Source organism: Balaenoptera acutorostrata, chromosome 18, assembly GCF_949987535.1.
Source record: "Balaenoptera acutorostrata chromosome 18, mBalAcu1.1, whole genome shotgun sequence".
Taxonomy (NCBI): domain Eukaryota; kingdom Metazoa; phylum Chordata; class Mammalia; order Artiodactyla; family Balaenopteridae; genus Balaenoptera; species Balaenoptera acutorostrata.
Window position 1 is genome coordinate 34,430,710 of NC_080081.1, and position 576,716 is coordinate 35,007,425.

Here is a 576,716-nt window from a genome sequence, read left to right on the forward strand (position 1 = left end):
GCATCTGCTTTATAACAAAGTGAATCAGTTATACATATACAATATGTTCCCATTTCTCTTCCCTCTTGCATCTCCCTCCCTCCCACCCTCCCCATCCCACCCCTCTAGGTGGTCACAAAGCACCGAGCTGATCTCCCTGTGCTGTGCGGCTGCTTCCCACTAGTTATCTATTTTACATTTGGTAGTGTATATATGTCCATGACACTCTCTTACCCTGTCACATCTCACCCCACCCCCTCCCCATATCCTCAAGTCCATTCTCTAGTAGGTCTGTGTCTTTATTCCCGTCTTGCCGCTAGGTTCTTCATGGCCTTTTTTTTTTTTTTTCCCTTAGATTCCATATATATGTGTTAGCATACTGTATTTGTTTTTCTCTTTCTGACTCACTTCACTCTGTATGACAGACTCTAACTCCATCCACCTCATTACAAATACCTCCATTTCATTTCTTTTTATGGCTGAGTAATATTCCATTGTACATATGTGCCACATCTTCTTCATCCATTCATCTGTCGACGGACATTTAGGTTGCTTCCATGTCCTGGCTATTGTAAATAGAGCTGCAATGAACATTTTGGTACATGACTCTTTTTGACCTATGGTTTTCTCAGGGTATATGCCCAGTAGTGGGATTGCTGGGTCGTATGGTAGTTCTATTTGTAGTTTTTTAAGGAACCTCCATACTGTTCTCCATAGTGGCTGTATCAATTTACATTCCCACCAACAGTGCAAGAGTGTTCCCTTTCCTCCACACCCTCTCCAGCATTTATTGTTTCTAGATTTTTTGATGATGGCCATTCTGACCGGTGTGAGATGATATCTCATTGTAGTTTTTTTTTTTTTTTTTTTTTTTTAATTTTTTTTTTTTTTATTTTTATTTATTTATTTTTGGCTGTGCTGGGTCTTTGGTTCGTGCGAGGGCTTTCTCCAGTTGCGGCAAGTGGGGGCCACTCTTCATCGCGGTGCGGGGACCGCTCTTCATCGCGGTGCGCGGGCCTTTCACTATCGCGGCCCCTCCCGTCGCGGGGCACAGGCTCCAGAAGCGCAGGCTCAGCAGCCGTGGCTCACGGGCCCAGCCACTCCGCGGCATGTGGGATCCTCCCAGACCAGGGCTCGAACCCATGTCTCCTGCATTAGCAGGCAGACTCTCAACCACTGCGCCACCAGGGAAGCCCTCTCATTGTAGTTTTGATTTGCATTTCTCTAATGATTAATGATGTTGAGCATTCTTTCATGTGTCTGTAGGCCATCTGTATATCTTCTTTGGAGAAATGTCTATTTAGATCTTCTGCCCATTTTTGGATTGGGTTGTTCGTTTTTTTGTTATTGAGCTGCATGGGCTGCTTGTAAATCTTGGAGATTAATCCTTTGTCAGTTGCTTCATTTGCAAATATTTTCTCCCATTCTGAGGGTTGTCTTTTGGTCTTGTTTATGGTTTCCTTTGCTGTGCATAAGCTTTTAAGTTTCATTAGGTCCCATTTGTTTATTTGTGTTCTTATTTCCATTTCTCTGGGAGCTGGGTCAAAAAGAATCTTGCTGTGATGTATGTCATAGAGTGTTCTGCCTATGTTTTCCTCTAAGAGTTTGATAGTGTCTGCCCTTACACTTAGGTCTTTAATCCATTTTGAGTTTATTTTTGTGCATGGTGTCAGGGAGTGTTCTAATTTCATACTTTTACATGTTCCTGTCCAATTTTCCCAGCACCACTTATTGAAGAGGCTGTCTTTTCTCCACTGTATATGCTTGCCTCCTTTATCAAAGATAAGGTGACCATATGTGTGTGGGTTTATCTCTGGGCTTTCTATCCTGTTCTATTGATCTATATTTCTGTTTTTGTGCCAATACCAAACTGTCTTTATTACTGAAGCTTTGTAATATAGTCTGAAGTCAGGGAGCCTGATTCCCCCAGCTCCATTTTTCGTTCTCAAGATGGCTTTGGCTATTCGGGGTCTTTTGTGTTTCCATACAAATTGTGAAATTTTTTGTTCTAGTTCTGTGAAAAATGCCAGTGGTAGTTTGATAGGGATTGCATTGAATCTGTAGATTGCTTTGGGTAGTAGAGACATTTTCACAATGTTGATTCTTCCAATCCAGGAACATGGTATATCTCTCCATCTATTTGTATCATCTTTAATTTCTTTCATCAGTGTCTTATAATTTTCTGCATACAGGTCTTTTGTCTCCTTAGGTAGGTTTATTCCTAGATATTTTATTCTTTTTGTTGCAATGGTAAATGGGAGTGTTTTCTTAATTTCACTTTCAGATTTTTCGTCATTAGTGTATAGAAATGCAAGAGATTTCTGTGCATTTATTTTGTATCCTGCTACTTTACCAAATTCATTGATTAGCTCTAGGAGTTTTCTGGTAGCATCTTTAGGATTCTCTATGTATAGTATCATGTCATCTGCAAATAGTGACAGCTTTACTTCTTCTTTTCCGATTTGGATTCCTTTTATTTCTTTGTCTTCTCTGATTGCTGTGGCTAGGACTTCCAGAACTATGTTGAATAATAGTGGTGAGAGTGGGCAACCTTGTCTTGTTCCTGATCTTAGTGGAAATGGTTTCAGTTTTTCACCATTGAGGACAATGTTGGCTGTGGGTTTGTCATATATGGCCTTTATTATGTTGAGGAAAGTTCCCTCTATGCCTACTTTCTGCAGGGCTTTTATCATAAATGGGTGTTGAATTTTGTCAAAAGCTTTCTCTGCATCTATTGAGATGATCATATGGTTTTTCTCCTTCAATTTGTTAATATGGTGTATCACATTGATTGATTTGCGTATATTGAAGAATCCTTGCATTCCTGGGATAAACCCCACTTGATCATGGTGTATGATCCTTTTAATGTGCTGTTGGATTCTGTTTGCTAGTATTTTGTTGAGGATTTTTGCATCTATGTTCATCAGTGATATTGGCCTGTAGTTTTCTTTCTTTGTGACATCTTTGTCTGGTTTTGGTATCAGGGTGATGGTGGCCTCGTAGAATGAGTTGGGGAGTGTTCCTCCCTCTGCACTATTTTGGAAGAGTTTGAGAAGGATAGGTCTTAGCTCTTCTCTAAATGTTTGATAGAATTCGCCTGTGAAGCCATCTGGTCCTGGGCTTTTGTTTGTTGGAAGATTTTTAATCACAGTTTCAATTTCAGTGCTTGTGATTGGTCTGTTCATATTTTCTATTTCTTCCTGGTTCAGTCTCGGCAGTTTGTGCATTTCTAAGAATCTGTCCATTTCTTCCAGGTTGTCCATTTTATTGGCATATAGTTGCTTGTAGTAATCTCTCATGATCTTTTGTATTTCTGCAGTGTCAGTGGTTACTTCTCCTTTTTCATTTCTAATTCTATTGATCTGAGTCTTCTCCCTTTTTCTCTTGATGAGTCTGGCTAATGGTTTATCAATTTTGTTTATCTTCTCAAAGAACCAGCTTTTAGTTTCATTGATTTTTGCTATTGTTTCCTTCATTTCTTTTTCATTTATTTCTGACCTGATCTTTATAATTTCTTTCCTTCTGCTGGCTTTGGGGTTTTTTTGTTCTTCTTTCTCTAATTGCTTTAGGTGCAAGGTTAGGTTGTTTATTCGAGATGTTTCCTGTTTCTTGAGGTAGGCTTGTATTGCTATAAACTTCCCTCTTAGCACTGCTTTTGCTGTGTCCCATAGGTTTTGGGTCGTCGTGTCTCCATTGTCATTTGTTTCTAGGTATTTTTTGATTTCCCCTTTGATTTCTTCAGTAATCACTTCGTTATTAAGTAATGTATTGTGTAGCCTCCATGTGTTTGTACTTTTTACAGATCTTTTCCTGTAATTGATATCTAGTCTCATAGCGTTGTGGTTGGAAAAGATACTTGATACGATTTCAATTTTCTTAAATTTACCAAGGCTTGATTTGTGACCCAAGATATGATCTATCCTGGAGAATGTTCCATGAGCACTTGAGAAAAATGTGTATTCTGTTGTTTTGGGGTGGAATGTCCTATAAATATCAATTAAGTCCATATTGTTTAATGTATCATTTAAAGCTTGTGTTTCCTTATTTATTTTCATTTTGGATGATCTGTCCATTGGTGAAAGTGGGGTGTTAAAGTCCCCTACTATGATTGTGTTGCTGTCAATTTCCCCTTTTATGGCTGTTAGTATTTGCCTTATGTATTGAGGTGCTTCTTGCTCCTCTTAACCTGCAACAACTTAATCCTTGCCCTGAGTGATTACTCAATAATTATTTTGTGGGAGGCTGAAAAGATTGCCTGAGGCCCTTCCGCCTGCAAGTCTGGCCCTGATGCTAAACTGGGGTGTGGAGTAAGGGAGGGGTGAACTGAATCTGTTCTTGGTGATTCAGGTTTTTAGTTAGCTGGAAGTGTCAGATGTGTGAAACTATCTACAGGCAAGTATCGAAAAGAAACATTTCTGAATCAATTAGAGGCATGTGAAGCGTACACCATCCTTTTCAGCCAATCACAGAAGATGAAAGGTACCCCAGCAGTATTGAAGAATGATTAGTTTTAGAAGGATGGTTCTCAGACAAACATGTATCCAAGCATACACTTTGTGCCTTGAATGAGCCAGAATTATTGTAATCGTTACCAGCTCTCTTCTTTTTTTCCAACATGTTCACATATCAGAAAGTTGAGTTATGTAGTTTTTGATTTCTATGTCATGCAAAATGAGATGCATATTTAATGACACGAGAAATTATGCAGTGTTCAAAAATAGGAAATCCAGAAAATGAAGGCATAAAGGTAAAAAAAAAAATCACAGCTAAGTATACGTAAATTGAAAGAATGCTCAATTAGAACAAAATGCCAATTCTGGCTTCTAAAACTAGGTTACTTCTTAAATACAAGAGCTATGTTAAAGATTATGACAAGCAATCTAATTAGATAACATCACTGGAGTTTAGAAAAACCAACATAAATCTCATTACAAAGGGATAAAAATATTTTGGATCCATACTACTTGGTGAGGATATTCTCAAGCAACTGTTTGGTGGTAAACTTTTAGGAAATAGAATAGCAAGAGAAGGGGTAGAAGATAAACAAGAAAAGTAAGGAGACTACAGAAAAAGTGGATAAAAAATGAGACATGTTTCAATAGGGCCAAAATATTAAGTTGGTGAATAATGTGATAAAATTTTATAACGCAGGTTCACATGCTTAAAATAAAAGTAAATTTACTTGAATAGCTTTAGGAGATCAGTAAATGATTAAAAGAACAACAAATATAAGTCACTTTTTCCCTCCAACTCTGCTAAATTTCTAGACTTGAATAAGTAAATGCTCTGGACCCAAACTTAATATTACCTGTTTAAAAGACTCTAACTTAACATTAGGAGATCCCAGACTCTACAATTAACATCCATAAACCATTAGCATAAACTAGTTCTGAATTGGTTTATAGGATTTGAATATCTATGACACTGTTTATATCCTTCTTGTCCTATACATTTTTGTCTGGGACATAATTGCCTGACTCCCCAAAATTCTATCTCATACTTAATTACATGTATGTGTAAATTTCTGTGCTGTGTAATTGAATATAGCAAGTGCTGGACATTTATTCATTACATTATCTACAAATAAAGTGAAAAATTACTTAGCTCCAGAAAACTGAAGAATAGAAAAAAAATCATTTAGACAAGGCATAAAATTAAGTGGTAACTAGAATGTCAAGACAGAAAGAATATAGCAAAATCTTCATCTTAAAAGCCCAAGCCTTTTTTTCCCCACGTACATTTGTTTGTGTTAAAGTTTTTAGCATCATAGTATGAAAGGAATGAATGCAGATATTTTCAATTTTTTGTCTACAATATCCTTTTTAAAAGAAATTGAATCAGCTAGAGCGTTAAATTTTCTATGTGAAATACCACAAAGAAACTGAATAAGTATAGAAAGTGAAAACAGTAATGTGGCATAATTATGAAAACTTCGAGAAGAGTCATGGCAAGTACAAATTGATTATAGAATTTAGTCTCATTTGTTGTGACATTTGGGGAACAAAGATTTAGAAATGCACGTCAGGGAAATGTTCACACACTACCCTATTCCTGTGGTCCTAGTTTCATTGGGGATTTGCGTATATTCTTAAAATTATTTTACAGCTCTTTGACAATTTTCAAACAACTCTGGAACCTCAGCCTGCTTAGAATGAATGTAAAATAATGAAAGAGGAATGCACAGAATGGGAACGGCTTTTCCCAAGATCTCACCCTCAGAACTGCCACAGCCTACGGAATAGCCTGGGGCTAGTCACAGCCTCAGCTTGTCAGTTTCCTCACCAGGGAAATGGGACAACAACATTTCTCTATCTGGTAGAAGTGTTAGGAGAACTAATTAATGTTTAGAAAGGGCTTTGAAATTCTTGGATGAAAGGTACTCAGTAAGTGCAAAGTGTTATTATGATTATTTTAATAGTTATGATTACCGAGTTGTTAAATGTGCACTGGTCTACTGCCCTGAAAATTCTAGTCTGAGTGGGCACTGTGGATAACAGAAAATGGATTAAAATACATAACTTTAATGACTTTTAATTCGGTTTACAGTATGACATGGGTGGGCAGGACAGGTATCTTTTTATGTATTTCTATTCCTCCATATTTAAAATTAGCTTTTGTTTTTAAATTCTAATGGTGAAGTCCTATTTAATAGGTGAAAGGTACTAAATAGTGGCTTTTATCCCAAAGAGTCATGAAGTCATTCGGTGCTGAGTTCCACAAACTACTAGAACAGTACAAGTGTAATCTGCACCAGCTACTCCTGGAAGAGGCAAACCCTGTTGCCTGGGGGACAAGAAAGAGGTTTGAAGGGTTTAGTGACCTGTATTCTCAGTAAGCCTTCCCTGCTTTATACAGCTTTTAACCAAGACTCTGCTTGACATGATGGGGAGAAAGTCAGGCAGATTTAACAAAGCAGCATGGGGACTTCCCTGGTGGTGCAATGGTTAAGAATCCGCCTGCCAATGCAGGGTACACGGGTTCGATCCCTGGTTCGGGAAGATCCCACATGCCGCGGAGCAACGAAGCCTGTGCGCCACAACTACTTGAGCCTGCGCTCTAGAGCCCATGAGCCACAACCACAAATCCTAAAGCCCGCACGCCTAGAGCCCGTGCTCCACAACAAGAGAAGCCACCGCAATGAGAAGCTCGCGCACAGCAACAGAGTAGCCCCTGATCACCGCAACTAGAGAAAGCCCACATGGAGCAACGAAGACCCAACACAGCCAAAAATAAATAAATAAATGTATATTTTTTAAAATGGAATATATTTTTAAAAAAACAAAAAACCAAGCAGCATGTTGTGGGGTTGCAGGTAATGGCGTGGAGCCGAAAGTAAGAATTTCAAAGGAAGATTTTTAACTATAGTAGAGAAAATCGGTACGGAGTAATCAAAATGAGTCAAAAACTCACCTGTATGTTCATTTAGATTTTTTAAAATCCAGTGGTGAGGAATGGGGGAACATAAAGAAATACAAGGAAACTGGTGTCAACATAAAATATTAATATTTTAAATCAAGAGAACTCTCAGTGGTTATACCCCAATTTAAAAAAAAAAAAAAAAAAAAAGAGAACTCTCAGTGGTGGAACAAAGTATTTCAAGTTTTAATCATTTGGGTTTCTTGAACCTTCCATTTATCATAAGTGTTCCTCTCTCATGAATCCACATTACGTAATAATATACAGAGGGATAAGGAATAAGTATATGCATGAAAAATATTTATAAATCAGAATCTGATTTTATCTTTGTGTTTTGTGTATCTGAGTCTGATGGAAAATAGAAAACTGTTTCCTCTAATCTAATTGTGTCTCATCTGTGTGCCACAAAACAAATGTAAAATCCAGGAATTTTTAGAAATCACAAGACTTATAATATTGAGTCCCAATTAACTAACATATTGAACTAGTGGGAAATAAGCATTACTGCAAGAAAGTTAAGAACTTTAGTCTAAATGTGGAAAACTGAGATCATTTGTCACAGATAAGGTGCCTATAATAAAAGAAATACTCGGAGATCTCAATAGTTAATTTAAATCCAAAAGAGAACGTGAGCTCAATTTCCATGCATCTGGAGAGTCTATGCTGTGAAACTCTTCAAGTGAGGTTCATTACATTATGTTAGGGGAGAGTGATCAAGGTTATGAATTTTCTTCACTCTTGTGCCCTTCAAAGTCACCAGTTTACAGGATATTTGGAAGACGTTGAAGCAGAAAATGGAGATCTAGTTTGCTTTGATGCAAGCAGATGGCCAGGTCATGGAAACTCTTTGAGAAGATATCCTCCGCTGCCTTTTTTTTTTTTTTTTTTTTTTTTTTTTTACATAAAAGCTAACAAGTTTCTCAGGAAAATGGAAACATTTAGGACTAAAAACACAATTACTTCCTACAGTTGTTATGAGGACAGGACAAGATGGTACACTTAAAGCATTTAGCATGGTGCCTGCATGTGGTAAGAAATCAATAAATGTAAAGTATTATTATCATATGAAAATTGAATTTAATGTATGGGAGGGATAAGGACTGTGGGCTTCTGTTCAGTTTAAGGGGCACATTCCAGTGGTCCCAGTTGTGTGAAGGTAGAATATGCTGCCTCAAGAAGCAATAAAATCTCCATCTCAGGAGAATTCCCACAGTAGGCTGGAATTTTACCTGGCAGTGCTTTAACCTAGAATTCACTTTAAATGGGTAAATAGATGATTGTCTCCAGGTTGAAGGTAATATTTTCCTCCATCTGGAGATTCATTGATGCCAAGTTCTCCATTATATTTTAAAATCTAGACATTGATGTCTAACATTTTTTTAAATTGAAGTATAGTTGATTTACAATGTTGTGTTAGTTTTTAGGTGTACAAAAAAGTGAATATATATATATTATTTTTCAGATTATTTTCCATTATAAGTTATTACAAGATATTGAATATAGTTCCCTGTGCTATACAGTAGGTCCTTGTTTATCTATTTTATATACAGTACTGTGTATCCGTTAATCCCAAACTCCTAATTTATCCCTCTCTCCCCCCTTTCCCCTTTGGTTACCATATGGTTGTTTTCTATGTCTGTGAGTCTATTTCTGTTTTGTAAATAAGTTCATTTGTATCATTTTTTTAGACTTTTTTAGACAAGTCATATCAAAAAATGTCTAGCATTTTTTTTAAACTAAGTTGCTTTGAAGTCATATCAGTTAGTGACAATTTCTGCACAATATATAAAACAGTAAAACCTTTTTAAAAGAGAAAGAGAGGGAATTCTCTGGTGGCGCAGTGGTTAAGAATCGCCTGCCAATGTAGGGGACACAGGTTCAAGCCCTGGTCTGGGAAGATCCCACATGCCACGGAGCAACGAAGCCCGTGTGCCACAACTACTGAAGCCCGCGCGCTTAGGGCCCGTGCTTTGCAACAAGAGAAGCCACCACAATGAGAAGCCCGTGCACCACAACGAAGAGTAGCCCCCCACTCACCACAACGAGAGAAAGCCCGCACGCAGCAACAAAGACCCAATGCAGCCAAAAATAAATAAATTAAATAAATTAAAAAAAAAAAAAAAGAGAAAGAGAGAGAGAATCTATCCTGACCCAGGCGCATGTTGCTTCTCCTGGCCCCTCCTGAACACGCACCCGGCTTCTGTTCATCCAGCCGGCCATCCCACGTAGACTCTCATTGTTGGGGAAAAAAAAATGGAAGCATTTATAATTGAATTTATGTGTCATATTTTGTGCTATCAATGGTTATTGTGGTAAAATATATATACCATAAAATTTACCATCTAACCATTGTTCAGTGGCATTCAGTACATTCACAATATTGTGCAACAATTCATCCATCTCCAGAACTTTTTCATCTTCCTAAACAGAGATGCCTTCCCCATTAAACAGTAACTCCCCAGTCTCCATTCCCCCCAGACCCTGGTAATCTCTACTCTACTTTATGTCTCTATGAATTTGCCTATTCTAGGTAACTCATATAAATGGGATGATACAATATTTGTCTTTTCTGCTGCTATTTTCATGTCAAGATTTTTTGTTAATAAAAAGACTGCCTTAATATCTCTGGCTATGTGGATAAAGTCTGGGCCCAGCTTAGATTCACCTTGTCTCTTAAAGTTCCTTGTCGTCCACAAAATTGCTTACAGGCACCTTCAGTATGGACTCAAAAAAGAATTGTGCCCTAACTGGATAGACCTTAAAACAAACAAGAAAATCTTAGACTTCTAAATGCAGTATTAGTGATGTGACCAGAGTATGTTAATGGCTGATACTAGGCTTTTAATTGTGCACTCCTGCAAGGGTAAATTTGCCTAAACCACTTTGGATCTGCCATTGTGTTGCTCTTTTAATGCATCTTTTTAAAAAGTTAATAAGCTATTGTTATTCATTATTCATTTTTGACCAAAAAAATCGTAAAGCCTATTTACAAAAAGATTTCTTATCATTTGACCAACTTTGGCAAAGCATGGATACTCTTGTCCTAATTCTTATCTTTAGTCAGAGTCAAATTTTTCTCATGATTTATACCCTTTGTTGGTTTGGTTTCATTCCATTGTGCTTTTTCTTTAATGTTGCTGTGATTTGGGACTTATTTATGTTGTGAGGACCAAGAAAGCCCATACAACAAAGGGTTTATTAGCCCCAGTAGGTGGAAGTCCAGAGGTAAGTAGGCTCCACTGTTGGTGGATTTAGTGGTGACTCCTTTTTCTTTCTGCTCTGCTCTCTGGGATGTCTGCTTCAACTCAAGTCTCCTTTCCAACAGTACTGCTGAATGTCTGCCAGAAGCAGTCAGGACCACATTCCCCCATTGCCACCTGTAGAGACAGTGAGAATACGTACTTCTGTCTAAGCATCCCAAATGGGAACGCCAAGATTCTTTGTACCCCTAAAACCATGCCCACCACCCCTGGACGTATGACAGTGATCCGGAGACTAAAAGAATGTGCCTACTGGCTTAAGGCAACTGAGGACTATTGCTGGGGAGCAGTCAGCATTTTCCAAGGTACCTGGGCTACCCTACTGAGTTAATTCTTGGAGGGGGAAAGAGGAACAGGAAGGAATGGGTGCAGATCCATCGCAGTATGACTTATTCTCACATCCCATGAATAAAATGCAGAAATATTTTTTAACTTATTTAAAATTACATTGGGAAGTATGAGACAATTATGGTCTCAGGTGGAATATTCCAACTAGATAGCTCTTTACTACTTACAAAGCTTGGCCATACAACCTTTTAATTGCCTAATACATAAATCTGGGAAAATAGTGATAATATTTGGATAAAGGATGGCACACAGAACACAAAAAATGACTCTCATGTATTTTCTCGTTGTCATAGGATAAGAAAATAAGATGCCTGAAAAGGCAGAGTTTGTCTCTACAAAGAAAGATCTCATCTATTCAATTAGTGATTTCAATCTTTATTTCTAGCATAGGAACACTTTCTCCTAATAAAGTGGAATAAAGAAAAATAAAATGCAAATCCAAGAAAGTTACTCTGGTTCATTTGAGGTAGAAAATCCTGAATACCTTCCTACACTTATTCTCCTCCTTCTAGCAATTATATTGTTCTCTGCTTATTTTTGCAATTAAGATAGGAAGAGCACTAGTGGAAAGTCAGGATACATACAAAAATCTGGACTCTCCTTTCAAATTTTTTAGTATATGCTTTTGGAAAAGTCACTTAGGATAGGATTTCCTTTCCCAATTTCAAGGAACCAGGCCCTCATACCGATTTCAAAATTCATTCATTTGGTTAAAATGTTAAAACCTCAGATATTACAGTTAAATATATACCTCCAGCTCTGTCTCTGGCATTACAGAGAACCAAGTACCCAGGCCAACCTTTAAAAACAACTAAAAATTTTGATGAAGTAATTTTTAAAAATCTTCTTAAACACATCCATTAGTTGGTGAGAAAGTAAGATATTCTGAGACCAAGAAGTAAATGAAAAGGGGAAATTCAAGGCAGAAGCAGAACAGTAAAACCTGGTTTAGCCTGTGGGCAGTAAATACATAGATAAATTCTAGCTTTCAGTGTCCGGACCAAGCTGTCTCCTCCCTCTTTGCCTTTCCTTTGCTGCTTGTGGAACATGGCCAAGGCTGAAGAAAGTGGGGGAGTCAAGGAAGTGGGGGTATGTTGGGGGTTCAAAGACATATCAGAAACTGGTGGGGTTGAGGTTGCAGTTTGGCTCAGGAGGTGAAGTGGGGCTGGGGTCGGCTGAGTAGTCAGCAGAGGAGGAGGTGGCAAGACCATAGTCTGATAACACAGCAGAAAGCCAAGGCCAAGGAGGTAGCTAGCATGTTGCGGATATTGATCACATACAAGAAGACTGGACAAGTAAGTAAATACATTGAGCGTAATGGAAGTCAGATTTTTCATTATCAGAACACAGACTGTGGGGAAACTAAGCTAGAATGAACACAATGGTATTACTGGATTGGGAATGGAAATATATACACTCACAGGATAGACAGATGCTAGCTAGCTAGCTACTTTGCTACCTAGCTAGCTAGGTAGATGTTAGAAATAGATGGAAATAGATATAGGAACATAAATCTGTGTGTGACAAATGTTTTTTCTGATTATTTGTTTATAAATATGTATTACACCCATACATTCCCTACCTTGTTTACTGAGATAGCCTAGAAACAACGAGACATACATAACAATGAGCACATTGAACATCCAGATCTCGGTTTCCTATATACGATCATCCACAAAGAAATGGGATTCCTGGTAGAACTGGTAGAAATAGCTAATTCCAGGACTGGGGCGTGAAAAGCACAGAATGGACCTGGATCTTGTGCCAAAAATAAAGGAACCTCCAAAGAATGATAGCGGCATGTCAATATGACAGCAGCCAGCTGGAATAGGCTCTAACTGCCAAATCTGGGCCAATTTTAACGTGAAAATAAAAATAATAAATGGATTACAATGATTTATATAAAGTAATAAATAATTTGGGAAGAAGAAAAAGCCCCTTTTTACAATGGAGTGACAACTTGTAAATATAGAAAGAATAATGGAAGTAGATGAGCATTATTTGGCAACCACCACAGTGCTGGTTGATTCAGGTAAGTCATAAATAGATATTAAAAGATATCAAGGGAAGAAAGTACAAAATTTAAAAGGTAGTACAAATAAAACCACAAAATACGATGATAGATATAAAACAAAAATATTAGTGATTGCAGTACGTGTAATTGGACTAAATGACTCATTTAAAAGACAAAGAGTATCCAACTGGATTTAAAATAAAAGCAACTCCTCAAAAGGGATTAAAGACTTTAATGTGAGACCCAAAACTATAAAATTATAAAAGAAGAAAACATAGGGCAAAAGTTTCAGAACTCAGGATTTGGCAATGATTTCTTAGATATGACACCAAACGCACAACAGTAAGAACAACAAAAATAGATAAATTGGACTACATCAAACTTAAAAACTTCTGTGCAGCAAAGGAAACAATAGAGTGAAAGCAATCTCCAAAATGGGAGAAAATATTCGCAAACCATATATGTTAATATCCAGAACGTACAAAGAACCCATACAACTTAACAAGAAAGATATACTCCAGAGAAGATATACAAATGGCCAACCAGCATATGAAAAGATGCTCAACATCACTAATTATCAGGAAAATGTCAATCAAACCCCCAATGAGATATCACCTCACACCCTATTTTTAAAAAGGGGGAAATAAGTGCTGGTAGAAATTAGAAAATCAGAACTCTTGTGCACTACTGGTGGGAATGTAAAATGATACAGCCACTATGGCAAACAGTGTGAAGATTCCTCAAAAAATTAAAAAAAGATATACCATGTAATCTAGGAACCTCAGTCGTTGACATATATCCAAAAAGATTGAAAACAGGATCTCAAAGAGATAGTTGCACATCCATGTTCACTGCAGCATTGTTAACTATAACTTGTAGATGGAAGCAACACAAATGTCCATTCAATGGATAAATGGATGAAGAAAATGTGGTAAAAAAAAAAAACTCATGGGCTTACCCGGTGGCACAGTGGTTGAGAATCTGCCTGCCAATGCAGGAGACATGGGTTCGAGCCCTGGTCTGGGAAGATCCCACATGCCGCAGAGCAGCTGGGCCTGTGAGCCACAACTGCTGAGCCTGCGCGTCTGGAGCCTGTGCTCCGCAACAAGAGAGGCCGCGATAGTGAGAGGCCCGCACACCGCGATGGAGAGTGGCGCCCGCTCGCCGCAACTAGAGAAAAACCTTGCACACACACACAAAAAAACGAAGACCCAACACAGACATACATACATACATACATAAATAAATAAATAAATAAATAAATAAATAAATTTATTTAAAAAACCCAAAAAACAAAAAACTCAGGCACAGTCCAATTCTGACTGTTCATAACACCACGTGACACAGGACTCAACAGGAACAGAAGCTGAACTGCTCTGAAGATGAGATGAGAGTCTGGAGATGGGAATTGAGCAACTCTTTCAATTCTATCATGTTGAGTATGATTCTCTCTAATGGGAGAAATCTGTTCCCAGTGGAGACCTCAAGTAAAGAGTTTTACAGCATTCTCAAGTAAAAACAAAACAAGCACCCAGAGAAGCCATACTAAGTTTATAGGTAAAGTAGGCAACATTACCTACCACGCACTGGAGTGAAAGCAACATTTTGTTTCCCTAGTTGATAAAATTGCAGAGAGGGACTTCCCTGGTGGCTCAGTGGTTAAGAATCCTCCTGCCAATGCAGGGGACACGGGTTCAATCCCTGGTCTGGGAAGATCCCACATGCCGCGGAGCAACTAAGCCCGTACGCCGCGACTACTAAGCCTGCGCTCTAGAGCCCGCGAGCCACAACTACTGAGCCCACATGCCACAACTACTGAAGCCCGGGCGCCTGAAGCCTGCGTACCTAGAGCCCTTGATCTGCAACAAGAGAAGCCACCGCAATGAGAAGGCTGCGCACCACAGCGAAGAGTAGCCCCCACTCGCCGCAACTAGAGAAAGCCCACGTGCAGCAACGAAGACCCAACATAGCCAAAAATAAATAAATAAAATAAATAAAATTTTAAAAAAAAATTGCAGAGAAAGTAATCTTCAAACAAGAAAGTAATCGAACTGGTTTTTGGGGACTAAATATAAGGAGGAGCCAACTGCTCAGCCCAGCCTAGCAGGGGACCAGGAGAAAGTGATCCACAGGCCTAGGGCTATGCAAAGCAGAAATCAATCACTCAGGCACTCAAAAGTACTGCTGACCTCCCCCTACCTGGAGGAAGATTTCCAATAGTTTTCCTTTAAAAGGGAAAGAACAAATATTTGCATTAGAATCTCGTATATGGTGTTTCTGGTTTGCTGTGTTAATATTTTTTTGCCTAAGTCTAGTACAATTGTAGGTAATTCTCATTTCTTAAGAGGAACTTGATTATTCTTAAAGAAACTTTTATTTTTTGTTTTGTAAAGTATTAGAAAAATTCACTGGTCAAGACAAGTGAATATTATTAAGCATGACTTGGCTATCACATATAGGGAGTGGTGTTTCTTTATTTATTACAGAACCTGAATTTATGTTTTCCAAGTACTTTTCATTTCCATCTGTTTGAAACTATTTAACATCTCCCTCCATATGTAAGAGCTATTTGTATCAAAGTGCATACCAAAGACTTTGGGGAAAAAAAAATTTATTTAAAATAATAAATATGTTCTCTCAGAAAAAAGAAAATGTAGAATATACATACAACGGAATATTATTCAGCCTTAAAAAAGAAATAAATCCTGTCATATGCTACAACATGGATAAATCTTGAGGGCATTATGCTAAGTGGAATAAGCCAGTCGCAAAAATACAAACACCAAATGCTTCCACTCAGGTGAGGTATCTAAAGCAGTCAAACTCATAGAAAGAGAAAGTACAATGTGGTTACCAGATGCTGGCGGGGAGGGGGAAATGGGGGTTGTTGTTTATGGGCACAGAGTTTCAGTTTTGCAAGATGAAAAGGTTCTAGAGATCTAGTACATAACAATGTACATATAGTTAACATGACTGTACTGGGCACTTAAAAATGGTACAAATGCTAAATTTTATGGTATATGTATTTTATCACAATTTAAAAAACATATCAATTGGTAACAGAAAGAAAGAGAGAGTGAGGGGGAGAGAAAGGAAGGAAGGAAAGAAGAAAGGAAGGAAGGAAGAGAGGGAGGAAGGGAGCTCCAGAGTGTTTACAGAGACACCCTAAAATATAACACTGAAAAGATAAAATAAATGGATTGTAAGGATTATAACTGATGAATGCTAAGCAAATTTTAAAAGCCAGATGTGTTTATAAAAATATATTAGACAAAATAGACTTAAGGAAATATGTATTAGCAGAGAAAATGATAGTCACTTAAAAATAACATTTCAAATCATCAGAAAGACAGACGAGTTCTAATCTTGTTTCACCTAACAACAGACCTCAAATTATTTAAAGCAAGACATCACAGACCTATAAGAACTAGACTAATTTACATAGTGAGAGATTGTAGTACAATTTTCTTAATAATGATAAATCATATAGTCAAAAAATCAGTAAAATTATGAAAGCTTGAACCACAAAATTAACAAGGTTAACTTAAAGAAGCGCATAGAACACAGAACCCAATTACACCCACAATTATATACTTTCTTTTAAAGCACACATAAAGTATTTAAGAATACTGGTTAAAGTTGTATTATATAAACCACTACTCTAAGAATTCCTCAATCTTGGCTTTTATGACATTTTTGTCTGGATAATTCCTTGTTGTGCATTGTAGGATATTTATCAGCATTCCTGACCTCTACCCCACTAGATGCCAGTAGCACTCCCTTTGCCCACCTCTCCCCACCCACCTATCTCTGCTGTGAAAACCATCAGTTTCTACTATATTAAAGACTTAAATGTATAAAGGAAAAATCAAAATTTTTTTAAAAACTAAAGAATAATTTTGTGCTCTTAGGGTAGGGAAAATTTCTTATGCAAGACACAAAAAGAGAATTCTATAAAGAAAAGAATACATACGTTCAAGAATGTATTCAAGAATACTACATTCAAATTAAGAATGTCTGTTCATCAAAAACTATCCCAAAGAAAATACAAGCCACAGAGTGGGGGAAATAAATTTTCAACAAATATAACTGCCAAAGAATTAGTATTCAGAATACAAAAATAAATTCTATGCATCAAAAAGAAAAACATAAATGGTACAATTCTTAATGGGCAAAAGTGTAGACATTTGACAGAAAGAAATCCAAAAGGCCAAAAGCATATGAGAAAATTCTCAAACTTTGTAATAAGGAAATGTAAATTAAAACTGCAGTTGGTTTCCATTTCATACCCACCTGGATGCCAAATTTCAAAAGTTTCAGATTATCAGGTATTATGACAGATGTAGAACAACTTTTGAAATGTAAATTGATATAATAATTTGGAAAACAATTGACCTTATCTAATCAGTTTGAAGATGTGTACACCCTACAATTATGCAAGTCTGCTCCTAGGTATATACCCTAGTGTCTAAGTCTGCTCAGGCTGCCATAAAAAATATCATAGACTGGGTGGCTTAAACAACAGAAAATTTGTTTCTCACAGTTCTGAAGGCTGGGAAGTCCAAGATCAAGATGTCGGCTGATTGGTCTCTAGGGAGAGCACCCTTCCTAGTTTGCAGACAGCTGCCTCCTTGTTGTGTTCTTACATGGCCTTCCTTTCTCTTCCTCTTCTTATAAATTGACCAATCCTATCAGATTAAGACCACACCTTAATGACTTCATTTAATCTTAATTACCCACTAAATGCTCTATCTCCAAATATTGTCACATTGGGTGTTTAGACTTTAACATGTGAATTTGAATTTGGGGGACACAATTCAGTCCATAATACCTAGAGAATATTTTGCATATGTCCACCAGTTAACATGTACAAGAATATTCACAGCTAACACAACTGCCTGGTGAAACCCCAGCTGAACTAATCTGCTAATCATCAGACACATAAAGAAGCCACTGTAAACCATACAACTCAGCTGAGCGGACCCAGACTGGAAGTACCATCCCAGCCTTCCCATAAAAGTGCAAAATAAATGAACTAGTGAGTTTTTTTTTTTTTTTTTTAAACCACAAAGTTCTGGGTTGTATTGTTATGCAGAAAAAGTTAACTATAATAGTAGACAAGATATTCTAAATGTCTCTGAATTTACACATACTTCAAATCTATCCTAACTGAATCTAATGAACCTATGCTTGTTACATGCATGTGTGCCATTTTCTGGGATGATATAGGACAACCCCCATTCTCTAGCTGATGAGATGAAAAAATGAGATAAAACCCATTCAAAATTTAAACTTCCCAAGGTAAAAATAGTAGTTCAAGGCAATAATTTTAATAGATTTCACAAGACATTGAATTAGTAGCTAAATAGTATATAAAATAAATGATAAGAAAAGCATTTAGGCTCAAATTATTAGGAAATTATTAAAGAAAAGGTATAATGCAATATTTAATTCATTTATTCCTTAATATTTCATTCATTCAAAATTTGTTTTGTCATTCAGGTGGAGATTAATCTGTACCTTGAACAAAGCAAAATTCAATTTGAGGATTGCTTTATGTTAAGCATCATGTTAAGAGATGATTAAGAAATGATTGAGACCCATTCCCTGTCATTAATGAAGACAGACAGATAAAGCATAATAAATAATAAAATAGATATACACAGGATAATGTGATAGCATAGACATGAGATAGTTTTCTCTTTTGTAGGTTTGGAGAATCTTTCCTGGAGAGTTATCCTGAAAGGGGAGAAAGAGTTAGCTAAGCAAATAAATTCTGGAAGAGGTACTCATAAGCAAAAAGCCAGATATGTGATATAACATGGTATATACATATTACTTGTAGTAGGCCATTTATCATTCAATGAATACTGTATACCTTCTATATGTAATTACTATACTGTACAGAGAATACAATAAGGAATAAATAGAAATGTGCTAAAAGAACTTATTACCAGTAGATACAGTCACACAAGAAAAAAGTTAACAATCCAATGGAAAATTAAAAGTTATGAAAAACACTATCAAGAAAGAGAACAGAGTGCTGTTCAAAGTCTAATAAGAAGCAGTAGAAGTATTTTTACCAAAGGAATAGCATGATTTAATTTACAAATTCAGCACTTTAGACTTTCTAAAATAAAAATCACACATGAGAGTATTCAAATACAAAACAGAAAAGGAAAAGAAGGTTTTTAGGTCAGGCTCAGTACTACCTTGGACTTCATTCTGTCGGTTCTGAATGGTCAGTCTCACTGTAATCCTCAGACCCTTCCCATCACCAGATGCCTTGGTGATGTCATCACCAACTATTTTTGGAGACAGACCCAGAGGGCCGATCTTGGGGGCCAGGGCAGACATGACTCCAATGAAGAGTTTGAAGTATATGGACTGCATGGCCAGATTTACATGGAAGATGTATTCAAGTTCCAGTGTGGATCCAAAAATAGTGTAGATGGATGAAGGGCAAGATTGGGAAAGGGAGTCAGCTAGGGGGCTCTAGCAACATCCAAGCAAGAAAAGGTGAAGACTTGACAATCATAAATTTCCTGTTGCACCAAAAGGAGTGTCATTAGAGAATACAGATCGAGTACATGAGGAGTGGGGTCTAGCATTAGAGGAAGATTTAGAATTATCACTGAAGGGAAGGCAAGATGGAGCTGATCAAGGGCACATCAAAGGATTGTTGAATGGTCCTCTATTGGTACAGGAGATGATACATTTTCAGAGTTGTATAGCAGGCCTCTGATGATTTGTCTGTCTAGCACTTCTCAACCTTTCTTCTGGAAAAGTGTCCCCCTTCTAGAAAACTCCCCAGCCTCCACGTTCAGCATATCCCTCAAGGGTGAGCTTCAGTGCTCTTAAATTACTCTGTCTCTTTGGCTACAGTGAGTGAACTGTGAGTGAATATTTGTCTCAATCCCAAGACCTGTACAATCAGTGATAACTAACGTATCCAGAACCAGGCACAAGTCAAAGTTTTTTATATTAACTTATTTAATCATCATAAAAATGCAATGAAGTAGGTACAATTATTATCTCCTTTTTTCAGCCAAGGAAATGGAGGCACAAGATGGAAACTTGTCCTAGGTCACACACAGACCAGGTTTTGAATTCTAGGTGTGTTACTTCACATCCCATACATTCTTAACCAGTATCTAAAACTGCCCTTGACAAGTTTCTTCACCCAGAAATACATATCTGCCCCAAGGTGACTCAATCAAAGCCCTGTCTTGGATTTCTGAACTTAGGGATCAGGAAAGCTAAACTCAATCCATCTCTGGTGGTAGAGTTAGAAGCACCGGGCATGGTGGTCGCTAGGTACCATGAATGCAGCTGTGTGGGAAGAAGCCAGACTGAGAAACTGAGGAAGGCATCTAGAAAAATGTGTCTTTAGGAATCAGAAATGATATGAGGTAAGGTTTGAATCTCTGGCTGTAGTCATCTCTGAGACCAACTGGAGACCTGACCAACCTATTAACATGATGACATGAGCTCCTTCAGCACCCTTTCTGGATAAAGTAGCTTAAATTTAAAGCTGGCAACTAAGAGTCATGAGTAATTAAGAATACTAATCTGCATAGCTGTGGAAGCATCTTTAGCAATGCTCAGCCATCCAGAGGGACAGCAGACTGCTGTGTGAGTCGTGGCTGGGGATTCACCAGGCAGTTGTGTTAGGAAGCCAGAGATGCAAATAAGTTGAGCGTGTGAAAGATAGTCAGGTGGGAAAATAAGAGATTCAGAAGGGAGTATATCATAGTGGGAAAGAAAGCAGGCCCTGGGGTAGACTGGGCAAGTAATTTAACCTCTCAAGCCTCAGTTTCCTCATATTTGTTTTGGGATAATAGTAATTGCCTACCTTTCTCATGTACTGTGAGGATTAAATGAGATAATTTATATAAAATATTTAACACAGTGCCAGGCTATAGTAATCTCTCCATAATTGTTATTGTTTTGGTTGAGGTATGTACCCAGTGCTATGGGAGCATAGATCCTCGGAGGAGGGGATGCTTGAGCTGATATTGAAGGACAAATGAGGTCGGGTAGGTAAAAGGAGGCAGATATTCCCTACTTTTATTCTCCATGCCCATCTGTTCATCCCCTAATTTACAATACAGGTGATACTAGCCTCTCCTATACACATTCCATAGGGGCTAAAGTCATAGCCCAGAAAATGTAAATAGATGGCTTCAGTGATAAACTCTAAGTAATACGCAAAGTCAATAAAGACCAAAAATTAAATCCAAATTGCTGCTCTGAATTTAAATTTTCGGTCTTTTTCATTGCAATGAAAATGCATAATTCTTAAAGCATTAGTATACATGTAATTGCTTCATCGCTGATGTAATCTCTCCTACCTGTACCAAAAGTGATTTCAGCTTGTACTTTTGCAATGAGTGATGAAGAAACTTCCAGATGGAGAGGTTTAATTTGTGAGATTTTCCCTAGTCTATTCACATTGGCTTTAACTTCCATTTTAAATTACAGAGAGAATTCCCAAAATTTCAAAGAGCCCCAAGAGATCCAGAGAAACAGCTAATCTCTTTCTAGGAGCATGTTAACAAAAGCAATTTCTTACTGAGCTATATGCTACCCAGTGGGACTGATAATGAATCTGCATTATGGTAACCTTTATAAGAAGATATAAGAAGACCTTTTGGGGAGGTGTATTTATTCGGTGGGGAATGTGTCTTTCCGCATGTGGATTCTTCTGTTTAGATTCACTATTCACTCAACTATGCCAAGAAAGACCTTCTGTCTTTCTGTTTCAGCAACTCCTCTGAATGTATAGTACCCATCCTATTACATACCACGATGTCAGTAAATATCAAACACCAATGTGCTGTACAGCTTTCTTAGTGTTCAATTTCTCTCATTTAGAAAATGCACTAGATTTGCATAGCTGATTGCAGGCTTTATACTAATTTCCTTCTAAGATTTATAGAGTTCAAACTTGTTAACACAGAATACTGTGTTTGTTTGTTTGTTTATAAATTGGAGAAGAGGGAAAAAAACAAATTGTATGTCGTCACCCAAGTATAGAGAAGCGGCATTTACTGGGAGTCTCCTACAGAGGGCGCCTTCACCTTATTGGAAACCCAACTGCAAGAGAAACTCAATGGTTACCAGAGAAATAACGAAATCTTAAAGTCAGAAGCCCTCCCTTGTTTGTGCTAACCAGTTTTCTTCTCTATAGTATCTTTGCTACTTTATCTTTAATGGAAAAGAACTGGCACCTTGTATAATCATTCATAGATATAGGCCTGTAACACTACCTTATTATTATGTTCAGCTTGCCTGTGGGAGAGCTGGAGATAGCTGTTCATATTACCTCAGAGGCAACAGATCAATGAAAGGAAGGGAAGGACAAGTTTTGAGCTGCCTTTTTGCAAAAATGTCCTGTATACAGCAGAAGATATTTTTAAAGCATTATATTAGAAAACAAAGGCTGATAATGAAGTGTTTACAAAACAAACTTTTGCCATGTTATTATGATTGTTAAGTGCTTTTAGACTGAAATTACTTAAATGGAAACAAAAAGTAAATAACTTTTGGATACCAAAAGTACTATGAGTTATAGGCTATAAATCTAAAGAAGTAATTGCTATTTTGAAAATTCTGAAAATAGGCATGTGGGAGTACGTGTGGGTGCTGTAAAGAAATTCCTTGAAACTGTTTCTGTGCATCTAAACAACTGTGAAAAGATATTTTATTGATCATGTTATAATAAGAGATTATCAAACTATAAAAATATAAGTACATTTTTAGAGAAAATATGATTTTTAAAAATGATCACAGTAAGTGCCTTTCACATCTAGAGGACTTCAAATACAGCATTACTTTGTTGTTGATTTTGAATATCTTATGTCTCATGATGGCTAACCGTATTAACATACATAAATCCAGTACGTATAAACATCACTTTGTATATTTACCTTTGACAGTTCCTGATTGGGAGGCTTCTCTTGGATATTCAATAAGTGGTAGTCAGATTTATGAGGACATTTGGCTAAGAAAACTTATCAAGAAACTGATGATGATTATTCCTAAATATTAAGATTAAAAGCAACATTGAAGACATGAGTTTATTTCTTTACATTTGCATATAAAATGCTGTTTGTTTAGTTACTGAATGCACCACCTGATACCTATTATATTTAAAATGAAGCTTATCAATTACAATTATTAATTCCGTGTTTTCGTATTCTGTGCTTAGAAGTAATTAAACTTCCAAATGCTACTCTTTGCATATAGTATTTAGGAACATTTTAGTTTTCCTTTAACTTAAGCTTGAAATAGATTACAAATAAGTGTAAATGAGTTTTAGCTATTAAAATTAATTTGATCTTATGTCTTTTTTAATGCTTTATCTGGTCAAGATCCAAAGCTTTCTGTTAGGATCAAAATTCAGACTATTGGAAATTTTAATTCTTCTTTAGTAATAATTATCATTAATTTGTCAATCAAGTCACTTACATAAAAGTATAACAAAGAATAGCCTGGAAAGTATGTACTTAAATTTATGCACACACTGTTATCAATGTGTTTCAAAAATCAGTTAAATTAGTTTCTGTGGGAAAAAGACCCATCTTCTTGTTCAGCTGAGTTGGTGGCCTTGTTCTAGAAAATACCTAAAGTAAGGCCCTAATCACCTGCCCAGGCGTTCCTGCCACGTTGTTGACACTTCCTGTTGTTCAGTGGTTTCTCCCATTCTGTTGCATTCCAGAGCTCAAGGCGCTTCTTTGAAGACACAAGGCCATTCAAGTTTTCTTGACTTTGCAGCTTCACTCTAAAGGGAGAGTAAATGAAAAAGCCACGCAGTTCAGGCAATTTAAATGGGGCAGCCGGAGGGCATGGTATTGCTCTGCTGGGAATTGCTTGTGAGTGATCCCTGAATCATCTCTCGAAGAAGAAGTAGAGAGTGAACTTTCTGAAACCAGGTTAAAAAAAGGATAGGAGAAAGAGGCTGTCTAGTCCTCTGTGGAAAAGCAAACCAAGGCTAGTAAGGCACTACAGATAAGTAATGTGTTTACACGATTGACTGCAGGTTTGATGCCTGATTTTGCAAAGCACTTCAACAGGTGACTTTTACTGGTGGATACTGCCATGTTCTAACCTAAGGAAACCAGGGGTAGTCACAAAAGTCAAGGAACCCCAGGGGTTTTTACAGTTTGACTAACTTTCTAACGTCACAAACTGATTAAGTATTTCTCAAGATCTCAAAATCTTGTTCCTGAAATAACAGTATTTCCCCAATTCTTTTTTAGAATTCTCCCTTCTAATCATGATGCATTGTAGTACATAAGCACATACATCTAAGCAGTCACTGAGAACACATCTAGTGGCTCTATTAGACCTTATAGAAATGCATTATACAGGGGTAGAAACAGGCAGAGAAGCATGAGTCTAGATCCAAATGTGTCAGTCTACTATTTTCTCAGTTCCCTTACATATGAAATGAAAAAAATATTTTCCTTTCCTTATGTCAAAATAGTCTCCTTCAAGGATAGCTAGGGGGAAGAAAATCAATGAGGACTTGAATCTAATACCTGTCTTAGGCCTCAACTCCTGTGAGTATAAAGGGAAGTTCTCATATTTTGCTAATTGTTAATTTCCTCTTTTGCAAGATCAGAGATGAGTGCAACGGACTGGGAATGTTCTGAGCTTGCCTCTGAGCTCTGAGAGGAAGAGCAGAGAACCATTTGTGATTTCAAGCATGGTCACCGGAAGGGGAAATGGCAAATGAAATCTGCAATCCAAGGATCAGATGATCTTCGGACTCCCCTAATGGGAAATTTCAATGATGTTATGGTCAAAAGACTCAACTGAGATAATGTATATGAAATTCTGATCAGGATGAATACCTTTTTCTTCTTTACATCCTCAGCAACCAGTATACAATCAGTACACAAATAAATGAGCTTTGTTATGAATATTGAAGTGATGGCAGTGTTAAAACAAAACCATACAAATTCTTGCATACCCCCTCTGCTTACTCACATTTGGGAAGTAGAGTTTCTTTCACACACAAACTTAAATACTTTTCCTCATCATCTGTAGCAGCACTTCAGAGTATACTTTCACTTATATTTTCAGTCTTGATGAAGACTCCTCAATGGCTCCTTGAATGACTAACAAGATTCTTTCTTTATGGGTCCCAGATACGAGCCTTTGTCATAGGACTAAAATTCTCTTTTCCAGCTCTTTGAAACCCAATTTATTCGCATCTCGAGATTTTTGCCTTGAGAATTTTCCTAAATTAGCTATATATTAGAACAAAAATGAGCATAACTAAAATTTTGTTGGTCTTCAATATCCTGGTCTGAATCAAATGATATATTATTTGGGGAATGAGCAGTTTATACAATTTGGGGACAAAGGAAATGGGTGGAATAATGTAGAAGTAGTTTTAATTATCCAGCTAACTTTTACTGAGCACCCAGCAAGTGCTAAGCATTATATTCTCTATCTGAAAGGAATGGAAATGACTTGAGACCACCTGAAGAGAAACATATCAACAAGTGTAAAAGCCTAAGATAATTGCCTTACCCATCGGAATGTATGGTGACAGTTATTATCTGCAAAGATTCCTGGATGTGCTGAATCTTGAACCAATCAATAAATTATAAAATCTGACTTATACAGGAAATAGTTGTTTTCTTTAGTTCTTTCTTTAAATACACAAGTGGGGCTATGCTGGACATGTGAATGAACTGAACTCTGGTTCAAAAACTAAAATGACTTTGCAACATATGGGGAAAGCATGAGGCTGAGGATGGCAGTAGTGCAACCCCTTCCCTGAGTACGCTCAGAGTCTGCACTTTGATTATGTTAAACAAGAATAAAGAGGCCTGTGAAGAATTCTCAGAAAGTAGTTTCTTATATAACACCCTGCTAGTATCCCACAGTCCTCTCCTGAAAACTGGTGGAGTGAGGGGTTGATCTGGGATAATCTACCCAAGTAAAAAATTAATAACAACAACTTCGAACTTGGTGAAGACATTATCAGTAGAGTGTTGTATTACTCTCTGTACTGGTAATTTTTTAAACGGTTAATTTCTGTCTTATTTTTACTAGTTGAAGTATAGATAATTTACAGTGTGTGATAGTTTCAAGTGTACAGCAAAGTGATTCAGTTATACATACATACATATATATATATATGTGTGTGTTCTTTTTCAGATTATTTTCCATTATAGGTTATTACAAGATATTGAGTGTACTTCTCAGTGCTATACAGTAAGTCTTTGTTGGTTACCTATTTTATATATAGTAGTGTGTGTATGTTAATCCCAAACTCCTCATTTATCTCTCCCCCCCTCACCCCACCTCACATCCCCTTTGGTAACCATAAGTTTGTTTTCTATGTCTGTAAGTCTGTTTCTGTTTTGTAAATAAGTTCATTTGTGCTATTTTTTTAGATGGCCAGGTACATTCTCAGAGCAGTTGTGTCCATCATTTTCCATTCTGTTGTTCAAAAATGCGTCTCCGTCTCAGGATTTAACCTTTGCTAAAGCATAGGTCTGAGACAATCACAACAAAATACCTTCCCCTTAAAAACTAGGACTTCAGAGCCCCGTTAAATCAAAAGAAAAATTCTTTCTCTCCTCCCCAGTCTCACAGCCCTCAGGATTTTAAATGGTAATGACCAGTTCATTTGAGAAAATGGCATTTTAGTGCTTCCCCTCACGAGCTCTTAAGGCATATAAGGTGTCTCTTTCCCAGGGATGTGCACCTCCTTTTGTTTTCTGGCATTACTGGAACCGACCTGGCATGGATCACTGCGTGAGCAGGCAATCTTAAACACTTCTCATATAAATTACTGGTTCCTTTCTAAGTGCAATTGCTCACAGGGTAATACACCATTTCACAACTCTGATAGCAAAGTCTCTTCATTCTACTGGGTTCCACACACCCCCAGGAAATGAACAGACAAAAAGACTGATGGCCGTGTGAACCTCAGAAATGTACAGTCTGGTTCAACCTCGAGTATGTACATCGTGAGCACTTTGGTATCTTTCAACTCTATTCCCTTCTTCGACTCCTTTCAAATCCTCTTTTCCTGCTTTAAAACCCATCAACAAAAACAAAAACATCAACATGACACACCTGTGTGAACACTATAAAAAGCAAAGCAGTAACGAATACTATTTTTCAAAGTAAATTCTATTTTTCAAATTTTCCAGAAAAGAAAATAATGCTCACATTTTATGCTCTACATTTATTAGGTAGAAATGACCCATCTAGCTCCCATGCAAAAGAGACTTACCATTAATTGAGCACTCCAAGATTCACTGGTTGCTCACCATGGCCACATTTTCCAAACCAATGTCTTTTTCCCATGAACTCTAATGACAAGGTGTGTTTTTACTGACAGTTGACTTGGATCAGAGCTTGCAGGATTGTATTTCAGGTTGTGACTCTGTAAAACCCTGTAACTTTCTTTGAAGTTAAACAGTGTCAATCTGTTTCCATGTCTGAATAACTCTTAGAAGAGCCTGCCTGACCCAAGTCAACTCACTGAAACACACTATTTCCCCATAATTGATGTTCCAAATGAATGTCCTTTCATAATAAAATGTGCTGGAAAACAAAACAGCTTTGCATCCGGCACAAGTTGCATCATAATTAAATTTTATTTTATCCCATCGAGGCATGCTAAATGTTGAGCAAAATATAATTTTAAGTAATTTGTTTGTATTCTTATCTGTAGGAGTTGGAAATTAACAGCATTGCTAGTTTGCGTTTACTGTTAAGCCTGGAGAGCGGAGAGATTGCTTTGCAAACATTACAGTTATTATGTCTGCAGTTGGTACTCTTTGTATAAATTATTGATCAGCCAGCTTATTTTTCTTTCTGCTTAATGGATATTATAGCATAGTTGTTTACAACGCTATAGTTAAGGTTGTGTCAGCACTTCCATTATAATAAACCCCCTCTGTTACAGGGGGTTTATAACTTGTTGTAAAAATTTGCTCTGGGCTGAAACTTGACATACAAGATCTCGAGCTGGAAGGTGGCAATTGTTATTCTTTCAACTTAAAAAAAAAAAAACTCTTTGTTCTGAAGGGCAATAAATAAATAAACAGTTTATTCTTTTTTAACTATCCTTGAAATTTCTGACTTCAAATAGAACAATTTTTATAGGCTATTTGTTGGACAATGACCTCTTCTTTTATTTAATAAAGCAAAGAGAAAGGAAAAAGACCAAGATAATAAGTTAAAACAAAAACAGAAAAGCAGACAGTGAATCAGTAGAAACTTTTATAATTAAGTTTAATACATTTCTCCTAACATTGCAAAATCACACCATAATTTATGTTTTAAATTAAACATGCATTTACACTACATAAGACTTCTTTCCACCCCCCACCCCCGTTCCCAACTATGTATCCCTTGAGCAATTCATACATCTTAATGCTGATATTCTTTAGAGAAAAATGAGCTTTTGGCTATTTAAAAAGAAGGGAGTATGACAATTAGAAAATGCCATACATGAAAAGGTGCAATTGAAGGTACAATAGTTTCTAGAAAACTAGGGATTTAAATATCTGCCTGACTTTTTGACCTTCAATCCAGTCTGCCATCCCTCTTACCATTTAAGAGATGAAGGGAATTAATCTCAATTTATATCATTATTTTTGCTGCTTCCTTTTATGATCCAACTCTAAAATGATCTCACTGTGGTTTTTTTTTTTTTTAATCAAGTATTTGCCTGTGCAACTCTTAATACCAACCCCCAGATGGAATTAGGATACTTAACACTGGAAGTAAGTAGTGATGGGAAAGTATAACCAAATTATCATGGAGAGTTGACTACTTGTTGTAGGAATGATGCAGTTTGGAGTAAGGAAAACCATTCCATGATGATTTTTTTCTTTGTAACTGTTCTCCTCTTTGCTCCTCTAACTATTCTCCTTTCTCTCCCCCGACATGGGTTTAGAGATTTCTTACAGTATGCTCCATAACCAGCAAAGTATTTTCGGCCAACATGTCACCTTCATTTTGAACCAGGAGAAAACTGGGTGAGGATAGAAGATTAGGGAGAGAGGAAAAGTACTGCCAAATTGTGCCATTTGGTTCTGACATCTATGTAAATGTGAACATGAATAGGTGATTACTACATGTGTTCAGTAAGCATACATATATGGTCCATGCATTTCCATGCTGGAAAACAAGTCAGAGTTACTTATGACCATTTTGACCACTCCTTTATTAAGAACGGCAATTTGTAATAAAAAGTTTGAGCGCTTCAAGTTATAATGTGTTCAGCTCCCCACCTTCTGTCCTTTGGGTAATTTATCACCAAGCTCTCTGCACCTGATTAGAGAATGTATCCTTGAGATAAAAGTCTTATTCCTTGTTTGAGGAGGGACAGGAGCTGGAAAAGAGGGAGACTGCAGAAATGAGACACTAAAAGTCAGAAGTTGGAACCCCAGGTGGGGAGAGCAGAGACAGAAAGTGTAAAAGTAGGGAAGTCTTTGCTTAAGGTAGTCAGGGTTTATCTGCTGAGCTGATTGGTGAGGCCGTGTGTCTGAGTTAAAAAGGCTTGAGAGAGTTACTTGGCATAATTTCTCCATCTTCAATGATTTACTACTGAAGTGCAAACATCAATTTTGGACTCTCTCCTGAGAAACGTTTAACAAAGTCAGTCAACTACTGGTACCCTGTTATCTTTCTAGATTTGCCAAACTTGGAGAGCTCCTTTATAAACCTCCGCCTGAAGTTTGTCTTTTTTTTTTTTTCTATTAAGGAAACAGGTCCATTAGTAAATACGCAGATGTAAAAATCACCTTCCTCTTTACTTCGCCGTTGTGATATATCTTAGAATTGTTCAGAAGTGCACCCTATTGTGAAAGCTATTTGTGCCGGGTGTGCTAATGCACTCTTTGATTGAGTGAATTAGCAGTCATAACAATCTGGCAGTCTGGCCATAGAAGTGTGCTCAAATTGATTTGTGTTATGGCTGGACTGGAAAATCTAGTGTTAGTTGTTTTTTGCCCTGGGGCATTGTTTGTACCAAACTCCACTTTTCATTTAATTTTCCAATACATTTTGAAAGATTGAAATGCTTGTGATCAACATTTGATCCACTTGCATTATTTAAAAAAGAATTCTGAAAGTAATTTCAGATTCCAAAAAACCTTGCTTTCAATTAGAGTAAACATAATTAGAGTGACGTCGTGCTCGGAATGGTAAGTCTCCCTTTGAATCTATTAAGCATGTTATCTCCTTGTCCTGTCACTGAAAGGAATTCAGTATATATCTGAGGTATACATCTGTATTTTTCTGTTCATACTTCTAATAGAACTTGGGGAAAAATTAAAAGAATAAAATTGCAAGGAACCTTTTCTTGTTGTCCTTTCTGCATATTCCCAAATTGTTTCTGCTTCATTTAGTGATGCTATAAAAAGAGGATACTCAAAGCTTTCAGGAAATTTTGAGATTTTTGAGAAACATTCAGATATGTATTGCCTTTAAGTTATTAGAACATTTTAGTTTTTTTTTAATATTCTATGAAATCCACATTTTCAATCTTAATTATATCAATTGCTATATTGAAACCCTAAAGATTTAAAGACATGACTTATCCTGGCTTTGTCAATATTTGTATCTTTCTTACAATCCTCTGCTTTGCAGTCATTTACCAGAATTATAATGCAGCATGAATATAACTTTAAAATGACTATTGATTACAGAGAAAGCTTTGTGAAATCATTTAGTCAGTTTCCCCACTTGAGAAATCAGTGAATAAAATAGGTCAATAGATAAGGATGGAATGGATGTAATACAGTGCTATGCCTCCCTGGGTTATAAAAAGGGTCAAAAATGAATCCCCATAGAATTCATGGTTTTATACTCATAAAATAAAATGATACTTACCAAATCCCAACTCTAAGTCCACCTTTCTACAGATTTATTCTTCGTTTTTAAAGCACAGGTTTTGAAAGTATATTTTTATGTTTCCCTGATTCAACAGAAGCATTTCCTTGTCACTGTCCCTTTTAACCAATTAGGATGCCCTCATCTTCAGGCTAAAGTGTCTGTTGTTATCCAGGTATTCACCGGGACTTTTGCTGCAACAGCTAGTCTGTATTTTCTCACTGTCTCCTGCGACCTTAACAGCTCTTCTCAAAACTGCATTTCCTACTGCACTGAACTCTGTCTCCTGTGCCGATTTTTGTTAAGTAATAGATGGTGAGCCCTGAGACCACTCTCTCTATTAGTTCCATTCACAGGGATGTCTTCGGGGGCACGGAAGGAGGGGGAAGGGGAAGGGAGGGGCCAGGAGGGGGCAGAGGGAGGGAAGAAAATACCTTCCCTGAACTGGTACAAGCTCAGCTTCAAACGATATCCTAGGAAAGAAATTAAAGACTTCTTAATTAGTGCAGCAATTAAGCTTTCTTGGTAGCATTTTAATCAGCATAGGCCCTATCAAAGGACAAACAGAACAATTTGCAGGTCTTTGAATTTTAAACAGTCTTATTGATTTTAGCACAATACGTCTTCACAACACACAGGGAGAATTTTCTAATATCAGTTACAGTACTTTGAGTTATGCTTATGCAAATTGAGTGCAGGTTGGAGAGGAGGAGATGGAAGGAGAGGACCTGAACCAAACAGAGATGTAAAACAATAAACAAACAAGACAAAAGCTTGGAAACCTAAAGATGTGATAGGAAGAGTGGGAATTTGAAATCTGTGCAGTTGATTTATCTGCTGTTATGAAATACCATTTGCCTTAATCACTGGTAATATTTCCCAAAAAATAAAAATAAAAATGAATGAAGAAATTTGAATTTTTCCACGCTTTTCTTTCCTACATATTTTAATTTGCATTATGTGCCTTTTCTAATCCTATTGTTTGATCACCGGGGTAAGTGGTAGTTCCTAAAAAACGGTTTAGAGACCTGATATGGGGGGTGAGGGGAAGGAAGCTCCCATTCAGTTAGGGGAAGGCACCCCAAGCCCTGCCTCTGAATGGAGCACGTGCTGGGAGATGCAGGGTTCCCTGCAGAAAATTTGGACTTTGCTTTGATGCTGGGTGGGATTATGGCTTGGTCAGCTATCATTACTTCCTGTCCGTGGCTTCGGAGTGTGGCAGGTATTAGGTGAGTGATAGTTTAAGGAAATATGAGAAACGAGAATGCTTAGAGCAGATCTGGGGCATTTAATTCTGATTTTTTCCATTTGTGGGTCTAGAATTTAAAACGAAGAAACTAGTTTAGCATTTTAAAAACTAGAGCAGAGTTTATTAAAGTCGTGCATGCAATTCCAAAATAAAATTAGTTTCTCAGGGCTTAATATCTTCTTCCTCACCTCTACTCATTAACATAGTTGTCTGGCATTTTTTTTTTTTAAAAGGTAATGTTGTCCAAAACAGGCATAAACACTTAAAGAGGTGTTCTGATGTATGTGATATATATCCAATCCCTATTTTTAACTGAAGTCAGATAAGAGGAGTGAAAATTAATATAAATTATTTCTGGTTATATCAAACTACATTGGCTAACTAGGCAAAACAACTGTATACACTTTAGCTATCTCATAGAAGTTAATCTACTTTTTGGCAACAATCAATTTTCTGAATTCTTATGACCCAGGAAAGCCTCCTGATATAACTGCTATGCCCCAAAAAGTTTAGTATAAACTTAGACTAATTAGTCAATAGTGCCATATTTCTCTATAAATATTTCCTGCACCTTTTGACACTAAACTTCAAAAAAGGTTAAAGAATTAAAATGATAAAAAGAAATGTGATAATAATTTCAACACTACACTGTGAACCTGATGCTAATAGTTTATTTTTAAAATCTGTCAAATGCTAAAGCACTGTTTCTATCTTGTAAAGTTAATGAACATGTGCAGACAGGTTTAAAGCCTAATTATTTAAGATTCCTAGAGATATAAACAGAGAACAGACTTGACCTATGCTCAAATCACAGGTTGGTCAAAAATCCTTGAATAAATAGTACTTTCATGCAACAAGTTAGAAAAGGGAAGAAAAGCAGAGAGGAAGGCAAAGAGGAAGAGAGTCTAAACTCAGCCTAATGTTTTTAAGCATAGCTACCCTTTCTGCCTTTACAAGTCAACTAGCGAGCTTTGTTTTTGTTCTTTTCATTATTTACAAAACATATTTCTACAAACTGAGAAGGACTTTCCCAAAATACAGTGATACTTTTCAAATACAATATATGTGGGTGTAGATGTGTGTATACACACACACACACACACATATAGTTACCTAACACATTAGCAACTAGCCTTGGGTTTTAAACGATATGAGGATGGTTGGCGTCTGTGCAAGACAGGTGAATTAATTACAGAGTTTTAGGTAAGAAAAATTAGTGTGCTGTTTTCCCCCCACTTTCTAAATCTTCAAGGGTGCCTTATCTCTTCGAATTCTCTCGGTATGATTGGCATTTCTGACCTGCCTTTGGGGCGAAAGTGAAGTTATTCTCAACCATCCACATCATGGCAAGCATTTCTTTCTTTCCACAATCTATTAGGAAATGAGGGATTGAATGCAGAGCATTCCATGATTCTTAAGCGATTTCAGACTGACTTTTCCCCCACAACTTGAAAACTCTCCTGGAATTTGTCACTATCTTTAAACAAATAAATAATCGAACCGACAGATAAAATAATCAGATGCAGAAAACATGCGCTTTGCTTCCACATGGATTTTCCTCAGAATAATTTCTTAATTATCATGAAGGGAGAGGATGTGTTTTCATTTATATCTCATTGCAAAAAACGAGCGGAGATACATCCTAAATCCTCGAAGGAGAGCTCGGAGCGCTCTGGCTCCTCTTTAAGTTGGCAGACGATTGCTCAGAAGGTTTTGGAAAAAATTACAAGTCTTCGCGGACGAAATGGAATATTAAGACATGCAGTCTAACGGTAGTAGAAAAGAAAGAAGTCGATGATCCCTGTTTCCGATCGCCACTTCTATGTCCCGGCTTTTCCTCTCTGTCCCTCCCATAGTTTCTTACTTATCCTCCCCCTCCCCTCCTCCTTTCCTCGCTCCCTCGCTTTCCCTGGGTCTCGCGCTCTCGGAGTCCCTGCTCCGAGTTCCTGGTTGGATAATTTGGGTTAATACTAGTGAGTGAGGGTTTTGCGGCTTCAAAGGGTATTTCAAGTTTCCGGAGCTCCTCCCCTCTGCACCGTGTGACAACAACAACTCGTCCAGCCGGCAGCCTGCACTTTTCAGCTCATTTTCTCTCTGTCATTCCCCTCTCAATCTTTGATCAATGTACTTGCCAGGGAGAACCCAAGTCCTTCAAATCTCCTCCTTTTCACCTTCATCCTTAACTTTGTGCTAGAGCGGGACCCACACAACAACAGCCCACCCTCCCCGCCCCCCCTCTCCAAACCAGCCCCCGATCCCAGCCCCCGGAGAGGACTCGCATTTCGACTTGCGGGACACTTTTGTGCGTTTCTCTCTAGAGCGCCTCTCGCGCTCGCCCCTCCTGCGCTCGCTCTTTCTTATCCTCACCTCCTTTTTCCCCCCTTCTCTCCCTTTCTCCTTGTCGTTCTCTCTCAGAGTTGTTGTTGTGGCCCCCTAGCTCCTTCTCCCCCCCGCCCCCCTTTTCCCCCTTGCCCTCCCCGGGGCGTGTGGCAACTTTTCCCCTCGCTTCTCCTCCTTCTGTTTCCCCTTATATGTGACCATGGCAGTGCCGGCGGCTTTGATCCCTCCGACCCAGCTGGTCCCCACTCAACCCCCGATCTCCACGTCTGCTTCCTCCTCCGGCACCACCACCTCCACCTCCTCGGCGACCTCGTCTCCGGCTCCGTCCATCGGGCCCCCGGCGTCCTCAGGGCCAACTCTGTTCCGGCCGGAGCCCATCGCTTCGGCGGCGGCGGCGGCGGCGGCGGCCACAGTCACCTCCACCGGCGGCGGCAGCGGAGGCGGCGGCGGCAGCGCGGGCAACGGAGGCGGCGGCAGCAACTGCAACCCCAACCCCAGCCTGGCGACCGCCAGCGGCGGCGGTGGCGGCGGCGGCGGCGGCGGCGGCGGCATTAGCGCTGGCGGCGGCGGCGCCTCCAGCACCCCCATCAACGCGAGCGCGGGCAGCAGCGGCAGCAGCAGCAGTAGCAGCAGCAGCAGCAGTAGCAGCAGCAGCAGCAGCAGCAGTAGCAGCAGCTGCGGGCCCCTCCCCGGGAAACCCGTGTACTCGACCCCGTCCCCAGTGGAAAACACCCCCCAGAATAATGAGTGCAAAATGGTGGATCTGAGGGGGGCCAAAGTGGCTTCCTTCACGGTGGAGGGCTGCGAGCTGATCTGCCTGCCCCAGGCTTTCGACCTGTTCCTGAAGCACTTGGTGGGGGGCTTGCACACCGTCTACACCAAGCTGAAGCGGCTGGAGATCACGCCCGTGGTGTGCAATGTGGAACAGGTTCGCATCCTGAGGGGACTGGGCGCCATCCAGCCCGGAGTGAACCGCTGCAAACTCATCTCCAGGAAGGACTTCGAGACCCTCTACAATGACTGCACCAACGCAAGGTAAAGAACGGGGGGCCGCCTCCGCCGCCCGTGGTCCCTTCCCACCGGTCTCCTCGCCCTTCCCTCGCTCCCTTCAGGGCGCCGCTCGCTCCGCGCGCCCGCGAGCCGCGCGCTCCGGCGAGCGCGGCCCTCTCCTCTCTTTCCTCGGGGCTCGCCGGCCGCTCCCGACCCTCTGAGAAGTTGGCACCTCACCCTGCCCAGATCGCGCTCTTCCGGCCGGGTCCGCCCCTTGCTGGCCCGGGCGCGGGGGCGCAGCTGCTGTGGCACGCGAGAACCCCAAGCCTCCGGGCAGAGGGGCCGGGAAGGAGGAGGACGGTGCCTTTCCAGGGGCCACAGCGCCCTTCCTGGGCCGCGCCGGAGTCAGGGGACCCCTCTCAGCGCGGCCGCCCGTGTGCGCGCTCCCTCGGACCCGGGTTCCACCGCCAGGCGCGGGGCACTGGCCTGGCTGCTCGGAGGCGCCAGGCGGCATCCCGGGGGCGGAGGGAGGTCGTGACCCTGCTCGGCAGGGTTCGAGGAGCGGGAAGACGCGCTCCGGGTGAGGGCCCCTCGAGGTAGCCTTGAGAGTGGGTCACTTGGAGGTCGGGAGGGGGACGGCCCCAGAGGCCGAGAGGCCGGCGCAATCCCGGGGGACCCAAAGCGAGTTCAGCTCCGAAGCCCCGAGGGCAAGCCCGCGGAGGGGAGGGGGCTGTGTGTGCGCGCATCTGTGCGTGTGTCCGCGTGTGAGCGTGTGCGTGTGCAAAGAAGATAAAGGGGTACGTTTGCCCCGGGGCAGACGCGAGGGGACCGGCAGGGTTCCTTTCGTAGGGGGAGGTGACCGGGTGCCTGAGACTCTTGGAAGCTGAACCGGAGAGCTGGGGAAGGAAGACCACAGCTTGCTCTCTCTCCAAACTGTTCTTTTTTTCTTTTCCTTTTTTTCCCCTTTTCTTTTCTTTCTTTCTTTCTTTTTTTTTTTTTTTGTTTTTTGTTTTGTTTTTGTTTTTGTTAAGGGTTAGTAGCTCACGCAATGAGCAGGTGCAGGTTTTGCACTGGCATGCTCTGTGGACCTGAAGACCGGTGCCATGGCTTCCCCAGCCCGGCAAAGCGCGGGAACTCTATAGAGGCCACGGGACCCGGAGCCCGGCCCGACCAGTTTTATGCTAATGAACGCTCACTGGGGGAGGATCTACCGAGAGGGGGCGGGAGTAGGGTAACTTGTCAGTTTCGGGGTAGAAGTGATCATTCAACCCGCTCTCACGGTTCCGTCTTGTCCCCATCGTTGGCTGCAGAGGGGAAAGTTCAGAGATGCCGGGTGAAAGAGAGTAGGGAAAGTTGGAGTCTAGAAGTGAGCGCGTGGGAACTGCGCGCAAAATGTGTGCAGCGACTTCGGTACCCTCCAAATAAGTTTAAAGATCGGGAGAAGGAGCGGAGTTTTACTCCTTTGGGGTGTGTGCCCCTGGTAGAGCTAGGGAAACAGAGGCGGCAAGGAAAGAGGCGCAGGACTAGACCAGAAGGAAACCGGGGTAGAAAAGCCCCTAGCTATTTCTTCCTTGGGAGAAGACTTCTGGCTAGTGCCCCCGGAAGACTGGAAGAGGAAAAAGACTCGAACTCCAACCCAGTAAATGTCTTACCCTGATCTAGTCAGAAACTCTTTTCCGTGTTTATTTGCCATCTTTGCATCGGGCCATGGGTGTATATCTGGGTTTTGAACCTTCATTTCTACTATTTTTGGGTGAATGCTGAGCGCCCGCGTGTGTGTACGCGCACGCGTGCCCAAGAGTCTGGACAGGTGGCAGTAAAGATTGAGGGGGAATCTTGATCACTAAACGTCATTTACGGAGATAATTGGAGTCCTTGCGTGTACAGAAGATAACATATTTGCAAAAAATCTACTGTTAAAACAAGTAGAATCAGGGCAGAAAATTGTTGCGGAGTTGTTATAAAGAATGCTAGTCGAAATTTGAAGCCAGCTCAGATATGATTGTGGTAAAATTGCCTACCTATCCAGTAGATTGGTGAAGCGCTGTTTTTCTTAGTAACCAAACCACTCTTCTCTTGAATCTTCTTTGTGTGTTTCTTACAGCACACACTGTACTAGATAATTAATGGCCATTTCACATAACACGCAAAAAAATTGGTGGAGAAAACTCCCTTCAGAGACTGCAACGTTATAATCAATTTAAAGCAGGTAGTGTTACACCTCTTACAATTATTCTCTTGATGTTTTGTGGGTTTTTTTTTTTCCAGAAATTTCTGAAAATTTGGAATTTTCAGGTTTTGGAATTGAAGTCCTCACCGTAGGGTTGGAGAATATTCTTAAAGTTATTAGGAAAGAATTTTAAAATATTTTTTCCCTTTAACAAAGGCTCTGGAGTTAAAACTTTCAGAGCCAAGATAAGTTAAATCCAGTAAAACTGTTTATCCCTTCAAAAATATCTCATCAGTACTCTAATTATATTTCAATCACCTCGTTTTAATACTTTACAATTAAATGTGTTATTCCAAAACTCTATTTCAGGTTAAAGTTAAATGTGGTAAGTTTGTTGATTTACTATTGCATTTTGATCTTTTATCAACTACAAGACTTTCTCAAACCTAAACACATGCAAATACTGAAGAAGATGTGTAGTTGTAGATATCTGCCTAGGTTTCCCTAATTCTGCCACTGACTAAGAAAATAGAAAACTTATCATTGAACTCCCTCTCACTAAAATATACTGTTTGCATTGTGATGCATTATTTTTTAGTGATAATTACAAGTATTACTGTCTTATTTCTCAACGTTGGAAACAATACCTAAAATATTTTTATCTTGAATTTACAAAACAAAAATTACCCTTTTCATTCAAGTCCAGTTTATGCCCTTACTATTAAGATCCTTTTTCATTCATCTATATATATTGATTTCTTTCATTATGGTTTCTTTCTCCTCTGGCTACTTAAGAGACTATCTAAAGGAATAATTTACGCAAAAGATAAGAGGAACTGTGCAGAAAGGCAAACTATATAAAATAATATGTACATAGTGTGCAAGAAACATTAAATCTTAGCACTCTCAGCTTTTTACAGAACATGTATTTAATTATGTCTCTTAAGAGTATTTAGATACCAGAGAATCTGAGGAACCAAAATTTTTGATGTTAAGGAAAAGAAGCGTTCATAAACTTGCTCAAAGTGGCTCAGTAAGTTAGTAACAAACCTCGGAGTGGATTTAATTTGCTTGGGGCTCTTGCATCAGTGTGCTATCTATGAAAACTAGAATAAATGTTGAAGCCATCTGTCATTACCACAAGGAGATGAAACAGAGACTGTCACCTCCTTGATAGTAAAGCTAAATAAAATAGGGGTCTCAAAGCATGAAAGAAAATATAAGGAAATATATTTAAAAGTTGTCAGAGGACAAAGTCTGACCTTGATCAGTTTCCTCTAATTATTATTTTTAAACTAAACATTAGTTGCATGAACTTGGCTGTTGCAACAGAGGTCACTTAATTAACTGGTAACCATTAAACAACAACAAAAAAAGAAAAGTAATTATGTACATGGTCAAGTCTCTGAGTCAGTTGCTTGTTTGTAGATTTGGGTTAGCATTCAATTTTCTGTGAATTCAGGTAATAAAAAGTGACTCTGTTCTATTTTGTCATCTAAAATGATGATTTTTTTTTTTTTGAGCACTGCCAGAAGTTGATTTTGTCTCAGGATCCTCCAAACCAGCTTGTGATTTGGGTCCTACGTAGCCCTAGATTTATGGAGTTTTTAACTTGAAAAGATTCCAGTTAGTTTTATCAGACATTTTATATAAATATACATATATTCACAAACAGTATTCTTTTGTCTTAAAAGTCAGTACCATCTATTGACAGCAAATTGAGAGACTACATGTCTTTTTTTGTCCAGTGGTAATATATGAATGCAGTTTTAGTATAAGAAGTATAAAATATTTTCCAATTCTTGGCTCTTTTTTTGTCAGAAGTTTTTTTTAAATAAAAATGGCATATTTATTTAACATTTCCTCTGTTGCATGCTATTCAATGGCACGGACTTATGCATTTATGCCTCGATGTAGAAAGTTTCAACACAATACAGACTCCCTTCTCACAGATAATTATGATACTTGGCACAGAGAAATTCAAAACTTACTTCAAATGAAGAGAGACTATGCTTTTGAAGTTTTTGTATTACAGTCTATTAATGGCTCCTGTAAAGCCTGATGTCTTGTCGTATAACATTTCAAGAAGAATATGGCATAATTAGAAGAGTAGGGGCTAAAATGTGAAAGTTTTTTGGTTCCATCACTTATCTCTGCATACTTTTTAAATGTTAGTAAATTGCAGTTTAATAACTAATACGTAAATAAAATCTAAGAATATGCTGACCTTGGATTTACCTTGTTTAATCACATTATATTGCAAGATACAAATTCTCGAGTTATTTGGATAATATCTTTCAAACCTGTTTTTTTTTTTTCCCTTGGAGTTAGTCTCCAATGATATCATAATCATTATTGTTACAAAGTGCACATAGTTATGAGGATGAAGATGGTGTACTTTCTGAACTCCACGGTTAATGCCCTGAGACACTTAATTTGATTTGCACATATAATATTTTATTTTGTGATGCTTCAAATATTATGTAGAATAAACTACAAGGCAGGCTTATTTTTTTCTTGTCAGTTTTCTTGCATCAAATTTTTGTATTTGCATTTAAGGCAGACTTTTTAAACTTCATTTAGTCTAAATCTGCTGGGTTTTTTTTTTTGTTTAATCTACCACATTTCACGGAAGTTGCGTATAAATTATTGAGACCAATATTCGCCACTCTCTTTTTGCCTCACTACCTTCCCCAACCTTCTGAGATGTGACACCCAATATTGATTAAAGTCTTGGCTGGATTTGAGCATAAATCACCCTTCTCTTTGGTGATTTACCATGTGTGATTCACTAGCATACAAAAACATAATATGCTTTATTGTTTCTCATTTGCTGTTTTGTTTTTGGAATGTAAGTAGCATTTGTAGCTTAATGTGCAACCAAGTAGTTGTTATTTTAGGAACAATTTGTGCTTTGACTGTCAATTAGTATTATTTTATCTTTCCAAGTTATTTTACTAAATTGTTTCATACAGTTGCCTCTGTTAATCAAGTAAAATAATCATTTAAATTGCATTGTATTAGCAACATAGAACACATGTATTGCAAAATATAATAAGAAATGAAACTCTCACAGGTTGTAAGCTGTCTCCCTTTGAATCTTTGTCTGAAGAAATTAGTTTGAAATATGCCTTCTAAATAGGTACAGGTGAGTCTTCTAGATTTCACTAAACATTTTGGTTTTAAGGTTTTCATTACTTGATTCTTTAGAAAAGTTCAACTTTGCCTGAATTTAATCTTTCCAGGATTTCATTTTCAGATTGTTCACCAAGGGAAAAAAAAAAGAGATCACATCAATTTATATACCTTTAAAATGACCAAAAAATGTGAAAAAAAAATTGATATTAACAATTTGGATATTTTAACATGTATTTAAGATAAAGTTTTATCATTTTATGTTTGAATTGTTATGAGAATAGAATGACCTTAGCATGTGGCAGCATGTGCCATTCTCTTTACTGAGTTACTGCACTGTGATTGGTCAGTCGTGTGTGTGTGTGTGTGTGTGTGTGTGTGTGTGTGTGAATGCTGCAGCTAAAAATTCAGTTAAGAATACATTAAAAATACATTTATATTTATATTTTCAGACTTAGAGACTGCATTAAGGAGCCTCTTTTCCATTATATTTGTTATGCTCAATAATTTATTTTTTAATGAAGAAAACCTGACTTAAAAGCTTAGATGAGTGGACTATCAAAGGCTCTGATCTGCACAGATACATATATGTCAGGCATACCAGTGGCTCTGTGAGCCCACATTGTCCTCAAATTCCTTTACTTTCCTTCTCCTCAATTTGTCAGAAGTATTTCCAATCAAAAGTAATTTTTTTTTGCTACAGTAGCTGTCCTTTAAATAACTTTTAATTGCTGATATTTGCTTTTTAGAATATGTCACAGTATAGAAGTGACTCAATTAGAATAGTGAGGTTAGCTTATCAAATTATTTCTTTGGAAAGCAGGAACACCAAGGATAGTATATTTATATTTGATCTAGTAGTTAGTTATTATATTCAGTCTAGTAATTAGTTATTATTAGATTAGGTGGTGGATCATTTTATATTGATGCACCTATTTACTTTGGGAAGGTTTTTGAGAATCTTTTAAGAGTGTGTCTATTACAGATACCTGTCCAATTTAAATGTACATGTTTATTTTATAAGTATTATGTCCATATAATCATATATAGAGAATGATGCAAATCACTACATGATCCAAAATCAGAGACCTTGAGCCAGGTGCATTTTAAGTTTCTTGTGTGTTCTGATTTGGATTTATTTTATAAGATAAGAGGATTCTAATTCACTCATTTAAGAAAAATTTGCATGTGGGTTTTTCTAAATTGGATGTAGAAATGTCCAATGACTGAACTTTGTTAAAGGTGTGGCCCTGTTTCTTTCTGATTCATATTAGCTTGGAGTTGATCCAGGATATCAAGCTGGGATTCTTTTGCACGTTTAAATGTACGTGACTTGAGTGAAAGCTGTCAAAGACAACTTACTAAACTGGAAAACTCACTGTGTATTTAATTTGTCTTATATTTTTGTGCTTATAAACATATTGAAGTGTCTAAAAGTCTGCAGCATGGCAACAGACTGAATAGCCAGCTGTTTTAAAAAAAGTTTTAGAGAGTAATGTTTAAAAAAAAAAAACAGTTTAACTGAAGCATCTAAAACACGTTATTATCTGAGATGAATACACTACCTAGAATATAGTGCATGTTTCTTGCAGGAAATAGGAATTGTTTACTATGATCTGAAGACTAAAAGAAATTTAACTATAGGTAGATTAGTAATAATCCTGCAGTGGATTTTGAAGGTAGTATATATGTTTGACAAAAAATTGGATATGCTTTTCAAGCATGATTTTCTCAAAGCAAATATTGAAATGGGCAACAAAGTAGACTGGTTACTTTTGGTTAGTAACATTGAAAAATTGAGGAATGTTTTCCTTTCCTTAGAATAAATGAACAGAGGGATAAACGAAGTATTAAAAAGTCACAATGTAACTTATCTTTGAATTTATATATGGTATCAAATGGTTCTAAATAATTAGATTACTCCTGTAGTCACAACAGGAAAAAACAATGCTTTTCTTCAAGGACAAGGAAAATATATCAGGAAAGAAAGAGTACTAGTCAAAAGGGAATTATTTTATAGAAGCACATACAATCATTTGCAGTAAATACTTGCTAGTTCAGTTTAAGGGATATGGTCATTTCTTAAGTAAAGGTAATGAAAATAAATCTCTAGAGTATATTAATCAAGAAATATTTCATTACATTCACATATCAAGCAGATGAAGTGTTTTGTTAAAATCTTAAACTGATTGTATCCAGAAATTGTATTAATAGCAGCAGTAGGTCAGCTGTTTTTTTCATAGCCTTATATTTTAAAAACATTTTGTTTATGTATGAACAAATCACTGAAGTTGTAACTAATCTTTGAATCCATCACAGCTCTGCTAAAATAGACTGATATATTCAACTGTATTAATTCTTATTTTATATTTAAAATATCTGTTTTTTTAGCTTAATTTTTGGAAATGATATTTATGTCTTAAGTTAGGCAGTTTGTAGTTTAATAGTGCCTCTGGATTTTAAATGAATAACTTGGAACACTTTTCTTTGTAATATCACCGTTCACACGTTTTATACTAGGATGGATGTTCTTGTGTATGCAACAAGTGTAAAATTTCTATCAGTATTTAAGAGATCTTCGTCGTGTATATTTTTGTTTATGTTAAGCTTAGCCCATTTGTGGTCTGTGTATTTATGCTTAAGTAATTATAATCCCTTTGTTAGAAAAGCTTTTACGTATATGTATTTGTGTTTGTACACACACACACACACACACGAGAGGCATGTAGAACATAGGGCCAGAGGACCAACAACTTACTTATAAAAATAACTTAATTTTGCTTTCTGTAATTCATTTAATATAAAATAACACATGAAAAACCAATTCTACTTTAGTGAACGACCATAGAAAACTATATTTAAAATTACTTTTAGGGTGAAAGATGTAGTTTATATTTAAATGTTTTAAAATATAATTATAAATACAACATTATATGGTTATTAAGACAGTGATTAAACACTTATCTTGATTTTCCTAGACCTTTATTGTTATGATAACTAAGATATACTTTTAATTCTTTATGAAAAATATTTATAACTGATAAGTATTTTATTGTATGAAATCGACATTAAACTATTAGGTACTAGAATCTGTACACTACTGAAGAACATTTAAAGTGCTTGATGTCATTGCACCATTTCTTTTATTGGTTTATTTCATTGCTGCTTGCACTTTAGAGCAAGCATATCCTTTAAAATCAGTGGATAAATGATAAGAAAACAATATCATAATCTAAGAAAAAAAGATTGCTCTTCTAAAAGCTTTACCATCAATGAGATGAGTTAGGAATGAGGTCAATGGGTTAATCTGCAGGTCTACATAAGGAGATGTGTATTACCACTTCTTGCAGTGGACTGTAATTGTCTTTGAAAACACCTGGTAGAGGTCCAGTTAAATTGAAATCAATTACTTTCTCAATCATTCCATGGCATATGTCAAGTCATTACGTCATTGGTAAAAGTGCAAGCATGCGTGCATTTTTTTGCAAAGTAGGAAGAAGCTTATAAAACAGTGATTGCTTAAAAGACTCTGCTTCATCTAAAGCTTGAGGAATTTAAAAAAAAACACTTGGGCATAGTAACTTAAAATGACATTTGGTAAGAAGTTCATCTTTGCATTTAGTTATCTAAGTAAAAACAATATTTCACATTCCTTTCTGCATCATCTGCTATGTATATATACTTAAAAGTTAGTGAGAATGGTTTCAAAATATTTTATGACATGTGACCTCTGACACCTTTACTCTTATCTTCTAAGAACCCTCTGACAAGTATGTATTATAATCAAAGATGAATATATGTCTGCTCTTCACTGATTTTTTTTTTCTTCACACCATTGACAGTACATGCAGATTTGAACTTGTAGCCAGGAACAGTGCTTCCATGCTTCAAATTGCCAAAGGACCCCCAGGGATGGAAACTTGACCTGCTTTTATGAAACCATAGAATTACATTTATACAAGTTACCCCATGGGAAAGGAATGAACTGATCCCAATTCAAACCTTAATATTGGAGCCTTCTGGGTCAAATTTGATTTTTCTTTCTGTTAACACCTGTTTAGCTCCCAAATTTACTAACTATATATTCTTAGGAAATTTACAAAATACTATTCATGAGTGGCATTTCACAGTTAAGCCCAAAGTGCCATCAAAATTTGGCAGCTATTCAAGTTTTCACATGTGACTAAGATGCTACTTTTTAAAACAAAATATCTGCCTTTCAAATATATATCCTAGATGTTAAAAGGTTAAACATAAACTTGTTTAATTGGACATGGGAACATTTATTTTGTACTTTTTTTATTAATTTCTCTCCACAGAAGAGTCAGCCCAAGTAGGGGAAGAAACTTTTTTTCAAGGAGTTTTTCCCTGTGATAACATTTCAGAATACAGATTTTTATATGAGTATATTTAATTTTTCTTAGATTCACATTTTGAGAGGTTAAAGTTCTTATTGTATTTTTAGTTGGATCACTTGAAAGTGTTTCCAGAAGGCTCCTTTTGCCACTAGCAGTAACAAATGAAGATCACTGACAAATTTTATACGTAAAAGCCATTTTTATTTTAGTTATTTGGACTGGGGCTAAGTTGGAAAACTGAAATTAATCATAGGTACAAAATAAAGAGGTATTTAGGTATGTATAGTTTGCTTAATTTCTGGAATACCAAAATGCTATATCATATATATATAAATTGATAACTGATATAAAATGGTAGGGTTATAATACCTCTGCTTATAACGGGTGATATTAAATGACTACCATTAGATTTAGAACCTACTTCTTCATATAGAACGACTTGCTCTTGATCTTATATACACAGAAACATTTTATAAAAGGTAAAGCAACACATATACATATATATCCCCCACTCAAATATATGCAATGACAAAATATAATTCCATGATTGGATTTTGGAATTAAAGTTAGCAAGTTCCTTTTCCAATAAAAATTAGAAAGAATTTCACAGATCTTTCACTTCCTTTTTCACTTAACATAGGTAAAATCATTTGGATAATTGGCTATTTCCTTACAAGAACCAAACATAAAAATTCCTAATAAGAATGGTTATAACAAATCAATTCTTGGCGTGTGGAAGAAAAATATTGAGATTTCCAATGGAAGGTATACCACTTTTCTTACTATCATAAGTCATGATTATCAAGGAGAAAATATTTAGGGTTTTAAACATGTGTTGCTTATTTTTTATTGGCTGTTCTGTGGCAAAAAAAGAAACCCTTAACTTTCACTGTAAGCTAACAGTTTTCTGCCTTGCCTCAACACATCATTTGAATGAAGAAAATTAAGTCAATCATTTGGATGTTTCCTAAGATCACTCTGTTGCCATATTTATAAAATAGCAACAGTGATTAAATACTTCATTTAACTTAAAAGTTTGACCCAACTAGTTTCATGGTGATTTGACATGGCTATTGGTCGGCATATTCTCTGACTGTGAAGGAAGGAAGGGAGGGAGGCAGATCACGTGACTCCACAACTTCATGCTGTTCTTAAAAGGAATCTAGTTAGGAAAGGCAGCTTATTCTGACTTTTGTAATGGCGATAATATGAAGTTTCTATGACCTTCTTTGTCTTCCAGTGGCACTTTGCAGCTCTATTTCTAATAATGATTGATAGTATACCAAGTGAACTGCAAAACAAAAAACAAAAAACCCAAAACACCTTAAAAAAATCTTGCTATGAAGTGTGTGAAAGGAGAGGTGGAGCTTTTATATTTTAGGTAATTCTCTGTAAGTAGAGTGATCCTTAATTTGGCACAGAATTCTACATCATACCTCATATAGGAAGCCTTTAGACGCCAAACTAAATTTCATCCTCTTAAATATCTTTATCATCTGAATTGTCCTCATAATAAATCCTCTTTATTTTTGGTAGACACTCTAGTGAAATTTTGCATGAAATATAAATCCATATTTACCCATAACTATCTATTCAAAAACAGAACAAGCTGGGTTTTTGAGCTGTTGATATTTAGATTGGATTCCTCTAATTCAACAGAGTGAAAATATAGTTTATTTTTATTTATTTTCTTCTAATTTAGGAAATGACATTAAAATGGTATATATTTGATCTGAAGTAAACTTTTTTGCTCTTGCTTTTGGGGAGTGGGTTAAATAAGGGCCCATGACAGGAATGCTGTTTGTTTTTCACAAAAGTTGTTTGTGATTTCAGGTACTCTTGGGAAATCTCTTGATCAGATTCACATCTGTTCCTGTCAAAGTGGGTGCTAAGATACCGGTCACCCAGCAACCATGTCCAAGAGGGAATTGGGCCGATAATAACTTCAAAAAGGAATGACAGATGCTAGATTAGGATGAAAGACAAAACGCATGAAAAATGAGCTTGTTAGAATCAAAAATTTGTTCAAGCACCTTTATGCAAATTAAATGAATATTGAATATTTGCATGCATTTCTACTTTTTCATTTGATTGAAAAGAAAAGAATAGCACATTTAAACTCACAAATGTGACTTTTTCTTTTGTACTAATCAGCATACAAAGCTGAATCTCTTTTTTTAAAAAAATTAGATTAGCCACCTGGCTTCTTATATCTCTACTAAGTATATTGCAATGTTTTTCATATAACAATGGTACTCTTTGGGACAACTTGGTTTATCTAATTTTTTTCATAATAAGCAATCTCGTGTGAAGGCTATTTTAGATAAATATAAATCTGTTTCTTGAGAAAGCATTTCAAAAGTAACCTTATCCTATTGTCCTTGAAATTGGTTAATGTACATTAATAAAAGATCACTCAAGATGAGTTCACACCAAAAGCACAGGCTTCTCATTGACAGGTTAAATAACAATGCATTAAAGTAAAGCAAGGTAGTATTCCTGAAATGAAAAGTAGACAGAAAGATCGCTTCAAAATTTAAGATGCTTTTTGATATATTACTAGTTTTTCTATTGAATTGTTTACATACTAATCAGAATTTAGAAGAGCCTGATAAAATGTAGTGATTGAGAGAGGTTTCTGAGTCTTGGTTTAGCGATGTCTAATGTGGTCACGTAGAGAAATTGATTTTCTTCAGAAATTAATTAATTTTTCATATCGCCCTAAGCTGCAGTTAAAAAGAGTGCATACTTGTCTGTTTTTTCCAGAAATATTGCCTAATCATATTAATACCATTGCCCCAAGGATGAAAAGATAATTGTACAAATGCATTTGGAAATATGTATCACTGAGTATTTATGATTAAATTATGCAAATGACCTAGCTCTCATCCTTTCCAGACCCAGATTGTCTAATTAGGATTGATATGCTGAATAGATGTTCCAGAATTTGAATACAAGCATGTCCAAGGAGCAGAAAATTGGAAATGACAAGGCTGAAATCCAAAGAAAAGTGTCTTTCGTTTCTATACTTTGTTAATGTGCTGTTAGCAGTTGAGGGTTTTTTCCCTCCCTTTGGCTATTTTGTGACTCATATGTCCGTATTAGAAGCAAGTATGCAAAATGAATTGAACTTTAGCAAAAAGCATTTCATTTCTATTTGGTGCTTATATAAAGATAATAATTCCCCTGTCATTCAAAAAGAACATCACTATTAAGTTGCTTCAAACAATGTAAACTTAACCTTAACTGAGTGAAGTTTTTAAAAAACTTCCTTTGTATTGGTATCAAACCTTTATTTCAAAGCTAGCTATCCAAACTTCATGGCATACCGATGCAGTATTTTCTAAGGATGTGCTTTCTTGAATCTACAGTTTCTTCATTTACTTAAATATCTATCTCCTTATATTTGGAGAAAACTGATCCAGTAACAGTTCCGATTAGGGGGAAAAAAGCAGCACTTTAAATGTAACAATGTTTGAATTTGAGGTCCTCAGCAGGCTTTCTCCCTCATTGATTACACTCATTCATCTTAGATGGAGGGGTGGTAGTGAGGGGGTAGGAAGGGACCGAACTGTCAGGCCTCCAGCCTTTGTTAAGCAGCGGGTAGTCACTGCCTCTGAACTCGCCTGGCTCCTGCTTTCCATCTGCAGGATGATGGATTGCTATGTTTAATACATTTCAGCTTTTGTCTGTCATAGTGTGGACAGACAGTACTATCAGTGATTTCAACAGTGATTAGGGAACAGTTTCAAATCCCTCCTATTGGCCAGACAGCTTCCAGGAACATCTGATGAAACATACTCATTGGCATTCTCACCATGTAAGTGTGTAGTTCAACTAGGCAGAGATTGTACATGCACTGTTTAAGCCAATGCTGAAGCCCACTGAGAATTTTACTGGACCATATATGCACTTTAGGACAAAGTTACACGTGACAATATTGTAACCACATTGGGGTCTCAAACTAAAATATTTATCTCAAGTAGTCCCAAGGTAAGGTAAATTTGTCTTCTTTAAATAGTAACAGCATATGTATAACGGCAGAACTGTATTCTATGATGTCAGTTGTTGCTACCCATCAATATTGAGCTGTTTAGCTATACTGGGAGGGTAGAATGTGAGGACTATGGTAAAACAATAAGACATGACATGGCATGTGCTATTCTGGGATCAGCTGATCTGTGGGTGCTTTGTGGTTCACAAGTCCAAAGAGTAAATGATTTCAACAGCCAGAACACCACTATGTACAGCTCAATATTTTCCCTGGAGTGTCTTATTCTATTTATAAAACTGGTGCTAAGAAAATACAATTAACTGAAGGAAATGAAAATATTCTTTTAAACCATTGGTAACTTAGGCAAAGTTTTATTTGGAAAATCGGACCTATCTAAATCAATGGAATTTTACTAATACTATTACAATGGACCAAATGTAATGTAAATTACAAAGTAAATTGAAAAGTGTATTATGAGCATGGAGTTGCAACTCTCTGAATAAACAGGTAATTACCAAAATACTTAATTCAGCCAAAGTTTTGCAACAAAAATCTAAATCAGGAAGAGACACGTGTTTTCAACTAATCTCTACTAATAGGGAAGATTAAAGAAAAAGTTTAGATAAGTTAGCCCCAAATATTCAATGAGAATAAGAACTCCAGGTCCCCAATTATATTTTCTCTTACTGATATGGTTCTTACATTGCAAAATTTTCATCTGAGATCCTTTCAGTAAAGTTTTCTCATTTTGAGTATGGTTACAAATACACAAACGCACAAATTCACGCATACGCGGCATACCATGTTTCTTTTTAACCAGTTCAATAGCTAAACTTATTGGCATTTGGACATTGCTGATTTAGTAGTAAGGATAGATGGGGCTGTACCTCCTGTGAGAGTTATACAAACATTCATATATTTTGCAGCTTACCTTGTTCTTTGCTTTATTTTAAGGCTTGTCTTATTGAAACAGTGTTCAGCATAAAAATTGTGCCTTCATTCAGCCTATTCTAAAGGAGTCATTCGTCCTAGAAAATCGAAGGTATAGCTCATAGTAGACTTCTGTACAGAAATTGCATAACTGGGTTTAAGTAAATCTAGATTTTTAATCAAAGCTGTTCACAGTTTATATAGCACATAGTAAAATAATGTACCACCCCTCAACAACTGCCTAATCATTCTAATGTGTGGTTGTCAAATCTTTAGTCGTAGAGTATTGCATATTCATTTATTGCCTTCATAGTGTGGGTGGGGACAGGCGGGGAAGTGGCAAAGCGTTTATGCTTTTAGAGAAAGATAAGGTATGAGGGGACAGCTATTAGCAGGTCACACCCCCTGAAATCACTGTGATGTGCGGAATTTCTACCAAGTCAAATGGAAATGCACGGATGAGACAACTGGAGTTAAGATTCTGAGCTTTGAGCTCTCAGCAGCAGATTGAATGGAAGAAGAGGCAATGTTGAGTCAATACTCTGTTCTAAAGCAGAACCATCTCATGGGATGGCTGTCCTTACCCTGCTATGTTCCTTCCCTTAACTATTTGTTAATAATTTTTAAGGAGGTAATCAATAATCAGTAGAAATTTAGGATTAAGGATCTGGCTGGGGGATAAACCTTTAAGAGAGGAAAGGAGCTCTTATACCATATAAAATCTACAGACACTTTCCCTCCAAATGTTATAGAAAATGTGTTTGGCAAATGCAAATGTGTATTTTGCCCATAGGTGAACTATTCAGAATCGTATCTCCTGTAACATTGGGAGTGTGTGTGTGTGTGTGTGTGTGTGTGTGTGTGCGCGTGCACATGCATGCGTCCACATGTATACTGTAGGTTGTCAACCCCTGGTATACACATTGTTAGTCCTATGTTTAGTTAAACACCATAATTATCAAGTAATACAAGTCATTTGTCTTACTGTGGTTAAACAAAGAAAAAAATGTGTGCTAGAAACTAAATGAATGAGTTTCTCAGGAAGCTAAACGAACAAGTTTGTTGTCTGAAATGTTTCAGAGTGGAGGAAGCTTAGAACCCCCTTTAATCTATTCCATCCATCTCTGGCCACAGTGAGAGTGCACTGGCTTCTGTGTGTGTGCACAGCAGCTCTGGGCTTAGCGTCCAGCTATTACTGTTTGGTAGATACACAGTTTGGGGGGAAATAACGAGTCAGGCCGGCAGGTTCAACTTCTTATTTCTCAGGAGCTTCCTATAATGATTCCACCTCTAATGAGGTGAATTACTACTGCATGAAAAAGGAGAAAAAAGGGTTTTGGCCATCTTAGCTAATAAATCACATTGACTGCATGGCTGATCAGATCAATTGTGCATAAATCAGCGCCTTAAAGAGTCTTAAACTAAGATTCTACCAAAGACCAATTGATCCACCGGCTTGTGTAAAGGCATGGTCTCTTGCCCATAGCAAACTGAACAGGAGTCCACAATATTGAAACAGTCAATATGCTGTCAAATGTTGAAATGAATGTTTTCAGATCTCAAGGGCACGACTGTGATAAGTAAAGCAGTTGTGACTGGGTCGCGTCAACTAATATGTTTTTGTCTTTTCTAGTTCACTTTTATTTGTTAGCAAGAAAATGTAATTCTCAATACATATACGAAAACTAAGTTTTGAAAACTTTATCAACAAGTGTAAGTTTGGGGAATTGTTTCCCACAGAAATATTATTATGTTATTTCAAAAAGAAATTATTATGGCTATCCAAGAGAAGTATTTCATTACGATAATAGCTGTAGATTTGAGATTTACTAATCTATAGACAACTTGGGGTCATGAGAACAATCTGGAAACTTGATTTCAAGTTCTGATTCTATCAGTTACTAACTGGGAGATGTTGGATTAGTCAGCTGGAACTTTCATACTGTCAAATGTAAAATAGGGATAGTAAAGATAACTTTTCTATTTATTTTAAAAGAAGGTGGTGAGGATAAGAATGTGACAATAATTATTTGAAAGCACTTCAGAAATAGTAAGGTGCTTTTCAAGAGTTGTTATCTGTTTAGAATTCCCATTACTTTTTAAAAAATTGAGACATCATCTACATATTGTGTAAAGTTTAAGGTGTACAATTATATACTTCAAAGTTGCTAAGAGACTAGATCTTAAATGTTCTCACCCAGCTTTGTTCTTTTACCAGAAGCGTGCACAAAAGCATAAAGAAAAATCTATTCTGGTTTTTGCTGTCACACTCTTCTCCTCTTTCTAAGGAAGTAACAGTGAAATCACAACAATTAAAAGGAACTTGTGAATTCTGAAAAATTACAGTCTTTTTATAAATATAATGTTTATTAAAGTTTTTTGGCATTAACTTTCAGACATTTTAAATAACAATTTAACATGACAAAATCTTTGAAAAGCAAGAAAAGATGAAATATAGCCATAGCATCTGCAAAGGAAATAACTTATTTTATTTCGGGGAGTATGCCATCCAATAGCTACAGTAACCACTATGCAATTCACTATAAAAGCAGGAGATTCTAATAAGTTTACATCAGGTTTTTCTTCCTTTTCTTTTTGCTAAATCAGGTATTATTGAATCTTTGATTTCTTTTTAAGTTGCCTAGAGCATTCTATTATAGTTAAGTCTGTAGGATTTTTTTAAACCAAATACATAATTTATAATTATTCTCTACCAAGCATCTCAAAATCCTCCCAAATGATTATTTTCTGGAGTTTCCTGTTTTGAAAATAAATTTGGGATAGGCATTCAAGCATCTTAACATGAAATTTGGTGCCTGCCAAATATTTTGTGAACTCATCAATATAATATAATGTTCTCTATCTCAGAATACTACTTGTTCTGCCTTTGTCTGTAGATTTATGTCAATGTCTTGACATTTTTGTAAATTATGTAACACACATAGTTTCTCCCTTGTTATATTGTGAAATTTAGTAGGTTGTTGAAATTGGATCTGATTGATTTTCTCCTTGGCATTTGTCTACAAAAGCATCTCATGTCTGAAATTCTCCAGAGGAGGGGAAATCCAGGTGGATTTCTTTTGCTGCATTCTTCCTTTATGTATCTAAAGTTTTGAAATATTTGTGATCTGCTGTTAACAGTTTTAAATGTAGTTATGGAGATGCTTGCTGATAGAAGATGGTCTGGTTATTTCTTGAACTCATCAATTAATTTTAAAACTTGAAGAAATTTAATTTCTGGTGACTAATAATTACCTCCCTGTGATTTTTCTAGACTATTATCTTGCATCTATCTTGTTAAAATTCTCAGGTACTTTCTGGCACATAGTATGCACTCATTACAAGTATAATTGACTTTCTTATAGAATTTTTGTCTGCATATTATTGAATTATATTAAAATACTTTTATGAGATTCTTAGTTTTAGGGAATTTTGGTTATAACCAAGAAATTAAAGCACGAATAGAAATATATATGTTTTAGATTTTTATGTAGAAATAAAAACTAAAATGAAAGTATATTTAACATTAGTTCTTAAGTATAATATAAGGTGTCAAATTCTGGAATGTATCCCATGTCCTTGTAGTAGTTTAAGCACAAATATTTAAACTTTGTGTATCTTCATATATGTATAATTTAATAAGATTGAGATTTTACCTTTATCTCTATTATTATTAAGGTTTATCAGATTAATTTTGAAAGGTCACAAAACTTATAATTTTTGAAGTGTGTACAAATTTGAATTGAGTATATTCATATGCAGTTTAAAACATTACTTTTTTTTTAATATATATATTTTTAAATTTATTTATTTATTTTTGGCTGTGTTGGGTCTTCGTTTCTGTGCGAGGGCTTTCTCTAGCTGCGGCAAGCGGGGACCACTCTTCATCGCGGTGCGCGGGCCTCTCACCATCGCGGCCTCTCCCGCTGCGGAGCACAGGCTCCAGACGCGCAGGCCCAGCAGCCGTGGCTCACGGGCCCAGTCGCTCCGCGACATGTGGGATCCTCCCAGACCAGGGCTCGAACCCGTGTCCCCTGCATTAGCAGGCAGACTCTCAACCACTGCGCCACCAGGGAAGCCCCAAACATTACTATTGATAATAAAAATTACAGCTACGATCATTAGTGATTACTGTTTGCTAGATGTTATCTCTTTCATTCCCCATAGTAACTCTAAGAGGTAGGTTCTACCTGCTTTTAAAGAAAGATAAAGGTACTAAGGCTCAGAGCAGTTAATTAATTTACCAAGGGCACACAGCTAGTACATGGCAAGTAGAGGAAACAGAATCCAAGAAATTTCATTCTAGAACTTTTATTTTCTATTTTCCTATTCAAATAATACTTAATCAATGACTCTAATCTAGATTGAAGTTTGAAGATTATAAATTATTTGGAAATAATAGTAATAATATAATTTTCTTAAAAATATTTAAGATATATGTGTGTATTCTGTGTGTCTGCAGCAATTTAGCAGTTTTATTGGAAAACTTTAATATTGTTTACAGTTCTAAGATTTTTGGAAACACTTTTTTACATTAAAAATGTAGAGTGAGCCAGGTGTAATTTCTTTCTTTATGAGAAATACACAAGTGACATTAAATTTTATATCCATTAGCATTGTAGATTAATTTTCATTGTTTCTTTTACTAAGTGACAGAAACGTATGGTATGTTCTTCCAAGTACAAAAGTATATTTTCTTACTCCCTTTTTATTCCTTAAATCTTGTTACCGTGTATTTTAGAAATTCTTCTGTTCATTATCATCAACGGGACACTTACAACACAACAAACCATGTAGATAAGGTCAAATTTTGCTAAGATAAAATTTGAAATAATTGCAATGTTAATTTATTAAATTAATTCATGGCTTTGGATCAGTGGTTATCTGTGGGGAGAAAATATATGAGTAACTGGGTGATGATCAGTTATTAATTCCAGTCCTTTTTTGACAGATTCAGATTCACCTTTTGTGCCTGTTTTGTAGTTCCATTTGAATACTACTGTCAGAGTAAGCCACTCCTATTACTGAGAGGTTATCATTCCCAACAGATATAAATAGGCTATTCTTGAAAGCTTGAAAACCACTCATCTGGGCATGTAATTGGGACTTACACATCATTTGTATAGTAGATAAAGCCTACTATAGGCAGAGTTTGTGACAACACTTCCCAGTTTTAAACTGGGAAGTAGCCATGGACAATTTGGGGTGGTGCCTGTTTTCCTTCGCATGTTGTTCTTTAGAATAAGCTTCCTCATCCCATCTTTTTTTTTTTTTTTTAAATTAATTTATTTATTTTGGGCTGTGTTGGGTCTTCGTTTCTGTGCGAGGGCTTTCTCTAGTTGCGGCGAGCGGGGGCCACTCTTCACCGCGGTGCGCGGGCCTCTCACTATCGCGGCCTCTCTTGTTGCAGAGCACAGGCTCCAGACGCGCAGGCTCAGCAATTGTGGCTCACGGGCCCAGCTGCCCCGCGGCATGTGGGATCTTCCCAGACCAGGGCTCGAACCCGTGTCCCCTGCATTGGCAGGCAGAGTCTCAACCACTGCGCCACCAGGGAAGCCCCCCTCATCCCATCTTAATCATCCACCTGGATGCAGTCTTCCATCCAAGTAGCTTGCCATTCTTTTCGGTGTCTTTAGATCTTTTTTTTTTTTTTAATTTCTTTTTCACAGCAGAAAAAAAGTACCTTGCTAGTTTGTATCCTCATACTCCATATGAAGAACTTGTTTATCAGATTGGCACGTTGCTGAGATTTGCAAGTTCCCTGGTGGGGTAGGTGCCTCATTTTGTTCATTTACATTTATTCACTTTAATCAAGTGTGGGAAATAATGTTTTTTCACCAGGTAAATATCATGTGGGAAAAGTGATGGAACTCTTGTTCCAGGATATCTACAGTTAAGATAAGGAGTTCATTTTGGTAAGAGCTAAATATTTTGAGTATTTCTGTTAATGTTTAGTGTCTCATCAAAGTCTTGCGTATGTGATATATGGCACAAATCAGGAACAAAAGGGTGTCATTTCTTACATATTCAAGAGAGAAGGTACAGAGTTTATAAATAGTATTTAGCAATGACCGCTGTAATTTTGATGGTGGTTTGCTAAATTACATCAACTGTGTGTTGAAAAAGTGGCACGTGCCTTGATGTTTCTATAGTTTTCTGCCCATTCCTCATTGACCTTACTGGCGGACTCGTTACAGTGCTTTTCCACTCCCACCCTTCTACTATTGCCCTGGTTGCCTGTCCAGGATGATTTGAACTATTTCCTCACAACCTTGTTATTTCAAACTAACAATATTATGTGAAATAAAGTAAATTCATGGAAGTAAATTCATTCACTAGTTCTGCTATAAATTTTAAGTATATTGTTCAGTTTTAAATTCCATTAGTTCATGCTCTTCGGATTCTCAAACCTTTACCTCGCCCTTTGTAACTTTCAGTGCTAAGATTCAGGGGAGAGCCTCTTCTATGGAAAGCCAAGAATGGGCTTAAGGAAGCAGCGCCATTTTCACTTCTGCTAGAGACCTCTGTCTTAAAGATCTGACTTTGCGCTTTTCTCCAACAATCCAATCGAAATTTGATTCTTTACATTTATGACTTCCCTAAGGAGACAGTCACACTGTTTCACAAACAATGTGCTCATTTAAATGCTTGTTAGAAGTACACATATCAGGTTTAAGCATTAGGCAAAGCTTCCTGTAACCTTAACCATAAATGCCTTTCTAAATGATCCTAATGTGCATGTCCATGTGCTTTTTCCTTGGTTCAACATACTGTTGCATCAAAGAGCACTTCAATTGGGTCTTGATATATAGAATATTTGAACTGAACTTTTTCTTCAGTTGTATGTGTCTAGTAAACAAGAAAAGCTTCTTGGGGAAATTTAAATTTTATTATAGTGTAGCAAATTTGGAATTTAGAGTACTGTTGTTTCCAAAATTGAATAGAGTCCTAGAAGCATCAAGACTGTATTTTAAATCACTTTCAGGTAATATAGGAGAGTAAAAAAGAAGCCATATACACTTTTCATAAAGTGGTGGTTTCAATAGTGGAATGTTAGAAGCACTTCTGGTCCACTGTGAAATGTGATTGAAAATTAAGATTCTTTTTAAACGAGCTATGTCTCACCTGAGCTCACTTTGTTTGCCAGTGTTCTAACAAGGCATCCGGAAGACTTTGACAAGTCAGAAAAATAGATAGATATCTTTTGACTGGAAAATCATTTTTCAGTGTATTATCAAGCTTGCTGTGTAAATTGTCAGAGAAATATTTTAAGATTTAGCTTTGAATAATAGGTGAGTATATAAGTGTCTCTTTTTTTTTTTTTTTTCTTATCTCCACTAACAATTCCCTATAATCCTTTGATTCTTTGCCGTCTTATTTCCCAGTCTCTTTTGGGATTCATTCTCTTCCTGAACTCTTCACTTTACTCAGCTCTCAGTGTCCTTTACAAAGTTTGCACTATGGAATTATTTTTCCTATTCCGTTATCAGCACAGTTTTTTGGGCACTTACGGTATGCCAGGCACAACCTAGGTATCTCACTTAATTCTCACAACAGTCCTAATTTCATTTTATAGAGGAGGGTATTGAGTTAGTTACAGAGAAGTTAAATAACTCACCCAAGGCAACAAGTGTTAAATGAGAAGGTGACCTCAGGGCTTCTAATTCCAGATCCTACACTCTTAACTACTAAACGACCCCTATCCTAAGGAAAGTTGCATACACCCATTTTGAGTTTTAGCTTTCTCACTTGCCAGTCAGGGAGCATAAAACCTAACCAACAAGATGAGGGTTTACGGAAAGGAGGTCAAAAGTTAAATGCCATAGAAAACTACATAGAGGTTAGTTAGGAATACACAGAGGTTAGTAGGCATACATAGAGGTTACTGGGAATAAATAGAGGTTAGTAGGAATTCAATAAATACCCTTTGCCAGGTGCTATTTGGGAAAGAGAATTCAAGAATTAGCACTTACAGTCTGGCAGTGGAAAAGCCATGGTGTTCGACTTCCTGTTGGCAGTTCTTCAGTGACCTTAGAAAGCCGTAGACTGGTTTTTCCCATTCCTAGACAGTCAGTCCTTATCAGTAAGCAATGCTTGTTTGTCTCCAGTGTCACAAACAGATATGTTTGTTTAGTGAGACAACCATCATCCAGAGCAGACTCAAGGCCGGCAGTTGTAACTAAATATAATTTTCACCTACATTTCACAGTTTATTCATGGTGAGAAGTGCTTCTATTCAAGCATCCTTCCAATGGACTAAGAAAAATGGGCATATCCTGTCACTGACCAAGAGTTTCAACTTTGAGGTTTTAGGAAAGATGAAATTGAATAGAGAATTGCTTTCTCATTAGAAAATAGGTAGAGTTATTTTTAAAGTTCTATTTTGAGTTGCTGTACCATACACACACACACACACACATATATATATATATATATATATATATATATATATATATATATATATAATTATTATATTAATGCTGTCAGAAATCCTGGGAGGACAATAAATATTGCAGTACATAGAACAGAATTTAGAAGACAATAAATAATAAATAAGTAAATAAACAAACAAGTAAATAAAATGGTTCAATATCTACAAAGTTTTTCTAGTTAAAATCTTGTGATTTCATGATGCCACATATTTTGTGCTCCAGAAAATATTATGGCTATCAGGAAAATGAAAGTCCTCTTTATAAAAATTACCCTTGGAGCGTCCTAAAACATACTATAAAATACTCCCTTGAGCATGTAGAACAACGGTGTCACCATAATGTAGATACAGGCTAGGAATTTTTTGGTGTTCTTCCTTAATTTTACGCATGCTCTTTATCATTTTTTAAGACAGAAAGAAAAGTGATAGAGTGTTCGTCCAAGTTCATAAGTCATATCTCTCTTGAAATCCAAGCTTAAAGACATGAATATGAAGAAAATTAAAATCAAATATATCCGCTCCGATACTTGTGTGGCCTTTAGGACTTGACTGCGCTCTTTTTACATATTTTATTGCCTTGCTCTATTTTCCTTTTATCACTCTCTTCTCCTTTTATTAATTTTGCATTTTTCATTGTTCTTTATCCTAATTTTGTAGTATTAGCAAAGGATATATCTACATTAAAGAATTTAGGTATTCTGAAATTAAAGCAAAATAAGCAGACATAAATGTACAAATGCCTAGAATGATAACTTTAAAAAATGGCCCCTGTTATTTTCCAGGGATTGGTCGTTGGCCTGGCTGGAGATTGGAGATCGGGATATATCTGTTAATCAGAAGTTGGAGATTAGGTTGCAAATAGAGATATTGGCAAGCTCAGGAAGGGCCCTATGTTCTAAGATTAAGGAATTTGAACACTATATGGTAGATTATGAAAAATCATTGGTAGATTTTTTTCCTTTTGGGAGATTTTTAATTGGAGGAATGATATGACTGGATTTGTGTTTTGGACAGATAACTGTGACCCTAGGAAGCGTGAATTAGTAGCATTTTAAACTAGAGACTATAACAATAATCCAGTTGGAAATAGCTAAGGCAGCAGTAGTGGGGATTGAGGGAGGAAAAAAGAAGAGAAATTAAATTAAAATGGATTTAGTAAGATGTTTGGGGAAGGAAGAATGAGTTGGGATTAACTTTTTAGTGTTTGATGAACAAGGCTGTAAGTCGTAAGACCATGAAGAGAAGAAAGTTTTGGTGAATGTAAGTAATTCCATTCCAAAGGCTTTAAGTTCGAGATGCTTGTAAATTATCCAGGTGATGTCAGAAACACATATCGGGGATTCATGGGAAAAATCAGGAGTGAAGCCATCGATTTTGTTGTGACCTTTTGAAGAAATATTGAGGTAGAAGTTAGGAGCTGTGGGTTGTGGCTGTCAAATAATGAATCAGATTTTCCGAAGGATTTGATAATTACTCTATGAATTGACAAAATTTTAATAATCTCTCTGATATTAAAAAAACACTGCTGGTTGTCTCTTCTGGTTTAAATAACTTTTTGAAACCACATACATGAATTTTTACATTAAAAATTATTCGTTATTCCCAGAGGTCAGATATTATTTTTCCATTATAAATTATTCAGAGTTAAATGGCAGTCAGAGGTAGAGACTTAGCAAGAGCAGGTCCTTCTATGCTGCTGAGTCATGATTGTGACTCTAAGAAATAGCTTCATTGTGTCTGATTCTAAGCTTGTAATAATAATGAGTGTCAAAAGATGAGAACATTCTGTACCGGAATTTGAAAAATACCACTGATTAAAAATGAAAGCTCTGTTAACCTAGCTCACCTGAAACTCTCAGCTGGCCTTTTGGTAAGACAGCCGCTGCAAACCACAGAGTTTGGCTCCATGGAAGGCAGCAGCAGATCCAACGTGCAGAGTGAGTTTATGGGCTGACGCTGGGTGATTTAATCCAACGCTAGAAGGCAGGACCAGTGTTAAGGATTGCGTTTTTTTTTTTTTTTTTTATAGAAACCATTTTTTTTTTTTTTTTTTAAGGATTTTCTTATTTATTTATTTATTTTATTTATTTATTTTTGGCTGTGTTGGGTCTTCGGTTCGTGCGAGGGCTTTCTCCAGTTGCGGCAAGCGGGGGCCACTCTTCATCGCGGTGCGGGGACCGCTCTTCATCGCGGTGCGCGGGCCTTTCTCTATCGCGGCCCCTCCCGTCGCGGGGCACAGGCTCCAGACGCGCAGGCTCAGCAATTGTGGCTCACGGGCCCAGCTGCTCCGTGGCATGTGGGATCTTCCCAGACCAGGGCTCGAACCCGTGTCCCCTGCATTAGCAGGCAGATTCTCAACCACTGCGCCACCAGGGAAGCCCAAGGATTGCGTTTTAAAAACAACATCAACAATTATGAACAGCAAAAGAATATCATGATACCATTTAAAAAGCAAGAGGGTATGATCTACTGTAAATCAATCTCAACATTGATAAAATAAGATTGCTTCAGAATTACTTTTAAACTCAATATTCTCATACCAGATGCCTTATAAACATCAATGCACTTTGTTTTTGGTGACATGTTTCTTTCAAGGAATTGATACCAGAATTTTATTTCCCTATATCCTCATTTTATTAATAATACTATTTATCTAATCATAGCTAGCCAATCTAATTCTTGAGTCTGTATAAGAGAAAGTCTTCTGCACTAAATTATTGAGTTTTTTGTATGCACAAAGTGTCTTTTTTAAATAGGAGAATATAATTATAATCAAAAATAATTTAGAGAGCTATTACAGTCATATTTATTGGGGAATAATGCATTGAGCTTACTGAACTCCTTTTTGCTAAGATTCCTCTATTAATGTGACTGTCTAGTGCAGCACAAAAATTATATATTCAGCCACAAAGTTTTACCTGCAAACTTCAAAATATCTATCAGCTTTTTATTAACAAAAATTATCCCACTCAGCATGAGTCTACCAGTTTGCATTTAGTTTTGAGTTTACATATATATATATATATATATATATATAAAATTATTTTTTTAAAGTCTTTATTGAATTTGTTACAATATTGTTTCTGTTTTATGTTTTGGTTTTTTTGGCCATGAGGCATGTGGGATCTTAGCTCCCTGACCAGGGATCGAACCTGCACCCCCTGCATTGGAAGGCAAGGTCATAACCACTGGACCGCCAGGGGAATCCCTGAGTTTATATTTTTATTGTATCGGTTTAGTAATAATTAAATGCAGTATCATCATGATTTTGAAGTTTAAGCTTTTCTAGCCTTTTTTAAGTAGGCACTGCTTAGAGTTTTCATACTGACAGGTCTGCTTGCCAGCCTTTATTCTTTTCCTCTAAAAAGGTCACTGTTGATTTGATTGGTGAGGGAATATAAGTGGTGTTAACTTTTTCTGTTTGTTTGTGTGTTTAGTTCATTTTAGGGTTTACCAATGTTGACCATCTATACTTTATACCTACCTGGGAGAGAGCAGTGATAACTGGGAACCGTAATTACCCAAATTTCTAGCTCAGATGTTGTTATATTCTCACCACTTAACTTCAGCAGAATGTTAAAAAGCATATTTTAGAAACACTACTTTCCAACTGAATAAATAATACCTTCCCTGAATGTGTATAAATATAGGATATCTTTACCACTGAAGTTGGTGAGTTACAGTAAGGTACAGTGAGGTACAGTAAGTCTACCCAAAAGTGTTCAAGGAAAAAAGGTTCTATATATTATCATACGTGTAAGGTTACTCAATGCATAGAGATTTAATTTAAAATAAATTCCTAATGAGGGAGTATATTTAGTAAATATTCCCTTACATTTGCTACTAGAGAATGCTGCATATGCATTTTGTCCTTAATCTTTCTTATTTCACATTGTTATTACTCTCCCTTTACTGCTCAACAGAACTAAAAAAAAGTATGTGTGTATGTATGTGTGTGCGTGCATGAAGTGATGGTAGTTTTCCATCTGTTTTATGCATCTATTCAATGCATATTTGTTACACACTAAATAGGTGGCAGGCATTCTTCTAGGTACTTTGAATACACCAGTGAGTATAACAGACAAAAACTCTGCCTTCATGGGGCTTATATTCTAGCGGCCAGGGTTGGGGTGGACAGACAGATGATAAACAATAAGCATATTACTAAGCAAATCACATATGGTGATAAATACGATAAAAACAGATTGGATGAGGGAAGTTTGAAGTGTGTGTGCAATGGGATGGTTGAAATTTTAAATAAAGTGGTCAGAGTAGGCCTCATTGAGAAAATGATATTTGAGTCAATATTTAAAGGAGATGTGAAGAGCCCAAAGGCATTTTAACAAAGCATATTTCTCTTGGCATTTTCTCTGGCTTTGATTTCCAGCTTAGGGAAGGAGGAAAGTGTGGGTCAGGTTACTGCAATGAGGCTTTTCCTTATATATAAGTAGGGAAAGGTTAAAAATTTATCGCAATTCTAAGGTACAAGAACATAAAATAAAATACAGCTAAAACTTAGGTTTTTAAAATGTGTCTCTTGCTGGCTCTGCGATCTTAGGCAGTTTTTTAAAGACTATAAGATTCAGCTTACTCATCTCTAAAAGTCAGATAATAATACTTATATTAAATAAAACCATTCCTATTAAGCACTTAGTACAGTGACTGACATATTAACTACTCAATAAACATTAAGTATTAATTTTTTAATTTAATATTTTAACCTTAGTTTTTGAAAATGCAGAATTTTTCAAAGTCTACCAAGTGCAGCTTTCTTTCTAAAGAGAAATTTTTGAGAATTAAGAATTTTCGATTATGGTACATTGTTTTTCTTTATGGTCAAAGGAATAAAATGTGTGATTGGGAAGATTTGCATACATTATTATTAGGCAATATCTGATCAAAACAAGGTAAGACTGTTACCAATACCCCAAGCTGGGTACCCAGGATCAAGTCTGTATTTAAGGGTTCTGTCCTTATTTGGTGTTTAATAGAAATATTTTAATTTCTCAAGTTGGTAAATAGACTCAAGTGGTTGCTATTCATTTAGCTTGTGTTAAGAGATATTAAAAGTCCTAAACACAATAGAGGATTTCCAGGTCTCAGTAACTTTAAAAGGCACTAGAACATTTCTAGTAGAATATTAGAAAGCTAGTCTATTATGCTTTAATGTAAACTTTCTTATTGTGATATTTCCTTTGCCATTGACTTTCATCACGCCCAGGATGGCATAGGTAGGGCAACCATAACATTTACTGGCAAAACTGGAACACTCTTAGAATAAACACAGGCAGTATTGACAATTATGTTAGGACAACAGGTAAAATCTAGGACCATCCCGGGCAAATAGGTTGTAGGGTCATGGAGCTACAGAGCAGCTTTTTCACCAACACGTAGAAGTTCTAGCCAGTAGTTTAGAGATGAGCAGTCTTAAAAAAGTATGAGATAATTGTTACCTCAGGGATAATTTGAGTAGACAAAACAAAATTACCTTCCTTGGAGGCAGGCCAGGAGAGCAGAATTCTTACCCTTGTTTTTTATTTTCATTTTAATAAGGGTTATAGAGTTTCTCATGAATGCCAGTGGTTACAAAATTGATGAAATGCTCATTTTAATTTATACTTCTTAAGACATCTTTTTTTAGTTGACTTCTTCAAGTCTTTTTGCTCCATTTCTTGTATTTCTACACATCTCAATAAACAAGGCCTGCATCTGCCTTGGCAAGCTCTAGGTATCTCATTTACCAAGAGTACAGGCTGGTTTGTTTTTGAATAGACTGGTAGTTACTGTTTTCAAATAGCTGCCTTTCGTCTGTTTTGGTCTTCTGTGACCACATGGGCCAACAGTCCCAATGTTTTAGCCACAGTCTTCACCAGCAAATATGTTAGAAGACTAATGACTTGGGTAAGGAGTTGGGGAGAAACAGGAAAATTTTGTCAGGCTTGCTTTTTCTGTCTCCTTGTGCTCTGTCTGACCAGCAAATTTCTGGACCAAGCCTCAACATTAAATTCCTCCACTGTGTGTGGACAACCACTGAGAGAAAGAAGAGGTGGGAGAAGGAAGGAGTCAAAAAAGTAGAGGTAAAAACACAATGGAGGGGCTTCCCTGGTGGCGCAGTGGTTGAGAATCTGCCTGCCAATGCAGGGGACACGGGTTCGAGCCCTGGTCTGGGAAGATCCCACATGCCGCGGAGCAACTGGGCCCGTGAGCCACAACTACTGAGCCTGCGTGTCTGGAGCCTGTGCTTCGCGACAAGAGAGGCCGCGATAGTGAGAGCCCCGCGCACCATGATGAAGAGTGGCCCCCGCTTGCCACAACTAGAGAAAGCCCTCGCACAGAAATGAAGACCCAACACAACCATAAAAAATAAATAAATAAAATAAAATAAAATAAAAAATTTAAAAAAAAACCACAATGGAGCATTTTCAGAATGCTAATACATCAGTAACTATTTAGCTTCCAAAAGTTATGCAAGCTTCTCTGATTCTCAAATCAAGAATATATGCATTATTTCTATGATCTCAAATGAGTATTATTGCCAATATCATATTAGAGTCCCAGGTTTTCTTACAATGTCATGTTAGTTTCAGGTGTACAGCACAATGATTCAGTTTATATATGTATATATTCTTTTTTAGATTCTCTTTCATTATAAGTTATTATAAAATATTGAGTATAGTTCCCTGTGCTATACAGTAGGACCTTGCTGTTTATCTATTTTATATATAGTAGTGTGTATATGTTAATCCCAACCTCCTAATTTATCCCTCCTCCCCCTTCCCCCCTGGTAACCACAAGATTGTTTTCTATGTCTGTGAGTCTCTTTCTGTTTTGTAAATAAGTTCATTTGCATCTTTTTTTTTTTTTAAGGATTCCACATATAAGTGATATAATTTGATGTTTGTCTTTCTCTGTCTGGCTTACTTCACTTAGTATGATAATCCCTAGCTCCATCCATCTTGCTGCAAATGGAGAGTCACAATTTTTTTTTTTTTTAAAGGTTTCTCTTTTACATTTATTTATTTATTTATTTATTTATTTATTTATTTATTTATTTTTGGCTGTGTTGGGTCTTCGTTTCTGTGCGAGGGCTTTCTCTAGCTGTGGCAGGCGGGGGCCACTCTTCATCGCGGTGCGCGGGCCTCTCACCATCACGGCCTCTCTTGTTGCGGAGCACAGGCTCCAGACGCGCAGGCTCAGCGATTGTGGCTCACGGGCCCAGTTTGCTCTGCGGCATGTGGGATCTTCCCAGACCAGGGCTCGAACCCGTGTCCCCTGCATTGGCAGGCAGGTTCTCAACCGCTGCGCCACCAGGGAAGCCCCGAGAGTCACAATTTTTTAAAATTATTTTTATTAATATTAGTATAGTATTTTTTAATAAATTTATTTATTTATTATTTTTGGCTGCTTTGGGTCTTCATTGCTACCTGCAGGCTTTCTCTAGTTGCTGTGAGCAGGGGCTACTCTTTGTTGTGGTGCGTGGGCTTCTCTTGTTGAGGAGCACAGGCTCTAGAGCGTGGGCTTCAGTAGATGTGGCGCGTGGGCTCAGTAGTTGTGGCTTGTGGGCTCTAGAGCACAGGCTCAGTAGTTGTGGCACACGGGCTCAGTAGTTGTGGTGCGTGGGCTTAGTTGCTCCGCGGCATGTGGGATCTTCCCGGAGCAGGGCTTGAACCTGTGTCCCCTGCATTGGCAGAAGGATTCTTAACCACTGTGCCACCAGGGAAGCCCAAGAGTCACAAGTTTTGAGATGGGAAAAACTAAACCAATTTTAATAGTGCATCAAAAAATACTATGTGATTGAAATGCTAAGATAGCTACACCTTTTAAAAAGAGGGAGTGGGTCAAACGCAGGCTAGAGAGAGATGTTGTGAGGAAACAGAGGCATAAAAAAGTGTGTGGAATTATTTGCTGAATTCTTCAGGTTCTGACTTCATTCTTGGGGCTACTTTCTATTATATAGGTAGTGATTCCAGCAATGATGTCCCATTGTAGTATTTTTAGAGGTGCTCTTGGGCACCATAGCTCTAGATAGTAGAGATATTCAGGGTCTTTGAGGCTGGTTTACTTCACTGACTTGTTATATGAGAACCTTGCATCATCCATTTTGCCTCTAATCACGTTTTCCATTTCTGGTGTGTACTTCGCTCATAACCCCAGTTTTATATCATAACACTTGCTGTATCAGCACCCATTCTCTTTCCAGTGCTCAGTTTTAAACAGCCTCATTATGAAAAATATAGTACTTAAAAACGCGGCACAAATGTGGATTACTTCAGCACAAGATAAAGAGATTATTGAGAAATTCAGTGGCTGCTGAACTAACTTTATCCTAAAGGGTATTTCACTATTTTAATTGATTTTTTTTTTCTGTCTATTTTATTAAAAGGGTCCTTGGAGAAGGTAAATGGTAGATTACTTCCGGAAACAAAGGAACACTTAACTTATCTGTTATGACTACCAATGTGTCCGTACTTTCATAAAGTTAAACATTTTCTCATCATTTCAGAATAGCTTATAATGATGAATAAAATGATGTGGACCAGTTAGTTCTAACTCTAGCTAGCGCCTACTTGATTTCTAAATATCATGTGCAATTTGGGAAAATTCACATAAGTTTTACTTATCTGTGGCAGCTTTTTGACAAGAATAGGGCTCACAATTTATTGCGTCAAATACAATCACTATTAAAATATTTTCTTATTTTAACTTCCGAAAGCCATACCTCGCCAAAATTGCATGACACTTTCAGAGGTCTTTACAATATCTCTAAGTTACAAAAGTTTAGATGACTAAATAGTCTTATAAATCTCAACCACTCAAAAGCTTATAAAGCCCTCAAGCTCTCTTGCCAAACCCCAAAGCTGGTGTGGACTCTGGATTGCGACGTTCATACAAGTTCAGATATAGTTGAGTTTAAAGTTCAAATATCATTACCCCCTCCCTAAATTGGCTGATGTAAAAAGAAAACAAAACATGATGTTACATGATATGTTTGTAAATCATAGTTTTAGTCTAGCCACACCTCTGTTTTCTACTAGCCCACTTATACTTCAAGTGATGGTATGTGCAGATTAGGTTTATGACACTTTCAAATAAAATTCAGTTTACATATATTTTCCTCTCATACGTAGAAGGAAAACCTTGGGTCTTTGTCATTTAGACACAGGGAGACAAAGTAAAATGTGTGGAAGTGAGGGGTCTTCATGACCTCTCCAAATACCACAGCTCTGTGTTTGAGTGGGTGGGATCCACATCCAGGAGACCACAGAACCCATAACTGAGTGAATTCCTGCTGCAGGCACCCCTCAGCTGATCTTCCCCAATCTTCCTGACCCATCCCTACACATGGATCCAGTGCTCTGGGATTCTTTTACATCAGTGTTGCCTCTTCCCTACAAAATATTTTCTTTCCTTGTGGTCTTCAAAAGTTTTTTCTCAAATAGATCTAAGGAGGGAACATTTTGAAGGAGTGACAACTTCTCTGCTAATATCTTTCTGAAGCCATATGGGCTTCATTTTGTCAAAAAAAAAAAAAAAGGAATTCAGTTCGCTTTTCTTAATTGCCTTCTCTCAAAAAAAAAGACAAAGAAGAAATGCAGAAACATTTATTTCTTTCCTTTTTAGAATCAGTAGGAGATATTTAAGTATAAAAACAAAGTAATTCAGTGTTAGCTTTCCTGTTTAACTTAACCAAATACATTAAAATGAGAATAAACAAAATGAGAGAAGAAGTGGATTCAATTGAACCTAACAGGCTGGATACCACACCTTCTCTAACATTTTAATATTTCAGTTAGTGGAAAGTGTCACTTTGAGAAGCTAAATTGATCCAGATCTATCATTTGAAAAAGTTCCTCTTCTATCATAACAAAAAAAATTTAGCTCGTTCTAAATCTAACTAGCATTTACTTGATTTTTAAATATCATTTGCTATTTGGCAAAAATGAATATAAGTTTTACTTATCTATAGCAGCTTTTTGGTAAGAGTGGAGATTGCAACTTATTTTATCAGAACTTAGTATTAAAACATTTTCTTAGCTTAACTTTTCCTCCTACTTCCCACATTAAAGAAAAATAGCAAAGCGCACTTCTTTTTTATGTTTATGTAAACCCCAGGCATTTCAACTAATGCTTACTTTTGACAATATCTAACATGTTGGAGTCAAATTATTTTACTATTGGGGAGAACAATATGCCCATTTTAAAAATGAATTGTTGCCTTGTTGTTTGTATTCAAGAGCGATGGTATACATTTAGAAGAAATAAATATTCTCTCCTTTTGTCAATAAGAGATCCACTTCATTTATTCCTATTTAGTTGTCTTCTTTTTGTTGGGATTTAGACTAATGAGAAAATCTCCGAAAGATTCTTGACTGTCTAAACACCAAGCACGCAAATGCTTCTCAATAGAAATAACACAAGAAATGCGTTCAAAGACAATACGTCGCCTGAGAAATTCTTGTGTGCTGACAGCTCTCCAACAGTGTTGTCACAGCAGGAAGACATCAGTTGAAGAAACAGATAGTGACCTCAAAAAAAGTCTGGTCAGCAGTGTGGACAGGGTTTCACAAGATTATAAATCACCCCAGGGTCACTCTGTTCCCACCATAAAGAAAGCATGGTCGTTTTATCGTAATCTAATAAGAGATGGGAGCAAAGGACAGCTCCAGTGTGTGTTTGCAAAAAAAAAAAAAATTCTTGATTACAGTTTCAAAACTATACAGTTTCCCTGCTATTGAAGTGCAGATTATAGGGGTTAAGGCCATGTTAGTATTGGATTACCTTTTATAGCTGTATGTTATCCTCTGCTTCATGAATCAGAAAGTACTTAAATTAAAGTGAACATTTGGGAGTAATCCCAGTATGGAGCATGGTGATAGAAAATTAATCATGATTTGGTGATAGATTATTAAGCCTTTCATTGGAAGGGGGGTCTTTCGCAGAATTAGAGAAGTAACTCTCGAGTGGGTATCTATATTAATATGGAAAAGTACCCATGTATACAACAAGTTACGTTAGGATTGGTTTCATGCGGAAATGATTTAATAGAAGAAAACATGCTTTTATATAAAACTGTGTAAAAGAGATACAAACATTAAGTCTGGAATGAATTACTAGCAGATTTGACTGTTTCTTGTATTCTTAATCTTTTTTATAATACTAACTTGTATTTGTTAGTTTACATATTTATTTTTATATGCTGTTTAACTAAGTGGGTACTAAATATTTTAAATAACCTATTCTGACACGAGTGAAGCTAACAGTTTCATCTTTAAAATATTTAGGAATCAGAAAATCACTCTAATTAGTTTAAGGGTTACTGAGGAAATGGTAGCCAAAAATTTGAAGTAAAACTCTAGCTTTGGTGACATTTAAAAATGAAACATGCCTCTTTATTTGCCCTAGCAATACTTCATGTGGTGGTGAAAAGAAGGCTTTAACTTTATTCAGTCATTTTATCATTGTACTTAAGCTTCGTCTTCAGCACTATTTGATCTATATACATTTCTGGGACCATAATCAGACGTCCTACCAGTTAAATGGATTTTATTCCCTAACTTATCGCCTTCGCTTTGTCAGTTTTTTCCTCTGGAACCATGCTGACATCTAGAGATAAGTCCTATCAGTCTTAGGCTATTGACTGAATTTTGATTGTGAAGAAGCCATCACTTAGAGAAAAACAGAGTGAGGTGTTATTGCCGAGGATATATTTTATGTTACGGGTCTAAAACACAAAGGTAAATAAGATGGAGTCTGTAGCTCTTCATTTTTTATTAGGCATGAGATGGACTTTGCAGGCTATGTTCATTGTCTGTTTTCCTTTTCCCTGTAGAAGTCACAGACCCCGTGGTTTTCCTGTCATTTACTTTCTTGAGCAGAGATGAATGTGAAAGGGAATACAGACTCTCGAAGGATATTAGACTGGTCGGTTAAACATAGTGGGTCTTTAATTCATCTCAGTTTATTTTCTAGTTGTCAATTTCTCTTTTTTTCTTCCTCATTTATATATGCTTAAGTAGGTGAGGGGGCAGATTTCAACCGTGTCTCTTTGTCTAATAATGTCTCCAGTGCTGCTGAAAAGTGCTCTTCCATGAACTGGAAACTGGAAATGATCAATATCTAGACAGGTTTCTTTCCTTTTCAAATATAGAAAACACTACTTTTGTGACTTTCACAGGCTCCTTTGGCCCAAAGAACAAAAGCTCTGAATGTCATTGCAAATTCAAGCCAAACATCACCAGGACAATGGTAACCAAATCCTTATTCTAACTTATTCTGACTTTTACTCTGTCTCCCAATGACTGCAATAAGAATTTTGCGTATAGAAATAAGATATATTTGATCTCAATATCTCAGACCTCTTCTGAATCTGTAATGTTGCAGAGTTTCTTACTCTTATTTTCTTTTCAGTATTTATTATAGTAACAATGTAAATGAATATATCCACTTAAAATATATGGTGATTTTAGGAGAGTAAGCTATTTGATTTCCTATTTTAGAAGACATATCATCGATCATTCATAGCAGAAATACTTCTCTATTTCTACACTCTCCCTAGCTAAAGCTTATAAATTAATTCACAGCAACCCCCACTGAACACTGAAATTTCTCATATAACTAAGACTTGCACATAGTCATCTCTTTTACATATGTATTTTTTCTTGGTAATCTTTATTGCTAGACGGTCTCAAATAGAATGTAAGTGCAAATGCCAACATGTATTTTTGTTAGTGGCACTGAATAGACTGGTTAAGGTTGAAAAACAAATGTACTTACTTTGATTTATCACTTGTGACATTAGCATGTACCATACTGCTCTCTGGGAAACAAAATGGTTGCACCTGAGGACAGTGATATAAACACTACTTTGATTATTTGAAACAAACCATTAGGCTTTGATGAAAGAACTATTACCATGGTGGATCCTGTACAGGGAGAGAGTGCTTGCATATAATGGATGAGCAGTCTGCAATTACTTGTTTAGAATTTAAAGAAGTCAGAGCTTAGTTTTTAGGAGGGAATAGACATATAAAGTGAATTGAGTTTTATATGAATTTATTTGGTAGAATTTTTACAGCTAGTACATCCTCAGTTGCAGTAACTTTATCTGTAAAATCAAATTCATTCAAATTAGATAAACTTATTCTGGTGCCAAATTAGTTGTGATTTTAAATGAAGTCTAAAATTATTCTATTACATCTTTCAAAAAGAATTTCCCACATGGAATTTTGTTAATTTCCATCTAGAGACCGAAAGATGTTTTCTTTTACTTACACTTTTAAATGAACGTACACACACATACACAAACATACACAAAATTAAACCTAGTTATGAATTGAATTTATCCTATATGATTTGTAGCGACTTTACATAATTAAAACATATAGATATATAGATAGATATAGATAGATATACACCCCCAACTACCTATCTACTAAAATTCCCCACTACATGGAAATTTTATTTCAAAGTCATAAGTTAAGCTAAAATATTTAAGTTCCTGAGAAGGGTAACTCTTCTAACTTTCTAACATTAGTACATTAGTGTGGATTAAATGTCAGATTAGACAATTTTATCTAATATTGAAAACAGAATTCAGGGAATAAGATTTAAGTAAGTTTATGTGGGAGGGGAGTATGGAAGATGAGAGGGCAGGAGGGGGCAAGTGGATACAAGAACATCAGCAACAGCTTTAATGAGTGGAGGGTTCGGGAACCCAGAGGCAAGCCGAAAGACTGCAGGTCTTAGACACTGGAGCGTGCAGGACAGAAGTGAGGGAGAATGGGCCATTCAAGGATGAGCCACCGCAAGCTAAGGACTGTCTGACTGAGAGGGCAGGACAGAACCACAGGAGGACCACACAATGAAGAATAACCCAGTCTTTTCCCCAATCTTGCATGAGCCTGCTCTAAAACCTCATAACCTACTTCTGTGAACCGTGATGAGTATTTCCCACCGTGTGTCTTATTTAAATAATTTGCTTTTGTAGATGCACATTAGGCTGATGCTGATGTTTTATGGTTGAATGTACGAATTGATGCTATACACCTTGGTTTGTAGTACAAAAAGTACAAAAGTTTAAAAAAGATGTTTTAACACATTATTTTGATTAATCTGCATTCCATTTGGAGATAGACGGCGCAGGTATGATTAGCTTCATATACCCAGGAGGAAATGTGGGTTTCACAGGGAGCGAAAGAACTTGCTTAAGGTCAAGGATAGTAAGCTGCAGAGAGAGAAGCAGAACCTGGATTTTATCTTTTGGTCTAGTGTGCCTTCTGTTAACTTGTGATGCAGCTTTCCACTTTTGAAAGATTGTGGTTTCCTGATTCAGAGGCTTTAAGTCTTCATCAGAAGAGTTTAACACAGAAAACAATGCCAGAAAAATTTTCCCTATGTGATTTTATTTGCAGTGTATTTCTGTCTTCTTTATGAGTAAATTTTGTTTGCAGAGGAGAGGAAGGATGGCTTCTGCTTTATGGCATTAAAGATAACCAACTTGTGTTGCAGTTATGGGCACAGCACCTGAATTTACATGCCTATATTGCAGAATTCGTTTTTTCTCAACTCAGTTAAACAAAAGCTATCAGAAGAATTATAAATTTACCAAATAAACTCAGGTGACTATTAAATGATTTTATGAGATTAATGGCACCGTTCTTTGTTGCTCTCCAGTCCACAGTGCAATCGCTGTAAAATTCAGTTGCTAATTTTCCAAAAAAAGAAGCAGAGACAATTGCCATGAAAAAGGATTTGCTATTTAATTGGTGCCTTAAAATCAGGGAAGTTGGAAACCTTAATCAGCTATATATTTATGACTTTTTTCTCTATTCTTTTCCGTCTACTTCAACTGGCATGCAAGTCTGAAGTTTTATATCAGTGACATAAATTAAATTGTAAATGTTAAAAGGGCACTGTCCCATTGAAGGTGAATCCAATGTTTTTATAAACTGAATAAGGAACGCTCTATCAATGACCTTATTCTTCTGAAGTACGTTGACAATCCTTTGATGTAGTCATCACTCCTTTGCTCTCAGCTTCATTCTTTGCGCCTGCTGGCGCTTCTGCTATTATGGAATCATTTCCTGGTTGAATGAATGTTTTCTCAAGTTTGGAACTTAGTACACAACCCAAGGATGCCTTACCAATTAAGCCGCACATTTATTTTGTTTTTAACTAGCCTGGCATTGAAGGCTGTATTCTCCAAATTAATGAAGCCCATGTTGTAATGATTCGTTTTAGGTTCCTGCAGCCAATGTGTTATAAGAGGAGGTGATCTAGTTTGTAAGGGCCCTGTAAGTCTATAGGCTCCAGATCCAGCCTTGCCTACATCCCTGAGACCGTGATTAGAACATAACCTCCATAGATACTGGTAAGTTGGAACTGTTCAAGCTGTTTAGAGGCATAAAAGTGGATTTGTGCTCTGGAGTTTGGAATCTAAGCCTGCACCAACTTTTTTCTCTTCTGCTCTATTTCTTTATTTTCAATCAAAAATCATTTCAAATTTAGATGATAAAAGTGGGCCTAGCATATTAGAACCCATTATCAAGATGATAATAATCCCATTCTCTTGGATGGTCTTAATCACTGTCCTAGTGGAATTTGAGTGTCCTATGGGAACTCTCTATGGATTTAATTAGAAAGCATTCGGAAGACTTAGGTTCAGGGTTTGTGATGCTTCCCTATTCCAACCTATGGTTAATGAGAATCCAAGCAATCAGCCCTAGCTGAGTAGTCAACAAACATTCTATGAGGGTCTTCTTGGTTAGGCACTCTTCTAGGTGCTGGAGATAAAATGGTAAATAAAGCACTAGTTTCTGTCCTCAAGGGTCTAGCACAGAATATAGTTATAGATGTATAAACATGTAGGTAAACTAGGCATAATTGTATATAGTAAACCATATTTTATTTTTGTTTTTAACAGCTTTATTGAGGTCAATTAATATAAAATCTACGCATATGTAATGCACACAATTTGTTGTAAAGTTTCAATTATGCAAGATGAATTTGTTCTACAGATATGCCCTACAGCATAGCTCCTATAGTTAATAATGTTCTATTGTGCTCTGCAAATTTGTTAAGAGAGTAGATCTCATGTTAAGTGTTCTAACCTTACTTTATTTTACTTGCACCTTCATGCACACACAATTACAGGTTGTTACGGTAGCAGAGGAAAGGTGCCCAGAGAAGTCTCTATGGGATGGCATGGACAAGTGTGGAAATGGGAAGGCAGGCAGGTTATATATGCTTCTGGCTGAGGTGATATCTCAACTGAGTTTCAGAGGAGGACTAAAGGGAGGGAAAGCATCTGGGCACATGAGATGGCATGAGCACAAGCTTGCAGATAAGAAACAGTTTGTATAGCTTACAAAACTGCAAACATTTTCAGGTAGAGGAGAAGGAGAAAATTCTTGAAAGATAGGAAAGGTCCAGATTAAAGGAAGTTTCTTTCATTTTTTTCCCTGGACTGATTTAATTTAGAATCATTTAAAAAAAAACAAAACCAAACCTAAAACTAGTGTTTATCTAGAAAAGCAGTATACCATACACAATCAAGGTCAGGAAAGGAAATAATCAAGTTGACAAATATGCTTTGTATTGATATGTATATACTACATGCAATATTATTTTGTTGCTATAAAAAAGTTTCTTTTCATATTAAGCAGTCAAATTGACATTTCAATACACGTTTTAGCTTCTAGTTTTTAAGATGCAGAATGTGGGATCTAGACGGATATGCCAAAGGCAGTGGACTCAGGGTGTTAATTCTTTCCATCGCTTTAGTTTTACATGTGCATGAATGCAGCTGTTTGTGCTGTTGCCAGATGTTAGACCAGGGGCTCCAAGAAGCTTTTCCATACATCAGTTGTTTCCCAGAGGTAAAGTATTATAACACATAACAACATTCTTGAAATATAAAGGCAAGTTGTCTTTATTTTTAGGTGTCAATCAGAAATATATTGAATAAATATGTGTCCACACAAAAACTTGTACACAAGTGTTCATAACAGTCCAAACAAAGAAACAACCCAAATGTCCATCAACTGATGAATAGCTAAATAAAATGTGGCATATCCATACAATGGAATATTATTCAGCATTAAAAGGAAATGAAGTGCAGATGCATGCTACAATATGGATAAACCTTGAAAACATTATGCTAAGTGAAAGAAGCCAGTCACAAAAGACCACATGCTATACGATTCCATTTGTAGAAATTGACTAGAATAGGCAAAATTACAGGGACTTAAAGTAGATTAGTGGTTGCCTAGGGCTACAGGGTAGAGTGGAGAGTGACTGCTAATGGGTATGGGATTTCTTTTAGGGGGATAAACATATTCTAAAATTAGATTGTGGTGAGGCTGCACATCTCTGTAAATACACTAAAATCATTGAATTGCGCACTTTGAATGGATGAATGTATAATATGTGAATTATTCCTCCATAAAGCTATGAAAAAAAGAGTGATATATTGAAAGCTTGGATAAGGAGGTGAGATAAATAATGCAAAAGTATCAACTATGCAAATGTTTCTTCTTTATAATGTTCTTAAATAAAATATAGAGACTAAATTAGTAAATAAAAGAACAAACTAAATGTGAAACACATAATTAGTAACACTATTAAGGGCATCTTTTTCATTGTTTCATTAAAATTTTTTTAACCTTTAATCCATCAATTTGGGTGAGATATGAAAATTAATAAATTAATAGCTCTCTTACCTCCCAAGCCAATCAGTGATGCATCTCCCATTTCTCCTCCTGTGAGAGTCTCCTTAATTTAAGGCTTGATTATTTGGAACATTCTTTGAATTTAATAGTATGTTTTCCTTCAATTATTAAAATAAATTTTAAGCAACAGTGTTAAAATTCCCATGTTTACAAATGTATAAAATAGTGATAACTTCAGCCCTATATTGGTGAAGGAAATGAATGTTTTTGGACAGAGCTTCTACTTTATTGACTTTATGATAGGCAAAACACATGCATTTTAGGGCAAATTCCCCCATTGTGTAAACTACTCCCTGGGAGTAGGTAAGAAATTATATTAACTCTTTTGATGAAGTAGTAATTGAAATAATACCCTAGTGACTTAGGGTCATCTTCTAAAGTTGCTAAAGAAACTAAATGGAGAATTGTAGTTCAGCTAAAAGCTGAACTCTAGTTGCAGACCTAGAAAATACTAAATAAAAATCAAGTTGGCCATGGCTTAGCTTGCCCCATTGGTTCTTTTCTTCCCTCTCTCTTTCTCTCCCCATCTCCCATGATCCCTCACCCTCTCACTCTCCCATTTATTTATTTCTTATTCCTTATGAACATATTCACTGAGCCCCTGCCACATGCTGGGCACACATTACTCTTACTACAGCAGGAGTTTCACTTCTCATTACTTAGCCTATTTTTTTTTTCCACTTCTCATTACTTAGCATATTTTTGTTGCTTTCCTGACATTCAGCTATCGATTGTTTGTTCAGAGTATTAGGAAAAGTTCCTCTTCTCTTTCCCAAATTGTAGTATGTCAACTTGTTATAGGAAATCGTTAGCATCATTTTACTCCTTCACTTTCTAAGTAATTGTTTGATCTTAGGTATACCTTTCTGAGTCCCAGCTGACTCATCTTAGTAATAATAGTAATAATAATAATAATATACAATGTTCATGGTTATTATGCAGATAAAGCTTAATGACCATGTGTCTTTATTTTTAAATCTTGGCTGATTGTAGACAGTAAATGACAACTCTTTATTGAAGACTCTATATACATAATACCACACTAGGTAATAACAGTTTCACAGAAGAAATGGATTACAGTCTCAGATCAATTTTTAGAAACTTACATTTCTTTTTCTTATTTAGAATAATATAATTTTATTACTTCTTTTATTACATGGCACGTGGCAACAGGTTGAAGGGATTTTGAGCTAACGGAAAAAAATTAGTGCTATTTCTCTTCGATATCCAATGAAAAATTGGAATTTACAAAGCAAATTTTGGCAAGTTTTGGTTATAATTCCTGGCAAATAATTATCCTTCTATTTTGAGTGGGGGAAATGTATTTCAATAATTGTACATAATATTTTTTTTTTGCAGAAAGCATCAGCCTTCAGATGAAAAACATTTTAAACTAGTATCATTTATCCTCCATTTGTTGATGAATTTGAAACAATTTCATATGATTTGCACAGTGATTATCCTATAACTATGTTGGCATAGCAAGCATTTTGGTTTTTTCAAGTTTATAATAACTTAGCTTGAATGCCTTTTTAAAAACAATCAAGATACAGATAAGTTTCATCTACAATCGCTTTCTTATAGCTCTAAGTTTAATGCTACCTTTGGCTATTTGTGATATAATACGTTAAATGACTTTCTCAGCTGTTCCATATTTTAGATACAAATTTAACATTCAGGAGTATTTCATTATATGACGGTTTTGATTCTAATACCAAAATAAAAGAAAATGCATTTCTCAGCATATCAGTGAAAAAGTTTAAATAAGTTAATCACATGTCTTTATGAGGCCTTATTTCATAGCTTGATAGCTTTCTAAAGTTCCATTGTCACTTTTTAGTATCATTATGTGCATGCATCTAGAAACGGGAGGTTTAGCTAAGAGATGAGGCCCTTTTAATTTCTGATTTGAACACATTGACCCTTTCCTTTGTCTTAATAAGTAGAATAACTCTGATTGCTGGATTTTTTTAAATGGAAACATGGGATTGAATAATTTTGCTGTCTTATCTTTATAACCTGAAAAAAAGGGCATTTTGAGGCAAGTGATGCTTTTGTCTACTATGTTTGTGTACAGAATAGGGAAAAAAATCCATTTCTTGAATATTTTGTTTTTCTTATTTATAAAGTTAATGATACTCTGCAGAAAATTACGAGTCAAAACATGCCACCGCCTTTGTGGAGGTAACTGTGTTATTATCTATGATATAGTCCCACAAAGGTATATTTCTATGTAGATTGTTTTGTAACTATAAAACTATAGGTTCAAATATGTAAAAATGTATTTATTCTTTATGCATAATATATTATTTTCAAATTATGATTTGGCTTCTTTTCTCTTTTATAGAACTATCAAATTATTAACAGTGAAAATAAGTTTTTGTTTTGTTTAATTAATTAATTAATTAATTTTTCATTTAATTCTTTCCCTCTTTCCTTTGAAATCACAAAAGTGGACTGTTAGCCACTTATTCCATCATGGAGACTTTGAAAAAATAGCACATCCTAACCTTCCTCTTAAATTGTGGTTCTGAAGTGACAGGTTAATTTCGAATTCAGTTTTGATTGAGCATATGCCACTTTTTACATGCTTTACATAACTAAAATAGAGCTGTCTTTAGAAATCCTTGTATTAGGGAAATGAACTCTAACCAAGGCAGATTTTCTTCAATAAATGCCTTTTCAGATTCATTGCAACTTTTTGGAAACATGCAGTGTATTAGACATACTAAAGAGACACAAGGGGTATGAGAGAATGAGTACCAAGTGCAAATAAGAGCACTTTTTCTTAATTTAAGCTTTCCATTAGAAGGGCTTTGAAGAAAATAAAGGAATTCTTAGTTTTACTTTCCCTGTTTCAAAGCTAGTTGTAGCAATATTAATCCATGTAACATTCTGCAAGATGCAATTTTGATCTTTTGTGGATAGGACTGTTCACTACAAATAGAGTGACATTCCCATTTCTTTTCCACGTATAGTTATCATTTAATTTAACATAGGCTATTTTCATAAATGATACTAAAAGAATCCTAAGCACATTTAAGATTGGATATCATTGAAATATGTATGTGTGCGACTATGTGTGTGTCTGGGTGCATATGTGTGAGTGTGAGTGTATAATTGTACTGGTTTATATTTTAAGAGAGAGGAAAGGAAGTGGATGATATTCCACGTGTTTAACAGTTACCAAAAGGGATTTACTAAACAATATCGTGGTAAGGATACTGTGAATATCTTACATGCTTTAAACCACAGGGTGATGCTTGGATAGAAGAACAAAAATAAAAATGATGTCTTACTGTGACTTAAAACAATAGTGATACTCATTATTCAAGTGCATAGGTCTAAAAAAAGAAGAGGTTTTCCTAAGCATTTCCATCTTATAGGAACATTTCAAGTATAAATTAAAGACTGAACGTTGTGTGGAAAGAGAATGCAGATGATTTAGAAAATCATATTTTAATGAACAAGCTACTTGCTATTTAGAATCTTAGAATAACCAGATGGAGAAGGGACCTCAGAATCATCTACTTAACTTCCTCAGTTTACAGATGAGGGACTGAGTCTCACAGACAGGCTTTATGACCCAAAAGGAGAGGAAAACTCTATAATATTGGAGTAATGATGGAAGCAGAGGACAGCCATAGAGGAAGGATCTATTGTAATAAATAGACAAGTTCATAATCATTGTGATGCACTCTTCTTTATTATAAGAATTCCATCAGAATAGGGACTGGAAACTAATGATATGATTCATTTCACAATATATTGTGAGACTTTAAAAATGGATAGCAATTAAAAACTGCCAAATGTCCAGTGGGGGAAAAAAAGGCACAATTGTAGATGAAGTGTAACTTGCTATGGAAGATTTGAGAGCTGAAAGACTGACTAGGTACTCCACCTTCAAAGACAGTTTTGCAAACAATGGTACCCACTTGTGGAGCTGGATAAAAGGTTGATGGAAAATCACTATTTAATCTTACATATGGTTTTCTGGTCATCCCTGACCATCTCTTTTGTTTCCTGTCTCACAGAGAAGTTTTGAGGCTGTGCATAGGGAGTTTATTCAACTTTTAGAGCAAAGAAAATTAGGTGAGTTCCAGGTGTAATGGTTATCGTATCTTGTGAATTACATCATATCTCAACTTCTCTACTCCTTTGGAGGCTTCAAATGTAATCTTATTTCAGTTTCAGTATTGAAAAAAAAAATCTTTTCTCTAAGGTATTCTTCTTTTTCTTTCTTTTGTCTCACATTTTTGTTGTTGTTTGTTTGTTTTGTTTTTGGCTTGTTGGGCTGTTGTTAAGGGGAGTGAAACCCTTTTTATTTCATCATTTAGCATAAAAATTTAAAAAGTAGAATTTAAGTCTTAATATTAAGATAGGATTTTGATGGCAAAGTAGTGGACACTTTACTGAATTGAATTCTTAAAATTTCAAAATATGCCAATAACCTCATAGAAACTTACACATTATATATGATATATGTACCTACCTATGTGGGAAAAAGCTGTTTGTTACTAGATAGGCACTGTTACATCTATAGTATATGGATAGAATAAGTTATTTTCCAATTCTAGTAAAATAGAAAAAAAAAAGACTAAATCAGTTAAAAGGAACTAAACTGCATAAAAAGGATTAATCTACCAAAGTCTATGTTCACAAATTGGAGAAGCGGATGAACTCTCTTGAATGGGGCCATCACTTCAGGCAGTTTGATTAGTAGTCTGTAAAGATACATCTTCTACTGTGTCCACTTATGAACTTTTCCACAGTGGATCCTGGCTTTCTCAGGCTGTGTCTTCATGAGCAGACAGATTTGGCCACTTTGAAGTACAGCTATCAGCTCTAAGGATCTTATGGGCCTGTGTTCTGGTCTAGAACTCAGGTATTAGATTGTCAAGGTTCGTACTTTGGATCTCTTTCATTTGAGACATGATTGATGGTGTGTTGAGATCATCAGAAGAGAAGACTGAAACACCTTTTTCCTTCCCATGTTTGTTTTCTCTTTTACTTGTTCTATTTGAATATAATTGCCCTGCTACCACTGTCAAACAGTTTTTAGAGGACAATTGATAATTCTATCTTTTCTTCATAGAAATCATACGAGGAAAATGATCGATTAGAAAAGAACACTTCTAATGCTCTTTATACATTCGAGTATGGATTTATAACTGTATGTTACTCTACTTGTGATTTTAATTGATTTGCATTTCCAAAAAGGTATATTAATATTTTAATTTGACATATACTGAGTTCTTTTTTTTATCCCAGGTTTAATGCCTTTGTCCAAAGTGAAGTCATCAAGAGAGTATTATATGAAACCTAAAAATTGAAACTTCAAAAATTCTAATGTATTCCTTAGCACTAGGAATAGAATCCAAGCATCCTACCACGACCTAGAAGCCCTACGCAAGGCTTCAGCTAGATTCTGTCGCATCCTTGGGAATTAAAAAAAGTCGTGTCATAAGCAACCAAATCCACTCAGTAGCAGGAGGGTATTGCCACTGACTGTGCCGAAGCAAAGCTTGCCTCTTCTTGGCTGGATGTTAGGGTAAGGGCGTGGTGACAGGCACTGGGGCTTCCTTGAGACACCTTAGCAGGCCCACATACTTCTCTGACAAGGTTGTAGATCCAGTTTCCTTCCACAGACAGTCTGCCCCCTAATACCTTCCTGTGAGTAATTTCAGTCTTACCCATTGGGTGTCAGTTCAATGAAACTGATCCATTTCTGGTTCATCCTAACATTGCCCACATCTTTTCACCCTAGACACCTTTTGTCATGCTATGTTATTGTTGTTTCAGACCTTATCAATATCTAAAAGTATCTTATTTGTTTTCTTAGTTTTGTTTTCTCCTCATTAGTATGTAAACTCTTCTTTGTTTTTTCACTGTTGGATTCTTAGTGCTGAGAATAGCACCTGGTACTTCGTAAAGAATCAATTAATGTTTGTTAAATGAATAATGAAACAGAACCTTTACACTCTCTAATTTGCTCTTATTCTCTCAGTAATAGAGAATGGAGTTTGTACGTGCTTATTATTTTTGCTGGAGGATGGAAAGAAGGTTATAAAGAAAGGATCAGTTCTTTTTTTTTTTAATAGCTACTTTATTTATTTATTTATTTATTTTTGGCTGTGTTGGGTCTTCGGTTCCTGCGAGGGCTTTCCCTAGTTGCGGCAAGCGGGGGCCACTCTTCATCGCGGTGCGCGGGCCTCTCACTATCGCGGCCCCTCCCGTTGCGGGGCACAGGCTCCAGACGCGCAGGCTCAGTAGTTGTGGCTCACGGGCCCAGTTGCTCCGCGGCATGTGGGATCCTCCCAGACCAGGGCTTGAACCCGTGTCCCCTGCATTGGCAGGCAGATTCTCAACCACTGCGCCACCAGGGAAGCCCAAGGATCAGTTCTTAATGTATTTTTGCATCCGCTAGAGAAGTACCAAGTGATACCTATGACCCCGAAAAAGGCTTTTAGCTAGAGGGTGCCAATCTCAGTCCAGGACCACATAAAATAGAAAGACAGAGGGTGCCATGACACCCTGTCAGGTCCTGTGCTGGATATTTTCCATGTGCCCCTCCAGATCCTTTGCCACTTGGCCCTGTGCTCCAGGAGCCAGATTTTTATGGACTGTCTTATTGGTCTCTCTTGCCCTCTGGCTCCTGGATGTGTTCAGCCAATGGAAAGTGCCAGCCGAGATCAGGAGGAGAGAATGGGGTCAGGACATTTATTTCCCTTTCTCCCTTCCCGCTGCCTTAATGAAGGATGGCTTCACCCCTCCTCCAATATCCACAGTTCTTGCAGGGCAGCCCTTTCTGGTTGCAGTAACCATTCCACCTCCTTGCCCTTTTAGGTTTCTCACACCTGGCAGCCCCAGGGTACCACACTCTCCCTTATTGGTTTACTTCATCTCTGTTGATGCTTTCGAAAATACTCTCTAGGCCATGTAACTCTTCTCTGTTACAACATTTGAATGGACCATACCTGTGCTGAGACCCTGATAGATACACGTCCCTTCCAAGTGTTGTACTGGAAACATCACTCTTAGACAAATTATAATCCTGGGGTGTAGTGTAGAGTCTGTGCATACCTCCATGACTTGGACCATTCCACTTGTCTGGGTCATGGTTTGTCCTATCAACAGAGTAGAAAGGTTGGATTAGATGACCCTCAATGTTCTTTCCAGTTTTAGTATTATATATTTCCCTCTCCTCATCTTTATTTTTCTTCACATACACAAACTTGCCTTTTCCCAAGAAGTACAATCCAGGCAAAAGTGGGACATGCCACTGAATTTTATGACAGTATTGCTTAACTACGTCTATCATTTATACAAAGATAATGTCTTTTCCAAAGGAGTAGTATTCGTATTGTTATTACATTATTAACTTACTAATATAGATATGTAGATATTTTTATTCACATATTTTCCTCCTTGATTTATCAGCTATTTTCTAAATTTTGTTAGTTTTAAGACAACCTTTTCTTTCTTTCTTTCTTTCTTTTGGTTAATCTGAACTTACTTTAAAACCTGGTAGAAATGTTAACTTTTTCTTATGTTGACAAAGCCTAAAATTCATGGTTATGCATGTTTAATATTCAGTATTATACCTTTAATGTGAAATTTTGCTTATATCATTTATTAAGTTTTATTCACTTGGGGAAATGTCAGACCATTTCCCTAAAAACCACTTGAAACATCGCTCAAATCAATGTTCCCAAAGGTAGTTAGTGTTTGTTTGTTTGTTTTTTAATTGTTTTATCACTCTACCCTTTAATACCTTTTCCAGTTATTTTAAATTCTGATATGCCTAGTTGCCTTTCCTTTTATAAATGGCTATGAATGCTATTACCACCTTGTTTAAAAATGTGTTATTTCACAGACTGAGTCTGTATGTGAGAAAAAGTGGTTCACCAAGTTAAGGAACAGTGTTATTTTAAGCAACAGTAATACTGAATAACACTGTGCATCCAAGCCTGGCTCTCTCTCCGCTTTCTCTCTCTCTCTCTCTCTCCATTTTTTTAGAGGCACATGAATACTTTCAAACCCACACCTAGAAAACAGTCTGTGGTCGTTTTTACTTGGACAGTCTTGCTCCAAGGAATATTTGGACATTAGCATAAAGGTTGCACGTGTTATACAAAGTGTAATTAAAGAAGCTTTGATCCCCAAATGTCAACTAGCTTGCTAAGTGTCATAACAAAGTGTCAAGCATCTGGTATACAGTTAATTTGTAGTCATTATCTCCATATTGTTGATGTGACAGTTTGTTAGCAAAGCAAGCTTGACAGTTGCATTTTGTTCTTGATTGACACCTACAGACCTCCACACCCGTTTAGTTTACATTCCTGTTGAGGTTTCCTCAGGTTGCATTTTTACTGCTTAATTTCCCCCAACTTATTAGTTGAAATGCTGGTAAACTTTTAAAAACATATGCTATGTTAGCACAGAACTTCACATTTCTCCTCTAAAATGTTCTAAATTTATAATAATGCTGGAAATAAAGAAATGCTTGATGATTTTTATTTGGAACCTAAAGATTTGTTCAAGTAATATGACAACCCGTGCATTATTCTGATGCATAATTGTCACAAATAACATATTTATAATATGACAATTGCTATGGCAATTAATCTAGTCAGCACTAATTTCTTGTACAGTTCCATTAATATTTCCACTTTTCAAAGGCTCAGAAAACAGATAACTGGATACTTCATCATATTCTTAATTGCATTGATTTAATCCAAAGAGTCCATTACAATCTAATTTCAGTCCTTTAATATTTTAAAATTTTACTTGTATTGAATTATATGCAACTTGTTTGATGCCAGGTTTTTACCACTGTTATTAATAGAATCCCATTTTAAAATGTTTTATAAGATACTTCATTCCTGGGCTTCCCTGGTGGCGCAGTGGTTGAGAATCTGCCTGCTAATGCAGGAGACACGGGTTCGAGCCCTGGTCTGGGAAGATCCCACATGCCACGGAGCAGCTGGGCCCGTGAGCCACAGCTGCTGAGCCTGCGCGTCTGGAGCCTGTGCCCCGCAACGGGAGGGGCCGCGATAGTGAAAGGCCCGCGCACCGCGATGAAGAGCGGTCCCCGCACCGCGATGAAGAGTGGCCCCCACTTGCCGCAACTAGAGAAAGCCCTCGCACGAACCGAAGACCCAGCACAGCCAAAAATAAATAAATAAATAAATAAAAATAAAAATTAAAAAAAAAAAAAAAAAAAAAGATACTTCATTCCTTACTTTCATATATTGTCTTATTATATCAGTCCTGCATTCATATATGTAGGGCATTATGTTAGTGAATTACGTGAAGTAAGAATCAAATATATTTTTATAATATACTAGAATATATAATTAATACAATCATAGTATGTGAAATGATGGAAATAACTTACACTTATTTAATTCCTGCAGTTTGGGTTGGTTGTGTAGCTAAGCTAAGCAAAATGTGTAATTCATAAACCCACAAAGTTGTGGCAACAATCAGAAAGTTTCGTTCACCAAAGATCTTTTTTTTTTTTTACTGCCTTTTTTGGAGAACTTTGACTTTATGGACAAACACAACAAAATTGACAGATGAAAGTTTTTAAATTTATATCCACTTCATCTAGTTTATTTTCCCCTAGCAGATAAAGCCATAGTTAATTCATTTGTTGACAAGATCATAATCCACTTATTTTACCACTTGCATTAATTCTATCCTTTGCCCTCAAATAATACAAGAATACAACATCACAGTACAGAGAGTCCCTGGCCTGGGGCCTGAAGTCTGAATTCAATCCTTCATTTTGTCCCCACTTTGCCATATCACCTTGGATAGATAGTTTTATTTATTTAGACTTCATGTTTCTTGATCGGGAAAATGAAATCACTGGGCTAGATCATCTCATATGTTTCTTCTAACTCTAAAAATTATAAGTTCACATGTTACATTATGATTAGGAAAGGGCTATCCATTTAAATATTGATATGATGTGCCTCTAGAACGTGTGCTTTTGAGTATTGCATGTTTTAGCCTACCTGACTTTTCCAGCACATCACTACTCTGTTAGATGACTTGCATGAGAACTAGTCCAATGAAATTATGTTGCAAGTTTGCTCTTTAACTTGTTCCATGGTATTGTTGCTTCCCTTTCCCAGTTGTACTGTCTTTGAGTTGGTGGAGGAGTGAATTCTCCTTTAGAATGAAGACAAGGAACCTCATTTATGGCCAAATGAGAAGATATCTGTGGGTGGAGATGAGAACAAGGGTCTGGAGGATTATGGGACTGCAGCTTGAGTGTGAGCTCTCGGCTCTGATACACTTGGGTTGATTGCTAGCTTGATCGCATGGTAAGACCTTAGGCAAGTAACTCAACTCATAGGATCCTTGTTTCTTTATCCTAAGTGTAGACTGATATCTGCCTTGCAGAATTTTGTGATATTAAATGGCATTGATTGTGGGTAAAACATCTGATCCTTGGTAGGTGCTCTATAAATGGTAGTCACGTTTAATAACTTAGTAAACTTAGACTACTTTCAAGTTCAGTTCAGTCGCTATTTCTCTCTGTGAAAGAGAAAAGGTAAAACCCATTTCGTAGGACTGGCGTTCATGTGAGGACTGAGTGCTGTGCCTAGAACATAGTAGGTACTTAATAAATATTTTAATGTATAAAGTCCATTATCTTTGTTTGAAATTCTAACTATGTTTAAGGAACTAGGCATATCAGACAACGTTTTAGTAGAAGCCAAGTGTAAAACCTATAGAGAGAAGTTTGACTTGGCAGTAATTGTATGGAAGAATAGCTATGAGTTTTCACATCTAACAGAAGTGGGCATAGGACAGATCAAGAAATTTGAGGCTGTTGGACTGTGGTGTTATTTAGCAGTTATGTGGAATCGTGATTGGATCACCAAAGTGTGATTTCATTGGGTAATAACTCAGTGACAGTTTAGGTGATGTATATAACTGAGTTATAAATTCAGTCATGATAGAGGGAATAAGCATTTTCCAGATATCTTTGTGTGTGTGCGTGTTGCCCATGGCTTTAGCCTCTTCTTATTAAGAGAAATCCCAAATTACATGGTAGCACATATTTGATTGGTTACTATATAATAATATATAAAATACACATTGATAGGGCATATATATTAAATGCCTGAGTCAATTGGAAATAGACTTCAGGGAACTGTTACCCAATTTATTTTAATTTATGTACATGATTACACCATTCTGATGCCCCCTAACCATCACTGACTTGTCTTCTAATACTGATCAGAGTACGTAAGTTTGGAATAAAGATAGTGTTTTTAATCTAAACTCATCAAGATAAGAATACACTTTTAAGAGTGGAAGTTGATTAAATACTATGAAGACCGCCATAAGTGTGCAAAATTATTCTATAGCTCTAGGCTTTTTAAGAAAGACAACAAAACAGACATGAAAATGTAACATCAGAATGTACTATGCTGATATATTCTGTGAGAGAGGCAAGTAGAAATCAAGGATCATGAATAGGTCAATTTATATCCTTAAGAGTGGAAACTCATTTTTTTAAATTACAGTGCGTATAAAATTAGAGCTCTATGCCTAATATTTAAATATATATTCCTTGAGTTTAACCCATTGTGAAATATATCAATAAATCATAAATCCAGAGTAAAAATAAAATACGTGGAAGGCCACTATGATCCTTGCAATTAGTACTGGGAGCACAATTTTAAACAGTTGTAGGACAACTTAATTTGTGAGTCGATTTCTAAAGATTTTAACTACGTGGAAAGGGAGAAGAATGTGTAAACTTGTAGACAATGAGGAGAAATAAAGGAAAATGCTGTTCAGTTCATTCTGCTTTAACTTATAAACACTTAATATCAACTTGTAATGAAAGAATCAGTTTTAAAATACCTTTTAACAGCTTATATAGACTTTCAGTTTCCAAAATTTTTTTTTTTTAATTAATTTTATTTTTGGCTGTGTTGGGTCTTCGTTTCTGTGCAAGGGCTTTCTCCAGTTGTGGCAAGTGGGGGCCACTCTTCATCGCGGTGCACGGGCCTCTAACTATCACGGCCTCTCTTGCCGTGGAGCACAGGCTCCAGACATGCAGGCTCAGTAATTGTGCCTCACGGGCCCAGCTGCTCCGCGGCATGTGGGATCTTCCCAGACCAGGGCTCGAACCCGTGTCCCCCGCATTGGCAGGCAGATTCTCAACCACTGCGCCACCAGGGAAGCCCTACACTCATGATTTTTCCAAGACTTTTCTCTGTGATTTCTTGGTGTTAAGTTAGATACTCTCAAAGATGTCAGAGGTTGAATAATTAAATGGTAAACTAGTGGTCTGTGGAGGTAATGCAGCTCTCTGAGAGAGCTTTATTTCTGTTAGTCTATAGTTGTGATGAAAAAATCAGATGGTCCATATCCAGGACTTGGAAACTGCTTTAATTTCAAGAAACATTTTATTTCATAGGGATTTGTGTTTTATATTCAATCGTAGTGTGGTATATATTAGACCTATGAAACATTTCTATTACAGGCTTCTTTGGTACAGTATCAATTATGCATTTTATAATTTCAAATTAATATTTTAAAAAATTATTTTAATACTTTACCCTCTGATAATTCTACCTAGGTCTTGTTGGAGAACTCTAGGACCAGTCTTGAAGAAAACCTTTTATGTGTATATATGTAATACAATATCAAAGAAAGTCATAATCCAAATTTTGATATATTTAGTCAAAGTTTATAAATTAATAATAAACTTCTTTGCTTGGCAAATATAATCAGATAGCTCAGATTAGGTTAGATGTTGATGTAGCTGTAGCTATATAACTATAGCTATGGATACATATATATATATGCATACATATACGTGAGTTAGTATAGAAGGGAGGTGAACTAGTTCTCTTATTTCCTTCAAACCAATATTATAAAATATTCACAAGATGCTATTGAAAAAACATTCTGATTCATTAGAATGCTTCTCCATACTGATTTTCTTGTTGAGCTGGGACATTGGTAATCTATACTAATGAGTAGAAGAGCCATTGCAGATTATAGCATTTTGGGAATTAGCAACTAAGCAAAACACACAAATTAAAGAATCAAGGGCATCATAAAATGTACTGCATCATAAAACCTACTTGTTCATTTATTTTGACAAGTGTAGTTTAATTTAAATTATTTATGGTGCTTTGTACTCCACAAGTAACTGTAACGTAGTTAATTTTGTTAAAAATAATGAAGTTGAAGCTGTATGAGCTTTTAGTTATGATTGTGCTAAAAGATTAGGGTGGTCAATTTATCTTTTCTCTGCCATTTCTAAAGGCAAATTCATAGTATTCTTTCTTCCTATTCAAAATTTAAAAAGTCACCTGAGTCTATATCTTGTCAATGCTTTTATAACTTATGCCTTAATTAATGAATTCTTTGAGAATGAGGCTCTTTTATATACAACTCATGCTAAACAAAATTCCCCGCAAATCCAGTGATTTGTTGTAGGTATTCACTAGTCTACTAAATCGCATTATCCCTGTTAAAGTTCACACATTGGTGGTTACATATGATAAAAATATTTGCTTGACTGGACTTCTATTGTGAAGAATAGTATGATAGAAAAGGACACTGATTTGGGCATTAGATAAACCTGAGTTCAAATCTTAATCTCTTCCACGTTCTCTAATTCTTCTCATATCTGTAGGTAGATTAATTCTTTGTAAATGATAAGATCCTGTGGGTGTTCAATAACATAACCAAAGTATTTAGTACAGTCCCTGGTATTTAATAGGCTCTCGGTATGTTGTTGTTATGTTAAATATTGTTAACCTCTGCAAAATTGTGGAATTAGCAAAGTTGGTCTTCAAATCAGCTTACCCTTTTAACACTTTTGTGTGTTATTTTTCTTTCAGTGATGGTGACTTTGTTCTCTCTATACCTCCACCCCAACAAACACACACACACAGAGTATTCTCTACCATGGTGTTCTTGAACACTAGAAAACTACCTGATCTTTACTACTCCCTCCTCAGCCTGTTTCTCTGAGGATTCTGAACACAAGGGATTGAGCATTCAAGAAGTAGGCGAATAAATCTGTGTCTTCTCTCTTTAGCTTCTTTTAACATTAGGATCTGCATATTAGTTCATATTTAATTATAATATCACCATATACTTGCTCTCCTTCCTGCTATATCTCGATACTTATATGTCCCATTAGTTTGTGTATTGAAGACATTTGAGGACATATATTTTGTTATAAAGTTGTTATTATATAAGACTGTGTCCCATGTAGAAGGCAGGACATCTTTGTTTGGAAAGAAGAAAAAACTGATATTACTGTATGTTTAGAAATAATAACATTTATTTTTTTCCTTCTTATAATATTTTCCTTATATATTGAGTACACTGTCTTCTTGAGTTTTATTTATTAATTAGTGGCACCATTTTCAATGTAATCTTGAGTGCTCATATTAATATTAAGATTTCTAAGTACATTTTTCAAGATAAAGGATTTACTTTTTCCTTTTCACCTGTTTGTTTTCTGTTTGAGGTATATTATGAATATCTCATCAGATTAAAGATTTTGATAGTCATGAAGTTATTACTAAGAACATAAATGACAAAACTTTACAAAAATATAACAATCAATCATCCATTTTATTTCTCCCTTATGAAAACATTTAAAGCATATAAATGGTCTATGCTTTACAGTATCCTTCAGAATTACAACTATGTTAAGAAATCTAATTTGTATGCATCAGTGTTCATTCTCGTGTTTGTGCTGGCTTTAAGTAGCAGCACTGCTTTTAATTGTGAGGTTTTAAGTTCTGCAATTAAGATTTACCCTTTTTACTAAGAGGGTTGAGTGATAGTTTTTGATTTACTTTAGACAGTTTAGACAAATTATATTTAAAAGAGCATAAAGATGCACAGAGCATTTCCTGATTCAGAGAAGGTCAAAGTGTCTTAGTCGCATTTTTGAAAGTTTTACCATGAATAACTAATGATACTTTCTATTATATTGACTCAGCCTTGCTTAAGACATACAAGCAGGATGTCAAACTGCTCCAAAACATCGACTCCTTTGAAATCAGTGACCAAATGACCTTGACAGAATAGGGAACATGATATTTAATATCTTATGATATTATATTAAAATTACCAGAAAGAGATTACATTAGTGCCTCCAAAGATGATTCTGTTTCTCTTTTGATTACTTTTGTGTTTATGAAAATAATGAAAGTTCTTCGCAAACTACTAGAAAATTTGTTTAGAGCTTTGACCATAGCAAAAGTATCGTAGAAATTTTGCAAACAGATGTTTAATTTAATCACGGGAGACCATAACATGGATAATTGTGGTCAATAATGAAAGTTGAGGTCACAGAAACAGGTTTGTGGAACAATAACAACAACAAAAAATCTCTTGGAGACTTTCTAGAAGCAGCACATTAATGAGGGACTACAAATATGAAACAGAATTTAAATTAATTCCTGAAAAATCTGAAGATACTGTGTAAAGCAGTGAGAAAAGCATTTCAAAAGTGTAGAAATATGAGCAAAAACAGTTTGAGCTCTGCTTGTCATGGGTTGGTGTGGTGGGCCGATTGGTCCAAGGTTGGAGGATATCAGAGGTAAGGTAATGGTCAGATATGGACGATCTACGTGTCAGGATCTAAGCAGCTGAGATATATGATTCGGGTTGTGTTTTTAGACTAAATAAATTACTCTGGGAACATCATTTGATGGGGGAGGTGTTACCACTAAGAAGAGCATTCAGGAGACAATGGTGATCTTCAAGGTTTGAAATTATGAGGACATTTTAGGCTTAATTTACCCAGGCAGTGTCAGTTGAGACATAGACAATATGATAGATCTAAGAAATATTTGAGATTTGGACTGGGAGGCATTGCCAACTTGTTTGCACAGGAGTAAAAATTGGGATGTGGATTATTTTCTTAGAAACATTTTTTTACTCTATATTTTATCTGTTGATTTGTGGAAAATTAATCACCAAATGTTGATATTAGCATCCATGTGATGTAGTGACTAAAGAGAAACTATTAGATTCTTATTTTCAGAAATATTTATAAACAAAAGGAGTAATAGCTTAAAATAAAAACGTAAGTTATTTTTTGGCTTTAAGACTGATCAAATTTTACTTTGATCAGTCTTAAAGCCACATGCTTCTGTTTTCTCCGTGAGTTTGTTAATGGCAAATAACAGCTGCTATTTTTACATATTCAGGGATTTTTTTTTTTCTGTTTTGCAATCTGTGATAAATACTGGCAGAGCATTATAAAATGACAGGGGTGCTGAAAGTGCGAATGAACTGGCAAACATGAGGTTCCACTATTTATTTTAATCTCACTGAAGCTACAGTTCTGAGCTATAAATATATTAGCAAATAATTTTATTGGCATGTTTTTGTGGGTTTTTTGGATATAAACCTATTATTTTAATAGCCAGTTGTTAATTTAACATACATATGAAAAGTGCTGATATAAGGATACTGACTTAACTTGTTCATTCTGTTCTGCAAAAGCAGAGACCGCCTTCGGCAAAACTGCAAAATGCCATAAGTACCTCTTTTGTGACTTCCTGCAGTTCCTTCCTGGAAAGTAACTCTGCCCTGGAGTTGTCATATTGGCACCGTCTACTTCCCTTGTGTCCTGGGCTCCCATGATGAGTTTCTCTCCTTATTTCTTATACTACAACATAAACTCCTGTCTACTTTATCATGTTTAGATTCATAATCAACTGATGAAATAAATTAACTAGTTGTGGGGTGTTCATGAAAAGGGCATGACATTTTGGAAGGACTCTATCTTTTTGTATTTAATTCCCATAAACCACTCTCTCCATGGAGCTTTTAGACTCAGTAGAGGAGGGTGATGATATCATCATAGGTTAATAAAGGAAATATCTGGAGGCAAGTAGACCAAGAGTTGTTAATAATATTGTGAGATAATAGTGAGCTTTGAGAAATCTGATCAGGAAATTCTTCATAACATGTAATACTGCTTAGACTTAAATTTTATTTTGATTAGAATGACATTAACAAGTGCTGATATGTAATAGGTAATGCTTAAGTTTTTGTGCTTAAGTCTTTATACTTAGGGTAATTACCAATGGCTGACTGCTTATAAGGCAAAAACATTTAACAAATAGACCAAAATTTTTCCTAGTTAAAAATAATGGAAAAAATTAAATTGTCAGACTATATTATCATACATTCTAGGTGAATTCTGTGACAAGTAAGGTCTATTATTCCAGTGTGTAACATCAATGCCATAGAGCAAAAGGAAACTTTATAATTCAGTGCTGTGATTCTAGAATGTCTCATGAAAACTATGAAGTCTCAGCAAAACACTCTTGACCTTTATGGCTAGACACCTGGTCAATTTTAAATAATCTAGGATGGCATTTCTTGGAATACCCTCAAAATTCCAATAAACTAAAGAATTGAAAAACATATCTCTTTTAAAAATTGTCCTCTATCATCATTGGATGAAAAGTCTCACAAAGAAAAGAATAGAAAAATAACGAAGTATTCAAATGCATTTTATTATCACATTTCCTGAGCAAATATGAGAACTGTGTGCTTTATGTCACTATAAAAAGAAACAAAAATACCCCAAGAAAAATTACTAAAACGTCCATCTAATTAAAAAAAAAGAAACAAGCATTTTCAGAAGACTCTAATGGTAAACCAGGGTATTCGTTACATTTCAATTCTGTATTTCTGACATTTACAAGGACGACAGACAAAGCAGAAATAAAATGTTATGTGTTTTCCTCAAAAAACAAACCACAGCTGGTGGGTTTAATTTTATTCCTACCAGCCGTGACAGCAGCCTTTTAAAATATTGAAAGTGTGAATTAAATCTTCTGCAAAACAGTTGCCATATAAATTTCCTTAACCACTATTAATTATATATGAAGTATCAGAAAATTGTCCTGGCCTCGTTGGGGTGGTTTTTAATATGCTGAAGATGGCAAATGTTGGATGCTTTGAGCTTACCAAAACCTCCCTGAGAAGACAGTTGAGTGTATACATCAGCCTGTCCTACAAACCATCAAAAAATTCACCTTCAGGGTTCTCTCCTTGATTCCTATTCTCATGGCACTTTGATGGTAATTAAATATAAATTCGAATTGAACTTTTATTGAGTCTCTACAATGGTGCTGTCTGATAGAACTTTCTCTAATGATGAAAATAGTCTATGCCTGCAGTGTTGAGTTCAGTAGTCACTGGCTGTATGTGGTTGCTGAGTGCTTGGTATGTGGCAAAAGCATAATTGCGGATCTGAATTTTACATTTTATTTAGTTTTAATTAATTTTGATTTAGATAGACACCTAGCTAGTGGCACCTATATTGAGCAGTGAAGCTCCATAACATGGAAAGTACTGTGTTCCAGAGAAGATAAAACCAACCAACAAACAAAAAAGGCTTCCCATGTCGTAGGGAAAACAAGATAAATATGTACGTAAATGATTGGAGATAACGCAAGTCAGAATGCTGTAACTAGATATACCAGAAAAGCCAAAACAAGCAAAAAGTGGGGAGACACCAGTTCTAGTTTGTGATGGAAGAGAAGGGTTTATGAAATTAGTAAAAATTTAGACATGCTTTGGGTAGTACCTTGACAGTTGGACCTAATTTGCAATGACATTCCAAGATGGAGGGAACTCTGTGAGTAAAGTCGGGGCATTGGAGAGTACAGGGCATATCATGTATGTGATATCATGCTAGTGAGTGATAAGATTTAGCTGGAGGGTCAAAAAAGAGGAGCTTTGAATATTGGCTAGGGCCATCACATCAAGAACCTAAACAGGATCGGCAAAGATGCTGTTGACAGAAGGGAATCTCTAAAGAGGTAGGGAGGCCAAATAGGAGGTGATGAAATAGCCCAGGAAAGAGTCAAGTCCAGAATTCGAGTGGTGACAGTGATAAAAGAATGAAGGTGAAGGGCATGGATTTCTTGGGTGCCTTCTCCTACACCTGCTCATGGTAGCATATTAAACAAAAATGGGGGTATAACTCTCTCTCTTCCTCCTGCACATGCTGTAGTCTTCTCAGCTTAGTACCTAATTATGTTTTATAGAAATGTATTATCAATTACCCAGCCCTAGGCACAAACAGGTGAAGTTACAAAATGTCTAAGAATCTAGCAGGATCTAATGCTTTAAGGCTTGTTTTAAAGAAAGGGTGTTGTTGAGATGTGAGGAAAGCTTTTCACTATTAAATTACACTATTAGATAGTGAATGGATGGGAGGAATAAAAAGGAAATACAGACTTTCTCTTGAGAAAGCTGATCTGAGCCTTATTTCATCTTTACAAGTGGTGGAAAAACTTTAAAGCCCTCTCCATGAAATGAATGTCTAGTGGGTTTGATGGTCTTTCGTTTATGATTTTTTAAATTTTTTTTTTTAATTGAAGTTGTGTTAGTTTCAGGTATACAGCAAAGTGATTCAGATATACATATATTATATATATATGTACTTTTTCAGATTCTTTTCCCTTATAAGTTATTACAAGATACTGAGTATAGTTCCCTGTGCTATACAATAGGCTATCTATTTTATATATAGTAGTATGTATATGTTAATCCCAAACTTCTAATTTATCCCATAATTTATGACTTATTTTTGAATAAGAATTTTAAGAGTACTTTAAGTAGAAACTTCAAAATATAAGGGTAAGTGGTACATATAAGGAACCCTTAATCCTTACATATGGTAGTTACAGTTTTTAAACTTGGGTAATTTGCCTATTTATACTCATGGGCAAATGCATGAACTTGGTTCCATGTAAAGATTTGCCATATAGGATGTCTTTCAGTTTAGAATCTATAAATATGAATATAAAATGTTCAAATAAAGAAATGAGAACCCCAAATCTTTAGTAATTATCCAGTTAAAAAAACACCTAAAAAATATACATGAACACTTGTAAAATTTTGCCAAACTGTTAGATAGGGTGTTTGTTAAGAATCAGGTTGTGTAAGGACATTGCTAAACAGGATGTGAAAGCACCACCAGGCATCTTACAAATACTCAGCATATCAGAAATCAGACAAATGTTCAACGCAAAGTTTCAGCTTGTTCAAAAATACTTTCTGATGTTGAACTGGTGTTTTTTTCCCCATAAATACCTCTCATTGGTATGCCTAAGTTTAAGAGAGGTTTCAAAATCGTACGTGAGAACTTACCCTGAAATGTGCTCATACACTTTGAACTTCTACTCTCAAGTTATTATCACAAACATTTTTCATATAATTAGGAAAGTTTATTTTTCATATACCCCGGGTAGATTTTGGAGGCAGAAGGATTTTGTTTTTTGCCAGCTGTTTGTTTAAACACGTAATTAAATCTCAATTAATACTGCTTCTCTGCATATTTTTAAAATTTTTGCTTCATGCATCCCTTGGCTTGTAAATGTGTGTGTGAGTTTTTAATAAACCAAGTTCTTAGCAAACTTAAAATGATGGTAGCAGTTTTACATTTTGAGTGTGTGTGTGTCTCATTCTCTGAACACAGTTATATAGTCTTCATTCCTAATTAATTTTTGTTTTCATTATTCGCAAAAGACTTCAGCTCTTTAGTTATTAGATCTTCCTGGTTTTGATTTAAATATATCACCTCGCTAAAATTTTATATATTCACTAGTTTGTGTTAATGTAAAAAATAAAATATTTTTTTTTCTCTTGTCTGGATGAGAGAGTTACAACGTGTTACATTTTCTGGTTGTCCTCTGTTTTTGCTAGCTTTAATCTTAAAGCTGAAAAAATGTCCAACTCTTTGTGTTTCAGTAATTTAATTCCACCAGGACAGGTGAAATATGTCTTATTTATATTTGCATATAAATGAATAATGATTCAAACAATTATTTAACATAAAATAGAAAAAAGGCATTCAATGAATTCACAAATCCAGTTGGCCACTGCTTGTAACTCAGAGCCTGAGAGCTATATTTCTAAAGTTGTTTTTCCTCCCCTGTGCATAGGCTAAATTTAAATCTATTCTGGAATATAAGAAAAATAAAGGATGGTGAATATTTGTTAAAAAAGCAGACAATCTGAAAGGATTAAAATGCTTTAATCAGACAGAAAAAAAAGGCTTTGGCCACTTGATTAGGGCTGATTTCCACCATCTGCTTATACTTACTGAGGATCTAGCCCTGACTGAACACTAATTTGTGCACTTCCTAGAAATTGAAATCTCTCAGCAAGCAAATTAACAAGAGCAGGGATTCAGCAATAATGGAGCTCCTCGGCTTTTGTTTCCATCTGACAGATGGACAGTGTGTGCTCAAATTGAATTCAGCTTTAATTGCATTGTGCCATTTAAAATTTTATCTGCTCCACAGATTTTGTTTACAGGTTTCAGGATTCCAAACCTTTGGAAGTTTTTGTCTTTTTTTTTTTTTTTTTTTTTCAGTACTGGGCGAGATAAAGAACATTGTAATTCTGTGGGAGTGGGAGGTGTTCATTACAACTCCTTGCCCTGAAGGGTGGCACATTAAGAAAAGGAATTATGTTTTTTAAAGTCTGGGGCAAATGGGAAACAATTCAAAGTTTGCATATGTTCAAATATTGGCAGCTCATAAATAAAAGTAATCAGAAAGGCTCCGTTTCGTATCTAAATAAGAAGGTAATTTGCCTTGTTTCAATTAAAGCGTTTCAAACTTTGCCTGTTATCAGTCCATCACTTGGAACCTTGCACTCCTGAATTCTAGAGATAAACTTTTTTGTAAATGAATCATGATATTTTAAAATTACTTTTAGTTTCTGCTTGATTGACAGTCTTCAGATAGAAGTAACTTATATGAACTGTTCTTTTGAGCAGAGGTATAAAATACTAAATCATTTAGGCATGTCCTAAACATTCCTGTGAATCTAACGCTGAAGATGCATTTGTTACAAAATTGCTTGTCAATCTACAAGCATTTCCTCATAAATCTATGGCTTAGTAGGTACTAAACTCTGACATTTCTGGTGGCAAACAGAGATCCTGAAAGCTTGAATATACCATCATAAGATTTGATTTGCACCCTATTTATGGGAAGATTGAAGACTTTCAGCTCTTGAGCACCTTGCCAGGAATGACTGAATTTGCTTTACATAAAGCAGATAGTTCAGACTGAGGAAGCGGGGGAGGGTGGGCTGCCTGGGAGAGAAGGGTGGGCTTCTCCAACGTCTAGAAGATGCTGTCCTGTGTTTATCCGTTAAGTTATATGTGTATAATGTGCACTGAAAAGCGTCTTAAAATATTTTATCTACTTTAAAATACATAGTTTCTACGTGTTATATTTAGCTTTATCCCATCATTTCCTTCCACTTAAGACTAATTTGTAAATGGCATATTAGCCATGTGCAATGTCTCCTTGGAAATGGCATGGTATACATTTGTTTATTATTGCAGAGGTCTCCTCTAGGGGACTTCTTAAATTATTAATAATAATTAAAATGATCAAAGAGCAGTGTCTGAAGGACTTCACAGTAGCCACTAAACTGTAGTTTGTGGATCAAGCAATTCCATAGGAAACTGGCTTACGTTTTATCGGAATGGATTGTTTTAATATTTTTCCGAGGTCTCAGTTCAATGAGGATTTTGAATCCTGGTTAAGAAATCAAGTGTAGGCGTTTCAGAGAACATCTTAGTTTTATAAAGTTTAGAAAAATCTCTTCTGATAATTCTTCACTTGCTGTGCCTACTTTCTTCATAGACAGTTGGGAGGAAAGGTGTCTATTATGAAAGAGCAAATGTTATCATTGCTAAGCAGAGAGCTTAACAATCCAGAAGGGACTCCATTCTAAAATTTTTAGCTTTTAATGTCTTTTAAACAGGGCGTCACTGAAACCGATAGAGAAAGCTGATCTATAAAATACGCTTGCTGCTTCTTATGTTTTCCCCTTGGGCTTTTCAAATTGTGTTTATTTATTTTACTCTTTTTAGCATTCTGGGTATGTCAAATTAGATCTTTCACCTTTTTATTCCCCTTTGCTTCCTTGCCGCCATTGGAAGCATCTGTGCTTTATTTTAGTTTCTTTCTTGGATATAATTCATAAAAAAAGGATTGACTTTGTATATAATCATAGCAAGTGAGAGCAGAATGGAACCCTAGATATTATCTAGTCTAACTTACTCGTTTTAGCGATGAGAAAACTGAGACCCAAGACAGTTAAAATGAACTCACTTAAAGGCAACCCTGTGAGTTCTTGGAAAGGCCAGAATGAAGACCCAGGTCTCATGAATCCCTTATTAGTGAGATTTCTGGAAACACTGAAGACTTTATGACTCTGAACCCCCCCAGCCTCAATAACTTTTAGTGCAGTCTTCACTGTAAATATAAATAGAAAAACATCCATAAGCTGAACATTTAATAAGGAAAATTAGAATATACAGACATATAAAACATATGTACAAGTGAGACTTTTTTCCATCAGAAAAGGCAGAAATCATTATTTCTCATTGCCAGTAATGCCTGCTGCATTTATAACTCATAGCCATATTTTTCTTTTTGGCCCTTTGACATATTTTCCATACCTAGAGTATAAGCATGTATGTGCAGATTCATATGCTTCGATTTTTGGCAGTTTTCAGCACCACATGGCCAGAGTTGCACCACGTTTACTTAATTGGGAATTCCATCAGGGAGGTGTCAGGGTGCTGCATGCACCTCGTGTTCTGTTCTTGCCAACACGGTGGTTGAAAGCTGGTATGTGATATCTGTCTCGAGTTTATAGTCTGGTACAATAATGTCATTGCCCCATGTGGCAAATGGTGTAAGCTATTGTAAAACTGTTTGTCTATGTGATTAAGACATTGCTGCAGTGTGCAGCACCAGCCAATTACTTTTTTAATTTAATTATAACAGAAAAAAGAGAATCGCAAAATAGAAATTCTTGTCGTAGGGAATATGTAAAATATAAATTGAAGAGCCATGGAAATTTCATGCATTGGCAGCCCGATTTGTTTTTATTTTCAACGTGTTTTAAAGACCGTGTTTCTTCGATGCCCTAAAATAAGACATAGCAGCATTTAGTAATTACTTAGTTCTACATCAAAATAATTATATATAGTATGCACTTGTGATCCCCTCTGCTATATATGAATGTAAAAATAAACACTTCAGGGCCTGTATCAGTTTTTACTTTTAGACAGTGTAAATAAAGCTGAATCTTCAACTTTCAAATTAAAACTGATAACCTAGGGCATTCAAGGCTTTTCTAAAGGAAGGGGGGAAACTTTAGCTTGCCTCAAAACAGGTTGTGTCTCTGGAATGCTTCTGGGACTAAAGAGATCAATTAAGTTTGTATAAACAAACAGTTGGAAAAAAGCTACTAAAACAACAGAGGAGAGAGCTCTCTATTGGGCTCCAGGGGCCTGGGGGAGCGAAGTTTCATTAACTGGATCTGAAGTCCTATGGCCTTCTATAAACAGGCATTAATTAAAGAATGTAAAAAATAAAGTTTCAGACCTTGCAATATGTTAATGATCATATGATTCAGGGCCCGGGAAGGGGAAAAGCAGCAGAGGTCATAAAATAAGCATGAAGCATTTAATATGAGTGCTTGGCAGGGATTTCTGCAAATTAGTTGGTTATTTGCTGGTCCAAAGCAAATTAAGGTGATTTTGCTTCACTTGCTAATTTTTTATGTGCATGCTTGGCAAAATGTTTTTCACAAATGGATGAAGGTTATTGTTAATGGCATAATGAGAAATATTAACATATTTAAATAAACCCGAAAACTCTGACACACAACACAAGCATGCAGTTTTTATTTAACACAGACATTGAAATTCTATCAGGGACTGAAGATGATTTTCGATGAAATTATGGAACATGCCCAAGTCATAATGTTTAGCATTATGAATGCACCTTAAGAACTTATTTTCATAAGTTTGCACCAGTGTTTTTGAATAAAAGTTACAGGCGATCGTTGTGTATATATAGCAACTTCCTTTTAAAAATCAACTTTTGCAGTCGTTCGCTTGATAATGGAGAGGGGAAAAATAAAACAGGTAAAAGTTTACCCCCAGTGGAAGATACTACATTTCGGGATGGTTTTTCTGAGAGGTGACATTTTTGAAATTTTGGGTTTGGTGACACGCAGCCTGCTGTCTTGACTGACTGACTTCTCTCCGCCTAGTGTTATTTTAATTTTGACGGGGATAAATGATTCTGTGCTTAGGGATTCCTATTTGGTTCCCCTTAATGGTTTTACTTTATCTGAGTACTCCAAGTGGCGTTAAAAAATTGGAGCCACTTCTCTAGAAGACTCTTTTGAAATGAGAGTGAAGCTGTTCTGTTACTTTAATTACCACGAAGTTGCACAGACATAGCGAATTTGGCAACAGAGTCTTAGATAGAAGGTGGGGTTGGAGTAGGATGCTACTATTGACATTGTTCTGTTACAGCAATTTTAGATGGACAAATTGCAGTTGAGAAAATTTCATGACTCGGTAAAATGAGCAATGATGACATCTGTGGATGCGGGTCTGTTCATATCTTTGCAGAGCCTTTAGGGAAATAAATATCTTGGAACATTCGGTGAAGTGAAGCTCACTCAATAAATCAACCTGACACAATAACACTTCTGGCACATGAGCCCTACTTCTCCCCAGCAACACCTACCCCTCTGTGTTCCTGTGCTACCAAATGGTGTCTCCCCACAGGCCTCTAAATCAAATCAGAGCACACAAATACAGTGAGAATTTATTGGGAATTGGTTTTGCTCGGCAAAAACATTACTTATTAGATGAACTGAAATGATAATAAATTTTGACCCTTTAAGGACTGAGGCAGTTCAGGTGATGTGCTGGTTGGTGGAAGGTGTCCAGAATGATCTTAAGAGGAACATCTTACCACGAGGTGTCCTAAGTTTTATGAGGATTAAATTTCTAATTTTCAGCTGGATATTTTCTCTTCACATGACATGTATCATTTCAGAACACCACATTTTCTTTTTTAAATGCTTCAGGGTGAAATTAGGCTATTTGTGTTAGTAATCCTTAAAGTAAAATAAAACACAAAAGCTAAAGGGTTCTTAGGTGCCTGCATGCCTCTGTCTGCTTATGTATTAAAGCAGTTTTGAGTGACAAAAGTATAGAGTAGCCCAATAATGACAATATGCAACTAAATATTTCTACCATAATTAGTAGAATGATTATATATCAGGTAAGAAAGTGAGAAAGGAGATCAACATGAATCATATTAGAACTATTAATACATGTGAGAGGATTATGTTAGTTTAGATTTATCTGAGCTTTCTATGTTTGAAATAAGAAGAGAATGTTCATTTTTCTTTCTAAGGGAAAAAGAATAACTGGTTTCTGTTTTCATTATAAATTTATTTTAATAGAGGTAATGGTTGAAGAGGATCAATAGGAGAAACCAACTTCCTATTTGTAAATAACCTTAGCTCTCCTTGGGAAAAAAATATTCTACAAGGCAAAGTTTAATGGTAAATTTTCTAATTGAATATGTTTACACGAACTGTTCAGCATACAATATAGTCCTCTATACAAATGGTGTGATGTGTCTCTATGTGATTTTCTTTTTTTAGGTGATTTCCTAATTAATTGTAGCCTTTATAATTAGCTTGAAATATAATATTTCTAGTGTGTTTACCTGCTAAGTCACTTTTTCCAATAAATATGCCTTGGGAGATGTTGGAAATATTTCTGGAAGGAATGTCTGTAACCTTAAATCATTAAACTGAAACGTGTCATGGTCTTTCCAGTGGGAATTACTGATACTAAAAATTTGGTGGTAGGTCAAAACTTTGTCATCAGTCAGATTTGTAGAAGTGATTGTATAATATACTATGTGTTATTGAAAAGGAAAATAAATAAATGAGACTTTTATAATAGCCATAGATAGTTTTATCTGCTTATAGTTTTGATCTGTAAGGAATGATTCTACTCTCCGTTTTTATTCAACTGAAAGAAAGCTTTTGTAGCATTATTTAATTTTTTACTCTATTCTGGTACAAAAAGACAAGTAATGTTATTCTAACCCCTTTTGCATGAAGAAAGTGACAATACCCAAAGAATTGAAGCCATTTTTAAACTTACAGCATTAGGAAGGTTAATGGTTATAAAATATGAAAAGCTAAAAGGGATTTCCTGAAATTGTCTTGTCCAATAATATAAGGCATTCCAGAAAAAGGGTTGCTTACTCCTGTATTAAAACTCCTGGGAAAACAAGTCTACAACCTTGCTTGGATGTTCACGTCTCATAATACCTTTCTTAAGAAATAGTTTTTTAACATTTAGCCTAATTTCTTCTTGCAATAAATTAGTCATTCTAATAATTGTCCATCACATAAGCACCCATTTACATGCTAGTTACCATGCAAAGCTGTGTACATGAGCTCTTTGATTTGATCCTTCTAACAGTCTTACAGGACAGATGTTATAGTCCTGATGTTAGAGCTGCAAAACTGATGTCTGAAGAGGTTAAATATCTTGATCAAGTTTATATAAGTAATAGGAGGCTTGGGATGGATATTTGGTTGATTTCAAAATCTGATTTGTTTTGGTTTTTGATTTTTGTCAGTAACACAAATGCCTAGGACCATTTATTGCCCTATGTCAGGCAGAATGCTAGGTGCACATAGAGCAGAATCATATGGCTTCTTTACTACACATTTTGGAGGAATTCTGAATAAACGACTTCAGTGTAAAATGAGCATGCTGTGAGATTATGGACAGAGAGTTACTAGTTCTGCCTTGGAGAGAAAGAAGGCCTTGGAGAAGAGCTGGGAGTTGAACTGAGTCATGATGTATATATAAGTAAAAGGCAAAAAAGGGCAATGAGTCAAGAAAATAAACAAGGTACGATGTGGGAATACAGGAAGTTCTGTCGGTGAATTGTACACGATTTGGGAGAACCATTAAGAAATGAGGTCGTTAAGCTAGAAATGTGAACTCACTCCTGTCTTTACAGCATTCTTTAAGTACTTGAGTCCCATTAGTGTCATGTCTTTAGCTTAAAAGACCTCATTCCTTTATGTTCTGATCATTTTTCTTTGTAAGTGGAGAAGCCAATCCGGACATGTGCTTCTAAGGAAGAAATAGACTTCACTGGGAACAGTGATATCTCATTTCATACTCATATTTATATTATTCAGTGAAATAAAAAATTAGTATTAATTACCTGGGAATTCAAAGAATGTTTTGTTTGATTCAGTGAAATTTTCTTTTAACCGTTTATGGCTCCGGTTTAAAAACACTATATTCTAGATACGTTATTTGCTAGCCAGGTTTGAAATATGGTTAGGATTACCTGGAAGAAAAAGAAGACCTTGAATCCTACAAAATGAGGTTCCTCATTAAAGGGCGTAAAGTTTTTTGTTTTCTGTTTTTATTTTTTTACTTAAAATGATGGAAAACTTAAGACATTTGTACTCGAATGTCAATTCAAAATTTCAAAAATTAATATAAGGAATTCTCTGTATATTCACCTTTTAAAAGTGGCTTTCATTTGTTCTAAAGGAGATTAGTAAGTAAACTTATGTGACGATGACAGAACATCTTGAAATAGGGATACCATGTCAATGTGCTGTTGTTGGTCAGCCCTGGCCCTTGCAAGACCCCTTTTTATGGAATAATGCATAGCTATGCACTCGAGAAAGTGGTAAAGGAACCATGAGTTTGAAGTTACAGAGGAATCGGGGTCATTGAACATCTGGTCATCTTATTGAATCTCAGGTTTCTAACCTCTTAAGTGAGTTGATGGAGAGCATGGGCTTGGATTGGCTGGGCTAATATACTGCCTTTGCCACTGATTAGCTCTGGGACTTCAAGAAAGTTACTTAACTTCTCTAACCCTTTCTTTATCTTTAGGATAATAATTTGACCTAATCTCACAGATTATGGCAAACACATTATGGTATGTAAAGTTCTTAGCAAAATGCTTGCCTCATAATTAGATCTCAAAAATATTTTTTTAAAAATTATCATTACTGGAAATGAAAAGGTTTTAGGACCAGAAGAATGATGTGGGTTTCAGCTCCACCTCTCCTCCTCATTAGCTGTATGTATTTGGTGTGACCTTGTCAAGTTACTTAAACTTTCTGAGTCTCAATGTTTTCACTTAAAAAGAGGTCTCATGCATTGAGAAGTAAACTAAATAAAATAGATGCCCAGAAGGCTAATTCAGATGATTTCCCTTTTACCTTAATAGTCAAGAGCAAGGGATCAGAAAGCTTGGATGGAGGGAGGCTGAGATGGGAAATCTCTCATCCCAGATGTGGGATGCAAGTTTAATTCAGATCCTTTCTCCACTTTGAAAAGCTTTGAAGAGTCTATCACTTTTTTCTTGACTCCTAAAGATTTAGTTAGCCAGCTTTGGAATGAAAGTAATGGAAGTTCAGTTCTTCAATAAATAGGTGTTCTAATGTTATCCTTCCTAAAAAAGTCAACCTGAAGATAGTTGAGAATTTCAGACATTTAAGTAAAACTGTTAACTAGTTTTACTCTTTATTCTATTTTCTGCTTACCCATAACACTACTCTTGGAACAAGTTTATGGATGTTTTCCTGTGACCCTCACCATTTCAATTGAAGGTTAAAAAATGTATTTTTCTCAATTCATTTGGTATTTCTTCCATTGAAGGTAGCTACCACAATGGCTAAAAAGATGTTCCAAGAGAGACGCCTTTCGTATTTTGTAGCTTTCAGATTATTCCATTTTGTTCTGCTTACCTTTCCCTGTCATTCCGTTGCCTCCATTTTCATGAAGAGTCAGGAAAAATTAATGCAAGTTCTCCCAGTTACCTGATATTAATATTTCTTCCCAATAGAATGTGGCCTATCAGAACTAAGACCTAAGAACTTAATGTCTCAAAAATAGTATGAAGTCTAGGTAAAGCAGAATGATGGCCAGCCACCACTAAGAGTAGATGGCTCTTTGTAATGATATGCTCATGTATTATATTTCCATTTAAAAGAGGGTAATATTGGGCATAAGATGATTGTGGGTTGAAATATGTTAACATTTTATTAGGCTGAATTCTCATTCTAACATCTTAAAATTTTCATAAAGTGAGTTCTATAATGTTCTTCGTTTAACATGTATTGCATATAAAATATTTTCAGGATTTATTCTCTAATATCAAAACTAAAAATATCCTTCATCTTTACGGAAATAGAAGAGAATTAGTCACTATCTTCAGAATTAAGTAAAAGTTGATTGATAATCATCCCTGTTGGGTTTTTTTTCCCCTATTGCCTGGATTCCAGGTATGTGTGTTTCTGTTTGTGTATGTGTCTTGTGTGTGTGTGTCTTTACCAAACACATATTTTAGAAGCTATGTCTCTTTTAAATCAACAACATTGTTCTGCTTTGTATTTAATTAGTCTATCTACATCAAGTTTTGGAAACCAGAACGGAACATAATATGTCCCTTATTCAGAGAAGTTTACTGGACGTAGAAGTTATAGTAAATTGCATTGTTCTGGGTTTTATCTGAAATGTGAAGAAATATTAAGGTGGTTCCATTTGTATAATCTAGTAAGGAAGCAAGATCTATAGGATAAGAAACTAAGAAGAAAAATAATTGAAAAACAAAGGATGAGTTACAAAGACAGACACAGTCACAGGTGCCAAGTGAGTGATATAATCGAAGATTATTACTGGATGGAGGAGAAGGTGACCTTTCCATGAGCTGAGGTGGTTTTGGAAGAAGGGGGTTCTAGCTGGTGCTAGACTTTACAATCCTGACCCAAACTTGGTAGTTGGATATATGAAATGAGCAAACTGTATCGGAGCTATCTGCTTTTCTAACATACTTGCTAGTTTTGATGAAACTTTATGGCTCATCAAAATATTTATAAACCCATTTAAATTTGTATTTAATTAGTTTTTTACTTAAAATGATGGGAAACTAAGAATTCACTTGGAAGGTTATTACTTCAAGAATAGTTCTACACTGTTATTGTATAATAAATTATCAAGAAAATAGAGGTTCAGCATTAACATAGGGAGATAACATGGATTCATCTAATGTAAACCTTGGTTAGGTATCCAAAGACAGCTGCTTGCACATGGCATGCTTTTATCTATAAGCATTGAAAGTTAGCCCTGAAGAATAATCTAGATCAGACTAAAGGATGATCACTATAATATGCTCGAGCTAATTTTGGCCCATTAGATATCAACACACGCTCTATACGCTATGTTGGGAAGATCTGGAACTCATTGTCATGTCAGAGTTTCAGACAGCTATTTGGTTTGGGGTTATTTTTAGGCAACATAATGGGTCATTTGAAGACCTAATAATATGAGTTTTGTTTGGCAGATTCTATGTTCATATGTTGTTGATATGGATCATTTAGCCTATTCTTCAATTACTAGGAGTTCTCTGAACTGTTTTGTAAATTTAGAGATAGTTGCTTTGATCCGGCCATAGAATAAAACAAGAACACCTAACTAAATAGCGACTAAATAGCCTTTCATCTTCTCTTCAAAGCAAGAAAAAAAAAAAAACATTGCAAAGTAATGCTCTTCTTGTTTCTTAGATTTTTGACTTCCCTGATCACCTGAAAGTTACTAACATTAGTTTGACTTGCAAAGCCAATACTTGTAGAAATTCTTCCACGTAAGAAGACTGAATTGAATGAAATACTATTTTTCCATTATGCTTTTGGGTAGTTTTTATTGTAATCCTTCCATTCTCACAGTATTTAACTCAGAGTTTCTGCTTTTCGCTTTACAAATGATGTAAAAGAAAAAAGATCTTCCTTTAATACAGCATTCCTAACCACCAAATATTTATTAAGTCTCTCCATCCATGCATTATGCCAAGTGTCAAAGAGTAAAACGGTAAATCAAGTCAGCAAAAGAGTTATATGGACTCTTTTTTCTTCATGCTTCAAAATCGTAATTTGTGATCCAAAGGAGGCATTTTAGAATTGGTCTCATTGGGTATAGTGGAACATTTAGAGAAGTTTCAGTTCAAAACTTTGATGCATTAAGAAAATCTATGCAGTAAAATCACTGAAAGGTATATAGATTTGACTAGAGCATTCATTTGTTTTTCTTTTGCACTGTTAGAAAAAAAAAAGTCTGTTTCAAATCCTATTTGTCCCTTATCTCTGTTTGTTCAGTTGTTTTTAATATCACATACTGAAAGAATTTCAATAGCAGTTTCACCATGAAGTCATTTGTTATCCTTCAGCAGGCTTTTGCCTACTGAATTGTAAAGCAGTTCTGACTATTTGCATCCTCCAGATGGAGCGGCATATAAACACTCCCAGATATTTCTGGTAAGTATGAAAAAAATATCTTATTTGTCCTTTCTGTGAATAAATAAGAGAATGTCAAATTTTATAGACTAATAAATTTGTATGCCGGCAGTGACATTGAATCCCTCATGGCCTGCAATGTCACAGACCCTGAGAAACACCATTTTTGTTTGTTTGTTTGTTTCAAATGAATACTAAATAGGAGCTCAATAAAAAGCCAGAATTTAATTGCATTGTTTATGTTTGCCCAATACTCTAATTCAGTTGCAATTTGCCATGCAAATTGTAGATTTGCAGTTGCAAATCTGCAGTTGCAAATTTGCAGTTGTAGATTTGCAGTTGCAATTTACATGCTTCCCAGGCTTATTGCACAGCAGTCACTCACATGTACATGCTAGTGTATGTCAGAGAGAACGCCACGAATGGGTTAAGATGCCCTTTAGCATGAGTCTGCAACAACTGCCCTCACCCCCGCCCCATTTTAAGATTAATTTTTATGATATACTCAGAGTTGTGGAAACATGGGCTAGGAAAATGGGCAACCTAAATATCTAAACTTTTACACAGAAAAACTTTTGATATGTGTATATATGTTGACTTACTCCCACACATGTGATTGCTTCAGAAATGGTACTCTGCAAGGGATAATTCGGGCTGCATCAGTTTAAGCAAATCTTTATGCACTTTTCCAACTTAGGGGTAAATTTGTTTCTTATATTTAAATCAATATGCATAATGTAGGGTGTCTAATCTTCATATTCAGTTAAATAACTAACCTCCGCGGCATCAGCAGTGATTGACAGTTTAATACTACTTTTGCACTTGGCCAGTTTTTGTATTACACCTTCTGATTTCTTCCTAAATTAAATGCATTGTGCTCAAAACAGAATAGTCATATATTTCACAAAGTAAACAAGATTAAATAATTTCACAGATAAATATGTATATGAAGCACTGAGAATTTAACTTTGCTTACTTTATCCATGTGCAAAAAAAGGAGTCTTATGAACTGAATACAGCCTGATTGTTTTCCACTCTGATTTTTCTGAAGAAAGAATTTTAATAAGAAATACATAATATTTCTTTTCTTTCATTGGGGCAATTAAAACAGAACTTAGTATCATATTTGTCAGTATTGATTTGATTTCTGGGGAATAAATTTCTCTAAGTGAGTTTTAGTTGAATGAAAGTACATCTGAGATATAAATATTTAAAACCAATTTTAACAATACTTAAGAATGGATGTTTGTAAGGGTTTGAAAACACAGACTATTTAAGTTATTACAAAAGCATGTCTTTATGCATTTTCTCATATTGTGATGTAAAAAAAGATGGGGTTCAACTTAGGTTTATTATTCCTATTATGATGTATTAGCCAAACATGTCTAACTGTCCTTGATTTCTTCAAAAGTAGCCTTTCTAAAATTAAAAGTACAGTGTACCTTACCTTCTATGAGCAGATATAGAGGTAGATGAGGACATGTTTGTGTGTGTAGTAGAGGATACTATGGCAGCAAGTACAAAGATATTTCTTTACACATTTGATTTTTTTATTTGGAAGTTATCACTTTGATACTAAATCCTTTGATTCAAGTTATATGTCTGTGAATGAATGTATCTGTCTGTGTGTATATATATAAACACACACACATACCCACACATGATGCCACAGGTGGGGCACAGCAGCTATATGGCTATAGGATTCAGGTAGACTCACAGTCCGTGCAGACCCACAGAAAGTATGAATTGGAAAGAATTTTAGAGCAACTCTAATCCAATCTCCTTGTTTTATAGATTGACTATCAAATTGATTCCCAGAAAAGTTAAAATGGTAAAGACTGGATCAGATCTCACATCTATGGATTCTAAGTCCTGGCATCTTTCTTCCTCACTGCCTCTTTGATTCTGGCATTATTATATCAGTGAACTGCTTTGAAAAGCTTTAGTGGACTAACATTCAACCTGCTGCCCAACTACAACCTCAGTTACTATAAATACTATGAATACTATATATATATGTATATATATATATACACACAAACATATAATACATTTATATACATCTATTATATATGTGTATAGTATAATATACTCTATTATATATGTGTGTATGTGTACCATATACTAAATATATACACTATGCAAACTATATAAATACTGGTTTAAGTATTGCTAAATTCTAGACACCACTGTCTCACTTTTATTTCAAACAAATAGTTCAAAAAAAGTCCTATTTGAAGGTCCTTTAAGTTATTAAGCCTCCCAAACATCTATCTTTTGTTTATTGACACGGGCCTCCCAGATTTCCGTTCTTTTTGTTCAACTGTAGTAAATTTGGCATTAAAGGATGATATTCGATCCTTGCTTCCTTTATAGAGTTGCACCAAAGTCAATGAGAATTTTACACGAAAATAAAGGATAAACTATGGCCCTGGAGTAGTCATTTAAGACTGCAGAACAGACCCACAAGACTAAGTTCAGTGCCTGGTAAAGGGTTTGTGCTAAATTTAACATTGCAGAAGAGTTTCCAGCTGTTGCCTTGCTCTGAAGGAGGAGAGCTGCTTTCATGACTGATTACTGTCCTCAGGAGAAAGAGGGAAGTGGAGCGGTGCCGCATCTCCAACCCGTAGAGTGCGCTGCATATTCTGTGGCCCTGATTTGAGAAGGCTCATAACTTTAATGGCTCCGTTTATCAGTTGTCCTGACTCTCAGCTGAAAATCCTAAGACCTGGGAAGGGAAGAACAGGAATGGGTATAACTTTAGATGTCGAAAATGCTATATTAAAATAAAATTACCTTTTCACAAATTTCACACTGATGATAAGTCCCTTGTGGTTTGTCACTCTCGCTGAAGTAACACAACTAGACTTTATTTGCCAGCTGTACTTAAAGATCTGGGTTTTATGTTTTTAAAAATGTCATCTATTCCTTCAATCACTTGTAAGTCCCCTGTAATCTCTTTTTAATGTAAGCACACTGGAGTTTTCCCTTTTGTTTGCTGCCCTTGCATTATTTACTTTGATCTGCTGTGAGAAAATCTGAAAGTGTGTTGTCCTAAATGCTAGCATCTCACCAACAAGATTTGAGGCCTTGTAGTTCGCATGGAAGAAAAGGCTCTTGTGTGAAGACGCAGGTTTTGTTTAGTTCTCTCTCCCTGGTGGGAGCCTTAATTGCATTTTCTCTCTCTCACAGTGGCTGGCTAAGGAGTGCCTGCCTTCCCTGCTGATGCTGAAGTTTTCAAGCTCTATTACTCTATGACGGCGAAAATTCCTTGGTCCGGGAAGAAAAGGGTCAGATTAAAAAAAAAAAAAAGTGTTTAAATAAGTATTGTCAATTTACCATGCACAATAAACAGAAAGGAAGAAACAAGAGAAAGGCTTAATGTTTTTCCACCTGAAATTCTTGTGGAAGTTTTATGTAACCCAGTTTATAAAATATCAGATTCTAAATATCATGAAGAGCTTCAGTCCTCAGAGCAAAGGGGTTATACTTAGTATAACCAGTAAACAAAAAAATATTAATTTGTGCCCTTTCTTAGACATTCTAGGTGTCTTTCTAAGTCTATCTATCTATCTATCTATGATTAAAATATATATTCTGAAGGATATTTCTGGAGTTAATGTTAATTATTGACATATATGCCATTTTCAGCTAAATTATAAACATCTAGTTTCATTAACCTTTCACTTTCTATTTTGACTTTCTGAGCATACAAGTGATGTGCTTGAATTCGTACATCTGAAATGAATATTTTAATTTTCTTCCCATCTGACAAAGTATACTTTGCCTTCACTGGCTTTGAAGCTATAGTTGCCATGTCTGCTTCCACTTTCTGTATTTTTCATCCTGATAGGATGCAAGGCAATAATAGAATCTACTTAACATTTTCAATTTCAGTGTATCTTAAATATGGAAGCTCTATTGATCTTCATTCACAACAATGCTTGTTTATTGTTTGAGGCTTAAATGTCTTTATGTATATATACATAAACGAATTGTGTTTTTTAAAGCCTATGTCTTGTTATTCTGACTGAAATGGATTACTCAAGCATATATTTTATTTTGCAAGGCTTTATTTTATTCCTATTGTTTACTCTTAAGTCTTGGTATCTTAAGCTCTCTGCTGCCTTCTTAACTTTTCCATTCATAAGCTATGTTCCTTTTCTTCTTGTTTTTTCTTCTCTTGTAGCCTCCTTATACTCATACTTGCTCTGTTCCAAGCTTTTATTCACCAGTGCCTGCACCTCATGGTACTTCCTGAATTGTCTGATCTCTGTTACTTGTCTGCAAGTGAGTTGAGAGAGGGACCATTTTAATCCAGAGATAGCAGTGGCATTTCTGATGGATAGGTGAGTAGACACCATGGAAAAATTCATGGTAGGAAATAGTATAGGATTTTTTGGTTGATTAGAGAGGAAAAGAGAAAAGAGATGTTAGGAGTTTGAGTATTTGAAGAGAAGGAAGATGCTGAATGGAAAATGTGAAGATACCTTTCTAGAGGTTGGGATTATGGATTTTAACTCTGACCATTCTCTCATTAGTAATCACTGGGCCTTTCACGCTTTGTGCAATGAGCTGAACCCAGTCAACAGAGTCTTTTCAGCTATATTGAAAAGCAGTGATCCAACACATGAAGTGAAAACATCTCCTTGATACAAGAGTACACATGGCTTTAAGAACACATTAACATTATAAGGCAGATATGATTGTCATTAAAAACAGCATCAGGAAGCCTATTCTTGCTTTATTATCTTTAAACTGGTTAGTAATGTAAAGGGAACCTTCTAAAAACTATTTAAAATGCATAATATGTATCTGAACACTGGGTACTTTTTTGGGTTGGCTTTAGGATGGTGATTTTTAAATGTTTACAGCAATCACATTTGGGTCCCAACAGGGTTTTTTTTTTTTTTTTTTCCATTGAATTATTAGCTAGCAGATAACATAGAGAGGCATACTTCCCTAATTTTGTTCTTCCTAATTAGTGAAAAATAAAATACAATTGAGGCAAATAAAGATATAACAGGATTTCTTAATTTTGAGGAGTATATATGTTTAAGTTTGAGAATTCAAGAGCTAATTGGACCCTTATTAATTTTGTGTTTCAAAACACTCATATTTTAGACTGTCAAAATTGAAAATAAGGAATGAATTGTATTTTAGGGAGTTCAAAGGACTCTATTAGCATATTTTATTTCCCTTGAATCCCATTATATGTTTTAGTAAATACTTCTTAAAGTTCCTCCTTTTTCTATTTACCATCACTCTACTTATTTATTTCAGAAGGAAGAAAGTTGTCAATTAGGATCCATATATTGCTGAAGTCTTAGAACAGATCTAGATAATTCAGCAAATGGCTATTCTGTTTATCAGCCCCTTTTATTATGATAGAAATTCTTTATGATGAAGGCTAGGGAACCTGATTATTTTTTAAAGTAGGTCAAGAAATGGATCAGAAAATCTTCAGGGGATTTATCTCTGTTTCTAGTACTTCATAATGACAAAACTTTCTTTGGCTAATGAGCATGTCTAGATGAATTCAAATATGTAGAGAAAGGGTAGGAGAGGGCAGTGGATGTCTAAGAGAATTGGTATAATTACAGTGATTGAATTCAAAAGATTGGAAGATTGGAGATAGTTTGAGAGAAGTAGAAAGTGACAGAGCCCAGTATGTTAACCCAAATATACTCTGTTTTCTTAGAGTGAGTGTAAATCTCATAAACATAAGGGAAAATAGACCATTTTGTGTACCAATTTAGAACTAAAATAAATTCCCGACAACTCTCTGGCCTTAAAATTTCCTATTTTCTCTTTCTTACATGAGCACCATATTTGTTCCATTTTTATTTTAGTACTACATTTACCCATTTACCCATTTTCTAGGCATTGACTGATTGAAACAGTTTCTTGAGCATATATATGGAACAGGCACTGTTTTGCCTACAAATTGAAGTTCTAGTAGTTAAAAAACATCTTAAACATAAGAGATTGGAAATCAGTGAAAATATACTTTTTGCATATATTATTTATTTATTTATTCATATACTTGATATCACCATTACAAATCCAAATATTATGCTCAGGTATATGTCACCTTCAAAAAAAATTAAATTTACTCTTTTGTTGTCCTTACGTTCTTACTTTTGTGCTAATACTTATTTTAACTTTGGGTTCTGTTACTTTACCTTGGGGAATCTCTCCTCCATCTTCCAGGGTAAGAGCCAACCTTATGTTAGTCAGTAAAGACAGTAGGGTTAATATTATCTTGTTTCCATTGTTATGCCTCTCAAAAGGAAAACAAATCATCCTTAAATATAACCTAAATTACATTTGGTGTCTTTCCTTGATATTTTCTGCCATTCACTGTTCAAATGCCAGCTCCAGTGACACTTTCTCTGTGAAACTTTTCCTGTCCAGTTACTCTGAGCAGGAATTAAGTATAGCATAGAAAGGTATTTAAATTTCATTTGCTCCTCTTATAATCTGTCCTAACCATTTATTCTCCTGTGCCCTTTCTATTAAATGTTGTGCACCAGAAGGCAGGTACTGTCTGTTGTCACGTCTGTATTCTGGTTACCTGGAACAATATCTGAGCCAGAACAGCTCCAGTAGATATTAAATTAATTCAATCCTTCTATAATGATTGTTTAAATTCTTTTATCTTGCATTTGGGGATCTCTGTCTATCCTCTGATAGGAAAATACAAGTAGAGTTCTTGATCTTGTTTTTATATAATACCAACTAAGTTTCAACTGTTTCTTGTCTGTAGGAAAATTTAAAATCCCATTTCTAAAACTTAATTTGAAACTTTAGGCTGAGAATGAGAATGCAAATTGATAGTGATTAGCTAGTTTGCATTAGTTTTTTTGGTGTTGTTGCCTTTTATTTTTTCATGAAGGCATCACGAAGGATCGAATTTAAACATCTTTACCTTTGAGTGTTAGATCCAAGAATCTCTTACATGTTCTAATCTTTCTGGTGATAATATCCTACCTCCTTTCTGTGTGCAAGTGCATGTGTGCGTGTTTGTATGTATAGCCACTGACTGACCAGATATGAAGCAACACCTTTATTATCTTTGATCCTGTCCTTTACTTGTCAACCAGTCTCTTGTTATTGATTCGTCTTGTAATAGGCTTGGGGGATTTTGAAGAAGTTGTGTTTTGTTCTTTTAAATGTTGGTAAAAGTAGTCCTCTTACTTGGAAGGAATTAGATAAAATAATTTTGATTTTGGTTAACAAATTCATCCCCGCCCCCTACAATAGCACAGCCTGATAATACATATTTTTTACACTATCTAAATTTCAAACATGCACTAATAACTATCATAAATAAATATATCACTCTTCCTAAGATTGTTAGATATGAGAGGGAAACTGAGAAAGTCAGTTCAATGAACACACATGGGTTTAGTGCCTATCATGTTGTGAACTATGGGGGAAAAGCGATGTACATAGATGTCTAAGACAGTTCTTGACTCAGCGATTCTTATGGAAGATTCATAAGTATACTAATAACTTTAATACAAGGCAGTATTTGATATAAATTTTACCAATGATATAAGATTTGCCTAACAGGAAACACAAAAATGGGTGGTTGCAGTTGAGAAGAGGTGGCCAGAGATGGGAAGGAGGGAGACAGGGAGAAAATTTTGCTGCGTTTTGAAGACTTCAGTAGAGTTATCTGGGAGTAGAGGGGAAAGGAGGAAAAGTAGAGGGAAAACAAGTAACTCTATGGCTCCGTGAAATAGAACTGGTTTTGTCTTGTTTTGTTATTTTCATCAATTGAGCTTCTAATATGGTCTGAGTTGTATGCACAGCACTCTGCAAGGATTAATTCATTACAGACAAAGAGGCCCAAAGAAGTGCCTTAACCAAAGTACGCCTTACCATTTTCTGCATCCTATTGTCTAAATTATGCTATTAAAATATGAGTTGTTAAAATATAATTATGACGTTAAAATGTTAGTTGTTGACATATAGCTGTTCTTTTTCAAATATCTATGAGTGGGTGAAGTCAAGTTTTCTTATAAAATTCAAAATCTAATTCTCTAAACTTTTATTCTTGCTTGTTTTATATATTTAAGTATTTAGCTCATTGTTTATATGTTAAAGACTTGTATTTTCAGTGCACCTGTAGTTTAAGAAAGTTTGTTAGATGTGACAAAAGAAAAGGCATCAAAGCGAAAATTTTGTAAAATGGCATCAAAATTTTGCTGAAAGATAGGAACAACTTCCTTTTCCAAATCTGTTCATTTGAAGTGCTAAAATTAAATACAACACAAAACTCCAACTTTCACCTATCCATCTTCCTTTAGTAATCATATGATAAATGAATGGCATGTTAGACCAGTGTTCCTCCTAGGATAACAAGCTCATGGAGAATAACGGGGGAAATTTATTCCAAGTTATGTTTTTTGGAAACATTCTTTAAGTGGACTTGATAAATACATGCAGTTCTGGGAGGTTCTTTGTATCTTAAGAGAGATGATATCTATATAAATCAGTAGAGGAGAAGTTGTAGTTTACATTAATTTATTATAAAAAGAAATTTTTGTCAGATACAAATAGACTTTATTATAAAGAAAACAAATTATGTCTTTTGAAAGCTAGGGCTTTAATAAATTTCTAAACTTAAAATTTTCTTAAAATTGGAGACATTTGGTCAACATTATAGAGCTATAATCCACAGAATATTAATTAAAGAACTACTGAGTGTTCCCATTGATCACTGAGGGGAAATTTGAAAACGTAAATCACTCAGTTCATTCTTTTAACATTTGCTCTGTGGTCGAAGGTGAAGATGAGTAAAGTATATATCTTTAAAATATAATTTCATTTGAGTTGTATAAAAATCAAAGTATCAAAAATTAGAAAAAAGTGGATTAATTGTCAAAAATCTGGCTTCCAGTGCTATTAAGGTGGCACAGTGTATTGGGATGAAGCGTCCTCAGTTGGAAACTAAGAGGATTACCTAGTTGATTTATAAGGTCCAGTTCAATTATAAATGTTTTATTTTATAACTCACTAATAATTTGCATATACACTAAACCAATGTTGAGAATAATGGGAATATTATACACAAACATTTAAAATTTTAAATGACTGGCAGAGGTCAGCGAGCCTTTTATAGTTTGTCTAGTAAAATAAAAAGAACTTAGGGAAAAATATAGCCCCAATCTGCAAGTTTGGATTAATTTTTATTTTTTAAATAGTGGACGGGTATAGATGTCATCATTCTGTTATATAATTACATATAGATTCACGCAACTTGTTAAAAATCTAGAGTATTATAATTGAGCACAGTTTCTTCCTTATTCACACATGATTTTCCTAGAACAGGGGAAATGATACCAAGTTTGGTCAATACCTACAACGCACCATGAAAAATTTGAAAATTTTGTCCATTTAATCTTCCTAATAACGCTATGATGTATTATAGGTAACGTTAGTCCCATTTCACTAATGAGGAGACTGAGACTCATTGTTCAAGTTACAGACCAGATTGGTGGAGACAAGCCTGCAAGCCCTGAATGTCACGATGCAGCTCTGTCTCCCAGAAGAAGGTGGAATGCTCTCTGAGCTCCCCTTTACTCCATTTGAAGAAATGCACCTGAAAATAACAAGGGGGTGATTGCTGTAAATCGCGGAAGCAGGACAGTGAAATGCATTTGCTAATAGGAATTATGGGATGCTGAGAGAATAAACAGTAAAATTTTAGTTGATCATTAAGAAAGAAAAAGACTGCGTAGGCCTGGAGAGCTTTGAGGATGCTTATCAGATGTTTGCATCCTAGGCAAAAAGGCTTCTGAGATTTCTCAGACAGGGTGGGAGTGGGGAATAAGGAAGGAAGAACAAGTTGTACACATCAAGTCAGATGAGAAGTCATTTAGTGGAGATGAACAATGAAGACTAAAAAAAAAAAAAAATTACCAGTGAGTTGCAAAGTAAAAGCGACAGCAGGGTTTATTTGCGGGGGGAGAAGAAATAGCAATTTCCAATGTGGGCAAGTAGGATTCAAACATACTTTTTATTTTTGTTCAGTAATGAAATGGAATGGTATGTAAGAAGGTGCTCCCCAAAAAGTTAGAAGGCAGCAGTAAAGACAGTTTCACATAATTTTATGAATGATACATTTTTACCAAAGGCAACTGATCCAGGACTTCAGGAAATCAAAGATTGAGAGTCCCCCTTTCTTTATCACTTTTAATAGCATCATCCAGACTAAAAACACTGGAATAACATTACACACTGGAATAGCATTACACAATCAAAATTTTATAAATCAATATGTTAACAAAATATTGCGTTAAAATAACATCTAAAGTTATAATACTGCATTATTTAATTTTTCTTAAGTGTTATAATTAAATAAATATGTAAACTTAATTCTATATTGGGCTATGTGAAAATTGGTCCTGTTGACTCTCACCCCTGTAATCTGACCATTCAAAAGCCTGAAAATCAAAGGTTTATCTGGAATACATCCTAAAAATAGCAGTAAAATGTGGTCTCACGATGGTGCTGCCAGCCCTGATTGTGAAACATTTTACTGTGGACTATTTCCCTTATAGATTGTGCCCATTAAAAATGTTCCTGCTAAAATTTGTAGTGTAATAGTGACTTTGAGAAATACACAGGAAGGAAGGAAACGTTTGATCAAATTACTGCTTAATTATTCCGAAGCTAGAGTGACTGGCTTTGTTTTGCCCTCCTTTACTGAATAACTTCTGATGCAATCAAACTGAAAAGTCAGGAAATTAACTTTTATGGAAATTGAGTCATGCATTAAATGCATTTCCAATTCTGATACTGTTTATTTAGTAACCAGTAAAACTGAACCGAGCTGTACTATGAGTTGAAGGGTCAGTACTTCAAATAAGCAATTCTGCTTCCTTCATTATCCTTACACTTGGCTGGCCAAAGAGTCTCTAGGAATTTTGTATTTTTATACTGTTATTTAAAAGAGAGAATACAATGTTTAAGCTATTATGGTTTAAGAGTTTTTAGTTATGTTTACCTGCAATGAAAAAAATTTAATGAAATTCTTTCTATATACTACCTATCGTTGCTTCATTTTTTTTTTTTCTTTCCATTTTATAGTGGCCTTCAGATAACCTTAACACCGCAAAGGGAAGTCTGCCACAACTATATTCACTTCAGACTTTACATTTTACAACTAAGACCATGTTGCATATAAATAGAAAACAACTTCCTATAGGATAGCTAATGTATGTATGTCTTTGTATGTGTGAGTGTATGTTCATATCTATCTATCCATATCTATCCATCCATCTAGCTAGCTAGCTACCTAGCTATACTTATAGAGAGAGAGACTCAAATAAATACAAAGATCTTAAAACTTCTCTTGATTATACTGAGACAGCAAACAGTGAAGTGGACATACCATTATCTTTTCAAAATTCATGTCACAAGCTTAATTACTTAGTTTGTCTGTATGGCCATAGTCCCATGATAATTATTGTTGTCTGTCCATTTTCTGACATTTGTCAGTTTGTTGTACCACATTTACACCATCTGTCAGCCACATCTTTTGGTGAGAGTAATGGTGCAGATTCCATACTGCTCTTGGTCCGGCAATGTATTTGTAGAGACCTAGACACAGTGGTCCTCCTAATTGTGGTCTGTGTTGATGAATCACCAGTTTAGTTTTGTAGAAAGTTATAGTGACCCATTTTGTCCCTGGCTGTGGAATCATGCCTTACAGTTTTCTGAAGAAAAGTTGGATTTGTTAGAGTATAGTGTCTTTCAAGAGTATTTGAGGACACATACCTGGAAAGTTTGTTCTAGAATGCACCTCATCAAGTCGAATGCAAGAGCACATTGACTTGGAGTTAGATTAACCCAGGAACAGGTCAAAAGTTATTCAGCTTTTTAGCTTAACTTTCTACATCTGTAAACTGTGGATAGTAATGACTTCCTCAGAGATATGGTGTCAGAACTAAATGAAATAATGTACAAGGTTTCTGTCATATAATATGCAGTCAAGACATGTTTGTTCCTTCCACTTCCCACATAAAAAAAAAAATTTTTTTTAATTGTAGGGGGAAAGAAGAACATCATTACTTCCACTCTGACACCTGCAGAGTGCCTTACAGCCTGCAGATAAAGGGAGTCATTTCCATCCAAAGAACACTTTATGTTATATTTTCAAGTCTATTTGCATATTGATGATAGAAAGCCTCCATTCTATGAAGTAGAGACAGGACCAGATTATTGTGTAATGTGCAAAATATGGAAATAATTTTTACCATCTTAAAAGGTAATTGCTTGATTTTCTGACTTTTTTCATAGTAGACTATACGTGGTACATTTACGGTGTAAATTCTAGTTATCAATACCAATTTGTAGTCAAACAGTACTGCAATTCTCACTGATTAGCACGAACATCTGAAAATATGATTTTACTTCAGGGTACTGTTAACCCAGAGAGTCACACCACCGAATATCATTTTGAAAATGTGTTTATTAAAAACATTTGTTTGACATTAGAGCAGCTTGCTTTGTTTTGTTTTTTAGAGTCATAAGATTTATTACTTACAAAAATAGATAACTAATGAGAACCTACTGTATAGCACAGGGAACTCTACTCAGTGCTCTGTGGTGACCTAAATGGGAAGGAAATCTAAAAAGGAGGGGATCTATGTGTACATATAACTGATTCACTTTGCTGTACAGCAGAAACTAACACAACATTGTAAAGCAGCTATACTCCAACAAAAATTAATTTAAAAAGATTTATTACTTACAGATTCCAGAAGCAAGGGGATACAGTGAGCCAGGGGAAGGGCAGCCCCCCCCCCCCCAAGTCACAAGCCAGAAGGAGATAGAGCAGGGTAGCAAGCACCTAGTACTTACAAGGTGATTGGGGTGAAGGCTACTAACTTTTCACAGGCTTAACTCTAAGTGGTTATTTTATTTTATTTTTTAAATTTTTTTTAAAAAAACCTCAACTCTACATTTTTTAATTTTTTAATTTTTTATTTTTTTATTGGGGTAGAGTTGTTTTACAGTGTCGTGTTAGTTTCTACTGTACAGGGAAGTGAAGTAGAGTTCCCTGTGCTATACAGCAGGTTCTTATTAGTTATCTATTTTATACACATTAGTGTACATATGTCAATCCCAATCTCCCAGTTCATCCCACCCCCACCGCCTCCCATCACTCTTTGTTGTTGTCATTGTTCTTTCGTGGTCTTTTTTTTTTTCTTTTTTTTGGACAGACAATAGAGTGACGGGACTGTGCCATTACTCTATTTATAGGAAGTAGAATTAAAGCCTTAAAGACAAATGTGCATAGTTTGTGAACAAATGCAAAACAACAACTTTAATGGAGATTATTTGTATGCCATTTCCATTGGTTTACTCCAAAGATATATCCTCAATGATAATAAAGTAATAAAAGATTGTTTTCACAGCTGTTTGTCTTTGATTACATATTTCTTTGAAGTACTGTAATAAGACAGACTTTGAACCTGGAAAGAGATCAAATAATGAATTGTTCTGCTTTGTGAAGCTTAAGAGGGGATTTTATTGTCGAAACATATAGTGCAACATATTTTTTCTTCTAACAGTTAAATAATGGTTGAAAGTACTATGAGATCATTACAGATGGACTAGATTAAAGGGCTTGGGGCCAAGTGTGAGTGATCGTTACCAAAAAATTGGTGCTTTGGTCTTAAAAGGTGGATTTTATAATTACCAAATCTTTCATTGGTTTACTTTTGAGTTAAAATAGGATGTTATATAGATGCTAGAATATATTCTCATATTTATAATATTTTTATCTACAGACAGTATAAAACTTAAAATTCCTGAATCCCAAGAGACTTGTTCCAAATTTCTTATCTACTTCAGGTTTAGGCAGATTAAATTATGTGATTCTGTAAATTAAACTAAATGTCCTTAGATAAAAGAACATTAACAAGCATCATGTGGTTTTTTCTTTTATCTAAAATAACAATTTAGGAAATGCAGCAAAAAGTTCAGTTGTAACACTTTAAATAGATTTTCAAATGTTGCATATTAATATAGTTATAATTATTGTTATTTCCACCTAAGTTTTCTCTTATGAATTGCTTACTATTTTGGGCTGAGCAGACATGTGGTGGGTATTACAAAATAGTAGAATTAGGCATAATCATTGTAGCATTTTGTTTTGGTTCAACCTAGGTTCTATGTATTACATAATGTGATTGTAAAGCAAATGGTAATAGAGTAGCCATTTCAATATTGTATATTATGTTGCTAAAGTTATATTGAAACAAAAGACTGTTTTTGTAAATACTTAAAATTTCCTGACTATTTTAGAGTGAAAGAATAACATTTATGTGACTATTTGGGGGATCTAATTGACTCAGTTTAATATTTTTTCCAAACTAGTTTTTGTTGTATTTAGAGGAAACTTTTTCCTTTGTTTAAGACATAAACCTTTCAAATGATAATTTTCCTGGAATGCTAGACAAAGGAATATTGTAACTTTAGAGATTTTTATGATGAAGGTGTGTTTAAGAGATGTCACTTTGATATTTTTACATTATGTCCTACATTTGTCAGCTAAAACCAGGATATTGCCTCAATGAGAAAAAGCATGTTCTGCACTTGTCAAAAGGCAGTAAGTAATGATTAAAATAGCAGTGTGAAACGCTAGGAGATTAAAGTGATGCTAATGATAAGTGAGAGAAGAAAAGGGCAAGCTATATTTTAATCCCTGGGAGAATGGTTAATGACTTCTATTGCCTGAGATTAAACTAAACCTGTCTCATCAGCTTTTTCTGCCTGGTGAAAAAAAGCTCTCTGCACTTTAATTTATTAAAGTCTTTTAAGGAAGCACATTGATCTACAGAGGTTAAACTTTTAAAAATTGTGCAAAATACACACAAATGCTTTAACAAAAGTGTGGTTTTGTTGCTTTTAGGCATGCTCACAGATTTATAAAGAATTCATTGTCTGTGCCTTAGTACGTTTAATTAAGGAATACTAATTACTTAAAGTAGAAAGTTTGTTCCTTTAAAAAACCAGAACATATTAATATTACTGTGTAGGCAAGGGGCAAGTACACTGTAGAGGATATCAGTCTATATGAAGAGATTAAATTACAGGAGTAATTATGTCATGGCTTGTTCGGGATAATACACGTACTGTTCAGAAAAATGAAATCCTTTTTTTAAAAACGCTTGAACACTCTAGTAAATTGTAATCTTTAAATGGACCAATTTTGTTAACTTTAGTCTATTTTTGCGAATTTCGACTTTTTTGATAATCTAATTGGTTGTCTAATTCTGGCATACACTTTTTTCATCCTTTACTCACCCTCAGCCATAATGTCCACCTTTATTCAACTAACATTTATCTTTATGCAACTAATATTAACCTTATCCTAGTGGGATAAAACATGTGTGTGTGAGTGTGTGTGTGTGTGTGTGTGCGAGTGTGTGTGTGTGTGTGCGTGTACTCTTGCATGTGTGCACTTAATGGTGTGGAGATAGGAAGATGAAAAATTACAAAAAATTCACCCAGATCCTTTCTATATGTTTGCAGGCTATATACTTAACATTTACCAACACTATATCCTAATTGTTTTAGGTTATCTATCATAAACATAATAATTTCCACCAGCTCAGGCAATAGTAGTTTACTGATTCATTGTTATAAGGGGAAAGGTTATTTTGACTTTTCTAGAATGGTACACTTCTACTTTCTAGAGTTCTGTAAGTACTATTGTGGGTCAAAAGTTACTGATTTATTGCAAAAGTGGATTCTTATTTGCACTTAAAAACTCAAAAGACCTTTTAATTCAACTATTTCATGGCAGGGTGTATCTCAACTTAGAAGAAATTTATCATTCGATCTTTCTGGAAATGTTTTTTGATTTTTTTTTTTTTGGTTTTGGTGATGATATTCTTTGTCATCTCATTATTAATACTCCTCAACCTTAAGAGTATATTTCTTTCAACTGACTAAACCAAGAACCACAAGTAAGATCTTTTCTAAAATTTCATTATCTAAAATATTTTTAAAACTTTATTTTGTATGTAACTTTTTAGGCTAGGGAGTTTAAATGCAATACATCCTTTGATGTTAATGAAACACCAATTTTTCTGAAGGCCATGTAGCCCTAATGAGCAGCTTCTTATAAAAGAACATTTAATCAAGGTTTATTTTTAACTTGTTTAAACAGATCTAATAGTTTGTGCTGATTTCATTTCAGTATAATAATTGCTAGCAATCCTATTAGTAAGTCCTGGTACAGGGAAGTTAACACAAATTCCAATCTAATGAGAGTAGTGTTACAGCAAAAACGTGTAGTCAAGGAAAGATCTGTATTATATTGGACAGAGGCACCTGGCTATTCTGCCCATAGTTTTATTTCCATAAAATTCTCAGTCCTGAATTGCTAATATTTACATGGATTTTATTAGCTTTATTTAACATAGATTCATATTGCCATTGCAAGGGGGGAACAGTTAATGAAAACAACACTTATTTTAGAGGGGCATTTTGAGAAAAGAAATTATATTTGCCAACCAAGCATATTTTGGTATAGCTCATTTTCTTATAATAAAGAGTATTATATAACTTAGTTATAATTTGTACCTAGAGCACATATAAAAATCAATCGTCTTTCCTTCTTGAGCTTCAGATTGGAGAAAATGAAATGTTACTGGATTATGGGACTTATAAATGTCATAATTGATGGAATTAAGGGACAATTTAGACTAGCAGAAAATAGTTTTTAAAATAAGTGACAAAAAAGTCTGGTTAAGAACCAAATGATTTAAATGCCATTGACTTGCTATTAGAATTGGCTTAAAACATTATGATACTCTAGGTTGTTCAATGAATGTGAAGATTTCATTACATTCAAGAATGAAACAACAAAAGCCAGAAGGAAGACTCTCTTTGACAGTGAAAATGGAAAAAGGAAAGGATTTCAGGCCTAGTAATGAAGTGAATATCTGCCAAGTTCAGGTTATAATCTTTTAAACTTTTTATTACTTAATATGACACAGTGACATTTAAAATATGGAGAAATTGAAGATAAATAATCTGGAGTGAATGGCAGAAATGATTTAAAATTTTAAAGCTGTACTAAAAGTATTCTAATGCACTGAAGGGCATTTGTAAGTTATACATTGTTTATAGGTTTCTGATTAGAATCCCAAAGCATAATGTATTATAGCTTGCCTTTTCCATGATGGAGAAAGAATATTGTCTGTAGAAAAGAGTGGATAGTAAAATTTAGCCTCTTTTTTCATGTAAATCATCTGCTTTTTGTGAAAGGGCTTTATGCATAGGATCATGTTGCATTTTATTAATTTCAATCAATAACTGATACATTTGGTCTTCCTGGAAGATTTCTTTCTGAAGATTATCATTTATTGCTCCAAAAAAGTTAAAATTAGAGTAGTACTGTGAGAAGTGTGAGTTTTATACCTTTGATATAAAGAATAATTTTTCACAAGAGTACTAAAATCAGGCTATTCTGATAACCTGATAATTTGTCTCATTTACTACATTTGGTAACAGAGCGTCCAGGTTACATTCTGTTTTTCAGAAAAATGACCCTAACAAAGTAAACATCACAATCAACAAGGGTGGTTGATGAGAGTGTAGATTCATTGGGCTCATCCTAGATACACTGAATTTCACACTCTGGAGGTGGAACTGAGAAATTCATATTTTTAAAGAAGTTCCACAGGTGTTTCTACTGCACACACAAGTTTGAGAATTACTATTTTAAAAAAAGTACCAACTATAGGCAAAATGGGAAGGGTCCATTTTTAGCACTTTGCACCTAAAATGAGCCTAGAAGATTAAGATATTCTGCGTGGAATGTTTGTATCAAATCTTAAAGCAGTTAGAAAAAATTTTAGAAAGACATGTGGCTTTAAATATGATGAGTATATATAGCACATAGATGTCAAATTTAGGACATCTTCCACTGACACTGTATACTCCAATGAATTATGTCATCTAGCTCAAGTCCCTATTCTATCTTAACTGCAAACAAATGCACACTATTTGTACTGAATGCTTATACATGTTGCATTCTGAATACTAAGTTGGAATGTATTTACAAATCTTAGAGAACAGTGATGTTTAATGCACAGGTCACCATAGAAACTAATTAACTTTTATTTCTATGTCAAGCTAAAGTAGTCTAATGCAAATGAAAATTGAGGCAAAGGAATCATAGTATAAAAACTCAGACAAAAAGCACCAACAGTCAGCAAGTGTGCAATTGAAATACGTGGTGACAAGTAACTCAGTGGTCGCTTGTTCTTAATTCCACTAATTATGATGTTAAAAAACTGTCCAGATAGAGTCCACATTTTCCTTGAGCTGTTTCAACAATTTAAATGGAATTTGGCAAACAATAGAAGTAGTATAACATCTATCAAACAATGCCAGGAAAGGTTTTCTGCTTAAAGATTATTCCATATTTTATTCCAGCTGCCTTATTTTGTTCTAAAATTACTTGTCTTTTTTGAATTAGGAAAGAAAAAAAAAAAAAAAACAAATGGCATCTGTATAGCTCACTCATTGTGCTCAGGATCATGGAACTGTTCTTTATAGGACTTTAAAAACTGTGTAAACTGTAAATATTTTACTTTCTTGAGGGCAAGTACTATACATTTTCTAATTTTTTCAATCGCATTTATTGAATGTGTTTTCACCTTAAGAAAAGCAATATTTAAGTATGAAGAGTGAATTTTCATTACATCTTGGCATATTCCACTCCTTCTTACCTGCATGGAGCTTCTCACTGGCCTGGTCATTAGAGAAATGACATCCCTTTTGGGGCCTTATACTCATTCCACAAAGAGAAGATGGACAATAGGTGATCTATAAGACATCTTTGTTTTGATTATGGCATGTTTTATTTCAAGGAGAGTGATGCTGTAAATATATCTAATGATTAAGAACATTGAAATAAAAGAAATATAGTATCATGATTGACCCATTAGCATCATTAGGAGGGAATGCTGAGGGTTACATTATTGAAATAATTTTAATGAAAATATACTTATTCTGAAATTCTAATTATATGATAGCCCATAATAACACCAATAGTAATGATAGGAATTTCAAGACTTAAACACATAGAAAACAAACTATCACTAAAAAGGCTAAATTTTGCTTAGGAGACTAAATTATATGTTCTTGGAGAATATTGCTTATTTGCTGCTTAAAATATCCTTAATTTTAAGAAATCACATTCTTCTCATCTCATTGAAACTTACACAGAAGAAAAAGTGTTAAAGGGCTAGGAAAATATTATTTCATCATTCCTGTTCCATTAGAATTCACTTGGGTGGCTGAGAAAATGGTTTATGGATTAGAGAGAGAAGAACAAGCTAAAACATTTCATACCTTCATCTCTGATAAATTCCCCAAACTCATTCTTTGCATCTGAGCCATAAATAACAACCATGCTTTTTGCTAAAAAGAGCTTTTTTCCTACACCAGGTCTTTTGTCTTGGAGATGAATGCTATAATAAATTTGAAGTCTTAGGGGGGCATTGTTTGAACTATAACATTATGGTTTACAACTGTTGCTTCTATTATGAGGAGGATAAAAAGCGACTGTGAAGCTTGATCTCTGTCATAGAAATGGATTAATATTTCAGTCTTCAGTGTGGGTCAAGTGTATGATTCTCCCCAAAGCAATTCACCATGATTAATTTTTATTATGTGGGCATTCAGATTCTCTTTATATTCTTTTGTATTTTATCCCCCCACGGAATCACTCCTTGAAATACTATAACTTAGATTTGTTTTTCACATAATAGCGGAGACACAGAATTTTTAGATTCTTACTAAAGTTTTAATAAAACCTTATGGAAAGCAGCGTCTAAAATTTCTTTTTTCTTAAAATTATATGAATAACTTAAACAGTAGTAGAAACTTAAATGATTGTATCAGTAACAATATTAAATTGGTTTACTGATAAACAGTTATAAGTAGTATGATATTGCCAAGTAGTATGATATTTTAATTTTGCAGTGATTAAATAACTAATCATTAGGAAAACATAGTGTCACTGGGGGAAAATAGTATAAAGGTGTGATATTTAAGGTCTGCTTTATCTGAAGGGAGGACCTTATCTAAAAAATAAGATCTCTCTGTCGACTTTTATTACCTTACTCGATCAATCTAGCCTATGCTAATCACTACAAAACTTTGAAAACCAACTTTTTGGCTTTTATATAAGTGAGAGCTTTCTTTCCCTTTCTTAGGAGGAAACAGACTTTTTATGCATAAATAATTTCATGTATTGAAATTGTTCGTTTCAGGACTTTTATTCTTTTCTAGGTTCTGAGAAATTTAAGGAACTTCAAAATATTACCTTTCAGTACTTTTATTAATAATTCCTACAAAGTGTTTGTAAGAGCAATTAACAAGTCTTATGTCTTTATGTTACAAGTTACTGTTGCGGGCCTACTGCCTGCCAGTCACATGTCAGTCATAAATTTAGGTGGTTCATGATTTCCACCTGCAGGGAGCTTGGCATCCAGTATAGGCAATTACATGGGGAGAAAAAATTACAGTCACTGCGATCAGAGATAATAGAGGTTACATGATGTTTGGCGCAACTATATACAATTTAGTTTTGATAGGCAGTAGGTCTCAAACCTGGCTGCACCTTAGAAAATCCTGGGCTGCACCTTAGAAAATCCTGGGCTGCTTTTAAAAATACTGAAGCCTAGACGCCACCCCACAACCAACTACATAGGAATCTCAAGGGGTGAGTGAAGCCAGGCCATTGGAGCTTTTAAAGCCTTCCAAGGTGATTATAGATCTTAATGTGCTTCCAGGTTTGAAAGTTGCTAGACTAGAGCTGAGAGCAGAAAGAGAAAGAGTAGAGAAGAGAGGGGATGGGGAGGGGTGAGAAGGGAATTTGGAGGAGAGAGTAGGATAGTGGTTATGAACAGGGACTTGAGAGTTAGTCGGAACCTGTTTTAGACCCTGACCCTGTCACTCTCTAATCCTGTGATTTTAGGTAAGTTAGTTATCCCTGGGAACATTACTTATAAAAGCAGGGGTCTTAAAACCCACTTCCTAGGGTTGATAGGAAGAGTAAATAAGATAGCATATGACAGCATTTCAACAGTGCCAGGCACGTACGATGACAAATATTATTATTACTGTTTAAAGATGGGCTGGAGTGATAGGGGAGAGATGATAGAGGCTCTCATTTACTGAGTTTGGATTATATCCTCAAAGTTTGAGGAAATATTACACATGAGGAAGATTTTTAAGACAGCGCTATTACACAGCCAAATTTGTGTGGTATAAGTAAAACCCTAGCAGCCAAGTAGGGAACAAATTGGAAAGTGTAGTACAAATGGAGGCAAGAAGGCTAGTTAGGAGACTTTTTTAAACAAACCATGTAGAAAATAAATACGGTCTTTAGTGAGGCAGTGACTACAGGAATGGAAATGGATGTGACAGTTCCTTAAGGGGTAGAAATAGTGGAATTCAGTCACAGATTAGATGCTTGTTGGTAGGACAGGATGGAAGGAACAGGTGAAGTCAAAAGTTAATGTCTTATAAATGCCTGGTTTGTAGGACTTGATGGATGGTGCAGCAGGAAGGGAATACAAAAGGAGGAACAGAATTGGGAAAAGACGACAAATTCATGGAGATGTTATATTTGTGACAACTATGGAATAGCCAAGGGGTGGTATCCAGAGTTAGTTGAATGTGTTGATATCAATGGGGGACCACTTATTACCTCACTTGAAATTTGGAATTTGGAATAAATGGAAACTCCTGGATATGATGTTTTAGAGAGAGAGGGAAGACCTAAGAATGAAACTCTGAGTAGTATTTACTTTTAAGGAAAAGCAGGAGAGGATTCAATGTAAAAAGGAGGCATGGTAAAAGATGTAGAAAGACAATCAATTACAGTGTTGTTGCAAAAATTAAAAAAGAAAAACCAATATATTTCATGATGTAAATGGTTGTCAAGATGCCTAAGAAATCAGTCTACTGAGAATTCTCCTAGTGGAGATGGAATAGTCAGATATTTACATCATTGGCATATCTTTAAACCCTAAAAAGAAGAGAGCTTTCATGTGTTAAGCATATATTTATTGAACACCTATTATATGCACAGCACTAGATCAGGCAATTATTAGATACCTGGAGAGAAACGGATCAAACTGATACCCTGGTGAACCACATCCCAAGGAAAACAACATTTTCAGACTTCATCACTGCCTTCACTCATATTTAGTTGAAACTTTTGGGGGCTTGTTAATATTTTCTTTTTTATGCTTCTATCGAACATTTTATTTAAGTTATGTTTACAGTTTTATACAATTAAGTGTATTGTAATTCTTTTGAGTAGGATGTGTGCATATGTGATAGTTTTTTGGTCTTTATAATTAATATAACATAATATAATAAAGGCATTGACTATTGTGGTGAGAGTAAAATTAGTTAAAAATTAAGTGCACACATAAAGGCAACTAAGTATTGATATTATTTATAGTGGTAATGATATTCTTACTTAAATCCTGCATTTTTTTAATGTCCTAAATGCTGGTACAGTCTGCCCTCCGCATCCAGATGCAGAACCCATGGACATGGAACCCGTGGTATAGGAGGACCAACTGTACTACTCCACTTTATGTAAGGGACTTGAGCATTTGCAGATTTTGGTATCTGCAGGGTCCTGGAACAAATCCCCAGTGGATACCAAAAGGCGACTGTATTTGCTCTACAGCCACTCATCTTTATATCCTGGTGCCTAAATGTTTGCTAAATGAATGGATGAGTGAATAAAAAATATTGTGATGAGGCAAGGAAGGGCATTTTTGCTCCTGAATGTTATGAAAAGGTTAATTTGTGTTTTAAATCCAACAATTGTATTCAATTCAAAAAACATGTAATTATTTTGACTAGTATTTTCTGTTGAGCATGAGCCTTTATAAATGATATTCCAGTCACTTTTATTTTGATGATCAGTTATAGGCTTTATTATTTCTAAATGTAATCTTCTGTGCAAAGACACATAGAGGATGGAATGTAGAATCTCCAATTAAGATTGGGATAACTTTGATTAGAGGTCAGCATAATATTAAGCACTTAAATATTCCAACCAAACAAACAAAAACAACCAAACAGGCTGAAACACAGCTTGACCACTCAGATTTTATATTTTAAAACAGTATCATAGGGTTTTAGCATTTATGAACAAAAAGAGGTTTTGGAAATAACTGTCATATTTTATAAACCAGAATGACAGGCTGCAGGGCCAGCTGTCGAGAGCACAGACTTTGGAACCCAGCTGCCTGGATTTCAAACTAGACTTTGACACTTACCAACCATATGAGTCTGGATTTATTAGCTAATTGTTCTGTGCCTCAGTTTTATAATCTGGAAAATGGGCACAATAACATTGTATTTAATAAAGCAGTCCTAATGATTAAATGAGTTAGTGTATGTATGATGTTTCAAACAAACTCAATTAAATAAGATTCTATATACGTGTTAATGTCTATGATGAAGATTTTGACACTGGGCTCAGAGACTGTGAAGTCAAAGCAACATATATGGGAGATGATCCCCAAAACAAGCAGTCTTTAAAGTTGTCTTTCCTTATCTGTGTTGTGAGCAGTTTTATATACCAGTGATAAGCCATTTGTGCTTGTTTGCAGTTTTATATGAACTGCAGTGATTAAGGAAAAATTATATTGTTAATGTGGTTCAATAAAGCCAAACTTAAAATTTTAATTTTGAAAATATACCTCTTCCTAAGGTGCACATTCCTAAATCATTTTCTATCACAACATTTTTTTAATTATGTAAGTTTCAAGTGTACAGCATAATAGTTAAAAACCATGTATACACTATGGAGTAATCACCACCGTAAGTCTAGTTACCATCCATCACCAGACAGCTGAACCCTTTACCCATTTCACTCCCCTCCACCCCCCTTCCCCTCTGGTAACCACTAATCTGTTCTCTGTATCTATGAGTTTATTTTTCTTAAATTTTGTTTTTGTTTGTTTTAGATTCAAAATACGAGTAAAATCATGTGGTATCTGTCTTTCTCTGTCTGACTTATCTTACACAGCATAATACCCTCAAGGTCCATCCATGTTGTTGTAAGTGGCAGGATTTCGTTCTTTTTTATGGCTGAGTAGTATTCCATTGTAAATATACACCACATCTGCTTTATTCATTCATCTGTTGATGGACATTTAGGTTGTTTCCATATCTTGGCTATTTTAAATAATGAGGTAATGAACATAGGGGGAATATATCTTTTCAAATTAGTGTTTTCATGTTTTTCAGATAAATACTCAGAAACAGAAGAGCTGGGTCATATGGTAGTTCTAGTCTTACTTTTTTGAGGAATCTCCATACTGTTTCCTATAGTGGCTGCACCAATTGACATTCCCACCAGCATATACGAGGGTTCTCTTTTCTCCATATCTTCTCCAGCATTTGTTATTTCTTGACTTTTTCGATAATAGCCATTTTGACAGGTGTTAGGTGGTATCTCATTGTGGTTTTGATTTGTATTTTCCTGATAATTGGTGAGGTTGAACATCTTTTTATGTGCCTGTTGGCCATGTGTATGTTTTCTTTGGAAAAATGTCTATTCAGATCTTCTGCCTATTTTTTAATTGGGTTGTTTGTTTTTTTGTTGTTGAGTTGTATGAATTCTTTTAGTATTTTGGATGTTAACCCCTTACCAGATATATGATTTACAAATATCTTCTCCCTTTCAGTAGGTTGCCTTTTTGTTTTGACAGTGGTTTCCTTCCTTGTGCAGAAGCTTTTTAGTTTGATGTAGTCCCATTTGTTTATTTTTGCTTTTGTTTCCCTTGCCTTCAGAGTCAAATTGACAAAAACATTGCTGAGACCAACGTCGTTAAGGTTTCGGCCTGTGTTTTCTTCTAGGAATTTTATGGTTTGAGGTCTTATGTTCAAGTCTTTAATACATTTTGAATTGATTTTTGTGTGGTGTGTGATGGTCACATCATTTCTGTCACTTCATTTCAATTGCTTCATAGCACTTACCCATATCTGATACTTTCTTGCTCACTAGTTTTTGTTCAGTTGTTCAGCTGTAGTGTAAATCCAGCATGGCAGGACCTTTACTTGTCTTTTCACACCTGAACACAGAGAGCTCAGAAAGGTGCCTAGGACACAGTAGGCCCTCAATAAAATGTGTTGGGTGAAATAAGGTGTTGCCATAACCTAATCCAATGACATGGGGGGAGTAAGTTTGATCTGAACTCTACTGAACTGATAGTGCATTTGTAGGCAATATTTGATTAAAGTACCAGCCCCCCCACCCCCTTGTACCAGTTGTTTTACCTCACTGAGTCTCATTTTTCTGGTCTGTATAATTAATATAGTTAATATAATAATAGAGGCCTTTAAGGTTGTAGTGAGGATAAAACAAGTTAATAATTAATGCACTTCACAGCCACTTAATTATCACCATTATTATCAATAGTAGTAGCAACATTCTTACTTAAAATCATATTTTAGATAATTTATTAATATACGCAATAGCTATTAAATCATCTATGCTTTAGATATTTTTATTAATGAAGTTAACCAAACAGTGTTGAAAATGTTACATATGGCTTGATTATTTTTCTTGATAATATTCTAATGATCCCCTACTCTTGATTTTATTATAAAAATTATAAATACCATACTGTAGTTTAGGTCCTGGCTTCTCAGTATATGGCTCTGGAACCCACGGCATCAGCATTACCTGTGACTTTATTAAGAATGAGGAATCCCAGATCCCACTTCCTATCTATTGAATCAGCATCTGCACTTTAGTAATCCCCCCCGTGTGGTTTGTATGCATATTAATGTTGGGGAGGCATTACTTTTAGGTGATATTTTTAAAGGAGGATAAGTATTTCAGAAATCAGAGGAAAGGAAAAAAGATCATGCAAATATTTCCCACTAAGCCAAGACAATTCATGTAACTTCCTGAGAAACAATGATCGTAGGGTAGTTCAACTTAGAGTTTTTCAACTGAGAGTAAAGAGGGGTTTGTAGACACCATCTGCTAGAGGAGATTTGAGCCTATTGCATAACATGGGGCCCCTTTGAGCAGGCTGTAACAAGTCCAGGCAAAATTGTCCTCTTATACAACTTGTACCTTCCTCTGTCCTGTACAGTGAATTATAAAGGTGTGAAAACATAATGAATATTATCAGAATATTTAATAAGAAGGATACAATAATAATTTAAGAAAAACAATTCCCCAAGGGACTAAAGATTAGGATTAAAATGAGAGTTAGTGTAGCATAGAGGTAATTCAACATTTGATTAAGGACTTAATCTACTTATCTTTATTCAATTCAAGTTTTTTTTTTCAAATTATTAAGATGTGGTGAAATGAGAGTTATTTTTAGATGTTCTTGCCCCAGAGTATAAGAATAGACGAAACAGGATAAAAGGACATACGATCTGAAGGATTTAAGGTAACACTGATGTAGAGACAAAGGATTACGAACATGATCACATATTCTGTAAGTTTCCTGAATTTGAAGTGCCATGTCAGGATTCTCTGATGTTTATGAAAGAAGTTATAGTTGAATGTGCCAAGTGCGTTGTGTATTGATGATTGGACTGTGTGATGAAGATGAAGAGATTGGGGTGAAAAGTGAGAGAAATAAAGAAAGAAAAACAGGTAGAATTCTGATAATTGAATTGTATTTGGAAAGCTAAATTGGTCAGCGGCACTAAGGGGGGAAAAAAAAACCTTCACAAAACTACATCACGTCTTTGAGTTCATAAATATGCCAGTATCCATTTTTTCATTATTAGTAGACAAGGCTATGTCCTTTCCTTTGATGACGGTAACGAGTTCTATGACATTGCCACTTTGAGTTCTTGCTTCATTAGATTGGGTGACTGTTTATTTGAAATTGTAATGAAATATTTACTTTATAGAGCTATAAGGATTAACTGTGATAATTGAGTGAGGCTGATCTGGAGCTTTCAGTGTAATCGGCCCCCCTTGTTTGAATACAGAGCGCAGTGAGAATGAAGGAGCAAGTGAGTGTGTTTCTGCCTGTCACTTTCTTTCTACATGTTGCTTTTTCTTCTGGAGATAAGTGGCCCTAATGCTGAACAAATACTGGAAATCAGAAGCCACTGAGAATCATTCGCCTCTCGCTTTCCCATGGCAGCATGATAGACGCTCAATCAAAGAACCCCCTCCTCTCCGTAAAGCAACAATTTTGTCACCACGAGCAAATCCAATTGAAAAGTCCCTTGGCCTGAGAGGAGAACTCCAGTTGTCAGAATCAGCAAACAGAATGAAAAGAACTAAGAGGAGTAAATTGGCACCTGGGGCCGCCGTGGTAGCCTGTGATAGGCTGTGGCATTGTGTTGGGTAGACATTCAGCCATTTTCAGATATAATGGGAGAAATTAATGCAAATGAGTCAATGGAATGAAATGCATTTTAATGCAGATTTGAGGGACTATCCCAAACTGCTTGATAACAAGTCTCTTTAAGAAAAGGCTTACATTGTGAGGACTCATTTTTTCCCCATTTCTTCTCACTAGTGCCTCATAAGGGCCCTTTGTTCTCTAAGTAAACTCTTTCTAAACTATTGACATTGCTCATTTATGTGAATTTCAGATTTTTTTTTTTTTTTTTCCTGACAAAGTAGCCTTGGGTGATCTGGGAAAACGTTAATTGCGAGAGGACAAGGAAACGGGCTGAAACAAGAAATGCAATCATTAAGTGTAATGTTGCAGTTGTCTATGCCTCATTATAACATGCATACAAGGCAATAAAATGCATGTTTCACAAACAAATCTTTTGACAACTATAGTTCAAGAGCTTCCAGCTGTCCTGCTTTTTTACATCTATTTCTCTTGGTTTAGTAATCATTATTGAAGCTTAACTTTGGATTCCCAGAATAGTCCTTCATATTATGCAAGAACTGGGGAGATTTTTAGAGAGTAAAAAGTTTGTTTTAAAAATTTAAAAATATTTGTTTCCCAGAGTTAACCAGAATTTCTCACTAATGTTTTGTTTTGAAAATGACACTTAATAGTGGCGGGAGGGTGGGAGGGATCAAGTCAATGCCAACAAACAAACAGACACTCCTTTCACAAACCAATATTTAAAATATTTAGCTCCTTTAGTCTTTCTTTCCACGAAGAAAAAGCACTTGTTGAAAAATAAGGCTTCATCTTCCACATTTAGGTTCGTTATGGTTTCTCTGGACTATAAATGCCATCTCGTAATTTTTTTAAGGGACAAAAATAGTTAATCAGATGAGAAGGTCATCAAGTGTAAGTACAGCTTGAAACTGGTGAACTGTCAGACTCACGAGTAAAGCAGCCAGAATGGGGGTTAAAAAAAAAAAAAAGGTAACAGATTCAGCATTGTCCAAAAGTTCCAGACCAGTGATTAATGTGTAAGATAATGGACTTGGGAAATGAGTAAACACTCCCCATGCTCCCTGCTTTGTGCTTGAACGACTTGATGACAAGGGCAGAGCAAGGTGAGAATTTAAACAGGACCACAGGAAAAAAAAAAAGACAAAGGCTAGCAACAACACACGCGAGGGAGGGGAGTTTGTTGGTTTGCAGTATGGAAGGTACATAATAACTTTCTTCAAAGCAGGCGTTAACTGTGTAATAATTTCAACTTCAACATGGGTACAGAATTACTTGTAGAAATGATATGCTACTCAGTCATTTTTTAATACAGCAGATATTTATACTTACCTGTTTTCATTTATTTGTTCCCTTCAACAGCCCCATTAAGAATTGAGTTACATATTCCATGCTCAGGAAGAGAGGATACTGCATTTTGGTTTTGTTTGTTTGTTTTTGTTTTTTTAATTTTATTGGAGTATAGTTGATTTACCGTGTTGTGTTAATTTCTGCTGTACAGCAAAGTGATTCAGTTATACATACGTATATTCTTTTCCATATTCTTTTCCATTATGGTTTACCACAGGATATTGAATATAGTTCCCTGTGCTATACAGTAGGACCTTGTTGTTTATCCATCCTATATGTAATAGTTTGCATCTGCTAATCCCAAACTCCTAATGAAGATACTGCATTTTCATTAAGTGGTGCATTCCAAAGTATTTCAGGCTATTACTTAAAGAATTGTCTAGACACATTTGGGGTTATTTTTCTACAGAAAGATTTCAGGACCTAAATGCACGTCTGTGTGGTGCACCGCATTTCTTAGAAGTCTATCACTGGAACTAGAAACATAGATTAGTTTATACTTGTGTTTCTATGTATTTTGTTCGTTAAATCCTTTATTCAGGATTTGAGATTGCATCTTCCTAAATCTGCTTTATTTATTAAACCTTGAAAAGCCTGATGATAAAGAAGTTCTGTTGTGATGATCGACAACCGACTTGCTGCTTTCAAAGCACTTTAAAAAAATCATTTTGGTTTCTCAACAGTAGACCTGTGAGACTGGTATTATTACACCCATTTCAGTGACTAGGAAAAAAATCAGAGAGTAAATGATTTGCTCAGGCTAGACAGCGAGGGCTCTACAGAGCCAGGACTTGGCCACCGATCCATGTTATTTTACGAAAGCCCCAAAGAAAATGCTTGTAAAAATCAAATAATATACTTTTATTGCTCCTGCTTTAGTGCTTTTGGCATTTGGGGCATTAAAATAGCTTTTCTTAATTTTGCTTTTGATCCTGAGACTTGAATTACTATGTATTGATTTAAGTGATATTTTAACATTTAATTGAATGCATGTTTATTATGAGTTACTGAGGCATAATATTAATTATTCAAGCTAAATAAACTATTTTTGCTTTATGTCAATAATGAGCCCTTTCAAAAATCTTCAAACGTGTGATACATTTTTACTGGAACTTTTAATACCTATTTCTCATGTTTTATGCATTGAATTTTATTAACAAGTAATCAGATAGTGGCAGTATATGAGTTTTTGGTTACACATATATTATGTGGGCCGTTTTTTCTCCTGATCCTTCAAATTCACTATTGTCATTCTCACAAGCAAAACGCAGCCATGCAAGCATGTCCCCAATTTGGCATTTCTATGATATTTCTATTTGGTCCTTCTTAGTTTAAAGCAAACTTTTTAAATGTGTTCTGAAAAGTTATGATTATTTCTTTTAGAAAATCAATCATGAATTTCAGATCTTTCTATTAAATATACTGTGCTTCTGAAGTTCTTTATTTATATTTTTACCCTAAAGCTTATTGCTTTGTATTATAGTTATCTCTTTTTATATCAGTCTTCCTTGTTAGACTGTGAGTTTATCCAGTTAGAAGGATCATTTTCTCTATCTTGATCTGTGTTTCTTTGATTCCTAATACAGTGTCTAGGACATACTTGGCATTCAACATAGTATTTTTTACTAAACTAAAATATTTTTTCTGTTTTGAAAACCAACCCTAAACTGTAATCTAAGTTCTTTCATTATTCTGAGAAAGTTCAAAGCTAAGTTTTAAAATTCTTACAAATGGTAAAGGTGGATGTTCAACTCTCTGAACCCTGAAAGAGATATAAATGGAATCCCAGTAAGTCGGATCCAAGTACACTGCTAAATATCTTGTTTAGGCACTTTAGGATTTTTGAATTGAAATAATGTAACATTTTTCTTTAACATTTCACACTTTGGTGTTTTTCGCCTTGTACTGACTTAACTAACAAATGACTGATCTGTAGTGAATAGTCATTCTGTTCTTTTGCCAGAGTATAATAATTTAAAAAGTAGGTATTTGCGTATATTTGTTTCTAATGCCATGGTTAAAATAAATACTTTTGAAATTTATGTGAAAGGAGGAGGGTAGCCAAGAGACAGACTCAACTGAATTTGAAGACTGAATATACAAGTTCATCTCTATTCTTAGACATTAATTTGTGGAATGTAACATCTCATATTTTTAAAGATCCATGTGTAGAAATGGATGGCTGCATTAGTTCCTCTTCATCTGCCTAATTGAAAGTTAGAATACATGCATTCTAGCCCAGGTTGTACTGCTTAGTAGCCTTGCGACATCTCTGAACCTCAGGTGCGCCATTTGTAAAAGGAGACAAACTGGATTTGACTTAGAGACCTTCCCAGATCTACCACTAACACTGAGACCTTGAGCAAGTGATTCACACTTCTGGGCCTCAGTTTTCCCCACTGCCAAAGGAGAAAGTTAAGATTAATTGCAAGCTTTGGTCAGAGTAATAAAATTAACACCCATTTGGTATTACACACTTGTAGCAATTTAAACTTGAGGAATACAGTTCCTGTGATAGCCATTTTGATACCTTTTCATTAGCGTTACTATTCTGATGAGGGTCCATGGTTAAGCATCTTAACTATATAACAGCTTTAGTGTTTGAAATATCTTTCTGTTTTCTCAGTTCATGTGGTATGTTAATAAATGCCCATAAAATAGACAGATCTTTCTTTTTATGCCATATTTGACTGACGTCTGCTTTAAAGAAATAAGCTGCATGAACTGGTGAGATATTCGCGGTTACGCTATTGAACAGGCTTATTCAATATTAGCCAAGTTGAGTGTTTCTAGGCAACATCTCAGTATGTATAATTACCCTGAAGATGATAAAACAAAACTCATAGGCAAAGTTAATCGTTTTTCTTGCTAATTTTCAAAGAGAACATTGAGGTACAGTATTTTATGATGATCATTTCCTTGTCTTTTTGTCCTTCTACTGGATACAAACAGAATTATATTAAATGTGATGTGAGCAAAGGACAAAATGACATTTAATGACTGGTAATACATTGGTCTTATCCTTCCACCTCTTTGTTTTTATCTTGTTCATCAGACTTGCCTGCGATGCAGTGGATTACCGGAGAGTGGAGTTTTCCACGTCTTGCCAAGTTGTGATGTACTCTATATTTGTGACAATTTTCCTGGCTTGTCTCAAAGATATAATTTGGCCTATATTTGTCTTTAATTGAATATTTTTTGAGAATTTCATGGAATACTTTAGGACATGTGAGACACCCTGGGGTATTACAAAATCTGGGCTGGAAAGCACTGGCCCAGAGAATGGTTACTAAATTCTGACAGCTGTTGGGTCAACGGGCTAAGCCATTTAACCTCCATAAAGCTCATTTTCCTTATCTGTAAAACAAAACTCTTAGTGCTGACCTACTTCATGGTTCAGGTTGGCAGCCCTAGAAAATATTGGGAGTAATCATCCCCTTGTGAAGTATTAACTCCTACGTGTCACAAAGACGCATCTAGCACAGTGCAAGATACTTCAGTGAGTGGCAGTGAAGGGGGCAAGTGGGAATAAACTATTACTTGTAGTCTGGCAGGAGCTGCGAAGACAGTCTCAGATTTTAAGAGGTATGAATTGAGGACCTTCATGTTAGGGTCGCTGGTGGTGCCAGAAGGGAAATGGGCATGATCAGAAAGGAAGCACTAATCAGGTGAGCTGGCTGTGATATTCCTTTATAAAGCATTAATAGAACAGTTTTGAACTTTGTTTTAGAAAGTAATTACTTATTTCGCTGAAACAGGATATATAAAAAAAAAAAAAGAGAAAATGAGGAAAAGAAAAGCATTCCAGTAGAAAATGAACAGTGTGATTAAAGAAGATGATAATCATGAGTCCAGTGATGGCAGAATTAGGTGGCTTTTGATTTAGTATATTACGTTATTCTGACTTCTTGTACCTGTGGCCTCAACAGATTAGAGTATTTTGAAGCAATGAAACATTTAGTCGTATTTTGACTATGACATTAGAGTTAATTGTATTACTTTTGTATGATTTGTACACATAGAAACCAGTATTTCTTGTGTAGTAGGTAAGAACTCTTGACAGCTTGCTATTCTATGGGTCTTGCTAAGTGTGGGTAGCTGATCACAGTGACTTTTATTTTAAAAAGGAAATATGGAATAATCCGAAAAAAATAAACCATCGCAGATAATTGAGAATTGATTATATTTCACACACTCCAAAGGTGGAAGGTTCTAAAGCTCTCTTCTTACTTGCAGAAGGAGTAAGGTAGCCTAGTAGTAAATATCGAGTACAATTTTCTCTATACTGATGCTAGAACAATGTCAGCAATCTATGAATGTTTGTGTTGTTTCAGATTTTGGATATATTTTGTTATTTCAGTATCTAGATAAAATGATAAAGAGAGATTTTAAAAACTTGCATACTTATTGCTTTAAGCTATTACATCTTCCAGCAGATATTGAAATAAAGATTAGCCTTTTTTTGCATGTGGTAGTGCACGAACCTTTTAAGGGACCTATGAATTATTGCTTTGGTTCAGCATGAGTGCAGCAAGAAGAAATGTACCTCATCTGTAATACACTGTGTAGACTAATATCAGCTCCTTTTTTCTTATATTGCAGCGAGATATTGATCTGGTAAAATGGTACCATATTGGAGCTGTCTGTTGTGGTATTCATCATGCTGTCACATCCCGAGTGCCTTGGAGTTATTGGAAAGTGGAATTGAGAGAGTTCTGTCATTTGGTGTGACAGTCCATTCACAGGACAGTCACTACGATATTTGCAGTGGTTTGCTTATTTTTCTAGCCGGGCTAGCTTTGGCCTTTGTAACAAGAAGGCTTTTCTGTTGTCCTATGCATAGTGATATTAATGGATCAGGTTTAACAGTTCTTTAGTTTGTCTTCCTAGTATAACATGACTCTTTTCTAGTCACTGCTCACACCTGCTGCCTATCCCTGTGCTGATGCATTGGGCTTTTTCCTTTGGGACTAGTATATCTGAGTGTGGCTTCAAGCCCCCTAGGCTTTTATCTGATGGTGGTGAGGAGGTAAAAGATGAACTTTTGTATGTAGAAAGCATTTCTTTCTTCCCACACTAAAATATCAGTTAATGTTAAAAGAGCTTTCAAAAATATAAAAGATACTGTCAATCTTCAGTGACTAGATGAGGCAGTTTGAATGAATTATTTTTGTTTTGGATTCTCGCTGGCAACCTGATGATTTTAATAGAATGTCATGTTTTCTAAAAAAGCAGGAATGAAAGATTTTGTTTGGGGAAATAATTATTATCTACTAAAGAGTGTTAATATAAAATATATAAAGTGTTGATCATCTTTAGAGAGATAAGTTCCTGAAATTCTCGGTAACTGAAATTTCAGCTGTAGCTAAGTAACTGAGCGAGAAAAGATAGAGACAGTTTCCTGGTTTGTAGGAGTTTAAATGTAATTTAAATAGTTGAATAATGTCAAAGGAGGTGACTATTTTGATAGACAGTAATGTAAAAATTATGGCTACTGGAAACCAAGACTATAGTGCTTTGGAAAAAGTATACTTTAAAATTGGCAGTTGAACAGAACTAAATATGCAAATATATTAAGTATTTAACATATGATTGTGCACTATTGTTAGTACACATTCACAGCAAGCACCATAATAGCTCAGAAGGAGCCTTTAGAGCATTTATTAGCTATGACATGAATTTATATTCAGAGTTATCCATATGTTTTCTATGCTATTCTTTAAAATGTCCACTCATTTGCTATTTTGCTTTAGGGAGATTAAAACCTCTGAGAAGATGGCATTTCAGTGACTTGTCTGTTCTTTCTCCACCCAGCATTTTAATTTATATCATATTTATTATAAAAGAAATGCTGAAGGAATCACAGAAACAAGAATGAGATTTTTGAAATCTCAATCAACAACAGAGTAAATTTGATGTTATGTAATTGTGGAATTCACTCCTAAAGGCTTTAAACATAAAGTAAGAAAATGGTGACAAATGTTTATCCACAGTGACTGTGTAAGTTTTGTGTAGAAATACTGATTTTTCATCTTAGTGACATATTTGGCTTTGTTTGCCTTATTGCTTGATAGGAGATGAAGTGTACTATTGTAACAGGTGAGAAACCATAAAATTTAATATTTTGTTGACCTGTAATCTGTTGTTGTAAGATATTCGTGTTTGCCTTCTCACTTTCACATGGTCTCTTTTGGTTGCTACATATTTTTGAAGACTTTTTTTTTTTTAGATAATTTACATACACTACACCTTGCATTAGGACAAGCTAGAGGTGAAAATTTATTTCAAGTGAATCAGCATGTTAGATACTTACCATTTGGTCAAGATTATAAGGCACAGTCATTAAATAATTTTTGTATCCTATGGAAGATTTAGGTCAACAAGCTCTTCCCTTATTGGAAAGGGCAGAATAGTAATGCTTTTGGCAAAGCCATTATTGTGCTATTGGTATTCACTAGAATGGACAGAAATAGAACATCACTGTCCTATGTAAACAGTTTCAATTTGATCTGTGTACATGATAAAAATCTTGGCTTCTCAATGCATTTAGGTGCTGTCATAGCTGTTGTTGCCAAATAAGAATGCGGTGTGATGTTATTATAGTAAACAGCACTTAAGCACAGCTGGCAGAATTGATCAGGGCCACATTAGAATGAACTTCAACAGACGACTGACGCAGCAGAAACAATAACTGAATATGCAAACAGTTCTTGCAGTGAATGCTCTTGGGATCAGGCACCATTATTTTTGACTTTGAACAGGGAAAAGGGGCAGATTTGTAACCTCCTTCCATACAGAAGGGTTCTGGGTATTATGTAAACATCTGACTGCCATTTATAATGGTGGTTAGTTACAATGCAAAACTGTAGCCTCCCCTGACTATTTACATTCCATTAATTATTAAAGGCGAAAAACATAAACATCAGATAACTTTGTTTAATGTTTCACATAGGTTTTTTTTTTTTTTGAGCCGTCTTTTTTCAGTTAATGTTAGTCATCAAGAATTTCTGATTTAACTTGGACAGCAATGTGTGTGTTTCATTGATGATTCCCACCCCTTCCGCTGATTATTACAAGAGCTAATTGTGTGAACTACATATTGCTGTTTTATTATTGTAATGATTGAATTCTTAAAAGCAAATAAGGTAGAAATATCAGACAACATTTATTCATGATACTTCTTTTATTCTTGGTTTTAAGGTCAATTTACATTTTGCTAATTACTAAAAATATGAAAAAACCATGCAAGTAATAGAGAGAACAATTAAACAGCACTTTTATTTCCCACTGTATCATTGAATTCTAAATAAACAATTTGCATTTTAAAGAAAATTAAACAATTATTTTTATAATACACTCCACTTAAGACACAGGCTAAATAAAATAGTACATTAACTTGCCATTAAGTGGTCCATTTCCTTGAAATACTAACTTTTCCCATATTTTTTGTTACATTATTAATTTCTCTCTCATTTATTCATCCATTCATATAAATGGATGCATTTATTAATTAAAAAAAAACAGGTGTGACATTGCAGCAATGTAAGGTACAGTTTCTCAGCCCAAGGATTAAGAAGACAATCAAAAATAAATAATTATTACATGGCAGGGTCAATGATTGCTATTGGAATGCAGAGATAGGGTAACTCAAGAAGCCCCAGTATATCAGGGAAAGCTTCCTGGAGGAGATGATGTTTGAATGTAGACTCTAAGAGTGAGTCAAAAGTGGGAAGGAGAGGAAGGAAAAGAGTGCTGCCGGCAAAGGAAGAGTGCAAAAGAAAGCAAGGATGAAAGGGAATAAGACATAATTCATGAATTCTATATGATATTCATGCCCAACAGAGAGCCTGACACATAGTTGTTTCCATAAATAGTTGTTTGAAAGCATAAATGGGTCTGAAGAATTCAGATTTAGAAAAATAACTTGGTATTGTGGAAAGATGGGACCGCCTATATAATATGCAGACCCCAGTGCAAAATGAAAATATGGGGCCCCGTGTTCAAGGATTATTAAGAATTTCAAGATGGCGGCAGAGAACATTAAGCCAAGCCCTGGGGCCTTCTGAATGCGGGTTCCTGTGGATAGCATACGGCTTGGAAAGCCATGCAGTCTCCGTATCCTCAGCTTCCCACTTGTTTGCCTTTTATTTCCCACCCTCACAGTGCTTATTTTTAAAATTGGACTATAATGACTGTGGTGTTGAGTTGTTGTGAGGCTTAGAGATAATGTTGATGAAACCTTTAGTCCCTAGTTGGTTTCAGAGAATGGTAAAAATGACTAACACTTTTCCATGTGTTGTTCCTTTCAACAATATTTATATTTTATCAGTGTGATAATGTTTTAAATCGAAGAATGATTTAATCGTGCATTTAAAAGACATTCTTGGACTGCTGTCATCTGAAAGGAGGACACAGGAAAATTTGTGAAAATATTAACAATAATAGTAGTAATAATAATAATTGTTTATATTTATTGAGAGCTTACTCTATGCTAAGTACTGTGCAAAGTGCTGGCATTTGCAGAATTTTCCATCATTCATTTGGTGTATTCACACAGCTCTTATCTGATGTGTTCAACTTTTCTTGACAGACTGAAATAAAATCTTAAAAAAGTGTTCTAACATTATACATAAATAGAAACTTGTCATTGTACATTTTTAGGCAAATTGAAATCTTGATATTTTACACATTATGTAGGTGTTTGGATTTTGGATTGGTGAACAGGAAAAAAAATAGAAAATATTTAAAGTACTTAGATATTCTAGTTGCTGTCATTTTCACATTTCTGGTAAAATAAAGAGGAATTAGTGAACTTAATGATGCTACAAAGAACTGCACATTAGTTAAGAACATGTATTGTGTAGGTTTGAAGTGTTTGCATTATTATCCGAGCTAATAAAAAGGCACTGGTCTTTGAAAATATGAGAAGCATATTTCTAATCAGTTTGCACACGGCAGAGACAAAGATCTGAGAGTGACGGATGCTGTGGCAGTAGATGGAAAGGAGCCCATTGATCTTTATCCATTGGTGCTCTCACATTGATCCCAATGGTACAGGGTGTTCTGGGGATGATACAGAAAGCAGCGCCGGGAACATCATCCTGATCGGGAAAGCAGTCTCTCCTCCTGGTTTCCCCTCAGTAGATTTCCCTGTTTAAAACTAAGAGGCTGAACTGTGCTTTCTTCATCTGTAAATGATCCTCAAGTGCCATTTTCTCTTGAAAATCTTTTAGCTGTTACTTACAGTGATCAGCTCTTGGGCTTTAGCATATGGTCTCAAGGTTGTCCTTCACGCTACTTTCTTTGTCTTAGGTAATGTCTCCCAACACCCTAGCTAAGCAATGACATTGCTACCCTGCTTCAGTGTGTACTTCGTTTTTCTACCTCAATATTGTTTTATGGCTTTTTTTTTTTTGAGGTTCCATCAACTGAATATGGTTCACTCATGTGTATCTGAACCAATGCATGTGTAAAACTGGTCAGTCAGTAATAAATTTGAAGTTTAATTTGGATGGCAAAGGTATCCTAAATTTACTTAATCTTTTTATAGTTAAGAGTCATCAGGCTGTCCCCAGAAGTTCTCCCAATTGCTTTTCGCTTCTCCCCAGAATAGCTGGTTTGTTTACGGGGCAGGATCATGCGTAGACTGGGTGAGCCTTTTCTAACACCTCAGGAATGTGAGAATTGGCCAGGGTGGTCTTGAAATTCTTACCTGAAATACTCACGGCTTCTTGGCTCTGAGAAAGTTGCTATAGTGCCATACAAGGGCCCATTAGAACATAGTTCAATTAGAATCCCGAGGGAAATGAGGCTTGGAAGGCAGAACTAAAATTTCCCTGCTTCCTCCCATGAACCCAGGAGAGACACTGTGAAGGTAAATATAGCTCCTGAATTTATCTAAACCAAATATGTACTGAGGAAAGTCCTAGAATCCCCTAGGGGATCCCTGTATGCAGGCCAGCTTGGGCATAAGCACTTTTTCAGCAGGGAAACTTGATTTTCATAGTTCTTATTTATTAATTCTACACAGTGTGCTGATTAAAATCACACAATTTAGTTTTAAACCTCATGGCTGTAAGTATGTTGAACTGTACGTAATGTTTTCCTATAAAAGCTAGTTACTGTATAAAACAGATATTATGTATCAAATAGCTATTCATACATACAAATATAATATAAAACAGATAAATGCAAAAATAGTGTTCACAGTTGCATATATAACTTCTCAATGCAGATCTGTTACTAGAGAAATGTGTGCTTCCAAAAGCTGAATCTTTTTGGGAGGAAATATTTGCTACCCTGTATTTACGGTATGTCTTAAAATATACTTAAATAAGTAAATTGACTATAAATGGACATAGCTTTAGTTTGTAGTTAGTGAGACCATTAGAGGAGTCTTACTGCTTTTTGTGAAGGAACCCAGAAACTTCTATAAAGTAAAATGGATGAAGGTTGGTACCAGCCACTCAAAGGCTTGATCAGATAACAAAGCTCATCTGCAGATACCGTGGGATTTCTTTTACCATTTCTTTTAACTGAGATGCTAAAGATGGGGACAGCAAGGAATGGATTGCTTGTTGCTACAGAGGCATAAGAGAGTTCCAAACAGGTCCTTAGTGGTAAGGTTGAACAGTGTCTTGGGAATTTTTGCAGTGGATTTCATCTTACTGAAATCATTATGCCTTTTTGGGGGGCTTAATTTAAAAATATATATATATATCACAGGTTAGTGACGTCACTCCATCGGTGACCAATCAAAATCCAAATGTAATTGATTTTCGTATTCTTCACCTCTAAGTTTCCACTTTCTCGTCCATAAAGGGAAGGACTTAATCTCTACATTCTTTTTTATCTCTATTTATGAGTTTCCTCTTCATTAACGTACATTTTGGAAGAATGTTCCTTGTCAATGATGTCACTTATGACATAATAATTACTTTTTAAGAGTATAAATAAAAGTTGTTAAGTTGTAAATATGAATGATGTTTTGGGATGTTTTGGGATGTGGTGGAGGAACATGGCAACTGCCTTATTTTTCCTGCAAGACACTAGAAAGCCCACCAGTTTTCTTGGGAGTGGGCACCCTGTTTTGTGTAGTTATGGTAGTTTTCACTGTTGCTGTGCCCAGGTTGGTGAATTTTAAAACCACTCCTTTTGTAACATTGTCTTTGGGGCACAGAGCTGCACAGCTATGCAAGGTCGTTATATGATCTTGGCACTTCTTGATGATTGGTTCTCCAGCAAGATTCACACTGAATTATTTCTTAATCTGGATGACACATTTGAATGACACAGATTTGTTGGTGGAAACCTGAAATCTATAGAGCTTTGTTTCATCCAGCTTTCTGTGCCATGCCATGGTGATTTAGATATCCATTAAGATTTATATATTATGACAGTATAATGCAATTTGTATATTAACCAAGTAGCAAGAAATTCTTGCTTTTCTTCTCTTTGATGCTGTGAGGTCAAATCTTCTGACGTGCATACTGAAGTCTGTATGATAATTATCTTTTGGAGAAGTCACTACTAAAGAACATTCATTTTTCATAAGCATTTATGTGGCTTTTACATATGTTCTCATGATAATCTCTAGAAGAACTTGAAGGAAAAAGAAGAGGTAAACTGAAGTGGGGACAGATGGATTCTTCAATAAATTATGGAAATAAAAAGTGGACAGAGACTTGTTTTGAAAAACTGTAAAGCTAATGAGAACAATCTTTCATAATATCAGTGCCATATAGTTCACAACCTAATTGGATAACAGGGATTTAATTTGACATTCACCTCAATCTGTAATGAAGATAGTATAACTACCACTTTATATATGTATATATGTATATACAGATTCAGAGATGTTGATTTGCCCAAAGCAAATGAAAAAGTAAAACAAAGCTTCTGATTCCAAGTCTAGTACCTGTTTTAACCAAACCTTGTTTGGTTGCTCATATAATTAATTCATGGTTTACTCCAAGACAAAACTGGTGGAACATAAAAGAAATATTCTGGAGTTTGCTTGGGCTTACTTACACTTTTAATTTATGCTGCTTCAATCATTTAAAACAGTCATAGAAGCCCCTTTCTTTTTTGTGTGGGTTCTCATAAAATTACATAAAAATTTTTAATAGTTTTTGTAGAAGTTATTTAAACCTCAACCCTAGTGGTCACCAATGTGCAATATTCTTCAAAGATAGTTGTTAAATCTGTGATTGAATATTCTTAGCAGCATATTCTTGTTGTTTGGCCATTTACTGTAAGTGTTCTTGCTTTCTTGAGGAAGGATCTATTTGTTCCTTCTTCCTATTTGGAAGGGCTACACCAATCTCTCATGAGCATGATGATCCTCTAGATATTTGAAGACTGACAAGTTGCTTCTTCTGATTCTCTTGCCCTCCAGGCATGAACTGTCCAATGCAGAGGATGGTGAGAGTTTTAGGTGCCTTGTTTCGGACACTGTACTTCATTCTCTTGTAAGTTTCTAAACGTCATTGCTAAATAAAATATATAAGGTGGTGGTCAGTTTATCCAAAGATTATCATTTCCAAATCATCAAAGTGTTCAACTTTTCAGTGTTGCTTTTTCTACCACTTAGGAGGGAATCTGTCAGCGCAACAAATAAATTTATTAATTGCAATACTTTTAGTAAAGTGAGATTTTCACCACATGTCAGGATAATAAAATTTCCTTATTCACACCTTATCCGTCCTCTGTGCTGTTGAGCTTCGGAAGTGAGAAAAAGGCAAAAAAGGCATGTGGCTCCTTTGTTGTATTTTCTCTTTCACTTTCCAAGTTTTGGGGCTTCTATCAGCCTGAAAAAATCTTTCCGTAACCCATTGACTCCTGATATAATTAAGGAGAAGCTGAGATCACAGGGAAAGAAATATAACTACACAAGGATTGAATCATTTTATTTTAAAGAGACTCAAAAAGTTCCTTTTAAATATATCTTTTATCTTGTGCTAACGTGAACATATTAGAAAACATTAAAAAAAAATTTTTTTTAAACATCTATATCAATCTTCCTCCAATGATTTTATAAAATCGTAAGAACTGTTGAAAGATATTTAGGAAATGCAAACTGCCTAAGGAATTAAGTCCCACCTCTCTTCCCTGGCATAGAGTATCTTCTAAATAAGTTTCATTCCTGAGCTTTGCCATTTACCAGCTCAGGAGACTTGGACAAGATACTTAAATTCTCTTCATATTCTTATCTGCAAGAAAGGGCATATCCACCTCATAGAGTTCTTGGAAGGATTGTACAAAAAAGTAAACAGCAAAGTCTCTGGCTCCTTGCCTTTAATAATCCGAACAGCAGCCCTTGACTTAAGACAGACCAGGCAGACTTGTCACTGTTTCTCAAATATACTGTCATGATTTCTGTCTCCATGTCTTAACTCTATTGGTGTCTCCTGCCTTGGCTTTTCTCTCCAATCTGTTCCACATATCTAGAGCTTGCTCTGTTTTGGGTTCCGTAAAGGCATTCCCTGATTATTCCTTCTTCTAGTGATCTGTCCTTCTTTTTCTACATTCACATGACACTAAGTTTGTCAATTATTTCAGAACTGAGTTAAGTGTATTGTATAGTCTTGTTTAACTTCTGTCTTAGGGACACGTATGTCTTGCTTTCCATGGGACTGGAAACTTACTCCTCTACTTTGTCAAGCATACCACTGTGCAAATACCAAGACCTCAATAATGGTTATTTAAAGAGCTGTCCAATCAAGAAGCCAGTATTTTGGCCCTTATAATACATTTGTTATGTGACCTTAGGGGAAGAAACTTTGCCATAAGCTCCATAAATATCTTTGGAGAAATGGCATATGGAGTAAAAATTATTAAAATACCTTTAGAGAGGAGATACTAAGTAAGAACAAGAGAAAAAGTGAAGGCAAATTCTACTTATTTGAGAATTTTATATACTGATCCCACTGCATACTGACCTTTGGAGAATCTTCTGGAATAAAGAAAAAGATTGAAATATTTCTAGCTTCTTAGGAAAAAAGTACAAGATGAAGAAGGTAATGATACTGAGATATTCAAACCAAGGTGACATTTGCAAGAGTCTGCAATTCTGGAAAGGGAGTAGAAACAAACACCTTTACTAATAGTAAAACAACTTTTTGATTTTCATTGTCAACTCTCTTTGGCTGAGAGAACCAAAAATAAAATATGTGTTTGTATTTTTCTTCTTTTTATTTTTTTCCAAGGGAGTAAATATTGTAGCTATAGAGTTTCAATTTTAAAATCATGAATAAATTTTAGGAATATCTCGTGTTAAATAAACTAATCAAGTTTGTGTTTGATGGTGATTAGAACATTTTGCATGTTACAGTTTCAACATTAGTTTGCTATTTGGAGAAATGAGAAGGAAGAATGAAAGGCTAGTAAAGACCATTGATACTTAGAAGCTTAACTGAGGAAAATACTAATTATTTTAGTAGTTGAATTTCCATAGATTATTAGTAAAAACTTGGTTTCCATGAGCTATATTATCATTTATTTTTTCCATTTTAAGTGATTATGTCTAGGTGTTGTTTCTATAAGATGAGATTATTTTCTGTATTATTCTTTGGCTAAGTGGCTTATTTTTTCCATACTTGCTATAATAGCCTAGAAAATAATGGAAGAAATGTTACTTGGCCAGAAAGATTTGGGAAGGGTAATTATTTGTTTTAATATCTTTACCCATTATGTCTGTTTAATAATTTTATTTTTTATAGATTTAAATGTAAATAGAATTAACTCACATTTAAAAATTAGCCAACAGAATAATTTCTGATATATTTTAGATGAATCATTAATTTCATCAAGCATTTTGAAGGAATATTGTGTTATTTTTTTATTCTTTTCAACAGAAAAATTAAAATAAAATATTAAATAAAATAAACAGGGAAATTGTGGGATTTTTCTCCTAAAAAAATGTCTCAATTTCTTTTCATTTAAAAACTTCCCCAATGGATTGGGAGTTTGCGATTAGCAGATGCAAACTATTATATATAGAATGGAAAAACAACAGGGTCCTATTGTATAGCACAGGGAATTATATTCAACATCCTGTGATAAACCATAATAGAAAAGAATATGAAAAAGAATGTGCATATATATATGTATGTAAAACTGAATCACTTTGCTGCATAGCAGAAATTATCACATTATAAATCAACTATACTTTAGTAAAATAAATTAAAAATATAAAAAAAAAAAAACTTCCCCCTAATGATGAGACAGAATTGAAGTTCTTTCCTAGAAAAACAATGAGATAAAGTTCTTGTTTGATCCGTTTTTTTAAATGCCAGTCTGTTGTTACTTAGCATCACCTGATAAGGCACTTACTTGTGGGCATTTTGCCTTTCTTTTCTCCTTCCAATAAGCAAAACAAGAATCAATTATTGAATGCCTTCCATGTGTTTGGTACTCTGTACAGTAGAAGGATGTGTCAAATATGCCATAGGCATTGTTTCAAGGAACTAGTTTGAACTTAGGTTGGAAGATAATATACATATAGCAAGTCAACTCTGCAAGAAAATAGAATAATAAAACCAGCATTTGCATTAAGAGAGGAATATATATTATAAATTCAAAAAAAGAAAAAAAGAAGGGGCAGATATATTCCATTTCTCCTCCGAGTTATAATAGTTAGTATTAGCTTTTTGTAAGAAAACTAATCCCCGCTAATGTTTTATTTTGAGAATGTGTTACCACCGTTCTACTATGGGCCATTTCATGTCATGTTTAGTCATATGAAATAAGAAGTAATAAGAAGTAATAAGAAGAAATAAGAAGAAATAAGAAGTAATACCTCACTTGTGTATAAAGGACAAATGGCAGGTAGCAATGACTTTTATTTTTAAATAATTTTGAAAATATTGAATAGAATATTTAAATCAATGTTTGAATTTACTTTTTTTCAATGTGAAAAAGGACCACACATTATACATTGTATTGTCATGTGACTATATGATCACTATAAGGAGATTCCAGTAATCTTTCCCTTTGAGATTATTATGTACTGAGAAGTGACTGCTGGGAGATATTAAATGTATACATGAGGCAGTAGTTATGTCTCATCCAGCTTCACTGTTGATGCTCTTACATATGTATCATTTAACTCTTTGAGAGTTGGTCCACCAATTTGCATTGTCTTAGCAGAAGCACAGCTTTTCTTTCAAGCACATTCATGTGACTTTAAATAAATCAGAATTCTACTGAGGGATTTTTTTTTTTTAAAGTAACCTGGAGTTTGCTTTCTCTGTATTTTTAAAATTTAAAACAATATCTCATTCTAAAGTGTTTAGTTTTTCATTCAGTATGCTGTATTATTGCTTAATTGTACATGTGAATAAAATGGTAGACGTACTTTGTAAAGAAAAATACTTGTTAAAGGTAAACACTCTTAAAATGATGTAGTTTTGTTTTACAGTAAATTTTTTCTTGATCGGTAAAGGAGTGCAGTATTTGCAATTCATCTTATTTGATGTAGTAGTAAAAAATGGCTTGAAGAAGATATGCCAGATGTGTGATTTGGCTGTCTTCATCAGTCCTGAGAAAATAGAGTGAGCAAAGGATAAATCCAATAGATGTTGAATTACTTTTGCGTGTGGGATTCCAGTTAATGAGACAATGTCTGGATGCAATTATTTGGAAAGTTCTTGACCTTTTATTTGTACAAGTTGATATAATTATCATTTCATGAGGAATGGTTTTGAAATTCTCAAACCAATTTTAGTCGTCTGTTTATAGTGTGTCTTTTACTTCAGGAATCCTAGAAGTGTTTCCTACTTTTAACTTTTACACTGTATCTTCAAAAGCTCATGTGATTAGCTTCAAAGTGTCTTAGTTTAAGTTCTCATCTCAAACAATTATTCTTGCTTAGTTCCAAAGAGAAGTTTGAACAGTATTCTGTGATCCCCAATTCAAACACCCTCTTGTTGTTTCTTTTTGTATTTAATGACAAAAAAGAAAAAAAAAAAAAAAACAAGAGAGGGAAAACAAATGCACTCATAATAGTTCTTATCAGCCAGCTAACCAAACTTAACAGTCAAGTGACAACTTCAAAAGCCATTCCTGGCTTGTAGCTCCCAATTTCTCGAGCTGTCCTTTTGAGCACAGTGGCCACTGTGGCTCTTGAGCTCTTGAAATGTTGACAGTCCAAATTGAGGTACGCTGTAACTGTATTGTGCAAACCACATTTAGAAAAGATGGTAGGAAAAAAGAATGTGAAATATCTCAATAATTTTCATATTAATTACATGTTGAAAGATAATGTCTTGGCTATCCTGAGTTAAATAAAATATGTTATTAATTTAATTTCAATTTTTAAAAGATCATTACTGAAAAATATAAAATATCCTATGAGGTTTGCATTATATTTTTATTGGACAATGTTGTTCTAGACACATGTTCATCCTCCTTAAACACTGTTCACTCCTCAAGCCATGATGATTTCATCTTTTCTTTTCATTGACCAATTTCTCGTCTTAGTCATTGATTCACCCTTCTCTTCCATCTTTACAACTTCTTGTATGTTGGCTTCCACAAAAACTCTACTGACATTTGTCAACTTCCTCTGAAAGTAACAAGCAACCTTCAAAGTTGCCAGTTTGTCTCAGTTTTTATCCTGTTAAACTTCCTGTTTTTATCTCCAGCATTTGGCAGTTTTCTTTTAAAATTTTCATTATACTGGTTTTCATCCTATCATTCTGATCCCCTCTTCCCTGAATTCTGTTCCTCAACTAATATTGTAAATGGGTTTTCTTTGTCTAAGGAACAGTTTATAGTCCTTTTTATCAGACTGCTAAAATTGGAAGTAGCGTGGGACAAAATCCCTTCTCACCTCACTTACCCTGCCTTAATACCCCATTTTACCTACATTTCACAAAGTTGAGGTTTACATCTCCCTGTTGGTGGAGAATCACTTCCATGGTGACTGACTTTACTGATAAATATATGTCAGACCCTTCAAGCACGTTGGGAAGATCAAGAACTATTCTTTCTTAAAATATCAAAAAAATCATGATTCGAATTATTATCTCTGGGCAGATGACTTCCAAATATATGTCCCTCTCTCTCCTGAGCACTAGTAGGACATGTCCAGTTACTTGATGAACGTCACACAAATTCCATGACCAAAATATATTCAAAATTGATCTTCACTTTCATCTTTATTCCTCCTTCTGTTTCCTAGGGGATCATTTTTATTTCAGCCAAGGCTCTAATATTTTCAGTTATTATTAATAGAGAGTTTTCTTTCACTTGAAGTCTGCATTTCATAAACGATTCTATCAAGAATTGTTCATTATAAGCTCTCTACCTTTATACCTCATATTCTCCCAACTTCACCATTCCTATTGTCTCTAGCCTATAATATTGCTGATACATTTGGGACATCTTAGATTTCAGGACAAATGATGCTTCTAACTGATCTCCTTGTTCACAGTCTCTCCATTTGTATTGAAAACAAACTAACAATGGCAAAATAAATGAACCAAAAAAAAAAAAACCCAAAAACCCTTCCATAGTTACTGATTGGTTATAAAAATAAAGATTATTCTTTTTTTAAAAAATATTAAGGCTTTTTGTGAATTGTTTCCAAGCTACTTCTAGATTTATCTCTTACTTCTCCAGTTTAAATGATGTCTTAGCTAACCTAAGCGACTTGTTGTTTATAAATATTCTGCATTGTGTGGTTTTTATGCCTTTGCTTTGTGTTCCTATGCCAGGAATGCACCTTCTCTGCCCAAGTCCTCCTTGCCAAGGTCTTCAATTCCAAGTCCTTCCTCTGTTCCAGAGCTCTCTCAAATGCCACCTCCTTCAAGCATACTTTGAAAGTTTCTCTTCTGAACTTAAACAACCCTTTCTCCCAACTTTTAAAAATGTCATTTATCACCGTGTTTATGGTGTTATAGTTATTCATAAACATGCTTTTTATTCCACTTACTCTCTTAAGAAAACAGGACCCATGTCTGACTCAACTTTGTACACTGCACAGTAGAGCACAGATGATGTAATACATCATGTACTATAAAAGTTAAGAAAATATTGACTAAATGAATGAATGTACTCACGTACATCAGAAAACTTACTGTCATTGATCTAATCTTATTGATGTTTCTCTAGTCTATGTATACTTGTAGGCTAACTGTCGAAGAAAAGAGCATGCATTAGTGTGGATTTGACTCCAACTTTCTCACAAAAAGTAACAATGCACTTTGAATGTGTTCGAATGCTCTTACGTCTTCCCTTCTGTCCTCTTACCCTCTCAAAAATACCAGACCGTACTCCACTTGTTTTTCTGCAGTCATGAATTTCTACGTTCATCTATTTTTTCAATTATGGTTTTTGGTCAAATGTGGGTTTTTTTTCCTTAAATTCTTATTAAGCTTTTCCATGTGTTTTTCTGGTTTCATCAGTTAAATTGCCCCTGTGTTCAAGGCGTTTGTCATTATAGTTCAGTGGGGGTCTACTGCCATATTCTGTATAAGTACCCAATGAAGTTTTGAATGAATTTTATGTGTAATTGGTCATAGTGATAATCTGTTCCTCTAAGGCAAGTCACAAAGAGCCTAGGCACTGTTTTTCCCTCTTCCTGTAAGCTTAATTTTCAATGATAATTATTATTTGGTCAGTGGAAACAGCCACAGTTCTTCTCTTAGACTCTGGTTCTTCAAAACTCTTTGCTGATACTTGAGGTAGTTGTCCAGAAAATACACGCATACTTCTAACACTCTGTTGACATTTACTTTACTCTGTTGATGCAGCTCAGTGCTTTCTGGTGGATAGGACCACGAATATAGAGTTTTAGAGCATTTTATATGACCTTTTAATAAAAAGTGAGATGTGCAATAACCAGCAATCATTCACAGCTGCCAAAAATGGCATGCAGGACGCCTTCACCTTCACTGACAGCCACAGTCAGTCTCAACTACTTGATATTAGCTAAAACAAATTTCTATTCTGTTGTGTTATTAGAAAAAAAGATGGGTTGTATTATGAAAATATAGGTAAAATTTTGAAATGGATTACTTCCTGGGAAGTAAAAATAGTTGGACTTTTTTCCCTCAGAGTCGAAACTACTTGTAGAATAAGGAAACTGTTGGGTGAAGAAAACTAGCCCTTTCAAGCCCCTGGGTCCCATCTGAGTAATGCCTTTAAACAGGTAAGAAGGGGTATATATTCAACAGTGTTTTCTTTTATTTTTTTAAATTGATGGGTGTACTTTAATTGACTTACATGAAAAAAAGGGTTTTATGGACTCAGGTTATATATAAAATATTCATTTTAAGAGAATAACATGAATTCTTTATGATGATAGATGAATAATTTTGAAAAATACTGTCATTAATAAAATGTGACCCTTTGATATAAAACTGTAAGGTGATCAGCTTACTTCTAGGAAGTAACCAACCCCTTGGAATACTCTGACTATTTGGTGATATTTATATATTTAAGGAGCTCTTGCTCTCTAGTGCTGTCCAATTACTTTCTGGTGAAAAAATAATTTCAATAACTCATAATATTCATAATATGTACTAGTCCAGTGTTAATGTTATCATTGCCGGTCCAAAGAATGAATACATCAAATAGCAGTAACAATCTAAAGTAAAATAAAACTTAGGCACATACGATATATTGTTTTCCCTTTATTATTTCTGAACATCATTTCTTTCTAAAGGACCTTGCTATATGTTTAGAATGTATTCTGGAAATGATATTGGGGAAGTAGTTCCAGTTAGAGAAAATGATATGAATAAATATAGAGAAGTGGGGAATATTAGTGGGAATAAAGAGAAGGAATTGGTGAAAGAAAATGCTAGATTAGGTGTTTAGGATCAGACCATAATGAGATTTCAGCATCGTGCTAAGGGGTTTGGAAATACCTTGTAGGGGAGTGGGTAAAGTGTTTCTGGAAGGGTCTAGATAGTAAATATTATAGGCTTTGCAAGCCATATGGTCTCTGTTGCAACTACTCAACTTTGCCACTGTAGTGCCAAAGCAACCATGGAAAATCCGTGAACAAATGAACGTGGCTGTGTTCCAATAAAACTGCATTTAGGAAAACAGGTAGGCAAGATTTGCCCTGCAGACTGTAATTTGCTGACCTCTGCTCTAAAGAATAGGGAGCCAACAGATGGCTTTTTAAGCAAAGAAGAGGGGTAATTAAACTAAAGGTTGAACTGGGGCAGGAGAAGAGAGAAGGAAGGGGAGGGATAGATTAGATAGAACCTTTGAAATAGAGCTGATACATTTCGTGAAAAATTCAAGGTAAATTCAAGAAGTGGGCTTTCCTATTCTTGAAAATGGATGAAACAGTAGATAATGATGGAATCAAGGTCACTAAAATCTTGGCAGGCTGGCATGGTAGATCACATATAGGTAATATAAATTTAATAGAGGTGAATGTAAGATCCTGTATGGGAAGAGTTTGAAATGGTTTATTTAACAATATTATGTGTGAAAATGATTTGGAGATTGTAGTTGACTGCAAGCTCAATTGTGAGTTGACAGTTTAAGGAGGCAACATGAAAAAGGAAAAGGGTTCTGAGATTACCTCAGAAGAATCCTTGGAATTACAAGAACTAAAAGCATTTATTCTATCTGATCTTCACGATAACTTCTGAACAATAAAGCCATGTATTTTTCTCTTTATAGAGAAGTGATTTTGAGGAATCCAGGGCTAAGTTTCTTACAAGAGGGCCTCCAGTTGAATTGAGCATATTTTCTCTTCATTTCCCAATATTTTACACCGAAGTGATTCTGACATAGAGTCTACTATTATTTGAGTGTTAATGCTAGAGCCATGAGAGTTAGCTAGGATGGCTAATAACATCTATAACAACCTTACATACATACATGTATGTATAATATATACACGCATAATATTTAAAGGAACAGATTTAGATTAGACAACATTGTACAAAAGAAGTACACATCTCGTTTGAATGGATTTTTTGACTTTGCATGCATGACCCCTATGCTTATTACAAATATATTCAGAATTAGGCAACTTGTCCTTTATGTGATTGAAAACATATGTTTTACACAATTTTTTATTGCTTCTATGTACTTAGCTTTTAACCTAGGAAAAAGAAATGTGTAAATAGTTTAAATGATTCCTCTTGGAGAACAGGTTTGTACAGAGTAGAGTAGACTGGTAGCCCCAGGTGATGACTCTTGCCCTTCCTTGGAACTTTTATACCTTTCGGTTGCTTTATTTTTCTTGTTATAAAATTAATAAGGCTGATCAATGCTCATCGTACCATAAGGGAATGCCTTTGATCTTACATATTCTTTTATAGAAGTAATACACATATCCAGAATAATTTGGTAAGACAGTTTTTGAGAAGACCAGTAATAAAATGTTTATTCCATATTATTAGATTTACAGTGCTAAATACACAGCATTTTTACATGAAGGTGGAATTAGTAGTGTATGTTTCTGCAACCCAGATACCCATCAGGCTTAATCTGCTTTAAAGCCTTGTTGTAAACAATTTTAGGAAGTACTGTAATTTTTGTTGTATGTTGAATATTACTAATTACCTAATGTTCTTCTTCTAGCGTGATTGAAAACTTCATCACCTTACCTATATACACTAACTTCATTACCTATAGACACTAACTATTGAATTTGCATGTGCCTATTTTATTGTTAACTGATGCTAAAGTTTCTGTCCCCAGGTCTCTCATTGTGCTTTGTTATCGTTTTGCATAGCTTCCATAAGCCCTGAGTAATATTTTAATAATATTAAGTGATGTAACATAAATAGCAGTGTGTTGGCATGGGAATAGTTTTTTGATATCTCCATTTGATGGATATCAATCCTGATTACTCCTGATGGACCATTATCACCTAAGATTCTTGTCAAGGTTATTGCCATATTGATGCTTTCCTTCCAGAAAATATATTTGATTTTTTCAGGAGCAGTGTCCTCTTATTTAATCATTACTGTGTGTGGCTTTTGAAATAATTATCTCTTAAAATTATATGCTTGAAATGAAATTTTACCCACCCTAGATTTTTTCTGTTCCTCTTGACATTCTAATCTATCAATATTTTCTGTCATGTGTGTGGCCGAGAATGTGGGGTTTGGTTCAGAAATGCCAGTTCAGACCTGATTATTAATCAAGACATGGGTATGAAAAATAAAAAGAAGCTCATTCATTTGGGGAATAATTAATTTTAACCAAGTTTGCACTCTGGGACTTGAAACAGTTTCACCTCATCTTTACAAATGTTTAATGCAAAATCTCCAATACAAGTGAAGTGCCCTAGGTGATCTGTTGAATTTTTCTCCCTTTTTTGTCCATCACTCCTAGATCTTTTGTGTTCTGTTGCTCAGAATTTCTCCATCAATCTGAGGTGAATTATTTTATAGCATAAAGTCAATAAAGAAAATAAAGCCTACCATATGATTTTCATTCACTTTCTATGGAATGGAGTAAGGTAGCTAATTATCATAATTAATTTACATAGTTAAAAAATCTCAGTAACAAAACAGAACCCGAACAGGTGGTTTGTATTGAAGAAATAAAATAAGCGTTATTATTTTAGCCTAGGACAATTCTTTTTCTATTACACATGACTTAGATAGAATGAAGTAGACAGCTCACGCTGAGAAAACTGAAATGTAGAGAATGCAAGGGTTAAAACGCAGACAATACACCCAGGAGTGTCACAGGCATGGATCTCTGAAAATTACGATGAACCATCCAACTTGAATGAATAAAAAGCATGAGCTGGTCTGTTGTTTGCTTTCAGTTTTGAAAGTCATTTTATAAGTTGAGCATGCTAATGATTTCATATCTCTGATCACATTTATAAAGGCATTCATTTCTCTTATGTTAAATGTATTTATAAGGGTTTAGTGACAATTACTTTTAAGTAAATTTTATTTACTTTCTAAGTTTAATTAATTAACAAGAATATATTTTTTTCTCTTTTGAAGCACAGTTTTTGTAAAGTGAAAATATTTATGATTATGCTGGTATAGTCCTTAAGGTCACCTACTCATTTCCTTAGAGTCCTTGCGAATGACATCCACCTAAAGGCATCTCTCCTCATAATTTGACACTTAACCTGACATCTTTAGGTTTGAATTTGGGGAATTCCAATTTTGGGTTCTAAATATGGAAACGTTTCCAAATAGATATGATCATAGTTTTGTCAAGTATAAAAAAGTAAAGTAAAATCCGTTGTATTACCAAATAAAATGTTCTGAATACTGAAATTAAATCAAATGCTTTCTTTTTGTACTGGAGTAGATGTACTCCATGGGAAATTAGTGCTTTATGAAAGGCACTTCTTCCTATTTTTTCATTTAATTGACATAAAAGAGACAGTATGTATTCAGAAGCAGTCATTTTTGAGAATGCTGATACATTCGTATATTTTAACTGTAGAAGCGCTGGACATGGGCAGTGTTTTGCGTTAAATTCCACACCTGATCGCATGACTGTTGGAAGATTTCCAGAGTATGCTCTGAAAGGGACTGTTGCTTCCAAGTTGTGCCACTGAAATTAAGATCTACTCCCCAGAGAAGACAAGTGAATTCACACAGTATGCTTTATGCCCAATGAAAACAAGCTGATCTGGGTTACTACTTTGCTTAGAACTGTGAAAAGTACAATAACATGTACTTACAGCTGATTGAGTGAATTCTATTTGTACCTTAAGCATAGAATCGATGATTTACTATGTGGCTTTGTTTTAGATTCTTCTGACATGTTAAGATTCTCTGAAAAGCTAGTTAGTTATACTAACTCTATTCCAGAGCAACATTCTCTGGCCATTCCATTTTCAACTTTTTATTACACATGAAATAGGCTAATCATTGATAGCAAGATATTAATGTTAAAAAATCAACAAAAGTGTGTAGCCTACCTCTTTGTATTTTGCTTGCATCCATCAAACACATTTTAATAAAAAGAAATCATCAATGCCATACCATTAGCAAACAAGTAATAATCATTCAGACATGAAGAAGTATTCAAAGACTGGAATATTTTGGCGGTGAAGACAGGAGAAATAATAGAAATATGCACCAGGGCTGTTGGAATATCTTATAGGGAATATCTAGAAAATTAGATTAATCAAGGAGCAGACATTTGGAAGAAAGTTTGTGTGAATGCCTGACAAGTCTTGCTCTTTCCCTCATTTCAGATGTTGGCAGGGTAGCAGGCAGCTCCAAGGGAAATGTGCTCCTTTCATACTTGAGTAATTGATGAATTGTATGCAATATGCAAATGAGAATCCATAAATCTTATGAATGACAGCTTAATTTATGTGAGCCTTAATGAATGCAGGATTAGATTTTAATTAAATATCCTCAAAGGCACCCTGAGTAGTAGATTTTTTAGGCCTTGTTTTTTGAAAACTTGTTTCTCAAGCAATACATTTTACAAAAGCAGAAAACGAGGCAAAGGACTTAACCTATATTTTAGTAATAAATATTGTTTCATTTTCACATAGGAAACAGCAAATTCAACTGATAGCTCCTTAATAAAATATGTACAGATCTCTTTATTTTGTACACATTTCACTAAATTTGATTACTTTTAATTACTGTTGGTCTCTGATATCGTATGCTATTTTTAATTATAAGAAAGTTATTAAAACTTTACCAAAAAATACACTAGAGCTGAAGAGTTGTTTAATAAAAGATTGTATTAGATAGATAAACATTCAAAGTATCAAATCTAATTTGACTAAAATAAAGTCTTCCTAACCATTTTTTCTTTTTCAAAATTGCCTCTCTAGACAATATCTAATGAGATAAGATGATAAATAAGACTATTTCATACATGATATTTAATAAGGAGAATTGCATACTAAAATTAGACTGAAATGATGTATACTCCTGTGGAATAGTTATTTCCTTAATTCACTTTAATACCTTGAACTTAAATATAGGTTTTCCGTTGAATGTATATAAGATGACAAATATCATTTTACTTTTCTGTTAGGCATCTACTTTTTGAATTAGAATTTTCCTAATTTAGTTAGGTTAAAATGCACATATGATTTGGTGTTTAGAAATCCTAAACATTTGTTTCTTTCACTTCAAGTATTTTCTTGTTAAATTACATTGGGCTTACTTTTTAGTCCGCATTAGTTGTCCCAGCTAAATCAGTTTTAATCGCTGATATAAAAGTATTACTTTGAGTTTTTTCTTGGTAATGCTACAAGTGCCTATGTGAATATAAGTAGAAAAAATTGCACATTTTTCTCTCTTAAGTGAAACAAACTTATATAACTTCAAAATGTAGTTTATTAAACTTCCAGTTACAGGATGAATAAATTCTGGGGATCTCACGGACATCATGTTGACTATAGTTAACAGTACTGTAGTGTATGCTTGAAAATTGCTGAGAGTAGGTCTTCAATGTTCTCACCAGACGCACACAAGATGTGAGGTGTTGGATGTGTTAACTAACCTTACTGTGTCAATCATTTCACAATATACACATATATCAAGCCATTAAGTTGTACACCTCAAACATATACAATGCTATACATCAATAAAGCTGGGGAAAAATGCAGTTTGTTCACCTAATGTCTGTGTAGGTGTGTAGGTGTGAATTTCATTGAGAAGAATAGACGTTTAAATATGGTAGTCAGTCAGAGGCTTTTACTAGAGCTGAGCGTCCGAGGTGGAGGTATCTGGAAATGCCTTGAAATAGCATGCACAAGTTTTGGTATATAACCATGTGTTCATTTTACTGACTTGATGAGTATATAACCTTCCACAGGTTTTCAAAGGGATTCATTGTCTAAAAAAATAAGCTACTATAATGAACAAAATAACAGCAAATACAGAACTTACTGAAGCAAAGTATATCTATGTAAAACCAGACAAAAACATGTAATCCATGCCTTATAAACCATATAACTTTCTAAAGGATCAATCGTGTGTAAACATGCTTTCCTCAAGTCTTTCATTAGTAATTTCTTTTTAAACACAGTATGATTTATTTTCAGAACAGTATTTAAGTAAAATATCCTGCATTTTTGTTTTATTTTCCATGATTATTGCCATCTTAAATATTGTGGTGAATTAAGGAGCCCATTTCTCTAATAATTATCATCAATTCTATCTAATCTATTTATGCAAAGAACATCTACTGACCAAAGTTAAATTTATATGTGCAAATAAGATGACAAAATAGTTCTAGAGAAAATATTTAAAAGTATTTTAGAAAACAACAAAATTTAACTGACTTTAAATTTGCTGTAAAGTTATATTTTACATATGTAATTTTTTTTTTATATAGTTTTTTTTTTTTTGGCTTTGGGTTTTTCTTTTTTTTTTAACCCCACATTTGTTTATTTATTTATTTTTTATTTTGGCTGTGTTGGGTCTTCGTTTCTGTGCGAGGGCTTTCTCTAGTTGCGGCGAGCGGGGGCCACTCTTCATCGCGGTGCGCGGGCCTCTCACTATCGCGGCCTCTCTTGTTGCAGAGCACAGGCTCCAGACGCGCAGGCTCAGTAGTTGTGGCTCACGGGCCTAGTTGCTCCGCGGCATGTGGGATCTTCCCAGACCAGGGCTCAAACCCGTGTCTCTTGCATTGACAGACAGACTCTCAACCACTGCGCCACCAGGGAAGCCCTACATATGTAATTTAATGTAAATGTAGAGTTGCAAATTGTTACATGTTACTAAATTTGGATGTTCAGTTTTCATTTCAGTCTGTCATTTTACATATATATTATATACATATTACATAGTTTATACAGTTTGGTCAGCTATATTGTGATTGTGCCACTCCCTTTCCTTAAAGTTAATAAGCAAAGGTAAGATAACACAGTGGACTAAAAGAAGGAACGAACTTACACTTGAATGAAATTAGGGTTTCTAAGATGAGTTTTAAAATTAGAATTTCATATTCAAGTCAGTTCACATTTATTTTCTCTCTCTCTTTCATTTTCTTTGTTGAAACTCAACTGAATCTGTGGCTTCATTTTCTTAAAGACTCCATTGCTCAAAACAGTTAAAGCTGTAGCAATAAAAATACATGTTTTTTGGAGATAACCCTCTTATTATGGTTTTGATGAGACTTGTTTTGCTGGAAATTTTTCAAAGCTTTTTTGCTATACTAATTTCATTTCCAAAGCAGTTATTTTCAAAATTTTGGTTTTTAAATACTTTTAACAGGTTTGGTTTGACTAAGAGATAAGTTATAACCCACACAGACTGCATATATTTTTGCCTGTCATGGCATTCTTTGCCAATTATAATATCCCTTGCTTAGAGATATTTGCATTTGCAGTTGGGATTGTTGGAGAAAATTGTTTTTTCGTAAATCCAGAAGTTATAGTTAGTTGTGATTGACCTTTATTATAACATTAAGATTCATTGATGAAGAAATATTTATAAGATGAGTAATTTAGACTGTCAATTTTTTGGAAACTTTTATTCCTCTAATGTGGTCTTTATTGGAGCTAATTGGAACTTTCTTTCAAAATCAAAATGGCCATAAATCATACAGAATTTTAGTTGCTAGTTCCTTTACTATTTTTTCTCTGTTTAAAACTCTAGGCATAATGTAGTTAGTTTCACTTATTATTAAAGCTAAGATAAATTTCCTATGTGTTGTTAGATATAAATAATTAATACTTGATTCAGCTGACTTTGAAATGATTCATCTACTTTGCAGTGTGTGAAAGTAGGAAAAATTTAGAAATGGAAGTATATAATGTCTATGCAGCATTTCAAGAGAGCCTCCAACTCATTTTGAACAACAGGTTACAGAGGAGGTCTCAGGTAAATTTTGATGATTTCAAGCTTTTGTGTTGGTCAGTTGGAGTAATTTAGTAATTTGAATTGGCACGCATCAAATATATTAATCACTGTAAATGCAATTATGTTGGTTTATACATAAAAAGATAATTTAGCAGAGATTATTTGCCTAGTTGAGGATCACCAGCTGGAGCTGTCCAAGTATAGAAAACTGTTTTCAATACATTTTTGGAGAAGGTTTTCAAATTACTTTTCACTTGAACTAAAGGGGATAAATACAGTCATAAACCCCTTAGAAGTTCTTATGATATACATCTTTTTATATTTGCCGCCCTTACTTTGAAAATTAAAATGTTTGAAATAGTTCCCATTAGATAGGAATTCATATTTCTGCTTTTCTTAGGTCCAAGTGAATGCCTGCAAATTGTTTTCAATACTGAAAAAACTATTCAGTCTATTTGAAGAATTTTTGCTCTACCCATCAAAATATTCTGAAAGGAAAGTGAAAACAAAAATGCAAAATAATAATCTGTCACTTAAATTGTTAATAGAAGAGGACTGATATGGGATTAGAAAATTAGTTTTAAACAAATACACCTTAGTAAATCAGAGTCTGTCAGCCATATTTTAAAAAGAGCAATCAATATTTGAATCTTCTGTTTGGTAATGATTACAACCAAATTTAGTTATTGTGTCAAATGCAAGTGAACATCAAAAGAACTCTGCAAAATTACTGCTCAGATACCTATTTATCTGTGCTGTCGGAACTTGTAAAATATCTTAAAACATGACAGCAAATATTTGGGGTACCAAGTTTACTAAGATACATCTTAGTAGCTTTCATTTTGTTTAAGATAGATAAATGTACAGCTATTCTCCAATTTTGACACCATAATCTATGGGAAAAGATTAAAACAAACCTGGAAACTCCTAGCACATTCTGCTCCTGCCATTTATAGAAGTATTCAGATGGTCCTGTGGCACTGCTTCACAAAATCTCCAAATAACCATTATTCCATCACCAACCCCAGATCCCAAGTATTGAGGGAGGGACGATCAGAGCTCTCCCACTTATCCTCTGCCCATACACCCACATTCAACCTACTTACCTGGAGAAAACCAAGAATAGTAGATTTAAACCCCATTGTTTGGATGCAGATACTGAGCCCAGAAACTTTTGGATCATACTAACAAGCAAAGGCAGAAACCTCTAACTCTTGACTCAAAATCCAAACCTCTTTCCTCATCTTGTGAAACTGACTGATGTATTATGACTGAGTTTTCAGTTCTTCATCAACATATTTAGAACTCTTATTACTAGGGAGGTGAAATAATAAATGAGAAAATGGTGTATATCTGCTTTGGAATCATTTTAAATGAATAAAAACTACATTGATATAAGCCACACTCACTACAATGATATTTGTCACATGTTATTATCTAGGCATACCCCTCTTTCAATTTTCAACCAAATTTCAACCCATTTCCTATCAAGAAAGCTATTAAATAATTGTTTTCATGTTCAGTATGATTTAGTCACAAGAGACTGCAATTAGAAATCCACTGGAATTTCACATGTAAGGGACCCCATCTCACAGTCATTGAAAGGAAATGCCATTTTATGAATTATTTTTTAAAATAAAGAAACAAGCAATCCTATGTTTCTATCCAAAGATATGAAATCTCATAGGAAATCTGCATTTGTTATCAGTCTCAGGAAGCTTCAAGGTGGGGGAATCTAGTGTTATGAGGAGAAAGCAAAAATATATGGAACTTAAAATCATCAAGAATGTCACTAAGAAAAGCAAAAGGAAGATGATTTCCTCATTTTATCCTGTGTTACTATACATAATATAGAAACTTGTTTATAGCAAATGGCATATGCTGGCTGCATACTGCTAAGGAATATTCCCTTCTAATAAAATATATAAATTACTCAGAATAATAACTTATATACTGGAATAAAGGTAACTTAAAGGTATAAACTTATAATTGCCTAAGAGCATAGTTTCTAATTTTATCCTTATAATAAATATCATTATAATAGATACACTATTCAAAGGAATTATTAAAGCATTCAGACATATACTCATAACTTTAAGTGTCTATATTAGACCCCTTAAGAAGTAAAATGCTTTAATACACTGTTAAGAATTTTCATCTAAAATCTTTTATATGGACATTATATATTTTTTCCAACAAAATTTTAGGGAACGAAAAATACTCATAGAATTTCTGAATTGTTTTATGATATTACAAAATAAATAACAAGATAAGTTAAAAAAAAAATCATTGGGACTTCCCTGGTGGTGCAGTGGTTAAGAATCCGCCTGCCAATGCAGGGGACACAGGTTCGATCCCTGGTCCAGGAGGATCCCACATGCCACGGAGCAACTAAGCCCGTGTGCCACAGCTACTGAGCCTGCACTCTAGAGCTCGCGTGCCACAACTTCTGAGCCCATGCACCACAACTACTGAAGCCCACGTGCTCTAGGGCCTGTGCTCTGCAACAAGAGAAGCCACCGCAATGAGAAGCCCGCACAATGCAATGAAGAGTAGCCCCTGCTTGCCGCAACTAGAGAAAGCCCATGTGCAGCTATGAAGACCCAACGCAGCCAAAAATATATATATATATAGATATATATAATAATTCATTGCACTGCAAATTTAGTGAAACAAAATTGGGAGAAAATAAGGACTAGTTTTTTTTTTAATCTTCAAAGGACTAGGTGATTATTTTTGTTCTCTTTGAGATAGTGGCTGAAAATGAAAAATTGAGATTGACCCTTAATTGTAACATTGCTATCAGAAGCCTCTAACATCAAGCTGATTTTAATGTATACAAAGTCATATAATTATAAAATTTGGAATACCCCTAGTTACCAAATGAATAAAAGTGGCATTTAAGTGTTTGGCCCTTTAATCCAGAGCCCTTAGTAGATGAAAATATGTTCATCTTTTACCTCCCCTAGTGATAATTATAATTGTATTGTTGGCTCACATTTCTTGACTCTTGTGTAATTTAGCTCTGTCAGCATTAATCTCTTGGCTGTTCACATCAGTGGAACTAAATGTCTGCTTAATATTATGTAGGTTAGATGGTTGTCATCCTAGTTGGGGAAAAGCAATGAAAGAATTTACCGTGGTATTAATCAAATGTATTATAAGGGCACCGGGCATAATATCTGAACATTTATACTACAGTGAAATCAGATTTTATCACTTGCGTGTTTGGAAATAGAATTTTACTTTCTTCATGTAGAGGATCAGTGATGGATTTGTTTCTTAAATATCCATAGGTTACTTTTCCTTATTTTTCCAACCAGTGTTATTATTGTTTACTGTACAGTATTTATAACAGGAAATAGCAGAGGATCATCAAGAGAGATGCTTTTTATAAAGCAGATTTACATTTTCCTTTCAGTATCTGATCACAGTTATATTTATCTGGGGGTAGGAACATTCTGACAGGTATGGGGGGGAACTGCTTTATATAAAGTCACTACTGCAGGAAAATGAACCTTTTGGTAAAGACATCTTAGTTTGAAATGATAAGTAAAGTACAGAGAACATAACTATGTGCTATTATGTTATCATTTTATTACCTTTATGTTGATCTTGATCTTTTATATGGATAGCAAAGCATTGGCAAAGGAAGACTAAATAGAGACATTTGTATAATACATCTTCGGCTGCAGTGTAATCCTTACATCGAGGACTAGTTAGCAAGCAAAGGATTCATATTTCATTAAAATACAAAGAGTATTCTTTATAGAATCTGAAAACTTAAACACTGTAGAGTGCTTTGGAATTTTAAATGAATGGTTTCCATTTATATTACATTTTAATTTACTTAGTCAAACACATTTGTTAAACATGATTATGAGCTGAGCCTTGAACCAGACATAATGGCTGAAAATAGGGCAGCAACGTGTGTCTTTTGCCTGAGAGACAGAAGAGATCATATTTGGAGAATGGAAAAGGATGCTGTTCAGAGGAAAAGATTTACGACTTAATAAGACAGCAGGCAAATAAATATTATTGATAGGTCGGTAGGAACCCAAACTTCTTATACTGCCAAGCTCTCAGAGTTCATCTCTTTCCTTTCTCTCCCTTACAAGCTGAAATCCAGCCATACTGACTTTCCTTTGTTTTCCTGATCAGAACAAAGTTGTTAGGTTCTTTGTACTGGCTATCCATTTGCCTGGAACTCTTCCCTCTTTTATTCCATAGCTGGTAGCTTCTTAATACTTAAGCCTCACCTTCTTAGAGAAGAAGTCTTCCTTGCCCTACTAATCTAAAGGCACCATTTTCATAGTCTATTCATCGATTTATTTTTGTCTTTCTCTGCCCAGAACTTTCCCTGGTAGGTACTGGGTTGACCAAGAAGTTCGTTCAGGTTTTTCCATAACATCTTATAGAAAAACCTGAATGAACTTTTTGGCCAGCCCATACACTTTCAATAAATGTTGAATGAATGACAAAACAGCAAAGATAAATACAGGAATAAAGGTGGAAACAGTCATTATAGTTCAGTGAGGCTTCAAGGGGCAGTTACTTTTTAAATCCAATTTTGATGGAAGAAGAGATGGTAACTCCTCTCTCACCCAACCGGAAAAATATTGATAATGACATAATACATACAAAGCATGGAGGCTGTGAGGACAGTGTAGACAATATCAGGCAGTCTTGACTTCTGGAAGAGAATCTATGCATTTAACTCCAGCACAACAAATAATTTTAATGTGTCTGTTACATATGCATGAAATTGTAACATGAATACAAATGTAATTAGTTGGTGAGAATTTGGGCTAAGAAGTTGGTCAAGGGGCCAAAAAGCCAAAAGAAGAGGCTTGGAGATGCTACGGTAAGATAAAGGAGCTGTGGTATTCCTTGAGCAACAAATCCTATGAAGAAATAAGCCATTCTCATATTAGGTCAAAGGCAGCCTTTCAAAGGTGGCCTGCAAAGGTTTCATTTATTTTTCTTCTTGAAAAGTAGCACCAGAGGTTGCATTTACACAGAAGAAGGAGCCTCTTTTAAATGCAAATAATCATAATTTAAGCTTTTAACCTTAATTATCAGTTAAATTCTCGCAGGGTTTAGTTGACTGTTGAAAGCAAGATACTAAAAACTGTGGATGACCGAGGTGATGGGTTTAAATATCAATGGGAGGAGTAAGAGCAGCTAAGAAAGAAAGGTCCACTGAAAGTGGAGACATAGGAGCTTCCCTGGTGGCGCAGTGGTTGAGAATCTGCCTGCCAATGCAGGGGACACGGGTTCAAGCCCTGGTCTGGGAAGATCCCACATGCCGCGGAGCAGCTCGGCCCCTGAGCCACAACTACTGAGCCTGCGCGTCTGGAGCCTGTGCTCCGCAGCGGGAGAGGCCGCGATAGTGAGAGGCCCGCGCACCGCGATGAAGAGTGGCCTCCGCTCTCCGCAACTGGAGAAAGCCCTCGCACAGAAACGAAGACCCAACACAGCCAAAAAAAAGTGGAGACGTGAGAACTGCCAAGTTATAATTTTCCGGAAGCTTGCTTTGCTATTACTCAAAATCATCTTGCCCGATGATCTTTATTTGAAAAGTAGTGGGTAAGATAGATAGTACTTGGGAGATGTTGACAGAGGAACCAGTTATTAGGAAATAAGCGTCTACTTAATGAAATAGCAAATGAAATGAAAAAGAAACGGTATCTTTGAATACATGACTAACTGGACTTGGGATGGAGAGTGTGTTACAGTCATGGGAATCATTGATTTTCAGATTAGAAAGAGGCCTCAGCAGTGAGTGAGCTAAAACCTGTACCAAATGCCAGTTGTCTGTTTTACAGTATCCCTGATAATTTGAATAAGTGGTCCAACTTCTGCTTGACGTCTGAAGGGACAAGGATCTCAGAAGAAGATAATTTTTGCCTCTATCTCTCTCTCAACAGGCCCTTCCTATGTTTGGCCGAAATACTCTTCCCCTTTATCTTTGAGCTCAGACATAAAAGGAATGAATTTAATCTGTCTTTTATTTGGTTACCTTATATTAAATGTTGTAAGGTTCCTATTATGTTCTAATCTCCTTTCAAAGCTTTTATTTTTCATGTGGACCATACCATCTCCTTTTTTAAAAATTTATTTATTTTTTATTTTTGGCTGCATCGGGTCTTCGTTGCTGTGCGCGGGCTTTCTCTAGTTGCAGCGAGCAGGGGCTACTCTTTGTTTCGGTGCGCAGGTTTCTCATTGTAGTGGCTTCTCTTGTTGCAGAGCATGGGCTCTAGGCGCGTGGACTTCAGTAGTTGTGGTGCGGGGGCTCAGTACTTGTGGCTCACGGGCTCTAGAGCTCAGGCTCAGTAGTTGTGGCACACGGGCTTAGTTGCTCTGTGGCACGTGGGATCTTCCTAGACCAGGGCTCGAACCGTCGTCCCCTGCATTGGCTGGCGGATTTTTAACCACTGCGCCACCAGGGAAGCCCCCATATCTTCTCTTTCCTCTTCTTTTGTTCTGAATTTTGAACCCTTCAAACCTGTATTTATTCTTTTCTGGTATATGCTAAGTGATCAATGATTTTTTTTCAAACATCAGGATTCAACAGCCCTGAATAGCAGCAGACAAGGTCAGAATGGCTTACCCTCTCTAGTTCTGGTTACTCTAATTAACACTCATTGTCACACTTGATTTCTGGGATTTTTTTTTTTTTATTTCTTTGAATTATTAATTCCTTATATTTTTAGCTGAAGAAAGGAAAGGGATGTTAGTCTCATCTAAACATCTGAGATTTGAGTGGAAATAATGAGCCTAATGATTCATATGGCAAGTGTCAAACGTAACTGTACATCCAATGGGATATAGCAAAGAATAGGCTATCATTGAATTCAGAAATGGTGGGAATCTGAAAGAAACTAGATTTTTTTTCCTTTGACTTTATATTTATCTTCCCCCAAAAGTTGTCATGAAATGCACAGTTTACATTATGAAAGAAAACTTAAATACTATTTAATGTAAAAACATTAAAAAGTATAAATGAGAAATAAATCTAAGAGATGGAGTTATACTTGAGCATGGACTAATAGAAATGAAATTTTATAATACTTGACCCTTTGTTTCTTACAAACTAAGTGCCAGAGATAGAAGCATGGAGTGTGTGTGTGTGTGTGCGTGTGTCGCGCGTGCACGCACGCACGTGCGCATGATTACATACTCAGGTCCTTGCAATATCTGAGAGACTGTATTTTCATTTCTGGTCATCACCTTAGCAAACTAATCAATGAGGCATGAACTGCTATCTGCAGTGAAAGAAATGAAAAATAAACCAGAGATAATCCCTCAGTTAAAAGGTTATTCTGTGTGATAAAAGCTATTTTGTTAATTTATTTACTTACTGGTACAGTGAGATAAAGTGAAAGTACAATTAGGGAATTCTCGTTGAAAGGATTTTAAAGGGCAATGATGACTTAATATTTTGTGTTATTTGATTGACACAAGAGTATTTTTAAACAAAAATTTTTTGTAGCACATAAAATTCTAAATTGTCTTGCTTTAGTTCATTGTGTATTTTAAATTTCATACATAATTACATAACATAATTGATTATTCAATAAAAATAATCCTTAGATGAATCCTAACATTTATTATATCTCTTAACTTAATGAAGGATGGTTATTTTTCAGAAAGGTGGTTCCTGTATTTTAATGTATCCTGGTAATTTAATATATAGTGTATAATTTTTTGAAATATTAATTTATTTCTTCTCCAGGTGATTTATCCTACAAATATAACTTTATTTTTCAGTTAGTTGCCAGACTGTGTTGAATTCTGGAGAAATATAAATAAGTAGAACATAGTTATTGCATTTAAAGGCTTCGTGTGCCTAGACAGAAATGATACATAAATTATTATACTGACTTGGTAAGTATTATGGATGTGGGTGGAAGCTGGTGAGCCACATGTACATGGGAGATTAGGGAAGGAATTGATGTAAACTGGCTCAGGGTTTCTCCCATGGACAATTGATGGAAAGGGCATTTTAGGCAGAAGGATTAGCATCTCCAAAGCAAGGATATATGAAAGTAATTAGGTACCAACTACAGACTGAGGGTGGGAAAGTTTTGAGAAATTATACTGGAAAGAAATTGAGATGTTAGATTTTAAAGTTAAAGGGTCTGGTATGCTATGATAAGAAATCTGGTGAGCTGTGGAAGATTTGCAGAATGCACTGAAGGTGCTGGAATGTTTTTTCTGTATAGATCACTTAGGTCAGTACACTACAGGGACACAAGGGAAAGGACTTGAGATAAGGCAGGAGCCATGTGAACGAAGAAAAGGGTGAATTAAGAAATATCATAGGTAGAATCAATAGAATCTGGTGACCATCGAATTGAGGAGTAGAAATTACACTAAAGGGGATAGAGGAATTGGGATCACCCCTGTATCTGGCTTTGGAAATTGGATACATTATGGTTTATTAACAGATATATGGAATACAATAGGTAATGTGATACAGGTTCAGGGTGAAAGATAAAAAGTTTACTTTTGACATACTGAATTTGAAGTGCTTGTGACATCTTCAGATGTCCAGTACACCAATGGAAAGACAGCTTTGGAACTCAAGAGAAAAGGGATTCCATATATATGTGTTAGCATACGGTATTTGTTTTTCTCTTTCTGACTTACTTCACTCTGTATGACAGACTCTAGGTCCATCCACCTCACTTAAAAGCTTTTGCACAGAAAAGGAAACCATAAACAAGACAAAAAGACAACCCTCAGAATGGGAGAAAATATTTGCAAATGAAGCAACTGACAAAGGATTAATCTCCAAAATTTACAAGCAGCTCATGCAGCTCAATATCAAAAAAACAAACAACCCAATCCAAAAATGGGTAGAAGACCTAAATAGACATTTCTCCAAAGAAGATATACAGATTGCCAACAAACACATGAAAGGATGCTCAACATCACTGATCATTAGAGAAATTCAGATCAAAACTACAATGAGGTATCACTTCACACCAGTCAGAATGGCCATCATCAAAAAATCTACAAACAATAAATGCTGGAGAGGGTGTGAAGAAAAGGGAACCCTCTTGCACTGTTGGTGGGAACGTAAATTGATACAGCTACTATGAAGAACAGTATGGAAGTTCCTTAAAAAACTAAAAATAGAACTACCATACGACCGAGCAATCCCAGTACTGGGCATATACCCTGAGAAAAACATAATTCAAAAAGACTCACATGCCACAATGTTCATTGCAGCTCTATTTACAATAGCTAGGACATGGAAGCAACCTAAGTGTCCATCGACAGATGAATGGATAAAGAAGATGTGGCACATATATATGGAATCTAAAAAAAAAAAAAATCGTTCTGAAGAAGCTAGGGGCAGGACAGGAATAAAGACGCAGACGTAGAGAATGGGCTTGAGTACCTGGGGAGGGGGAAGGGTAAGCTGGGACAAAGTGAGAGAGTGGCATGGACATACATACACTACCAAATGTAAAATAGATAGCTAGTGGGAAGCAGCCACATAGCATAGGGAGATCAGCTCCGTGCTTTGCGACCACCTAGAGGGGGCGGGATAGGGAGGGTGGGAGGGAGACGCAAGAGGGAGGGGATATGGGGATATATGTATACGTATAGCTGATTCACTTTGTTGTACAGCAGAAACGAACGCAACATTGTAAAGCAATTATACTCCAATAAAGATGTTAAAAAAAAAAGAAAACATTTCTAATTTTTTAGAAGTTTGTTTTAATCATTGATGAATTAGACATCAATTTCATTTTTAAGCTGATCTAGAAATTATTTTGGGGTATAAACTTTTCCATCTAAGAACTAGAATTTTGGTTACTTTTTCAGAAACAAGGGCCAAAGAAAGTTAATATTTAGAGCCCATTAATTCTCCTACTAAACTGAAAGTTACCTTTTTACTTGTCTAGTCTATTTGAGTTCCTTTTCTCACTGGAAAATACTCTTCATTTATATAATCCATATGCACTGATAGGTATTGACAGCTATTAAAATTCCTGTTTGATGTCTTTACTCAGTGAAATCAGGCAGGGAAGGAGGAAGAACAGTAGCATTAAAATAGAAATGGGATGAAGATAATGGCACAAATTGGGAAACTACATTTTTAGATTGGAAAAATGTACCCTTGGAAATCAGAGAATACACTGAGTTAGCTTTTCCTGTACTTTCACTGTTCACATTCTCCTTATTAGGCACCTTATGATATTATTACCTTCTTTGACTATTTTATTTCAGATTTTAAAATGTCATCTGCCACGGCATCGCTTGAACTTGTTAAGGAAGGGAAGATGTGGCTTCCAAAAGTTTAAGTGACTTGCCAAGGTCACACATCTAATAAGTGACAGCTTCCTTCTTCTGATTCATGGCCAAGTGACCTATTGTCACTATTATTCAGAGGCATCATGTTATGATGGGGTAAGCATAGGCTTTGAAATGAGAGATACATGGGTCTGACACAAAAATCTGAAATTCATGAGTCATGCTGTTGGACCAGTCAGCTCCAATTTCTTCATCTGAGAAGTAGAGATAATATCTGCCTTCTAGGACAGTTGGAATTTAAGTGAGATGAGATACCTTAGTCACCCCGGTACACAGTAGGTGTCCTGCCTATGTTAGCTTTCCTTCTTCATCAGTCAATTCAGTCTTAACTCCCTATGTTCTCAAACTGGGAGAAAGGAGGAGCAGTGAACCCACTATCAAGACCTTAAAAGTTAGGTCAGTTGTTAGGCCAGAAGTCCCCTTGCTTATTTCATTTTTTTGGCTCCATGGTCTTCTTTCCATCCTTTCTATTTTACAGGACACTTTTAAAATTTTAATCTCCCTTATTGGTGTCCTGTATATTTGTTACAAGTATTGATGACAGGCTTCTTAAAAACCAAGCTAGAATTAAACCTGATATTATTCGTATTACTATAAGGGGAGTTGGGTGAAAATATTAAACCTGTATTTTCATAAGGAATCTTATATATATTTAATAAATTGCAACACATATCTTATTGTCTGTATTTAGTCTGGCAGTCTCTACAATGTGTGTTACTATATGTAAACACATATACCTACACAACTGAATCTTGACTAATAATTGACTTACTTGAAGCAGTTAAAGTGTGAAAAAAATTGCTATTTTAAACATTGTTTTACTTTTCAAAATGCTATTATTCTGGGAAGTTGCATTTTAAGGACAGCTGTTTTTACAGTGCCTAATGCCCTGGATTTTCTGGAGTTGTCCCTATTTCTTCATTCAGTTAAAATTTTTTGAACTCCTCTTATATGTTGGGCACAATTCTGATTTCTTCTCATTGTTATGCTAAGACCTGTTGTTACTATAACCAAGATCTCATCCACATGATATACCACTACTATTGGACTCACTGAAACTGTTTCTATGAAAGTGTACAAAAAACCCATAGAGGATAATATTCAGGAGGAAATATATAACTGAGCATCTATTTAAGCAATGCAGTTAGAATTTGAAAGTAATTAATAATAGTTAATTTGTGGTATATATGCTATTTATTTTAAGCATCTATAAGACAATTTGAAAGGGTGTCAAGTAATGATGGAATAACATTATTATATCATCCTTACTATAATATTAGTTTTGTAATATTGTAGTTGAACATTAGGAGTTGAAAAAAGGCTGAACCTAAACTACTTCCATAATGCTTTTTTATGAATATTAGAAACTATATTTATCTCTTTATTTGTTCCTGGATATAGTCCCTTTTTAAAAAAACTTTGTTATGAAAGTGCAAATTTTTGAAAACTGGATTTAGAACAGAAATGCTAATACTCCTTTGACTAAAAGAGGTGAGAATGTTATTACTACCATTTAATTCATTATTTATCATGCTGCAGTTACAGAAATAACAAATACCTCAATTAGTAAATTTAAATAGCTTAATTGCCTATAGAAGAACATGAAAAAAATTTCTTAAGTGGCGTTACCTTTTAAAACAGGTTACTACAAGAATTTAGTAACATGAATTAAATGTAAGATCATCTAAATCTATGATCATTTAAATCATCAGCTCATGAATAATCGATCTAGGAGCTTTTATTTTTTGTGGCATTGGGCCTTATCTAGAAAAAAACTTTGGTATTGATATAATTATAAGACAACAATAATATATTTCTGTAGTTTACCATTTATTCCATGTTTTATGCACGTTCAGACTATTGAATTAATCTCCGAAACAATAAAAAGACATTCTTTACTAGAAATAGCCTGCTTTGCCTTGGCTTTGTGGCAAAATGACATTAGGGAACATACATGGTTGTTGAACCTGATTGCTTTAGCAGCCCTCGGGTTGATAGTATCAGGTTCCAGCTTGCCCTGCTGGGTCAACGTGGACCCAGGCCTTTAAAGAGAAAAGTTCAGGGAAAGTTCACTTCTATTGTTTTACCATGGTTACAAAACAGAGAGGGGGGAAAAAAAAAAGAAAAAGAAAAGAAGAAATCTTGGGTTTGTGACCTGTCGCTGCCATGAGTCCTTTTCTGTGTTCTTTGTGTTTTTGTCAATTAAATATTGCAACAGAGAAAATTAAAACTTAGAGGAATCTATAAAGAATACAAGCCAAAATATACTCTGTTATCACTCGTAGCTAACCCCCAGATATATTCCATGTCTGTTGGTGTCATTGCATCAAGTGTTTAGATTAGTTTAATTTCATTTAAAGCATTATTTCAATTTTTCCTCAGTAAGAAGTTTAAAATTTGTAAGGTTGTTATAGTAGGAAAGATTTGTTGATTTTAGAGGGCAGGGGGAATAACTTATTAAAAGTAATTTAACTTCGATTAAATTTGTTGAAATAAAGTGTTGTTTTAACTCGAAGAGGGGGATCATAATTTATTATTTTATTCTGGTTGTAAACTAAAGCAACATTTTCATTTAAAAGAATTTGTTTACCTTAAATGGTAAGGAGTTGTGATATGTAAGGGCCAGCATGACCTTGCTTGGAGCAAACTGAGTGTTTTTTGAATATAGGTAAAAATTCAAACAAATTCAAAATCCTAAGTTTAGGCTATATTTGCAAATTGTGGAAATTTTGTTCTAAAAATATTTACTAAAAGTGTTAGTTGTGAGGAAGGTCAATGCCATCTAGTTTACTACACATTTTGTTCTGTGAGCCTATAAAATATTATGATTAAAGCAATACAGTTGGAGCAGTTATTTTATTTAAAAAATGATATTTTTAATGATACCCATATTGTAGGATGTTATCTGTATAACCCAGACAGAATCACGGCTTGATGATATTTCAATCTAATTTTTGTCCACATTTTATTTTTTACTATGAATTTATGTTTTTTAAAAAGTTTTCAAATGGAAGTTCTAATGAAATGGCTTTTTTTCAGAAAGCATATGATTTATTTAAGAATACATTTTCAAATTATTAAATATATATACAGTTACATAGATATATTAGATATTTCTTTAAGTAACAATAGTATGAGTCACTTTAGAATTTTTATAGTCATACTTTAAAATACTGTTTTACTTTTTATTTGTTGTGCATGGTAATGCTTAGTTTCCAGAGGTGAGAATTCAGAGAGGGAGGTACATATTATAGAATCAAGATAACAGAGTAAGATGAATCTTTGTAACTTTTTAGCATGACACTATCTCTGTTATGTGCTCATTTGTTTATTGATCCTTTGCAGTTTTGATTAGCATAATTTATTTTCCTTGAAGTTATCTGTGCCAGACGTAGAACTGAGCTTTTTCATGATCTAGATGGATAGTAGTGAAGGAAAAGGGAGAGATTTAAGTATCTATTTAAATTAATCACAATGTAGAAAGCACCAAAAACATTTCTTCTATAAATTTTATCATATCATCTATATTATTCAAAAATAACATTTCTGCAACTCTTTGTATAAATGCCTGAACATATTTCCAGTAACACCCAGATATAACAAAATTTTAAATGGTCTCCATACTGCTTATTTTAGCATCTAAAAGATAGATTTTAAAAAACTAATTCTGACTGTATTTACAAATGATGATCTTAATCTGTGATCCACACATTTTCAATATGGTTTCTTCGTATGTTAAAATTGGAAAATATTTAATTTGTAGCATATAGCATGTTTAACATTGCTGATTATCACTTCAGAATTAAAAAGACTGCTTGAATAGCTACATCAGGCAGCTGGTTGCAAGTAACTTACGACTTTTGAATTCAGAGGTCACCTAGTCCTTCACCTACCGTCAGACAGGACGTACCTCAGCGAGTCAGGATAAACTGCTGCCTCTGAGATGTTAGAAACCATCAAGAAAAGAGTCTACAGAGACTTTACCTGATAACCTATTCTAATGTTTAACTGCTCTAATGAGAGGAGGAAGTATTTTTTTCATATCTCATCCACGTACGTCCCTCCTGTTGCAGTTTAAGGGTTGATACTTTTTTTTAATGTTATTTTCCTGCTCTTTATTACTGTGTGTTCTGAATTTATTATTGGACAGATTTTCCCAGTGCATGAACTGTTAGAAATAAATCTCATGCATTTTCAAGAATCCAGCCTAGTATATGACCTAAACATATAATGCTTAACTTCAGTGGCCTTGAAACCATGTTTTCTTGCTCTTCAGAACCATTTTCTTCATAAATAAAGAGATATAATTGTTTACTTTTATCTAGAATAACAGTTTAGGGGAATTGCTTGATCCATTCCTGCTCCAGTGCAATGAACAACTGTAATACCAATTGGTTAAAAAACGTTTAAGTTTTCTATAATTTATCCCAGAAGTCAACTTTAAAGTTTCTTTCAAAGAGAAATTCTCCAAAGACTCTCAAGACCCAGTGCAATTTTTAAGTAAATTGTATGCTTTGCAGATATTCCACTGGATTCATTTATTCTATTTTTTCACATAAGAATCTATATGAAGAGTCAGGAAAGGAAATGTTGGATGTTTTTAAAGTATTCTGTCATGTGTTTTACTACCTGACAACCTTAAATTGATATTTATTCAAAACCACTTTTTGTCTTTTTAAAAATTCTATGTCTTTCAAATATGTGCAGTTCAAAAATTTAAATCCCTTAGTGTGGCTTAAGAGATACTTTTTGATTAGCTCTTGTTTACTTTAATATCCTTTTTTCTCATAACACTCCCATCCCAGTCATCAGATACAGCTTCATTCTCGCAGTCCAGATACAGGGCCCACAGAAGTTCTAGCTCTCACTCGTCTCTGGGAATTTCTGTGCTACTCTTCCAATCCCTTCCAATATTTCAATTTCCATGGCACTTTGTCTTTGAAATTTGGCAAAAATGGGAGGTCCTTGAGATGGATTCCATAAAGCAAAATGCAAGTTTTTAAGAGAAAATCAATTAATTAATTTATCTACACAGAATTATTGCAAGTTCAAGGATTATAGTCTCGTTGAAGTCAAGGGTTGTTATTTTCATTCTTTTCTATCCGCCTTTAGACACATGCGGTCTTGGACTGTATTATATTATCACATTTAAATACTATGATCACATTTAAATGAAAGATTTTCATGCAATTAAAGTGTCTGTTCAAATCTTTTGCTCATTTTCTAAAATGGAATCTTTCTGTCTTATTATTGAGTTGCAAGAATTCTTTATATATCCTGAATCCAAGTTCTATATCAGATACGTATTTAGTAAATGCATCTTTATAAATGTATTTGTATTTGTAAACACATATAATTTTCTCCCTGCTAAAAAGAAATAGATAAAATGTTTTATTACTCAAGGGCAAACTTTATATATTTTGGTGATCAATCAATGTTAAAAAACAATATCCATATGAGTAAAGTTTGGCTACGAATAAGTTTTAATCATTTAAAAAATATTCAAGAACCGTTAGAAAAATGGTTGACAAGATAGCAATCGTAAGCAACATTTTAAGATTATGTAGAAAAGAAGTTGATTAAAAAAAAACAATACTTGAAAGACATTAATTAGCTTGCTGATTTGAAGGCTTGCATAAGCGTTTTAGTCCAAAGTAAAATATTTAGTGTCTCTCTCCAGATCTGTATTTGGAAAAAGAGATTATATAGACTAAAGGGTCATTTTCTTTTTTTTTAGCAAATGGAAACCTCATTATTTATTTATTATTTATGGCTGTGTTGGGTCTTCGTTTCTGTGTGAGGGCTTCCTCTAGTTGCGGCAAGCGGGGGCCACTCTTCATCGCGGTGCGCGGGCCTCTCACTATCGCGGCCTCTCTTGTTGCGGAGCACAGGCTCCAGACGCGCAGGCTCAGTAATTGTGGCTCATGGGCCTAGTTGCTCCGCGGCATGTGGGATTTTCCCAGACCAGGGCTCGAACCCGTGTCCCCTGCATTGGCAGGCAGATTCTCAACCACTGTGCCACCAGTGAAGCCCCCAAAAGGGTCATTTTCGTAATTAATATGATCATACTCCTGTTTCAAAGGAATACGTTGAGAAGTGAAAAACAAAAAATCAACTGTTTTGACTCCACTGCATCAAGCTCACTTTTTTTTTTAAACACAATGACAATACTTCAACTGATGCCATTTACATTTCTTTTTTTAAAAAATTAATTAATTTATTTATTTTTGGCTTTGTTGGGTATTCGTTGCTGCGCGCGGGCTTCTCATTGCGGTGGCCTCTCTTGTTGCAGAGCACTGGCTGTAGGCACACGGGCTTCAGTAGTTGTGGCTCGCGGGCTCCAGAGCGCAGGCTCAGTAGCTGTGGCGCACAGGCTTAGTTGCTCTGCCGCATATGGGATCTTCCTGGACCAGGGATCGAACCCACATCCCCTGCATTAGCAGGCGGATTCTTAACCATTGCGCCACCAGGGAAGCCCCGTCAAGCTCATTTTAATATTAGTTTTTAATTTGACTTTATGGCATATCAATTGATTGATTTGGTGTTATAGGTAGAGGTATAGGAATAAACCATGCAGAAGAGATAGTTTGTATTTTGTATGCTTAATGAATCCTTGATCAGGATTTTGTTTCTGATGCTTCTTCATTTTTGGTTTTAGTGAAAATTGCTAATCCCTTGCTATAAAGCTTTAGGGGCCTCATTTATAGGTGATTAGTAACTTCTGAAAAAAAGAACTTATATTACTCTCCAAGTATATTATCATTTTTTTCCATTTCAGTGAGACTGGTGAAATTCTCTTATGTGCTCTCTTTCAAGAGTAAAAGACAAATAGTGGGTTCTGTTTATAAAACACTATGTGCCCTTGAATATTTGTTTGCATACCCATCTCTTCATTGCCACTTTCGTTGCCCTCTATAGCCTGTCATCATAGTTTATTTAGATTTCTTCATTATCTTCTAGCAAAGGTTCCACTTTCTAGTCTTTCTCCACAACTTCACATTTAGCACCAACTTACATTTCATTTCATTTCTTTGCTTCAAGTTGTCATATTTTTATAAATAAAATCTAGCCTTCTAGCTAGGCCTTTAAGGCCCTTGGAAATCTGATTACAAATTATTCTTTTAACTTCATCTTGCTTAGATATAAGAGCCTCATTATTATTCCTAAGCAAATTTTATTTCCTGACTTCGTTCTACATCTTTTCTCTGGAATTATTTGCCTCTCCTCATGTCCTTTCCAGATTCCAGTCCTTCCAGTGAATTCACCAAATCAAATATCAACTATTTCAGGAACTTTACAGTTACTCTGTTTCCTCAGTGTTCAACATCTGCCCTTGGCTGCCATACATACAGGCTCATATTCAAGACTAGCCCAGTGCAAAATGGAAATGTGGGACCCCTTATGATAAGAATTCAAGATGGTGACAACAGAGCCTTAAATTCAGTGCGAGAATCTCTCTTAAGCACAGGCCCAGTTTCATGCTCTGTTGACGCTTTCTCAAGAAATGCTTCCATAGCGTACAGTTTCCACCCTTACTGCCTATCACTTACCACATAATATTTGTGGTGTGTATGTGTATGTGTCTGTCACCCCTAGAGCTTGTGATTTCCATGAAGAAACACACCATGTCTTAATCTTCTCTGAAGTTCTATAACCTTATAAATGTCCTCACAGGAAGAAGAGGCTCACTAAACTGTACTGAATTCAATGTGAAGAAAACTGTGAAGAGAAAAGCATCCAAAGGTGTATTTCTCCAAGACTTACATATTAAATAATTTTGGGAAATAATAATCTCCCAAATATTTTGCAGAAAATTAAAATGAAAATCATGGTTTATCAATAAGATCTTTAAAACAATTTCGATAATCAAAGCAAACCTTTAATACTGAAGCAGATTCATTGTAAATATGAGAACTCAGTTTGAAATAGAGTGCAAAGAATCATTTTAGAATATACAGTTTTAAGTTGATTCTAATATGAACATGGATGCATTTTAACATTATTCAACATTATGTAGTACTTCAAGTAAGAATGCACATTTTATTCAGAAAAATAGAATAAAATTGTGTAGTGGAAGAAAATTACCATAAGCAAATAAAATTATTCTGAAAAAATATCTTGGCCAGTGAAATCATAAGGAAAACATCATAGTTCATGTTTGTGAAGGAACTAATTTTATTTCTATATCAAACCAGCATGTTAAAAGCATGGAAGATGTCCAAGTAATCATATAACATGTTTTTTTGCTAAATTTCAGATACTAAAAAAAGAAATAGCAAGCAAATTGAGAAATTATGTCTGTTTTGATCATTTCAAATTTGAATATTTGCAAATATGCTATCTTGTTGGGATTTTAATTAAGGAGATGTTATTTTTAAAAATGCAGTTTTGTCATTTGTAATACAAATACAAAATGCAAATATTTTGTCCAATAGATTTCAATCAATATTAACTTCATAAATTTAAGCAGAATTAATAATACATGTACAGCTAGTTTTTTTCCCCTTTCTGTTTTCCTTATGCTTTATAAAATCTCAGTGAAGATATACATAATAAAATGCCATTTAAAAATTCTGAAACGGTATATGGTTCTGTTCTGAGAGCTCTAATATTTATATTAGAAGATACTGTGAATATTTATATGTGTTGAAGCCAGATGGTAAGGTGATATCACTAGGTGATACTTATGATGAGGTTATGGTCACTAAATTTTTAATTGATGAGGAAAAAATGGTTTGTTTCCAACAAGAAAAAATTTAAAAAATAAATAAAAGATATTGTATGAGGGTAAAACAATAAAGGCATAAATTCAAGATTAGTTGTTAAGGGGGGTGGGCTATGGAGGCAGAGAATGATGGAGATAATTGAAAAGCACACTTAGAAAATTCTTATGAACTATATATAATAATTACTTACTGTTATAATGGAGATTTCATGGCCTTCTGAAAAGAGATGAGACAATATACTTGATTCTAAAAAAGAGCCATTTGATCTATGGATGGAAATGGCAGGTCTGAAGGGGACTTAACAGGAGAAATAACTTTTTCTAAGTCCTAGCTAATGATGGGATTGGAGAAGTTTCTTTAGTAGTTAACAAATTACCCATCCACCTATGCATTCATTTATAGGCTTGGGTTGTGTGAATTTGGTGAAGAATTCAAATTCACAGAAACAGTTTTTGAATAAATTCACTTTTAATGATGTTTAATGATACTTTAATGGTGATTTTTTAAACGTTGTTTAAACAATTGTCTCCCATACACTTTAGCCGCCCCTATCTACTCACTATAGGCAAATACTCATTTGAAAATAAGATAATTTCTTTAAATGAACCCCAGTGTCCCCAGAATTGTAGCCAATAACATTCTGGTCACTAAATAGTGCTGTAGAACCAATCTTTTTTTTTTTTTTTTTATTTCTGGACATGGACTTTATTCTTATTTCCAATGAGGATTCTTTGGATAAATAAAGGTCAAATCTCAACGTAAAATACCATTACTAGAATAAAATCAAGTCCGGGACTTAGGCCAATTTACCTTGACAATAATAACTGGATACTTAGTAGCTATTTGATAATTTTCAGTCCTGTCCTAGACCTGTCTTAATCACCATTGCTATTTGATAATTTTCGGTCTTGTCCTAGACCTGTCTTAATCACCATTATCTGCAAACACAATTGATCATTCTTTACATATGTGCTAGTAAATACAGGTTAGAGCTTTTTACCATACCACTATCATAAAAATATAACTATAAAATAATATTTTAATCAAAATTTATCAGATAATTTACTACATTGGATTTTAGAAACAAGGAAGCATACTTGTAATAAATATATTTTAATTTTTATTAAAGCCTGTTTATTTCTACCCTTCCTTATTTGAAAAGTGATTAAATGCCACCATTAACTAGGTTAAAAGTGAGTTTTTATTACTTTGTTTTAAACTCAGTAAAACATTTTGTCCTGTAATAACTTCATTTTAAGTCTCTATCCACCTCTTTCTCCTCATACTTGGACAGATTATTTTGGACCATTTGTCAGTAATCAAGTTGCAATCTTTAGTCAGTCAAGGTTTATCAGTACATCCAAATCTTAACATGTAGGCTCCACATAATTGGTACCATCATTCAAAATGCAACTTTTTCTCTTCTTCTCCTCCCTTAAGAATGAACCAAGAATTAGCTGCGGGGAGCAGATTTGCTCTGACTAGAGCCTGCTCTTATTCTTATGAAGATTCCTGACTCTACCCACAGGAATCAAAGACTTCGGGTTTCAGTATGTTTACTTCTGATGCATTATATCAGCAGTTGAGCTGTGTCCTATATATGCTCTCAACATTTTAAGTAGTTATAACAAATAACTATCGTATTTATGATGCATCTTGCATAGTCAGTCTTAACTGCTGCAACAAGCAACACCAAAATCTCAGCTGCTTCTGACAACAAACATTTATTTCTAGTTCACGATGGCATATGTCACATCTGCTTACATTCCCATGGCCATAGTAAGTCCTAGAGCCAAGACCAAAGTAAAAGGAGAGGAAAACCTTCTACATTGAAGAAGTGTATTTTTCTCACACACTTTTCCTCAGGGAAGCATAGCAAGGACAACGAGGGGACAGCTAACCAATAATAGCATGTATTAGTCAATGTGAATTTATTAAATGCCTACTATCCTTTGACTCTGCTAATATCCAGATGCCATACAAGTAGGAAAATTACTTAGAGTTCTGCTTTAGAATTGAATTTTTGAAAAGAGAACATTTTTAAAAAGTGAGAAAAACCTAACCAATTACTATTTTTAAACCTAGATTGAGATGGCAATAAATATGTTAGAATATAGGTTGTCAAACAGATATTTGAAAATCCAGTCATATATATTCTAAATTAGTTCCTGAATAAGAGTGGCAAGGCTCTTTAAAATGATTCTCATATAACCTCTTGGAATGTTATAGTCTAATAATTTTTTCTCTTGTGCAAAATTCGTGTGAATTGATTAAGTTGACTTCAGAAGGGATCTATTCTTTTCTCACTAATTTTAAAGAAGTAATTTATGGTTTAGTCCTTAAAATTAACTCTCCATTTGGAAGCATCATTTATGCTGCTGTCAGCACCACCTTTTCCTAAGATAATTATTATCATGTGTTTCAGGAAAGATGTTAGGATGTATTTCAATGCTTTTATTTTTTTAATCAGCATTGTTCCTTGTCTCAATAAATCTCTGCTATTATACAAGTTCAATGCTAACTTTTGCGTGACAGTATTTTCTGCTTCAATGTGGAGGAAAAATAAATTTAGAGTAATTGCTTTCAGAGGTTTATTGTTTTATAGGACTGTTGTAAGAAAATAAGATGCAAAGCATTTGTTAATGTTTGCTTGCTAAGCTATTGAAGGTAGATGTTTATATAAGCCCAGAATTATTTTCTTTCTTCCCTGGTTCATAGTACTCTAAGCTAATCAAGAATATAATTCATTGGTGGCAAACTTTTGGAAATGATTTTGCAAGAAATGTAGGTTTAAATACACTATATAATTTTCACTTCAGTTTACTACCCTAAAGTTGAAATTTATATGAAAATGATGTGCAATTTAGAGCCCTTTTAAATTGAGAACTTATTTCATATTTTTGAAAGTACTTTAAGTGTGAATAATTTGAGTGTTGCAGATACATTCCTTGTACCTTGCTTGATTTTTAAAACAGAATGTTGTAGCATGGGGTAGAATGGGGTGAACATGGGTATTTGCATAGCTTCATTCGTTCATGTGTTAAAAATGGTCTTTTGGTAAGAAGGAAGAGGAGGAAAAGGTTAAGGCAGAAACTAAAGCTTGCCTACTGTGTGCACAGGTACATGCATGCACATGTGTGTGTGTGTATGTGTGTGTATAAACATATATACTTATGTAATATGGAGTTGGCTGTGTTGCCAATGGCAGCTCTGAAGCCGGAGGGGTTAGATTGTGGAGCGGTATCATGGCACTTGGTCATCACATAGAAGATTAAATATTTCTGCAATGCTGTGGAGAGCAGTAAACCAGGAATTTAGGCTTCCATTCTCAAAACAACTATAAATTCAAACACTATGAAACAGCATGAAATTGAACAAACATTCACACCTCATTACAAAATCCGAGTTTTTCCTTATACTTCCTTTCTTTGGATTAATACACCATTCTGTTTCCCTACCTACACTTTATCATCTCACATAGGATCCATTCTGATTTTTATTTTCATCTTTCTACCTCACTGAAACCTTATTTCTTTTTATTTCTATTTCATTTTTGTAGTATGTGTCTTAAATTTCTTCTCCAAACCCTAGTTACTTCCTTAATTACCTCATATCAATTTGCCTTTCATTCTATCACTATTTCTCATTTCCTTTTGTATTTGATCTTTCTGGATTCTGTGCTTTGATGTTTAAGTGATTTCACATATATCTAAACCAAGAGTCATCAAATAGAAAATCTTTTGTAATAGGATATGGAGTGATATGCATCATTATATCCTGGGAAGACTAAGTGGTGAATAAAGTGGGATCATTTTGGGAAAACAACTGTGTCTAAAATTACAAATGTAATAATCATCTACTATTATACTGAATTATTAAATCTCAGATTTAAATATATGCCTACCTAAGACAATATCTTGATCATGTAGTAATTTAAAAAGCATCATATTTATTGGTTTCATATACATTCCTATATATATATAACCATATGTGGAGAAAAAAAAAACTACTTAAATGAATCTGTGTTTCTGTGAAATAACACTGCTGTCTTGCATGCCAGTTAAGAGCTTTTTGTGTGCACCCCATTTCTGCATGTATACATGTATCAGTCCTTCTTCAAGTTATTAATATCTCCTATGTGCTTAAAGATCAAGGGGAGACCTGGTAAAGGCTTATTAGCAAGTTTGATTTTAGATTTTAGGTCAAGGGCTGGTATTGTATTTTTAATGTATAATTCAGGAAAAGTTACTAGAAAATAATTCACTCAGTGAAAGTTAAAATTTAGGAGCCTTTAAATTAACTCCACTTAATTTAAAATTAATGGATTTTGCTTTTAACTTACTAAAAGGTTAATTTACTTTGAACTTCTCTTAACCAATTAAAAGGTAAGGTGGGGTGAGAGATGTGAAAAGTTTGGAAACCCCAACTTGCCTTAATTGTCATTATCAAATATAAAGTTTGCATTATGTACTCTAGTTCCACAGAGGGGGAAAAAGGAAAGGAACTCTTCCTTTCCAAATATTAGGATATTAGCATATCCACGCATACAGGGCTACTCCCGCTAGTGCCAGGGATCTCACCTACTCTATGGTACTTCCTTAAATGTAACTGTGTACATGAAGGCTGTTCATTTCTCATTATATGTTCCTGAACTTCCTCTCCGAACAGCAGGAATGCCTCCTAGTTTGCTGAGATCAGTTTTTTTCCTTGTCTTTTCTGTTTCCCTTTTCTCGATCCATTTGCCGTCCCCATTGGCTTCAGCATGTGTAGAGAATGACCGCATGTGTCCAGGCTGTGTGTGTGTGCATGCACACATGCACATGTGTGCTTTTCACAGAATCTTGGAGTCCATTAGTCTAGAAGGGCAGGCAAACAGGGACTAGAAAACATAACAGAAAAGGTACAATTAAAACTAAGACCATGAAATCAACTGTTTTCAGCATTACAATTTCAAGAATATAGCAAAAAAAAGAGAAGCATTGCTTTTAAGTTTTTGATGCTAATCAATGAACATTTTTTTTTAATTTATTTATTTATTTATTTATTTTTGGCTGTGTTGGGTCTTCGTTTCTGTGCGAGGGCTTTCTCTAGTTGCAGCAAGCGGGGGCCACTCTTCATCGCGGTGCGCGGGCCTCTCACTATCGCGGCCTCTCTTGTTGCGGAGCACAGGCTCCAGATGCGCAGGCTCAGTAGTTGTGGCTCACGGGCCTAGTTGCTCTGCGGCATGTGGGATCCTCCCAGACCAGGGCTCGAACCCGTGTCCCCTGCATTGGCAAGCAGACTCTCAACCACTGCGCCACCAGGGAAGCCCGAACATTTTTTTTTTTAACACAATTTTTATTAATTAATTTATTTTTATTTTTGGCTGTGTTGGGTCTTCGTTTCTGTGTGAGGGCTTCCTCTAGTTGCGGCAAGCGGGGGCCACTCTTCATCGCGGTGCGCGGGCCTCTCACTGTCGCAGCCTCTCTTTTTGTGGAGCACAGGCTCCAGACGCGCAGGCTCAGTAGTTGTGGCTCACGGACCTAGTTGCTCCGCGGCATGTGGGATCTTCCCAGACCAGGGCTTGAACCCGTGTCCCCTGCATTAGCAGGCAGATTCTCAACCACTGCGCCACCAGGGAAGCCCCAATCATTGAACATTTTGACATAAAGTGAGACTATAGCAATTTTATATATTTGACTGTAAAATTTGGTTGGGAGAGCTGATACAACTTTTGGCATTCTCTTCAAATATTTCTTCAAACCTCATCAAGAGTTTTGTGTGAAGGTTGAAAACAAGATAAATTCCTTGGTTGATTCAAAACATCTTCTATAGCAAAATTCTACCATTGTCTTTTTTCATCTTGTTCAGATTGATGTCTTACATACTAAGAGGCTCTCTGCTCATACACTCACCAGACACCCCTCCATTCAGAAAGGGTAAATCCTGTCAATTAAGCCAACAAAAAAAGAGTGTGAGGCATCTATACCAAAGAGGCCATATCTTGTAGGAAGATGTATTACTCATTCTTACCCAAACAGGGAGGCCTTGAGATTTAATAAAATTTATTGTTGAGGTCTAGAAGTCCTGTGTTTCAAAAACTGAAAAGCTAGTTTTCAGAAAAGTCAGGCTAAATGTGAAAGAAAAATGAAATGCAATTCAAAAATTGACCACTTCAAGGTGTAATTAAAGGTGAGAGCTTTTTAGTAGTTAGTAATCCTCATATCTTCATTCATTTTTTCAAATTTATTTTTGGCTGCATTGGGTCTTCGTTGCTGCGTGTGGGCTTTCTCTAGTTGTGGTAAGCAGGGGCTACTCTTCTTTGTGGTGCACGGGCTTCTCATTGCGGTGACTTCTCTTTTTGTGGAGCACGGGCTCTAGGTGCGCAGGCTTCAGTAGTCGTGTCACGCGGGCTCAGTAGCTGTGGCTTGAGGGCTCTAGAACGCAGGCTCAGCAGTGTGGTGCACAGGCTTAGTTGCTCTGCGGCATGTGGGATCTTCCTGGACCAGGGATTGAACCCGTGTCCCCTGTAATGGCAGGCGGATTCTTAACCACTGCGCCACCAGGGAAGTCCCTCTTTATTCATTTTTTATCATGTTTTTTTCCTTTAAATATTTGATATAATATTTTGTGATAAAAATGTTTCTTTGTATTTGCAGCTCCCCTTAATATGTAAGAGTTTTAGAAGCTGAACTTGTCCTAAGCTTTTCAACTTGTGGAAAGGAAATAGCCAAGTTATAAGTTCTAGGCAATAAAGTCTAGATGTTATGCTCCTAATATACAAGCAGTTTAAGGACCTATTTTTAATTATTTATTTTTACTTCATACTAATGCTTCTAAAATAAAATACTCTTCTCTATATATATGCAATTTTCTACTAACATATTCAGAGCAGTACATGTTTGTTTCTCCTGGTTTTTGAAAAGTAATTTTTCTTTTAATACCACTGAAGCCGTCTCTGGATTCTCTATTTCAGTGTTTTTCTGATTTAAAAAAAATGTTCATTGCCAAATATTTAGAAAATTTCAAGAAACAAGTAAGAAAGCAAAGATACGATCACATATAAGAAGAAAACCACTGATAGCATGTATAAAATATGATCATACTGTAGTCTAATTTGTTATAAAACATAAAAATCTACCATGGACGTGTTTCTGTATCCTTTTATCTAGCTTTCTAATACATAATTTTAATGACCTATTGGAATTTCAGTCTAGGATACATTGTAATTTATTCTACTCAACACATTTGTATGAACATCTAAGGTTTTATTCTTTTTTTTTTTTTTTTTAAAGGATTTTCTTATTTATTTATTTATTTATTTATTTTTGGCTGTGTTGGGTCTTCGGTTCGTGAGAGGGCTTTCTCCAGTTGCGGCAAGCGGGGGCCACTCTTCATCGCGGTGCGGGGACCGCTCTTCATCGCGGTGCGCGGGCCTTTCTCTATCGCGGCCCCTCCCGTCGCGGGGCACAGGCTCCAGACGCGCAGGCTCAGCAATTGTGGCTCACGGGCCCAGCCGCTCCGCGGCATGTGGGATCTTCCCAGACCAGGGCTCGAACCCGTGTCCCCCGCACTAGCAGGCAGACTCTCAACCACTGCGCCACCAGGGAAGCCCTAAGGTTTTATTCTTACATAGCCTCTGTCTCACATTACCTCAGGATGAATTCTTAGATTTGTCAGTTTGAAAGTATTGGGCTAAAAGTATTCATATTTTAAATTTTGATACATTAGACAAAATGGGCCTTGAGAAATATTATGCAATATACATACTTCTACTAGTATAGTGTCAGTATTTTTTTAGCTTTGCCAATGTGATGGACATAATTGATATTTTATGTTTGATTTGATCTTTAATTCCTTATTTACTAGTGAGGTTGTATATTTTTGTAAGTTAATTAACTAATTATTAGTTTTAATTATTTTTTTCTGTTCATATTTTTTGCCATTTAATATTGGATTCTTCATTGTTTATAAATTAAGCTCAAGAATCCTTTGCTTTTGATTTATATATTTTCCTATCTTGTTACTTATCTTCCAACCTTAGCTTTCCTAAATATGTTTTTAATTTCTGCACAGATAATTCTATCACTCTTTTTTTTTAATAGTTTCTAGCACTAATGCCATGCTTATAAAGTTCTATCTTATCTCAAGGATAGTTTTTGTTTTTTGCTTTTTTGCAATTTTTTCTGCAGTTGTTAAGCATGTAATTACTTAATCTACTTCTTTAAATGCATAAAATGCAAGTCTATCTGAACTTTTCAAATAACTAGCAAATTGTTCTGACACCATACTTTATGTAATATAGACTTCTAGTGGATTGAAATGTAATAATTTAGGACTTTTGTATATAACCATGTGTATGTAAGGTGGAATCTGTGAGAATAAAGTTTAATCCAAAGATGGTTTATTTTTGATGATGTAGAAGCATAGATTAAACCAAATGATTAGAAATGTACACTTTATTATGGAAGTGTGAAATAAATTTTCAAGTACATGTGCTAGATTTTTTAAACTAAATTCAGAAATGTGCATATTTAGAAGTGGGATACCTTGGTTGATGATTTCAAGAGCCACAGATTGCCATCAACTTAAAAATTTATGGAGTATTCTCTTTCCAACCACATCATTTTGAAGAGCGAAGACAGATTCAGAGCATTCAGTTAGAGGTAGGATAATGCAAAAAGGGCAATAACTCAGCAGCCTTCCACTTTATCATCATTATCAAATTGACACCATACAAAACACTCTGACATGCCATAGCCCCAGCCTCTCAGGCACTTAAATAGCTACTAAGGCAGTGTAGACTTCAATGGCCATAGATCAGCAATGAGCATCTGTTTTTTCCTCCATGCGCTCATTCATTCATTTTTTTTCGTTTAATAGATATTTATTGAGTCCTTACTTTGTGCCAGACACTCTTCCTATATTCTGGGAATACAGTGGTGAACAAAACACATTCAAATATCCTTGCCCACATAGAGCCTATCTGAACAGATATTATTAATAAATAAATAAGTATGTAGTATTCCTAAACAACACTCAGGCTAAAAAGACGTCAGGGTGCGGGAGGTGAACTATTAACTGAACCCAGTGCTATGTTATATGGGGGCTGGGGAAGGTGAGGCATAAAGATGTATTGCTGAAGAGCATTCTAGAAAGTAGCAATAGCAAGTGCAAAGGTATGGAGGCAAGCTTTCAAAATAGAAAATACATTTCAAAATAATAAATATATTTAGAGTTGTAGATGAGAAATACAGCTTGAAAGTGAATTTCAAAAATCACGTACAAATGGATATTTACTTCTGATGTAGATTTCTTCAGGGTAGAAACATTTTTATGATTAACATGGTGATTCGGAGTGGGCTGTGGCTCAGTCAGATGTGGTTCTGTTCATCTCAGTCCATGACCTAGTCAAGTTACTTATTCTCCCTCCCATAATCATTCCATCCATCTGTAAAAGGGACATAATGACAATATTTATCTGATAGAGTTATTGTGACGATGAAATCATATAATGCATGTCAGAGTGTTTAGCATAATGACAATCACATAGTAAATTCAGCAATTATTAGAAATAAAAATTTGGGGCATCATCAGAAAATCTACAAACAACAAATACTGGAGAGGGTGTGGAGAAAAAGGAATCTTCTTGCACTGTTGGTGGGAATGTAAATTGATACAGCCACTATGGAGCACAGTATGGAGGTTCCTTAAAAAACTAGAAATAGAATTACCATGTGACCCAGCAATCCCACTACTAGGCATATACCCAGAGAAAACCATAATTCAAAAAGACACATGCACCCCAATGTTCATTGTAGCACTATTTACCATAGCCAGGTCATGGAAGCAACCTAAATGCCCATCGACAGACGAATGGATAAAGAAGATGTGGTACATATATACAATGGACTATTATGCAGCCATAAAAAGGAACGAAATTGGGTCATTTACAGAGACGTGGATAGATCTAGAGACTGTCATACAGAGTGAAGCAAGTCAGAAAGAGAAAAACAAGTATCATATATTAACACATATATGTGGAATCTAGAAAAATTGTACAGATTAACTGTTTTGCAAGGCAGAAATAGAGACACAGATGTAGAGAACAAACGTATGGACACCAAGGAGGGAAAGTGAGGGGGGGTGGTGGTGGGATGAATTGGGATACTGGGATTGACGTATATGCACTAATATGTATAAAATAGATAACTAATAAGAACCTGCTGTATAAAAAAATTTTTAATTTCTTTCTTGACAATAGCAGCAAACTTAATTTTCACTCTAATCTCATGAAAATCTGCAAAATTGTGAGCCATTATACTTTGTGAACTATCACAAGTATGAATGTTATAATTAGATCATACATTTCCTTTCTTGAATGTCCCGTTTAGACACTCAATACTTGCCTTGCCTCTTACAACATGATCTGCACTTACCAAGCTTACCCACTCCTTTCGGTTGAGTTAGTTATCACTATTGGACACACACTATTAGCTGCCCACTATATGGGAAATGGGGGGGGGGGACAGTGGTGCTCAAAGGCCTTACAATACACCTGGGACTGTAAAACATGTAAGAAACATAATAAATCCATCAAAATGGCCTAGAAATACTGTGCAGATGGAGCATTCATTGAGGCCTTAGCCCACCCACCATTCCCCATGCTCTATGTACTTTTTTGCCTTGGAACCCTTGACCTTGCCATTCGAAAACCTTCAACACCTTCTTCTCACCTTATCTCCCTCAGTCAAAATCACACTCCTGTTTCAAGACTTAGCACAAATGCCACTTCTTTCTTTATATTATCTGAAAATTTATCCTCTTTAAAAATAATCACTTGAGACTTCGTGTCATAAAATAACTGCATATTTTACAAACAAGAAGCTTCTTTTTGAGAAAGTGTTGCATTTTTGTGTCCTTCTCTCTGTCATGGCATATATGATGGATCTTAACCACCCAGTGGCTACCCAGCACATGTCTGTGGGCTCTAATAATGTGGGAAGGAACACAATGGGGTAAGTCATCAGATCTATAGTCATGGACTTTGAGAGACATTTTTCTGACCATAAAACTGAGGCAGAATTTTCAATATCAGAAAGTCTTCTAACAAAGAGAAAGATGAAGAAATTGACCAAAATAATGGAACTCTCTATGTTCTGTTTTAAAAAGTCGAAGTGTAATAGACTGCTCTATAATAAAATGTCTGGCACAAGACTTAATCAAGAAAGTTTTTCCATTTGAACTAATGAATAAGAAAATCTATACTTTTATTCATAGTAACACTATATTTCAACATGTCTTTGCCTCAGTTTCCATATTTATAAAACGAAAATAATAATGTCTCCATCTCACAAAATTAACCCTCAGAAGTGCTCAAAAGAATTCTTGTTGCACATAAATAGGCCAGCTTTAAATGTAAACTATTATTACTTAGTCAATTTAAACAACAATATTAAGGCAAAACTTTTTAGTATTTTAGATTATGATTTGGGAACGAATAAATAAATTAGAGAACATAGGAATTATTAGCATAATGATTGGGATTTTAAAAGCAGCCTCTGCACAGTATTGCAGGGAAAAGAATCCCATGATAAAACAATGTCTATTCAAGCTTGAAAGGACATTTGCCAACATCTTCTTCAACTCTGTGGTGCAAGCAGTTTACATCATAATTTTTTATAATATCAAACATTAGTATTAAAAGACCATTCATTAAAGAAAACACTTTCATAAAGTATTAAATAGAATTCAATTAATGTAAATAATACTAATAGCAATGTTTGGTGCTTATGTAACATCTATGCCAGGTAACGTTTTAAGCATGTTTTTGAATCTCTACAGGCTAGAAACAGCATAGCTTTGTCTGTCTTAATCTAATCCTTTCATTAGTTCATAGGCCCAGAATCCTCCTGGGAGTATCAGAAAGTTGTCAGGAGGTCTCTGAATTCTGGGGTGTATCTGAATCTCTGTGCTTCATGACTACATTTCTTGACAGCTCCCCATGCGTTACACAGTGGAGGAGAATGGAGGATATATATTTTTTTCTAACAGGTTTCTCAAATAAATTAGTTATGTACATTTTCTCCAGAAGTAACAAACAAATAACTTGTCAGTGAAGGGTGAAAACACACATTTTAGTTTGAGTCAGCCATCTTACCTCTGCATTCACAAGCAGGAAGACAAGATTTTCTGAGTTCTGGTTTAGTAGATTCTGCTTTTAACCCTCATTTGAAACTACATCTCAAAAGATCAAGAGTTTAAGATAAATATTGTTTCTACTCTGTGACTTATGTGTGAAAATGCTTATACCAAATTGTTGTGTGTGTGTGTGTAGATTTAGTTACTTTGCCAGAAATTTATGGTTGTGATTACTTTAGAACATAAAGACTGATGCACACTTACTATAGTTTTTTCATCCCTTATTGTTGGTTAGCTATCCTTTCTTTACCAAATATTATTTTCTCGTATATTCAAAACATATAGTAGCAACTTTGGTTAAGATTGAGATTGTAAATATTATAGAAAAATGAAATAAAACTCATTTGAGTCATTTATGAATTTCCTTTTATGGCTACACACCCCTGTTAAAGTAAACTTTTGAAAGGGGGATAGATCAGCTACTGGTTGGAGTCAGATTTTATCTACAGAGTTAATTACATAACACCAACTTGGGCTCCTTTTTAATTCCTCTAAAATGAAACATCACACAAAAGAGATACATTTAAAGTAATTAAATGAATCATAATGTCCTGAAGACATTTAACCAAAAATCAGAGACTATTACATGTCTTAACATTTTTCTCAAGGTCAGAAGAATGGAGACAGTATGAAGAGATGAGATAATGACCTATGAAACTATTTGAAAATGATCATGTGCTAGACTGTGTGATACCATTTTAAGGAAGGAAAACTGAGCATGGGTTTGAGTAGTTCAGCATGTCATTACAGAAGTGTGTGTGTGTGTGTGTGTGTGTGTGTGTGTGTGTGTGTGTGTAAGGCAGAGATGTGCCTCTGTGGTCTTTCCTTACTTAGCAACCCCTCCTCTTCTTCAGTTGACTAATTCCTGTTTGCTCACACCTCATCTTCCCTGAGGTATTTAACAAGATTTATTGTAACTCTTTATATATATATCTATCGGGCTGACCAAAAAGTTCGTTCAGGTTTTTACTACGATGTTATGGAAAAACCCGAACTTTTTGGCCAATCCAGTAATTCCCCCAAATCGATTGAAAGCTACTTAAAGTCAGGGGTAGTATCTTAGTATTTCCAGCTCAGATTGGAAGGTCAGGAACATTAACATTTGTTTGTTGACTAAATTAACCAACAAATACGGAACAAAGGCAGATTTCATGCTCAGGGCTTGGCTTCTAGACCAGATTGCCTTGGTTCACAAGTCTTACTTTTTTTTAAGACTTAATTGTTTTTAGATCAGTTTTAGGTTTACAGCAAAACAGCAAAAGATACCAAGAATTTCCATATAGCTCCTTCTCCTACACATGCGTAGCCTCCCACTTTATCAACATCCTCCACTAGAGAGGTACATTTCTTACGTTTGATGAACTTACATTGACACATCATAATCACTCTAAGTCCATCTTTTACAGTAGGGTTCATTCTTGGTGTTGTACACCCCATGGGTTTGGACAAATGTATACACCATTGTAGTATCAACACAGAGTATTTTTACTGTCATAAAAATCCTATGTGCTGTGCCTATTTATCCTTCCCCCTACCCAAATCCACTCTATTACTTTTTATGTGTGGCATATTGAGTAAGGCATTTTACTTTCTTGTATCTCAGTTTCCTCATCAGTTAAGTAAGGATAACAATAATACCTGTCTTAAAGGTGTGTTATGAATATTAAAAGGGTTAGATGACATAGTGAACTTAGCACAGGGCCTAGGGGTTACACAACATAATACAACTGTGACTATTTTATTATTTAATGTACTATTCCAAAATAAAATGAAAACATTTGGGAAAAGGGCATTCAGAGTGTTGGAAATGGCATCTCCTACAGAGAAGAATTGGATATTATTTTGAGATTAGAGCAATGAACATGTATTGGGGCCAAATTCAAGATGATCTGCAAAAACAGAGCCATTGCACATATATGAACAGGGTTATGGCATGTCCCAGTGAGATAAAAGACTAAATACGTTGCTTTTGGTTCAGACAAAATATAACCAACATTAATTGCAGAGAGGATGTAGTCATTTGAAATTCAAACGGAAAAATTACAAGAAATGAAACTTTTTTCTTTGTGACTAGGAGTCCAGAGGTTGAATAAAAGATTGGTTTAGATATTAAATGTCTTAGCTGGAATATTTTTTAATATTAAATTTAAATTTTATGGAATATGGTTTTGAAGTATGACAGAAACTGTGAGAAAGAGGCCAATAAAGTACTAACTCATCCCAAAACTTTAAGAAAGCCATTTACAATTGTTTCTCATTATTTTAGGATTTGCCCCTTAGGGGATTTCAGTTATTCTTTGCAGATAATTTTGAAACAGATGTGCTGTGGGTAGATTTATCTGTAGCTTGGAAGGCTTATGGGAAGTAGAGAAAATAATAAGGTGATTAAAAGGTTAAAAATATTTGGCTCTCTAGACAAACATGTCATTAAATACAATTTACAAACAGTATCCTCTTTGTAAGAAATATCACGTATGTTGATGTATAATGTATGCAATGGAAAGGTAAAAATAAATAGTATTAAAATTTTATATTCTTTAATTTAAACTTTAAATTACATTGTTACTCTTAATTCCACAAAATATTTAAAAAATATGAATATACTTTTGTGATAAATCACTAGATATACTTTATAAAGTGTCATTTACCATTGATGTGAATAAATAACTCAGATTGAGAGGAGAATATGAGATCTCTGATTTGATAAAAACTTAATATCAAAAAATATATTCATTAAGTTAAGAAATCCATGATTAATATATTAATTCTAAGATTAATATAACTAATCCATTTCATGGATTTTAAAGAATCTTCTTAATGTGGCTATCACATATAGATCCTATGAAAGGGGAGTGGGGACTTAAAAACTTTAGGGGCTAGGTAATCCTAAGTATGTAACCTATCAAACAGAGACTCTCTTAAGTATATTGGACTGCAATTAATTGTTAACACAATATACAAATGCTTAAGTATAGCTTAGTTACATTCCAGTATGTTTTAACTTTTATTTTGGGGTAATTCCTATTCAGTATTTAATAGCTCCAGCAGAGCTGGAGACCTCAGAAATTTTGTCAATGACCTTTGAAACAGGATTCATATAAAATAAATTCCTGTACTACTTGAGGTCTGGATAGTGTGAGTTTTGAAGTCAGAGTCAGCAATAGTTCCTCCTCACAAGAGTAGCTAATTTCAACTCCTATTTGTTTTCTGTTTGTAATGATTTCAGTTTACTCATGTTAACCTTGTGTTTTGAGTAATTATCAACTCATATCAACTCTATAGAATATGTGAATTGCTGCTTTCCTTGTCCCTGGAGAATACTTCTCATGTGACAATTGTCATATGACCTATGACACAGAGCATGGCTTCGTAATGTTGAGGGATGAGGAATTTTTATAATTTGAATATAATCATACTGTGAGCACAAGTCTCTAAACAGACTCCATGGAAATAACAGGTTTCATGGTAAACGAAGTTTAGTAAATGCCTATTTCACCACGTTCTTAGAGATTTATAGTACACTCTAGCATAGTGAAAGCTCTGAGAAATTGATCCACAAAACAAAAATATTAAAAGCTTTAGGAAGGGGACTTCCCTGGTGGTGCAGTGGTTAAGAATCTGCCTGCCAATGCAGGGGACACGGGTTGAGCCCCTGTCCGGGAAGATCCCATATGCCTCGGAGCAACTAAGCCCGTGTGCCACAACTACTGAGCCTGTGCTCTAGAGCCCACGAGCCACAACTACTGAGCCCGCGTGCCACAACTACTGAAGCACGCACACCTAGAGCCCATGCTGAGCAACAGGAGAAGCCACTGCAATGAGAAGCCCACGCACCTCAATGAAGAGTAGCCCCCGCTCACCGCAACTAGAGAAAGCCTGCGTGCAGCAACAAAGACCCAATGCTGCCAAAGATAAATAAACAAACAAATAAATAAACTTATTTTATAAAAAGGCTTTAGGAATTTGTGAAGTTTTTCCACAAAATATATGTATGATTAATAAGTTTAATGGGGCATTTGCCAAGTTTATTTGAGCCCAGAACCTTTTTAAAATTTATTTTTAGCTCTTTTTTACAGGAAATTTTATTTTGTGTATTTGTATATGTATTTGTTCAGTTAATGCATAGAATTGCCTACTGTCGTAGTCTTGCTCGGGTTGCCAAACAAAATAGCATAAACTGGGTTGCTTAAAGAACAGAAATTTATCTCCTCATAGTTGTGGAGGCTGACAGTCTGAGATCAGGGTGTCAGCATGGTCAGTTTTGCGGAGGGCTCTCTTCATGGGTTGTAGACAGCTGTCTTGTCACTGTGTCCCCACAGGGCTGAGAGAGAGCAAGCAAGCTCCCTGACATCTCTACTTAAAAGAACACTAATCCTTTCGTGGGGGTCTTACTGATAGGTCCTCATCTAAGCCTAATTACCTACCAAAGGCCCAATCTCCAAATACCATCACATTGGGGTTAGGTCTTCAACATAAGAATTTGGGGGGGAATATAATTCAGTCTATAACACCTGCCATGTAAAGAGTTGAGGGAATGTTGTGTGTTTCGTGCTCATGAGCCAGTAATCTGTGGGTGCTTTCCAAGTGGACAGCTGGCGATATTTCAAGTGCTTGCCCCATGGGACTCGGTATTTTGGTGATGGTGGAAAACGTCTCTTTTATGAGTTAGTTCATAACCCATTTGTCCTGAGAAGTACACATGTCTGGGACACACACCTACACAGAAAATACAAAAATGTGTCTAAACAAATGTGGGATATGAGATTGAGAAAGTGTTGACATTTGTCATCATTGCAAAAAGTAATGTATCTTTCAAAATGTTGCCAACTGTAGAGAAAAACTTCATGCAAAGGTAAAATAATGCTAACCATAAAAAAGGCTAATCAGCCTTTCAGAAAACTGAAAAAAGAAATTCAACTAGCAAGTTAACAAGATCCTTCTAAGGGAAAACTACCCATTTATAACCTGAGTATTATAAATCTGCTATGACTTTTGGTGAAATGTATACATACATTAATCTTGGGAAGTTCTTTGTGTTCTTTTATTTTGATGGATCTATTTCATGAGGTTGATTTGATCTGGAAGATATGAATGAGTATTTGTACTTTTCATATTTTAGATTAATTTTATAGTTCTCACAAGGGTAATATTTTTACATATAATCATCTGCTTTTTATTAAATATTTTAGAACTGATATGGAAAAAAAAGAAAGATAAAGAGGATCAATTATATCTGGTTTCTGCTATGGCTAGAGGTAATCCTCAGGCACTGATCAAGTTTAGCCAGAATCGTGATTTGTCCACAATGAATTGTTTGAAATATATGGCCAGAGTACTGAAGTGTTAAACAAATTAATTTTAAAAGTTGTCTTTATATGTTAAATGTAGTACATGCTTATGACAGAGAAACTGAAATCTTCAGATGTAGAAAAACTGTAATTCTGCATCCAGTGATAATCCCTCCTAATATTCTACTATGTTTCCTTCTAGTCTTTCTTTTTGTATATGCATATTTATTGCATTTTTTACTTAATTTCTCTCTCTTGTGCTCTGGTATGCCATATATGCAGGTTTGTATCTTGCTTTTTCACTTAGAACGTAAGCATTTTTTTCTGTTATCATAAATTACTCATAAACATCCCCACTTTTTCTGACTCCATAGTGTTCAAGTGGGTATATAAATCATTAAGCAAATTGTACTTTTTCTTTTTTTTTATTTTTTATTTTTATAAATTTATTTATTAATTAATTTATTTTTGGGTGTGTTGGGTCTTCGTTTCTGTGCGAGGGCTTTCTCTAGTTGCGGCGAGTGGGGGCCACTCTTCATCGCGGTACGCGGGCCTCTCACTGTCGCGGCCTCTCTTGTTGCGGAGCACAGGCTCCAGACGCGCAGGCTCAGTAGTTGTGGCTCACGGGCCTGGTTGCTCCGCGGCATGTGGGATCTTCCCAGACCAGGGCTCGAACCCGTGTCCCCTGCATTGGCAGGCAGATTCTCAACCACTGCGCCACCAGGGAAGCCCAAATTGTACTTTTTCAATCAGAAATAATAATATATATATGGCTTATATATGTGAATATATATATTTCTCATATTTCTTGGCTTGGTTTTGTAGAAGAAGTTTACTAGAAAAAATTATGCAGGAGATAAACACACAATTGGTGCTTTCCTGGGGTGAATAGATTGGAGAGGGCAAATGAACTCTTGTAGATTAATGGAACAAGACTCTTTCACCCCTAAATGCTTGTTGTGTCCCAAGACTAAAATCAGTGCTCACTTGCTGCCATGTATTTTTCTTCTTCATTGTTATCCCACAGGCTATTTAATTTTTTTTTTTTTTAGGCTATTTAATTTTGTCTTCCTCCTCAAAGAAAGGAGTGTCTCTATTTTACAACTTTAATGTCTAGCTCATTGCTTGTTGTACAGTAGCTCCTTTCTTTTAGACAGATGGTTGAAGGAATTGAATGATTGAATGGAACCCTTCTTTCGTTTCTCTAGACAGGTAGGACTTGGAACCCAAATTTCTGCTTAGCAGCTACTTTCTCATTTCCCAGTTTATAGCCATCACAATCTCTTTCTGGATTTCACGGGCCTCTCTGCTCCAAATCTCAGGAGGAGAATGGAACTTAATTTCTTAAAAAGTACTGAAGAGGTTCACAGAAGATGGTGTTCGTGGAGGTTAGGAGTTGAAAAAATTGTACTGTACCTTCCTGTAGTATTTCAAATGCCTCTCCCTCTTTTGATGCACTTAGCCTCTTTAAGTTAGATTTTGACTTCACTGTGAGTAAACACGCTAACTGGACTAGGAAGAGTTGGTAAACATCGTACAGTTGAGGGAGAGAGATGGAAATTAGCCTGAGACTGATTTAATGATGTAGAGTAAGGAGGGACGTCTACCCAGTGATCTATCTGAAAAAGAAATCTTTTAAAATCAGAACTGCAGGAAAGGATGTGCCAGAGTGGATTCCTACCAAGTGTGAGAATCCACTGTATCCACTGTGAGACGCCAAGTGTGGCCATCTCTAAGTGATTGCTCTGCTCTTTTAATGCAAATGGTTGAAAATACTAAAGGGTGCACTATGGCTCACGTGTGAAGCTTGCCACAAACAATTACCAAAGTCATAAATTTTGATTTCAGTCAAGCTATTAAGAGTAATAATTTATTTAAGTGAGGTCTTCTGCTTTGATTAGAACTAGGAGAGTTCGGCTGCTCTGATCCTCTGGGGGAAAAGCTGGGTTACTGGTGTAGTAAGGAGGCTTGAAGGTGTCTGCTGTTGAGGCAACTGATCATTCCCAAAAGAAGTGCTTTTGCTAATTCTTTCACGTCCTCTTTTCAGTTAAGTTATTCTTTTCCTTTCCAAGTACAACTTATTTCTAACAAAGCAAACAGGTCCACTTTTTTAAAAAAAAATCTTGATTTAATCAGATAGTCAGAGACATTCGGTGGCTTGATCAAGCCCACACCTTCTAGTAAAGAGGTGGAGCCAGTATTTAAAGCTAGACGTGTCAAGACAATACAACCCGTGCTTCTGACCACGGTACTTCACAGCTTCTCCTGGAAGTTCCCTAAAGCTCTACTGAAAGTAATTTAAATATTCAAGTATTTTACAATTAAGTTATCTTCCTAGATCTTCTGGAGTTAAATCCTCTAGCAGTTAGTGAGTGACCAAGACTGCAGTAAGGGTAAAACATCAAGGCTGTCAATAAGGAGACCTAACTTAGGTCGTGAAGGAATAGAGGAAAGTCTTGTTAATAAATAAACCGTCTAACTTCCTCTACACCAGGAAGTCTTGTATAACTCCAAGAAGAGCTTCCCTCTTGTTCTTAGGCAAAAGGATAAATGACTTGGCTTTTCTTCCAAATCTTTCTGTGGAGCGCCCCCCTGCCCCCATTCTCAATTCTTTGCATAGATATCTCAAGATTGTACTCTCCCCTAATAGTAAAGTAATCCCTAGTAGGGTGTGAGTAGATGGCTTTAGGGTGCTACCACCACCAAGGGTATTTGCATTTTAATGGAAGGCTTTAAAAGATCTTAAAGCTTCAAGACTAAAAGCAGTAAATCTCTATTAGTGGAATTGGAGGCAATGTGATAGATTTGGGCAGGAGCTATCTGGGGTAAAAAGAGCCCACTGGGTCTTTTCTAATCACAGTGTGAAATAAAGTGTTCTTACTTAGTAGCCTGAATTCTACTTCCAGTGTGAGGGCTGTGAGGACAGCGCCTGTGGCCTCAATAATAAAGTACTGCTAAACAGTTTCACCTTCTTTAAAAGCAAAACAAATTAAAGAACTAAAACTTTCAAATCTTAACTTCCTTTTCCTTTCCCACTTTCTCCACAACATCTTGCTTGCGATCTCTCAATACTTGTATTCTTTTTCTCTGAGCTTCAGATGTGTATTTAGCTTCTTTAGACTCAGAATCCCAAACTTCTTTTGCATCTCACTTTTCATTTCCTGGAAACATGGAGACTACTGGAACTGATGAGGAATTTGAAGAATTGGGCTTAATAAATTGGGTTAAAATGTATTTAAATACATACAGTGAGCCAGGCACTGAGCTGTTTTAAGCACAAAAGACATATTTTGTACACTTTCTGCCATACAGCCTTGGGAGTGAAACAAATAAGCAGATTAATATAGTCAGGGCAGAAAGGGCTATAATAGAGTTGCTCACCGTGAGCTGTCATAGTGCATAGAAGGAATACTCACTAGAAGTGGTTAGTTAGAAGGATGATGAAGGTTTAGTCAGGTAAAATGGGGATGAGGATGGGATGTAGTAAAAGGCTTTGGTGGCAAACGAGGCAGGTTGCAATAGCGGTAGTGTAATAGGAGTCCAAAAGGTGGCGTCATAGGAGACCAAAGCAACATGGGACATTGTTAATAAATTCATTAGGGCCAAATATAAGCCATGAATGTAGGAATAAAAAGAAGAGATTGGAAAAGTAGACAGGAGCCAAGTATTGGAAGGCCTTGGTACTGTGCTAAGGAGTGTCAATGCTCTAGGGAACTATTGATATCTTTACGCAGTTGGAAAACAGGATTAAATTTGCATTAAAAAAATCATTCCAAAATCAGTATGGAAAGTTATCTAGACTTCACTCTAGGCTCTAGAGTGGGACAAAGCTGGAGGTAGGTCTTGGAAGAGCTGTGATAGTAGATCAAATAAGAAAGGAGGGATTGATCTGGAATATAGGTGTGGGGATAGAAAGAATGAGTAGAGAGATATCTTCCATTGGGATGGTGTTTGAATGTACAAAGGAAGGGAAAGACAGCTGAGTGCTGGAATTTTGGCTTAGTCAATTATGTGACATTTTGCTGAACCAAGGAAAAATAGGTTTTAATGGAGAAGATGCTGAATTCAGATTTGGACAAGCTGAATCTTAGATTATTATAGAACATCCAAGCAGGGATTTTCAGTAGACAGGCATTAATCTGTCTGAATCCCAGGAGGAAGCTTTAGGCAGTAGATAATATATTTAGCTGTTATTTCTTAACATATCAGTAATGTTTATGAAAGAGATTACTCAGGGAGAATAGAGACTATCAGAGGGCTGTTGATGGTCTTATGGCAAATAACAGGAGTTAAGGAATCAGCTTAGAATGAAGAGTAATAATGAAGAATAAGAATAAGTAGCCAGAGAGATGCTTCAGAATACACAGGGCAGTGTCCTTATTGGTTAGCAAAACAAATGCACAATCTACTTGCTCTCGGTTCACAGTCCTCCAGGATCTGGTCCTAGGCAGTAAGTCTAACAGTATGGATTTCTGCCCCTCATTTTATTTGACCTGTTTCAACTCACTGGAAAAAATCTTGTACATTCATACATTTTCATGTTTCCCTTCCTTTCACACATTCTCACTGGAGTGTGCTTTCTTCCGTTCTTTTTCTCTCCATGTCCGACCCATCCTTCAGAATTTTCTTCTAACCTCCCAGGACCATGAAATCTTATCTCCAACAGGGAACATATCATCATCCACCCTAACTTCCCATTAGTGTTCAGATTGCAACTTGCTTAGGACACAGCATATTCTAGTTTGCACCCTAGTTCTTTCTGCACCGGATTTGTCCCTTTGGCAAGAGTGTAAGTTCCTGAAGACTAAGAACCCATTCTCCCAAATTAGCCTCCATGGTGCACTGCTTTGAAAACAGCAAGAGCTTACTAATATTTGTTAAATGACTACATATATTACTTACACTAAATAATAGAGGTAGGATCTTTGAATCTTCTGATGAGGCAAAGGATCTCAGCTGAAGCTGACACAGAGATGTTAACTTATGAAGGATGTATCTGGAGGTTTTAATATATCCTGGCACATATTGGCCAGAAAAATGATGGAAAAGCCTTTCATAAATGTATATTCATGATACAGAGGCAGACAGTGGAAACAATGCGAATTATCTTTGTTTCAAAAGTTGCTAATGCTGTATTCTTCATGTTTTCCTTACACAAGGATGCTGAATATTTGTATCCTTTTCACCTTCTGCTTTTATAATTTTAAAACTTATCATTGTACAATAGGCAAGCAAAGGAGAAGTACTGCTGAAACACAAAGTATTTCTATTTATCCTAAAGGCAGATATAAGATGCTACACTGGCAGTTTCTAAATGATGTTCTACAAATAATCCTAAGCCTTTCCAATGTATTTTAGCAGATTTAAAGTGAGGCAACCTAGTGGGGCTATTCATTTAAATAGAATAAGGGTTAAATGATAACTTGACTTATCTTTTAAATGACAAAAAATAAAGAAATTGCAAGACCTTTTCACACATTAGATATGTATTGTCATCTATCATCTAGATATCAGGCTAGCAGTGCGAAGTAATAAAACATATCATCGAAAAATGTGCTATAGGTCTGAATCACTCTTTCATTCCACCTCCCAGCTAACTGTAGTATTAAATCAAACAAGCAGAACATTTCCTTAGGCAGCCATTGCCTTTTAATTTCCTGAAGAACCTTAAAATATCATTCATTACAAGTACTACACATATTTGGTTTTTAAAATTCTCATAAATCAATAGCAGGCTGACTGTAATAATTATTACAAGTTAGTGCATAATTTTCGTGCTGAAGGCTGCATGCAGAACTTTAGCATATGCAAACGAGGCAATTCAAACTGTGTATAGATATTAATATGAAGAAGCAGGTAACGAGGTGCAGGCTATGAATTATGCATCAAGAGTGGCTGATCTTCAATGAGGAAAATGAATTCAGCATGTAATCTAATTAGTGATGGAAGTCTATTACATCTAACTGCAAAAGCAACTGTCCTTGAAACAAATTTATTTACAGTCCATGTTACCACTTGAAACAACTTTGAAATGATGTGTAAGACAACAGCTTAATTGTAAAAATTTTTTGTTTGTTTGTTTCAGTTCTAGACCTGGAAGGCCTCCTAAGAGGACTCAAAGTGTCACCTCCCCAGAGAACTCTCATATCATGCCACATTCTGTCCCAGGCCTTATGTCTCCTGGGATAATCCCACCAACAGGTAAGAGTGCTACCTATTGATGCCGAAAATATTCAAAATCAGCCAGTGCCATAGATATTCACACTCATCAGTTATATTTTGTTCACACTAAGATAATGTTACTGATGAGAATTTATTTCAAAACTGCATTATGATTATCATCATTTCTTTATTTGAAATAAAATTAAAGAAGTTTAACTGAACACAGTGCTAGGAGTTATTCTAATTAATCCTCTTGCTAATATCAAACGACAAATTATTATCCGTACTTTTCGGTTAAGGAATTGAAGCTCAGAGAGAATCAGTAATTTTCCCAAGGTCAATCAGCTGGTCACTGGCAGTGGTTATTCAAACCCAGGTTTCTGGATTCTAAGTTTATATTTCATTCCACAAAAACTCACAAAATAGATTAACATGCATCCAAACAAAAGACTGTAACCATGTCAAATAGAAATATCTCCTGTTTTTCCTAAACTATTTCTGTTAGAAGCATTTGAAGGATGTGTATCACCAGAATTTTGAAAATGTACAAGTAAAAGAATAGTCTTGACCACAAAAGCTCTGTACCATAAACAACTTTCATAATGTGCTGCATGGAAAAACAGCTCATTTGATTTTCACCACCTGGATGTGTTCATTAATTCTTTTATATACTTACACACGTCTGCCTACTTTCCATGTTTCATCCAGACTCAGAGTAAATTAAAATATGATAATAATGATATTATTATTATATAACATATAGTATTTATTAATCCTTGCCATCATGAAAGTTTATTGAGGAGATAGATGTATAAACAGGTAACTGTCATTTCACACGACTGAAACAGGAAAGATAATCTGGCAAGATAAGGAGAAAGTCTTAATTTTTTCTCTGAATTCCCATATAAATGTTTGCTTTTTCTTTTGTAACATTTGTCTTTCTCTAGGCTGTAATATAATCATGGGTATCTTATTTCACATTCCATACTTTGTTGAAAGCTCCTTGGAAGCAATGGCTCTTTCAACTCACCTTTATTTTTGTGGCAGCGTCTGAACAGTTGGTTCACTTTTGTGAACCTTTACCAAATATCCACTGAGTTGGATTTGAAGTTATTTGTTCATTTTATATATTTAACATTTTTTGTAAGGTACCAAAGGTTCTTAAAAGTAAATAATTCACATTCCAAAGAAGAGTTGTATCTTTATGCTAATGTTTGCAGATGAAAAATTGAGAAGCAGAAAAGTAAAATCAATAGCTGAAAACAACCCAATTACAGAGCAGGTATCATCATTTCTATTCATTTACTTTAGTCATGATTCACAAGTAACTGAATCCTACTGCCTGCAATTCTAATTCCAAATTTGATATTTCGAAAAGAAGTAGGTAGCGTTTTGTTAAGGCTTAACTGTTTTTAGTTAACTAGATAAAATTTCCTGATTTGCAGATTTGGCCAGGGTTGGGGGGGGGTTGGTACTACATAGTCAAGATGGAAAGAAGATCTTAACTTTTCATGTTTTATGACTGAAAGACTCAGGTGTGCTAGAAGAAAGACGGAAGAGTCTTTGACTTAACTTCTCAATGAATACGTTTTGGGGCTTTAAAAAAATAATCATTTTAACAATCATTATTTTATATTTGGTAAGTTTGTTGATTCTCACTAATCACAGTTATATTTTGGGTGAAAAGTATTCTAGATTGTTTTTGTATTAAAATAGAAAAGATCTGGTTCTAAATAGCCTGCCAGCATTTTATGGTGAAAACAATAAATACTTCACTACCTAAGCAATGGTGAGATAAGATGATGTCATCAGAATCTAAGAGTAGCAGCACCTCACATAATTAAGACCATAAAGTAACTTTGGGGTAAGTGAAGTTTCTAAACAACTGAAGATCATAAGCTGAAACTCAAAATCAAAATATTAAGTCACAATTTACAATAGCCAGGATGTGGAAGCAACCTAAGTGTCCATCTACAGATGAATGGATAAAGAAGATGTGGCACATATATACAATGGAATATTACTCAGCCATAAAAAGAAACAAAATTGAGCTATTTGTAGTGAGGTGGATGGACCTAGAGTCTGTCATGCAGAGTGAAGTAAGTCAGAAAAAGAAAAACAAATACTGTATGCTAATACATATATATGGACTCTAAAAAAAAAAAAAAAGGTTCTGATGACCCTAGTGGCAGGATAGGAATAAACATGCAGACGTAGAGAATGGACTTGAGGACATGGGGAAGGGTAAGGGTAAGCTGGGATGAAGTGAGAGAGTAGCATAGACATATATACACTACCAAATGTAAAATAGATAGCTAGTGGGAAGCAGCTGCATCGCACAGGGAGATCAGCTCGGTGCTTTGTGACCACCTAGAGGGGTGGGATAGGGAGGGTGGGAGGGAGACGCAAGAGGGAGGGGATATGGGGATATATGTATATGTATAGCTGATTCACTTTGTTATACAGCAGCAGCTAACACAACATTGTAAAGCAATTATACTCCAATAAAGATGTTAAAAAAATATTAAGTCATTTTTGAAAGATCCCTTTCTGAAATATCTTACACACTTCCCTAGCTTGGTGAACAGAGATACTGAAGATAGTTTAAACTTGACACATTATTATGGACATTCAGTTTTGAAGCAGGATCATTTCATGTATTTCAATTGCTGTGCTGTCTCCTCATACATGCTTTTTAAACTTTTGTTCTTCCTGATATGTTGTGAGCCCAGAAACCAGGGTTTCTCTCAAGCTTATTAAGCATTACGTTGAAACAGACCTTCAGCAGTCATGTTCCAGAGAAAGATGAGGAAATGGAGACTCAACAGGAGAGTATAGATTTGAAGAAGTGGCTTTTGGACAGTTTAATACTCTATAGAGCCCAGGGAATGGCTTTAAAGCAGGGTGTGTGAGCTCACTCTTGCCTATTTCACTTAATTCAATTTTTAGACATTTGTCCAAAGATTTGAAGCTGCCATATATTTGACTGTTGCACATGAATTGTTCTGTCTTACTATATTCAATATGATTGCTCTTTTCACACAAAATTTTTATAGATGGAGAAGTTTAGATTTTAGAGAATACAGAATAATATCTTCATCCCTTGGAGAATGTCATTCACGATCTTAAAACATTAACTGGAAATTTGATTATCTTAAAGAAATCTTATAGTTCTCAAGAGCGTGTAACACTTTCTCCCAAGGAGTACTTTTGCTCGGGGAATATAATTCAATATGGACATATGGACTTTTTTGTCCCAGGACTTTATTTATATTTGCTACTTTCTTTTTTTTTTTATTTGCTACTTTCTTTAAAAATAAAATGTTATTTTTTTTCCTCAAGATGGGAAAGATGAAATGTGCTATTTTTTTAAAACAATGAAAACCTTATATGTCAACATTTTTGACATTAAGCAAACTACTTTGAGGACATTTCTACTATATTTTTGACCTGTGAGTTTGAGTTTAAAATTTTTTTTCCAGGAGTCTATAGTTATATCAGTATCTTTTAAAGACTTGGAAATCATTTTTCTAAAACTAGCAAAACAAACAAACAAACATATAGATCTCAAAAAATAAAAAGGAAAACAAAGAAAGAAGAAAACAACCCACCCTCAAATCTCAAATCCTTTCTAAGATTTATATCATTGACTGCTATAAACATTGAACTGTGATTTTGTACTCCAAGTATTACCATTTGAAAAGCATAAAAGATGCAGATTTACCTTCAAGGTTGCAAAAATTGATCCTGTGAAAAAATTTATTTATTTTGACAATTTATAAAACTCTGTCAATTTGTTTCTAATCATTCCCTCACTTTTCTCTTCAACAATTGAACATTGGAGTTAAATAATAATCTTTCCTTGAGGAATCTGTTTTTCAGAAAAAATTCTGACCGTTTTTATATTTTTAAAAAGTGGCTTTCCAGACCTAAGATTATGTATTTTGGTATCTATAATATGAAAAGAAAAAAAGAAAAAACTTTGAGATTTCTTATGGAGTTTTTGTTTGCCACTTTGGTTGTTCAAGTGGGCTTGTGTGTAACCTTAGAAGGGGGCGTGGGCAGATGGTGATAATTTCCAAATTTATGGTTGTCACTGGATGCCATAGCAACCAGAAGTGGAAGTTAATGAAAGAAAGAAGGCTCTTTGTCGAGTCTCACAACACAACACCTCCTGTAGTGCTCCCTACATTTATTTGGACTGAGCACATGTCATAAATCATTTTTGAAAATAAATACCAGTTTGGAATAAATTCATCCTAGCAACAGAGTTCCAATAACATTCATACTTTTTATAGAATCATGTGTATTTTACAATTAAGGAAAGGGTTATTTAGGAATTCTAAATACTCCTGTCCTGTGCCAGGAGTGCAACTTGGATAGCATATTTGGCCAACTTCCTGATTTTATCTTTAGGGTAGAATGCAAACTAGTTTTGAAATACAATTTTCATGTAAGTATTAAGAAGTAACTCAGTGAGTCTCAAATATTTGCATTTAACATTAAAAAAGTTATCCATTACCTAATTTTTTCAAATATATTCAAATTAAATGAATGAATGATTCATAGTTTTGCTTCTTAGATACATCTTTTCTCTCACTGTGACCTCGTAGGCACATAATCAATATGCATTCAGGATAAAAAAAAAAGCAATTGTGAACACACATGCACTATGCTTAAAAGGTAAGAACTTATAAATGCAATTTTACCATTTTGAAAATAATACTAGACCAGGGCAATATTAACCAGAGTTCATCCCATTGAAACATTCTTTTCTTAAAAAAGAAAAAAAAAAAAAGATGATAGGAAAGTATTCTCATGTGGATTTATAATTCAAAGACATGTTTTCAAAGTTTATATTCTTTATTTTTCTTGCTAAATATTACCAACTAACCAACAACAACATCCAAACTACCTATTTTTGTAGTATCAGCATTTGTAATATTTTAAATTCATTACGCATTTCAACTTCTGAGGAAAAAATTAGTGTGCAAATATGTTTTGCATATTGAGAAGTTTATCATAACAAATGCATTGTATTCCCTTGGGAGACTTACAAGTAAGAATAACAGAAAAATGCACAAGTAAAACAGTCACAAATGGATTGATCTTCACTCACAAATTAAAACATAGCAATCTATTGAATGCCTCACTCAAAGAGTAAATATAATACAAACTACTTAAACCACTTAAGTTTATGTAGTATGTTTAAGTATGCATTTTCATAAATTTATATGCAGGGAATATTTGTGAAAGTTTAATCACTGGACATTTTGAGGGTAATGCATTTAGCTTATCAGTATTTCATGTGTGTTTCCCTTTAAATTTTTCTTGAAGAGAAAAATTAAGTAATATATCTTCTTTTTCCCATTTTGGAAGGCCAGCCTAATACCAAACTTCATCATGTAATGTATTTAGTCTTAAAACTTGTATTGAACACTCTATTAGTTTCCTGTGGCTGCCGTAACAAATTACCACATGCTTGGTGACTAAAGTAAATAAAAATTAATTCAGAATTCTGGAGAAGTTCAAAATCAACTATCACTGGGCCAAACCAAGCTATTGGTAGGGCCACACTCCCTCTGGAGGCTCTTTGGGAGCATCTGTTTCATTGCCTCTGAGTTTCTGGAGACTGCCAGCTTTCCTTGGTTTGTGGCTCTAATTTCTACCTTGTCCGGTGTGTGTGTGTGTGTATGTGTATGTGTGCGTCAATGTGTGTGTATAACTTCTTCCTCTGCCTCTCTTGAAAGGATACTTGTGATTGTATTTAGGGTCCATCAGATAATCCAGGATCATCTCCCCATCTCAAAATCGTCAACGTAATCACATCTGCAAAGACTCTTTTTCCATATAAAGTGGTATTCCCAGATTCCCAGATTTAGGATGTGGGCATAACTTCGTGGGTCATTATCAGCCTTGCACACCCAGAAGGTCCCTGGTTGAGAGATTATGAGGGGCCCAAGTGTGGTGTGGAAGACATGCATGCCAACAGATTTTGGTGATTTTTTGTTTACTATAGTATCCCATTATGTATAATACGGCTTGCCACAAAGCAGATATTCAAAATAAATATTTGTTCAATGAATATGGCTAATATATGTTTAGCAAAGGATTTCTGAGAGACATGATTATGCCTCAGAGTTACAAATTTAAACACTGGTGTTATAATGCAGCTTATAAAATCTTATTAAGTACAGTTAGGCTCCAGATTAAAGATGCTGAGTCTAGTGCCTAAAGGAGGTGACCTCGGGAAATGGAGGGCGTTATTTATTTGTTTGTTTGTGGGTTATGATGGCTACATTTAAGCACTGTCATCATCGATTGATGAAATTTATACTTCTAGATCGATGCTCTAAAGAAGCAATATTTTCAGGAATAAAATGGTAACATAGAACATACTAGCTTTTAAAATTCCTGCATATATGTACTTGTACCCACAGTATCTTGATATAGAACTAATTTAATCCATGCATGAATAAAATGTAGATCATAATATAACTAAATGTAAATATAGCTTTGGTATGAGGGATTAGATAATATGTTTATTAAATATACATTATTTATGTATATATTATATATACATTATAATCAAACATTTCAGTCAAATCATAATATGCCCTGCTTATTACTAGCATAGAAATTTATAAAAATCTTTATTTTCTAATCTCTTAGGGCAAAGATCTGTTATTTTAGATTTAATTACATAACCACATATTACTAGACTTCTGGATAGGCCTCTCATCTATTTAATTTAGAAGAAAATTACAGTCCTTTTTTCCCTAATTTGTTTCCCTCTTCCAAGTTTCTATTGAGTTCTGTAGTCTCTTATGCCTACACTGGGCTGGACTCAGAGTTATAATCTACTTAAACTTCTCTCTCAGTAGATTTGCAGTAACGAAGATGCTAATATACTTAATTGACTAATTGCAAGGTATTTGCTTCCTTTTTAGTAATATGATGCCTCCTTTGACAGAAGAGAAGTTTATTTACAGAAAAGCAAATCAGATTTTAAGAGTCAATTTTTGATTATGATGGTGAATGGTGTGTGGATTTAGCGGGAGCTTTGTGGATTATCCATTTATCTGTGGGATTCTCATATAGGGTTCTAGTCCCTTGGTTATACAAAATGTCACATGTTGTCTTTTATTGCTTGCTCTAATTTCTTGACCCGTAGGAGGTGCTATTACTATCTTATTTCCTTCCCTAACCAAAGGAAGTGAGAAATACATTAAATAATGTTCATTCAGGAAAAACAACCAACTCTGCTACAGATATATTTTGAGTATTCCTAAAGACGTTGTAGAACAAAAGTCATACAAGATACACAGAATTCTTTGTTTAGTCTCCTTCTCTGTCTTTGATAGGCTTTCCCCCCTTTGGCTAACTTCCAAGCTTCAATTTCTTCCCTTAATGAAGTGACCCAGCTTTGTTATTAAGGATTTAAAATTTCATGTTGAAATTTCTTTATATTTTCTCCATGCATATTGGAGATAAGTTTTACAACGTTTTGCTCTTCTTTGTAAAGAAGTAGAGTTGCTAATTGCAAGTGTTGACAGGACCAGACATTTCAAATAAACTTGGCAAATGTCAGAAAAATAGCAGTATTAGTAAAACCTGAATTCGATTTCCTAAAACATTCATTGCCCTAGTCATGAATGAACTTAAGACCTGACTTGAAAACATTCTACATAAAAAACACTGATTTTATTTGGTTATGCAGTCATATAAACCAATGTAGTACAGAGTGAAGTAAGTCAGAAAGAGAAAAACAAATACCGTATGCTAACACATATATATGGGAACCCAGGGGTAGGACAGGAATAAAGACGCAGACGTAGAGAATGGACTTGAGGACCTGGGAAGGGGGGAAGGGTAAGCTGGGACGAAGTGAGAGAGTGGCATGGACATATATACACTACCAAATGTAAAATAGCTAGCTAGTGGGAAGCAGCCGTATAGCACAGAGAGCTCAGCTCTGTGCTTTGTGACCACCTAGAGGGGTAGGATAGGGAGGGTGGGAGGGAGATATGGGGATATATGTATATGTATAGCTGATTCACTTTGTTATAAAGCAGAAACTAACACACCATTGTAAAGCAATTACACTCCAATAAAGATGTTAAAAAAAAAAAAAACACCAACATTGTGATAGAACTTCTGAAAGTGCTAATATACCTAAGCTTAATGGATAGGAATATAAAGTCCAGAGAAAGGAAGACAACAATACAATTTTACTCTGCACTTCAGATGATATCTGGAATATTATATTCAGTCACGGCATTGCAATTTTTAGTAGGACATTGACAGACTGTGAGCATTAAGAGAATAGCCCAGAAAATAGGGTTTTGGAAATGATGGTGATGTTTAGTTTTAAGAAGACTTATAGAGGGTCTGAAGGTGGATGCTAGAGTAGATTCTTACTGTGCTCTTCCAAGGACAGAAATTTACCTGATGAACAGTAATTACAGAGAGGTCTGCATTGGCTTCCATAAGAAAGAGCCTTGCTACAAGGAGAACTATCTAAAAGGGAAGTTTATTACTCATAAAACCTTAACTTTTCCTTCTAACGGAAGGGTTCAATAGGAAAGGGGGATAAAAAGTTGTTAGCCATAGTACTTATGTTTAATTACTTTTTATGGGCTATATTGTTCATGGTACAAAAGTGTCATAGTTAAAAAAAAAAAAAATCCTTCATTGCCGGACCATCAGCCAAATCTGAAGGTAATTTTGCATTGGAGGGAGGTAGACTGAATAAGGCAATCTTGTTCCCTTCTAGTTATAAAATTTGATGATTCTATTTTATTTCACTTTGACTTATTCTAAACTTGACATGGTGCCTTTCTGGTTAAAGGGCATCCATCCTTTCAGGGTTTTATACTCATATTCTTTCATAGTTTTTGAGTAATTTTTAAAAATTACTTTTGAGATGAATGCTTCATATTTACAAGCTATCATACTGTTTGTTACACTGGTTTTCATGGATGGAATATTAACTCATAGGCAAGACTGTGACTATGGTAGGCTCACAAATATTTTCTTTCCAATTAAAAGAAATTATAAAATGTTTTTTCCTCCTTTGTTATCTCGGACCTTCTTTTAAGAGTACTCCGTGAAGGGGTCCATAGCTGTAAGATTGATAGGAGAAAATGACAATCATTTAATATTATATAAGAGAATTTTTTTAGCTGTGGTAGGATTTGGAATGATGGGTGGAAAAAATAGTATTATTTTAACCGATAAAGATCATCAGAATTGACAGCAGAAAGACATGACTCAAAGGGATTTAAATGAAAGACCTTGAACTTTACTGTAAATATCTTTGATTTGACTTTCCACTTTAAAAAATAAAGTCTCCAAGGAGGAGTCATTTCTCTTTTTCTTATTGGAGTATAGTTGATTTACAATGTTGTGCTAATTTCTGTTACATAGCAAAGTGATTCAGTTATACATATGTATATATTCTTTGTTATATTCTTTTCCATTATGGTTTATCTCAGGATATTGAATATAGTTCCCTGTCAATTCTTGAAATTTATGGAAATCTTCCAAAGATACAACTTTTAAAAAGTGTAATAATTGAGCCAGTCGAATATTTTGATCCTCTATTTCCTTCATCTATAAAAAAAGAATCTTTTCATTATATCAAAATTATTTTTCTCATTAAATTTCCATGAATGTCAAATGACACAATTTATAACAGTATTCTGTAAATGATGAAGCTAGACAAAGATAAAGTGTTATTATCGTAATTAAACAGGCTGATCCAAGTGTCACTGATTATGATTGCTGACTCTCTATGCTCATTCCTTTGGATTTAAGAATAAAATTGATAACTTAAAAAAAGTATAACTTAGGTTTAAGAAGTCTTAGCTTGGCAAATTCAAATTCATATAAATGTGCTCTATAGATATTCCTAGTAGAGGTAGTTAACACTAAAATCTGGTTATTACATGTTTACTTTTCAGGGCTTAATGACAATAAATTCTTTTTGTAAATTTTTATTTGTGGCAGAATAAGACTTATGGATATGAAATATCATTGCTACTGTTATGTGTTCAAACTGTCATAGTCATATATTGCTTTTAGAAATATGCACACTACAAATGCTAGTGGACCTTAAAAATGAAGATTGCTTTCAATTGATTACAGCTGTATGCTGTGCTATTAATTATTGGAAATGAATTGACATATACTGTAAACAATAAGCCAGCTTTCAAAATGATAAAACTGTAACCTAATTCAATAAATTGAATCAGATTATGCAAACACTTTTGCACTTCATTAAGGAAGTAGTCAGTATAATTAATTTGAGAGCATTTTATCATGTTCACTTGTTGATATGTGGCTAAGGATATATATACAGTAGTTTAAACTATTTCCAGATGTACTTTTGTGCCATTTCACATTTTAACTAAAGTGACTGTAAGCTGAATTCCTAGAGAAGGCCAAAATGGATTTGATTCTTTTATCTTTGCTGCTTTTAGAATACAATGAGTAGGTTATGATTTTCTTTAAAGACATGTATGTTTTTTAAACAACATGACGTGGTGATATGGCTCCTAACTTGGAACTGAAAAGTCTGGCTTTCATTCTCTTCTTCATCACTTCTAGCAATGTGACTGTGGCTAACACTTTCTGGCCTCAGTCATAGCAAGGTAGATACTAGTACCTAAAATATCATTTTAGAGAGGAGGAAAAAATGCTAGGAGACTTGTCCAAAATTTCACTATTATGTGCTACAGACAGTTTTCAATTCAAATTTTCTGATTCCAATTTATTGGTTATTTTCCTACATCAAGCTGCCTTCTGAAATACTTAACTTTATCATGTATAAACCAAACATCATAAGGTCGGCCTTATCTCCTACTTGATATGACTTTGTGAAGAACAAATGAGCTAATGTATCACAAAACGCTTTGCAAAGTCTTATATATAGCAAGATGTCATCTGCTATTTAGTTTTATTACAATGATTCTCGAAACAGGACTTTTGCCTTGTTCCAAATAGAATACCAGTTATTTATCTCTCAGTTTGAACACATCAATTCTGGGAATGATGAGTCCTTCCCTATATTTATGGAATTGGATTGTAATCATTTTCTCAGCTTTTAAAAAATTGCTTTTGTATCTTCCAATTAGCTCAAATAAAATATTTTTGACTGATACAATCTTCTCATGTCAATGGTTACTTTTTGATCTTCATGGTATGTGGAATTTTATGATTCATATTTAATTCGCTGAAATGCCTCCTAATGTCAAATCCTTTGATGGAATATCATTACATCAAACATATTCCCATTAGTTTTCATTTAAGAAATGCAAATATATGTGGAGAAACTATTTTTCTAAATACATATTTTCTGATGATTTGAGTTTGCCTCCTGAGATGTAAGGATATGACTTAAAGGAACAGTGTGGAGTTTTTAAGCATTAAAGGTGATGTAGGACTCTTTGTCTCTTCCAAAGGGCTATGAGATTATAAGTTGCTATTTTGGGTTAGACTTAAAAATACGATGCTATATCATCAAGATTCTCTTTAAACATGTATAGTATTTAATATTAAAGTCAATAAAATGTTTAATCCCTCTGATAACACGTTATTCCCCAGAAGTCAATTTTTGAGCGGTTCTTTTCCCTGTTAAAACATGTAGTTGAAAACTATTTTTTAAATGTGAAGATGTAGCATTGTGAAGGTTTTCAAAGTCTGTTCTTCTGTTTGGATACCTTCACTCACATGTTAAAGCAGTAAATGCCTTTTGTATTATTTATTATCTTGTATTGCTTAATGAAATCCTTCTAGGGGATTATTATATTAGGGTAAAAACATTTCAGAAGAGTTATACAGAACTATGTTAATTCAAAGGAATATAAATGCAAGTATCTCTAAATTCCAAGAAAATTAATCTCTTACTATTAGAATATAACAATATTTTGAAGTTATTTGAGCAAGAGATCCATCTCATCATATGTAACCTTTAAGTTACTTATTGAATAAATTACATTTAAGGATACCATTCCAAGGAGAACCCGTTACCATATGACCTGTCCATATGAGTTGTCTTTTTGATTTATAACGGCAATTGCTTTCTCGGCATGGATTTCATGACATAATAATATTCTATGAATTTTTGAAATTACAGCGAGCTTCACATCAATCATCTCTAATAAAATGCTATATGTATCAATGAGAGAGGACTACTGGAAGGTAGACATTTTAGAAATATGCACTTCTCCCGAATACCAATATGATTATTTTAATGAAATGGGCAGATTGCTTTTTTGGATATTCTTTAAATTGATCGTAAAAATGGTCAGCGTCATCACTCCCATCAGCTCGCTATTCTATATTCTTAACAGTAATCTTTATTTTCCTTGAAAGTGTTAGCTGTCCATTCAGTTAATTTTGCCTAGACCACTGTTGTTCTTGGCCTGAATTCAAGGAAATATATTGCTTCTGGGGTTCCTAGGCATTAATGTCTTAAATTTCAGGATTCTAGTTAAACACATGTGACATGGGCTACCATTATTTGTCCATGTTTCTTTTATCTGTAAGAATCAGAGAGATTTAAAGTGAGATCTTAGCTATGTAAAGAACTGAGTGTGCGGCTGTTTTTTTCTCCACTTTCTCTTCACAAAATATTGTTGAAAATACCTTGAGTTATAGTCTTTCATGCGTAAATATTTATGCTATTCTACGTGAAAAAAATCGGTACCTAGAATTTGCCATCAGGAGCTGCTTCATTTTTAACTTAATCTCACTTCGTTTTGTTCCTAAAGTGCCATGTTGACTAGCATGTGTGATTCTTCATTATTTTGACCTATTTTTATGTCAGTTTTTCATTAATACTCATTATATTTTCAACTGATTTCTTATTTCCTCTATAAGTTAGCATGGATTTCTTAAAGACAACGTGCATTTCTTAAGTAACATATTTGGAAAACCTATGAATACATTCAAAGACAGCTTTAATTTTTGGAAAACATTTTTTAAAACTTTTTCAAATTTAGAGTCTTAATCATGTGGCTTAGAAAAGCCATGCCCATGTTGCAGATGTAAAACACAAAAAGAGAATATTTTCACGAGTGAAAATATTTAAGATTTGCTTCAAAATTGTTGCCTGAGTTAATCTACAGGGTACTTCTTGTATGTCTTCTTTGTAGATATTCTTGCAGTTACATTGTTTATTTACTATAAGACTTTGTCTATACATACTATCCAATGGAAAGAAATAAAACCAACTTATCAGATACATGTACATTTTACTGAAAAATTGCAAGCACTTTTATACATAGAAACAGTAGCTATGTCTATACTTTTTACCACTCTGTGTTCAGTTGCTAGCCTGGTACCTGGTCAAAGCATTGTTAACTTAAAATGATTTAATCAATCAATATAGTTAATTAGTTAAAATAAGGCGGGGTGCAAACATCTATTGAGTAACTATTACATGGTAGGAAATTCGCTAATATCTAAAGATTAATTTATTTTTCATGTCAAGCTATGAAGGAGGTCTTGCTTATCCCATTTTACATACACATAAACTAAGGCACGATAGCTTATATAACTTGCTCAAGTTGAAGAGAAGACCTCACTTGGGGCTGAACTCAGGGATGGGTAATTATAAACCCTGTTATCAGTGTATCATCCATTCCAAGGAATGCATTAATCTCCTTAGAGGCTATTTATATTTTGAATAGAATTGAAACAGGATGAATTGAAATAAAAGATATTTTAAAAGGATAGAGTCAAATTCTTAAAGAATATGTCAAATTTTTATTAACATGCTTAATCTTAATTTGAAAAACTCACACCACAGCTTCACGTATTGGACAGATGAATCATATTCTTGTATTGTAGGCATTCTAACCACTAGTTTAATATTGGGTGGAAGCTTAAATTATTTAAAAATAGTTTTATATTTTAAATAGTTGAGATGTTCAGTGCTTTGATTTGGAGGCTTAGTATAAAGGCAGCAAAAGAATAGAGTGAGTGATGTCAAAAATTATATTTCAGAATTTATAATCAAGCTTAATTGCTTAATAAGCCACTGTGTTTGAATTTTAATTCTAACCTGGCTATCCTTTCATTAAGCATTTGTGGAAAAGCCTGTTAAGCCTTTTTTTATTTAAAACATTGCACTTTGTTTGCTAAATAATGTAATGCTAACAGACTGACAAGTGTTTCATGCTATTAGAGTTATTTCTGAACTTTATGAATAGTCAAGGATAGTGTAGTATTACTTGTTAAGTCCAAAGCATACTATTCTATCCTAAATAATTGAAGAAAATTTCTTAACTTTTGTTAATCATTTACTCTTTGGGCTTTCATTTGCCCTGTTCCTCATTAGTAGTAAATCTCTATGTTATTACTTATTTGTGCAATTGATATACTACCTGGTTGAGGCATTGTAACAACTGGCTTCCAAGGGCAGTTCAGTGTAGGCTCTTTGACTCCAAGAATTATAGCAATACTTTTCACTATACTTTATCAAACACTATCCTGTTTGATATAATTGGCAAAATAGTTGAAGCTATATTTGAGATATTTATTACTTAAATTATTATTGTAACATTTTGGAGAATGGAAAATTACATTACTTGTAATGCTACTGTGTCATGTACCATATTTCCTTTTTGTTTATAAATGCTGAGCCCTTGCTCACTTATATACTAAATATATACCAGAATGTTCTATGTCTTTCTATTTTTCAGTATGCGGTGAACCAGTTGTTTATAAATATAGTACACTATCTCAGAGCAAATATGGTGGCTTCACAGTTTCATCATTGGCATCATTACAAATTTTATATCAGTCTTCAAAACCTAGGTTTAGGATTCTTTTTTTCCCCTTTGTATTGTATCTGTAATAATTGTGAGCGCTTGAATTTTTACCAGTTTCACATTAAGATCTCAATGAACAGGAAATAGAAACAATTTCAATAATTTATGCCTATTAAGCATTTCAAATTCTCCATTTATGTTGTTATGCTATTTCATCCTGTTTTTCAAAGGGGAAAAAAAGTTGTTTCTGAAATTCTTAAAAAGTTTAGTCTTGATAGAAAAATGAACCTATAGCATTTTTAATTTTACATTAAATCTCAAAATCCAAATGAAAGATTTGAATATTAGGACTTTGCTTAATTTTGACAGTTGTCTTAAAGTGAATTTAGTGTTTAATGAAATTTTCTGGACTGATAACTCAAGACCTGAAGGGAACAATTCTAGTAGTGAGAAAGTAATTTTCTGGCCTAATTACACCTTCGACCTCACTACAAAGTCTGTCAACAAAAGTGCCAGGTTTGATCATGATTTTTTTTGACGTGTATTCCCCGATCTACTTTACACAGGAGACTTTTAACAGTAGCATTTGGTATTTGCAACCTAACTAAGATTTTACATCTGAGAATCAAACCTCAGTGTACTGTTGCCAGTAGGTGAGTCCCTTAAATCCCTTTTAGAGTTGAAAAATTATATGAGTATTAGTGAACTTTACATATTGCCCTCTTTGGAAACCTGCATGGCTATATTATTTGAGATGGCCATGCAAATTATATCAAGTATTAGCAAATGAATGATGAATTGGTTTTAAAAAAATTGAACAGCTGCAGTCTCTAGAATCTATTTCTTATCTGTATTCACTCTAAAGGCCTACAGAGTTCTAATATTTGGGAATCTATACAACTGGCCTCTTAAGGGGGTGTGGGTCCCCGATTAGCTTCAACCACTAAATACATTTCCTTAAATTTCTGAGTCTGTGTGTCCTTCTATTTCAATGATATAATAGTTTATGTTTAATTGTTTAGATGTTAACTCTTGAATACCTTCTCCAATAACTCCTTGACCAGAAGACATTTAACTGCTGCATTAAAGATCTGTCGATGTTTTTCATATGAACCCAAATTTTGCTCCCCAACCTGAATTACCTATCCTCTCAGCCTAGCCTTTTTTGCCTTCTCCTCCTCCTCTTCCCCCTTCCCTTGTTGAATTTTATTTAAAATAGTTTAAATGTCAAGGTTGTTAATGAAACCTTGCGTTTAGCAGAGGCTACAGTCTGATTAGAGAAACAAAGTAGTGAAAGATAACTGATTGATATTCTTGAATTATTGTCTCGGCTCTTTCTGATTTTAATTCCTCCATCTAGTTCTGATAAGTATTTTTCTCAGAGTAGTTACACACACAAATACACACACTCACACACATTCCTAATTTCTAAACAAGTAAGGGGTGTATAGTCATTAAACACGATATCTTAAACTTGCAACTAATCAGAAATAAATATTTGTTATCATGAAACATACTCATAATTATATCAGAAGTCACTTTTGGAATACACACTTTAGAAATGGTTATTAATGTATTCAACAAATATTTATCCTGAGTTTTAGGAGTTACAAAGATAAATGACATTGCCACTCAATAAACTGTAATTGAGGGTACAAAGAGGCAATTACCAAGAGAGATATACAAAAGCACTATAGGTTTTGTAAAGAAGAAGAGAAAACAAGGGGTTAACAGGATAATCATTGTCATCACTGTGGAAAGTGGCATCTGATATTGGCTTAAAATGGGTATGATTTGACACAAAAATTTATTTGTATAACACAAGTATATGAAAAATAAATTTGATAACATTTTTGTGAAAAAAAAACCATCAGGTTTTACATTGATCATGAGTGTGATATGACTGAAGGTTCAAAGCAATTATTGGCTGATTAATGAATGTATAATTTTCAGATCATTAAAGTATTAGTAATTGTTACCATCTATTGGGATTTATTATATTTCAGTTAGTAAGTTCTTTTATGTGTATTAGCTCATTTAATCCCTGTAATATGTCTTTGGGTAGTTATTATGGTTTTCATTTTACAGATGAGTAAATTTTGGCACTGATTTTTCTTGCTCAAGACTGTTAACCTAACTGCCAAGCCTGTCTCCTAATTCACTGTGCAATAGTCTTGCATTCTTACCAGCAGCATTGTGTTCATTTATGGTTATTATATTTGATCATGATTTTTAAAAATATCTATTCACCAATAATCCATCTCACCGTAGACTTTTTTTTTAACACTAACATTTGATGTTTTTAACCTAAGTATGATTTTTGCATCTGGGAATAAAACCTCGATGTACTATTGCCAATATGGTGATTCACTTAAGTCCATTTTAAATTTGATAAATTATGTGGGTGCTAATGAGCTCTACGTATTGTATTGTTTTGGCAGCAGCCTTGCTTGCTTAGACCATATCAACAGTATTGTGTCCATTTATGGTTATTATGTCTTGAGAGGCCACAATAGAAAACAGTTTGTCCAAACTGGGTAACCAGAACTGGAAGTTATTTTCTTAAGATTGGTTGAGGGAAATGAAGATTTTTAGAGAAGAAATGGGGCTTTAGGGGAAGGGCATGCTCACTGTCTTTGTATATTTAATAAAGGATATAGATTAATTATTCATTGTTCTAGAAGGTAGGACAAATAAGTGTCACTCTTGAAAAAGAAAGACTTATGGGGCAAAAAAGAAAGTTCCAAATATTAGCCCACTGAGAAAATGTGTGGCCCACCAGGCTTTGATATCTCATTATAAATGTCTTGACTATTCTCTCCCAGGTGTGTTACAGAGGATTTTTTTTTACATTTAGGATAATTTCATAAACATTATTATTAGTAGTAGTAGTAATTCTAAGATTCAATATGCTGACAAAATAAAAATAAATAATTCCACCGAGTCATTTTATCTAAAATTTATTTTTGATATTTTATTTTGGAAACATATAATCTAACAAGTTTCACAAGTTTATATTCCTTTCCAATATTATACAGAAACAATGTAATTATTGAATTAGTTGTTTGAAATCTGAAATACACACATTTGATTAAATCAAGTTTAGATATATTAATTTGGGTAATTTTATACATGATTGTCTATTTGAGTAACACTTCATTAATCATTCTATTGTGCAGAAATGGCCGTAACATTCCAGGGCACAGTTTAAACAATGTTCATTCTTCTTTCCTGATGTTTAAATTTATCCTTTGGCAGATCTAAGCAACAAAATAATAAAAAACATTATATTTTACCTAATGCATTAATTTTAAAAGATCCCAGGAAATTGATTTTGCTATGTACTAAGACATTTTTCTGGTGATTAAGTTCATGTTTACTCAAAATGATGCAGCCAAAGTATTACTGTTATACATTATAATAAACATTTAGGACAAACTTATAGAGAGATTTAAACATTTATCTTTTTTTCTTTTCACTGGTTAGATTTTGTTCTATAGTGATCTTTTATCCTTTTTCATTTTTATTATCACTTTTATCCATAATACTTTCCAAACCATTGTACATCCATCACTAGATATTAGATATTTGTACTTGAATTTCCTACTGTCATTTCAAACTTGTCAATGACTAAAATTGAATCCATTATTATTTCTTCAATACCAAACTCAGATGATTTTTCTGTTTTTCTTAATGGTAACTTATGTTTTAAATAATCACACAGGCTAAAGAACTGAGAGAGTTCCTATAACTGCTAAGGCAATCTAACAAAACAAAAAGCAGCTTACACATAAAACAGAATATTATTTTACAGATTCATTTAAAGTTCTAACTTATTTTTTAAGCATTCATACCTTATGTCATATTATATCCCAACAGCTTTTTGTGATACATAATAAAACCCCAGTTCACAAATGAAGAAATTGGGACTCAGGTTTGCTGCTCAAAATTAGAAAAGCTAGAAAATGGCAGAGTGAAAATTTGAATCCATAACTACACACCCCGATCTTTCTATTGTATTCATTTAAGGGGCTATTATTGTCATACGATCCCGATATGTTTGCTTACCTTATCTCTAGTAAAAATAGAATGGTTTTGTTATTTATTATAACTGTAGGTCAAATTATTACTAAAAATATTTCTAATAGTTAAACCTCAAGTGAATATACATATTTTGTGTCAGATCTGGAATATTGACATGCTATATAGTCAAAACCCTTGTATATAATTATAACCCTTCTAACATTAAGCAGGTGACTGGACTACATATAAGTCAGGCATAAAATGCCCAGAATGTAGCAACATAGTGAATCAAGCAAATTATCAAACGGCAAAGCTCATTTTGTGCTCTGGGCAATTTCTGCTGCCAGCACTTATACATCAAAACTTCACTCAATGTACGATTGATTTTATTTTATTTTGTTTATTTTTAATTCCCTACAGCAAGCTATGTTAGCTTTGTAGAATGCTGTCTGCATCATTAGGTTCCTAAGAAATTATAGTTGTTTCAGTCATGGTTGACCAAAATATGATTCCCTTCTTATAGACCATGGATATTGGTTCTTGGATTGGTACCACTGAGCTGAAATTGTGTAAGGCTAGTGACTCAAATACACAACACACAGCGAGAAAGCATCCATGTTATTAGAAATATGAGCATCCGAAGAATAATGTTGTAAAATCAGCCAGGCAGTGGCCATTAAAGATATTTTCCAGTTTAAGGAAAGAGGTTCAGATTAAAGTATGAAAGTCCGGTCTTAAGACAGGAATGAATTCCAGTGTAAAATGATACATGTCTTCCTTTCACAGTTGCTTTTTATGTTGCTTTAAAACATGTCAAAATAATCCCCAACAGAGGAGCCTAAAAGGAATGTCAGCTCTGTGGTTATGTAAATCGAATTGAGTGCTTTACAGCAGGTTTAAGATTTTTATAACTCAGAAGTTGTTAACAGCCAGCTGGTTTGTATCTGTTTTTTATGGTTATTCTTGTCATATGCAGCCTCCACAATTTTTAATTATATTTTATGGTATGTGTTTTCCTCCTTTTGAATCCCTTAGCCACTCTTTGCTTCACAAGATATTTTCCACTGGGAAGGGAACAAGCACAGGGATTGGACTCCATCATTGGAAATACAGTTGTATAATTACTTACCACTAACAGCTCTATAGTGTGAAATTCAAGTAACTTTCCATTGCAAACACATAACCTTCTATTAGAGCATTGAAATTGCTTTAATGTAATAAGAGCTGCTTGAAAGTTTGTGAGCTGCCCCTCCCTAGTAAGTCAGAAACATGATGATTGTGCCACACTTTGTATTTCAAGTTTCTAAAAAATGATATATATAGATCTTTCTTTTTTCTCTTTCTTTTTTCCTTCCTTCTCTCCCTCCATCCCTCCCTTCCTCCTTCCCTCTATCTCTCCCTCTCTCCTTCTTTCTTTCTTTCCATTTCTCTCACTTTTTGGGTAATCATCTTGTAAATTGATACCTGCCTCATAGTTAAGTTCTAAACACATACTTTGTTTCCTAATTTTGATTACACAGAAAGATAGTAACTTCCTTTGTATTATGGTTCTAAGAATCTCATACTCTGGTTACAAGATATTGCTTATAGCCTCAAAGGTATTAATGAGTTTTCCTGAGGTTTCTGATACCCTAACTAGAAAGTTGGGCTAATATTCAGATTTTTCTTTTAAGGAAAATGAAGTGAGTAGAGAAAAATGTTTGGAATCTGAAAACAATATTTAAAATAATTAAAAATATGCACATTTATCAAGGGAGTGTGTGTGCTTGTTTCACAGAGACATTTTTAGAGAAATCAAATCTTTGAAACAATACACACTATTTTTGTATTTCTCCTTTGCAAAATGAAAATATGCCAACAAAACTTATTCTTCAAATCACAGAATTTCCAGATTTGGAAATACAATGATGTAAGTTTTAGGCATTTAAATAACTAGAAGAGAATATATTACTGATAATATTTCAGACATGGTAAGAATATTCAGACCAAGTGAAGGAGATTAAAATAAGTAACTATGATTTGATATGCATTATATAAATATGTACTGAATCTAGATTATTCAAATTTCACATCAATTTTGACTCTGTCATAGGAAATCCATGATACATAATATGCAATGGAAACAATATATTTTACTATCTTATCCTAAGAACTGATTTATGTAATCCAATTTTATTACTTTGATCGGCTAAATCAATATGATTATTATCACCAAACAATACGTTCAAGCATAACTTTTGATGGCTTATATCATAGATAAACCATTTTTAAGCTCCTAGAGTTAAGGTTCAGAAATGTTTATTTTGAGCCATTGAACACTTTTATATTAACATTAGAGTATTTAATAGAAGTTAGTATTTTTTTTTTCTCCTTAGGACTAGGCATTTAAGTACATTTTTATTGACTTTGTCTAGAACTATTTAGGTTCATAAATGTGCTTTTGAAACTAAATTAAGCCCACCAGGTAGATTTGTATGTTAATTATTTTGAGATTTGGTGCATCTTGTACTATATATGTGTGTGTCTGTGTATGCCAGAAAGTCAAATGAGCATCAGAGGAAATTGTGGAAAAGGATAAAGGAGAAGTGGTTTTTGAATGCCAGCCATGTACAAGACACTGGACTAGGAGGCATTTTATATCCTGTCTGTCATTCATTTCTCACAAAAATGCTATACAGTGTGTGCAGTTAACCTGGTTTTAACATGAAGAATCCAAGTCTCAAGTTAGTTAATTTGCTCAAAAAGCCATAGCTAAGACGGTAAGAAGCAGAGGAGGCAGCTTTCGATCTGAGATATATATATACATCATCTTCTTTCCCAGAAATACAGATTGACTGCTCAGAAATGTTTGGAGATAGGAAGATGTTTTGAATTTTTATGGGGAAGCTAATTTGTCAGCATTAAAGAGATATGATGACACTTTAGGTAAAAGAACTAACATTTATAATTCAAAAACAATATTTGGGAAGGAGAAATAAAAGAGAAAAAAAATTGGGGAAAGAAAAGAAAACAAGATTGGTTAGAGAAGAATCAGCAAAATGTGTTCAAATTTTTGGTAAGATAAACCAGACAGGGAAGATTTACACTAGACTTAGAGTGGGAGCCTGAAAAAGCAGTTCAATTAGCTATTTTTCCAGGACTGAGGAGTTATTTACTGACAAATAGAAGTTTTGGCCTGCTGCTCTATTCGGTAGGCAGAAGAAAAATTATAAACCAATGATCAGATTAAGGAAAATAAAAAGTTGAACCGAATTATAATTGGGTTGAACAGAAGTATAATTAGGGCATATGGAGAGGAAGAATACAGAAAGAAGAGGGAATGAGCGAAGTTTGACATAGCTGTAGGAGGTCCCACTCCAGACTGGCAAGATGTAGCCCACCAACGAGGTCAAAGATAACATGAAACTGGACTGAATTGAATGAGAAGAAGAAAGAGGCAAGAACAGTTTGCTTCTAAGTAAAGACCCATATCTTAAATCCCAAATAGCTTAATTTAAAAAATTTGTTCCCCATACCCTGGGGCCTCTTGACTTCTGAGATGGCCCACACTCTGTCTATGAAGTGTGTTTTTCTCTAAATAAATCCACGTCTTACCTAAAAAAAAAAAAAAAAAAAAAATTGTTAATGGTAAACTTTGAAGTGTGTCACAGAAGTGTCAAGCTCTTTAAATTATTGGCCAATTAAAATTTACCTTTTAATTTTCTTCCTTATTTATGTGCTTTGCAAAAATTGTGACCCTTCCAAAATTTTCCTTTAATCCCTTTTTCTTCTTTGACTGATTAATTTAAACCAGGGTGACATTTAATAAAGTTTTCTTGAGAATGTGAATGAAATTCAAATACCAACAAATTAAAGCAAATACAAGAGAGAAGGAAAAGAATGAAATAGTATTGTTATTCAGGATTGTGGTTATTAAGAGCACTAAAGAGTTTAAATGTCATTTCTAACTTTTTTTTGTTTTGGTTAAGAAAGAGGTATCACCAATATCAACCTGCTACACCTTAGTGAAGAGTTTACCAAATAATATCTTGATTTCTATATTCAAGGGATCAAATCTCATTGAGAGATAACTTTTACTCATAGAGTAATTAATAGTAATGATGATATAATAACATAGCATAGCATCATGATATATGTGCCACATGAGTCGGGCAAGCAATAAGGGCTTAGAAGTTCAGAGGCTATAATCCTCACAGCTCTAGCCATCACAGAAGGCTTCTTGCAGAAAGTAAAACACACTGTTTTCAACTGTTGCAAAGGAACAATCTGGAAAATTTCTAGTCTTGCATCTTTAACTTTTCTTTAAAGTTAACTAAGCTACAGTAGAGGTCACATTCCACAAAAAAAAAAAAAAAAAAAAAAAAAAAAAATCGATGCTGACATACAGACCCCAAGAAGAATCAGACATCTGTACACATGGCAAAGTAAGAGGCACTCTTTAACAGGAGATAAGCCTCCAGATTTTCCTCTAAGCCTGTCTTCCTTCATTCTTTCTTCAACTCCCTATCAAATAGCCATTTTATCATTTTACACTATGTTAGAAGGATTTTTGTTTCCTCAACCTTCCTATGTCTTCACTCCCTGTGTATTTGGAATCACTTTGTGAGCTAATGGCCAGAATGTTGGCATTTCAGACTTAAAGTGAATTCGACATTTGTGAAATTCATCATTTATGAAACTTTAAGTTCCCAAACATTGCTATGTGCTTGTGCATTACAGTTGCACTTGGGGGTCAGTCTTTTAGTTCACTGAGGCCCATTTAGAGTGTAGAAGTTTAGGGTGTAAACTCTGGAGTGGACAGGTCCAATTTGAATTCTGACTGCCCCATTTTTTTGTTGTATAATTTTGGGCTGTTACTAATCCCTTTGCACTTCATTCTTCTTATCTCGAATAATTTGTGTGTGTGTGTATGTTTATGCATACACATGCATACTACACATACTATAGATATGGTACAATTGTTAGTATAGTGCTTACCCTACGGTGCTTCCTAAGTGGTGGTTTTGGTTTTTGAAAACTCAATGTAATTTGTCAGTTCTGAAATTTTTGTTTATAACTGAGAAAATAGTATTTAGAAGAAATGATAGTAAATACTACAGAAATGTTTAATTTTAAAGACTGTGACCTCTTGGTATGTATAGTAGATAGATAAGTAGACAGAAAGTATATTCAGAGAGGGATATTCAACCCGAGGCTCTGTTTTTGTAGTCTGAATGTTCCAATATTTCAAGCATATCAGGAAAGAAAAGCACCGTAAGGCAGCTTTAAGAAGGCCATGCCGTCCTAGGGGTAAGATAACGCAGGTGTCAGGTGTACCCATTACCATAGGTAAAGGGGCTCAGGGAGTGCTGGGCCCACCCTTGCTCTATCTGCAAAGTGAATTGGCCCCTGAGATCAGAGGAAATGACAGATTATGGAGCAGCGCTGGGGCTGAATTTAATGACAATCTTACTTCACTCCGGCTTAGGTTATTTTTTTTCTTCTTTGGTTAGAATTTACTTTTAGTTCTTTGGTAAATGCGCTGTTGACTTTAGGACCAGCTGATGTTTGGAGGTGCTGTGCTGGGGTGAGTGTATTTTCTTGTGAGTAAATTTGAAAGAGTATGTTTCTTTTGAGCATGAATTCAGGGGTGGGTTTATTGTGCTGTTTTCTCCAGAGGCCTTGGAGGAGGACAATTTCTGTCACCAGGTGATAGGTCTTAAGTTGACCATGTGAAATTAACATTTTATAGGCTAAAATTGGTCAAATATCAGCGATTTCATACAGTTCAACTAAGCATGTGATTTTGCTAAGTTCAGAATCTAGACTTAGAATTTGTAGCAAGATGAGTTTCATTTATTTTGAGTTGTGAGGATTTTTGGATAAATTGCTGGAACTTTAAGCTGTCTTCTTCACTTATATATCATAATGACCATCTCCATCCACACTTCTACATTTTCTGGATTTTTCTTTTCTTGTAATGTTTTCATTTATTCATTCATTCAAAACCAGAATGCTTACTCTGTGGAGGGCACGAGAGAGCAAAAAGAAAATTTAATGAGTCATGGCCTCTGCCTTCAATAAACTCAGTGTAGTTGGATAAACTGGTAATTAAATAATTACAACATAATTCAGTAATAGCCATAGTTTAGATTTCTGCAAAATCGAGAGGTTGAGGCAGAGGAAGACATAATCAACTCTGTCTCAGTGAATCAAGAAAACTTTTTCTAGAAGGTGATAAGTGATTTTGGTGTTCATGCACCAAGAAGGAGAAAGGGTATTCCTGGCAAAGAAAACAGGGAATGCAAAGGGATCAGATACTAAAAATTAAAGATTGTTCTTTGCGGCTTTACATAGGATATAAAGTGGGGTCAGAGCAGTGACATGTTGGTGATGTACCTGGAAAGGTAGGTGAAGGACAGATTATGAAAGCACTAATATTGCCATGAATAAGGTATTTGGATCTTGTGGTATAGGCAACGGGCGATGTCAAAAATGTTAAAGCAGAGAAATGGAATGATTTAATTTTGTGTTTAGAAAGACAAGATAGTCTGTGGTCGGGGAAAGGAATAAAAAAGAAAGAGCAACTATTTATCAGAGTGCTGATAGAGAATGGAAATCCATACTAGTATTCAGTATTGCTTTCTAACCATCTAGGTGAAGAGGCAATACCCTCACTCTTCCATTTGTGTGGCCTAGTGCCTTGCCGGTTCTAAAGGCAGGTCAATGACACCATATATAATCTTTACAATCGTGTGCATTTATTAGATGCCTGTGTCATATGAAACATAAGTTGTAATACAGTGTAATATGACAAATGCCAATTAAGTACTTCCTCAGAACCTCAGGTGCAGATTCACCAAGGCTTCATTCATTTATTAAAAGTCTAGTATATACCAGAGATAGTGCTAGAAGTTAGTAATAAAATATTGGATAAGACATGGTGCCTGCCTCATGAATATGCATTATAAATATAATCTTATGAACATATGAATATCTGGGTATATGTGTGTGCACATGTGTGTGTATGGTACTAGTACAAATACAGCTTTCAGTTACCTAAAATTATATTTCAAATGTTTTCATAATATATTCAGAATCTTATGATGCAAAAATGTCTCAAACCTAAAAAATGAATTGCTATATTCCAGTTTTTCATTTTCATTCTTAAAGATGTATTAAAGTAATGAAATCAACTTAGCCTGTTAATTTAAACCTTTGTTTAAATATCAATGGTTCCAAATAATCCCAAAAACCATAACCAAGCATAATTCTTACCCAAAATGCTTCTCCCTTTGAAGAGGCTATCTCCTTCACCTATTCCTCTGATGCTTTCTCGTCTTCCTCCATTAATTTCTCTCTCTCTTTTTCTTTTTTGGTGTCTTCAATCTCCATTTGCAATTCACATCTTATCTCTTCCCAATACACTCAGTTCTTCATTACTTAAAAAAATGTATACCCCAGCAAAGCTGTCTTGCTCTCTTCATCTGGCTGCTTGAAAGAATAATGTACATTTGTTGCCTCTCTTCCCCTCATTTTGTGTGTCACTGAACTTTCCAGCTTTTGCACCTTCTTTCCCGTGGCCTGTTCCCTTGAAAGCTGACTCTGATCTTGCCCTCTCACTCCCACCCCTTATCGTATGTAGGTAAGCCCAGGCAATGTTGGAGGATTTGCCATGGCCTCTCATTTTTCTTCTTTGGGAAACATTGACCCTTAACAGTTAACTAAAACACATATTGCTGAAATCTAATCTCGGGCAATCGCTCCTCACCTCAAATGCAACGTGCTCAAAAGGTGAACTCCCAATCTTGCATTTTCCTCTGTTCTTGTCTATTTCTAATATTGGAGTTAGTTTATCACATCGTCTTGCCCTCTGTGCTGTAACAATCATCTTTAAGTTCTCCTTTTCAGACCTAAAGTCTACGAAGAGATCAAACTTGCTTTCTGAAATGATTCTGATACCTGTCCCCTCCTCTGCACACTTGCCTTCTCTTCCTTTCCAGCTCTGGCAATCTTGTGCTTGGACCAGTACAATGTTTCCCTGCTATGCTGGTTTCTCTCTCTCTCTCTCAGTTTGCTCTAAATTTATCCTGAATTTGCAAAAGATAAGTTTAGATAGGAAATATTATGGATCCATTAAGAAAATCTATTATTTATTAATACCTACTCTACTCAAGGTGTAATGTGTGTGTGTGTGTGTGTGTGTGTACAAATATATACATGTGTATATAAAAGTATATTAGTTTCCTATTGCTGCTGTAACAAATTACCACAAATTTAGTGGTTTGTAAGACAACACAAATATATTATTCTGAAGGTCAGAAGTATGAAATGAGTTTTATGGACTAAAATCAAGGTGTTTGCATGGCTGTGTTCTTTCTGGAGGCTCTAGGGGTGAATGGATTTCCTTGCTTTCTCCAGGTTCTAGAGACCACCCACCTTTCTTGGTTTATTGGTCTCTTCCTTCATCATCTGAGCATATCCCTCCAACCTCTGCTTCCATCATCACATCTTCTTTTTCTGACTTTGATCCTCTTGCTGCCCTCTTATAAGAACTTTTGTGATTATAGTGGGCCTACATGGCTAATCCAGGACAAACTTTCCATCTCAAGATCCTTAACTTACTTAATCACATCTACAAAGTTCCACTCACCCTGTAAGATAAAATACTCACAGGTTCCAGGAATGGAACTTTGTGGGTGGATGGGGGGGTGCACATTATCCTCTTTCCAATAATAAGTTAATCTTCACTACAACCCTAAGTATTATGTTCGTTTTACAGATGGTGGAATTGAAGCTCAGAGAAGTGAAGCCCAGCTAATAAGTTATACATTCAAGATCTGAACTGAGTTCACCACATTACTTCTTCTGTACAACTCCCAATTTAATTGTGCCATGTACTGTATGAGGTATTGGGGGATATCACTATCTCAAACAATGAAATTATGGAGGTACATGTCTAGTTGGTAGGGTTGTAAGTAAAGCACGTAGCCATAGTCACCTTCGGTGCTCTGATGAGGTCCCCACAGCTTATGAAGGAAGCCTAGGGGATAAAGGGGGGTTATGGATCAGCTCTGACCAAGATAATTCCCTTCTCAAATACCATTGGTCTCAGAGCATAAAAGTATTGGAGTGGCATGTAAGCACATTTATGAAGTGACACCAATCTTCCTTTTCAGATCTACATCCTACTAGTTTCCCCACCCAATGTGTCTTACACCATAAACATTATACAGTCCATACCAGCCCAGCATGTTCTAAGCTTTGTCCCATTACTCACTATTTCTTTTCTTTTCTTTTCCTTTTTTTTTTTAACCTTGAAATAATTCTTTTCCTCAGTTCTATCAACCAAAATCTCTACCTATATTTCAAAAGTTATCTCAAATACTACATCCTACCTGAAGCTTTCCTGGACACCCTAGCCTTAATTAATTTTTATGATCTTGAATTACGATAGAAGCCTGTGTACTTCTAATACAACTCATACATTCTCTCTTGTGTTATAGATAATTGTATATGTGTCTACCCAATTAAAATGTAAGTTTGTTCCTTCTTACCTTCCTCCCTTCCTCCCTTTCTTCTTTCCCTTCCCTCCTTTCTCTTTCATGTTTCTTCCTTGTTTCCTTCTTTTCTTTCTTCATAACTTTCTTCAACATATATTATGCAACTCCTCCATGTTGATCCCTGTTTTCAATACTGACAGTGTGTCTGTGAACAAGCAGAGACATTGTCAGTATCAAAATCTCTACCCTCACTGAGTTTACATTTTTAAGAGCAGGGATCATGTTGTACCCATTTTTAATTCATTTTAGTCCCTGGGACATGGTACATACTTAATAAGTTATGATTTAAATTTAATATCTATGAGTATTAAAATTTAACTGGAAATTCCCACAGTCATAGCCTACCCATAGACTTTCAAAAGATCTATGATAATAGTTCTTAATTGAAATCAAGGAATATTTGATTGAGTACCTATGTTTTCATTTACTTTTCCTCCTGAGATTGCATATTTTGTATTACAATGATTACCAAAACTGTATTTTGCTTCTAGGAAAAAAAATATAAAACAGATTATATAATAGTCAGTTCAAATGACCTTGTAAGTTTTTGGTAGCAATAAAAATCAGTAAGATACTTAAGTAATTGCCAGTGAAATTTACCTCATTTGTAATAAATTACTTTTCATAAGTGAATGTCAGAGCCATTCCTGTTTGTCTGTATCTTACAAGTGGGTCTTAAAAGTCAAATTAAGTTAAAATAATTTATCTTAAGAATTATTAACATCAAATAATTCTTACCAATTTATTATGATGAAGATGCACTGTCAGTTTTAGTTATGATGTGAATAAATGTGTGTGTTGAAAGATCATATGTAGATGTCTACTTTTATCAGAACGCCTTGTTAACTATTAGAATTCAGGAAGACAGAGTTTAGAGTCTCTTAGAATTCTACAAGTTCCTGATTTCCTGTTTTAAAACTTGATTTGGTCTCCCATTATCACACAGAAAGAAAGGTAGGAGTGTTTCTTGTTTAAGAATATGTTTAAACTAGATCTATTTATCAAGTGCCCTGAAAACCCAAATATCTTGTTATCTATTAGAATAATATATTTATTATTTAATTTAAATCATGCTTAGAAGTTAACGGTTAAATCCTTTAACTTCTATTCAGTAAATGATATCTCTATGAAGGTGTTTGATGAAGCTGGATGCTGAGAGCAAATAATGTAAGGAAATGGGAAAAAATATACTTTTCTGAGAACAGATATGCTTCTCTATAGATAATAGAGACCCATCTAGCGAACTGCTGTTATAATATACCAAGTACTTCTTATATACTGTATTACTTGACAATTAGAAATTTCCCACGTAACAGAACTAGCCATTGACTGTGAAACCAGTGCAACGGTAGATGTAACATTGCTGGGGAAAAGTTAATTGAAATTGTCAGAAATGAGGTCTTGCAAACAGAGGCCATCTACCCAATGACAGAGGGTGAACTGAAGCTCAGATCTTAGACCGCAAAGCCTAAATTCTTTGTCCGAAGCCATATTTCTGCTATTGCCCTCCATTTTTATACTTTATTAAAATTTTTCATTTTACTGTTGATGATAGCAAAGATGGAAGTGAGGAAGAGACCAAACAGCAATGACATGGCAATAGACGTGTGAATGCTTAAAGCTACTGTTGCCTCTCTCTCTCCCCTCAACCCTCTCTTGTCTGCTTCTCTCTCTCTCGCTCTCTTCCGTCTCTTCAGCTCTGCAGTTGCTGCTTCAAGTTTTCCTACACTGGTCTGCATCCTTAAGAAGAAAGAGCATGAATCCAATAGTTTTAGTACTGCATCAAAGCACTGAAAAATATCACTACCAGCTTTAGCCACCTCACTATCATGAGAAATATTTAAATGACTGTTTGATATAGCTCAAAAGTGACCAGTTCCTTGGTGTCACATTCCGTAACAGTTGTATAAATTTGATTGTCCAGCAATCGAATGAAGGACAACATCTTATTATATATTCTATAGGCATGCCATCTTATTATTTATTCTATAGATATCTCCAGCTAGATGTGGAAAAGGAAACTCAAAGCAATTGAGTGCTATTTCATGTTTCTGTTCCTGGTAGTTCTAAATATAAAACTCAAGGTCACTATTGTAATTTTATGGAACTTTTCTGTACAAGGACTTCATTATGAGAAGTAAAATAGTGCCTTGAGAAAAACAATGATATTATCCTCCGAATCTAGGTACATGCCAACTGTTGAGCAAGCATAGGACAGATTCAAAATGGTGGAAGGTTTAGAATAGCATGTATTTGGGCTTCTATTTGAGGCTGTTGACAATTTGCTTCAATATTCCCCAATAAACTTTTATTGCAGGTCTTGTTAGTTGCAACCCAATAACCCCTTATCACTCTCTTCCTTTATAACAAAACCCTAATTTTATTTAGAAATTCACATTTTTCTCCAACCATAAACTGGCATGATCAGGTGATATAATTATGACTAATGAGTTCTGAGGGGTGATTCTTTAAGGTATCTGTTGAGGAAGAATTCTTTGTGGGATAAAGAGAAATATATAGAATAAATAGCTCCTCACTTTTTTGCTTGGATGCCTAAAACTATTGTAGCCAACTTCCTAACATGGAGATATTTTCCAATATATTGAAGATAGCAGAAAGGAAGTATGGAAATAATTTGGGTCCTCGACATGGTTGACCTACTGACTTAACCAACTCTAGCTGTGCTCCTGAAATTTTTTTTTAGAAGGACTGCTGTGGTTTTAGGATTATATTATTATTATGTAATTTGGTGATTTTTTCTTACTTGCTCTCTGCTTTCCCACCCAACTTCACAGCTCATGCCTTACAATGTAATGATAAAATATGTCAAGACTTCACATTTGTGACAGTGTGCAGATTGTTTCATTATCATCCTAGTATCATTTTTATTATCATGTTTATAAAGTGATATGATAGTGTCAGATGACAGACACTAAGTAAAAATCACTTTCATTACATAATATGATAAGCATGGCATACAAACAAAATCAAAATTTGGCTGTAGCCTCAGGTATATTTAATGCTACCCATGCCTTTCCTGTTTTTTGTTCGTCTGCTTTTTGCTTAGCAGTTTCTACCAGATGCCAGGATATTGGTAAATAGTAATGATATATATTCTGTGTTTCTTGGAATTTATCAGGATACACAATGAAATGGAGATTTTATTGTTTTTATCTTTCAGAGTTTAATCAGAGTGTATTTACTGCTGCAAGTGCAGACCTAGAAGTTACTTTTCTCTCACTAAAATGTTCAAATGTGGCTTTCTTATTGTTGCAAATTTTCAGGTACATTGAATAAAACAAAATAATATAGATCTTTTTCGCCACTATGTGATATACATAAATTCCTTTTGAGGATTGTTAGTGTGTCTTTGAACACTTTGCAATTTTCCACATGACTAAAATTGACAAAAGATATGGATCTTTTGTAATAATGACTAAACTTGTACATATTGCTCAGATTTTCACACCAAAATGAAGAAAGCTGGTGGAATGGGTCACTTGTGAAATACTTAGCTTTTTAATGACATATATTAGACTCTCTGTGATTACCAACACTCTACTGTTGTTTTATTAGTCACTTTTTAGTGGCTGAAGAAAATTTGTTTTGACTGTCTCACTGTTTGGAAGAAAAGCTGTTGCAGAAGTTTTATGTCTGTTTTTGGTTCTGTTAAACTGGAAAGGGCATATTCCTGTCTCAAAGGCTTTTCTTCAAGGACTTACAAGCCAGAGCTCAGTGTCTGAGTTTGTTTCCAAACTTGAATTTCTCGAGTTTCAGAGAGACAGACTTCTATTAGGCCACCGGGCTAGCACAGCAATGTTTAGATATTATTTCAATCAAAGAACTGTGTTCCATTACTCTAGGATCTATGTCAGGCTGTGGATTAGGTTAAAAAACCAACAAAAGCTCCTGGTGGTTGAAAGATTATAAGTATTTTGCTACATTACTACATTGCAGGCATGAGCACGTTCTTTCAGCATTTTAGAGTTTCACAACATTACAATTAATTAATTGTGTCTATCTAGCTAAAACACTAGTCAGAGTTACCGTCTGCACTTTTAATAAATCCTTTGAATTCCCTTGATCTTTCTTTTTTCTTATCCTCTCTGTGTACTGTAGCAAAACTTTCCCAAACCCATAAAACTTTGATTAATGGAATAAAGAATTAGATTTGAGATACCTGTTTTTGTTACTCTCCCATGCTTCTCTGACCTTGGGGTCAATTTCTAAATGTACCTCAGCCTTTTTCAAAAACTGGTAAATTAAATAAACTGAAATTTATGTAAAGCATGACCATCCTTGCTGTTACTTAGTTCTTCATCCACAAATGTATACAACTAGCCATTTACTATACACATTCAAATACAGTGTTTCTGTTCTAGTAGCGTATGTTCCTTCATTTTCTTCACCTTTTCATTCTTTTGCTCCCCAACTGCATGCATGCATACAAATTAGGTAGAAAATAGAGTGGGGCCAAAAAAATCGTTTATCATTGACAGTGTTTTTCACTGTAACCTTTGGGTAGCGCTTCTTGGTTTCTTGCATGGAATCAAAAACTATTCATTGATTCTAAAACCCTCTACTAATTAATAACAACGAATTGCCTCACCCTGCTTCAGTTTCTGGATATCCAGGTTTAACTATATTTTTGGAAGACCTGTGTTTTTATCCTCAATTTTCTATGCAAAGAATGCAACATTTTTTTCTATTCGGAATTTACATTAAATCATCTTTAATTTCTAGGTTTTCCACTTTCTCCTTAGTCTCCCTCTCTCTCTTGGCAAATATAGAAAAGAAGCAAAGCTGCTACTATCAACGTGCTTCATCCTTGACCCCGGGAGAACTCAGTGTCTCCCAGCTGTGCGAAGTGTATCTCTTAGTAGGGACCCTGGTCCTGCTTTCACCTGGTGCTGCCAGTGTAAGCAGCTATCATGTTCAGATTCAAAGGTGGCCCGAGATAGCATCCTGGGGACATGTCCCTGGAATGAAGTAGAGCCCAATTCTGTCCATATGTTGCCAGGTGGGAAGAGGGTTGGGTGTCCTGTTGAGAGCGTTGTGATTTGTGGGTAGAATCTGGTAGGGGTGTCCAGTTCAAAGCATCAAGCCAGCTCTCTTTCCTTTCTGTTTAAGAATATCTAAAGTAAGATGCAGAACATGGCTTCTTCCCTTTCTCACAGGTTGGGTGAACTCTGTTGGTGATGTGAGGATCTGTATCTTATTTATGCTGTGCTGTGGAGATTAAGATGTTGCAGTTGAGGCCATGATAACTTTTATACTCAATACAGTGCCTCCTGAAAAAAGGAGGGTTTTTAAAATTTAATTCTTATTTTATATTTGGGTATAGTTGATTTACAATGTTGTGTTAGTTTCCGGTGTACAGCAAAGAGATTCATGTATACATACCCACTTCAGATCTAGGGATACATACAGACTGAAAGTGAGGGGATGGAAAAAGATATTCCATGCAAATGGAAATCAAAAGAAAGCTGGAGTAGCAATACTCATATCAGACAAAAAGGGAGATTTAGTTCAGAAGAACTCAGTTCATTTTCTTCTCTAGAAAATAATGGAAAAAAAGAAAAAACTATTCACGGGCCATTGTTGGATGAGAGTATCAGCTAAAAACATAGACTTGTTCTTAAAAATTTTAATTGCATAACGATGAAATGAATTATTTCGCTACTAGTGTTTTTGATTCTGAAAATAAAAGGATTTTTTTGGTGTGTCTAAAACAGGGCAGACAGTACATAGATAATGTACTTATTTACATACATTTAATGAATTTTAAATCTACGGTGGACTTTGTGCACCAGTGGTGAGATGACAAAGCATCATATTTTGCTAAGTTGGAGACCCAATTTAAGAGTTAGATTTGCAAAAACTACGACTTCTTCTTCCCTTTTGTAGTTTTACATTTAGCTAGAGAGATTGTTCTCTAAGATTCAACACCTAAATAATGAATTTTTTTATATTGTTCAAAGCTGACCTCTCCTTTTAGAAAAGTTTATCTGCACTTTCTCATCTGTTTAGAAACATACATTTTTGGTTAAGAGATCGAAGACAATCTCTCTTTGTCTTTTTTTTTTTTTTTTTCCCTGAGCTAGGGAGGTTGAGATAAAAAAGAATGACTGCTTTAAAAGTCACACATGGCTGTAATTTAAGATTTTTTTCCTCTCATTGTCCGTAACAGTTGAAAGAAACCTTCAATGAAAGTTTATTAACTAGGCCAATGCCTGAGGCAATAAAGGTTCATTTATTACCAGTTTCTTGGCTGTTTTTCTTCTTCTATTTTTCGGTTAAACTCATAGCGTAAGATAATACTTCACAAAATTAAACCTTTGACCTTCTGTAGAGTTAAGTCTCCTTTGATTAGATAAAGTAACAATTTATGGTCCAGCATGAGGTTGCACATGAAATGAATAATGCAATAGACTCCGTGTGGACTGAGAATCTATTGCTTTTGAAAAGATGAATGCTGTTTAAAGGGGGAAAAGTCCGCTTAAGTGTGTTGTCTTTATTCAGTATGCACTTTAGCAATATTTCAAAAGGCTTTACTTCCAAGATAAAGTTATGTTTGAATTTTCTAATTCTCAGAAGGAAGATGTATGGCAAAAATACTGCGAAGAGCTTTGTAACTCTTTGTGGGACTGTCTATGCCACACATTCCAGGTATTAACAAAAGCTGAATTATAAAATAGTCGCATGAGAAAAATGACCATTGCTTTTACAAATGGAGTTCTATAATGATGGGACAATTAGCATAGCATAATTTGCGATAACATGATCAGCTACTATTAACATGACTTAAATTGATATTTGATAAGTTTTACCAACAAGAAGCAGAGCGACAAGAATAAAATATAATCATAATAATATTAAGCTAGGTTCTTAATTTTTAAACCAACCCATAGGAGTTCAGTTTCTGGTTATTATGGTATAGCAAGTCTGGTGAATAACAGTAATGTTTTAAATTTTGTTTTGCTTAAGTCATGTTACAAGTTTGAAATTCCATAGCGCATTGCCAGAAGAGTGATTGGATATGATTTTCCAGATATTCCTCTCATTTTTCCATGTGCTCTTTTCAAAATTATTTGGCAAAATTGAGAAAAGTCTCAAATCAATCAGTGAAAATATTTTATTGGAATTGTCTAATGACTCCAGAATAGATACACATGCTTTCAGACTCAGAGTTGATGTTTATTTCTATCTTCAGCTCCGTGGAGGTAGAGAAATGTGTACACAGCACAGGTTCGTGTTTCACACGAAGCTGTTGTGATTAGCTGGTTGTTTAAATTACTAGTTGACATGCAGAAGTTGAATACTTGAGAGAAGTGTTTTAGTTTTAGTTTGGTTCTTTTTCAATTAGCTTAAATTATTTAAGATGAATAAATCTACTGCAGTGATTTAGTTTCTTTTAATAGAATCTCATGGTACAACATAAATTAGGTCAAGAGAAGCCATTGGATCAGTGCAACTATAGACTTCGCTCATAAATGAAGAGATGTAAGGAAAATGGAAGATTTGCTCTGACTTACTACTGTTTTGAAATAAAGTAAAAGGTTTTATCAGAATGTAAAAAAAGACTAGCATTTATTGCCACATTAGAAATTAGATGTTTCTTTCTGTTGTAATGCTTTTGCAGCAAAAAAAAAAAAAATGAATAGTGCAATGTCAACCATTGGTAAATTCTTCTTTGACATCCACCTGCTCTGTTCGTAGGTGAGCTGGGTTGAATATATGAATCAAACCTCAGAAGGGAAATAGTTTTGAACATAGACAGCATTTATTTCTTGAACAGTAAAGTACAAGGTTGCCTCAGAATCAGACAATTTAAGTAACTTGTCTAAATTACACTAAAAAAATTAAGTAACCTGACTATGATTACAAAAGCATGCCATGATTAAGGCTTCATGCCATCCTCTAGGATATGACAACCACTTGAGGCTATGGGCTAAGAGCTATATTTCTTTGTAATCTTCCTTGTCACATGGCAGTGTCTATTTTTCTAAATTAATCAGGATTATTCTTTTCCATAGTCCAACTTTAAAACTGCAACCAAAATCCTATGTTTCCAAGCACTACAATTGGGCTCTCACACTTCATAGTTTTCTTGAAATCACAAAAGGAAAATACATTTCTTGTCGACTGATTACAGAGATTCAATGAGATGGTGATATAAATGTAAGAACCCAATGACAAAAGTGTGAAGAATATATTGCTTCAAATAGTCCTTCCATTCCTAACCTATTGTTATTCAGTGAATATGGCTATATATTTTTCTCAACCCAGACCCTGACCTCTATTTAAAAAGTGTGTATGGGTGTGTATGTGTCATTATATATCTATAATGATGTCTGTGTGTATATATATATATATATATATATATATATATATATATAGTAATATATATATATATATATATTTCTTGAGTCTTTTCCTTTATATTACTATATCAGAAAAATTTTTTGGCCACATTGTCTCCAGCTATTTCTGTCTCATTGGATAACTCCCCCCAAACAAAACTTGCATGTAAAAACGACCACCTCTATTATAATTTTTTTCTCATCTCCTCTCCTCACCAACAAGCACACACTGACAGAGCCCTACATGCTACCAGGATTCTGGAAAAAGAAAAGAAAGATACTTATTGAAGTATCAAAGGAGTTAGAAGAGCATTTACATGGTGTTGAGAAAAGTAGGAGAATATTTGGAAAGACTATTCTTTGGCTGAAATGCCAGTGAGGTGACTTTGGCAGGAAATTAAATTTATGACACCGTTTCCTCTTTTCACTTATTATACTGCCTGAACTGTCACCAATATATTGACAAGTAGCCTCTTTTAAAAACATCCTTTCACAATGTCACAGACTGTCAGCTACTCACAGGTTGGTAAGAGCCACCTGCCTGGGGGCCAATGCTTTGAGTAATTTGGGGTGATGAGTCATGTACGTAGTAAGAAGTATTGGGCCTTAGACAAATATGAGAACATCCAATGCCCAGTTTAGTGGAGAATGGAATAAAAATAATGAGAAGAGTGCTTTAAAGAAAATTCAAGACAAATATTACCTCTTTCAATTTGGTTCTATTTATAATTTTTTCTATATTCAAGATATAGAGAGGAAAATAATTTATTTGCCTTTCTCCTTTCCCTTGTTGCTCTGTATTTCAAATATAGGACTCAGGGCAATATTATAAACAATATATTTCACCAGTAGTACAGGTTAAAGTTTTGTGCACAAAGTTGAATGACCATTGTTTCTGTGGCAGATATATTTGAAATTTTATAAAACGGAATCACAAATGAACATTTAGATCAGGTTTTTAAGTGGAGTCAACTTATACTTGTGACATCATCTGAGTGTCTGTAACATCATCTGAGTGTCTGTAACCTTGGCTTCCTGTGCAATCCATAAGCTACTTGAGAAAAGAGGATTCATTTTCCTTCAGTGATTCCATAGTTTACTGTATTCTGTACTTTTCTTTTTTCGTTTATTGACAGAGGCAGTGTGGCCACTGCTGAAGTGGGAGTTAGGGGAATTGGGATTAATCTATCATTATTTAATGGTGTGACTTTATAGAAATGATTAACCTCGCTGCCCCTAAGTCTCATCATCAGTAAAATAAAAGGGTCGCAGTAGATAAAGTCTTTCTCATCTCTATGTTTTATAAGTCCAGACTCCAAGTGGCTGTTAAGAAATATTTTTCTAAAGGTGGTAATGTTAACAGATGGAGTCGAAGTGAAAGTTATATATTCAAGACCTTGTTGTGTCAGGTTCAACTTTTCATAAATTACCTATTTTCTTATTTTAAATCATAGTAATTTAAACATTTGAATTGATTCTGTTCCATCCTGATTCTCTGAGTTAGTGATTAGAAGTTGAGTGTTTCAAAAACTTCCATGGAAATTTCTCAGTGATTTTACATGTGGCCAAATAACATCACCATGGGGTCCCCTCCCTCTGACTTCACTACTGCTATTTCTTCCTAAACTCTGGGAGACTGTAGACTTTAAGCTAATCAGAAAAGAATGCTAAACTTGATGTCTACTTGATTTATTAGTGATTATCAATATTATAATAAACTCTTTCTGTATATTTCTCCAAATTAGTAGATTTTTTTGGTTAATTGACACATTTAAAAATCTAATTTAATCAACTGAAAAACTGGAAACTGGTATAAGGAGTGTTTCCATTAACAGCCTCTAAGATCAATTTTCCTTTTCTCTGCAGAATATAAATGTGTTTCAAAGGGCAAGAAAAATCAGTCTAATGGACATTGGGAGACAAACTCTCACTCAAAATCTTCAGTCTACCCTGCTTTACAATTAAGTTACTTATTCTAGTTGATTATCATTTCTGTTATTTAATCATTCAATGGTGACGACAGGCATAGGTCAATAACAATTTCTGTTTATTTAGAAAGTATTGAGAAATAAAATAACTGGGAAAATTAGTTTCAGTTTTTTCGACAGCTGGTATTTAAATAAGGATAGGAAGAAGACATGGTGGAAAAAAGGTACTGGTGTTTTCAAGTTGTTATACTGAGCCAAGAATTCTTCTAAGACTTGGAGTGATTTCAATTGAGTTGTAATTCAAACTCATGTAGAGCTTACAATGCACCTTCAACAGTTTTGCAAAGAGTCTATACGATCTGTCAGGAGCAGAAAGATTACTTCACAGTAATGACTGTTGAATTGAACTCTGCTTTTTGATGTTTTACTTTCTGAATTGAATTGTTGGACAAGATTAATTGCACACAGTGAGAGTTTTAAATGAATGACTGTGTAAAGCATTAAGTATCTCTGTATGCCACTTGGGGGAGAAAAAGCTAGAAGGTTTAAATGAATAAATGTATTTAATGCACAGAATGCCTGGGCTAATTTTAAAATTCCTTTACTAACATCCTTTATTGAAAATAGAAACCCACTTTGTTCATCTGTCTTGGTTATATTGCTCTAGCTGAAGTAATTTAATATTCCTGCTTTCCACTAATCTTGTAGTTCAACAGAAGTAAACAATAGGTTTCATAAATTAAAAATACACTCTTCTGAACATGCTTATAAGATTAAAAAAACAAGGCTGTAAACATTTATGACTGAAACAAACTAGATTGTTCAAATACTGCCATGATGTATCATGTATATCAATATGGCACTGATATCAGTTAGAATGCAAACAAGGTTTTAAATGATGTGCCCCTTCATTTCAGCTGGAGAATCCGCTTCACACCATCTGCCTATCAGATGGTTAGGAACCAGGACTGCGTATTAATGCCACATGTTCGATTTTCCTCCTTCTTGTAATGGTTAGATTCATATTGCTAATAGCTGTGCATGAGCACTGTCGATGAAATTTCTGTGACGGTGGAGTGATGAGATATTTATAAGCTGCCTGTCTCCCTGGATAAGCAGTAGGAAGAATGCCAGACATAAATAACTTATCAATTCCAGAATATTAATAATAACTACTATTGGCTATAAACGAGTGCATGTTAGAGTACTTTTTTCTACATTTGGGTAAAGTGACATAGCCTAATAAAAAGTCTATAATATGGAAGCTTTGAATGCTTACTATCTCTTGCTTATAACTAATTTTATTTAGCCATTAGGTCTTGGGAAACGCATTTTATATGGAATGCGATGTAAAAGTAGACAACATATCAAACATTTGGAAGTCATCTTGATGTCTTTGAAACCAAAGATCAAAGATAAGACCTTTCAAGTTAATGAGCAAACAAACAGATCAGAGAAAGAATTTGACAGCAATATGTCTCTTTTATTGATATTTATAATCTATAGTTGTAATCTACTCTTTATAACTAGGGGTACTAACTTATTTGAAAAAAATAGAATGGGGATACTTTTCCCTTTTTAGAGAGAGCAATCAGGATTGTATAACAGCACTTGAAGGATTTAAAGGCTGTTTTGATAAAAGTTGAGAGCAGAAGAAAAATGCTATCTTTGCAAAGGAAAATAAGGCTCTCAAGGAATAATAATGCCTGCTTCCCTTCCAAATGATAAGCCCATGGATTGGTTTTAGGATATTGAATTTGAAGTAGCAAAAGGTTTGTATCAATATAGCACAGAGTGGAGACTTAGTGATTTTATGATAAATTTGATCAGTGTAGGCTACTAAATCAAATGATTTGATAGAAGAATGGTTTTCAGGTGTCCATTTGTTAAATGTTTAAATTTTCACCGTACACTGTTAGATAACTTTTGTCATATTTGCATTTTTGTGAATAACTGAACAAAGGTAAAACTAAATGACATGATGGATATTACGGGTTACTTGATAATATTTACTACCATTTTCAGAGGGCTTAGTATGTGCCCATGCTGTTGTGTACATTATTTTACCTTTATTCCCCACAATACTGCTATGAGGTCAGAACTGATATCTCTGCTTTAAAGATAGGAATTTGGAAGCCTTAGGAATTATATAACTTGCTGCAGTATTTCATATAAATTTGATGCATGTTGCCCAAAGTTTGTATGGCTTTTGGAGTGTTTTGTTTTTCAATGACTGTATGTTTACTCCTTATATGATAGTGAGTTTACATAACTAGGAATCTCCATGCCAGTCAGTTTTCAACAAGAACTTTAAAAGATTTTAATGGACCATCAAAAAATAAAAGTACAAGTAAAAGAAATCTATAAGCCAAGATAAAAATAAAGAATTTCTAACAATAGCTGGTTAAAAAAAGTAATATAGAATTTGCTCTGAAGGAGTAGAACAGAATGGAGCCCGCTGCAATGAGTTTGTAGCATAATTCAGACACTAATATGACAAGCTGTTTTTCTAAATTCTATGTAAAAATCTATTCATCCTTTTGAATTGTAAGTGGTAGAGTTTGTGAAGATCAAATAGAAAAAAAAGAAACCTAAATATTTTTGCATGACATAAGGCCTATGGGCTTTAGCCTAAGTTTGATGTACAGTCCCTTTTCTGAGGGCCAATAGAAGGTCTACGAGTTGCACAATATATGACTTATTATCCTTTCTCTGAAGGAAAACATCTTTTTTAAACAAACTATCTCTCAATACATTATTTTATCAGTGGCAAATGAATTTTAAGTATACATTAAAGTTTCCCCATTGCTGATGATAAAATGGGATTTAGAACCTTTTAAAATAAAATGAAATTATACTACGTTTGACTTCTCAGTTTAGTGTATTTTTTTTTTTTATGTTTTTGTCTTTGTGTATGAGATACTATAATTGTTCTTGGAGAGTGTAAAAAGTAAGTTCCATGAGGTAAAATAGAGGGATTAATCATTCCTTAGTGTGAGAAAACCTTTGTTCATTTATTTGTTTCTTCGCCGTACACACACACATGCATTATGTGTGTGTGTATATATATGTAATTTTTCTCTCAATGAGAGAAGGAAATCTGGTGAAAATTTTACCTGATTGAAGAATCTGGAGAAATTACCCAAGCTGTTTAATTAACAATTACTGTATATACCAAATAGATTCGTATATGTAAGTGGTTGGTTGAGTTAATAACGTGCATGGCTACTGGACCTATAACACACAGAAGTGCTGTGTTACCTGGCTGGCCTTTTTGCTTCTGCTCTGCTAGGGTAGAGGTGCAGAAGACTCATTTTTCCAAAGTCTGCATCACACTACAGCAGTATGTCTTAGATTCTGATTATCGGTCCAACCTGATTTTGTATTTTAACAAGTTCCCTTGTTGATTCTTAAGCGTACTCACTTTCAAAAACCACTGCAGAGATGATCTACCTAGCCAGAAAGCTTTTACTGTAAGGTGTAGACACACTTTAATAATGTACATTACTGTCATCAAATAATCTAAGGGCAGGGAGCATCAGAATCAACCTACTGAAAGATAAAAATACAGATTCCTCAGTCCATCTCAGAGATAGGGTCCATGAATGTGGCCCCAAGGAAGATAATCTTCAACTTTACCACACTCTGCAGCTAGATTTGATGTAGATTATCACTTGGAGAAACACTGGATTACCTAGTTCTGAGGGGAAAATGGCTTGTTTTGATTGGGGAGAGCTAAAAGCAGTCATAAATTCACTGCTTCAGGGTGGGATATTGAAGGAAAATATGCTGAAGTCTGATTATGAGGCAGGTGGAGAAGAGTTCTAAATGAGAAAGGGTTACGGAGGGAGGAAAAGTGTGTGGTAAATGTTATGGGTTGCCGGCGTTTACACAAGCAGACCATTCTTTTCTTAAAAATTTTTATTTCATATTGCAGTATAGTTGATTTACAGTGTTGTGTTAGTATCAGGTATACAGCAAAGTGATTCAGTTGCATATATATATATATACCTTTTCATATTCTTTTCTACTATAGGTTATTACAAGATATTGAATATAGTTCAATATGGCTCAAAGACCTATACAGCAGGTCCTTGTTGTTTATCTATTTTATATATAGTAGTGTGTATATGTTAATCCCAATTTCCTAATTTACCCTCCATCCCACCTTTCTCCTTTGGTAACATTAAGTTTGTTTCCTAAGCTGTGAGTCTGATTCTGTTTTGTAAATAAGTTCATTTGTATCATTTTTTTAGATTGCACATATACGTGACATCACATGATATTTGTCTTTCTCTATCTGACTTACTTCACTTAGTATGATAATCTCTAGGTCCATCCATGTTGCACAGGTAGAGCATTCTTGATTGCATAGGAAGTGTTTTCGCAGTGTGAACTCCCTATGAAGTATAGACCAAAAACTAGTGTTATTTTGTGAATTTATTACACTTATTTTTTCAAAGGCAGCTTCAATAGGGAACAAACTATACAATGGGACCTCTTTCTAAAGTGAGTGTATAGATTCTAAACTAAGTTTTTACTAGAGACAGCAAGTTGGAGGGAATTTGAGAATTACATGAGATTTGAAAGGGCCATGGCAAGGCCAACAGGAAGTGCAATCAATGCAGAGGTGAGGGTGAGACTTTCATGATTCTCTCCAGTCCTAGGCAGATGTAGCTTTGGAAAGTAAATGCTTTTTATTAAATTAATGAGATTTGCTACTCCTAGTATATTTACATTGACTGTAATATGAACATAATGTTTTAAATTACTTACACTGATATTGTCAAAATAATGCCCATATTTCTCCTGCGGCTTTCCATGTAATCCAGTTTGAGAAGCGTTTTTTTCATTCAGTGACAATTTGTGCCGGGCTTTGTGCTCAGTGTTTGGGATACATATACTAGGAAAGTATTTCTGTCCTTTCAGTGTTATAACCTAGTCGGAGGAGCTAGCCCTAAACCGACCCCCCTGAGCAACACCCCCCCCCCGAAAAGGAGCAATAAAGAGTTTGAGTGAGTTTCTGTTCTCAGATTGCACATTAAAGTGACCTGAGGAACAGTAAAATCAACCAAAATATACAGATGGACGTGTACCAACCAGAATCTCAGATGGTAGGACTCAGCTCTTTGCGTGGTTTGAAAGCTCTGTGAGTGATTCTGATGCACAGAGAATGCAGACTTTCATTCAACAGGGCTGAGAACACACGCAAGTGGACCACTAGCTCTACTCTTGAGGAGTAGGGTGGAGAAGGTCAGCTCTTTAAAAGAAGTGAGTCTTAGGCTGATTCTTGAAGTGTTGGAGCTCTTTCCCAGGTAGGCTGAAGAGTCAGGATCCTGAGCCTGCTTCCCCTAGAACATCATATTTAAGCCTCACATGACAGATGCAAGGACAGATCTGGGGCAGGGAACTGGAGAGATTTTCTAGAAAGTCTGAACAGCATGTGCAAAGTCTGGCTTGAAAGAGGAAATGTAGTCCACTAGAGGAGGTGAAAGACCCCTATATGTCTGGAGCACACAGAGCAAAGGAGACCTGGGGGAAAGATAATGCCACACAGATAAGCAGGGGACTGAGCACACAGGGCCCTGACAGACACATGAAGCACCCACCTTGTTCCTCAGAGCGGGCATCGAATGCCAGGATTAGATTTTTGTTTTCATAAGGTTATGTTGACCGCAGTATGAATCATAAGAGATTGGAGGTAGGGAAAGTGGAAGCTGTTAAGAAATAATTACAAGACTCCAGGGAACAAAAAGTGGCAGCTTGCACTAGGGGAAGCCAGGGGAGATGGAGAAAATTGGCTGAGTGTGAAAGCTATTAAAGAATTAAATTTGAGAACCCATCAGTTAGGTGAGTTAGTGAAACTAAAATCAGCAACTGTTGCAAATGTCATAGCTTCCTTTTTGCCTTCATGAAACTGGACTGAAAATAGAATATTTCAAAAGTATTATGGTTATAGCATGTGTGTGTCACACACACATCTATCGGTTGGAATTTGTATTAGAAGTGTAAACCTAAGGAGGAAAAAACTGTCAAATGTAAAAAGAGAAGAGTACCATAAATAAGATCAGATAAATACTAAAATTGTGAAAGGCATTTTTAAAAGTCAAGGGTTAATGCCGGCAGCTAAGGAGAAGCAGGATACTTCTAGCTGAGGGGGGCTGCAGCCAGCCCACTGTATCCTGCTTGAGTCATAGCTAGGACTGGTCTTGACTTACTGAAGTAAAAACTAGAACACAAGGCCTGCCTAGTTTTTACTAAACATTATGTGGCATTCTTCACATAGTTTATCTTATTTAATCCTTCTATTATCCCTTTGTGAATAGGATGACTTTACAGATGAAGAAACCATACTTAAGAAGATTTTATAGCTTGTGTAAGGCCATATCAAGCATAGTTATGTTTCATGCTACTGAGCTTGATTCAGATCTATCCAATAATAACAATCATATCTCAAGTTGTAGTTTTTTTCTTATTTGAATACTATGGAACAAGATTTACCTGCCTCATAAATCAAAGATAAAGACCCTAGATGTGTCATAAATTGGATATGGGACAACACCAGGCAATGAAGGGAAAGGACAATTTGGATGTTCGCATTGGTGACAAGGCGAAACTGAGGAAGAGACATTTTCTGGGAAACACAAAGAGAATTTTAAGAGAACAGGAAAGAAAATCTTCTGAAACATCTTTGAAGGAAATGAGTAACTGGGGAGAAAATTCAATCATAGGAAGATGAGAGAATCAGTTCAAGTTGGGACTTAAAAGGCAATAAGTGTTCAGTCAAGACCCAGATGAATTCTTTGAGTTCAGATCAGTGCCTTTTTAGGGGGCAGTTACCAGTTTGTCATGCAAAGAGTCAGTCTGTAGTTCTTGTTGCGTTGGGGTGAAAGTTGTCAAGGTCTCTTTGGTCTGATCTGAAGGAAAGGTGAGGTCTTCTCCTAACCTCAAAAAAAAAAAAAAAAAAAAAAGCAGAGGTTTCTAGGGAAAAAGACCTTCTTCTAATTCCTGAGGCTGCAACTTATTTGCTGTAGTAACTAGAAGTGATGATTAGTGGGGAGGAAAAGGAGGAGAGAGTTTTCAGTCTCAAATCCACCAGCTGTGAGTGGAAATAAATCACACAGATAAATTCAAAGCAGGCTGAAGCGCTGTAGCCAGAAATTCTGAAGCAGCATAGCAAAAGGAGTATGAGGGTGTGGGCGGGTGTGTGTGTATATCCTCTCATAGACTGTCAGAGTTTTAGAGTTAGGAGAGATCATTCACACGTTTCAGTGTCTTTCGTTTTGCAGATGAAGGATGTCGGATGAAGTGAATTGACTCGGTAAAAGTTCACACGTTTAAGGAAAACAAATCGCTCCCCTGCTCCAAAACCTGTGCTGGTTACCTAGAGCCTGTACCTAAAGCCAGGTCTTCGCTTTCTGATCTTCCGTATCTGGCCTCAAACTGTTTTTTCGAATCTCACGATCACTCCCACCTCCCGTTTTCTGGATGAACAGAGACAAACTGTTCTGGAGACGTTGTGGCATAGTGGTTAGAAAGGTCAACTCTGGGACTAGAATACTGACAAGTGGGGGAAGTGAGTCACAGGCCTAGGCTGTTCCAGACAAAGGCAATGGCAATTGCAAAAGCACGGGCTTGAAGAGGCAGGGCACGTGTGGGTACTGGGGCCACGTTCAGCATAGGGGGAGTATGGCGTGAGAATAGGGAAACTTCGGGTGATTAGGTAAGTTTCCCATTCTAGTGAAAAGCTTTGTGAGTTAAGCTAAGCAGTTCAGATTCCCCCCACCTGTAGGCAGCTGTAGAGGATTTGGAGCCAGCAATGACATGTTCAGATGGGTTTGTTTGAGGGCGAATTCTGGCTGCATTTCTACTACTCTCCTTCTGTGTACGAATCGTGCTTTTGCTAATATTGAATATGGGAGTTCAGAGAGCACTCTGTGATATCAACATAGCTTCACTGGTTAGCTGGGAATGAATATATGCTATCAGAGTGCTGCATAAAGGAATCAGATACTTCAATATGTTTGTATATGTGTTCTGTAAAACACATGGAGTCTTACGTGAAAAATCAGAATTTGAATTACCTCATTTTTAATTTATTCTTTGAAGGTTTGACAGCAGCAGCTGCAGCAGCTGCCGCTGCTACCAATGCAGCGATCGCCGAAGCAATGAAGGTGAAAAAAATCAAATTAGAAGCTATGAGCAACTATCATGCCAGTAGTAACCAACATGGAGCAGATTCTGAAAATGGGGACATGAATTCAAGTGTCGGTAAGTTTTATGTTCACTGAAACTTACTGTGATCATTTTGCTACTCAATGACTTTCTTTTCCAGAACAAAATTATTGGCTACCCGTTCAAGAAGTTGGCCCTTTTAGCTTTGAAAATAGTGTACATTTTGAAGAAACCACTTAGCCTAACAACACACACTCTAAATAAATAATTAGCAACATTATTTTTAAATGTAGGAATTAACTTTATGTCTGCAACCTCTACTGTAAGAATTCAGTTAACATCTTTCATAATACAAATAAGTTCTAATAGTCAGAATTCTAAAATATTGATTATAGGTAAGATGACAGAAGAATATTTACAAACAAAACCACACACTAGCTTTTTTATTCTTAATGCATTGGTTATCAAATAAGAAATGTGCCTTAGCAGCAAAACATATAAACTTAACCTTTTCATGTATTGCCAAGAATAAGAATTATGCTGATAATTAATTCTTTCTGTATACATCCATTATCAGTTTCTCTTATTTAAAAAATGCCACTTTAATGTCTTAATTTGATCTTTTTCTTTCTTGAGGTATGGAGGGATGGAAAGTTAACCATTACTATTTAAACCAAAAAGGAACAGCTTTCTCTTTGCAGAATTAATTTGGGTAATTTGTTTTGTCAAACACAACTTCAAATGAGGGTTAAATTTTTATTGATGATATCTTTAGCATCTGTGTGTTTGTGACATAAAACTTTTTTTTTTCTGCCACTGCACTGTATTATTTCCCTTTAAAATGTAGAAATCATGCTCAAAAGATAATTGAGCAAGAGAAATTTGGATGCTACAAGATGTACACAAGACTATATCCAACATACATGTTCATGAGGGACACAATAATATATGGCAGTTCAATTAGATTTTCTTTTCTATGCAACATTTTAACAGATTATTTCTTTAGATAATCAGCAGCTCCCTACTTTCAGTCCATTGACCTACAGGTAGGGGGCGTGTATGAAGGAATACTGTGGACTTCAGTGATAGTCATTTGCACAACTGTTCATGGAATCATGTGCTAGATATGAGTAACCTAGTAGGAAGTAATTTTAAAACACATACACGAAACACAAAATACCACCACTTCAGTGATGCCAAAGAGCAGCTTCCAACGTAAAAAGGGGAAAAATAGAACTTTTCAACAGAACTAGACAAGAGAAATAGAAAAGAAGAGGCGTTAATGGCTTTGACTTGAGAGTATGATAAAGAAGGAGGTAGCAATTCTTAGAAGGATAAAAAGATGTGGAAGAAAGCCAAAGACATGGCTCAAAATCTGAAAAGAACTGAGGGAAGTGCCAGCGTTCGCATTTGCAGTGCTTCTGTTGAGAAGATGGAGGGCGGTGGATGGTTTAGGGCATAGTTTACACACAGCAATTTAAGCTTTTAAAAGTTAAAAACGATATTGAAGTAAAATGAAAGAATTATAATTCTCTTTTTAGAACTATTGACTGCATATTATTTTAAAATACTAGTCTTTTACTTTGCCCAATAAAATAGAGCAAAATTGGACACTTTTGAAAACAAGGAATTGGCCACTCTAAACTATAGTTGTGATTCCAAGGCATAATTTGGATTGTTTTCAAAATTTTAGGAGAGTAAGCCTTGAATGTGGGCTGTTGTTGATAGCTGGTGTTGTGAGGAGGGATCTTTAAGTTAGGCAATTTAATAACACTTGAACAAAATATATTAAAACACTATACCTCTGTCAAATTTCCTGAGCAGCAGAACAGAAGCTGGCTTTGGAGAAACCAACAGGCATAAGACCATAGCTCATAATTAAGCATTGGCATACACTTAATATTTGATATTATGGAATAATACTTGCCCTCTGACCAAATTGTGCTTATCATAATTATTTGGATAGCTAGGCTCTCATAATGACTTAAACTAAGAAACAATTTAAATTTGCTTTTGCGTTTTAGTTGGAAGAAATCACTTTTCTTCCATTAAGGTATTCACTTGCTGGTTTATATTGCTTTTTTTTTTTTTTTTTTTTTTGACACCCATCATCCAATTTGAATCAGAAATGGAAATTTATTTGGATTTTCCTAGAGGGTCTTAATATTTTGAGATTGTGTTAACATTAGTGTCATTGCTAGTCCCTAAAGCTCATGGATCATGTATGGTAGAGATCTGTAGCTGATTTGAGGGGAAATGTTATCCATTGTCATTTTTATTCTATTCTCACATACTGCTGTCCTCTAAGAATTTGTGATTTATTACCCTTCCTGAGCACACCCCCTGCCCCCTTCTTCTTTACCTAGAGATCAGGGAAAGAGAGTTTAGGGGAGGGATGGGGTAGAGTGAGGGAAGGTACAGGGCAATGGTGGGGATAGGAGGTTGAGCTTTCATAGATCACTGCAATTTTGAGCAATTGCTTTAAATGGACTCCAGTCTTCTCTGGTTCTGAGGATAGTGCCTGCCTCTTGGTAAGTGTTCAATAACTACTTGCTCCGTGACTTTGGAAAGTTATGTGAACTTTCTGAGCCTCGCATTCCACATCTGAAAAATGACATAGAAAATAGTATCAGCATCATGAGAAGGAAAGGAAATCATATTTGACAAGCGCTTATCATTTTATTCATTACCGTGTCTGTTTATCACATTTTTTTTGGTCACGCATAACATTAGTCATGTGGGTATTGCTTTTGCTATTGTTATTATTTCTCCCAACTTACCCTCCTGAAAATCACCTTCTTCCTCTTTTTACAGCCACCGACTGCTTCCTCCTCTGTTTTCCTATTCTCTCTACTAGGTATTACTTGTTAAGCTGCAGGCCTGTGAGGAAATTTGGGGGCAGCTGTGACGTCATTTGGATTTTGTTGTATGTTTGATTTTAGCTTATTCTAGGAACACAAAAATAATCCTAACACAGCCTCAGCACTCAAGGGGCGTACACTCCTATGGGTGGGGTGGCTAAGTAAGCAGACAGTCATAACAGGATGCGGTGGATCCCCCAGAAACATCAGCTAGCACGAGGTGCTTAGGAAGTGGTATTGAAACCCATGAATTCCAGTAGGAATCCCAAGAATCTCAGAAGCCTTATATTTCAGAATACAAATGTACTACTGTCACGAATCTATCACTTGGCCCTTGGAAGTAGCGAAACCCCTCAGAGAGGTGCTACTTAAATGATGTATTGTTACTACTCAGCCCTGCCCAAATCCAGTGACATTTCTGAAGTCGATTCAGGGTTCTCTTTTCCCTTATACTCATCTGGCTCACGTGTTATTTAAACGTTTCAGCCCTCTCTGTGTAGAAACACTGTTTCCCCCGCCCCACTTCCTCACCCCTTGGTTGTAAGTAAATCCTTAGTGCCGCTAGAAAATAGATTTCTTTTCTTTGCTTGGTTTCATTTCATTTGGCTTGGTGAGGTGAAGGAATATTCTTATTATAGATGACCCTCTCTAGTTCTTAATATGAATTGTAAAAATTAGCCAGAAAAAAAGGTGTTTGAAGAAACCTATGACACGGACAAATAATTATTTTATATCCCAATTTTACGTGGTAACCTTGAGCTCGCATCTTTCCAACAGAATGATCACTTTAGGAAGAAGTGAGGACTTCAGGATAGATCCGAGTGAGGCATCAGCAGGCTGAGTGAAATATATGGCTGTGTCGCCATTCTCCCTCATCCACAATCAATTGGATTCTTTTAGTTTAATATTTACTTGCTAAGATGAGATGCTAGTCTGCATGGTGATAAACAGCCTGCTCCTGGCATCTGAAGGTGACCTGTCAGTTCATATGGACAAATCTCCTGCTTACTGAATTGTACAAAATAAATCATTAAAGCAGGCAGGTGCTCATTCCCAGATTTAAATCACCATAGATTTATGATTTGAATTAATGCTTCATTTGGCCATAGAAATAGATGCTGAGACAAATGATATGCACTGGTTGGGGTTTCCATACTGTAGCCATCCTGATATTGATTACTGAGATGTCTTTGCAATCTCTTGTTTATATCAAATACTATCTTGTGACAGGTTGGCTGATATGAGCTACATTGCAGATAAGAAGGAAAAATGTCCTGGATTCTTTTTAGTGGCAACGCTATCCACAACATACAGGCCAGATAAATTGCTATTTTTTTGCTTTAAGGACTGATCTACATAACCAGCTTAAAAAATGCTGCTTGGAAATTGGGACTGGGATATTGGAAAGGCAGAATTTAAAACCGGTGAACTCAAGGTCAATTTCATAGTCTCTATAGCTATGTTTTATCTGCTTATCTTCTTTTTTTTGGCATCATGCACAGTTTTGAGGGTACTAAATTAATCACAATCGATTTAATCTAAATAAAGGAAACTTAATTTTACTTCTAGTTTTTAACTGCTATATAAATATTGACATAGTGAGCATCTCTTAGTAGTTTCTCTGTTATTTAAATACTTGCTAAAGCTAATATCTTACTCCCTGAACTAATGACAACATAGGAAACGACTCTTTAAAGATAAATACATTAAATATTATTCCCAAGTGCAAGAGTTTGTGGACTATAATTTACCAAGAGGCAGGAAAAGACTGCATTTTTACTTCTCTTAACATTTTATTTAAGGAAAACACTATGTACACAGTTTAAAGAATACTCAGAGGATTTAAGAGGGACCTTTGCCACAAGCTAATATCTGACTCATAGAACTGGTAAACAGCTATCAACAATAGTAGATTGCTTGCTTAGTAGGAAATGAGTTCATATCTATTCAAAATGTGATCTCAAAACAGATGTCCCAAGAAAATCTTATTGTTTAAACTATAGTCATAACCCCCGAACTGCTGTTATTTCTTTAAGGAAGTGAAGTAATCTTAAGACTTCAGAATTTCTCTCTCTGAACACCATGGAAAGTAGGCAAGAATACCCTAATGCAGTGATCCACAAACTTGAACACGTTTCATATGCCTGAAATGTAGGAATCTTTTGCATTTTTTCAAACTTGCAATAGTTACAAAGATATAGGAGTTTCAAGTAAAAACAAGAGCTTGAGTTTGGGATTAAACAGCTGTGTTCTTCAATGGTATTCCTTTCTCCTTACCTCTGTCCATCAACCAACAAAACAAAACAATGAAAAAAAAAAAAAAACAAGCCAGGCAGATAGGGAGATAAAATTATCTTCCCTGGCTGACCATCCCCTTATCTTTTTTTTTTTTTTTAACCATTCCTAAAGAAATAAAATAGTTTACATTGCAGTCATTTCCTTTCTTCTATCTCATGTGTCTATTTGGAAGGAAAAATTAATTTTATGATTTCAGGAAAAAGTCTTGGAGACCTTGAGAAAGCAAATAAAAGGAAACTGAGAACACAGGCCGCCAAGCAGAGCTCTGTAGTTGCACATTGGATTCTCTGCTTTGGCAATGTTAATGAACCTCAAATCCTTCCTATAATTAGATGAGGGAATTGCTTATATTTTCAAACAGATGATGCTGCTATAATGAAACGATTGACAGGGAATTTAAGAGTGTCTACAGTAGTCATTTGGTTTCTGTTATTAAAAAAAAAAGTTTAAAAAGAAGATTGGCTTTAGACATAGGTCCTGAGAGAGGTAGTAATTTACATAGCATGCTATGACAGGTGTCTTTGTATAGGAAGGAAATAAAATGGAAGACTAGAGAAATGATGGGCAGGTATAGCAATTTTTTGGGGAGGGGGCGTCCTATGCTTATTCTGTGTAGGTTCTTTAAAAGGGGCCGAGACTCAAGAGATGGATCCGGATTGAGTGCACAGCTGTAACTGCTGATGAGCTAATTGCTCCTTATCTCTCAGCCCCATTCATCTTCATTTTTTACCAATTACTGAGAATTATCTGTGTTCTCAGTTGGATATGAGAGTTAATCCTTTTTGGTTAAGCTGGCAGTACTGTGAGCAGATTCCAAATCAGAGGGTGAAAAAGCCAAAGCAAGCTTGCTCTAAAAATGTCTCCAGTTCAATTACAGTATCACTGATTCATAAGAAATTTGCCATTGTTTAACAGATTAAATGTGGAATTTTTTTTTTTTAACTTTCTTAATGTTTCTTTGCCTAACAATGATTGTTAAGATCCTTCTTCCTGTCTGATGAGTAAAATTTAACAATATTAACAGCCAGGGTCTTGTAAACATGGAAACACACAAGACTACCCTAAAAGGCCAAAAAAATTCTGACACATGAAATGAGAAGCATTTTAGAACTGATAGCTTTCAATTTATATGTAAACACTTTTAATCTATGCCTTTGCTCTCTGTGGCTTCTCATATGGTGAGGAAAGTATGTCCAAACATAAACCTTTTCACAAATGTCACGTTAGTGGAATTTTAATGGAAGGACCACATAAGCATCTCCTAAAAGTGTAGGAACTGCCATGGTTTGTAATTCAGTTGATGGTGAATAAGCCATATGGTTCACATCATTTCCTATGCAAAAGATGTCTTCATATCCTGACATTTCACACAAAGTTGCTTATTCCAGCAATGAAAAACTAAAAAGTAATAAGCTACTCTTTCATAATTTTCAATGCATTCTTAAATATTTAATATTTCTGGCATTTCTTCTTCATTAAATATTTTAAATAAGGTAATCTAATGTGAAAATACAAAGAATAAATAGCTAATTTAAGACAGAATTATCATTTGAATAACTTGTAGTATGATCAAACAAGTCCTTCTAGATGCTTCCAAAAGCTGAGATCGGGGAGCAGAGAGCAAAATATGTCAGAAGATTCAGCTTCTAGTAATAACACCACTAATAAATAACTTAGCTAGTTAGGTCTCTTAATTTCTCAGATTTCTTATTTAATAAATAAGGAGCTTGATGCCCAGTTAACCCCTTGGTTCTAAAATTCTTTGATTTTTGAAATGAGTAGAAGATAAAAGGCAAGAAGTTATTCTATACAGTGATTTCTAAAATGAAATACAAAACTGAAACAACCTAAATGTTCGAAACATGCCATCATTATGTATATTGTAACACATCATTTCACAGATTATGTAACCATTACATATGACAGATAATGGTGGAAAATATGTATTTTGAATATAAGAAAAAAAGAGGCACATGCGGTAATAACTGGTCATTTTATTAAGCTCTTTTTCATGATTTTCTAGAAAGTGCTTGGCATCATTTTGCATTTTTTCTCATAACATATTTTTGAACTTTATTGTGCATATAAAAGAATAAAAACATTAGTGATCATAACAGGGCACTATGGAAAAAATACATTTCCATATTACAAAGAACACTTTTCTCATTTAAAAATATTTGAGCATGTATTTCTGAATCCACTCCTATATGTAAATAAAATCATTAGAGTATGAACAACAACATATACTAGTTTTCTGTATGAATTATTAAATGTATTGTATGGTGTAGATAAGCAGAATGCAGAGAATATTTCCACTTTTTCTGTAGTGTCTGTTTCATTTTCATAAAAAAATTTTAATCTATATGGACAGTTGGAGAGCATAAGTAGAAAATATTAACCCAATGTTTTCCTTTTGGTTTTAGTATTGCTTACTCCAACTAATGACAGGATAATGAAGTAAACTGATAATATAAGCATTTCATGCTAAGAAATATAAATTAAATGATTTTATCTGATGCTGTATCCTTGTGTAATCATAGAACATAAGGATATGTAACATATATCCAATTGGATATGCTATATGGTAGACTCCATCACATTCTAGGAGATTGAATGCATTTATTACAGCCTTCAGTTTTCATTGAGGAAAGCCCTAAATATGATTGTCAACCTACATCAGCCTGCTGTAATGTTTATAGAAACTTCAAAGTAACGTATAGTGGGAGGAAACTTCTCAGTTTAAAATAACCCCAGGCCTTATTCAATCCTTTTAAGATCAGATAACTCTTATTTTTCTCATTAATATGATCCTCCATTATTTTATCTTATATTTTAACTTCATATGATTGATGACATATGATTAAAATAAACCTTCAACTTTGTGTTCTGTAAATTATAATGTTTGATGATATAAATCTTCAAATATCTCATGATGACCTAGCATTAGAGAACATATTCTTTGAGCTGTTACTAAGGGTGTTGTTCATGGTTTAACATTTTGTGAGCGTGAGCACGCAAGTTTCTAACTCTAAGCCCAATGCCTGTCATCAGACTTAGCATTTCGCATTTAAATGACTGTGATTCCTCTCTGCACTGTCCAAATATTCCAAAAGTGTACAAAGCCATTTGTATGAACCATGGCATGTCCAATTGAATACAAAATACAATAACTTAGTGATAATAAGTAAATAATATAGTAGTCGACATGAATGTCTCAAAATGTCAATTCACTTATGATGAAATAATGTGGCATACATCATCTTGCAGGCTTTTAGTACCCCCCTCCCCCAAATGAACCTGGATCATTTGGAAGAATGGAAAAATAGAGGATTTAAATATGGTTTTCTTTAACAGCAGGTCATAATGGAAACACAGACCCTTCCATTCAGTGCTGAGAGAATTACCAGTTTGATAATGATTAGGAATGTTGTTATTAAAACAGTATGTGCAGTTCATTTTCAACAGTTTTGAATTAGAGTCTGCACTAATGAAACGGATACGGTTTCCTTCACAAAGGGCAGATCTGTTAGTTAATATCGCTGCAGCAGTGCCTCGCAGACCATGCCTTTAGCTCTATTTGTATTTCACAGCATGATAAGCAAAGAGTGTTGATTTTCAAGGATCCTGCTGATGAAAGGTAATGGCATTATTACATCTTTATCTCAAAAGCAGAACTGAGTGGTAAATGATTTTTTTTTCTCTGTTGCACAAAAGATTTCTTGGTTAGAAAGCCTTTTTTATTTCTTTACATCGTTTTCATCTTGGAAATGATATGTTATTATTTAATGTCTGCACAGCAAGCTTGAAAGCACCTAATAGCGAATGGATTGGAAGTGAAGTACCTCCTGCTCACAGATATGGATCTTCTCAGTCACACGCTGTACCAGCTGTCATCCCAGCCATACTGCTGTGATTTAATTAGTCTGTTTATGTCCTTTCTAATAATATTTCCATCTCTATGAAAGGGCAAATGCGACAGGGACTTTTTCCCTTTCTGGTTCTGCAGACTGAAGAATGTGGCCTACATCTGATATGTGAGGACACGGGATTGAATCACCATTCCTGTCACTTCAAGCTGTTGATAAATTGTTCAGCCAAGAAGTGTACTTACTTCCTTGGGGTCATTTGTAGGCAGGGAGTAATAATCTGCATAGGGACAAAGAAGAGAGGACATTTGTGTATATGTGAGCGTGTGTGTAGCCAGTCATGTATGTATGTATGCATGTGTACACACACGCTTATGCAAATACATATATATGTGCATGGGGGTATTCTAAAGTTAAAACAATTTATAAGACCGTGTGAACCCTACATTTTTATCAATGCCGTGCGTGTCTTTAGGGCACATATTTAAGTCTTTTTCATAAATTGATTTCATACAAAATTACAACACTTCAGGAATTCTTAGAAAAGTTTTTCCTTTTTCTAAATGAAAATTCAAATAACAAGTCATTTACCTGGAATTTTACTTGTACAACTGCATCGATTGGGGGTTTTGGAGAGATCTTTGTTTTATACAGGTATTACATTTTAGGATATCCAGGGAAGGAAGACTTCACCATCTTCATAAGACATTTAATAGTTATATTTTTACTTAAACTTTTTCTAGAAAGTATATTTAACTGAAAAGGATAGGTCATGTTCAAAACAAACTAGCTACCACACAATTATATAAGAATGCATAAGTTTATAAACAAACATAAAAGAGATATGACATTATTAAATATAATGTGGTGATTGATAGTTTATACTCAGGCACTATGATGTTTGAGTGATTCAAGGCTACTTCAAAACGCAGTGGCCTTGTAAACATTCTTGATTCTGCCTTAGGATTCTGTGACCTTCTAATGTTTCGTGAGACACAGATCCATGTAATAGAGATGGGGGGAAAATGATTTCTAAAACCAGTCTCAGTTCGTTTTAACTTCATTCATATTTCTCTTAGAAAGAAACATCTACCTCTTTTATAAATAATTGTTTAACTAGTTCTCTGTGTTTTAACTGCTTTTTGGAAATAAATTGCTTTTTCTTTACTTCTCTATGGTTTGTGTGAGTGCTGAAATTGTGTTACAAGGTTTTCTGAGATATCTTCTTTCTGGATAATCTCGCTTTTGTTTTTATATTTCTGTTCTTCCTCTCTCATCTTTTACATTTGAATAATCCAACTACATTTTTGGAGTGGGACTTGTTAAAACAATGAGTATATTGACAATGTAAATCCAATATTCACTTTACGTGAAAATATCAAGGTTAAAAATGCTAATCTTACAAAGGTGGTCAAATTGTTTTAAAATGATTTCCTTTAGCAATCTAAATGTCAGCCTCCTAGAGTTGCCAGTTATAATGCACACGGCATGTATTTAGTTTCTTTTTGCGCTTTCATGTACCTATCACTGTCAAACCTATGCCTACATCAAGAGGAAAGGTCAGGTTCTAAAATCGTTTAAAATAAATATATCAAAATGAGCATCAAAATTAGAAAATGTCTTATATCTATAAGTAAATGATAAGGCTATTTTCAATCCTTTAGATTCCTCTTCTAGATAATATATTACCTTAGCAATTAAATAGCTAGATATCACACTACACACACACATATGCACACATGCGAATGTGCACTCACACACACAAGTATCCATATATTTCAGCTCTCAAGAAACTCTCATTAACTTACTACTAGTATAAGCTGAATTTATTAAATATATTTATTTTTTAAATTATTTTATTTTGGAAAAATATAGAAGTACTTATTTGGCTATCTTTCCCCTGAGGTGTAATTTCACTGTTTTCTCTACATTTGCTATACTGAGGAATGTAAATGTTGATGATTAAGTTATCTTGACATGAACCATTTTGATGCTTTGAAAAAACTCACCACGAAGCATTTGATGGTATTTTTTATTAATTGGATAAATGAATTGTGAGATGTGTGATTGCATGATGAGGTACTCATTTAGTTGTTGCTTTTTGCTTTTACTAATCTCTGTCATATTGGATTTATAAATGGAATGGAGTGACCTTTGAAACTGTGATGGAAATGAAGAGATAAACACAACTTGAAAGGACAAACCAATTAATATCAATGTGTTCGTTACACATACATGAGGAATTTTAATCCTTTGCTCTCTACAGTAAATTTGTGAATCATTCGTAGAGAAAAGGAGCACACTTTTTGATAGTTAAGGATTTTAATCTTATGTTTTCCTACAAATTTTTAATTTTATGTAACATCATTATATAGATAACACACAGCTTGTTTTTTGTGCATGAAATGTTGACACTACCTTGGAAAGATTGACAAGATCCCCTTTTAATAAAAAAGTTAACCATGTGCACACACATATTCAAACATGTACACATATAAGGCACATGTACACATATAACATGATCTAAAATCATATTATATATTTTTAAATAAATATATTGTAATCTTGAGTATAGTAAATCTTTAAATAAACCTCTCTTTTGTAAATTTAGACTCATAACTGATCCTCTGCCATTGACCATAGATTACTTTCTAAAAAAATCCAGATTCAGAAATCATAAATAAAGCATTTATTATTTTAACCTGTTGACCTGTAATGTTAAGAAATAGCTTTCAAAATCAATAATATACTTGAGTATGCTTTTAAAATAAAATCTGAATAGCCAATTTATACTTTCTTCTTACCTCATGCTTTCTTTCTTTGCCTTCCCCCTTTTTTAATCTAATTGGGCTTATTTTTATAAAAACAAAAAAAACAAACCAGTTCTGCTGTGGTGTGAATTTTAGAACCCTTGTACATTCTATCCCCTTTAATAGCTTAATTATAGAATATAATCAATTTAATATACAGGTTTTGAAATATTGCCATTGATGCACAACAAGGAAAAAAGTAATACAAGCTTGACATTTTAAAACACCGGCATTGAAAGACTTTCACTTCTAATTGATTTTTAAAAGAGTTCCCTGGAAAAGTGAGCTCAGAAATGTTTATAACAGCTTTGGCAACCTTCCAAAATGTTTATCACAAAGTGTAACTCAGCAGTTTCTAAGTTCTCCCATCAACTAAGAAAGATGTGTCCCGTAATTGGCTTAATCTATGCTGATATTGAACCCCTCACAGAGACGTCATTTTTTTTGAAGACGTAAATTCTCAAAATGGTTAGTTCAAAATAAGAAGTGTTTTACTTTTGCAAATTGGAGAGAAATTGTTAAGAAGTAAGTTATGGATGAGCAAAGGATATGTATCTTTTACATTTTGATGAAAATATACATTTTCTTCTCCCTCAACTTTTAAAAAATCTGTTGACCTTCAAAACTTTGGTAAAATTGACAAAAAGGTGATTTTTTTTAGGCATGTTAATATCATACCCCTCCTTATGGTTGATTGTAGGTGTGAAAAACGTCCTCTGACAGCCAAAAAAATTAATGGACATGATATCCATTCTATTTTAACAAGCAAGCAGACCGAAATACAGTAATATTGACCACAAGCAATTACTTTAAAAGGCTACTGCTAAGTATTTCAGGAAAAATGATTCAGTTGACTAGTTGTTTGTCAGTTCCTGTATGTTTTTTTATTGATTGCTTTTGGATATATGGCCCCATGATTGAAAATGTTGCTGGTAATATCTTCTCTTTATAGTACCAAACCTACTTGCTGTGATTGATGAGGTAAATTTACACAGAAGTGCATATACAAGTTTATGTAGATCACTACTTTCTAATATTAATTTTGTAGTGAGGTGTTTTTTTGAAATTAAGTCAGAGTAGTAGGCAACTTCGTAACAATTTTATTCTTCCAGGTCTTTCCTTATTGTGTGTTATTTTCTCATTTGTTATTCAGAGCAATAATGTGATATTTCAAAGTATGATCAGCCAGAATGAGTCATCTATTTGTAAAAATTTCTTTTTAAGATGAAGACTGTATAACATCTACTCATTCCCATAGGAATCTGGAGAGATTTGTGGTTTGAAATTTCTGTATCATAAACTCATGTGGTGCAGGCAGTATTACATTTAGTCAATAACCAGGAATTCTGATTAGTTGGATATAAATCACTAATGTTGATAAATAAACATAACAAAAACAATGAATAGAAAAGAAACAAATTGATAGAAACAGTTAAGGAAGTCATTCAGTAGACAATCTTACCTAATTTGTCAAAACAATGCATCACCTAATACAAGTTGCATCTGAGAAATAGATTTGCATGACAATGTCCCTCGATACCAAAATCACATCTGTTTTTCTCCAAGTTTGAACTATAAAACTGTATTAAAGACAAATATTTAAATGTCACATACCCTTGAATCACATATATATATATATATATATACGTCCATCCATCCACTCATATATATACATATATATATATATATATATATATATATATATATACTTGCTTTTACACTATTCAGAACTCAATGCACTATTCTTTCCTAATTTATTTATTTAGTTAGTTAGTTATTTTTGGCTGTGTTGGGTCCTTGTTGCTGCACGCGGGCTTTCTCTAGTTGTGGGGAGCGGGGGCTACTCTTCGTTGCTGTGCACGGGCTTCTCATTGCGGTGGCTTCTCTTGTTGCAGAGCACGGGCTCTAGGCGCTCAGGCTCTAGGCGTAGTCGTGGCATGCGGGCTCTAGAGCGCAGGCTCAGTAGTTGTGGCACGCGGGTTCAGTACTTGTGGCACACGGGCTGAGTTGCTCCGCGGCATGTGGGATCTTCCTGGACCAGGGCTCAAACCCGTGTCCCCTGCATTGGCAGGTGGATTCTTAGCCACTGCACCACTAGGGAAGTCCCTCTTTCCTAATTTAGATGAAAACAAAACAAAACAAATACCCCTCACGTGATATAGTTCGACATCGTTTTTGTTTTCTTATAACCACAGGTAGTTTCCTATTTTAGTCATATACTCATATTTAACCTCAAATTCTAATGTGTACCTAATCTTCATGCCTACAGCTTTCCAGTGATATGCCGATTTCCTTTTCTATCAGTCCTCACGCTGCACCAAACTGTGTTAGTACTCTGTAATATTTACTGCTGCCTCCCCAAAAGGAGTAGTTGGCAGGGGTGGAGGCAGAGAGAGAGCAAGAGTTAGAGACAATGAGAGAGAGGGAGAGAGAGGTGGGGAGAGAGGGAGAAAGAGAGAGAGAGAGAGAGAGAGAGAGGAAGAGAGAGGGAGGGAGGGAGAGAGAGAGAGAGAGAGAGAGAGAGAATGAGAACATTTAAGTGAAAACTGAGAGGCAACACAACTTTGTGTTTAGTGTTGAGAGCACAAAATATGGTGCGTAACTGCCTGGGTGTAAAGTGTGGCTCTGTTCTTAACTGTTCTTCTTACGACATTTTTGGCATCTTAGCACCTTTGTGTCTAGGTTTCCTCATCTATATGACAGGTATAATAATTATAAATATTTCATAGGGCTCTTGGGGATTATTTGGGTTAAATTACTTCTCAGAACACGATGGGACACATTGTAAGCATTATACTAAAGTTTATTAAATAGAAAATAAAGATAACATAATAAAGTGCATGCACACAAATACACACTCACAAATATCTTCTGAAATGTTGGGAGTTTCTAGTATTCCCAATGTCTCAGCATTATTTGAAACCCTATTTCCTCCTCTACATGCCTCAGCATTCCATACTTATCCAGGATCTGTACCAGTTGATCCTGATTGAGTATATCCAAAGGGTGTTTTATTGACTATTTGCTGCATTCTGAGCCTAGTGTAGTGTTCAGGAAATATGCTACCAGGTTTAGATTACATTGCTTCACCTGTAAAAAGCACACATATATAGGATGAATGAGGTTGTCAGTTGTTTCATTGGCACATTTTTTTTTAGAAATCGATAATCAGCTTGTAAACTTTTAATTGAAAAGTTTTGTCTCATTTTATGTTATCAGACAAAATATGTACTCCAACTCTAAAAACAGACATTACTTTATTCAGTGCACATAAGACTTCCTTTAATTAGCCCTTAATAAGCTTGGTTTAACTGGGATTTACGGAAGAACAGTGGTCATTAACATTAGCCAGATTAAGACTGTGTTAATTACTATTGATAGATAAAATAACGTGCTAAAGTGCTTTAAATTATTCCTATACTTATGAATTGAAAGTAAGTTTGAAGCTTTTAAAGGGACATTATACTTTATTTATACTTTAAATTGAATATTGACTTCTCTACAGGTATGTAGGCATAACAATACGACACATGATTTCATGGTTTAAATTTACAGCTTTATGCTTACCATGAATAAGGGATCATCTTAAAATATATCATTCTGGATAATTTCGTAAGATATAGAAATGTTCACATTTACTTTTTAAAATTTTATTTATTTGTTTGTTTATTTATGGCTGTGTTGGGTCTTCGTTTCTGTGCGAGGGCTTTCTCTAGTTGCGGCAAGTGGGGGCCACTCTTCATTGTGGTGTGCGGGCCTCTCACTATCATGGCCTCTCTTGTTGCGGAGCACAGGCTCCAGATGCGCAGGCTCAGTAATTGTGGCTCACGGGCCCAGTTGCTCCGCGGCATGTGGGATCTTCCCAGACCAGGGCTCGAGCCCGTGTCCCCTGCATTGGCAGGCAGATTCCCAACCACTGCGCCACCAGGGAAGCCCCACATTTACTTTTATGATTCATGGTATATGATTTTAGTTAGAAACAAATACATATCTTAATTATAATTAACTTCAAAACACTTAATTACTTCCTTTTTAGCAATTGATAGATGCAAATGTTTTCTTCTATCTTGAAAAGAATTTTTAGAATTGTGGCATTTTATATTAATGTTGTCTTTTCTTGTTTATTGCTCCCGTTTGTGTCTATTTTCAGTATCATATTTGGGGTTAATAATACCTGAAGTTTAGCTAGTTTTTTTTCCCTCCATGTATCAGTTCTTAGACATTATATCAAGTGAAGTATTTCTCAGGATTCCAGAAATAGTTTCTGTCACTCATCCCCACTTCCATTTTCTTGGAACTGCTCTTGTAATATATATATACATATATGTATCCATATCCATATATATATATTTAATGTTATTCAAAGCAGGTCAACAACCCATGAACTGTAAATTGCTAAGACCAAAGCAATTCTCCTGGTTTTCATCCTACAGATAATTATGCAATCCACGAATTAAATTTTGTAGATAGTGTTAACATCATATCTTTTGCCCTGAATGATTTAGAGTACCCTCATCCGTTTAAAGATCCATACCTAGAGTTTTAGTATTCGTCCCAGGCAAAATGAATTGTAAAGTAATACAATTTCATGCCGCAGCATGGACTCTGGTTAGTCTTCCCCAAATTTAGTAAATAGCAACCTTTAAAAAAATTGTTAAGCCACATGCTCAATCTAGAAAATTTGGAATCATCCTTGGCATGGCTCCCTGCCCCTGTCTTGCAAATGCTTTCTTATGTAATACATCGCCATGTCGGTTTATTCTTCAAACCATACCTAGGATTCATTTTCCTCTCCACACTGCCTGCACTGCCTATGTGGCAACCCACGCTAGCCCCCTGCAGCGTGGCCCCTGCAACAACCCCTAATTCAGTCTTCCCATTTGCACTCTTTATCTTTTATCATCCTCTCTTTTTTTATAACAGCTACTGTGATGACTGTAAATCATAAATTGATTCATGAGATTTGCCTTTTAAAAAGCCTTCATTGGCTTTTCATTGTACTTAGAGTAAAACTCAACTTTCTTCACATGGCCAGAAAGACCCTGCATAATAAAGAATGTATTTCACTTCTCCTCCCCAAACCCTTCTGGGTTATTCTTCCCCTTCCATCTTCTCTCCATACTGGCCTTTCTTCAATTCTGTAAACATATACACCTTCCTTCCCCAGTATTCTTAATTCTGACCAGTAGGCCAGAATTCTTTTTGTTCTTGACTTCCTAGCTCCTATTCATTTTCCAGTTCCTGCTTAAATGTCTTCCCTGAATGATAAATTTAAGTTAGTTCTCCAACTCTGCCCTTAACCCATTCCATTCCATATCACCTTGTTCTTTCCGTAGCACTTTGAAAAGTTCATAATGATATCTTTATTTGCAAGTCTGTTTGCTTCATGACCATCCTGATCCACAAGCATCCCAGCTTGACAAGGGCAGAACTGGCTTGGCTGCACTGACTGACATGTGCTGTTAGTACGTGGTTGTTCAATAAATTCTCCAAGGGGAAAATGGTGGGATGTTGGACCTAAAAGAAGACTTGAGCTAGCTTTGATATATACAACCTCTGAGTTTGGGCAGCTGGGAGTAGTGAGCTGGAGCTGGCTCACAAGAGTCAATTGCCAAATTGTCAAAAATTTTGTAAGCTTGTTAAAAAAAAAAAAAGTCACTATTAAAATTTAAATTATATAAATTTAGAAGTAAATTAAAAAAGTGGTAATAAATAATCAAGACTTTTTTAAAAAAAAACAAAAAAACCCTCCTGAATGAATGTTTAATGAATGAGTGCTCAGTTAGGCCAGAATACCTTTGTACACATATCCTTGTTACTGCTAGCTTTCTCTTTACTCAAGGAATTCCTCTATATTTTTACCAGTTAGAATATTTCCTCCATTTTAGAGATAGGTTCAAGCTGCATTTTGTTCAATGTCAGCATTCCAGGGTTTTATTATGGAAAGTTTTTACTCTCATTTTCACATCTACTTTTTCATTTTCGTTTAATCTGAGACATAAAATGTTAATATTGTTGGCATTTCCATTTTACAGATGAGTAAATTGAATCTCAGAGGAGATCATTTCTTGCCTGACATTTTGTGACTTTTAAGGTGGCGTGACTGGAGGAGGTAGGGTCCGCTGTTTGGACTTCTACTTTAGTGTTCATTCCAGGTTATTAAAATAGGGAAAAGAAGGTTCATTCTTTTTAAAAAATATTAAATTAGAAATCCAGAAACTTGATCTCCAGTTTAGTTTTTCCAGTACCTAGCTCAGGTGGCTTTGAAGACATAATGTTACCTATCTTTATCTTACTTTACTAAGTTTGGTTAATTGCAGGGCTCAGAATGAAAAGCTTTCAATTTATACAATTCTCTGATTACATCATGTAATATAACATAAGTAAACAGTATCTTTAAGTCACTGAAATCAACCTCCATGCTATGGAGAGGGGAGGTAAGATAGTACTATAGCAATTTAGGAGCAAAATATATTAAAGCATTTAAATTTTTGTGGACATAATTCATCAATTATGGAGAATTTGAAAATAAAATTTGAGTGGATATTCTACCAACTTTATTATTTATCACTATTCATTTTTTTTACCCTTGTCCAACAAATTGTCCTAAAAATATAAAAACAAAAAATCATTTGTGATTCTGTGTCCTTTTTAATAACTATCTTTTAATTCATCCTCCTACAGTTGTCCCTCAAATAATATGTATTCGCTACATCTGAGCTATTTTACACGATATGTTTCTTGGATTATACTATAAACTCTTTGTGGCAGGGACCTTGTCTTTTTATATGCTCTATAAAGCACCATGCATACCTAGGGAATTTTATGAATAATAATAAAAAAGGAGGGAAAAAAGCTTTCATCAGCAGTGTTTTATTTTGCATGTGAATTTAGGGATGAATTCATGCTATTGTCCATATTTCTGGAGAAACACCTCCTTATATTACAAAAGTGGACTATGAAGAAAGCATGTAATATTAAATCTGAAAATTTACGTTGCTGGTATAGGAAAAATAAATGAAGCAATACAATTTGCTGTTTCCCGTCCATTATAAAAATATTGCCAAGTCTGGCATGCAGTTCATAAAATCAAACATTTTCTCACACAGCTGTGCATGAGGAAATGAAATACTGCAGGTATAAGAAACCACCTGTTTGCCAGAACAGGAGTTTCAAAAAAGATAAACACCAGAATTTTATATGGGTCCCTGTTGAAGGTCTATTCTACTATTAATACTAAAACCTTAACTCTCGTTCTTCAAACAGGTGTTTTGCATGTGAATTGAAGGCTGAATAAACCCATGGATGATTCACTAATAAACACCATTGGTTTTTCTATTCAGTATACAGGATGATATTGAATACAACTGTCAAAGATAATTTCACAACCAATTCAGTTTTAAATGCCCAAATTACAACAAACCACAAATTCCTGTTTACTCAACATGCTCTTCTTTCCCTCCTTTATCTTAGTTGCAAAACTCTCATGAACTTGACAGTGTTCTCCCTTGGTGAAGAGAAAGTCTGAAATATGCCATAAATCATAGTGAGCTACTAGAGAAATTCAAATTGCTGTAAGCACAAGTGCCGAGGGACTGCTTATGTACTGCCTGAGCCATAATGCAACGTTCACAACGAGATCATTGCATCATAATCTCATTCTCACTGTGATTTGCGTTGTGTGTAGGGGGCTCAAATGTCAGAGAGAGAGAGAGAGAGACGAGAGTGGTGTCAGGTTAGATTTCTCTCCTATTTTACATTAAACAAATGATCAGAAAAACACATTAACCTGGATCAAATATTTCAGAAATTAAAACTTCTACAAAGTTTTCTCTGTATAGGACATTTCTTGATATGTTTCATGCAGATAGGTTTAGCATCAGAATTTCTAGGGACAGTTGAGAGACCTTTTAATATATTTTTGCTTCTTGTTGATGAAGCGTTATCAAATAAGCAGTGTATTCATACCATAAACATCCAGCTTAATGAAGGTGTCTGTCAAACAAACAAAACCCAATAATATTTCTAATAATGTAAAATTATCCATATTTGAAAAAATCTTGAAAAATTGCAGTTATGTCCAAACTACATGTCTTTCTGTTATTGTAATAGATTGACTTTTCACCAGTGCATATGCATGCAGAAATGCGTATGTACATGTATGTTTCTGTTACTGACATGGATGGTCTCTATTTAAGATTCATGTTTGGGAACTAATAGATGCTTTTTAGTTTGTTCCTATATACAATTGTATTCAATGACTAAAAATAAAAAATGGAAATAATTTTTGCCACATCTTTAATTTCTGGATGAAGGGATAAAAGAATGGCCTTGAAGCTAAATAGTCAATGATATGTGACTGTCATCACTTTCATAATCAAGAGAGTAGAATGCTAATGTAAAACATAACTTAGAATATAATTTTTATAAGCCCCTATAAAACATACAAATATCCCCGCTTTGTTGATTACTTCTCATGTAATATTTGAGCAGATAGGTATTATCATCTATTTCTACTTAGTGGTTAAAAAAAGTTTACAGAATCCCAAATATTATGCTGTCCAAACTCCATCTTTTCAACGTGGAAATTCTAGGAAAACAATCATATCAACTGCAAATTAGAACACTTTTTTTCTCTTCTCTCAGGATAGTTTTGCTACTTATTTTATATTTTGGTAGCTCATCTGAGTGAACGATCCAATCTTTGAAAACAAGTTGAATATTAGTTTCTTGCTTTTGGATTTATGGAGTATGTGTCTCTTATTTCTCTCTCATGCATGCTATTCTCTGAGGGTATCTTGAAGTATATTTATCAAGATGAAAATGTTTCCTTCTTTTACTAACTTAATATTGAAAAAGGATTTTTAATAATGTATTTTTTGTACCTATTAAGATAAAAAGTCAATTTCTGAAGACCTCAGCTTACTAGTTGTGTTTACTAGCTAATATTACATACATCTGTTTCAGTCTTCAATCTAGACTAAAGGAACATTGTTCCTTATTTATTTCTAATTTTTAGTCTTCATAGTTCTCATCTAAGGACTGGACACATAATAATCTACTTCATATTTATTATCATATTTACCAGTGGCTTAGAATAAAATTTATTATAGTATTGTTGCTTAACACCTCTGTTATAAAATGTTTCTTTTTTTAAAGAAAAGGTTATTACTTTTCTCCTTTCAGATTTAAAATAAAGCAAAAGAAAACAAGAAACTCAGTTTTTACATCTTTCATCCAAATTTGCATGTGGATTAGATCTCCTTTAATATCTTCCTCTATTATACAATGTCTTCTTAAGGGAAGATACAGTTATAGACCCAAACCTTTGTACCTTTATATCCCCAAACTAGGCCCTTACATTCCATGGTATGTACGCAGTAAATTCCCTATGGACCATGCACCTAACGGCTCCTGTTTTCCCAATGGCATGGATCACTAAATAATTATTATAAAAAAATAATAGAGACAATGAATTTGGCATACTCAAGCCCATGCATTTTCCTTTTGAAGTACCACTATGCTTTAGTTCTCACTGATTTTAGAATAATTTAGTTTTAAGTTAAATTAAGGGAACGAATATACCATATTCCTCATTTGGAATATCATTCACTCTTGAACTAGTCTGAGACATTAAAGAGATGAATATTTTAATTGATCTATTTATATTTGAACACTTGAGAATAAAGTAAAATTTTAAGAATGTTCCAGTATCCATATGGTAATAAATGCCATCTACAAGTCTAACTTGGAGTGAAAGTGTCATCTGGGATGAATTATAGTCTATAAAATCAGAAGTTCTGAAATTGCACCCTACTTCTGTTGCATATTACCTTCTTAGCTAAGTCCACATATTCTTTTTTTTTTTTTTTTGTAAAATGGACATAGAATGCTTATCTATCTTAGGAAAACTCAGAGCGATGGGGGCTCTGCAGAATCCACAAAAAGTGCAAGGATCAGCATTTGGGCAGCTGTCCCTCACACTTTCCCCTCATTCCTATCCCCTTGGAGAACCCAACAGTGTTGAGACGCAAGGGAAACCCAGAAATAGAAAAACAGCAGAGAGAAAGGCAGAGGGGCAGTGAAAGTGCCAAAAAAAAAAAAGTAAATAGAGCAAACTAGCTGTCTTTCCCTATTGCAGGACCCAAGCCAGAAACCAAGATTCAGGTAGGAGGAAGGACATACTTTAATTTGGATATGAAATTAACATTTTGATTTAGACTACATTTTAAATACTGAAAGGGATCAGAGGTCTGTGGGATTTGTCTTCAAAGGACAGAGAAAGGAAAGATTACAGACTATGTGAGGTGGAGTGGTCAATAGAAAAAATAAAGAATTTTTTCATTGAGACCATTCCTGAATACATGTATCTATTTCTCATGTCATTCTCTCTCCCACAATAGTTGAAGAACATGGTGCTAGGCTGAGGGACTGAAGGATTTGGGGCTTGGCATGAATGGGGACTGGACTGACCTACAGGCAGAGGAACCCAGATTCAAGGTGATCTGACAGATGATGTCTATGTGTGGAACTAAAACTGAAAGCCTGGCAGGCAGTCCAGATGAGGTGTCAAACCGAAGGGGAGAGAGACAGAGCCTAAGCAGAGAGCGACAGGATGAGAAATGGGAACACCAGATCTGGCAGAGGTTTCAAAATGAAGATGGGAGATGGGACATCGAGAAGTTTTTGATTTACTGGCACATAGTTATAGGCACATTTTACACTTAGCCCAATAGCCTTAGCTGGCAAGACTGGTCAGCCAGCTTAGATACCACCTGTTATCTCTATTACAAATATATTAAAGTTATTTCTATTTCATAATACAAATCATTCCCACAAATGTGGAAATTATGAGAGAATGGCATGATGATGAGTTAATGCTCATCATTTAACAGTTCTGGGCATCAGAGTCTTCGTTTCTAAAATGAGGGAATGAATGCAATAATTTTCAAAATTTCTTGTTTAAAAATTCTTTGATCTTTATATGACCCCTGTTCCTTTGAAATTGCACACCTGACATGCTCTATGAATTTTGTTGGTATCTTATAATTTATCATGTTTTAACTATTCTCCATAAGGTACTGGCCCTGAAATAGGACTATATGTGTTATTGCTGGTAAAAATCTTTGTATATACTTAGCGAAATAAGTTTACCATGAGTATTTTTTCAAGAGTAGAATTTTATCAAGAATATTTTTTCTGGAAGAATTAAAACACCAATAACCAAACCTCTAAGAGACAAATCCTAATCATATTTGATGATAATTGAAGTTAAACCTGGCTTTTAAAGTCAGGTATATTTTAGTGCAATATTTTTTACAGACTTTCTTTTTTTCCAAGTAACAGTTATATCAGAAATGCATTTATTTGAGGCACTTAGAAAAACTATTTAGAATTACATGGGTTAGTAACTGTACAACGTAACTCACTTATATTAAGAGCACAGCATATAAGGTGTTATGTTTTATATAAAACAGTAATGAGCCTGTACAGTTGAATTTAAAATGGGAATTTTTAATATCAAATAGAAGACATGCAAAGTAAGGATTAAATTATCATGTTGTGAAAAAGTTACGCAGGTGAACACTTTGTTTTTACGAGTATAAAGTATAGTCTGAATAAATCTATGAAAAGCTCTTTTTCAAGTGCAATTATTTGCTATAATGTGTAATTTTTCCTTCCCCTTATGTTTATTTTAATTTTAATATGAAAGAAATGATCATCCCATTTTCTTTGAAAGTGACATAAAGGTAAAACCACAAACCTCTTGAAAGAATTCCTTTGTTCTCAATCACATGAATGTTGTTGGAACAAAATTTTGCCACCTGCCAGAGGCTTTAAAAACTAAATCAAAAGGCTCACTGCTTCAAAATACTCAAACTAAAGGTAGGCTTCTTGATAAAGATGTAATGACTAGATTATTCTCATCATACAGTTATTATTGTGCAGCAAAATTGATGGATCTTCTGCTACCTTTCACTAGAAAATAATTCATAAATGAAAATGAAAATATTTAAATCACAAATAGTTATATTATTCTTTCATTCTACCTGAAAAATAGAATTGGGTTATGAAATTTAGGGTGTCTCCCTATGTTAGTGTTAAAACTTCCCAAAAGATAAAAGAAGAATAAACGCGAAGTATTTCTAACAGTAGTTAAAACAATTCAGTGCTAGCATGCTTCATTAACTGTTTGCATACAAGACAAAAGTGCTTTCTGATGAAGCAGAAAACCAACTTGGGACCAATTTTCCACAACATAAATTCAACACTCATTCTACCTCTTGATACCTTTGTATTCAAACTACCAGGAAGGTTTTTTACATCTGTCATATTGGTAATCATTTTAGTACTCCTATTTTAGATTCTCTAATCCTTGAAAATAATTCCAGTTTAGAACCTTTATTTCCCGAGAATAAGCTTAAGATTAACATTTATTATTTTTTAAAATAAATGTGAATTAATTGCACTGGCAGCTATCAAACTGCTTTAGTAAGAATCAATTCTTACCATGTAAGAAACATGGTAAACGGAGTATTAAAATGGGCAGCTTAAACAAAATCTTCGTTACATTCAATTTAAAAAAAAAATTTTTATTGAAGGTTACATTCAATTTATTCTCTGTCCCTCTGTCTCTCTGTCTCTGTCTCTCTCTATATATATATACAGATATGTATCATAATGCCTATGATGTATTATTGCAAATTTCATCATTCTATATAATATCATTTATTTTGATACCAAAAGAAGAAGAGTTAGCACGTCTGTAAACTAGCAAAGGAAGTGAGTGCTAAGTTGGAGAAACACCATTATTGATCATTGTGTCTGAAAATGCAGCCTCAGTGGTAAGTGTGTTACTTCTGCCAGACCATCACAGCATAGCTACAAAGTGCTATCAGACACAATGAAGACATCCACAGTCCCTGTATAGTTATTCAGTTTGGTACATCATCTTTTGTCTTCAGCAATGTTCAAAAATCACTTTCACTTACACAGAGTGAGAATCTGGAAGACAATGTGTCTTCTTCCCTTCTCCATATTCTTTTCTAGACTTTGCATGGGGAAAGAAAGGGACATTGTAACCTGTTTTCTTCATTAATGAAAGTGTAATTTAGAGTTGGTGAACAGGGTGAATCAAATCTTAATCTTTCACAATGTCATACAACATCTGTCTCTTAATGTACTGTGAGCCAGCTTTTTTTGTGGGAAAAAATGTCTTTGATAAAAACTTGAGAATATTGTATGAATACCTATTTTATTATATGGAAAGGAATCAATTTCTAGATATCTACACTACAAAATATTACTTTAGCATGTTTAAAATATTCAAAAGCTATACTCAAATTTACACTAAACTGAATGTTTTAACTCTTCGAATTTTAAAATATTTCTAATTACTGACCTTTTTCGGATTTCAGAAGGAGAAATTAGTCATACCCAAATATTTCCTATGGCAATAAAAAATCACATCCTGTTATTTATCTCTTTCAAAAATGAACATCATATTGCATTAAAATAGTGTATGATTCAAGCCAGGGAATATACTCATAGTATGAAGAATATGTTGAAGTAGTGGAAAAGTTTAGTATTTTAAAAATATGATTATTGATTCAGTGAACTAAATATATTAAACATGTAAAACATTAGATTCTTTTAATATACAGGCATACTCATCTATGGATTTTTCCTGAAATGTTTCATGTAAATCAGGACTTTTATCGAATCAGGTTTTAAATCAATCCACTACTTAGGTAACATTTTAATATAATGCATTTGATTAAAGTGAGCCACATCTCTAGTGGTTCTGGAATTCAAGCCGTTTTGCATAAATATTGCTTCATACATGTCTATATTTATAGACTACCTTGTCAATGGGGGGAAAAAAACCTAAATGAGATCAAAGGAAGTATTTGTGTTTACTATTTTGATTAAAATACTGGTGGGCAAAATAGCTCCTTTGAAAGTCCCTTTGTTTTGACTTATTAGCAGGATATGATGTTAGAGATGATAAGATAGTGCCTTTGATGTAGGAGGAGCTAAATGAGTGAATAGCTCCATTGCCATTTGACACCTGGCTTCTCTAAGGTGTGGAGTTTTTACTGGTTGAGATAACTTCTCTTTAGAAACCAAGAATCAAGCTGGGACAAAATATGTTTTAATTTTTCTGTTTTGGTTATATCACGTTGATTAGTCTTAATTCTTAAAAGGGCCGAAATGATTGGAAACCATAAAAACAGAATCCCAGTACTTGGATATTTTACCTTTCCAAAGTAGCGTTTAACAGTTTAGCCTCATGAGAAATTGTCCATTCTCTGAGTGCGTGGATGACAAAGTTGGTAGAGTTACAGTTAGTGTTCAGTCTTCAATGGCTCTGTTTGGCCTATTGAATATCAAAGAAGTTAAGTTCCACTGCAGAAAGTTCAAGAATTCACCTTGTTTATTTGTCTTTTAGAACATTTAGTTCATTTTTTTTTAACTTAATAATCAGTTGATTTGATGTTTCTCAATTTAATAAGTATTTTTATGGTAACTATGCATTCAGGTTTTTAAAGTATTGTTTGAAATACAAAATAAATGAAAAATTAACCAATTGGAAAATAAGATATGAAAATGTCAATAATTAGTGAAGATTGTTAAATTACATGGTTTTATATTGCATTTTACTATTCACTGAATGTAGTAACATTAAACTTTATAGGTAGAATTTTTAAAAATGTATTCATTACATCAGACAATTTTTGTGAACTTATCATATCAACTCCCTCATAATCTGACCTAATAGCTTAACTAGAAGAGACTGACTAGACATGTCATCTCAACAGTTATATTAGATTCAACATTGATCGAGATATCAATATTTTCAAAGCTACTCTCACATTCTTTCAAAAATACAAATATTGTTTCATTCTCCTTCATAATAAAGAAACAACATGTAATGTTCAAATTTTTATTTACACTGGACATAGTATATATATCACATATATGTCACATACATAATTTAGTTTGATTAAAACATAAATTTTGGGCTAATGTATTATTTCCAACATACAAAATGTATTTCTCTCAGTGGGCAATACATATAAAATATTAGCTGTTAGAACATTTATCCCATTTATAATTGGCTAACATATAATGCTTTAAAAGTGGATACTTGTATAAACCAGACACTATTCTATTTTAGACTTTGCATGTAACACAGGAAGGAGAACAAGTTATATGCTTCTTAACATGATGGAATTCTTCAGCTCCACTATCACGGCCTTGCAGAGAGGTACTTTATTTTCCTAAAATAAACATTGAAAGTGATGCCCAGCCCAGCCACTCAATGCAGACATTTAACACTCACCAGGAGGGAGGTTTGGTGTGCTGAGCCCACTAAGTTTTAGATCTCAGAAGGGGCTTTACATCCTGTGGTGTAGGCACACTTCTTTCAGTGGAAAGTATGCCATTAAAATACTGCCCTCTTGCAGTGACTTTAAACCAGTGTATTTGGAATTGTTTTTATTCACTGCACAGCATGATAAGCATTTTGGATTTTCCTGATTTAACATTGATTTAAATCCAATATGTCAAAAATTATTTTCAGGTTTTGCCAAAAAAGCAACCATTATGCCATGATAGTTACACTCACATATTTATGTACCCACACATTTAATAAACAAAAATGAAACAATGGTAGATGGAAATATACTAAGTTAAGCAAAGAGAAACTGATCTTAACTTGTCAATTCCATAACCAATTGAATAGATGATATAAAGGATTCACTGTGAATAAAAAGAAAGCATGTAATAGAATAAAATAATTTTACTGATTAACTTAACAATATTCAAAGAGATTATTTTGCCTTCATGGAAACACATTCTCAATGAAAACATTGTGCGTTGTATTATTAACTCATAGCATATGATCTCCATTTCTGCCTCCCTAGATTTCTACCCCACCATGGGCTAGAAACAATGTGGACTCACACATTTATTATATTAATTAGAAATCACTACCTAATATAATTATTCTGGCAAGCACATGGTGAGTACTGAAAATATGATTGAGAGAATTTCTCCATTTAACTCCGGTGTTAAAAAGATTTGCATGTCTAAAACTGCCTTGATTAGATATTGTTTTTGATGACTCCGCTCAGTGTTTTAGTATATGCACATTAAGCATGAGGGCTTTTAGCACGTCTGAAGTAACATCTGCTCTGTCTTTTTGTTGCTGGGTTCATGGTATAATTATCTCTATATTTCACCAAATACAATTTTGCTCCCATGACGGACAAAGCAGCATGAAGAAAACATAAATAATTGCAGATTAGAGAAACAGAAGGCAAAGTGGGTGTAGATGGCTTTGATAAAAAAGGGTTAAGGAGAATAGAAGGTCAGCTCATTATTAAGAAAAAAAGGAGGCAGTTAAAATTAGATAGGGTCTTTGTAATTAAAGAAAACACACACAGATTTTTCTTTTAACAATGCTTCCTATTTGGCCAAATAGTTTAGTGACTTGCAATGTTGTAGTTTGTTTTGTATTTATTTAGAAAACCCTTTAAGAAATATCCATGCTTGGATACACAAAACAAAATTTAATTATTAGAGGAAATGTTGGGAAGATATAGGAGGTTTTGTGTTTACTTTCCCAGAGTGTAAAACACTCTTTTTTTGACAGTACCACTTTTTTTTTTTTAAACATCTTTTTTGGAGTATAATTGTTCTACAATGGTGTGTTAGTTTCTGCTTTATAACAAAGTGAATCAGCCATACATATACATATGTCCCCATATCTCCTCCCTCTTGAATCTCCCTCTTACCCTCCCTATCCCACCCCTCTAGGTTGTAACCTGATAATCCACTTTTCACTGTGCCTTCAAATAACCATTAGCAATATATTTGCGTGAGGTAATAGTAGTCCCTTCGTATTAGATTCATGTTAAATTTGGGACTATTTACTGTATGAAATATCTGGCTAACAGTTCCTCACTGTTTAGCATTGTACAAATTATGTAAAATAATATTATATAATTTACCCAACATACATAAAAGAGCCAAATGTTGATATAGTATGTTTTGGCAACTGACAACAAAATTTATTGTACACTTTCTTAAAATATGCTGTAGGATTGGTGATTGCATTAGCTTCACAGGTGTGAAATGCCATTTTCCTCATCTTTTACTTTTAGACTACAAGCCATAAAGCATTTTGAAATGATAATATGGTATCACTTTGGCACTTAACTTTATTTGTATCATAAAAAGTCCTCAGAAGTCTTTCACATAGCAATAATGTTCTGTGTTTGTTTGTTTAGAAAAAAGATGGATGAAGGAGATTCTGATCTAACAGGTATTCACCAAGTAGTATAAAATAGGTGAAAATATCAAAACATTTTTCCTATTCCATTCTGAAGCATAAAATTCATATATCAACTTGAACAATTACAAGACAAATAAGAAAAGAAAATCCAGAAAGCAAAACAAAGTTAGTAATAAATTACTATGTAGTATGATGTTGAAGGAGAGTTTAAAAGATAAGTATGTAATGCAACATAAATAATTTAAAAAATAATATATTCTTCCCATGATGTGTTTTTCTGTTGATGAAAGGGAGACAAAATATTTCTGTTTTAGTGGTTTTCACCTAGATGGCAGGCTTATCAGATATTAATCACTCTGATAATGCCTGGGAGACTTTTCCATCTCCCTGTGGATTCCAGAAGTTCTTACCAGCTTGCCTCAGGCAGGCAAAAAGGTTGTAAAATGGGCAGAGACATTTGTAAATAAACCATTTCCAGAAAAGTGCCATGAACCAACACTATGTTATTTGCCTGCTAATTCTTTGAACTGTGCTGGATTAATAGAAAGGATAAGGTAAAACTACTTTGGAGCATATGTGATTATTTAAATTGGATTTTTCCTGGAATCATGGAATCTGAGTCAAAGGGACCATATAGTTCAGGTAGTTCAAAGTTTTTCAATCCTAACTGCACATTAGAATATTCTGGGGTGTGGGGGGTGTCTTAAAAAAATACCTGGACTTACTTCAAACCAGCAAGATCATAATCTCTAAGAGTAGGATTCTATGTATAGGTTTTTTTTTTTTTTTTAAGTTCCAGGTGATTCCAATAAAAAGCCAGTTTTGAAAATTACTGAATTCTAGTCTAATTAACTTTTCATGATTTGAGGCCCCTTTACATGTGTTTGTCAGTATAAACTCGAAAACCACTAGTTATCTCATATCCATTACCCGATTCCATCTGTGCAAAACTTTTGACTATTAGAAAGTGTTTATATAATTTATACACAATGACCATTCTGAACATAACAGCCTTTTAGATATTTCTATGTGACATGGATTCCTGGATCCTCATTTGATGGCTTCATAATGATAAGTGCAAGCAAATCAAAATCATGTGGAAAGTTTGTATTAAGCTAAATATATCCACCTTTACCTCAAGATTTGGGCATGTATAATTTGAAAAGCTAGAAACACTTTCCAGCCAAATTAGCTTCTATGGCCATTATTTGTGAATGAATAACTTTTGTACATGCTTTGCAGTATTTTGAAGAGAAGCTCTGAAGTTTGTTTTGACTTGACCAAGCTAGTGAATAGAAGGATTTGAATCTACTAGTTTTGATTTTGAAATCTATATTCTTTCTACATCAGTGTGTTTCTCATTGGTCATAGGTAATCAAGCATATCTGAATCTTTTAGTTACACTATTTTTGGTGACAAATGCACAAATAATCATATTTTCTCCTTCTGTGAGTTTCAAATAACTGATTAAGATATTGAGATATTGTCATATGATTTTTTTTGGCCCTACTCCTTAATGCCACTGACCATGATTTGATACTCAGAAAGGAAATTATAATAAAGAGTTTTATTTGCTTTCTCACTTCAGATATTTTGTATCCTTATTATTCAAACCCCTTTTCACATTAGATTTCAGTCCTCTAAATTTCCTTATTTGTGTGTGTGTGTGTGTGTGTGTGTGCGTATAAAGAAGTAATACAAAAATCTGAAAGTTGTTATTTTTACACACACACAAATAAAATGTTTAATATTGGCATAATTAGTATGGAATCAATGAGTGTGACCATTTTCACATTAATAAAGTTACTGATTCAAAATAACATAAATACAGAGAATAAGAAAGTGCATCATTCAGGGGAGTTGAAGTCAATTTTATTTACCTGCACACATAATAATACACACATGGAGAGATATCTTAATTTATCTTTCCTGCTATACCATTCCAGTTCGAGAAAGGCATATGGCTTTGTAAAATTACTTTAAACTCTGAAGATGGTACATGAGTAGATGGGATACAAAACTGCTGTCTGTTGCTTTAGTTCAGAACAGGGGAAGGGGTAGCATTTTCTTTCCCAGAAAGCCCAGGAATTGTTTGATAGTATTTCTGCCATTCAGGTTGTAGAGTTCATAAATCTCTTTTAATGCCAGAATTACATTACATTTAATGAAATTTTACTCCTAATTCATTTGATTTAGCTACTCACTTGCCTCTAATTTGTGGGTCAGAGAATTTCAGCAATTTTGTCTGAAGTGGTATTAGATTGTTTTAAATATGTGAATAGTGCAGTTCTGCCATTCTGTTAAAACTCAATTTTGAAATGAATGCTCATTTGTCTCTTTATTTATATTATCAGTGTGAAGCTTGAAATTATAATAATATTGTCAGGTTTTGACTTATTTTATCCTTAGATTTTAATGATAGAGTTGTGTGGTTCAGGAAGGTGATATGTTTTGAGCTGTATCCCGATAGAAGTAAGAAATTTATGCAAATATAGGGAAGGAGAACCCTAAGACTAAGACTTTCAAAGGATGAGTACCAACCCTGATTTGAGAATGAATAATTTGTCAGAATAACTGGAGGTAATTTTGTACTAAGATTATTTTCCTTTACAAATGTGGAAAATTAGCAGATTTCTGGTGCTTGAGAGTACTGTTCCCACATAATTTTCACAACTGCTGAAGGAGGGTCTCTGTTGAGTTGGAATTAGGACTATGAAAATAGGTTTTCTATTTTCAATACATGATAAATGATAGTTCAAGTTGGAAAAGTGTTGAAAATACAATTTTTCAAATATGTAGTGGCTTAAATAGCCTTTTGAGGACGGGCAACTTAATCATGACCCAACTGAACATTATTTGAGGGCAAGATTTATGATGTAAACCATTTAATAAAGAGTTGTTTATATACATTTTCCACAGTACAAATGCAGTTTATAGAGTAAACATTAATACTTTTTTTTTTTAAATAAATTTATTTATTTATTTATTTATTTTTGGCTGTGTTGGGTCCTCGCCTCTGTGCAAGGGCCCTCTCCAGTTGCGGCAAGCTGGGGCCACCCTCCATCGCAGTGCGCGGGCCTCTCACTGTCGTGGCCTCTCCCGTTGTGGGGCACAGGCTCCAGACGCGCAGGCTCAGTAGTTGTGGCACACGGGCCTAGTTGCTCCACGGCATGTGGGATCCTCCCAGACCAGGGCTCGAACCCGTGTCCCCTGCAATGGCAGGCAGATTCTCAACCACTGCGCCACCAGGGAAGCCCCCATTAATACATTTTAAGGAGTAAAATTTATAAAAATATTTACATCGTCTCCAGTTTTAGATCTTTACAAGTTCCCAGTGACTACAGTACAAGGAAACAGTATTACAGCTACTGCATGTCAGTAGAAGATGTTTAACTAATTTTATTTCTGTCCTCTTCATTCAACAAAAGGATTCTGCTCACATTAATAATTGTGTCTTCAACTACTGAGCACTTCCTATGGATGAACAAGCCATCGTGCTTTACATGTGTCAGCCATTCAGCACAACAATGTGACAAGGAGGCAGGGAGAGTGATGGTCATCTCCTCACCTAGGAGGTAACTGAGACACCGAGAGGTCAAACAAATTCCCTGATGTCATACACTTGGATGTGGCTGAGCTAAGATTTGAAACCTGATTGGTTGCCAAAGTCTGCACACCCAGCAGGGTGAACTGGTGGCAGTGAAATCATGAGAGAGGTGGGGAAGAGACTGGGGAGGGCTTTTCCAATAATGTTTGTCTCTACCGGGAAAAAAATTATGTACACTTAAACTTCTGTGGCAAGTGGTAGGTATTACACCACATTAGTGTACAAACACGCATAGTGTTGTTTTATAATAGAGAATACCACCTCAAACAAGTGCCATGAGATTCTAGGTCAGAAAGGCCCTTAAAACATGCTGCATCACAAAAATGATACCTTACTAGACTAATTAGAGTTAGTCTAATATAAACCAATATAAATAAATTGGAAGTGACTGGTTGATTTCAGTGACATTTATTATTCAAAATACCAGTTTTCCATAAGCTTGATTTAGATTTAATTTTTAATCTTTTGGAATTGAAAATAAATATTAAATTTAAATGTAATGTTGTTGAACCCTCCTTTTATGTCCCCCTCCTAGTCCCGCAACCTTTCCTTCAAAGGTCTAGCTACCTATTTAGCCACAAAGTTTTCTATTTATTTATTTTTTGCAGTTCTGTAAATTCAAACTTGCTGTTTCCTCTGCCAGTGATGTCATTTTTCCTTCATTAGACTACATTTCTAATGTTCTCTTTTCTGTGGAGAACTTCCCCACTCAAGAGAGCATGCACTTGACCTAGAGTGCCTTGTTCATACCTGTAAATGGCAAATGAAGATGTATCCCTAATACAACATAATGAGATAGTTTTACTCTTTGAGCTTCATGATGCCATTGTTTCGATTTTCATAAAACAACATAGAGTCATCCATTTCTTTGTATACTTTCTAAAATTCACATAGATTACAGTTATTATAAGCACAAGGCATTAAACCGTATATATGAAGACAGTGTGTATAAACCATACATTTCCACTTTGCTTCTCAAATCCTCAAAATGTATAAACACTATGGTATTTTCTTCTTCCACTGATAGGCTGTGCGCACCTTGAGGGCCAAACCATCTCCTCTCTGTATTCACCAGTGTTTGGAGTAGGGGCTCACATGCAGTGACAGCTCAGTAATTGAATTAAATGAAAAATGAGTTAATGAGTAAGAATCATGAAAACAAAGGAAAATTAAACTACTTTATTTTTTAAGATATACTATTTCCAATTAAAGCCTATAAAAACAAGGCTTGAAAGAAGAGCATAATTTGAGATCATCTACTCATCAATCACTGACCTAGAGTGCCTAGAAGAAAACAGAGTTCAAGGTTAGTGTCTCTGCCTGTGGCAAATTGTTTTTTGAGGAGGTGCTCAGTTTGGGACATCTCAAATTTAAAATCCCTAAAAGGAATTCTTGGTCTTCCTACCCCAGACCTGCTCATTCCTCAATCTTCTCATCTCCATTATTGGTAACTGCATGTTTCTACTTACTTGCTCATGCCCCAAATCTTGGAGCCATCTTTGACTCCTGCCTCTCTTATACCCACATCTAATGTATCCCCAGATCCACTCATCTCTTACCCTTTCATCACCTCTTGCCTGGATCAGTGTGAAGGTCTTCTAACCTGATTTCCTGCTTCCTGGCTACTCCTTTGCAACTGGCAGAGTAGTCCTGTGAACACCTACGTCAGACCAGGTCACTCCTCTGCGTATAACTATCTCAGTTCTTCTCATTTCATGTAGAGTAAAATAGTAAAAGTCCTCTTGATAGCCTGTAATCTCATGCATGATGGGCTCCTGGCTTCTTCTCCACTCTGACTGCCTTCCCTCCCACTCTCACTTTCACACACTCAACTTTAGCCACTCTGGCCTCCCTGTGTTTTCTCAGATATCCCAGGAATGCTCCTGCCTCAGAGTCTTTGCATTGCTGTTAACCTCTTCTTGAAATCCTCTTCTCCATAGATCTTGTTCTCTCTCTTTTTTTTTTTTAATATATATATATTTTTTATTATTTTTTTTTTTTAATTTTTGGCTGTGTTGCGTCTTCGTTTCTGTGCGAGGGCTTTCTCTAGTTGTGGCAAGTGGGGGCCACTCTTCATTGCGGTGCGCGGGCCTCTCACTATCGTGGGCTCTCTTGTTGCGGAGCACAAGCTCCAAACGCGCAGGCTCAGTAGTTGTGGCTCACGGGCCTAGTTGCTCCGTGGCATGTGGGATCCTCCCAGACCAGGGCTCGAACCTGTGTCCCCTGCATTGGCAGGCAGATTCTCAACCACTGCGCCACCAGGGAAGCCCAGATCTTGTTCTCTTGTCTCCTTCAAATGTGACCTTCTTTTTAAGACTTCTATCAACAACCCTATTTTAAATCTCAATCTTCCTCCTCATTGTGAAAATACTCCCTATCCTCCTTTCCTGCTTTACACTCTCCGTGGCATTTCACAATCTGACGTGCCATGTAATTTATCTAGCATAAGATTATTCAGATGTCAGCCTCATGGGGACTGGGATTTTGTGGTCCAATTTGCTCATTGCTAATCCCAGTGCCTAGAACAGTGTCTGCAACCAATATTTGTTGAAAGAATGAATTAACAAGGGATATATGTTTTGGAGCACAAAAACATATAGTAATAATATTGCTGAACAGATTTAACTAAGACAAACTATGAGCATGTCCATTGTTCTTTAATGAATGCACTGTTTTTCAGTTAGATCTAAGGGTAAAACAAGGCCCTCCAAATTTCTTTGCACAGAGTAAGTGATGAAATAGTTAAAACATTTATTTTCTAAATGTGACATGCTCTAGGAACTACACATCACTTCGGCTCATGTTTACACATTATGCTACTATAACTGCTTAAAATGTAGGGATTTTTAATTGAATTTTATGGCTGGTCTACATTGTTGATAGTAATTTCTATGTTATAGCTTATGAGTTTAGTCATAGAAGGATACACAGAAATTTCCATTGATGTAATAAAATATCTATAAAAGCAAAATGGTGTTTCCTTAGTAGGTAGTTATGTTATATATCTCCAAATCTCTGAACATTTAATTATAAAAGAACACATTTGAGCATGAATATTTAGTAAATGGAGTAACTTTCTTTAAAACAATAAGAATCAATGATATATTCCTAGATCTATTATATAAAGTAAATGTTTTTAAGAAACCATTTTGTATTATATAAAGTTCCATAGTCATATATTTTTAAGCAGGAGCCCATGACTTCCCATGAATTTCCTTATTAGTGATACCCATAATCAAGCAGTTTATTTCTTTTTATGTTTGGGTATTTCAGATATGTTTAATGTGTGTGATTTGTCAATTGAATCTTAGGTAACATACCACAAGAGTTATGAAAAGCTGTACTTATATTCTTTCCTCTTTTTTAAAAAATTTAATTTATATTGGTAGGAACACAGAGCAGGAGATCCACCCTCTTAAATTTTTAAGTGTACAACACAGTACTGTTAACTATAGGTACAATGTTGTACAGTAGATCTCTGATTCTTATGCATCTTGTTTAACTAAAACTTTATGCCTGTTGTTTAGCAGCACCTTATTTCCCGTTGTCCCCAGCTAAGTGAAATAAGCCAGTCACAGAAGGGCACATACTGAATGATTCCACTTACAGGAGACATCTAAAATGTCAAATTTATGTTATTGTCTTTTATTCCATTTTTTAAAATGGCCACATAGGTGTTTTTTTTTTAATAGATCTTTATTGGAGTATAATTGCTTCACAATACTGTGTTAGTTTCTGTTGAACAACAAAGCAAATCAGCCATATGCATAACACATGTCCCCATATCCCCTCCCTCTTGAGCTTCCCTCCCATCCTCCCTATCCCACCCCTCTAGGTCAACGCAGAGCACTGAGCCGATCTTCCTGCACTATGCTGCTACTTCCCACCAGCCAACTACTTGCACTATGCTGCTACTTCCCACCAGCCAACTACTTTACATTTGGTAGTGTATATATGTCGATGCTACTCTCACTTCGCCCCGGCTTCGCCCTTCCACCCCTGTCTTCAAGCCCATTCTCTATGTCTACCTCTTTATTCCTGCCCTGCAACTAGGTTCATCAGTACCACTTTTTTTTTTTTTTTTTTTTTAGATTCCATACATATGCGTTAGCATGTGGTATTTGTTTTTCTCTTTGTGACTTACTGCATTCTGTATGACAGACTCTAGGTCCATCCACCTCACTACATAGGTTTTTAATTGGAAAATATATTATTAACCTATGCTTACAGTAATCAAGTAATTAACTGAAAAATTCAAGATTCTATTTTTCTTAGGAACATTGAGAATTTTAAGCTTTCCAAAAGCACACGCATTAATCAAATTTAATGTGAACCCAGAGTGATTCTTCTCCACAGTTAGTAATATCTATTTAAGATATTTTACTTACTTCACCATGGGAAACAATGATGAAAAATGGGACTATTCCATCATTATTGACCTTTAAAATCCCTTACGTTAGAATTATGAATACTTTTGGCTGAAAACATACATTATCTTGCTATTTTCTTTTTCTTCTGTATATTCCCACTCAACAGCATATTCTTTTTTTTTTTAATTAATTTATTTATTTATGGCTGTGTTAGGTCTTCATTTCTGTGCGAGGGCTTTCTCTAGTTGTGGCAAGTGGGGGCCACTCTTCATTACGGTGCGCGGGCCTCTCACTATCGCGGCCTCTCTTGTTGCGGAGCACAGGCTCCAGACGCGCAGGCTCAGTAGTTGTGGCTCACGGGCAGGCAGATTCTCAACCACTGCGCCACCAGGAAGCCCAGCATATTCTTGAATATTGAAATGGATAACATTCATTTGACAGTTTGCCATCTAAAAATTAATTTTTTTGTACTTGCTTTGGATGCATCTGGGAACCTAGAAATGAAATTTTGGTAGAAATAAAAATGCCACTGGGAATATTATTGATTACCTGGAATGTGTGGCTTTCATTTACCAATTACGACATATTAGCTGAGTCATCTAGAAATGAGTTGGCTTCTATTCTTTCAATTGTTGATATAACAGATCATTTAGATCCATTGTTTATAGCAGCTTTCAGATGATCTTAATATTTTAGAACATAAAGTATCTGATGAATTCTGTAGAATCTAGACAATCTGAAAAATGTTTTCAGAGTATATTAACATCTCTGAATTGTAAGTGGTCACAAAACATTTGTTTGAACATTTATATTATTTTCAACAAAAAGGTATTCCTCCCCTTCTTTCTTAACTGCTAACTTAAAAACAATAAAAATAAAAACAATCCCCCGAATTTTTTATGTTGTCTCAGATTCATTCCTGGCTTTAGTCAGTCAAACATTACACAAACTCCCATGCTAATTTTTCCTATCATTCTATGGTTATGTGGTCTTATGCATTACTGTTGTGCACTCTTCTTGTTTCTAAAAATCTGAACTCTGAGGCAGCTCCTTAGCAAGTTCATTTGTTGTTAAATTCTATGATGTTTCCTAGATTCCAGAGCATCACATAATGCTAATTATAGTGCATCGCCTTTGTTTGGAATGCCGGGTCACGGAATGCCTATTCTGGACCATGCACTGGGTAAGCCTAGGTGATGCAGAGACTAAAGATGGAACCTTAAGGAACCCCTTGGAGGAATATTGCATTTTCCTTATTAAAACTGAGGTGGTCAAGTTCTACTTGGTTTTCTAGAACTTACCGGTTTTAAATTGTATTCCCTTTTCTTTTAATGCTCATAGTATATTAACTATTCTTTAATTTGTTTTTAAATCTGCTCCTCTCAAGTCTAATATTTCTTAAGAATGGCCATAATTTCCTTTCTATAATTTTATACACCCCAAATTGACATGGTAATTTTTTTTTTTCCAGGCACTTCTTTGTCCTTCTCCTCCACTTCCTCCTGATAACACCTGTTATATGACAGGTGCTTTGTATACACTCGTTATCTAATCTGTGTGATAATGTGATACTTATCCTTGGTTATTGTTATGTTACACATGAGAGACTGAGGCTCACACAGCTTCTTTAACATCTCATCCCCATTTCATTTCTGTCTGACTTCAACACCTGAAGTCAGTCACCTGATCTTAACCTTGACTTTTCTGCTTAATAATTGCTGTCTTTATCAGTTACCTAGTTCTACAAGTTTGATGCTTCATGTTCATCATCTTACTTAATGCTGTGCTTGCTCTTGAATAGGGATTATCCCCGCTTTCCAGATGAAGTGTTTGAGGTACAGAGTGAATCTTTATGCTTAAGGCTGTGAAGATAATATTTAAGTCACCTCTAACTTTTGCCAAATTCTATGCTTTGTCTGCCACCTCAAAATGGCTAATAACTGATTATTCCTAGTGAGGTAAAATTAAGTCTAGAGGAAAAAAGCTCCCTTTCTTATTACTACCTTTTTTTAGATTCAGTTGTTGGCATGGAAGTAATGAGTTTTCTGTAAAAAACTTTAGAGCAACTTTTCTAATCTTGTACTTATTGTCTGAAGTAATACTAGGGTAGTATTTGAGTTTCTAAATTAATACATAACCCGGATGTTCTAAAAAGTCCTAAAATGTTATCAGATATAGCAGCAGTTCTTGAAGTGTGGTCACAGGACCCATGGAAAGGAGGGTTCCCAAGGGCTCAGGGAGTTCAAGAGGTCAAAATTTTTTTTTCATAATAATACTAAGACCTTAATTACTTTTTAAAAACTCATTCTCTCATGAGTATACACTTAAGTTTTTTAGAGGCTAGATGATTTGTGACACCACAACAGATTAAATGCAGAAGTGGGTATGAAAATTCAACTGACTCCTCTTAAGCCAGACATTAAAGAATTTTGCAAAAGTGTATATTTTGGGGAAGATATTTATTTCTCACAAAACATGTTATTTATGCTAATATGCAATGAACTTGTAGTTATTTTTAATCCATCACTAAATATTTTTTAAATTCTCAATTTTCTTTTCTAACATGATAAGTATTGACAGGTATGACCAATGTGCATAAAGAGATTCTGAAACCAAAGTGTTTGAGAATCCCTGATATAGAGAGCCATGTATTATAAACAAGACCCTTGACCTTTAGAATCTATAATAAAAAACCTGTATCTACTTACAGGAAGTTTTACTACAGGATTTTCTTTAAAAATGCCTGTAGTTCATGATGGTAGTGAGAAGAAGAAAGAAAAAGTCTCAAATGAGAAACTTGGAAATCTTAGACACGCTAAAGCATAGTCTCAAGGAAGGTTGACAGTGGAGATAAACAAAAAGTTATTTTCAATATGAAAAAATACTCCTTATGACTTTCATTCTGAACTATATGGTAAATGTCCAAGCTAAGATTTAAGACTGTTGTCGAACCAATAGGCCTGTTGTATATTTATCCACCAAATTTTAATTATTTGGAATGAAGAAACAGTCCAATAAACACATACTGAACATGTAGTATACACAAATAAATCCCTTCTCTCTAGTCAAAGCAAGGTTTTACTTCATTAAGCCATTTCTCCTCTCTAAATATTTTAAAATACAATGTAAGTAAGACTTTTACATAAAATCAAGGGGACTGTTTTCCTTTGACCCTCTTTGTAGATTCATGATGTAGGGAGTCAGCATTTAGTGATATTCAAGATTTTGCATGTGTTTATAATAGGTTGTCTTTCTATTTTTGATATGCTAACTTTAAAGCACACCATGTGGCTTGTGACCCCGAGAATACTTTATGTTTTTTAATCTGAAGAGAAGCCATAATGTTTTTTTTTAATATTAATTTGCACCTCTTTAGATTTCCACAGAGGACATTTTTAAAATTTATGTGTAGCATAAACACTTCTTTTAGTTAATTGTAGAAGTTTAACACTGACTATATTTACAGCCCCGTAGGTATAGTTGAAAATTTACATATTAAACATAGTTGCTCTCTGGCATGGTTTAAGAAAATGATCTGTGTTCTTAATTATACCTTCAGCATAAAAGTGCGAATGTCATCTACTGAACTGTAAAGAGGAAATCAGTGATGATGAAGATATGATCATAATATAAAGCATATTAATTATATTACATTGGCAAATTTTGTTCTTTTTCCAGTATTTGATCATTTTACATTTAATGAGTCTGTGAGTTGATGTTTATTTCAACATGATGAAAATGCTAGGCTCATAATTAGTTTCACAGCTATTTTATATCTTTTTAGGTGAATCAAAACTTTAATATCAATGAATTCAAAGCAAATTTCCAAACTAAATTAAGGAATGTGTAACCATGTTTATACTTTTCGTAGAATCAAATACTGATTTGTAGTGTACAAAATGAGTATGTAATATGACTTAATGAAGACAACTTGGTGGTTCATTTGCTGTGTGTAGCGAAATTAAAGTTTCTTACTTTTAAAAGACATGCTATGAAAAGCTGAAAAGGAATAGTCTCTTATGATATTTAAAGCTATAAACTAATAGTTATCAATATTTTTCAGTTAATATTTGTCCTTTCCTTAAGCAGTTTTAAGGATACTTAAAGCATAGTCCGAAATTAGAGTTGACAATTGCAAATACAAACCAACCAACACAGTAATAAAATCAATACTTACATTTCCCTTGAGGCCACTATTTACTGTTTGCTGCACCATTTCCTTAATGGAATGGCAGTTATGTTTGCAGAAACCTTGTAACTACCATTTTTATGTTTTAACTAAAAGCAGCTTTCTTGAAGAAGTATGATATAGAAATTCTTAAGCTACTGTTAAGAATAGTCATAACCATTTAGTAGTCAATATGAGTGCAGGGAAGGAAACCTTTCTCTTTAAAAATATTTTTCCGATAAACACTGTCACATTTCATAATGCAGTGGCATTTTTCTAATAATGGCAATATGTCCTTTATGTCTTCATTATGGTCGACTTAATTTGTAAATATCAAGCTATACTTAAACAATTTGTGAAGTTTAAATGAACATGCAATTACTGGGGTACATTTCATTTTGGGGTTGATTTTGACAGTGTACTGTAAAAAAATAAAAGAAAGGAGGGGAGTAAGGGAAATTAGCAGTTTATTTTACTCCACACATTCAAATGAGTTTCAAAATGTAATTGGCAAAATGATTTACTAATCTCCTTTAGTTGATTTTTCTTTTCTTGCTGTTATGCTGTTATGATTGTACGATGATTTTCTTTTTTTAGTTATTATTTTGTATTTTTTATAAAGAAATTACTTCAGAAGTGAAATATACCTACTGTTCCATCGTATTGTCTATATCTCTTTTTACCATACTTTCCATTACATTTGAAGTGATGTACTATTAATATGGCGTTTCATGTCAATTCTTTTAACAGATTTAAATATTTCTAGGATTTAATCATAGTTAAAAGATAATTTATCTTCACCTTTTATTCTGGTTTTGTCTTTTTTTTTTTCTGGTTTTGTCTTAAAGATAGTAATAGCGTGAGTCATCCAAGATGGAAGGGTATGTTTTACCTCCCAGAGGAATTTATGCATGGCCAAACTTTGTTCTTAAGTAACTGTACAGACTAAAGTAGAGAAGTTTTGTGAACAGAATTCATGGCCCTTTTTAGAGAACATGTTTGAAACAGGATATTGAAAATAAAGTCCATTGGCCAACTCAGGTCTTTTTACATGATGATGTCAGCAACTATGTTGCATGATAAAGCTGCAATATTTTCATGACAAAGAAAATTTCATATCCACATCTTTAATAAATGAAGAAGAAAAAAGTGTCCTTACTCAATTCATATAGTCCCATCAGAACCTTTGTAGCTTCTCTCAAACTGTAAATATTGAGAGTAAGATCAGAATGAAAGTGGTGTTGCATCAAAATTAATCGCTGAAGTTATTACATTGTCACATGTATCCCGTGTTCGGGCTTTTCACACAAAGCTTTGAAGAGCCCTACAGGACCAACCAAATGTAATTGATACAGAATCATTGCTTCACAACAGCTGCAGTAACAAGGTGCTGCAGCTTTTACTTTAATCTACCTTTCTTTCTGAGAGTTTATTATGTTTTTGAATTTATTCTTTTGTAGATCTGGGAGCTATCTTTTTTTATGGAAATTAATCTTTTTAGAAGATTTGTACTCTCTTTTTCAAACACTAATACATTCATTCAAGTATCCTATTATTCAGATCCAGCTGGCTTTTATCTGGTGATATTTACTTCAAAAAGCCAAGCTAAATGGTATCATAGATTAATTCTCAGGGCACAGGAAAGCTTTTTTAGAGAAAAACATGATTTGGTAATTACTTGAAATACCATAATAAAAATCACAGAAAATGTCAAAAATGTATTGTATAATCCTTCATAACAGTAAACTTCCAAAAGTTGTTTCATTGAAAATGTGGTATTCTGAGTCCATCATAATTTTCATTTCAGTCAAACATAACTGGAAAGTTTGCTTGGGGTTCTAATAAACTCTATGATGAATTTTAGGTTTATATTGTTTGCTCACACAAAGCAGTGAAACTTCAAAAGGGACATTATCCACTGCTATCTCTTACATAAATCAAACTGGAAATAAGACACGTTTTACAATTCAATTTAAGATCCCACTGAGACAATAATGTTGCAAGCTGTGCATTTTGCAAAGTAATATAGTAATGTCTAGTTTGCATTTTTGAAAAACCAGATTAATCACACTTTATTGAATACGTTAGAGCAAACCTAAAATTCATCTATTATTAAAAACTTGTGCAACAAACACAAACTATATTTTATACATAAAGGACAAACTCATTTATTCATTAGGATAAAACACTTGGAGTTTGCATTTTGTAACCATGAAAGAAATGACATTTGCTATGGGGGCTGTTTTGAATTTTTAAAAGCAGTCTATGCAGAGTAAGCTGCTTGAAAATGTATTTTAGCACGTTTACCTGGTCTTAAAGCATCCAGATAAATATAGAATTTAACTTGAAAATTTTGGAGTAAGAAAACAAAAATCATTAAAGTAAATGATATGAGCTATAGAGACATCTTCTACAAATAAAAATCATATTGTGTTTTATTTTACATGTTAGCAACGTAAAGTAATATGATCATTTTATGGATTTGATAAGAAAAATAAAATCCTCCTCAGGCAAAATGAAGGATTATCATGCTCTGTGATATTATCAAGCTAAGGAAAATAAGTACTTTTTGCATGTATATATTTGGATGTACAATTTTAATAAGACATTCTATATAGTATTGGAAATCAAAATGTTTATGGCATCATTTAGAAATTATTACCTACATAATATATATTGTTATTTTTGAGGTCAGTATTGAGGAATTCTAGTGAACATAAGAATTGTGAATAGTGAAGAAAAGTGAATAGCAAGAATAGTGGCTAAGGCTGGGATGTATGTTTACTGGTGCATATTTTTCAATGTCAGGATAGTAAACACTGTTTTGCTCTCTACGGATGTGTATAATATTCTATATAATAACAGTTATTGAAGGTGCTACAGAATAGTAATATATATTCTGCACAGAATAGAAGTAGCAATATATTAAAACACATTCCCAGGTTAAATTTTTCAATAAAATATTAAAGTCAAACTTGTTATATTTCAGAAACCTTATTATTAAATCATGAATTTGGGGGGGAATATTTCCTTTTTATGTTCTCCCGTTGTGTCACTCAGAGCATGCCCCCAACTTGCTTTCCTAAGAATTCTACATAACCCATATTCACTGGTAAGCTGTTAGCTCCTATTAAGAAAGAGTAAATTATACCTTTTATGTGAAGACTTCCGAACAAGATACACATAGTGTTCCTTTTATTGGGGAAAATCTCCAGAGTGCATATATAAAAGGAATTAGTTTCCAAGCCACTGGATTCAGATATGGGGAAGAGTATGCAGTATATCCTCACTCGATATAATTGTTTTGTCATGTCTGCCTCTGGAAACCAATTTGTTCTTCCGTCATCATCTTAGAAAACTCTAATGATAAAGAACACAATATTTTTTTTCTATTTTATCAATTTTCCAGTGGCACGAAATATGAGAATCAGGATTCTTGCCCTGGTCATATCAATGTTGATATGGTGGATGACAGAACTTGGGATGATTATTCCTGATGATGAGTTCCTTTTCCTCCTTCTGACTATCTGATACATCACGTTAATCATATCTTTCCCCTGCCTAAGATGATGATCAAACTCATCATCCTGACATCTGAAAACTTTCATTCTCATCTCCCTACCCTACCTAATTCTTTCTGACTCCTGATGCTTTCCTAATATGTACTTTCTCCTCCAGTCAGTTGAGCTACCCACCTGCCATCCAGATCCACCGTTCATGTTTATCTTTGCTTCATTGCACAGCCCAGGCAATTCTCTCACGTAGGTGTGCTCTGTGTGGTACAGTGGGAAGGATTTAGGACCACGGGTCAGGCAAATAAGTGTGATAGAGTCCAGCTCTTCACCTGAAGACTTATGCGACCTCAAGCATTTCATTTTATCATCCTGAACCTCAGTTTCTTCTGCTGTAAAAGGAGAGGATGGTGCTTGATGGTGTTATCTTCTCAGCAAATGCTTCCCAATGTACCCTCCTAACATACATGCTTACACGTACACACATACGTCGTGTATATGCAAAAATTCTTTCATCCCTATATGACAGGTGTTTCATTTAGTGTGTCATGTCACTTTATTTATTTGCTTATTATTTTTTCTACCCACCTCCCGATGAGACTATAAACTCCCTGAGGACATAGATTTTTATCTGCTTTCTTCACTGCTATATTCCCATTGCTTGCAACATTGCCTGGCATGTAGTAGGTGTTTGATATATGTTAAAAGAACAAAAGAATGAATGACTTTTGTGTCTATTTTGTACTATAACATTCTATGATTCAAATATATACAGAAAAATAAATTGTATGTAAATTGTATGTTGTGCAGTGATGTTTAAATATAATTTTTTATTCCTTGGCCTGCATACCATAATATTCTTGGCATTTAGTTCTCTTTTTATGATTATATATTGATATTTTAAAAATTATTTATCTTCTATTTATATTTTTTCTATTTGCTATGACTGCATCATAATCTTAATAGTCTGTGGTTTCTTCCCCTTTCTTTCTAAGATTTTCAATATGCAGTATTAACTTGAATCTTTGGGTGAACAAGAACATGAAATCTTATTCAGGGCCAGAATTTAAACACATGTTAATATGAACCTGAGTAAATGCACATCATGGAGTGATTTTCAAAACTTATTTTCACAGTCAGTAGAGATTTGACACATTTAAAATTAAGCCTCTATTCTTAAATTCTTAACACTTAAAAAATTTATTAGATTTAAAATAGATAACAATATACTGATATAAATATTTCAAAAAATCCCGCATAGTACTGACACACATAAACCATTAAAAACAAATCACTTTAAAATTTTTGTTTATAGCTGTGTCCATACGATAATTATAATTTTGTGAAAATAGTTCAAATATATGATAAGGTGCAAAACATATTCCAGATGCTTCTTTGTGAAAAGTAGCTAGTTATAGGAAACCCTTAGAACAAAATTTCAAAAAAGAAGTTCTTGAGTAGTTAATTTGTTTTGAAAAATTGTTTAGCCTATTAACTGAAGTCTTAAATAGTTTTTTTAATATATTATTTTAATTAAGAGCAACACTTAGCAAGGTGTATTTGCCCAGGTGTTAGGCCAGGTACATCTAAACGAGACCATCTGTGACTGTGGACGATGGTCCTAACGTTCCGTGTGAATGATGTGAGAGAATGTACATGATAGAACAGAACAGACTAGAAGTAGAAATGGTGCCTATTTTAATTTTGGAGGAGATATTGAAATTATTTAAGACAAGTTTTTGTGATCACAAGGGAAACTAACAGATCAGTATAAGTTTTTATTACAGAGTATTTTTGCAATTAGATAGTTATTTATTTTTCAATAATTAAGGACCCTCTTAGAAGATAATTATTTTTAATAGGTAGAATTCTTTTTACGCTGAAAATATTTAAAATACAATGACTTTATTATAGATAAAGATAATTTGGATAGATGTTACTTTTGTAAGTTCAAGATTTTTGAAAGTTTTAGTTATTTAAGTACTTGAGAAAAGATGGCAATTTCATCATTCATCATTTATTTTTCAATAAAGCATGTGTCTTTTTAATATTGATGCTGAGAAAAATTGTTGAAGAAAAGAAATATAATGAATATGACTGATTTATCCAAATATCAGTCACCCTGTGTGGGCGGGTTTTTTTTTAATTAACATAAAACCTGTGTTTAGCACTTAATTCTGACAACTGAATCATTGGTTCATTAGGTTGTTCGAATCATTAAGTTGGTTGTATTCTCTCATATTTTTCATTGGTGACATGATGGTTATAACAATTGCACTAGATAATTTTTGAAATAAGAAATGAATAGGACTTCCCTGGTGGCACAGTGGTTAAGAATCTGCCTGGCCAGTGCAGGGGACACGGGTTCGAGCCCTGGTCCGGGAAGATCCCACATGCCGCGGAGCAACTAAGCCCGTGTGCCACAACGACTGAGCTTGCGTGCCACGACTACTGAAGCCCGTGCGCCTAAGCCCGTGCTCTGCAACAAGAGAAGCCACCTCAATGAGAAGACCATGCACCATCACAAGGAGTAGCCCCCGCTCTCCTCAACTAGAGAAAAGCCTGCGTGCAGCAGCAAAGACCCAATGCAGCCAAAAATAAATAAATTAATTAATTTTTTAAAAATGAATAAAGATGTTTAAGTTTTACTTTATATTGACCTAAGAGTGTTGATATTGTCAGAAAGTCAATCCTCATTTCAAAACAGTTTCTAAGTATTTCTCTTCTTCTAATTCACATTGTCATACCAATCTAAAAAAGCGTATTGTATCCATTTATTCTTGGGATAAAGATGAATGCTTTTATATTTAATTCCTGAATTGGAATTAAATTAGAAATAAATTTGTCCATATTACTACTCATCTTTCAAAGTATTTTTTTTTCATCGCCAGCAACTGAAATTTTAGTGGTCATTTTGACCTTGAAAATCTCCTGCTGCGTCTGCCCATGAAAAACTGATGAAAAGTGCTTTGAATAGTATGTCTTCACTATGTATAATAGAAGCTATGGAAAGAATGATTTGGTTTTGTATAAACAGTAGCTTTCAACACGCCTGACATCTGCATGTAATCTACCACTAGGATATAATATTATTTCTATGGTCCTTCAAATCTGCTGAGTTCTTTGTGATATGTAGTCCCTTGATTTAAAGCTGCATCTCTCCATAGTGTTCTTAAGGGGGACCTTGTAATTACTGGATATTACAATTATTTGTCATACTATAAGTTGGACTAATGGCACCTTTTCAAACTGTGCTTAGTTGTGTCTATTTGGTTTTTTGTCTCTGTTTAGGCTATCTGCCTAAGTCGTAGTTAGGATTGTTAAATCTTTAAATCCAATGATAATGTTTTACATTTCTTCACTCAGTATTAATTGAGGACCCAACATCTGTCAGGCATTCATGTTGACTATTTTATTTAAAAGAATATTATAGCTTACCAGTAAGTGGGGAGAGTTGAAATTATAAAAATGCATTGACACCCATTAGTGTTAAGAATTTACTGTGGGAGTCATATACCAAATTGTGCTTTTTCCTGCTCAGCTCCCTAGGCTTTATTTTTAAGTCATCCAGCTTGGCTTGTTTGGACCTTATTCTGTGGCTTTCAGTAGCAATATACTTTTAGTAGAAATACCTTTATACTTTCTATACCCTCTTCAAGCATCATGGCTTAATCTCCCACTTACAAATCAAAGACATCCAAATCTTCCTCACTGGGCATCTGCTTTCCTTCCAAATTTCAATGCCATATTTCCAGTGCTTGTTGTACATCTCATTTGAGTGCTTCTGAACTATCTCATATTCAACAAGTCCAGAATCAAATGGATTTTTATTCATAATGAAACCTGATCTTCCTCATAAAGGTGATTAAAAGCTGGTATTGTGAGTTCAGAATTCCAAGATCTAAATCCCAGGGCAAGTTTAATCAACTTTAATAATACTAATGTGGATCTATCTCAGAGGTTCTAAAGATTCATTGTGATAGTGCACATAAAAGCTGAACATAATGAGTGACACCTTGAAAGCAGATGATACATATTAGATATCATCATCATCATCACCATCTTCATTGCATCATTAATAATATCACCGTATCCCCAATGGCTAACTAGATACTGAAGTTATCTCTCACATTTTACTCTTTTCATCTCCATTTGTATCCAAATGATTACCACATTCTAAGAAGTTTATTTCTAAAATGTTAGACATATTTCCTATTCTTCATCTTCTCTATTTTTATTCCAAAGGATAAGATTATGTGCATATATGCTATATCTGTCTATCTCTCTTTTCTGTTATAAGCTGGTCAAGAACAAAGGCTATAGCTTATCATTTTTGAATGCCACACTGAAGTTTATCACATGTGAATGTAAGAATTGGTGTGGGTTTGCAACTCTCGACTCAAAAACTGACAGGGTTAGTCCTACTTTGTTCTATGCTGAGGATACAGTGACGAGCAAAAGAGGCATAAGCCTGATCTTTTGGTGCTTACATTAAGAAAAGAAATGTTGGGTCTTTTACTTAATAACAATGGGAAACAACTGAAGTCCTCTAAGCAGGGGAGTGACAATGTAAGATTTGTACTTAAAAGTAATGATGGTCCTTGAATATGATTACAACAGAAGATAGAGAAACAAAGTAGAGATAAATCACATTGATGAAATCAACAGGAATTGGACAGTGAAAGAGGAGGAGATAAAGATGATTCCTAGGTTTGTGGCTTATACAACTATCTGGTGATGTCATTCTTTGAGGCTAACCAGGTTTGGGGAGAAGATAATTTAACACTTAGATCCATGCATATGAGAGATATCAAAAGAATTCCATGAGCCTGCTATCCTACCTATAAGAGTTTTATGCTTTTTAGAAAATTAAATAGCAATTTTGGCTCAAGTGAGAAGATTTTTCAATTTCAACATAAATAATTTGAAATTGAAAATATTATATGAAACACTGGAAGTTAAAACTGATTTCAACTGACCATGAGCAACACTTACACATGAACATAAAATTGCTAATATTGTATACCATGGCTTTGAGTACTCTAGTAACAGTATAGAAAGTATATTAACTTGAAATTTTATTTGATGTAATTGTAACTCTATAGGGAAATTACAATATCTTTAGAGTGGAGAATTTCTAGTTCATTTGTTTGCCTAATGGAAAAATAATTTGATGAGTTAAAATGGGAAGAGGTAGAAATTCATTGACATTGACTATGAGAAAGGTTAAAAGATGCAGTTAAATTAACATGGATACGTTATTCCAAACTGCTTTATTCTGAAGAACTTTATGCATATATTTTAGATTGGAAAGCTTAACTATGTTCCTAGTATTGTTGTTTCTACACTGTCCGTAATAGCATTATACTTTAGCTGTAGAAATTAACCTATCTGTTGCAATATCTTAATTTCCACTGAATAGAAACATTTGACTCTTGCTTAGAGTCATGTATATCAACAAGACACCCAAATATTTAGTCAATACAATTAATGTAGCTACTATTTCTTTCCTATACTGAGTTCTATGTAACTATTTACCAGTCTGAGTCTGCATTTGTTTGTTTTGCTTTGTTTTGTTTGGGGGATCTATTTTACCTCGTTAACACTTAGAACATAGTGCTAATGAGTCCAAAGAAAACAACAACATCAACAAGCAAAGTGTTTCTGATATAATTATCATTGTCTTCTCCACATTAAGTATTTAACCTTTTATCTTTATAGTAATGGCCTTCTTTCTTTTATTTTAAGTTGCATCAAAACTTTCTGGAATTTGGTATGAAATAAGGGAAAATATATAAAGTACTGTATTCTTTATATAATAATTTAGTCTAATAACTTTCATGAGTTCAAAATCAAGGTTATTTAAATGGAAACCATTGTCTATTTTTAGTTTCCTAATGCTGTTCCAGTTTGCCATGATTCCTCAAAGATTCTCAGTGTAATTGTTTTTTAATAATATCTGCCTGTTTTTCAAGTATCCATTTATGTATCCCATCTGACATTAATGACTTGAAATTCAGCTCTGATTTTACAATTTGCTTCTTATTCTTGCAAGTTAGTCATTAGCCATGGTAAATAATATTCAAGCAAAATTTTAAAAATAAACAGTTCTGATTTCCAGTATTTTGTGTGCCACTTTGTGCAACAGCTTAACTTATGCTACTTTCAACAACACTATGGAGTATGTAAGGCAATAGAAGTATCTCAACTTGATGAAATTTAGGTAATATCATAGTTCTGCTGAGTCCAAGGACACTGATAGCACCAGTATTATATTATCACCATTACATATAAAATAAAATGTTTCAAAACAGTTCTGCATTCAAAAGAAAACAACACAGGTAAAATAGAAACCTCCTTGTATGGCAAGAGTTTTAGATTTCTAGTTAACAAATATGTAACACTCAGAGTTAGGTTTAGTTAATGACAGATAACTAAAGAAAATGCCTATTTCTGGGAAAGTAACATGTTTTCCTAAATGACTCATATTTATTGGCAGTGGGATAGTTAGAATTCATAACAATATTATTCTTTCTCTCTAAGAAAAAATAGCACTTCCAAATCAAACAGGATATGTGTGCAAATATAAATTTTAGACTCTGGAAATGGCCTGCTCTGTGGACATTATTATGCAATACCAATTAGGAGGTGTTTGTGCTGTTTTCTTTGCTAAACCACTGTACTTAAACTGGAACATTTTAAATTGTTCCCCAATTAATAGTACGCTTTACAGATTGCTTCTTCCTCATTTTAAAATAAAGCAATTTGATAAAGTTGAACCAAAACACCGGAAGATTTCAGTGTTTCTACTTGCTAAACTAGATCACTGAGCTCAGATCATTATCCAGAAAAAGATTTAAAAGATTACATTATAGTAATTCGTGAAAGGACTGTTTCTCCTATTTATGCAAAATACTAGTATTACTGCTGACGCTTCCTATCTCGTTTTTTATTAGGGTGAAGTTTATCCTCTAAAAGACAATAGCTTGTTTATTCTCACCTACCGCTGAAGTAACAGCTGAACATCTGTAGCGTCTGAGACTAGTATTTACTTTTCCTTAGCAGTCTTGATTCCGTTGTTAAGATGGCATTGACATCCTTCTAAGTGGTCTCCAATGGTATGGAGTAAATGCCCGCTCTTGCCATCATTTTCATTGTAAACGAATCTTGACAATGTCAGGTTCCCGTCACAGTCTATCAGTGTCACTCACTAAGCTGTGGTGTGACCGTTAGTCCCTTTGAGATTTGCCTCCTTTATCAGGGTCAGCCTGTGGGAAAATCTGAACAAATAGTTACATATCAACTAGGTATAAAAGATAATAACATTTAAATATACTTTTACTATTTTAATGCATGGTGGTTTAAAGGCATTTCTTTTCTACAGATCACTTTAACTTTGTGTTTGATTACTTTACATGCACTCTGTCCAAAATTCATTAAAAAATATACAGTGGCCTTCTCTTTTGGAACCTATTATTTATTAGCTATGTTTAGGATTCAGTAATAAATGTAATTATTTGGGCTAGGATTTTAATCAGTACCACTGATATACCTACCCATAGTTTTTTTTTTTAATTAAAGAGAAACAGTAATAATATCCTTACCCAAAGCAGTTTTCACTTCCTTTCCTACATAAACACTGTGTTCCAAAAAATGATCTTCTTTCTTTTATTAATGATTATCTCCACATTTAATCATTCTTTATTTTTTTTATTCATGTAATCTTTTTTCTTTGAACTTCTGTCTCAATTGATAAAGTTTCAGTTGATTTGTGAAATAACATTGCAAATGTTGAGCATTCATATTTCTTTCCCTTTCTTTCATTTTTTTATAAGAATCAGTTACTAAAATTCTACTTATAATATAGTTATATTTGTTGTTGGTTCTACTGAATATGCTATGTAACAAGATATTGAATAGAAATTTTCCTGTGGTTCCACACAAAAACAAAAGGGACCAAGTACTCCTCAATTTAAAAAAGTAAATACCAATCAGTACTTATTAATAGCAGCTGAACCAGAGTTGCTATCTTAACTATCACTCCAGACTCCACAGACGTCCTCTTCCTCCATTTATAAGAGGGGAAGACCAACACAGGAGAGGAGATTCGGAGAAAACATTGTAGTGAAAAGACAGCACCTAATGGAGGGAACTGTGGCTTAGTGATTCCTTTTTGAGAGTCCTTCCTCACCACCAAGTGCAGGGAGAGGAGTTTCAAGAGAATTACTCAAGGATTACAGATGCCTCCACCTCATTTCATAGCTGGATGTCTGCTTTGGTGTGAACTGCTGATCTGCTTTCTGTACGTGTTTGAGCAAGGGGAGAAAGAATTGAGGAGAGGTGACAGAATAGAGAGAGTGGACATCATCAGAACAAAAGGACCCACACCAGGAGAAGGACCTTAGTTTCAAGAGACCATGGCAGTTTGGGGAGCTTAGAAGAGCAGGAAGCTGCAGGAGATTTCCATTGTCAGGGACTTGTGCAGTTAGGAGGTTCCCCTGGAAGACCCCCTTAAATGATCAGACATTACTTGGCAGGGAATACTTGGCATTTAGGCACCTGCCACCTGGGAGATGTCAAGGCCAATAGGCATAGCCATAGAAGCAACAGTGGACTTGAGCAGGAACTGGTTGGATGGGAGACCTTCACCTTCCTACCCAAGAGAATAGATGGATGAAAAGCTGTCCAAGCCCCTCTGTCTTCCAGCTACCTAGGCCCTAGGGCTGGCAAGTGCTGATGGGGATGAGGACGCAGAGAGTGGTGTTAACTGGAGTGGATTTTCTTATACTCAAAATCTGCTCAAGGTTATTAAAGGGCAGAAGAGGGAGCCTTAACAGAGCATATTTGAAGGCAGTAATTAGAGGAAAAAATAAACTAGTTTATATTTGTTATCCATCAGTTCTGTTTGGCAATCTGGTTACCTTTAAAGTAGGGATGGCTTCAAAATTTAAGGGTTTCTCCCCAAAGTAGTCTATTTCTCTGTTTATAACCTGATCCATCATAAAATATGTATCATAAAATACCATAAAAATATAAAATGGAAGGATACAAAATATAGTCTGAGCTCAGAAAAAAGACTAAGATAGTCCACCAAACTATTTACTTTTTCAGAACCTACGACTATGTTTTAAAGTTGGAGGTGCAGAGCGTGAAAGCAGGGAACGTCCCATACCTGTTCCTTATGAATCAGAATTTCAGTTACACTGAACATTAAAATCACCTTGCTTGTCCCTGAGAAATACACATCTTTTACAGGAAAGGAAACCTAAACACACACAATCACTTTTTGTATATAAGTTCCATATATTTGCATATATAATTAAAGATATATTCTTACTCTCGGTATAATTAGGCAGAGTAAATAAACTGTTTCAGGTTATATAAATGCATAATTAATAGGTTTTAGCTAGAGACAAAACTGGTAATCAGGTGTTAATTTCAATTTTTCCTCTTGCGTTCATGTGCCCACTTATATCTGGTTGCTGTAAGATGGTACATTTGTTAATTCTCACTCCACCAAAATCACACCATTGCATGAGGAGCTGGCCTTCCTGATGCTTGTGGTTACACTACTTAACTTCATCATATAACAGCTGCCTGTGTGTTCTGCCATCAGTCAGAGCGCAGATTTATTTCCACCTGTGTAAGCAGGTGTCTAGCCTGAGATTGTTCCCATGCTTCTCCACAGTATGTGTTTAGGACTATGTGTGGGAGATTCTCTCTCCCTTTAATCCTTCCCTCCAACACATTGAAATATGGATATAGTGTCTAGATAATCAAACAGCTGGATGCGCTGAATCTTTTCATGAGCTCATGACCAATTTCCTTGGTTCAAAACCATTTTATATATTTATCAAATGTCTGAGTTTTTGCATACATGTCTCTACCCCCTATTATAGAATATGTTCTTTGAGGATACTAGGGCAAGATCAAGTTTGTCTTTTTATTCCATTGTAAAGTCAAAGAAATGGTAGGATTCTACAAGAATGGAAGAAGAGAAAAGAATCAGTTCTTTTCTGTTTCTTTTCTGTAACTCTCCTTACCAACTGTTAGAACTTTTCTTATATGCGAAATCTGCTGTCTCCTGTAAGTTTTCATGCAGTCATAATAATAAGCTTTAATCTTAAAGGTGTATATGTGTATGCATGTTTGTGTGTAGGCTCACACATAGATACTGCTTATATCAAATATATTGGCTTAAACCAAAGCACTTGAAATTATACATTTAATAACTATGGGCATGTCTTGTTCTGAAGTGGCCTATTTTCAATTCTTATTTATTCATGCTAATAGAGGAGAAGGATGTTATAAATTATGCAAAAATCACTTATAGCTGACTTGGTTATATATTGTATATTTTTCATTAGACTTAGTTTCTTAATTGTTTGCTCTATTTATTACCCAAATGAGCTAACATCATGAGTATTTAACAAATGATGATTGGCAGAGATGGCTAGGAGCATTTTATGTAGTGAGAAAATCCAATCTAGTGTTATAAACTTGCTATGGAAAATTCATATATGGATGATTGATATTTACCCTTACACAAGGGACTGATATCCTGTGATCCAAAAGAGATGTGGAAATAGGTAGTATTTTGTATATAATCTGTTACCAGAATGATTTAATCAGAATTTTAACTTTATATTTTACACTTTGATAATGTGAAAAAATAGAATTATAAGTGCTTCTCTATTGATACAAGAGTGAAATTGAAGTATATTGGGAAAATGGCTTTTCCCATTTATTAACTGATAATCTAGATGTAAATAAAAGAAATTGGCTCAATTGAACAGAGAAACAAAAGTAGATAATAGGTATAAGCAGAACTCAAATTCAATCCAAAATAATGAATGTGAATATTTTTCCCTCCTCCATATATTAGTTAATATTAGTTAATCTCAAAAATGCAATCTACTATGAAAATGTAATCCTTGGATAAATGAAATATAAAGAGAAAATTATCTATTATTTATAAATTTCCAATGCAGTTCCCATATTCAGTAACATTTATTCCAAAGTGTTATTTCTATATCCAAATAGTTGGTGATTATGCTTTAACTCTTGTTTTAAATGATAACATAAAAAGTAAATATGTAACGAAGAATTTTGCATATACTTTGATAAAGACAATATAAAGTGAAAGCGTTTAAAACGTTTTGTCACTGAGTGCTTTCTTGACATAATATGTTCAAAAAATTTATGTACTTCAGCTTTTGCATGTTTGACTAGGACCTTGGTATAAAGCGTCAAAAAAGTCATGAGTAGAGAAATAAGCTGTATAAGTTTGTGAATATAGAAGTGAACTTTTATATCATAGTGTAGGAGCAAGCTGGAGAGATTGCTTTTATGTGAGTCATTTATGTATGAAGCTATAAACTTTTTAGCCAAAGCTGTCCTGGTTTCTTGTAAAATAATAAAGATATCCATTTAATTGATTCTTTTCATTGTTTAATAAAATTGCTTTGTCTGATTGCTGAAGAATTTGAATTGAGTTTTCATTACCCACTTCTGAACAATTTACTCTAAGATCCAGACAGTATTGAGCTAATGAGTTTGAATTTATATTGAACCTTAACTGTCTTCCTGAAGTAAATGGAAAAAAAATCATGGCAGCAACTAAGTATTCTTCATTAAAAATTATGTCTTAGAGATTTTACAATGAGGCTCTTAATAGAGCTAAAGCATTTAAATTGGAGTTTTACCAACTTTGCTGTTTCTAAGTGTATTATATGGAAACATGGTTTCTTTTCCTTTTTTAAGAAATGAAAACTCATAAACTGACAGGGATATTACAGAAACTTTCTTTCAAGTGGGTAGTTTGTATATTCAACAGATTCAGTTAAACAATAAATTAATGGTAAAATAATTTAATCTGAGAACATGCTTAAATTGAAATGATATATAAAAACCTTCCAAGGAGTACCCTATTAAGGTGTTTCAAGATCTATTTAATCTGAGACGTGGCCATGATATTGAAATACATGCCCTTGAAGGTACTGTTCTGACTTTGGCACCTGTATTGCCACAGTCATAAACTTAAGTTTCTCTGCAGTTGAAAACAAGAGATATATTTATTGATTCACACACATTTAATTTATTGCTTTGATATTATTATCTTTTGTAAATGATCTTTGTGTTCCCTGGACCATGTCTAACCAAGTTGGGCATTTAATGATTCTATGTTTAGGATTTTCTGTGGAATTAAATTAGGAACTTTAACTCTGAAGGGTGACTGGGATTCTATTATACAAGGATAACTTTGGGTTCTATAACTATCAGTGTGCTTCAGTTCCAAGAAGTAATTAATTCTCTAGGTATATAATAGAATTCATTTTATATTAAGTTGGTTAGTCAAACAGGAGTAGTCTCCACAAATAGGCTACCTGTTGTAAAAATGTTTTTTTTTTTTCAGAAAATTTGAGACTGTATTTAAGAAATAGAAAAACAAAAAGAAAATATGGTTTAGGGGAAATTTACTTACTTGAGCTTATTTCCCAAGAAATCACTTAGCCAATCTCCAAATGTGATTTTTTTTTCACATCTTTATTGGAGTATAATTGCTTTACAATGGTGTGTTAGTTTCTGCTTTATAACAAAGTGAATCAGCTATACGTATACATAGATGCCCATATCCCCTCCCTCTTGAGCCGTCCCTCCCACCCTCCCTATCCCACCCCTCTAGGTGGTCACAAAGCACCGAGCTGATCTCCCTGTGCTGTGCATCTGCTTCCCACTAGCTATCTATTTTACACTTGGTAGTGTATATATGTCAATGCCACTGTCTCACTTCGTCCCAGCTTCCCCTTCCCCCTCCCCGTGTCCTCAAGTCCATTCTCTACGTCTGATATGCTTTTTAAAACCTCATTTCCAATTATTCAGTAGAAGATTTGGAATAATATTGTATCCAAATAATTGATATTCATTCCCCACAGGCAGCAGTGAAGGTTCTTGGGAAAAGGAAACACTGTACTCTTCCCCACCCCGGGGATCTCAGGCTTCTGTTACCCGCCCCCGCACACCTAGCGCACTTAACCTTCCCGTCAGCCATCCTCGCCACCATCTTCAGCAGAGCCACCTTCTGCCAAATGGTACGATGGCATTTTTGAGCACTAAAAATGATAGTTGCCAAGAATAAAAAAATCTAATGATCGGATAGTAAAATATAGGACATAGTAGATAGGTACACTACATTTAGACAGCTAAACATGATAGAGAAAACCATAGTATTTTAAACAAGAATTAGACTGATCAGAAGAATAATGTAGCAAAGAACTGACTGTTTGTATTAAACATAAATGAAGAGTGGTGAGTGATAGAACATGGCACCAAACTGGTTAGCTTTAAGCCTAATTTCCCTGAGTGATAAGTGGGCACTGTTGCATACAAAGGGGACAAATATTTTTCCTTTGACTCTCATTATCAGAACATTTTAAAATGCTTCAACTTTCAAAGATTTATGTCCTTAACCATTTTAATTAATGAGATATACCATGTTTCATTGTTTTACTTGAATAGAGAAATGATGATATATGTGTATTTTTTACAGGACTGGAACTGCCTTTTATGATGATGCCCCACCCTCTAATTCCTGTCAGCCTACCTCCAGCATCTGTCACCATGGCAATGAGCCAGATGAACCACCTCAGCACCATTGCCAATATGGCGGCAGCAGCACAAGTTCAGAGTCCCCCATCCAGAGTTGAGACATCTGTTATTAAGGTAATTGTTTAATTACGTGGTTGATTTGCCTTAAGCCAAAATCATCTTAAGCCACCATCACTCAATCCATTTTTCTTACTCCACAAGTAGTTCTAACTCTACAAAACTAAGTGATAGTAAATAGATTATGAGAAAAAAAAGTCACTTATAGTAATTAGAACCAGGGGTACAATATTTAGGCAGGCTAGGCTAACTTGAAGTTCTCTATTATATCTACTAAGGGAGAGATGAACATAGGATTTTAAATGATATACTTCAAATTGTGTGTATGTGCTTATATGTACAGTTGTGTTTGTGTTCGTGGGTATGTGGGTATGTGTGTGTGGTGTTATGAGCCATAAGGTGTGGAAAATAGTATCTGATTTGTTTTCAGAAGACCAGAAGGGTTAAATTATGGTTCTGCCACTTAACTAGCTGTGTCACCTTGGGCATGTAACTAAATCTTTCTGATTATTTCTACACCTAAAAAAATGTGTAATACAGTGTGGGTGTAAAAACTAAATGAAATAATAAAATTGAAATTTTTTGTAAATTCAAAAATACACAGTAAGTACAAGATAACATTATTGTTATACAGGTATCACATATGTGTATATATACACACTTCTCTGGCTCTCTCTGTATATGTGTGTGTGGGAGGGTATGTGTATACTTCTAAATATGCGTGTGTATACTTTTTCATTCATATTATTTTATAATGTATATTTAAATCAAAGTACTTTATTTATGTATTTATTATTGGAGTATAGTTGCTTCACAATGCTGTGTTAGTTTCCACAGCACAACAAAGTGAACCAGCTACACGTATACATATATCCCCTCCCTCTTGGACCTCCCTCCCACTCATCTAGGTCATCACAGAGCACCGAGCTGAGCTCCTTGTGCTATACATCAGGTTCCCACTAGCCATCCATTTTACACATGGTAGTGTATATTTGTCAATCCCAGTTTCCCAATTCATCCCACCCTCTCCTTACCCCTCTGTGTCCACCCATCCATCCTCTACGTCTGCGTCTCTATTCCTGCCCTGCGAATAGGTTCATCCGTACCATTCGCATTGTCAGAATAGATTATTAATTTTTAAACTAAGTAAAAGATACCTCATGCTGCATTATCCATATTTGACATAATTATTATCTTGTTTTTCTGGATATAATACATGTGAGTTTAGGGGAGTCTCTGGAGCATGTTTCATATAAAAGGCCTTGTTACAATTCTTATTCATTGCTGGTGGTAATGCAAAATGGTATGGCCATATTAGTAGACAGTTTGGTGGTTTCTAATGAAACGAAACATACTCTTACCATACAATCATATGATTTTTATCAAAAGGAGTTGAAAATTTAGGTCTATACAAAAATTTGCCCATGGGTATTTATAGCAGCTGTTTTCATAATTGCCAAAACTTGGAAGCAACCAAGATGCCTTGCAGGAGGTGATTGGATAAAAAAATTGTGTACCTCCGTGTGTGATGACTTTGTTGTTTGCCATTTGTGACAATGTGGATGGACCTGGAGGGTATTATACTTAGTGAAATAAGTCAGACAGAAAAAGACAAATACTGTATGTTTTCACTTATATGTGGAATCTAAAAAGTAAAAGAAATGAACAAATAGAACAGAAACAGATTCACAGATACAGAGAACAAACTAGTGGTTACCAGAAGGGAGAGGGTTTGGAGGGAGGGGCAAAATAGATGAAGGGGATTAGAGGTACTGAACTACTAGGTATAAAATAAGTAGGCTACAAGAATGTAATGTACAGCACAGAAAATATAGTCAATATTTTGTCATAACTTTGTATGGAAAGTAATCTATAAAAATATCGAATTACTATGTTGTATGCCTGAAACTAATATTGTAAGTCAGCTATACTTCCAAAAACTGAATTAGCATTTGTTAAGTGAGTGAGCCATGGTTCAACAACAGACCACAAGAAAAAATGAAATAGAGAAGTTTATTACTCACAGGTCATGGAGGAAGTACTTGGCATGCCTCAAGGGACCAGACAGGGGTGTCAAGGCAGAGTGCAGACAGAGACAACAAGGCAGGACCCGAGGCAAATGGCTTTATTAGGATCCATGGGTGGGGTACTTCAGGATTTCCAGGCTGGGGCTGGATTGGCCAATTCAAACCAAAAGAGTAGGGTTTTGGTAAGCCTCCCAGGGGTCTTATCTAAGAAGACTGTTGATCACAAGGGCTTTTGGGGATTCATACCAGGGACTTACATTTGCTCATGACTCTGGCTGCTGTCTAGAGCATGCACTTGCATGAAGGGGGCTAGTGTCAGTTTAACTGTAGGCCACGTGGTCAAACAAAATGGATGCTGAAGCAGCAATACCACAGAGTAGCTTAGCTGAATTCTCACCACCATACAATGGAATATTATTCAGAGCTAAAAAGAAATGAGCTATCAAGCCATGAAAAGGTATGGAGGAAACGCAAATGCCTACTGCTAAGTTAAAGAAGCTAGTTTGAAAAGGCTACACACTGTATTTTTTCAAGTGTAAGACACTTTGGAAAAGGCAAAACTATGGAGATCCTAAAAAGATCAGTGGTTGCTAGTGGGTGGGAACAGAGGATGAACAGATGGAGAACAGGGGGTTTTTAGGGCAATGAAAATACTCTGTATGGTATTATTGTGATGCATTCAAATCATTATACATTTTGTAAAGACCCTGTCATTACTTATATAGAAAGTTGAATAATATGCAAATGGGAATATTTCATATAATAGTACTCTATAAACAAAGATGTGTACTTGCTCCTTAAATAATTTTTGGAAGTATCCTTACCAGAGGAAAATAACAAGAAATATCACAGGAGGCCAAGATCAACTACCAAAAAATTATTTCATGAGAGAATGCCACTGAATGCTACATTGTCATCAGTGAAGGAACCGATTTGTTAATCAAGGTATCGATTCAATTTATGATCATTTTTGATAATAGTTATTACTGAGAATTCAACATTCTCATTGTCTCACTCATTCGAAGCAGTGTTTAGTAAACTCACATGATACATATTAATTAAACATAATTTAGGGGAAATTTTTATTTTCCCCAAAGAAAATGGTTGACTCTTATGTCACGTTAAAGAGTATGGGGCCCAAGTGGGTAATTAGAATAGAGCCTACAAGTTTGTTTGCCTGAAAAGATTCTAAGTATGAAGGCCAATTAAAAGTGAAATGTTAAATACCAAAGAAGATTTACCCCCATTGGAAGAAATGATAAAACCAGAGAAAATAGGTTTTGAGGGATCGTCCATATGCGGGAATGTGCTATTTACATTTTTTGACAGTAATGACAAGAAATAAAATTAAAGCTCAACCCAAATGAGAATAGCAAAAAGAATTTGTAGGACAGAAGAAAAGCAAAACCATAGCTTTCAGAGTCACAAGCTTAAAAAATTTTTTTGTTATCTATTTCTACGAACTAAAGGAACTCCAATGATTTTCTTATAAACCTATTTATGAAAATGTACCTACCAGTTCAAGCAGTAGAGCAGGGTCTGCAAGCTGCTGAACTTGGGTAAAACCTACGCTGCTGTCAGTTTTTGTATGGACCGTGAATTAAGAATGATTTTACATTTTTAACTGGTTGGAAAAAAAATCAAAAGAAGAATAATCTTTCATGACACATGAAAATTATATGGAATTCAAATTTTAGTGCCCATAAATAAATTTTTTTGGAACTTAGCCACACTCTAATTTACATAATGTCTATGGCTACTTTCAAATACAAAGGCAGTGTTGAATAAAATATTTGCTAGCTGGCTCTTTACAGAAAAAAATTGCTGATCCTTGAGTTCTGATGAACTCAAACCCATGTGAATCTTAGGCTGTGGTTAATGGAAGCAGCACAAACTAAACTCTCAAACACCATAGAGCCATAGGATTTGGCATTGAAAGGAAAAGAAATTAAAAGCATTGAGGAAAAGAAAATTATATAGGTGAGGACAGTACCACTATGACATTGTTATTTGCTTTAAATGCAAGCCTCCATGACAGAGTCGGCTAAAGTACTGAATTTAGATTTTCTCTGGTTGATTGTCTTGGACTACTGTAAATATTTTAGTAAGACAACTTTGAGGAGGGAGGAAAAGGACATATACTGTTTACACAATAATAATTCTACCTTAAATCCCTAATAGCTAAATGTCTAAGATTATATTAAATCATTAGACATTCTGTATTAGTCTATTATGTATCAGTGAAACCCATATACTTTTACTGTTTAATATTCATAGAACATGAAGAGTCATAGGCTTGCGATGTTAGATGTTTTGTAATCCAGCTCCCTCCATGGTGGAGAAATCATTCCTGCATCCTCTCTACCCATTTTTATATATCTATTTTATAGAAGGCCTATTCTATTTTCACCAAATTTAAGAGTGATGAAGGTATTCATTGATCAAATTAAAATTTTCATCTCAATAGCTTCTACTTTAACTTTATTTTCTTGGAAAAATGTCTACTAATTCTTCTGTGGTCTAACCATTTAAATATTTAAGTCCTCTGCTACAGTACCTGTGGTGTTTCTTTTTTCCAGACCAAATATTCTCATTTTTTCTGACAATTTTTCATCAAGCCTCTTGGTTGACCTTCCTTGTCTTAAATAAGCCCCGTCCTCACTACCCCTCTCCTGCATATAACTCTAGAAGTGAACCCACCAGTGAAGAGACCAGAACTAACATAAACCTCAGTTTGGACAATAGTTTATAAATTTAGTCATAGTTCATAACTATTTTTGCTAGTTGAATGTGTGACTCGGTAAATCTCATGCATTTTTGACATGAAATTCTACTAAGCCAATTCTTTATCTTTTACTTGTATTAGGGATTTGCATTTATCCATATTAATTTTTTTTTATTTTCCAGTCTATTGATTTAGGCTCCTTAGAGATTCTTGAGTGTTAATACTCCAAACTATCATATTAGCTATTTATACCATCTTTGTATCATTTCCAAATTGTAAAAGGATGTATTACTTTATATTACCTTAAATCACTGAGGAAAATAAACAGTATAAATCAAGAGATCAATTCCTCTTGTCATTAGAGATTTCCTAATAGGCTGAAATGTTCTACTAATTGATTCTCTTTGGGAATCATTCATCAAGTAACCCCAAATCCCCCTGAATGAATCAATATTTTTCTCACTTTTATTTAATAAATTCACAATGATATCATAAGGATTTTTAAAAAATGGTTCTTTCTGAAATAAAAAGAAAATTAAAAAGAAGAAAGGCAACATATTTTAATGGTTTAAAACATGGATTCTGGAGGAAGACTTCCTGGGTTTATATTCCAGCTCTGCCATCTCCTAGTCTTATGACCTTGTAAAAGTCACTTAATATCCCTGCCTTTGTTTCCTTTTCCGTACAATGGGGATTATATCATTACTACCTCATCAGGTTGTCATAATGAGTAAATTAGTACTTATAAAATCATTAGAAGTCTTTCTACAGTGACATTATCTTCATCATATCATTGGTTTATTTTCCCCCCAAGTATTCACAATCATCTGTTTAAAAATAAGTTCTAGAATTTTATAGGGAATCTGTGTCAGGCTTTTGAAATATAGTTGCAATTATATAGTAAGACCTCTCTCTCTGTCTCTCACTCTCTTTTGTGTGTTCAACCCTTTTCACCTAACAAAAGTAGTGTATTTTGCTTTTGGTGGGTTTGCTAGTTCAGTAGTATATAAAGCAGACTTTTAAATGCATTTTTTTTCCAGATTTCACTTTTCTTTAGTGATAATATGGAATTGTTTTTGAGAAATTTGGCAACATCCAAATTATTCTACATTACTGAATAATCTTTCCTCACATGCCACATTACAGCGTTTTTCTGAGAACAGGGAATATGATTTAAATTTGTTAATTTTCTCTGCCAATCTGCTGTTTTGTGTGTGTGTGTGTGTGTGTGAGAGAGAGAGAGAGAGAGAGAAATAGAGATTGTTTATGACATTCTCATTTAAAGAATTAAACATTGAAAAAAAATTTTAAATACAATGTATACATTTTCCATTCTCTAATACTTTTTTTTCAAAACAGGTCCCTAAAACACTATATCAATCAGTAAATAGGACTTTACTTGCGTGAAGTTCAAAATGTTTAAAGATTATAAAAACTAGAACCAGAGTAACCGGATTCTTGAAGTAGGTTAAAAAATCTTACAGCAATGTCATTTACCTCATGTTTGCTTTGGGGTACAGAATAGTTTATCTTGGGAAAACCATAAATAACTCTAGATGTGTGCATCACTTTTAAACATTTTTTTTTTTTTTTGCAAAAAAACGATTTCATCTAAATTTTACTTGGATTTAGAGAAACAGTTAAGTCTGCTCTCAATGTTTATTTGGGTATTGATATTAAATATGAAAAGAGAATGCTAACAAGAAAAAGGAAGTATTAAAACACAACTACCACTAAGGATGCCATACATCAGTGTATTGAAATATAAGACATATTTAGATCCATGAGTTTATAATAATAATAAATATAATATAATTCTCCTTTGGAGAATTTTAGGGAATTGATTCTTTTAAAGGACAAATAAGGGTTTAAATAAGGGTAAAAGGGTGGAATCAAGCATTTTTCCTGCCTTTCCCATACAGACTGTCCCTCAGGATAACACAATAATGCACGAGAGAAACTTTCTGTTCATAGAAATCTTCTTGCAAATAAATGAGTATGGAATGATATATTTCGAATTCATCAAATTGCAAGTCCTAATGAGGTGGTGAATCTGGGCTATGATTATCAGTGGTGGCTGGCATCATAAAATGCCACCAAGAAGACATTATGCACTTCCAGTGAAAGCATACACCACCATCTATGAAGTACTCTTGCCCCCAGGTCAACTTGAATCAAGCATCCAGATGCACTTATGCCAGAAATTCAGAGGGCAGAGGAACACAGAGACAAATTAGACCCATCAAGGAACTGTAAAGAGTTCATGGAGGTGGTGGCCACTTAGAACATACACAGTGCCTTAACTAGATAAAAAGTTGGCTTTAAACATTTGGCATGAACAGAGTGATGCCAACTGATGGCAATGCTGGCCAAATCAGAACTTACATTTCTTCCTTGCTCTCCTCCCTCTATTCTACCTACTTGACTATAGAAAAGGAGGGACTTCTCTTTTAATTAAGATAATAGTATTTATTATTACATAAGCCTGAGGTATGACTTCTGAGTCAAGACTGCCTTTTGTTGCTCAAAGTAACTGTAGGAGTTTATATTACCAAATAAGAATCTGGAAAGTTACTAGACTGCCTGAATTTTCATACAGATGTGGGAAAAATATAATTCCCTACCAACACTGAACAAGTTTGAAGAGACAGTAGGAGAATAAAATGAGGTTGTTTATGATTACACTCATGGGTCTTACCACTTCCCCATTTAGCAAAATTGAGCATTTCTTGACTATCATCATCAAAACAAATAAAAAGAGCTATGTAAATATCCCTTGAAGCCTCAATTTAGAACTCTGAGCTAAGGAGTTTTGATGGCGGCTACCAGATCTTCTACCAGATGCAAGTATATTAGGTTTGTTTATGTCTTCCAGAAGTACTTTTTAACATTTTCCTGAACCCAGAATCCCAATCCTATTATTTATCCTTTCTGTTCATTTTTCCAGAATGAGAGAATATGGATGTCACAATCTGTGTATGATTCTGGATTTCACTAACAGTATTTACTAGCTGATGATATATGCTCCATGAGGGAAAGGAGTTTTGTCAGTTTTGTTTACTTACATGTAACCAGAGCCTAGAACATTGGCATATATTAAGTGTTTAGTAAATATTCTCTGAACGAATGAATTGAAGTCTGAGTTGTGTTAAAGCTCAGGAGTTTAGGTTTTATAAAGTGCTAGTCAACTTCAATTTCGTAAGGTAAAAGTTGTATTAAGATAAATTTAGCATTAGAATATCTTCTCCCCACTTCTATAACATACTCAATAAGGGAATTGCTAACTGATAAAGAGATGAAAATGAAGATAATTAAAGAGAGCAATATAAAGTAAAGCTAAATGAAATAACCCACTTAGAGAAATGAGTTGTGATTATTTAATCTTACTCTAAGAAAATATTTTAAGTTGATAAAATATAATGCATTTTGCGGTGGAGATGAGGCAGCAGACACAATGCATTTTTTAATGTTTAGTTAATCACGTGTGTAATACTGAACATTTTATACGTTTTATTTAATTTATTTTTTTATTGAAGTACAGTTGATTTACAATGTTGTGTTAGCTTCGGTTGTACAGCAAAGTGATTCAGCTATATATGTATATATGTATATATTCAGCTATATATATGTGTATATATTCTTTTTCAGATTCTTTTTCCTTATAGGTTATTACAAAATATTGAGTATGGTTCCCTGTGCTATATACTAGGTCCTTGTTGGTTATCTATTTTATATATAGTAGTGTGTATATGTTAATCCCAAACTCCTTTTTATTTTAGAATTTTAGAATTCATTGTTTTAAATTCCACCTTTGATTCTGAATTGTGGTAGAGACCAATACTTCTTGTTCTACCCAGAGGCAATAAATGCAGCTTTTCCTTTATTGTTATTCTGATACCATTAGTTTATTAGTATGACCTTTTTTTTTTTCAGTGAGAGTGTATTCCTCTTACATTTTCATTTATTATTGTGGCTAGTTTTATAAAGATGGAACACTGCAAAAGATTGTGTTTTATTGATTGGTGGAGTTATGATGCAGGACTATAAAGCAGTGTGTTGAAGTATTAAATTAAATATTCTTCCTCTTTGTCCTACTTCAGGGCCATCTTGGAGGTTAAAGGGTCTCACACAAATGAAATGATAAATCCAGTTTACATAGTTTCCCTATAGACATTGAACTGCTTCTTTCTTATTATGTCTGAATAAAACTCATTATCTATTTTGTTTCAGTAATAATTATGAGATTCTCTCCTAAGCAATTCTTTACTGTCTCCATTATTCTACATCTTATAGCATACTCTGGAAAGGCAAGCATATAAATATGATAAAAGAATTAAGCTGTTGAAATAAATTAATTTATTGTGCAACAATGTATTCAAATCTTACTTGCTCAATGGATTTTACTTTAATGAAATTCTTCAAAGAACAATACATCATGTTCCAAAGATTGAAATTATACATTAAGTGAAATGACTGAATATGTTGTGTCTCAGTTTATAGAAAGTTTCAATTGAATACTTAAGCTTTTAAAGCATAAAAATTTGCATAAATTAAAATATTTCTTTAAGTAAAAGTATTAAATATTGTCTGTATCCTTTGTTCTTAGACAAAAAATATAATTAAAGTAAAAATAAGCTAAAGCTAAAATAAATACTACAATTTCACCTATGTTTCCTAAGCCTTAAATTATGATTTAAGATTTTAATCTAGCTTATTCTTGACTTAGTTTATTATGTGACCTTTAGAGTGTTATGAATGTATAAGTGAAAAAGTGAATAATGCATGAATGAAAAGAATCATCAAGGAAAACTTTTACAGTTAAATAAAATTGACTAATGAAGAAATTGTTATACTTATGTGGAAAATAAATAAATAATTGTTCAATGGCACAGTCATTGTTACTAGAGTTTTGTGCATTAAATATTTATGTATTTTATGAGTTAAATATCTCAGGAAAAAAATCAGTTTTTCATGCTTTCCATTAGTGCCACTGAGAAATCTATTATGACAGGAAACTCAGACTTGCAAAATGATTTTAGAGGGATTGATTTATTTCAAGATTGCACTTTACCTCTATTTGGCTAAACACATGCCACTGAAAATATGATCACTTACATAATTATTAAGAGGAATATTAAAATGTATTGATGTATAAACATTGAGTGAACTTTTGGAGAAAATAGAATGGCTAATTTAGAAAATTTTATTTATATAAAAATATAATAATGTTGTTTCCTAAATATATACCATGTGTTTCTGCATAATCCAAGTGTTAAGAGTTAGATGTATTAGGAATTAGCTTTAAAGCTTAGCAAACTTATGTACCTCTTTATCAGAATTTTGAGAAATCAAGGTTAGACTCTATATCGTGTATATCTGGTCATATATGCAGTTAACTATAGCATGGCTTATTAATACATTTATACAGACTAAAAAGGAGTTCTATACAGTTTTATAAATCCATACTCTATAATAAGTGCACAGATATTCCAAAAATGATACAAACTTCAGCCTTTGAATGCTGCACAGAAGCCAAGATTATCCTTTGATTTGTGATTGCAAGGACTTGATGTGAACTTTATTGCCTTATTTTTAAATTAAAAATTGTGGGATATTTGTGCAATTGAATATATTAAAAAGTAAAAAAGGTAAACTATTAATACATGGGATAACCTGAATGAATCTAAAAAACATTTTGTTGTGTAAAAAAAACCAGACATAAAAAGTATGTACTATATGAGTCCATTTTTATGAAATTCTAGAACCAGCCAAACTACTCCCTGGTGATAGAATTCAGAAAGCTGTTGCTTCTGGGGATGGGAGGAATAGGCTGGGAAGGGGCATGAGAAATCTTTCTGGGGTTATGGAAACAGTCTAGATCTCGACAAAACTCATCAAACTGAACACATAATAAATGTATAGTTTGAAGCTGCTTCATAGCTTAAGGTAGGGGTGAATGTTAAGAAGAAAGATTTATAATCCCAGCTGCTTTTAAATTATAATTAGAAGATAGGAAGTAACTTTTGGCATCCAGATGTGGATTCTCCGCTCTTTTAAATCGTATATGTGTTTGTTTTTCAGAAATGTAGGTCATTTGTTTGCCATGTGAACTAAAGAACTTAGACCATTTAGAAGCATAGCTTGTTTGATTTATTTATTGTGGAAAAAATAACTAATATTGTGTTCATTTTGCATGTTGAGACATAGAGTTTAAAAATACGTCTTGCAACTTTTGAGAGTAGAATTTAGTTGACTCTTTTTTCTTTTTTCCTCTGGTACAATATTGTTTGACCTGGCAAATTATTTGTTGTAAAGTTTCTTATGGGACTATTTTTTATTCTATGGAATATATATTGAGAAACAGTTTTATGTATGGCTTTTGGAAGAGGGCTTGGCCATCCTGGGGGTTACTTTCATTTTACTTGTCATGATCCTCAAGAATGAAACCTCTGTTGAAGATGTTTATTGACAATGTGTAGGACTGAAAAATTAAAAGGGTATGAAACAAGTGGTGCTCAGTCTTGGATATACGTTAAAATCGCCTGGAGAGCATTAAAAAATACTGGCTTCTGGGCCCCCCTTCAGACTCAGTGTATAAGGCTGCTGTAAGAAAGTACAACAAACTGGGTGGCTTAAAACAACAGAAATTTATACCCTCACATTTCTGGAGTCAAAAGCAAGATGTCAGCAGTGCCATGCTCCCTCTGAAATTCTAGGTAGAATCCTTCCTTGCGTCTCCGTAGTTTCTGATGGTGGCCCGCAATCCTTGGCAGTCCTTGACTTGCAGCTGCAGAGCTCAGATCTGTACCTCATCTTCACATGACATTTTTACCTCTTCACAATTTTTCCATCTTTCACATTTTCCCCATATCTTCACAATGTCCTATTGTGAAGACATCTGTCATGTTGGATGAAGAGCCCACCCTACTTTAATATGACCTCATTGTAACTAATTTCATCTGCAAATACCCTATTTCCAAATGCTCACATTCATAGGTATTGGGGGTCAGGACTTCAATCATTTTGGAGCGACACAATTCAACTCATGACCCTCAGTAAGCCAGAATCTTGGGGAGTAAATCCCAGGCATAGGCAGGTTGAAGAACTTCCCAGGTGATTCTAATTCAAAGTAGAATTGCAACCCATCACAAGGCTTAAAGGAACCTTTGAGATTGAAGACATACATTACCCTCTTTCTCTGTTAGTACAAAGCCTTGTCTGTTTTCCATATTACATTAGCCTTTGATATTTTGAAAACAGCCTCCTACAGGCCGATTCCATTTTAGAACTTTTTTCTTTTAAAAAGTCTGCTTTTTTCCATATTTGCATCTTTGCACTCTAATCAGGAATAATTTACTTATTATTTATTATGTATCATGTATCAGTTTACTTGTACACTTCCAAATATTTATGAATTATTGAAAAGACTGTTCTTCAAGACCTGTGTGTGTTGATAGCTGAAGGTATAAACATCTTGTTGCTCGAAGAAAATGTTAACAAATGAGTATCGTATTTCTTAATCAGTAACTCTATAATAGCTCATTGGAGACAGTTATACAATACATTTGCACATTGGTCTCATAGGGAAGGTGCAAGACTTAAAGGGGAAGGTATGGAGTGGGACCTGAGTGTTAACATAGAACAGTATCAGGAAACATGATACCAGGTTTCCCTGTGATACAACTAATACGTATTTCATGAATTTTCCCTAATATATTTGTGTGGTTGCATTGGAGCTAGGAGCCTGAAAGTTATTAGAATCAAAGAAAATTATTCAAATGTTAAATAATAATAGATTTCCATGATGCCTTAAAATGTGACTGTCTAGGTATGTCCAGAGCAGCCCCATAATGAAATAGGTGTTAACAATGCCTCCAGTATTATTATTATGATGTCATGGTGATAATCTGTGTGTTAAATGATCCTAGACACTTGCTGAAGCAATATAGTTTATTTAAAGATTTTTTAAATTGATAATTGTCTACAATTAAAACCTGCTTCATTCTGTTAATTCTTTGCTGTCTAATGGTTCTAAACTGGATGTCTTTTTTGATCTCTCTTTTTATCCAAAGAAGGGAATGACATTTGCCATTACTACAGCGATGTTCACCTATAGAACCATTTTCCTTTCTAGTCTTTCCTTACTTTGACTTTCCTCAAGATAAAAGGTGTCTTTTAATCCAGTTAAATGTTGATGAAAAAATGTGTTTGTCTTCACGTATCTATAGAATTAAGAAAAATCAACATTCCTTAAGCAAAGGTCCAATGTATTTACCTCTTTTCTCCCCCTCCTCACCCCCCAACCATGGTGGTGTAGGAGCGTGTTCCCGACAGCCCCTCGCCTGCCCCCTCCCTGGAGGAGGGCCGAAGGCCTGGCAGCCACCCATCATCACACCGCAGCAGCAGCGTGTCCAGCTCCCCAGCGCGGACTGAGAGCTCCTCGGACAGAATCCGTAGGTGTCATACTTCCACTTGTCACCATTTTAAACTTTAGTAGGTGCAGCTGGCTTTTCTAATCAAAATGCCCTCATTCCAAATAGATCTCAGATGTATCATGTTCTGATGCTTTGTAGCAATAGCCATCTCTCAAAATTATGTTTCCCAGTTTGCAATATCATGAGGTATGGTACTACATAAACAGGTTCTGATATAAACTCCCTCTTTGATGCCACACATAAAGATTTGAGCTATGAAACAGAGAAAGTAAGTAACCTTCTAGATTAGTTTCTGAGGTAAACATCTCCAACTCTCAAATACCTAGCATCCAAGTATACTGTTTATGGTTTATTCCTTTTCGTTCCTTCAATCCCATCCCTTCCATTTTTAAAAATTCACTAATTTTTAAACTTCATCCTTGCATTGACAAAGACATCCACAAAGAGGAATAAAAGAAACAGAATTCAAAATAACTGATTTTTAAAACATTTTGTAGTCATTCAGAAGATCAATAGATTGAAGAGTGTGAAATTGGTTAAATTTTAGGATTTGGATTAGTAACAGTCAATAATGCATATTATCATCACATGTTATTATTATCAAATTCTAAAAAGTAAGGTTATATTTTATTTCATGATCACATTTTCAGATATTCAATCCTGGTCCTCATGGCCAAGAAAATTAAGAGTAAAGTTAATACACCATTCAATTAACTGGTTATTTTGTGTATGTACAAGAATCTAATATTGTTTACCAATAAAATGAGCATATTAACAGTGACTACCTTGGTTGCTAAAACCAATACTTACTGTATTGTTTACAGGCTTTAGTTATTATTTTAGGAAATCATGCTTATAGCATAAACTTCATCGAATTACACAAAATTTATTGAAGTTATTTGGTTGTTGAGAATATCTTCATAATAGGAAAAAGCATTTCCTAGAAAGTGTCTTTATAAGCTATAAAGGAAAGTTTGCATATCCTCAATATAGATACTGTGGAGGCAGATAACGTAAATATTGGTCAAATTGTATGTAATAAAATTATTTTTAAAATAGTCAATCATTGACAATTACATAGAATTCAATGTAATTCTAAATATGTATACTTTATTTAGCCTGTTTATAACATATTTCCCTAAGTTTGTAAGAGATGATTGTTACTGTTTATTAATAAAAATGGATATAGCACTTGATAATCATTGCCAAATCAATTGTATTTCTGGGGCTGGTAAACCTCAGTTCACACTACTTCCAAGCATTTTTCAAATAAAATATTTTCAGTATGCCTTTGTGCCATGCTGTCGCTAGAATCAGAAATTTAATGATGAATATTTGGTTTCATGTCTAATGCTTTTTAAGGTCTCATTGGAAAGGAGCTGTTCTAGAAAAGAAAATTATATTTTTTTCATAATACTTAATCGGAAATACAGACAAATAGGGGAAGATTTGAGAGTTTTTATATATATTCTTTTTTTTACTAATCATATTTTAAAATTCTTGATAGAAACAAAGTAATTACTTTCACATGCATGGACTACCATAATTGTCCAAATGGAAATATTGACACATGTACACACACGTGTACACATATATGCATATACACACATACATGTGCAAATGTATGCATATTTATTTTATACTTTAGACTAAGATAAAATTTTCAAAAATAATTTAAAATTCTTAAATATTTATCATCCAGTTTCACTCAATCAGTTGATCTTTCTGAAAGATATACCTGATAAAGGCCTAATGCCACCTTATTGTCTTTATCACAGACATTGTGCTTCTTTACCTCAAATACTCCATTGTTTATTTTCTACAAACAAGGAATTTCCCTTACATAACCACAGAATAGTGATTAAAATCAGGAAATTAAGACTATTATCGTACTATTCTCTAAGCTGCACACCTTATTCAAATTTCACCAGCTTTCCCACTATTATTTTTTCCTTTTTTTTCCTCACTAATATTTTTAATAATAAGAGATTTTTCTTTCATGGTCCAAAATCCCATCCTGGATCACATGGTGAAATTACTTGTCATGTGCCCTTAATCCTTTTAAATCTGAAACGGTTCCTTAATCTTTTATATCTTTCAGTACCTTGACATTTTTGGAGAATACATACCATTTATTTTGTAGAATGTCCCTCAGGTTGGAATTTTTTGATGTTTTCTCATAATTTGACTTAAGTTATGTATTTTTGGCAGGAATGACACAGACATGATAGTGTGTCCTTCTCAGTGCATGATTTCAGAAGATATATGATATTTTGCCAATACTTGTGATAACCATCACTTGGCTGAGGTAGTGACGGACTTCTAGATTTCTCTCCTGCAAAGTTCCTTTTTAAATTGTTTTTAACCTTTGTAGATAATAAGTATCTTGTGAGGAGATATCTTAACATTATGTAAATGTTCTATTCATCAAACTTTCACTTCACTACTTTCATAATTGTTCATTGAAGATTATTCCCTGAACCAATTATTACTATGGTGATTTCCAAATGGTAATTCCTAACATAGTCTTATACATTATTCTATACATATTTTAAAACTATATTTTTTGCAGTGAAAGTAAGATTTTATGGAATGATTTTTCTTCAAAATTTTTGCACAAAACCAAGATTTTCATGGGCAATTTATTAAGAAATTTATTGACTGGATTGTGATCATAAGGGTATTTGATCATCTGCTTTATCATTTCAGTAGTGACAGGTTACTCTTAATAGTTCAAGAAAGAAATTACTGTTTTTAATCATTCAACCATTTAATAGGTATTAATTGGGCTCTTTTATTTTTAAATTTGAGTTCAAATCCCAATTTTTAAAGAAGTACTTTGATATCTGTGAAACTTCGTGTTTTATTGACTAGAATAGAATAGGACTATTGAAACAGCTATTTCAATGCCTTAACTTGTTGAAAACTCTATTTGCCCTCTCATGCCACTAGAATTTTTTTAAATTATGTTTTAACTTTATAGTGTTAAAGAGTGTTCTAACGTTAAGGTTGCAGTTTTTGCAGAGTTAAGGAAGGTTATATGCTAAGGAGAGAATGTGATACACTAGATAAAGCTTGAATATTTCATTGGTAATGGTTATAGGGGTATGGCCATTCAAAAGTATTCCAGACATGAGAAAATATACATATTTTATGTGAAATAAAAATAAGATAAAGCAGTTTCATTTTCAATATATTTCTGCTTGTTCTCAAAAATTATCATAGTTATCAGTTCTCACAGTGTTCAACTTAGAGATAGATTATAATTTTAAAGTTAGACCATGATATTATATTTATTTCTGAGTCCAAAAGAGTTTAAATAAGTTATTTGAATATTTTGTATTATGGTGTTTTAGTCTTTTTTCTTTTGTTTCTGACTTGACAGCTGTCCATCAGAATGGTTTGTCCATGAACCAGATGCTGATGGGTTTATCACCAAACGTACTCCCTGGGCCCAAAGAGGGAGATTTGGCTGGTCATGACATGGGACATGAGTCGAAAAGGATGCATATTGAAAAAGGTAATATATGATTATGAGGTCTTGTTTTTCCTGCTCAACATATGAACTAGGTTTTAACCACAGAACAAAGTATATTTCTAGATTATATTAGAAGATGGCATATAAACATTTTAAAAACCTACAATATTAAGTAAAATGCCTATTCAACAAAAAAGAAATATGAATGAGACATATTTCTCTTAAACAACAGGTAAATGTTCATTTATTTTCCAGTACGTTTTAAAAAAGAGAATTGTTTGTTTTAATTGTTATCTCTGAGTTCCTCAAGGACTATAGTTCGTCTTTCTCCGTGCTTTTAGGGTCAATTGTCATTTTACTTAGCATAATAGAGCAAGGACAATATACAAAGGATTATTATGATTATTTTTTGGATTAAAAGACACATGGTCATTTGATCAACCAAGAAATATAGTGAATCTTATCAACCAATGTACTAGTAGTTGTTTCTAAAGTGTATGCAACAAATAACAAAGCACAGATTGTGCAAAGCTGTGAGAGTTTCCTATTTATATTTTATTTGTACCAGAAAACTCATTTTCACAGGCAAAAATTTGTCTTTTCATGCCTTATTTCATGAAATACTTTCATGGACAATTGAAATATTATTTTACATGCATGTTGGAAATTTATGCTATTGGATGCAAATTAATGTTTTCAAATGGTAAATTTAAATTGGGACCACTGGAGCCCTGCCATATCTTTTTCATCTTAATTTAATATTTTCAAATTTTATTAATAATATAGACTGGATACTTTGACTATCTTTTTTTGACATGAATATCAAGTAATCAGTGTTATGAAAAGGATTGTTTCTTTGGAAAACATAATTATACAAAAGGTACAATTCATTGGCTGTCAAAAAGGAAGATAAGTAAAATTGGCTATTTAGATAATCAGAGAGAAATGATTGGAGAAAGGCTAAGTTAAGGTGGAGCAACCGTTTTTCCTCGAAAATGACTATTCACAAAAAGTAAAAATGCTTACATAAACATTTTTCTATTCAACATGAAAACAGCTCTGCTGAGTCCTTAGGAAGAAAGAACACTGTATTTCTATAAATTAAATTATCGGCATTATGCAATTAATAAGAAAATGGTCATCTTTTCTAGGTGCTAACATGTCAAAATCTAGGTATATTTGAGAGCAGCATTAAGGCAACTCCCTAATTATTTATTTTAAAATTCGCTATCAAATATTATCACAAGCTGGGTGGAATATATACAAGTGCATCAGTGAATGAGATTGCCTCTAAATGTCTAATTCTAATTTTCTGTGAGTTCTTCTTCAAAAATGAAGAAGAATATATAATGCCTTATGTATCTTTTGACATATACCTTTTATATTTAATCAAAAACCAATTTGAGGAAATATTATGGAAATTTTTATAGTAATAAAATATAAAACTGCATAGAGGATTTAAGTTTCAAGTAAGAATATTGAAATATAAAAATTCATTATTTGGGTTAAGTAGCCATTCTCCACTAGGGTTCTATGAAAGAATGAAGTCCTATAGAAAATGATTTTAGTGATTAATTTCTCAATTTTCCCATAGATGCTACATAGCTAGTTTCACTTGAAATGCATAAGAGAGAAGTTTTATGATATACAATGGTTGTCAGGATATTAGGTTTTAATTCTCTTGCGGAACCTTGGTGAAAAAAGGCTGGGAGTGAAATATAAAAGCCCGGAGGTGGTAGTGAAGACACCACCAAAGGAATGACCAATAATGTGATTGGAATAATGAATCTCACTGGAATTTTTGGTGAGGAGCTTTCTACAATCTCATGTTTCAAGTTGAGTTGACTATAATTTTTGTAACTTTCTTTTTCCGTGAGTCTTGAGTTCTATCTGCCTATCTGCCCATCATCTGTCTATATACCTATCATCTATTTGTTACTACTATTATAACTTTGCCATCGTAGAGCCTTTCCTGAGATACCATACTAGGTTGATATAGGGAATCCCACTGCTGGTTTTCCTGTGTGCCTGCCCCCCAAATCTTCGTTACAACATTTTCCTTGTTATTTGGAAGTTATTTTTTCATTGGTCTGCTTCCAGTACTAGACTGTATACTCCTTGGAGTCATGTGTGTATTACATTTGCTTTAAACAGACTAGACAATCTATGAATGCATATTGATCTGTGCTAAATTACTAGAAGATTCTAAGAGATGATGAAAGTAAGTTAAAGTAACTGTGATGATGAAAGGCAAAAGGTGGAATTTCATAACCTTAAGAACATACATTTATATGAAACAGTAGAATGTTCTGGCCAGGAATATACACAAAAACTTTCTATAGCACTAATGGTACTTCTTATCACATCTTAAGTTTTTTAAATGGTTTTGCTGTCAGAATAAAGACCTTGATCATATCCCAACAGTTTTTCAATATTTTAATGTATATTTTATAAAGGAAAGTAAGTTTTTAATATTCTCCCTAGAAATGTGACACTCACTTTAAACTCATAATTTCAAATGTAGTTATGGAATCGTGGACATTGTAATAGATTTTGATACTCTTATAGTAAGAATTTTATTATATGATGCTCATCTCTTTTATGTACTCTCTTTTATCTATTTTTCAGCATACTGAATTAATAGTAAATATTCATAGGCTTTCTAGATTGATAGGGTCTACTAAATTAAAAATTGTTTTCTTTCATGACTACATGTATCATGTGCCGCATACTTGCCCTGTAACATTCTTACTATACATATCTGTATTAAAACAAGTGACTTCATTTAGAGACATTTGTAGAGAAATTAATTACATGTTTGTGTCATTTTAGGCTTGAACTTCTTAAATGTAATTTGCTGCCTACCACTTTAAATCATTCAAAAGATAATAATTCTTAAGAAAACATTGATGTTAAAAATAGATACCAGAATTAATTTGTATGCTGAGAATCACTGTGGTCTAAAATCTTAATCACCAGTAACTTTTAAGCATTTTAAAATCTTCTTAATATTAAAAAGCTATTGACTTTACTCTATTAGAATATTTACGTCACTATTAGTTGAAGAACCAGTGGCTTTACAGGTGTTAGAACTCAGAAGTACTAAGTGCTGAGTAAATTTGCTACTTAGTTTTTAAAATAAAAACACTCTAATGGGCTTTTGAACCCAGGAAGAGTTTAATTAAAGTACATTTAAAATATAAATATGAAAAACAAGTTAGTGTATCAAGAAGTAATAGACATATAATATTGTTTCAAGCATCCCAAGTGTAAGGAGAAATGATTTTAATAGTACGAACTTTGACTAAAATTGGGAGTTTGTCAAGGATATGTGCTGAGGAAATCTATGATACAGCTCATAGCCTCAAAAACTATTTTATGTCTTTTAACTTTTCCAAACATACTGCAACTTTCTGGATTTTAAACACATTGCTGATTTTTACCCTCAGTCTAAATTTAGTGGAATAGGCAGTACTAATTGACATTTTCTTTTTTTTAATTGAAGTATAGTTGATTTACAATGTTGTGTTAGTTTCTGGTGTACAGCAAAGTGATTCAGCTTTATATATATGAAACGAAAGAATTACGTATGTATATGTATGTATATATATAATATATTATTTCTCAGATTCTTTTCCAATATAGGTTATTATAAGATGTTGAGTATAGTTTCCTGTGCTATACAGTAGGATCTTGTTGTTTATCTATTTTATATAAAGAAGTGTGTAAATGTTAATCCCAAACTCCTAATTTATCCCTCCCCCTACCCTTTCCCCTTTGGTAACCATAAGTTTTTGTTCTATGCCTGTGAGTCTGTTTCTGTTTTGTAAATAAGCTCATTTGTATCTTTTTTTTTTTTTTTAGATTCCACATATAAGAGATATCACATGATATTTGTCTTTCTCTCTGTCTTACTTCACTTAGTATGATAATCTCTAGGTCCATCCATGTTGCTGTAAATGGCATTATTTTATTCTTTTTTATAGCTGAGCAATATTCCATTGTGTATATGTACCACATCTTCTTTATCCATTTATCTGTCAATGGACACATAGGTTGCTTCCATGACTTGGCTGTCGTAAATAGTGCTTCTATGAACATTGGGGTGCATGTATCTTTTCAAATTAGAGTTTTCTCCAAATATATGCCCCACATTTAAATTATATAAACAGGCTCCCTGTTTCTTTATGCTGCACTTCTCTCTTTATCCCCACAAAATCTGTCTCTTGGTGCTAATTTACAGTGTTAATTCTCTTATGCATAATTTTTTCCCTGGTTTTTCTAAAATTGCTTGAATTGCTGCTATTTCCAACACATTTTTTAGCATGTTTCATACCTTGCATGTAGTTTCACGTGCACATTTTTGTTATTATGGAATTTATCTAATTTTTTGCTTACCAAAAATCAAATGTATGCTACAGATATGATACTGTATGCTACAGTATCAGCTTTTTTCCAGTTATAGAAAATGTGAGCATTTATAATTGGAACTAAGTACTGAATACCTAATTTATGTTAGTGTATTTCAGTCTTGGACTAAATAAACCAAAATGATATAATCAATATTTATTGAATGTCAGATATGTGAAATAAACCATATGAAATGCAAAACTTCCCTTCTTCTTTTGCTGCTACAGTTGCACAGAATTTTTCTTCATATATATTCTAATTTTCCCTATGGTTGAGGCTTTTCCCTTTATTTGTTTTCATAAAAAATATGACAACTTTCATTGGTGACTCCTGACATTTTATTTTTTTATTTTTCATTTTTTCTAATTATATATATTTTTATTGAAGTATAGTTGATGTACAATATTGTATGTTACAGGTATACAATATAGTGATTCACAATTTTAAGTTATACTCCATTTATAGTTATTATAAAATATTGGCTATATTCCCTGTGCTGCACAATATATCCTTGTAGATTATTCCATACATAATAGTTTGTACCTCTTGCCATTTGAGAAGCAGGAATAATTTAAGATGAGGCAGGAAATACAGGGGATTTGCTTCAGGCCATGAAACATTTCTTTTGTCGCATATTCTTTTGTCACATATTCTTCGTGGGCAGTACCCAATATTTCCAATGGTTAACAGACTTGTATGGAAGGTTCTCATTTTGGTATTCTGAATTTGAGGACAAAGCACTAAAGGCAATAAAGTAGTTAGTAAACTGGCCATATTGGGATATCCTCTTATTAATGCTTTATTCTTAGCATCCAACCTTGAGGACCACTTTCCTACAAAACATCTTTCTTAAATGACTGCCATCACTTTTCTCCTATTTGTGGAAATAATTTTTTTGAAATATATTTCCTTTTGCACATTTCTCATTGTTTAAAAATTCTAATTTTAAGATTGTCTTCAAAAATGACTTTCTTTTTTCAATTCTAGATTAACATTACACAAATTAATTTATAGTAAATATCATACACACATATATCAAAAATCTGAACTTGTTAGTATCTCATGTGATTATATAGATGTGCAAAGAGTGAAAACCCTTTTCTTTAGAAATTTCTATATTTTGGTAATGTTAGCACACTATATGTGTGCCACTTATAAAATGAACTACCTCAATGTTACCTAAAGTTTACATTTTCCAGGAATTTATTATTATGTAATTAATTTGAACATTACTAAAAGAAATAGGGCCATTTATTGATGCTGAAGATGTCAGTTGCTTCTCCAGGGCATCCATAACTTTAGGTTTTGGAAAGTTTTTTGGACACTGAGAAAGTTGAATCATGTTACTACTGCTGATAATTTTCATGAACTAGATGCCAAAGCTATTAGAGAGTATTTAGTTTTGGATACATCATAAATAATAATATACATTTATAGTAATTTTACTTACTGTAATAGTTTTACTTTTACTTAGTCAGATGAAATGTCTTTTCCCCATGGAAAAAACAGAATAGACTATTAATTATTCCACTTATTCAGCTTTATTTTTTTGAGCTTTTTTGATAGGCACAGAATGACTCACTTCCTCACTGTTTAAGAAATATTTTTATGTAGTCATGCCAATAGCTAATATTTTTATAGCATTAAAAGTGAGGTAGGAGTAAATTACTAGTAGATTAACATATTAGCTCCACATACAAATTTGCTTCATGTAATGATTTATTTATGAATTATTATAAATTATTTTATTTCCTTCATTTAAGATGTTTATTGACTTACTGAATTGATTATCTCTAATTTTTAATTTTGGAATTTATTTGCATATTGCTTAAACCGTGGATTTCTATTTTTTCTAGTTTCAAGTTGAAATTTTACATATTCTGGTGTAGAAGTGATCTAAAGGGAATGTGTACATTCTTCTATATGTTTATTTGAGAATTAGCTCCAAATTCAAACTTCATTTTGGAAATATTATATCCGATATTTTTTAGTGACGCTAAAACAATTTTTCTTTTGTATATTTTTATTTCGTGCGTGGGCAAATAAGTATGTTTCTAAAAGAACTACAAAACACTGTCCTTTCTTCCCTGATTAGACATATTAAGAAATGTACAAAAATATAGGCCATTAAAAGTTCAGTGACTCAGAGAGCTTTCTTAATCTTTTTTATCTAAACTAATAGCAAAATATAAACGTCAGTTTCTGCAGATAAGCTTCGTGTGATGTTGTTTTTGTAGAACAAAACAGGAGATATCTACAATCTCATATGTTTCAACCTAATACTTTTGAACATTTTTCTATTCTGAGATGTAAATTAGAATCTCTTCTAAAGAGCTTAATAAAAAAGAAAAAAAATGACATTTAAAAATATATTTCCAATCTTGTCTTATATCCACAGTCTGCTTTTATTGAAACTTTTTAATATTCTTACATGTGCTTATGTGTGTCCCTGCACATGGGCAAACACACAGGGCTTTATCTTCATTTGATAGATGAGGGAGTGATACTACTTTGAATGCTGTGTTATGAGTTAAGAAGCAAGAGTAATAGCCCCCTTGTCTCTTGTGCTTGAAGCAGTTTGAATTCCTCCATCAACTTGATGGAATGATTTAACACTCCATTCAGCCTTGTTTGCAGGACCTGTAAGGTGACAGCAAAGCTCAGGTAAATCTTAAAAAATACGGGAACTAATTTGGAGGAGTTTATATAACACATTAGATGAAAGGTCAATATGGAACTCATGGCTATTATGTTTAAATGCATAAAAACCTGATAGTATTTTGAACATATTTTAAAAGAGATATTGCCCACCCGTTCTGGAGAACTGGGTATGATGTTTTCCGCTGACTTTTCCTTATCTATTACCACTTATTCTTGTGCCTTTTGGCAAACTATTCCTAGAAATGTGTGTGTTAACTTCAGCATATGAAAATCTGTTTTGTTTCAGTAGAAGCTATATTTTAAACTTTCCTTAAATTTTTACATTACCGTTGTCGCTAGTATCTTATGCTACAGTTTCAGAATATTAAACAAGTACAATTGTTTTAACTACTGTGAAATTGACAGATGAAGCTGAAAACCAAAAGCACCTTTCATGGGATTTTAAACACTATTTTCCTCCATATGCCATCCCAATTATTATTTAGATATTACATTCCTAATTTACTGTTAAGGTTGATTAGAATTCAAGCCTCTCAAAAGCATGCACCAAAGGTCTTGGGCTGTGGAAAACATTTTTATAAAATAATCCATTAATGCAGAGGAGTGCAACTAAATTAGTTAGCAATTTGCTGAGCATGAATTAATGAATAGAGCTTCTTCCAGCTCCCAGAGTTGTAATTTTCATAATAACCTCAGACCTTTATTTGGCAGGTTGTTTAGTTTTTTCGTTTGAAGGTTTTCATTAGTCTAATGAGGACTGTGCAAGGGCGAGCAGTCAGCACAATTTACATGGGGAAGCTATCATAATAAATGAAGCAATTTGAATAACACGCAAGGGTTTATGCAACAAGATAAGAAGAGATTGTAGAGCGAGATTTAGAGGTAACCAATACATTAGACCAACTAATAACTGAAGTAATCCCAATAAAAGGCTTAAGTGAAAGGAATGAAATTAATGATATATACAAAGTTGTAATGATATGATACATGATTCATTAGATTAATAAAATAAGTATTCAATTGTTTTTAGTGCTTTTTGTCTAAGCTTTGTTTGTGTCAGGCATTTTAATTAGGTTTGTTCACTGGATCACTTTGCTTAGTTAACTTTTAGACCATAGCTGAGGTTTTTAATGATATTTTTTCTTATTTAAACTTTATAGCCTTGATAGTTCATTGAATTAATTATATGCAATATATTGTGTATGGAGATGGTTTTTAAAGTAATTGCATGTAGCTCCACCTAAGTGGTGATTAAACTTTAAGTATGAATGCCCAGTATGTTTCTCAATTTTTAAAAACAACTGTTTTTTGCTTCTACTCTTGATAAACTACCTTTATAAGTAGTTGACAAAGGTCGTGATGTCCTATAATTCACACCAAATTGTAATAACTAAGATTTTTTAATTGCTAAATTCCCAGATTAAGAAGAGCCACTCATAAAAGACATTATTAGAAATTATTCACTTATAGTCAATGTAATTCTTTAAGATACAAGACAGAAAATGTCTCTTAAAAATAGCCATAATTTTATTTTCTTCTTTACATGTCTTTCTATTGAAAAATGAATTTTTGTTTGGATTGGTTTGAGAATTAAAACTTTTATGCAAGCAATTTGGTCTGAATGTTCAGCATTCTTTTATAAGATGAAGAAAGAGTTGATAGGATTTTTTTTTAATTCTATGGCAAGTGACATAAAACTTTAGAAAGCAGGTTTCATGTTTGATATGTGGAGTCAAATTACTTTAAAACTAAGTAAAATGTAATTTTCAATGTCATTATGTATCAACCTTTATGAGGTCACACCTTGAGGGAATTCCTTATCTGTGATAAGTGGCCCAAATCAGTGGACTTTTATGAAGTGCTGCCATTCTGTTCTCTTCTTCTGAGTTTGGAAGTCCTGGCATGTATCTCTACCCCAGTTTCAAATCACAGTCTCTTGCTATAGATAAATTAATGGATAATTATATTCCTTCTTTGTTTATGAAGGAAACAAGTGGTTTAGCCTTCTTACATTTGTGAATATTTTAAAAGACGGTTAGGATACATTTAAAAAATAATGATGGCTCTATATTTCAAACTTGTAATTATATTTATCTTTAAGGTTTAGCCTTTGAAAAGGGGCAACACTGAATTCTTTCATGGACTATATTTTGTTAATTACTTTTCAGTAAAAACTACTTCCAGAAAAGGAAGTAGTTTTCTTTCTTTTTCTTTCTTCCTTTCTTCCTTTCTCTCTCTCTTTCTTTTTCTTTCTTCCTTTCTTTCTTTCTTTCTTTCTTTCTTTCTTTCTTTTTTTTTTCTTTCCTTCCTTCTTTCCTTCCTTCCCTTCCTTCCTTCTTTCCTTCTGCATTTGAAGTATATGGATACAGATTTAAATATAATTTTGTAGCTTGATATTATCTTTGTATTAATTTTACAATTGGGATAACTATTAAACATTTTGAGGTTGCTAGTGGAGCATAAAAATAAATATATAATTCTTTGAGTTATATCTATCAATTTGCTGTATAATTGACTTTATAATTTATTTGTTATTTATGAATATTATTAATTACTATCTATTCTATCATGACAAAAACTAACCTAAGGCTTTTGTGAAAAAAGTTTGAGTTCACAAATCAATTGCATATTCATTTAAGAAATAATTTTCACTGGAAGCACTCTAGCACAGGGGTAACGAGTATAGTCTGAGAATTAGACCTCTTTGTATTCAAGTCCAGGTTAAAGTTGTAAACCTGGTACATTATATAACATCCTTGGCCTTCAGTTTTTCATCTGTGAAAATAGACAAATAGTACCTGAAATATAATCACAAAGTTTTGTTATGAGAATTAAGTGCTCAGCCTGTATGATATATTGTATACATGGTAGGTCCCTTCAGGAAGGAGACTGTGCATAGGAATAGAATTCAAGGTGTGACTGGAGAGGATAATGCAGTAATCCAGGGCTTAGTAGAAGCCGTGCTGCCACATTTTGGTGCTCCATCTGATCTGCTTGCTGGGGCATTCAGTTGAATGATCCATCCAGAGGACACAGACACGTCTTGAAGTGACACAGATCAGAGAGCAAGGTAGAGAGGGTGGACGGTGCATCTGGAGCAGACTGACAGGAGTCATAAGTCACTGCATTTCAAGCTCAGTGAACGCGAGTTTGGGTCTGTGTTATTTACAACCAGATCTGCAGTGTCTGTCACTATGGTGTGCTGTAATGCATTACATAAAGGGGTGAATGATTTATCTGATCAGTGGTCATTTGATGTAAGCAGTAACACCAAAGAGAAGATCACAATTCCAAGAAACATTTGTGGAAGGATATGGAATAATTTTATAGCTGTAATCTCATACCTTTAAATAAATCATTGTAAATCATTTCTTAGCAGCATTCTAACAAATTTACCATTTATTTAAAAAAAAAGCAAGCAATTTTCTCTGTATTTCTTCATTTCTTCATTAATTCAGCAAACGATTTGCAATTACCTGCTATATGGCAGGCACAGTGTTTGTTTGTTGCTGAGAATTCAGAGGTGAATTTTAAATGAAGGACATAAGACATTGTTCTTTTATTTTTTTAAGGCATACTAATGAGAAGCTTTTGAATTAAATTGATGATACCGAGGGGCAATCCTATATATAGGAGTTATTAAAAACTGCCATACTTCTTACCATACTTTGCCTAAATGTAAACTCTATTAAAAAATGGCTATGTGTCTCATGGCTTTGTTTTTTCCTTCCATTTTATTGGCCATCATGAATGCACAGGAAGTTTTCCATTCCACCTACTCTACAGTCATGCAATAGGTGTAGTTTTACACCTGAAGCTAGATTGAGAATTTTCATAGACAGTGGTGTGCATTGCTCTACTGGTAACAATGAGACAGTTTTAGGAAACAGATATGCAGTAAATCATTATTGTGTTAAAGGATGTTATCATGTTACCTCTCATGACAAGGGAGAGGACGTGGCACGTCTTGAGGACCTTTAACAGAAATAGTCCATTTAAACCTATATCTAAGGATGGAATGCCTTTCTGAGTTTTGCTATTATTTACAGATAGGATGGAAGACCAGACATGCCCTACGTCATAAATTGTCTTGCAGTTGGGGTGGGGGGTGGATTTTTGAAGACAAGTAGTGCCACATTCTCCAAATCAGTGTTCTCTCCACTTATGCTATCTAAAATAAAATCCAAATCTAGGCAGGTGGGCAATTTATGGGTAGTGTATTTCCTTATCTCACAAGATTTAAGTTAGATACTCTATGCATCACTTAGAAAAGTATTTGGAACAGTTATCTGCTCAAGAATGTTGGTTCCCTTTGTCTACAGAGAAAGAAATCAAGAATTTAACTATGTCTCCATACATGGAAATAAAAGCATTATGCAAATCAAGTTTTTTTTTCTGTAGTTTTCCTCTAAACTGCAATTTACATATTTGTTCTTGAGGTTTTTTTAGTTTGTTTGTTTTGTTTTAATCTAAGTATTTTGAGTTTTCAGTTTATATCATCTTTACTAGGATCCAGCTTAAAGAAAAAAACAACATTGGATTATAAATCTATAAAGACTCCAATAAGGGATGCATGCTGATTCCAGTTTCTCCTCCAAACATTACTCAGAGGCCAAAGGCAACAGGATTAAATTTTTCTTCTGTTGCTTTTGAGTTTCTAATGATGAACCTAAATCCTTTCAATCCCAACATAATCATAGCTCATGCTGCACCCCAACTTAAATGCAATATTCAAGTTTAGGCAGTGGGTGGAAGGAGAGAGAAGTCTATTCCAGTAATATTGGAGACAGCCTCCTTTTTTTTTTGTTTACTATTAATTCATATTCCTCAAGGGTCTCCAATCTTTTATTTCATATATATATATATATATATTTGATTCCACTATAATCCTTTTTATTCTAAGAGCCTTCATAGGCTTGGAATAATTGCTAATGATGCAAATAGCTGAGATTATAGTCCTCTCAAAATGTCCATTTATTGTCCAAATTGAAGCCTACTCTTGGCTTCAAATAACCAAAGCTCTAGGTTTTATTTTTAAAGGTAGACTAGCCTTATGATTATTTTTTTCCATAGTACATGGAAGGTACAGTGAGAAACTCTAAAGTTAGAATTCAAATTAGAGTTTATATTTTCTCTTTGAACAAAAATTTGTCTTCTTACAGCATTCATGTATGAAACACTCATGGACTGAACACTGTCAATGTTTCAGGAATCATGGCAGTGGATGGAGACGAAATAATCCCATTCTCATTGGTTTAGACCAGCCCCAAAAGAGAAATATTTATTTATCAGGAGCGAATTTTAAGAGGGAAGTTCAGAATCATGAAAGTGACATGATCAATAGTCAATAGGACACTATAAACACATGTATTTCTTTCTTTCTACCAATTATTTATGGCTAATAATTTAAATCTGCACCACCAAATGAGAAAAATTATAGTATGTATGAAATTAATTCAGATGATTAAAGATAGTTACTATTTCTTTTTTCACATAATAGGTTTCTCTCTGTACAATGGTACATTTTTTTATACTTTGTTTACAACCTTGCAATTTGTAATGTTGAAGAAAAGAACTGGGCAAAGATCAGTGATTTTGCCATAAATGTCAATAAGTTTTTTAAAGGATGTTAAGCTAAAGGATATTAGAATGGAATACTGCAGTAACTAATTTTTAGAACCCATAGAATCAACATAATTAAAATCAATCGCAAAGCAAATTTCACAGGGTGTATTTTTTTTAGATAACAAAAATTTAACTCTTAACACCAAGTAAAACTGTCGCTGATATTCCAAGCAAAAATGTTATGCTTTTACATTGTTTTCATTTAATTATGGCAGAAGACCTCTGTTTAATGACAACAAATAATTCATATGATATTATCAATAATAATGTAATGTAATTAAACTAGTATATATAAACTGTAATATGTAGAGTAAGTTTATGAATACAAATTGCAAATCCAATATGCGTCTTGCAAAGAAAAGAATTAATCCAGATCTTAAATAGTCAAGTAATGTATGTTTTCTTTAATTGATATTTTCCATAATTTACCTTTTTATTGAAGGTATTGTATAGTTTATTTGTATAATTAAATATTAAGGTAAGCCATGACAGTTTTTTAAAAATTATAATCATTAAGAGAAATTAAGTCAGACATAAAAGAAAGTTTAAGAGCCAATAGAAAGTCATTCCAGGAAACCATAAAAATACTTTCTTGAGTAACTGATACTCAGTATCATCCAAGGAAGCAATCTTTCTTTGCTTAGTGTTGGCTAGTTAATACCATACACCTGATTGCAAAGCATTCTAAAGTGAAATTTCTATGGAACCTTATATACCAGGACTTCATAAGAACAAAATAATCAATGAACTTCATTTTCCACAAATACTAGCATCATAGTTTGCACCTATTACTTACAAAAATATTTCTAGGGAAATAAAGTTCAGAATATTGTTTCTTTCCTACTTCGTGAAAAATGCTATGAAATATAATAATTTGTATTTAACAAAACTTAAAATAAAGAACATGTATTAATAGGACATGTATGTGTAAAGAAAGGGCTTATGGGATTAATAGATAACCACCATATAGATTTTTATTTATGTTGTTGATCAATCAATTACTTTAAAAATACCTCCAATTTTAGCTTAGGAAATATTGTAGAACTTGATTAGTAAGTTTGCTACCTATGATATTTTTATGGTAGACCAAATATCCTAATTTGTGTGAGTAACATAAATTTAAATAAAATGAAAACCTACAAGTTGCCATAATGTCCACAGAGCTATAAGATTTCAAAAAGATTTTTATTGTATTATAAGAATTATGATGTTATATAGAATGAAAGCACTGTAAAAAATCTGGATTTTTTGATATGTAGTATCAGTTCCATTTATTAATGATAGTTATGGTGATATTTGTTTTTGTGATAACCCACATATAATATCTGTCCTAAGAATGACATGACCAAAGGCATTTGTAATTATATTTACTTCTGAAAGATTATGGTTTATAGTTAAAACAAAAGAGGCATCCTGTCATTTTCTAAACCCGTTAAATGTGACAGAATCTATTTTTCTGCCAACTTGTGAGGACCAGGCAGTGAGCAAATTTGCTGTGGTCAGCTAAGTGTAACCACTGAGGAGGAAAGTGAATTTAATAATGCATTATTGTTCTTCACTGAAGGTGAACTGTTACAGTGCCTTTGTTATAGCCGACTTTGCCTCTGCTTAGGTTTCCAGATGCTGTGTAGATTACCTGCTTAAAATCTCTAATGCATGATAAAATATAGCAGGTATACTTTTATAATGCATCCTTTTTAGGGCCATAATACTGAATCTAATTGGAAATATTTTCTAATTATATTGCCTTGTGAATTCATATTATAAATAAACATTTGCTATACAATATAGAATGTGACATGAAAGTAGAAATTCATAAAGCTTATCTTATACTATTGGTGATTTATTTTGTTGATACTGTAAAGAAATTTCTAATATTTTATGATATGATAAAGAATATCATCTTTTAAATCAAGTTTATTTTATTTTCCATATTTTGAAACAAACTAAAAAATAGAAGAAACTCTTGAAAATAGATTCAGTTCTCCCATAACTACAGTGTTTTAATGCTCTTTCTTTTCCAGTTCTAACTTATTATTTTTTTTTTTCAAATTATTTTCCCTTATTTATTTATTTATTTATTTATTTATTTATTTTTGGCTGTGTTGGGTCTTCGGTTCGTGCGAGGGCTTTCTCTGGTTACGGCAAGTGGGGGCTAATCCTCATCGCGGTGCGGGGACCGCTCTTCATCGCGGTGCGCGGGCCCCTCACTATCGCGGCCCCTCCCGCTGCGGGGCACAGGCTCCAGACGCGCAGGCTCAGTAGTTGTGGCTCACGGGCCCAGCTGCTCCGTGGCATGTGGGATCTTCCCAGACCAGGGCTCGAACCCGTGTCCCCTGCATTAGCAGGCAGACTCTCAACCACTGCGCCACCAGGGAAGCCCGTTCTAACTTATTTTGATGCTTTCTTTTTAAATGCATTGATTAACTGTAGAATTTTCATAACATTTTTAGCTCTCATTGAGTTGAAAATTGCATGGTAAAGAATTCGAGTTTGCTGTGATTTTTCTTTTTCTATTTTGTCCATGTTCAATTCATGAAAAAATAAAATAAAATACGTGGAAGATAATGTCTTGAAAGAATTAGAAAGAAATGTAAGCTTTATTTAGGAAATCAAAACATGAGGAATATGTGCATGTAGATTACTTATATCATTGTAAATTCTCATATTGATAGAGGTTCCTGTCATTAAGATTTTCAAAGAGTTCATGAAAATATTGCAAGTTGTAGGCTCCTGTTAGCTTAACATGTTATAGATTCATAGTTGAGAATCAAACAGTTAATTTGGAAGTTATCTCTCAGAGATTTTTTTTTTTTTCTAGTGAGTCTTTTGAAGGAGATGTTTCTTATAATCCATAACTGAAAAGCACACAAAACCTAATCTCTGGTGTCACTGCTGAACTTTATGGGAAAGAGGCTAAGAAAAGCATTTTTCTGAATATCAGGAGCACCCATCAATGAATATCACTACAGACCATAGAACATGCAAGTTCCAGAGGCAGGAGGAAACCAGGAGTTGACTAAAAAAAAAAAATAGCAGCTAGACCCAGTGTGAGAATGCTTTTATAGAACAGTATATAAGAAAGCGATTTCCACCATTGTTTTCCTCTTAACAAATAAAGCTCTGTGAATATAGTAGAACCATAACAGTTTTAGCTACATTTGCACTTTAACATATAGGTATTAAATATTTTGATTCTATTCAGTAATTACAAAATAAAATATAATCAACTGTGCAGTCTTGAAGAAAGAGAAATGAATTATAGTGTGATGGTAAATATAAATATCTACTTTCTAAAATAATTTAAACTCTTTAATTACACTGTTAACAATGTTAGTCCTTCTTTTTATTTTATTAATTTTTTAAATTATATACATTTCAGATGTACAGCATTATAATTCAACATCTGTATATACTACAAAGCGATCACCAGAAGTCTAGCTCTTATCCATCACCATACAGTTGACCCCTTCAACCATTTTGCCCACACCCAACCCCCTTCCCCTCTGATCTGTTCTCTGCATCTATGAGTTCACTTTTGTTTCATTTTGTTTGTTGGTTGGTTTTGTTTTAGTTACAAAAATTTTTTTTAGATTCTCCTTATGAGGGAGATCATAAGACATGTGTCTTTCTTTGTCTGATTTACTTTGTTTAGTGTAATAACATCTAGGTACATCTGTGTTATTGCAAATGGCTGAGCAGTATTTCAGTTTATGGCTGAGTAGTATTCCATTGTATTACATATATACCACTCCTTCTTTATCCATTCACCTATTGACAGACACTTAGATTGTTTCCATATATATCTTGGCTGTTGTGCATAATGCTTCAGTGAACATAGGGGTGTATATATCTTCTCAAATTAGTGTTTTCATGTTCTTTGGATAAATATCCAGAAGTGGAAGAGCTGCATTATATGGTAGTTTTATTCTTAATTTTTTGAGGAAACTCCATACTGTTTTCTACAGTGGCTGCACCAATTTACAGTCCCACCAGCAGTGTACGAGAGTCCCTTTTTCTCCACACCTTCCCCAACACGTGTTATTCTTTGTCTTTTTGATAATAGCCATTCTAACAGGTGTGAGGTATCTGTTTCTGTGTCAGTATCATACTGTTTTGATGAGGTTAGTTTTGTAGTAGTTTGACATCAGGGACCATGATACCTCCAACTTTGTTCTTCTTTCTCAGTATTGTTTTGGCTATTCAAGGTCTTTGTTGGTTCCATACAAATTTTAGAATTACTTATTCTAGTTCTGTGAAATATGCCATTGGCATTTTGATAGGGATTACATTGAATCTATAGATTGCTTTGGGTAGTATTGACATTTTAACAATATTCATTTTTCTAATCCATGAGCATGAAATATCCTTCCATTTTTTTGTGTCTTCTTAAATTTCTTTCATCCATGCCTTATAGTTTTCAGTCTACAAGTCTTTCACCGCCTAGTTGGTCTTCCTTTAAAAAGGACAGGAAAGATTAAACAAAATTGAAATGCAACAAATACATGTTTAACTTGATGCTGAAATCTTGATTTAAAACAAAATAGAAGTAGACTTCCATAGGCAAGAAAGGTGCCTAACACTTGAACCTTCAGTCAGTCTTAAAGATTTTTCTTTTTAAACTAAATTTGTGATATAGCTTGCAGTTTCTAAAAATCTTCAGAAACTTCTGCAGGTTGATTTTCAGCTGCAGGTTGATTTTTTCCCCAGTGATTTTCTCTGGGGAAATTCATGTGAAAGTTTGTTTATTTCAGACTGCTGATTTTCTTAACACTTGAGGTTCCTTTTTTTCCCACAGATCTAGTGTTAAAGAAAGCCCCCACATGATCCCAGTTCTTCAGGACCTATTTTCATGGGTCCCGCCTCTCTTGTTAGATCTTCAGGAGCCTCATTCCCTCTTTTTTGGATATTAGAGTCTTCTTTAGCCACTGTAGAGTTTATGGCTGGTCTTATGGTCTCATGGAATTAATTACATGGTTCTTATTTAATATCTTCAGAGGAGTAAAATGCACTAGTGAGAAATACATTAACTCTATGCCATTCAAACTAAATCCCGACGTTCGTAAGTCACTTCAAATGGTAAATGTAGTCTTGAAATATCTAACTTACTATAGGAATTACATGATTCTGTGTAAATGGAGTGTCAGCGTTTCCTTCCAAGTTCACAATCTCTTTTCTGTGTTCTCTCTAATCCCTTTCCTTGCTCAGAATTCTTATATAGGTAGGGAAGACCTTCCAAAGTTTCTTTTGTCACTCCTGCTTCTTCAAACACTGCAGACAAAATCAATTTTGCATAAAGTAATTCTCCTTGGAGGAAAACAAACAGAACAACAACACAAACAAACAAAAACTCATAGAACTACACTTATCTTCTTCCTAATAAAATGATGAAATTGATGATAGCTTCAGGTATTTTATCTTAAAAGTTCAAATAATTAGATTTTTAACCTTAGTATTATTTTAATTCCTTCTATACTCTAGCCTTGAGAAACAATCAATGTGAAGTATCTAAAAGCAGTGGCCTTGGGTAGGGCATCTAGTTTTAAAGGTCAAACAATAGTGTACCCTGACATCCAGTTGATGGGTGGTTATGTTTGCAGGTCTAGAGAAGTAGGAAAGGGTTCAGTGAAAATTCAGAAGCTGGAATATCTGATGCATAAAATGATTTGGATTTTTGTGGGGTATATTTAGGGAAAACGCTAGTATCACTCATGTATTTATGATTTCAGTAGGAAGAACTTGATGGAAATATATAAATATGCATATATATACACAAATATATGCATTTTCTGTACATTTCTAGAAAACGGCAAATATGTATTGAGCAGCTACTCTGCATCAGGCATCATACCAGATCCTGGAGATGCAAAGAGGAACAGGGCATCACAAGGGGCACAATTTCTAATAAGGAAAACAAACATGAGACAAAATTATAGTGTGATAAATCTAACAACTGCAATATATCCAAGGTGGCATCAAAGAAGGAATGATTAAGTATGAAGGAGCCGTTGAAGGCTTTGTTGTATCTCTCCTTAGAAGTAGACATGGTAACAACATAGACATTCCTGAAATTTCTTTCCTTCTCCTTCCTCTCCTTTTTCCCCTTTCTTTTTACCAACGACTATTCATTGAAGCCTGAGGACCAAGCACTGGGCTAGCTCCTGGGGACACAGTGCTGAATAAGATTAAAAAAAAAAAAAAGCCTCTGTAAATGTGGAGTTTATCTTCTCATCAGAGATCAACTATAAACAAGCGAACAACTACTAGGGAAGCGAACATATGAAGGAATATCAAATGGTATTTTGTGCTATGAGCAACATAAAATGGGGTCATGTGATAAGAACAGGGCAGGGCATTATGAGTAAAGATGACCCCAAGAGGCCTCTCTGGGGTACTATTTGAACTGACGTCTGAATGACAAGACAATGCCTGGCAGCCAGGGAAAGTCCAGAGATGGGAGGGGAGTTATTTTAGGCAAAGGGACAAGCAAGTCCATGGACCTGAGTAGAAGGAGCCTGACATGAAACCTGGTGGCTGGCCCATAAAGATTAAGGTGGAAAACATGGTAAGAAGTCCGGAAGGTAGGGAGGTACCAGATCATTTGTACTCTGTGATAAGAAGTTTGTATTTTATAAGCACCCATTGAGGATTTTAAGCAGGGGAATGGCATAATTTTAAGTGGCTTTTGTGCTGCGAATATATAATATATAATGGGGTGGGAGGACTAAAATTGAAGAAGAAACTAGTTAAGTGGCTGTTAACGAGTGTAGGAGAGAAATGCTGTTGACTTTGACTAAGGTGTTGGCAATTAAAATGGAGAGAAATGGATTGCTTGGAGTGATGCTGAATGGGTTTGCTCGGAGATTTAATAATGGAGAGCATGATAGGAAAAGAGAAATCAGAGTCTCTTACATTGAGGTGTGAGCCTTTTGTGAAGTCCATGAGGGTTACCACTTTCAACCCATCACGCAGTTGAGTTGCCCATACAGACAAAACACTCAAAGTATTTGTTGAGTGAATGCATTGCATATCATGCTTAAGCTTGATTTGAGGAATGAAGTGTGTCACACAATTACACCAAAGTTAAAATACTTATATTCATAGCCACTTGGTAGAAAATGCAGTCAAGAAATTGATTGATAAATGTCTTTCTTCTCCCATATGCTCTGTTTCCCACAGCACACTGCCTGTCAATAGTTTTCTAAGTATTTTACATTAAGCCCTAAGGTTTTGAGAGGAGAGGATGTCTCAAGAATGAGGTGAGATGAGATCACAGCATTCCGTGGACTAATCCTTTAACCAAAATAGCTCTGCCTAGAACTTTAGGGATAAAATTTCACTTGAAAAAGGATTCGCCTGCTAAAAATATATAAAGTGTTTTAAATCGACTTTTTCAGTAAATTTACTAATTTTAAAAAACATTTAACTTAGACTATCACTTACACTGTTTTTTTTTTTTTTTACAGAATGTTAACTTTAGTTACATCAATATTTGTTAAATTTTTACTAGGACATAGTTTAGGAGGATCAAATCAATACACTCCCCTTAATAATTTACCCTTAAAATGAGAGTAAATAAAATTCTTTATCAAATAAAACAAATATGGGCATTAGTCACTCAAAGAAAAATACTTTAACGACCATGTTTAACCATTTTCAACTCTAATTTTGGTGCAGAATTTTCACTCATTATTTTATAAAGAAACTCTCCAACAAACTAAAATATGTACAATTAAATGCATCTTTTCCCTCTAGTCAACTTGGGAGAAAATGTTAAACCATTGTTCGACACTTTTAAAGCCTTCTTTAGATTATTATTGAATCTTCAAAATATTTATACAAATATTTTCAGTTGTCATAAGATTTTATTAAGGTTTAATGTATTTTGGGAAGTTATCAAAAGTGAAGATTGGCAATCTTGACTTTAATACAGTAAATAAAGTGCAAACCAAGCCATTTAAGTATTCATAGCAAATATTTTAAAGCAAAATATACTCAGCATCAAAGCACTGACTTGGGAAAAATTCATCTGAATTAATTTTAGCCTTTTTTAATCCACAGAACCAGTTAAGGAACTTACCATGTCTATAAAATAAAGCAAATGTATTGTTACTTTCCATATCAAGTTTGCTGACATTGTCTCATTATTTCATGACCAAAATTTGATAATCATTTTCACTACTTTATTATTGATTGGTTAGTTAATAAAAATTTTCCAAATCGTAATACAAAATCTTAGTAATATGTTATTTGTAAGTTCTTAAGCATGCTGCAAACCATTTGGGAGTTTTAATTTTGTAAAGAAAATTTACATGGTAGATGCCCATTATTATGTCTATAACATCCTTAGATATAATCAATGTCTAGAAGAAAATGTCTTTAAGGTTTTCTTACACCAAATTTTAATCAGTATTTTGCATTGTACAATATTATGACATAACAAGATACTAATATATTGATAATAATAAGCTTGGTTTTCTAAAGATCATTGTTCTGCATTATAAAATTAACTAAATTACATAAAATATTTTATACTTACTACCATAATTTTAAGAAACAAACAGATGCTCTAATATGTTAAGTATTGTTCTGAGAGTTAAGATGTCAAAGTTTTCTTGTCCCTTTTCTTTTAGCTTGTTGTTCTCACCTCTTTTAGAGGAAAAGAAAATTATCTATAATGTATCTAGATAATTTATCTAGAATTTCAGCAGGTTTATTTGTGTTGGAAAACTTACAGACAGAAACAAACTAAAGGCACAATTATATTTTAGTGGGTTCATTTAAGTGATAAATTTAAACATTTTCCCCGTTCAAATAGTATGTATACACTATTAAAAATATGGGTTGTAACTTTAATATTTCATGATATTATATGACAATGGAATTTACAGTTTTTATCATCATCAATATTACTTCATCTTCATCATCCTCTGCCTCTTTTAGAAGTTTTTCTTTTTCTTAATCTAAGATTTAGAATATTTTATTGTAAAATCTAGATGCTGTTTATTTCTTTTCCTTCCACATAACTGCAATTCCTGACTTTGGAAACCATCAAAATATCATTTACCCTAAAAGATCTGGTGTTGATATTTTGGTTAATTTTAGAAGTAAAACGTCAATATATAATTTAAGAACGTTTTTCCTTTTCTTTATGATTTGTGTAGATATTATTAAGGTAATAAATATTACTCAACGATTCCAAATCCATCAACAAAGTAAGCACACAGTTAAGATACCAAGGATAATTAGATCTTAAAAACAAATAAATATTTCTTGAAAGATTCAGGTCCTTTCCTTGTTGCTATTGATGTTTGTATTTTTCTGTCAATTTATGTGTTCCATGTTTAGTATACCTTCAGTCTATCAAGAAAGTCAACAATAATAAAAATGTAAATCCACATAAAATATGTTGCCTCTCATTGAGAGAACATTTCAAAGATTTTTTTATCAGTTCTTCATTTTTCCCCTGTCAGATGCTGATATCTTTTACTACCCCTCATATTGCACAGAAATGCAGGTCCACTGATACTGTCTTCTTGTAGCTAAGCTGTGAAGAAGTCAAAATTTCATTTTGTAAAGGCAGTTATCATGAAGAGTGCCGCAGGCCCAGGTTATTGGTCCTTATTGAGCAAACCTGAAGATAAGATGTCTAATTTCCTGACCAAGCTTCTAGTGTGTTTATGTGAGTCTTTCTCTCTATGCAAGTGGGGGTAGGGTGGGAAGAGAGAGAGAAGGGGTTCTTGTATAAAATGTTGAAAAAGTGTTGGAAAGACCCTTAAACTAATTTTAATGAGATTACTTAAAGTGGCATATTCGAATTTAATATGGTCTTGAAATAACTGTGGTCAAGTTTTTTTTTTTTTTAATTTAAGTATAGTTGATTTACAATGTTTCAGGTGTACAGCAAAGTGATTAAGTTGTACATACACGTATTCTTTTTCAGATTCTTTTCCATTATGCAAGATATTGAATATAGTTCGCTGTGCTATAGAGTAGGTCCTTGTTGTTTATCTGTTTTAAATATAGTAGTGTATATCTGTTAATGCCAAATCTCCAAGTTTTAATAATGACTTCAATATCATAGTGCTTAAGCCTAATTTGAAGCACTGAGAAAAATAGGCAAACAAGTAATGGTCAAGCTTGGAATTTTCTCTTGACTTTGTTTTACTATTTTATGTCTTTTCCTTTTCTCATGATAATTTTTAGTTTGAAATAAAAGGAATTACATATGAGACTTTCTTTTATTCCTTTGGATGCTGACCTACAAATAGTCTGATGAGGGAAATGGAATAAAAATTGCTCTAACTGCAATTAGTGGAAAAGACAGAAAAAAAATCTTCTGAAATATGCTTTGAAAGGCTTTTCTGTGACTCAGAGTTTCCATTATATTCTCCTATTCTCCTAACCATTAAAAAAAAATGTTACTGTATCACTTTTTGTATTTTTCCAAAAAAAATGTTTCAAACACCTTTTCTGACTAGTTGCTCTAAAAACAGTGGTTTACTCATCAAAGTAGGTAAATTCAAAATATGTTGTTTCTAATAGGGTAAAAATGTCTCCCAGTGTTTTTTGGATTCACTTGTCATTAATTTTTCTGAATATAATATACCTGATATGTAGGAAAGTGCATCATATTATTTGCAATTAGGCAGAGCCTTGTAAATTCCATTTGACACCCCCAAAATAAAATTAATTGAGAAATATATTCATATATAACTTGCTATCATCACCTATATCCCAATTATTTTGAGATACTAAAGCAAATACAAAGTGGAAGAGATAATTAGGGCTACTGTCATGGATTATTAAGACAAAAGCATTTTTTCCTAAAGTTATTATTATCCTCATGATTCAGTCAATAATGGGAAGGAGAAGGAAGTCAATTGGTATTTACTGAATGCTTACTATATACTAGAAAACTTTAAGCGTATGAACACATTAGAGCTTTTCTTTTCCTTTCAGGTTTTCCCAAATCTCATCTTTTGTTGGTAGTGTAAGCTTTTCATAATTAAGTACTGTGAAGGACAGACTTCTTAGTTTTTATTTTGGTAAAGCTTTTCCAATTTCTTTGTGTTGGTGTTGGAGACACTCCTCTAGATTGCTTTTGGTGGAACAGTTTAACACGTAAATAGTAAATGTTAGAAAGTGGGATATAAATGTTTGAAAAAGTAAACTGATTTAAAATTTTCATAATTTGTTTTACTTTTTTTCATCTCTCTCAGTATTTCTAAAATTAAAACCAATTTTTAAATTGAAAGGCAATATATCTTTTTCTCAAAATTCTCTTGCAGGGTTAGATTTTAATAACATAGTCTTACAACGCAATATATTTGAAAACCCCAAAGAACTATTGCCAGCTAAATTGTCTTTACAAAATGGCAAAAATGTCAGTATAAAGACTTAAAAATTGGCAATGTTCAACCAAGGACTTTATTATTGTTTCATTATCATAGGTCTTATAAAAAGTGATTCACTAATATGATTAGCTTATTTTCTGCTTTCTGAATGAAAGAGGAAAATGATCCTTACAATAATAGCAAGAATTTATTAAGTACTTACTGTATGCCAGACACAGTATGCATTTATATTTATATTAATATGGTTCTTCATCAAGACAACTATATAAAAACATATTGTTGTATTTATTTTAAGAGTGAGACCTAAAAACAGTATCATGGAACAGGCATTCAAAAGAGGTCTTCAAGTCATGAGCCTGTGTCTTCCGTTTACCAACCTGTTTTGAGTACAACACCTCCGAGAACAAACAGGCACACAAAATGGCAACACTTATAACGTAACTACTTAAAATCATTAGACATGTAACTCATATTTTCCTATAACGTTAGCTTTGTGTATTTATCTCAAGGGCTGATTTTTTTTTATCCGTTCCTTTCCTCTTATGTTTTAATATTTCAGGCGTTAACAGGCCAAGTCCTATTTCTGAGTTAATATTTTAAAAAAGAAACAATGATGATCTCATTATGCAAATACATTTATTAAACAGAGTTTCACTTTGTTTATCTAATATGAGATTAGGGAATTTCAGAATTCATTCTAGAGGTCTTCATCCATAGTTGCATAACTCTTAATGACTTGCCATTTGAGTTTTTCTTCAGTTTCCATATGTTTATGCAAGGACAAACATCTCTTTTTTGTTTATAAGGTTGTAAACCCCTCCATAGACCTTTCTTCATTAGGAGCATGTGAACACAGTGCATTTGAAATTCAGTTATGTTCTGAAATAATTTGAGTGAGTTTAACAATGTATATTTATACATGGGTAATAAATATAACATTTAATAAGGCAAAAAATTCAAATAAAACTTATTCTTTGTTAAACTATATAACTTTTCTTCAAAGCTAGAAAAGCACTCCTCTCTCAATAAAGAGATGTCTAAATGTTCATATCCACAGGATGCCTGGTATTTATTGTCTAACAGGAGGAAGATACCTACACATAATTATCTTATTTTTGTTATTGTTATTATGTATTTTTTTTCTACCTCACTTTACACCTCCTAACATCTCCCTCTGTCCTCCACCCTCATGTTGATCATAAGAAGGGAAGAAGAAGAAAAAAAAAAACCTGAAAAATGATAGTCTGAAACCAACCTAGAAATTACCTTTTGAAATCCTTTTTATAAAAAAAATAAAATGGAGAAAAAATGAAAATTATTTTTACAAATGAAAAATCTGATTTGCCTTTACCTTTCTGCATTTACTTACTCAAAAAATATGTATTGAATGTCAATCCCATGACATGCTATGATGTCAAAGTATTAGTTTCTTTTTTTTTTTAATAAATTTATTTATTTATGTCTGCGTTGGGTCTTCGTTGCTGCACACAGGCTTTCGCTAGTTGCAGCGAGTGGGGGCTACTCTTTGTTGCAGTGCGCAGGCTTATTGCGGTGGCTTCTCTTGTTGCAGAGCACGGGCTCTAGGCACGTGGGCTTCAGTAGTTGTGGCTCGTGGGCTCAGTAGCTGTGGCTCATGGGCCTCAGTAGTTGCGGCACACGGGCTCTAAAGCGCAGGCTCAGTAGTTGTGGCGCATGGGCTTAGTTGCTCCGTGGCATGTGGGATCTTCCCGGACCAGGGCTCGAACCCGTGTCTCCTGCATTGGCAGGCAGATTCTTAACCACTGCACCACCAGGGAAGCCCCAAAGTATTAGTTTCTAATATTAAGGTTTTTATTATTTTTTTTTTAACCACAAGACGATCGGGAAATATGGGTTGCTTGTCTTTCTTTTCTCTTCCCTCTGTGAAATCATTAGAGATCTTTAATCATTTAAGAGCTTCTTTAGCAAAAGAAACCAGTAAAGTGACAGTGAGAAGGCAAGTAGGCACCTACAGACAAGTGATTACCTTAAGAGTGGGCTTCAAGCTCACCCCTTCCTTAGAGTTTCTCTCCAACCCTTTTCCTACAAAGAACAGCATTGTAACCTCTTTTAAAATTTAAGTAACTTTAAAAAAATTTGACTTTGTCCAAAGAATATAGGACAACTTTCAGGTATTAATAAAGAAGAGAATAAAGTAATATATATTTTAAAACAATCACTACCAAACATCATAAGTTAGAAAATTATAGAACAAACAAAGAAGAGTACATAGGAACAGTGATCAGAATATATTTTTCCCTTTCTGCGAGGGTAGCATGCCCTAGAATTGATATATAGCACTGAGAGCTTTATTTGTTGTTCCAGGCCCTTCTCTAAGTAGTAAAACAAATAACATTAATTTTTCCTTAGTGTTCCAAGGCACACAGAGTCGAAAAGCTTTACATGTTTTCCATAATTGTGTTGTGTTACTCATTCAAACTTTTACTACTTCAATTTTCATCTGCAATATTTAGTTGTTTTGCATTTATTTAATATAGTATACTCTAATTTTATTTAAAAGCTATTTCAGAAAAATCTGTAATAGTGAAAGAGCCAACATAATGCAAATATTGTTTTTAACTATAACCTAAGTAATTTGATAGAAAAGATCTATATACGGAAGTCTTTTTCTTTGAGTATAAATTGAACCTTGTTAATGTGACTCTGCTTGCTCTCTAATGGCCATTTTGCTAAAATACTGGTCCCCAAATTTTGTTTCCCAAAATGTTTGTTTTCTACAGTACCAGTAACTTTGGATCTGATCTTTGGGAAGAAAGTAAAATATTTACAAGGAGAATGCAGACTTTTTGAAACTTTATAATATCAAGTAATTAAGGAATTGTGATTGGCTGAACTTGCATTTAAAATGAATGGCAATATGTAGATGCAGCTAGATTATACCCTTTGACAAAATAATATATCATAAAGCTTTCTGAAGTCTTTAGTAAATATTTTCTAAAGTCATTTTCCAAGAACATAGCATTAGAGAGAGAATACAGACCTCAAGGCAGGTGGATCTGGCTCTAAGTCCCAATTGCTGCATTATGAGAGGTATAATAATAAACCAATAGAAATATCTAAATCTAAATATTGTTTGAAGCACTTTATGAAAACATATAATAAAATAAGCACAGCTTTTGGCACATAGTAAGTGCTTTATTTATCCCTCCCCCTCTGTTTCTGTAACTCCAGTCTTACTTGTGGTAAGCTTATAAATTTCTTTTACCACTTATCTATTATGATAAAAGGTCTTTTCTTAGTGGTATGGTTGCCAATTAATAAAATTCACTATATGTGAGAGTACATAATAACGTACATGCTGACAGTAGAGACACTAATTTGACTTTAAAAAAATATTAGTATTAATAACTACCAATAACTACCATTTATAGAACATATAATGTGGGATAATTACTGACTTTTCTATGTCATCTTTAATCCTCACAGTAAGCTGCAAGGTGGATGTTATTATCCTTACTTTACAGATGAGGTTGGGGGAGGTTAAATGACTTGTTCAGGATGACACAATTGTCCTGCAGGGAAACTGGAATTGGAATCATGGATTCTGTTTCTGAAACCTTGTTTTTCCTGAAGCAATCTTACTCCTTGAAGAGAGGACATACCACACAGTTGATGAAATTAACATAAATAGGTGAATGTATTAATTTGAATTCTAAATTACAGTCTCATATCTGCATCCATCACTTCAAATACTCTCTGGTATAATCACTGAATTGCTCTAAACAATTTGTTCATGTTCTTATGTCTGTATGAACTCTATATCATTGCTGAGCTTTGGAAAACAAACCAAAATATCTTTATTTCTGTACTTAATCTCCTTGAAAATTTTAATTGAAAATATTGGGCTATTCTTTACCATGAAATTTTGTTGATCAGCTTTACAATTTATAATGTCTAAATTCACAAAGAATTCATGGTAACTGATATTTGCATTTTTATACTTGAATCATTGTTTGCCATGAAATTGGTATGCACCATCTTGAATTATTTGATGATATGTGTAAGAGTGAAGGGATTCTTTTAAAAAGCCTTAACAAATTTACCAAAGGCAGTTCAAAGACCTTTATTGGTATTTTTTTTGTTAGTAACTTCCATTCTCATGTCATTTGTTTTAGTTTTTACTACCTTCTTCCTCCCAAAAAAGAAGTCACTTTGGAAATGGAAAAATTGTTTCAAATCATTGGCAAAACTTAATGACTTCTGACTGCTGAGATATGTTAATGTAAGCCAGACCAAATGTTCCTCAGCTGCAAATATTTGGTGTTGTTCACTGGGAACTGGCAAGATTTATGAAAGCCCAGTGGCAAAGACTGTGCTCACTTGCCTCTCATTGTAATTGTTTCCTGTATTCAGTGATGAAGGACTTTTAGGGAAGAAAATATCAACTTTTCAGGGGCTAGTCATTTAGACTCAAATAGAATGCTATTTCACCTCTGATTTACTATGGCATTCTCATGACATCTAAGTTATCAAAGTTCTTTAAACTTTTCTACCTCAATTTTTAGAGATATAATCTGTGACTTTTCAAGGTGCTCCGAAGTTACAAAACAAAAAAAGGAAGTGATTTGGTTTCAGTAATTTATAACTCTAAGATACTTACTTTAACTCATATTTAAAAAATGAAAACTTATTTTATCAGTTATGTGTCTCGCAAATATACACACATTACTACTTTTATCAACTTTTAACCTCTTTTTAAAAGTAGTGGAAGGCAATTCACATTCTCAAAGAAAGTAAGTGTTAAATATAAGTACCTATTTATAATTATTAAAATGCTAGTTACTGTTCAGAAGGATGAATAAAGGGGAGTGTTTTAAATATCTGATGAAGATATTTCAAAGATGTTAATAGCAGATCTAATACCAGATGAACATAATAGTCAAAGTTTAAGCTTTCCATGGAAGAATTGAGCCTTAGGCAGATTCTAAACCTGAGAGTAATAGCTAGCCCCAGAAGACTTCACTGAGAAGACAGGATTTTGATTCAAAGGAAGTCTTAAATGTATGACAAGAATTGACAACAAATAGCTTCGTAATACTAGTATTCAATACAAGCCACCCTGTTCTTACATAACGGTAAATGTTCATTGTAAGTATTTTTTGCAATAGTCATACATATTTTTACCATGATGGTAGAACAATACTTCCTTCAAAACTATTGCGTTTAAAACTAAGTCATAATCTAACCTGTATACGCTGCCTATTATGTACTAAGCACTAGTTGAAGTTGACATGTACTAACTTGATTAGTCCTAAGATGACTTTTGGAGATAGGTAATATTATTTTTCCCATTTTACTGATTAAGAAACAAAGTTGCAGAAAGCATCTAGAGTCAATATTTGTGATCTTAAACTGAATCTGATATTGCTTTTCAACTTAGGTTTTTTTTGGGGGAAATATGTCAATAGTTATTTGCTTCCATTATAATATGATAAGAAAAAGGAATTGCTAATGATGACAGAAAGATCTTACGTATTTATTCAAATGTTTTTTTCACACACTATGAAATTTTATCCATATAAAGACTCAGTAAACTATATAGTGACTGAAAAAGGATGAATGTATTTTCATTTTTCTTGTGTTTTAGCATGTAATATCAAAAGACTAACTATGTATTCTTAAAAGGGTCAGCCTCTGCATTATTCAATATTGAACTCCTTAATTATGTATCTCTGTAAAATAAAAGGAAAAGTGCTGACAGAATGCAGAAGAAAAATCTAAATTTTTTTTCTTGCAATAACTGTGACACAGATAGTATAAAGCAATATTTTTGTCCTTGAAATGTTTAGAAGTATTGACATTCTGTCCACTAAATTGTCAGCTTGTCTTTAAGGTTAGAGCTTCTAAGTCCTTAGCATTTAACAGACTGACATTGATCTCTTGGTTGTTCAAACTTGTATACCACCAGCAAGCTGGACTTGATTTTGAAGCAGGGCATTTAAAATTTTGCCCTTGATGATGATATCTCATAATTTCCATCGATTATGCTAGGATTTTTGCATTGAATGTCTAGCCTTTAAGTATGGTTCCAAATATTCCACCAATATTAAACTTTTTGATAAACTCAATGTTAGAAAAATTTCTTAGGTATTAAGGGACAATTCAGTGGGTAATAAAATACAGATACAAAAGCAAAAGAAAGTAACAAATTGGTTCTAGTCTGACATATACTTCAGAAACCAGTGTTATAAGGATGTTCACAATGTTTATTAGCATCATTTGGTTTTGATAAACAAAACAAATTGTTTTAATAACTTTGTCATGCTTATGGAAATATTTCCAAGAAACAAAACTAGCTGACTTTAGTTTGTTACTTTTTAAATAAAGTGTGTCAGTGGGAAAAATAATTTATAGGATTTGAAATAATATTTATTAATTCTGGACAATAAGTGGACTTTCCAGATAATATTTTCATTGTTCCATTAGTTGGTTAAAGAATTACAAGAAATGGCAGTGGAATTTTTTTTTTTTTAAGATCTCTTTGACTCCCTCCACCCACAGGCTCTGAGCAAGGCAGTAAATAGTCCATTTTTGTTAATGAAGCTTCCCTCATACAGCTGGGATTGTTTAATATTTTACGAGTGTTACTTTGTTTTGCTCTCAACGATCTCAGGCAGTTAAGGATTTATGAATCGTGTTTTTCTCAGCCCATCTGCGGTTTCCTATCTTCCCTGGCCTTGAGAATATGTTTAAATTTATTAAAGCGAAGCAAAGGCTCATTATTTCAAAGGAGAGCCAAAGTGACACAGTGAATTGGTTATTAATGGAAAGGCACTGCCATAGGGCGATTGAAATTTAATGATATCCTACAAGAAAAAAATGAGGGTGTCACTTTCCAAAAAGTCATGCTAAATGCCAGCCTTTTTAAGGTCCTGCCGCTAATTTTATGCCTACGCACAGTAATGTTTTCAAAAGTGTTTAGGAAACACGGACCAGTGACTGTACTGATTATCCTTTTCACCTTCGCGCCTGTTCCAAATGGGTTTGTGCAGTGAGCGATTTAATCTCTAAATATAGGGAACGTTAAAAAAAAAAAAATAACATTGCTGTTTTTCACAAGCTAAGGGCCTTTTGCAATCCTCCAGAGATGGACTTGCAAATATGTTATCTCCATATGCTCTCAGTAAGCTCTCAAACTGGCTCATCACCAAAAAAGAAAAAAAAAAAAATCAATCCCTTGATTTTTATTTCTGTCATTCAAAAGATATTTTAATGTCATAGTCTATAAACTATATTTATTAATATTCAGATAACATTACGTTTGTGCTACAATATGGGACTTGGTGTAATTTTAAGTTTTCCTTATTTAACTTAGTCACTTTATTGAATTACACTGTTGACGCACTAACATACCATTTCTTTATCTCCCCCCCCCATTTAATGTAAACCAGAGACATCTATCTATAACTAAGAACACTTTTTTGATAAATTGAAATATTCCTTTTAGAGTTACTCTCTCAGTAATTTCCTGTATTAATCGAAATACCCCTTACTTATTTTTAAAGTTATTTCAAATTGCTCTGGAAAAAAATTGACATGATAATATCCCAATCACCCTTCAGAACGTTAGATGGGATTCCATAAGGATTCCTGAAAGCATACTATTCCTTTTACAGTTTTTGCTTTATTTGAATTTTTCTACCTGTGTATTAATTGGTGACCCTAATATTCTACCTCTGTATCACTTTCAAATATATATTGATATATGAAGAGGGGTGACTGTGTACATTCCGGAAAATGGCAGTTTAGATTTAGGGATCTTGTTCAGTTAGACTTGGGATTCAGCAATTTAAGCAATACATTAATTCCATGAAGTAAATATAATATGAACATTTTTAATTCTGGAACAGGAATGGGTCCAGTTTTTATGCATGTTTACTTACTACTGCTGAATATAAACTAAAATGTAAATGGTGCATTTGACAGGCACTGTAGTAACATACAATTTTCTCATACTGCATCTGGTAATATTAAATTGTCTACTGGTGGCAAACACACTTTTGGATGTAGAATAGTATGAGTTCTTTTTCCTGCTTTATGGCAAAATATGTTTTCCGAGAATTTCTGAAGTTAATTTATAAAAATTAAATTTACACTCAATTCAGAATTACGTTAACAAGATTTTATAACTTGTGATCACACGTTGGGGAACTTTTCATTTATTCTGGATCAGAGTGTGAATCTGAAGAGATGTGGAAAATGTTCAAATCTAAGAGACAGTAATGTGTCTTATAGGAGAAAAATCACTTGGAATAGGGTGTCAGGGATCCACAGTTTAAGTTTCTCTGGATCCTGACTCTCTTTAAGAGTAAACTTATCATTCTATAATCTTCCTAACAAAGACATAAACACTCCAGCTACATCTATTTTGATTGTTTCACGACAGTTTACTGGAGGCTGAGCAATGACAGATTTCTTCATTGTCTTTTTGCCAAAATTTGTCCTTTAAGTCATTTTTGTTGACTGCCCCTTTTAGCAGCTCACCTCACAATGAGAGAGAAGACAATTAATGGGAGGGTGATTTATCACTGCCAAAAACTGTCAAGGACTTCAGTTGTAGCTGGAGAAAAAGCAATTTCACATTATGGCATTTCATTCTGAATACATTGTATTTACAGCTCACAGTTTTATTTTCAGAGCCTATTATCAGGTGAAACAGTTGCATCTGAAATGTTGTTTGTGACATAGGTGACCTGTTAGGATTTGATAAGTATTTACGCCAGAGCACAAGGGGCTCACACATCTGCTGTTGGCAGAAGCAATGGAAAAAAATAACCTGGAAATGAGGCGTTTGATTTTTCTGGTTCCTACACTCGAGCATCTGTTGCTATAATTAAGTGGCATTCAGTAATTGCAGAGCAATGGTGAAATAAACATATGCATTCTTGCCAGCTTTTAGGATTTGGTGTCCTTACAGTAGGAGAGACAAGCAAAGTGACTTTAATAAGAACAAAGGGTTTTGTAGCAAAGTTTAACAACTAACTTTTTGGTAGAAGAGAAAAAAGAATGCCAGGTCAGAAAATGATTTCATCAGAATGTGAAATAGTATAGTTTTACAAGAAGGAAATTCCTGCAACATGCAGCCTTTGGAACGAACTCTGCATCTATAAGCATGTCAAAAGGGTTAAAAACACCATACCTGAGTAAGTTATATCATGGGGGAATAAAAGAATAACAAAAATAGGGTTATTATTAATCTTAATGGTATTGTGCCACGAAAAAGAGATTACAGTGAAATTCATTTAATAAGCTAAAGAAATATATTTGGTAGGTTGTAAGAAATCAGTATGTTTGCATTGGAGCTTGACTTTTAAAAGCAATATGATGCATTATTTGTGGGCTAAAGTAATGCTCTCATCAAAATAGAAAGTGATTCTTAACGGTGCTGGGGGCAAGGGCAAGCAGTGAGATGGGCTGTAGCACTTTTTTGAATTACAATTCCCAAGCCTTGCCCCTGCTCTCCAGGTACTTCTGAGATTCTTGGAAAAGGACCCCAGATGTCTCCCAAGGTATTATTATTCCCATGTACTTTGCAGAGAAAGTCTTGCCTATGAAACAAATATACCCTGCTTATGAATACTGTATATACTTACTAAAATTCTTTAGTCAATATGTTTTATGCCCCATTAGCTGTTTAGAACAATTCAAATTCTTCCACACAGTAGAACAATTTGGATTTGGTTGTTATACTGTAGTAGTTTGCGGTTTCCTGGAAATGTCACATGACAAATTCTATTGTGCTATAAATACCTACAAAACAATGACTTTTGGAAGGAGGAGAAAATGTGAACTTCAAGCTCTCATGAAATCAAAGTATTAGTATTCATTTTTTTAAGTTTTAAGTGGATTTCGTTATTATTAGTAAGGACAGTATAGTGACTAATAAGCTAAGCTACAGCGTCACTGTGACGCCCTTGCTCTGGTGGCCATTTGAGTGGGACTGTGAGATCAAGTATAGAAGAAGCTGGCCTCATATGTGATCTGGCATTTTTATCTGATACTTTGGCTTCAGGTGATCACTTAACTTTCTGGGTGAAGAAAAGACATGAGGAGTCAACCATGAAGAAATGAAAATGATGGATTATGGCTTCATAATGTCAACAAATGTTGTGTGTCTGCTTAGAAGAGAGCTTATATGAACAACCGTTTGCCTTGAGTTTGAAAGATTAAAAGATCATTTAGCTTCTTTTTTTCAAGAAGTGGCTCTAAATTGTGTTTTAAAATAGGTTCAATATTTTTAATTCTCGTTGGATTGTATTGAATAGTAAGGAGATTTAGAGCTATAATAAATCCATATCTATATCATCTAATCTATATATTCATAGTCATATCTATATATTTAATATGGGAAAGTCATAACCTATTATAGAAGAAACTGAAAGAAAAATATCATCCCTGCCCTCTATTTGTTTACAAAAGATTTACTAACCATAGCAAACTTTTACACAGCACACGCTATATGCCAAGTGCTATTCTAAATACTACAGATATAATAACAGCCTCATAGCAATGTTTTAGACAGTCACATTACTGTTATTACCTCCATTTTACAGATGAAGATACCAATGCAGAGCTCAAGGCCCTGTGACCAGTAGGTAGCCCGCAGGTCTGGGAATTGAGTCCAAAAGAGCCTAGAGGTTAGAAGTGACATAACTTAAGTGCGTGAATGTTTTACACGTGGGTAATATAGTATGTATGTATATACATCTACAGATAATCTTTTTAGCCTATATATCTGCCCTATTTACCTCCTTACCTAACTGCCTTAACGTTATGATATTTTTGGAACCAATATTACGTTAATATTGATTTTGATTTCCCTCCTTACTGTCTTCAAATTCATGGATCTCTGTAGTTTTATGTGCCTCTTGATAACAGAGACAAATTCTCCTATTGTTAGCCCAATTTTCTTTTAAGACTGACTATCTCCTGTGCATAAACCATGCCCTGATTTTATATATATCTGTTTAACATAGTTTTCCTGTGTGTATATAGTTTTCATTTTCTACGTTTAAACTAGTTATTTTTGTTATAATCAATAATGTGTTCACACTGCTTCATTTTTTCCTGTTCATACTAGATTCCCAGAACCCTGTTAACTTGTCTTAATGATTACCTCCTTTAATTTTCCCTCAAAAGTCTTTATTTCACCTCTCCTAAATCCTTGTTCACAGTTTTGGGGACAGGCGTCAACTTATCTCTCTGCTGTACAGCTTGGTGGTCTGAAATAGTTTAAGTGAGCTATTTAAAAAAAAACCCTGCGGATTGATTTGTTCCTCCATCCCCATGAGGTTGTGATGTGGTGACGAGAGCATGGCATTATCACACTTAATCCTTACAATAATTTTCTGAAGTTGGTACCATTTTATCTTCATTCTAATGGTGAGGAAATTGAGGTTTAGAGATGATTAATAGATTTTCTAAGACTCAGAGCTTAAGAATGGCATTATCAGGAAGAAACCCAAATTTGACTTCTTCGAGTGCCTTTTTCTCTCTGAACTGCCATATGCTCCATTTAGCCTTATTTCAGTTTATTGCTAAAATCTTTTTCTTACATGTAAATATTAAAAAAAAATAAGTAATGGTGATGTAGTGGCCAGATAAATTTTCTTGATTAGGTGTATATCAATTTCTGTTCAAATGTTTAATCCTGCCCCTATGTGTTTGCTACGTTGATTAGGGATTTGAACAATAGATTCGCTGAAACTTTAGTGGTAAAGCGTTACAAAGACCTCAGAAGTCTTGCTTTTATCAGTTGTGAAAGTAATTGGCGTTTCTTTAATGAAAACTTTAAAATTCTTTGTTTTGTACTTATTTGAAAACAGTTTGTTCATAAAAGTATTAAAATATGAACAGAAGTAATATTTACCTAAGTGAAATTACTGTAGACAGTGGAGCATAATGGTTGAAAGCATGAGCTCTCAATTCAGGACAATTTAGATTCCACTTCCTACTCCATTTCATAGTGAAGATGCTATTAAATTGCGGTGGTTACTTAGCTACATTAATCCTCATTTTCCAAATGGGAAAAATGGGAAAAACAAGTACCTGCTTTGGGGAGAAGATGTAAGAATAATTGAATAATGTATAGACATGGGTAACTATAATTCCTGTCAACTTTCATCATCATCAATCGTCTCTAAAACAGGTAGCCACGAATTGATCAACAGGTATGTTCCAAAAATTCACTTGTGCATTGTTTGAAAGTTGAACCATCTTTTTCCCCCATAGAATAACATCATAAATATAGATTAGAGCTAATTGAAAGAATAGTATCAGCTCATTAGTGATACCCTGTAAATTTGTTATGAGTTAAATAGGCTCTCTGGAAAAACTAGAACTAGACTATTTGAAACAATTATAATAAAGGATGGTACTAATCCTATTGTATAAAACATGAGTCAGCAAACTTTCTCTGTAAAGGCCCAGGTAGTAAATATTTTAGAATTTGTGGGCCATATGGTCTCTGTCACACCACTCAACTCTGTTGTTGTACTGTGAACGCAGCCATAGATTATAAATAAATGAACGATTGTGGCTTTGTTCCAGTAAAACTTTATGGACACTGAAATTTGAATTTCATATAATTTTCAGGTGCCACAAAATATTATTCACTCTTTTATTTTATTTTTTCAATCATTTTAAAATGCAAAAGCCATTCTCTGCTCACAGGCTACACAAAAAACAGGTGGTGGGCTGGATTTGGCCTATAGCCATAGTTTGCCCGCCTCTGACATGAAACATGATTTTGTCTCTTCTGAACTTTTTCCTTAAAATATTTTATTCCAGTCACCTTTGTCAGTCTTTAATCTCTCAGAGATGTAAAAGGTTCTAAAAATTGGAGTTGATTGTTTTCACAGAAAGTCCAAAGACACATGGACAAGGCCAGAGTGTGGGTAACTTGGAACTTGGAAGTCCAGGTACAAGATAGCATCATGACCTAACAATGTTCTGCTTTGGTGCAAGCCAGTTAGCACTTCAAGCCCAGACTTCACGTGTTGAAAGCAGGGGAAATAATCTCATATTTAACAGGTTTGCTGTAAGGAACAAATGAAATACTATTTTAAATGATCTTAAATTAGAAAACACTGTGCTATTGCACAATTCAAGAGTTTTGAGATATGAGTACCTCACTATATGATGGTTTTCAGTATCTGTACTCTGGGTCTCTGTATTAGTTTGGTAGGGCTGCCTGAACAAAGTACCACAGACTGCATGGCTTAAACAACCGAAATTTATTTTTTCACAGTTTTGGGGGCCCAGAAGTGCAAAATCAAGGTGTGGCACCTTTAGTTTTTCCTAAGGTTTCTCTCCTTGCCTTGCAGACTCTGCCTTCACACCGTGTCTTCACATGGCCTTTCCTTGGTGAGCTAACATAGCTGGTATTTCTTCCTCTTCTAATAAGGACACCAGTGTTGTTGGATTAGGGCCCCACCTTTGTGACCTCATTTAACCTTGATTACCCCCTTAAAGACCCTATCTCCAAATATAGTCACATTGAGGATTAGGGCTTCAACAAATGAATTTTAAGGTGACACAATTCAGCCCAGTCCATAACAGTTCAACTTAATGATTAAATGGTCCGTAAATCAAGGTAGGTAGCCAAGCCAAATCCCCTTAGACATAAGGCAGAGTCTAACATAGAGGGTAGGCAGTGTTACTATAAGGATGTACTTTATAATAGCTTGTTTAGTCTCAAAATGCAATATCTGCATTATTTGTATCTGAGATAAATTTAAATAGAATTATATTACATTGAATTTTTGCTTTTGTTGTTTTCTTTCTTTCTTTTTTTTTTGCATTTTGTATAGGAAAATAGAATGCCAAGGAGTAAAATTAATTTGCTTTATAGAGATTGATTTTTGACCTGTGAGTAAGGTTAAAACAGCAAAAGCTTTTAACTCTAGGAATAACGAGTAGTGCTTCAGGACTTTTGGCTGTGTTTATGCAGGAAACTTTTGCCAAGGTACACAATATTGTTTTCCCTAATGTCCTCTACTCTTTATTACTTTCCTTTGCTGAAGATTACATTATTTATTTCCTGAATGTTTGTTTGCTATCTATCATGTAGACCTTTTTGTTTGTCTTTAGTTGATTAAGCCATGTGTCAGATTCTACTCATGTCATTGCTTTTGGTGGAGTAAAACAGATTGCTCTGGGAATCATCAACCTTGAGGGAATTTACATAGTGCTATTTTGATATTCCACAAAAATTCAAAAATCCTAATTGTTCTCTCTCACTACTTCTGTAAATTAGTCTTCAGATATTTCAGAAGGTTTTTGGTTTTCATAAACAGCTACATCCAATGTTAATTTAATACATATGTATTTGATTTCTAAAGAGGCATGGCAGAAGATAATGTAGTCTTGAAAATCTACAAGTCCTACAAAAAACATAGACTGACAGGTGTTTAATGGACTCACATTTATAATCAAGCCCCTGTTGACAACCATTACTTGAAGAGTCAGTTAGATAGTTAATTTCTCAATTCTCTTAAGCCAAAAAGTGGCAGTTGAGTTAATTTTGTCAATAATATGTAGATTCATGTTATGGGATGTAGTTTGCTAAGAACCTAGTGAAGGCCATAGAAGTAATTTTAATTGAGTTTTTACAACCATTTGATAACAGTGTTTTGATCACTGTAGTTAGGGCAGCATTCCAACAGTGGCCATAAAATCTGTGACTAATCCACTGAGTCACCCCGTCCCTGTCATATATTGTTTAATGGCCCATGTTACTGGGAATTATTACAGCTTTCTAGTGATAATTTTTAAAGAGAGAAACTTTGTGGACACAAAAGATGAATAGAAGTTTAAAACTTATGTTTGTAAAGACACTTAATAAAACATCTCACTAAGTATATAATGGAGTTTACTCACTTGTTTATAATGACCATTCAGACTCTTAAATTGTATACATATAAATATATATTTATGTGTATACGTATGTATGATACTGATGAATATTCTAACTTTCCTTGCTTAATGTTTGCAGGGCACTTACAGATGCTAGAATAATCTCTAATGTTTTTGCTCAATCTGCTCTGGAGATGGATGAAATAAATAGTTTAAACTAATTAATGTAACACCAGCTGTTACAAGTGCTTGGCAGACGTCTGTGTGTTTTGATGGGCAGGGAGCGGCTGTTGTACTTGACTTTATTTTAGTACAATGTTGATCACAGTGTAAGCTGGAATAAATGACAAGCCGAAAGAAGAAACAGATGATGAATTCCATGTAATGCAAAATAAATACCATCTTCTTCTTCTTCTCTAAAAATATATAATTTTTAAAGCTAATGAATGGAGAAACGGTTGTGCTGGAATTCAGTCATAAAGCCTTTGATAGCTGTTAGGTTAAACACGCCCGGTAATTCTATGCTGCAAACAAAAAGCTGCTAAAATACAGGTATGTGAACTTGGACACTGTCCTTGGTTTTCCAAAGGACCTATCTGAGTTGCAGGTATGCAGTGACAGCTAGTCGTTTGAGACCCTCTTTCTGCTAATTAAGTGCCTTTAGAATAAAATAAGAAAGATTGTAGTCATGTGGAACAAGTTGTGAAATTATTTTAATTACATTATTTTAGCAAGTGGAAAGGAGGTATTGGGTTTTATTGCTTGGTGATAATGAATGTTACTGTTTTTAAGTTTCTGTGGAGTACTCGAGTATCCTTCTTATATATCCGATTCCCTTGTTGAAAAAAAAAAAAAGGAATTCACAGCCCAAACCCTAAGCGGGAATTGTTCATTGGAATGGTATCCTTGTGAGGAGAGTTTTGTTTGTGAACTTACAATGGAGAAAAATGCTTCTGCCCATATGCTTATAGTTTCCATAAGACCTTAGAGGTGTAAATAGCCTCCTAACTTTTCAAGTTGGAGGGCAGAATCATTGTGCTCTGGCAGAGAAACAGTGGTTGTTATCTCAGTATGTGCCAGCATTAAAATAACAATGTCATTGTACAGATTGTTACCCTGTGAATTTGTCTAATAAGTTATAACAACGTGTGCTGGGCAGATGGCAAGTGTGCTCCTGAAAAAAACTTATGGATGGGATATGATGTCATCAATGAGATGACAAGGTTCACAAGGTACTTGACCTCCAAGAATAAGTCCTAACTGGTTAGAATTCTAAATGGTGAACTTTGGTGACACTAGCTAAATGGGAAATATGTGCAATTTGTATTTCTTTATGGTGGTGTTTACCCCCTTCACTGAACTCCACATAATGGGATTTTGTCCCTGAAGACTCAGAGATATTGTTGGAGGGTTGCACCCTGTAACCTTCCGAGGATTTCAAATACAAAATCCACACATCTAAACTTTAACAAAATCACAGTGAATGTTATTTATGAAGTCAGGTTCAGAGCTTTCCCTTTTTTATATGTATATATGCAGAAAGAACTTAGTTAAGACATCCCATTAATTTTAACATGTTATCACAAAACAGCAAAGTGCTGACTCCGTGGAAATATTCAGTGCATAAAATTAAACTTTTATATTTTCATTAAAATATGTGTCTATATATACAAGCCTAAAATAAGCTCTCGTCAGAGATCCTGATGTTGTCTTTATACTTTAATTATGACTTGACCTGCACTTACAGATGACAAACCTAAACATTACACTTTTATTTCAATATTATCGTTTTAAAATTTCAAATGATTTCACAATCTATTTCATATCACCTGTGTGATATGACCTCGGAATTTACATTGGCCTGGCAAATGTATTCGGGGCAGAGATCATAACAAGTATGATTACAGATAGGGGGACTCAGAGGAAATGTGGGCAAAACATGCTAATAGGATATGTGTATTGTGTGAAATAGAATAAAAAATACCCAACTGTTGATAATTGTTTTGCGGAAAGAAGGTTGACTGATCAAAGAAAATACTGTAGTTATATTAAAGAAAGGACCAAGCAGCAAAGCACAAACTCCCATTTTTAAACATTCTCACATCAGATTTTATTCATAAACTGGCAAAAATTCTAAGGTCTAGCAAAAGTAAATTGCCATAAGTGTGGTGGGCTATGTTGTTGTTGTTTTTGTTCATTTTGAATAACTGAGGAGATGAAAGAAATATACACATATCACTGTGACTAGCATAAAGGATATGCATGTTTTTGTGGCATATTCTGGAAGACTTGTTAAGTGCTTGGAACAGTAATTTGATTATGAAATATATTATCATGCACATATATATATATATCAATACTATAAGTGTTAAAGAGGAAACAGAGATAATATCTATAGCTCAAAATTTAATGAAGTTATAAAAATAGTAATTTTATCAACTGAATGAATTTACAGTAAGATAAATCACCCCATGAAGTTCATTTGTTTGGTAACTTTATATGAATTTGTAGTGGCAGTAGAAGATAAAGAAATGTAGTATTTTAATGTATTCCATATTTTTGATATAAATTCGAACTGTAAATAGAGTGCTGAGGGTTTCTTAATTACTTTAAGTTGACAGCAAAGTTTAGCTTATAGTTGAAAATGTTATAACAATGAATTAATTGTAGAGCAATTACTATGGTAATATAGATTATAATTTAGATTCAGTCTTATCTCTGGATATATCAAAGCCTATATGTTTAAACCAGTTCTAAACTTTATAAGTTTATACTATTATGTGTTAATATTGCCTAGTTGATTAGCATAATTAAACATTACTCTGTCAATGTATATCAAGTGATCAAAAGAGCTTATGAAATTATTTGATAAATTATTCAAATGGGTTTGCTATTTTTAATATAAATGAAATAACAGAACCCATAGCTCATACCACATTGACACTCAGTATTGATTATATGGCTAAACCATTTTCAAGGGCTGACTTTACTTAATCTGATCTTTTTTTTCTGTCTGAGGAAGATAAAATATTAATACAAGGTAAATGAGTGCTCACTGAACTTGCCATATGGTCTCTGTGGAGGCCAGAGGGGCCTGGGCAGCCTATGGACTTGCCATATGGGCCTAGAGGGAAAAGGTAAGTATTACACGGAGAACAAATCTACCATATGGACTGGGTGGGGAACTTGAGACTCTAAATACTTCCTTATCCTGGAGCATTTTCACAAAAGAATAAAAAACACATAAATAACACATTATACAAAAACCCTTGAAAATGGATCAATTGTTTAGATTTAGTATGATGCTTTCAAGCAATGTCCAGAGCATATAAATAATCATGGTTTGCTTTGAAATGGCAAAGAGGATCATCAATCATTTACCCCTGACATTTTTACATTGCATTTAACATCTGTGCCATAATAGCATGCTACAGTTATACATTTAACATCATATTATACACTGAACCTAAACAAATAAATATAGCACTAAATTAGAGTTTCTGAAAGTTTGCCTTGCTTCTATGGATACTTTTGCAAATACTGAATTATCTACCCCTTCCATCATTTGAATTTTTTGTTATTATACAAGCAGGTGAAATTAAACAAATGGTAAGAACAATTTTCTTGGTACAATCAAACCTCATTAATTTTGTGTCTGCTAATATGGAATTTATGATAATTCAGCTTGGGCTTGATAAAGTTTACCTTTGTACTAGATATGAAGAAAAGATTTGCTCAGCCAATTATTAATATAAACAAGATAACAATGAACATGTTTAACCCACTTAAGAGAACATACTTTTAAAGGATTTTAGGACATTAATTGAATGCAAATATATACTGCTAATAACAAATGAGTCTAATTTAGTCTTTGAAACAGGTCTTGTAGTACCTGTACTTGTTAGCAGATGGTTCCAATTACTGTATATACTTCCAAAGTCTGTGCATATTTCTTTGTAGTGTCCTATTTCTTATACTTTTTTTGAATTTAGCCATTTCCACTAATCATTTTCTCACTTTATTTTGCAAAGCATCTATGTCTCTGTTTTTGTGTGTGTGTTTTTTAACATGTATAATCCTTAAAAAAAAAAGATTACTTTTCTAGCTTTTCTTTAAAGGCATAATGCTTCTTCTGTGGGTTTCTTATAATTGAAACAACAAAAGGCTTATAAGAATCAATTCAGAAACACAACTGTTTGGCAAATGTGGATACATCTGAAATTATATTTCAAGTTGTTCTTTGCAATTCTTTATGGCCAATTTACATATGAAAACACTTATTCATACAGGATTTTGATAAGTTCAGGATCTGGTATCATTGGATTGAGTTTATTCATACTTTGAAATCCAAGAAAAGTTTGTCAGAGAACAAAATTGTCCAAATCTTTGGAGTTTATTGGTCTATTAGACCGAATATTTATATTTCCTGTCAACTTTAGTGGTCTTTACACAGTCCTCATAGTTGCCATTTGATTTTTCCCTCTCTGTTTTGGAATTTTTCCTTCCTCCTGTGTTAGTTTTCCTCCTGATTCTCTAGAGGGAGATCAGAGCTTCTTCCTCTCTGCCATTACTTTTCTCCTTTGACTTAATGGATGCTCATTAATTCATGTTCTAAACCAAATGGAAAATCATAGGATTCTAAATTCAAAAAATTTCTAATTATGAAGAATATGATGCACAGAAAGCTAGGCAATAGTCAGGAAGCCAAAGCAGACAGGTGGTAAGAATTTCTTGCAGGTGGTATGTAGCAAGTGAAGGCCTGTAAGCAATAGGCATTAGTGGAGTTCTGAAAAACAAATGTGTACATGTATTGGGGAACACTTGACCATAGAGAATTGGTTTCTGTGTCGGATTTCCAAAACCAAAAATGATAAGATAGGAAATGTAAGAACCATAAGCCAAGGGAAACTGAAATATTGAGTGTGGAACCAAAGCACAGGTTCTGGCATGGGATTGGCCCCAATTATAATATTAGGAATAAACCCTGTAGGAAAACAAGGCAGGAATACAATTACTAGAAGCAGTACTGAGGGCCACAGCAGATCAATAAAGACAAATTCATACTGAGTTTTTGTTTGTTTAATCTCTTAGCTTGATATGCCTTATATTACTCCTTCTGCTGATACTAATGATTGCCTTCAATGATTACTGACATTTGAATCTCTGTTTTGGAGCTAAATGGCATGTGCATGGAGGCAAAAGAAAGAAGAGAAGGTAATTATTACAGTTCTAGATTTGGGTCTATAAGGAGCCAAAAAGTTTTCTTCCTTTTTATTTTTTGACCTTGTTTTTTGTTTCTCAATCTTTATTGAGAAAGCAAGTAGAAATTCTTGGCTCAAAGTCTTTGGTAAGTAAAACAAATCTTTATCTCAGCAGGAGTGTCATCAAGCCCTTATATTCCCTCCACCCTATACCTTGCTACATCCTGGAGTCTTCTTTCCAATTTTCTCAGTTTGGTTAATGTCACTACTTTTTCCTGGCTCTCAAGCACACAAACTAAGACTTTCTATTTGACTTTGACTTCTTTTTTATTACACAGTTCAGTCACCAATTCCTATGAAATTCTTGCCAGCATCTCTAGGATTGGAATGCCTGTTGATAACAATGACTTAAATAGGAGTTTTCTAAATGGGCTGCAACCACTATACTCATATTTCTTCCATATTCTCATACTCTCATTGCCCACTCGTGATTTTCTAGAATTCTCATTGAAGCAAGGATTAGGACTGGTAATGGGCCTCTCTCATTGTTCCCTGTTACTATCAGCGTTATTCCTACAAGGACTTCATGGGATATAGAACCAGGTAAGGTATGCAGTAGGAAAAAACCCTAAGTGATGAAATGGCATAAAATTTGATTTCAGATTCTAGCTGTGTCCTTACTATGTAACTTTAGGAAAATGACTTCATCTCTGTAAGATTCAGTTTCTTTTATGGTGAAAAAAGGATAATACTATGCAAGATTTTTTGGGTAAGAATCACATAAAATAATGCATTCAAAGGTCTAATGTATAGATAAAATAAAAGCATTTTACTGCAACATTGCTTATAATAGCAAATATTTTGGAACTAACTGATGCTGCAATGGAAGAATGAATAAATAAAATAGAGTGTAGTTGTGTAATCTAATTCCATACAGCACCTCAAACGAATAAATAGATCTATATGAACCAATTTAGGTAAGTCTGAAAAACATAATAAAAGTTGAAAAAAGATATTAATCGTATGGTGTTATTTATGTAGGATTAGCCCAAAAGTGTGTTAAAGGTTACTCATGGTCTCACACAAATAGGAATATATCCAGATCTATATTTCTATATATTTATAGCTATATAAACTAAAATGAAACACTACAAACTCATCATTTTAGTTGACTCTGAGAAGAAAGTGAATGGAATGGGACTGAGATTAATAAGATGATAGAAGGAGCAGCTGTGGAATTGGGCAATTAAGTGGTCGGTTTTTGAACCTGTGAATTTCAAGATGCCTATTAGATATCCCATGGGAAGATGTGAGTCCAGAGACGAGGGCAGATCAGGCAAAAGGTCTGAGCTAAAGATATAAATTTTGGAGCCGTCAGCATATAGATGGTATTTAAAGGCATGGGTCTGAATGAGATCATGAGGAAATAAGTATAGTAAAGGAAAAAGGTCAGAAGGTACCTTGTAATGTTTTGAGCTTGAAAAGATTAGATGAAAAGGAAAAGCAATAAAGAGACTAAGAAGCTGCCATTGAGGTTCTGGGAGAAGAAGAGAGAATGGTGTCCTGGAAACCAAGTGAAGAAAGGGTTTCAAGAATGAAGGAATGATCAACCCATCAAGGGCTGCTGATAAGTCAAGTACAGGGAGGTCTGAGAATTGACTATTGGATATGGCAATAGGGGCAACACAGCTAATTTTGCTAAAAGTCATTTTATTAGGAAGGTAGGAATAAAAAACTGACTAGAGTGGGCTCAAGATTAAATCGTGGGGAGAAGGTGAGATTACAGTGTTTAGCCAACTCTTGAAAAGGGATATGAAAACTGGGACAGTAATTGGAGGGAAGGATGGTATCAAGGGAGATTTTCTTTTTTAGATTAGGTGTGTTATATTACAAAATGGCTATATACAGCTAGAAGTATTCAATAAAGGGGGAGAAAGTCTATTCAGAGAGGGCACAATTGTCTGAGCGATACCCTAATTATTTAGTAAAACTGAAACAGAGAAGAGAATGACTTACTTGATATTATCATCATTATTATTATTTTTGAAATACTAGAATCCAGATTGAAATGCTTAGAGAAAATGTAAGCCAACCTTCCCCCCTAAATTTGAAAGTCCACATTCAGGATGGAGATAAACTCAAATTACAGCCGAGTAATCAAGTAACAATATAATTTTTAGCACATTCTATCTTTAAGTCTATATGGCACTCAACTAAAACAAGACAAAGAAGTAAAAGTTATTCTTTTGTTTTCATTATCTTTCTAAGAGAAAATAAAAAGAGTGATAGTAAGCAGCCTGAGAGCCCGAGATAGATGAAGCCCAAGATAGAAGAAGAGACGGGAAGAAAAGTCTTGGCTATTCTAAATGAATGCAGGCCACATGAATGATGTTTTAAAATGTTTGGATTAAATTTACAGCTGGATTTGCTGGCCCACAGACAAGAGAGCTGATCGATGCGTAAACAAGCTAACGCAGTTATGATTCTTTTGAAAAATGGATAGAAGCTTATTTCACATATGGTGTAAGAAGCACCTTGATAGTGACGCTGAGGATTCTAAACTCATTCTTTAAAAGAATTTCTTAGAAAACAGGATGGTAATCACGAGGACTGGCATGGGCTCTCCAGGAAAACATTCTTTCAATTTAACCTCATTTCTTTGACTATCAGGGAAATGTGGGAATAAGATGAAGAGATTTCAATAAAGATATAGATAAGTTTTTTTTTAATGTTTAATTGTTAATAATTAATAGATGATAAAGGAAAATATATTAACACTTGAAAGACCAAATCTAAAGTAGAGGGAGAGTCTAAAGCCTTGATACAAATTTTGAGACAATAAATTATCTTTTTAGAAAAATTATTTCTCCTCCCCATATACTAAGATTTTAGCCATGCCTTAAGGCTTGTATCCTGATTATCCTTCATTCTGAACTTGGATTTCTCCTCTTCCAGGAAGTCCAAGAATGAACTAAATGTCCTTACTTGCTGCAATATTCCTCTCTTCTTAGCTTTGTTAGAGTGCGTATACTGTATTGTATTGAATTTGTTATTCATCCATAAATATTTCTAGAAAGACTAACTTCTAATTTGGCTGATTTGTCAACTGAAGCATTTGGCAAAATAAAATATATTCATATTTCAGGGTTACTTTGGTTTCCCAAAAACTCTCTGATGAAATTTAGCCGTTGTGAAAATAATTTTGTTTGTGAAGGAAATATTTCCCTTTAGAGTATCATGATTTTTGGAACCTGTTGTTATCCTAGGCACTGTATTCAAATCTCTGTGGAGAATTTGTGTGCTATACACTAAAAGTTAGGGAATAGATTTTTAGCATACATGATAAGAGAAACAATGAGGACATTGTATTTGATGATTCCCAACCGAAAGGAAGAGACTAATATAAATTCTTCCTGTAACTGCTAACCTGGGCCAAGGTAGGTAGGGTATATATCAGAATCTTAAGAGTTACCTGTGAGTTTTGAAAATTCATATAAATATAACATTTTAACTTATCTTTATTATGATAGTTCTTCAAATATAAAGATAGTTATGATAGATATTATGATAGTTTTTCTAATATAAAATGACATTAAAGGGCAGTGAGAGTTTTTTCATGTTTATCAAGAATGTAGGAGTAAAACTTGCACGTTTGGTTTGCTTGTTCAAATGTGAAGCACTTTCTAATAAGGCTGAAGATTTTAATTGTTTTCAAATTTTCCATCAGTATTGTCATTATGAAATCGTGTTTCAATACATATGCTACTTGTAATTTCAATACATATGCTACATATGTTAATCTTAAAGTATATGGGACAGAAAGTTTTAGTAATATAGACAATAGCAGTAAAACTTCCAGTTTCTAACTGGATTCCTCATTCTTGTGAAATCTTACTATATAGGAAGGAAGAATAAGTAATGAAGGATAATTTATTATGTCAAACTTATTATTTAATTGCCTAAAGCCTTTGGTGAGAGTTTTTGAAGTAAATTAATAATCTAAACATAGAATAGTTATTGACTAACTGAATATATCAATAGAAGAGTTCTACACACCTGAATACCTGTACCTGTACCTAGGTACCTAGGTACTTATATAGCTATGTGCATATGTGTATATAGTCATTTATATGCATATATACATACATATAATATACTTTTCTTTGAATTTCCTTCAAAAACATTAGACCTTATAGGGTTATTTTACCAATAGTAATAGAATTTATCTAAATCTTTCTGAATGTGCTGTTAAGAAGATTCTTTAACAAATATATATGCTCCAAATTTGAAAATTCTGAGTAAAACAAAATGCACAAAAATAGCCTGAAAGATTAATTTATTTCATTTTGAAATACTTTGAAACATTTTTTAATTTACTATACACATATATAATGAGAGCCTAGTAAGTGCAAGGCACTGCTCAAGGTAGAGGGGACACAGTATCATCAATACAGAGAGGAATTTTGTCCTTAAGCAGCTTGCATTTTAATTAGAGAGAAACCATAAATAAATATACAAGAAAATATAGGGTAGCAATAATGCCAGCTTGATTTGAATTGAACAAAACATGTCAGAGGAATGAATAGTAGGATGGTAGGATAAAATAGTTCTACATTCTCATGAGATGTATGTGATTAGAAAGAATGTGCCTTTTCTGCAAGATGATCAGCCACAGCCAACCTGCTCCCAAACACCATGGACCACAACCTTGTGTCCAGATCTCTTGCAATTCTGGCCCCCTTACTTCTCTGATGTCTACACTAGCCACTCTCCTCACACTCGGTGGGTCTCAGCCACACCATCCTTCCTCAGTTCCCATAACACATGTTCTCTTTCGGGCTAAGATTCTTCTAACTTGAATGCATGCGGTCTTCATGATTTGAAAAAAAGAATCCTCAAAGTGAATCTGAGGCATCCATGCAATTAGACATATAGGATATAAAGTAGAAGATAACAGGAAATACTTTGATAGGAAACTATTGCTTGATGTTTTTTTTTAATTTGAATTTTTAAAGTAATTTTCACTTTTCAAGCCGTTTTTCCAATTAAATTAAAAACAGGTAATAAAGGAAAACTTATGCAAGACGTCTCATTTCTGTATCCAATTTTTGACCTTTTCTTGAGCCAACAGCTGTTTTTCTCTTAAATATAACACATTAAAAAGCTAGGAACAACAATTTTATAATTCTGACAATGTCATCTTTTTTCTTTGCTACAAAGAACAAGTGGTTATAAGTTGGAAATCAATTTTTTCAAACTTACTATAGTAAAGGTCCAGGAATTTGCATTATGCTTTTATGCTCTGAGAGTTGCAAAAGAGCAGCTGTGCTGTTCAAGAATCCCCTTCTCGCAAGGGAAGATTGCTGACAATGACATAAACATACACTCTTAACTTTTTATATTTCCCTAAATCCTAAAAATTAGTGCTCTCCTTTGCATTTTTATATGACTATGTTAGAAAGCAGTTACTTTTAAAGGAAGAAGTCATAAAATCTCAATAGGTGAAAGGGATATAAAGGTCACTCAGTTTAACGTTCTATCAATTTCCAGGGAATAGTTTCTATAATATTCCTGACAGGATGCTTCTTAACTTTGCATGGACACTCTCTGTCATGACGAATTTACTATTGTCCAAAGCAGCGAACAGCACTTTTAGGTACATGAAACAAATCTTACCGTTTTCTACCCATGCTTACTAGTCCCTTTTCTGTGCAGGGTAGCTACAAATATATTAATTTTTTTAAATTGGAATTTTAAAATTTAGAACTTTAAATATCATAAATAATTTTTATATGCTAGGCTCACATTTCTCAAAAGACAATCCAAACTGAAAGCATTTTTTATTGCATACCTTTTCATTTGTTCAGATCCAACTAATTTAAAATATAACCTCAGTGGAAATGCATCTTTATTAATATAAGAACAAAGGACTTAACAAATTAACTAGTTTCAGAAATAAATTACATCAGATATTCAACCAGTCAATACTAAAAATGTATAACATGCCAGGCATTGAGGTTACACAGGTAAACAAGATGGACAGAATTCCTTCTTCCTCCTTTTTTTCATGTTAAACACACTTAAGGAAACAAACCTGTAAAGAAGTATGTTTGATTATAATTGTCAATGAATTTGATCATCTGAAATAGTCTTGGTAAGATAGTAATTAGTTTTTATGAATGGGAGGGGAAAAATGAATTGGTTCAAACCAGTGAAACTGAAGGTGTAGATAGAGCTTGTAAGTATCATCTCAGGAGACTTTGTATGTTCACGTGCCATGCTCTTGGTCTCAAAATGGTGCAGCAAGGGAGGTGAGAGTGAAGGGACCTATTAGAACACACCTGTGGCTTGGAAGGAGTTCTTGTGCTTAGTAAATTAACAGACATTAATTTATCTAGATCAGCATGCTGATGTCTAGCTTAGGGCAGTGTCCCGGTAGCCTGGTGCATGGTATCTTATCAGAGCAGAGTGGTCACCAAGAACTATGGAAGTTCCTGGTACGAGGATGGAGTGACACTGATGGAGTCAGGAGAGGGGTGGGTCTGATAGAGAAAGAATGATTTAGAAATCTAGATAAAGTTCTTGTGGTGGAAAGTGAGGCAATATCATGGCTAGGGTCGCATGATGATGAAATTCAGGAGAAGCTAAATTGGAACAAGTGCAGAAGACAATTTGGGACAATAGCCAAGGACTGATGGTAGCTGATCAATGGGTAAGGCATGGCACCTGCTCCTTCTGAAGTAAATCTCTTGGACAATAATTTTTTTTTTGTTTGAAGAATCTTTAAGTAGGCCTTGATTTTTTACCTCATGAAATGCATGTGTCAATTTCAAAGTGATACTTTCATGGTTAAACATTTCTCACAAGGAGAGTATAGACCTTGTTTGTATGGTGGCATTGGGAAAAGGTTTGGAGTGAAATTTACAGGAATTTACCTTGGTGGGCTACTTAAAGTTAAGGTTGGTTTTAAAGGTCTGTTATACTCATGGTTGGAGCTCTCTGGTCCCATATGGGGAGAATCTGGAATCTCAGTTCTAAGATATCTTTGCTTCAAAAATGAATAATCATAAATGTGACAGTGGAAGTTGTCAATTTAGGGGAATCTTGGCTGCCTAGGATGACCATTGGGTGGATTTCCAGGGAATAAGTCAAACCTTGCTTAAAAATGAGTGAAATAGAAAATCTCTAAGTTTTCTTTCTACTCTGAGATAAAATAACGGTAGAATTATTTTCTTTTTTGGAGTGTATGTTACTTGTATATATCTGAACACACCTATCAAATACCTTTTTAAAATTCTGATAAATATCTTACATTTTACTCCTTGGATGTTTAAAGAACATAGGCTCTAGAGCAAGACTACTTGGGTTCAAACCCGGCTCCTCTCCTTACTAGCCCAGTTAGTTATCTTGGCAAGTTAATTAACTCATTTTTACCTCTGTCTACTCAAGTGTAAAATGAGGATGACAGTAGTAACAATCTAACAACTATTGTGAGGATTAAATGAGTTAGTGCCTGCAAAGTGCTTAGAACAGTGTTTTGCACGCATAGGAAGCACTCAATATGTGCTAGTTATTTTGATGATACTGGTGATGATCGTCATCATACCAATGCTTCTGACTTTTTGAAAGAAGAATGAGTTAATAGAATCTTTCCTGACTGACATTACTTTTATGTTAAAAACTTTTTATTATAGAAAATCTCAAACGTGCATAAAATTAGAAAAGGATAATGAACCCCCCATATACCTACCCATCATTCAGCTTTAACGGTGATCATCTCAAGCCCAGTCTAGCTTCATAATTTCTCCCACCCAACTCCTCCTTTCCCCCAGAGTTCTGAAGCCAGTCCCAAACATATTTTATTTAATCGGTTGATGTTTATTTATTTCCAGTGTGTATCTCTTAAGGATAGGGACTCTTTTCACTAAATCATAAGCATATCATCATTATCATTCCTAAAATCCCTTAATATTTATTAAATATCTTGCCAGCTTTCACATTTCACAAATTGTCATATGTGTACATGTGTTTGTGGGTATGCATATCCTTGGAGTCAAAATGTTCTTTTTCCCTGTATTTCCTCTAAATAAAATCCCTTTTTTGTGGGGGAAAAAAGTCTTTATTGATAAATAAATAAAGTGATAGTTTTTAGGGTCAGTCACTTTCGAACTTGTTTTGTCTGAAAAATGAAGTATGTGTACCAAAGAATTTCCAAAGATATCTCACACTTTCGTAACTTCATGGTAATTTTAGTCCATGTGCAAATCAGGGTTTAAGGAATCCACAATGCCAGAACTATTTTAATATTTCAGGGGAATAATTTGAGAATTGTTCTGTTGTATTCACTTAGCAATAAGATTCATTTTGGGTTAGGAGACTCATAAATGAAATAGAACTGGGCAGAAGTGACAAGAGAGCAGAATATCAAGCCGTGGCACACTATGAGGGTGCCCATTGCTTCTCATCATTTTCTCTTTACTTCTCAAGGAATATTAATTTTGAAAAGGCCTTGGATTTATGTGACAAATTCTCTCCCCACCCCCTGAAAATTCTCAAAGCACATTTCAGAAACTCATTTTTGGCAGATGAAATTTTAAGTAAATTGGCCAAGGTCACAGCACAATAAGGGCAGAGTTATCAAGGCAATGCAGTTTCCTGCTTTTTCCACCATCCATGAAATTAGAGTAACTCCACCCCTTAAAATGAAAGGCTCTACTTTTTTTCCTTTCTGAAATTATAAACCATGATTTGGAAATGTTTTTTACCATTAACTCAGACTCTCAAAAGTGGTCTTTTAAGGCTATGAAATGTTTGTGGGTGATTATTTCAGCTACTACAACTGCATATATTACAACCTACACAATTTGCTTTAAAAGAAGAGTGCATTTTTTGTTTGAGCTGAACCATCAGATTTTCTTTTCATGAGGTACGGCATGATGAAGAAGCTATCTGTAGGAACAAAACTAGTTCACTTTCTATGGGCAAGCACAAGCTGTAAAGTAGATTATTAAAGTACACAGAAATAGAAAGTTAGATCAGAAGTGATATTTTACTGTGAGGTCTTCTTTCGGCCTTATAAAATGAGAAAGAACTAACCTTGTTCTATTTCTGAGTCCTGAAAAAAGCCTCCTAGCAGGCATATCACCTTTAATTAGGTTTCTGCTTTTGGGAAGCATTCTACCAGCCCCCTTTCATTTATTTTTAATGATGTTATCACTAACAGGCAAACAGTCCCTTAATAAAACAAAAACAGTTTCTATATAAAGCCTGGTGTACATGTCCTGAGTCAGTCATCTAAAAACAAATGTTATGATTGTTTCCGTTGTGCTCTTAGAACCCTTAATGGCCCTACTGTGCAGATATGCAAAACATCAACCTAGGAAATATAACCGTGTCTGTTATGCAGCTTTCAGTAAATGCTTTCCCATATTCACTTGCAGTATCAGCAGTGAGGTTAAACCTACAGGGTCATGGAAAAGACAGAAAGGTCAATTAAGTGGATTTTTTCGGCATAAGCTACACTAGCTCCTTCATAAACACTTACAGCTTAAGACTTTAAGAGACAAGCAGGGGTGAAAGCCACCCAAAATGTTTAAAAGTTAAATCTGTGCGTGTGTGTGTGTGTGTGTGTGTGTGTGTGTGTTTAATGTGTGGCACCATTGTATTTTGCCAAGAAATTCCAGTTTGTGGGAGGAAAAAAAATCTATGCACAGATACCTGAGTATTTTAGTTTCATCTTCCCAATTGCCAAAGGACAATTTTGCCGTCAAGTCCAAGTTTGGAAATTAAAATTAATGTATAGCTTGATTTAGTGTTTCCTCCATACATAGATTTTGAAACACAAATGCAGAATAGACAGAAATTAAAGACTCTCTTTTGAGAATAATGGTAGAAAATATACACTTTCCCCTTAAATATACAAAGTTTCTTTAGGACACTTAGTATCCCTGTTTTCCTTGAACTGTTATCCCTGTGCGGTTTCCTCATACAACCCTTTCACCTTCCCTGTTTAAATATTTCCCAGTATTCAATGCCCATTTCTAATGCACCTTGCCCTGAAAATTTTATTTTTCTTCACTCTGCTGTCAACTTGCATCATCTAAATATAATCTCTTCTTTTTCAAAATAACCACTGGGTGTCATTTGAATCAATTTTTGGCACATAACCTTATTGGGATTATAATTGCATGTATTTTTTTTTTTTCTTCTTCCTAGAGCTTCCTCCTGACCCAAGGTAATGTCTATGAAATTGCCTTGTAATCAACAGAGTGGTTTCCCAGTAGAAAGTATTTTTAGTTTTACTCTCCTGGGTGTAGTAAGCAGAGTCTATATCCTTCTCATTTCAGCTTCTGCCTCATCTCATCTCATTCACATATTCTTTCAACAGATATCAATCAGTTCTTACCATATGTTAGGGAGCTGAGATATATGTTCTTTTTCTTCCCTTAAGTAGTGGTCCCAAACTTTTGTCAGCTTCTCAACAGTAAACAAACCATGATAGTTGCATATGTGTGTAATAAATACTTTATGCATTAAATCAGGCAGAACTGTGAGCTTGGTGTATTTCTTAGCACACCTCCATCATCCTGCCAAACATGCACTTAACAATGATCTCCTTTGAGTATTAAATCTTCTCCTTTGTTTACCCAAACTTGAAATCCAGAGTTCTAATACTGCTTCCAGTATATCCAAGCAATTAAGTGTTTTTATGCTTTTCAGTCTATTTCTCCAAAATCTTTACTATTTTCTTTTTGTGTAAGTCAATTTACCCATTTTCTTTAGGACCTGCTACCTGAAGAGAGATCAGTAAACTAGTTTATCCTCTTTGGCCCTTTCTCAAGTTATTTCTATCAAAGTCAATTTTAACTGTTCACTGAACTAACTCAGGTTTAGTTTATATACAGCAACTGTAATAATATACAGTAGTAATTTTATTATCAACATGATATTTCATCATCACAAGGCTCATTAGAGAGAAATAATATAGAAACCACAGGCTTATGGCTCATGGTACAATATTAGGATTCCCTCCATGGCACATTGAAGCCAAGTTTACAATAGGAAATTTCTAATAAATTTAGTTATTTCTTAATTATTGATACTTTATATTTATTAGCATTTTATATTTCACAAAGCACTTTCATATACATAATCTAATTGGATTTGAACTATAGTCCTTTCAGTCTGTGGTCATCGTTTTAATAAATAGACCAAATGAGTCTCATAGAACATAAGAGATGGATTCTTTGCTCAATTATTTGCTAATACTTGGTAGAACCAGGACTTAAACTCACACCTTCTGAATCTAGCCTGGGTTACTTTTCATTTTACTGTAACTGTATCACATTATGGTAACCATTTTATGTAAAAAAATGGGGTAATTTTAAATCCAGAATTTGGAAAGTGGGCTTAAAATTTAAAATATGAGATAGGACTTATTTTGCGATATTCTTGGATATTTTATAAGAATTAGAATAGATACATGAAAGCTTGTGACCAGTTTTTGATTTATGATTACATTGTGGCATCAGAATGATTAGTTCCTATTGTCAAATTAAATCCAGAGTGCCTCGAGTAGGAGCGAACCATGATTGAGGTGTGACTGATCTCAATTTAAATTACTGTTTTATGTTTGAATATAAGTTTCAAAAATTTTTTAAACACCAATACTTAATTTTTTAAATTATTCATGCCTCTACTCCAGTTGAACAATGTGGCTGATGAGTTTCCAAAAACACCAGTAAACTTAACTTTATATACAATTGTGATGGGAATTTATCAAAATGACCAAGAAAAATTGTTATTTCTATAAATAACTATTCACTTCTCTATAGACAGTACCATATTCTCCAGAATTTTTGTCAACATTAGTTTTTACTTCACCAGTATAGAAATATAACATTTTCGTGAAAACTTTCAGATCCCTTGTAAACATTAAATATGGTAATTTTTCCATTTTAATACTGCTTCTATCTACTTCACATTAATATGAATAAATGTGAATTCTTTTGGAATGTATGGTTTTCTAAAAGTGAGTATTTTTCTACTTGGACCTTATGATATAATAAAAGATATCAGAGACAAAGACACACACATGCACACACACACACAAACTTGAAAGCGAATATATAATTCAAACCCAAAGGGATTAGTTATGAAAATAACAACTGAGTTAGATTTTATTAACAGGAAAGAAAACATTTTAAAAGTAGAGGCTCATTACTTTTTCAAACAACATTGTTCCTTAGGATATCCTGCTAAATTGTTATGTGTGATAAGATTGGATGGAAAAAAGCCTGTCTTACAGTGGCATCGATCTTAGTGATAGTCATTTATTGATAAGTGACTTAAAAAATGAGTAGAATCATGAGATGAAATGATGAGAAGAATGAAATATCATTTTTTCATACTTTTTATTGATTTTGGAGTTTTAAAATATTTTCTTCTCTTTTTTACTTTCTCTTTATATTGTCCTTTATGTTCTAATTGATGTTAATTGATTATGTGTTGTTATAATTGTCATAATTATATTTGTTTTAATTATTAAGATGTTAATCAGTAGCTTTTTCTGGTCAAAAGATGAAATCATTTGTTAGTTTATAATATGTGCTGTTCTGTTTTCCTTTAGAAAATCACTGTAGTTCCCTAGAACTAAATTAAAATACAAGAATACTTTAAAGTTAATAACCACTCTTTCTTAGGACTTTGAAAACAACAAGAACTCTTTAGAGAACTGGCATAACTACTGACCCCTACAGATGTGGAGTACTTAAAAAGATTATGCCCTCATTAATGCAGCTTTCAAAAGTGCTTACTTTATCCCTAGGAAGATGTACCCATCATTGCATCAGTCCTCAGTGTTGTGAGTGACTGTCTTATAAATTTTTCAGATTTTATCAGAATTTATCAAATTGTCTAATTTGATAAAATGAAGCAAGATAATTTGACTCCTTATAGAGTTTGTAAGCCTAAGTATAATCAATAGCTTTCTCTGAAATTTCACGTTTGTGTGACTCATTCTTTTTCAGATGTTATCTAGATATCCATAACTCTTTGGAATTTGTAATTAAGATATTGAAATTCAGACTCCAAATTGATGCATTATCACCCTCCAATCAATATAAGTGAAATTTCCACTTAACTAATTTTTATGATTTCTTATAAGGAGTAATAGAGAATGTGTAATTTTAGATTTGAGTGATACTAGAGTTTGTCTCATTCAACCTGCTAGTTTTTTTAAATTGAGGACATTGAAGCCTGAAGAAGCTGTCCCATGTCCAAAGTAGCTGTTACTAACTGAATACTGAATTATTTTCATTATACATCCCAATGTATTCAGAAAATAGTGTGCACAGTTTTAGTTATCTATAGCTGTGGAACAAATTGCACCAAAACTTAGTGGCTTAAACCATCATACATTTAAAATCTCATGATTTCTGTGAATCAAGAATCTGGGTACAACTTAACTGGATGCCTCTGGTTTAAGGTCTCAAGAGTTTGCAGTTATGCCGTCAGCGGGGCTGCAGCCTCATCTAAAGGATCGACTGGGCAAGGAGAATCTACTTTCAAGCCAACTCATGTGGTTTTTGGCAGCCCTCTGTCTCTTGTCCTGTGTCCCTGAGCAGGGCTGTCTCATGACATTACAGCTGGTTCCTCCATGGCAGAAAATATAAGGAAAGGGAGAGAGAGAGATGGAAACAGACTTTTTACAACTGAATCCTGGAGGTGACATCCCATCACATTTGCTTTATTCTGTTTGTTAGGTCTAACTCAGACTAAGGGGAAGGTTCTATATGGAATGTGAATAACAGCAGGGAGGAATCATCAGAGGCCATCCTGTAGGCTACTATATACCTGCCACCTGCTCAGAGAAAATACTTCCCAAGTACTTGTCAAGTAAATTAAAATACTTATTTATTAATTAAATCTTTATAGTAAAACATCTCAGGTAATGGAATTGGAATATGGACCCTTGGTTGAACAATAGTATTCTATGTATGTTATTCTTTCTGATTTTTTACCGTGATTATGAAAAAGTATGCCCTTGTACTTATGAAATATGCAGTGAAGTCTTAAAGATTAAAGAGGGAAGATGGTTCAGACATACATACACATGCACAGAGCAAGAGACGGAGAGAGACAGAGAAATAATTAAAGACCAAATATGGCAAAATGTAAACAATTGTTGAATTTGAGGAAGGAGTTAAATTCGTTTCCAAGGGTTGGTTTAATAAATTACCACAATAAAACAATAGAAATTCATTTTAAATGACCACAATAAAACAATAGAAATTTATTTTCTCACAGTTCTGGAGACCAGGGGTCTAAAATCAAGGTATCAGCATGATGAGCTCCCTCCAAGTGGCTAAAAAGGAGAATCTGTTCTTTACCTCTTCTAGCTTCTGGTGGTTGTCAGCATTCCTTGACTATGGCCCCAAAATTCCAATCTTTGTCTCCATCTCCACTTTGCCTCCTCCTCTTGTCTGTGGCCCTCTTCTGTCTCTCTCAAATTTCCCTCTGCCTTTCTCTTATAAGGACACTTTGTCATTGGATTTAGGGCCTATCCTACATCAGGATGATCTCATCTCAAGATTCTTAACTTAATCACACCTGTAAAAACCCTCTTTCCAAATAAGCTAGAATTACTGGGATCCAGGGATTGGGCATGGACTTATATTGGGGGCCGGGGGGCTACCATTCAATATACTACAGAAGTATATACGGATTCTTTGTTCAATTCTTGCAACTTCTCCATAAGTTTAAAATTATTTAAAAGCATAGTATCAAAGAACAAAAAACAAAGATTACATTGTCAAATGCCATAATAATTCAAAGAGAATAGCATCTGACAAGCTAACTTTCTTTTAAAGATAAAACTTAAAAAAATGTACAGATATATCAAACTGCAATAGGTGTTTTGTGAATTTGTGCATCATCATTCATTGTTTGAAGTCAGTGGAGATTATGTGATGTCAAAACACTCTTCCACGTTGTCTGGCTTCTCAAACTTTTGCTTTAATCTTCTTAAAACATTTAGGATATCAAAGGTCACTTTTATTTCAAAAGGTATAACTGTGTTCCCAATTTTACTATCTTTGTAGGAAGACTGAGACTTTCTATGATGTTAATTGCCACAAGATGACAACATTTTTTCAGACAGTAGGGTCTTGAAGCCCAAAGGAATATTTTTGTTTTGTTTGATCTTTGATTAATTTATTTGTCTTCTTTTCAAATATGTTTATTGATCTTAAGAATCACTCTTTTTTCATTTCTTTATAGCTGTCATTTTGCCCTAAATTTGATTGAGTTAAAGTGGCTTTATGCAGTATCTCAACCATATAAAATGATAAATAAATGAATCTAATCACATAATACCATACTACATGATAGTCTGTTCACACTTACCTGAAGCCATAAGGACCAAGATGAGCATTCCACTGAAGCAACTGCAGAAAAAAAAAAAAATGACATTCACACACCCCACATATACCTACACATAAACAAGGAACAATTTTAATCCTACATTGGGAAAAAATTGAAGTAGCTAACAGAATAATGATGGAAGACAAAATGTTTTACTAACTATAAGAATTAGCTACTTTACCATTGGAATCTGTCACTAGGGTCTAGAAGAGCTCTTAAGACTTGCAAATTGTATTTTTTAACATCACTTCTCCAGTTTCTAGTACATTGTTTAAGTAGATATTGGTAATATTAAGTAAATACATATATAAATCTATATATCATGAGTGATTAATGGATTAACTCACACAATAGCCAAACGTAGTCGAGCATAAATGTATTGAAGTTAAGTCAGATAGTCATGGGAATTATGGAACTTATAATCAAATGTGTGTGTGTGTGTATACATACATTTGATGCTTTTTGCTTGGACAACCTTTAAGAATTGTGGAGTCATAGACTCTAATGCTGAAAGCAAACTCAGGTGGTCGTCTGGTTCTATGCCTTTCTTCAAGAGACAAGCAATTATTATCCCCATGATCTATTAAGCCACATTTTCTTTAGCATGTGACAGCTAAGGTGATGCTGATCAAAAAATATAGCTCTTTATTCTTAAACAATTTCACATGCACATAGATGTTTAACAAGCACCTTTGCAGAGCTATTATGAGAAAGCGCTAGCAGCCTTGGTCTGGAGGAGTAATTTATGACAGCTAGGTAAATGGTATCCAAGATCACCTTGATCATATTAGCCACATAGTAGCCCTACCCCTGCACTGCGGGCTTTCTTTAACCCTGGATACAAGAGTGATTAAAAAAAAAAAAAAGAACACAATGAGTCCTACGCAGGCTGCTAGCTCTGTTTCTTCTTCTAGTACCTGCTGCCTCAGATCATCTGTCAGTAAGTTAACAGAGGAGGGAGTGGAAGGAGAAACTGCTAAGGAATGAGTGAGTGTGTATGAGAGCAGTGTAGTTAACAGAAGGCCTTGTGTCCGTCACTCTCCTCCCCAACCTTTCTTCCCTTTTGGTTCATTAACGAGAAATGTGGAAAGGTGAGGGAGACAAATTTAACTTGTCCTGACATTAGTCAGAGACAGAGAAGTGCGGCGACTTCCAGAATATTTCTGCCCCAGAGAGAGGTAATTGGAAAAGGTGTTGTGTGGTTAGGTGTTGTAATGAAAAATAAAGAAATGATTCAGGAGAACAGTGGAATCAAATTATAAGCATAAAGACAAGTGTGCTGAAGTTTTTAGCCACTTGCAAAATTAAGAGATATTATCAGGACTGTGCAAATATATTGCTCTGATTAATTTTCCTGGGGTGAAATATGAAAATATTTACAAAATTGAGAATCCTGCCCTGAATAAAATTTTCTCTGTGATATAATAGACTAAAATAAACCATAACAAGTATCTATCTATTTAAAAATGTTTAAATAATAAAGAACTGAATAAGAAGATTTTACCATGAGAGTAAAAAGAATTTGTATCTGGGCATTACTCTAAGTTGCTTACAATGTTGGAGAATGTTCAATAAACAAAGTAAAGGTTAATTTACCTTAGAGGGTTTTATATTTGATTTTTGAAATGTTGTTTTGAGAGTTGTATATTATTACCCTTTCTTTAGACCCCTTTTTCATGTTTAAAAAACTAGTTTTTCAATATGAGGTGAGAGGTATTCAGGGCCAAAAGAATTAGATCTTTAGTTTTCATGATATTGAACAATTCAATTATAATTGAGAAAGAATATATTTGATTCCAGTTTTTATTTTAGTCGTGGAATTAAAGGTTTTAATTGTATATTCACTGGTAGATTCCTTAAGAATATATTTGAACAAATCATTGATATATAGGAAGGGTTAATTGAGAAAGAGACACTAATATACATAGCATTTCTCCTATATGAAGCTCTAGAAATACCCTATTGTCAATCCAAACAGAACAAACTAAAATGAGATAATTGGGAAGGTACCCATAAAGTCAGCCTGAATATATTATCACAACTATATATGAGATAATATTTGTTTTAAAAAGATTCTATGGCACTGTAAACTCAGTCTCATTAGAGACTGCATTTAAGAGGCTTATAAAGTTACTCATTAATGTTATCTTGTTGTATCTCCACAGCTTTTTCATTAAAGAAAATTCAGCAGAAAGCCTTTTCTCCTGATAGCAGGAACCAATTTGCAATAAATGTTCTGGAAACCACTAGGGAAGCCATTACGGAGGTCTAATAAAAACAGACAAGCGTAACTTGTTCTATATTTTTGTTTCAATCACATACAGATGAGACCCCGCTTTCCACACCAACTGCGAGAGACAGCCTTGACAAACTTTCTCTAACTGGGCATGGGCAACCACTACCTCCAGGATTCCCATCTCCTTTTCTGTTTCCTGATGGATTGTCTTCCATAGAGACCCTTCTGACTAACATACAGGTAGGACTTTTTCACAGTCTGGGAGAAAGGAACGTAGAAGTCTCAGTTGTCTATTTTTCCCAAATTGATACTCTTCCAGCTTAATCCATTCTTGAGATTGAACCATGGTATTGAAATTTTTCTAGCAATTTAAGATTTTAAACTTACTACACAAATCAAATTGGTTAGAAATACTCAGATATGTATACTACACCTTAATGAAAACTTAGATGCAAATGACCTAGGCCTTTTAAAAATTATTCTGCCTAAATGCCTTCCTTATTGCCAATTAATGGGAGGAATCTAACTGTTTAAGTTTGTCTGATGTTCTAAATGACAGTATACCAGTGCTAATAAATATTTAGCTATTTTTAAACTGCTGGCCTTTCGGTGAGGAAATGATGTTTAGTCATTCAAATATGTCTAAAGTAAAAGAATCCAAAAAAATCCCTTCTTTCATAAATAAGTTTATTTCAGTTAATAGGGTTTCTTCAAAGAATAGACTTCAAAAAGCCATACAAAACTTTCCACGGATTTCCTATGTAGTCTTCAGGATGTATATTTTACGTACAGTACATTATGAATCAAAAATACTTACAGTTAGCAATAACATAGAGCATGGAGCCAAAATAATAGGAGTGTTTGGGATAAAAGAAAGCATAATTTTCTTGCCCACACATGAAGTGGTCATGTGGACCCCAGATGGAGATTTTTGCCATCTACTTCAACACACTTGGAATAGCTAGTATTAAGCATACACTTACAGATACTGTGCTGGTAATTTTTTTTTTTTTTTAATCTTTGCTCAAGCACTCGATCCTTAGTGATATTTTTCTGTACACATTTCCTACCATATTAAACTTTCTCCCAGTAGAAATGTAATTAATTTTATTTACCCCTCCAAGGACATAACAGAAGGCCTTTAATGTAACATATCTTCTCATCTATTAATATGGCATTTTTAATACTAACGTAATTAGAGTCTCCAGAACTGTATTCAACTTTAAGGTTTTATATCTCAGTAATTGAAATAAATCATCAGTCTAGCCTAAATGTAATCAAGGCTAAATAATTGATTATATTTTAGAATAAACATAAAACTTATTTTTTTCAAACTTTGGCCCATATTATTGTTTTCCAAGGTAGAGTTTTTAATGAATTTCTCCTTTGTTAAATTAAATGCTTGCAGAAAATATCCCTCAACATTTTAAAATGGACACTCTGAGAAGTAAGGGAACAATTTATTTTCTTATGTATATAACTCCATATGAAGCTAAGCATTTAACTTCAATTTCTCCATTTAGGTGTCTGTATCTTCACTAACTAAAACCTCTTTAACCAGGAAAGTGGTAATTTAATTTCAATTTCAGCAGAGAAAACATTTATGTGTAAACATTCACCAGTGTAGACCAGCTTGCTCATCTGAAGAGTGGGTTTACACAGGGACCTTTGCATTGTGTGTGAAAACCACATCACTAAGTCAAATTCTGTCAGTTTGGGAGTGTTTTTTCACCCACCCCTGGCCAGTAATACCCAGCCTGGAAATATCTGCATCACCTCAAATTGGAATTATTTCTTTAAAGAAAAAAAAAAAAAAACTTCAGTTTTAAAACGTACAAATTTTAGACAAATAATTTATTTTATTGAAAGTATCTCTAGATTTAATATACTCTCTAACGTTCCAACCAGCCTTGAGAGGGTATATTTTAGGAAGAGTTGATGATAGGATGATCATCAAGGCAAACTAAGTTATTTATTTCTAGTCCCAAATCATAGGAAACTGTGTCTGATAAAGTTAGAACACCTACAATAAGAATACTTCATTTAAAATAAATTATTCTTGTTCACTTCAGTCTTACATATATATAAGTATGTATTTAGATGTAGATATTATATATTTATATGTATGGATTTAATACCTATATACATGTATATGTGCATGCACATATGTGTACATAAGGTAAAATAAAGATGAAAAATCTTATTGAGTTCCATGCACAGTAATATAAACACACAATACATACATACATACATATATACATGTATATATATATATATATATATACACACACATTAGGCACACATACTGGATTTATGTTCAGTAATGGCTTCACGTTATTTTGCAAAAGGTCATGGATGCTAGCTCTTTTATTATTGCCACATATATTGAGTTATAGTAATATCCTAGGAATGGTATAGAATGTTTAAACAGTCATGACCCTGGCTTATGGGGCATACAGTATAAATGTGTTTGCTGCCCAAATTCTAATTTGGGTAATTACATTCTGTCTACCTCAATTTCCTCTGCAATTTCAATTATATATAATGGAGTTCTCTGTTTTCTGTTTCAAATGGTAACACTCTTTTGGCGTGGTAAGTTTAAAGCTCCATATTTCCTTTGAGGGTATTTTATCACAATGACAATGAAAAAGAATTGAGTTAAAAATGCTTATATTTTTTACATCATACAATTTCATGTTTGAAACTAAAGGTTTATTATGTATATTTGCTATTGTAATTAAACCCAAGACATTGGGTTATATTTAAATTTAGTGCACATAGACTCTATTTTTCCTTAAAAACTAATGACCAAACACCTCTTCAGAATAATTTAAGGAGTTATTGTTCTAATATTCAATAAGTTAATTTCATGATATTCTATAATTTTATAATTTTCAATTTTAAAATTTATAATGATTACTACAAATGTCCTTTCCATGACATGTTATCAGAATTGAATTTTCATAAATGTTATTTTTTAGTGCTTTAAAAGAGGCCCTGTGGAAAAATACTGTAGATTATTATTTTAAAATATATATGTACTATATATAGTATAGAAAATATATATTTTATATATATCAATAGTATAGAAAAATATATGTAGTATAGAAAATATATATATATATATATATATATATATTATATATGTTTAGGCACCAGGTTTTTGCTACTTCCTAGAACTATACTGTTCTTTCTTAAAATTTGAGTGTTTCAGAAATTAAAAGTAATAAAGGATAAAGATATCTTCAGTAAAAGACAGCAATTTCACTTTAGTGAGAGATATGGATTCATTCTAGATTTTGCTTTTTAGGATTTTTAAAAATGTATTTTATATGGAATTTTATTTTATTTTTTTCAATGTGGGTAGTCTTTCATTATGGCTTCCTTAATCAAACACATCTATGGAGAACTCCCTGTGAGATTATAGGTGAGGAAAGTAGAATTTTAGTGTCAATTTACTGGATGTGACACCTTCGATCATTGACTACCATTTGAACAAACTGAAAGGAGAATTTTACCTACTTACTCAATCTGAGCTTTCATGCTGTAAAGCATAACTGGGATCTATTTGTACGTAGGACCAGGAACAAATGATTTACACTGTTTATCCTATTTACAAGAATTATTTTAAATGACTTACAAATATTAAAATAAGAATAGGTAAATAAGTAAAAAGTAGAAAGGTAAAATAAGGTAGAAAATATAAAGTTTAGTTAGGGGTGAAGTTAGCACTAAAGATATATGCCATAAGGGGAGATAGGATAGGAGTTTGGGTCAGTATGGTTTGTCTATGTGGTGGTATTAAACAAACAAGGAAGACCTAAAAGGGATGTTAAAACCGCAATGAATGGCAGTCCCAGATTGGTTCACTATGGTCTAATAAATAAACATAATCCAACTGTGGTATTTAAGAAGTATTCGTTACTTCTATATTTAAGGGAAGACAGTGAAAAATAATTTGACCAAAATATTTTGATTATACATATTCCAGTCTTTACATTTCAATGTCATGACCAGTAATGTTATATTTTATACATTTCAAAGAAATTAGTCATTTTTCATTTGCATCATCAATACATATTTTTAATTATAACAGAGTCAGATAAGAGAATTAGAAGGAAACTTTTCAAAAAGGTAAGCAACAAAATAGGACACTGGCTTCAAAATATGGGTAGACTAGAATCAGATATATTGGTCTTACATTATATCTTTTTATCTTTAATCATAATAATATATTAATCTTCTCCCCTTTGTTCCCATTACCAACCTGTGAAAAGAGATCATATAAAAAAAACAGTAAAATATAGCTAGTATTTTAAACCCAGTTTACTATAATGAAGAGAGTAGCATTAGCCTCTTAAAAATCTGGACTCTATATTGTATTTACTAATTGATATTGTATACAACAACAATAATAATAACAAAAATAGTAAAAACTAATATTTACTGAGTAATCTTAATGAGTCCTTATACGGGAAAAATACTCCTGTATAAGTCTCCTCTACTCTACTCCAACACTACTTAACTTCTGACACTTCTGATCAAGAACTGTCTGGTAGTTTTTCCCACACCAAGCAATTCTGCAACCCCAGCTGGGTGCCCTACAATTTAACTCAATTCTGGCACTATCTACCTAGAGATAGCATCAGATCTCACAGGTTAAGAGTTCGGTCCCACAAGACTGCACTCCCTGCCCCCATTTCCATTGTCAATTGTAAGTCCAGGTTATAAGCTGTGCTTGTGACCAACCAGCTACAGATTGGAGGTTCCCACCACCCCCGCCACGAGTTCAATTAATTTGTTAGAGCAGCTCACAGAGCTTAGGAAGACGTTTTACTTACTAAATACCCAGTTTATTATGAAAGATGAGAAAACCAAGATCAAGAAGGAGCAGGTGACTTGTCTAGTATAACTCAAGAGCAGCCAGATAGAAGAGATGCATAGGGCAAGGTATGTGGGATGAGGCATAGAGCTTCTGTGCCCTCTGCACATGCCACCCAGCCAGTACCTCCACAGGCTGACCAATCCAGAAGCTCTTTGAACCTCACCCATCCTTTAGGGGCTTTCCAAAAGTCAACTTAGTAACAGAAACTCAGGTGTAGTTGCAAGGGGCTTATTATGAATAACAGACGACCCATTTCACCTCTGTGGTTCTTATCACTTAGGAAATTCTACCCATTGTAGGATCTCTAGACACCAATATCCAGTGTAGGATACCTAGAAGTGCTTTTGACGGAGAGTTCATTGTTAATCAACTTCGGAGAACAGTAACCATAGCATTAAACCAAGTATAGCTATATCTTTTGTCACAAGAGCTGCGAAAATGTGTTAGTTGATACTGTGCTATCATATTTTTTTTCTGTCTATAAAAGTTCCTGGTTTCAAGGCACACTATTCCTTCTCATCCTGGAAAGAAACAAAAGGAAAAAAAAAGAAAGTTAAATAAGCTGGGGAGTTCTGATCCAGGCTGAGTCAACTTACTATTTGGGGATCTTGGATAAGTCACCTGTTCCTTCTGGACCTTGGTTTTCTAATATTTAAAAGGTTTTAGTTAGAATAGGTGATGGCTAAAAAATCTCCTCCAACTAGGTTATTTATTCTCATTAGAAGCAGCAAATTATTGAGCACAAATCTTGGCACGTGAGTTTCAGTGACATTCATGGAACCTCACGTTTCATCTGATTCTGAAATAAATTTGTACAAAATACAAGTATGGATTAAGTAAGCTTTTCTTCCTCTAGGATCTAACTAGCAAATTAAGAAATGTTTCTTTCATATCAGTATATCTTAAAGTCCCCTTATACAAACAGATATTTGTACTTCCTAGGCTATAGAAATAGTTGAGATATTGCTAGATTAATCAGTGTCCTTAAAAATATATATATGTATATTATATATATAATAGACTCATTCTCTGAAAAATTATGGAAATAATTTAATTTACATGGTAGATCATTTCAGAAAACAAAAATGTTTGTGTATTATGCCAACCATTATGCCTGACTTATAGAAAAGAAATTTGAGGTCAAACAACCATTATCTTTAATAACTGCTGTGTCATAGAGTAAGCTGAAAATACATTTCTTCGCAACTGTCATGGTGCAACTTAAATATCATGAGAACTGAACTCCCCTTGGAAGCAAATTCACATTTTGAGCCCTGTGTATTTTACTGTCATCGTAGAATTTTGCTTGATACTGCACGACCACATGAGACCCAGCATTTAGTGTGACCTTTTGCATATGATCTACCTGGAAAATTTACAGAAGTTACACAAATCTGAAAGTACTATTATCGTTGATGGTTAAAATGGTGTCCCAGAGATTTGTAGATGTTGTGAACACTACTTGCTATTGCTTTTCCCAGCCCCCTGCTGCACTGAAATTTAATCGGTTTTCTGTATTTTTTGCAGCAGAGCTGTCACAGGCAATACCATATTTTTTGCATATGCATCAGTTTGACTCTAGTGCAGATTTTTGTTCACACTGGACTCCTGATGTGCACTGATTTGAAGTCTAAAAATGAAACTTAATTTTATACAGCTTATAAGTACTCCCTAGAGGGTATTGGATCCTAAAAGCTAATATTTTTCAGACATAATCAGCAGGAATAGGTAATATATTACCATTAGCGACATTAGCAGCAACAGTAACAAAAGGAAACAGTAAATATAAATGTTCTTAGCAACTTCATACTTTACAACAAATATTACTATAAAATTACACAAATTAGAGTTGCAGCTTAACATTATTCAACATGTTTATTCATAATGATTGTTTCATATTTAAAAAACGCCAAAATATTGTGTTTTGTCAGCCAAGGACAATAATAGTTTAATAGTAATTTATTTTAAACAGCTACTGATAATACAACCAATCAACACATTAAGTGGTGCCAACATTGGCATCTTGCTAAATAATCTCTAGACATTGCACAGAGAGTGCATCTTTCAAAGATAAGTCAACAAGAGCAATCGGAGCAGAAAATTAGAATTTGGTATCTTAGAATTAAAATACAGCAAAACTAAAGTTTTAATTGGGGTGATCTAAAAGGGCACTTGATGTAATGATCTCTTTTATTTGTTACTAATTGTTTGTTTCTGATGAAGAAGAAGCATACACAGGAATGTTACTGAATTAAGATGGCAGTTTTCTTAGCAGCTATGTTTTATTGCTAAAAACAAAGAGTAGGGAGGGATGAACTGCCACATAGAAATTCTCCGCTTTGTTTCATATCCCAAGAATTAATCCATAAAACTCAGGGTCAGTAACAACAAATATGAAATAATTTATATGAGCTTGAAAAGAGACTAAAAATGGCTTGTGACAATGCTACATCAGTGGGCTGAGATGAAGGTACATTCCTATTGCACTAACAAGTCAAGCTGGAGTTGAAATTCCTGTATCGAACTGCTTGTGGTGTCTCCTGCAAAGGGGTCACATTCTAGAATATATCTACAATTGGCACTAACTTCCATTTCACTTCTAATTTCAATTGAAAAATTCAGCCGCTGATGTTCACAAACCAAAGCAAAATGTCTTCTTCAAAACAGCGTTTTGTATTGCTGAGTTGATAAGGATGGAAATTTTAGCTCCAATTTTTGCTAATAAGTTTACTAATAATTTTCTAAAGCATCTTAGAAGAGAACACATGCAGAATGCTTTGTATATGTTTTACATATTCTCATAATCTCAGTTTCAAAAACCTCCGAATACTACTATTTTTTTTAAATAGCATACCGTCAAATTACATATATATGACTTTATGTTATATAAATAAATATAGTTTGCTTTTACCGTATGCTCTTGAATTATTATATATACTGTCAAATAGTCTCCTAAAAGTTACCCTCTGTTTATAGCCATTTTGATTGCCTTTTTAAAAATAATGCACTATTAAGCCACTAAGTTTTGGATCCCTTACACATATTATGTAGCTCAAGAAAAATATACCAGTATTATGATTTCTATTCATCAAAATTTTAAAAGCTACTCTATGGTAGGCACTCTCTGGGTTTTGGGGATGTAGTACCCAATGAGAGAAAATGTCCCTGCCTCAGAGAGCTTACATTTCAGTGGAGAAGATGCAACATAAAGCACTAAATGAATAAATATATGACAATATTACATAATAATGCTATGAAGAATTTTAAGGAGGGAATAAGCAGGTGAGTTTGGAGGGCTGTTCCAGATAGGGTGGGAAGAGAAGGCCTTTCTTGAGTGGTGACGGAACAACCGTGCAATGAATGAAGGATGAGCCATGCAAAACTCGGGAGGGAAAACATTCAGGAGGGGATCAGAAAGAGCCAAGTCCCTGGTGCAGAAACAAATCCGTGCCTTGAGAAACGAAAGGCCACTGGTGTCGCATATAATCTCAGTAGGGAGTGGTAGAGAATGAGCCCTGAGACATAGGTGGGTACTGCCAGCATCACGTGGGGTTATATAAACTATGTCAGATAATTACACGTGGAACAGCTCCAGTCTAATTTTCTCCACGGTATTTATTTCTTAGACACGCTTATGTGCTGCCCTCATATAGTTTTAAATCTAGATATTCTAATTAGAAGCAGTTGAACCTGCATGCCAAAAATATTTGTCTTCCTAAAATAGTTTAATTAAATTTAGATTATTTTTGCTTTAGTTATAGTATTTGTCCTAGTGAGTACAGAGTGACTGCACAACAGGAGTCAAAGAATTTGATAAGTGGGTTGTTCTCTTTTAAAATACTTTAAAGTAATGAATGAAATGTGCTTCATACCAAAATATAACAATTCTGAATACCTTCTTTGTACAGGGGCTCTTGAAAGTTGCCATAGATAATGCCAGAGCTCAAGAAAAACAGGTTCAACTTGAAAAAACAGAACTGAAGATGGATTTTTTAAGGGAAAGAGAATTAAGGGAAACACTTGAGAAGCAGTTGGCGATGGAACAAAAGAATAGAGGTATTTTCAAACTTCCAACTAAGTCTAAAACTTTATGTCAAATATTCAACATAACAATACTATGTTTCGTGATTTACTGTGAGACCGTAACTTTTTTCTTTTTACTTGTAGCTAAATTTTAGAGCAGGATTTGAATCCTGGGCTTACCGTGCTTCTTAATCTCCAAAGTACATTGTTTCTCTTCTGTTCATACCTCGAGGTGTTGAAATATATCAATTATATCATTAATCACATAATTTTTATTGCTTACAGCATTTAACAAATTCATAATTTTAAGATAAGAAGGTGCTCTGATAAGATGACAGCCATGAAGAAAAATTTTATATTCATTCACAATTGCCCTTTGAAAAACTTGAGTTAAAGTCATAAAGCTAAAATAGAAAATACTGATTATTCAAGCGAAGCAGATTTAGTAAGATATTTATCAACTGAAATGGGAGACTGATGAATATCTGAACAAATGACCAAAGTTGAGTGTTTGTATAATTTTCTTTCTGAATGCCTCATTTTCATCCAACAAGGTCAAATACACATCAGAGTAGAAACTGATATGAATTTTTATTGGGTAAAAATAATGATATTATCAATCTATGAACTGCTTCTTTTTACACACTTTACAGTGCATGTATAGATAATTTTGAAGGTCATTCATATTTGTGTGTTTATTTTATGTATGAAATCGAAGAGTATTTTCTTTACAACCACTTCCCCTTTGTCTCAGGTCTAAGGTTCTCCTCAGTATTCTAGAAGGGGGAGCTCCTTTTTTCTCATTTAATAAGTACCCATTATAAATACTCCACACTTTCTCCTTTGATATGTTTGCCATGATCATTTAAAAATCATTCTTTCTGTTTTGCTTTCAAAACTGGCAGGACTTCCTAAAATAGTTTGAATGGTTTTTCATTAGTTACTATGAAGCAACAGCTCGTGGGTTCCTGGGATGAGGCTGATTTGGGAAACTGTCACCCCAGGTGTATAGCACTGTTCTAAATAATGTGATTTCACATAGATTTAGATACTAGAGTAATCAAAACAAGATAAACATTGATAGCAGGATATGTTCTAAGTGAACATGGTTCATTCTGTGGAACCATCTTCCATGAGATAGCCATGTCTTGATTTTGTTCTCACTTGGAGAAGTGTTTTTTTTTTTTTTTTTTTAGGAGACTTAAAAGCAGACCCTGGAATTCCTGAAGTAACCTTTTGGTTACTTAAGAGACTTTCAGAATTTTGTTGGTTCACAACTGTTGGAGGATTTACATTCTGTTTTTATTAACAATGCATTTTATTTATTTATTTTTATATTCATTTTTGGCTGCGTTGGGTCTTCGCTTCTGTGCGAGGGCTTTCTCCAGTTGCGGCAAGTGGGGGCCGCTCTTCATCGCGGTGCGCGGGCCTCTTCACTATCGCGGCCTCCCCTGTTGCGGAGCACAGGCTCCAGACGCGCAGGCTCAGTAGTTGTGGCTCACGGGCCCAGTCGCTCCGCGGCATGTGGGATCCTCCCAGACCAGGGCTCGAACCCGTGTGCCCTGAATTAGCAGGCAGACTCTCAACCACTGCGCCACCAGGGAAGCCCCCTCATTCTGTTTTATTCCTTTAACCACTAGAGGTATAGGGCAAAATGTTTCACAGATCACATCATGCACCTCCCATTTAATTAATTATGAACAACAAATTAAGAGTAATAACTATCAGTAATTATTTATTATGAGTGTGTCTACTGAAGCAGCATATTACCCTGAAGAGAGAACATGGCAATCCCATTTGCTTCAGTCACACAGGAGGAAGCAGTGAGCGAGCGGTCTATGGCAGGGCACTGGATATTGAGCTTTCAGTGCCATGGGAGTACAGAATCCAAATAAATAATTCAGAAATTACTGTTTCTTTTCAAAGGGACTTATAAACAATCATCTTTGGAAAGGGAAAGAGTAGGCAAGTAATTTTGTTAAGATAAGCATATGATTTTCACACTATTAAAGGAAATTAGCATTTATTTGAAACCAGTTTTGTTTTTCTTATAAGACTGTACTCAATGTACATTTTGATAAAATACAGTTTCTGTTAATGTATAATACCAGCAACAATAAACTAGACAAGTTAATGGTCTGCCATCTTAATAATAATGATTATAAAAATGGGATTTGTGGAAATTAGAAATTGAAAGTAAAACTCTTACATGAACCATTATTACCTTATTTTATATTTTGAGTAAATACTGTGCTAAATAAAAAATGTTCTTTAATCTGTAGCAAGTAATCATATAATAAACTTGGAATGATTACTTCTTGTGACTAACTCTACCAGAAGGATTTTCTAATACTGATTCTGTCACATTCACATCCACAATGTTAATCAACTATCCAAGAACAAATTATTTCAAAGAAAGGACTTTTATGATTTCCATATGCTGATTGCTTACTTTATATATAGTATAAAAGTTAAAACAATGATCAATTATTGTATGTATGAAACTACAGTTAACACACATTTTGTGAGGAACATTTGTTATTATTTATTGATTACATGTTATATACAAATATTTAAATTGTCCAATAGGAGAAGAATTCATCATAGTTAACTTTTTGTATCATAAGCTACTTTTTTATATAAGTAGCAGTGAAGTTTTATACTCATCAGATTCCTGCAGGGTAAAAGTAAAACTTTCTTGAAATATGTTACAGTGCATATATATTTGCTATGAAGAAATTATTAATATCTCTAAGAAAATTGTAATAGCTTCATCCAAAAATATCTGCTTATATGTGTTAACAATAATTAAGATTATTTAACTCCTCATATACAATAATATTTGTTGCATTTTCTAAAATTTCAAGAAAGAGTTATTAAAAATTTTGCTGGTGCAACATTTTTGTAAAGCATTTATAGGGGAAATGCTCCATTTACTACTCAAAATTGATGCTTCATAAAGAGATAGCAGTCATAAAGTTTTGCACTATTCAGACTACTTTGTGTTAGTCTGATTCCAGGGCAGAGACTAAGCCACAAAATTTACTTAATCAGCCTTCCTTTATTAGTGAATATAAATATCTATTAAAATTAGTTTCCCATTAAATCTGCCTCCACATATGACAATGAGTCAATCTTGTAATAGTTCAAGGCTAAATAAAAATTGGCCTCCTTGGACATTTTACTGAGATTTATTTTAGGTAAAAGTGGGTTGCTGTTGTTGCTGTTTTTAAACTTCCTCTGCATAGACAGATGTAAGTCCAGCAAGGAAAAAAAAAAAAAAAAAAAGAAGAAGAACATTACATAAAACACAGACCATTTGTGGAAATTTGATCATTGCAAAATTTAAAAAAAAATAATAATGTACATATACTCTTTTCTAGCCATAGTTCAAAAGAGGCTAAAGAAGGAGAAGAAGGCAAAGAGAAAATTGCAGGAAGCACTTGAATTTGAGACAAAACGGCGTGAGCAAGCCGAACAAACACTAAAACAGGCAGCTTCAGCAGATAGTCTCAGGGTCTTAAATGGTAAGAGGATGCATCTTTATGCATGGCTAACTAACTTTCATTTTGAATACTCAAAAGGCAATTTTAGACATGTGTCTGTGGTTTTGTGTATTTCTATGGCTTGTGATTCATTAAGCTCTGCTTGGAAGCAGGGTGGGAAGAAGAGTCATATGTGTTGGGGGGAAATGTTTTATTTCATAGGTGCTTCCACAGTTTTGTTACTTCAGTATCTGAGACTTGGCATTGCTTCTCTATTTAACCAAATCTGTCTGTACTGAAACATAATAAAATATTAATCTGAGAAGTTCCCCACCCCCCATCTCATTTTATGAACAATTTTGCATTATTTATCCATTTAAATCTTCTGATAGTTCTCATGGTTATAGTCTTTGTTCAACCTTTAAAAGATGACAAAGATTTATGTAATTTTAATTCAGCACCAGAGTAACAGGTTGCTTTTTTTTAAAGGACAATGGGAATCAAATGAAATGTGTGTCACTCTTACCTTTCTGTGCTTTTAGACTCTCTGACCCCAGAGATAGAAGCTGACCGCAGTGGCGGCAGAACAGATGCCGAAAGGACAATACAAGGTAGGAATTTGCAAAAGGCTATAAATCTAGATCTTGCTCTATGAGTTTTTCCTCCGCTTTAGCCTGCTATTCAAGCATGTAGCCTACCATCTGGGCCACATCAAAACAAGTTCAAACAAGGTCAAGTTCATCTTGCTTGTTTATATGAGTGAATTCATTTTGTGCTGATAGACTTTCTTTAAATTAACAGGTCATTTCTGTTTATACAATGCAATTAAAAAAGAATAATTAATTTTAAACAATGTATGATTTAATCTTGAACACAGTAAATGTGTTTTATTGAATGCTTGAAGCCCAATCTAATACACGAAGGGTTTATAAGTTCTATTCTATATCAGTAAATTCATGAGTTAATCAACTCGGTAGCTCTTAAAATTTGAAATTGTCTTCTTTTTGTTCTTGTGACATTACATGCAAAATAGGCCAGTTGAAAGCTAACAATAAATAAGATTGTTTGGTCTTATGTGGATTTTCCAAATGTTCTGTGTGCCACTATATACATTTTAATAACAAAAATCTGCTGAGCGAAATCATATATAGAATACTAAAGAGAGTTTTATTAAACACTCAGAAGAGCAAAATATGTATATTGCCGAGACCACACTATTAAGAAAGAACAAAATCTGAAGGTAGCATTTATAGTCTAACATCTATTCTAGACAATAAACTCAATCTAACAACATGAATACTAAACAGTAAAAAGAGCATTAAATGAAGATGATTCTTCAAAGGGAAGCCTTAAATGATTAACTGCTAAAATCCTCCCAATTGCTTTTATTTTGCATTTTAAGCTCAATCATTTTGGGGATATTGTTTGACATTAATCGTGTTACTTAATCAGTTCCAAAAGTATCATTCTTGGTTTAGTGTAAAGGAAATATAATATTGCAAAGTATCATACATGCAATAAATAAAAATCGGAAACTTGAAACATTCCTGGAGAATGTTTTTTGCTTGTTGATTTTAACTGAGACCATGATAATTATTTTTTAAATCCTACAGCTTGAACCATATGTTATTATGAGACACCTTCTTGGATATACAAGATTAATGCACCTGTAGATGTAGAAAAGACTTCATTGTTTTAGAGCATTACGGATTTCAGTAAAATTATATATGTGTGTGCATCTAATATTATTAAAATCAAAAGATTTCTGTTGCATGTCTAAAGAATTGCACGCATATGTAAACAAATTACTAATAACAAAGCCAGTCTTCTTTATCAGGGACAATAGCCTCAATAAGGCCAATGTAAATAATCAGCCCTGATTTGTGTGTTTGAGCACTACTCAGGCACTAACTTAGCTAATGTCCAAAGTGGTCTAAGGAAGCACATAAGTCTCTAGGTAGATGTGATATATAAATTATCTGATATCCACAGAATTCTCAAGGTGGTCAGAACTCAAGCTAAGAAGAATTATGGACAATATATTCCTTCACACAAATGGGAGGTTTAAGAAAGGATTAGGCAATGATTAAATATTTTTGCATAGTTGACATAATATATAGTTCATGAGTTTGCTATCAGCAATATTTTGCCCATCAATAAGGCCATAATTATTTTTATTTGAATTTGTAAAACACATATATTCAAATATATTAATATATTTCAATATAGATAAGATCTTGCTATCTAGGTTGAAGTTCTGACAACTCTCAATTTCTATTACGATTTACTTAATACTCTAAAGAAATTTTTAATAATAAATTTCCTTCTTTTTGCCATCTGGAATGCAATCAGTTGTATAACAGAAAACCCACTCAAACAACTTAATAATTGAAAAGCACAATTAAACATTTGAACATTTGAAAAGAAACATTTGAACACAATTATACATAGTTACTTAAAGCAAATATAAAATTTATGGGGTTATTTATTGCATTGGTTTAATTGTAATATAAAACATTTTTTCACTTCATTCATTCATTCATTCATTCAGCTTGTCAATTAAAAAGATGGGTTCCTCAAGTCTAATGTGAATGATCAGCAATATTCTACCTTTTGTATACTTACACTTGGATTTAGTGATTTTCTTATACTGTTCATTGAACAGCTTTCTGTAAAACACGTAACTAATGTTAATGATTTTTATTAGATAATATGATTTTTTCCTCAAATGTAATCTAAAAAAGAAAACACTTTAGGTGAATCTGCATTTCTATGTGTTAATTGCTAAAAGTTATTTCACTAACACTTGAACGACCTAAGACTTTTGATATACAAAAGCAGAGATCATCTTTTGCTACTTGAACCTCAGTAAATAAGCTCATTTGGCCTTTTGAAACTTTTTTTAAACCTGGAAACTAAATTCATAAATTTGGAAGCTAACAAAAATAACAAAATTAATGATGAAGAGATGATATCGAAGAAAAAAACACTGTATTTTGTAAAATTCGGAGTCTAAGATCAAGAATGGGAAAGGCAAAGAAGAAAGAACTAGAACTCATTGCTGATTTGTGAAATGGTCTATGTCAGGCATTCTGGGAGCTATGAGCACGTGTTGCTTCACACTTCAAGAATGACACAAACACAGCTTTGTTCCCTTCACTTACTTTTTCTCAGTGTCCTCAAGCCCGGGCATTATTATAGTCTTTGTATTCTTTCTTGCTCCCAATCCAATCATAACTGAAATTATTCTCTATTCCAAAATAAACTCAACTTAATTAGGAAAAAAAAGGGAAACTCACATTTCTTTATACTTGTCATATGCTCCTTTATTTTTAACATTTTGGCAATAAATAAATGCCATGCTTGGCCCAAGAGTTAGTCACCTAGCAGTCAGGCACTTAAATACTACTCAGTGACCCCCAAATAAATGTTACCTCATCAGTGTTTATTTATTTTATTTATTTATTTTTTTAGGGGTAATTATTTTTTTTAACATTTTTATTGGAGTATAATTGCTTTACAATGGTGTGTTAGTTTCTGCCTTATAACAAAGTGAATCAGTTATTCATATACATATATCCCCACATGTCTTCCCTCTTGCATCTGCCTCCCTCCCACCCTCCCTATCCCACCCTTCTAGCAGGTCACAAAGCACCGAGCTGATCTCTCTGTGCTATGCGACTGCTTCCCACTAGCTATCTATTTTACATTTGGTAGTGTATGTATGTCAATATATACACTACCACTCTCTCACTTTGTCCCAGCTTACCCTTCCTCCTCCCCGTGTCCTCAAGTCCATTCTCTAGTAGGTCTGTGTCTTTATTCCCCTTGCCCCTGGGTTCTTCATGACCTTTTTTTTTTAGATTCCATATATATGTGTTAGCATATGGTATTTGTTTTTCTCTTTCTCACTTACTTCACTCTGTAAGACAGACTCTAGGTCCATCCACCTCACTACAAATAACTCAATTTCCTTTCTTTTTATGGCTGAGTAATATTCCAATGTCTATATGTGCCACATCTTCTTTATCCATTCATCTGTTGATGGACACTTAGGTTGCTTACATGTCCTGGCTATTGTAAATAGAGCTGCAATGAACATTGTGGTGGATGACTCTTTTTGAATGACGGTTTTCTCAGGGTATATGCCCAGTAGTGGGATTGCTGGGTCGTATGGTAGTTCTAATTTTAGTTTTTTAAGGAACCACCATACTGTTCTCCATAGTGGCTGTATCAATTTACATTCCCACCAACAGAGTATGAGGGTTCCCTTTTCTCCACAACCTCTCCAGCATTTATTGTTTGTAGATTTTTTGATGATGGCCATTCTGACCGGTGTGAGATGCTATTGCATCGTAGTTTTGATTTGCATTTCTCTAATGATTAATGATGTTGAGCATTCTTGCATGTGTTTGTCGGCAATCTGTATATCTTATGTGGAGAAATGTCTGTTTAGGTCTTATGCCCATTTTTGGATTGGGTTGTTTGTTTTTTTGATATTGTGCTGCATGAGCTGCTTGTGAATTTTGGAGATAAATCCTTTGTCACTTGCTTCATTTACACATATTTTCTCCCATTCTGAGGGCTGTCTTTTCATCTTGTTTATGGTTTCCTTTGCTGTGCAAAAGCTTTTAAATTTCATTAGATGCCATTTGTTTCTTTTTGGTTTTATTTCCATTTCTCTAGGAGGTGGGTCAAAAAGGATCTTGTGGTGATTTATGTCATAGAGTGTCCTGCCTATGTTTTCCTCTAAGAGTTTTATAGTGTCTGGCCTTACATTTAGGTCTTTAATCCATTTTGAGTTTATTTTTGTGTACGGTGTTAGGGAGTGATCTAATTTCATTCTTTTACATGTAGCTGTCCAGTTTTCCCAGCACCACTTATTGAAGAGGCTGTCTTTTCTCCACTGTATATGCTTGCCTCCTTTGTCAAAAATAAGATGACCATATATGCGTGGGTTTATCTCTGGGCTTTTATCCTGTTCCATTGATCTATATGTCTGTTTTTGTGCCAGTACCATACTGTCTTGATTATCATAGCTTTGTAGTATAGTCTGAAGTCTGGGAGCCTGATTCCTCCAGCTCCGTTTTTCTTTCTCAAGATTGCTTTGGCTATTCGGGGTCTTTTGTGTTTCCATACAAATTGTGAAATTTTTTGTTCTAGTTCTGTGAAAAATGCCAGTGGTAGTTTCATAGGGATTGCATTGAATCTGTAGATTCTTTGGGTAGCATAGTCATTTTCACAATGTTGATTCTTCCAATCCAAGAACATGGTATATCTCTCCATCTATTTATATCATCTTTAATTTCTTTCATCAGTGTCTTATAATTTTCTGCATACAGGTCTTTTGTCTCCTTAGGTAGGTTTATTCCTAGATATTTTATTCTTTTTGCTGCAATGGTAAATGGGAGTGTTTTCTTAATTTCACTTTCAGATGTTTCATCATTAGTGTTTAGGAATGCAAGAGATTTCTGTGCATTAATTTTGTATCCTGCTACTTTACCAAATTCATTGATTAGCTCTAGCAGTTTTCTGGTAGCACCTTTAGGATTCTCTATGTATAGTATCATCATGTCATCTGCAAACAGTGACAGCTTCACTTCTTCTTTTCCGATTTGGATACCTTTTCTTTCTTTTCCTTCTCTGATTGCTGTGGCTAATGCTTCCAAAACTATGTGGAATAATAGTGGTGAGAGTGGGCAACCTTGTCTTGTTCCTGATCTTAGTGGAAGTGGTTTCAGTTTTTCACCTTTGAGGACGATGTTGGCTGTGGGTTTGTCATATATGGCCTTTATTATGTTGAGGAAAGTTCCCTCTATGCCTACTTTCTCGAGGGTTTTTATCATAAATGGGTGTTGAATTTTGTCAAAAGCTTTCTCTGCATCTATTGACATGATCATCTGATTTTTCTCCTTCAATTTGTTAATATGGTGTATCACATTGATTGATTTGTGCATACTGAAGAATCCTTGCATTCCTGGGATAAACCCCACTTGATCATGGTGTGTGATCCTTTTAATGTGCTGTTGGATTCTGTTTGCTAATATTTTGTTGAGAATTTTTGCATCTATGTTCATCAGTGATATTGGTCTGTAGTTTTCTTTTTTTGTGACATCATTGTCTGGTTTTGGTATCAGGGTGATGGTGCCCTCGTAGAATGAGTTTGGGAGTGTTCCTCCCTCTGCTGTATTTTGGAAGAGTTTGAGAAGGATAGATGTTAGCTCTTCTCTAAATGTTTGATAGAATTCACCTGTGAAACCATCTGGTCCTGGGCTTTTGTTTGTTGAAAGATTTTTAATCACAGTTTCAATTTCAGTGCTTGTGATTGGTCTGTTCATATTTTCTATTTCTTCTGGGTTCAGTCTCGGAAGGTTGTGCTTTTCTAAGAATGTGTCCAATTCTTCCAGGTTGTCCATTTTATTGGCATAGAGTTGCTTGTAGTAATCTCTCGTGGTCCTTTGTATTTCTGCAGTGTCAGTGGTTACTTCTCCTTTTTCGTTTCTAATTTTATTGATTCGAGTCTTCTCCCATTTTTTCTTGATGAGTCTGGCTAATGGTTTATCAATTTTGTTTATCTTCTCAAAGAACCAGCTTTTAGTTTTCTTTATCTTTGCTATTGTTTCCTTCATTTCTTTTTCATTTATTTCTGATCTGATCTTTATGATTACTTTCCTTCTGCTAACTTTGGGTTTTTTTTGTTCTTCTTTCTCTAATTGCTTTAGGTATAAGGTTAGGTTGTTTATTTGAGATGTTTCTTGTTTCTTAAGTTAGGATTGTATTGCTGTAAACTTCCCTCATAGAACTGCTTTTGCTGCATCCTATAAGTTTTGGGTCGTCGTGTTTTCATTGTCATTTGTTTCTAAGTATTTTTTGATTTCCTCTTTGTTTTCTTCAGTGATCTCTTGGTTATTTAGTAGTGTATTGTTTAGCCTCCATGTGTTTGTATTTTTTACACATTTTTTCCTGTAATTGATATCTGGTCTCATAGTGTTGTGCTCAGAAAAGATACTTGATATGATTTCAATTTTCTTAAATTTACCAAGGCTTGATTTGTGACCCAATATATGATCTATCCTGGAGAATATTCCATGAGCCCTTGAGAAGAATGTGTATTCTGTTGTTTTGGAGTGGAATGTCCTATAAATACCATTTATGTCCATCTTGTTTAATGTATCATTTAAAGCTTGTGTTTCCTTATTTATTTACGTTTTGCATGATCTTTCCATTGGTGAAAGTTGGGTGTTAAAGTCCTCTACTATGACTGTGTTACTGTCGATTTCCCCTTTTATGGCTGTTAGCATTTGCCTATGTATTGAGGTGTTCCTATGTTGGGTGCATAAATATTTACAATTGTTATATCTTCTTCTTGGATTGATCCCTTGATCATTATGTAGTGTCCTTCTTTGTCTCTTGTAATAGTCTTTGTTTTAAAGTCTATTTTGTCTGATATGAGAATTGCTACTCCAGCTTTCTTTTGATTTCCATTTACATGGAATATCTTTTTCCATCCCCTCACTTTCAGTCTGTATGTGTCCCTAGGTGTGAAGTGGGTCTCTTGTAGACAGCATATATACGGGTCATGTTTTTGTATCCATTCAGCCAGTCTATTTCTTTTGGTTGGAGCATTTAATCCATTTACATTTAAGGTAATTATCGATATGTATGTTCCTATTACCATTTTCTTAATTGTTTTGGGTTTGTTATTGTAGGTCTTTTCCTTCTCTTGTGTTTCCTACCTAGAGAAGTTCCTTTAGCATTTGTTGTAAAGCTGGTTTGGTGGTGCTGAATTCCTTTAGCTTTTGCTTGTCTGTAAAGTTTTTAATTTCTCTGTCGAATCTGAATGAGATCCTTGCTGGGTAGAGTAATCTTGGTTGTAGGTTTTTCCCTTTCATCACTTTAAATATGTCCTGCCCCTCCCTTCTGGCTTGCAGAGTTTCAGCTGTAAGATCAGCTGTTAACCTTATGGGGATTCCCTTGTATGTTATTTGTTGTTTTTCCCTTGCTGCTTTTAAGATTTTTTCTCTGTATTTAATTTTTGATAGTTTGCTTAATATGTGTCTTGACATGTTTCTCCTTGGATTTATCCTATATGGGACTCTCTGTGCTTCCTGGACTTGATTATCTATTTCCTTTCCCATATTAGGGAAGTTTTCAACTATAATCTCTTCGAATATTTTCTCAGTCCCTTTCTTTTTCTCTTCTTCTTCTAGGACCCCTATAATTCAAATGTTGTTGCATTTAATATTGTCCCAGAGGTCTCTGAGAGTGTCCTCAATTCTTTTTGTTCTTTTTTCTTTATTCTGCTCTGCAGTAGCTATTTCCACTATTTTATCTTCCAGGTCACTTATCCATTCTTCTGCCTCAGTTATTCTGCTATTGATCTCTTCTAGAGAATTTTTAATTTCATTTATTGTGTTGTTCATCACTGTTTCTTTGCTCTTTAGTTCTTCTACGTCCTTGTTAAACGTGTCTTGTATTTTCTCCATTCTATTTCCATGATGTTGGATCATCTTTACTATCATTATTCTGAATTCTTTTTCAGGTAGACTGCCTATTTCCTCTTCATTTGTTAGGTCTGGTGGGTTTTTACCTTACGCCTTCATCTGCTGTGTTTTTCTTTGTCTTCTCATTTTGCTTAACTTATTGTGTTTGGGGTCTCCTTTTCGCAGGCTGCAGGTTCGTAGTTCGTGTTGCTTTTGGTGTCTGCCCCTAGGGGGTAAGGTTGGTTCAGTGGGTTGTGTAGGCTTCCTGGTGGAGGGGACTAGTGCCTGTGTTCTGGTGGATGAGGCTGGATCTTGTCTTTCTGGTGGGCAGGTCCACGTCTGGTGGTGTGTTTTGGGGTGTCTGTGACCTTATTAGGATTTTAGGCAGCCTGTGTGCCAATGGATGGGGTTGTGTCCCTGTCTTGCTAGTTGTTTGGCATAGGGTGTCCAGCACTGTAGCTTGCTGTTCGTTGAGTGGAGCTGGGTCTTGGCATTGAGATGGAGATCTCTGGGAGATTTTCACCATTTGATATTATGTGGAGCTGGGAGGTCTCTGGTGGACCAGTGTCCTGAACTAGGCTCTCCCACCTCAGTGGCACAGCCCTGACACCTGGCTGGAGCACCAAGAGCCTGTCCTCCACATGGCTCAGAATAAAAGGTAGAAAAAAAGAAAGAAAGAAGGAAAAGATAAAATAAAATAAAATAAATTATAAAAGTTATTAAGATAAAAAACAAAAAATAATTATTAAAAAAATTTTTTTAAGTAATTAAAAAAAAAGAAAGAAAGAAGAGAACAACCAAACCCAAAAACAAATCCACCAATGATAACAAGCACTGAAAACTATACTAAAACAAAAACAAAACAAAAACAAAAAAACCCCCGACAGACAGTACCCTAGGACAAATGCCAAAAACAAAACTATACAGACAAAATCACACACAGAAGCATACGCATACACACTCACAGAAAGAGAAAACGGGAAAAAAATATATATATCGTTGCTCCCAAAGTCCACCTCCTCAATTTGGGATGATTCGTTGTCTCTTCAGGTATTCCACAGATGCAGGGTACATCAAGTTGATTGTGGAGCTTTAATCCGCTGCTTCTGAGGCTGCTGGGAGAAATTTCCCTTTCTCTTCTTTGTTTGCACAGCTCCCAGGGTTCAGCTTTGGATTTGGACCCACCTCTGTGTGTAGGTCGCCTGATGGCGTCTGTTCTTCGCTCACACAGGCCGGGGTTAAAGGAGCAGCTGCTTCGGTGGCTCTGGCTCACTCAGGCCGGGGGGAGGGAGGGGTACGAATGTGGGGTGAGCCTGCGGCAGCAGAGGCCAGCATGACGTTGCACCAGCCTGAGGTGCGCCGTGCGTTCTCCCAGGGAAGTTGTTCCTGGATCACGGGACCCTGGCAGTGGCTGGCTGCACAGGCTACCGGGAGGGGTGGTGTGGAGAGTGACCTGTGCTTGCACACAGGTTTCTTGGTGGCGGCAGCAGCAGCCTTAGCGTCTCATGCCCTTCTCTGGGGTCTGCACTGATAGCCGTGGCTTGTGCCCGTCTCTGGAGCTCGTTTAGGCTGTGCTCTTAATCCCCTCTCCTCACGCACCAGGAAACAAAGAGGCAAGAAAAAGTCTCTTGCCTCTTCGGCAGCTGCAGACTTTTTCCCGGACTCCCTCCCGGCTAGCACCGAAGCTCGAGCCTCAGCTCCCAGCCCCCGCCCGCCCCAGCAGGTGAGCAGACAAGCCTCTCGGGCTGGTGAGTGCTGGTTGGCACTGATCATCTGTGCGGTAATCTCTCCGCTTTGCCCTCTGCACTCCTCTTGCTGTGCTCTCCTCCGCGGCTCCGAAGCTCCCCCCCTCCGCCAACCGCAGTCTCCACCCGCGAAGGGGCTTCCTAGTGTGTGGAAACCTTTCCTCCTTCACAGCTCCCTCCCACTGGTGCAGGTCCCATCCCTATTCTTTTGTCTCTGTTTTTTGTTTTTTCTTTTGCCCTACCCAGGTACGTAGGGAGTTTCTTGCCTTTGGGAATGCCTGAGGTCTTCTGCCAGCGTTCAGTAGGTGTTCTGTAGGAGTTGTTCCACATGTAGATGTATTTCTGATGTATTTGTGGGGAGGAGGGTGATCTCCACGTCTTACTCTTCCGTCGTCTTCCTCATCAGTATTTAGTAGCATCATTTCTGTAAAACTGTAGAGGTGAGGAAGAGGAAAACAGAAAACGGTTTAGGAAATGTTTCTGAGAAAAGAGGCCCTATGTAATTGACTTACTTACCTTGATAAGTAAGGTAAATCAGCTCATACTACACAGGAATAAAGTTTTCATTGCTGATATTTCTAGTAACTAACTCAAAATTCATGAATGTGGTGATTTTATGAATTTAAAATTTTTAAAAATTTAAAAACAACTTGTTTCAGGAGATGGATTTTATGGTAATTAACTCTCTCTGCCTGAGTCTTACAGAGGTATATGTCATGATTTGTTATGAAGTTTAAAAATTTATCTTACTTTAAAGCTCTTTGTAAGATATTTTGAATATATATATATACAGTAGACAGAATTCATATAAATACTTATTTAACTATTATTTGGACTAGTTAATAAATATCCTCCAAAACCTGAGACGCCACACATATAAATGCACATCCGCACAAATGTATGCAGCCAAATCTATAACATTATGCGTTTTTTCAACTAAATCCTCATCTCTTCTTCTAGAATTTTTTTCTCACTCCATAGGCAATAGCATTCACTTAAATGATTCATTTAACATATATTTTAACAATTAAAAAAAATATCTCTCCAGCCAATCCAGACATCTCTTAAGAGTTCCAAATAATATCACATTTGTATTTGGCTGTCTCACAGGGACCTCAAAATCCAGGGAACAAAACCTAAAGGATTCTTCACTCCTCCCTCCTGCAAACCTGTCTTTCTTCATGTTCCTTCTCTATGGTTCCCACAGCTATCCAATCCAATATCCTCCTTAAATACAGTGAGGGAAGTGAAGCTTGACATTTCCCTCCCTTGCCTTCTACACACAATCGCAACTTTTGCCCTTCACTCTCTGTTCTTCTGTCATACTGGATTTTTTTTTTTTTTCCATAAAGCCTCACATCTTTCTCCGCCTACCAACTACATTTCCCCCTCTTTCCTGCCTTTACTTACCCATCCTTTAAGTCTCATCTTAGAAGTCACAACCTCCAGGAATGCTTTCCAGACTCCATACCTACCCCTGAAGCTTCTCCCTGCTCCATGGGTCTAGTTCCTCCACTTAGAGGTTCTTATCATACCTTTCTCTTCTCCACAATAACAGCTGTTCATCGGTAGTTCCTTTTTTAATGTCTTCTTCCTCCTTTCTCTGGATGGTAGCCAGGCAGGGAATGAACCAGGCCTGTTCTGTTCACCACTGTGCTCCTTGTGTCTATATGCTTGACACTTACATACTAATATGTCAAGTGTTTGTGTCACATTTATGGTGCCCAAATGTTTGACACATTGTGATGCTTGCTATATATTCCCCGAAGGAATTAGGACTTTTGTTAGATCTTGAGGACAGATGTTAAGGATCCCTATTGTCCTGACATTTTTCAGACATTGGTTGGAGATACTGATGGGAGGAAACAAAGGATAATATGATTCCTCCTAGGAAAGTCAGAATTAGAAATTCTGGCAGAATTTTTATATCTAAGAGCTGAATTAACAGAATGTGTTTTTTCTTCCTGTGTGCATTTCTAATGTTACATTCTTCTTACACATTTGACCCAAGATTTGGATTCTGTGGATATTCAGTTACATCCATTTAAAATTTATATTTAACTTAATATACCATAATTACATTTCTTAAATAACACTTTCTTCTTTGGTTTAATAAACATTAACCTCATGCTTCTTTTCTGATTTGTTTCCTATAATTTCAATGGTTTAATCTCTGTATATTGTTTAAGTGTTCAATATATAGATATGAACTATAACATGGGAGAATCTTGAATTAGTACTGTTTTACCTATGTCTTTTATAAATTTTCAAAAAGTCTAAAAAGTTCACTTGCAAAATAACAGCTTTCTGCTTTTTCCTTCTAAGTAAAAACCCATCCTCTTAAACCAAAAAGTAATTGTTGAAATCAGTGGGAATGTGGACCACAGTTCCTCTGACGTCTTAGGATATCTGCAAGTTATGCTTGCAAAATCTTGACTCCACTTGAAAGTATATCTCTTTTATTTACATCCAATGTCCATAATCAAAACTGTTTGGCTTTTTATTCTATTTTTGACTGATCTCAGATCATAGAAAACCAGATGTTCTTCCAATCAAAGGACATAAAAGACTTGCCTTCAAATTAACAATCTTTTTGTTCCAATTTAAACATATCTTCTTTCTGTTTCCTAGATATTTGAAGATACATGCTAAATTTGAAAATTATTCATTTATTCAACAAATGTTTATTGAACACTGATGAAATGCCAAGCACACTTATATGATGTTACTGCCTTAGCACTGGGAAGGGGCTTTAAAGATAAATTAAATCTCTTCATTTTGCCAGAGGAAACTGAGGTTTAGTAAGGGTACATGACTTGATAAAGGTTACACCATGAGTTAATTGGAGATGGGAATACAACATGTCCAACTGCTTTTCACATCCCCTATTTTCTTCCCGATTGTTTTTAGATTAGGATTGTTAAAATATTGTTCTTTTAAACTATGTTATTATTATTATTTTTTGTTTAGTAACTTATAGATCCAAAACATTATAATGCAGGTCAAGTTTATGAGTGAAGTTTGTATCTTTTATCAAGCTATTTCTATTGAGTCAAATGTTCCAGCACATATTGAGTGTCCTAGTAATACATTTTCTTTTATTTATACTTAGTGATATTACACAGTAAGTGGAGTATTTGCTTATTAAAATAGTAAGGTGGATTAGGAGCTCATATTTATTGAGCTTTTCCTGTATATTCTAATTTAAATGTAAGATAACGAACATGCAGAATGGCTAATTAACATTCTCACATTTGCACTGTGAGTTAGTGGGGTTGCTAACATTTAAATTCAGACTTATGACCCCAGAGTCTTTGTTCTTTCCTCCATGCTTTGCTGTCTGGATTTACGCGTCTCTCTTCTAGGATAGCTACTTGAAGCCCCGTAAGTCATTGTGGATAGTTAGAACATTGCCTGTTAATGACTTCAAAAATTCAAACAGTCTACTGATAGCAGCTAGGGAATGATGTGTAGTTGGAAAAAAAATGTTTCTTTTCCAGCTTTTTACTTTTTAATCAGTCATTTATGCCTATACCATGTTTACAGACACTTCCAGACACGCTAGGGAAAACCTCATTCTAAATGAAGAAAGTGGCAATAAAAGAAATTAAGAGATTAATTATATTTAGATAAAAGATTTACCTACAACTTAGCATGCAATGAACTTAGGACAAATTAAAATCAGACACAAATCCAATTTTGATTCAGTATAAGACATTTGAAGAACATTTTCATTTCTCCAACAGTATGTGGTTTAACAAGTTGCTAAATGGTATCCCAAGACTTCTACACTGTGAAGGTCCTATGCTGAACCTTACCACTTTAAAGATCTATATGAAAGTAAGGTTTAAATTTGATTTCACATAATTGTCTTATGCATATTTCTATTTCTAATCCTTAAAAAAGACCCATAAGTTTAATGTGGGCTTGGAGGTTCTCTAGATACCTCTACAGAATCTACCAGTTAAGAAATGCTAGGAGTCAGGTCTAGAGTCAAATCTTTGCTCCACTATTTTTTTTTTTTTTCCTATAGTAATTGCTTAACCTCAGAGCCTTACTGTGAGGATTAAATAAAATAAGCCATGTAAAGCACTTAGCATATGTTGAGCAATAGTATGTACACAGTTAAGTTTTAACTGTTAATATTAAATTTTATTACTACAAGTTAACATATTTATAGTGCCTAGCAACTGGTAAACACTGAAGCTATTATCACTCTAACATATAATTTACTTTTCTTTTTTTAGAAAATTGGTCTTTATTTATAACATAATGTTGATTTAGTCCCACAGTAAAGTGTTGGCAGAAATTTACAAGAAATTTTTTGTTACCTGACCCTAATTTTCTATGTATAAAATGTCTTTATTTAGCTTAAAAGAGGGAGGCTTTCATTTTAAAAAGAGGGAAGGTTTGCTTAAAACTGGTTTCTGGGCTGCCTGAAGTGCATACTGACTATTGTTTATTCATTTGGAAAGTGTAATCACCTTAGGGATTGCCTCAAACTATTTTTCTTGATCTTAAAAAATAAATAGTAGAATTATATTACTATGAACAACAAAAATAAATAAATAATAAATTTACTTCTAGTCCCTTGGCACTGGTTTCTGTTGTTTGGCAGCATTTCAATGCAGCTAATCAATCTAAACAACATTGATTAAGTTGAACAAAAGATGATATTGATTGCAGGCAGTAACCAATAAACAGGCTAATGTTCCATAGTTATCGTAGGTCATTGTTTACTCATTTAACTAGACAATAGGAGTTATTATTATTAAATAGAAAGTCTCAGTGATACTCATGAGTTGTAATATTTTATAAAATTTTAGAATAATATTTTCTTATAATTTCAGTATAAGCATGTTTATTCTTTTAAGACATATATAAAAAAGTAAATCTTGTTTTTGAATGTAAGCAGATATGCTTAAACTCCAAATGCTGAAGGTCTCTTATAGGTCTGTTGGAAATGTCTTATGTAATTTCAACTAATTATACCTGAAATCAGACATGGTGAGAAGTACAAAGTTGCTCAAAATAGTATTAAATTGTAATTCATTAGAATTATGCTTACATAAAATTATTTTCAATGTGTTATTTCCATAGAGCTAATTTTCTAAACTCCTGGTTCTTACAAAAAAAACAAATATTGTCATTTTTATATGTTTGTGTTGAGTTGTGACATAAAATGAGGTTTTTGTGGTGTAATTTTAATTTTTATTCCATTGCCCAAATATTAGGCAGAGTAAAGTAAGGCCAAATGATTGGGCATAGTATCATATTTCCTAGTAAAAGTAATATAATAGGTGGTAGGTACTATGAGATTTTAGGGAATGTAGGGAATATCAGGAAGAATGAATTGGAATTGGAGGTTTAGAGAGGGGAAATGGACATTGTACAACTAAATTGCTTTTAAGGATTGAAATAGAGCAGTTATTAATGGAAAATATAATAATATTTTGTTAGCATAGATAAAATTGAAAAATTGAATTAAATTGGCTTGTTCATGAACATGTTTTTGTCTTGGCTTGAATACTGTCTGAAGACCATAATCAAAGAATATTGATAAATGGAAATTGGGACAGATATTAGCAGGGGGGCCTAAAGATCAATGCTAGATCCATGTTGATTTAACATCGTAATTAGTGATATGGAAGAGTGGTTAAACAGTGTGTCAATGAAAGTCACAGATGATCTTAATTTAGAAGGTGTAACATACATCTGTGTGGGCAGTGTAAATATGCAAAAGAAATCTAGGGAATTTAGAATTTCAGGATGAATGGAATGAGATTATCCTTGTAAGAAAGAAAATTTAATTTTAAGATCTATTTTTAGAAAATGTTAAAGAGCTCAACAAATATCAATGAGAATGTATGTCCACTTGTAACTTTTCACTGGACCATACTAACAGTGACTGGCTGCAGCACTACAGAAGTGTCAGAGAATAGGTAGGAAAATAGCCTCTGTCATTTGAATTTTATATGTATATTTATCAATGATACTTTTATTATTATGACTAGACAGTTTAGGACATTGTTTTTCATTATGGTCAAGAAATTAATTTATTAGTTTTTAGACAATATATTATCACCTTATCACCTTCAGATTTAAGGAAAATTTATTTAAAATAAGTTTTTGCTTTGAGTATTTTTCTCCCTTATGATCAAGGGAAAAATTTGATGCCCTTTGTATCCAATTAACTTGCTCACTGGAGATCGTAATAGTAGAAAATGTATATAAAGTCTACCGAAGCTGAAGACAGTTACCATTTAGTGATGGAGATTTGTGGTTCATATTCACGAAATCTGTTTTCTCTTTTTATATTCACCCTTAGGAAGTAAAAATACCCTGGCCATCTGTACATGTTTTCTTTTATTTTCTGAGAAATGTTATTGATACTTTAAGAGTTATAAAAGTGATCTGAAAATATTTAAATTACAGAAAAAGAACCCTCATTTTAAAGTCTATTCACTAAACTACAGAATTTGTATGAACAACATTTTAAGAATTGGTATGTAAAAACATGATGATGGAAAGTATGTGATCAATTTATATCATGTATATGTCTAGACTTTTGAGATATATTATCCCCTTTGCTGTAAATTCCCCTTTAGAAAAAAATGAAACATCATCATTTAGACTATAAATGTAAAAATGCTTATGGTGCATTATTCTACCTCCCATGGTTAGGGACAGAATGCAGACATGCCACAATAATGTTTTTTATTTCTACTGTTCGAACCATATTAATGAGAACATCATTTTGGAGAACTAATTATTTCTATTTGTCTTGTGTCACACTTTCTAATTCCCCTATATTAGCACAGCCAAAGCAAATTAATTGCTTTTCCAGCAGTTGAAACTTGTCCAAGAATGAGCTCACATTCCCTTCCAGTTTCCCTGTTTCTGGGAGTGCATTGTGTCAGAAATTTCTCTTGATACTTAACATAGTCTAGAGAATATCTTTACAGATTTCTGTTCGCTCACTGGATGAAATTTATAAGTTTAAGTGACCCGCCAGGAAAGATAAAGTTCTTAGCTGCAAGATTATACATCAAAACAGTTAAAGTGAAATTAAAATTAAATGAATGAATCTCACTGAAGCAAAAAAAGCAGTAATTAATGGTTCCCTTAATTGTCTTCATAAAATATTTGCATGGGTCTAATTTGCATAATTTGCAAGTATTAATTAATCTTTCAAAGGAATTTTGTGCTGAGAGAAGCCAAAAAATCTCTTTGTTTTATTTAACATCTAATGAAATATTTATCTTCTTTAATGAACTTCTCATCTTCATTAAAATAAAAATTGCACAAGTTTGTATGTTTTAAATGTTTTTATAATTGAAGTATTCACAAAACCTCTTTAGACTTACAACAGCTGAAAAACAAACAAGCACATTATTTAGCATTCAGTATCATTTTACAACAGCAACACTTTAAAAAAAAGTCCAATTTCACTTTCTCAAAGGTGGCAAGGCAGTCGGTAAATGAATAAATGAATATAACTGTTTAGTTTTACAAGTAAGATTTACAAAGACCTGATCATTTCTTTCAATGGTAATGATATTTTTATGGCTGAAATAGTGGGCAACTGGAGTATATATATATATATATATATATATATATATATATATATATATGAAAAATCAGTATGTTTAATTGTTTGGGAAATGGTTCATTGGTTGAAAATATTTTAGCTGTTTCAAAGAAATTAGTCCATTAAAATCCACTTGCTGTTTTTAATAACTGCTGGATTGACAGTATGTCCTGGAAGAAGCATTACAGTGCTAACTTTATCCTAAATCTGCCTGCTGAAGAAAGGCAGCAGGTGTTTCTTCTCTCACAAACTAAGAGATCATAGTGAAAAGCAAGAGATGTGCCTTGGGAGAAATGAAATCCAAAATTTCATCAAGTGCCAAAGAGTATATATTCAAAAGAGGTGAGGAAGAGGATGAGGAAGGAGCCTGGAAGTTAAAAAGACATTAGGGAAGGGACGTTGGTGACCTGAGAATGGTACTCATCCTTTTTGATGCAACAGTGATTCAAGATATTACAGAGAACATCGGTTAACATTTCTAAAGCAAGCAAGTTTGCACAGCTTTTTCAAATACATTATTTGTGTTGATCTTCACAGCATACCCATTTTATATTTGAGGAAACTGAGGAACATGGTCTTAAAGCAAATTGCTTAGAATCAGACTGTGAACTCAGGACCTTCTCATCCTTTTGACTCCATATGCCTTGCTCTTACATGACATCCATCTTTGTATCTCATGATAATTTATGAAGCGGCTGTGACTGGCTCAATGTTCAACCAAATAATGAGGGTGGCATAAATTTTTAAGGATTAAGATTTAAAATGCAAATATATACTAGTTCTTCCCGTGTAAAGTTTAGTAATGTGATAATATCAATTAAATTGACATTGGTTTCCTGTAGGATTCATCTTCAGGGAAGTAAAAAGGCGTTTTCATTAGGCAGTGGTTATTTTTTAGCCCTGAAACCACTCTCATAATTTGCAATTTCTCATTGAGTTTTCTCTAATATAAAAAGAAAAATAAATCCATTAGGTTATAAAGATAATTATTAATCAGTTACAAAGTAAATGCCAATACGGATTGTTTCTCTAGCATTAACAGTGATGATTTATTTAAATAACTGATTTCTAAATTATTAGAATTAACACTAAGACGATTTAGTCTTAGGAGAACAATGTGGGACTGGAATCCATAGTCTAGTATCGATACCATGATTCATTAATGTTATGATTTTAACTGCTAAGACCTGCTCTATTGCTGATATTTTTGTCCTGTCAAAATGGCAGAGACATCTGATTTTTTATGAGTATAAACACACACACTCACACCCAAACACACACCCCACACACACACAGTGTGTTCATGGTCCATTATGGGTACGTGGATTCTGGATACAGACTGCTTGGGTTTGAATCTCCACACTGCTATTTATTATCTGCATAACATTGAGTGTGTAAATTAAACTATTTGATTATGAGAGTTCCTTATCCATAAAACATAGAAAATGATCGTGATATTCACCTCACAGAGTTGTTACAGGGATCAAATGAATTAATATATGAACTTACAATTAATATAAGAACTTACAAGTAAGTAAAGGCTATGCTATAAAGGATTTGCTATTTCTACAGTTATGCACAAATTTAATGTAATAGTACTTGCAATATTATTCATTTTTGGTGAATATTAAACATTATTTGGATTTAAAAAAATTATCTTAAGCCAATGAATATTTTTTTCAATATGTGGCACATACTTTTTCTTTTAGTATATTTTAAGTTGGAAAATGAAAATAATATTCGCCAGCTTTTTCAAGGCATTTAAAAAATTCATGACAAATTATAGGTTTCAATATTTATGTCAATTTAAACAATATGGCTTAAGGAGATTTATTTTCAGCTCTCTATTATTACTTATCTCTTTCAAATTAAATAAAAGATAAACCAGTTGTTTTTGACTCATTTAAGATGAAAGTGTTAGAACTTCTTGATTTTTGTATTATATTTTGGCAAATTTCTTTTAATATGGTTTGTATTTTCATATAGTGTGGAGTAACTGCAGACTTTTTAAATTCATAGATAATCATACTCCAGAGATAGTAAATCTCCAAACATAGTTCCACCTAAGCGTACTAATTACACCTATAAAATGATGAATAATGGCTACAAATTATTGGATCTGACTCTCATTCTTTATTTATTTCTCACTGGCAGAAAGAGCATTGGATGGGGAGATTTTAGACCATAAATTATTCCCATACATAATCAGGTGTGCTGTGTTGAATGTTGATTCTATACTATGGTTTTACATTTACTTGTGAAATTCCCATTTTCACAGATTAAGATTAATTATTTGATTTCCATGATGAACTGGTATTTACTTGTATTAATAATTTCAATGTGTTTATTTTTTCTTCATGGCTCATGCTGGGTAATATAGTTTTAGGTCTACATTGTTCCAAGTTATCATAGTCTTTGGACTGATTTTTATGTTTCTCCAGCAATGTTATATGAAATCTCAGAGTCTAGACTTTACCTCTAGTTTAAATCTTGGGAATAAAGAGAAATTTCACAAATGAGAAAAGATTAGATATAAGACAATAAGGATAGAAAGTACATTCCTTTTCTAAACCCACATATGGTTCTGGGTTCAAGCCAACTATTGCCCAAGTAGGACCATAAACTTGCTACGACCATATACGTTTTCTGAGGGAACTCAGAAATACACATTTTTATATAAAATGACAGATTTTTAAAAAAATATGGAAGCCTTAACAAAGTAAATGTTCATTTATGTTCTCTGATAATAGTAAGACAGAAAAAAGTTCCCTCAGTAAAAAAATTCATAGTATATCAGATTGTCAATATATAAACCAAATTGAAAATAACAAATAAATCACAAGTAAAGAGAACAGCTCTCCAAGCTTTTTAGAGTGAATGCAATGACTTCCCCTAACTGCCTTGAATTCAGACATACTTTTGAGATAGAATTTTGGGGCCCACCTGCCCATATCTTTTTTTCAAATGTGTACAATTCAGATTTATTCCATTTTATCAGGTACTTTAGTGCTTTGATTTTTGCAAAGGATTAAAAATGTGAAATTTTTTGTTTTATAGATTCTAATTTTACTTCTTAACTTATTAGAATGAGATGCATTTAAATAAATGCAGAAGGTCGTTTAATTTAAGGGTTTGGTTAATTATATAATGTAGCTCCTTGGCTTATATTTCCCTAAGAATTCAGAACCAATCTTGGTTAACATATCCAAGTTTCAGTAAATGAAAAGAGTGAAGTAAATGTGGTAGATAAAAAGAAAAATGTTAATGGCATGGCACTCATATGCTTATGGTCTTTTAGAATAGTAAATTTCTTATAATTCTTCATAGCTTTCCCGGGTGGAACCTTATTGAGATGTGTGATATATTTACACTAATTTTCCCAGGTTTATCAGCAGCAGAATCAAAATGTGACTGTAAGAAACTGTTTTTCCATATGATATTATCCCACTATTTGTAGATAGTTTATTGTTGCCTTACAATGAGTTAAAATGCAGGCAAACTTCGATTAGTGACTTACAGCTCCCTGTTACACATATTAATATAGCAAAGTAGGGCAAGGCGGCCCCATTGCATTGAACTGATTTTAGTGCAGGCTAGACAGAAACCTCCTTACTGGCTCTCACAAAGTTACCCATGTCAAGTCCAAATCCAGGACATGGGATTGGTCATCAACAAACCATGGCTCCCACCGCAACAGACGATCCATTCGAAAGAAGTAAAAGCATTAAGGAATATGAGCTATCTTGTTAACAACAGAGCAAACTTCGTTTTGATCCAAAGATGGGAATAATATTTAATTTAGTTTCCACATTCTCTCATCTCATAATTTCACATCCACAACAAAAATCTTGACCGACTAATTCCAAAAGTACTGATAGCATTGATCTATAGTGAAAATGTTACGAAATTAAAATGTTATGAAAATTAATGCTTGAGTGGTTGTAAATAAACATACAAAAATTAGGTGAATATTTTTAGGAAGTTTGTATACTTACATTTCAGTATAGCTAGATTTTTGGGGTTTTGTTTTGTTTTAGTGAAGTCACATAAAAATTGTGGACTAACTGCCCACTTTGATCTCAAAAGCAGTTCTTGGGTGCCTTGTTTTCAATAGCATTTCAAAATGCAATTCTACTCCTTTGTGAGAAAATTAGAACACAAGCATTTATTTAAATGTAACAATTCACATAGAAAAGCTGTGAATTATCACAACTCAGTTGGCTCCTTCGCATGTTATTTTTACAAAACAAAGGTAATGCCAAAAACCTTTCCAAATATTTTCTTAATGTTAAAAGTTTATAGTCAACAAAGAAGTAATTTTTTATCTCATCATTCCAAATCTATGGGCTTTATATATTTTAACACTTGAAGTGGTGCTTTTACATGAAGTATTAGGGAACAAGTATGCATGCAATTTTAGCAATGTTTAATGGATCAGTGACTGTTTAGAGACTTGAAAATAATGACTTTTATTGCTTTTTACTATTGACAGCATTTATGATTTCTCAATAAAACAAGTTAGCAGTGTGACAAACATAATAAAATATTGTTTTTCACATTTTTCTGCTTACTTTTAATTTTAGCTTCTTCTTTACTGTAGTTTTTGTCTTCTCCCTCTCTAAACACTAACTGAAGGTCTACATTTTCATATGGTTAGGCTAATAAATACAGAATATAAAGATATCTCATGAAGGAAAATTCTAGAAGTGCCCAAACCACAAATTTAAGTTGTAATGAAACCTTAAAATTTCTATTCTCATTACTTTCCATTAAGTATTTTTCATCTGCTCTCTCTTTGAAACTCCTCTAACTTTTAACACCTCATTTCAATTACTGTAAAATCTTCACTACAGTGTGGAATGGAAAAACATAGATAAACATGGTTTTCCAACATACCTTCCAGACTATCTATCAGTGTCCTCGTCTGAGAATCATCTCATGAACATTTGGCGAGAACAAAATTTTTAAATGGTTTCCTGTGAAAAATGAGTGTCATTTTTTAAAATTTATATATCTTCTTGGATTTTCAAAGTCCATGTTTAGTATTTTGCACACTCTAAAAGCCCTGCACTAAAGTTAAACGTCTTGCTTTAAAACTGATATCTTTGACTAAAAAGTTAAACTAGCACTTAACTTTTTTTTTTTTTAACAAGACTTCTCAAATGAACCTTTTTTTTTTTTTTTTTCTCTTTAGAAATTCACGTTCTTTTATTTATTTATTTATGACTGTGTTGAGTCTCCGTTTCTGTGCGAGGGCTTTCTCTAGTTGCGGCAAGTGGGGACCACTCTTCATCGCGGTGCGCGGGCCTCTCACCATCGCGGCCTCTCTTGTTGCGGAGCACAGGCTCCAGACGCGCAGGCTCAGTAGTTGTGGCTCACGGGCCCAGTTGCTCCGTGGCATGTGGGATCTTCCCAGACCAGGGCTCGAACCCGTGTCCCCTGCATTGGCAGGCAGATTCTCAACCACTGCGCCACCAGGGAAGCCCCTAGCACTTAACTTTAATACTAGTGTAGTTTTTGAGTTTTTTAACATTTAATCTGCTGTAACTAATTCATATTAACAAATGCTTAATACTTAAGTGCTGGGGCCAGAAAAAATGCAAAAGACGTGGTATCTTTTCTAAATAATTCATACTCTCATGAGATATAGAGAAACATAAATAATTCTAATAAAATACATATTGAGTTAATTCCTATTGATAAAGCTGTGGGTGTCAAGGTGTTGTTCAGGGATGGTAGGAACTATAATTCAAATTTTACTTATATAAAAATATGAAATATTTATACATTTAAATTTTTATATGAAGCAGGAACAATTTTAACATATTAAAATATGGCTATATCATGTGTCTACATTCTCTTTATTTAAAAACTAACATACTCTATAAACATTTTAGGTAGCCAAACTTCGAAGTTTTTCCAGTGTAACTCATTTTTAGATTTGTTGTTTATAAGAACTCACTAGTATACTATTGGGAACATACATGTTCCAAGGCATAAAATTAATTTAATAGATAAAATCTGAAATTTAGAAAATTTGATTTTTTTCTCGAAAGCTATAAAAGATCTATTGTTCTCTTTTAATGAATAACACTTTGATCTACTGCTTCTGAAATGTAAACAAAGTACTTTCAGAACACAAACAAAGCAATTAATTCCAATTGCATGATTGGTGAAGATTCATTTAAGTCTACATATGTAAGTCTAAATCTCTGAGAAGCCACATTATTGACATATTTTATATAATTTTTGCAAACAAGAGAAATAAATATTATGATTGTTTCTGAGTATGGCTTTAAACAGATTCCTAAATAATATTTATTAAAATGGAAACCTGGTTCCCCTTGTTTTACATCTGAAATAAATATACTAAATCCTAAATATAATATAAACATTGTATAGGAGGAGTTGATAAAGAGTGAGAAGTGAAGAATGTAATGAATTCACAAATGAAGTAATGAAGATCCAAATTATGGTGGTGGGCAAAATACAAATAGGAAGGTGCATTTGAAATACAAGGATAATCAAACTGCAGGGCTTAGAAAATAGTGGTTGGTAATTTGAAATAGATAATCTGGGAAAGAGATCCAGGCTAGAGTACAGGATGATGAGTTTGCCTTCCTGCTACTGGTTTTGATATGACAACTGGGCTTTTAGATAAGAGTTGAAGAGTACCCATCTAGGTAGACATAGAGCTGGAGCTTGAATGTGAAGCAATTTGAATGTAAAGTCTAGACAAGAGACACAGCTTTGGGCACCATTAAAGTCTTATGTAGAAAATATAGAATATCTTTGCATAATGTTGATATTGTCAGTCTTCTGAAAAGGCCAAAGTATCAAGCCACCCTCCCTCCACCCCAAGAAAAGATTATGATAAGTAACAAATGCAACATTGGGAAGCAAAGTATGTTCAAATGGTTATGAGTTAACAGATTTCTCTCACTTTGCACCATCCTTATTTGTAACGAATAACCTAATACATGTTTTTTTTAAAATAGAGAAAACATAATGTAGCTTTTTTTACGGCAGTTAGAAAGGATGGATTACTCAGCATTGAATTTTGTCCATTAAAGTGGGTGTAATAAAACTGGAACAAAAAAATTTACAGTGCTGTGTTATATACATAAAATTAGAATAAAGAATGCTAAAAATACTTAGTGGTATATTAGATAATTCATATTTTGACTTAGTTATTTTGCATCTTTGTTGATTCTGCAGATTTTACCTATGACAAACTGTCAGTTCAACTTTGCATTAAGAGACATGTATTTTTCATGATATTGTTTTGTATGGCAGTATGTTGGATACCAGTCCTTTCAAGTAATCAAACTACATTGAATAGAGTCATAAAAAAATGCAGCAATCATTTACTCTCATTGTTAGCTTTTCCCTCTAATGCATTGATATTCTTTGCAATCATTTGAACAGTATAATGCACTCTTATTTTGATGAAGGGAAAGTAAAAATTACACTTATTTTTTTAGACTTGGTAAGTAAAGAAAAAGTGCTCATATAATAGTGTTCTGAATTACCACAACAAGTTTGTGATCTGCCAAAATAACACTAGTCTTATTTTAAGCTTTAGGAGCACCATGATTTTTCAATACATAAGGCATTTGGTAATAGAGTCATCAAGAGTCTGGTTAGAGTTACAGCATTTAGAGAATCCTCATCTGAGTACTGAACTCCTAAAGAACAGGACCTGTTAAATAAGCCTGATGAAGTAGTGAATTCCTCATTCAGACACCTTGATGCTCTCTATCAAAGACTGGATGAGAAAAGGCAAGATTTATTATCCAAGCTTACAACTTAATATTTTTATACTGTACAAGTAAGTTACCTTAAAAAGAGATGGAACTGAAGTCTGTCCAGTTGAAATGAATCAGGGTTATTAAGATAAAACAAGCATTCCTGGTTGAACAATTTGGTATTGTCCAAGTGCAACTGAGAAATAGCCCTGAAATTAAATAGTGTATAGCCCCTATGGTAGGAAAATAAAGATTTTATTATGAAGTAGTTTTGACATAATCCTAGATGAGTTCCTTAAATTCATAATGTTTCTTGAAATCTAACCTTAATTCAGGATATAATGATCTACATAGTGATATAACTTAATTTATTCATGTCACAATTGCTAGCGATGGGAGAATAAGGCAATACTGACAGTAACCACAGCCACAAGCTACTAATTTTAATGGAAATAGTGGCCTATGTTACAATGACCCAGGGCAGAATTTCACAGTGGGCATGAAACATACATATATCAGCATTTATCTTCCTTCTAAATATATGCACATTTATTATACTTAAGATGTTTATTTGTAGAATTTTTGTGTTTATATTTTGAAATTGTATTAAAGAAATTTGGCAATCTCATGGGATTTAATATATGCTGAAAACTAACTGAAACTTAAATATAAATTGTAAGTAAGTCTAGAGTGTTCAGATGTTTCCTGAAATTCTTTGTGTATACAGAGACAGAAAGTTTATAAAATGCCAAATTGTCTATTAACATTGCATATTTTTGTGATAGCACATTTTGTCTTTTTTTCATTACTTTTCATTTTAGAAAGCATTTAGTGTCTTACATTTATTATTTTCTGTGGCTGTTTTGTTGATATTTTCCTGATCGATTTGCAAAGAATTATGTTTGTTTCCTTGGAAAACATGCAGTATGATAATATTGCTTCAAATATTGCAAGATACCAGATTTAACCAAAACTGAACTTAGCCAGTCACCACTACTGAACCAAAGATTCTGAAAAACATTACAAAGATTGTCTGAATTCTAGGTGGCTTTAATAGAGAGGTCTAGAATTTTTTTTTTCCTTCTCTTTCTTTTCTTTTTTGATAGCTCATTAAATGGTAACAATTCCAGCAGTATGGAGCTGTAATATTTCCTAGGATGGTTACTTCTGTCACATTGGATCAAGTGATTTGATACAGTCATTATTCTGAAACAAGTTTTATTTAAGGATTAGACTACTGAAAGTTACTGTCTTTAATTCTGAGAAGGTCACCATATATCATGAAATGAGATCATCAATCTGTAAGGAATATCTATGTTTTATTCCCGATAGAATCAAAGTACCCTAAGGTAATACAAATAATTTCCACTTCCACAAAAATATATATATATTTTAAAAGAGCAAAACAAATCCTTTACAATTGTGAAAATAAATATTCTGTGATTTAAAATAACTTATTCCATTAGTAGCAAAACAGAGGTTTTTAAAATTTATTTTGATATAGTAAGACAAGAAATATTGTACTGGGAATTATGCAACTTGGTTTTGCTGTTTCTGTGAAATGCAGGCAGACTTCCAGGAGCACTCACAAGGCAGCATTTGGCTTGGTGAGTTCCACAAGACGCAGAGTTGGGTTATCAATCTTTTCTGTGTTCTAAAAGAAAGCAAACTAAGATATACTGAAACACTGTAAGTCACAAGAACTGAAATATTTACCTGTGACATTGACCAGCACATCCTTCTTATAAAAGAAGGAGTATTTATTATATATTGTGGCACAAGAAACTACTTTGAAACTTCATGGTTTACATCATTTATTATCTCACAGTTTCTGTATGTGAGGAATCTGGGAGTAGCTTAGCTGGGTCCTATGCTTCGGGATCTCTCTCAGGCTGCAAAAAAGTTTTGTCAGGGGCTGCAGTCATCTCTAGACTCAACTGAGTCAGGCTCTACTTCCAAGCTCAGTCATATGGCTGTTGGCATGCCTCATGTCCTCAAGGGTTTTGTACTGAGGGTCCCAGGTCCTTGCTGGCTATTAACCAGAAGCCATCATCAGTTCCTTGTCACGTGGACCCTTCCTAGGGCAACTCAGTACATGATAACCTACTTCATCTGATCAAGCAAGTGAAAAGATCCAGAGAAAGAGTGTCTGCCAGCAGAAAGTCAGTTTTTTATAGTCTCATCTTGGAAGTGACTTTTCATCGCTTTTGCCATATTCTCTTCACTAGAAGCAAGTCACTAGATAAAGCCCACACTTAAAGGGGAGAGGTATCTCACAAGGATGTGACTGCCAGGTAGCAGGGGGCATTGCTAGCCATCTTAGAGGATTCCTACCATAGAGAGCTATGCAAAAAATAAAATTGTCAAGTTACCTGGTGAGAATGGGATCGGACCAATGAGTATTATATAATTCAAATATTTTATAAGTTCAGGAATGTACGTGAAGGTAGACCAGATGTCCACAGCAGTCTTTGATGGAAACCTTATCCCTGGTTCATGCTTTAATGGGCATTTGCCAAAACTTGCCTAATCAACTCTGTTTGACAAACACTCAACTGATTCTCATATTCTTTCTTTAGATATGATAATTCTGTCAACACACTTTCTTGTCTGTTTGATAATCTGTCTCTTTAATCTGTCTCTGCACATCCCTGAACTGATCCCTTATGTATTAGTTGTAGAGTTTAGTGCACAGAGAACTATCTTATTTAAGAGTTCTTGTATAGCATGTTAGTGTTCTCACCCACATGTGGTCTAAATACTTGATTCCATTGGATGAGATGTAAAGCAAAGCTATTCCCCACAAAAGTGCCATTTCTTTAGTTAAAAACGATTCTCATACTTATTGAAAACATTTGAGAGCTTTCACTGAAGTTTGACATTTGTTAAGTTTAGCACTAGACCAGCATTTTGGTTCAGCATTGTATAAATGTTAAATCAAGCTCTAGATATTTATAACTTTATTCATTCACAATTACTTCTCTAAACAAATATAATTTTATTAAAATTACTGTATTAGTCATGCTATAAAAAATAGAGAAACATAAAAATGCTAAACTTTTAAAAGAAAGATTATTTTTTTCTGCCAAACTTAAAAGAAAATAACTAGGCTCTGATAAGAACTGCCCTTCTAATTGCCACCTTTGGTTTGTTCTCTAGAGATAACACATACATTTTTTCTGAAAACTCAATTTATTCACTGCAGATTTTGCTTGTTTCTTGCAGTTCTAAAGGATACAGATGCTTGATTTGAAAGATCCTTATTTCTCTTCTCTGCAGTATCTTATTTTTATCAAATAAGGCATCACTTTTTTATGCTTCATTTTTATTAAGCATAGTAGACAATTTTTCCATCATCACTAAGGTTCAGATATACCCTCAAATGATTTCCTTCCATCCCTGTGCCTTAGTCTTCATTCTCCCAGAAATGAATAGAAGAATGGAGAAAGTAATAAGAGATTCCATTGTGCTTCTCTGCTGAAGTTGGGAGGTCTCACCTTCCAATCAGGACAAGGTAACCTAAGTGCAAAGTACCCCATTCTCACTTGATGGTACATTAACCTCTCTGATGGATTCTCACTTCTTACTAATGAATACTTGATTAGAACACACACAAAAAAATACTTTACCATAGTAGACCTAGCAGCAATATAATTTTTCTTTATTTACGGAAACAAAACAAAACTTTAACAATGTCTGTGTTCTGCTTTTTGTTTTTGTTTTTCATAAACTTTTAAAAGATAACCTGTACTTCAAACAGCTAAACAGAACAATAGTTTCTTTATACCAACAAGTGCACATTAGCATACACAGCCCTCACTAACTAACAAGTAATACAGTTAGGTAGACTTCATAAACTTTACAATTGTGAATTTACCATTCAAACATAATGGACCAATAGACCAGAATCCAGCTCATATGCATACCCTCAGTCCAGTAAGTTTCATGAATCTGAACCTGGTTTTTCTGAAGAACTCTATTAAGAAAATCACTAAGCATCGTCTTACTATCTAATACTTGAATAAGAATTCTCAAAACCTTGCTCCTAAGCAGAAAACATATTTACCATGAGAATACTTCCCATATAATCAGTGACAAAGTGTATGTGGATAGTTGACAGCATAAATCTTCAGCTAGTTATGAATAAATACCTGATACTGGTGATGTATTAAAATTTCATTTCACTTAGGCAAACTTTTATTTTTTAAATTTACATTTGAAAAAGTTGTACTTATAGAAAAGTTCAAAAATATTAAAACTCTCATATGCACTTTACGATGATTCATTTATTGTTAATGTTTTGTTCCATGTGCTTTATAATTTGCTCTACCTGCGTAGTATTTTCTGAAGTATTTGAGAGTGAGATGTATAAATCATGGTTCTTTACCTGTTATATTTACCCATACGTATTTCACAGGGTACTTATTAAAAATAAGGATGTTCTCTTATACATAAACACAGCATATTTATCAGCTCAGTAAATATTTCATTGACACAGTACTTTTATTCAAACTGACATTGAAATTCTAATTTTGTCATTTGACCCAATCATGTTCTTTATAGCATTTATAGCATTCCTGAATCCAAATTAGGATCACATTATATTAAGTTGTAATTTCTCTTTAGTCTTTTTGATCTTGTGCATTTCCTTGGCCTTTTTAAAAAAATTGTAAAATTGACATTTTTGAAAAAAACAGCCTTAAGAGAATGTTTCTCATTTTGCATCTGATGTTTCCTCATGATTAGACTCAGGTTGTGTATTCTAAGCCAGTATACTACCCAAGTGACGCTGTGTTCTTTTCAAGGTATAATATCCAAAGGCGCATAATATCCATCTTCCCCTCATTTTGTAATGTTACTTTGATAGTTCCTTCTGTATGTATTTACTGAGCACTTGCCAGGTTCCAGGCAATGTTCAAGGTGCTAGAAATACACAAAGTCATATGGTATGTTACCTACTCTTAAAAAGATTATAGCTAGACTTTAATCAATTTCTCTAGGATAGCAAAGCTGTATAAGTATTGGCATAGTGAAAACAACTTAGGAGAGGACAAGAGTTTGGATCCTATGACAAGTGTTGTAGCAACACTTAGGTCCTAGTAATACAATGTATGAGATCCAAACCCTATCTGCATGAGTATAGGCTGATCATTCACAACTAAAACATTTTGTCAGAGGGCTAATTTTTTAACATTAAGTATAGACTTGCCTGTTCCCTGTTGAATAGACAAGCGGTAGATAGTTGATGATGATGATGTTTTAAAAATCAAATTTGCTTGGTTGTAATCATGGAGATATGGTTTTAAAAACATTAAGTTCTTAAATAGATATCAGTTCATAGAACCACAGGGTCTAGATTTCTACCCCAATTGGGGAAGATCCTTGAGTTACAGAATAAAAGATCTTTAATACCCACTAAACCAAAATAATCTTAACCTTTGGTAGTAAATTCCTCTTTGCCCACAGACAGTATCAACATCATAGTTGAGCCTGAAGTTCAGGCAAAGGGACTCTTTAACATACTGACAACAAGAATGTCACTTCTCAGGAGAGCTGAGATACTTTAAACCGATCTAGCCATTTGGAAAATGTATTTTGCCCAAGGCTGGAGTTGGCGAAATAACTCCAACCTGGCTAAGATTAACCATAGCCATCTGTACATCTTCAAATGCCTTCTCTCCACATTCTTCAGCTCAGCTTTCATTACTGGTTTGTCTGTTTAGTTTCCCACTTAAAAAGAATGTGTGATTAGATCAGGCTGCCCAGCGATGATTCCTTCTAGCTCCCCAAGAACTAAAGTCTAGTTCCACCTGCTTCAATTTGTCAAATTGTCAAAGTTCAGGTCTCTCCCCTATTAGTGTGCTTACCTAGAGTCTAATACAAAGTTTCTTCACATGTAAAGGACAGGGATTCACTTTCATTGTTTTTGTCTAAAAATGTGGTTACCTTTTAACCTATATATCATAACTTTAGATAATCCTCTGTTCTCAGACATGTTTTAAACTAGACTATGTTCTCTCATGCACTTTCTTCTTTGAAGAAAACTGAAAAATATTTAAAAGCAGTTCTCAATTATAAAACTATTTTTGTTTGCAATATTAGCTGCAGTCAAGAGCTTTACTTCATACTAGCCTTGTAATAAACGTATTATCTACTTTGATTTCAAATGAGCTGGACCATGTTGGTCTACTAAGTAATCCATTATCTACTGCTTGTACTAGTATGTTTGGCTTGTATAGACAGAATACCCTGGTTGATGTGCCTTCTTACACATAGTCCGTGCCCACTCTCTAGAATGGCACTGGGTGCTTATAGGGAAAGCATTCAAAAGGGATCTGGGATTCAGTCCTCTCTCACTTTGACCCAGCTCTGTGGGCCTCAGGTTCTGCAGCTATCACCCTGAAATACCTAAAATTCAAAATCTGTTGCAACTTTTTCAGTTTTTACTTTTTCATTATATTTGAACACAACCTTGACTATAACTTCTGGAAATCACTGATACTGTTATTATCTGCATTTCATGAGAAGAAATGATATTTACCCAGTATTCTCTTGTAACAGAGCTTGTGCTGAACATCAATCTCTCTTAAAATATTTCTCATGTTAAATGTAGACTTTGTGTCTCTGCTTCTTTGCCTCAGCAGTAGCAGAATGTTCTTACTCTAAATATAAAATTATAAAAAAAGCAAGAAACAATATTTTCTTTAATTAGCTTCTTCCTTTAGGGGTTTTAGAAGAAGGGTTATGACTTGACAGAGATCCTTCCCATCTGTTCCTGTTTGCTTTTATTTTGACTTCCTTTCGTTGTCTTATCAAATATCACATGAATCATTAACATTTGTTTTCATCACTTGTTTTGGTTTCCCTTACTTTATATGATTAAGACATTCTGTTGAGAGAAGCTCAGGGTTACTATATTTCATATTGACCTAATATTATTTAAGTAAATATTAAACTTTCTAGATGTATGATCTTATATGTTTGCCCTCTGTTATGTTCATATTTTCCTCAGCTCTGGAGGAGTGAGATATGGGCACATGCAACTGTTTTGTGAAAGCAGCAAACTTCATTAGATTACAGGTGTCTGGATATAAGTTTTGAACAAATAGATGCCATTCTTAATAAAACTACTTTCTAACAGGAAATGTAATTTATTAAGCCCTTTGTGCTAAAGACAAGTAAGAGATCCTTGTGGATGTTTTTGCAAGGGAGTTCTATTCAAAACTGGAATATATACCTATTTGCCTACTGAGTAGTACTTTTCAGTAACATACTCCCTTGTTAATGATTCCACTTAGTTTTCATACAATGAGAGCACTGGATTTCTGGTGTCAAGTAATTTGAAATTATTCCAATTTGTATGCCATCTTCTAATATAAAATTTCATCATATATTGTGATTGTTATTGAACAAACATCATTAGTTTTTTAAAGTAAATGATCAAGCTATTCAATACTTTAGTTTTATATATGGAATAAAAGCTAAATTATATATCTGTCTATATACATTAGATGTTACAAATAACTACATATAACAATAGCTGCAAAAACATTAAATCAGTGTATACGTATAACTGAATCACTTTGCTGTACGCCTGAAACTAACACAACATTGTAAATCAACTACATTCTAATATAAAATAAAAATTACATTTAAAACAGAGCAAACTTAATTCACGAACACAAAACAAAACAGAACTGGAAATTTTGTGGCATTCTGCGTTTCTCCCTTCTCATCCACAGCTAACAAATAACAGATAGAATCTTTATATTTAATGGCCTGAGTTGAAGATTTCAACTTTAATGTTAAAACCTGAGATTCATTTTTATCAGGAGTTTAAAATTTTTTCTTTAACTATCTGTAGATCCAAATCTGCATAATAACAGTAAGCAGCATACAAAAATTCACGCCTGCAATAAACTATTCAGTGATCTAGATACTTTCTTATACACCAAATTAGAGCTGTAAACAACAAATCACAATGAACTCTGGAACTATTAGGAATTTGTAATCTAAATAGTTTCACTCAGTGCCTACTCCCACATGCTTTTAATTAGAAGAGACTTTTTAATTAAGTACTCCCATGCACAAAGTGTCACTTGATGATTTTTGTCATATCAGCCTCCCTTACGAAAGCAAATAATCATTGTGTCAACGGAAGATATTTTCTCTGAAACCAAACTATAAGAATTTTAGTTCTGATTTCAAGTTGTTCAGTTGAGGCTCTGCATACTAAAAGGAAACCTCTGTTTTCTGAGAAAATGGTGTGGAACAGATTCACAATGCAAGGAGACTGATGGTACCAAGGTGTCCAAGAGTCAGTCCCTTACCTCTGCAAATCAGAGACAGGGTATTTCCTCCAGTGATCTTGCAATTGCTTATTAGAGGAAGTGACATAACAGAATAGATTTGGGTTCACACAAATATCTAATCACTGCACTTCCATTCATTAGTTCTTTGAAAATGTGCAAGATAACTTAACCTTTTTGAGCCTTAATATCCTATTTGTAAAAGGCACTAAGAATACCTATTTTGTTGAGTTGTTGAGAAGTTTAGATTTAAAATCTATAAAGTGCCCTGAACACAATAGGTGCTCAGAAAATATTAGCTATACTGTTGATAATCATTATTGCCTTTATTGCCAATTTACTTGATCTTAAAATAGTTCTCATCCGTTTGAGATATCAAGGAATGATTGTTTCATAAACCCTGCTCAGCATCAGGAAAACATATTTTTCTGTGGCCAACAAATGCAGAAATAAAGACAATATAGGAAATGGTGAGTAGGTGTGAGATTATCTAGTTAGAAAGAAGTGTAATGCACAAAGGGCAGCCATTAAAACAAAACATGAATAAGCCTCTGAGTTTCCAGATGCAAACAACACACCTCTGAATAATGAAGTCTTAGCCATGAAAATACTCAGGGATTCCAATAATCTCCATCCTGTGCTTGTTTTTACAGGGCCTTCTCTAGGGCTCCATCACTTTGCCTGCTGTTTGAAGAATAGGGGAAGGAAAGATTATTGGCACCATTATTACATAACATAAAAAAACATGGCGCAGTTTGAATTATGGGCCCATGTATTCTTCCTAGCACCCTGGCCATTCAGCTTGCTCTCAGGTGGTTTGTTATCAGAAGCCTGAGATAAACCTACAGTCCCATAACTCAGAAGCCTTCTGGTAGCTCTCTGGGTACATCCATATGTGGTTATTTGCTGCGGGTTGGCGGGCCAATATAACTTCTCTGGACCAACATAAAATTACTTTAAACTTTTCTTTCTTACAGACTTTGAATTATCCATAAGTATGTTTTAATAAAGATGACAAAATTATATGGTAGAATTGCCTTGAAAGTTAGGCTCCATAGACAAAGGGAAGTGGAGTTACTCTCTAGGGTCTGTCTATGCCTGGTATGTTTGTTTCCAGGTAATTCTAAGGCAGATAATCTCTGATGTCTAAGTATTATTTAATCATGGAAATGCCTTAACTATAGCAGTTGGGATCTATTTTATAGCTGGCATCTTTAATGCTTGATGCTTTTGTCCATCTGTTAGGAACATTAGTCAAAAATTTAAAGAGACATTTATTAAAAGTAGATTATTATAGTAGATCAAGTACTGAGCATATAAATATAATGTATATAATTTTTATAAACATGCTTTGTATATGATCTAAAGGATCTTATAAAATAATTATTCATGCTATAATTTTAATTAATACATTTTTACTTTAAAATTTAGTTTCAGACAGACTTTAAAATTTCTAACATGCTAAAGGGAATTATTTTTAATATGTAAGCATAAATAATTGATTTCTCTGAAAGTTTAACATTTGAGACTGCATTAAAACTTTTAAGGCAAGCATCATGCTGAAGCATTCTCCTTCTGATACTGATGGGAAAAGAAATATGGCTGCTGCTTTCGTGGGTCTCGCCATGTAAGAAGCTTCCCATACGTAACTTCAAAGTGAGACAAAGTGCTATGGAGTTAATTCTTAGGGTGCTTGTGTTGGAGAGTAAATAGGAGACTCTATATAGAGAAGTTTAGTAGATGGGAGCAGCAATGTAAGCGGGGAAGGAGGAGGTACTTATCTTGAGGCATCTAGAAGGAATAACAGATCGAATACTCCAAAGCAGTGCAGAGCTCGGTGTGCCGTATGTAGAACAGCACACCATTCTACGTAAGGAGAGCCAGGGTCACTGCCTGAGGGAGAGGGGTAACATATAAGGTTAGAGAAGAAAGTCAGTACCAAATTGGGTGAAGAATTCGGCTAGTGGACCTTTTAAAACAATGATTCACACTTAATGAATGATTTCTATATATCCATTCTTTGCTACTACATTCCTTCTACTTAATATGCTATAGACATCACAGAAGATTAGAAAAGAAGTTTTCAAGACTTTAATTTTTTCTTTAACAAATATATATATATATTTTTTGGCCGTGCCCTGCGGCTTGTGGAATCTTAGTTCTGCGACCAGGGATCGAACCTGGGCCCCCAGCAGTGGAAGCGAGGAGTTCTATCCACTGGACCACCAGGGAATTCCCATAATATTTTTTCTTTAATGTACAAAGATTTTTAAAAACTCCGTAGACAGAAATGTTAATTTTGAGAAAATAATTTCTTTTCCACAAGTATTTTGAAGGACTTCACTGAATAAAATTTGAATTTGGGGGAAATTGAGAATGTTTCTCTCCCCCCGTCTAATCCTAGGAAACATTGTCTATTTAAAAAAAAATAAGAATGAGAATGATATCCTCAACTTAAGTGAATACATGATAGAAATATTGAGATAATTGGAAGGAGAGAGAAGTAGGGATAAATTAAATAAGGACTAAAAATTAGAAAATTTTGGTTAAAAGCATCAGTGTTCTACTTCTTTGGTTATTTCTATTACTAAATTTTAAAACAATTTAGTTGCTTTTCTTAGTAAAAACATTAAGATCAAAATTATCTTTTAAAAGGTCCAGTTTTTAGCCACATGATACTAAGAATATGAAAGAAAAGTTTCAGTTTATTTTTATAATATTAGTTTATTAGGTTTATTTATCTACTTTGTATAAATCACATGAAAACTATATCTGATTTATTCATTCGTTCATTCAAACACATTTTATTGAACATATACTGGGTGCTTAGACTACATTAATAAGCCAAACAGCATTCCACAGCATCCTGGAAGTAATAGTCCAACAGTACAAACTAGGCTAAGCTAAAACATGTTGTAGGGGCTTCCCTGGTGGCACAGTGGTTGAGAATCTGCTTGCCAATGCAGGGGACACGGGTTCGAGCCCTGGTCTGGGAAGATCCCACATGCCGCGGAGCAACTAGGCCCGTGGGCCACAACTACTGAGCCTGCGCGTCTGGAGCCTGTGCTCCGCAACAAGAGAGGCCGCGACAGTGAGAGGCCCGCGCACCGCGATGAAGAGTGGCCCCCGCTTGCCACGACTAGAGAAAGCCCTCGCACAGAAACGAAGACCCAACACAGCCAAAAATAAATAAATAAAACATGTTGTAGGAATATAAAACTTAGGCACACCAATATTTCTGTGAAGTAGAAAAATAGTTTGACATTGGTTTTAAGTTCCTTACTAATTATCTACCACAGATTATATATAAGCACTCAATTAGCTTAACGTTGAAGGTGAAATCTGCAAATATTTAGACTCTCTATTTCCTAAATTTACTGTAGGCTATTTCTATTTCCTTATGTTTTAATTCTTGAAGCTATCATTTTGCAAACATTTACATTGCAATATGCATTTAAAAAAAATTTTGGAAAACTTTACTTTTCTGATTACCTTCTACTGTAGATATTAAAACGTGAAATTTAAACATATTTTATACAAATATTTCCAAGGTTTAGAGCACACCACAAAGTGGACAGTTGGGAGAGTGGTACATTTGGGAAATAGGCTTATGTTTTGTTTTGTTTGTCCTCTGGATTTTTAATGTCTTATTTTTGCTTCATTCAAGTGGGTTTATTGAAGATTTGATTTACTTTTCTTTTTCACATAGCTGTGTGTTTCTCAATAGGTAAAAGCTGATTAATATATTAATATTTAATTGTTCGTTTAATCTCACTTCATGGTGGAAAGACTATATAGTTCATTGATATTGATGAAATAACCCAAGTGGCTTTCACATAAATAGCAACAAATGTGCACAACAGTTACATTACACGGTATATTTAACAACATCTCTAAGAAGTAAGATGGGAGCTCAGTCTTTCCTGATGGAGATATATCTGAGTGCATTCAAAGAAAATTTGGTTCTGCAAGCTTGGAGGAAGTAATTGTCATTCAACAGAAATCAGCTAGCTTTGCATATCAGTAAAACACATACACACACTCATCTATTTTCTGAGTGCTCTGTACTGATATCAAAATAGCAAATAGATATTTATGAGAACTAGAAATGTTGTATTCTTTTCAGTCACTTAAATTCAATGTAATTATGAAATTAACTTTGAGAATATGTGAAAAATGTTACTTCCTAAATAAGTGAAGATAGAATAAAACCCACAAATTTTATATCAGGCTATGTAGTTTTTATATTCACATTTGTCCCCCAGATGTCATATAAGTAATTATTTTTTGTTGTTCATTTTTAGATGGAAGACTGTATTTGAAAACTACTGTCATGTACTGAATCTTTCCTGTTGAAGAAGTCCATGTTATAGTAAAGAACTTTGCAGTCAGACATTCGTCATTGGAAAGTTCGGGAAAAAAATAAAGTCCTTTTAAGGGAACTTCCTCAATTTTGTGTATTAATGTTCTTTAAAAGTTTAAGTATTCTACAAAAAAAAAAAAAAAAGTTTCCTTCATTGATTTTCACCTGTGGTTCATACCAGAGACCTGAGAATGTTTGTAAATGTACAAGTATCAAACTTCTTACAGTTAATAATTGCAACTTTGCTGCTGGACACTTGTATATGGAGTCAAAAGCAGGTCTCAATAAGACCTAGCTTTGTTTTTTTAATGGAATGAACCATTTTCCTCTTCTGAAAATTCTGTATCTGAGCACATCAAGAGACGCTTGTAGCACTGGTCACCCAGACTTACAGAATTATGTCCTCCAGAAACCAGCAAGAACACTTGGAAATGAACTTGTAGGGGACATAGAGGATTCCTAAAAAATCAATAAATCAAAGAGTAATATTCTGTTACATTCTATTTTAAACTCTCTAATTGTGGGTTTTATCCTGAAGATTTTTGTTCATGTACTATCCAAAAGACCAACAAATGGATATTGACAACAACCCCGTGAAATAACATTTTGCATACCTGAAAAGAAGCATTGGAGATAAGCCAAAAGGTTTCACCGAAGGTCTTTTTTCCTTAAAAATATATAAACGTAACATGTTTTCATTCCAAACTGGTAGTGGTATATAGAATTTAAAATGATCATTATGCTTCTTCTTCAAACTGTTGGTCACATGTACAGTATATAAACATAAAACATACAAGGAAGGTATTATGTATGCAGTAGTATACTAGAGTTTAGGAAAATGAAAATTTTAGAAAATACGTTTTGTCACCCTGTTGGTCAGAAAGACACCTTTCTGGTTTTAACGCATGCAGGCATGTAAATATTTGTCTGGAGTCACAGTATTAATGAATGAGATCTTAAGCATCTGGTGACATCAGAACTCTGTGTCAGCCACTTTTATTTGTATATTGAACCCTAGTTAGTGCCCCAAACTGCACTATTGAGAATGGATTGTGGCTGAACAGTAAATCAAAACACCAGAAATATTTTTATATGTTAATGTCATATTATGTTAATGTTGCTGAAAGACAAAACCTAACAAACCCTGGATCCTTGATGTATCAGTCCAATACCATGTAGCGCTGAGTGATAAAGTTAAAATGTGTTGTGCTTCCCACCCTGGTCAGAGGGAAGGGTGCCTACGTGTTATTTTCACTGTCTTTTTGAAAGTTACAGTATGTGTTTTCACTTTTGTGCAGATAACTGGAAGTCAAGCTGCGAACAGGGCTTATTACACGCTGAAGTTACCTTCTCTTTGTTTTTACATATTTGGAGTTACACCTTTAAAGACTGATACGTGAATCAGTATAGTTGCTGGACATTTTATGATTTTGCTGTCATCTTACAATTTTATGATCATAACATTATTTATTACCATAAATAGCAAAATCTTAAATGACCAAGAAAACTAGCTTAAAAATGTTTAAAGATAGTTCTCATTGGGTATTAATGATTTGAAAAGAAATTAACATTATAGATACACTGGCACTAAGCTTCTATAGTTTTTTAGGTCTTCCTTGCAATACTGGAACATATTTCTTTTGTGTAGCTCGCTATTAACCAGCTAAGACCATTTTTAATGCAATAAAAAGGTTATATATACAGTTCCTATTTTTAGCTTGCTTAAAAGGGAGCAATATTTTTATTTAAAACACTGTTAGGAAATGCTTTGTAGAAACTTGGTTTTCTAAGCATAGTTCTTCCATAACCTTCTTTTGTTATTTGAGCACAAGAGATTCTATTCCTTGTTGTATGTATCTCTTGTTTTTCCCTGTATGCAGTCTTTAAAGGATTACACTTAAAATCAGAGGAACTTGTGCAAGCTTCTGAATCATACATTTTCTGAAAGTTTTTTTAAAAGCCTACAACTTCCATAAGTAGTAAAATCAGCCATTGCTCTGCTTCTTGCATAGAGTCACCTGTTAAGTAGGTTAAATAGTTTTAAAATACATACTTTCCAGACCTTTGAGAATGTTTTAGTGTTTGGTTCGCTATAAAAGGAAATTTTAGCAAGGATTAAAGAAAAAAGCTATCAGCTATATGCTAAGAGAGAATCTTACTAACATGTTGTAAATATTGCAAGTCATGAAATGTTATTTTAAGTCTGTAACTTAAGTTTTTTTCCCCTTTATTAGTTATACAGGTTGGTTTAAAATTTGTTTTTTGGTTTAAACAAGTAAAATTGTGCCCATTTTATGGTTTCCATGCTTTTGTAATCCTAAAATTATTAATGTCTCGTTGTTCTGTATTATAACCACATTTGCGCTCTATGCAAGCCCTTGGAACAGAACATATACTCATCTTCATGTAGGACCTATGAAAATTGTCTATTTTTATCTATATATTTAAAGTTTTCTAAAAATGATAAAAGGTTATTACGAATTTTGTTGTACAAAATCTGTACAAAAATCTGTTTTTACATCATAATGCAAGAATTGGAAATTTTTCTATGGTAGCCTAGTTCTTTGAGCCTGGTTTCAATGTGAGAACCGCGTTTACTGTTATTGTATTTAATTTTCTTTTTCTTTTCAACAATCTCCTAATAAAACTGTCTGAAATCTCCCTGTGACTTTATTTACAGTTCTTCTTTATTAAATTTTGTGAAATGCGTAGCACAGAAGGAATATTCACTTTCTAATGGGAGGCATCTCAAAACAACATAAGTCAGCTCTTTACAATGTGAAGGGAACAATGCTCAATGATTTTATTTAACATGCAACTGCTTCTATCTCTAATATGAATTACTGTGGTGAAAAACATCATAAAAGCACACTCTGTAGTTATTGTTTAACAAGCAGATTTTCCATATTTTGTTTCTTGCCAGCTAAGCAAACTGCCCACATATACATGATTTATTTATGTACATTTCTCAGTTTATGAAGCTGTTATTTGTACCTTTTTCCTTTATATTCTTATATTCCCATGATTCTTATTTCACAAAGCTTTGTGCTGAATAATGTAAAGTAGACATGTTGATGGAACAAAATATAATATTCCCATATCTATAAGAGTGTAGATTTGTAACTCTAACTCAGTGTTTTGCTTTCAGTCTCTATCATTGGAAAAAAATGCCTTTAGTAACTTTGCAATTCCAATAGCCTTTAATAATATATAAAAGTTTTAATCAATCCAAAATGCAGCACTCAAAGAAATATTGGGTTACTATCTCTGTGGATACTCTAAACATTCCCAAAAGAATGGAAAATGAATTTTTTTTCTGTCTAAAGAGATTATTTCAATGAATTAACAAATTATGATTTATCCCTAATAAAACCTCAAATGTTTATGTGACCATTACAAACACATTTTTGTCTTCTGTCCTCATATGTTTTTGTCAGTTAAGACTTGTACTAGAACATCATACAGCCTCTGGATGTTAGCGGCATTTGGTGATGATTTAAGGTTTCTCCCCATGTGTTTTCATTGGCATTAGCAAATTTACAATATGAACAAAAGTTATTTATTACTAGAGGAGAGTAAATTATAAATAAAAGTTAAATGGATTGCATTTTTACATATGGGAAGTAGGGATGTTAATAGAATTAAAATATTATTGTAAATGGCATTGTAAATATATCACTTTTCCTTATGTGTAGACTTGGTGCTAACATTTATCTTTCATATGTACAACTGGTATATAAAAGCTGAACCAAACCTCATTTATTCCTTTAAACAGATTCATTAATAAAGCCTCTATTCTGCACAAAGTACTGTGCTAAATGTTGTAATGAATGAAAACATAGCTGTTTTCCCAGAGGAGCTTATAATTTTGTTGGAATAGGAAGTCTTACTTTCAGCAAGAGAAGATTCACTCAGCATCTTCTAGACTGTCGTGGATATAGAACTAGTATCAAGAGGGCATTGGCTTAGATGCCTTCGTACTAAGTGGTAACAATCTAGTGACGCATTTTGTACCTTCACCTTCCAGCGACTAATATAAGACAGTTTGGGGGTCAGACAATTCTGTAGAGATAGAGAAAGGGGATGGATACATTTTCCCCTAGGTAAAACACCATACTAGTTATTCTTTTCATGTTATTTTTCATGTATTTCAGTCACATCACTCTTCTTACCAAGGCTTACAAACTTTGTTTTAAATAAGTAGCCTGTTCGCAAAAATCATCAACAAACAATAAGTTCCTAATATTCAGATTATTGAGTATAGAGCTACAATATTCAATTCTTATCATCCAGCATCTATGTGGCTAGGGCAAGTAATGGCCTAAAATGATTCAACCACAAAGCATAAATTCCTAAACGCCAAATGAGTGTGTTAGGTAATGAGTGACATTTGTAGTGGAAGCATCATTTACATGTATAGGTTAATAAGCTAGAGATTTTGGCTTGATATATTGCATCTGTTAGGACTCCTTTGGTTGGCTGTAACAAAACGAATTCCTGCAAGTCTAAAGAGCAAAAGGAATTGGTTACGAAGACAGAGGGGTGCACATGGAACCTCAAGCCAGGATTGCAACCAACCCCCAAGGACCAGGGTTCCTCTTCAACTTTCATCTTTCTGCTCCTCTCAGTGACTCTGCGTCTTTCTCCTCTCATTGCAGACATATGTGTTCCTCTTGGTTCCTCTATTATTCAGGAGCATAAGACCCCACCCACCGAAGTGAACCAATCATTTTCTCTCTCTTGTCTTAAGTCAGAATCCCTGAGTTCTAATTGTCTGGAGCCAGAGCACATGGCAGTAAGGTATCTTGGCACTACAAATAGATGAATCTGAGGAATTTTAGAAACTACTGTGTCCAATTAAATTTGAATCTCTGGGGATTGGGGCTGTGGCATCAGGATTTTTTAAGTTCCTAGGGTGATTCCAATGAGCAGCTAAAGTTGAGGACCACTGTCTGGGAGGATGGCAAGTATTACATAGAAAATGACTAGTGGGCCTTCTGTTGTGGGGTAAGGGGGGTAGTTGGAGTGAGTGGGGGCCATTGTGAGCTGTGCAGACACTATAAAAGCCAACTAATAGTTCTTTAAAATCATAAAAATTACATAAAATCTATACAATAATTCATATGTTTTTAAAAAGTAATTCTAGCATTGTGAACCTAATTCTGAATTGAATATGAATTTACAAACCTCCCAATCAAGTTTAATAGAAGTCACATTATTTTTTCTAGATAAAATTATTGATTAATATGACCTTAGAACTAACTACACAGGGAGGTAAAAATGCTATTTCAATCATTACTGAAGCTTCCTCCCTCTGAATGACCTCAGTCCAAACATTTTTCACAGTCCATACCATTTGGGGAGAACCCCTTGAGTTTTCATGCCTAGAATCTAGTTTTTGAGAAGCTGTCCTAAGCCCTTCTCTTTGGAGATACTCCAGGTTTGTGGGAGAAAAAATTGACACAGTGTGGTGTAATTCTCAATGTGGAAGAGAGGAATATTTAAGACAATTAATTTGTAATTGGGAAATGTAAAGTCATGTGAAAGGAGGTAATGATCCTATGCTTTATTTGAACTGGTAAAATGTCAATCAACACAAGTAGACTTGTGATAAGTTTTGCATATAGAATGTAATACCTGGAGCGACCATTGAAAGTGCTGTTATCAATATATATGCTCTATAAGAATATAGATAAATCAAAATGGAATTCAACACTGTAGCAAGATTAGCTCCCAGATAAAAAGTAAATATTTTAGGGTAATTCATCAAGAACTTTAAGATAACTTTGCTAGTAGTTTCCACCTCTCTTAGGCACTTTGGCTGCTCTTTCAACAATGCTAATTGTGTGCCAAACTTTTGTCTACTACTAAAGATTAAGATAAATTGGTTGATACATCTCTAGCACAATGCATCTCTATTTTCTACTTATTGGGTGTACTCACATCCAATAATATATTTCAAACTGATTTTTTTTTTTAAAAGTAGAAACTGAAATGGTAACTATTAAGTTGTTAACATTTGTTTTTATTTTTTTAATTTAATTTTTATTTTATATTGGAATATAGTTGATTTACAATGTTGTGTTAGTTTCAGGTATACAGCAGAATGATTCAGTTATACATAAACATATATCCATTCTTTTTCAGATTCTTTTCCCATTTAGGTTATTACAGAACTTTGAGTAGAGTTCCCTGTGCTATACAGTAGGTCCTTGTTGATTATCTATTTTATGTATACGGTAGTGTGTATATGTTAATCCCAAACTCCTAATTTATCCCTCCCCCACCAACATTTGTATTTTAGAAATCCCATTGTTAACTCCTACCTTTACCTCAAGTGTGAGGAGCTGATGTTGATACTGGTCAGTCCTTTTTTACTAACTCATCTTTTTAGATTTACAAAGGAAAAGAGTCTCCCATTGAGATGGATCTTTTTTTTAAGTCCATCTGGTTGTTACGTGCCTCGGTTCATTTATGATGAATGTCTTTTGGCTCCTTCCATTAATAAATTTTGATGCTTCTTAGTATATGCTTTACATGCTTTGCTTTCACTTTTCCCGCAGATAGCTACTATGAGATAATAGGTACACAACAGGGTCTAAATGAAAATGGGCAAGTTCTTGGAAAATGAATTCCCAGCAATGTCAACAGAACTGGTCAAGAATGGAGAATCTGATCAAGGAACCAGCAGGCAAATCATCTAACAGAACAATGTATTTTTAGGGGAGAACAGTCAAGATGGGGGTGGTAGAAAATTCTTAATTGACTAACATAAATGATGCTTTAGCATCTAGATTTGACAAGTATTTAAAGCTATCTCTAGATTTTGGGGACACCGCCTCATCCCTGGGGAATTTTTCACCTGCAGTTGCCTCAGTGTAGCCAAATGGACGTCTATTTTGGTAGGTTACTTAGGAGTCCTCTTTTATCTGCTGAGTATTCAGTGTTAGGCCCAGGGGTCTTCTACTCATTCTTGAATCTGTACCACATGTATCCATAGTAAGCACTTAGGTATTCTTTACCCCAACAAACACCTCTAATGTTGGAGCATTGTTCCAAATGCAGCCAACCCTCCTTGTACCTTTGTCAGAACAGTGAGCCAGACACACATTTCTACCAGGTGAAATTCCAGCCTGAGATAGACACTGGTCCTCTGTGTTCAATAACCTCAGATCCTCTGAGTGGTCCTCTTGAGGTCTCTTTAGATTTTAGATGAGAGACAGATACCTGTCACCTCCTATGGGTGATCGGAGGGGATTGGACCTGGAAAAAGCCACAGCCCTCAACAACAACAATCTGTTTACCTCAATTCTTTACCCCATATCTTTCATCTCTTTTACAATCTGTAGGTGTATGGACAGCTGAGGCCACAAAAGTAGTTTTCAGATAGCTATTTGCAAGCCCTGCATGATGACCTTGCGTCTTACCTTGGAAGGTGGTATCCATTTTATTCATTTATTGATTAATTTATCAAAAATTACCTTTAATATTTTGGAGATAATTATAGACTAAATGCAGTTATAAGAAATAACAAAGAGGCATCCCATATACACTTCACACATTTTCTTCAAGGATAACATTTTGCATAAATATAATATAGTGTCAAAACCGGGAAATAAACATTGATATCATCTACCAACTTTATTCAGATTTCATCAGATTTACATGCACTCATTTGTGTGTGTGTTATATATGTTTAGTTCTGTACAATCTTATCGCAAGTGTAGATTCCTATGAGTGCCACCACAGTCCAGATACAGAATATTTCCATCACAGGGATCCCTCATGCTATCTTTTTACAGCTACAATCACTAAACTCTCTCCCTACCTTTCTGTATAAGTTAGGGTTCTCCAGAGAAACATAACCAATAGTGTAAATACACACACATATAGAAATGTACATGCTACCGGGCCCTGTAGAGTATGCAGATCCTTCAAATGCCCCCACCCCTATTCCTCCAGTGGACCCTGTGGCCTGTAGAGAGGGAGTAGGTGAAATTCCCTCTGATGCCTGGTATATAGTTGGGTCTAAACCACCCACGTGGATTGCAGCTGCTATTCAGCCCAACACATACCATGTGGATGGAAAAAAGAAGGAACTGCAGCAGCCAGTGGGCTGAACTCAGAGAGGTTTGATTGGTGATCAGTCCAGCCCAGGACATTGACCCTTTGCATTAACAATTAGGCTGTTCTAAAGGGATTAACTTTATGACTTGGACAATGAGAAACTGAGGGGTGGATGATCATGAATAAGCCCTGTGAGGTCAAAATATGTGGAAAGATGTTTGGGTTATCTTGCAAGAGACTGAGACAGTCCTCACTGTTTCAATCCACTGGTTCATCCCAGCCCTAAGCTGTGTATGGGCACTACCAACTTATACTTCAGTAAATACAACAGGTTAGGTACATAGAAAATCAGCCAGCACAGTGCCTGGTTACAATGGTGTATTGTCAAGGATGCCGGATTGCCCTTGAAATACACTGAGTTGGTTAATGCAGTAACAGAATGTCCTGTATATTCTATTCAATGCCCAAGGCAACTGCCAAATGAGTCTGGCACCACCCACCAGAGTTCCCAACCAGTGAGAAACTGGAAAATTGATTATATTGGCCCCCTCCCTCTGAGTGAGGGTTCTAAATATGCCCTGGCTTGTATGGACACTATATCTGGCCTAACCCAAGCTTTGCTCTGTTGTTGGGCAAACCAGGCTGCCACCATTATGGGATTAGAGAAACTGAGTACAATGTACCAATACCCTGGTGGAATCGACAGTGATCGTGGGTCACATATTAAAGGTCATGCTGTGCAAGACTGGGCAAAAGAACATGACATTGAATGGAGGCTCCGTCTCCCCCATAATCTGAAAGCAGCAGGGTTGGTAGAAAGGAAGAATGGAATATCAAAGCTTAAATGACTAACAGGTAAAAAACTACCTTGGCCAGTGGACTAAAGTTTTATCCCCTGCTTTAATACATTCAAATGAGCAACTAGTAGGGCCTATTGCTCCATAGGCCAGACTGGGGACCCCTGTTGCGACACCCAACACTATAAAGTTATGGAAGTCATGGGAAACAACCATTGCCCCTTTCCTCACAGTAGATCAACACGCTATGCTGCTGAGAACACCACGTCCCATCATGCCTTGGGAAAGGTATTATCTGCTGGAATTTGTAATGGAACAGCCCATTGGGATGGATGAGTTACTATGCACCCCTGTGTAAGGGGTTATGACTCAGTCTCCACTGGGGTCTTGTTGCCCAGCTACAAGCTGATGCTGTTGAAACTCACTACACCTGGAACAGAACACTCACCATTGAAAGAGGGAAGAAGGTGGGGGTGTTGGTCTGGCATATCCCACCCCCAGTCCATTTCCTCACACCTGACAGTGCTGCCTCCCTCCACCAACTTGTGTAATATGCACGAACAAGTCATGTTCCTAAAGTGCCACCTCCCTCCCCTCAACGCCAGGTGGACATGCTTTGTTTCCCGCTGGTATGATTATTTGGCAATCATCTTTATTCCCTCCACTGGCCTGGAGGACATTATAACCCTTACTAAATCCACCCAGCAAGCCTTGAATGAGAACCAGCAAAGCCTGTCCTTACTGAACACCGAAATGTCTCTAATGAGAAAAGCTGTCCTCCAAAACTGAATGGCCTTGGACATTATCACTGCCTCGCAGAGAGGCACTTGTGCCATTATCCAAACAGACTGTCGTGTGTCCAGACCTGAAGAGTCTGCTCATGTATCATCTTTATTAAATCAAATGAAGGTGAAAGTGAATTTCTTGAATGATCCAACCCCCAGTCTAGGGGACTTAGTAAATCAGTGGTTTTATCATGAGGCTCTTGGTGGGAAAAATTGTTACTCATTTTGCACGTGCCTATATTTGCATGTGCCTATAATGTTGCCGTGCGATCTGCCTCCAATGCAGCCAGAGAGCCGCCAAATGTGCCACCTCCATTCTAATAAAACCCCTTGCTGACTGTTCAGGGCACATTGCAGAAAAGGGGAACATGTGAGATTGTATGGGCCAGTCACAAGGGGCAGAGTTTTGAAGGAGGTTATTGAGAAGCCATGACCACTAGTTGACCCTTGAGCTGGACCCAGGCTATCGAATGCTCCTTACCCAGCCTCCCGTTCTTGGAATGTATGTTCTGCCCACCATTTCCACTTTAAGACACAGTCTTGAAAAAGTAATGTGTTGTTGAGACCATCTGGACTGTTTTCCTCACTGAACCTGGTTAAGGCCTCTATATAACTGTTAAGATTCTAGTGGGTGGGTGCAAAGACCTACTTGTCTTGTAGCCACCCAAGGCAAGCATAGTAAGTTCCCCTGTTTCTCAAAACTGATACCTACCAATCTGGAGGTGTCTGCCTTTTTCCTTGGTCTCTCCTTGCCCTTAGTGTACAGGGACCAGTTTCAGATTATACCTGGGGAATTCTCCAGGTTTCGAACAAACATTTATTTTTCAGTAGTTGTAAAATATCTTTATGTCATACTCTTCTTGAAAGAAAAAAGTATTTTTACTTAGTGTATAATTCTAGGTTCCCAGTAATTTTATCTTAGCAATTTCTATGTTACACTGACTTCTGGCGTCCATTGATATTTTCGAAAGGTAGTTTGAATATTGTTCTTTGTAGGTAATTTGTCTTTTCTCTCTGGATGCTTTTAATAACTTTAATTTGTCTTTGGTGCTTTGCAGCTTGAATATAATGTATATAAGTACAAACTTACTTTTATTCATTATATTTGGGAACTGACATCTCCCCCAATAATTGAGGAGGTGTTTTTCTTTAATTTTGAAAATTCTAAGCCATTACCTCTCCAAGTAATGTTTCTACTTTTTATACTTTTTGCAACTTTCTGGAATCCTAATTTAGTTCTAAGTTAGACTTTTCTATTAATTTCTAGGTTTCTTAACCTTCATACATATATGCCGTTTCTTTAACTTTGCTTCAGATTTATGTTTCAATCTGCTAAGTATACAGTTTGCTATTTAACACTTGCATATAATTTTTAATAGCAATTATTTTATTTTTCTTTTTAGAAATTCTATTTGTTTTTTTTCAAACCTTCTTAGTCATTCTTGATAGTCCCTCTTTATGTGTTTGGTTCTTTCATTTCTTTATGTATTGTGATATACATGTATATATATCACACTTTTATTCTGTTTCTAATAATTCAATATCATATTATTGAGGTCTGATTTTGCATTCATTATATTTCTGATTCTCTCTAAAGCCTTATCTTAATAATTTTTTAAAAAATTTGGTTTGAATTCATGTTTATTAAAACTTTGTGGGAATCCTTTAAAATCTGGTTTAAGAATGTAGTACTCCATGGTGAAATTTTATTTCCTTTTGCTAAATGCCTGGGAACACTTTAATTTAAATTTAAATTAACTTAAAGTTCCTAACTTGTAGCCTTTTAGTTCACAGAGTTAGTGTAAATCTGAGTAATCATTTCCAAAGACAGGAGGGTGAGCCTAATTCTCCTGAAGTCTCAAATGAGAATTTCCTTCTCTACCCAGGGCCACAGCTGATACAAATCTTTTTCCTACATCTGTCTTGGATTTTTTCTACTTGAACCTTTTCACTGAGAGTATACTCATTTGAGTTCTAGCTTCATGGGAAGTTCTGCAGTCTGACTTTACTTCCTGCCCCTCATAATCATGAAGATTGTAGCTGAAGCTCTGTCACCATGGATTTATAGATGGCTCAGATAAACAAAGGCTTTCGCTCTTGGCCACTTTCCTGAAGGTCTTCTCTTTTATTCTGGCCTCAGAGTGACATCCTCATGTTTTAAATATTTAATCCAGCATTTGCTGGTTTTGTTTTTGTAACAGGGATGTTTCACTGTGTTGGACTGTTATTATCAGAAGTTAATACTCACTACATAAAACTAAATTTTCAGGCTCCTAAAATACAACTTACATATATTTTTTCTTTTTTTTTTTTAACATCTTTATTGGAGTATAATTGCTTTACAATGGTGTGTTAGTTTCTGCTTTATAACAAAGTGAATCAGTTATACATATACAAGAGCGAAGAGATATGGGGACAACTTATATTTAATACAAACATTAATCAATCAATTAACAGCAGTTAAACATTCGTATATTATTCTATCGTTATAAGGAATTAATGTTATGTGTAAAATTCTTAGTGTAACTTCAGGAATACAATAAATGCTGAAAATGTCAATTATTATTAGAATAACACAAAATATGAAAGACACAATTTTGGATCTCAGGGAACATATATGCTGTAATAAAATAAAAGGTTAAGATATAAATATTATATGTTGATTGCAATTCTAGAAAAATAAGGACTATATACAGTTTTAATTTGTACCTTTTCACATGAAAAATATTTATGTGACATAATATATACATATATAAACTCTTAAGAAAACCTTCTCCTTTATGATTTTTCAGGATTACCCATTTTTGAAAATGAACACATTACTTTATTTCCATCAGCAAGTTACTAGAGTTTATTGATACTTTTTGAGCATTTACAACTATATTTTGCTTTCATCCTCGATTAACTCAAGTTTCTGCCAAGCATGATGCAGCTCAACATTTCATTTATTTCCTCCCTCTTCCTCCCTTCCTCCCGCCCTCCCTGCCTTCCTTCCTTCCTTTCTTCCTCTTTCTCTCTCTCCCTTTCTTTCTTTCTTTTCTACAGGATTTAGAAACAGTAGATGACTTACCTACTATCTTTTTATGTATGTTACAAAAGTATTTTTTTATTTCTTACTTATTGATCTCTGTATTATTATTGCTGTATATTGTATCACAACCTATGCTATAAATCACAACACTACACTGTTATCATTTTTGTTAAAACAGTCAACTACATTTTAAGGTAATTTAAATAATGAAAAAGAAATCTAATATTTACTTACAGAGTTATCATTTCCTATTAGCTTCATTCTTTTGGCAAACCATTTTTTTAAATCCAGTATCATTTCTCTTGTGCCTGAAGGACTTCCTTTTACATTTCTTTTAGTGTGAGTTTGCTGGTGATGAATTTTTTCAATTTTGTATGGCTCAAAAGCCTCTTTGCTTTCATTTTTGAAGGAAATTTCCATAAGTATAAAATTCTAGATTGACAGTTTTTTTTAAGTAAGTACTTTGATTTTACTGCTTTATTGTCTTTTCATTTACATTGTTTTTGACAAGAAATCTGTGCTCTTCCTTATCTTTATTCCACTGTAATGTGTCTTTTTTCTTTCTGTATGCTTTTAAAATGTTCTCTTTATTACATGTTATGTGCAATTTGATTATGATATACCTTTGTGTAGTTGCCTTTATATATTTCTCATGTTTGAGGTTTGTCGAGATTCTCAGATCTTTTGTTTTATAGTTTTTATCAGGTTTGAGAAACATGGAGTCAAAATTTCTTGTAATTTTTTCTTCCACCCTTTCTCCTTTCTTCAAGTATTCTAATTATACATATATTAGACTGCTTGATCTTGTCCCACTGTTCAGGCTTTCTTCTGCAATTTTTAATCTTCTCTTAATTTTATCCAGTGATATTTTATCCCAGACATTTTTGTGTTATTTTCTAGAATGGTGATGTGGGTCCTTTGAAAAAACACATTCTGTGTCTAAATATGTTCAATATTTTGGAATGTATGCAATATAATTATACTGTCTTAATCCTTTGTCCTCTGATTCTAAGATCTACCAGCTCTGTGCAATTTTTAATTGATTGATTTTTCTCCTCCTTATATTTCAAGCATTTCTGCTTCATTGCATGCCAGGTAATTTATTATTATATGCCAGTCTTTGTGAATTTTACTTTATTAGATTCTGGATTGAGTTTTGTTCTTGGACGATGTGTCAGAGTCCTTAGGAACAGGCAGAGTTTCAATGATTCTCTAGGAAAACACAGAGGGCTCAACATATAGTCATACGTAGGCCTATAATTTATCAAGAGGAAAGGATAAAAAGCAAAATCAGCAAAGGAGAAATGCATATGGGGCAAAGTTTGAAGGAAACCAGGGCCAAGCTTTCAAGGGTCCTCCCAGAGCGGAATCACAAAGGACATTCATAAAGCCCCCAGCAATGAGTTGTGACAACATGTTCCCAACCAGGGAAGTGCCCCTAGTCTGTCAAGTACCCCAATCCCATAGTCCTAGAGGGAAAGAATATGTGCAGCCTAAGCCATGTTTTTGTTTAACCAGTTTAGGCACAGTGAGTCACTTTTATCAGTGTATGATAGGAACTCTCCACAGACCTAAGTTCCCAGATGCCAGTCAATGCCAACCTTGCATGCAGGTCGATTGCTATGTTAACTCTTGTCTACACAAATGCTATTGAGTTACTCAGAAACAGCTTCATTCCTTCCATTCTTGATTTGAATTTTGCTAGGTGGGGCTGGAACACTCTTTTGTTTTGTGGTTAATTCTTTCCCGCTACTGAAGCAAGACACTTTGAGTACTTTATCCAACAGTGCATGAATTGTAGGTTTTAGAGTCTGGCTTGTAGGAATAGGCACTATTCTACAGACTGGTGAGCCTCAGGTTTAGTTCCCTCTTATTGTTGTGGGTGTTTCTTTGCCAGCCTTACATAGTGTTGATCAGGACTGCTGAAAACTCAAAAGAAATACTCTATAGGTATCCTAATTTCTCTCTCTGTGCAATTCTGTCTTTGTTGGTACTCTGTTCTGTTCACTCAGGTCCCTTTGTTCTCCCCAGACTCTGAGGTTCATCTCTTCAATCAGAAAGTTCTGCAGGCTGTGCCTGTCCCCCTCCTTGCGACTCAGACTGAAATCTCTCTCCATGTAGTAAGGCTTAGCAATCTGAACGTTTCTTTTGTTTATTTTCTTTCTCTCAGAGATCACTGTCTTCTATTGCCAGATGTCTAATGTCTTGAAAATTTTGTTTCACATATTTAGCATGTTAGTTATTTTGGGGCTGAAGGATAAATCTAGTCCCTATTATTCTATCTTGGCCAGAAGCTAAGATTTCTCAGGAAACATGAATTTAAATAGTTACATGTCATGGTATAGTATAAGGAAGATATATTTAAATAGCCGCATTTTGAGGTCTATTACCAGGTTAGCCTCCAGTTACTCCTTTCTCTTTATCAGATTTTCTTCCTTTTTTTACCCTTGATGGTTCCCATGCTCAGTCATCTGAACATTTTTTAGCAGTGCTACTTTTTATTTTGTTCTCTATGTTTGAATGTCTTGAGATTTTTTGCTCAGAATATATAATTTTTTTTTTTACTAACATTTTACTTATACCATCCAACAAGGCTAGACTACCACCTTCTCTGTCCCATCTTTGTCTTGTTGCCTCCTTTTAATCTTAATTATGAATCAGGTCAGGTGCTAATTTCTTAGGAAGAATTTCTTGATGATCCTTCCTATTCAACTCACTCAACAAAGGCCATAACCCTTCTTGGCTTTCTCACAAGGCATTGGACTCTGTGATTACATCTAAAATGATTTATAATGCTTTTTTTTCCCTTTGACTTCTTTTCTTTGAATGTGAGTCTCTCATGGAAACAAATTCTGTCTTCTTTTGTTATTTATGTCACAAATCCCAGCTCTGGGAATGATATCTAATAGTTGATTAATAAATATTTGTTAAAATCATTATGAAATTATGAACTGAACTAGCTCTAGAAAACATTTTCTATCATCTAATATAACAACTTACTTTATAAATAAAAATGATTGAGGCCCAATGAAAACAACAGTGCAGTTTTGTTAAGCATCCACAGAAAGATGCTTTAGGGCTACAGGAACATGGGGATAAGCTCCTTGGTCAGGATGGACCAGTGAAGGTAGTAAGGATCAGGGATAAGCACAGAGCTGGCAGATATAACTGGCATGAAGCAAGAAGAGGTGAAAATGTACATAGTTGGAGGGCACATGGTGTGGCCAGAATAAAAAGGCACACTTCTTTGCCTTATAAATTCTTAACCTTAATTTATTTTATATCCCCTTAATGACACTACAGAAGAAATAGGAAAATCTGAGTCATGTATTTTAGAATGAATACAAATAATAATTATAGTAATAATAGTAGTAACTAACATTTATTGCACATTTACTCATGAACTATATGTTAAGCGCCCTCCTAAGAATTTGATGCACATAACCTCCTTTAAGCCTCACAATAAACTCTGAGGTAGGCGTTTTTGCATCCACATTTTCAAGATGAGGAAGAGAGGCTCAAAGAGATTAACAAGCTGCCCTGTCCTCATGCAGCTAGTAAATGTCAAAGCCAAGATGAGGATTTTTGAGGTCAGTGGTCTTAACCATTAGTTTATAATAGTCATGACTCTCACTAACTCTTGATAGAAATCCCAGATCAAACTTCCTTGAGCAAAAACAAAAACAAAAACAAAAAAACAAAAAAGGAAAGTTTTTTCAAATCCAGGGTTATTTTAGCCTCTCACAGTTCGATTCAGAGCCTTGATGATGCAATCAGGATTCAATTTAAAAAAAAAAAAATCTCTGTAACAAGTCTTTCTCTTGTTTTCCTCTCTTTTTTAAGGTACACACAAACCATAATTCCTTCAAGTAGTTTAGTCCTCCATGCAGCTAGTTCCCGTTGATAGAAAAATAGAAATTTTTTCTTCACCAACAGTGTGGGTAAAATAGCTAATTTTTTCACCAAAAAAAATTAGCTCCTTCCATTGTGTAACGTAGTTATAGATAAGTTTTTTTTTTTTTTTCTTTCAGATCAACAGTTTCAAAGTAAAAGCATGTGACTGAATTCTAGCCAGTGGATTTGGGAGAGAGCTCATATAGGCCATTCCTAGGTCTGGCCCATTGAAATCTCCCATATAATCCTTTGTATTCTCTTTTTACCAGTGGGTGTTGCCTCAGAATGACACTGAAAAGCACATTTGATGATGAAGTAGCTTGCCTTAGCCTATTTTCCTGAATGCCTATGTGAAATATAATACCCTCTTCATCTTTCACCTATTTGTTTGGGTAAGAAATAACTTTTATTTTTAAAAGCCATTGTTAAAAGTTAGTGTTACTTAAAAAACGGAATAGTTTTTGGTTTGACTTTTAGGCCTAAATTTATTAATTTGTTCATGCCTGAAATTTGGCTAAGTGGAATTGCTACTGTTATTAACTTAAGTCTTGAGGTCACCCTTTGCGTTAGAGCAGACTCAAATCTGCCTAAGTTGCTTGGACTCAGAATTGAAGAAGGGGGATCATTTACTATAGATATACTGTAGTTTTTGTTGTTGTTGTTTTTTTAACCAGGAAAAATAAACCACAACAAAGTGGTAGATTATATCTACTATAATTTTTGATGAGAGGTTCATCAAATAAGTCATATTTTAAGTTTATAGTCTTCATGGCTTATTGACACATACTATCTCATTTCGTCATATGCCCTTGTGAATTGTGTGATATAGGTCATCTTATCCCCGTTTTACAGTTGAGGACAGAGTTGAGGAATGTTTAAGATATTTTTGTTTACTAAGTGTCTCTGAATTTGAGGGCAGATAGGTTTTTAATTCATTTGAGGTTGTATGTGATTGAGATAAAAGAAGTGATACTAAATAGGAAACAGTTGAAATCTCTACTCACTGACTTCCTCTTCTATGGAGAAAGAAGTTTTGTTTCCTGTCTCCTCCATTTGCTTTCTTACAGTATTCAGGTAACTGGTAAAGGTGAAAAAATAAACAAAGGATAAAAATGATGAAGAAACGAGGAAGAGGAGGAAGTATAAAAAGAAAGTGGAAGAAGGGGATAGAGTGGGAAGTGGGAGAGGAGAGTACAACACGGAAAAAGAGAACAAATGAGAGCAGAAATATGGGGCGGGATTTTGGTGGCTTAGAATGAGGGAAGAGAAAAGGCAGCTGCAGTTTAACAGCAAGATTGAGAAGTGGAAATGTGACGAAGAAGGATTTTTAGGTACATTTCTACCACACTATTGGGCACAGTGTAAATACTCAAATTGTTTTCATTGTTTTTGGCTATTGAAATATTGATATTTTAATGCAACCATGTGCAGAAACTAGTTAATGTTTACTATTAAGTAAAATCAGCTTTATTAGATTTAGATATATTGGAAAAGTCAATGCACATATTTGAAAGTTAATCAGGTAGAGGTACTAGTAGAGATTTGAATATTTCTAACCCTAGACTCTGTAGTTAAAACTTGTGTAGACATCAGTGCACATTATACTTGAATTTCTAACTACAGCAGGTTCCTAAAGACACAGCATTTCCTAACAAAGTATGTATCAAAAGGTGTGCAATCTGGACACAGAATATTCCAGACCTGTTGCCACAATTTACAGTCTAAATTCACATTTGACTTTACAGGATCCTTAACTCAAATCTGATTGATTTTTTTTTAGCTGTTTCAATTCATTCTTTGCCCTATGAGTAGTCATAATTGTAGATGAGTATGCACTAGATACATTATTTTCTTGGCTTTTGAACCAATTTAGATGAATATTAGGAAATATCTTTCAAAGTGTGTTCACTGTTTTTCAGTTGTTATGTTGAATACTGATTTCATGCTTGCCTGTCTTTTTGTGCTCAGAAAAAGAGTCACACAACTGTTTGTTAATAGACTGTAAAGTGATAACAACTCATATGTAGAGAAGGTCAAATTTTTTTTTTTTGAGTGAAGCCATCTTTATTTTATTTTATTTTTTTAAACATCTTTATGGAGTATACTTGCTTTACAATGGTGTGTTAGTTTCTACTTTATAACAAAGTGAATCAGTTATATATATACATATGTCCCCATATCTCTTCCCTCTTGCATCCCTCTCTCTCCCACCCTCCCTATCCCACCCCTCTAGGTGGTCACAAAGCACCGAGCTGATCTCCCTGTCCTATGTGGCTGCTTCCCACTAGGATCTATTTTACGTTTCATAGTGTATATATGTCCATGTCACTCTCTCACTTTGTCCCAGCTTACCCTTCCCCCTCCCTGTATCCTCAAGTCCATTCTCTAGTAGGTCTGTATCTTTATTCCCTTCTTGCCCCTAGGTTCTTCTGACCATTATTTTTTCTTTTTTCTTTTTTTTTTTTAGATTCCATATATATGTGTTAGCATACGATATTTGTTTTTCTCTTTCTGACTTACTTCACTCTGTATGACAGTCTCTAGGTCCATCCACCTCACTACAAATAACTCAGTTTCATTCCTTTTTATGGCTGAGTAATATTCCATTGTATATATGTGCCACATCTTCTTTATCCAATCATCTGTTAATGGACACTTAGGTTACTTCCATGTCCTGGCTATTGTAAATAGAGCTACAATGAACATTGTGGTACATGACACTTTTTGAATTATGGTTTTCTCAGGGTATATGCCCAGTAGTGGGATTGCTGGGTCATATGGTAAATCTATTTTTAGTTTTTTAAGGAACCTCCATACTGTTCTCCATAGTGGCTGTATCAACTTACATTCCCACAAACAGTACAAGAGGGTTCCCTTTTCTCCACACCCTCTCCAGCGTTTATTGCTTGTAGATTTTCTGATGATGGCCATTCTGACCAGTGTGAGATGATAGCTCAATGTAATTTTGATTTGCATTTCTCTAATGATTAATGATGTTGAGCATTCTTTCATGTGTTTGTTGGCAATCTGTATATCTTCTTTGGAGAAATGTCTATTTAGGTCTTCTGCCCATTTTTGGATTGGGTTGTTTTATTCTTTTTGATACTGAGCTGCATGAATGGCTTGTATGTTTTAGAGATTAAGCCTTTGTCAGTTGCTTCATTTGCAAATATATTCTATCATTCTGAGGGTTGTCTTTTCATCTTGTTTATGGTTTCCTTTGCTTTGCAAAAGCTTTTAAGTTTCATTAGGTCCCATTTGTTTATTTTTGTTTTTATTTCCATTTCTCCAGGAGGTGGGTCCAAAAGGACCTTGCTGTGATTTATGTCATAGAGTGTTCTGCCTATGTTTTCCTCTAAGAGTTTGATGGTGTCTGGCCTGAGATTAAGGTCTTTAATCCATTTTGAGTTTATTATTGTGTATGGTGTTAGGGAGTGTTCTAATTTCATTCTTTTACATGTAGCTGTCCAGTTTTCCCAGCACCACTTATTGAAGAGGCTGTCTTTTCTCCACTGTATATTCCTGCCTCCTTTATCAAATATAAGGTGACCATATGTGTGTGGGTTTATCTCTGGGCTTTCTATCCTGTTCCATTGATCTATATTTCTTTTTTTGTGCCAGTACCATACTGTCTTGATTACTGTAGCTTTGAAGTATAGTCTGAAGTCTGAAAGCCTGATTCCTCCAGCTCCGTTTTTCTTTCTCAAGATTTCTTTGGCTATTCGGGGTCTTTTGTGTTTCCATACAAATTGTGAAAATTTTTTGTTCTAGTTTTGTGAAAAATGACAGTGGTAGTTTGATAGGCATTGCATGGAATCTGTAGATTGTTTTGGGTAGTAGAGTCATTTTCACAATGTTGATTCTTCCAGTCCAAGAACATGGTATATCTCTCTATCTCTTTGTATCATCTTTAATTTCTTTCATCAGTGTCTTATAATTTTCTGCATACAGGTCTTTTGTCTCCTTAGGTAGGTTTATTCCTAGATATTTTATTCATTTTGTTGCAATGGTAAATGGGACTGTTTTCTTAATTTCACTTTCAGATGTTTCATCATTAGTGTATAGGAATGCAAGAGATTTATGTGCATTAATTTTGTATCCTGCTACTTTACCAAGTTCACTGATTAGCTCTAGTAGTTTTCTGGTAACATCTTTAGGATTCTCTATGTATAGTATCATGTCATCTGCAAACAGTGACAGCTTTTCTTCTCCTTTTCCACTTTGGATTCCTTTTATTTCTTTTTCTTCTCTGATTGCTGTGGCTAACACTTCCAAAACTATGTTGAATAATATTTGTGAGAGTGGGCAACCTTGTCTTGTTCCTGATCTTAGTGGAAATGTTTTCAGTTTTTCACCATTGAGGATGATGTTGTCTGTGGGGTGGTCATATATGGCCTTTATTATGCTGAGGAAAGTTCCCTCTATGCCTACTTTCTAGAGGGTTTTTATCATAAATGGGTGTTGAATGTTGTCAAAAGCTTTCTCTACATCTATTCAGATGATCATATTGTTTTTCTCCTTCAGTTTGTTAATATAATGTATCACGTTGATGGATTTGCATATATTGAAGAATCCTTGCATTCCTGGGATAAACCCCACTTGATCATAGTGTATGATCCTTTTATTGTGCTGTTGGATTCTGTTTGCTAGTATTTTGTTTAGGATTTTTGCATCTATGTTCATCAGTGATATTGGCCTGTAGTTTTCTTTCTTTGTGACATTTTTGTCTGGTTTTGGTATCAGAGTGATGGTGGCCTCGTAGAATGAGTTTGGGAGTGTTCCTCCCTCTGTTATAATTTGGAAGAGTTTGAGAAAGATAGGTTAGCTCTTCTCTAAATGTTTGATAGAATTCACCTGTGAAGCCATCTGGTCCTGAGCTTTTGTTTGTTGGAAGATTTTTAGTCACAGTTTCAATTTCAGTGCTTGTGATTGGTCTATTTACATTTTCTATTTCTTCCTGGTTCAGTCTCGGAAGGTTATGCATTTCTAAGACTTTGTCCATTTCTTCCAGGTTGTCCATTTTATTGGCATATAGTTGCTTGTAGTAATCTCTCATAATCGTTTGTATTTCTGCAGTGTCAGTTGTTACTTCTTTTTCATTTCTAATTCTATTGATTTGAGTCTTCTCCCTGTTTTTCTTGATAAGTCTGGCTAATGGTTTATCAATTTTGTTTATCTTCTCAAAGAACCACCTTTTAGTTTTATTGATTGTTTCCGTCATTTCTTTTTCAATTATTTCTGATCTGATCTTTATGATTTCTTTCCTTCTGCTAACTTTGGGGGTTTTTTGTTCTTCTTTCTCTAATTGCTTTAGGTGTAAGGTTAGGTTGTATTTGAGATGTTTCTTGTTTCTTAAGGTAGGATTGTATTGCTATAAACTTCCCTCTTAGAACTGCTTTTGCTGCATCCCATCGGTTTTGGGTGGTCATGTTTTCATTGTCAATTGTTTCTAGATATTTTTTGATTTCCTCTTTGATTTCTTCAGTGATCTCTTTGTTATTAAGTAGTGTGTTGTTTAGCCTCCATGTGTTTCTATTTCTTACAGGTTTTTTCCTGTAATTGATATCTAGTCTCATAGCGTTGGGGTCAGAAAAGATACTAGATACATTTTCAATTTTCTTAAATATACCAAGGCTTGATTTGTGACCCAAGATATGGTCTATACTGAAGAATGTTCTAAGAGCAATTGAGAAGAATGTGTATTCTGTTGTTTTTGGATGGACTGTCCTATAAATATCAATTAAGTCCATCTTGTTTAATGTATGATTTAAAGCTTGTGTTTCCTTATTTATTTTCATTTTGGATGATCTCTCCATTGGTGAAAGTGGGGTGTTAAAGTCCCCTACTGTGAATGTGTAACTGTCAATTTCCCCTTTTATGGCTGTTAGTATATGCCTTATGTATTGAGGTGCTCCCAAGTTGGGTGCATAAATATTTACAATTGTTATATCTTCTTCTTTGATTGATCCCTTGATCATTATGTAGTGTCCTTCTTTGTCTCTTGTAATAGTCTTTGTTTTTTTTTTTATAGAGAGAAAGTCTTTTTATTTATTTATTTATTTATTTATTTATGGCTGTGTTGGGTCTTCATTTCTGTGCAAGGGCTTTCTCCAGTTGTGGCAAGTGGGGACCACTCTTCATTGCGGTGCGCAGGCCTCTCACTATCGTGGCCTCTCTTGTTGCGGAGCACAGGCTTCAGACACGCAGGCTCAATAATTGTGGCTCACGGGCCTAGTTGCTCCACGGCATGTGGGATCTTCCCAGACCAGGGCTCGAACCCGTGTCCCCTGCATTGGCAGGCAGGTTCTCAACCACTTCGCCACCAGGGAAGCCCATAGTCTTTGTTTGAAAGTCTATTTTGTCTGATATGAAAATTTCTACTCCAGCTTTCTTTAGATTTCCATTTGCATGGAATATCTTTTTCCATCCCTTCACTTTCAGTCTGTATGTGTCCCTAGGTGTGAAGTGGGTGTATTGTAGACAGCATATATACGGGTCTTGTTTTTGTATCCATTCAGCCAGTCTATGTCTTTTGGTTGGAGCATTTAATTCATTTACATTTAAGGTAATTATCGATATGTATGTTCCTATTACCATATTCTTAATTGGTTTGGGTTTGTTATTGTAGGTCCTTTCCTTCTCTTGTGTTTCCTGCCTAGAAAAGTTCCTTTAGCATTTGTTGTAAAGCTGGTTTGGTGGTGCTGAATTCTCTTAGTTTTTGCTTGTCTGTAAAGCTTTTAATTTCTCTGTTAAATCTGCATGAAATCGTTGCTGGGTAGAGTAATCTTGTTTGTAGTTTTTTCTCCTTCATCACTTTAAATATGTCCTGCCACTCCCTTCTGGCTTGCAGAGTTTCTCCTGAAAGATCAGCAGTTAACCTTATGGGGATTCCCTTGTATGTTATTTGTTGTTTTTCCCTTGCTGCTTTTAAGATTTGTTCTTTGTATTTAATTTTTGATAATTTGAGTAATATGTGTCTTGGCATGTTTCTCCTTGGATTTATCCCGTATTGGACTCTTTCTGCTTCCTGGACTTGACTAACTATTTGCTTTCCCATATTAGGGAAATTTTCAACTATAATCTCTTCAAATATTTTATCAGTCCCTTTCTTTTTCTCTTCTTCTTCTGGGACCCATATAATAGAATGTTGGTGCATTTAATGTTGTCCCAGAGGTCTCTGAGACTGTCCTCAATTCTTTTCATTCTTTTTTCTTTATTCTGCTCTGAAGTAGTTATTTCCACTATTTTATCTTCCAGGTCATGTATCCGTTCTTCTGCCTCAGTTATTCTGCTATTGATCCCTTCTACAGAATTATTAATTTCGTTTACTGTGTTGTTCATCACTGATTGTCTGCTCTTTAGTTCTTCTAGGTCCTTGTTAAACGTTTCTTGTATTTTCTCCATTCTATTTCCAAGATTTTGCGTCATCTTTACTATCATTATTCTGAATTCTTTTTCAGGTAGACTGCCTATTTCCGCCTCATTTGTTAGGTCTGGTGGGTTTTTGCCTTGCTCCTTCATCTGCTGTGTGTTTCTCTGTCTTCTCATTTTGCTTAACTTACTGTGTTTGGGGTCTCCTTTTCGTAGGCTGTGGGTTCATAGTTCTCGTTGTTTTTGGTGTCTGTCCCCAGTGACTAAGGTTGGTTCAGTGGGTTGTGTAGGCTTCCTGGTGGAGGGGACTAGTGCTTGTGTTCTGGTGGATGAGGCTGGATCTTGTCTTTCTGGTGGGCTGGTCCACGTCTGGTGGTGTGTTTTGGGGTGTCTGTGGCCTTATTATGATTTTAGGCAGCCTGTGTGCTAATGGATGGGGTTGTGTTCCTGTCTTGTTAGTTGTTCGGCATAGGCTGTCCAGCACTGTAGCTTGCTCGTCTTTGAGTGGAGCTGGGTCTTGGTGTTCAGATGGAGATCTCTGGGAGATTTTCGCCGTTTGATATTACGTGAAGCTATGAGGTCTCTTGGGGACCAGTGTCATGAACTTGGCTCTCCCATCTCAGTGGCACAGCCCTGACGCCTGGCTGGAGCACCAAGAACCTGTCCTCCACACAGCTCAGAATAAAAGTGAAGAAAAGAAGAAAGAAAGAAAGAAGAACACGAAATAAAATAAAATAAAGTAAAATAAAATAAAACAAAATTTTTAAAATAAAAAATAATTAATAAGAATAAAAAATTTTTTTAAGTAAAAAAAAAAAAACACAAACAAAAAATGGATGAGAGAACCCTCGGACAAATGGTATAAGCACAGCTATACAGACAAAAATCACACACAGAAGCATACACATACACACTCACAAAAATAGAAAAAGAGAAAAAACATATATATATATCCTTGTTCCCAAAGTCCACCTCCTCAATTTGGGATGATTCGTCGTCTCTTCAGGTATTCCACAGATGCAGGTACATCAAGTTGACTGTGGAGATTTAATCTGCTGCTCCTGAGGCTGCTGGGAGAGATTTCCCTTTCTCTTCTTTGTTCGCACAGCTCCTGGGGATCAGCTTTGGATTTGGCCCTGCCTCTGTCTGTATGTAGCCTGAGGGCATCTGTTCTTTGCTCAGACAGGACGGGGTTAAAGGAACAACTGATTTGGGGGCTCTGGCTCACTCAGGCCAGGGGGAGGGAGGGTTACAAATGTGGGGCGAGCCTGCAGCAGCAGAGGCCGGCATGACATTGCACCAGCCTGAGGCGGGCCGTGCTTCTCCCGGGGAAGTTGTCCCTGGATCATGGGACCTTGGCAGTGGTGGGCTGCACAGCCTCCTGGGAGGGGAGGTGTGGAGAGTGACCTGTGCTTGCACACAGGCTTCTTGTTGGTGGCAGCAGCAGTCTTAGCGTCCCATGTCAATCTCTGGGGTCCACGCTGATAGCTGCGGCTTGTGCCAGTCTCTGGAGCTCCTTTAATGGCACTCTTAATCCCCTCTCTTCACGCACCAGGAAACAAAGAGGCAAGAAAAGGTCTCTTGCCTCTTCGGCAGCTCCAGACTTTTCCTGGACTCCCTCCCGGCTAGCTGTGGTGCACTAGCCCCCTTCAGACTGCATTCACGCAGCCAACCCCAGTCCTCTCCCTGGGATCCGACCTCCGAAGCCAGAGCCTCAGCTCCCAGCCCCCGCCCACCCCGGTGGGTGAGCAGACAAGCCTCTCAGGCTGGTGAGTGCTGGTCGGCACCGATCCTCTGTGTGGGTATCTCTCCACTTTGCCCTCCGTACCCCTGCTGCTGCGCTCTCCTCCATGGCTCTGAAGCTTCCCCCCTCTGCCCCTCGCAGTTTCCGCCCATGAAGGGGCTTCCTAGTGTGTGGAGACCTTTCCTCCTTCACAGCTTGCTCCCACTGGTGCAGGTCCCATCCCTATTCTTTTCTCTCTGTTTTTTCTTTTTTTTTTTTGCCCTACCCAGGTACGTGGGGAGTTTGTTGCCTTTTGGGAGGTCTGAGGTCTTCTGCCAGCATTCAGTAGGTGTTCTGTAGGAATTGTTCCACATGTTGATGTATTTGTGGGGAGGAAGGTGATCTCTGCGTCTTACTCTTCTGCCATCTTGAAGCTCGTCCTCTCTAGTTGAGAAGGTGAAATTTAATAAAGTTTTTTATGAGCATATTCCTAGTTATATTTGGTAAACATAGAAGTATTTAATTTCAAAAATTTTGGTTTCTTTGAGAATCTGAAATTTATTATGAAATAAGAATTTGTGACCGAATTGCTTAATTTTAGTCAATTTTATGGCTAATTTAATTAGGGAAACTTAGATACAACAATAAACATATTTTTAAGAGAAAGAAATATTTCTTTAGGGAAACCATTTTATAAATTGAAAATCCTCCAGTGAATAATCCCAGTACACTGACTGTGAGGAAATCAGTCAGGTTGCAGCAATTCAAGTACTTAAAATACTTACTTAGTTGAACCTTAAATTTAATTTTTCTTAAAACATAGTATTTGGATTCTTTTGGTTTGAAAAGTCATATATGCTGACAGATTATTTCAGTTAGTTGGAACTTATTTTGATGCTATGTGGGAAGAAATCAATGCCTAAGTTCTCTGAGAAATAGACTCGAAGTTTGCATGCAGATGTTCATTGGGATTTGTTCTTTGGGTCGACAACTGGAAGAGTGAAGAAAATAAGATTGGGCAAAGGAAGAAGCTGAAGTTCAGTGATGTTCAAAGAAGGGCCTCAGCCAATCCCAAAGGAGCTGGGATGACTCTACAAAGTTGTACAACATAAAGGCAAGAAAGGCTGGGCTCCACAGCCTTACAGGAAGCAGTTATTAGAAATGTTTCTTTTTTTCCAGAAAGGGGGACATGACTTTCAATGAAAGTTTTGGAGAGGTACTCAAATAAATGATGTTAGTAGTTGATAAGTTCAACAGCTAACGGAACGAGTCTCGAAGAGGGGAAATGTGTGAACTACCATGGCATCCATTAAAAAAACAAACAAACAAAGAAATTAGAAATATCTTCTCATATTGCACAGCTCAGTTTCAGAAACAAGAATATGGTTCACAATACAGCACCTCTATAGCAATAGGTATTAATGAGCTTTCTCATCATATACTTAGTGTTCTTTATCTTTTGTCTTTTTTTTTTTTTTTCTGCTTTGTACTTTTTCAGCTGTGTTCTGTCTCTGGTTTCCATTGCTGCAGCTACTGCTGTTACTGGCTAACTTATCTTTTAAATCATCTAAGTCTTCAGAGATCACACAGCATTCTTTCCGTGTGTCCTCCCTCTTTCTATACACTCTACTGTCTGCTTCTTATCTCACATTCTAATTCCCTAGGGGAGAGAATGTTATTGTTTTAGACCCTCACCATTCAATAAAATGTGTCTCTTGGGCAAATCTTTTGTGCCAGGTCCTATTAAGGGTTGATCTATATAAATGACAGCCTTTGAGTAGGTGATGTGGCCAAATTAGTGAGATCACAGGGCATACAACATGATGATCTATTTATAAAGAACTTCCCAGAAAGAAGTTCTGAGTAAGGCAGGAAATAAGGGGCTACTCTATAGGGGTCGATTTAAACTGAAGCTCATTGCCTGGCTTACAAATTCATAGTAGCGACCCCCTTACAGACATTTACCCTCCCCCCCGCCATAATGTTTGACCCAGCTGGGATTATCAAATTTCACTCAGCACTTAACATTTAGGAAGATAGTTTAAAATGAAGACTGTTAGGGTAACAATAAACATCCTGTATCCATTAGGTTGCAGATAACAACACAACTCTAGTTAGTTTCAGAAGAAAGAGCTTTAAAGGAGGCAACCAGATGCTTACAAAATTTGAGGGGTGTTTGCACACCTGGCTCCTGATTCGACTTCCAGGAATAACTCTCAATACAACACCACGGAACTGGCTTATCAAAAGGGCTGCTTCCCCTGCTGTAATCAGGTCGTTAGGGAATAAAGCAGTCTCTGCCACAACACATATCAGCAAGTGGACAGCACACACCTTCCCTGTTGGCACCAAAAAGCTATGGAAGAGGCACAGGCATCTATCCTACAGCCGTCGCAGGAAAATCTGACCACATCCATAACCTTAAATGCAGCAGAAATAAGGGAGGCAGCAGAAGCAGAGTCTCTGCTTCATGATATTGACTTTCATCTTGTAAACTATTACAGATGCATCTACTTGCAGAAGATAATCCTACATGGAATCAAGAGGAAGGCAGCCTTGAGAAAGTTTCCCTATCTTCTAATCTACAAAGAGTAAACTAACCTGAACCATCTGCCAAAACCCTCAGTGAATCTGATACTGGTGTCCATGAACCACAAATTGAGAAAGCAAATTATCAGATGGTAACTCATTGGGTAGAAGTTGGTGCATTCTAATAAAGAAAACAAGAAAGTAAATAGAGAGAATGATACTACTAAACATTAAAGAAGAATTAATACCAATCCTTCTCAAACTCTTCCAAAAAACAGAAAAGGAGTGACCTCTTCTAAACTTACTTTATGAGACCGGCATTATCCTGATACCAAAATGAGCCAAAGATGGTACGAGAAAAGAAAATTGCAAGCCAATATCCCTGATGAACATAACTGAAAAAATCCTCAACAAGTTGCTAGCAAACCAAGTTCAACAATACATTCAAAGGATCATATGCCATGATTAAGTGGGATTTATTCCAGGGATGCAAGGATGGTTCATCATCTGCAAATTAGTCAGTGTGAAACACCACATTAAAAAGTTGAAGAGTGAAAATCAAATGACCATCTCAATAGATGAAAAAGAAGCATTTGACAAAATTCAACATTCATTTATGATAAAAACTCTCAACAAAGTGGGCATAGAGGAAACGTACTGCAGCATAATAAGGTCATATATGACAAGCCCACAGTTAACATCAGGTTGAGTTTCTATATACTAATAATGAACTATCAGAAAGAGAAATTTAAAAAAATAATCCCATCAAAAAGAATAAAATACCTAGGAATAAATTTAACCAAAGAGGTGAAAACTTATATATTGAAAAGTATAAGACATTAATGAAAGAAATTGCAGAGTACACCAATAAATGGAAAAATATTCTGTATCCATGGATTGAAATAATCAATATTGTTAAAATATCCATACTACCCAAAGCAATGTACAGATTTACTATGCTCCCTGTCAAAATTCCAATGGTATTTTTCAAAGAAATAGAACAAATAATCCTAAAATTTGTATGGAACCACAAAAAACACTGAATAGCCAAAGCAATCTTGAGAAAGAGCAACAAAGCTGAAGGCATCATGCTCTCTGATTTCAAACCATATTACAAAGCTATAGTAATTAAAACAGTATGGTGTTGGCACAAAAACATACACATAGATCAATGGAACAGAATAGACAGCCCAGAGATAATAAACCTATTCATATATGGTCAATTAATTTATAGACAAAAGAGGCAAGAATATGCAATGGGTAAAGGACAGTCTCTTTAATAAATGGTGTTGGGAAAACTGGACAGCCACAGGCAAAACAATAAAATTAAACAGCTATATTGCACCAAACACACACAAAAAAACCCCAAATAGATTAAAGCCTTCAATTTAAGGCCTGCAACATGAAACTTATAGAAGAAAACATAGATGGTATGTTCCTTGACAAAGGTCTTGGCAATGAATTTTTGAATCTGACACCAAAAGCAAAAGCAACAAAAGCAAAAATAAATAAGTGGAACTATATTGTACTAAAAAGATTCTGCACAGCAAAGAAAGCCATCAACAAAATGAAAAGACAAGCTACTGAATAGAAGAAAGTATTTGCAAATCATTTATCTCATAATGGGCTAATATCCAAAATATGTGAAGAACACATACATTTCAATAGCAAAAAAACAAACTGGTACCGAGTCCAAGCTCATACTTCTTGACAAGCCAATAAATCAAGAGACGAGTTGTTGGGGCAAGGAATAGTGACTTTATTTGAAAAGACAGCAGACTGAGAAGATGGTGGACTAGTGTTCCAAAGAACCATCTTACCTGTGTTAGAATTCAGGCTTCTTTTATACCAAAAGGGAGGGGATGTGGTTTGTTATTGCCAATTTTTTGGTGCTAAAATACTTTGTTTTTGCATCTCTCCATGTAGGTCAGGTCACAATGTTCCTGTAAACAAGACAAATGTTATTCTCTGTTCTGCAACTTTTTATCTCTATGTAAATGGAAAACTGTTACACCTTTAAAGGTCAGAGCATTGAGAATGGGCTATCCTGTATATTTCAGGCTATAAGCAAGATTCTTAACTTGTAGCAAAAGTGGTAGAATACAAAGGTCAAAGTAAAAGAAACAGATCCAATATGGAGTCGTATTTGTTCTTCCCCATTACAAAACAATCCAATTAAAAAAATGGGCAGAAGATCTGAATAGACATTTTTCCAAAGAAGACATATAGATGACCAATAGGTACACGAAAATATATTCAACATTGTTAATCATCAGGGAAATACAAATCAAAACCACTGTGAGATATCACCTTATACATGTTAGAAAGGCTATTATCAAAAAGATAAGAAATAACAAGTGTTGACAAGGATATAGAGAAAAGAGAACCCTTGTGCTCTATTGGTGGGAATGTAAATTGGTACATCCAGCATGGAAAACAGTGTGGAGGTTCCTTAAAAATTGAACTACTATATGATCCAAAAATTTTGCTTCTGGAGTATTTGTTCAAAGAAAATGAAAACACTAATTTGAAAATATATATGCTCTATATTCATTGCAGCATTATTTATAACAGTCAAGATATGGAAACAACCTAAGTGTCCATCAATGAATGAATAGATAAAGAAACTGTGGTATATATATACAGTGGAATATGATTCAGCCATAAAAAGAATGATGTCTTGATATTTGCAAAAATATGGGAGGGCCTCAAGGGTATTATGTTTGGGAACTAAGTTAGACAGAGGTAGACCAATACCGTGACCTTTCTTATATGTGGAATCTAAAAAGTAATAATAAAAGTTTATAGATAGATGTGGAGAATAGAATGGTGGTTTTCAGAGGTGGTGGGTGGGAGAAATGGGTGAAGGTGGTATAAATTTATTACAAAATAAATAATTAATAGTGATCTTTTTTTAAAAAAGATCATTCAGAATATTCACCTGAAGATTTCTAAAAAAATTTAAAAAAATTGTGAACAATTTAAATTTACAAAAATGTAGAGAAAAGTTATAAAATTATATATCAAATACCATATGTACCATATATCCATTATGCTATATTTTTCATAATTATTTTCTATCACTTTTCTTAAAGGTAATAACATTTATGGATACAATTAGAAACTCAGCCCATCCTTCCCCCTTTCTTACTTGCTCAAAAAAAAAAGGGGGGGGGGAGTAGCCTTTCTTAACATGTCTGGATTCTACAGTGTTACTAAATATGTCCTAATTAAAGTACATAAAGATACTATCTATGATTTTCCTTTTTCTTTTTGTAAAATATTTGTGGACTTTTAAATAGATACAGATACAGCATTGAATGTTACAGTTTATTAATCTTTGACCTTAAATATTAAAATTTAAACTAATGGATAATATTGTCAACTACATTAAAACAGTGGACTGATTACTTAATAAAATCATAGTTAATATGGCCCCAAGGCATATCATCCAGAATTCCTCTTTAGTGCTGTTTCCTGCCTTGTTTCTAAGGCTGATAAAGCAGAGAGGAAGGAGGCAAGAAGAGATAATGCATGAAGCAGCAGCACTGAGGGCAGCCAAGGGATCACTTAGCAATTGCCACTCACTCAGGGACAAATGTGCTACTTGTTTCTCTCACTGCACCCTCTGCCATAGGTGAAATCCCATGCAATTAATACAATCTACAGATTTTTCTTTTTAATTTGTAAAATAAGAAAACTGGATAAAACCTATTGTGCTGCCACATGAGTTTCTGTAACACAAACTAGCTAACACACATTGACTTGATTTTCCCCCACACCATTCCCCAATTAATTAATCCCAGGGATTTAATTTAGGGGCAGAGTGTTTGGAAGAGATACCACACAGCTTTAGGTAATTACTAGATTCCACCTCCTCCTTCCATAACTCTTATCCTGACAGTGGCTCCTACATTCATTCCTTCTACAGCCCTGCACACAGACTGCTGATGTTCAGGAGGTGGTACTGAGCCTCAGTGAGATTCTCCCCTGACACTGACAATTCATTATGTGCCTGAATTTTCCTTATTATGGTAGGAAAAGAGATGTTACATGCAAGGGACTTCTTAGTCCACAGTTGTTTAAATACGCCATCTTTCATATCCTTCTTCTTCCCCTATTCCCAAAGCACCCCTTCTAATGGAGGTAACACTGAACTGAAAATGAAGTTTCCTGCTTGCTGGAAGATTTCCCCTCTGGCCCTCTGTTCAGGGAATCTGATTTATAAATTTGCTCATTGAATACTTTCAAAATCAGTAAAACATGCCTACTAATTTTTATGTGAAAACAAAAAGACCCTCTTATCTGGTCCACGTGGTCTGGTTAGTTTTAAAAGACTAAAACTGGAAGTGGGTCCTCAGTTATCCTTAGTGTAGACCTTCATGTGGCTTGCACTCAAGGGGCATTTCATCTGGGTAGTGAACAAAACTGGCTACTTTCTAAGGGCTCCCTTGAACTGGATTCATGCTGGAAGAATCTTGAAGGACGGTCATTTTCTGAAGTAGTCATTTCACTTTATGTATTTCTTTGAATTTGAGCGAGCTTTTCCATCTTTTCACCAATAGAAGATTCAAGTCCTCTAGAACTTTGTTCCTTTGTTTCTCACCAGCTTTGTTTCAGATATTTTTCTGTTTAAAGCCGTTCTCCCTGCCTGTTGCAGGTCACAATCCACCAGCTGATCTTTGCTCATTGTTGGATAGTACAGGTAGGGAGTGATGAAGCACCTTTTCCCAATCCTCCAGAAAGTCTCTTCCTGACCTTTGCCCTATAACACCCTTCCACTCACCTCACAGACCTCATTCACGATTTGAGGATTTCTCATGGTTTTGTGACAGATGGAAATGTGATAAAGCAACCCTACTGACTTCATTCCAGAAGCAGTACACACTTTATCTCCAAATAAGCATTATTGGATATCTGGGGACTCCTGCACCAACAATTTAAGATGATGTTTCATCTTGAAGGCACCGAGTACAGTTTTTCTGGTGGCGTCTTTAAAATCTTAGCATCATGGCCACTGTTATTCTTCTGCAGGAGGCTTGATACTGTTACTGAGCAAGGTTCTTGGACTCCTTAATCAATAGAAACTGATAAGTGTACAGACAACAAATTCAGGCAAGGCTTTATTGGGAGCAAAAACAAGTAACAGGTTCCCTTGCTTGCTCCCTAGAGGAGGGGAGGGTGGGAGCTGGTCCCTTAAATCAGGTGAGGGTAGGGGCAGGATCCCCTGATCCAGGGGTCAGGGTGGAGGAGTAGCTTGGCTGGTCTGCCTACCCCCTTGGTGGTACCATGTGCAGGGATCATGTGTAGTACCCTGCTTTTGCTCAGGACACCTCAGAAGTGGCAGTTGGGTTTTTGGTCTTTCTGTATCTTGCTGTCCATAATTTGCCCCAGCTGTACATGCATACAGTTACTTCTAGTCCCTTATCATTTCTTTGTATTCTGTTGCTCGAGGAGACATTTGTCCAGGTGCCAGCACTGCAGCAAAGGGTCCCAGCCTGTCTCAACACTACCATATACATATTAGTGGAGGAAAATATTAAGAACCTTTGATGGGACACTATTTTAAGGCATGTTATATCATCACATAATTATCTAATTGAATCATAATCATAAGCAACATTATGAGGTATTATTAGACCTGTAATAAAAATAAAGAGATAAAGCCATGAAGTTTAGGTGACGTTCCTGAGGTCACACAGCTAGAAAGTGGAAGAGTGAGTAATAAGATTCAATTTGTCCTACTCTACAATCATTCTCTCAAAAATCTTTCCATTAATACCTGGCTACTTATTGTTTTTATATATACATGAAATAATCAGGGAATGTTGTTAAATATATGTTTATTAGAAAAAAATTAATATCCAATAGGGCAGTTTAGATCAACATTTCACAAACTTGAATGATATTTTAAAGCACAAGCAATTCCATTAAACCCCATTGTTGTTTTAAACTCTTTTTAATTTAAAATACTTCAGTATATACAAATATAAAAGGAAGGATAAAAATCTTTTACTTATAACCCCGAGAACCAAACAATTTTATACATTAAATGAAGCAAACCCCAAAACACATAAACTCTAAATTCATATTATATTATGGTTGATGGTGTTGTGGTGAAATTAAATCATTCCTTATGGCAGCGGTGCCCAACCTTTTTGGCTCCAGGGACCGTTTTCATGGAGAAAAATTTTTCCACAGACCGGGGTGGGGGGGGGTATGGGAGGGGGTATGGTGCAGGTGGTAATGCTAGTGATGGGGAGCGATGGAGAGCAGCAGATGAAGCTTTGTTTGCTCGCCTGCCGCTCACCTCCAGCTGTGTGGCCTGGTTCCTAACAAGCTGGGGGTGGGGGACCCCTGCCTTACAGAATGAATATGGTAATGACTGTTATAGTCAGACTCTTTTATATTTGACATACCTATACTGCTGTTTGCTAGGGGATGGCACAAATATCTCACTACTACCTCCTTTTCAAACTACTGTGAAATCTTTTCCAGAATGTTCTAAGGTTATGTGGCATTTATTTGGCACAAAAGCATAGTTTACTAAAGCACCATATATTAAATCTTCCTCTGTTCTTTTTCATCAATGTGAGCCAACCCAAATAAAAGGGTGTGGTATACAAGTTAATGCAAACCAGATTGCCAGTCTGGACATTAAAATTTCAAGGTGTTTGTTGAACCAGATAACCCAGAGTATACATATGATAATTTTTTATAATGTTCTGGCTTTATATTATTTGCAATAATTTGGGGCTGATATACACCCTTCATGAACCTTAGTTTACTTATCCATAAAATTAAGATAAAAATAATAGCTACCTTATAAACTTATGTATTAAAACAGTTAAAATGTGTTCAGTCTTTAGAAAATGTCTTTCACACTCAACTCTCAATAACTATTAATTTTTATTCTTAACAATATTTATCCTAAAATGAACACAAGCTATTTTAGAAATTAGTAATAGAAGCTAACCAACAAAACTCTTAGAAGAAAAACATAGACAGAACATTCTTTGACATAAAATTGTAGCAAAATTTTTTTGGAGCTGCCTCCTAAAGCAAAGGAAAGAAAAGCAAAAATAAACAAATGGAACCTAATTAAATGTAAAAGATTTTGGAAAGGAAACCATCGACAAGATGAAAAGACAACCTATTGAATGGGAGAAAATATTTGCAAATGATATGACCAATAAGGGGTTAATATCGAAATATATAAACAGCTCAAACAACTCAATATTAAAAAAAAAAACTTAGTTGAAAAATGGGTAGAAGTCCTGAATAGACATTTTTCCAAAAAGATATACAGAGGGCTAACAGGCACATGAAAAGATGTTCAACATCTCTAAACATTAGAGAAACGCAAATCAAAACCACAATGAGATATCATCTCACAACTATCAGAAATGGGCACCATCAAAAAGAACACAAATAACAAATGTTGGTGAGGATATGGAGAAAAGGGAACCTTAGTACACTGTTGGTAGGGATGTAAACTGGTGTGGCCACTATGGAAAACAGTATGAAGTTTCCTCAAGAAACTAAAAATAAAACTACCATATGATCCAGCAATTCCACTCATGGGTATAAATCAGAAGAAAACAAAAGCAATGATTTGAAAAGATATAGTCACCTCAGTGTTCATAGCAGCATTATATACAACAGCCAATATATGGAAGTGACCTAAATGTCCATCAACAGGTGAATGGATAAAGAAGATGTGGTATATATATATATATATATATACACACACACACAATGGACTATTACTCAGTCACGAAAAGGAATAAAATTCTGCCAGTTGCAACAACATGGGTGGACCAAAATGGTATTCTGTTTAGTGAAATATGACACAGAAAGACAAATACTGTCATCTATACATGTATTCTAAAAATTAAACAAATATATATAGGAATATAACAAAACAGAAACACACTCAGAGATACAGAGAACAAACTATGGTTACCAGTTGGGAGAGGGAAGGAAGGAAGGGCAATATAGTGGTTGGGGATTAAGAGGTACAAACTACTATGTGTAAAATATATAAAACACAAGGATACAGGAGTTTCAAGATGGCAGAAGAGTAAGACGTGGAGATTACCTTCCTCCCCACAAATACATCAGAAATACATCTACATGTGGAACAACTCCTACAGAACACCTACTGAACACTGGCAGAAGACCTCAGACCTCACAAAAGGCAAGAAACCCCCCCACGTACCTGGGTAGGGCAAAAGAAAAAAGAAAAAACAGAAACAAAAGAATAGGGACGGGACCTGCACCAGTGGGAGGGAGCTGTGAAGGAGGAAAGGTTTCCACACACTAGGAAGCCCCTTCACAGGCAGAGACTGTGGGTGGCGGAGGGGAGAAGCTTTGGAGCCACGAAGGAGAGCACAGCAACAGGGGTGTGGAGGGCAAAGCAGAGAGATTCCTGCACAGAGGGTGGGTGCCGACCAGCACTCACCAGCCCGAGAGGCTTGTCTGCTCACCCGCTGGGGCGGGCGGGGGCTGGGAGCTGAGGTTTGGGCTTCGGTCGGATGCAGGGAGAGGACTGGGGTTGGCGGCGTGAACACAGCCTGAAGGGAGCTAGTGCGCCACAGCTAGCCGGGAGGGAGTCCTGGAAAAAGTCTGGAGCTGCCTAAGAGGCAAGAGACTTTTTCTTGCCTCTTTGTTTCCTGGTGTGGGAGGAGAGGGGATTAAGAGCGCTGCTTAAAGGAGTTCCAGAGACAGGCGCGAGCTGCTATCAGTGCGGACCCCAGAGATGGGCATGAGACGCTAAGCCTGCTGCTGCCGCCACCCAGAAGCCTGTTTGCAAGCATAGGTCACTATCTACACCTCCCCTGCTGGGAGCCTGTGCAGCCCGCCACTGCCAGGGTCCCGTGATCCAGGGACAACTTCCCAGGAGAACGCACAGCGCGCCTTAGGTTAGTGCAACGTCACGCCAGCCTCTGCCGCTGCAGGCTCGCCCCACATTCCGTACCCCTCCCTCCCCCCTGCCTGAGTGAGCCAGAGCCCCCGAATCAGCTGCTCCTTTAACCCTGTCCTGTGTGAGCAAAGAACAGACGGCCTCAGGCGACGTGCACGCAGAGGCGGGTCCAAATCCAAAGCTGAACACCCAGAGCTGTGCAAACAAAGAAGAGAAAGGGAAATCTCTCCCAGCAGCCTCAGGAGCAGCAGATTAAATCTCCACAATCAACTTGATGTACCCTGCATCTGTGGAATATCTGAATAGACAACGAATCATCCCAAATTGAGGAGGTGGACTTTGGGAACAATGATATATATACTTTTTTCCCTTTTTCTCCTTTTGTGAGTGTGTATGTCTATGCTTCTGTGTGTGATTTTGCCTGTATAGCTTTGCTTTTACCATTTGTCCTAGGGTTCTGTCTGTCAGTTTTTTATTTTGTTTGTTTTTTTAGTATAGTGCTTAACATATATTATCATTGGTGGATTTGTTTTTTGGTTTGGTTGCTCTTGTCTTTCTTTCTTTCTATTTTTTTATTACTTAAAAAAAGTTTTTTAATAATTATTTTTTATTTTAATAAATTTATTTTATTTTATTTTGTTTTATTTTATCTTCTTTCTCTTTCTTTCTTTCCTTCCTTCTTTCTTTCTTTCTTTCTTTCTTTCTTTCTTTCTTTCTTTCTTTCTTTCTTTCTTTTTCTTCATTTTTTCTCCCTTTTATTCTGAGCCGTGTGGATGACAGGCTCTTGGTGCTCCAGCCAGACATCAGGGCTGTGCCTTTGAGGTGGGAGAGCCAAGTTCAGGACACTGGTGCCCAAGAGACCCCCCAGACCCACGTAACATCAAATGGCAAAAATCTCCCAGAGACCTCCATCTCAACACCAAGACCCAGCTCCACTCAATGACCAGCAAGCTACAGTGCTGGACACCCTATGCCAAACAACTAACAAGACAGGAACACAACCTCATCCATTAGCTCAGAGGTTGCCTAAAATCATAATAAGGCCACAGACACCCCAAAACACACCACCAGACGTGGACCAGCCCACCAGAAAGACAAGATCCAGCCACATCCACCAGAACACAGTCACTAGTCCCCTCCACCAGGAAGCCTACACAACCCACTGAACCAACCTTACCCCCTAGGGGCAGACACCAAAAGCAACACGAACTATGAACCTGCAGCCTGTGAAAAGGAGCCCCAAACACAATAAGTTAAGCAAAATGAGAAGACAGAGAAACACACAGCAGATGAAGGAGCAAGGCAAAAACCCACCAGACCTAACAAATGAAGCGGAAATAGTCAGCCTACCTGAAAAATAATTCAGAATAATGATAGAAAGATGACGCAAAATCTTGGAAATAGAATGGAGAAAATACAAGAAAAGTTTAACAAGGACCTAGAAGAACTAAAGAGCAAACAAACAGTGATGAACAAACAACACAATAAATGAAATTAAAAATTCTCTAGAAGGGATCAATAGCAGAATAACTGAGGCAGAAGAATGGATACGTGACCTGGAAGATAAAATAGTGGAAATAACTACTGCGGAACAGAATAAAGAAAAAATAATGAAAAGAAATGAGGACAGTCTCAGAGACCTCTGGGGCAACATTAAATGCACCAACATTCGAATTATACAGGTCCCAGAAGAAGAGAAAAAGAAAGGTGCTGAGAAACTATTTGAAGAGATTATAGTTGAAAACTTCCCTAATATGGGAAAGGAAATAGTTAATCAAGTCCAGGAAGCACAAAGAGTCCCATACAGGATAAGTACAAATAGAATCATGCCAAGACACATATTAATCAAACTATCAAAAATTAAATACAAAGAAAAAATCTTAAAAACAGCAAGGGAAAAACAACAAATAACACACAAGTGAATCCCCTTAAGGTTAACCGCTGATCTTTCAGCAGAAACTCTGCAAGCCAAGAGGGAGTGGCAGGACATATTTAAAGAGATGAAGGAGAAAAAACTACAAACAAGATTACTCTACCCAGCAACAATTTCATGCAGATTTAACAGAGAAATTAAAAGCTTTACAGACAAGCAAAGCTAAGAGAATTCAGCACCACCAAACCAGCTTTACAACAAATGCTAAAGGAACTTTTCTAGGCAGGAAACACAAGAGAAGGAAAGGACCTACAATAACAAACCCAAAACAATTAAGAAAATGGTAATAGTAACATACATATCGATAATTACCTTAAATGTAAATGGATTAAATGCTCCAACCAAAAGACGTAGACTGGCTGAATGGATACAAAAACAAGACCCATATATATGCTGTCTACAAGAGACCAACTTCACACCTAGGGACACATACAGACTGAAAGTAAGGGCATGGAAAAAGATATTCCATACAAATGGAAATCAAAAGAAAGCTGGAGTAGCAATTCTTATATCAGACAAAATAGACTTTAAAACAAAGACTATTACAAGAGACAAAGAAGGACACTACATAATGATCAAGGGACCAATCCAAGAAGAAGATATAACAATTGTAAATATTTATGTACCCAACATAGGAGCACCTCAATACATAAGGCAAATGCTAACAGCCATAAAAAGGGAAATCAACAGTAACACAATCATAGTAGGGAACTTTAACACCCCACTTTCACCAATGGACAGATCATCCAAAATGAAAATAAATAAGGAAACACAAGCTTAAATGATACATTAAACAAGATGGACTTAATTGATATTTATAGGACATTCCATGCAAAAACAACAGAATACACATTCTCAAGTGCTCATGGAACATTCTCCAGGATAGATCATATCTTGGGTCACAAATCAAGCCTTGGTAAATTTAAGAAAATTGGGGACTTCCCTGGTGGCGCAGTGGTTGAGAATCTGCCTGCTAATGCAGGAGACACGGGTTTGAGCCCTGGTCTGGGAGGATCTCACATGCCGCAGAGCAACTAGACCCGTGAGCCACAACTACTGAACCTGCACGTCTGGAGCCTGTGCTCCGCAACAACGAGGCTGCGATAGTGAAGAGGCCCGCAAACTGCGATGAAGAGTGGCCCCCGCTTGCTGCAACTAGAGAAAGCCCTTGCACAGAAAAGATTACTATAAAAAAAAAAAAAAAGAAAATTGAAATTGTATCAAGTATCTTTTCTGACCACAACACTATGAGACTAGATATCAATTACAGGAAAAATATCTGTAAAAAATACAAACACATGGAAGATAAACAATACACTACTTAATAACCAAGAAATCACTGAAGAAATCAAAGAGGAAATCAACAAATACCTAGAAACAAATGACAATGAAAACACAATGACTAAAAGCCTATGGGATGCAGCAAAGGCAGTTCTAAGGGGGAAGTTTATACCAATACAATCCTACCTTAAGAAACAAGAAACATCTCAAATAAACAACCTAAGCTTACACCTAAAGCAGTTAGAGAAAGAAGGAAAAAAAAAAAAAAACCCAAAGTTAGCAGAAAGAAAGGAATCATAAAGATAAGATCAGAAATAAATGAAAAAGAAATGAAGGAAACAATCGCAAAGATCAATAAAACTAAAAGCTGGTTCTTTGAGAAGATAAACAAATTGATAAACCATTTGCTAGACTCATCGAGAAAAAAAGGGAGAAGACTCAAATCAATAGAATTAGAAATGAAAAAGGAGAAGTAACAACTGACACTGCAGAAATACAAAGGGTCATGAGAGATTACTACAAACAACTATATGCCAATAAAATGGACAACCTGGAAGAAATGGACAAATTCTTAGAAAAGCACAAACTTCCGAGACTGAACCAGGAAGAAATAGAAAATATGAGCAGACCAGTCACAAGCACTGAAATTGAAATTGTGATTAAAAATTTTCCAACAAACAAAAGCCCAGGACCAGATGGCTTCACAGGCGAATTCTATCAAACATTTAGAGAAGAGCTAACACCTATCCTTGTCAAACTCTTCCAAAGTATATCAGAGGGAGGGACACTCTTAAACTCATTCTACGAAGCCACCATCACACTGATACCAAAACCAGACAAAGATGTCACAAAGCAAGAAAACTACAGGCCAGAATCACTGATGAACATAGATGCAGAAATCCTCAACAAAATAATAGGAAGCAGATTCCAACAGCACATTAAAAGGATCAAACACCATGATCAATGGGGTTTATCCCAGGAATGCAAGGATTCTTCAATATACACAAATCAATCAATGTGATACACCAGAGTAACAAATTGAAGGAGAAAAACCATATGATCATCTCAATAGATGCAGAGAAAACTTTTGAAAAAAATCAATACCTATTTATGTTAAAGACCCTCCAGAAAGTAGGTGTAGAGGGAACTTTCCTCAAGGTAATAAAGGCCATATATGGCAAACCCACAGCCAACATTGTCCTCAATGGTGAAAAACTGAAACCATTTCCACTAAGATCAGGAACAAGACAAGGTTGCCCACTCTCACTACTATTATTCAACATAGTTTTGGAAGTGTTAGCCACAGCAATCAGAGAAGAAAAATAAATAAAAGGAATCTAAATTGGAAAAGAAGAAGTAAAGCTGTCACTGTTTGCAGATGACATGATACTATACATAGAGAATCCTAAAGATGCTACCAGAAAACTACTAGAGCTAATCAATGAATTTGGTAAAGTAGCAGGATACAAAATTAATGCACAGAAATCTCTTGCATTTCTATACACTAATGACGAAAAATCTGAAAGTGAAATTAAGAAAACACTCCCATTTACCATTGCAACAAAATGAATAAAATATCTAGGAATAAACCTACCTAAGGAGACAAAAGTCCTGTATGCAGAAATCTATAAGACACTGATGAAAGAAATTAAACATGATACAAAGAGATGGAGAGAGTGTACCATGTTCTTGGATTGGAAGAATCAACATTGTGAAAATGACTCTACTACCCAAAGCAATCTACAGTTTCAATGCAGTCCCTATCAAACTACCACAGGCATTTTCCACAAAACTAGAACAAAAAAATTTCACAATTTGTATGGAAACACAAAAGACCCCGAATAGCCAAAGAAATCTTGAGAAAGAAAAACGGAGCTGGAGGAATCAGGCTCTCAGTCTTCATACTATACTACAAAGTTACAGTAATCAAGACAGTATGGTACTGGCACAAAAACAGAAATATAGGTCAATGGAACAGGATAGAAAGCCCAGAGATAAACCCACGCACATATGGTCACCTTATTTTTTATAGAGGAGACAAGAAAATACAATGGAGAAAAGACAGCCTCTTCAATAAGTGGTGCTGGGAAAACTGGACAGCTACATGTAAAAGAATGAATTTAGAACACTCCCTAACACCATACACAAAAATAAACTCAAAATGGATTAAAGACCTAAATGTAAGGCCAGACACTATCAAACTATTAGAGGAAAACATAGGCAGAACACTCTATGACATAAATCACAGCAAGATCCTTTTTGACCCACCTCCTAGAGAAATGGAAAGAATATCAAAACTAGACAAGTGGGAACTAATGAAACTTAAAAGCTTTTGCACAGCAAAGGAAACCATAAACAAGACGAAAAGGCAGCCCTCAGAATGGGAGAAAATATTTGCAAATGAAGCAACTGACAAAGGATGAATTTCCAAAATTTACAAGCAGCTCATGCAGCTCAATATCAAAAAATCAAACAAGTGAATCCAAAAATGGGCAGAGGACCTAAATAGACACTTCTCCAAAGAAGATATACAGATTGCCAACAAACACATGAATGAATGCTCAACATCATTTATCATTAGAGAAATGCAAATTAAAACTACAATGAGATATCATCTCACACTGGTCAGAACAGCCATCATCAAAAAATCTAGAAACAATAAATGCTGGAGAGGGTGTGGAGAAAAGGGAACTGTCTTGCACTGTTGGTGGGAATGTAAATTGATACAGCCAGTATGGAGAACAGTATGGAGGTTCCTTAAAAAACTAAAAATAGAACTACCATATGATCCAGCAATCCCACTACTGGGCATATACCTTGAGAAAACCATAATTCAAAAAGAGTCATGTACCAAAATTTTCATTGCAGCTCTATTTACAATAGCCAGGACATGGAAGCTACCTAAGTGTCCATCAACAGATGAATGGATAAAGAAGATTGACACATATATACAATGGAATATTACTCAGCCGTTAAAAGAAATGAAATTGAGTTATCTGTAGTGAGGTGGATGGACCTAGAGTCTGTCATACAGAGTGAAGTAAGTCAGAAAGAGAAAAACAAATACCGTATGCTAACACCCATATATGGAAAAAAAAAAAAAAGTTCTGAAGAACCTAGGGGCAAGACGGGAATAAAGACACAGACCTACTAGAGAATGGACTTGAGGATAAGAGGAGGGGGAAGGGTTAGCTGGGACAAAGTGAGAGAGTGGGATGGACATATATACACTACCAAACGTAAAATAGATAGCTAGTGGGAAGCAGCCACATAGCACAGGGAGATGAGCTCAGTGCTTTGTGACCACCTAGGGGGGTGGGATAGGTGGGTTGAGAAGGAGGGGGACGCAAGAGGGAAGAGATATGAAGACATATGTATATGTATAACTGATTCACTTTGTTACAAAGCAGAAACTAACACATGATTGTAAAGCAATTATACTCCAATAAAGATGCTAAAAAAAAATCAAGGATATATTGTATAGCACAGGGAATATAGCCAATATTATATAATAATTTTAAGTGGAGTATAATCTATAAAAATACTGAATCACTATGTTGTACACCTGAAACTAATATAATATTGTAAATCAACTATTCTTCAGTTAATAAAACAAAACAAAAATACTAACCAACCTCTTAGAATATATCCATAGCATCCAGTATTATAGAAACCCAGTTTGATAAATGCCATTTTCACTCTCTATACTATCTATGTCATAGAGCTGTGATTCACACATAACAATATTATACAGAATAATTATTTCCAGGTTAATTGCTTCAATTTTGCAAAAATAATTTCCTTACTTAAACATATGAATATTTGAATAGGAAATTTCTGCTATTTACCTGTCTACAGGCTCAACTATCAAATCATCTGTTAAATTTTGAATATTTACATTTAAATATCCTTAACTTTTTATCACAAGTGATCTGGCACTGGATTCTTTTACTTTTTAATTCCTAGAAAATTTGGACTGAAATGAGTTTGGCCAAAAATGTAGATTTGTATTGATATACTCTTTCCTTTTTCCTTATGTATAAATTATATATCTTTTAGAGTCATCACATCTTATTGATTACTTTAAAAGCTCCAAACATTTCACAATTCCTATTTATTTGGATTCAATCCAAAAAAACTGTCAAATTATTCCACCCACTTTTTTCAAATTCTCTTTACCATGAGCCTCAAAGCTGTGGAAATTAGATGCATGATTACATGGGAAAGCAGATGTTGTGCTGACCCCAGTTGAGACAACCCATAGCCATTTGGGCTTCTCTTGTGAGCATGGACCCTATTGAAGCTGGGTTTCCACAGGCCAATGACAATGTCCTTTCCCCTCAAAGGTAGAAATTGTTTGCTACGTGAAACTCCTGAAAGAATGAAACTCAATTTTAAAATGGGAGAGAACTGAGGACAGGCAAAGAATGAATTCTCCTCCCTCTTCCCCCACAGATTTATGGGAAATTAGTAATTCACTATTTTAAAATTTTTGTTTACTTTTTAAACTTTTTATTGTCAAGAAATAGATCATAAAACTTTATGAGATTCATGTGTCATTTATTAAAAGTTGTAATCCTCAGTTCCACCTAGGTAAAAACCATTAGAATATCACTAAATTTTATGAATTGTCAGGATCTTTTTTTTTTCTCCTTGCTGGACAGTTAGTCATAAAAAAAGGATATTAACTCAAACAAGAAACTTTGTTAGTTATTGAAAAAATCTCTACAAAAATCTATCAGTAATTATTTAATTCTTCTGCTCCTAGCCATTTACTATCAGAGTGAAAGCATGATTTCTATCATACATACCACTTTCTCTTCAAGGAAAGAAAGCACAAAGTTTACTACCATCCAGTTTTCTTTGTAGAACTATTAGGTTACACGAAGACCCTATATTTATGTATTCCTTGCTGGCTTTTTCAACAAGATCACTTACAGCTTTGAGAATCAATTTTCCTAGCAATATCATGGCTTGCTTACATACTCAACTACATAAAATTTTTACTCATCTTTCTGGACTGTGTGTTCTAACTAATTAGTTCTACTGAATTCTGAACATTTAAAAAATGGTCCATATCATTTAAAAAGACAATGCAAGACTCTACAATGTCCAGCAGGATAAACTAACTTGGTGACAGCCCGATTATCACATTACTGCTTCCTACCTGAAACATCTTCCAAAAGTTTTATAATTGAACTGTACAAAACAACAACTACCACATGAGCCACAACAATGATAATGTCATCAATTGCATAAAGGAGATTAAATTCAGTAAAGATAATAATAGAAGTTTCCTGATATTTGGCTTGTACCGGATTGGTTTCAGGTCTCTGTAACATAGATGCTACTGATCACAAAGTAATTGTCAGGAAAAGAAAATCAGCCAGCTAGATCCTATGAGCTGATTAGCATAAGGGAAATCTACACTTGTGAACACAGACAAAGCCTAGCTTTGCAGAACACAATGATTGTGATTGGCATAACTGTTTGACCCCTAGTTGAAGCGGGGATTCTTTTGGTTCCATTCTTCTTTTAGAGTCATGGTATGAAATGAAGGCAGAATGCTTCCATTCTAACCCTTTCGATTTCTCTTCTCCCCTCTATTAGTCAGCTTATAAAGCTCTTACTGCTAGCCCTAAGATCCTGGTTGTGTGATAAAGGAGCAAATGTTGCCATTGGAAACTTTAGTTTGGCTCATTTACTGTCCTGGAAACAACAACAAAAAGAAGCAAAAGAGAAATGTACTTTGTAAGTGCTTTAAAGAACGGCCAAAACGATGAAAACCAATCTAACAAAGAATCTGTGAATCAAATAGCCAGCACTTTGCTTTACACAATCAGTATCATTTCCCCTATCAGTTTAAAAATGATATTGAGACTGAAACTCACCTTTTTTACAGTGTAAAAACAACTTACCTATTTATATCTGTGTATTTTACTGTTGTAGGGAGTAAATTCACTTTTACACAGTCTGCATGGTGATGTGTCTCGGATGACATTTCAGCTGTGACTCAGCTTCCAACAACAAAATTCAGAATATGTGCCCGTCTGAAAATTATTTGCTGAAATTAGTGGTCATAAAATAGTTAAGATATATTGAACACTTACTTTATGCCAGGTCCTCTTCTAAGTGCTTTTACAAGTATTAACTCATTTGACCCTACCAATAAGCCTATGAAAGAGGAATTAATATTATCCCCATTTTATAGATGAGGGCACTGAGAGCCAGTGAGGTAAATGTTCCCAGAGCTCATAAGTAATCAAACTGGAATTCAAAACCAGGCAGTCTTGCTTCAAATCCATTCTCCTAACCACTATATGAGACATGCCAATATAAAGTAAATGATTAAGGAGATAATATGGTACTGTGGAACTGGATTTAAACTCTAAGTTCCACAACCAAGCTGTCTGTTCTTGAGCAAAATAGTTCATTGTACTGGGACTCAGTTTTTCCATCTGTAAGCTAAGGGCATTATTTTCAAATTATATGTATAATTTGTATAAATGTGTATTTTGATCTATTATGCATTGCATATGTATATTTTGCAAATAAATTTTTTCTAGAATTAATGCTGATCTCCATTTATGCACTGTGTTGCATGGACCTCTTTACAACAATGAAAGTGGCATAACTGCAAGTCTCTGGATGAACATAATGTTGTATCTACTTTCTCTCTGTACCCACTTCATAAGGGATAAGTGAGTTTATCTTTCCACTCTGAATTTGCTGCATTCCTTTTGTGCTATAACTTAGAGTATTCATTAACGTATTTGGAATTTGCTGATGGCTAGGTTTTTTAAATTTTGTGTTCCAGTGAGAAAAGAAAAATTATTCCAGACACACTGTGGACACACAAATTATGTCCAACACTGTTCTCTTTCTTTTTTTCAGTTTCATTGGGAAGTAATTGGCATACATCACTGTATAATTTTAAAGCATATAGCATGCTGGTTTGATTTACTTATACTGTGAAGTGATCACCATAGTAGGTTTAGCTAACATCCATCTTCTCATATAGATACAATAAAAAGAAATGGAAGAGAGAAAAAAGGAAAATAATTTTCTTCTTCTTTTTTTTTAAAGATTTCTTTTTTTAAAATAATTAATTAATTAATTAATTAATTTTTGGCTGTGTTGGGTCTTCTTTTCTGTGCCAGGGCTTTCTCTGGTTGCGGCAAGCGGGGGCCACTCTTCATCACGGTGCACGGGCCTCTCACTATCACGGCCTCTCGTTGCGGAGCACAGGCTCCAGACGCGCAGGCTCAGTAGTTGTGGCTCGCGGGCCCAGTTGCTCCGCGGCATGTGAGATCCTCCCAGACCAGGGCTCGAACCCACGTTCCCTGCATTAGCAGGCAGATTCTCAACCACTGCACCACCAGGGAAGCCCCTAATTTCATTCTTATCAACACTGCTCTTGAACATTCATTGCAACCTTTACTACATTATGAAGAGGAAAATGAGCTCCCGCAAAGATCATAAAACACTAAAGGTGAAGAGATTTTAAAATATAATAATCATATTCTAAAACAATTATCTGAGAAATCAAACATAACCATAAAAACAAACAAACAAAGTAATTAAAAATCATTTGGTAAAACTGTTGGCCTTTCAGGTTATGATCAATTTTTATGGAAATTCCTTGTGAGAACTAAGATGAAAGTAAAGTGAGAAAATGATTTTAAAGCTTTGTGTCTTTCAGAGAGGTTATTCAAAACACATAAATATCATGCCCCTTCACCCCTGTGTGGTTAATATGAGGCCCATTGTCTTAACTGAAACACATATGTAATTGAAGGAAATTAAAATAAATTAAAATTTCATATTTTGATGGATATTTAATGACTATCTTGATACCAATCTTGTGCTGCTCAGCAGCAATAGTCCTTCATTAATTCTCCACTACATTAATACAAAAGCAAAAAGAAGAAGAAAAGAAGAAACCTTTTCTCACTCTTTTGTTCATTCTTCTGAATCCAGCTAAATTTTCACCAAATGCTTCCCTTGAAGTAGCCTATACCACCCCCGGCAACAAATTGGATTTAAGGGTCCACTTCCTTGTATCACTATATGAAAAGTGCTTTGTATCCTAGGCTCCCTTGCCTAGTGATTTCTTAGGATATGTAAATATGGTACGGCTTATAGGTACATGGGAGAAAATCCTATCACACTTTTGTGATGTATATCCCATACAGGAAGAGTATGTTGTTATATCTTAGACTCATCACTTGGTGTTTTAAAAAACTCATCAATTTTCACCCATGCCTTTCTTCTATATTTTGTGTGTGTGAGTGATGGTGCAAACTTTGAACTGAGTAAAATATTTTATCAATTATACTCATCATTTTATTCCTTACTATATGTAGGTTTTTTTTTTAAAGCTGTTGTTTAGCTTTTTTCCTGTACCTTTCTATCGAAAGGATCGTTGATCATATTCAGGTTGTTAATATTTCATATCTGCTTGCTACAACCATATCATAGCCTGTCTTGCTGCCTCATTTTTATTTCATTCGATTGTATTTTGTTCATAGCTACTAGAAGGTGATTGTATACATTAGATAATGTGATCTGATCTCCTTTCCATTTGATAGCAGTATGTTTGTTAATGAGATTTAATTACTTTTCCATGTGATACATTAGGTCAATTGTCTGACAGGACCACACAATATTTATTCCTAGCTAAATATATTATTAATTGCATTTTAATTCACACTTAAAATATACATATAATTCAAACATAGAGCATAATTTAGAGTATACTTCTATGAGTTTTGAAAATGCATGCAGATATGTAACCATCACCATAATCAAGATACAGAATAGTTCCATCACTCCCTAAAATGACATTATGCTGAACTTTTGAGTCAGTTTCTCCATTCAACCACTGATCTTTATTCTATTTCTATAACATTGCCTCTCCAAAATATCACATAGATGGAATCATATAATATGTAATCTTCTCAGTCTGGCCACTTTCATCTGCATAATGTGTTTGTGATTTAGCCATGTTGTTTGGTATATCAGTAATTTTTTTCCTTTATTTTCTCTTAGTAATATTCCAGTTTATCCACTCACTAGTCGAAGAACATTATTTATAGTTTTTGATGATTATGAATAAAGCTGTTAAAACATGTGTGTACAGATTTTGGGGTTAATATAAGTTTACATTTCCTTTAGGTAAATACTTAGAAGTACAGTTACTGGGATATTTAGTAAGTACATGATCAGCTTCATAAGAAACTGCCCAGTTGTTTTCCAAAGTGGCTGTACCAGTGTGCACTCCAAACAGCAGGGAAGGAGAATTCCAGCTACTTTACCTCCTCTCTAGTACTTGATATGGTCTGATTTTTTTTTTTTTTTATGTTAACACTGTGATAGATGTGTTAGGGAACCATTCACCAAAACCACCCGCCTTGGCCAGGCATGAAAATAACTGCTTGCCTGAGTTATCTCACAACAGGAGGTCCCAATAAGGAACACGGAACTGACAAGCTACCTACCGTCAGCCAATCTGGAAGGGGCCAAAAGGAGGGAAGAGATGTCAAACCATAATATGTCCTGTCACCCTCCCAGAAACCCTCACACTGGAATCCATCTTGGCTGATAGATGTGTGTGCCCCCAGGAAGGATCCTGAGGCAGACCAAATATGGGCACAAGCAAGATGACTGACCAGAGACAACCTGGAAAGCTAGCCCCATTCCCATAAAACCTGAGACTGTGAGCCATGTGGCAGAGCAGTTCTTCTGGGTTCCCTTACACTCCCACTCTCTGCCTGAGCACCCCTTTCCAATAAAGTTTTTTTGTATTTTCAATATGTGTGTCTCTTCGGACAATTCATTTCTGAGTGTTAGACAAGAGCTCACTCCCAGGCCCTGGAAGGGATCCCCCTCCAGTAACAGATGTAGTGGTATTTCATTGCAAATTTTAAAATAGCTTATTTGAGGTATAATTGATGTAAAATAAACTAAGTAGTTACCATATCGTGTGTTCTTCATTTCTTTATATAGATTCATATTTTCATTTGGTATCATTTTGCTTCTGAAAGAAGGACTTTCTTTAACATTTTCTGTTGTATGGATCTCCTGGTGACAACTCCTTTCAGCTTTTAGCTGTTTTTTTTTTTTTCTTTCAATACTTTAAATATGCTATCTGCTGTCTTTTCACTTGTATTATTTCCAACAAAAACAATCTGCTGACATCTTCATCTTTGTTCCTCTGTTTATAATGTATTCTCCTCCCCTCTGGCTTTTAAAGTGTTTTATCACTGATTTTTAACAACTGAATTATGACGTGCAAGTTATCTTTATGTTTTTTTTAGGTGAAGTTTTCTTTATGGTTTTGTGTTTGGGGTTCTGTGGATCTACAGTTTTCTTTAAATTTGAAAACTTTGGGGTCATTATTTCTTCCATTTTTATCTATTCCTCTCTACTCTCCTTTGAGGACTCTTAATTACATGTGTTTCAGAGCTCTGGAAGTTGTCTCACTTACTGATTCTCTATTCATTTTAAAAAAATTCTCTCTGTTTCATTCTGGAAATTACTATCGCCAAATTCATTATGCTTTGTCTTCAAATTTACCAATCTTCTGTAATGTCTAATCAGCCAAAAATTCCATCTAAAGTAATTTTTATCTCACACATTGTAGTTTTCAACTAGAACTGTGATTTGGATCTTACTCTCTCTGTCTTTCTCTCACTCTTTAAAACATATTTATATAAGTGTCTGAACTTAACTTTTTGAACTTATGGAATACACAGTTTTAATGTCAATATCTGCTAATTCTAATACCTGTGTGGGGTCAGGGTCAGTTTTGATAGATCGATCTTTTCCCCCTCATTTTAGGTCATATTTTCCTGCTTGTTTGCACGCCTGGTGACATTTTATTGGCAATTTTAACTTGGCACATTCTCAATATTTTGGTATTATTGTAGAATTCTTTAACTTTTCTCTGGGATGCAGTTACTTGGAAACAGTTTGATCTTTTCAGGTCTTGCTTTTGAGATTTACTAGTAGGACCTCACTCTAGGATCAATTATTACAATTGACAAAAAAACATTTTGTGTGTTCCACCCAATGTCCTGTTAATTATGAGATTTTCCAGTATAATTGGTGAGAACAGCCTCTTTTCCTAGCCTTGTATGGGTGCAGTGTACTGTCTCCTCTCATCTTTTCAGGTGATTCTTTTCCCAACCTTAAGTAGTTTCCTCACATGTATGTGTGATCTGTAAGGTGAATACTGCAAAGGACTCCTCTCTGGATCTCCAGAGTCCTCTCTCTGTGCAACTCTCTCCTCTCTCTACTCCAGCAACTCTGAGTTCCCGGGATTCTTCACTTCAGAGTTTGCTGGCTAAACTGGTATTTTTCTTTTCTCCATATGCCACAGCTTGGAAACTCTCTCAAGGCTGTGAATGGGGGTAATCCTAAGGCTCACTTGCTTTTTTACCATCTCTCAAGGATCAATGTCCTTCATTGCTTTATGTCCAATGTCTTGAAAACCACTTTGATATATTTTGTCTTTTTTGTTGCTGTTGCTTGAGGTAGGAAAGAAAATCAGGTCCCTGTTAATCCATCTTGATTGAGAGCAGAAGTCAACTCTGCTCGTTTCTAAACCTCCTCAAATGTATGCTAAATTAAGAAAAGATGTCAAAACCCAAAAGGATAGAGAAAGTGTTGGAGGGATGATAGTTGAAAGGAATATTAAGGAAGTTTGGGATATGAAAATTAGATGAGCAAGTGGCATCTGATTTAGTTGAGCAGAGGAAACTTGAACCCAAGTACTTGCATTGCAAGCAGCCATTCAGAGTCAAAATGATTCATAGTTGGAGAATTCCAGATTGTCTCAGGAACTCTGAGGAACTTCTTGTTCAGAGCGAATATTTTATTACAAGAGAAATCCCTGGTTTAAAAAAAAAAAATAAGGTAGTGGAGGTGGTGGTGGTTCAGTGAGTCATCATATCCAACAAGGAGCAAAACTCGTAGCCAAGAACTCAGAGTTCCTTCTGTGGCCTCATTCATGTGTCTTTGTTAGCTCTAAGACAGAAAGGAGACACATTTTCAAACTTTTATTAAGAAAACTCTGTCAAATATGATCAAGATTGTAGAGGCAAGGACTGAGTCCTCAAGGAAAGGAATCCTGGGCTTATGCAGGTGGAGTCCCAGAGGTAAAGGACTGGCAGGAGATCCTGGGAGCAGTCAGTTTCAGAGTTCTAGAATCTGTATTTGGCTAGGGATGACAGCCCTATTTTTTGACCAGTTGTTCTTCAGTTCCAGGGCCAAACATAGAAGAAATAGATAACATTCTATAAAAGCGTACGTTAGACATCCGTATACTTTACCGGCTCTCACATCACTCAAATAACTACCCCATTTTTGCCCCTATACAAGATTGAATATATGTCTGAAGATGTTGAATTAGACAATCTCAGGATTTATGAACATCAAGCAGAGCCGAAGGCAAGAAAATTAAGTAATTATCTCCTTACATAAAACAGCATGACCTAGTTTTTTCCTCTACTAAGTTCCCACAGTGCCGGCATTCAGGCTTACAACCTTAAGAAAGACACTGAAAGGCTCCTCTGTGGAAAACTTGCTAGTCTAGGAGAAAAAGTTTCTGAAGACAGATATTTGAAAGTCCCTCAGGGAAAGAGTAAAATCCCTACACACTTATCCTGTGGTGAGGTTGACCAGTCTACACACGCTTACCATGCACACATTTTGATGACTCATTTTTTACATATGAAATAAGAGCCCATCGTTGGTCATCCTATTAATAACTTAGAGGAAACTTCTATCATGAAAAACAGCAAAACAAAGAAACAAAACAAACAATGCAAAAGTCAATTTCCATGAGCACAAATAAAGGAAAGATTCAGAGGAATTATAATGATATCTTTACAGAGGTAAAGTATAATACTCATCCATTAAAAAAGAAATAAGATGCTATCAAATACAAAAATTTAGAGAATAAAAAACCTCAAAGAAATAAAAATATAGTAATTCCACTGATAAAATTTTCCACTGATGTTGTAGGAGAGGAAATTGAGAATTCTAAAGGAAATTAGGACAAATGGATTAAGAAATGGAAATTCTGAAAGAAATGGAAAGACATTAGAGTATCAATACATGAGAGCTTATGAGCCACTAATAGGAATTAAAGAATGAGAATGGAGAAAATGGAAAGGAGGAAATTATCAAGAAAATTTTACAAAATAAAAAAAGATAAGATTATTTACATCAATTCGACCCAAAGAGAGCCCAGCAAATTAATTGAAAAGACTGATACAAACATCAAGGCAAAGAATATGAACCTTTCCAAAACATCGGGACAAAGAATATGAATCTTTTAAAGAAGGTAATATGTACAAATAAGCATACATACATACACATAGTTTATCCTTATTATTCATGAATTCCGTACTTGCAAATTTTTCTAGTCAATAAAATTTATTTATAACTCCCAAATCAATATTCCCTGTGCTTTCTCATCATCCATGTAAACGAATGAGTGGTGAAAAATTTGAATCGCCCAGTGTGCATATTCCCAATTAGATTGAACAAGGCAGCACTGTCTTCTTGTTCCATCTCTCATAGTATAAACAAGTGTCCTATTTATGGTCTGTTTAGTGCTATTTATTTCTCAGTTTTGTGCTCCGTGTTGGTGATTTTGCTGTTGAAAATGGTTCCCTCTACCTGCCAATGCAGAGGACACGGGTTCGAGCCCTGGGCTGGGAAGATCCCGCATGCCGCGGAGCAACTGGGCCCGTGAGCCACAATTGCTGAGCCTGCGCGTCTGGAGCCTGTGCTCCGCAACAAGAGAGGCCGCGACGGTGAGAGGCCTGCGCACCGCGATGAAGAGTGGCCCCCGCTTGCCGCAAATAGAGAGAGCCCTCGCACAGAAACGAAGACCCAGCACAGCCATAAATAAATAATAAATAAATAAATAAAAATTAAAAAAAAAAAAAGAAAAAAAAAAAAAAAAGAAAATGGTTCCCAAGCTCCTTGTTGAAGTGCTGTCCAGTATGCCTAAGAGCAAGAAAGCTGCGGTGTGCCTCACAGAGACAATACAGGTGTTAGATAAGCTTTCCTCGGTCCTGAGTTATTGTGCTGTTCGCTCTGAGTTCAATGTTAACAAATCAACAATATATATTAAATAAGGTGTCTTTAAACAGAAATACACATAAAACAAAGTTATGTATTTATCATTTCATGAAAATGTGAGAAAAACTAATTTTTTATGATTCTTAATTTTAGGGTGCTTTCTTATACAAATAACCAGATCCATGACTAAATAAAATGAACAGGACATAGATATACACATTTGTCAAAACTTGTCTAACTGTATACTTTAAATGGTGCATCTTACTGTATATAAATTATACTTCAACAAAGTTGATGTAAAAAAAGAGGAATCCATGGACTCTAGGAAGTATAGAGTCTAGAACAGAGAAAAGCCAAGGGAATTCCGGAATGATAATAAAAGGGTGTCCTAGATGAAAAGGTCACAGTAGACCTAGAAATTTCTGATCAAATGGGGGAAATGAAGCATAGCATCTAGTAGAGATGTCTGCAAAAATTAATAATAATTTTAAAAATAAGGGAACTGATAAAATATCAGATATATTTGATCACACATAAAAACAGTTTACACTACCATCAGAGTGTTTGAGGATATGTTAATGATAATTATGTAGAAAATAGATTAAATAAATGAGAGAATTATGAATTCTAGGAAAAATTTAAGAAGCACAAGAAAGCATATATAGCTATATTACACCATATGGTATAATAACAGGTAGCATCTCTACAGCTCAATAAATGAGGATTAACTTTACAAAAGTAGTATTATAAATACATTGGGTAAATGGAATAAAGAGATATATATTCCAATTTGGTATTTGATGTAAGGAGCTAAATTCTTGTTTTCCTTAGTAGAAGGTAAATAGATAAATATAAATTTTTTAAAAGAAAGCTTCATAAATATATTATTTTGAAATATGTAACCAAACACTAAAATTAACAGTTCAAATGCTAATATAATTTCTATATGTGGAACAAGCATGGGGAGGAATGGAGTTGGGACTGGCATATATATATATATGGCATCCATATATCTTTAAAAGAGGTACATATATTATTGATAAAAATTAAAATTTAATTTAAACATTAAAAATTAAGAATGATTAGTGGAGATTCAGAATTAGAACTCAAAATACCTATCCTAGAAAGAGATAAATCCCGTTCACATTTATTTATAATTATAGAATTTATAATATTTAATACTCTGCTATAAAATATATTATATCAGGATCATTGCTCATGTTTCTAAGTATTCTTTTTTTTTTCAAACATCTTTATTGAAGTATAATTGCCTTACAATAGTGTGTTAGCATCTGCTTTATAACAAAGTGAATCTGTTATACATATACAATATGTTCCCATTTCTCTTCCCTCTTGCATCTCCCTCCCTCCCACCCTCCCCATCCCACCCCTCTAGGTGGTCACAAAGCACCGAGCTGATCTCCCTGTGCTATGCGGCTGCTTCCCACTAGCTATCTATTTTACATTTGGTAGTGTATATATGTCCATGACACTCTCTTACCCTGTCACATCTCACCCCACCCCCTCCCCATATCCTCAAGTCCATTCTCTAGTAGGTCTGTGTCTTTATTCCCGTCTTGCCACTAGGTTCTTCATGGCCTTTTTTTTTTTTTTTTTTCCCTTAGATTCCATATATATGTGTTAGCATACTGTATTTGTTTTTCTCTTCCTGACTTACTTCACTCTGTATGACAGACTCTAACTCCATCCACCTCATTACAAATACCTCCATTTCATTTCTTTTTATGGCTGAGTAATATTCCATTGTATATATGTGCCACATCTTCTTTATCCATTCATCTGTCGATGGACATTTAGGTTGCTTCCATGTCCTGGCTATTGTAAATAGAGCTGCCATGAACATTTTGGTACATGACTCTTTTTGACCTATGGTTTTCTCAGGGTATATGCCCAGTAGTGGGATTGCTGGGTCGTATGGTAGTTCTATTTGTAGTTTTTTAAGGAACCTCCATACTGTTCTCCATAGTGGCTGTATCAATTTACATTCCCACCAAGAGTGCAAGAGTGTTCCCTTTCCTCCACACCCTCTCCAGCATTTATTGTTTCTAGATTTTTTGATGATGGCCATTCTGACCGGTGTGAGATGATATCTCATTGTAGTTTTGATTTGCATTTCTCTAATGATTAATGATGCTGAGCATTCTTTCATGTGTCTGTAGGCCATCTGTATATCTTCTTTGGAGAAATGTCTATTTAGATCTTCTGCCCATTTTTGGATTGGGTTGTTCTTTTTTTGTTATTGAGCTGCATGAGCTGCTTGTAAATCTTGGAGATTAATCCTTTGTCAGTTGCTTCATTTGCAAATATTTTCTCCCATTCTGAGGGTTGTCTTTTGGTCTTGTTTATGGTTTCCTTTGCTGTGCAAAAGCTTTTCAGTTTCATTAGGTCCCATTTGTTTATTTGTGTTCTTATTTCCATTTCTCTGGGAGCTGGGTCAAAAAGAATCTTGCTGTGATGTATGTCATAGAGTGTTCTGCCTATGTTTTCCTCTAAGAGTTTGATAGTGTCTGCCCTTACACTTAGGTCTTTAATCCATTTTGAGTTTATTTTTGTGCATGGTGTCAGGGAGTGTTCTAATTTCGTACTTTTACATGTTCCTGTCCAATTTTCCCAGCACCACTTATTGAAGAGGCTGTCTTTTCTCCACTGTATATGCTTGCCTCCTTTATCAAAGATAAGGTGACCATATGTGTGTGGGTTTATCTCTGGGCTTTCTATCCTGTTCCATTGATCTATATTTCTGTTTTTGTGCCAATACCAAACTGTCTTGATTACTGAAGCTTTGTAATATAGTCTGAAGTCAGGGAGCCTGATTCCCCCAGCTCCATTTTTCGTTCTCAAGATTGCTTTGGCTATTCGGGGTCTTTTGTGTTTCCATACAAATTGTGAAATTTTTTGTTCTAGTTCTGTGAAAAATGCCAGTGGTAGTTTGATAGGGATTGCATTGAATCTGTAGATTGCTTTGGGTAGTAGAGACATTTTCACAATGTTGATTCTTCCAATCCAGGAACATGGTATATCTCTCCATCTATTTGTATCATCTTTAATTTCTTTCATCAGTGTCTTATAATTTTCTGCATACAGGTCTTTTGTCTCCTTAGGTAGGTTTATTCCTAGATATTTTATTCTTTTTGTTGCAATGGTAAATGGGAGTGTTTTCTTAATTTCACTTTCAGATTTTTCGTCATTAGTGTATAGAAATGCAAGAGATTTCTGTGCATTAATTTTGTATCCTGCTACTTTACCAAATTCATTGATTAGCTCTAGGAGTTTTCTGGTAGCATCTTTAGGATTCTCTATGTATAGTATCATGTCATCTGCAAATAGTGACAGCTTTACTTCTTCTTTTCCGATTTGGATTCCTTTTATTTCTTTGTCTTCTCTGATTGCTGTGGCTAGGACTTCCAGAACTATGTTGAATAATAGTGGTGAGAGTGGGCAACCTTGTCTTGTTCCTGATCTTAGTGGAAATGGTTTCAGTTTTTCACCATTGAGGACAATGTTGGCTGTGGGTTTGTCATATATGGCCTTTATTATGTTGAGGAAAGTTCCCTCTATGCCTACTTTCTGCAGGGCTTTTATCATAAATGGGTGTTGAATTTTGTCAAAAGCTTTCTCTGCATCTATTGAGATGATCATGTGGTTTTTCTCCTTCAATTTGTTAATATGGTGTATCACATTGATTGATTTGCGTATATTGAAGAATCCTTGCATTCCTGGGATAAACCCCACTTGATCATGGTGTATGATCCTTTTAATGTGCTGTTGGATTCTGTTTGCTAGTATTTTGTTGAGGATTTTTGCATCTATGTTCATCAGTGATATTGGCCTGTAGTTTTCTTTCTTTGTGACATCTTTGTCTGGTTTTGGTATCAGGGTGATGGTGGCCTCGTAGAATGAGTTTGGGAGTGTTCCTCCCTCTGCAATATTTTGGAAGAGTTTGAGAAGGATAGGTGTTAGCTCTTCTCTAAATGTTTGATAGAATTCGCCTGTGAAGCCATCTGGTCCTGGGCTTTTGTTTGTTGGAAGGTTTTTAATCACAGCTTCAATTTCAGTGCTTGTGATTGGTCTGTTCATATTTTCTATTTCTTCCTGGTTCAGTCTCGGCAGTTTGTGCATTTCTAAGAATCTGTCCATTTCTTCCAGGTTGTCCATTTTATTGGCATATAGTTGCTTGTAGTAATCTCTCATGATCTTTTGTATTTCTGCAGTGTCAGTGGTTACTTCTCCTTTTTCATTTCTAATTCTATTGATCTGAGTCTTCTCCCTTTTTCTCTTGATGAGTCTGGCTAATGGTTTATCAATTTTGTTTATCTTCTCAAAGAACCAGCTTTTAGTTTCATTGATTTTTGCTATTGTTTCCTTCATTTCTTTTTCATTTATTTCTGACCTGATCTTTATAATTTCTTTCCTTCTGCTGGCTTTGGGGTTTTTTTGTTCTTCTTTCTCTAATTGCTTTAGGTGCAAGGTTAGGTTGTTTATTCGAGATGTTTCCTGTTTCTTGAGGTAGGCTTGTATTGCTATAAACTTCCCTCTTAGCACTGCTTTTGCTGTGTCCCATAGGTTTTGGGTCGTCGTGTCTCCATTGTCATTTGTTTCTAGGTATTTTTTGATTTCCCCTTTGATTTCTTCAGTAATCACTTCGTTATTAAGTAATGTATTGTGTAGCCTCCATGTGTTTGTATTTTTTACAGATCTTTTCCTGTAATTGATATCTAGTCTCATAGCATTGTGGTCGGAAAAGATACTTGATACGATTTCAATTTTCTTAAATTTACCAAGGCTTGATTTGTGACCCAAGATATGATCTATCCTGGAGAATGTTCCATGAGCACTTGAGAAAAATGTGTATTCTGTTGTTTTTGGGTGGAATGTCCTATAAATATCAATTAAATCCATATTGTTTAATGTATCATTTAAAGCTTGTGTTTCCTTATTTATTTTCATTTTGGATGATCTGTCCATTGGTGAAAGTGGGGTGTTAAAGTCCCCTACTATGATTGTGTTGCTGTCAATTTCCCCTTTCATGGCTGTTAGTATTTGCCTTATGTATTGAGGTGCTCCTATGTTGGGTGCATAAATATTTACAATTGTTATACCTTCCTCTTGGATCGATCCCTTGATCATTATATAGTGTCCTTCTTTGTCTCTTGTAATAGTCTTTATTTTAAAGTCTATTTTGTCTGATATGAGAATTGCTACTCCAGCTTTCTTTTGTTTTCCATTTGCATGGAATATCTTTTTCCATCCCCTCACTTTCAGTCTGTATGTGTCCCTAGGTCTGAAGTGGGTCTCTTGTAGACAGCATATGTATGGGTCTTGTTTTTGTATCCATTCAGCCAGCCTGTGTCTTTTGGTGGGAGCATTTAATCCATTTACATTCAAGGTAATTATCGATATGTATGCTCCTATTCCCATTTTCTTAAATGTATTGGGTTTGTTATTGTAGGTGTTTTCCTTCTCTTGTGTTTCTTGCCTAGAGAATTTCCTTTAGCATTTGTTGTAAAGCTGGTTTGGTGGTGCTGAACTCTCTCAGCTTTTGCTTGTCTGTAAAGGTTTTAATTTCTCCATCGAATCTGAATGACATCCTTGCTGGGTAGAGTAATCTTGGTTGTAGGTTTTTCTCCTTCATGACTTTAAGTATATCCTGCCACTCCCTTCTGGCTTGCAGAGTTTCTGCTGAGAGATCAGATGTTAACCTTATGGGGATTCCCTTGTGTGTTATTTGTTTTTTTTCCCTTGCTGCCTTTAATATGTTTTCCTTATATTTAATTTTTGACAGTTTGATTAATATGTGTCTTGGCGTGTTCCTCCTTGGGTTTATCCTGTATGGGACTCTCTGTGCTTCCAGGACTTGATTAACTATTTCCTTTCCCATATTAGGGAAGTTTTCAACTATAATCTCTTCAAAAATTTTCTCAGTCCCTTTCTTTTTCTCTTCTTCTTCTGGTACCCCTATAATTCAAATGTTGGCACGTTTAATGTTGTCCCAGAGGTCCCTGAGACTGTCCTCAGTTCTTTTCATTCTTTTTTCTTTATCCTGCTCTGTAGTAGTTATTTCCACCATTTTATCTTCCAGGTCACTTATCCTTTCTTCTGCCTCAGTTATTCTACTATTGATCCCATCTAGAGTATTTTTAATTTCATTTATTGTGTTTTTCATCATTGCTTGATTCCTCTTTAGTTCTTCTACATCCTTGTTAAATGTTTCTTGCATTTTGTCTATTCTATTTCCAAGATTTTGGATCATCCTTACTATCATTATTCTGAATTCTTTTTCAGGTAGACTACCTATTTCCTCTTCATTTGTTAAGTCCAGTGTGTTTTGAGCCTGCTCCTTCATCTGCTGTGTGTTTTTCTGTCGTCTCATTTTGCCTATCTTACTGTGTTTGGGGTCTCCTTTTCACAGGCTGCAGGTTCGTAGTTCCCGTTGTTTTTGGTATCTGTCCCCAGCGGCTAAGGTTGGTTCAGTGGGTTGTGTAGGCTTCCTGGTGGAGGGAACTAGTGCCTGAGTTCTGGTGGATGAGGCTAGATCTTGTCTTTCTGGTGGGCACGTCCACGTCTGCTGGTGTATTTTGTGGTGTCTGTGGCCTTATTATGATTTTAGGCAGCCTCTCTGCCAATGGATGGGGTTGTGTTCCTGTCTAGCTAGTTGTTTGGCATAGGATGTCCAGCACTGTAGCTTGCTGGTCGTTGAGTGAAGCTGGGTCTTGATGTTGAGATGGAGATCTCTGGGAGATTTTTGCCGTTTGGTATTACGTGGAGCTGGGAGGTCTCTTGTGGACCAGTGTTCTGAAGTTGGCTCTCCCACCTCAGAGGCACGGCCCTGATGCCTGGCTGGAGCACCAAGAGCCTTTCGTCCACACGGCTCAGAGTAAAAGGGAGAAAAAATAGAAAGAAAGAAAGAAAGAGGCTATAATATAGTGAAGTAAAATAAAGCTATTGTAAAGCAAAGCTATACAGACAAAATCTCACCCAGAAGCATATACATATACACTCACAAAAAAAAGGAAAAGGGGAAAAATTAATATCTCCTGCTCCCAGAGTCCCCCTCCTGAATTTGGGATGATTCGTTGTCTATTCAGGTATTCAGCAGATGCAGGCACATCACGTTGTTTGTGGAGTTTTAATCCGCTGCTTCTGAGGCTGCTGGGAGAGATTTCCCCTTCTCTTCCCTGTTCGCACAGCTCCTGGGGTTCAGCTTTGGATTTGGACCCGCCTCTGCGTGTAGGTCGCCTGAGGGCGTCTGTTCCCCGCCCAGACAGGACGGGGTTAAAGGAGCAGCTGCTTCGGGGGCTCTGGCTCACCCAGGCCGCGGGGAGGGAGGGGTACGGAGGAGGCGAGGCGAGCCTGCGGCGGCCGAGGCCGGCGTGACGTTGCACCAGCTCGAGGCGCGCAGTGCGTTCTCCCGGGGATGTTGTCCCCGGATCCCGGGACCCTGGCAGTTGCGGGCTGCACAGGCTCCCGGGAGGGGAGGTGTGGAGAGTGACCTGTGCTCACACACAGGCTTTTTGGAGGCGGCAGCAGCAGCCCCAGCGTCTCACGCCCGTCTCTGGGGTCCGCGCTGATCGCCGTGGCTTGCGCCCTTCTCTGGAGTTCGTTTAGGCGGCGCTCTGAATCCCCTCTCCTTGCGCGCAGCGAAACAAAGAGGCAAGAAAAAGTCTCTTGTCTCTTCGGCAGCTGCAGACCTTTTCCCGGTCTCCCTCCCGGCTAGCTGTGGTGCGCCAACCCCTTCAGGCTGTGTTCACGCCGCCAGCCCCAGTCCTCTCCCTGCGATCCGACCGCAGCCCGAGCCTCAGCTCCCAGCCCCGCCCGCCCCGGCGGGGGAGCAGACAAGCCTCTCGGGCTGGTGAGCGCCGCTCGGCGCCAAGCCTCTGTGCGGGAGTCTCTCCGATTTTCCCTCTGCGCCCCTGTTGCTGTGGGGTCCGCGCTGATAGCCGCGGCTTGCGCCCTTCTCTGGAGTTTGTTTAGGCGGCGCTCTGAATCCCCTCTCCTTGCCCGCCGCGAAACAAAGAGGCAAGAAAAAGTCTCTTGCCTCTTCGGCAGCTGCAGACTTTTTCCCCGGACTCCCTCCCGGCTAGCTGTGGTGCGCTAACCCCTTCAGGCTGTGTTCACGCTGCCAGCCCCAGTCCTCTCCCTGCGCTCTGACAGAAGCCGAGCCTCAGCTCCCAGCCCCGCCCGCCCCGGCAGGGGAGCAGACAAGCCTCTTGGGCTGGTGAGTGCTGCTCGGCGTCGAGCCTCTGTGCGGGAACCTCTCCGCTTTGCCCTCCGCACCCCTGTGGCTGCGCTCTCCTCCGTGGCTCTGAAGCTTCCCCCCTCCGCCCCCCGCAGTCTCCGCCCGCGAAGGGGCTCCTAGTGCGTGGAAACCTTTCCTCCTTCACGGCTCCCTCCCACTGGTGCAGGTGCCGTCCCTATTCTTTTGTCTCTGTTATTTCTTTTTTCTTTTGCCCTACCCAAGTACGGGGGGAGTTTCTTGCCTTTTTGGAGGTCGGACGTTTTCTGCCAGCGTTCAGTGGGTGTTCTGTAGGAGCAGTTCCACGTGTAGGTGTATTTCTACTGTATCTGTGGGAAGGAATGTGATCTCCGCGTCTTACTCTTCCGCCATCTTCTCCCTGAGTCTAAGTATTCTTAAGTATATTTTAACAAAACATAGTGACTATTTATTGTGCCATAAGATTTTTTTTTCTTGACTTTGAATTTTTCACTGTTTGTGTTCTCTAGAGGAACAGAATCAATAGGATGTATCTAGAATGAGATTTATTATAAGGAATTGGCTCACTGGAATATGAAGACTGAGAAGTCTCATTATCTGACATCTGCAAGCTGGAAATCCAGGAAAGTGAATGGTGTAAATTCCAGTGCAAGTCTGAAGGCCTAAGAACCAGAAGGGCCAATGAAGTAAGTCCTACTCGAATAGTAAGACAAGTGTGACAGCTCATTCAGGCAGAGAGAGCAAATTCTTCTTTCCTCTGTCTTTTTGTTCTGTTCAGGTCCTCAACAGATTGGATAATGCCAACATACATTGGGGAGGGCAGTCTGCTTTACTCAGCCCACTGTTTCAAATGCTAACCTTATCTGGAAATACCCTCACAGATATACTCAGAAATAATGTTTAATCTGAGCACAGCAGGGGCCCAGTTGAGTTGATACATAAAATTAACCATCACAAGTCCACTCCTTGTCACCCTAGCCCCAATACACATCTCCTTAAGCCATATATTCTTTGGGAAAGGATGGGGGAAATATTAGCAGTATAAAATTTTGACAATGTACAAGGATCATTCCCTAAGGGGACTCAGTTTTCCCTTCATTCAGGGGTTCGGAATCTGTAAACCGGCTAAAGTCTGGGAATTAATTGATTGAAGTCATTGTTTTTTTGATTCAGGTTAGACTTTTGTTCACTTGACTTAGAACTTTTCTGCTTACACACATCAAGTAAGAATTTAGTAGCTCCCTATCCATTTTACTTCTAGTAACAACATGATCAATTAGCCTGAGCAATCAGACCCTTCTGATTGCTGCTTTGACTCTGCTGTCCATTACTTTAACTACATCCATGTTGTCTTTGGCAGTTGGGTGTTGCCACATGGCCCCTGCCACCCATGGATCCAATTACTCCCATTGCATTTAGTTTTCCCAATTCAGTGCCTGCAGCTCCCATGGTGAAGTCTGGGCTGCAAAGAAGAGAGATCACTGAACTCTTCAAGGATGCTGGAGCTCCCCTCAGAAATTTATTTCTCACAGAATTGGTAAGAGGTATGTCTTCAGGTTCTTCCAAGGGTGGGTGAATAGGTCTTAAATGGAAAAACCCACTCTATCATACCAATCTTCTTAACCCATTAAATCCCTTTTTCTACATTAAACCAAGGCAGTTCTGGCATTTCCAATTCACTCGCTGTGGGCCAAAGTTTGGTCCATGTTTCAGCCAACCAAACAAACTGCTAGAAACTTTTTTAGTTCCTGAGCTGCGACATTAAATGCAGAATCTCCAGTGAGTGAGTCCATTTTAGTGTTCCTTATCCAAATTTATGTTCCTTCCACCATTATCCCACACCCTTAGCACCCATTCCTACACATGTCTCTGAGTTTCTGCTTGTATCAATCAGAGAACTCAATGAGCTCTTTTGAAGTGTAGCATACCTCCTCTTGGGTCAAACTTTGCACCTCAGCTTTAGAGGCCTGCTGGGACTTGAGTCTAGTTATAAATCTGGAAACAAGGGGGAGTGGTGAGGGTAGGTCCTGAGAAGAGTCAGCTCTGTCTTGCATAACCAATGTCTCCGGGGAAGCCACTACCGTTTTCTCAGGCAATGCAGGGTTAATCCCCTCAGACAGGGGTGGAAAGGCAGATGCTCCTGGGGTAGGGGTGTTACTGCCACTGAGTGTGGGGAGGTCACTTCCACGGGGGGTTGTGGAAGTCTCTGCCACTGGCCAAAGAGACTCATTAGAATTTAGGGGCTCCATGACCCCAGCTTCTTTAGGGTCTTCCCACGCATCCCCATCCAAACTTACCAGACCACATTCTCTTCCAAACAATGCCCTCATTTTAACAGTAGACACCCTACAATGCTGGGAGTTCAGGCTGAGGTGTACTTTAGCCAGTCACAGGATGAGATTCTACATCTGATTTTCAGCAATTTTAGCTCTGGGGCTTCCGGAGATAAAGGTCTCCTTCAGAGCATACATAGAAACATTCAGGACATTTTTATGGTGCCTGAGCTGGGAATTCAAATTCCTGAGCTTACCCTTTTTTTTTCACCACCTTGTCTAGGAACAGTAAGAGCAACCAGCCAACTTCATTATGTTTATTTGTTTTCCAAAAATTTTTTAAAGTGTTATATATGGTCACTCAACTCTAGGCTTCTTATAAGTCATTGGTTAGAAGTATTCAATACAGATATTTCACATACCTCTATTACCATTTGATGCGGTGGACTATCAGGGCTGTCTTTACTACTGAAAATGAGTCATCACCATCTTTAGGGCTAATCAGTTAGAGAGCCGATTCCAGAAACCCTAAAATCAATTCATAAAACTTATTCTTAAGTATTTTTCTTTTAGAATTATTCTCAGTTCCAGGATCTGAGTTAAGTCATGGTCTCCAGAGGAAAAGAACCCATAGGATATATATTTAATAAACTGACTTATATGATTATAGAGGCTGAGAGGTCCCATAATCTGCCATCTGCAAACTCAAGACCCAGAAAAGTCAGTGATGTAAATTCCAGTCCAGTCTAAAGGCAGTCAAGCAGGGAGAGGAATTCTGCCTTCCTCTGCCTTTTTGTCATATCCAGGCCTCCAGTGGATTGGATGATGCCCACCCACATAGGGGAGGGCAGTCTTTTTCATTCAGCCCATTGATTCAAATGCTAATATAATCAAACACCCTCACAGACACACCCAGAAATTATGTTTAATCTGGGCGCCCCAGGGCCCAGTCAAGTTGACACAGAAATTAACCATTATACCTGTCAATTACTTTTTTCTTTTCAAATCATCCTTCAGCAATTTGCATCCTTCACCTTAGTCAAAGGAGAGTCTAGATTTTTTTTTTTTCCTACCCTATTTTTCCCTATGTGGTACAGAGTTATTGGAAATAACCTTCTTTCTCTGTAAACTTTTTTGGGCTGCCTGCCCTTCCAGAGACTTCAGTCAAGTCAACACTTTGTATGAAACATTTCTCAGAACCAAGGGGCAGTGGATACTAGAGTTAAGCTCTTAACCAAGTTCCAATTATTTCACTTATTCTATATTTGTATCCTAAGTTGGAGAGTAAGATCTTTGGAAACAGAATACTGCATCTCGCTTTTATTACATTTCTTTACTAAATCCAGTATAGTACTGGACATACAAATCCAATGACTGACTAACTTGCAAACTAGGGGACCTAATACTTTTGGGGAAGAAAAATAACACTGGCCAGGGATTGTGGTATTTAAATCTCCCTTATGAAGTATTCAGGGAGAGAATTGTGTGCCGGGACACGTTGGGCATGACAAATGTTACAAACATCCTAAAATAGGAGAGCACTGAAGGCTATTTAAGCTTGAGTGGTGAGTTATGCATTTGGAGGTCAATCTCACCTTATTCTTAAGAAATATTTTATAATGGACTTTAGCTCTCTATTATCCTTTGAAATGAGCAATCATAACATACTTATGAAATGAGTCTGTTGTTAACACGATAGAATTATTTCCTTACAACCATAAACAATTTCTATCCTTAGATTCAGTATTGTATTTCATTAAGTGGAGTTTACCAAATAGAATACTATCTTACTCTACTCTATAAATCAAGGATAAATCAAAACTGTACGTTTGAACTGATTAAGTTTTTGAACAGTTCAAAGTAATTTTCTTTCTTTAAATCCTTCCATAAATTGTGGAAGAGGTAGATTTACTGAAACCAGATAGCATTTGGCCAAGGCAAACTGCCCTCTGGCAAATAAGAACATTTGTGCCAAGGAACATTTTAAGAGGCCTTTCTTCTTGCATTTGTGCTGCTGTGTGAAGTTATCCTATTTAAAGGCTTGTTTTTTGAGTGATGTAAGCCAGAAAGAGAAAAAAAATATCGTATATTAATGCACATATGTGGAATCTAGAGAAATGGTACAGATGAACCTATTTGCAAAGCAGAAATAGAGACATAGATGTAGAGAACAAACGTGTGGACACCAGGGGGTTAAAGGGGGGCAGGTGGGATGAACTGGGAGATTGGGATTGACATATATACGCTGCTGGGTATGAAATAGATATCTAGTGAGGACCTGCTGTATAGCACGGGGAACTCTACTCGGTGCTCTGTGGTGACCTGGATGGGAGGGAAATCCAAAAGGGAGGGGATATGTGTGTACATATGGCTGGTTCACTTCGCTGTGCAGCAGGAGCTAGCACAACATTGTAAAGCAACTATACCCCAATAAAAAAAAATAAATTAAAAAAAAAAAAAAGCTTGTGTTTTTCCCTTACTTTCCCTTTTCTGTACCAAATTGTAAAAATCACCGTCTCCTTTTTTTTTTTTTTTTTTTTGCCGTCTCCTTTTAATTCCCTTTCATTTCACATGATTGCATGGTTTGAGCTCCATGAATTATTTTTATTGAGAAGTTAATTTATGAGATTTTATTTTTTAATTTGTTTGCTTTCTAAACTGTACAAAAAAGGATCTAGTTAATGAGTGCAGAAGAACCAAGTGTTTCAGTTACTTATCTCTAGGGTGATTATACATCCTTTGTGCCCAGAAAAGTCCTAGTTTATGCCTGCTGTCCTAGGATATTTATTAATAGTATCCCTTTCCTCAATCTCCAGAATGTCTGGATTTAAGTGATAAATTATTAAGGTCAATCTCCTCACAGAGCAAATAGGTGCTACATGTGTATTCTTCGGCAACTACTCAGCCAACTATATATTTCAGAGCAACAAAACTCCAAATGACGGAGAAGAGGAGGAACAAAAATCAGCCCATTTTCTTATATTTAAAATGTGTAACACCAGTGTGGCCATTTCTGTTATTTGGTTTATTTCTTGTATAGCAGTAGCACTTGATAAATAGGATTTGTTTTAAAGAGAATAATGCAAAAGATGCTTGTCACTAAATTCTAGTTAACCTAATGAGATATACAAAGGCAATTTGTATTATGATTCTCATGTTTATTTGTGAATGTTCTCGAATTAAGTGGTCAGGAAAGATAACTGAGAAGACAGTCCCGGTCTAACAGAATGTACAATAGAATATAACACTAGCTAGACTAGGCAATAAGAGTAGATATAATCTACTATAGGAACTCAAGTAGACATCAAATGTCACCACCATCATTGTCAGGCATAGTTGCAGGCCTAAGAGAAGACACATAAAATAAAGTGGCAGTGACAGCAATGGTGCACTAAATACAAGCATTCCTCTAATTTTGACTTGAAATCTGACATTTACTCAGAGCCTATTCAATAAAGTATTGGACCCCTCATAACTTTATAGCAAAGCATGGTTTGAAAAGTAGCCTGAACCCTTAGAAAGCTAGACAAAAAAGTGTCTTTCTAAATTTCAGATAACAGGTGGAGTTTTATATTCCCAATTTTTTCAAGCTTCTCTAAAATTCTCTATCATTCCCAAACTGCATTCATCGATATTGCTCAGCAGAGACCATTTGGATAATAAATATTCACCTCTATTTTTATAGTGAATTTTACATTCTCATTGTATTTTAACCGTGAAAAAATTGTCTGACCTAGATTCATAGGACTTTCCACCCAAGATGCTTAGTGATTACTTCCTCAAATAGGTGATAATATGTGTTGGGAATATAAAATGAACTCTGGGAAGCAAATAACCTAAGTAGTTCATCATTATGCATATAATCCACTCTTTTCAATTATCCATGCCACTAGTTTGCTACTTTAGCATGACTAATAAAAAGTTATTATTATTGTTGTTTCTTATTTTTTTCCCTATTGAATTACAACTATGAACAATTCACAAAGAAAATGAACGATTCACACCATCTCTAATTACTACTGTCGTTGATTTATTTGAAGCTGATGATACAGAATTCTCACACTTTGGTTAATGTTTTAGCTTTGAAATTCAATATGCGCAGTATTTTTTTTCAGGGATTGAAATACACCTCTTAGACATCACTGATATATTGTATCTTGTTCAAAGAATCATCTTCTGTGGATAATCACTTTAGATGCATATTTACTATGTGTAGCAGACCCTGCTCATTGGCTACCAAGCATCCATTCTACCCCTCATCTTCTGCTTATAGAAACTGTATATATAAACAGATGGTGAACAGAAATCTCTTAGTTCTATGGAAGAGAAGGTTCTTGCCCAGTGCCATTATTATACCCAGGGAATAATCACATTCTGAGAATCCCATTCCCTTTAGCCCAACTTTAGTCAAGGGGTAGGCATGTGAGAGGTCTGACCAATGAGACAGGCAAAATCTCCTTCCTGCGGTTCTTTATCCAAAATAACAGGGCATATATTCATGAGAAGAAAATATTTTGCCTCATACTCCTTGTTCCCTTTTTTGAGTTGCTGGTGGTGCAGTAGCCATTTTTCAACCATAAGGCAGAAGTCATTAGGTCAAAAATAGAACCCATGAGAACAGAGAGTGGAAAAAAGTCTGGGTCCTTAATGGCATCACTGAGTTGCTAAACCATACCCATATTTTTTGTTACTTTTACAAGTATGTTTAGAGCCAGTTTTAGTCTTTTGTTGTGGTTGTTACTTGCTGCTGGAAGTCTTCTTTATATATACATTAAACACGTTGTTTTTCTCCATTAATTCCAGAAGTTCATATTTTAAAATGCTCTTCCTGACTCCCATTTATGATTATCCTTTATTTTTTGATCTTGGGCTATATAAACATCATCTTTTAGTTCCGCTTTTCTCCAGGCTCTGGAACCAATCTCATTCATAAACTAGGAAAGTACAAGATTTAATAGGCCTCTTACTCGGTTATTCAACTGCAAGTGACTGTTGCATGCAGATTCCAAAATCAACATTGCTTCCTGAATCTAATAACTAGATTTTTAAGTTTCTTCTCTGAGAATACACTTGTCCAGTGTAGAATAGTGTCCAAATGCCTGGATTAGTTTCAAGTCACCACTCTGTTATTTACTTGATTTGCGAATTGAGCATGTTAGGGAATTTTATGGGACCTTGCTTTCCTTTTCTGTGAATTGGAGATAATGATATTGCTAGAGATGACTATGAAGGTGAAATGAAAACAGGTTGAGCTCAGTGCCTGGTACTATGACTCAAGGAATCTAATAGTAGGCCTGAATATCAGTCTTTTAGAGTGGACCACGTGGAGGCTCAGGGGGATTGAATAAATTGTCCAAGACCCCACAGATATTAGGAACCCAGGAAAAGAAAGATTTAAACCATGTGTCTCTATAAACTGGATGTTTACTGTTTTCATTCTACCATGCTGCCCCATTTCTATGTTTAGTTTTAGTAAGAACACTCATTTCTTCTATTTTCCTGAAGGCATCTTTCCCCTCCTGGCATCGCTTTATTTCCACCCTCACTCTTCCCCACCATGGGGAAGGAAGATCACTTGACATCAGTTCTCTTGGTTACTTGGTGAAAAAATTTGAAGAGCATTGAAATTTTGAGATTCCTAGGATAAGATCCCTTGTGGTCATTTGCATTGCCAGCTTATTAAAATAAAGTGATAGTTTATTGGACATTTAAAACAAAGTGTTTTTTGTTATTCTGGAATCCTGAAGTCCTATGGTTTGGAATTAATGTCCTTTTGTCCTAGTTTTTTTTAATTTCTCTTCAAGAAATGATTTAATACGAAGTAGCTTAAGGCATAAAGAGTAACAGCCAAATTAATGATGGTCTCCTCTGAAAGGCGGTAAAGGATTAAAAGCACAGAGACCTTTTCCCCTTTTGCACCCAAATTTTATTCTTTTACATCTGCTGCCTTGTGAAAGTAGTAGGAGGCACTGAATGAATCATTGTTGCACTATCATTAACATAATGCCCATGTGTAGATTTATCAGCAGACTTTCAGTTTGATAAACTGTTGGCATGTAAATATTTCCTTGAAGAAATTCCAGTCCAGCTGCTTTTGTTTACAAATCTATCAATGGTTAAAACCACTGAATGTATTTTGCCCGTTTCTGAATTATAATTACACGTCTAATTGTGAATTAATTATAAAAGAGGAAGACAAAACAACACAATAAATATTTCCCCATTTCTGGACACATGCCAAGTCTCCCCATATTCATGAAATGTAAGACCTTACTCTCACATGCCATGATCTTGCTTTTTTTGCATTTCTATGTGCAGGTAGTTAGACAAAACAAATTTGAAAAAAATTATTTGATTCTTTGGAAGACTGTTTATTCCCTGTTTTACTTTCTTCTCTATACACTTAATCTTTCCAGGACTTTAATTAAGATTAGATTTTGATATGCCAGGCACACTAGCATTGAAATTGACCTGAATATTGAATATCTGTTGCTTTCCAATGTTTTCATCACATGCAATCAAAATGATTCTACAATTGCCTTGATTTTTTGCTTTTCATCTGTGAAGCACAGCAACCAAATATATACATTCACAAATTAATATGAATGATGAAAAAGCATCAGGCTGTGGGGCTGTTACTATTCATTTGTGAGTTCACCTGAAATACAATTACATTGATGGGGAGAGATCATCTGTACTGCTCAGACCACTTAAAAGGCATCTCATCACTCACTGTGCCTGTAACACAACAGTCACTCTGGATAGGCTGTGAAGGTTCGTGTGTGTGTACGTGTGTGTGTTTTCATGAATGTGTGCCAAGAGGGCAAGTCCGAGAGAACCAATTTTATGCAGCAGTGCTCCCACCTCTGCCCCAGAGCACTTAGAAAGAGAATGTGGGAGACTGCAGAAGACAGCTGTAGTATGAGGCCAAAGATAGAGCACTCCTAGCTCAGAGAAAGAGCTTTGATCGCTTCTTGTTTCAGAAACCTGCTGCCCTGCTTAGCCCATTCGACCTGTACCAGGCATTCCAATGGTCTGCAGAAACTCAGCCACAAAGATTCTTATTCATCTTTGAATCCCAAGATACAAAGTGCTCAGCACAGAGTAGCAGCCCAGTAAATACTTCTGGCACCATGGAACAACGCTGAAGATCCCAGTAGAATTTCTCTGACAGTAGGCACAGTAGCAGGCAAAGCTGCAAGCACGGTGGTCTCTTTGTGAAGCAGACAAAGCTCTGGAGCCCATTTCTCTTCTCTGTTACTTTCTCCTAAGGGCCAGTGCTTCTCGGGAATCTTCAAACAACAACAGTAGCCACAACAGAAAAATAATAATAATATAACCTAACATAGTGCAGATTGCTTGGCACTATTTTAAACGCTTTGGAAGCATTGTCTCATTCAATCCTCAAATAACCCTTTGAAGTTGAAAATATTTTTGTCCCCTTTTTGAAACGAAGAAAACTATTGTACCATTTTTCAGACAAGAGTAATGAGGTGTTCAACAGGTGACATAAGAACTCAGTGAAGTCTGTTTCTCTTTAACTTTCAGATCTCTGTTGGTAAATTCTATCTGCCCCAGAGATTCTCTGATTTGCCTCTGCAAAGGAATCCCTTGAGGTTTTTGTTAGAAGTTCATATACTTTGGTTCTAAAAGTGGAAGGGGACAGTAGAAGGCACTTAGGAAGCAGTATTTTAATAAGAACACAGATTAGTTTGATTTAGTGATCTTAAGGCCTCAACTTACTCAACACTGAGTAGACGTAATTAACTTTAAATGATTTTAAGAAGTTTTTCCTTAAGATGCTATTGAAAAGTAGGACCATTCCAAGAAATTAGTTCGTTGTGCTACTGCCTCAGCTTTTGAGACTTGGGGTCCAGATTTAAGAGAGAAGAAAGTCTCCCTAAATCAACATGCCACCTGAGCAATGTACATGGAAACTGCATTTATTAGCTCTATTTGTTCATAATAGGAGACAGGCAATTCATATGTGAAAGTCACAAGTGTCATTATCAAGCTGATAAGTATACTTCCTCCTGCCTTGTATTGGATAGTCCTTTTTTTTTTTTTTTTTTGTAATCAAATGTTTCTTTATTTTTGTCCTTTCACAAGTAATATAGGATGCTTTTTAAGAAAAGGAAAAATAAACTCCCATAATACAGAAGGTTATAAAGTAAAAGTTTGCCCTGTGCTTTCCCTACTTCAGCATCAGATTATCTTAAATCTGCCCAGTATTTTGTGCACCATACGTATATTCACATATTAACAAATACACTCAATTTTATTTACAATAGAACTTTTTCTGTATTAGGTTTTTTTTTTAAGTAATCAGTCTATCATGAACATCGATTTTAAGCAGTACAAACTTACCTCCACTTCATTCTTTTAATAGCTACTTAATATCCTATAAAATGGATGTAACTATTTTTTAGGTCTACCCTTATTGAGGAAAATTTAAAATGTCTCTATTTTTCTCAGTTAATAAGTAACCCTAAAGTAATCATGTCATACAGAATCTCATAAATTTGTACATGTACTATCATTTTAAGTCAGAAAAGACATATAACAGATTGATAACAGTGGTTGGAATAGCATTGTGTGCGTGCCTGCCTATGTGTTCTTCTTTATGTTTGACTGTTGGTGTGTCAGGGTTTGCCGGCCCATTACCCTATCCTTTCCTTTTTACCTTGGGCACAGCCAGACTACATTTCTAAGCCATCTTTGTAGCTGGGTATGGCCTTACAACTAAGCCCTAGCTGTAAGGCATGTCAGCAAAGTGAGGGACCACATCCAGGCCCACTCTAGCCTGGGGAGCCTTCCTTGCCCACTGAAGTCCTCCCGGCCATCTTCTTCTCTGCACTGGGCTTGATGCGGGCAAGGCTGTGTTGAAGATGGCGTGGCTGAAAGAGGGGAAGAGCCTGAATGTCTGGATCCCACTACGTGAAGAAGAGTCAACTGCAGATATTGAAACCCCATTTTGCACCCTCAGTGAATGAGAAATAAACATTTACTATACTTGATCTATAGTACAATTTTGAGTTTGTTTATTACCTCAATTCGTAATACTCAATACTCCTCCCTCCTCCCTTTTAAAAAAATTCACTAATAAACATATATTGCTTAGGTAATGTTAAAGAGATTTTTAAAAATTTACCCAATTTATATAAAATCTTGCAGACCTAGTCATTTTTTTCTTCTCTTTGTAGTTGTTCCATTTGGGATCTCTTTTTTTTTCTTTATTTATTTATTTATTTATGACTGTGTTGAGTCTTCGTTTCTGTGCGAGGGCTTTCTCTAGTTGTGGCAAGTGGGGACCACTCTTCATCGCGGTGCGCGGGCCTCTCACCATCGCGGCCTCTCTTGTTGCGGAGCACAGGCTCCAGATGCGCAGGCTCAGTAGTTGTGGCTCACGGGCCCAGTTGCTCTGCAGCATGTGGGATCTTCCCAGACCAGGGCTCGAACCCGTGTCCCCTGCATTGGCAGGCAGATTCTCAACCACTGCGCCACCAGGGAAGCCCTGGGATCTCTTTTTATAGGGTTTATTTTCAATCAGTTCAATCAATGTGATATCTTTTTTTTTTCCCCTGTCTTCTATACAATGAGGTCTCCTTTTAGGTTGAAATTCCAGGGTTGACTAATATTACTTTGAAGATAACTGATCAGACTTGTTATCGACAATGAAACGCTTATTCAGCGAATAGTTCTAGGAACAATCATGTCCGTTGTGAACTTGACTAGTAAACTATGTGCAAGAATAAAAAACAAAACAAAATTTTAGACTCAAGGAGGTAGGGAGGACCCTGTAAGGTCTTAATCAGCATCATCCAGTTAAAAAAAAAAAGAAAGTGTTCCTTAAAGTCATCGAATCTGTTCAGTCATTGAATCAGTTTAAGACCAATACAATAAGAATATTTTATACTTTACAAAGTCCTGCTACAGCTTTCTTAAGGCTAAGAAGTTTACATTTTAAGAAACTGGAAAGTAATTCTTTTGGAGGAAAAACAGGGACATAAGAGACAAGTACCTACAGTGTCATGCCATTGCATAACACCATATTTTTGCATAAATCTCATTTGACAGACTTTCCAGTTATCTGTACTACCCAGTGTTTATTTGGTCATAATACATTTAATGAACTTAACGCCACAAGCGACTTTTCCAATAATGATAACTAAGAAAAATAGTGACAACCTTAGAGAAGTAAACTTGACAAATGGGTGAAAAAAAATCCTACAAGTTCTGTAAATGCAGTCCCTCCATCACAAAAAAAGAATGCTTAATGGCCATTTCACTCTTTAGTCAACTAAAAGGCCTACTTTAACTGTGATGTAAAAATAACTACCTTTAGCATTATTGAGAGTTATGCAACAACAGACAGAGGATAATACTTTCCTATGAAAGGAATTTAGAAGTTATGTGCTGACTATTTGACTTTGAATTACCCTTGGTTTTAGTAGTCTTCAGTGGAAATCTCATGAGTACTTATCCAGGGGTAAAATATGAAAAATTCAGTAAGTTATTTGAGTAGTTATTAAATTCTACATTTCTAATTTTAAAATTTTTATTGTTACTGCATAACGGGGACATTCACTCAGAAAAAATAAATGTATCTTAAAAAATGCAAGTCAAGTTGCTTAATTAGATTGTAAACTAAGACCATACATAATTCACCTCTTATTATCTCCCCCAAACAGAATTTAGCAACTGTCCTTCATTCTTATTCCAGAAACAAAAGAGAATGGATTGGTAATTTGAGACTTGGGCTGTTCTCATTCTATTTTCAACATCAAGGCTTCTCCAAAGAAATGGATAACAAAATACACCTAGAACATTATGAACATTATGTTTCTTTAAAAATGTATTTAACAATAGACTCTTCAACTCAAATAGAGAGGAGATAAAACTCCAAGTTAATGGAGATAAATGCACAAATAAATTTGTAAAGATTTTATGTTAAACTTATAATTGTAATTTTAGGTAAGGAATAATGGTTCAAAGGGTTAATGTAACTTGTTAAAAGCCACCTATGATGTGGACCTGGGCCTGTCTGTTTCCAAAGCTGATGTTTTTTTCTGCTACATTAGACTATATATCAGAAAGATGTATTCTTGAATAAAAATTCACAGAGAGGAAAATGGAATTGCAGTTGAAACCTTTTGGGGGAGAATAAGAGATGAGAGAAGCAGAAGTAAAAATTCTACAGATTTCTAGGCCAGACAAACAATATTCAAAATGTTTTCCTAATGCATATCATAAAACAGGCACAATACAATACTGGTAATGATGGAGGACTTTATTTGTTAGAAGTTTTATTCTGCTAAAAACAGAACATCTGATAAATTCTTGATTTGTCTTATTAAATATTTCATCATGAAAAACTTTGAGGAATCAATATGGGGAATTGCAACTCTGGACACTATTATGATGAGTAAAGAAAACTGGGAGTGGAAGCAAAATGATCTTTGGGAATAAGTAACCATGTCATTTTTGAGTGTATTAAAACCAAAGAAACGAAGGCTAGAAGTCACCAGACACATGCCCAGGATTTTATGAATGTGTATTTCAAAATATTGAAAGGAAGATAGTTATAGTTCTATTGTTAGCTCTAAAAATAAAAATGGCTTGAGAGATATATGGATTATATAGAATTAACTTCTAATGGTGCTATATCTTAACACAATATTTGAAAGCTACATTATTGCATTGAAGTCAGTGACACCATTTATCTCTATATCTATATATCTGTATCTATAACATTTATATCTATAGCTATGTCATCTATATATCTTACTAAAAGCTAATATAAACATGGACAGCTATGTAGCACACACATTATATATATAATATATAAAAAATTGTATGTATTACATATGATATATATCATATTTATCTGAGTTTAGACATTAATTAAAAATGTTTCTCTTTAAAGAATAATTAAAAACAACTTTAGCCATGTAGAGCCTTTCTCTGTCCTTCGTCTGCTTTGGATTTAGCTCTTCTTCAATCAGCTTAGTTGTGTTGATTCTTTCCTCAGTGTGTACCTCACTGCTCTTTTTCTCACAGCAGCCTGTGGTGGGGTGATCAGGTTGACCACTACTTTGTACATGGGTGTTTATAATCACAGTTTTTTTTGGTCTGCATTTAATCTTTCTTCAACTATTATATACAAAGTTTTCATCAAAATAATGTTTCTACAATGCTATTTTCCTTCAGTGTTCCTACAATGCTATATTTCCTAATATACTTTATGAATGTTGCTTTTTCTAGTGACAAATCAAAAAAATGTATCATTCCTATTTGTTTTTTCTTTTCATTTGTCAGCTGAATAGCTGTAGCACTGTAAGACTTATGACAACCCATATTATTAAAAGCACAAGATAAAACAAATTACATAATGTTTATTTCTTAAGAGATTTGGCCATCTTATTACTCTTACTACAAACTTATACTTTATTAATTACTATCTACACATCTCTCTCTCTGCGAATTACTATCTATAATTCTTGAGTGTGGCAGAGACAGCGTGCTCACTTAATATTCCATCTGTTCTCAGATTTCCCAGCCTCTTAACAGTTAGGTAAGGCTATGTGATTAGTTCTGATCAATGAACTGTGGGCAGAAGGGACATGTGACACTTCTTGGCCAAAGCATGGGATCAGAGTACATGGTCCTCTGCCATTTATTCCTCAGTGATAGCAAACACAGTGATCTCATTTGAGGGTAGTAATCAACAGATTAAATAGCCTGGGTCACCGAGTCACCACTTAGAGGACAGTAAACATGAAGATGGTAAACTACAGCCCTTAGGTCTTACCCAGATCACCACCTCTTTTCGTGAACAAAAGTTTTTTTGAAACGCATGCTTATTCGTTTACTACTACCAGTGGCTACTTTGATGCTACAGGAGCGGAGTTGAGTAATTGCTACAGATATTGTTTAGCCCCCAAAGCCAAAAATCTGATCTTTTACTGAAAAATTTGTCAATGCCTGATTTAGAATATCAGTGAGTAACATGGGATAGTTCTGATATCTTAGTGAGTCAGAACTAAAACCATTAATGTCATAAATATAATATTTCTAAAATATCCTCTAATATATTCTCATAAATGATCATAAAATCACACATGATAAAGTAAGACATGTCCCTAAAGGTATATAATAAATTGTGATTTATTTCTAGACAAAAAGAATATTTTAAATGTAACATACAAAAGAGAAAATGAAATGTAAGCAACATCATTTGAATAAGTCAAGCAACTTATGCTAAAGATGGAATTGGATGCTCTTACAACAGAAATTTTCCTGTGTATTATTCTCCATTTTGCGTTAACGATGTCAGTCCATTCACACTATGTATTTGAAATATTTTTTTCCTACCCTTTATGAGCCATTAGTAAAGCAGAACAAAAATAGTGACTGACTTAAGATGTGGTGTATTTTTATCCTGTTGATACTGAATAGGAGACAGGTCATATCTGAAGTAAAATTTGGCAGTTGCTGCTCATCTGAGTCATTTCAGAGAAATATGAAGAGAAGAACTAGATCATGTGTGTCATTGTGTGTGTGTGTCTATGTCATCACATTACATAGAATAAAGTATACAGTGTTATCAGGCCTTGCACTTAACTACATGTGGCTAAATAGCTTTTTTAACAGAAAAGATCTGGGAGAAGAAATTCACATTTCCAAATCACTTATATTGGGTTCATCTAAGCATAGTTTTCAAATGCAAGTTGCATTGAATACATGTTGATGATCATAAATGCATTTTCCATAGCTACTTATATTTCAAATGATCTTAAATAGATCATTGTGGAAATTGAGTTATTTGATTCTGTGGCTCTTTTCCATCAACTCCTATTGCTCACCTCATTCATCCTCTACACATAAATGACATGTGTACATGCACCGTGATTCCACGCAAGCACGAACTTGCAGGAATGTTTATTTGTGGTAATATAGTAAGCTCTGGAGGAATATAGTATAAACCTTTGATATTTCTGCTAGTAAAAAGTAACTCTGGAGGAAAATAAAAGCTTTCTTTAGTACCATTTACTCTTGATATTGTACTCTTGTGTGCTGATTTTAAAGAGGGAGATGAACATGGCCTAGATTCCCTTGCCTGTACCACTGAAAGAGTGAAAACCAAGGTGTATCATAGACACAAGGCTCACCTAAACAGAGTGGATTAACTAAATTATTTGAGGCTGAGTTTTGCTATCTTCCAATCGCTTAATTTAAAGCAATGTTTCCTGCCAGGAGTCCTCAGCAAAATTCCAAAAGGGGAAGATTTTTCAACTGCATTTTCCATCTTTCTTTTTTGATTTTTTTTTTTTTTTGCATGCTCTTTTGTTAACCATTATCTATGCTCAAAATGATTTCTGGGAGCTTTCCTGGTGGCGCAGTGGTTGAGAGTCTGCCTGCCAATGCAGGGGACACGGGTTCGAGCCCTGGTCTGGGAAGATCCCACATGCCGCGGAGCAACTGGGCCCGTGAGCCATAATTACTGAGCCTGTGCGTCTGGAGCCTGTGCTCCACAACAAGACAGGCCACGATGGTGAGAAGGCCCACGCACCACGATGAAGAGTGGCCCCCGCTTGCTGTAACTAGAGAAAGCCCATGCGCAGCAACGAAGACCCAACACAGCCAAAAATAAATAAATAAATAAATAGAATGCAAACCTTTAAAAAAAAAAAAAAGATTTCTGACACTCCAAACTTCCTATGCCATTTACTAAGAATTGGACTAGCCTTTACAACCAACTCAATTACTATAATGTTTGCTTTATTTCTGTTGTTTTGACTAAAATAATGCTGATACATGACTGATCTTATTTTACACTTCTGTGCTCAAGCATTTCTTTATAAAGCAAAAGAAGTTTTGAATTTGTGGAATATGTGAGTTATTTTTAGCAGGGAATATTATCTTGTACTCTCTGGTAACTGTGGCCAAACTAATCCTCATAAGACAAAAATATTACAACTACTCCTGGAAACCAAATACTATCTATTACCCACATACTGTCCTCAGCACTCCTATTATCAGTTTTGCTTCCTCTCTCTGGAAGTTTTCCAGGTCCATTATATCTTCTTAGAGACATCAGTTGGATAGCCAGGAATTGTGTATAAGGTCCCTGAATTCTCAGTCTCTATATCACTCACATGTGTTTATTTGCTTTAACCCATGCTTTTACACACACACACACACACACATATGCACACACACACAGAGCTTCCTTTATCTAAAGCTGTAATTTTCAGCTGTGACTGCTAAAAATAAATACTTGGATACCTCTGAAAAACCCAAACCTACATATGTGCCCATCCCAGAAAAATTAATCAAAATTTCTGGCTGAGAATAGGTTAGGAACCGGTATGTTTATAAGTTCCTCAATTTAAGAAACTCCAAATTGATAAAGTAGTCAAAGGAATATTTTCAAACTAGGGGATTTTACAACTTAATTGCATTTATAGTGGCATCATACCACCTAATAATGATTGAAGTTATTGTTTTACTGGCCTAGTAATACATAGTAATCACAGACTTTAGTATTTTATATTCAGCATCTGTATATATAATTAAAGTACGGAATTTGTTGCATTTCTGTCGATTGCTTTTCATTGATCTGCAAACACACCAACAATCCTTGTGATTTTTGTTTATTGTTGGGGTTAAGATATGGTAATATTTTACATTTGTGGGAATAGAATATTGTTCAAATAGCAGTTAAAATTTGTTTCCCATGTACTGCATGTACATGTGCATAGTTTTGGGAAATAAGTTCAAATATGTTCCTTCTTTTTTTTAATTTTTTTTAATTTTTACACTTTATTTACTTTTGGCTGCGTTGGGTCTTCGTTTCTGTGCGTGGCCTTTCTCTATTTGCGGCGAGTGAGGGCCACTCTTCATCGCGGTGCACGGGGCTCTCACTGTTGTGGCCTCTCTTGTTGCGGAGCACAGGCTCCAAACGCGCAGGCTCAGTACTTGTGGCTCACGGGCCTAGTTGCTCCGTGGCATGTGGGATCTTCCCAGACCAGGGCTCGAACCCGTGTCCCCTGCATTGGCAGGCAGATTCTCAACCATTGCACCACCAGGGAAGCCCACTTCTTTTGATTTCATATCTCTAACTTGTGGACTACATCCTAAGAAATAGACCAAAACGCCAAAGATGTCAATTACACTATTTATATAGCAAAATATATATTGTAAAATGTCTATTAAAACACTACATTATATAAGTATAGGGAATAATCAATATTGTGGCCTCAATATTATAACTATTATTAATTCATGTATTTGAATATTTGGTCATATTAAAAGGTCAAAGATGAACATCAGGATATTAAGATGATTATTATTGAATAATCTTAATTATGTTAAATGACTTATTTTAACTCTATGAGGAAGTGGACACCCATATGACCTTCACCATGGGGGATTTTAGGCAATCAAGAAATGATGTGAGAATCTTTGGTAAGACATCAAGTCAAAGTTTACCTGTGTCACAATTTTGACCTTATTTATAGCTTCAAAAATAACAAACTATGCCATAATCAATAATGGGAGCTTGTCAGGGTCATGCTTTTGATCCGATTCTGGCTAGAAATGGATGGTTGTGAGTTCTTGCAATGTAGTCAAGCACCAGGTGAAGCAGTAAGCTTAGTGAGTTTGGAGTGTTGGAGGATGGAGTAAATACAAACTCACTGCCATTGCTGAGGTTCCATGGTTGCTGGGTGATTTCCAGCTGTGGGATTACTTTTCTCCCTTGGATCATGTCTTCAAGGAATATTGAAAGGCAATTCTATTCCCTCTCCCATCATTTTCCTGAATATGGCAGTTTTCTGAACATGGCAAGAAAAAAGGTTGTTGCTTTTTGCCTTCTTTTGTTTTTGCTTTATTCCCATTTGTTTCCTGTTCTATCTATTTAGGTTGAACATATAAATTATCTCTGGCTTTAGAAATGTGGAAATTGGCCAGGTGTCAATGAGTGAATAGATGTATATAGTTTGAAATAATGCCTCTGAGTTGTTTTTTTATTTTTTCTCTTTTAAAGGATGGTGGTACTAGATGAGCCTGTCTCCTGCAGACATTCATGATTATTTATTTACAAGAACTGGCAGCAGAGTTGGTATTTTTTAATGGACAGAAGGAGATGGTTTTATATCTCAGAAGACTTGATTTAAATGGCAGACAAAGCAATCCAGACAGAATGGTATTAATGAAGGGTTTTAAGGGTTATGAGCAAGACAATATTCAAGTTGGTTTCCTCACAACTTCTTTAGCCCTTCATTGTTTTTTAATTACTCTTCAATTTTAGTAGGTGCCCTTCATAATGAGCCTTCAATAAAATTTTAAATAACAAGTGAGTTTTTTAGAAAGAATTTCCATCATTAGTTTTATACAAAAGAGGAGAAAGGCATGCGTTTTCCTGAAATAAACTCAACTTCCATGGTCTTTCAAAATTGTGTTGTAGGGATTTAAGTGTCAGGTTAAATGGGCTAAAAAGATTCAGAAAAAAATCTAAAAAGCCTGGAGACTTGTAAAGAAATATTTGATTCTTCATAATTATGCCTAGTATTGGCCTTGGACCTCTAATTCTGAGTGACCTCCAAATATAGATTTTCTACCATTTGCCAAAATAAAGAATACTGTGCTAATAGTAAAGTGAGTTTGGGAACATTATTGATTAACTCTATCATTCATGCACTGCCTTGAAAATATTTAGTTACATGATTAATTCACTTTGCACTTAATCAGTCTATGAATTATGTGACTAACTATGATAGGCCAACTATGTGAATGATAAATTTAGTGAATAGAGTTTTCTGATGCATTTTATCTTTCCAAGTACATTATCAAAAGTGAAGTGTTGCCTCTAATCCTAAGGAAATATAGTGTAACTCTTGGCAGCCTACTGCTATAGCACATTTTTATTCATAAGGGAACAGGGCAATGCTTACTTTTCAGAAAGCAATATGCTTCCCTCTCTCTATGAAGCAAATTTTTATCATATCTATAATGGAAAGCAAATGATATGTCTTACTATAAGTTTACGTTCCTGGTAGCTTTTACCATAATTGAAGGTATTGAAACGGTGGAAAATACCAGTGTGTAGAAAAATGGAAGAAAAGGAGGTAATGTGAAGGGAAAACTGGGCTTGTTGATGCCCCAATGTTTTCTGGTTCATGTACCTCAGAATAAGGACATATTTCACATGTTCACTTTTATTTCTATTGTATAAGAGCATAACCATTTTAAGTCTTTGTCAAAATGAAACAAAACAAAACAATAGCAATAATAATAAACAAAAGCCAAGAGGCCAAGATGCCTAATTAATTTTTACCAATTTAATTAACCAGACAAGTTAATGAAAATTTTCACTGATTCAATTAAGTAAAATTTTCAATTAGTAAAATTTCACCAATTTCAATAAGCTGATTGTTAAGCTGACTGGGGGTTTAAATGAACACATGAGTCCGTATGATGGTAGCGTCATAGAGAAGTAATATGATAATCAAGAAGTAAATGGCAGAACTCTGTAAAAAGTATGTACAGAATGAGACTTTATAGGTGGTACTTTATCCCGTCATCATGTCAGAAGACTATAATATTAATTATATCTTCTAGTGTGCTTCAAAATAATTACTACATTTTTGACATTGAGAATGGATACATCCTATATTCTATTGTGAATATTATGCACTTTATATTGCCCATAAGTCTCTCTTACTCTATTTTGTGTGAATGCAATAGCCCCCTAATTTGTATCACTCTTGGAATATCTATCCAAATCCATCCTGCACGAGGCAACTAGAGTAATCATTTTATAAACATGAGCTGGAACATGTTACTCCCCTTATCGGAATATTCAATGACCCATTATCCTAAAGATCAAGTTCAGAAGTCTCAAAGTGGCCCACAAGTGTGTGTATGTTCACAAAGCTGCCTATGCCCTGCTTACTAGTAAGGCTCAGCTCTTTGTTCTCCAAGTTTTTCCCTTACAGAACTTCCAGTTCTACTCTTACTTCTGTCAGCTCACCTACCTAACTCATCTTTGAGTTCCTCACTATAACAGGTTTAAGAGGAACTTTTCCTGACCTCCTTAACTGGGACAAATCTTGCTGTATGTTTGCATATTAACCTATATTTCTTTTTTGGCAAGAGTTATCACATTTTTAATAGCTTGTGCAGTTTTTCCAGCTTGCTTTTAAGATCCATGCTTGTGGGACCATATATGTTGTTTTTTCATTCAATCCATAACATCCATAACTCTGTATGAGAAGATATACAATACATAGTTATAGATCAAATCTCTCAAGGAAATTACATACTGATCTAAAAAGATAAGCAAGCATAGAGCTTAATAATTTATTTGGTCATCTTAATACACTGTATCTAATATTTATATTTATAACAGAGCTATTTGATTCCAAGCTCTTTCATTCGCCAGTTGAGGAATATAGTTTCATACCTCAGGAAGCAGTGACAGTTTTTCCTTGCTGCTATGAAAATGAAACCAATTCATTCATTTGCAAGTGACCTCATTCATTCATTCACTTATCCAACTAATGTTTATTGATCCCCAAATGCCAGATCCCAGAAACTGGGGTCTTAGGCATATATTATTGAATATTGAGTTTTGCTTTGAATAACTCACTGAAGAGTGGAAGAGATGAACCAATATCAAATAATTACTATGATTTTATAATTTCTCTAATAAAAGTGAGTATAAGAGCTATGGGAGATCTTTAGCTTTCCATCAGTTGTTTTAGCATTGTATAAACACAGACACACAGCTTATTTTTTGCTCACAGCTTTTTGACAGGATGAGTAAACAATCATAAAAAACTGAAGAAAGATATCTTGAGATAAATAACACAGTAAACTAGATTTGTTTGCCTCATACCAACCCCATCAAACTCACATCTTGCTTAACAATTGTCCTCATCATTTGATTTTCTTTCCTCCCCTTGAAAATTAGTAGTTATTCCTTACATTATTATCTACCCAATCTCATATACAGTACTTTTTTTCCTGACATTAGCAGATCATCAGGGAACTGTGCATGTTGTATCATGGTTGTGTCACACAATGCACAGCTTCTTAACTAATTATTTATTTTCCTAAAAATAAAAAAGTACTGACATAAATCTGACACATTAACACTATTTTAAATGGAAATTTCAGATGATTTTAACATGGTATCATCTCAAGGAAATGTATTTCCTGAGGTAGCTCATGATCATTGGTTTATTTACTGACAGAATGTTTTCCATGATGAGTTTCAATGATCTTAACCCGACTTAACATCTTACTTGCCTTTTTGCCTCCAACTAAACATTGAGTTGATAACTTCTTTGAGTTATTCTCAATAATACCTGGATATTCTCTTCGGGAATTATAGCTAATTTAGAACCCATTAGTATGTACACTTAATTTATATTGTTCAGTTAAATGAGCAATATCTTACATGAGTCTACAGTGAATCGTCTGCCTTCAGGTACCAATTACCTAGGTTTGTTTGCTCTTGCCAGGGTTATGCAAAAGCCTGCCTTGTTCTGCTTAACTTAGGTAATTGGATGTCAGCAACAGATTGCGAGTGCTGTTATTCCATAGTTTACTTCCTCTTCCAAGTCATTTATATACATCATATTACTTGTGTGTGTGTGTGTGTGTGTGTGTGTGTGTGTGCCAGTGCACATGTTTATGAAAATTAGAGTTCTTAGGGCTGGTATTCTGTTTGGGCTCTTTAGATGCCCAAAAGTTTTCTACAAGCTCCGATGGGATAATAACTCTATTAATTGGTATTATTATTTACCCCCTATGAAGGGAAAATCATTACGGTGACTAACTGAATAAGGATGAGATATGGTATCTAGGTATTCTTAAGAATATTTATTTTGCATGACAGAAAAAATAAACTTTAAATTTTATCTAATTTGCACTGCACAAATAAGAAACCATTATTTTCTGAGATTTTATGTTAAATTTATTAATCTTCTTTATTCAATAGCTTTTCATTCTTTCTTTCATATTTTATTCATGAAGCAAATATTTGCTGTTATACCTAGTGTATTTCAGCAACTAAGTTGAATGCTGATGATCAGTGGTGAACAAGGAAAATGTGGACCTGCTTTACCTTCTAAAGTAAAAAATAGACCAAAAACCAGAATTGTAAATTGGTATAAGTATACACGAAGTCATACTCCCTTTTCATACTTGGATGCTTTATACTCCTTTGTTTGACTCTCCTTTTTTATACTTAAATGCTTTGTATACAAATTAAAGTTATCTTTCTATAGGGTGATTAGCAAAAGCTTTATTGAAGAGATGACTTTTAAGATAAAAATAAAAAGATGAGAAGAAGCCATCTAAGTGCAGAGTGACAATATCAGTATGCCTGGAAGCAGAAATAGCATGTGCATTGGTCATGAATTGGAAAAGAATTTTTTGTTTGGGAAGAATTGAAAGGAGGATGGTGTACCTAGACATCAACAGTGACAAATATTTGAGATGGGACTAGAAAAATAGGTTGTAGTCAGTTTATACAGCACTTTGAGACCCATTTAAAAATATATAATTTATATCCTTAGAATTCTGGAATATCATTTTAGCAGGGAAACAACATTATTTTATTTAGGACTTGTGAAGGAAATAAAAGAGGTAACATGAAAATGGGAAGGCCACTTAGGAAGATGATGTACTAAGCCTGGGAAGACATTAGGTTAAGGGGAGTGATGATGAAACATGAAGTAAAGAGATTTCAGAAAATTTAATATGATAGAATTTACAGAAGATGCTAATATATTATAAGACAAGTAAACAAAAAAGGGAAGAATCAAGAACGATTCCTGGATTTCCTACTTAAGCAATTAGGTGGAACATGGTATCCACTAACTGAGAAGTAAAGACTGACTTACTGGGAAGTCTGGGAGTGAATTGGGGAGTTCTTAAGGGAGAAGCTTAGAGCTATTGTGAAATAAGTGACTTAATTTTGAACATTTTAAATTTGAAAAATATCTATCCTAGTGAAGAGGTCAAACTGAGAAGATGGAGATGAGCTTTTACAATACAAAGAAGAATATTGGAATAGATAATGATTTGAAAGATATTGGTATGGAGCTTTGTGAAAAGGTACAGTTGGAGAGACAAGAAGAGAACCAAAAGAAGGAGGGGGACATCAGTATTTGGAGGCTGAGTAGAGGAGAAGAAGAGTGATTTGTTACATAGTAGAGTGGGCTCATGGAATATAAAAGAGAACAATGAACTGTATCAGATGACGTAGTGATTCAGAATAAAATAAACACAAAAACATATTCTTTGAATGTATCAATAGCAACAGTTTGGACATTGCTGAATATGAAAAGAGAAGTTTAAACTGAGTGTTAAGTAGAAAATCAAGTTTGATTGGTTAAAGTGGGAATGCAGGCAAGAAAGTGGCAAGTATGTACAATTGTTCTTGGAAATTTGTCTCTGAAGAATAACCAAAAAGCAAAGCTGTGACTGGGAGACTTTGAGGAGGTTATGGGACTTTGTTTTCAAATGTTGGAGATACTGGGTTGTTTTTCAAAAAAATGGAGATGATTCATTAAAGATGGGGGAAATTCTGATTTTCGAGTGATAACAAAATTAGTTAAGTCCACAAGAAAGCAAGAGGAAATAGGATTCATAGCTCAAGTGCGATGATTGAATTTTGAAAGAAATACTACTTTAAAACAGAAAGAAAGAAGGAAAAGATGAAAGCAAAATAAGCTTGGAGATTTAATTGTTGAAAATGAGAAAACTGGTTAATAATGAAAAAGGAAATACATTTGGGGCAAGAGGAGATCTGACAAATTATCCAGATGTAGGGATCCAAAATCCACTATCTTTACAATCGTCCATTTGTGTAACAGTAGTCCACAATATGTGAGTGTCAACCATGTGTCAGGCGCTATTTGAATACCTGGGGAACACCGTACAGAGATAGACAGTAATACCTGCTTTCATTATTACAAATTAAAACAATATAGGTACGGAGTGGTTTACCGTAACTGAGGTGATTTTCTGCATCTACTCAGGGGCAGACACAGAGAAGGTGAATGGTAAGGGCCCTTGGCACTGGGATGGCTCTGGGCCTGTGACTCCCTGATGTTTCTTAAGCTAACTTCCTAACTGATGTGTCCCTTAGTGATGAGGAATAGTATAGAAAAGAAACATTTCCATTTCCCAACTTTATTAAATCTTATTATTTCCATATTTTGCCAATTTTATTAGATACACTAAAATATTCTGATATATTTTGAATTTACTCACATTCCATGTCTCCCTCTTCTGAGTCTGCTGTTCTGAATTATCATTCTTGTGAATGTTTTCATAACTTCTATACATAGCAAATCATATATAGCATTGCCTTGCATGTTTAAAACTATATAGTGATCAATTTGTATCATTCTACTCAGTATTTATTTCCCAAGTGCATCTTAGCTCTTCTCCATTTATTTTAGCTGATGTGCATTATTCCATGTATCAATATACAACAGTTTTTTCTATTTATTTTTCTATTGAAAGGAGACAGGACCATTTTGGCAATTTCCCATACCACCTTGTCCTGTCTCTGTTATCATGTCCCTTTCCTTCCTAAAAGTGACCATTTTTGTCTGTGTGAAAATACACATATAACACACACTCTTTTGTTGGTTTCCTTGACTCAGAATGATTTATCCATATTGTTGCATGTGGTCATGAATTTTATTTCCACTGATGTTTCATATTCTATTATGTGAATATGTTTATCCTTTCTACATTAGAGGACATTTGATCTGTTTCTAACTTGGAGCTGCTTTGAGTATTGTCCCCATGAATTGTCATGTACATGTCTTTAGGTGCATACAAGTACACATTTCTTTGTGTATATACCACGGATGATATTATGAGTCATAAGGTATATGTGTTTACTGCTTTATGATATCTTACTAAACAGTATTCCATAGTGGGTGTACTAATTTATACTTCTGTCAGTGCTGGATGAACAATCCAGTTGCTCCACGTCCTTGACCTTTTCTTTTAGGGGTAATCCTTTTCATGTCCTGGTTTAGAAAACTTTGTCTTCTCCAAAGCCATAACATCTTATTTTCTACAAGATTTAGTGTTTTAACTTTCACATACATATATTCACAACCAACCCAGAATCTACTTTTCCATATGTTACAGTTATAGATCAAGATCCTTTTTTCCCCCTTAAGGACATCCAATTGAGTTGGAGCTTTTTATTAAAAAGACCAGCCTTTGCTCTTCGCTTTGTAGTGTCTTCTTTTTCTTAATCCACTGACATATATGTGTTTCTGTTTTTGACTCACTGGTCTATTTGTCTATGCTTGAGCCAAAACCACACTGTCTTAATTCTGTAGTATAGTAATAAATTTTAAATTAGTAAATAATTTTGATAAATTACTAAATTTTGATAAATTAATAAATAATTTTGATAAATTTTGTCATCAAAACTTATTTTTCTTCAACATTACATTGGATATTATTGGCCCTTTGCATTTGTATATACATTTTGGAGTCAGCCTAATTTATACACACACAACATAGTGTGAGTATGTGTATTTATATACTTTGTGATTATGATATTAAGTATATACAAATTTAGAGTTGTTTTTTCATTTTGGTGGATTAATCTTATTTTTTTATTTCTAAAATTTGCTCCTTAAACCTCTGATATAACTATAACAGGTTATTTGTGTGTGTGTGTTGTATTGCTTTGTTTGTTTTGGTTATTAATAGCCTGTTATTTATTTTTTCTATCTTTTTACTTCAACATTTCTGTGTCCTTATATTTAGGTGTATGCTTTCAGCCAAAACAGCTGCATTTTAAAAATTAATATGACAACCTTTGTCTCTTAATTACAGTAGTTAGATAATTTAAATATAATTTCTAACATATTTGGGTTTAAATCTACCATTTGCCTGTCTCTTTTTGTTTACTGTAAAAATTTTAAAAATTGCTTTATATCGTACCATTTTAGTTACATATTGTGCCAGCAGAAAATTACAGTATAAAATTGGCTGATTAAAGCCTGATATTTTCTTCACTTCCTGATAAATTCAAGGACGCTGGAACACTTAAATGCATATATTCCCTTCTAAATAGATATAAACAACTATATGCCCTAAATATATATATATATATATATATATATATATATATATATATATATATATTTTACCTTAATACCATAATATATGTTAGATTTATATATACTTTAGATGACAAAGGACTTCTTTATTTTTTTATATTAAATATTTATTAATGTATCTATGAATTTATCATTTCTGTTTCTCTTTATTTCTTTCTGTTTTTATTTTTCTTCTATGTGAAGAACTCCATTAGTATAACTTATAATATTATATACTGGTGACAGATTTTTTCAGTTGTTTGTCTAAAAATGAATTTGGCCTTCATTCTTGGAAGGGTATTTTTTTTTTACTGAATATAGAATTTTCAATTAACAGTTATTTTATTTTCACACATTAAAAATGCCACCTCAGCGTCTTAATTTCTGTGGGGATTTTAGCTTCCGCGTTACCGTTGCTACTTTGAAGGCAGTGTCGATTTTCTCTAGCTATTAGACTATTTTCTTTTTCTTTGTTTTTCAAGCATTTTAGATACGATTTTATTTGTTTTAATTGAGGTTGGTGTTTATAGAGCTTCTTGTATCTGTAGCTTGATGTGTTTTGTCAATTTTGAAACATAGCTGTTATCTCTTCAAATATTGAATCGTTGCATTCTGTTGCCTCTCTTTCGCATCATTGTATTGGACCGTTTTACCACACTCCAGATGTCTCTGTACTGTTTTCAGTATTTTAAAAATCTTTTTACCTTTCCTGGCTTCAATCCACTTTTTTCTTTTTGGTTTGTTTTTTCTTTTTCAACTTTAGCTAATATGTGGAATTGGATTGCTAAATCAGATTTATGTAAATCAGAAATCCTACCTAGTATCAACTGTTACTAATCATACGTATAGCTGATTCACTTTGTTATAAAGCAGAAACTAACACACCATTGTAAAGCAATTATACTCCAATAAAGATTTTTTTTTTTAAAAAAAATGAATGCATGCAATCAAGAAGCTTAGGTGAAGTGGCGAGAGTTTTGGGACACCGGTGATGGTCTCTACTGGTGATGGCTCCTTACTACATTAGGCATGTCTCAATGGCTTAGAATAGATGAGGTCTCTAAGTGAGAGACAATGTACAATTTACTTGTTTTTGATTGAACAGCTATCTTATTTCCTGTTAAAGAAACTGCAGTTAAAAAAATTCAAAAATAGCTACATTATCATCATTATTCCTTAACACTGAGAATTTTGTTTTTGAAATGATTCTCTTTATTCCACTTAATGTGTTTCTTAAATTACAAAATATCTATTATCATTATATTTAATAGATTAATACAATTATGACTAAAAATCTATCATTATATTATTTTCATTTTTATCTTTTCATGACTTTCTAAAGGTTCTTCAGTATTTCCTTGCTTGGTTCAATACAAATGCAATCAAATAGAATATGTCCAAAATTGTGGTCAGCTTAATTGACCACAACCAACTTACAAATAACCAAGAACTTAGAAATTATCAGAATATGAAACTTATATAAGTTCTTGGAAACTAAGCATATCATTTTGACTGATTATTTTAAGAACACTACATCTACGTGAGGAGCATATAAAAGGTAGTTGATAATGTAAGTAGCAAAACCGAAACATTTATTTTAAAGAAGCTATTTTGGGAAGAAATTCCCTTTATTTATGAGGTCATTGCATAAAAAAAATCAGAACTCTTTTAAAGTTAATGTAACACACACACACACACACACACACACACACACACACACCCCTTTATATTTTTTGTCAATTATTTATTTAAATCCTCAAACTTATCACAAAGCTTTACTTTGAAGGATATTTTGACAGTTTCAAAAATAAAATTTAACTTCTCATGGGGAAAATTACAGAAACTAAAAATACTCAAATCAGTTAGAGAGAGGTTCTGAAGATTATTCCCAAAGAGGAATGTTTAAATTTTGTTTAGCAAGGTGATATTTTTGAATTAAGGCCAAAGCTTCAATATATTGACAAGAAACAATAATATATTAGACATATAATTTTGCTATTTAACTATAAAATGATTGTCATTATATTATAGCTATAAATTTAAGTACAATTTTCATTAACCTAATTATTATCAATCCAGAGAAACATCTTTTATTATTCTCTTCCAGTACAAAAATTACAAAGTCTTTATTTGAGGCATAATTTGGACTTTTCATAAAATAAATGTAGATTTGTATTTTTTGACATGTGTATCATGAAATTTTTGGTAGGACCACTAAGGGGTTTATTTTAGAAGTGTGGGCAGAATACTGTAACAAAAATAGAATGCTAATACAACTTTTAGAAGCTAATAGGATATTCTCAAAAATCTGTTAATTTTTTCTCCTTTCTTCTTTATGGATGTTTGTGTGTTTGTTAACTTGTTTTGTTGATTGGTTGATTTCTCTTCAGTCTTCTTTACCAAATGTATCACTTATTAGTGAATATACTTTGAAGTTTCTTGAAAATCTGCTATCAGCTATTTATTTTTGTAGTGATTATACTTTTAAACAAATGGAATGATGTGTTTATTTTTTTAAACCTCATTACATTCTTTAACATCTCTATCAATCTATCTATCTATCTTCTATTTTTCTATCTCCTGTCCATTTATCTATCTATCCATTTATCCATAATTGCTTGTTACTGGTTGTATAATCTTTAATTTTGACTTTTAAATACTAAATATTATAGACAGAATTTAGCTTTCATATGTAGACACATTTTGTAAGAGCTATTGAGTACCATATGTTAAATAACTGTTTCACAATTTTAAAATGTTTAGTTTATAATGAACATTATACTTATGGTTTATAGAAGATCTGAAAATCATGATTAGAGAGTAATTTTTTTTTTACTTTTTTTGTATTTTTTTAAAATAAGATTTTTAAGAACAACTTTAAATTTACAGAAGAGTTGCAAAGCTGGTAACAGAGTTCCTATAGACCTTCCACTGTTTTCTCTATTTATTAACATCAACATTAGTATGGTGCATTTGTTATAATTAATGAACCAATATTAATACATTATGATTAGCAAAAGTCCATATTTTATTCAGATTTCTTTAGTCTTTAATTTAATGTCCTTTTTCTATTCCAGTACCTTGTCCAGGATGCTACAATAAATTCAATCCTCTTGTCTCATTAGGCTCCTCTTGGCTGTGACAGTTTCTTAGACTTTGCTTATATCTGATGACCTTGAAAGTTTTGAGGATAACTGGTTAGATATGCTGTAGAATATCTCTCAGTTAAGATTTGTCTGATATTTTTCTTGTGATTAGACTCTGGTTATGTGTAGTCAGAAGGAAAACCACAAGAGTTAATGTGCCATTTTCATCACATCATGTTAAGGGTACATACGATCAACATAATGTATCGTGGTTGATGTTAACCTTCATTGGATGAGAAAGTGTTTGTCAAGTTTCTCTACTATAAAGTTACCACCCCCTCCCCGCCCATTTTCCATACTGTCCTATTTGGAGAAAGTCTTTATGTGCAATGCACAATTAAGGAATGGGAAGCCATGCTCCACCTTCTTGAAGATGGAGTAGCGATAATCAACTTCATAAAATAAGTCACAGATATAACATTTTTTGGTTTTGTATATAGCAATTTGATATGGCCATTTAAAAATCTATGACACTTTGATTTATAAAAAAAAATAATTACACTTTCAGCTTTTTAAAAACAATGAAGTGATCAAAGGATCTCATCTAATTTGTCTCTATTTATTTGTTTTCTTTATTTTTTGGCTGCATTGGGTCTTAGTTGTGGCATGTGGGATCTTTTTGTTGTTGTTGTTGCAGTGTGCGGTCTCTTCATTGCTGTGCATAGGTTTCTCTCTAGTTGTGGTGCGTGGGTTCCCTGGTGAGTGGGCTCTGTAGTTTGCAGAATGGGGGCTCTCTTGTTGAGGCACGTGAGCTCAGTAGTCGTGGCACATGGGCTTAGTTGCCCCATGGCATGTGGGATCTTAGTTCCCCGACCAGGGATTGAAACCATGTCCCCTGCATTGGAAGGCAGATTCTTTACCACTGGACCACCAAGGAAGTCCCTAATTTGTCTCTAAAGCTCCCCCTTTATTAGACCTCTAGCCATATCTTAGTCTTACCCCTTTGGTGAGCTTTACCTGGGAGTAAAGTTGGAGAATCAGAAATGGGATAAGATAGGAAGAGATGTTTATTACATACATAATGTGGTACGTAAAAATGTTTTTCATTTTAGTTCAGATGCTTTGACGCATTTGTGTGAAATACCTCTTGTGTATATCTTCATTTCTTACATGAAATGTCTCTTACTCCTCCCCTGCCCAATAGTTCTCAAGACTGCAAAATGAAACACCCTTGATCCTACAATCAGTTCTAGAAGGGAGTAGCCTTGCAGTGTCACCAGACCTCCCACAGAGTTTGCATGGGCAAGAAACACTTGTCTGTATTAAATCATCATGGTTTCAAGGTTTGATTGTTACTGTAATGCACGCAGCACATCCTGACTGTAATGAGACTTTTAATTTAACATCTTAATTTAAATTTAAAATCTTTTTAATTTGAGAATCTGCCACGGCCTCATCAATTTCTCCACTTCATATTCAGGGGCAATCTCTTCTACCCAGAATTATTGGAAAAGGGCTGTCTTTTTCAAGTCACAAAGGGGTTCCATAAAGAGTTTGCCAAGGTTACTACATAAGTGAGAGAAATCGTTCACAGAGTGGAAGACTCAAAGAAGACTAGTTAATTCACTGGAAAAAATTTAATAACTTCCTCTTCCCTAGGTACCAGCTACATTAGGAAACAATCCCTTTATTGATTTATTATTGAGCTTGAAATTCTTTGCATTAGAGTAACTTCTTTGAGTTAAAACATTGTTTCCAGAAAGAAAGTTCTTATTAAATATAAAAGTTCTCTGGAGAAACATTGAATTAATAATAATAATAATAATGAAATAACTAACATTTAAAGGCAGATCCATGTTTTGTGCAAACTTAAGCTTATACTGTTTGCAGAGTCTACTTTAAGAAAAAAGAATATAAAATTAGATCAGGGTACTTTTAGAATAAGAAACAAAATAAATAGTACAAATTTAAAAGTCATAAATACTACGACAAGCACAAAAAATGTAAAAAATTAATTATCTGCCTGGTAACCTTAATATTACATTTTTTGTCTGACTACTCATTCATCTGGCCATAATTTAAAACTATCTTCTCTACAGAGAATAGAAATGTATCAGTCTTTCTTTTTCATGGTTGCTCAGAATGTCTATTTTATTCTTGAAAGTTTATAAAAAGTTTCTTTCAGGTTCACAATTCTTTAGTAATGTCATGTAAATGTTAGAATTACTGTTAAAGTTGGAAAGGCTGTAAGTTTTCAGGGCAGTTTAAATTTCCTTGTGCAGTTGCTGACTTAAACGTCCCTACTTCCTTCCAGTGTTTCTTTCCTTAAGACTCCCTCATATCTCTCATATCTCAATGCCACCTCTTACCTTGTCACAACCAGGGATGAGATTCAGAGCAGGAGGTCTAAGTATTGCTGAGAGCTTTCTTTATGCCAGTATAGCCAGTAATAACTGGACTTTGTACATCACACAAATACGTATCATAAATTGAAACTTATGTATTCTTTTCATTTTTTTAAATTGAAGTATAGTTGATTTACAATGTTGTGTTACTTTCTAGTGTACAGCAAAGTGAAGGACCTTGAAGCTTAAAATGCATCTGCTGAGGGTTGTGTTGATGTTTGCCTCATTTTACCCAGGAATGTCCATTAACATATTATCAGGGACTCCCTTGTATTAACTAGCTGGCCATCACCTAGAACAAAGCAAGACACTGAGGAACTTAAAACTTTAAAGACATGTTGATGGCAGAAGAGTCCTAAATCTGGTGCATGAAAGACTACAAGGCTAAAAAGATTTGGTTGGACGTCTCTGGTGGGAGACACAAAATATCCAAGGGACAGCATGAAGGTTCCTCCCTTAGAGGAAAAGAGAGTAAAAGAATCAGGGGGTGTTGAAGACAATCATCACCACCAAGACACTTTCTTAGCTTTGGACCTATAATGGAGAACAGGAGTTCCTCCACCATAGCATTCTAAGGTTACCTGGAACCGTAGACTCTTCTTCCTGTCTACTGTGTCTGCAGACATTTAGAAGAGTCCTAGACCTATTTAACTAACTCTGCTTGAGAGATGTAAAGGAAATTTCATAAGTGTTTGATGAAGATGGAGTAAGGGACAGGAAAGAGCCCCCTGGACAAGGGGAAAGCATGGGTTAGAGCAAGGACAGTGTGAAAAGTAACCACAAACCCAGGGAACGGTGATTTTAGAGGGCCTGGTAAGAAATGGTAGGTGTAAGGAAGCATCCAAAGATGAAGTTGTTTGAGAAGGTGGTCGAGACTAAGGAATTTGGACTCATAGTATATCTCAGGCTAGAGAGTACTACAGGATCTTTGATAGTACAGAGACATGAGGTTATTTATTTCAGGACATATAAAAATGGATCTGAATTCAGCAATTTGAAAAGTATATTATTTCTTTCAGGGAAAAAAGTCCCCCAGCACAAATCCAGCAGTTTTTTTGTTCGTTTGTTTGTTTGTTTTTAATGGTACTTGGGTGGCCTAAATGAGCTAACACATCTCTACAACAGATTTGATTCAAGGAAAACTAAACCAGTCAGAAATTGTTCTTACATTTACAGGTATACAGTAGATTAGTGATCAGATGTTAGATTTTATAACTGAGCCTAATTATTTTTACCCAAAACTATTCCAAATGTATAAACACAGATGGAGTCACTAGAATGCTTAAGAAAGTAAATGTTTAAATATTATAGTGATTTCCCCTTTCCTGGAAATCATAGGATGTTTCATGTATTTTAGCAGCATTAACATCTAGGTAATATTGTTATGCAAAGGTAACATTGTGTTTAGTCAACTAATTTGTGAATCTTAAACATCTAAAATAACAATTATTATTCTTATGATTTTTAACCAGAGAGAAAAATTAAACCAAATCGAATGAAAAAAGTAGTTTATTTCTTGGATTTTTCCATTTTGCACGTTTTTCCATAGGATTTTCTTTTACAAATCCCATCCTCCCTTGGGGGATGGGGTACAGTCCTCCTGCAGTGAGCTGCCAGCACAGGGAATTCGAGCTACCAAAACGTGGCACGGAACATTATCTGCTGGTCTTTTGTTTTCCTGTCCGATGTTTGCAAACATTTTATTTTCTTCTAAGTTCAAAGTTGGTGTGTTTTCAGTAAAAATGGCACAACTAAAAAAAATGAAGACTTACTTTTTTTCCGTCTAAATAGGGTGGGCTAAAACTATCAAACTTTTCATTCAGACACATCTACAATGCACATCCTTGCTCTTTGCTACAGGAGTCAATGAAATGAAGACATACCATTACTCCCAGGAGAGCTATAGAAAAAAAACCAGAAATTTTATATTTGGCAATACACTTTGGGTTATGTTTAACACGTTTATGTACGGAGGAGAGTGTACACATAAACGCCATGGACTGAAAAAATTTTAGTACTTTCCACGGATGATAAATTGTGCTCTATTTAACAACCTGTTTTAGGGTCAAGTCAACATATTCTAGGTAGAGCTAAAGAACTCTGACGATAAATCTTGTTATACCTAACATTATTTCTTTAAATGTACAAATTACAAATAATTTAAAAATAATCTTACATATGGCTGATCCTTTTCCTTCAGTCTTGTGTTTCTGATTTCTAAGTGTTTACATGGGTTATAGATGATGCCATTGCCACCTAGAAGCTTCCTTACTTTCTAGATTCTTAACTAAAAGCTAGTTAGACAAGCCATATATTTCAAGGAAATTGAAACTATCATGAGATTACATGTAAGCAAAACCCTTACCAGAAGAGATGCATTTTATTATTTCTGACACTTTGTATAAACCATCATAAAATTCTATTACAAATACATCTATAAATAGGGCCACATTTCTCTATAATAAAAGGTTAGACAGGTAACACAGATTTCACTGCACTTAAAACCTTTCAACATTACCAACTTATTCAAAGTCTTTTCTTCAACTTTCACGAAACTTCTCTCCCTTGCTTCTCTTTCCATCAACATGACTGTTCCTTTACAGTCTCCTTTGCTGGTGCATATTGTTTTGCTTGCTGTTTATAAGTCACTAGAACCAGGGAACATCTATGAGAGTAACTTCATTTTTTCCTACATAGTATACACTGCCTGAAGCTTGCAAAAATGTGTAATTACCCAGAAAGCTTTTTTCCTGAGTAATAAATTTTGTTCATACTTGAGAATCATGGCAAAGGTGTCAATTTCTTTGAGTTTATCCTACTCACAGTTTATTGAGCTTGTTGGATATGCATAGTAATGGTTTTCATTATTTCTGGGAAATTGGGACCACTGTTTCCACAAATATTCTTTCTGCTCCTTTCTTTCCTTTCCTAGGACTCCAGCTGTACATGTTAGTACTCTCATGATGTCCCTCAGATCTCTGTTCTTTTTTCTGCATGTTTTTTTCTTTCTGTTCTTCAGACTAGAAAATTTCACTTGACCTATTTTCAAGTTCACTGGTTCTTTCATCTTCTGGCTCATCATGCTGTATAGCCCCTCTAGTGAATTTTTCATTTCAGTTATGCTTTTTTAATTTCAGAACTTCTATGTTGTCCTTTATTATAATTTTAACCTCTTTATTGATACTCTCCATCTGGTGAGACACTGTTCTCATACTTTCCTTTAATTCTTTAGATGAGGTTTCCTTTAGTTCTTTGAACATATTTTTAATAGCTCAAGTCTTTGTCTGGTAAATCCAGCATCTAGCTGGGCTTCCTCAGGGATAATTTCTATTCTGTGTTCCTGAGTATGAGGCATAGCTTTTGTTTCTTTTCATGTGTCCTTATTATATGTTGAAGACTGGACATTTTAAGTAATATAATTGGGCAACAATGGAAGTCAAGTTCTTCCTGCTCCCAGGATTTTTTTTTAATACTGTACACTGTTGCTCTTGTTGCTATTTATTTGTTGAATGACTTTCTTGGGCTAGTTCTTTAAAATTTGTATTCTTTATCATATGTAGCTGATGAAGCCACTGCTTGATAGCTTAGTGGTCAGGTGATAATTAGACAGACACTTCCTTAAATACCTTAAGCCAGTAACTCTCCCACTGTTTGCATAGGGACTCTGTGTGTGTTCAGACGTAATTTCCATGTTCTGGCAGTTTATGACCCTGCCTCAGCCTTCACTTCTAGCTTGTGCACAGCCTCAGGGTCAGGCAGAAAAAAAAAAAAAAAAAAAAAAAATGTCTTTCTTAGGTCTTTCCTGGGCATGCACACATCCCTGCACAAGCACATGGCCTTCTAGATGCTCCCGAAATGTCAGAACTTTTCAGAGCCTCCTATGGACTTTTTATTCTCCTGATTTTCCTTGTCATCTCTTCAATCATCCATTTCTTTATCCCATTTCTTTATCCCAGCTGCTATCACTGCATTAGGAAGCAGCAATGTTACACAACTGACATTGTTTTTTTTTTTTTTTTTTTTTGATACACACTCTGAGGATGGGGCATTACTCACTAAGTGAGCTAAGTCAGGTTAAATAATGACAAGCTCTGTGAATGGGGCTTTTAGAAGCTTCCAAATCAAATAGTGATAATTCTTTGGAGATGGGGTTTTTGGAGGGAGAGCTCTAACCTATTCCTTCTCCAGTGGCTGCTAGGCTGCTGTTTTTCATAGCTACTGTTGTTCCAAGACTGCTGGTTTTCAAGGCTACCATGAAGCTGGGGAGAGGAATAGGTGAATAGGAAGTTTCAAAATGTGGCAATTCTTGCTGTTCTTACTGACAGTCAACTCTTTTTCTTGAATAAACACTTAGCAAACGGTTTCAAGCCTTTGGTTAATTTCCAGAGGTCTGAAAAAGTTGATTTTAACAGTTTTTTCCAGCGTTAATATTTTTCTGGAGGAGTGGATTTTGGAGGTCCTTACCCTGCCATTTGGAAGTGCTTCTCTCTTATCTGTAGAGTTCTTTATAAATTCTGAATACAAGTGTGTTTTTTTTAATCAGATATATGATTTGCAAATATTTTCTCCTTGTCTTTGATTTGATTTTTATCTCTTAACAGTATCTTTCAAAAAGTAGAGACTATTAATTTTGCTGGATTTCAATAAATCAATTAACTTATTTAATAAATAGGGCTTTTTTTCCTATATAAGAATTATTTGCCTAATCAAGGTCACAAAACTTTCTTCTATTTTCTTCTGAGATATTTATGGTTTTAACTTTTATATTTGGGACCATATTCCATTTTGAGTTAATTTTTGTATATGATGTGAAGTGTGAATCAAAGCTCATTTTGAAAATATGGATATATAATTTTTCTAGCATCAGTTGTTAACAACACTAGATGTTCTTGTTGATATGTATTTATATCTTGATCAGAAATCAGTTGTTCATAAATATGTGCATCTATTTCTAACATCTTAATAGTATCAAGTCTTTGGTCAATGATTACAGTATATTCCTTTATCTATTTTGGTCTTTAATTTTTCTCAGCAATGCTTTTTCGTTTCCAATGTTCTTTTCTAACACAGTTGTAATCATTCAATGCTAGCATATAGAAATGCAGTCTTTTTTATAATGATATTATACTGTTCAACTTTTCTGAATTCACTTATTAGTTCCAGTAGCTTTTTTTTAAATAGATGCTTTGGAATTTTCTACATAGGCAATCATCTTGCCTATGAACAAAGACTGTTTTATACCTTCTTTTAAATAAAGATACTTTTAATTTTAATACTTTTATTGCACTATCTGTAATCTATAGTACGATGTTGATCATCCTTGTGAAAGTGAACATTTTTGTCTTGTTCAGGGTCTTAAAGGGAGAATATTTAGTTTTTCACCATTTAATATGATGCTGGCTGTAGTGTTTTCATGGGTGTTCCTCACCAGCTTGCAGAATTTTCCTTCTATTTCTAGTGTGAAGAGACATTTCTTTCAGGATCACTTGTTGGATTTTGTAAAATACTCTTTTCTACATTTATTGAGATGATCATATGGCTTTTAAAAAAATGTTAATATCATAAATTATATTGATTAACTATAAGATATTTATTCCTCTCTTATATCTTCTGCTAATATTATTTTTGTAATACCTGTTTATAATGTAAGCAAGGCACATTTTAAAAGTGAATAACTATAATATATTCAGGATATAATAATCATAATCAACAGAACTATACTTAGACTCCTCTGAGGCAGTATACACAAATATAAGTTCGAGAGAAATTCATAGTTTTTCTACAATAGCATGAGGTATTATGTTTTCCTATTGTTTATGTTTGTTCAAATGCAATACCATAGTCACTAATAGAAAATTGTATGTCTTGTTAAGGCATTAAAGTAAATAATATTTAAAATGTGTCTTTCTAAATAAAATACATTATTCAGAACTGATAAAATTTGCAAGTGGTAAGTGATATTTTAAATTTTTTAAGCTTCTAAAATTTGCGCCTTGTCCTTACCCATTAACTATTCTGATTCCTAAAGAATATATAAGTAAAAGTGTTCGTTTTGATAGCATTGACTGACCTAATTCACAAAAGAAACATGAAAAAATGGCAGCAAAATGACCCATTTGTTAATAACCTAAGTTAACACAAAACCAAAACAAAACCAAAACAACAGCAACAAACATCCAGGGAATAAACTCTTGGATTTCTTAGGCATAGTTTTTCCTCCTAGGCAGCAGCGATTTACCAGATAGAATAAGTGAGGCAACACAAATTTACAAATGCTTATTACACAAACTTATTTACAAACGCTTTAGCAAATGACACAACTGGATAATGCCCAAGAAGTTTTGAACTTGTAGTTTCAGTGTTATTCCTTCTATTTCTAATCAAATCTAATACCCCTTTAAAAGTTAACTCCCTTTTTGCACAAACCACAGTTAAACTACTCCACAGAGATTGTCCTACAGTGGAAGTAGTTAAATAACTTATAACTCTGGCCTTGGTTATTATTACTTACTTAGTTTGCATGTAACATTTTCATTACAGAATTATTAACATGAAAAGAGGACCCAATACCTGGATCCATTAAGAGAGGCACCTACGCCATCCAGTTCTATCAAGTTCCTGAATACACATGATTGAATTCCAACCCTGTTCTTAACCTATTTCACTCTTTTGATTGCAGGAAGATAAGCATTAACCACCTTCCTCTTTCATAACTAGTCTCTTTCTCTTGATATTTCTTTTAAATTGTCTGATTGTAAATATCCTATTTCTGTTAAATGCACAAATTATTGCTCCAATATAGTATATTTGTTTATGATAACTGCAAACAGCAATCTCCCTAATACATATCTTTATGAATTTTTTTCTCCTTATAGAAAGAAGTCCACCTTTTCATTTTTCCATATCCTCACCAGCTGATCATAAGTTTTATAAAATACTTTGCAATGTAACTCATTCTGTTTAATTTCATCCATGAAAACCAGTTTCGAACTTCAGTTAACTTTCAAAGTAACAGCTGCACTGTTTCTTTTATCTGGCAAAAGTAGCAAGATAATTGGTTTTATATAAACGTTGATCGGAAAAGACTATTTAGAAAAGGTTACACCAAAACAGAATCTCATTTCCCAACTCGCTAACAAATTCCAATGTGCATGTTTTTTATTTTTCAAGAAATAAAGTTTAATTGTCTTTTTTTATTGATTTATCATAAACTTCCCTAAATATTATTAAATTGATGATTCTCCCACTGAAAATGTATCCATAAATGAAGAGAAAAATATACTTAAACCTGGTCTCTTTTGGACTTACGTTTTGAGTAAAAAAACAAGAGATCTTAGGATCTGTAGTGTGCATAAAACTGCAAGACTCTTCTGTCATTGTGAAAGCATACATGTAAATTTCCACGTGCATAACCTGGTGTAAAATATCTTTTCGTTGGGCATTAGAGATAATAGAAGGCCAGCGGGGTGAAAATTAGCTGTGATTTTCACTGGACCGTTCCGCATCACCTGGTTTCACCAGCTGTGACTTACATGTGGTACAAAGTGCCTGAAGGAGCAGATGCAAGGATGTTCATGTCTTGAGCGTGTAGTCCTGTTGGTATCAAAGCAGCTCACTGGAGGATACTTCAACCCCCAAAGACTATTTGACCACATTTCCAGAGCTTTCTGATATAAAAGACTTTAAGAAATAAAAGATAATATACTAAAGCTTTCATCCCTATCCCCTCAGACCCATTATAATCACCTTCTGAGAAAGCACACCTCATTACAAAACCAAATTGCTTGCCTCCCAAGAGCTACTTTTAAGTCTGGGTGGATTTTACTTATCCTCCAAACAACCAAAAATAATCAAGATGATTGTCTTAGTTTGACAATGTCTGATGGCTTTTGCATAATAAAGTCAGAAAGGTTTTCTTTGTTTATTTTTTAAAGAAAATTCCATCTGATAAATGAAGACTGTGTATAATTGATGCATATTAAGAATAACATTATTAATTCACATCATATGAATACTTATAAAGAGTTGTATTAAAAAAGCAGAGTTTCAGTTTATCTGAATTTAGGGAACTTAATCACATCACTTAGAAATTATCCAGAAGTGTCTAACCTTATATTATTTCTATATTATTTAATCTACCTTCTGTCCTTGAAATATTTTCCCTTGGTATATGTTTGTCTAAAATGTCTAAAATGCCATAGCATAATCATTAATACAGCTTATATAAAAGCCTTATTTTTTAAGGCAATAAATCAAGTAGTATTCAAAATGTTTCTTTCTAAATAAAAGGTATTATCAGGTGCCAAGGAGAATCTCAAACAAACTTTTGGGAGAGAGCAAGCAGAAAGTGTGACCATAAATTTAATGTACCCTTCACTTTAACATTACGTGAACAAATGAGTCACTGCTTTTCTATATTCTTGTGTGGCATTGCTTTGGTTAGTCTTGAGTTGCCCTCACTGTCTTTGGAACCATAGACAACTAATAAGACCCACATTATCAAAAAACTTAAAGATGAAGTGCTGCTATAGTTCTCAATTCAGACATGCTGGAAATATTTGGAGGAGCAGCGTGGTAAGTATATTTGCACGATTACGTGAAGAGTCTCCTAAGATGAAATTTACTATAAAAGATGGTGGGGGTGGAGGAAGGAGAGGGAGGGAAGGAGAGAGACAGGCAAAGAAAGAAGTGGGGGGGAATCAACTGATTGATTGTTGGCAGGAGCTATCCTGTGCGTTGTAGGATGTTTAGCAGCAGGATATTTACCGCTAGATATCAATTCCACTCCCTGCCTTCCCCCCTACCCCCAGTTATGACAACCAAAAATGCCTCTAGACATTGCTAGATGTACCCTGGGGCAAACTCATCCCTGGTTGAGAACCGCTGATATAAAGGAAGGAGGGTTTTGAGCATAACCTTGCATTGTATTACTCAGTCATTTGGATTGGCCTGTTCTGTACCCCGATCAATACAACCGGGATCAATTGTGCAAAGGATGAACTCCATAGAACCTATTAGGAATATTGGCAGACCTGATGGCTACAGCTGGGTGAAGGAGTTTATCAGAACAACACTCAAAGATATATCATGTGAGCCAGCTCCTGGGAACTTTCTGAAAAAATAAATACACACACACACACACACACACACACACACACACACCCCAAGGGTTAACCTCTCTTTTTATTCTAGTCTCATGAAATGATTGTACAGAATTTTTAAACCCAGAGAGGGCTGAATGACAACACAGGCCTTATTGTACCATGAACCCCTGGTCTCAGAGGGTTATCTCGTGACCAGGAGGCATTGGCATCACCTGGAAATTTTTTACAAATGCAAATTTTCATGCCTGACCCCAGACTTACTGAATCACTCTTCGTTCCATAATTTTCTAAGAATATTTTTCATGAACAGGTTTTGAATTTTATCAAATTACTTTTCTGCCTCTTTGGAGATGAGTATTAAGATTTTCTTTTTAATCAGTTTATGTGCTTGATTTAAAAATACATTTTCTTATGATAAAAAAATCTTTGTGTGCCTGGAATAAATTCAACTGGTAAAAAGATATATTATTCCTTTTATATATTATTGGGTTTGTGTGGCTAATATTTAATATATGACTAAGCACCTATATTAGTGAGTGAAATTAGATTGTAGGTTTTCTTTCTTATGCTGTCCTCACCTGGTTATGGTTTCAAGTTTGTGCTAGCCTCATGAAACTAGTTGGGGAATACTACCTCTCTTTTCTATAGGATTCTATGAAATAGGATTCTAATTCTCTCCTTTTGAGTGTTTGAAAGTACTCATCTCTAAAGCTATGTGGGTCCAACATTTTCTCTGTTGAAAAATTTTTAAATAACAGTTGAAATTGTTCATGATTATAACATCATTTAGGACTTAGTTCTTTCTTGAATCATGCTTCTTAATGTATATTTTTCTAGTAATTTCTTTTTCCATCTAAGATTTTTACTATATTGGCTTGAAGTTATTCAAAATATTTTTTTTTATCCTTTTAATTCCTTGTTGGTCAAGGTGTGTTCTGCAGCGTTAACATCACCTGAGAGTGTTATAGAAATGCGCATCCTCAGCTCCCACCCCAGATCTGCTTAACGAGGTCCCTGTTGCAGGCAGAATTGTGTCCCCTAAATTAATATATTGAAGTCTTAATCCTCAATACCCCAGAATACTACAGTAATTGGAGATAGGGCCTTTGTAGAGGTAATTAAGGTTAAATGAGGTCATACAAGTGGGCTCTAATTAAATATAGTCGGTGGCCTTATAAGGAGAAGTAGAGACATGGGGTTGCCTGAGCACAGAGAGAGCCCATGTGAGGACACAGGGGAAGGTGGCCGTCCACAAGTCAAGGAGAGAGGCCTCAAGAGGAACCAAAACTGCCAGTGCCTTGATGTTGGATTTTTAGCTTCCAGAAATGTGAGAAAACAAATTTCTGTTGTTTAAGCCTCCCAGCCTGAGATATTTTGTCATGACAGCCGTAGCACACTAATATTGCCCTCAAGTTATTTTTAAGCACATTCAGTTTTGAGAAGCATTGTTTAGTCTCTTCTGATCTACACTCATATTCTCCCTTTCATTATGAATATTGCTTACTTGTGCCTTGGCTCTATTTTCTTCTTGATCAGTGTTTCCAGAAGTTTATCCATTTCATTAGACTTTTTAAACAACTAACTTTTGACTCTCTTGATCCTCAATATTATATCTTTATTATTTTATTAGTTTCTTCTATTATATTTATTACTATTTTATTACTTTGTATGAATCTATTCCATTTTTCTCCGAATTTTTAAGGTGAATGTAACTGACATATACAATGGGGCATACTATTAATATCAAACTAGATAGACATGTTGGGTTTTGACTAGACATATTGATAATATGAAGTTATTAGTTTAATTATCCATATGTCTTAGAAATTTTGAGACTTCTTAGATTAGCCAAAATTTGAAAAGACTTCGCTCTCCTCATTTTAGCAAATTCTCAGTGCACTGAGTACTTTGTCAGTGGATTATTTGTGACATGGGTGTGGGATGTTTGGGATGCTTCAGCTGCAAAGAGATGAGGTATAATGGTTTTCAGAAGTGTCACAGCCATACAGTGGGAAGCCTGAAGTTTGTTCAAGCACCAATAAGGACCTAATTCTTCTTCTCAAAGGGAGTAAGGCATAACTTTTCCATACTGTACATCGATATTTCACAGATAATCAACAAATCCTGCTGATTTTGCTTTGATATTTTCCTATACCTTCTTTCAAAATCTTAGTCCAAAACACTATTATCCCTCAGAAGAACTACCATAATATCATCCTACGTGGACTTGGATCACTTCAAATTAGTCTTCACACAGAAGTCAGTATTCATTGACGAATATGTCATATTACTGTTTTAAAAAAAGTTTAATAAATTGCTGTTGTTTGTAGGATAACAACGAAGTTTCTCATCATGCTGCATAGGACTCTTTGATCTCATTCTTTCAGCCTTGCCAGGCTTGTCTCTTAACACTATTTCTTTTTTGTGAGGATTCTACATTTTCAGGATGTTAGTTTCATTAACCTCCCCTGAAGGGTTTCATGCATGCTGACTTTTGGATCAACCTCCAGCATACCTTCTCCCAGTGAATTATTCCTAACCCTTCATGGCTCTATCTAAATATCAGGGCCCTGAATCCAAAGACTACATCCAGTTCCTCAGCTATAAGCTCCCAATGGCATCATGGCAGTTCTCACAATGGCAATTCAGTAATTAACTGTGCATTTAGGTATTTAAAGTCTTGTCATGTTGCAATCATATAATCTTCATAGGCAGATAGCAGGCTTGTCTCATTCACCACCCCAGCGTTTCAAAGTAAGCGAAAGTAAGTAGAGACTAATTTAAAGCAAGTGTAATAAAAATTTTCAGTACACTTCTTGTGCAACCAAGTGTAGTATTTCAAATTAAGTTATATTTTTCAAAATTATAATGAGGGTCTTCCCTGGTGGTGCAGTGGTTGAGAATCTGCCTGCCAATGCAGGGGACATGGGTTCTAGCCCTGGTCTGGGAAGATCCCACATGCCACAGAGCAACTAGGCCCGTGAGCCACAACTACTGAGCCTGCGCGTCTGGAGCCTGTGCCCCGCAACAAGAGAGGCCGTGACAGTGAAAGGCCCGGGCACCACGATGAAGAGTGGCCCCTGCTTGCCGCAACTGGAGAAAGCCCTCGTACGAAACAAAGACCCAACACAGCCAAAAATAAATAAATAAATAAATAAATAAATAAGTAAATAAATAATCCTTCCCTCTACTTTAAAAAAATATATATATGATGCAATTTATAAAAGATAAGAAAACTGTTTATAACACTGATAATAATGGTTATGTATGTGTGTTTTCTTCAGATAAATACCCAGAAGTGCAATTGCTGGGTCATATGGCAGTTCTATTTTTAAATTTTGAGAAACCTCCATACTGTCTTCCACAGGGCTGTGCCAATTTACAGGTCAATCAATACTGCACGAAGCTTCCCTTTTCTCCACATCCTCAACAACACTTGTTATTTGTTGTCTTTTGGATGATAACTACTCTGATAGGTGTGAGGTAGTATCTCACTATGGTACTGATTTGTTTTTTCCTGATGATTACTGCATCTTTTCATGTGTCTGTTGGCCATACGTAAGTTTTCTTTGGAAAAACGTCTATTTAGGTCCTCTGCCCATTTTTAAAATGGGGTTGTTTTTTTGATGTTGAGTTGTATGCATTCTTTGTATATTTTGGATATTAACTCCTTAAGAGATATATTGTTTGCAAATATCTTCTGCCATTTAGTAGGCTGCTCTTTCATTTTGCTGATAGTTTCCTTCTCTGTGCTTTTTCGTTCGATGCTGTCCCATTTGTTTATTTTTGCTTTTTTTCCTTTGCCTGAGGAGACCTATTCAAAAGAAATATTGCTAGACTGATGTCAAAGAGCATACTGCCTATATTTTCTTCTAGGAGCTTTATGGTTTCAGGCCTTAACATTTAAGTCTTTAATCCATTTTGAGTTTATTTTTGTGTATGATTTGAGAAAGTAGTCTAGTTTGATTCTTTTGAATATAGCAGCCCAATTTTCCCAGCACCATTTATTGAAGAGACTATCTTTTCCCCTTTGTATATTCTTGCCTCCTTTGTCATAGATTAATTGACTCTATGTGGATGGGTTTATTTCTGGTCTATTTATTCTGTTCCATTTATCTATGTGTCTGTTTTTATGCTGCACCACATTGTTTTGATTACTGTAGCTTTGCAGTATAGTTTGATATCAAGAAGCATGCTACTTTCAGCTTTATTCTTCTTTCTCAAGATGGTTTTGACTATTTGGGGTCTTCTGTGTTTCCATGCAAATTTTACAATTGTTTGTCCTAGTTCTGTGAAAAATGCCATTGGTATTTTGATAGGGCTTGTGTTGAATCTGTAGATTGCTTTGGGCAGTGTGGTCATTTTAACAATGTTAATTCTAATCCATGAGCACTGCATATCCTTCCATCTGTTGTGTTCTTTAATTTCTTTCATCAGTGTCTTACAATTTTCTGAGTACAAGTCTTTTACCTCCATGGTTAGATTTATTCCTAGCTATTTTATTCTTTTTGATGCAATTATAAATGATATTGTTTTCTTAAGTTCTCTTTCTGGTAGTTCATTGTTAGTATATAGAAATGCAACATATTTCTGTATATTAATTTTGTGTTCTGCAACTACTGAATTCATTTATTTGTTCTACTAGTTTTTTGGTGGAGTCCAGGATTTTCTATGCATAGTATCATGTCTTCTGCAAATGCTGACAGTTTTACTTCTTCCTTTCAAACTTGGATTTTTAAAATTTCTTTTTCTTGTCTGATTGCTGTGACTAGGACTTCTTATATTATCTTGAATAAAAGTGACGGGAGTGGGCATTCTTGTTTCATTCCTAATCTTAAAGGAAATGCTTTCAGCTTTTCATCATTGAGAATAATGTTGGCTGTAGGTTTGTCACATATGGACTTTATTATGTTGAGGTATGTTCCCTTCATGCCCACTTTGTCAAGAGTTTTTATCATAAATGACTGTTAAATTTTGTCAAAAGTTTTTCTGCATCTATTGAGATAATCATATGATTTTTATTCTTCAATTTGTTAATGTTGTGTATCACATTGATTTATTTTATGGATATTGAAACCTCTTTGCACCCCTGGATAAATCCCACTTGATCATGGTATATGATCTTTTTGAGTACTGTTAAATTTGATTTGCAATCCCTTTTGTGGTTTTAATTAAGCATTTTACATGATTCCATTTTCTCTCCTTTCTTAGCCTCTCAGTTATAGTTCTCTTTTGCTTTTTAGGTGATTGCCCTAGAGTTTGCAATATATATTTACAGTTAATCCAAGTTCACATTCAATTAACACTATATTGCTTTACAGGTAGTACATGTACCTTATGATAACAAAATAATTCTAATTTCTCCTTCCTATTCCTTTTATCATTGCTGTGATTTGTTTCACTTATACATAAGCATACATAATCAAATACATAGTTGCTATTACTATTTTGAACAAGCTATTATCTGTTAGATCAATTGAAAATAAGAAAAATGAAAGTTTTTATTTTACTTTTACTTAGTTCCTCTTTGATGTTCTTCCTTACTTTATATAGATCCAAATTTCTGACCTATATCATTTTCCTTCTCTAAAGAACTTATTTTAACATTTCTAGCAATGTGTTCTCCTGGTAACATATTCCCTCAATTTTTGTTTGTCTGAGAAAGTGTTTATTTCTTCTTCACTTTTGGAGGATAATTTTGCAGGGCACAGAATTCAAGGTTGGTGGGTTTTTTCCCTCAAGACTAAATATTTCACTGTACTCTCTTCTTGCTTGCATGATTTCTGAGGAGAAGTTAGATGTAATTCTTATCTTCACTCCTCTTTAGCGAAGGTGATCCCCCCCACCTCTACCTTCTTTCAATACTCTTTATTTATCTTTTTTTTCTACAGTTTTACTTCAAATATTATTGCTTCAAATGTTCAAAAATATTATTCCTTCAAGTCTTTGTTTTTTAACTCTTTACCTTCTTTCTTCTTTTTATAGTATTCTCATTATTCGTAGTTGTCCCACAGTTTTTGGATACTCTGTTTTTATTTTCCAGTCTTTATCAATTTTGGAAGTTTCTATTGAGATATCCTCAAGCTTAGAGATACTTTTCTGAGCTGTGTCCAGTCTACTAAGGAGCATTCTTCATTTTAGTTAGAGCATTTATCTCTAGAATTTATGTTTTTTCTTTCTCAGTATTTCCATCTCTCTGCTTACATTGCCCTTCTATTCTTATATGCTGTAGATTTTATCCATTAGAGCCCATAGCATATTAATCCCTGTTTTGAATTACCAGTCTTATAATTCCAACATCCCTGTTAGATCTTAGTCTGGTCTGATCCTTGCTCTTTCTCTTCAAACTCTTTCTTTGTCTTTAAGTATGCCTTATAATTTTTTCTTGATAGACAGACATGATCTTCTAGGTAAGAGGAACTGCAGTAAACAGGCCTTTAGGGGTAAGGTGTAGGTAGGGAACGGGAGCGTTCTATAGATCTATGATTAGTTCTCAGTCTTTCAGTGTGAGTTTTCCTCTGGACTCTGAACTTCACCAGTCCTTCTCATTTCACCCCTGTCACCCTTACTTGGGATAAGAAATCTAGAGTGAACTGGAGTTGGGTATTTTTCTTCCCTTAGGTTGATTAGGCTCTGAAAAAACCCCAATAGTGTAGGCTCTGGTAAAATACTTTCTCTTGAGGGCAGATCTTATTAAGAAAGACAGAAAGCTGTGACATATTTCAAAATGGTATCTCACCCACCCCATCCACCAGAAGTAAGAGTGTACATTTTTCTGGTATTCACTTTAAGAACTTGTTCAAGTTCCTGAAGGTAAAACTCCAAATGTGTGGTCTCACCATAACTGTGAACCCTGGAGTTTTTACCTCTCAGACTTGTCTACATTAAGCCTCTAGCAATTCATCAATTACAATTCAGGTTTTCCTACCCAGCACTGGTTTCCACCGAGGTTTCTTCTTATGGGTTTCTCTTCCCAAAATTTTTGATTTTCTGTATTCACCTGTTGGTATTTCCAATTTGGGGGGGGCAGCCATTTGCCCTATGACTTCACTTCTCTGATAGATCTAAGAAGATTTGTTGATTTTTCAGCTTTATACTTGTTGTTAAGTTGGAGTGATGCCACTGTTATTTTTTTAATGCTTAGATAGCAACTATTTACTCCTCCCCACTTTTCTCCCTTGCAAAGTAGCCTAACTTAATTCAGGAATCCACCTGTCTCAATGTGGCCACATCTTTCAGGAGAGGTGGTCTCATCCATCTTGAGCTGGAGCTGAATCATATTTGGTCTAGGTGATCATGACATTTATATTCTCCTTGCTTGAAATTGGTTTAGAAATGGATATATTACAAAATTCTGCTCAAGGAGACATGAGGGAAGTTTCAGAATTCTCTTTGAAAAGGTTTCTCTTTTTCTACTGTACATTATTCTGCCTGGGTGTGATATCTGGAATTTCAACATCCACCTTGTGAATCTAAGAGGGCTATGATGAGTTTGGCAGATGAGTAATATGGATGATATCACCGAGCTGTTGAATTAATCTAATCGTGGAGCCAGCTCTATGAGGTATTTTTATCAGAAACACTCTCATTTTCTAACTATTTGTAGACAATTTGGAAAACTCTTTGATAAGGTTTTCTGTAACTTGCTCTTGAGAGTAACTAACTTGACTGACAAACCAATGGGTAAACCAAACAATGGGTACATTTTACATCATTTTTTCAGTTATGTCGTTCAGTTATCAAATAGAGAGCATTTCCCTCCATAAGATTAAAAAAAATGACCCCTGGAAATAACAGCAATTTGTAAAAATTTTGAAGCAATATTTTATAAGAAGTAAGAATCCATAGTAATTAATAAGGTGGAACCTGAAGTCAAACTTTCTTATTTCCAACACTTAACACGCAATGACCTTAGACAAGTTATCTAATTTTCTATTTCTCAGTTTTCTCATATGTAAAATAGTAATAGAAACTACTTCAGAGTTACTGTGAAGATTAAACAAGATAATCTATGTAAAGTTCTTAGCAGGTACCTGAAACATTGTAAGCACTAATAAATGTGAGTTGTTATTATACATAACATTTTATTTTTCTGAATTACAACATTCTCCACTAATTTTTCTCTGTCTTTCAATGTAATCAAGTTCCTACAAGGGAAATTTACATGGGAATAAAGTTAGTCCTATTTATTATACCTTACTAGGTATGCTTAAAAACATTCTCAATCTGTTTAATTCTACAAGAAAGAAATTAAAATTAGATCTGTTTCAACTAAATCATTTTAGAAATAACTTTAGATTTTAGAATTGAATTTTATTCTAGTTGCACTGCTGATTTTCTATCCTTCAATATAAAACAGCAGAGCAAAAAGTTATTGATATTATTCTTTTTTTAAAATTATTTTGGCCATGCAGAGCAGCTTCTGGGATGTAGTGCCCCCACCAGGGATTGAACCCCTCGGCAGTGAGAGCACGAAGTCCTAACCACTGGACCACAGCAAGGGAATTCCCTATAAGATGTTATTCTTAAGAATACAATTTATTTGTCAAAAACTTTGTTTTCAGTTTATACCAATTTATAGGTATTGACTGTTGGTCATGAGGTCAAGAATCTGATACCTTGTATGCTTTTTAAATTAATTCCTACAAATGAATATGGAAATGAAATGTAAGTTCCATCTAAATATCCTTGCATAATATACACCTATTTAGTATTTGACACTGATGTGTACTAGTAAGGATGAAAGTAAAATTGCCATTTCCAAGATATTAGTCAGTCCCTTTGCTTCCCTTTGTAACAAGGTTTTAAAAATGAGTTTTCCTGAGACTCTTATTCATTTATTTCTTAGATTTTTTTTTAAAGCTATAGACCCAATGATTCCCTCTGATAGCCTTTCCTCATTTTATTCTTAATAATGACTCTTTGGGGAGCAATGCTATGGGGAATGAGATTGATCACCCATCACTGCTTCTGATGTGCTGTTTAACCAAGCTGGTGAACCATAGACTGTCATCATAAAGGGTATCAAATCAACAGTGTGTGCCATGCAGCCTACAGTCCTGTGCACTAAACAATAATGAGAATTCTTTTAGCTCATTAGACAGCCCAAGGAACTGCTAAGTAAAATTCAGGACAAAAAAGTTTTATGCGATTCTGGGTAATCTATGTCACTAAAGAAGTTGAAAAATAGTGTCCCAAGTATATGACTTCCTGATTTAGATCTTATGATGTTCAAAGGATTTCCAGCATTTATGTTACATTAGGTAAAGAGGAGTGTTTCAGTTTTGGACTTAAGTATATGATGATATTTCAAAAGATTCATAATTATCAATAGCAGTATCTTGTCTCCCAAATCATTCTTCAAAACATGGCAATTTATTGAGCTGTTTTGTTCGCTTTATTTTAAAATTCATCTTTGGCCCCATGTCATGTTCTGTTCATTTTGGATTTGGGGAAACTATTTAGAAAGGAAAAATAAATAAATCCTCATATGTATTTGTTAACTGTTTTACATATTAACATTTTACTTTCCAATGAGGCTATCAGATTTTTAAAGAGGACATGCATGGTTTCTGCTTATGTCATATGTTATAGCAGTTATACCATACACAATTTTGTATGTAGAATTTTGTTAGTAGAATTATGCTGAACTTCTTACTACACTTAAGTAGATAGGATTGAACTAAATTTTCTCAAGTACTTTAGATTGGAGTTTACGTTATTTTATGATGAAGGCTATTTGTAATGCAAAGTCAATCACACCTGTTCATACACAACTTGCCACTCATCCTGTTTTCTCTAAGTATACACTGAGTCTGATTAAAAAATAAATAAATAAATAAAACCAACTTCCTAAGTAGACATAGCGTAGCAAAACACACCTTTCACTTATTGGAAAAATCTTGTACCAAAACCAAACTTCTGTACAAAGCACATGTTTATTTATATATACAGAAATATCCAAAGGTTAACAATGCCCTAAACATTTCTGAGAATATCTATAATATTGCCAATAGAATAAAATAATTATTATACATGAATATGGAATGTAATGTGTAGGAATTTTTTTCTAATTTTTAAAGAAAAACTAAATGGGGGAATTTTTATAATCTTAAAAATTAAAAATGCATTCTTTATTTGAAATTAAATATAATAATAGCATTTTAAAGTAATACGCTAATTCGTTCCATACCTTGCACTTAATTGAACAAAAATACCTTTTTCCTTTTTCTGTACTTCCCTGTCAAAGCTTATCATTTTCTCCTTGACAAAGCATCTGTTTTTACCCTTTCCAAGTGTATTCTGGTTTTGAAGAGAGTGCCTGAAACATAATAGATAATAAAAAAAAATTTTATAGGAAAATCAATTGAATGAAAAATTACTCCACATGCTGTTTTTTTTTCTTTTGTGGAAATTTTATAATATATTGGATAAAATTGTCAGCATATTTTACAATAATTTTGCTTTCCCCTTTTCATATTAAATTTATAAAATAGTTTGTGTATAAAAATATGAAAGAAATATAATGGGATAGATAGAAGGTAACGTATTTGAGCTTATTTGCTTGATAAGTGTGTTTAGACATTGATTATGTTAGTGCTTTTGAAGTCGCTACAGGCGGAAACTCCACTAAACTTCATAGATAGTCTTTTAACTTTATATGTGCATTATGTGAGGTAGCTTAATGAAGAAGGAGGGACTATAAGAAAGAATAATATGCACTTTAATAAATCATATATCCTTGTGTTATTTAAATGTTTCTTCAAGGTTGATTGAAACTTTAACCTCGGTCTCAATAAAAAAGAAAAGCTTCAAATTTGCCAGACCTTGAATTTTTACAACACTATGTTGAATTATGCAGTGATCAGTCAATTATTCATCTCCCTCAGCCTGAGATAGCTGTGCTTTGAAAAGCATGCAAAAATGGGACTACAGAATGTGATGCTGTGTCAACACATTTCACTCAGGATTGCTTACAAGACAAATTTTTGTTTCAACATTGATTCTAGTTTTCTTGATGTTTGCTTCTAATAAGGTACCTGTTACAAATCAATTTCAGTTTGCATGCTTTAGTTTCTGATTCAGGATGATACACTGCCAAAATGACATTACTGCCTTTTCCATAGATTTCTACACCCATATGAGAAATAGAGACCTTTCATATTTCAAGGTAATATTAACATAAGACTGCAAAACGAACCTACTTTTCTGCTAATGGAACATGCAAGAATGGATGAACTCGTTCTAAACTCCAGAACAGATTTATGTGCAATAGTTGGAATTCTTAAAATATTCCATCAATAATATAAATAGAAAGAAGGATGCAGAAATACAAGTGTGCTGGCCTCTAACAAATCTATTGACAAAGAAAGGATTCTGTTTGGGAAGCAGAGAAGGAGAGAAGTATTGCAGCAGTGATCGAGGGCGCTTTGGAATTTGAAGCCTGGGTTGGAATCATGATTCTGTGATTTATCAGTGCTTTCACCTAGGGCAAGTAGATTTACCTCTCTGAGCCTCAGATTTCTCATTGCTTTAACAGAGAAAACCACACTTATTTCATAGGAAAGTTACAAAGATTATATAATAGAGTGTATGTTGAGTATTTAAAACACAATGTTTGGTCCCAGGTAAGTACTCAAAAACTTATACCTATTTTAATTAACTGGTGGTTGGAGCTGAGAAGGGAGCTTCACAGATATGTTTAGACTTCAGGACACACACTTTCTAAAACTGGTAAATATGATAAAATACTCTGTTTTGATTAATGAATGAATAGCATCCACAGTATTCTGTCCAAAAATCTGTTAGCATGTTTACATTTAATGAGAGGTATGTGGAGCTGGAAAAGGTATCTTGTATTAGCTACTTGTTGTGACTATCTATAATGTCAGCTTTGGCTGTATCATATTCCCTTCCAATGAAGTTATCTTGCTAGGCTTTTATAGGATCTTTCCAGCACAACTGGAAGATTCAGAGACCCAACATAAATTATGAAATTCAAATCTCATTTGATTTCCTGTTGAAAGTGAGTGTGCCGAGACAGCCCAAAGTTGACAGTAAAATCACCCCACTAGTTCAGGGAAAGCTGCCTGAGTAGAATTGAAAATCTCGGACCTAGTCAATTCAAATACACTGTGCACAGTTTTAGTTTTAACATTAAAGACTTTACAAAGTTAAGTTGCTATTGCTGTTGTTGTTTTTTAGTTTGAACACAGTACTAAAAAGGTATACATTGCCAAAATGATTGCAAAATAATAAACAACTTCTTTCAAAATTAGCAAAGAAAAGTAAGTAAAGAATTAAAGATATTGTATTGCCACCTTTAATAAACCAAATTAGCCACTGTGTTTCTAAAAATAATCATATCTGATAACTATAGGATTAAAAGGATTACAAACTAATTTTACCAAATGCATATGGCATTGAATAGTCTAGATATATGGTTTTTCCTTGTTAAATATTTTCAGAATAAGACAAACCAACTCTAATTAGCACAAAATTTGTGAGACGAAATTCACACTACATCCCACATAGAAAGGATGTTTGGGAAAAAAAATCCAACAAGCTCAAGAAGAGCTATTTCACTATACAGAATATAAGCTTATCTATCTGCATCATTGCTTTCAAAGTGTAATTCTCTTTTGTTAGAAATACTGAGTAAAAATCAGTGGAGCAGGGGTTAATGAATCTAGGATCAAATGAATCTGGGCATATGCTCCATTAATCACACAAAAGACTACCCATGTCTTTTATTTAAATAACATCTCAGAATATATAAAACTGAAGAACCTTAACAGCCGCTGACCTCATTCATAGTCTAGTGTTTACCTAGATTTTCCCAACTTCAAGAAATAGTCATTGCAAACTCATATATATTTAAGTCATTTCTCTTCCCATATTTGAAGTTAGGAAAGGATAAATGTGTTTATTTTGCATTATCCAGAATTCTATCCAGAGAGAAAACAAATATATTGAAGGAGCACAGTGAAACATGGAAAGCAAATATACAGATTTGGGAGTAAAAAGATGTGGATTTACATCCAGCCTCCATCACTTCCAAACCTATGCTTGTGTAACTGTGACCAGATGTTCAACCTAAATAGATCTCAATTTACTAACCTAAAAAATGGTGATGATCATATTTAGTTCAAAGGTGTATCCTAGGATAAAATGAGGTACAGGTTATAAAATACTTCTTATGTTCCTTAACATATGACAAATGGTTAAACATGATGTTTACTGACCTATCCTGATGGCCTGAAAATAGAGAGGAGAAATTATTGTTTTTCAGTAATCTTTGAAACTACTTCACAAACTAATGTGTTTCTAGCATACTATTTCTACCAGATTCATATGTGATTTAAATTAATGTATTTTCTCTATCTTCTATGTTGTTTCCTTTTTACCCTCCCTTCTTATTTTGTTAAACAGCTTCCTATCTACTATCTATCTATCTATCTTTCATAAATATACATAAACAAGTTTACACCCCCTTCTTTTTCACTTTGAAGAGATGATCAATCCTATTTTTTCCAAATGTTCTTTTTTGTGAAATGGGACTATATGTCATATTCATCTGTGAATATGTCCAAAAAGTACAGCTAAATGGGCCCATGCTAGACTTGAGTCAGAATTCTCAGGTGTGGGACATAGGAATGATTATTTAAAATTTTAAAGAGATATTTTCTCAGGTTATGCTGATACATTAAGAGGTATTGAAGTAGAATATTTGATGTTTCTATTATGTAGTTCTGCTGATATATGAAGCCCAGCAAATAGTCAGGGACAAAGAATAAAAATTATACAATTCATTGGAAGGAATAGTTTTATTTCTGCATTTATATATTAATGCCCCACTTTGTTCCTAAAAATGAATCAACACAGTCTTAAAAAGATAGGTGCTTTGGAATGCTAAAAAAAAAGTTGCATTAAGTGAAGATAGAGGGTAGGGAAAAGGGTAGGAAATTAAGGTGAATTTGTGATGAGGGTTGATTTAAAATATTCAATGTACAAAGACTTATGCATTTGCTAAATACAGGCCACAAATTTCACTCTAAATTTTGTCCAGCCAAAGCAAAGAAAGAAAAATGAGCATCTGTAGTGTTTACATATTCTATAACATAAAATAAGCCAATAGATGAGGAAGCACAATTATTCCTGATAGAACTGAGAAAAATTTCTCCAGTCTGTGTGCAGAGGATACTGGGTCCAAATAACTGGACAGATTCAACATATAATTTTTGGACCAGGAAAATACAAAACTTCTAGAAAAACAAGAAGTTTTGTATCTTTATAAAAAGTGCAATGATCTGATGAATCAAGTCTCTTGGCTCACAAATCAGTCTGAAAGTTAACTTCTACTCTAGCATCATACATAAAATCATATCATTCTAAGAGGAAAACTTCTGAACATAGTTCTGTAAATTGTAAAGCTAATCTTAAATATCTTAAAATATTGAGATTTTTTTTTCTAGGAAAGCATTTTCATCTTAGAATGAATTACTACCTTTTCTCTAATCATACCAGAGGTAATAAAATGGTTGCTCAAAGGGCTTCTTCTACTAAAGCTAGTACAAGTGATGAGGTCATTGTAATTTAGGGTGTGTTCCATCCTTCTGTAAGAGGTAATTCCACATGAGGTGACTGTAATGGATACAGTATGCTGTGATGTAGTGTACAATAATAGAGTGTAACATAGCAATGCATGACTGAAGGCCTTAGAATGACAGTCCTGGGCCAAACAACTTAGGACGATCAATTTGATTTACACGTAAGGCTGATGCAAACCAAGGCACATGAACATCATGAAATCCATCTAGTCCTACATGCAGTGATGGAGACCTAGAAAATGGTCATTTTCTTTCCATCTTTTCTTGCTGTTCAATTTTGGTTGAGTGCCATATAATGTACTGAAATAAACTGTCAACGTACACTATTGCTCATTGGCAAAAAGCTCTGCTGTGGCATCAACACAGAATCTTTATAAGTTTAAAATTAGATACACATCATGCTATAGTGAAATGCTGCTTTGGTGATAACAATACTATACATATATACTTTTACACCTATGATTTCATTTAAATTCAACTCAACATGCATTTATTGGGTGGTTTATGCATAAGTGCTATGCTGAGTGTTGGAGAGGTAAGAATGAATAATACATGGTCCTAGCACTAGAGAAAATCATAATATGGTGGGTAATACAGGTGTGAAAACAAATAACTTGTAATAAAATATGATAAATACTTTTAGAATGAAAAGGAAATGTGCTGTGGGACCTGCTCAGAGAAAAGAACAGTTAATTACTTCTAGGAAACTTACTGAAGAGGTGACATTTGACCTGAGTTTTATGAGAATTATAGATTTTTCCATTCTAAGCACTAGGAAAGACATTTGTGTTAAGTCCTGGAACATGAACATTTTGGAAATGCTGTAATATGTTGCAAAGTTCTGTAAAGTGGAAGCATGGGAGCTTAGGACATGAGAAGAGCATGGGCCAAGTGTAGAATGAGTGGAAGTTGTGGTGTTAAGGATGGACAATTGGGTGCCCACTGTGAATGACTTTGTATGCCAAACTCAGGAATTTGGATTTTATTTTGTAGCCAATGGACATGCAGGACGGTTTTAATATAAGGAAGTAACAGAATCATTTTTTAAAAGAGAATCATCATGTTGAAGGTATTAGAGAGATGCTGTGACAAGAGACTGCTGCAGTAATTTGAGGGAATGATGAGGACGGACTTGGAATAAGACCATGACAGTGAAGAACAGAAGAGAATCCAGACTTGAGAGACATCTCTAAAGAAAAAAATGTGAAACGATGTGTTGAGTACTTAAATTTCAGCCAGTGAGAGAGTGAGCAAGATGCAAGAGATAATCCAAGTTTCCATCTTGGAAGAATATAAAAATTAGTCTCTCTCTTGACTAAGAGAGAACATTAGGCAGAGTTTGGTTTAACAATATTAAATTGAATTCAGTTTTGCATATACTCAATTTAAGGCACTTGTAAGATATGCAGTTATGTTGACTAAGCATTTGGACTTAGACCGTGGTTCTCAGGAGGAAAAGCGTGGCTGGAGATAGACACTTGAGATAACTCTGCATATGGCATGTAGTTTATGTTATGGATAAAATCCTGTGTCGGGTATATCTTGGGTGCCTCCTCATGTATTCTATTCTTATCTGTCTCTGGGACCCTCAGCTACTTACCATCATTGCCACGCAAGCCACCACTGTAGGGACCAGTGCTGCATGGATTCTGACCAACTTTGTGCAGATGCATCGCATGCCCACACCTTGTATCTTTTCCCTCTTGCCTCAAGGCACCCATTTTGCTCATGTGGTATGAGGCATGGGCGAGATCTTCTTGGCATCTTTGCATGCACAGATTAGAAGTAGAGGGAATTTAATATGCTGTGGAGTGAAACTGTGATCAATGGAAGTCAAGAGCCAGCAGGTAAATTATTTCCCCCTTTTCCTCAAAATGGACTTCCATTCGTTCATACAGACTCTCAGAGCATGGCCCAATGTCATCCATCAATCAATTATGTTTGGCAACAATGGGTACCTCCATCTTAGTTAGAAACCCTTCATCCTGTTTCTCCTTCCTGCCTTGCCTCATTTTTCTTTTAACTCATTCTTGCTTCCTTAGGATTCTATGTTCTAATAGAATAGTAACATTAACACTTTATCTAAGGCACTGCTCTCTGGGGAAACTAGACTATATCACACTGGGGAAGCTGTATCATTTCTGAGACCAAACGGGAGACAGAAATCACTCAGTAGTTTGAACAGGTAAAGTGTAATATGAATAATTATCAATTATTACAGGAGCTTACAGTAATAAAGAATTGATGAGGAAGAAGTAAAGAGAATTCTAAAAAATATAGGAATAGCAGATATAAAGGGAAGGGAGCCGCTCCCTATGGGGCTGAGATAGAGAAACAAAGGGACTTCTCCCAGGCCGAGATCAAGGTTTTGTTGGAGAGAGCACAGCCTTGGCTCAACGAATGGCAGAGAAGTTGCTGTGGTGTCACACCATAAGAACATTCCAGAAATCTGCCCTCTAGGGTGCTGGAGAAAGCTGTTTACAGGGAAGTATCTCATCAGTGGTACCCCAAAACAAAAACACCCAAGAGGGTTACTGGGGAAAGTTCCTGGCCGGTGAGTCCTGCTGGCCACCATGCATCATAAGACACCGCAGAAGATATTGATGATGTGGAAACTTGGTGCTGAAGAATCTGTGTGCACAGTGGGAGCCTGGTGCCACACAAAAGCACATACTACAGGCACCGGGCCCTGGGAAAGTTGAGTGTCCTGTAGAAGCTGGACACTGGAGAAGACACCTGTGTTGCAAGAGCCTGGCTACTGAGCACTGCAGCCAAGAAAAAAAACTTTCCTTCGGCAATGTTACTCCAGCTGCCTCTACTGACAAAGCTTAAAGTTATGGCAGCTGGAAAAGGAGAAGTATTTAAGGGCTCAAATCCATTTCACTGAGCAGACAAAAAGGGTAAAAGAACCAAACACCAATAAATCGATCCCTGGCATATAGACTAAGATAATCACCTTGGAAGAGTATCACAAGTAGCATATAAGACAACAAATAATAGAGCCAAATGGATCAGGACATTTAAAAAGTGGATAGAGAATAATGAGCCTGTGTGAAAGAACGATGGAAAGATCAGAGAACCAAGGAAAGAGGGGTGTTAGAAAAGCCAAGGAGATCATAGTTTTGAGATATAGGATGTGGTTAAGAGTTTAGTCGCTTTGGAGAGGTGAAGAAGGATGAAGAGTGGACAATGGCCTTTGAATTTGTAAATGTGCAGGTTATCAATGATATCAATTAGTGATGTGTCAGTAAATGATTTAAGGAAGAAGGCAGAATAAGATGGAATGACAAGTAATTGGATATTGAGGAAGCAGAGATATTCAAGGGATTTGCGGATAAGTGGAAAATACAGAAATATGAATGATAAGTAGTAGAAAGTATTTTTGTTTTATTATGGTTGTTGTCATTTATTAAATGAAAAAAAAAAGCTTTGATGTGTGTGGATGCAGAAGGACATGAAGAGATCAAAGTTGGAGTGGTGGGAATCTCAAGTAAAGTCAAAGGGAAAGCTTTGGAAAGAAAAAGGGATCCCTTTCACTCTGAGAAAATATGGAAAGGGTAGTGATAATGCATTATATTGGAGGACATGTACTATGGAAGAAACTCAGAGCTATAGTCAGAAGACCTGAGATGTGACTTTGTTTTTCTCCCTAGTGATGGACTGTTGACCTTATACAAGACACACTCTTACTCTGTCTTAATTTTCTACATGTTACATTTGTGATAAGAACTCAGTAATATCTAAGATCCTCTTGAGAGCTAACATTCCATGGCAATGTTAGGCTCTCCATATAACAGCTGGAAAATAAGAAGCAGAAAGGATAATTATTTGCCCAAGCTCATCCAGAAAGTCAGTGCTAATTTTGAGAGATGTGCACAGGACTAGAGCACAGAGATCCAGGCAAAGTGCACAAAATGTTTTGTACAAAATCAATTTTACATGAACCACCTGAATAAGCCAACTCATGAAATGTTGGAATAGTGCATCAAATATGTCTGCAATTCAGAAATGTAATGTCAGTGGAATACAGTCCAGCATGACAGCCCACTCAGTGAGTCTGATGGACATGTGGAATGCAAATCAGGTCTCAAATAAAACCATATTGTAGGATTTATACCAAGCATAAGAAAAGGGAAAGAGAAACAAAGGGAACTCATAATTATCTGAGGCAACTGTAACCAATTCATAGAAATAATAGTATCAGTAGGTTGAGAATTAGTAGTGATGCAGAGGGACTCCAGGGGATTTCCCCTCTCAGCCTCTGGGTGTGACAGACAAAGATCCTCAAATTCTTCTCAAACATTTTTGGGCAAGCAGGTCACCTATAGAGCTAGTCAAAATGTAGATTCTGATTTTGTAGCCTGGGGCTTGGGGTAAGGCTTGAGATTCTGCAGTTCTAACAAGCTCCCAGGTGATGCAGACCAACTTTGAGTGTCAAGGGTCTAAGAAATGACAGTTGGCTGAACTGAAGGGCCAGTATGAGATATATGTGAAAACAAATACAAAACAAGTTAAATAATATTGAAAAAAAACCTACTAAAGTTATAGAACAGTCTTGAGGCTGGAACGTGATTTTTTTATTCATGGCTATATTTCAGTTTTAGTTTTCAAATTCTTTACTATAGTCCCCTTTAAACAATTTAACAGCTAATGTTTGCAACAGATTTATGAACATAAGTGACCATCTCGATGAGTGCTTCTCATAATTTTCTTTGCAAACCAACTGATATCAGATAAACCTGTGATTAATTAAAAGCAGATCCTGAGGGGCTGTTACAGACTGGAGAAGACTAAGGAGAAATAATGAAATGCAGTGTGGGAACCTGCAACAGAAAAAGACACAAGTAGAAAAATCAGTGAAACTCAAAGTCTGTAAATTGGTTAATAATATTGTGCCAATGGTGATTTTCTAATGCTAAAAATTATACTGAGTTTATGCAAAAATGTTAGTACTAGAAGAATTAGGATGAGGGAAATAATGGGACTCTATACAATTTTTACTACTTTTGTATGTGTCAAATTAGTTCAAATATAAAAGTTTATTTTTTAATAAAACCAGGTTCCTCTGCTCTATTCTAGAGCTACGAAATCAGAATCTCTACTGGCGAGACCAGGCACATGCATATTCAACGCATTTCTCGGACAAACATTTTGCACACTAAGGTTGAAGAACAACCTGGAACACAGCTTCTCCTGAATGGATCTTACTCTAATCCTGCCTCCAAAGTAGAGAGGGAGAGCGGGCAGTTACAGAAAGAATGGCTACTCCAGCATCATAGTTCAGTTCTGTACACTGCAGAACATGTACACAGTTGGATCTGCATTGCAGAATGTGTATAATCCTGTCATCTTAGTGTGTTTCTCCACCTGTCACCTCCCCTTTACTGGTGCCATATTCTAAAGCAATCTTATGTGTCTTTGGACTAAAGATTTTAGCTTGTCAGAATCTATTTGATATTGTGTTAACCTACATAAAATCCTGCTTGCAATTTTATATGGAGGTGAAATATGCTTTAGGGTATGATATTGAAGCTCTAAAATATACTTCTGTTAGATTCCACATTATAGGAAGCCTGCACATTGAAAAGAAATGTTGGATTTTTCGAAGCTGGATCCAAATCAATCACAAGTCTAATGCTTAACACTGCTGGTACGTCAGTCATTTGCCAGAATGGTGTGTCATTCTTACCGTTAAATGAGCATTTTCATTTCCCAGAGGAGTAATCTGCCGTCCATCCTTATAATATGGAGCACTGTTCCTAGGCTATTTACATCAACATTGCTCCCTTACAATGGGTCTGTTACATTGGTTTACATAAATTGAAGGATGCTTTTAAATAAACCAGAAGAGAACAAATCAACATGCTGCTTGTGATTAATCAGAGAGATTGTATGACAATGAGAAGATGCATCAGAATATAAGAGGAATATTATAGACACCAACTTTAATAATGTAGAGTATACATTTAAACAGCCTTATTTGGAAAAGATCCATATTGACTAAATGTATCAAAAGGGTGATTTAGAGGAGTTTTTCTTGTGTATTATGATTATGTGACTAGAAGCAGGAAACAGTATTTGTAGTTTCAATCATCTAATGAGGTCTGTCCTAAAATGTAGATATCTCTGTGGAGATACGTTTATATGAATTTTTATGAGCTTTAACGGGTAGGTTGAGAAGCTAGTTTGTTTTTCTTCAAATCAAGGATATTGAGTAAATTTTGCATATATTATTTTCCTTTTTCATGCAATAAATATCTCAAAGACAAATCTGTAAATAGAAAGGAATGGATCTTCCCCATTCTTTCCAAATTCATTCATTGCTGCAGAATACAAACCCAATTCATAACAAGTGAAAAATACTCTGAGAAATGTTCTGAAATCAAATTTCTCCAAAGAAAAAGAGAAAAATGCTTTCATGGATCCAATCATTCCCATGTGCATATTAAATATGGAGATACCAAGAAATGGGTTCCTTATTATTATTTTTTTTAATTCACCAAGTATCAGTTCACTAAATGAAACAAACATGAGTAAGGGTTTGCGTGCATATATGGACACACCCAATGCAAACACACACAAGTGAGCGTCCTAGAGTGAAAGCTTTAACAAATCCTCATTATTCAGGTAGTTAAAGAGCAGGCTGAATAGCAGCCCCGACATGCTGTAAATCCTCAAGGCTGACAGAGAAGTGGTTATGACAGCTTTCACATTATCTTATTGCAGAATCGAGGTAGTAGTCACAGCTGGCTCATATGTCAAAATGTGTCAGGACTTAAATGGTAAAACAGGAGTGCAACAGCAATTGGCTTTTCAATCAATAACACAATCAATATATTTCACAGATATTTTCCCATATCTAAATTACTCTGCAAAGATGAGGGAGCCCAAGTGAGTGTTTATAAATCAATAAAACACACAGCTAAAGGACATCTGCTCCTGTTCTTTTACTTCAAGGTGCTGTTTGCCTTTTCTTTCCAACCCTCTTCTTATTTAAGAATGTACTTTTGAGGACAAACAGCCCTCCTGTGCACACAAATCAGCTTTCTGCTGCATTTTGTGCCCATGATGTTTTTTAATAATTCTGTACTTGAGCATTCAACTAAGTGGAAGGACAGCTTTTCTTAGCTTAGAATGTTCTGACTGTTAGAATTAATGAAGCAGCTTTCAAATTTCAAGTAATATATGATACATAAACTCAAATAAATAATATCAAAGTACAGCATCCAGTCTTGCAAGTTGAAATAATAACCTAGGGCATTATTTTTTCCTCACATGGAACAATATTTGTACTGAAAATTATATATTGAATTTGTACAGATATGTCACAAATGAGAAAAATGCTGTTCTCTACAAATCTATCTCCTTTGCAGGAGCGAGGAGGGGCAAAAAAAAAAGAGAAAAAAACTACAATTTAATGCAAAACTCTAATACTGACATATAATTTTATTTCCATCCTGTATATCAAAATGAGGTGAAGTATGAAGCATAGTTTAACAAAAGCTGCAGTATTTTGAGTTAAAGCTGCCATAGTCTATCACTGGCCTCTATAATACAAGGTGATATTATGTTTCATACTCTGTCAGTGCATCTTTAAAAACAGAAGGCCATATTGTGTTACAAGTGGAATGCAAATGAAATACCTCAATCCATACACTTTTCCTAAGCTTGTGTTGCTGGGGGAAACACTTTCCAAGAAGCTTACACTAAAGCACAGGCAATTGAAGGGTCATGGTAAGGACATCACTTCCATTTGAATTTGGGACATGATTAAAAAATGGGGCACCAAAATGGAAGATACTCCTCCTTATTCAAAGCTCATTTTTCTGCCAATGCTTCTTCTGTAAATTTATAGCTAAGAATATTTACTTCTTATTCCAATAACTAGAGTGATTGTTTTGCCTATCAAGTTGGCAATGCCTTATAAATATAGATAGAATTTCATTCCTATGGCCAGTGTTATCTTTTGACAACTAATTATCCTCACCCTAGTAATTGGTTAATTAGAATGTAATTTCCTTTGTCATGTCCCACCTTTTTTTTCCAGCCTCATGTCCCACTAACTCTGTCTTTATACCTTATAGCTCAGCTAAGTTACTCCATTCCCTGAAAGTGCCTTGCACTGTCAGAATTTCATGTCTTTTCAACCTGCTAAAATTTGTTCTACTTGTGAACCTATTGAATTTGTCACCTTTGCAAGTCCCATTTGAAATCCAACCATTTTGGGAAGCCTAACTCAGCCCCTAACTAGAATTAGGTGCTTTTCCTTCTAAACTTGTATACCATGTTTCTTATGATTCTATGAGATACTCAAGTGCTGCCTTCTTTTGTAATTATGTATTAATGATCCCTTCCCTAAGAATACAATATAAAACTCTCTGATGTTTGGGACTTGCCTTGGTCGTTTTTTGATTCTCTACTACTGAATAAATATTGAATCATTTCATTTATTTTTATTGAAGAAAGAATGTGTTTAAGGTATCTAAAATCATTTATAGAAAATAATAAAATGAACTTTAAGCTCCTAGAAAAAGTTCAGTCTCACTAATTTCATTCACATAACAATATTCATGAGCACATCCTTTATGACAGGCACAGGACATAGCATTGGACAAAAGAGACAGAAATCCCTTCCTTCATTTTACTTATACCTTGGCAGTAATCAAAAATTGTGAGTTAAAACTATAATGGATATCATTTTTACATAAAATTCAAAAGATTTAAAACAAATTTTAAGACCACACACAATACATTGTCACAACTCTCTCAGGAGTCTGTCCCATAAGATATTTGGCACATTTTTTTTTTTTAACATCTTTATTGGAGTATAATTGCTTTACAATGGTGTGTTAGTTTCTGCTGTATAACAAAGTGAATCAGCTACACATAAACATAAATCTCCATATCTCTTCCCTCTTGTGTCTCCCTCCCTCCCACCCTCCCTATCCCACACCTCTAGGTGGACACAAAGCACCGAGCTGATCTCCCTGTGTTATGCGGCTGCTTCCTGCTAGCTATCTATTTTATGTTTGGTATTGTATATATGTCCATGCCACTCTCTCACTTTGTCCCAGCTTACCCTTCCTCCTCCCCGTGTCCTCAAGTCCATTCTCTACATCTGTGTCTTTGAACCTATCCTGCCCCTAGGTTCTTCAGAACCATTTTTTTTGTTTGTTTTTTTAGATTCCCTCTATATGTGTTAGCATACAGTATTTGTTTTTCTCTTTCTGACTTACTTCACTCTGTATGACAGACTCTAGGTCCATCCACCTCACTACAAATAACTGAATTTCATTTCTTTTTATGGCTGAGTAATATTCCATTGTATATATGTGCCACATCTTCTTAATCCATTCATCTGTCGATGGACACTTAGGTTGTTTCCATATCCTGGCTATTGTAAATAGAGCTGCAATGAACATTGTGGTACATGACTCTTTTTGAATTATGGTTTTCTCAGGGTATATGCCCAGTAGTGGGATTGCTGGGTCGTATGATAGTTCTATTTTTAGTTTTTTAAGGAACCTCCATACTGGCTGTATCAATTTACATTCCCACCAACAGTGCAAGAGGGTTCCCTTTTCTTCACACCCTCTCCAGCATTTATTGTTTGTAGATTTTTTGATGATGGCCATTCTGACTGGTGTGAGGTGATACCTCATTGTAGTTTTGATTTGCATTTCTCTAATGATTAGTGATGTTGAGCATTCTTTCATGTGTTTGTTGGCAATCTGTATATCTTCTTTGGAGAAATGTCTATTTCAGTCTCCTGCCCCTTTTTGGTTTGGGTTGTTTGTTTTTCTGATATTGAGTTGCATGAGCTGCTTGTAAATTTTGGAGGTTAACCTTTGTCAGTTGCTTCATTTGCAAATATTTTCTCCCATTCTGAGGGTTGTCTTTTGGTCTTGTTTATGGTTTCCTTTGCTGTGCAAAAGCTTTTAAGTTTCATTAGGTCCCATTTGTTTATTTTTGGTTTTATTTCCATTTCTCTAGGAGGTGGGTCAAAAAGGATCTTGCTGTGATTTATGTAATAGAGTGTTCTGCCTATGTTTTCCTCTAAGAGTTTTATAGTGTCTGGCCTTACATTTAGGTCTTTAATCCATTTTGAGTTTATTTTTGTGTCTGCTGTTAGGGAGTGTTCTAATTTCATTCTTTTACATGTGGCTGTCCACTTTTCCCAGCACCACTTATTGAAGAGGCTGTCTTTTCTCCATTGTATATTCTTGCCTCCTTTATCAAAAATAAGGTGACCATATGTGCATGGGCTTATCTCTAGGCTTTCCATCCTGTTCCACTAATCTATATTTCTGTTTTTGAGGCACATACTTATACTAAAAATATTAGTCCTTGTTTATCTGAAATTCAAATTTAACTAGGTGTTCTGTATTTTTTCTGGGAACCTTAACCTAAATGCTATTTAATAAGTTAGTAATAAATGAATTTAATAAATTAAGCTTTATCCAGGACCAGATGGCTTCATAGGTGAATTCTATCAAACATTTAGAGAAGAGCTAACACTTATCCTTCTTAAACTATTCCAAGAAATTGCAGAGGAAAGAATGATTCTAAACTCATTCCAAAATGCCAGCATTGTCTGATACCAAAACCAGACAAAAAATATCACACACAAAAATGAAATTACAAGCCAATGTCACTGATGAACATATATGCAAAAATCCTAAACAAAATATTTCCAAACCAAATTGAACAACACATTAAAAGGATCAGGCTTCCCTGGTGGCACAGTGGTTGAGAATCTGCCTGCCAATGCAGGGGACACGGGTTCGAGCCCTGGTCTGGGAGGATCCCACATGCCGCGGAGCAGCTTGGCCCGTGAGCCACAATTACTGAGCCTGCGTGTCTGGAGCCTGTGCTCCGCAACAAGAGAGGCCGCGATAGTGAGGAGGCCCGCACACCGTGATGAAGAGTGGCCCCCGCTTGCCACAACTGGGGAAAGCCCTCACACAGAAATGAAGACCCAACACAGCCATAAATAAATAAATAAATAAATAAATAAATAAATAAATAAATAAATAAAAAAAAGGATCATACACCATGAGCAAATGGGATGAAACTCAGACATGCAAGCATGGTTCAATGTCCACAAATCAATCAATGTGATAAACTACAGTAACAAATTGAAGAGTAAAAATTATATGATCATCTCACTAGATGCAGAAAAAGCTTTTGATAAAATTCAACATCCATTTATGATAAATGGATTCTGGATAAATTCTCCAGAAAACGGGCATAGGGGGAACCTACCTCAACATAATAAATGCCATATATGACAAGCCCACAGCTAACGTAATTATCAAGGGTGAAAAGCTGAAAGCACCTCCTCTAAGAACAGGAACAAGACAAGCATGCCCACTTTTGTCACTTTTATTCAACATAGTATTGGAAGTCCTAGCCACAGCAATCAGACAATAAAAAGAAATAAAAGGAATCCAAATGGGAAAGGCAGAAGTAAAACTGTCACTGTTTGCAGATTACATGATACTATACATAGAAAATCCTAAAGACAGCAACAGAAAACTTAGAGCTCATCAATGAATTTGGTAAAGTATCAGGATACAAAATTAATATACATAAATCTGTTGTATTTCCATAACTAACAACAAAATATCAGAGAGAAAAATTAAGGAAACAATCCCATTTACCATTGCATCAAAAAGAGTAAAATACATAGGAATAAATCTAACTAAGGAGGGGAAAGACCTCTACTCAGAAAACTATTATAAGTCACTGATGAAAGAAACTGAAGAAGACACAAACAGATGGAAAGATACAGTGTGTTCATGGATTGGAAGAACTAATATTGTTAAAATGACTATACAACCCAAGGCAATCTTCAGATTCAATGCAATTCCAGTGAAAATACCAATGACATTTTTCACAAAACTAGAACAAAAAAGTTTTTAAATTTGTAAGGAACCACAAAAAACCCCCGAATAGCCAAAACAGTATTGAGAAAGAAGAACAGAACTGGAGGTATCAGGCTCCCTGACTTCAGACTATATTATAAATCTACAATAGTCAAAACAGTATGGAACTGGCACAAAAACAGACATATAGATCAATGGAACAGGATAGAAAACCCAGAAATAAACCCATGCACTTATGGTAAACAACCCAATTAAAAAATGGACTAAAGACCTGAGTAGCAATTTTTCCAAAGAAGACATACAGGTGATCAACAGACACCTGAAAAGATGTTCAGCATGGCTAATCATGAAATAAATTCAAGTCAAAACCACAATGAGATATCACCTCACGCCTGTCAGAGTGGCTATCATCCAAAAGACCACAAATAACAAATGTTGGCAAGGATGTGGAGAAAAAGGAACCCTTGTACACAGTTGATGGGAATGTAGATTGGTGCAGGCACTATGGAAAACAGTATGGAGTTTCCTTAAAGAACTAAAACTTGAACTACCATATGATCCAGCAATTCCACTCCTGGGAATATATCTGAAGAAAACAAAATACTAATTAGAAAAAATAAATGCCCCCCATGTTCATAGCAGCATTATTTACAATAGCCAAGGTATGGAAGCAATCTAAGTGTCCATCAACAGATGAATGAATAAAGAAGATGAATGAATAAAGAATGAATAAAGAAGAATGTGTGATATATATATACACACACACACACACACAATGTGTGCGTGTATGTATATATATACCATTGTGTATATATATACCACACACAATGATGTGGTATATATATATGTATACACACAACAGAATACTACTCACTCATAAAAAGAATGAAATTTTGCCACTTGTGACAGTCTGGATAGACCTAGAGTGTATTATGCTAATTGAAATAAGCCAGACAGAAAAAGACAAATAGTGTATGTTATCATTCATTTGTGGAATCTAAAAACCAAAATGAATGAATATAACAAAACAGAAACACAGGTACAGAGAACGAACTAGTGGTTACCAGTGGAAAGAGAGAAGGAGGGAGGGACAAGATAGGGATAGAAGATTAAGAGTTACAAACTATTATGTATAAAATGAATATTACAAGGACATTATTATACAGCACAGGAAATATAGCCAATATTTTATAACTTCAAGTGGAGTATAATCTATAAAATTTTGAATCACTATGTTGTACACCTAAAACTAACATATTATAAATCAACTGTACCTCAATAAAACATTTTACAATAAGAAAATTAAGCTTTATCCATATACTATTTTTTTTTTTTTAATATTTTATTTATTTATTTATTTATTTATGGCTGTGTTGGGCCTTCGTTTCTCTGCGAGGGCTTTCTCCAGTTGTGGCAAGTGGAGACCACTCTTCATCGCGGTGCGCGGGCCTCTCACTTTCGCGGCCTCTCTTGTTGCGGAGCACAGGCTCCAGACGCGCAGGCTCAGTAATTGTGGCTCACGGGCTCAGTCGCTCCGCGGCATGTGGGATCTTCCCAGACCAGGGCTCGAACCCGTGTCCCCTGCATTGGCAGGCAGATTCTCAACCACTGCGCCACCAGGGAAGCCCTATCCATATACTATTAAGGCAGATGTTAAAAAGCTGTTTCAATGACAGAGAAAATAAAATAAAGTGAAAATAAAAATTTTAATAACATGTAGAGCATAATATTAGTTTTATTATATATATATACATATATGTATATATATGTATGTGTATGTGTGTATGTGTATATATATATATTTGGCATATATATGTAAATATGTGAAAACACCTAAGAACTTTTTTGAAAATATAGGGTTATACATGGAACCCAATAGTACATGCCCTCTATCCTTTGGGAGTAATTTAGTTACAACATAGTCAGATCATGTTGGGGCTGTCCCAGTCCAGGTGCAAATTGACTCCTCCACTAATTTTTTCCTTCCTTTGTCTGGCCTTAGAAAATCTGGCTAATTTTCCCTTCCTGAGAGCCATCCTCATCACACTGAATTTTTCTTCCTGGAGGACTGGCTACATAACTTTCTCACCTACTCCGTCTTCACTGCCCTAAAATCATATATACCTTTTCTATTTTAAACCTCTTAGCTTTTATTCCAATAGTAAAAGAAATAACATACATATTTTAAAAAGGAAGGGATACAAGGCTCAAGAGATATTATAAATTGTTTATAGTCATTTTTTAGCCACTATTGGCTGTATTAAAATGGAACTCCTTAGCTTTTATTCCTGATGGTCAGCCTTAACTGGTCTTCCACTTTGAGACCATATTTAAGGACAATATTTATTCTCTTTACCTTTCTATGTAAAGGCTTATCAAATCAGGCTAAAGGAATATTCTTTTTTCCACAAGAGCAGTGTTTATCTTTATGGAGATCTAGGATGGGTTAACTTAGGGCTTGGTGTAGCACACAAACATTAAAA

General features: G+C 34.9%; 1 protein-coding gene across 1 annotated transcript; it reads left to right on the top strand.

The window, feature by feature from the left end:
* Positions 1-34,409: 34,409 nt before the first annotated feature.
* On the top strand, positions 34,410-445,705 carry DACH1 (dachshund family transcription factor 1). Its single transcript, XM_007186196.2, has 11 exons — positions 34,410-35,521; positions 208,593-208,708; positions 255,415-255,576; positions 313,824-313,996; positions 327,009-327,144; positions 330,512-330,646; positions 392,501-392,652; positions 401,206-401,353; positions 404,704-404,847; positions 405,348-405,416; positions 442,986-445,705. Exons 1-11 carry the CDS (start codon positions 34,686-34,688, stop codon positions 443,021-443,023), a joined length of 2,109 nt encoding a protein of 702 aa, XP_007186258.2. The 5' UTR covers positions 34,410-34,685; the 3' UTR covers positions 443,024-445,705.
* The last annotated feature ends 131,011 nt before the right edge of the window (positions 445,706-576,716 follow it).

Excerpts from the sequence above, each read along its gene's own strand:
- DACH1 (XM_007186196.2), top strand. The coding sequence starts at position 34,686 with ATGGCAGTGCCGGCGGCTTTGATCCCTCCGACCCAGCTGGTCCCCACT. Across the intron at positions 208,709-255,414 it reads TGGGATAATCCCACCAACAG|GTTTGACAGCAGCAGCTGCA; the intron begins GTAAGAGTGCTA and ends TATTCTTTGAAG. Across the intron at positions 392,653-401,205 it reads CCCTTCTGACTAACATACAG|GGGCTCTTGAAAGTTGCCAT; the intron begins GTAGGACTTTTT and ends TTCTTTGTACAG.